At 44.6% G+C, this 576,716-nt stretch overlaps 11 protein-coding genes, 3 long non-coding RNA genes and 2 pseudogenes across 68 annotated transcripts; 4 read left to right on the forward strand and 12 right to left on the reverse strand.

The window, feature by feature from the left end:
- Positions 1 to 2,916: 2,916 nt before the first annotated feature.
- Positions 2,917 to 79,093, reverse strand: LOC100739301 (putative testis-specific Y-encoded-like protein 3; annotated as a pseudogene). The gene is made up of 5 exons (XR_014816914.1): positions 79,063 to 79,093; positions 76,111 to 76,203; positions 74,317 to 76,048; positions 70,082 to 70,234; positions 2,917 to 4,710 (listed from the first exon to the last, which is right to left on the reverse strand). The product of XR_014816914.1 is annotated as a putative testis-specific Y-encoded-like protein 3 (transcript).
- A 7,161-nt stretch (positions 79,094 to 86,254) lies between these two features.
- On the reverse strand, positions 86,255 to 89,957 carry LOC100512801 (small ribosomal subunit protein uS5 pseudogene; annotated as a pseudogene).
- Positions 89,958 to 92,403: 2,446 nt separating this feature from the next.
- On the forward strand, positions 92,404 to 340,105 carry GRAMD1B (GRAM domain containing 1B). 30 transcript variants are annotated; one of them, XM_084976419.1, is made up of 22 exons: positions 168,550 to 169,061; positions 207,014 to 207,091; positions 294,884 to 295,094; positions 295,924 to 295,944; positions 302,562 to 302,582; positions 310,774 to 310,858; positions 311,355 to 311,458; positions 312,602 to 312,697; positions 313,717 to 313,797; positions 317,454 to 317,569; positions 319,540 to 319,696; positions 321,316 to 321,505; positions 323,740 to 323,883; positions 325,086 to 325,204; positions 325,469 to 325,611; positions 327,625 to 327,728; positions 328,244 to 328,447; positions 329,681 to 329,771; positions 332,908 to 333,015; positions 333,317 to 333,434; positions 334,867 to 334,960; positions 335,062 to 335,380. In XM_084976419.1, exons 1-21 carry the CDS (start codon positions 168,688 to 168,690, stop codon positions 334,954 to 334,956), a joined length of 2,655 nt encoding a protein of 884 aa, XP_084832545.1. In that variant the 5' UTR covers positions 168,550 to 168,687; the 3' UTR covers positions 334,957 to 334,960; positions 335,062 to 335,380. The 30 variants fall into 30 exon arrangements, 28 of the variants coding, with proteins under 28 accessions (XP_084832553.1, XP_020918696.1, XP_084832566.1 ...); XM_021063027.2 differs by having other exon boundaries at positions 168,551 to 169,061; positions 334,867 to 340,105; XM_084976420.1 differs by lacking the exon at positions 295,924 to 295,944 and having other exon boundaries at positions 168,551 to 169,061.
- LOC146399900 (uncharacterized) lies at positions 201,330 to 205,420 on the forward strand. Its single transcript, XR_014815524.1, has 2 exons — positions 201,330 to 201,859; positions 203,609 to 205,420. It is a non-coding gene; the product is annotated as an uncharacterized LOC146399900 (long non-coding RNA).
- LOC146399901 (uncharacterized) lies at positions 241,937 to 246,968 on the reverse strand. Its single transcript, XR_014815523.1, has 2 exons — positions 246,835 to 246,968; positions 241,937 to 243,281 (listed from the first exon to the last, which is right to left on the reverse strand). It is a non-coding gene; the product is annotated as an uncharacterized LOC146399901 (long non-coding RNA).
- An 868-nt stretch (positions 340,106 to 340,973) lies between the features above and the next one.
- On the reverse strand, positions 340,974 to 416,747 carry SCN3B (sodium voltage-gated channel beta subunit 3). 18 transcript variants are annotated; one of them, XM_084976455.1, is made up of 8 exons: positions 416,625 to 416,747; positions 370,662 to 370,754; positions 363,901 to 363,980; positions 356,896 to 357,059; positions 352,705 to 352,930; positions 349,338 to 349,476; positions 345,302 to 345,380; positions 340,974 to 344,933 (listed from the first exon to the last, which is right to left on the reverse strand). In XM_084976455.1, the coding sequence occupies exons 3-7, from the start codon at positions 363,953 to 363,955 to the stop codon at positions 345,317 to 345,319; spliced, it is 648 nt and encodes a 215-aa protein (XP_084832581.1). In that variant the 5' UTR covers positions 363,956 to 363,980; positions 370,662 to 370,754; positions 416,625 to 416,747; the 3' UTR covers positions 340,974 to 344,933; positions 345,302 to 345,316. The 18 variants fall into 18 exon arrangements, 13 of the variants coding, with proteins under 13 accessions (XP_084832581.1, XP_084832579.1, XP_084832580.1 ...); XR_014815521.1 differs by lacking the exons at positions 370,662 to 370,754; positions 416,625 to 416,747 and adding an exon at positions 364,837 to 365,077 and having other exon boundaries at positions 356,910 to 357,059; XR_014815520.1 differs by lacking the exons at positions 370,662 to 370,754; positions 416,625 to 416,747 and adding an exon at positions 364,406 to 364,754 and having other exon boundaries at positions 356,910 to 357,059.
- On the reverse strand, positions 416,367 to 438,290 carry ZNF202 (zinc finger protein 202). Of its 7 annotated transcripts, XM_021063039.2 has the most exons (8): positions 438,179 to 438,290; positions 423,474 to 423,967; positions 422,602 to 422,812; positions 422,168 to 422,256; positions 420,834 to 420,963; positions 420,195 to 420,305; positions 418,701 to 419,597; positions 416,367 to 416,747 (listed from the first exon to the last, which is right to left on the reverse strand). In XM_021063039.2, the coding sequence occupies exons 2-8, from the start codon at positions 423,873 to 423,875 to the stop codon at positions 416,731 to 416,733; spliced, it is 1,857 nt and encodes a 618-aa protein (XP_020918698.2). In that variant the 5' UTR covers positions 423,876 to 423,967; positions 438,179 to 438,290; the 3' UTR covers positions 416,367 to 416,730. The 7 variants fall into 7 exon arrangements, with proteins under 7 accessions (XP_020918698.2, XP_084832570.1, XP_084832572.1 ...); XM_084976444.1 differs by lacking the exons at positions 416,367 to 416,747; positions 422,602 to 422,812 and adding an exon at positions 421,286 to 421,458 and having other exon boundaries at positions 417,286 to 419,597; positions 423,478 to 423,967; XM_084976446.1 differs by lacking the exon at positions 416,367 to 416,747 and having other exon boundaries at positions 417,286 to 419,597; positions 420,195 to 420,375; positions 423,478 to 423,967.
- Positions 437,561 to 458,671, forward strand: LOC110255450 (uncharacterized). Its single transcript, XR_002335704.2, has 2 exons — positions 437,561 to 437,697; positions 454,732 to 458,671. It is a non-coding gene; the product is annotated as an uncharacterized LOC110255450 (long non-coding RNA).
- On the reverse strand, positions 445,745 to 446,683 carry OR6X1 (olfactory receptor family 6 subfamily X member 1). The gene has a single exon (XM_013979509.3). The coding sequence runs from the start codon at positions 446,681 to 446,683 to the stop codon at positions 445,745 to 445,747; it is 939 nt and encodes a 312-aa protein (XP_013834963.2).
- Positions 458,672 to 466,996: 8,325 nt separating the features above from the next.
- Positions 466,997 to 471,141, reverse strand: LOC100513369 (olfactory receptor 6M1). The gene is made up of 2 exons (XM_084978596.1): positions 471,113 to 471,141; positions 466,997 to 467,957 (listed from the first exon to the last, which is right to left on the reverse strand). The coding sequence occupies exons 1-2, from the start codon at positions 471,139 to 471,141 to the stop codon at positions 466,997 to 466,999; spliced, it is 990 nt and encodes a 329-aa protein (XP_084834722.1).
- Positions 471,142 to 484,607: 13,466 nt separating this feature from the next.
- LOC100513559 (olfactory receptor 6M1-like) lies at positions 484,608 to 485,558 on the reverse strand. Its single transcript, XM_003129983.4, has one exon. The coding sequence runs from the start codon at positions 485,553 to 485,555 to the stop codon at positions 484,608 to 484,610; it is 948 nt and encodes a 315-aa protein (XP_003130031.4). The 5' UTR covers positions 485,556 to 485,558.
- A 13,676-nt stretch (positions 485,559 to 499,234) lies between these two features.
- LOC100524388 (olfactory receptor 6M1-like) lies at positions 499,235 to 500,185 on the reverse strand. Its single transcript, XM_021063951.2, has one exon. The coding sequence runs from the start codon at positions 500,180 to 500,182 to the stop codon at positions 499,235 to 499,237; it is 948 nt and encodes a 315-aa protein (XP_020919610.1). The 5' UTR covers positions 500,183 to 500,185.
- An 11,757-nt stretch (positions 500,186 to 511,942) lies between these two features.
- Positions 511,943 to 516,140, reverse strand: LOC100524576 (olfactory receptor 6M1-like). Its single transcript, XM_084978236.1, has one exon. The coding sequence runs from the start codon at positions 513,255 to 513,257 to the stop codon at positions 512,310 to 512,312; it is 948 nt and encodes a 315-aa protein (XP_084834362.1). The 5' UTR covers positions 513,258 to 516,140; the 3' UTR covers positions 511,943 to 512,309.
- Positions 516,141 to 537,478: 21,338 nt separating this feature from the next.
- LOC100524757 (olfactory receptor 6M1-like) lies at positions 537,479 to 538,426 on the reverse strand. The gene has a single exon (XM_013979510.3). It carries the CDS (start codon positions 538,424 to 538,426, stop codon positions 537,479 to 537,481), a length of 948 nt encoding a protein of 315 aa, XP_013834964.3.
- A 7,293-nt stretch (positions 538,427 to 545,719) lies between these two features.
- Positions 545,720 to 546,658, reverse strand: OR8D4 (olfactory receptor family 8 subfamily D member 4). Its single transcript, XM_003129964.3, has one exon. It carries the CDS (start codon positions 546,656 to 546,658, stop codon positions 545,720 to 545,722), a length of 939 nt encoding a protein of 312 aa, XP_003130012.1.
- Positions 546,659 to 561,013: 14,355 nt separating this feature from the next.
- On the forward strand, positions 561,014 to 565,430 carry TMEM225 (transmembrane protein 225). 2 transcript variants are annotated; one of them, XM_084978238.1, is made up of 4 exons: positions 561,014 to 561,230; positions 563,706 to 563,852; positions 564,107 to 564,241; positions 564,969 to 565,430. In XM_084978238.1, the coding sequence occupies exons 1-4, from the start codon at positions 561,227 to 561,229 to the stop codon at positions 565,208 to 565,210; spliced, it is 528 nt and encodes a 175-aa protein (XP_084834364.1). In that variant the 5' UTR covers positions 561,014 to 561,226; the 3' UTR covers positions 565,211 to 565,430. The 2 variants fall into 2 exon arrangements, with proteins under 2 accessions (XP_084834364.1, XP_084834363.1); XM_084978237.1 differs by having other exon boundaries at positions 561,020 to 563,072.
- Positions 565,431 to 576,716: the final 11,286 nt, after the last annotated feature.

Genomic DNA, 576,716 nt, shown 5'->3' on the forward strand with positions numbered 1-576,716 from the left:
GACTATAAAAACAGGTATAATATTTATTGTTAGAAACACAGTACAACATGTGGGAGAGCACACAGAGAATTACTAAGGCAGAAGCAAAGCAGTAATACACACCCAAAGGAGGAGTAGGGGTGTGGGCGTCCCCTGAATGAGGAGCTGCCAGAGAGGCGATTTAAACCACTTATATGGGGCAGTTCCTCTGGGTCTTTCTTTGGACAATTATCTTGTTTCATCTTTCACACCTGACCAGACCCAGGGTCCTCCCTGATCTGTGTGCGCATCTTTTGGCCAAGATGGATAACAAAGCAAAGCCTACTGGGAAAGTTATTTCAACTTCTTATGGCCTGGCACCCTCTCCCTTTCTGACCCAGAGGTGTTTCTCTGCGTGTGTGTACTTGGGGTCTCTGTGACCCTGAAGATGGGGAGTATGTGACCTCTTGGTCTTTTTTTGCCCAAGTAGGACTCAGCCCCTCTTTTGATCCTGTCTTTACCGTTATGTGACAGTTCACAGAAGAAAAGCACCAGTTATTTGCCTTGTGCCTGTTGTTATTTTTATCTGGGAGTACAGACAGGAGCTGGTTGTAAATGTCTGACCTAGAGCCCATCTATCTCCTGCCTCATTTAAGCAGCAAGGCTCCAGAACTCAACCCTTGGAGGAGATATGACTTTATGCCAACTTCTCAAGGAGCTGTCCAGTGTGGTTCTGTATCTTCCATCAGGGTGGCTTAAAATTGGCCCTGGTTGTTGTTCATTTTGTCAGGATAAGAAAATAATGCAGTGGGATGAGATGAAAACCTTCTAAGGAGGATGACGAATCTCTTTATTTGGTGTTTTGAAAGGATTTTATAGTCACGAAAGGAGAGCAGATAAGATGATGATTATAGATCAATCTCGTTTTAGGATGAGAAAGGTAAAGCTCTCACTGTACTACAACTTCTGATCCTAACTGCCATGTGGAAATGGAGATTGCTGTCTCCCAGTGTTGTCATGAGGACAAAAGGAGAAAATACATAATGTGCCTGAGCAGTGCTGGACTGGTAGGGCATGCTCTGTTGGCTTAGCTTCTTCTGTGAAGCAAATGAACAGGGATCAGGCTCGCCCTTGATGTTTGTGGACCCCAGGCGAGACTACAAAGGGAGGCTCACTTGCCTCTGAATGTTTAAGGTTTTGAACAAGCCAACAAACTCTTCAATCAAATATGTTGTTTTCCTGTCTTAACAAACAGACTTTTACAATGATCTGGAAGGCCCAGGTCAGGTTTAGAATTCTCCGTCTCCTTGGAGCTCTGTGTCAGAACACGGCAGTGTGGTCGTGAGGGGCTGTGCTGGCCCTCGACCCCTACTCCCCTCACTTTCTGCTGCCAGATCTGACCTGACCCGTGAGGATACCTTACCCCACACATCTGGGCCCTCTTGGTTCTCAAAGTGCATAACTGGGGGTGCAGTTGTGCCTTAAAGGGATGGACCTGAGAAAGAAGCCTGTGCACCTCTGGAGGCAGACTTGGGGGTATTGAGGAAGAGATACTGGGTGGGATTAGGTACCTGGTATAGGATTCAGGTGGTCATGCCTTCTGGGCCCAGGGCCTCTTCTTCCCACAGGAAGAGGTGCAGCTAGAGGGGGGATGGGGGTGGGGTGGGTCCCCTAGAGCATAGGGCACAGAATGGGAGTCTTTCTTGACTAGGTCTAAGGGCTGTGCTGGCTGATGTTTTAGAGTGTTGTCATAAGAGCTGGGCTGCTTAGTGTTAAACCCTGGCTTCATCATTTGACGGAGTATGACTTTGGGCAATTTACATCTCTCTGACAAAACTTCCACATTTGCAAAATGGGTAAGTGTGTTTGCCTCATAGGTTGTTATAAGGACTTAATGAGTTAACACACGTAAAAGCTCTTACAAATGCCTGACACACAAAGAGAACTCGAAGTATCAACTACCACTCACAGCTCCCTCTTTTGTGAATGACTGCTTGACTTGGTATGATCACAGTCGTCAGTATCCCACTCCAGATTTTTCTTGGCAAAAGAAAGAAAGGAAACATTGGCTTCATTCAGTGGTTTGCACATATGCCCTTTCTATTAGCTTGTACTTTTGAGCAAGTTTTTTCACTTCTGCAGGTCTCATTTTTTTTTTATCTGTAAATTGGGACTAATACTCACAGGATTGCTGCTACAATTAAGTGTGATGGTATATGTGGAAAAATCAGGCTCTTAAAAAGCCATTCAAGATAGGTAACTTTCCATGCCTCCCCCATTCCTGAAATACACTAAAAGCAACCTAGGATGAAGGATGAGCCTCTGCACATGGGAGGGGTACACAGACATGCCCCACTTCAGACATGCCCAGAGTGCGAGATTAAAATTTGCCCGAGACCAATTAACCAGTCATTCGTTATCTTTTAAACATGTTCTCACTTTACCAAAGGATAAATTAGAAATAGAAAGCCCAACTCTATGCCAGTATTCACAGGTAGACCCTGAGGCCAAAATGGATGTGTTGATGAAAATAATCAACAAAAAATTTATAATAGGAATAGAAAAGAGTTTTATCTGAGCCAAACTGAAGATCATAGCACAGAAGATAGTCTCTCAGATTACTCTGAGAAACTGCTCCAGAGAAGCATGATTTTCAGCAATTTTTTGTTTGTTTATCGGATTCTTTTTTTTTTTCCTTCTTCTTCTTTTTTTTTTTTCTTTTTACAGGTACACCCTCGGCATAAGGAAGTTCCCAGGCTATGGGGTGGAATCAGAGCTGCAGCTGCCAGCCTACACCACAGCCACAGCAACGCCGGACGCAAACACATCTATGACCTACAATGACCACAGCTCATGGATCCTTAACCATCTTAGCGAGGGCGGGGATTGAAGCTACATCCTCAGGGACACTGCAGCTTCAACTCAGGTTCTTAATTCACTGAGCCACAACAGGAACTCCTCAACACAACTTTATATCTTTTCGTAACAAAGAACATCAAACAAGTCAGGAATACATTCCTTAAAGGTTTCAAGAAAACCAGCTCAGCAGATTCACAGAGTCAGTATGGCCTTGGCACCTGGGAAGGGAGTTTTATCTTCCAAGAAGGACCAGCACTGGCACCCCAGGAACGAAGACATTTAATTGCTATTTTTAACATGTACATTCTTTATGTCTTGTCAGTGTGCCCTTTTGTTTAATAGTTAAAGCAGATGTATAATGTGTGTGATAGGCCACAGATAGGCTTATTTAATTAGCATAAAACTCAAGTTAACTTATGTATAAGCCAGAATGACTTCCCCAGACCTCCATATGTTAACGTTTCTTTCATCAGATGGACACCTGAAGTTGAAGCAGTGTTAAAGTTTAATTAGAAATGAAGATGAGACTTCTCTGAAGTCATCAGGTGTCCTTGGGTTCCCAGTCTTAGAGTGAAAAACATGGTTCTATTTATAGACATGAAGTCAGCTCTCCTGCCTGCAACACTCCCTCCCCCCACCCCATTCCATCCGACACACCATGCCTATTCGTCTTCCTTCATGTCTCACCCTCTTCCCCTCCCACTGAAAAATCCTCAGTTCCGGATGGGACATGCTACCCTGTGGTCCTGGCCACAGCTAATGTTATGGCACATCGCCAGCTTCCCCATTTAGCTCACACAATCTCTCCTGCCCAAACCCTCCTCCCTCTTCTCCATTTATCTGTCATCAAATCTTTCATCACTCATCGGCTGTCCAGCCCCTGAATGGTGTTTCCAGCAGGCGGCACCCTAAAATTCTCTTGTCCTGAAATCATTTAGCGGTGATTGTCTTTATCTTTGTGTTTACACTCGGTCTCCCTGACTAAATCATAAATTTCTAAAATGCAGAGATTCTAGACATGAATCTGCATCTTCAGTGACTTGCACAGTGTGTGTATAAAAGTGTTTTGTGACAGTAAAAGGTAGCGTCATATACAACTTTTTATGGATCTCATCGATTGCATAAAGGTTCATGACATTTAATTCACACAAGGACGGGGGAAGGCAAGGATAGAATATAGTTGGGATAAACATCTGGAGCTAAGGATCTGATCAGTGCATCCAGGGTTTGTCGAAAATCTGCTGTCACCATATGCTTGTCAGTATTTTTCTGCAATAGTATAATGATGTAGCAACCTCACAGCTGTAAAGGGAGACTGACTATTTGGTTTTGCCCACAGTGAATAACAGAACTTTGTCTAAAATAGAGTCCACCTTCACAGAGACATAAAACTATATATAACATAAAATTGTATATGTATACATAATTGTATATCTAAAAATATGTAACAATATTTAGGGACTGGATGAAAACAAGAAGGACTTGAGACACACCTTGAGCTGAAAACTCTATACAATTTTCTTTACAGTTAATTTAGGCATAAATAGATGCAACTGGACAAGAAGGTCTGAAATCAAATTCCAGTTCCTCTCACCTGAAGAGATGGTGAGACTCGGTGTGGTCTAGGGAGCCACCTTTGGTTTGATTTGTTCTCCTTGTTGCCTTGCTTCTTCCAAGTTTTCTTGATATTATTTTGTGGTTTTGTACCATTGCAATTCTTTGTTGGGGCTATAGCATCTTTATTTCAAGCTGTTAACGTGTACATTCTCATTCCTGGATGTGCAGGGGATCCGACCTGGTAACTGAAACTGTGTTTGGTCACCAGGGTTGATCAAGCTAACTTGGCTGATGGGCAGGCATCCCAGGGTCGTTTGCCACCGTATTCACCTCTTTCTTGAAAGTATGAAAACATTCAGGATGACTGACCCTTAGAGGATGGGTTTTCAGTTATAGGTTTGGCTCCCTAAACTCTCTATCTTCATTTTAAATATAATCTACCTCTGCAAAGGCTTCAGCCACTGTCGTTGGCAAGATATCTGCTGCCTGCTTTGCTGGTTAGCCTGGAAAAAGATTCTCTCTATAACCTGGGTTCTTATTATTTCATATCTTAGATCTTAATAATCTTCAACATTAGTCTTCAAGAAAATCTTTTTTTATCCTCCTGGTCATTATAATAGAAGTGGGAGAGAATGATACTTTTATCATTGCTTTACGCATAGCAAACCTACTGAAAAAGATTTCTTATCTTTGTGCATCCAGATCCCCATGGCTCTCCTCCCCCTTGCTTCCTAGGTCACATCTTCTTTAATCCCCACTAACTTAATATTAAACCCAATCTCCTGACAGCAGCAGGTTAGAACCATAACTGCCTTATGTGGGCTACAATAGCACAATCTCATTCGAAAAGAACTAACATGGCGGAGTTCCGTCATGGTGCAGCAGAAACAAATCCTACTAGGAACCATGAGGTTGCGGGTTCGATCCCTGGCCTCGCTCAGTGGGTTAAGGATCTGGCATTGCCGTGAGCTGTAATGTAGGTCGCGGATGTGGCATGGAACTTGTGTTGCTGTGGCTGTGGTGTAGGCTGGCAGCTGTAGCTCCTACTGGACCCCTAGCTTGGGAATCTCCATATGCTGCAAATGTGGCCCTAAAAAGCAAAAAAAAAAAAAAAAAAAAAAACTAACATGGGAAACTTGGAGTAGTACAAAATAAAGCAATTAATTACTAAATTATATGATTAGATTCTACAGTAGAGGCAGGAGAAAAAGAGAGGACCACAAGAGCAGAAGTAACAGGAAAACACTTCTAAAAGAGCAGACTTAGGAACCTATTCCAAAGATACACTGGCAAAACTATGAGAAAGTATATGCATCCTATTTCCTATGCACTAGTTGTACTGTTAAAGACTAGACAGAGATAACATCAGTAGGGGACTGGCTGAACAGCCTGTGGATCCAATAGAGAGTGGAATACCAAGCAGCAGTTGAAAAAAATAGAAACTATCTCTATACACAGCTTTGGAATGACTCTCCGTAGATACTGTTCACCAAAAACTACAAAGTTCAGAAGAGTGTGTGTAATATATTAATTTTTATCTGAGAGTGGATAATACAAGTATATACATATTTGCTTATATTTAAAATTTAAAAATGGAAGAACAAACTAGCAAGTTAAAAAAATGCTTATCTGTAGGTGGGATGGAGGAGCCAGGAATGGAAACTAGACTTTTCTGAAGGGACCTGTATTAGTGATTGCCTGCTGCATGATAGATTACTCCAAAAACTTTGTGGCTTAAAAAAGCAATAAAGTTTCTATTATGTCACATGAGTTCAGAGAGTCAGGAACCCAGGAGCGTTTTAGCAGGGTGGTTCTCACTCAGGGTATTTCATGAGATTGCAGTCAAGGTGTTTGTCTGTGTTCCGGTCATCCCAAGGGCTTGACTAGGTGAGAGAATCCACCTGCACGATGGTTCCCTCACATGGCTGCAGGCAGGAGGCCTCCATTCCTCACCACATGGGCCTTCTCTCTCCATAGAGCTGCTTTAGCATCCTCATGATAAGGCAGCTGGTTTCCTCCAGCACAAATTATCCAGAAAGAGCAGAGGAAACCGTAGCACCTTTTACGGCTTAGCCTTAGAAGTCACATACAGCCATGTGTATCTTATTTCATTTGTTAGAAGCAAGATACTGGGTCCAGCCTACACTTGAGGGGGGAGGAATGAGGCTCCACCTTTGCAAGAGTATGTTAAAGAATTTGTGTATGTGTTTTTCTTTGGCTGCACCCGTGGCATGAGAAAGGTCCTGAGCCATAGCAGTGACAACACTGAATCATTAACTGCTAGGCTACCAGAGAACTCCAAGAATTTGCGTATATATTTTATTATTATTACTGTCATTGTTATTATTAAGCCATGTCCACGGCATGTAGAAATTCCTGGGTCAGGGATTGAACCTGCACCACAGCAGTGACCTGAACCCCCGCAGCTCTTCAACCTGCTGAGCCACAAAGGGACTCATCTATACATATTTTAATTCATTACAGTATCTAATTTTATAGACTTGAGTCTGGAACCATATTAGTGCCTTTTGTAATTATAAAAGTAAATAGAATAAAAATTTAAAAGGAAAATACAATCCCTAAATCTTAAGAGCAAAATAAAAGAATTTAAACATATATTAGGTTGATGGTTTAAACACAGAGATAGTAATTACTTCAATTATTTTAAAAGAATAATTTGACTATACAATCCTAGAAGAATATATCCAAAGGATTAAAAGAATTGTAAGGAAATCTTTAGCTGTTTTCAGTAATTGTAATATTAGTGTTATTATTCTGAAACAATCAAATACATATATATTTCAGAACATATATTATCTATATATACTTCACTATTATATATTCTGTATTAGTGTCATTCTGAAACAATTGGGCTTTTTTTTTTTTTTTTTTTTTTTTGGTTTTTTGGCCATGCCCACGGCTGAACCCAAGCCACAACTGTGACAATGCTGGATCCTTAACCCACTGTACCACAGGGGAAACTACTGTGTTTGTGTGTGTATAGTAGGATAAATCAAATAAATAATTCTGTTAAAAAATTGAGAACTCTTGGAGTTCCCGTCGTGACGCAGTGGTTAATGAATCCGACTAGGAACCATGAGGTCGCAGGTTCGGTCCCTGCCCTTGCTCAGTGGGTTAACGATCCGGCGTTGCCGTGAGCTGTGGTGTAGGTTGCAGACACGGCTCGGATCCTGCGTTGCTGTGGCTCTGGCGTAGGCCAGTGGCTACAGCTCCGACTGGACCCCTAGCCTGGGAACCTCCATATGCCGAGGGAGCGGCCCAAAGAAATAGCAAAAAGACCAAAAAAAAAAGAGAATCCAAACCTTTTAGCAGAAGAGGAGAGATAAAAATATAAAATTGAATGAGTCCAGTGGAAAATCTTACAATCTTAAATTTCATTTGAAAAATTAAGAAGAGCTTATGAAGTATTTTCTGTAAAAAAATTTTTTTTTCTCCGTTCATGGAAAGGTCTAGAACCATGACTAACCCCCAAATAATGAACACCCCACACCCAGACTGTGTTCTTCAAGTAGAATGTAAACAATGCTGATTGTTTGGGGGGCAGGGTAAATGCAGGATAAACGCTGATTTCCAGGCTGGGGCAGGAAGCATCTAAGGAGGGCTTGTAACAATCTGTTGAAATGGATGGCAAAGTGGCCGTAGATCACAGGGATTGTGTCAGCGAGATCCAGAAGCCCACGTAAATCATCTCCCACTGATCAAGATGGGATAAGGTGAGCATAATAGCAGTACTCATTATAATAGTAATAACTACAGTGCCACAGAAAATATAGTGAAATCCATGAGTTCAAAATGATATTTAAAAAAGTAAATAAATAAAATTAAGTAATATCACCTTTGGGAGATGCTAAGGAAGCAACTCATTACTATGAAAACTGGTAAAGAAGGACATTGAAGGGAAAAAAAGGAAGTATGGCTTCTGCTTTTCCTATTTAGAGGGCAGCTCAGGAATTTGAGCTAAAAATTTCAACACAAGAAATGCCACAACTAGAAAAATCACCACTTTACAATCCCTGATGAAAAAATGGATCCAATTTGTGGTTAGAGATCCAAGTCCATAGGGTGGGTAGTTGGGAGAGAAGATGGATGTAAACTACAGGACAGCAGGACCAAGCAGGAGTCCAGGAAGATGGACGGGGACCCCGGGCAGTCTCAGCTGTTGCTGGCATGGTGTCCTTGGTGTCCAGGGCCTTTGTCATGCGGCCAATATACACAATAACCCAGGTGGTGGAGAAGCTGAGAGGGTGCCATGTAGGATGGCTGCAAGCTCGGCTGATGTCTCCTGGTGATGAGGGGAACCCACAGCCAAGCCACACATGTGCGCTCTGCAACGCGGCTTCTGCCAAGAACTTCTATCCTGCACATCTCCCAACCATCTCCCCATGGCCCATCCTAACCAGAAACACACAGAAGAAGGGAATTCTCAGAAATATAGTCCCCCCTGGCTATGCCTACACATTACGAAACCACCACATTCATCAGCAGTTGCTACAACCAGTAGGTGAGCAGCAGATGGGGAGTTCGACCATGTAATGGTTCCAGCTGGCATATCCTGACTCCACTGATGAAAGTTAACATCATGAAAACAGAAGCACCGCAGGTCATATGCCTCCTGTCACAAGGCAACAGGACGTGCTCAACCAGACCGCAAAATATTCTTACCAAAAAAATCAAATCGAATCTGATCTAGCCTTAGGATCCAACTGTCACCAGCAAAGCCCATTCACAATTCCCATAAAATAAAAATAGAAGCTAGGTAATAAAATAAAATAAAGTCTAACCTTTTCCTTTCCTTTGTGCTTAATCTAGTTCCACTTGCTCACAGGAGGGCTGCATGCACAGGTCTCCTTCTCAGGACCTCAGACCAGAGTCCCTGTTGCGAAGTGGCTGCACCCACACCTCAGCTCACTGGTCATGTGCAGAAACACAGCACAGGACACGTCACCTGGATTCAAGATGGCTGCGGTGGGCCATGTGCAGAGCCTGCGGGAGCCTAAGGAGCAGCTGGGCACCACCCAGGGAGAGCCCTGCCCCCTCCCCTCCTCCCTCTGGGGAAGCCTGAACTCTAGAGCTGGAGCTGGCACCTCTGCATTCTCCCATCAAAGAATAAATCTTTCCTTTGCTTCTGGACCCAACTCATCTCATTCTATTGACTTAAAAGACGTGGGGCTGGAGGACCCTTGCTGAGGGGGGAGGTGGGTCAGTAACACAATGATGTGTTTACAGGAAATGCAGCAGAAGGAGGAAAATATTAAATAACAGCGCAGGGATGGAGTCCACCAAATCCCAAATGTGGTAGATTCCTATACTCACCTTCTTCAACAAATAAATTTCAAGGAAAATAATAAAAGTATAGACAAGTCATAGGGAAAAAAGACTAGAAAGACATATCTACCAAAAACAAGGAGTGAAACTGGTTTGAATTTTTTTTTTTCCTTTTAGGGCTGCACCTGGGACATATGGAGGTTCCCAAGCTAGGGGTGCAATCAGAGCTACAGCCAAGCTGCATCTGTGACCTACACCATAGCTCATGGCAACACTGGATCCTTAACCCACTGAGCGAGGCCAGGTATCGAACCCGCAACCTCATGATTCCTAGTCGGATTTGTTTCTTCTGAGCCACGACAGGAACTCCTGGTTTGAATGTTGATTCAAACAAACCAATATACAGGCACACCTCTTTTCATTGTGCTTTGCTTTATTGCACTTTACAGACACTGCATTTTTTGCAAACTAAAGGTCTGTGGCAGCCCTGCATGTAGCAAGTCTATCGGAGCTATTTTTCCAACAGCATTTGCTCACCTTGCATCTCTGTGTCACAGTTTAGTAAATCTACTGATATTTCAAAAACTTCATTGTTACTGTATTTGTTACGGTGTGATCTGTGATCAGTCGTCTTTGATGTTACTATTGTGGTTGCCTGGGGGCACCACAAACCATGCCCGTATAACACAGCAAACAATCAATAAATGTTGAATGCATTCTGACTGCTCCATTGTCCAGCTTCTCCTTAGGCTTCCCCCCGCCCCCCCCCCCCTTTTTTTGCTTTTTAGGGCTGCACCTGCAGCATATGGAAGTTCCCAGGCTAGGGATTGAATTGGAGCTACAGCCTGCTGGCCAAAGCCACAGCCACAGCAACTCAGAATCCAAGCCACGTCTTCACCCTACACCACAGCTCAGAGTAACACTGGATCCTTATCCCACTGAGCAAGGCCAGGAAATCAAACCTGCATCTTCATGGATTCTAGCTGGGCTTGTTAACCGCTGAGACACGAAAGGAACTCCCATCCTCAGGCCTCCTATTCTCTGAGATACAGCAATATTGAAATATGCCAACTAATATTCCCAAAATGGCCTTGAAGTGTTCAAATGAACAGAAAAGATGCATGTCTTAGACCTTTTTTTTGTTTTGTTTTGTTTTGTTTTGTTTTTTGGCCTTTTTAGGGCCACACCTGCAGCATATGGAGGTTCTCAGGCTTGGGGTCGAATCAGAGCTACAGCTGCTGGTCTACACCACAGCCACAGCAACACCAGATCCGAGTTGCATCTGCAACCTACAGCATAGCTCACGACAACACCAGATCCTTAACCCACTGAGTGAAGCCAGGGATCAAACACGCAACCTCATGGTTCTTGTCAGATTTGTTTTCGCTGTGCCACGACAGAAACTCCTGTCTTTGACTTTAAATCAAAAGCTGGAAATGTCTAAGCTCGGTGAGGAAAGCATGTCAAAAGCTAAGAGCCCTAAAGCTAGGCCTATTGCCTCAAACAGTCAAGTTGTGAATGCAGAAGAAAAGTTTTTAGAGAATTAAAAGTGCTACTCTAGAGTACACACAAGTGATTAAAAAAGCAAAACACACTTACTACTGATACAGAGAAAGCTGTAGTGGTCTGGATAGAAGATCAAATCAGCCACAACATTGCCTTGAGTCAAAGGCTAACCCAGAGCAAGGTCCTTACTCTCTCCAATTCTCTGAAGGCTGAGAGAAGTGAGGAAGCTGCAGAAGAAACGTTTGAAGCTAGCAGAGGTTGGCTCAAAAGTTTAAGGAAAGAAGCCATCTCCATAACATCAAAGTGCAAGGCAAAGCAGGAGGTGCCAGTGTAGAAGCTGCAGCAAGTTATCCAGGAGATCTAGCTCAGATAATTAATAAAGAAGACCACACTAAACAACATATTTTCAGTGTAGACTAAATAGACTTCTTCTGGAAGAAGATACCATCTAGGACTTTCACAGCTAGAGAGGAGCCATTGACTGGCTTTGAAGCTTCAAAGGACAGGCTGACTCTCTTGTTAGGGGCTAATGCAATTGGTGACTTTTAAGTTGAAGCCAATGTTCATTTATCATTCTAAAAATCCCAGGGCCCTTAAGAATTATGCTAAATCTGCTCTGCCTGTGCTCTATAAATGGAACAACAAACACTGAATAGCAGCACATCTATTGACAGCATGGTTTACTGAATATTTTAAGCCCACAGTTGAGATCTGCTGCTCAGAAAAAAAGATTCCTTACAAAATAATAATGCTCATTGACAATGCGTCTGGTCACTCAGGAGCTCTGATGGAGATGTACAATGAAATTGATGTTGGTTTCATACTTGGTCACACAACATCCATTCTGTAGCCCATGGATCAAGGAGCAATTTCAAATTTCAAGTCTCATTACTTAAGAACTACATTTCATAAGGGTATAGCTTCCAAAGATAGTGATTCCTCTGATGCATTAGGACAAAATATATTGAAAATCTTTTGGAAATAATTTACCATTCGAGGTTCCATTAAGGATATTCAGAATTCATGGAAAGAGGTCAAAATATCAGCATCAAGAGGAGTTGATTCCAACCCTCATAAATGAGTTTGAGGCGTTCATGACTTCAGTGGAGGATATAACTTCAGATGTGATTGAAACAGTAGGAGAACTAGAATTAAAAGTGGAGCCCAAAGTGTCTAATTGCTGCCATCTCATGATAAAACTTTCAGGATGAAGATGGCCTTCTTACAGGTGAACAAAGAAAGTGGTTTCTTGAGATGGAATCTACACCTCGTGAAAATGCTGTGAAGATTGTTGACATGACAAAAAGGATTTAGAAAATTACACAAATTTAGTTGATAAAGCCGTGGCAGGGTTTGATCGGATGGACTCTAATTTTGGTTCCTAGTGGGATTCGTTTCCACTGAGCCACGACAGGAACTAGGATGGACTCTAATTTTGAAAGAAGTTCTACTGTGGGTAAAATGCTGTCAAACAGCACTGCATGCTACAGAGAAATCATTCGTGAAAGGAAGAATCGATTGATGTGACAAATTTCATTGTTGTCTTAAAAAAGAAATTGCCGCAGCCACCCCAACCTTCTGCAACCATCACCCTGATCAGTCAGCAGCCATTAACATGGAGGCCAGACCCTCCAACAGTATAAAGATTACAACTTGCTGAAGGCTCAGAAGATGGTTAACAGTTTTCTTTTAGCAATAAAGCATTTTTTAATTAAGTTATCTACATTTTTTAGACATAATTCTACTGTACAAAATAGACTGCAATATAGAGTCAAAATAACTCTTATATGAACTGGGAAACAAAAACATTTGTGACTCACTTTATTGCAATATATATATACAGCAATTGGAAATTTTTATTCTGACCAGATATTTGATGATATTAAGGAATTACTGTTCATTTTTAAATGCATGCTATAATATTGTGTTTATTTTTTAAAAGAGTCCTTATCTTTTATCTGCCCAATTTTTTTTTCCCAAATAAGTTGGGTGGGGCAGGTGAGAGTATTAATGAAACAAGATTGTCCATATGCTGCAATCATTGAAGCTGGGTGATGGGTACCTGGCAATTCATTATGCTGTTCTCTCTGCTTTTGTAAATGTTTAACTATTTTATTTTGCGGGGGGGGGAAGGGTTGTTGTTGTTTTGGTTTGGTTTAGTTTTGGCTGGCATATGGCATACTGGGCCAGGGATCGAACCTGTGCCACAACAGTGACCCAAGCCACCGCAGTGACAGTGCCAGATTCTTAACCCACTGAGCCACATGGGAACTCTCAATTGTTTTCTTAATAAAAACGAAAGAGATAAAGAGTGGAGACCGATAGTGATCACTGAAGGATGAATTGGACCTGGTTGACCAGGAAGAAGGGGAAACTTGACCTCGAGGTCAGGAAACAAGCACTGTCACTCACTCAGAACTTAGAGACCACGAACATTCCTCATTATCATTCTGTAATTGTAGCCTCCCTCTGGCTGTGAGTTAGGCTGGCCAGGCATTAAGCTACTGACAGGGAACTGAAGTTCAGGGACACTGAGAGATTTGCCAGAGCTGGCAAGTGGCCCTGCTGGTATTAGAACCCAGGAGGCCACCCAGATAGAAAGTCAAGGTCCTTAGGGAGACTCTCCTGGCCAGAGCCCAGCCTCCACTCTGGGGGAGGACTGGGTATACAGGGCAGCACCAAATTAGGGAAAAGTTTGAAAATCAAAAAGAAAAGTTTAGACTCAAGTCAAGCCCTGGGGGTTATTTTTCTATCTACACACTTGTTTTTCCTTTAGGGGATGCAAAAGGCTCAACGCTCCTGCTTTTAAAATTAACAAATTAACAAATTAACAGAAACAGACTCATAGATACAGAAAACAAACTTGTGGTCACCAGAAGGCATGGGGGTGAGGAGGTGGGCAAAATAGGTGAAGGGGATTCAGAAGTACACTTCTGGCTATATAATAAATAAGTCACAGGAATGAAATGTGCACAGAGGGAATTTAGCCAAAACTGTAACAACTTTGCATGGTGACAGATGGACTTGTGGTGATCATTTCATAATGTATAAAAATATCAAATCTCTATGTTGTATATCTGAATGTATCAAAATATTGTAAGTCAACTACACTTCAGTTGAAAAGTCAAAAATAAATAAAAAATAAAATTAAGACAGGAGAGCATACAATTTTCTTCAAAAAAATTTTTTAAAGGAGAAACCAGTTCCATCGGGTATTTTAGTCAAGGAAGATGGAGGAGGCAGGAAAAACAAAGATGGGGGAGAGAGGTGGACAGGGGGAGCATCGAGAGAGATTACCAAGAAATATTTTGAGGAGAGAATTAGTGATTATAAACAGTCCTTATTTTATAACTGCTATTCACTTGAGCCCCCGCTTCAAAATGGATTTTTGTCTGTTATGTCTGTCCTTTGAAAATTGAGCAGCTGATTATACTTGTAGGGTTCTTAGGAGAAAAGTGTGAGGGTAGCTGGTACACACAGGGTTGACCAGTCAGTGTCCCCCAGAAGACGATGCCTGGGGTGTGAAGGAGAAAGTGTGAGGGTAGCTGGTACACACAGGGTTGACCAGTCAGTGTCCCCCAGAAGATGATGCCTGGGGTGTGGCGAGTCCCTAGACCCCTTGTCCAGGCACCTGGCCTCACAAGGTTTGGCTGGTCATCAGGGAGGAACCCACAGTCTCAGGAGCACCAAGGCTGACCAAGAGCCAGGAATCCCTAAATTCTAGAAGAGAAACAACCATTTCATATCTGTTTTTTTACTCCTACTTCCTATATTTTATTTTATTTTTAATTAAATATAGTTGATTTACAACATTGTGCCAATTTCTGCTGTACAACAAGGTGACCCAGTCATATTCTAACTCCTATATTTTAAAAAGTCTTCTCTGGGTATTGAAATCATGCACATGCAATGACTTGCTCACCAAAATCATGGCGCGGATTGATCAACAGACATTTGGGAGCCATAAAATACTTACGGACATTATCTTATTATTCCCGAGAGTTTGGAGGGGACAAGATGCTCCCTCCTGTGTTTAAAAATGCTGAAACACTGACAGGATGGAACTGAAAAGTGTCTTTCAATGTCTAGAAGCTTTTATGCTGTATTATCTTTTTTTTTCTTTTTTTTGTTTTATTTTAACTCAGTGAATTTCATTACATTTACGGTTGTACAAAGATCATCAACACTCAGTTTTACAGCATTTCCATCCAAACACCCAGCTCATTCCCACCCACCCCAACCTGTATTTGTATTATCTTTCTTAGAATGGAGAAAAGATGAGAAACAGTTATCAACAACTGGTTTGACAGAATCCCAACCCCTGCCAATGATCAAGGACACCTGTCTGAAGTCCTTATGGGGCGGAGGGGAGGAGGGATGGATCTAATTTACTTCTGGGGAAAAGAAGAACAAACCCATCGAGGGATCGATCAAATGTTCAAAAGTAAGTTAGTGATGGTGTTGAAACAATTTTAGACTCTAAATGTATTGATCTGCAGATCAGAACTCTTTCCACTCATCCAACAGACATTTGTTGGTTTATCAATTGGTAACAAGTATTAGAAACTCTTCTAGCCTCTTAGAACAAAGATGAATAAGAAAGAAGGGAGAGACAGAGAGGTAAACAAATGGTTCACAGACTCCCCCTGTGAGTGTTTCGTGCCAGATCTCCTGGATTCTGTGTAGGGTGAAGGTGAGGATGGGGGAGAAGAGAAGAAATTGAGGAGAGGAGGGTTGGGACCAGATGCCTGGGCCATCTTGGGCCAGATGGTACTGAGGGCAGCCTTAGCGCTGGGGCAGGTGGTTAGGAAAAAGCCATCTTCCTGACAGAGCAACTTAAAAATCAGTACCACAGGGCTGAGACCAAGCTATCGGCTGAGGAAACTACATAAGAGAAAATTATGACTATAATCCTGGGACTGAGCAAGGCAATGCCAATCAAAGGGACAAGGGATCTTTGGCACTAAAGCTGAAACCGGACGACTTGCACTGCAGCCTGGCTGAAATCATGTGAGGAAGCAGAAGGGGTGTGGGCAGTCATACGTGTGTCTCCAGCCCTGACCTGGACTGGGGGTGCCCTGAATCCTGTACTGGAGCCATCAGGCTAGTGTTGTGAGCCCTCGCAGGTGTATTTTCACAAAGCGTCCCTCTGACCTGCCCCGATACTTTTATCCAATGCCCCTTACTCTGATTCCACGGCTACCAAGTGACTGAAGGTGGTTTCACCTACAGATCTTTACAAGGACAGAGGCTGTGTTGCATCTGCAACCCAGCAGGACCCTGTGCGGCCTTCCAGGGGCACGCCCCTCCCCCATAACCTCTGCTTTAGCTCCTCTCTCAAGTACCAAGGTAACAGTATCTGATGCACATTTCCCGAGTTGTTTTACCGATGTTAAAACCATCAGCAAATGGAAAAATTAACTATTTGATGATCTTGAACTCCCAGGCCTTCTGGTGCCTAAGGATTCATAATATTAACACCTGTGACACCACCCTGTTACCACACCATCAACCAGTCAGAGAATTGTATAGGAGCTGATCATTTACCTTGCAACCCCCCTCCCTCACCTGGCTTTGAAAATGCTTTACATCTGCATAGAATGACAATTTTACCTCTTCTCTTCCAATTTGGATACTTTTCATTTCTTTTGTTTGTCTAAATGCTGTGGCTAGGACTTCTAGTACTATGTTGAATAAAAGCAGTGAGAATGGGCATCCTTGTCTTGTTCCAGATTTTAGGAGGAAGGCTTTCAGCTTTTCTCCGTTGATTATTATATTGGCTGTGGGTTTGTCATAAATGGCTTTGATTATGTTAAGGTATGTTCCCTCAACACCCACTTTGGTGAGAGTTTTTATCACGAGTGGATTTTGGATTTTTTCAAATGCTTTTTCTGCATCTATTGAGATGATTATGTGGCTTTTGATATTTCTTTTGTTAATGTGGTGTATGACGTTGAGGTTAATTTCTTTGCGTGTGTTGAACCATCCTTGTGAACTTGGGATGAATCCCACTTGATCGTGGTGTATGATATTTTTTATATGTTGTTGGATTCAGTTGGCTAAAATTTTGTTGAGATCATTTGCACCTATATTCATCAAAGATATTGGCCTATAATTTTCTTTTTTGGTAGTATCTCTGTCTGGTTTTGGTATTAGGGTGATGCTGCCTTCATAGAATGTCTATGCAGATGACTTGATACGATATATAGAAAACCCTAAGGACTCCACACAAAAATTACTTGATCTGATTAATGAATTCAGCAAAGTAGCAGGATACAAGATTAACATTCAGAAATTGGTTGCATTTCTGTATACTAACAATGAAATATTAGAAAAGGAATATAAAAATACAATACCTTTTAAAATCACACCCCAAAAAGTTAAATACCTAGGAATAAACCTGACTGGTGGTGAAAGACTTATATGCTGAGAACTACAAAGCATTAATAAAGGAAATTAAAGAGGATTAAAAGAAATGAAAAAATATTCCCTGTTCCCAGATTGGAAGAATTAATGTTGTTCAAATGGCCAGACTACCCAAAGCAATCTACAGATTTAATGCAATCCATATCAAATTACCCATGACATTTTTCACAGAACTAGAACAAACAATCCAAAAATTTATGTGGAACCACAAAAGACACAGAATTGCCAAAGCAATCCTGAGGAAGAAAAACTAAGAAGGAGGCATCACTCTCCCAGATTTCAGGCAATATTACAAAGCCACAGTCAGCAAGACAATGCAGTACTGGTACAAAAACAGACATACAGACAAATGGAGCAGAATAGAGAACCCAGAAATAAACCCAGACACCTACAGTCAATTAATCTTCGACAGAGGAGGCAAGATCATAAAATGGGAAAAAGACAGTCTCTTCAGCAAGTGGAGCTGGGAAAACTGGACAGTTGCATGTAAATCAATGAAACTAGAACACACCCTCACACCATGCACAAAAATAAACTCAAAATGGCTGAAAGACTTATATGTAAGATAACACACCATCAAACTCCTAGAAGAGAACAGTCAAAACATTCTCTGACATCAACCTTACAAATGTTTTCTTAGGTCAGTCTCCCAAGGCAACAGAAATAAAAGCAAAAATAAACCAATGGGACCTAATCAAACTGACAAGTTTTGCACAGCAAAGGAAACCATAAAAAAAAAAAAAAAGACAACTTACAGAATGGGAGAAAATAGTTTCAAATGATGCAACTGACAAGGGATTAATCTAAAATATACATACAAATTATATAACTCATACAACTCAACAGCAAAAAAACAAACAACCCAATTGAAAAATGGGCAGAAGATCTAAATGACATTTCTCCAAAGAAGATATACAGATAGCCAACAGGCACATGAAAAAATGCTCATCACTAGTTATTAGAAAAATGCAAATCAAAACTACAATGAGATACCACTTCACATTGGTCAGAATGGCCATCATTAACACGTCAACAAATAACAAATGCTGGAGAGGATGTGGAGAAAAGGGCACCTTCCTTCACTGTTGGTGGGAATGTAAACTGGTACAACCAGTATGGAAAATGGTATGGAGGTACCTCAGAAAACTAAATATAGAACCACCATATGACCCAACAATCCCACTCTGTGCATACATCTGGAAAAAACTTTCATTGAAAAAGATACATGCACCGTATGTTCATTGCAGCGCTATTCACAACTAAATGTCCATCAATAGATGAATGGATTAAGATGTGGTACATATACACAATGGAATACTACTCAGGCACAAAAAGAACAAAATAATGCCATTTGCAGCAACATGGATGCAACTAGAGACTCTTAGTGAAGTAAGTCAGAAAGAGAAAAACAAATACCATATGATATCACTTATATCTAGGATCTAATATACGGCACAAATGAACCTATCTACAGAAAAGAAACAAACTCATGGACATGGAGAACAGACCTGCGGTTGCCAATGGAGAGGGAGAGGGAGTGGGATGGACTGGGAGTTTGGGATTAGTAGACGCAAACTATTGTATTTGGAGTGGATAAGCAATGAAATCCTTTGTATAGCACAGGGGACTATATCCAGTCACTTGTGATGGAATATGCTGGAGGATAATGTGAGAAAAAAAGGAAATATATATATATATATATGACTGGGTCACTTTGCTGTACAGCAGAAATTGACAGAACATTGTAAATCAACTACAATAAAAAATTAAAATCTTCAAAAAAAGAAAAAAAGAAATGCTTTACAATTTTGGTTTGGGGAGTTTAGGCTTTTGGGGGGCGGGGCACAGACCCCTGTCTCCTTGCATAGCTTGTGGTTTGTTTGGTCTCACTGTGCGTCGGACACCTGAACTTTTGGACAGATCACTTAGCCGTAATAGATTTGACTGTCAGTAGACATAGTGCCACTCTGGGTAATATGAATCTGATATGTCAGCCAGATAAGCTGAGAGGGAACTCATAAAATCCAATTTCCAAGCCTGCAAAGTTAAAGATCAGAAACGAGACTTTTCAAGATGGTGGTAACTTGCTCAGCCACCCTGGTCCCATTTTCAGCCTGGAACACTGCCTAGCATTCAGTTAAGTGCTCCTAGTGTTGCCATTATCACTACAAAAAATATTGCTATTTGTTTGTTAAAATATGTTTATGGCCAAGGGAATGTTAACCACGGGAACGTCTACTCTTTTCTTAAGTCCAGTGTCTCTCTATCCCTGCAAGGCAGCGTGTGCCTGGAAGGCAGAGAGCTGACAGCGCAGTGCCCTTACACAACAGGTGCTCGTGACCTGTTGGTGGTAAACAGCCCACCTCGAGCTGGAAGACCTGCTTCAGAGGCTGCTAAGTTGTGAAAGAGGAGACCAAGTTGGTCTTCTGTTCTTCTGCCTTCCCTTCAGCATTTTTCTGCTTCTGTTCAGTCTCACTGTTGTTCCCTCTCAGTCCCCAATTAGACAGTTGGAGTTACATTCCCGCCTCCCTGCGTCCCCAAGCTGTGCCCCTTAGGCAGCACCCACGCACTACCTTGAACTTTTCCCTGCCTTCCCCGTGGCAACCCACCCATTAAAGCCATGCATTGTCACTGGAAGAGGAGGAGAGGGAACACTGGGTGCAAGGTTATAGCAGAGCAATAATTAGATAGGCACCCTATTAGCTCACCTTCTAAATTGGATGTCCTCCCTACATCGGTGTCGCTGGCCATCATAAGCAGTGTGATGAGTTTCAGATGAGTGCGATTTGGGGAGGCCTCTCCCTTCCCCCCTCCTCCACCCCCAAAATAAACCACAAGTCAGCATAGAAAACTTGCTGAATTGTGCTTTGGTGAATAATCCCAGGCTTTGGCACACAAAGATGGGAGCAGGGGGCCCAACCTTGCTTTTTACTAGGCGTGTGTTCCCAAGCCAGCCTCCTGTTCTGTTTGTCACTGTCTGTAACATAAAAGTAATCTTAAGGCTTCTCTTCCCTAGGGAACACAGAGATAAGGATCCAGAAAGAAATTCTACATTCTATGTGTGTGCATGGGAGTCACGTTTATCTAGAAGATGCTTTTTGTGTGTGTGTGTCTTTTTTTTTTTCTTTTGAGGGCCACACTGGCAGCATATGGAGGTTCCCAGGCTAGGGGTCTAATCAGAGCTGTAGCTGCCAGCCTATACCACAGCCACAGCAACTGGGGATCCAAGCTGCACCTGTGACCTACACCACAGCTCACGGCAACGCCGGCTCCTTATCCCACTGAGCAAGGCCAGGGACCAAACCCACAACCTCATGGTTCCTAGTAGGATTCATTTCCACTGTGCCACAATGGGAACTCCCTAGAAGATGCTCTTAATGGTTGGTGACTTGACAGAAAGAGAAAGACAAATATCAAATGATATCACTTGTATGAAAGAAATCTAAAATATGACACAAATGAAACTATTTACAAAACAGAAAGACTCAGAGACACAGAAAACAAACTTTTGGTTATCAAAGGGGAAAGGGGGTGGGGAAGGATAAATTAGGAGTTTGAGATTAACAAACACAAAGTACTATATGTAAAACAGGTAAACAAGGTCCTACTGTGTATTGCACAGGGGACTATATCCAATATCCTATAATAAACCATAACGGAAATGAATATGAAAAAGAATGTGTGTGTGTGTGTGTGTGTTGTGTGTAACTGAATCACTTTTGTGTATACCAGAAGCTAACACAACATTGTAAATCAACTATACTTCAATTAAAAAAAAACTTATTGTTGACTGATGAGTGATAAATGGTGGACTGGATCTCCTGGATCAGTGATTCCTAAGCTTGAGTGTGCATTGGGACCACTCAAAGGGGTTGTTAACACACAAACAGCTAAAACCCACCCTACTCAAGTCTGGAGTGGAGTCTGAATTTGTACAGCTAACAAGCACCAGGTGATGTTGATGGCATAGGTCTAGGGACCAAACAGCATTAGATTTGGGAAGGAACCTAGTGGCAGACTGCAGTATGAGAAATGGCCAGCAGATGGTGCTAACATCGAACCCAGGCCTCCCCTGGGAGCTGACAGAAATGGGTCAGTTCTGGGCTCAACTATTGAAACATAAGTTGTCCCAAGGGGTGGTTTTGGCCTGGCGGGCTGATGTGCAGAGCTGAGAGCCGAAGGAAGCGTTAGGAGCAGCTAGTGTGGGGGAAGATCATTAGCTCTTTAACCGCCTCGTTCCCCTTTCACTTCTGGTTTCCCTCAAAGGAGGGCTCTGACCTCTCTCTCCATATACGTTTCTGCCTGGCCAGCTGCCAGAAGCAGTGGCATCTATCTCAGAGAAGTAAAAGCCATCCCCTCGAAAAATAGTCATTGATTTTCTTTTTCTGTACTCCCATCTTGAGACTGAACTTTAAGAGTCAGTATGTTCTTCCTGAAGTTTAATAAAAATACCATACGTGTTTGGCAAAGCCCTTCTTTTCTCCCTGAGTCTGGTCCCTATTTACCTTCCCAATATGATCTTTCCATCACTACCCCTAAGCATGTGGCTTAAGAGTAAGAGTATGGACCAGATGCGTTGGCTGTCTGAACTTCAGGCTCCTGTTACGAAGAGAAAAATACGCCCTGCCTTAAAGAACTGTCATGTGATTAAATGAAACAACACATGACAAGTGCCATACACAGCAAAAGGATTAAATTAACATTAATGAGGTAGGCAGGAAAAAGTGATAGCCGAACAGGCAGTGACACAGTCGCTTAGGGGAGAAATTGGTCCTGATTCAGCTAGAATGCCATCTAAAGGAACTTTCTGCTGTTTATCATGTCTCATACTATAGCCACTAGCCATATGTGGTTATCAAGCCCTTAAAATGTGCTGGAGCAACTCAAGACCTGAATTTTATATTTCATTTCATTTTAATGAATTTCACTTGAAATATTAGGCAGCACAGGTTTAAAAGAACATCTTGTTGCATCACTTTGGGCTGTGAAAAGGTGTCCCTTGGGTCTTAGGATATGGGTGGGAAGGGGTACGAGGTGGCTACACTGTTCTACCTAAAAACGTCTAGCGAGTTCCCTGGTGGTCTAGTGATTAGGATTCATCACTTTCACTGCTGCAGCCTGGGTTCAACCCCTGGTCTGGGAACTGAGATCCCATATCAAGCCACTGCATGCTATGGCCAAAAATAATAATAATTAAGAGCAGACGTTTTTAAAGCATGAAAAAGTATAAATATCTGGGGGTGGGGTGGGGCAACCTCACTAGGAAGGAAAGGGAGAGCGGTTGAAGAGGAAAAGGTCCGGCTGCACTGAAGAGGTCGATGACTAAGCAAATGAAAAAGGCATTCATAAAACCCTTGTGGTGGTGGCAGTGGCTTGAGGGAACTCTGAAAACTGGAATACCTCCTATTCATCCTTAAGTCAGATGCTCCCTGTCATATTACCTCTCTCTGTTGCCCTAAATCTTCAGAAATGTCTGCTCCACACAGCACCTGGATGTGGCAGCCTTTAGAGAGTGAGGAAATGGAGAGACCTGAAGTGTCCAGTGGGATGAGTCATTAAGGAGAGGTGACAGCACACTCAGGAGGGAGACAGAGAAGGGATGAAAAATCAGGGACCCAGAGGATCTCTGATGATACTGCAGAGATGCTTGCTTTTCTGCTGCAGAGGGAATGGAGATTTTGGACCCTGTTTTAATAAAATCTTCAAAGTAACAGCAGCCCTAGCAAGGGAGAGGCTTTGAGCCTGCAGACAATGGTTCAGAACTTTTCTAGACGGATGCTTCCTGACTCAGCATCCCAGAGCAGCCATCTCTGGAAATCCCCCACCCCAGACCTCACTTGTGAGTGGGAAGTAGGCAGAGAGGGGCTGACAAACAGCCACAGCAGTCAGGAAGCAGAGACAGCAGAGTCTTGCTGTACTTATAAAGCATAAAATCTTTTTCTCTGGACCTTTGTCTCTCTCTGTGGTGACTAGCAACGATGGACCACTGTCCACCCATTCCCAACTTCTGTAGTCAATTGTGTGAGTGTGTGAGAAAGAGACAAAGATGGAGAGAGAGTGTGTGTGTGTGAGATGGAGAGAGAGAGTGAGAGAGAGAGAGAGAGAGAGAGAGAGAGAGAGGTGGAATGCAAAATGAGGTGCCGCTTAGATGATGGGCATCCTTCATGTGCAGAAGCAAGCACCTCCCAGTTGCTATTACTCAGTCTTGGAAGATGACTCGAGTGTCAAAGTGTGGAATAAACATCCTCATGCAATGGATTCCATGGCAAAACTCTCAGATGAGGCCCTGTCAGCTGTCCCTTCCCTGCCTGTAACTTGGTGGGAAATAAAAAATCTGCTGCTTGGAAGCCATCTGCGGCTCATTGCCACAAGAACTGCTTCTGTGGCCAGAAAGGCTCTGGACAAATCACAAGGGGAGTGAGAGAAGGCAGAAAGAGAAGGGACTTCTGTTCTTCCCTGGTCCCACTGGTCCTGTCCACATCAAGCCAGCTCTCCAGCTCCAGGGCACTGTAACTTCTTTGATCTTATCTTTGGCAGAGTCGTCTCCCAGTCTCTCCTAATAGTACCCTCACCTTGTTCTATATGAATCTCTGTGATGAATTGTGCTCCCAGTGAACCTTCTGGCTTTGCTCCTGTGATCACTCATGCTCCCATCAGCATAGTTGCTCAGGGCAACTGCCAGTGGAGGTGGGACAGGCAGGTGATCGCCAGTGGGATTTGTGAGTATCATATTCTTTCCAGAAGTCTCCTACTAAGATGACTAAATTACCTGGGGGTGGGAGGAAGGAGGAGAATGGTGGTATTAAGCTGGCAAACTGGCAAGGAATATTTCACGAGGTTAACCAGACCTCCCTGAAGAAGGGAAGCCTTGGGTCCTCAGAGGATGTGATGGAGGAGAGTGCAGTTTAACAGCGGTGATGTGGGGGAGGGGCAGGGCAGGGGGAGAGGGGAATGAAAAAGACAGGGTGGAACCCTCTGAGCAGAGCTAGACAAGGAGGACTATATTTTGCCTGGGAAAGGAAGGAGAACGAACCCCAAGTTCTCCGACTCGGATCAACCTGGATTCATGGTGCGGCCCAGCCATTCACAGTCTGGGGGAGCCCCTCAGAGGACCGTGCTTTTCCTCACAGGTACCAGTGCTCATGATGATCACATGAGATGCCGTATATGAAGCCTACATCTTAGAAGGCACAATCACACATCATTTTTGCCAAAGGTTGACCACCCTTTCTGCCGGAGGCCTAGAGAAAAACGTTACCACAGGAGTAGTTGTCATGTGCATTTGTGTGGGTCCCTACACCGACAGAGCACTTCCCCAGAGAAGGTCATGACTGCTCCTGTTGTGGTAACCCTAGAAGGTAGGAGGTCTCTGTTGCCCTACCTGCAGAGAGGCTCAGGGAGGGTGAGACCATGTTAGGACTCCATCAGCTCAGGGGTAAACTGGATCAGAACTTTTGCATCTTCTGAGACCTGAATTTGGGCTGATTCTAACAGGCTTTCTGATAAGCCATGTTCCACCTCCAACTATGGAGGGTTTAGTGCGGTTAATTAGCTGGGCAGAGAATAGCATATGCACGTCGGAACAACACTGATTATGCATCGTTAATTAGGAACTTGTCTGGGTGTGTGGTATCTGCTCTGCATCACGAAAGGCAGTGTCTGCAGTCTTTGGGGGAAGAAGCATTTGGCATGGTTGTTTTCCTGTGGTGCCAAGTCAGCCAGAAGGAGCTTTGCCAGCTTCTTCAACACTTGTGAGCCCAGCTTAGCTGATGAAGACACAGTAACCTGAAGTGCTCTGATGAGATTATTGCAGACCACTTTGGGTTCATGTCTAGCTTTGCATGAATGGAACTTCAAGTGCCAGAGGTAAAGAAGCGCGCCAGACTCCGTAAGGAAGGGGCCAAAAGCAGCAGGTGTCCCAGTGAGGTGGCCTCATTGTCAATTACCTCCACCCTTTACCTGCGACTAACACCACCATCTACTGAACAATTACCAGGGACTGTGCTGAGTGTTTTTCATGCCCGGCCACTTAATCATTCATTTTTATTACCCCATTAGCAGACGAGGAAACCAAAGCTCTTTTGACAATGTGGAATAACTAGCCCAAGAGTATATAATGGTAAATATGGAGGCATCATTTGAGACCAGGGATTTCCATCTTCAGCTCGTTTGCTCTTTAAATCTGCACTATCTTATCTCTCACCAAACAGATAATATATTTGTTTGTTATCAGACAGGCGATAAATGACCTGGATCACCATATTGACTGGCAAGGAGGGGAAAATAATTTATGGCATGGATATGTTGTTGGATAGGGTTGAATTGTATTCATAGGAAAGACTGAGTGAATTCCCATCACTCAAGGCAGCACTGCCAAGGGCTCCAGTCACACTGTGTCCTTTCTCAATTCCCCTAATCCACTGAATACACAGGGAAAGTCCACAAGACAGATGACTATTTAGATGACTTTGTCCAGAGTTCTCAAAGGATTTGGGTGAGCACCAGGATGTGGTCATGGTTAGGAAGAAGGTGACAGTTGTCCTTGGAATAATAATATTACGAGCTGCCAATCACTAAACACTTACCATGCGCCAGATATAGCAATGAGTGCTTAATATGCCTCAAGTTTCCTCATATAACCCTGAAAGGGGGGCCTTATTACACCCATTTATCCTTTTAAAAATGGGTTCAGAGAATTTAAGTAATCTGCCTAAATTTTTACTGGAAATGCATCTGTGATCCAAACTCTGAAGCCAAGCTTAGCCTCTTAACCCTGATGCTCTGCTACCACCATCCAGACAACAGATAAATATTGTTGAATTGATTTGAAAAATAATTATCACCACCACACCTTCTTCCCAATAGAATGAGTGGCCTTGCAAATCTGCAGGTTATGCTCAGCTAGAGTCTGTCCAAGAGATCTCACCTGGAGGGAGGTGGGTCAAAGCCAGCCCTATAGCCCCATCAGATCTATCAGATCCTATGCAATCTACTTTTGGGGTAGGCAAGGCAGGCTCAGACGGTCTGGAAAGCCATATTAGCAATTCTCAGAAAATCTTCCATAGTTCTCTGTACTCAAAGAAGCACTTCTGAAGCAAAGCTCCAGGTGGTCCCTACACCTTATCGTCTTTTTTGTTGTTGTTGTTTTTCTGAGACCAAATAACAAGGAGCTGGGAGCCAGGGTGATGATTACTTCTCCCAAGCCCTTCCTGTCTGCAGTCACTTGGCTGACCCTTCCAGAAAGAAGCCTCTCTTCCCATATGACCCCGCCTCAGCTCTGACTTTCCAAGATTCCCTTCCTTTGACTGTATCTTGAGACAATAGAACTGAAAACATAGAAATTCAAAGTGAAGGCTTCATACATCCCAGAAGCTCCCAGAGTATTTACTAAGTTATGTGGAGGGATAAAAACAGCTCATGAGGCAGCTGATAAGAATAACATTTCTTACCCTGACACCTACAGTCAATTAATCTTCAACAGAGGAGGCCAAGAACATAAAATGGGAAAAAGACAGTCTCTTCAGCAAGTGAGGCTGGGAAAACTGGACAGCTGCATGTAAATCAATTCAATTGGAACACACCCTTGCACCATGCACAAAAATAAACTCAAAATGGCTTTAAGACCTAAATATAAGACAAGACACCATCAAACTCCTGGAAGAGACTATAGGCAAAACATTCTCTGATATCAACCTTACAAATGTTTCCTCAGGTCAGTCTCCCAAAACAACAGAAATAAAAACAAAAATCAACCAATGGGACCTAATCAAACTGACAAGCTTTTGCACAGCAAAGGAAACCATAAAAAACCAAAAAGACAACTTACAGAATGGGAAAAAATAGTTTCAAATGATGCGGCTGACAAGGGATTAATCTCTAAAATATACACACAACTTATACAACTCAACAGCAAAAAACCCAAAACAAACAAACAAACAAACAAAAAAGCCCCAAAAAAACCCATTGGAAAAATGGCCAAAAGACCTGAATAGACATTTCTCCAAGGAAGATTACAGATGGCCAACAAGCACATGAAAAAGTGCTCAACATCCCTGATTATTAGAGAAATGCAAATCAAAACAACTGTGAAGTACCACCTCACACCAGTCAGAATGGCCATCATTAATAAGTCCACAAATAATAAGTGCTAGAAAGGGTGTGGAGAAGAGGGAACCCTCCTGCACTGTTGGTGGGAATGTAAGCTGGTACAACCACTGTGGAAAACAGTATGGAGGTACCTTAGAAAACTATACATACATCTACCATATGACCCAGCAACCCCACTCTTGGGCATATATCTGGACAAAACTTTCCTTAAAAAAAAAAACATATGCACCCGCATGTTCATTGCAGCTCTATTCACAATAGCCAAGACATGGAAACAACCTAAATGTCCATTGACAGATGATTGGATTAGGAAGATGTGGTGTATATATACACGATGGAATACTACTCAGCCATAAAAAGAGCGAAATAATGCCATTTGCAGCAACAAGGATGGAACTAGAGACTCTCATCCTGAGTGAAGTCAGAAAGAAAGACAAATACCATATGATATCACTTATATCTGGTATCTAATACACAGCACAAAAGAACCTTTCCACAGAAAAGAAAATCATGGACTTGGAGAATAGACCTGTGGTTGCCCAGGGGGAGGAGGAGGGAGTGGGGTGGTTTGGGAGCTTGAGGTTAACGGATGCAAACTATTGATTTTGGAATGGATTGACAATGAGATCCTGCTGTGTAGCACTGAGAACTATGTCTAGTTATGACGGAGCATGGTAATGGAAGAGAAAAGTATGTACACATGTATGTGTACCTGGGTCCCCAGGCTGTACAGTGGGGAAAAAAACTGTGTTGGGGAAATAACAATAAAAAATAAAATAAAATAATGATTTGATAGCCCTTCAAAAAATAAATAAATAACATTTCTTGCCAAGAGAGCCCTTATGGAAAAGAAGGACTGGCGAAAAAAGAGAGTCTCTATGGCTTTGAGCGTCAGTAAAAAGAGCAACCTTTTGGAGAGGACAACAAAGAGGTTGGTGACAGCAATAGAAATAGCCAGTGGGAAGTGCTGGGAGTGGGGAGGGGGATTGCTAGGGGAAGAAGCAGCAAAGAGTTTCAGGACAGATCCATATTACAGCTCATTAAAAAAAAAATCAATCAGTAAGCTTTTACTGAGTGCTGGGGGCACAGTGGCAATGTGAAACTAAAAGAGCAGGCTCATTTGCAAGGAGTGTGCAGGGTACTGGGTAGATAAAAATAGCCCACTTGAAACAATTAGAGAGCAATTAATGCCAAACTGTCTGGTTCAGGCTGGAGTACAACAGACTCCAGTGTGTGGAGAAAGCCTGATGAGCTGGAATAGCCAGACAGAGACAGGAAAAACTCTGGAGCCCCAAGGTCCTGGGAGTGGAATGCTTTGAAGGAAAGTTCTCTTCTGTGGGATGCTCAGCCTGGGCAATACAGCACCAAACAGCAAACCGCAGCCCTGCCCTGCCGGAAGTTTCCAGTTAAAAAGCATAGTATAGGAGTTCCTGTTTTGGCTCAGTGGTTAATGAATCTGACGAGGAATGATGAGGTTTCGGGTTCAATCCCTGGCCTCGTTCAGTGGGTTAAGGATTCCGCATTGCCGTGAGCTGTGGTGTATGTCGCAGACATGGCTCAGATCCCCAGTTGCTCTGGCTGTGGTGTAGGCCGGCAGCTGCAGCTCCAATTGGATCCCTAGCCTGAGGAACCGCCATATGCTGCAGGTGCGGCCCTAAAAAGCCAAACAAAAACAAAAACAAAAACAAAAAAACATAGCACAGAGCTTGACCTATGATAGCTTTGCTACCATCCAGTGTTCTTGGCCTCCTTAATCAATAGAAATTGCTAAGAGCCCAGACAGGAAAATTCGGGCAAGTCTTTACTGCGGCCCTTGCTGAGTGGGTGGGAAGCAAAAACCAGCAACAAGTCCCCTTTCTCCCTGAGTGGTGGGGGGTGGGGGTTCCCTTATACGGGGTGAAGGTGGAAGTGGGCCCAGGGGTCAGGCCAGAGGGGTGGCTTAGGTCATTTGCCCACTCCTTTGCTGAGTACCTGAGTACCCTGCTTTTGCTCACCAATCCTCAGAAGTAGCAGTTACTCTTTTAGTTTTTTGTATCTTGTCCATAATTTGCCACAACTGTACATACATACAGTTATTTTTAGTCCCTTATAGTTTCTTTGTGTTTTGTTTTGCTTCAGGATATGTTTGTCCAGGTGTAGGCACTGCAGTCACTGCAGCAAAGGGTCCCAGGTCCCAGATCTCAGCCTGACTCAGCTTTGTTCAATAAATGAAAATAAAGAGCAAATGACTGGAGTCCTAGGACTTCCTGATGACAACTGAAGAAGCAGAACACAATAGCACCTATGTGGAAACATTCCTTGGGCTACTGTGTACTTAGAGCCTATTTATTTATTTGGCCATACCCTTGGCAAATGGAAGTTCCTGGGCCAGGGGTTGAACCCAAGCCACAGCTGCAACCTAGGCCACAGCTGTAGCAACACCGGATCCTTAACCCACTGTGCCATGGTGGGAACTCCTAGAGCCTAATTATTTATACCATGCCTCAGATCGCTGGATCTCCTTAAATACATTGGCTCAATCAATCATTAATTCTGTAAAAAGTATGCACTTACTATGCACACTAGATAATGTGACAGGCGCTGGATAGAATCATTAAAAAACAACGTTTCTGAAAAGACTGCATACTGTATGAATCCAACCATCTAATATTCTGGAAAAGGCAAACTATGGAGAGACTAAAAAAGATCCGTGGTTGCCAGGGATCAGCGGTGGGGGAGGAATGACTAGGCAGAGCTCGGAGGATTGTTAGGGCAGTGAAAATACTTTGTGTGATACTATAAGGGTAGATACACGCCCTGATGCATTTGTTCCAACCCTCAGGTTGTACACCACCAAGAGTGATTCCCTAGTGTAAACTCTCAGGGACTTTGGGGTATAATGATATGTCAATGGAGTTTCATAGATTGTAACAAATGTCCCACTCTGCTGGGGGATGTTGATAATGAAGGAGGCTCTGATGTGTGGGGGGAGGGGGTACATGGAACAATCACTGGGCCTTTCTCTCAGTTTTGCTGTGAACCTAAAACTGCTATTAGAAACTAGTCTTACAAAGCAGACAGTGCTTTCCTCTGGAGAGAGTTCATTGTCAAGTGAGGAGATAAACAGTCACATACGTTTAGTTCAGTATAACTGCATAATTGCTTTCATGGTATGTTGTGCAAAGGATAGGAAGGAGTCTGAGGAAAGGATCCCCCAGGCTGTGCAGAGTGAAGGGCAGACCTCACAGAGGAAGACCCACTGAGTGGCTCTGGTGCGGGTTCATCAGGGGCAAGGTGTGGCGAGTGGGGATCACATGCAGGCAGATGGAACGGAATGTGCGAAATCTGAAAGCAGGAGAGAATAGAGTAACATGTTCTGAGATCTATAAATAGTTGAGAATTGCCAGAGCACACAGTTCTGGAGGGGGAGCAATGGAACATGAGGAGAGACAGATCAGCAGGAGCCCAATTATGAACAACTCTGGTAGCCAAGCAAGTGGGACAGATTGTGTCTTGTTAATGACTGAGAGGCTATGGAGGAATGTTGAGTGGTGGGATGATGGGATCAGATTTATGGATCAAAAAGAACATGTTGTCAGCTTCATGAAGGATGGATGGGGTGGGAGGCAGTGGGGAAGGATAATTAAGGTGGAGACAGGCCAAATGGGAGAGCGTGGCAATGGTCTATGTAAGGGACCACAGGAACCTTGTTTAGGGCACCGGCAGTGGAGGAGGACGGGCAGGGAGAGACCCCTAAGCTACTTAGGAACTTAAATCAACAGGCCAGGTGGATGCAGGGGTGAGGGAGGGGAGACCAGGACGAGTGTGAAGACGGCAGTGCTGGTCACAAGCACCACCTCATGGTTTTCCTTCCCCTTGGGCCTGCCTCCCCTGACATCTTTGCTTTCTCCTCTAGGACCCCTGGAAAATGACACCAGAGTAAATAAACACCCTTACATCCTCAAGCTCTTCCTGGAAACCTGACCACTTCTTGCTTTGAAATGGAACCTGGTCTTAGGTGAGGGCACAGCTTTGCCAACATGGTCTGTTCTGGATGATGCACACTCTCCTATCCCCCAGGCCCCACCCAGACTAGCAGCCCCCCCAACAACCTTGGGAGTTTCCCAGTTCTGCTTCTAAAGCACACGTTCTCCTTCCTCATAAATGTTGCCCCTCAGAGGTCCATGCCTTTCGCTAGACCCTCCTTATTGCTTTCACCTGTCTCTCCATTTTCAGCCATCTATCAATCCTCTAAATTTCTTTCTGCAACTGGTCTAGAAAAATATTACTTCATAACTATCTTTTGATTATCCTCACTTCTCTGTCTCCTTTGCCATTTTGCTTTTCTTCTCAACAAAATCCCAATCTCTGGAATAATCCAGCCATCTACTGTCTTCTTGATATACTGCCTAGTGGTGGACAAAATCACTCTTGATTCTTCTCTCTCCCTCACTCCATCTGGTTCCCATCCTCTCTACCCGCACTGCCCCGCCTTAGGTCAGAGTTTGAATATTTTCCGCTACATTAATTCCACTTAATTGAGCTCCCTCTTACAGTTTTGAACAATGAAGTTCAAAATAGTTTTCTGAACTATGCTCTGATCTTATCTCTTTATCATATTATATGGTCCTTTGATCGAATCACTGTAGCCAGTGTGACCTTTTTTTTTTTTCAGCATCATTCTTTTCTTTTTATTTTTTATAATTATTATTTTCTATGTAATGATTTTTATTTTTTCCATTACAGCTGGTTTACAGTGTTCTGTCAGTTTTCCTCTGTACAGCAAGGGTGACCCAGTCATACATACATGTATACATTTTTTTCTGACATTATCATGTTCCATCATAAGTGACTAGATATATTCCTAGTGCTATATAGCAGGATCTTATTATTTATCCATTCCTAAGGCAATAGTTTTCATCTATTAACCCCAAATTCCCAGTTCATCCCACTCCTTGGCACCACAAGTCTGTTCTCCATGTCCTTTTCTGTGGAAAGGTTCTTTTGTGCTGTGTATTAGATACCAGATATAAGTGATATCATATGGTATTTGTCTTTCTTTCTGACTTCACTCAGGATGAGAGTCTCTAGTTCCATCCTTGTTGCTGCAAATGGCATTATTTCGCTCTTTTTATGGCTGAGTAGTATTCCATCGTGTATATATACACCACATCTTCCTAATCCAATCATCTGTCAATGGACATTTAGGTTGTTTCCATGTCTTGGCTATTGTGAATAGAGCTGCAATGAACATGCGGGTGCATATGTTTTTTTTTTTAAGGAAAGTTTTGTCCAGATATATGCCCAAGAGTGGGGTTGCTGGGTCATATGGTAGATGTATGTATAGTTTTCTAAGGTACCTCCATACTGTTTTCCACAGTGGTTGTACCAGCTTACATTCCCACCAACAGTGCAGGAGGGTTCCCTCTTCTCCACACCCTTTCTAGCACTTATTATTTGTGGACTTATTAATGATGGCCATTCTGACTGGTGTGAGGTGGTACTTCACAGTTGTTTTGATTTGCATTTCTCTAATAATCAGGGATGTTGAGCACTTTTTCATGTGCTTGTTGGCCATCTGTAATCTTCCTTGGAGAAATGTCTATTCAGGTCTTTTGGCCATTTTTCCAATGGGTTTTTTTGGGGCTTTTTTGTTTGTTTGTTTGTTTGTTTTGGGTTTTTTGCTGTTGAGTTGTATAAGTTGTGTGTATATTTTAGAGATTAATCCCTTGTCAGCCGCATCATTTGAAACTATTTTTTCCCATTCTGTAAGTTGTCTTTTTGGTTTTTTATGGTTTCCTTTGCTGTGCAAAAGCTTGTCAGTTTGATTAGGTCCCATTGGTTGATTTTTGTTTTTATTTCTGTTGTTTTGGGAGACTGACCTGAGGAAACATTTGTAAGGTTGATATCAGAGAATGTTTTGCCTATAGTCTCTTCCAGGAGTTTGATGGTGTCTTGTCTTATATTTAGGTCTTAAAGCCATTTTGAGTTTATTTTTGTGCATGGTGCAAGGGTGTGTTCCAATTGAATTGATTTACATGCAGCTGTCCAGTTTTCCCAGCCTCACTTGCTGAAGAGACTGTCTTTTTCCCATTTTATGTTCTTGCCTCCTCTGTAGAAGATTAATTGACTGTAGGTGTCTGGGTTTATTTCTGGGTTCTCTATTCTGCTCCATTTGTCTGTATGTCTGTTTTTGTACCAGTACTGCATTGTCTTGCTGACTGTGGCTTTGTAATATTGCCTGAAATCTGGGAGAGTTATATCTCCTTCTTGGTTTTTCTTCCTCAGGATTGCTTTGGCAATTCTGTGTCTTTTGTGGTTCCACATAAATTTTTGGATTGTTTGTTCTAGTTCTGTGAAAAATGTCATGGGTAACTTGGGATTGCACTGAATCTGTGGACTGCAGTGTAATCTTTTTAAAACTCAGATGCAATCATGTCATTCCTCTACTTACAATATCTTAATGGCTTTTGAACTCTAGAGCATCACATAGAAGACCCATTGTAACTGCACCCTGCCCATCTCTCCAGCTTCCTTGCTCCCTATTCTGTCCTAAACATTATATTCTTCATTCTATCTTAAGCCTTAATGACTATCGGGTTCATAGTGGGTCGTGCCCTTTCTCTTTGCTGTACATACTATTTCCTATACCTCTTCATTGTATGGCTAATCATTCTTCAAGATATAGCTGATGGCCATCCCAGAATCTGGTACCTTAATATATGCTCAATAAATGAGTTCTTTGCCAAAAGATCCCTGATATTTAATCTGCCACTCTGAGTGTTTGGAATAGTTGCTCCTCCTAGGTTGATAAACTCCATTATTACGCATTTCCCACTTTGTCATAGTTTTCTCTTGATGTTTCTATCTTCTACCCTAGACTGTGACCTTGTTGGGGGTAGGAACCTTACCTTTTTCACCCTGGAATGCCCAGCACCCAGTGCAGCCTCTGGCTCAAACAATATCAATGCACAATTGTGAATGAATAAATTAATGAATGAACAGAGGCTTCAGCTTCATCCTGTACCTGGACCATGCTGCTCTCCCAACCCATCCTAGAAAAGGTCCTGAACTCTCATCCTCTTGGGGGACTGCCCAGGTGATGGAGAAAACCATTTCTGTCTGCCTTGGAAATGCTGGTGTCTCAGGGAAGACTCTTTCTAACATGTTGTACTAGAAAAGCCTTCCTTGTCATTCAGTGCCTTTATCCCTGCAGGCTTCCCCCTCAGGGACCTGAGAGGAAGGTCAGGAGAGATGATGCGTACTAGGAGCACTCTGAAGGACCAGACTCAGCAGCTTCCTATAAATGCCCCCTTTCCTGCCTACTCAAAGGTCCCCAAGGATTCCAAAGGTAGATGTCCTGCAAAGCAGATTAGAAGAACCTGGGTTTTGTGGCTTCCCTCTCTCATTGCTGCATCCTTTACACAGTTGCCAGAGGTGACACCCTAAAACAGATGTGATCAAGCTGCTTACCTACTAAAAAGCCTTTAGTGTCTCCCCACTGCCTCCAAGACAGAGTTAAAATCCACAGCTTGTCATGCAAGGCATCTAACCTTCAAGGTCACCCTACTTTTATAGCTCCTTTGTTCCTGGGAATCCCACTCCGTGCTCCTGTATGGACAGTCAAAGTCTTTTCCTGAACACACTACATGCCTTCCCACCTCCATACCATGTCTTCATTTGCCCCCAATGCAAAGAATGCCCTTCCTGTGCCTTTCTACTGGACAACCCAGAGAGCCTAGTCTGAAACTCCTGCTTCTGTAAAAGGCCCCAGACTTTCTTCTCCTCTTCCCTGATGACTCTTTCTCAGTCCTTGCAGAAAGAAGCCTTCCTCCTCTGTACTCTACTGGAAGTTCATTCTTGCCACACAAAAAGACTATTACTCCAGCATTCAACTTAGATGCTCATAATTCTCTCTCCCTGGGCTGGATTAGTTGCTCCATGAGAACTACCATGGTACAGCTGTAACATTTGGGAAAATATACTTGGATCTGTGGAGTTTACAACCTCTATACTTAATAACACAGGTTTTTCTGGGGCTTTGTTGATTGAGATTATAGAGAAAAGTATTGGAGGTAGACAGATACCAGCCCATCACATAGTGTCTGACTTGGGTCTCTCAGCCTCAGTCTCCTTAACTGTAAAATGGGAAATCACCATCATCACCATCATCACCATCATCATCACCATCATCATCATCATCACCATCACCATCATCATCACCATCATCATCACCATCACCATCATCATCACCATCATCATCACCATCACCATCATCACCACCATCATCACCACCATCACCACCATCATCACCACCATCATCACCACCATCACCACCATCATCATCACCATCATCATCACCATCACCATCTCAGAGGACTGCAATGGGGTTAAATGCAATAATAGATGTAAAGACCTCAGTCTGGTATTTGGCATATGGTAGGGTAGGCCAAGGAAATAGTAGTTTCGTCCCCCTTTCCCTCTCAGCGCTCTTCAGTTTTCACACTTAAAAAGCTGTTTCACAATTCTTTCATTTGACTTCTACCCTCACCCCTCCTGTGCCAACCTTTTCTTAGAATCTTCAGATTCTTTTTATTGTTTTGATCACTGCCCTTCTTGGGACACCCTTCAACCTCTGCACTTCCTTTTCAAAGCATGGTAACCCTTCCTAGGTGAAGGCTCTTCAAATAGCAGAAGCAAGAGGAGGAGTACAAATAATAATGAATGATAAAAAGTGACATTCATTGGGGGCTTACCAAGTGGCAAGCTCCATGCTCAGCTTTTTTTTTTTTTTTTTTTTTTTTGTCCAGTATATTTGCTTCCCTTATAGCCCCCTATGGCATAATGACATAGGTATTATCTCCATTTCACAAATGGGGAAATGGAAGCTTAGACTGTTGAAGAAACTCGCCCGTAGCCAGATGGCCAGAAGGTGGTCAAGGCCAGAGCCCAGACAAAAGCCACAAGCACCTGGCCTAAATCCTTGCCTGTAATCACACATTCTTTGCACATTCTGGAGTCCTCCATGGCCTTTTGGATTGCCACAGAAGGATCCCCAAGCATCCAGGCCAGCTCATGGGCTGTCACTGGGCTTTATGACGCCTCCTTGGTGTTTGTGTTTGGACATTGTGGCATCACAGGATGAGTGTTCTGAGCCCACCAGCCCCATTCCAAATATTCTCTGAGAGGCAGAGAGGGTCCAGGCTTCTTTCCCCCAACTTTTCAAACTGCAAGCACCTACATCAATTCATGCTGTTCTCCTAGGGCTGAAATGCCAGCAGCTGACTGGGATTAGATGCTCTGTCTCAGTATAAAGAAATCCAAACGAGAACAAGACTTCCCCAGTGGATGTTCAGGGAGGGGGTGTGCCAAGTGCCAGCTCTCCCATGCCACTTCCTTTGATTCCTGCCAACTACAGAGAACATTTAGTACCCAGAACTCCTGCCAAATATCACACTTGGGGTCTGGCCCAGTTTCTTTGACGTCCTTCTCAGGGGCCCCACTGTCCCATACTATTTCCTTGCTGCCAGCCCCTGTACAGTGCTTCAGCAGCACTTTGGCCCCTGCTGGCTCTTCTCCATGTTCCCAGGCTTGCGAGGAACTACTGCCATGCCCCTCTCTTCTCCCCTCATTTCTTATTTTGGTCCCATGGCCCCTCAAGCTGCTCCTGTCGTAGGGATTCTATCAGAGGTTCCTTCTGTGTGAGCTCTCTTCCCCAGACTGGTTGGTGTGTGGCTTCCTCCCCATCTCCAGTCTGGTCTTCACTCCAATGATCCTCCTCCAAGAGGCTTGTGTTGACCATACCAGCTAAGCAGCTCCTCACCCTAGACATTACGCATCACCCTACTTTATTTCATCAAGGCGCTTCTACTTCCTAGAATGATCTTTACTTTTAAAATGAGAGTGTTTAGGATGGCTCTTGCCCTTGCAGAATATTAGCTCCCTAACTGGGAGCTCTCTTCTTGTTTGTCACTATAGTCCTAGTTCCTAAAATAGTGCCTGGCACATGGTGAGCTCTCTGGATATTTTAATTTTATTTTATTTTTGCTTTATTATTATTTTTTTAAGGGCCACACCTGCAGCATATGGAGGTTTCCAAGCTAGAGGTTGAATCAGAGCTACAGCGGCCAGCCTATGCCACAGCCACAGCAACGCGGGATCTGAGCCATGTCTCTGACCCACACCATAGCTCACCATAGCAACGCCAGATCCTTAACCCACCCACTGTGCAAGGCCAGGAATCAAACCCACAACCTCTTGGGTCCTAGTTGGGTTTGTTAACTGCTGAGCCACCAAGGGAACTCCTGGATGTATTTATTAAGTGGTCAAATGACCGATGCAATGACCAACTGACCCGAGGTCTAGATGTGTAGGCAAGGAAAGATGGTAATAATGGAATCCATCATTTCTCAAGGTATTGTCTGTGCTAAGGGCTTGACATGCATTGTCTCATTTAATTAACTCAACAATCTTATTGTTATTACCATTTAGCAGATAATAAAACTGAAGGTTAGGAAGATTTTTTAAAAAATTTTTACTCAAGAAGTATACCTGCCTCAGGGCTGTGCATAGCAGAGCTGGCCAAAACTTAGGAATCTCTCATCAAAGTCAAACACTTTCAACTATTTTGTCCAAGAATCACCAAGTTCAAGATATACCCACTGCCGGGAGAGCCAAGAAATATAGGTAGGATGTTAACAAGTATTGACCAGGATATGGAAATATTAGAACTCTTATACATTACTGGCAAGAATATAAAATGGTGCAGTCGCTTTAGCAAATGGTTTGGAAATTCTTCAAAAAGTTAAACATAGGGTTATCTTATGATCCAGCAGTTCTATCCCTTGGTACCTACCCAAGATAACTGAAAACATATTCACAGAAAAACATGTACACATATGTTCACAAGAGTATCAGTAATGAGAGCCAAAACGTAAAAGCAGCCCAGATGGACATCACCTGATGAATGGATAATGAAACATGGTTTATCCACACAATGGAATATTATTCAGCAACAAAGACGAATGTTTTACTATGTCATGTGAAACGGATTAATTTTCAAAACATTATACTAAGTGAGAGAAGCCAGACAGAAATGAACAAATATCTATGATTACATTTATATGAAATTTCCAGAATAAGCAAACCATGGTGACAGAAAGTTGATTAGTGATTGCCAAGGGGTTGGAGGGAGGGGAGATGGAGAATGACAGGTAATGAGAATGGAGCATCTTTATGGGGAGCTTAAAATATTCTAGAATTAGATAGTGGTGATGACGGTACAACCTTGTGAACTCTAAATGATTAAGATGGTAAACTTTATGTTATATGAATTATATGTCCAAAAAAACCCCACAAAGAATTTCTTGGCTTATCTGCCTACGGATAGAGCAGTTTGGGGAGTGCAGGTGTGGTGAGTGGTCAGGTAATCAGTCAACTGAGAGGTCTGTCCTTGGTGGCCTAGTTCTGAGGGTCGCTTAAGGAGCAATGCTCTTTTCAAACTGGGGAGAGGGACTGGGAAGTGCAAGGAAAGGACTAACCGATACACCAGGATTGGGCACTAGAGAGATTTCTAGAACTGGGACTTGGAAGGCAGTGTCTGTGCAGAGGCCCAGCCATATAAATCCCAGTGCATGGGGGAATCTGGGTAAAGAGGCAAGGCCTCAGGCCCCATTAATAAGACAGAGGGACCACACAAGGGAAGACATGGGTGCAGCCACGTGGGAGCTGAGGGGCCCACGTTAGAGCTCTGGGACCTGGATTAGATCAAGAGCTGAGCATTCCAAGACTCAGCCTCCATTTGAAAAGCTCAGCCTTTTTTAGGACCTCCTTCCTTAGAACTGGCTGAGCCAGAAGGCTGGGCCTGAGAGCAGGAGGTGAAATCTGTGTCTCAACTGGGGGTGTGTTCCAGGGACATGGGGAGGGCACCCACTGGTAGGTTGAGATAGCAAATTCCTCCAACTGAGAGTTGTTCCCCAAGTTTAAGGCTTTGGGGCTTATTACAATGCAAATGCCCCTGAAAAGTTAGATAATGAGCCCAAGATCATACAACTGAAACTAAAAAAGCCCTTATTAAAGCCAGGTTTGCCTGACTCCAATGTCCTCACTTTTGACTCTGTGGAAGGCAGTCTGACAACGTGGCGAAGAGCATAGGCCAAGAGTACAGATCCCACCACTGTGTGACCTTGAACAGGTTCCTTAGCCTCTCTGTGCTTCAGCTCTCTCCTCTGTAAAAAGGGATGGCAATGACTCTGCCTATCTCAGGTTGCAGCGAGGATTCAATGACAATACACACAAAGCATTTAGAATAATGCCCAGAACTCAGTAAGAACTAACCATTATGAGTAGCGTGCTCTACTCCAGCCAGAGAGACCAGGTGTTCCCACACAGATTGAGGATGGCGTCACAGTTTTGTCTACCACCATCTATGTTTTCTGTTTCCCCATGTCTTGTTCTGAAAGACATATTTTGTGTGTTTCTCTAGGGGTCATACTGAATTGGTCGCATCATAGAATGCCAGACATTTGGCAGCTCACTAAGAAGAGAGATGGGGCAGAAATCGCCAGTTAGTTCTAGATAGGAGTCAATGCTTCTGCAGCTAATCCCCTATTGGTGGCTATAATCATTTCTCCCATAGACTGATTATGTGGGAAATCAAGACCTTCTTGGGTACTGAAGGAAAAAGCTCAGATACTCTCAATTCACAGGAGGAATATTATTGACCTGTCAAGCACAATTGCTGTGCCGTGGAAAATATTAGAATTATCTGCTGTCAAGAGACAGTACTTGATACTCACAGAGACTCTGATGAAGCTCATTCATAGTTATCCTCAACACCTTTCTTTGAAAGAGGTCCAGGTGGCTGGCCGTATGGCCATTCTTGAAGTCTCAACTACCCCTCTGTGTTCAGCCGCACAGTTAGCATTAAACCATCTCCTTCCCTCCCCTAGTTGAAATTAATCGCTCCTCCTAGATGCTCTGTATCATTTTTTGCTTGCTAGCTCACTCAGCATCACTTTCTGCTTGCTAGTTCACTCACACACCCCACAAGTACCACTGCATTGGTTGTGGTTTACTTGTATTCTGAGTAGGACTCCCCCTTGAAATTCTAACATATCCCTCTACGGAAGGCTACCTGCTAATTGAGAAGCATTCTTCTAATAATACAGGCCTTCCACTTAATAGGAATTCTACATTTGTCTGTATAAATAAATAGACCAAACAAAAAATTAGAGAATTTTGGCCATTTGACCAAGCTTGCAAAACCAAGATGAACCTTGGAAATCTGTCTGCTGAATTTTAGCTGTTATGTCAAATGGTGTTGGTGCTGTGTGAATATGGGCTGTATGGATCCTAACATTCCAGAAAGGGATTCTATTGTTTTGCTTCTTTCTCTCCTTCCATTCTTTCTTCTCACACATGTTTATTGAGCAATTATTATGCACCAGGCATTGTGTCAGACAATAGCAATTCAGTGATGGGCCTTTGTTCTTATGAAGCTTAGAATCATACCGTGCAGGAGATAGTCATTGATCAAATAGTGCTGGAAGGAATGTACGTACAGAGGGTGGATTCCTGCAGCAAAGGAACACCAATCCAGATTGGCTTATTCCAAAGGAGGCTGACCAAGCCTGAGTGGGTTGTGGGAGGCAATCAGGGAAGATTTTGTTGAGGAAGCAATGCTTACTGTGAGAGCTGAAGGAGAAAAAAGAATTGAATAGGCAGATGGAGTGGGAGGTACAAATGCACCCAAAGATTTTGCAGGGGAAAGACTTTTGCATTTCAGGAATGGAAGACACAGAACATCTGGCTGCAGCCCAGAGAAGACATAGGAGGTGGGTCTATATGAGGCTTGACTATTTATGCAGGATGACAGAACATTCAAGGCCAACTAGGCCAAGTTAGGAGATTTTGTCTTCTTTCCACAGCAGAAAGTCATTCAAGGTTTTAAGATGAGGTGGAATATAATTAGATTCAGAGCCTGACTGCTCTGTGGGAAATGGATTAGGATGTGGGGAGGATGCAAGAGAGAAAGAAAGGGACCAGTTAGGAGGCTCTGGCAAGGGTCAGGTGATAAAATGATGGCCTTAATCAGAATGGTAGCAATGAGAGTGACATCTAAATAGCTAGAATGTAAACATTACCAGGGCTTGAAGAGGGTATGAATTAAAGCCAAGAACTTGTTTCAAAGTCATTTCTGGAGTTTCCGACTAGGAACCATGAGGTCGTGGGTTTGATCCCTGGCCTTGCTCAGTTAAGGAGGGTTAAGGAGCTGGCGCTGCCTTGAGCTGTGGTGTAGGTCGCAGATTCAGCTTGGATCCTGAGTTGCTGTGGCTGTGGCGTAGGCCTGCAGTTATAGCTCCAATTAGACCCCTAGCCTGGGAACCTCCATATGCTGCGGGTGTGGCCCTAGAAAAATACCAAAAAGCAAACAAACAAAAAAACACAACAAAATCATTTCTACTCTTGCCCAGCTACGGTGCTCATGGGTTAACTAAAAATAAACATTAATGCATTTATTCGTTTATGTATTCATTCACTTATCCCTGGATTCCACAAACGATATGCAGGGCATTTGAGTTGGAGACCATAAGTGATGGAAGGAGGCACAGGGAATTTATTTTTTAATTTTTTTTTGATATTTTAACATTTTATTTTTTTTTGTTTTTTGTTTGTTTTTTGTTTGTTTTTTTATTTTCCCACTGTACAGCAAGGGGGTCAGGTTATCCTTACATGTATGCATTACAATCACATTTTTTCCCCCACCCTTTCTTCTGTTGCAACATGAGTATCTAGACAAAGTTCTCAATGCTATTCAGCAGGATCTCCTTGTAAATCTATTCTAAGTTGTGTCTGATAAGCCCAAGCTCCCGATCCCTCCCACTCCCTCCCCCTCCCATCAGGCAGCCACAAGTCTCTTCTCCAAGTCCATGATTTTCTTTTCTGAGGAGATGTTCATTTGTGCTGGTTATTAGATTCCAGTTATAAGTGATATCATATGGTATTTGTCTTTGTCTTTCTGGCTCATTTCACTCAGGATGAGATTCTCTAGTTCCATCCATGTTGCTGCAAATGGCATTATGTCATTCTTTTTTATGGTTGAGTAGTATTCCATTGTGTATATATACCACATCTTCCGAATCCAATCATCTGTCAATGGACATTTGGGTTGTTTCCATGTCCTGGCTATTGTGAATAGTGCTGCAATGAACATGCGGGTGCACGTGTCTCTTTTAAGTAGGGTTTTGTCCGGATAGATGCCCAAGAGTGGGATTGTGGGGTCATATGGAAGTTCTATGTATAGATTTCTAAGATATCTCCAGACTGTTCTCCATAGTGGCTGTACCAGTTTCCATTCCCACCAACAGTGCAGGAGGGTTCCCTTTTCTCCACAGCCCCTCCAGCACTTGTTATTTGTGGATTTATTAATGATGGCCATTCTGACTGGTGTGAGGTGATATCTCATGGTAGTTTTGATTTGCATTTCTCTTATAATCAGCGATGTTGAGCATTTTTTCATGTGTTTGTGAAATTGAAGAGGTCATAAAATCACTCCCTACAAATAAAAGTCCAGGACCAGATGGCTTCACAGGTGAATTTTATCAAACATATAAAGAGGAATTGGTGCCCATCCTCCTTAAACTCTATCAAAAGGTTGAAGAAGAAGGAATACTCCCCAAGACATTCTATGAGGCCACCATCACCCTCATTCCAAAACCAGACAGAGATACCACCAAAAAAGAAAACTATCGCCCAATATCATTGATGAATATAGATGCAAAAATTCTCAACAAAATCTTAGCCAACCGAATCCAACAACATATCAAAAAAATTATACACCATGACCAGGTTGGGTTCATCCCAGGTTCACAAGGATGGTTCAACATATGCAAATCAATCAGCATCATACACCACATTAACAAAAAAAAAAAAGTCAAAAATCGTATGATCATCTCAATAGATGCAGAAAAAGCATTTGACAAAGTCCAACATCCATTCATGATCAAGACCCTCGCCAAAGTGGGTATAGAGGGAACATTCCTGAACATAATCAAAGCCATTTATGATAAACCCACAGCAAATATAATCCTCAATGGGGAAAAACTGAAAGCCTTCTCACTCAAATCTGGAACAAGACAGGGATGCCCACTCTCACCACTGCTCTTCAACATAGTTTTGGAAGTCCTAGCCACAGCAATTAGACAAACAAAAGAAATAAAAGGCATCCATATAGGAAGAGAAGAAATCAAACTGTCACTGTATGCAGATGACATGATAGTATACCTAGAAAACCCTAAGACTCAACCCCAAAACTCCTTGAACTGATTAATAAATTCAGCAAAGTGGCAGGATATAAGATTAACATTCAGAAGTCAGTTGCATTTCTGCATACCAGCAATGAAATATTAGAAAAGGAATACAAAAACACGATACCTTTTAAAATTGCACCTCACAAAATCAAATACCTCGGAATACACCTGACCAAGGAGGTAAAGGACCTATATGCCAAGAACTATAAAACTTTAATCAAAGAAATCAAAGAAGGAGTTCCCGTTGTGGCGCAGTGGTTAACGAATCCGACTAGGAACCATGAGGTTGCGGGTTCGGTCCCTGCCCTTGCTCAGTGGGTTAACGATCCGGCGTTGCCGTGAGCTGTGGTGTAGGTTGCAGATGCGGCTCGGATCCCGCGTTGCTGTGGCTCTGGCGTAGGCCGGTGGCTACAGCTCCGATTCAACCCCTAGCCTGGGAACCTCCATATGCCGCGGGAGCGGCCCAAGAAATAGCAACAACAACAACAACAACAACAACAAAGACAAAAGACAAAAAAAAAAAAATCAAAGAAGATGTAAAGAAATGGAAAGATATTCCATGTTCCTGGATTGGGAAAATCAATATTGTAAAAATGGCCATACTTCCCAAAGCAATCTACAGATTCAATACAATCCCTATCAAATTACCCATGACATTTTTCACAGAGCTAGAACAAACAATCCAAACATTTATATGGAACAACAAAAGACCCAGAATTGCCAAAGCAATCCTGAGAAACAAAAACCAAGCAGGAGGCATAACTCTCTCAGACTTCAAGAAATACTACAAAGCCACAGTCATCAAAACAGTGTGGTACTGGTATCAAAACAGACAGACCAACCAATGGAACAGAATAGAGAATCCAGAAATAAACCCTGACACCTATGGTCAATTAATCTTTGACAACGGAGGCAAGAACATAAAATGAGAAAAAGAAAGTCTATTCAGCAAGCATTGCTGGGAAACCTGGACAGCCGCATGCAAAGCAATGAAACTAGAACACACCCTCACACCATGCACAAAAATAAACTCCAAATGGCTGAAAGACTTAAATATACAACAGGACACCATCAAACTCCTAGAAGAAAACATAGGCAAAACACTCTCTGACACCAACATCATGAATATTTTCTCAGGTCAGTCTCCCAAAGCAATAGAAATTAGAGCAAAAATAAACCCATGGGACCTCATCAAACTGAAAAGCTTTTGCACAGCAAAGGAAACCCAAAAGAAAACAAAAAGACAACTTACAGAATGGGAGAAAACAGTTTCAAATGATGCAACTGACAAGGGAATTTAAAAATATATTTGTGTCTAAAGATTTGGGTTTGAGATCCAGCCTACTGATTATGTTTCTTTTTGTTATTACTGTTACATATGCATAACATAAAGCTTACCATTTTAACCATTTTTTTTTTTAGTCACAAGCATTTATTTAAATAGAAACTATTGGTTTCCCTCCAAATGAAGAAATGTGTAGTGTATTTTATTTTGAACAATGGTCATAAATTCTAGGAGCTAGTTATAGGGGGTGGGAAGCTCCATGCAAGAGCTCTCTCAAGAGTCCGGAGAGACCTTTATCTGGGGTCAGACCTTAATCTTTGGGAATTCTCTGCACCTAGGTCATAACAGTATACAAAGGGGGCTTTATAAATATTTGTTAACAAATACATGAATGGCACCATATTTATCATCCTGTGCCCTCCTGCCTTTACTAAATGCATTTTACCCTTTTCTTAAGTGTACAGTTCCATGGCATTAAATACATATACCATCACCATTGTCCATCTCCCGAACTTTTTCATTTTCCCAAACTGAAACTGGGTACCCATTAAACAATAACTCCCTATTTCCCCTTCCCACAGCCTCTGGCAACCACCATTCTGCTTTCTGTCTCTATGAGTTTTTATTACTTTAGGAACCTCCTATAAGGGGAATCATATAGTACTTGTCATTTTGCAACTGGCTTATTTCACTAGCATAGCATCCTCATGGTTCATCCATGTCATAGAATATGCCAAAATATCCTTTTTTTTTAAAGACTGAACAATATTGCATCGTATGTATACACTATATTTTGTTTATCCACATGTACTACAAATATCTATTTGGGGCACTATTTTCATTTCTTTTGGCCATATACCTGGGAGTGGAACTGCTGGATCACATGGCAATTCTGTGTTTAATTTTTTGAGGAATACTATACTGTTTCCAAAGCAGCTGCGCTATATTATGTTCCCATCAGCAATGCACAATTGTTGCCATTTCTACACAAGGTGGTCAACACTATAAAACAACGTTACAATGTTTTTACAATAAAAACATTTTTGGGGATACCAGTCATCCTAATAGATATTAGGTAGTAGATCACTCTCGTTTTCATTTGCATTTCCCCAATGACTGGTCATGTTGTGCGCTTATTGGCCATTTGTATATCTTCTTTGAAGAAATGTCTCTTCAATCCTTTGCCCATTTTTTAACTGGGCTCTGTTTGGTTTTATTGTTGTTGTTGTTGTTGTTGTGGAATAGTTAGGCTTTTTTTAAAGTGCAACTTCAGAAACCTGACTCAGTCCCTGGTGACTCAGCAGGTTAAGGATCTGGCATCATCACTTCTGTGGCATGGGTTCACTCCCTGGCCTTGGAAATTCCACATATTGCAGGCACAGCCAAAGAAATGGAAGGAGGGAGGGAGGGAGAGAGGAAGGAAGGAACCAAGCTCAGTTTGGTTTAAGGTACAAAATACACAGAAGAAATTATTGCTTCATGTAACTGAAAAATTTAAGGCACATCTGTAGTTAGAGTGCTATGGGCTGAATTGTGTCCTCCCCAAAATTCATATAGTGAAGTCCTAATACTCAAATGCAACTGTATTTGGAAGTGGGACTATTAGAAGGTACTTCTGGTTAAGTGAGCTCATAAGGGCAGAGTCCTGATCTGATAGGATTGGTGACTTTTTAAGGAAAGAAAAAGAGTTCTCTCCACATGCACACACTCAAACACTGAGGAAGAGCCATGTGAGGGTACAGTGAGAAGGTGGCAATCTGCAAGCCAGGATAGCTTCACCAGAGCTCATCCATGCTGGTACCTGATCTTGGACTTCCGGCATCCAGAAATGTGAGAGAATAGATTTCTGTGGTTTAAGCCATCCAGTCTAGAGTATTATAGCAGCTCAAACTAAGACAAGCTTTTTTAAAGTGCAGAATTTTTTTTTTTTTTTTTTTTTTTTGGTCTTTATAGGGCTGAATCTGCGGCTTATGGAGGTTCCCAGGCTAGGGGTCATATCAGAGCTGCAGCTACCGGCCTACGCCACAGCCACAGCAATGCCAGATCTGAGCTTCATCTTGGACCTACACCACAGCTCATGGCAACACCGGTTCCTTAACCCACTGAGCGAGGCCAGGGATTGAACCCCAGGCCTCATGGATACTAGTCAGGTTCACTACCGCTGAGCTACAACAGGAACTCCTTAAAATGCATGAATGTTTTTCTTCCCTCCTCATGCATCTACTTTCTTCTCTATTGTTTTCTTTTCCAGGTGGGCTCATTCCTATCTTGTCACGATGGGAGCATTTATTCATTAACTCAATATTATGGAACACTCCTTTGTCTCAGACACTGTTTTAATACTGAGGATAAATGGCAGTTAGTCAAATAGGAAAGGTGATAAGGTTTACATTCTAGTGAGCAGAAACAGGCATAAAAGAAATAAGTAACTTCTCTAAGAGTAAATCGTAAATGTTTTCACCACACACCAAAGGATAATTATGGGAGGTGATGCAAGTGTTAGCTAAGCTATGGTGGTAGTCATTTTGCAATATACGTGTATCGAAGAAATATGCAGTGCACCTTAAACTTAATCCATGTCAATTACATCTCTATAAAGTTGAGGAAGAAAAGAAATAAGTAACTGTGAATGTTTAGAATGCACATTGAATGGAAACTAAAAACACAGGGGAAAGGGCATAAGTACTATGAGGGCAGTGGGTGGTGGGGGTGGGGGTGGTATGTGTGTGTGTTTGTATCTCATTGCTTATAAAGCACTATGAGGATTAGCATCCTGGGAATGTGGGATGACCTGGGAGTCTTGCACTTTTTTGGAGACTGAAAAAACAGATAATGAATATGTTGAGATAAATGTTGGTGGTCTTGAGGCAGATAGAGATGGTGAGTCAGTGAAGATTGAAAGGGAGGGAGGTGAGCGGCAAAAGGATTTTTCTAGGAGCAGGCAGAGTTCAGAGTCCATTGTAGTTCTGTCAGTGGTGGGGTTTTCTTGTTTGTTTCTTGTTTGTTTGTTTGTTTTTGTCTTTTGCCATTTTTAGGGCCGCTCCCACGGCATATGGAGGTTCCCAGGCTAGGGAACTAATCGGAGCTGTAGCTGCCAGCCTATACCACAGCTTGCGGCAACGCTGGATCCTTAACCCACTGAGCGAGGCCAGGGATCGAACCTGCAACCTCATGGTTCCTAGTCGGATTTGTTAACCACTGAGCCACAACAGGAACTCCTGTCAGTGGTGTTTTAAAGGCCATGGTTGGGGTGGGTTTTTGCAGAGTTGGGGAGCTCTTAGGCTCTCTTGTCAATTGCCCACGGAAGTCTGAAGAAAGCAAAGGAAGTCTGAAGAAAGCAAAGGCTGGTCTTATCCCAGAGCAATCAAGTTAATGCAAGAAAAAAAAAATGTTCCAGCAAAGGTCCTAGGACTGGTACTGATTAGCTCTAATTGGCCCAGCCTGGGTCACATGTTCACATCTAGACAAATCAGTGAGGTCAGGGGTACTCGGAACTCTTATTGGACAGGACTTAGTCACATTCCCATGGGGTCAGACCAGAACCCACTGTCTGTGAGGGGAAGGAATAGTTTCCCCAAAAAAATTCAGAAGAAAAGGAAACAGATACTGAGTAGCCCCAAACCACGGATGTCCTTCACACCCAGCTCCACGTTTAATGGCTGGCTGATCTTTGGTAAATCACAACCTTTCTGATTCTGTTTTCTCATATGATAAGGAAATTTTTTAAAAAAGTAATTTAATCCAATAAGTAATTTAATCTAATAAGTAATAAGTAATCTAATAAGTAATTTAATCTAATAAGACCTACATCTCTAAGTTACTGAGTACTCTCTATGCTCATGTACATAAATGGGAGGTATACAAGGCTAAAAAAATATTATTTCTTTTTTTAATTTTCTTATTATGGCTGCACCTATGACATATGGAAGAGGTCGAATTGGAGGAGCACTTGAAGCCCTAAAACGCAGCCACAGGAACACCAGATCTGAGCTGCATCTGTGACCCACGCAGATCCTCAACCCACTAAGCAAGGCCAGGGTCAAACCCACAACCTCACAGAGGCTATGTTGGGTCCTTAACCCATTGAACCACAATGAGAACTCCCATAAAGAAATATTACTTCTTTCAAAATTTTCTAAGACATGACAAGTGCCCCGAGGGAGCTTATACTTTTTAGGGGAGATGTTGCCATACAAAAGAAGATATTTGTGTAATTTTCCAATGCCTTCATCTTGGTCACACACTCACATGCCTACATGTTAGCTAAGCAGCTGACACAACCGAGGCAAGAAAGCTGAGCTTTCCTCAAACCAAGGACTCTGAAAACCACACCAGCAAGCCTCCAGCCAATGGCTGCCAGGCTTGAAGGCAGGCCCAGTGTGACTAGATGGCCCAGTTATTTTCAAAAGAAGCTGATAATCTGGATTTTGATGTGAACTTTTTTTTTCTTTTAATGTTGGCAATGTCTTCAAAAAAAAAAAATACTATGTGAACCAAACAAAATGCATTCTGCCTCTGAACTCAAGCCTGCCCACTCTCTGCTGATTAGTGTCCTTGAATTCAAGGTTCCTTCAGTGAATTTGACCCCACAACCCCTCTGCTTTACTCCCCCTCCACCATCCTTCTTCATATTGGAATTTTAGCTCAGTGTACATGTGGTAGGGGTTTCTCTCCAGCTATGAATCCTTGGTCATAGGATTCATATGGTCTGACTTCATCCATATTAACTAGGGGTATGGGACTAGTGATTTAACTTCCTACCATCTCTGGCATATCACCCGTAATTTGTGGAATGCAAGGAATGAAACCAAGGTAAAATTCTTATTTTTGGAATGGAAAGTTCATTTCCAGTTGGGGGATCAGGGAGTGCTCCAGGGAGGGGATGGTTTTGAGGGAAGCATAGCACCCAGGCTGGCGGAGATTGTTGGGAGTGGGAGAGATGGAGGATGATTAAAAAGATAAGTACTGTAATAATTTATAATGGAAAAGAATCTGAAAAAGAATATATAACCGAATCACTTTGCTGTACACCTGAAACACTATAAATCAACTATACTTCAATTGAAAAAATCATTACCTTGTTTTGAACATTTATTCTATTCCCAGCACTGTGCTAATCTCTTTGCACACATTATTTTTTAATCCTCACAATCCTGAAGTACAAATTTTCACCCTCATTTTACAATGAGCAAACAGCTTACAATGTAGGAACATTTATAGAAAAGTTAAGTTTCTTGCTCATGTTCACCCAATTCGTCTATGGCAAGACCAGAATGCCAGCCTAGGTGTGCTTGACTCCAAAGTCCACAGCCTTACCACTGAGTGGGGGAACAGTGTAAGAGTGTGAGTGGGAAAGCTGCAAGCTCATCTACAGATTAGGAGGTTTTCAATCTGTCGGTGTATTTTCTATGCCTTAGCTATCCCTATCTATGCTAGGCACAATAAGAGACATAAAATCAATATAAACAAGGATTTGACCTTGGAGAAAACAGATGGAAATAAAATCTCTGTGATAGATTGTTTCCAAAGATGCCTAGAAAAATCCCTCCCATCCTACCTGTCCCTTGCAATGTGACTTTGACACCTCTCTTATCAGGAGATGAATTTTTCCCCCTTCCCCTACATTCTGGGCTGCTCTTGTCACTTGCTTTGACCAATAGATTCTGGCAGAAGTGACATCCTGTGACTTCTGGGTGCAAGACTTAAGGTCTTGAAGCTTCTATTTTTTTCTTTCTTTGAAGCCAGCCACCTTGTAAAGAAGTCCAGCCACTCTTTGAGAGGGACCCAGAGAGAGGGATGCAGCTGGCCCCCAGCCACTCCAGCCTCCCTAGCTGGGGCATGAGATAAGAGCAAAACTTCTTTTAGCTTCTTTGTAGTTCCAGCTGAGTTGCCCCAGGCAAAACACTATGGGTAGCAGATGCAGGTGGTCCCTGCTGACCTATGCAAATTGCAGTCAGGAGCCCCCCAAAATGGCTGTTCTTGTTTGAAAATACTAAGTTTGGCGGTATTTATTATTACTACACCTTATATGTAAAGTATATTATTTGTTAAATCCAGGAATTTAGGAGCTCAGAGGAAAGTATGATGCTAATTTGGGAGCAGGGTGGGTGGGAGTAAGAAATGTGGGAATTAGGGAAGATAACAAGTTCCAACAACTGTCCTTAAGACGGCCCCTTAAAAGGAACTCAATGTGGTGCTGTCTGCTGGAAGCAAGCCCTACTCTCACGTCATGTTGAGAAATCTTGACCTGTCATCCTGTTAACCTTTGCTGGTTCCTGACCCTATATCTGCTTGGGGTTCTGACTTTTGAGATTTGCTCCACTTTACTGTGGGTGCTATGGTAGGTGGGGAAAGCCCTAGATTGAGTCAAACAGAAATGAGTTTGTATTCTAATTATGCCAATCACTCAGTATAGGACATTGAACCTATGAGAGCTCTCAGAGACTGAGTTTCCTCACCTACTAAAATAAAGACAATAAGGCCTCACAGGGTTATTGGAAGGATTAATCAAGATAATGCATGTACATGTGCCATATACAAAACTGACACCTGGTTGGCCTTCAACAAATGCTAGGTCCCATTTCTTAGATCTACCAACTAGCAATGAACCTCTTCTATCATTTGGACTTTCTCAGCGTTTCCAGGTCTGGCTTTCAACATTTGACCATGACCACACAATGATTGAATTAGCCTTTTTTCCTCAAATCCACCTTTTACCGCCAAGATGTATTTGAATTTTGCTTGCTGCTCCTTGTGGAGTGATTTCTGAGTGCTCCTAGTTTTTCACTCATTAAAACAGAAGACTTCCAGGGAAGGTAAATTCTGAATTCCTTTTTGAAAGAAAACTAAAATTTTGGTTGGAAAAATCTTAGAGAAAGTTCAAGAAGGGGACAGAATAGATATCCTACATGGATGGCTAAAGAACAGGTGAGTTATGATTTGATAAGACTTCGCTCAATCAAGAGTTTTAGATATGATCCTGTAGGCAGTAGGGAATCATTAATTATTTCAAACCAAGAAGGAAATAATCAGATTGTCTTGTGCGATTTTACTGGTGGCAATTGAAGGATGTTCTGGAGAAGGGGGAGAGATTTGAGGCAAGCAGAATAACAGGAAGCTCTTTTGATAATTTGGGTGAGAGAGGATAAGAGCTTGATAAAGGGTAGAAGCTGTAAGCGCCACCAGGACATTGGAAATGAGAATGAGAAAGGAATGGAAGGTAACATTTGGGGCTGAGGAGCTAGGGTAGAGCTGTAAACTGAACAGATAGAACAGAAGGGGGAGGACTGGGGAGGGGGGAGGGGGGATGGAGAGAATTATGGCTATTTCAGAATCAGAGTTTGTCACTCTGAATCCTTTGCTTTCTGCCTCCATTTTTCCTGCCTCCACTGGTTTCCTGGGCTCAGAAGGATCGGGTGACTGCTTTATGATGGTGACTGATACAGCAGGATGCCCCTGTCATACCCTGAATACTAAACCACAGCACCTGGGAGACTGAGCAGTCATGATGCAAAATGCACTCCCTCATATCAAAGGGGTAAGACAAGAGAGGATCCAAAACTGCTTCAAACTGCCTTCATCCGGGGGCTGCTGTTTTTAGGGATATTGAAGTGTTGCTGATGATTCCCCAAGATGAGTCAGAGCTCCCTACATAATCTTATTCCCCTGAGAACTGGGAGGCTTTCTTTGCTGACAGCCCACCTCTTCCTCCACATTTTCCTTCTCCCTCCACAAATCTGGGATCAGACACAAGGATGTGGAGTACTGCGTGATTTTTAAGAATGATATCCTGTCCTCTGTTATTAATTTCTGCTCCGTTTAATCATCTGTCCAATCTAGATCAATCAACAAGCATCTCTTAAGCACTTTTCATATATTCATTCATTCATCTGACAAATGTTTTTTGCATGCCTACTGCATGCTAGACACTGCTCCAGGTGTTGGCAGTACTCCAGTGTTTTAGTCAGCTCAGGTTGCTATAACAAACACCATAGGCTGGGTGGCTTAACAACGTATTTTTTTCTCATGGTTCTGGAGGCTGGAAGTCCAAGATCAGCATGCCAGCACATTCGGTTTCTTCAGAGGACTGAGCTTCAGACTGCCTTCTCTTCCTCATGTCCTCACAAGGTAGAAAGAAGACTAGAGAGCTCTCTGGGGTCTCTTTTATAAGGGCACTAATCACATTCATGAAGGCTTCATCCTCATGCCTTAATCACCCCTCATACCATATTAGGGGTTAGGATTTCAATATATGAATTGGGAGTGGAGGGACAGAAATATTCAATCCATAAAAATGAGTGAAAAAAACAAAGTAGGAATTCCTGTCGTGGCTCAACAGAAACAAATCTGGGAGTTCCCGTCGTGGTGCAGTGGTTAACGAATCCGACTAGGAACCATGAGGTTGCGGGTTCGGTCCCTGCCCTTGCTCAGTGGGTTAACAATCCAGCGTTGCCGTGAGCTGTGGTGTAGGTTGCAGACACGGCTCGGATCCCGCGTTGCTGTGGCTCTGGCGTAGGCCGGTGGCTACAGCTCCGATTCCACCCCTAGCCTGGGAACCTCCATATGCCGCGGGAGAGCGGCCCAAGAAATAGCAACAACAACAAAAGACAAAAAAAAAAAAAAAAAAAAAAAGAAACAAATCTGACTAGTATCCATGAGGACACAGGTTCAATCCCTGGCCTCACTCAGTGGGTTAAGGATCCAGCGTTGCTGTTAGCTGTGGTGTAGGTCACAGATACAGCTCGGACCTGGTTTTGCTGTGGCTGTGATGTAGGCTGGCAGCTATAGCTCCAATTTGACCCCTAGCCTGGGAACCTCCATATGCCACAGGTGTGGCCCTAAAAAGACTAAATAAATAAATAAATAAATAAATAAATAAATTTTTTACTGTGGTTCATGTTTTCCCAGGAGTGTAAAATCTATACATATAGTTTATTGTGAACAAGACAAGACAAATGACTGAGATGTTTTATACTCATGGATATAAGGCAGGTCCTGCTCTATCAGCTTCTGATGGATCAAAATACCCAGGACAGTAGGAGATAATTACAGGTTGGAATAACATAGGAGGGCTCTAGAGGGGAGGCAGTATTTGAGTTGGGTCTTACAAGATAGAGAGGAGTTTAGGTGGGCAAGAGGAAAAGCAATTCTGACAGGGGGCGACATGACAGCGTGCACAGAGTTGGAGATGAATGGGCCTGACATGTTTGAGATACACTGATAAAACCAGATTGACTCGAATGATGGGTGTCTATTAGCATGGAATACAAAATAAAGTTGAATGAATCTAGTAGGCAAAGATGAGAAAAAGCCTTTAAACTCAAGCAGGGAAACTTAGATGTGGTTCAGTAGCAAAGAGGAAGAGACACTGAAGGCCTGTGACCCAAGAATGACTTAGAAACACAAACGTAATGTGTGACGGATGCTCTCTGGGATGGCACAGAGTTGCTGAATTTGGAATGTGGGTGATGACCACACCCTTTCTCCAATCCCTCCTCAGGACAGCCCAGGAGTCAGGATTGCATTCTGTACTGGGGTGATGTTTCAGGAGGACAAAAAAACTGAGTGCATTCAGAGAGAGCAGCTAAGGCAGTGGAAGGCTTAAAGGCAAACTCAAGCATAGAAATTGAAGGAAAAGAGAAGACTTAAGGACAAGAACAAAAATATCTTTGAATATCTGAAGGGTTTGGGGGGACTACTTTTGCTCTGAATGACCTGAAGTGGTACAGCTAGGACCAATAAAAACACAGGGAGACACATTTTGGCTCCTTGCAGGGAAATGAAATAGCATATAAAACACTGACCAGCTTAAACTGATTTTGCCTCCTTAAATAGGTTGATTAATCAAATCTGGAGTTATTTTAGAGATAGCGCTGCACACATGCAAGATGGGAACTCACGTCTCCAAGATGACCCTATAATCAAGAATCTTCATGTTACCAAATTCTTAGAAATGTTGCCACCAGAACATTTTATGAAGCAGGAACTCCTTCAATAAGGAAAATCTGGCTTTCAGCCGCAGGAGTATCCTATATGGATGAATTCAAGACTAGCCAATCAGCCTCAAAGTTTGAAATTCCCCTAATGCCTTAAGTTTCACCCAGAACCCCGGATCAAGGAGACAGATTTGAGAGTCTGGCCTTCTTTTTCCCTGCCAGTCAAACTCATACTAAAGTTCCCTCATTTCTCAAAAGCTGGTACCATGGGAGTTCCTGCTGTGGCTCAGCGGAAACAAATCTGCTAGTATCCATGAGGACGCAGGTTTGATCCCTGGCCTTGCTCAGTGGGTTAAGGATATGCCTTTGCCATGAGCTGTGGTGTAGATCACAGATGCGGCTCAGATCCAGCGCTGCTGTGGCTGTGCTGTAGCCCAGCGGCTACAGCTCTGATTCGACCCCTAGCTGGGAACCCCCATATGCCACAGGTGCAGCCCTAAAAATACCAAAAAAAAAAAAAAAAATGCTGGTACCATGGTGTTGGCTTCTATGTATGTCAGGTAGCGAGCCCTTGCTCCGTAACAGCAGTCAGAGCTGTGCTCAGGAGCTAATGAATTCCGTGTCCTTAGCAGAAATGTTGTGGAAGGGATACAAATACTGGACAAGTAGTTGCCTGGTTAAAATTTGAAGTCCTTCAAACATGAGAGTCTGTGCTTATCAAGTTCAAGCCTTCAAATATCTACAGTAGGAAGGACCATGTCAACTTCTGATCGTTCCTGTTTCATTAAAACAAGCCCTTGTTCTGGGGTCCCTGCCATGCTCTCAGACTGCGATCATCTGAAGATACCCTCTGCTTCTTCCTGCCACCCAAATGCAGGACACCAGGTTCGTCCCATATGGTAGATACCCTGAGTGTGGGGCTAATGTTTTTATGAAATGAAACAAAATGAACACAGAGCCCTTCTTGCTAGCAAAGTGTGTTTTTTGGTTCTTTTTGTTTTGATTTTGGACGGGTACCAAATTTTTTACAGCCAAGGAGAGAGAAGTAAGGGAGAAAGGAAATTTATAATGTGTTTCTAAGTGGTTTTACCACATTTTGATTAGCTCTTCAGGGGAAAGATAAACGTTTAATCGGATCATTTGAGAAGATGCACACAGAGAAAGGAGACTAGCTTAACTAATGATTAGCAAGTCTATCTGAGCTGGAGAGTATCTTCTTTGCCTTAAGTGGTGAGATAAGTACTATTATTAGAGGGAAATTCACACTATTACTGAATCCATAACTGTAACATGATTATGTCTTGAAAAGGATTTCTCATTTTCAAAGATACTAAATTCTTGGGTGCCTAATTTACCAAGTTGCAATATCTCCATGTGCCATTCACATACCAACTGTAACACAAATGTGGCAAAAGGGGCCTTTGGGATAGAAATACCACCAAGAATCCTCCCTGAGTGAGCAGCACACACCCAATATCCCTCACTTTTTCACCAGCTGCTTGTTCCTTAACCCTCTGTAGCTGGACTGAAATTTTATTCTCAAGAATTGTCAGGAGTTCCCGTCGTGGCACAGTGGTTAACGAATCCGACTAGGAACCATGAGGTTGCGGGTTCGGTCCCTGCCCTTGCTCAGTGGGTTAACGATCCAGCGTTGCCGTGAGCTGTGGTGTAGGTTGCAGACGCAGCTCGGATCCCGCGTTGCTGTGGCTCTGGCGTAGGCCGAAGACTACAGCTCCGATTGGACCCCTAGCCTGGGAACCTCCATATGCCGCGGGAGAGCGGCCCAAGAAATAGCAAAAAAAGACAAAAAAAAAAAAAAAAGAATTGTCAAAATACTTTCTAATCACTAAATCTGGTGACTCTTCCCTTTGTCCTCAACTCTTTTGTTCCCTCTGCAGCATTCTATTCCACCATCTTCTTGAAAGTTCGTGTTTGCTTAGCTTTGGGGTTGCTTTGCTCTTATGATTTTCCTTCTTATCTGACCACTCCCCTTCACTAGGGCATTGCCAGAACTGAACTCCAATGATCTATCATGATCCTCTGTTCTTTATCCATCCATTCAGATCTCACTTACTATGTACATCATTAGCCAACACACCTGTGTTGATGATTCCCTGAAGCGAAGAGCATCTTATTTCTCTCTGATACTTTCACACCTTAATGCATACATCATACATACAGTAGTTGCTAAAGACAATGAATTCCTTTGTTCACATATACAGCACTCACTTCTTACTTTCTCCTTTCAGTTCTTACTGCTCATTTCAATTTGAATCTTCTCAACTCCCAAATTTCTAAAACTAAATTAATCATGTTTAATAAGTTCAATGGTCAGGAAGCTGCACTCATCATTTCCTCCCACCTAGGAGAAAAATCACTTAGCTCCTTTTCTGGTTTTATTTCTTTTACTCAGAGCCTTAAATTCATCTTTGTCTTGCTTGCCCCCTGCTCTCCAGCCAGTGTCATCACGCTTCTGTTCTACCACGCTGCTGACATTGACCTCACTAAGGTTATGGCTGACTTTCTAATTGCCAAATCCAATGGATACTTGGCAGTTTTTATTTTAGTTGACCTCTTTTAGCATTATTTCACACTACTTCCTTCCTAAAACTTCCCTGTTGGTTTTTTTGTTCTTCTCACTTGCTTCCTATTTTTCTGATGGCTCTTTCATTGGCTTTGTCATTGTTAGTCCCCAAAATATGATTCTGATGTGTTCCTTCACTGTCATACTCTCTCTTGATGATGGCAAATAAGTCTTTGATTTATTTGTATGGTCTCTATATTTGTATGACCACCCCCCAGGGAGCAAAACCACACCACAGCAGTAACAATGCTGGATCGTTAATCACTAGGCCACCAGAGAAATCCTAGAATATTTTTCTGTTAATAGAAGTTTGGGGAATTGGGAACCATGTATTTAACTTGCCTATGTTTTGGCACTGAAGAAGTTTTCAAGATGATTGCTAAGGCCTCTTCAAGTTTTAAACATCTTTAATTAGAGGGTAGCTGCCATATGACAGGACTGAAGAAATCAAATATTTTTAATGGTCTCTGAGATTGATGTTCTTCTACAGCTTTAGCTCGAGACAAACAGAAGACAAAGGTATGATGTTATGGAAAAGAGGAAACGGCAGGAAAGGAGGGAAGCAAATATTCTAATCTTACAGACTATGCTGGTCATTGCCATTTGCCTAAGTCTGGCTCCAGAGATTCTGTTCTTTCCTTTTACTGTGAGATGAAACACTAGTGTCTCTTCTCTTTCCATTAATTCCTTAGAAACAGAAGAAACTGATTTGATAACTTTGATCAAAGAGGATGTGTTCTTTTCCCTCCACAGACCTTTTAACTTTTAGGTTCAAAGAGGAAATCAGAGAAAAATCAGTTTTGAAATTTGCTTCTCAGAGTGGCCTATCTTGCCTTTTAATTTAATTTGTTAGAATTTCACCTTTTGCCTTTGCAGGACTGATTAGATAAAATAAAATTATATCTGAAGGAAATCTATGTTACAAAGATTGCTTAATCCTTCCTTTTGAAGTTGAACTGTCAAGGCTATAGACTATCCTTGGGTAACTTCCTAGATCACCTCCTGCAGTGATAGCTTCTGAGTTTGTGTGTCTCTGATATATAAATAGACCCAGAGCTTTCTTAAAAGCAGAGCTAGACTGCCCACTTAAGATGTTTCTGAACTGTGTACCTTTGCAACACTGGGAACTGTCTGTTCATTCCCAGTATTTTCAGCTGGCTATTTGACTCATAAAACTGTCCAAACCTTGGGACCTTGTGCAGAGCCTAAGATACAACAGGTTCCAATAAACCTGTTGTTGACTATATACTAATCCATCCACTCTCCTTCATAACACAGGAATTCCTTCTGCAGGACCCTGGACACGGCCATTGAGCTTCTGATTAAATACATTACTGACAAGGAACTTCATGAGATATCTTGCTAATTTTTCCATCAGTCTAATATCGTCCTCCCTGCCCCCATTGGTCTTTGTTCTGGAATCAGAAAAAAAAAAAAAAAAGCAGCATTTGATAGAATTGCTCCTATTGGCAAATTGTGAACTTTAATTGACACCTGTTGTTTACAATACGTCCCTTCTCCCTTCTGTCTGTAACAACATCTTGGTTCTCCTTTGGGGAACCCAGTAAATGCTCCCTAGTCCTGCCCCTAACATTTTTAGGACTCAGGTACAGGAGTTAAAATGGAGCCCCCTGCAATTGTATACCTAATATCTAAAAGTTATAAATTGAGCAAATATTTTCATAAAATGTGCTCTATTATTTTCCTTCCCAAATGCCCAAATTTTAAATTATGTGTAAAACTATGGGTTTTAAAAAATTTCATCCAAGTGTAGTTGATTTACAATGTTGTATTAATTTATTGAAACTCTGAGTAAAAGCCAGCAAAAATATCAAATACAACCAAATTTAGTTACATTTACACATGTCCAGATGTAATGTTGATGGCCTGTCAGTGTCCAAATGTTTAGTAAAAACATGTGTCTTTGTTTTCATGCTAGCAATCACTGATTATGTTATAATAATATTTTCATAAAATTTGTGTTTTATTGACAGTAATCTAAAGCAAGGTGAGAAAACTTTTTCTTAAAGAGCAAGAGAGTAAATATTTTAGCCTTGCATATGGTCTCTATCTCAACAACTATACCCTGCTATTGCATGTGAAAGCAATACAATAAATAAATAGGTCTGGCTATATGCCAATAAAACTTTATTTACAAATACAGGCAGTCAGCCAGTAGTTTGTATAACTTGTCAACCCCTGTCCTAAAGAAATTAAGAACAGAATATAAATGTAAAAAAAAATGCACAAAACTTGAATGTGTATCCAGAAAATATAAACAAAATAAACATATAAAATTATTTTCATATATTTTTAAAGTGTCATTTTCTTCTGAAATACTCAAAATTCTCTAAAAATTAAAAGACTGAAAATTATAACTTTAAATGAAAATTATTTAAACAAAATTGAAATATTATTGGGGGAAATTACATACATCTCATTAGCATTTCTTACAAAAAATTTAAAACTTCACAGGTGAGCATCTAGTTGCCTATGTAAAGAATCAGTATCACACTTCATGCATTCTGTGTTTATATCTATACCTAATGCATAGATAAAGGCTTAAGAGTAGTATGAATTATTTAATGTAAAATATTGCTCAGCCACCAGCTTGTGATTATGAAAGTAATTTGTGAGTATCCATGGAACAATAAAACAAAACATGAACAGAAATAAGAATTTGGGCAATTAGAACTACTGGGAAAAAAATATTCATTAGGCTAAAATCTATAGCATTCATGGTATCTGGAAGGAAGAATACAACACATGAATAAAATATTAAAAAATATAAAATTACCTAAGTGCTTATTCCCTTTCCTTAAATAACTCTGCCACTGTAATCCTCTGCTTACTCCAAGGTATTATCTATCTCCAATGCCCCAGGGCAGCATAACCCACAAAACGTAACATTTTGATGCAGTTTTTCTTTTATTTTGAGAATAGAGGCCAAGATATGTGAGAGTATTTCCCTTGTGTCTAACTGGTGAGTCACAGGAGTGGATGTTTAGGTTTATGGGTTGTTCTGTGCCGTGTTGAGATCTGATTCCTGAGTAGCAGAGTGCTCATAGATAAATATGTGGTCTGTTATGTGGTTTGTGATATGCAGAGTTCTCTAAAGTTCAAGTTCAAGGCAGGGCTGGCCAATGAGTATTTTCCATTCCCTTGGGTTAAGAACAGATTCAGGATTTGCAAAAGTAATAGAAGTCAGAACAATGAGCTTAATTTTGGAGCTTTACTGGAATTATTAGGAAAATGAAGCTCTTTTTCCACTGAATTGTTAAAATGGAGGATTTAAGTTAGGGCTGCCAGCAGCCACCTAATGGAGAGAGCTTGCCTGAGGGCGAAAGCAAAGAAATTCCAAATCAAGAGAGGGACAGAAATTGAGTCACAATGTCACTATTTGAGGTTTGGGATCCAGCTGTGGCTGAAGCTTGATATATTTCCAGATTTTTTCAGTTATGTGAGCTATAAAGTTCTTTTTCTGCTTAAACCAGTTTCACTCGGATTTCTGTCACTTGCAACCCAAAATGTTCCAATGAATATACAATATTCTGGACACTGGAATCCATTTACTTAGTGAATCCCTCAGTATTGCCTGGACTTCTCTGCCTTTGAAGACATCTGGAAAACTGGACACATCTAACTGTTCACACAGATCCCAACTTTTACTCTCTACTCTTATGATCTTGCCATAGCCACTGGGGGCAGAACTGCTAATAAACTTTACTAGTCACTTTACCAAAAAAGGTAAAATGCAAATATATTTGCATCAGGGCCAAGATTTATGGTATTTCCTCACCATCATATGTACCAACCCCTGGGCTCAAACCATTAATGATTGCATTAATGGCTCCAATTCTTCATATGCCTCTCTGTATCCATATCCTTTGTCATGTAACTTCATAGGATCCTCCCACTCTGACTCTGGGTTTGGCCATGGCTTTGATCAACAAGATGTTGGCAAAAATTTTCAAAGTCTTGAAAAATGTTTGTGTACTTCTGTTTACCATTTTTGCCTGTGTATTTCCATTTATCACTACCATGAGATTATGACCTGGCTAACTTGATACAGGGTGAGAGACATGCAGAACAGTTTATTCACCCCAGTCGTCCCAACTGTGCCTTAGATCAGCCACCAGCCAGTCAACACCATGCATGAGAGGGAAACCTAGACAAGTTGAGTAGAGTGACCCAGCCAACATGAAGCAGACAGACAGCCCCGATCAGGTAAACCCCACAGACTCAAGTGCTACATAAATGCATATTGCTGTATGCTACTGAGGTTTCAGACTGCTTGTCACAAACCATTATTTTATGACAGAACATAAAAAATGTACCAGCTCAGGAGTCCTACATCTGGCGGTTCTGTCGGTTTTGTTAGAACCTCAGTTTTGGTCTTTCAGATGTTGAAAAAAGGAGACTTGGAGTTCCCATCTTGGCTCAGTGGTTAACGAATCTGACTAGGAATCATGAGGCTGCAGGTTCGATCCCTGGCCTCGCTCAATGGGTTAAGGATCTGGCGTTGCCATGAGCTGTGGTGTAGGTCGCAGCTGCAGCTCAGATCCTGCATTGCTGTGGCTCTGGCGTAGGCGGGCGGCTACAGCTCCGATTGGACCCCTAGCCTGGGAACCTCCATATGCCACGGGAGCAGCCCTAGAAAAGGCAAAATACAAAAAAAAAAGGAAAGAAAAAAGGAGACTTGAAATATCATCTCTCTGGACTTCAGCTGCATCTGCATAATTATGAGTTATACTAAGTATGATCAAGTTTCTTGAAACACAAGAGCTCCAGGTTGGAAAGGAAGAAATAAAGCTACCTCTATTCATAGACAACATGATTTGGGTAGAAAATCTGATGGAATTTACCAAAAAAAAAGCTACTAGAACTAGTAAGTGAATTAATCAAGTTTGCATGATATAAGATTATTTTTTTATTTTATTTTTTGCTTTTTAGGGCCACACCCATGGCATGTGGAGGTTCCCAGGCTAGGGGTTGAATCCCAGCTACAGATGCCAGCCTATGCCATAGCCACAGCAACACAGGATTTGTGCCGTATCTGCGACCTACACCACAGCTCACTGCAACACCAGACACTTAACCCACTGAGCAGTGGAAGCCAGGGATCGAACCCAAATCCTCATGGATTCTAGTCAGGTTCGTTAACCACTGAGCCATGGAGGGAACTCCAGGAGTAATATTTAAAAATTTTATTTCCATTTACTAGCAATGAATAGTTAGGAAATGAAATAATTTTTAAAATTGCTTATAATTACATTCAAAAAATGAAATATTGAGGGATAAATCTGGCAAAAGATGTGTAAGGCTTGTATACTGAGAACATAAGTGAAAGAATTAAAATACCTAAATAGAGAGACAGACTGTGTTCAAGGGTCAGAAGACACACTATTGCTAAAATGTTAATTCTTTCTAAGAGATTTACATCTTCAATGCAATCTCAATCAAAATCCCAGCAGACTTCAAAAATAAAGACATTGACAAGGTGATTCCAAAATTCATTTAGAAATGCAGAAGACCTAGAATAGCAAAATAACTTTGAAAAAAGAACACATTTGGAAAAGTTACACTACATGATTTCAAGATTTATTATAAAGCTACAAAATGAAGACAATATAGTAACTGGATTTCCATATGCAAAAACCCTTGTCATATTTTGATTCATACTTTGCACCATACACAAAAAATAATTCAAAATGAATCACCGACCTAAATGTAAAACATAAAACTATAAAACTTCTAAAGGAAAACACAGGAGAAAATCTCTGTGATCTTGAGTTAGGCAATAATTTCTTATATTTGACACAAAAGCATGATCCAAAAAGGAAAAAATTAATAAATTGAACTCTATCAAAATTGAAAATATCTGCTCTTCTAAAAACAGTTTTAAAAATGAAAAGTCCCAGACTGGGAGAAAGTATTTGCAAAGCATATATCTCATGAAGGGCTTGCACCAAGAAAATATACATGTAAGTAAATAAATGTGTGTGTGTGTGTGTGTGTGTGTGTGTGTGTGTGTATGCCAGATATATATAACCTGTCTCATCCTGCCTGGGCTTCCAAAACAAAATCCTATAGACTGGGTGGCTTAAGCAACAGAAACTTATTTTCTCACAATTCTGGATGCTGAAAATTTGAGATCAAGTGCCAGCAGGGTTGAATACTTGTAAGGACCCTATTTCCAGCTTGTAGAGAGCAACCTGCTTGCTGTGTCCTCATGGAGCCTTCCTCAGGGCACATGCATTCTCTTTTCATAAGGCTGTCAATTCTGCAGGATTGGGACCCCACCCTGTGACCTCATTTAACCTTAACTAATCTCGAAAACTCCTATTTCTAAGTATACACTTCAGCACACGAATTTGGGGGGACGCAATTCCGTCAATAGTAATAACTTAAAACGCAATAATTAAAAAAACCCAAACAACCCAATTTTAAAGTGAGATAAAGATTTGGACACACAAAAGAAGATATATATCTGACAAATACACACATGAAATAAGGTGCCAAATCACTGGTCACAAGTGAAATCAAATCAAAACCACTGTAAGGAGTTCCCATTGTGGCTCAGCGGAAATGAATTTGACTAGCATCCATGAGGACGCAGACGCTCGAATCTGGTGTTGTTGTGGCTGTGGCATAGGCTGGCAGCTGCAGCTCCAATTTGACCCCTGGCCTGGGAACCTCCATTTGCTGTGGTTTGCAAAAAACCACCACAGTAGGAGATCACGACACACCTTTAAGAATGGCTAAAGTGTAAAAGACTAACCATACACAGTGTTGATGAAAATGTGTAGGAGCTAGAACTCTCACCACTTTTAAAAATAGTTTAATGAAGTAGTTAAACATACATCTATTATATGATACAGACCTTCCATTTCCAAATGTTTACTCAAAAAGAAGTGAGTAAATATCTTTAACCACTCAAAGACTTTAACATAGATATTCAGGCTAGGTTTATTTGTAATAGCCCCAAACTGGAAACAACCCCAAATGTCCATCAGCAGGTGAACAGATAAACAGAGGGGTATGTTTATGCAATGGAATACTATTTAGGAACAAATACACTGAATTATTGGTATACACAAAAATATAAATGAGTCTCAAAATAATTATGCAGAATGAAAGAAGCCAGACAAAAGAAATTACTATAGCCTTTCATATAAAATTCCAGAAAATGAAAACTAATCTACAGTGACAGAAGCAGATCAGTGGTTGCCTGGCAATAGGGTTGGAGAGGGAGTTTGGATGGGAGGAAAGGATTACAAAGGGGTTCAAGGAAACTTTTTAAGGGTGATGTATAAGTTCGCTTTCTTTATTGTGAATTGTTTCCATGTATATATTGACATATATCAAAATTATCAAATGGTACACTTTAAATATATATGGTTTACTTTATGTCAATGATACCTCAATAAAGCTGGGTTTTTTTCCCCTTTTCTTTCCTTTTATGTCTGCACTTGCAGGATATGGAAGTTCCTGGGCCAGAGGTCGAATCAGAACTGCAGCTGCAGCCTACACCACAGCCATGGCAACACCAGATGCTGGCCACATCTGTGACCTACACTGCAGATTGTAGCAACACTGGATCCCTAGCCCCCTGAGTAAGGCCAGAGATTGAACCTGCATCCTCACAGAGATAACATCGGGTCCTTAATCAGCTAAGCCACAATGGAAACTCTAATAAAGCTGTTTTTAAACACTTCCTTCAAATTATAATGGTCTCAGCAAATAGTTAAAATTCTTAGTGTAAGAAGGTGCTATTATATGGTGCTATAGACAAGAGATTCCTAAATACCCAAATACTAGATCACAGGCCATCTTTCCCATGGGAACATAGAATTTCAAGAACTGTCCTCTGCTGGATAAAATGAGAGTTCACTTTCCCCCCTAGGCTAGTTGGGCTTAAATAACATGAGTCCCAGATTAAAGCAAATTATGAGGTTTGCTCTGTTCATGTCTCCTATCTTGCTACCCTTTGCCCAAGGCCTAACTCACAGATCTTACCTCTAAGGTGGGCAGTATAAACCTACACATTCTAGCAGGTGGAACTGGAGAGCAGCCACTGTTGAAAGAAGATGTGTTTGTCCTGAAGAACTAGGATTGAATTGATCTGGGCTGTTGCTGTAGTAGTAGGTGTAGCTGGCTGTCATGTGGGTGAAGAGTATTTAAGGAAACTTACTGCTGGTTGCATAAAAGTGAGGGAGAGTGAAAGAAAGAGCAACATAGAAGCTTGCAGCTATGAAAGAGCTGGCCCTGACTTCCCCACTTCAGCCTCATGCACTGACTATTTCACAGGGAAAAAAAAGACTCCAGCAAATAAGATTTAATCTGGAACCAGACCCACTCCTGGAAAAGAGGCAGAAGAGAGAAGGAAAAGAGTGGCAGAGAGATACTGCAGGTGTCTACTTTGGACCAACACTAATGATAATGAAAAAAAAAAAAAAAAGAGGGTGTCTTGCAACCTGGCCACTCTCACAAAGATCTGTCAGGTCTTCAACATGCCTCAGATTTTCTTAGGTCTGCATTTTTTTGGTTTCACTCTGTTTGCAATACTTTCCTTCCAGTATAGTCTGAAGTCAGGGAGCCTGATCCCTCTAGCTCCACTTTTCTTTCTCAGAATTGCTTTGGCTATTTGGGGAATTTTGTGTTTCCATACAAATTTTAAAATTTCAAAACAGTATGGTACTGGCACAAAAACAGAATTATAGATCAGTGGAACAGGATAGAAAGCCCAGAAATAAACCTACACACACCTATGGTCAATCTATGACAAAGGAGGGAAGAGTATACAGTGGAGAAAAGACAGCCTCTTCATTAAGTGGTGCTGGGAAAACTGGACAGCTACATGAAAAATAATGAAATTAGGACACTCTCTAATACCATACATAAAAATAAACTCAAAATGGATTAAAGACCTAAATATAAGACTGGATACTATAAAACTCTTATAGGAAAATATAGGCAGAACACTCTCTGACATAAACTGCAGCAATATCTTCTCAGATCCACCTCCTAGAGTAGTGAAAATAAAATCAAAAATAAATAAATGGGACCTAATTAAACATAAAAGGTTTGCACAGCAAAAGAAATCATAAACAAAATGAAAAAGACAACACACAGAATGGGAGAAAATATTTGCAAATAAAGCAACTGACAAGGGATTAATCCCCCAAATATACAAACACCTCCTGATGCTCAATATCAGAAAAACAAACCCAATGAAAAAAATGGGCCAAAGATCTAAACAGACATTTCTCCAAAGAAGACATACAGATGGCAAAAAAACACATGAAAAGATGCCCAACATCACTAATTATTAGAGAAATGCAAATCAAAACTACTATGAGTACCACCTTCCGCCAGCTAGAATAGCCATCATCAAAAAGTCTCCGAACAATAAATGCTAGGGGGGTGCAGAAAAAAGGGAACCCTCTTATACTGTTGGTGGGAATATACATTGGTGTAACAACTATGGAAGACAGTATGGAGGTTCCTCATGATACTAAAAATAGAACTGCCATACAATCCAGAAATCCTACTCCCGGGCATCAATCCAGAGAAAACCGTAATTTGCACCCCAATGTTCACTGCAGCACTATTTAGGATAGCCAAGACATGAAAGCAACCTAAATGTCCATCAATAGAAGAATGGATAAAGAAGACGTAGTACATATATACAATGGAATATTACTCAGCCATGAAAAAGAATGAAATAATGCCATTTGCAACAACATGGATGGACCTAAAAACTATCATACAAAGTGAGGTTAGTCAGACAATGAAAGACAAACATGGTATCGCTTAAATGTGGAATATTAAAAATGATACAAATAAACTTATTTGCAGAACAGAAACAGACTCACGGACTTTCAAAAACATGGTTACCAAAAGGAAAATGTTGGTTGGAGGGATGGACTGGGAGTTTGGGATTGGCATATGCACATTAAGGCATATGGAATGATTGGCCAATGGAGACCTGCTGTGTAGCACAGAGAACTCTACCCAATATTCTGTGATAATCTAGGTGGGAAAAGAATCTGAAAGAGAATGGATGTGTGTATATATGTATATACTGAATCACTTTGAACAGCAGAAGTGATCACAACCTTGTGACTCAACTATACTCCCTCTCTTAAAAACTCTCCTTCTAGCTACTGTCTATGTAAATCCTTTCTTATCCTCACTGCTTCCTTTCTGTTTTTATGATAGTTTGGTACATTTTTTTCTGTTTTATCACCATTTCTTTTGCATTTCAGGTTTTCCTTCTGGAATCATATTACCCTTTCCTGAAATATATCCTTTAGAAGTTCTATTACACTCCATATGCCACAGGAGCGGCCCAAGAAATAGCAAAAAATAAAAAATAAAAATAAAAAAAAATAAAAAAAAACGAATCCGACTAGGAACCATGAGGTTGCGGGTTCGGTCCCTGCCCTTGCTCAGTGGGTTAAGGATGTGGCGTTGCCGTGAGCTGTGGTGTAGGTTGCAGACGCGGCTCAGGTCCTGCGTTGCTGTGGCTCTGGCATAGGCTGGTGGCTATGGCTCTGATTAGACCCCTAGCCTGGGAACCTCCATATGCCACAGGAGCGGCCCAAGAAATAGCAAAAAATTAAAAAAAAATAAAAATAAAAATAAAGAAGTTCTATTACAGCAGTTTTCTTAGTATAAATCTTTCCATTTATTTATTTATAGACACCTTTATTTTACTTTTGTTTTTGAAGGATGATTTAGCTGGATATACAAGATTAGGTTGAAAAGCTTTTTTACTAACATTTTGAAGTAATAATTTTGCTGTCTTTGGGCTTCTAATGTAGTTGCTGGAGAGCTGCTCTGTCATTCTAATAATTATTCCTTCAAGGTAACCTGTTCTTTTTCCTTATGGCTGTTTCTATTTTTTCTCTCTGAGATCTTAAGATAATTTTTCCCCTTTATTTTAAGTCAATCATGAAATTTCATAATGATCTGGTGGGGTGAGGGCAGGAGGAAGCCTGTGTCTGGTATGGAGCTATGGCCTGGTCACCTGAAGGAGGTATGATTAGAACAGACTTTGATGAGGTAGGCAGGCAGCTAATGTTTCAAGCATGAGAACGTGGGTACACAATGTCCTCTGAACTTCCAACCTATGCAGCTCAGACTTTGGCCCAATTCAACTGCTCTGAGGTTGTCCTCAGCAGATATGATACCTACTGATGAAATACAATTTATATTTTAAGGCAAGACAAGAAAATGTAAACAAAAAGTTCTTTCTCTCTGTGTCTGGGCCTCCTCTCTTCCTCTGTAATGTGCAGTGTGCATCTGCATTACACAGTAGCCAGACCTCCTCTAAGATGGGAATGTCTACTTGATTGCAAAGATTAAATTTTTTTCCTTTCTTCTGATGCTAGCAATGTAGCTTTTTAAAAGATTATCATTCTTGGAGTTCCCTGGTAGCCTAGCAGATTAAGGGTCCTGCAGCAGCTCGGGTCCTGCTGTGGCATGGGTTTGATCACTGACAACGAAACTTCTGCATGCCACAGGCACAGCACCCCTTCCCCCCCCAGAAAGGTTAGCATTTTTTTCCCCCAGCTCTATAAGAAGTCATGGTGACTGGCTGTTTGTTGTATACAAGCTTACTTGGACTATGTACCTTTGGTGAACTTTACGTAAAATGTAAGGATGTCATTTCAATGTTTGATCCTTTGTCTCTAAAATATATGACTGTGCCTTCAACTTGTAACAGGTAGGCAGTTCTCAGAGCTTTCTTAGAGTCTTGTCTCCTAAATTATAGTCCTCAGTTTGGCCTGAACAAAATTTCCCTCTTCCTTCTTAACTTGATTATTAACTAAATTTTCAGCAATCCAGGCTTGTTTGTTGCTTAGTCTTTTTGATCACAAATCTGATCTCTTGGAGTTCCCGTCGTGGCTCAGTGGCTAATGAATCTGACTGGGAACCATGAGGTTGTGGGTTTGATCCCTAGCCTTGCTCAGAGGGTTAAGGATCTGGTGTTGCCGTGAGCTGTGGTGCAGGTCACAGATACGGCTCGGATCCCATGTTGTTATGGCTCTGGAGTAGGCCAGTGGCTACATCTCCGATTAGACCCCTAGCCTGGGAACCTCCATATGCTGCGGGTACAGCCCCAGAAAAGACAAAAAAGACAAAAAACAAACAAACAACAACAACAAAAAAACCAAATCTGATCTCTTCTGCTTTCTGCTGAGGCACCTGTTTGGCTTTTACTGCTCTGAGAACTTTTCCCCCAATGCATCAAGGACATGTTGGATTATTCATTGCTCACCTGTCTAAGACCAGCTGTCCCTGCATGGTCCATTTTCTGACATCAAGGTGAGCCATCATTCACTTGAGGATTTCCATAGTGATGGATGGCAGCCCATGTTTGTCCAAGTTATCTCTGTTGCTGAGGAAGATGTAGGGAAACTCTGGCAACTGGCTGGAAAAGAATACAAAGCATGACATTGACATTCTATAAATATTTATTTCCAATGATTACTGGTACATTACATACTGTCAAGGATGATTAGTTTCTGTACCCAAAAGTTAAGAAAATGAGTCTTTTGCCTGCTATAATGTCCTGATCTTTACAGAACCACACAAAGGTGACAGCCCTGTGGCCAGTATTCACGCTGACCATTTATGCCAAATTCTAAGGCCAGGCTGAACTTGTCAATAGATTTAAGTACTTTGGAAGCTATATTTCTTTTGCTGGATTTCATCACTCAACCCATTCATACCTGCCTCCACTCTGACGTCCACAAAAATTCCCTAGCTTCACTTACTCGCTGGATGAATTTAAGATCTTCTCTTTGTCTTTGATGTTCTGCATGGATTTTTGAATATTGACTTTACTAGAGATATGCTGTTCTTGAATTTGTAAATCCTTACTTTTTATAAGTTGTGTAAATTTACAGCCAATATCATTTTAAGTAATGCTTCCTCTCCATTTCCTCTACTCTTTATTTCTGGTACTCTGATTAGACATGTATTATACTTCCCAATTCTCTTAATGTCTGTTTTACATTTTCCATCCCCTTCTCAGCATTTCATTCTGGGTAATTTGTCCCAGCACAACAGCAAAATCATTATTTTGTGGTCATCATCAAAACGTCTACAAACAATAAATGCTGGAGAGGGTGCAAAGCAAAGGGAATCCTCCTACACTGTTGGTGGGAATGTAAATTGGTATATCCACATAGAGGACAGTACAGAAGTTCCTTAAAAAACTGAAAATAGAGTTAGCATATGATCCAGGAGTCCCACTCCTGGGCATGTATCTGGAGAAGACAAAAACTCTAACTGAAAAGATAAATGCACCCTAATGTTCATGGCAGTACTATTTACAATAGCCAAGACATAGATGCAACCTAAGTGTCCATCAACAGATGATGAATAGAGAAAATGTGGTATAGGAGTTCCTGTTGTGGCTCAGAGGAAACAAATCTGACTAGTATCCATGAGGATGCAAGTACAATCCCTGGCCTCGTTCAGTGGGTCAAGGATGTGGCATTACCATGAGCTGTGGTGAAGGTCACAGACGTGGCTCAGATCCCGTGTTGCTGTGGCTCTGGTGTAGGCCAGAGGCTACAGCTCTGATTCAACCCCTAGCCTGGAAACCTCCATATGCCAAGGGTGCGGCCCTAAAAAGACAAAAGAAAAAGAAAAAAAGATGTGGTTTATATGTACAATGGAACATTACTCAGCCATAAAAGAGAATGAAATAATTCCGTTTGCAGAAACATGGATGCAACTGGAGATTCTCATACTAAGTGAAGTAAGTCAGATGAGAAAGACAAATATCATATGATATCACTTATATGTGGATCTAAAAAAATAATGGAAATGAACTTATTTACAAAACAGAAAAAGACTCACAGGTGTAGAAAATAGTCTTATAGTTACCAAAGGGGAAAGTGGTAGGGGGGATAAATTAGGAGTTTGGAATTAATGGATACACACTATTATCTACAAAAGAGATAAATGAAGTCCTACTGTATAGCACAGGGAACTATAATCAATACCTTGTAATAATCTATAATAGAAAAGAATCTGAAAAATATTACACACACATATCTGAATTACTTTTCTATATACCAGAAACTAACACATTGTAAATCAATGATACTTCAATTCAAAATAAACAAAATTATTAATTCTGTCTTTAGCTGTGTCTAATCTGCTAATTGACTCATTAATATTTTTATTAACTAATTTATTTTTGGGCCGCAGGTACAGCATTAATATTTTTAGATCAACAATTACAATTTTAATTTCTTGTTTCTTTTTCTCCCCATAACTCCAATTTTTTTTTTTTTTTTGAAAGTAAAACTTTCAAAAGTCTCTTGTGGGTTAGATCATCCCTGTGTTTGCATAGCTGTTTTATGTTCTGTATTTAACAGATCTCATATCTGTGACCCATAGTATTCTAAATTCATAGCATATTATTTCTGCCAAATCTCAGTAAGAGTGACTTGTGTTCTATGTTCAGTGATCTTTGTGAGTTCACTGTTCGACACAATAGCTGGACCATCTAAGGGCTTAAATTGGGAATTGGAAAAGTTTTCTTTTTTCTTTTTATCTCAGGCTGGTAGATTTTTATATTTTCATGAAGCAACAGCAAACAAAATACCATGAATCTGCTTCTCATTGGACAAAGCCACCTCATGACTATTTCCCTGTCTAGAAGCAGAGACGTCAGTTACAACACAGCCATCAAGACCATCAGTTACAGATTTCTTTTTGGAGGTTATCCTCACAGAATATGGTAACAGTTTCCACTCTTAAGCCCTACAAAACCACTTTATTCAGACAACTTCTAAGTTTAGGGTTATATTAACAGGCCGCAACAACTTCATAATAATCATGAACAGCCACATAAGTGTCCAAATGGCATAGCAAGATTACATTGATATTCTTGGTAAATGTTCTCAGCTAATAGCAACAAGCAGGCCTGGGACAGCTCATATTCCCCAGTGGACAGATAATGAGAAGGGGATGCATAGGGTCCGACTTAAAAGCAGGAAAATGAAAAACACAGCATCGATCTTCCACATACAAAAAGTCATACCTGGACTAAAGGACCCTCAAAAATTGCACTGTTCTGAGTTCTTCTAATTGAAAAAGACGTATTAGTGAATAAAAAAGTTAGGAAGATTTGGCAGCTCTCCTCCTGCACCTCTCAGGCTCTCCACCATCCCAGCCTTCCCAACTGGCTCTGGCTTCTCTTGCACTCCTCTGCCAAGAGCAGCTGCTCCTTTATTTTGTGTCAAGGCCTCCTCATGTCCTCGGGAACAGAAGAAAAGGCCTTCCGTGGGAAGGGGCCTGGGTATGGTCACACCCCCCAAATGAGATGGAGACAACTCCAAAATTCCTTGGGAGGGGGCACAGCTAAGCTCCCATACCTATAGGATCCCATGGGGGTTTGGACTTGGCGGAGGAGACAAAAGTAGAGCTGGGGCTAAGGTTCCAAGAACATAGCACAGAACAAAACAATGTGCTGTCCCTGTCTAGAAGCAGAGACGTCAGTTACAACACAGCCATCAAGACCATCAGTTACATCCTGGTCTCTCTGTCAGCATCCCTGTGCTGTCCTCCCTTGCTGAGGGGTGCAGGGCACTGAAGCAGAGGGAGCAAAGAGAGCTCTGCCAATCTACAAGACAACCCTCCCTCTCTGGAGACAATCAGAGAGGCAGATTTAACAAGAAAGCCTTACTCCTCGGCTTCTTTTTTTTTTTTTTTGGCTTTTAGGGCACACTCATGGCATATGGAGGTTCCCATGCTAGGGGTCCAATTGGAGCTGCAGCTGGCCTACACCACAGCCACAGCAACATCAGATCCAAGCTGCATCTGCACTCTGCACCACAGCTCATGGCAGCACCAGATCCTTAACCCACTGAGCGAGGCCAGGGATTGAACCTGCAACCTCATGATTCCTAGTTGGATTTGTCTCTGCTGTGCCACAATGGGAACTCCAAACCTTTCCTCTTAAGTTGTTTATTTTCTGTTTCTGAGTGATCACTTTAAAGAAAATAAAAAGAAACATGTGAGGGAGTTCCCTGATGGCTCAGCAGGTTAAGGATCTGGCATTGTTATTGCTGTGGTTTGGGTCACTGCTGTGGTGCATGTCTAATCCATGGCCCAGGAATTTCTGTATGCTGCACTCGCAGCAAAAGAAAAAAAAAGTGGATAATGGCAATAAAACTTAGCAAACTGAGGTATACACACACTTTGTTCCCAACTACCCACTAAAGCAATTTGGAAAAAAAAAAAAAAAGAAAGAAACATGAGGTGGAGACAGACCTCATGACCAGATATACCCTCTCCAGCACCCCCAACCTGGCAGCCTGAAAACTGGTGACTACAGGGGAGTTGGATTCTATGTGGGTACAGTGACTGGGGCTCAGGAGGTTAGGCTTCTGGAAGGGACTCCATTATTGCCCCTGCCTTGAACACATGCCCAGATGTGCCAGTGTGGCAGAGTACCTGAGGGCTTGGGAGGAGCATTGGCAGGTGGCTCACCTGGGTTCAAGGTCCATTCTTGAGGCCCTTATTGACCTGGGAGCAGCCAACAGGGTTGATGGCAATGCTGACAAAACTCATGAGAAGGGTGATGGCCAGACATTGGTAGAGCACAGTCCTTCACAAGTCAATAGCAGGCTAGGAGGTAGAGCCAACACAGGGATAGGAAGAGCAGTGTGATCACAATGAAGGGCATTGCCCATTGCTTCATGTCCTTGACCTCATGTCTGTGCCCATTCTGCTAGATACCCCACAATCCAGTAGCTTGGCCTTCAGTCCTGAGGACCTGGAATGTCCAAGTCTGGTTGATGGCCAGCACCAAATGCACCCATGTCATCTTGGATGATGATAGTTAGCTTGCCACAGCCAGGTGTGGGGCCAGCATAAATATGAAACCCAGCAGGTTGTGGCCTTGAAGGAGTAGGCACCGGTCCTCCTAGAGATGACTTGTGGGTGCCCATGACAAAAAAGGGAGGGAAGGTCACGACCAAAGACAGGTCCAGGCCATGAAGATGATGGCAGTGCATGTCCATGGCACTGGGTGCTTGGGTAGACACCATGGCATGTGACAGTCATGGAATGCATGGAGACTACATGGAAACAGATGAGCTTGGCCATGAAGGCCACAATCTTGGAGCTGAGTTCACTGAAGTCCAAAGGGGTCAGAGAACATGGAAGAGAAAGCAGACAGCAGAATGCCATGGCTGGCCTGAGCATAGGTCCTCGAGAAGTCTTACGTAGGCGCCAGGTCCCAGGGTGGGATGTAGCCAGACTGGAAACCACAGGGCCTAGGAGGGGCCTCTGTGGGCCACCTTGCTAGGCCTCTCCTGGCTCTGTGAGGCCTATCCCCCAACAGGTAGTACTGCAAGGGGTTGGGCCGCAGGTCTTCTCTAATAACTTCAGCAACGCTGTCCACCTGTGGGAGGCTGTGCTGTGAAAAGCAGTTGAAGAAGCTGCAGACAGTGTCCTGGTTCCTGTGGCCAGAGCTAGAAGCTCCTGGACCCACTGCCAGCAGAAGAGATTTGCGATTGACACCAGCAGGCCTGAGGATCTGCACTCATACTACTTCACCATTACCTTGTTCCAGAATTAGGGATTGCTCCAAAAACTGAACTTAAACTTGCAGCCTGCCCTGCTGTGCCTAAGCTCCTTCACCTCCAAATTCATCAGGGGGCCTAGCATGTCTTCCTATCAGGGGCTGATCATGGCTGACAGCTGCGGGTGACTCAGGAAGGCAGTGACCCAGAAGCCTGGAATATTCTGGAGGATGAAGCTCCTTCCGGCTAAGTGCAACCTGCCCATGCGTCCAAACCTGCACTCCAGGTGCAGCCAGGCCCTGTCCACCTGGGCACTCACGGCCTCCGGGCCCCACTGGATGGCTTCCAGTGGGTCCACAACTGGGCCACCAAAGTTTAAGGGACCTGGGCCTTCCGATGCCTCTGCTCCCTCACCAGTTTCTCTGCCGCCTCCATCTCCTCTCCCACGGGCTGCTTCCCCCTCCATGAAGATGGCGCCCTCCTCAGTCTTCACTTCCTTGGCCTTCACACCGGCTCCAGCCAGAGCCGCGCATCTTATGCGCCACAGGTTTCTGGGGCAACATCCCAGACAAGGCTGTCTTCCAGGCTCTGGTCAGTGGTGCTGGATGGAGGTGGCTTCCCGGTGCTCCGGGCCAGGCGGGGAGGTCCACAGCCGGCCGCGGGCTCAGGGTACCCATGTCCCCAGACATCGCGGGCTTCAGCCGCGGGAACCGGCACGCGGCGGTTTCCAGGCCCCCCACACCTTCGTCAGCACCACCTGCAGGGGCCTCTGGCCTGGAGGGGCTCGGGGCTCGGCGCGGGCGACTCTGCGGGTTCCAAGAGAAGGGCGGAGGGGCTGTTGGCAGCCATCCTGGCAGGAGCACGGGCAGAAGACAGAGGGGCGCGGTCTGGAAAATATTTCTTGCGGAGAAAATTTGCTTTTGCTTCTGACTGTAAGGGGGCGGGGAGACGGTGGGGCAGCCAATTTGGTACCATGTCAGTGACCTTGCCCCTCGCCTTGTACACTCCTTGCTCTCCCTCAAGGGCTCCAATGGTACAGTCCCAGGTTTACGTTCCTCACTTCAAGTCCGTCCCAAAGCTCAATTTTGCAATTTTGCAACCCTAACCCTAACCCTAATCCACTATTGCAACCAATATTGACCCTCTGGTAGGTAAGACCTCCCTCTCCTCTTTTTTTTTTTTTTTTTCTTGTCTCTTATCTCTTTGCTCTTGTGAGCCTGGTAAGGTCTCAAATAAGTATTCTCCTAGGCTTTGCTGTCCTGTAGCAGGAGCCCTTGGGTGCACACCGTCAGACATTGCCAGAAGAAAAAGAAGTTTGCCTGGTCCCTTTTCCCCTGCTTTTCTCATCCCTGACGCTCCACACACTGGGCATCACCTGCTTAGGGCAGAAAAAAAGTCAGCAGCTCAGTCTTACCATCTGGTGGGGCTTGGCATTGAGACCTATTGCTACACAGAAGTGAGTATCTGATGTGATGGGCTGAGTTTGGATGCTGACACCTCTGAGGACGTCCCCTTTGGATTCCTCACTTTGTTTCAGGCCCCAAATGGGACTCTTGCTCTGGACCGCACTCCCAGTTCTAAAGTCTATCTGTTACCCTGCATAATTCTCCATAATCTCCTCAAGATTAAAATGTTGGCTCCAAACCCTGCCCACTTAACAGGAACTCAGGTCATGCTTGCCAGCTCTCTCCCCTGGTGAATGGGATTCTAATGCCTGTAACCTCCAGTTATTCTCAGGAAATGAACAGATTTCCTAAAATAGTGAAGCTTACTTTTTCTCAATATTCTTACCTGCCCCCCAGAATTTTACATCTCTGTGTTCAGGGAAGAGAAGACTTTCCTGGTAAGACTTCCCTTAATTCAGACAATCCTTTTCTGAATTATACATGTTTTCAGGCTATGGGCCCAAGAATGCCCAGCTGTCCCTAATAGAGCTAGAACTAATACAATTTCTTCCCCCATTTTCTGGGGGAAAATGAACTATTCCCTCCTTCAGTTCCAACTGTTAAGACTCACCTCAAGGAGTTCCCCTGTGGCAAAGTGGGTTAAGTGTCAGCATTTTCAGTGCATCGGCTTAAGTCACTGCTGTGGCTTGGGTTCAGTCCCTGGCCTGGGAACTTCCACATGCTGCAGCCAAAAAGAAAGAAAAGTTTCACCTTACATGCTACCATCCTATAGCTCATAGGATCCCTCGATTTCATTCAATTTATTTCACACTTAAACTATAATCCTGTGCTTTGTTCAGGATTTGTTCAAGAGTAAGCAACCCTCTTACTGGATTGCAAATTTCTTGAGGGAGCTATCTCACTTATAACTCTTGAAGCTTGTGATCAACAAATGGAATTGAGTTAAAAAGAAAATGGTTGCTGTCTTTGCTATTGACAAATAAATGGAATTAATTAAAAAGTTTTCTTTTACCATCTTCATTTTCATAATGGTATACTCCACCCCAACCCTCAGACAGAACAGGGCTTAATAATTAAGAGGCAATCCTTAAAGCCTTTCTGGAAAGAAAGTTCCCTTTCTCTGGGTAGCAAAAGAATCAGACAATCATGGAGTTCCCATCATGGCTCAGTGGTTAACGAATCCGACTAGGAACCATGAGATTGCGGGTTCGATCCCTGGCCTTGCTCAGTGGGTTAAGGATCCGGCATTGCCGTGAGCTGTGGTGTAGGTTGTAGATGTGGCTCGGATCCCGAGTTGCTGTGGCTCTGGTGTAGGCCGGCGGCTATGGCTCCAATTTGACCCCTAGCCTGAGAACCTCCATATACCGCAGGAGCAGCCCAAGAAATGGCAAAAAGACAAAAAAAAAAAAAAGAATCAGACAATCTTGAGTCAGGAGAAAATTGAGAAGAAAACAGGCCACAGGATTGGGAGACTTTGGGAATTCAGAGAAAAAAGCTTTGTGTTTCTGGTACTAGAGAAAAATGTCTGTGCTGGGAGTGGGCACCAACGGCTTACTAAATGATGGTTATAAAACAAGGACCGAAAACTCGGGTTTTGACTACTGTAACTAAAAGCTGTGTTTGCAGCCTGGCCAAGGAATCCTGTTATCATTGTCTTTATTAATAAGCAGCTGGTGCTCCTGAGTTGCTCCAAGCTTTTGCTTCCTTTATGCTCTTTAAGCAGGAATATTTATTATTGCTGTCTCCTCCCATTTGTCTGCTGGGATTACTGTCCTGCATGACTCTGTGTCTCCAGAGTAAACTAATCATTTTTGCAGGGGTGAGGGTAATAAAGATGCCAGATTCTTAACAAAAGGAATAGGTTCCTGGCATAGATGCAGTAATTGAAGCTCCAGTGAAATTAGAAGTTAGTTTCTTGGCATAAGACTGGCTGGCCCTTTATATAATCTTTGAATTTCATAAAAGTTTTTTTTTCCCCCTCCTGATAGAACTTTCTTTCTCAGGCCTTTTGAGAGGAAGAGGAGCACCTCAGATCCTCTGAAAACAATTTTTCTCACTGCAGCAGCTGGCGTCACTCTTTGTGGGCTTAGTGATAGCTTAAATTTTTTGTGCCCAGTTAATGAAAGAGCCTCATGCTGCTTTTGTGGGTGACACAGGAAAAAAACAAACAAACAAAAAACTGGTACACAGTCTAGGAAGAAGTAGGCCAACCAAGCCTGTGGCTTAGAAGCCATGGGAATGATTGAGAAACCCAATTAGACTGTAAACATAGTGAAATAGGCCAGACGCCCATAAATGCTCACCTGGTACTGGAGTCCCCTTTGCAACAGCCATTATGCACTAGTTGGTTGCTGACTGCCTGTCCTCTTAAACCCCCATCCCTCTGGCCAGAGTTGGTTAGAGATTGGCTACAAAGCAAGTCTGTTGTATCCAGTCAGAGCTGCAGTCTACAAATATGGGAGCCAAATTAGCCCTGTTACTGGGGTGGCCATAAGGGAGACACTACACCAAAAGCGATTGTGCAGGTCATAACCCTAAAGGGCGGTGCGAAGTGTGGAGGAATAGGAGGCGGCCAAGGCCAAAGCTCTAGTAGTACTCCCTTAGAATTCTGCTCTAGAGAGCTCCAACATGAAAATTAAAAATAAATGTATACCTCTTCAAAAGCTGAGGATACTATCTATTTCTCCAAAATATACCTTGAATCTCACCCTCTGTACCCCCTCTACTGGGACCACCCCAGGTCAAGCCACGAACTCCTCTCCCCTAAACAAATGCATCAGGTCTCTGAATGGTTTCCTGTGCCTCTTGGACTCTGCTTCCAAAGGGCTCTCTGCAGAGCAGCAGGAGCCTTCTTCTAAAAAGTAATTTGAATCATGTCATTCTCCTGCTTCAGTTGTTTGCTTGCTTCCCATTTCACCGAGGACAAAATCTGAACTGACTGCAGCCTACAAAGCTTTGCAAAGCTGCCTACTTCCCTGTGCATCTCCCGCAATGTCTCCTTCCCTTGCAGTAGATCAGACATGGGGGACTTTTTGGTTTCTGAAACATGCCAAACTCACTCCGGTATCTGGAACTCTGCACTTACTATTTCCTCTTCCTGAGACAGCAGCTTCCCCCCAGCTCCCCACATACCTGGCTCCATCCCAGCCTCAGCTCAAATACCCTTATGAAGCTTCACATCATTCTGGCTAATTATCACTAGCAGGTAATGATTCACTCATATTCACTCTCTCGTCCGTGGCTGAGCTTTATGTTCTTCTTAGCACTTATCCGAAATTTTGTTTTCTCTCACTGAGTCTCTTCCAAGGATTTTTTTTCACTGAAGTATAATTAAAATATTATATTAGTTTCAGGTGTAAAACATAGTGACTTGACATTTATATGCATTGCAAAATGATCTTCACAGTAAGGCTAGTTATCAGCTGCCACCATACAAATTTAATACAATGTTATTGACTATACATACCCCCATGCTGTACATTACACACCAATGACATATTTATTTTATAAATGGGAGCTTATACCTTTTTAAATCTTATTTTTTATCAAAGCATATTTGACTTAAAATGTTGTACCAATTTCTGCTGTACAGCAAAGTGATCAAGTCATTTTTTTGTAGTATCTTCCCATGGCCTATCCCAAGAGATTGGATATAGTTCCCTGTGCCATATACGGTAGGACCTGATTGCTCATCCATTCTAAATGTAATAATTTGCATCTACTAACCCCAAACTCCCAGTCCATCTCACTCCCTCCCCTCTCCCCCTTGGCAGCTACAAGTCTGCTTTCTGTGTCTGTGAATCATTTCTTTGATCCACTTCACCCATTTTGCCTACCCCCAACCTTCTTCCCTCTGGTAACCACAGTCTATTCTCTGTACTTATGAGTCTAGTTATGTTGTTTTTTATTTGTTTACTTGCTTTGTTTTTAAGATTCCCCATGTAAGTAAAATCATACAGCATTTGTTTTTTTTTATCTGACTTTATTTCACTTAGCATAAAACTCTTAATTTCTATGCATGTTGTCCAAAAATGGCAAGGAAGCCTTGACCTTTTTTTTTTTTTTTTTTTTTTTTTTTGTCTTTTTGCCTTTTCTTGAGCCGCTCCTGTGGCTAGGGGTCTAATCAGAGCTGTAGCCACGGGCCTACGCCAGAGCCACAGCAACTCAGGATCCGAGCCATGTCTGCAACCTACACCACAGCTCACGGCAATGCCGGATCCTTAACCCACTGAGCAAGGGCAGGGACTGAACCCGCAACCTCATGGTTCCTAGTCGGATTCGTTAACCACTGCGCCATGACGGGAACTCCAGCTTGACCTTTTTTATGGCTGAGTAATGTTTCATTGTATGTATACATCACATTTCTTTCACCCATTCATCTATCTGTGGATACTTAGGTTGTTTCTATATCTTGGCTATTGCAAACAATGCTGCAATGAATATAAGTGTGCATGAATAGATGTCTGTCTTGTTAACTGATGTTATCCCACATGCAGATTCTCATTTAATGTTTGTTAAATGAATGAGAGATATACACAAGGATTTAATGAGAAAATTTGACCTCCACAGTAAGTCTATCTAAACAGTTAATTTCTGTTTGTATGACTGGTTCCTAGGGACTCTAGGTTGACTTTGCTTTGGTAGCATAAAGTTAAATATTTAATCATCTCTCCCAGGACTTTGTTATCAAGTCTTCTATCTCTGCATTTCTGGTAACCACAGTTGAGCTCAGGGCTTTGGTCTTTCCCTTTCCCACGATTTCTCAGAATTACTCTTGGTCTGAGATTGCATTTGGAATATTACTTCGGCGCTCTGGGATGAAACTGTCTGCGCCTGGACACTTGAATTGAATTAGAGTTACTAGAGGCTCTCCTTAGTGTCTCTTCACTGCATTGGGGGTTTACTTCTGGTTCTCATTGTGTGCCTTTCAAGTCTGTAGTATCCCATTAGGACCCACAGGAAAGGCCCTTCACATATTAGTTTACAGGCTATCGGTAAACATTTTCCAAGATTGACTCTGTAATGACATCCCTGTCCCTGTCAGGCCCCCAAACTGCCTGCACATGTAGGTCCAGCCTTGCTCTGGGAGGCAGTCATAGAGCAGTTAGCTATCCAGGATCTGGACTCTGGCTATCTGAGTTAGCACCCCAGCTCTGCCATGTGCCAGTGATGGAACCTTGGTTTTTAGTTTTCTCATCTGTAAATGGTCCTGATTTTGTAAATTTCCCCATACCCAGCTTTTCTAGGCTAGGTCCCTTGTTTGTTCTCACTAGCCCTTTCTGGAGTGGGCTGCAGATATTGGGCACCCCACAGACCTCCTGTTGTTGTCATTGTTCTCCATCTTTTAGAGCATCTCCTGTTTGGGGACCTCCCTGCTTGGATTACTGCCTAGTGCCTGTCACCATCCCCTCCAGATGTCATGTGCCATCTGCTTGGATGGGCTTTTCTCTTTATCTGCTGCCATGTCTGTCCCCAAGCACAGGCCTCCACCATGGCAGAAGTCTTAACTATTGGGGTCTAGACTCTTTGTTTGCAAATGCCCTGAAGCCAAACTCCAATTCTGGTGGCCCCTGTCATTAGGCGAAGCACCTGGTGGCAGAGAATGAGCGATGGGATTTTGACAAAGGACAGGGCATTTCATCACCAGTCTTTGTTACTGAAAGGTTTTATTGATCACTCCTTGGTGTTTGGTGCTATACTTAGTGCTGGAAGAAGGCATCCAATAAAGACACGGAGTTCCTGTCATGGCGCAGCCGAAACAAGTCTGACCAGGCACCATGAGGTTGCTGGTTCGAACCCTGGCCTTGTTCAGTGGGTTAAGGATCTGGTGTTGCCATGAGCTGTGGTGTATGTAGGCTACAGACATAGCTTTGATCCTGCGTTGCTGTGGCTGTGGTGTAGGCTAGAAGCTGTAGCTTCAATTTGACTCCTAGCCTTGGAACTTCCATATGCCACGGGGACGGCCCTGAAAAGCCAAAAAAAAAAAAAAAAAGAGAGAGAGAGAGAGAGAGAGAACCAGCACCCAGCCCTGAGATCTACAGTACAACCTAAGATACCATGTTGGTTTCCAAATTCTGCTTTTTCTCACATGCTCCGACTTGGTATTCTTTTTAGCCTCATCTCATTTCCTTCCGACTAGGGGAAATTAGAACCAGAAAAAGCCTTTTAAAAATAAATCATCTAACCCGCACCGTCCTCACTAGCCACTGCCTGTCAGGGTTAGAGCCTGATGTGCTTGACGAGTCTGGTAGATTTTTCTCTGTGAGACACTTCAGGTTGCAAGCTTATTAACCAGACTTCTGATTAGCTAATTGCTTGGTCCCTGTAAGGATCCATCAGGTTTTTTTCTTTGTATAGATCAGAAGAGAAAAGCACAGTCAGTCAAAGGCAAATAAAGATCTAAGATTGGCAGCCAAGGAGGCTCAGCTGAGAGGACCAGGGAGCCTGGGACAGGACATTTTTTAGAAGCTGGACTCTGAGAACTTGGTGCTTGGAGTCAAAGGGGAGTTCTGTGGTCACTCCTCTGGGATTAGGATCTACAGGCTGTCCAGAGCCCACTGTGTCACATCAGACGTCAGACGGGAGTTCTGTGTATTAGAGATTTAGGAGATGTTCCAGGGAAAGTAGCCTGGGGATGGAGAACAACCTCAGCTTCCTTTCCATTCTCTTCTTGGAAAAATGCCCCTCAGAGGAGTCTTCCCATTTCATGTGATTTGGAATGAATCTCATAAGGTCCATCTAATCCAACTCTCCCATTTTATAGATGAGAAAATTGAGGCCTGAGGGAGGGAAATTGTTTTCCAAAGTTCAGACAGCTTGTTTCCGGCAAACTTTGGACTTGAGTTTGGGCTTTCTTGGCCCTGGGCTTATATTTACCCACCATCTCAGGCTGCCACTTTTCCATACCCCACCCATATCCTTTTGCCTCTATTTTTTCAACAATGTGCCACAACACCGAGTGGGGGAAAGAGAGGATGGAGGAAGCCATCCTAAAATCCCAGAGGTCAAATGTGCTCCCAAAGAAAGGCCTAGATGGCCTGATCCCTCTCTGTGGCTAGACTCCTGGTGGAGCCGTGTTTCAAAGCCTACAGTAGACCCTGCAGAGTTGGGAGATGCCTGTAGTCAAGGAAAATGCCCCTGATTGGATTAACAGACATGGTTCAGGGGACCGAATCCCATTGCTCTCACTTGAAAGCAGGCTTTTCAAAGCATCCGTACGCGGCTGATACAGGCCAGATGGGCGCTCCCAGGAGGAGGGGGAGGGGGAGAGAAGTCCCTAGCTTGGCAGGAGGAGGGAGAGGCACTATGGCTCCTCCCCCAGCCAATCTGGCTTCTCTTTGTGTTGGGCTGACAAGGGGCAGCTGGTGACTCTGGCAGGGAGACGGGCAGAGGAATTAGCCAAGTGCCCACAGGCGAAGACCAGCTTGCCAGAGGGTGGCTGATGGCCCCAGAGCACCCCTCCCTCAGATACAGGCATTTACGCCCGAGGTCTCCCTTGTCTGCTGTGGTCTCCCTTGTCTGCTATCCAGGAATTGCTAACAAATCCTGGATAGCCACAAGCTCTTTTGCACTTGGACTCTGGCACCAGACTCCCTGGGTTTACGTCCTTTCCTTGCCTTTCCTAGCAATGTCATCTTGGGCAAATTCCCTCACCTCTCTGTGCCTTATTTTTCTCATCAAAAAAATGGTGATAATAATATACTTACCTCTTAGCATGATTCCAGATTCAATGAGTAAATAAAATGTACATCTTTTTAAACAGGGCCTGAAATTTGTTAAGAGCTATGTAAGAATATGCTTTTAATAGAGTTCCTGTTGTGGCTCAGCAGTTAACAAACCCAACTAGCACCCATGAGGACATGGGTTTGATCCCTGGCCTTGCTTAGTGGGTTAAGCTGTGGTGTAGGTTGCAGACAAGGTTTGGATCCAGCATTGCTGTGGCTGTGGTGTAGGCCAGCAGCCACAGCTCCGATTAGATCCCTAGCCTGGGAACCTCCATATGCCACGGGTGTGGAATTAAAAAGACAAAAAAAGAATATGCTTTTATTGGTCTTTTGTTTTGTTTTAAGGGCTGTACATACAGCATATGGAAGAACCCGGGCTAGGTATCGAATCAGAGTTGCAGCTGTTGGCCCACCCACAGCGATGACAGATTTGAGCCATGTCTGAGACCTACACCACAGCTCACAGCAATGCTAGATCCCCACCCACTGACTGAGGCCAGGGATTGAACCTACACCTTCATTGGTACTGGTCGGGTTTGTTACCGCTATGCCAAAATGAGAAAATGGGAATCCCAGGATATGCTTTTATTTTTTCGTCATTAATCTTTCATATTTTTTCTAAACAGGAAAAAGCTGAATATTTGGCTTGAAGACAGAAACAGAGAGGCTCCAGCTCCTGGAACACCTGCCTAGTGACTGGAAATCCCAGGGCTTCTTCTGTGGCTCCTCCCACCCTCCCGCCCCCACCTTTAGCATTTGTTGTTTGCGGTGACCGGCTTGGCCATAGAAATTTATCAGGGGCAATGTTCGAGAAGTGACATGTTTTCTGATTCTTAGCAGCATCAGGATCCCCAGATCTGAAAAGTCCCTCTTTGCTAGCATGACTTGGTGCTAGAATAAGCCTTAATGTCAAGTCCCAACTATGTCATTTTCTACCCGTATGACTCTAATAGCATTACTTCCCTTCCCTGAACCTCCGTTTCTTCATTGTGCAAACTGGGAGAAGCGTTGGACATACCTCACAGATTGTTTGTTATCCAGTAAGAATATGTTTGAAATGTGAGGTAGCTGGGATGATTATTGGTCATAAAGACTAGATTTCCACATCAAATACTAGCCACGTGGCTTTGGACAGGTTGCTTAGCCCTTTCGTAAAACTCAGTGTTCTCGTCTCTAAAATGGGGACCATGAAATTAACTTCACAGGTTACTGTGAGGATGGCAGGAAATCTTATAGTGGTAGCTTTCAGTACAAAATCTGGTGCATTTTAGTAGTTACTATAAAATGTTGGTGTTATACCCACCCCGAACTCCTGCCCCTTAATACACACAGCCACACAGCCGCACAGCAAATACTGCTGAGAACCACAGACACGGGAGGTTTCTCTGATGCATGTGGACTTCGGGTGGTTCTACCCCCTCCCATCTCAGCCGTGTGAGTGTAATTTTTATTGCAGAAGTTTCTTGTTGTATTTTGCCTAAGGAAATATCAAAGCTTTTCTCTCTTCTTCCCTCTTGCCTTTTCACTCTTATTAGCTTGGTTTCTCTCCAAATCCCCTTGAAGGAAAAAAAAAAGCCTAGTTGTGTTTTCTGCCAGAAGTTGGGGTCGGTCATGGCCGCCCTTAGGGTTCTGACCTCCTGGAGGACGCAGAATCAGCCCTTTTCTCAGCCGAGGCTGCAGCCGAGGGTGTCTGGTGCTTTGACTTGACCCCATCAGGAGCGGGCAGGGAAGAGCGACTTGTTATTCTCAAGAATATTTAGTTTGGCTAGAGTCACGTGTTCACCCCGGGCATGGCTTTCTTGCTGTAGATGAAGGATAAGGTGGGTGTGGAGGAGTCTGAAACGATATTTTGGGTGAGCATGAAAGGGGAAGAGGAAGCGCTAATTCCCTGTCCTGGTGCTGGCTGCCTGGCTTCCTACTACCAGCAGGAAGAAATTATGTCTTCCTTTCTCTGTTTGAATCAAATGTCCTCTCTGATCAGGTGATACCACAGTTCCATTTATTAATTTATTTAATTTTCCATTTTACTGAGATGTACTTGACACACGGCATTGTATAACCTTCAGGTATACAGCAGAATGACTCAACTTACACATGTTGTGAGGCATAGTTCCTTCTAGTGGGCTGGTGGGAACCCTGTGTCCCTCGCATATTCTAGCCTGACAGGCAGAGCCTAGTGAATGAGCCCTTGGGGAAGACAATTGAGAAAGGAATTTTCACAGCTCCATTTCTGACTTAATTGGGCATTAATTAACATCTCTTTCACAACTGCCCCTTCCATACAGGAGAGAAATAATTGCAGCCCAAGCCACATCCCATACTGTGGGTTCTAGTGCACTGTATGCCTCCGGGCCGGAGGACAGAAATGGCTGCAGGGAAGAGGAAGTTCATTGCCATTGGATGAATTTGGTCTCTTGCCACATAAATTTTCTGAATCTCGGGGTGGGGGGTGTTTAAGATTTTTTTAATTAAAAAATTTCACTTAAAATATAGTTGATTTATAATGTTGAGTCAATTTTCATCATGTTCTATCACGAGGAACTGGATATAGTTCCCTGCACTGTACAGTAGGACCTCATTGCTGATCCAGTCTAAATGTAATAGTTTGCATCTACTAACCCCAAACTCTTCATCTCATTCCCTTCCCCTCCTCCTTAGCAGCCACAAGTCTGTTGTCCATATCTGTGAGTTTGTTTCTGTTCTGTAGATAGGTTCATTTGTGTCACATATACACCGTGGAATACCACTCAGCCATAAAAAGAAAAAAAATGCCATTTGCAGCGACATAGATACAACTAGAGATTCTTATACTAAGTGAAGTAAATCAGAAAGAGAAAGACAAATACCATATGATATCACTTATATGTGGAATCTAAAACGTGAACCTTAGTTTTTAAAAATAAATTTTTCACAATTGGGAGACATATACCCTCCTCTTCAAGTTTGTAAGGAGTCTGGAGTTTCCATCATGGCTCAGTACTAGTAAAGAGCCTGACTAGTATCGATGAGGGCTCTGGTTCAACCCCTGGCCTCGCTCAATGGGTTAAGGATCTGCTTTGCCACGAGCTGTGGTGTAGGTCTCAAAGGCAGCTCAGATCCCGCATTGCCGTGGCTGTGGTATAGGCCCGCAGCTGCAGCTCCGATTCAACCCTTAGCCTGAGAACTTCCATATGCTTTGGGTGGGGTCCTAAAAAGACCAAAAAAAAAAAAAAAAAGTTTGTAAGGAGTCCAGAGAGATATAGATACAAATAGATAATGAATAGAAATGGAAAGAAGAATCACCTAGCATAGTATCTGGTGTTTAGTAGCTGCTCAACTAAAGGAAGCTCTTAATTATATTAGTGACCAGCATCTTTTTTAGCTCATTTCTGAGCTTGCTCAGAGAGAATGTCATACTCTTTTCCTCCCAGCTCTAAGGGAGCAAAGCAGTTGATGATGTGACTGGTATAACCTTGCATGAAGTGAGAGGGAAGAAGAGAAAGACTGAGGTTTGGGGTTCAGCAAAACTCAGCTGGATCACCACACTCTCTGTTGACAACTAAGAGCTACAACTACCTTGCTATACATTATTGTCATGCTTAGTAATACTGCCTGAGTTTTGGGGTGCTAACTCTGCGCCAGGCACAGTGCCACAAGGTTGAATGCACTAACATTTCCATATGGCATCATTATGTTGATTTTTTTTTTAAACTGGCTTCATCCACTTTATTCTTCTCATATAAAACGATGTGGTGGCCGGTGGCCACAGCTGGAGCCTGGGTTCTCTGCAAAGAAACTTTGATGTGGGTCTTTACAAGATGGTCAGTGAATTCCTGATAAGGAGACTTGGTGAATGACATTTCTTTCCAGAGGTCAGGAGTGAAATAACTGTAGGTCTTGGACATGGCACCAAAGGAGGCCTTGGAGAACTGGCTGAGGATAGCAGTGCAGAGCTACATCCCTGGCAGAGATGTAGCAGTTGTCACTTCTGGACATCGTCATAGCTTCTCAGGCACAGGGACTGAGATGATGCTAGTGCCCCTGGAGACAGGAATTAGGTGCACCAGCCTGGATCCACAGCAGCCAGTCACCTTGCAAGGGGCACTCTGGGGCTTTCCCATCTTGTTCCTCCAGTAGCCTTGCTGCTTGGGGACGATGGAGAGCTTAGCCAGAATGGTGGCCCCTCAGATGGCAGTGGCTACCTCCTTAGATCACTTGATACCTCAAGCAGCATGTCTGTTGTCATCCCCAAATGTACTGAACCTGGTCTTCTGGTCAGCATGGACCCGCTTCTACACAGGCATAAGCTTCAAATCTTCCTTCTTGAGGGATGTGCCCAGGACAAAGTCAATGATTTCAGATTCCTTGATGGGTAAAGAGAAGAGTCAGGGACTCTTCTGCCTTGATCTTGACCTTGACCTTCATGTCTTTGACCAGTGGCCCAGCTTGGTGACAGGGAGCTACCCCTTATCTTCCACCTTACCTCGAAGAGCTCTGCGGCCTCGGCCTCAGCCCCAGCACCAGCCATGATCTGGATCTTGAATGCTGCTGGAAGCCTCCACAAAAGTCACCTCAGCCTCGTATTCCAGCCACCGCCCCCCCCCCCGCCCCGCCCCGGCCCTCCTACAGCACCGGCTGTAACTGCCATTTGGCGTTTTTACAGAGAAGAAGCCATTACGTTGATTTTATAACTGAAAGAACTGGGACTTAAGAAGTTCAGCAACTTGCTTAACACACATCCGAAAGCTCGTGAGAAACAGAGGGGATTGATATCTAGAACCATCTAGCTCAAAAGCCCATGTTCATAACCACTCTACTCTGCAGCCCAAGCAGCCTGGAAACTTTGCTTTGACAGAAAGCAGGAAAGGAGGAACTCTTTCCCCATAGCTGTGATGAGTCTGTCCTGTTCCCTATGTCAAGCAAGTTGCTCAGGGAAGGGGGGACCCATCGGTGACACGTGCCCCCTTTATCTGAGGATTGCATCTATAAGACAAGGTCCTAGACCTGGAAAGGGGGCTGACTGGACAACCCAGAATCTTACACTAGACTCCTCTCTGGATGTCACACCAACGAGCAGGCACATTGGTTGGCTGCACTTCCAGGATGCAGCATCGTGTTCCCTAAATCTGTGTCTTAGATCCCTAGGTCCCCAAATGCTTTATGAGACAGGGTTTCCCTGATTGAACTAACTGAACACGTGAGGTACACGAAAGCCCTTGGAAATTCACAATACTCATAAACATAATAAGGGCTCGAGAAAGTCTTGCAGGGAAAAAAACCCAACAAAATAAAACATGGTTTACTTTATAAACCATCTATCTATCTATCTATCTATCTATCTATCTATCTATCTATCTATCTATCTATCTATCTATCCTTTATTTCTCAAACACACTTGGCCACAGAACCCTTTGGAGTGCCACCTATTGGAGTGCCACCTGTTACCATTCTGAGGAACTGGTGTTCATGGAACAGATGGCAAAAAATGTTTGCATACTTCAAAGAGCACTGGATAAGAAAGGCAAGAAACCATCATCATTTTAGCTTTAAAAGTCAATTATTCTCTCTGGGCTGTAAGATGAGAATGTTGACCAATATCATCTCTAGGCCTCCCTCCAGCTCAATGACTCTCTGACTATGACCACCTCTGTAGGAGGTGGTGAACGATTAAAACACATGGAAAACACATTCCCAGCTCCTAGGAATTTAAAATCATACCAAAGAAATATATGCATGTCAGAGCAGAGCACAGTGCCTGGCAGCAAGTAAGTGTTTAAGAAATTTTTGCTAAGTAAATGAGGGAATGTGAGAAAGATGTAAATACATTTAAATGAAACAAATTGGTATAACTAAAGGATGAGTGGGATCATGAGTGATTGAGATGGGGTGGGAATGCTTCCAGGTAAAAATAAATTTTAAGCAGTTTCAAAAGGGAAAGGAGGTAATTAACATATATTCAGCACTTCCTATGTGCCAGATAATTTAGAGATGTGTTAATCTTTGCAACCCTATGAGGTTTAGAAAAGTAACTTGTTCAGGATCACATATTTAGGGACTGAAGATGAAGAGGTCAGAACTAAAATACCTCGAATGTTTATTATATATCAGGCACCACATTAGGTGTTTGACATGCACTATTTAATTTAATCCTCTCAGCAGTCCCATGTCCAAAGGACATTATGATCCCCATTTTGGAGATTAAGATAGCTTGGATTAAGAGAGAAGTAGGGAGGAATTAAGCAACTTGGTCATTTCCTAGCTAGTAAGTGTAGGTATGCTATTCACGTGGTCCTGAATAGCAATATGAACAATATGAAGATGCATCGAGTCTCAGGCAGTCTGCTTTCAGAATTTAACTTACTCCCGAGGCAGGGTCAGTTACTTTCTCCATTTTTCATCAAGGGAAACTAAGGCATAGAGAGATAAAGTAAATTGTCCAAGTTGACAAATCCGGACATATCTGGGGTACTTACCCCAGACTTCACTCTTCACTCTGCTACGTGCTTCTCAGTGGCATTTGACCAAGGACCCCTTCTTGATTTTCCATATAACATCAAGGGGAGGTTTCATATTTCTCTGAGGTACCTGGGTGCACACAACTGTGTAATACCTATTATAATTTCCCCAAAGAGAGTATACGAGTGCATGTAAAATACTGGACCTAGCCTGGCAGCAAAGAGCTGTGGCTGGCACCACATACCATCGTGCCGAGAAGCAGGTCTAGAGGAGCTCTGTCTTTGAGTCATGACGTGCCCCAGGGAAGGACATTTGTGAGAAGACTCTGCCAGGGACAATAACATCTTCCGGGAAAGGAATTAATGCTATGACCCCCTCACCAGTCTTCCAGTGAGAAAGTCCCTTTGATTTATAGGCTGATACTGCCAGGTAGTATTTTGGTGTAGGCGTAAGAAATAGATGGGGAAAAATGTGTTCTCTTTTGTGGGTAATGTGAAAATATCTGTGTCAGAGAGAGATCAGAATGATGTGCAGTTTGGAGAAGAAAGTGGAAAATAATAAATGGAAAATGGGGTTTTAAAAACAGATCTCGTTAGCTGGGTCTCTGGAAGATGGCAATGAAGAAGGATTTGTCATTTCACTTTTTTTCTAGGTTAGGCATTGCTGCTCCTTTAGTGTTTTTCTTTCTTCACAGCCTTCCTGTAAGAAGGGATGGCTTTAGAAGTGGTTCTGGTGAGAATGGAGTGGTAACTTGTAAATTGGTTAAGGATGTTTTCTTCCTGAGCTCAGATGACCTCCCTAAGACAGGAGAGCCCTGTACAAGAGTGAATGAAAGAGACTGACCCTGTCCCTCCGGGGCCACTGGACACCCGAAGTGTTCTTTTTTAGATTGGAAACGTGCACGCCCCGACAATCGCATAACTAGGGTCCCCACTTCCCCAGCCGGCTGGGTGATCCTGAGCCAGTCCATACACCTCTCTGAGCTTCAGTTTTCTCATCTGCAAAAGGAGCGCTGGGAACCAGAGGACCCCTCGGGTCCTGTCATGCTTTGTACAAAGCTTTAGACACCACCCATCCAGATTCTGCCCCATCACGGAGACGACCCTGCAGGTCACCTGTGGACTCATGCTAATCAATGCCATTCGCCTTCCCCACGTGCCAGTTCATAGCTTTGCGGGAAATGCGGCGATCTGGTTTCCAGATGGGCTAACATCTCCTCCTAGCCACAGGGAGCTGCACTTCTGGGGTTGATTTCCGCACTGAACTTGATGGTCTGGTTTTAAAGGAGCGGTTGGTTTTAAAGGAACTGTCTGGTCGCGTGTCCCCGAGTTACACTGCAGTGCTAAATGTTGGAGCGAGGCAACACCGGGAGAATCCAGGCAGGCGGCAGGCTTCACCGGGGACGGAGGGGGAGGGGAGAGAGGGGGCCAGAGAGGAGAGGCGGGAAGAGTAGGGGAGAGGGGGGCCCGAGACCGAGCGGAAGCCGGGAGGTAGAGTCGGGGACCGCACCGAAAGCAGCGCACAGGCGCTGGGAGGGGGCAGATAGATATTTATAGAAAGCGGGAACGCGATGCGGTAACAAGTAGACGCCGAGCCAGCGGGAGCCTCGCAGCCCGCGGAGGGGGAGGGGGTTCCGCTTCCTCCCCCGGCGCTCCCGCCCCCACCGCAGACGCCCCCGGGTGCTTCGAGCCCCTCGGCCCGACCGGGCTCCGGCGTCCTCGCGCTCCTCCTCCCCCGGATGGGACTGGCTCCCCTGCTCACAGAGCTGGGCTCCCGGGGAGATGTGCTGAGCGGCCGCCGGCAGCCTGTGTGCCCTGGACGCCGCTGATCCGTGCGCCTGGCCCGCCCGGCCACATGAGCGCCTCTCCCAGCAGAGCCAGGTAAGAACTTCCTGATCTTCCTGAGCCTTGGGAGGGACCCACTTGGATGCTGGGGATGATGCTGAGAGGTCCCCGGAGAGGTTGTGGGGACTGAGGTGGGGGCGGGGGTGCTGTTCTTATCTGAATTTTCTTAGAGTGACCTCAAAGTTACCGGAGGTCACAGTAAAGCTATTAACATGGATTGTGGCCCGGCTGTGGTGTCCACACCTGAGATTTGGTGACCCCAGGAAACCACTGGGAGAGACTACCTCTTAATTTCCAGAGATGGCTGAGCTGATTCCATTCTCCATTCAGTTCTGGAGATATGCTCAGGGGAGTGGTGAGGGCAGGCTATGGGCATGGGATTGAGTCTGCATCTTTCCAGCTTTGTGGCAAAAGTTTGAACTGGGGATACTGGCTCTCCTGGTTCTGGGCAGTGCTTCCCTGACCTCACCTGGCCACCCCATCAGTCTTGTGCTACTCCCCGGTGTGGTGGAAGTCCAAGATCTGGAAGAAAGATGAAGTGGACATCATGAGGTTTATCTGTTGGTACCTGGTAAAACTAGAGAGAGGTTCTGCTTTTCCTCATTTCCTCCCAGGTGGAGGTAGAAGGTCTAGTAGTTGGAGGAATTCCTGGTTTGGACCTGGGGATGCATGGAGTTCCCTTCTAGAAGAAACAGAGTTACTTTTATGAAGTGGATGAAGGGATGAGAAGCTATGGCCCTTAGAGGTTGTTAGAGTCCAGACAACTTGTTTGCACCCAGCAGCCAACCTCATGCCTGGAGAAACTTCACCCCCCTTCCCCCAAATTTCTTAGCAAGGTGCTTCGTGTGTGCAGCAGCTGCTGATAATGTGCTCCCAGGCTCTGAGTTAACCTGGAGCAGCTGTGAGAGGCAGCCCCACCACACACCCAGAATTGGAGAGGGATAAGGTGGGAGAACTGGGCACATCGCACATACTTGGAACATCCCTAGATTTAGCCAAGGGGCTAAAAAAAAAGAACTGGTGAAAAAATAATAAAATGTTTTCATGACTGCAGCAGATGTAAAGCTCTGACCACTCTGGGTGAGGACAAAGAAATTTGTACAGGGGACTCAGCTGTCCTGCTGCCAGTGGCTACATGGGCACATCATCTTTTGGAGCTACAAACAGGGTTTCATGGATGAAGAGCCCTCTGCCTGGGGGTTTTTCAGGAGGGAAGTTCCTTAGCTGGGGCTGTCCCTTTGAGCTTTGGAAACAAGTTGGAAATGCTGCGTTTCATCTGTCCCCCGTCCCAAGGTCACCCTTTGCCCCTAATCTGATCTCAAGGCTCCCTGTGGAACAGGTGCACTCAAAGAAGAGTGTCCACACTGTTCTAATGTGGCCTGTTTCTCTCTTCCCTTTTTCCATTAAACAGCATTTAGGAGGTTAGAGGGCTAAGTCTGGACATGGATCTCCTGTGTGAGGAATTCACTCCTGTGCTCTGGTGCGGGCAGTGTTTATTCTGCATGTTCAGCAATGACTTGGCTTTTGTTTCTTACTCGAAGATCATATTTCTGGCTTACCAGATGGCCCTATCCTTGTCACTTTCACTGCCCTTTCACTGCTTCTTACAACTTGAACTGGCTGCCTCGGAGGGGGTATCATGAGGTCACTGGGGAGGTCACCAGTATTTGCCTGAAGACCCTCCCCTAGGCTGAGGTACTTTGTAACTTGCTCAGAAGATCTTGTCCTCAACTTTCAATTTGAGCCAAGAGCTCTGCCGGCCATCGTCAGTATTCAGGAGACCCAGGGTCCCCAGTGGGCACGCAGAAGTTCTGGTTTCCTGCATCTACACTCAAAGGGTGCTAGGTTTTGGAGATTTGGGGCTGGACTTTGGTGTTAGTGTTAGCAAGAAACCATCATGAGCAACTGATCAATACCTAGCCAAACTGGGGCACTGCCATTATACCCCAGTGTGAAGTCGTCACCCAAGCAGAGTGCCTTATTTGGTTTCTTGCTCAGCTAGCTGTATTCAAGGATCATAGGCCTTGAATGAAATCGTATCTGTATAAGGAGATCGCTTAACAAAGGGTGTCCCTGCTACCACCTTCCAGGCTTTGCTTTTGGGCCTTCACAGTCATGCGATGTCTTTGCAGATTAGCTCACGGTGGCCTCCCCTGCCAGGGCTCTCCAGTCTGACACACCTGTAGTGTGGACACCTGTAACTGAAACCACCAGCCCAGGGCTGCAGCTGCTGTCCAGAGGTATTTCCACTGCTCTGCTTCCACTATCTGGTGCTTTCACATAGGCAGCACATCATTTTCAGCAGTTTGTGACTTTGGGCTGCTATTTACAGTTTTGCTGTGGATTACCTGCCATTCCAGCTTGCCCTGCTGAGAAGGTGCTTTCTCTTGGAGTTATCCCCTCTGTTTTGATTTTCGTGGTGCTTTCACCTTGCTCAGGAGCTTTTCTTTCTTCCTCTCCTTTTCTCCTTTTGCACCTGTAGCTTGGAACAAGAATGATGTTTCCTTTTCTGCCTAGGCATGATTATTCTTCCAGTTGTACAAAAAGATCATCATTTCCTTGATCTGATCCAGAACCCTAACATGCACAAAGCAGGAACACCACATGTATCTTTGAGATGCCAGGGTTCCATATACCTTTTATTTCGGTATATAGAATACTCCACTCCTAAGGGATGCTCTAGGAGCCATCCTACTTTGTACCTGATGGGTACACATTGCACATCTGCTTAGAGAATGACCACTGCCAGTAAGAGGCAGGAGGGTGGAAGCAGTGTTAGAGTAAAGGAGGGTGGGCGTTTTAGGAAGTGAGATCCTGCGGAGGTGTGTGCTCTTATGCGGGTCGCCCTAATGTACTGAAGCCTCATCTGGCGTGTGTGGAAATGGAGTTCTTTAGACAGGGAACGCTTGGTAGTGGACTCAGCACAGATGTGTAAGACAGCAATCAAAACAGGACTTGAGGTGCTTTTCTAGATTGGGTTGACACTGCTGCATCTGTGAGTTTGCAGTTTGCTAACCACCTCTTCTGATAGGCTTTCCTCAAACCAACAGCGAAGTTCTGTCTTCAGAGAGGAAGTGATTGGCCATCCAAGTCAGAGGAGAAAGATGGCCCCACGGGCGAGGAGCACATTCTGGGCTCAGTGAACGAGTTCAACTGAGTTGGTTCCATCAGCCATATAAACAGACTTGAAACAAGGTAATCCTTTGGCTTGAAACTCGGTCAAACAGTGGGACCTTTTGAGGACCACCCCCCCCTCCAGGGGAGAAGGAAGCAGGAAGCATCTCTCCCCTTTCAGCACCCACGTGGGCTTTTGATGCAGCTCTGGAGCCCCTGGTTAAGAGAAGTTTCCCTTCCTGAGCTGGGATTGTATTAAGGTCAATGTGGAGATGGCTGTGGGCTTCAAAGATCAGAATTAGAGAGTGCAATTTGAGCATTTATTTTTTAAAAAAAAACTTCATAAAATTAAAAATTGATTTGTCTGAAGTGTAAGACCAGTGAGGTATCACCTGCCTGCCCACCTGCCAGGAGCTGCTGGGCTCAGTGAATAACAAATATATTTGGCTGGATGAGGGAGTGTGGAAAAAGGCAGCCCCTGAAGCTCATCTGTCATCGGATCTGCTTGATCTCTGAGATTCCATCTTTTTAAACATTTTCAGTGTCTGGGACTTGGGGGAGGAGATAAAGATGGGAATGGGGTAGAAGAGCAATTCCTAGAAAAGTCTGTGTGGCCCAGGGAGCCTGGAGACAAGGGCAGCCCAGGCAAGGGTGTGGAGCAGGGGAGGAGAACCAGTCCCAGGGAAGGAGAAGAAATGACACATAGAAATGATGAAGGAGGGGCAGGCGGGCGGGGCGGGGTGGGGCGGGGCAGCAGAGAGAGAAAGCAAGCAAAGTGGGAGGAGAGAGAGGGAACAGATGGAGGAAGAAGGTGCAGAGAAGTGCAAGAAAGGGGGAAAGGGGGGAAAAGAGCAGGAGATAAGGCGAAAGCTGCACCTCGCTTTCAGGTTTGTTCTCTTTCCCCTTTTGCCTCTGGCAAAGGGAGGACGCGGGATCCAGCAGAACTGCATGGTTTGTGTGCTGGTGGAGTCTTCTCATCGAAGCTGTCAAGTCCCAACCCTTCACGGCAGCTCGTTCTATTTTTACATTTTGCAGAATTGAAATTAAACAAATGACCTGTGATGGCGTTTTCATGAAGATTTTATCCAGCACACCCACACAGCCAGTGCCGGGGTGGCTGAATATTTCGAACAATATTCCATGTAATCAAATAAGAAGGCATCCTCGAGAGAAGCCTGGGCTTTGTAAAAGCTGCTTGAGGAGGGTGGTCACAAGCCAGAAGGGAATCTTGTCCTGTGGCTCATTTGGCCTTGTTAGCAAGAGAAATTGCAGTTGCTGAATTCTGGAGGAGCCCAGTATTTCTCCTCTCTATCTTTTTTTGGGGCACTGGCTTTGACTCCAGCCTCTGAAATACTTGGTCCAGTTCTCCTTGGAGAGTTCATTGATGGCAAAAAAAGAAAACAAGTTCACTTTGGCTGAACCTGCCTTCCTTAGGATTTGGGTGCTCACCCTATTTGTGGGTCTGGTCAGGGAAGTTCATGTGTACTTCGCTGGTGTGACAGCGCTTAGGTGGCAAAAATAGCGATGCTGTACATCTTGTTATTGGTTAAAACACTGAGCAGTTAATGTTTTGTTGGTTTAGACATGGGTGGTTTAGACTTACTTCCTTCAGTCCCAGGAAACTGGGTAGCAATTAAACGCATGTCTCTTTGCACATAACCATTCTTTTTGGAGGGGAAACAAAACAAAACAAAAACAACAATGCATATTAAGGGGACCAGTTAATAGGACAGGGTTGATTGCTTAGAGGTGAAAATGGAAAACTCTTCAAAAGGCTTGTCCCTTCCCAAGCATATGTTTTTGTCTGATAGGGTGTTTATGGTCTCTTTTGCCATACACACATCCAGTGTTCACATGATTCTCCATCTGTTAACCTCTGAAATGCCGTTTTTGACAAGTCCAGCAGTAAAGATGGAATAGCAGTGAAGACTGCTGTTGAGTCAGTTCTGACTTCAAAAGGAGCAATGGATGGGACAGTGCAGCTCAGAAAGGAACACCTCTTCCTGTGGGCCAGCCTTGTAGAGGCTGATCTGTCCCTGCAAAACTAAACAGGCTTGCTAGTCAGGGGACATTCCCGGCAGTGACTATAAAAAGTATCTTCGTCTCTGACGCAGAGAGTGATCGAGAGCATTGACATCTGCTGTATGGGTATAGGTTCAAAAACAAGGGGAAACAAAGGATCAGCAGTCCGTTAAGAAAAAAGCAGAAGCCAATTTCTCTCCTTTCCCTCATATCAGACATTCATGTGTTTTCTCTCGGTGTGCTTTCTTCTTGGCTATCTGGTTCAGGCAGTTTATTTGGCTTGGCTTTGAAGCCAAGGGGATTTTTATGCATCTTGGGGTAAAAGGGAAGAAAGATCAACTCAAGTCGGGACTTCCTTTATTACCATCAAGTTCAAAGTGTCGTCTCCCAGATAAAAGGCTCTCTCTCTCCCTCAGGCCTCTCAGCACCATTGTGCTCAGACTTGAATATGATTCCACAGTGTCTGCCCCACAGCCGTTGGAGCATAACTGTCTCCATCATTGCTTGGTCTTATGTTTTCTGCAGAATTCTATACTGGCACCCTGAGCTTTTCATGCTCAAGTCTTTATTTAATTGAATTCTAAGAACAAGTTCCTTACCATGTTTGGAAGTACGCAGCTGATACAAAGTCTTTATCAGAAAATTTCCCCTTTCCTGATGATGTTGACATGGTTAGCCATCTCATGAGTATGGACAATACACAAAAGTACTTTGGACTCATCATTCTTATTATTTTATTACGGCTAAAATATCATTTATGTTATGTGTTACTGTTCATAGAGCTCTTTGGTCATTTTATTTAATTGCCGTGAGAAGCTTAGGTAAAATAAATTATTCTTACCCACATTTTATGGTTACAGAAGCTAGGATGTGCAGACGTGAGCCAGAGATCACACAGGAAGTGATAGAGCCAGGACTTAAACCAATGTTCTATTTTTAAATAGTATGACCCATTCTTAAGTACCAGGATATCATTCTTTCTCTTGTGGATGCTACCCTAAATTTTCAGTGCCATCTTTTTTTGCATAGCCTTTCCTATCAGCTTAATTCTCTGTTTCTGCAGCTAGGGGTATATAAGGGATTCCTTAACATATGGATATCCATGCAAACCTAATTAAAGGAATTTAGAACAGAGAGGTAGACTGTGTTACTTTTCTTGACACCTACTGCCTTTCATTTAGGTTTTGGTATGTTAACCCACTGCCAAGTTTTCTTGACATTTCAGTCAAAGAACATGCTGAATGAAAGTTGGCATTATACCCCCTCCTCAAAACTATGATAGCCTTCCTTTTATCATAGCTTATTCTGAAGGAAGAGCCTTGCCCCATAGCCAGTGACAGCTGAACCAGTGGCTAAATAAATTTCTGTAAGTCAAAGAAATGATAGCAGAACTTGAGGGAAACTACAGCTTCCAAAAGTGAGCTGAAACAAGTCTGTTAGGATTCAAGTCTCTATAAATTGGCCTTTTGAGGTCTTTCTTCGTTCCTTCCATTTGAATTCAGTTGGCAACAGTCAATAGGGAATGTTAATTTTTGGTCTTGGCTGGTCTTCAGCATGCATGAGCTTCTGGCTATTTGTCTGAGAAAGTACAAACCCAGGTAAATAAGGCTGTGCTGATGGCTTAGCAGTTAGCCCACCCCAAACTGAATTATATATTTTGGCTTGTTAAGAAGCCAGAACAGGTTAGCAGTTTTTATAGTGTGTGCCCAGTGGAGAATGAGATGAGAGGATTTATACAATTAGTTTAAAATAATCGTACTTTTTTTTTTTCTCCCCAAGTATGAGCATACTTAACACATCTGGATGCCTCCTGCACCTGAGTCCAAAGCTCGTGCCAGGTTTTGACTCTTCTGTCTGAAGCCTGATGTCTCTTAGCAACAGCCACATTTAATTTAGTCATTGAGCCTTTGGGCATCTTGTCTACCTGCACGGATGATGATACTGTGATCAAGTTTGGACAGCTGATCTTGGGGGAGGATAAAAAGTGGTATAAACAAGCCTGAAGTTGGAGAGAGAATACAGGCATTTGTACTTTCTATGGATTTTATTCCTGTGAAAACAGTGGAAAGACAGGAATTGATGGATTGGAACGGAGGTTTTTCAGAGCACTGATGAAGTGTCCTTATCTCCCATCCTTTTCTACTATCTTATCTTTCCAGGAAGTAATGTCTTCTCACCAGAATTCTATTCTATTCTCATTTACTTCTGTCATATATATTTTAAATCACATCCTCTCTTTATATTCTTGCAACAAACATTTGTTGAACAAGAAACCAGATGAATATTGGATACTGAGTTGAATAAGGTAATTCTTCCTTCAAAGAGCTCATGATCCAGTGGGGAAGGTAAACAGTGGATGAATCAAAGACAACTTGTTAATGGCTATAAAAAGGAAAGAATAAGGTGGTATAGGAACACCAGACCCAGAGCAGTCCAGGTACAGCTGAGAAGGCTTTTTCCGAGAAAGTTATGTTTGAACCGGGGCTTAAAAGGGGAATAGGCAGGTTCCAGATGGGAAATCGTATTTCAGTCAGATAGCATGTGCAGAAACAAGGAACTGGGAGGCGTTTGATGTGGTCGTGAAGAGTAATTTAGTCAGACCCTAAGGTGTGCTGTAGGAAAGGTGATGAGACTAGAGCAGTGAGCTGGAGTCAGACTCTGAAAGTTGGTTCCACAGCTGTCCTTAAGAGAGGCAGGTGGGAGCCCCAGACATTCTTTCACAGGAGAGTGTGAAGAACAGATTAATATGTTTAGGGAAATAACTCTGGCAGCAATGTGGAGGATGACCGGAAACAGGGAGAATCAGAAGGCCAGTTGCCATAAAAGGGCGGCTGAGTAGTCCAGGTGAGATTTGGGAAAGTCAGATGGGCTCTAAACTCTGGCAAGAAAGGTTGGAATGGAGTGGCGCAGTGGTTAACGAATCCGACTAGGAACCGTGAGGTTGAGGGTTCGATCCATGGCCTTGCTCAGTGGGTTAAGGATCCGGCGTTGCCGTGAGCTGTGGTGAAGGTTGCAGACGTGGCTTGGATCCCGTGTTGCTGTGGCTCTGGCGTAGGCCGGCGGCTACAGCTCCGATTCGACCCCTAGCCTGGGAACCTCCATATGCCGCGGGAGCGGCCCTAGAAAAGGCAAAAAGAGAAAAAAAAAAAAAAAAGAAAGAAAAGAAAAGAAAAAAAGAAAGGTTGGAATGGACTTTCCAGATTTGAGAATTAGTTTAAAAAAAGAGTCCTCCAAATTTGGTAGCAGGTAGATGGTGGAGCCTGAAGAAAGAGGAGGAGCCACAGATGGCATTAATGATCTAGCTTGATGTTATCTGAACTAGGTCAATGGCCATACATTGAGATATGGAGTATTAGAAAAGGATCAGAGTTGAAAAAGAAGGGATGAGATCAAAATCTGAATAGGATGAGTATTGAAAAGGGTTATCCGAGTAGAGACGTCATTTGTAAACTCAGCCACAACAGTTTCCATGCATTTGGAAGAGAAGATGGAGCTAGAACAAGATAACACTGCCCAGAGCTTGGAAGTTGAAGGCTGCAGAGAGTTTGGGGGGTCTACTCTCAATATTTGAAAGAAAGGAGGACATTTAGAAGAGAAGTAAGAATAAAAACAAGATTAAAAAAAAAAAAAACGGGAAGCACTTGAATATGTCTGTCAGTATAGGGCGCAGCTAGGTAGAAAGGGGGAGATTAAAGAAGCAGGCAAGAGAAGAGACAGCTAAGATAGTGGTCTCTAAGAATTCAAGAGGTAACAGAATCTGGTTTAAAAAGATAGAAAGTTAGGTAGATTGATATGTAGGTAGATAGGTAGATAGGTGAGTAGATAGGTAGGTAGGTAGATGGATAGATAGATGGGATTAAATTTTTAGAAGAAAGAATTTAAAAGAACCAATACTAATTATGGCCTGATAAGCATTGTACTAGGTATCGTACATTTATTTATGTATTTAATTCACATTAAAAACTTATAAGGGGAGAGAAGAAATGCCCCTTTCTTGGAAAAAGCAGGAAAGTAGCAAAAGATGAGTGCTACTTTCAGAAGTGGAGATATGAAGGCCCATTGGATGTTACTTCAAGTGATAACTTCAGGGGTACCTTTAAGAGGTAACTTCTGTTTCTTCTGTGAAGAAGAGGTGAAGTCATCTGAGAATCAAGTAGGAAACTGGGCAACAAGTTCAAGAAGAATGGAGACATTTTAGAGTTAAAATTATTGACTGTGGGCAAGCAAACCAATCCCCGGACAGAGAGAGCAGTTAGTTGGATTTCTCTTGGGGAGGAGATGTACTGGGGAGGTTTGGCAAAACCGCAAGGCATTGAGAGTGCTGGCAAGACACTGGACTCTAGGACAGTGACCTAGAGAAAAGTAAAGCCAGAAGATGACTGATAAACTGGGAGGATGATGAAAGAAGAAGAGCTTTAAGAGAGGACTTGAATGAGCAGTTTCGAAGGATTGGAGTTTGAGATCATGGTGACACATCTCAGATACTTTGAGATTCTGGGGTTAATATGTGGATAAAAGGTGGTCTCAGCAGGATGCATGTCTTACTGTGTTATCAGAAGATGGAGCTCTTTCTTGCTGGGTGGGTGACCAAGAAGGTCTGTGACTTCAACGCCGGGTAGTCCCACTCCATCTGGGATTAGCCAGGTGTGGGTCTCTCAGGAAACAGAATGCAGGGTGACATCTCATGGTCTATCTGCCACCAGGTCTTATGATTCTGTACAGTTGCAAAGCCTCATTAACAAGCATTTTCAAAATTTTCTAAAGCATGTGATTGCAAGCTTTTCTACCTGGGACTTTTGAAAGTCCAAGCCACAGAATCATTTTTTTAAATGGGCCTTTTAATTTAACTTAATTTTACATCATCCATGCCTTAAAATAAATTTATCCCTTCCAGAGAACAGTTCTTATCTCTCACCTCATGAAATATTTGGTTCAGAAAGTGAATTTTCTAGGCTCTGCCCCATACCTCCACTCCAGCCAGGTAACATAAGGGTTTCCATTTCCACCCAAGCCAGCATATTCTGTGGGGTTGATTCACCACAGAGCCACATGCTTTTGACAAGTGTTGTCACCAGAAGCCAAGCAAATGATGGGCCTGCTGAGGCAGACAAAGGATCTTTCTGTCATTCAGGGAACAGCACCAGCAGGGCTGTCTGACCCTTTCTGATTTGTGCTATTAGAGTTCTCTATAGCTTGTCTATCCTGACTCTGTCCCACCCCTTCCCTCAGGCTTGGCCTCAGATCCACCCCGTTTCTAGGTGTTGTTTGCCATGTCATCACAACATCTGTAGTTTGGTGTGACTGCATGTCTCTGTTCTACATGCAAATCGAAAGAATACAAGTCTCTCAGTATTTACAAACAGCTGGTGTCCTCCAGAAAGAGCTTTAGAAAGCAGGAAAAAAAATGTCTCAGCTGTGTTTCATCTGCCTGTTTATTTGTTTATCCCAATTACAGAGCATGGAAGCAAGGTTTGAAAACATCCTTTCTTTGTCAGTCTGTTATCCTTTCTTCCAGGTAAATTTCTGATTTCTTCTATTACTATTCCAGTAGGAGATTAAATGTCAGGCTTCAATGGTGATGCACACACATTACCCAGAAAGCAGTCTACTAGAGCGTCCTTCTAAGGATTTGACCCTTACTTAGTTTTATGATGAATTCTGAGTAAGAGATATTAAAAATTAGGATCTTGGTTGCCTTCTGTGGCTTCACTTTTACATGTTCATGGCTGTTTAGGAGCCTAGAATCTTTTACAGTTGAGGAAAAGATGCTCAGGGAAGAGCAGCCAGCCATCCAAGTCTGTAAAGCTGGTTGGTGGCAGTCCTGGGACTTGTGCTCCCATCTCCTGACCCAGAATTTAGTCTGTGATGGAATCTCCAGTTGCTGGAGAAGAGCGTTTTGAAGCAGGGTAGATTGGTGTTCCCATTTCAGTGACAGCTTGTCAGGCGACCTGTCCAGTATTTTGATCCTCAGTTTGCCCTCCACATAGATTTATCTCATAAGGGGTTCACCACACCCCCGAACCTGTCTCTCCTCCCCTTGTTGTCTGTGGGTGTGTAATTTGAGCAGATAAATTTTTTTTACTATCACGATGTTTAGAAATCCTGTCGCCCTAGCAAATCCAAATTAATCATCTGATTACTGATAACATGTCACCCTCTGTTAACAGGCACAGATTCATGTTGATGACTATAAGCTAAGCCTTTCCATAGCATTGGTCTTTACACAGCAGAGAGGCTAGAACCATGTATGGCATCAGTTCCTTGGCCTCATAGCTGAAAGGGTTGGAGAGTGGATGAATTTTTAATAGCGTGGGCACAAATTTCCCTGATTGCTAGTCATCAGTTACCCAACTTCTGGCCTGGCTAAAGTTATGGCCCAGTCTCTTTGTGTCACCTACACAGGCAGTGCTTTCTTTTTCAGAAAAAAAGTGCATTCTTCCAGGTCGCTGCCCTGTTGGTCGGTTTGATGGATTACATGCTAGGGGCTGCAGAAGCTGGAACTAAGCAAGTGTCCCTAACTCTTGAGACTCTTGTCATTCCACAAGAAAGGCATGCTGGGAAAGGGTCAAATATGCTTAGAAAGAAGCAGATCTCCAAGGTGTATCTCTTACATTTATAGGGGGGAGAAGACCGTTTGACCATAGAAAAGAAAATATATGGAAACCAATTAAGCTGCTTGTAAGAAAATTATGGAAGTCTTCTGAAAAAGTTTTCTGGCCTCCCATTGCTATCTCCTTGGAACATGAGTTAGTAAACTCTGTTGTGGAACCCTCAGAGAAATCATCCAGGCTCTTTTTGGCCAGAGCTTGAGGGCCCTAAGAATTTAGTTGTACAGAACTCATGGTGGTTTGGAGAATTGTTCCCTGTTTGCTGATTATTTCGTTCTCTGATTTGGTTTCCCCAGAGAAAATCCCATCTGGACAAAATAACAGTTAACAGCCACGTAGCCATCCATGTTAATAGCTTTACTGAGTGAATACTCGAATATTGAGTGTATTCAGACATGCCAATCATGATGAGAAATGTGAGATGTGGTAGATGTTTCAATATATTGATGGTCCCTCTGCTTTGATAGTTTCCATGGTTGTCTTCAAATGCTATTAACTGCTTCCAAAATGTTATGACTTATGTGTTTGTCATCTGGATGGCCCCTGTGTTATCTGTGTTACCATTTCCATCTGTTCTTAAATTACTCATTCAGTAATATTGTGTTTCGTCTGCCCAATTATCCCCTGCCCCAGTCAAAATTCATCTCATTTTTCAAGGTAGGCCATTTTGCTGTTGAGCCTCAGAGACAGAAAATGCGAACACAAAGTAAACATTACTCTACCACTTAGAGGCCCCTTCTTCTCTCATAATAACCCACTGTCTCTGTTGAATTCTTAACTGAAACCACAGTCCAGCGTTTTAGGGAGCCATCTCTCAAACATGGGTATCATTAAGGTCCAGAGATTTCCAACCACATGTGCTATCTTTGGAATAAAAGCTGGAGAGCAGCCTGGCACACGTCTGATGCAGGAAGGGCAAGTTAAAAACAGTCTTGGCATCCTTCAGATCACTGACCCTACAGACATTACAACCTTCAAGTCTTCCTTTGGTAATAGCATCCTGGTGTACTTATCTGCCATTTGGCTAAATTATTGCAAAACAACTGACAGCGACCCTCTGCTCTTGTTTCTAGATCACCCCAGTTTAGAGCTGATGGGTTGTCACTCTGTGCTGTGTGCTTAGTGACAGATGTGGGAGGAGCGACTCCAGGAATGAGCTACATAAAACATAATTTAAAGCTCTGTAGCTTGGTTGCCACAGCTTAGGTGGGGCGTGATGGCGTCTGTCTTTCCCAGTGTCACATAGAACAAGAAAGTACTGCTCTTTTGTAAGTGAGCCTCCCTCAAAGTAGTCACAGAGTTTCAATAAAGGGTATCCAGGGAGTTCCTGTGGTGACTCAGGGGTAATGAACCCAACTAGGATCCATGAGGTCTTGGGTTCAATCCCTGGCCTCGCTCAGTGGGTTAAGGATCCAGCGTGGCCGTGAGCTGAGGCATAGGTCATAGACTCAGCTCAGATCTGGGATTGCTGTGGCTGTGGTGTAGGCCGGCAACTGTAGCTCCAATTTGATCCCTAGCCTGGGAACTTCCATATGCTGTGGGTGCAGCCCTAAAAAGACAAAAAAAAAAAAAAAAAAAAAAGTTTCCATTTGGTTTCCCTTTGACCCCAACATTGATCCAGCTCTAATCTATATCTGAAGAATTATCGTCATCTTCATCATTGTCATCAACAATTTTTATTGACACTTTCATCATGTACTAAACGCTTTTCAAAGCCCAGTGCATTCATGGTCTCACTTAGTTCACAACATCAAGGGTCAGTGCTGTTAATGTCTCAAATAAGAAAACTAAGATTTCCTTAAGGTTATTTTATTAGCATTCAGAGCTGTGATTCTAATCTAGGTCTGATTTCAAGTCTGAGCTTCCAACACAACTGTGTTACATGAAACAAAGCTCTCAGAAACTACTTACTGGGCATTACCTCTATTGAAGGTATGAAGTGAGGCTTATGGAGGTGGGGGTGGGGATACAAAGAAGCCTAAGATACTGCCTATCCCCAGGTGGCTTCCAATGTTGTTGGGCAAGAAGTCATTTAAAAATAATTAACAGTCCACAAAATGCCCAACATGTGAAACATAATAAATATTATATTAATAAGGAGGGGAGGCCTTGGAGAAAGTGAGATTCATGCTGGCCCTTCAATATGAGCAAGATTTTCATAGATGAAAAATCAATAGGAAAAGCATTTCATACAAGGGTGGTGATGTAAACAAATCATAAGGATGAGCAAGTACAAGGTGTGTTATATTGTGGAAGGGTGGGGAATGATGGAGCTAGGGTAGATGGTAAGTTAACTGTGAATGAAATATTTGTGTACATTCTGTTTGGTCAAAGATATTTAATGAGTGTCTGTTCTGTGGAGGTGTTCTGGAGGGGAAGAATGAGAGATAAAGTTGAAAATGTAAATTAAAGCTTCACTGATAAAGCTAGGATTTTTATCCTGTAGACTCAAAGTTTTCAGTGAGTGTTCTCAGAGTTATAGGTGGATCTTAAAACTTCTCTCACAAATTTTCACACTAGCTGCCTCTGTACTGTTCTTGAATTTCTTAAGTCGTTCCTTAAGTTTTTCTGGACATTGCATTGAAGGGTGGGCATTCCTATGACAATGACATGCATTTATCTACATGGAGAATGCCCATGTTTAGGGGGTAGGGGAAGAAGGAAAGCCTATTAAAAAGGCAAAGAAAGAACAGTGGGGGAATTAGACTACTCTCAAGTCACCAAAGCTCAGAAGGAGAGAGTTTGAAGAAAGTGTAGAGGGAAGGGGGTCATGGGTGTTAGATGCAACAAAGAGAAGATAAGGAGATTGAAGACCAAGAGAAATTTGATGATCGAATTTGATGATTGGTCTATCAGGGATCTTGGAGAACACATTTTGGTAAAACAGTGGGGATAGTAGCCCTATTGCAGGGGAATAATGAGAGAAAGGAGAGATGATGGTTATAGTAGTATAGACTGCCCATTTTACAAGGTCAGTGGCCAAAGTAGAAGAAAATGAAGGTAATAATAATGGGCACAGAATTAATCAAAGATTTTTTTCCCTCAAAATGGGCAAAACCAGTGCATATTTGAAGACATAGGTTATAGACGGAAGAAGAAACTGAAGAAATTGGAAACAAAAGAAGTTGTTCCAAAGATGGAAGGGAGCTATATAGCATTATAGTCTAATGATAATGAATGAGTAGAACTTGTAAAAACTGGGTGGTTTCGTTGGTGCAGTTGTTACCTCCTTCCCATACCCTGGACTCAGTTCTCTGCCCTTAAACCGTAAGTCCATATTTTCCTTAAACTCAACCTGCTACTGGATGATGACTGTATGACAATGATTGCTCATTTATCTTTGGAACCATCCTTTTTCTCAAGCAGGTGAACTTTTTGTTGAGTGTGTTTTCTTTAAAGACATTTCTATTTGTTTTTCTTCAGATTTCTATCTTTATGACTCAGGACTTTGGATTACTGAAGCTTTTCTCTTTTGTATAAAAATGAATGAATGAATATTTGACACAAAGACTCATCCACCCAGGAACAAATGTGTGTGTGTGTGTACACCTGAAACAATAGCAGCTACTATGTCCCCAGATACTTTGTTAAGAATTAGGATTGCAAAGAGGGGTAAAGTTTAAGCCCTGCTGTCAGAGAAATTCACTCTTTAGGAAGAAGTCAGATTGGGAAAGAGATGCTTCATCTCTAACATTAGTAGAGCCCAGACAGAAGTATGTCCAGGTGTTCAAGTGATATGGAAGATGGGCTCCCAGCCCTTCCTTGGAGTTTGGAGAAAAATCCCCTGGAGGAGGTGATACTTAAGTATTTGTTTTGCAGGATAAGAGAGAGAAGGCAAAGAAAAGTGGGAAGAACCTCCAGGCAGAAAAAAAACATTGGCAGAGTCACAGATGCCAAACAAAGTGTGGTTTTGAGAGATACAACAGCAGAGTAGAAGGACTTAGCTTACCTTCTTTCTCGAAAACAACAAAATCACAACTAACTGCTCAATAACCATTGACATAAAAGACTGGAAACTACCAAAAAAGATAGCCAAAGACAAAGAAGAAGCCACAACAAGATGGAAGGAGGGGTGCTTTTGCTATATAAGCAATCCCATCCCACAGCAATGCTATGTGGGTGACCCACAAACTGAAAAATAACCATATTGCAGAGGTTCTCCCACAAGAGTTCTGAACCCTAGTGTCAGGTTCCCCAGCCTGGGGGTCTTGCATTGGGAGGAGGAGCCCCCAGATCATTTGGTGTTGAAGGCTAGCAGGGCTTGAGTGCAGGAGCTCCACGGGACTGGGAGAATCAGAGACTTTACTCTTTGAGGGTGCACCCAAAGTTTCTTGTGCATTGGGTCCCAGGATGAAGCAGTGACTCCATAGGAGTCTGGGCCAGACCTATCTGTGGGTTTTGGAGGGTCTCCTTGGGATTCAGGGGTTGGCTCTGGCTCACTGTGGGGGAAGGACACTGGAGGCAGAGGCCCCAGAGAATAATAATCAGCGTGAACTCCCCTAGAGGCTACCATTTTGGAAACAAGATCTGGCCTCACCCAACAGCCTGCAGGCTCCAGTGCTGAGAAGCCCCAGGCTAAATAACCAGCAGGATGGGGACACAGCTCCACCATCAGCAGACAACTGTTTAAAGTGTCCTAGGCACACAGCCACCTCTAAATATACCCCTCCACATGGCCCTGCTCACCAGAGGGACAAGACCCAGCTCCACCCACCAGTGGGCAGGCATCAGAAGCCAGAGGGGCTAGAACCCTGCAGCATGCAGAAAGGAACCACAAGCATAAAAAACCAGACAAAATGAAATGGCAGAGAAAGAATGCTGCAGACGAAGGAACAAGACAAAACCCCAGAACAACTAAGTGAAGTGGAGATACACAACCTACCTGAAAAAAAAATTCAGAGTAATGATAGTAAAAATGATCTAAGATCTCAAAGTGTGGTTTTTATAGGAAGCATTAAGTTATTTTAGAATTATAGATGTCAGAGTTCCCGTTGTGGCTCAGCAGAAATGAACCTGGCTAGTATCCGTGGGGATACAAGTTTGATCCCTGGCCTCACTCAGTGGGTTAAGAATCTGGTGTTGCCGTGAGCTGTGTTGTAGGTTGCAGATGTAGCTCGGACTCCGTGCTGCTGTGGCTGTGGCCTAGGCAGCTGCAGCTCAGGTTCGACCCCTAGCCTGGAAACTTCCATAGGCCCTAAAAAGACAGATACCAAGAGGAGATGGCTTGGAGGAGATGAGATATGCCTAAATATTTAGGTGCACGAGGTAAGGTTTTATGAGGCGCCTTATATACATGCTAAGATCCTTAGACTTTGTTCTGAAGACTAAGGAGGGCTATTGAGCAATTTGAGCAGAGTATTTTCATAATCATATTTATGTGCAGATCCAATCTGGTTACAAATGATTGATTCAAGAAAATGACTCATTTTGGAGTGTCTTTGGATTTAAATAAAAGAAAAATCTCAACTAGTAGCAGCTTAAACAAATACGTGATAATATTTATCATGCAATAAGAAGTCCAGAAAAAGGTGGCTTCCGGCCTTGGTTTAGGCACCTGACAATGCAGTCGAGGACCCAGGGTCATTTCCACTACACCATCCTCTCTAGTTTTGCCTTTGATCTCATGCTGTTACTTTGCGGTCATGAGAGGGATGTTGCTACTCAAGTATCGTGTTCAAGTGCAAAGGTGGGGAAAAGGGGAATATGGTGGTGCCAGTGTTGTCTGTCTCTTTTCAAGGAAGCCTAGATTTCCCTGGAAGCTTCCCAGTACACCTGCATTCATACCTCACTGGCCAGAGCTTGAAAGAGCCACCACTGACTACAAAGGAGGCTGGAACAAAATATTTATTCTTTCTAACTTCCATAATAAAGAAGGGCCAAGAAAAAGGGCATTAGAAATGAGTGTTAAATTAGCCAACCAACAGTATATGTCATAGAGATTTATCTCTATCAGAGGCTTGGAGATTGGACTGCTTTCCAGTACACAGCATCCTGTGCCAGGCAGTGGAGGTGGCAAAGTACCCAACTCAAAGCAAAGCAGTGAGCACATCTCTTAGCTGTTGAAGAGACAGAGCCAGAGGAAGAATGACACTGGCTTGGGGGCTATCAGTGTAGGTTGAGCCTGGGTACCATAAAGGCCATCTTCCTGCTGAACCAGTACACATCTGGTTCATCCCCAGGTTGGTGATTGAAAATGAACAAAATCCAGGTTTCTGCCACAGAATTTACTTCTCTTTTTCCTCTTTGCATGCCTCCTAGGCTTTAGTAATTATTTATTCCAGTGCTGGAATGCTGCTAGACACTGTTGGAGGGTATGCAGGATGGAGTTAAGGAAATGAAGAATAAAGACCATGTCCTTCCTCATGTAGCGGACAATCTCCATATGGAACAATTTAAAAATCCTGTAAGAGAAGATGGAAGCAAATGCTCTGGGCTTGGTTTAGTGTCAGCAACCAACCCTGGGCTACAGGTCTCCTACAGAAGCGATTCAAGGTCAGATGTCACCACCGTATTCTCCCAACACTGCTTTGTAGGGCTGTCTGGCTGGTCTGCCTCATGCAGCTGTGCCAGGAATAAGTGTTTGGTCAGCAGCTCCCCAGCACCCACCTCCCTTCACAGATACACACATGATTGCTGTAGTAAGCCCTGTCTCCAGCCCCTCTTCCCTGGCCAACAGGTCAGAAGGAAAGAGAACAGCTCTGGCATATCCATCTTACTGATTTATTTCTCAGTTTGGAAAAAACATCAAACGATATGCCAGCGTTACAAAAATGTTTGGAAAAAATGGACAACCATGCATAATCCTACCTCCCTAATAGAACTAGGATATAATCTCTTGTGGTTTTTCATAATGGGACTAATGTTTTTTTGCCTGCCTGTAATCAGAAAGTGGATACAGTTTTGCATCTTGCTTTATTTACAGAGTTCTAGCTCAAAAAAATATGTTGAGTAAATGAATATTGATGCATAGTCTTCACGAGAACAAGATGTACTACTTCATTCCCCCTGTTGTTACCAGAAGTTGTTTTTCGCCTCCTCTATTTAAATAGAGAGGGAGGGGGAGTTCCCATCTTGGCTCAGAGGTAATGAACTCAACCAGAATCCATGAGGACAGGGGTTTGACCCCTGGCCTTGCTCAGTGCGTTAAGAATCCGGCATTGCCATGAGCTGTTGTGTATGTCACAGACTCGGCTCGGATCTGGTGTTGCTGTGGCTGGGGTGTAGGCTGGCAGCTGCAGCACTGATTCATTCCCTAGCCTGGTAACTTCCATATGCCACAGGTGCGGCCCTAAAAAAAGAGAGATGGAGGGAGTTCCCTGGTGGCTCAGTGAGATAAGAATCTGGCATTATCACTGCTATGGCTCGGGTCCCTGCTGTGGCATGGGTTCAGTTCCTGGACCAGGAACTTCCACATGCTGTGGGTGTAACCAAAAAAAAAAAAAAAAAAAGCAAAACAAAAAACAAAAACAAACAAACAAAAAAAACAGTAGAGGTGGAAGCAATGCAGATTTTATTATTTTATTTTATGCTTTTTAGGGACACCCCTGTGGCTTATGGAGGTTCCCAGAGTAGGGGTTGAATCAGAGCTGTAGCCACTGGCCTACACCACAGCCAAAACAATACAGGATCTGAGCTGCATCTGTGACTTACACCACAGTTCATGGCAACGCCGGATCCTTAACCCACTGAGTGAGGCCAGGGATAGAACCTGCATCCTCATGGATCCTAGTCACATTTGTTTCCACAACAGGAACCCTTTCCCCGCCTCCACCCCCGCTTTTTTTTTTTTTTTTTTTTTTTTTTTTTGCAATGCAGGATTTTGGGGCAAGGTATAGCTTTTGAGCTTTGACACAGACAGTAGGCAATATCTTAAGGTGGAATCACCTGAGAAGAAATGGAATCCTGAGGGTCAGGAGCAAGATAAGGGTTACCGTGGTCCCCTTCATCCCTAAGAGGAACCATTTAAAATAATCTCTCTCATTTGTGACTTTGGGCACGATTCTCTTTTTCGTTTCTAGTTGCCCAAATCTTGCCCTTTTGTCTGGTGGCTCTTCAAGGAACGTGAACCTTCTGGGTTAAAGGAAGTGAGAGACTTGGGCCAAGTCCTTGGAATCTGAATTCTTTCCTCCCACGGGAATCGGATCGTGTCTGCATTTCTATTCCTGCTTACTCTGTGATCCAAGTAGTTGCTATGTTTTAGAATTGCCATGGGCTTTTGGAAACTCACTAACTGCTAGTTAACTAAAGTCACATATGTGGAATTGTTGTAGTTCACAATTCTTGTAGTTCAGTCTGCAAGTCTTACACCCACAGAGTTTACATGGAGTTCTACCTACCATATATATTTAAAAATTTTTTCTTTCTTCCTCTCTCTCTTTTTTGTTTTTGGTTTTGGTTTTGGTTTTGATTTTGTTTTTGTTTTGCTCTTTAGTGCCAGGCTAGGGATCTAATCAGAGTTGTGGCTGCCAGCCTACCCCACAGCCACAGCCACAGCCACACCAAATCCGAGCCACATCTGTGATCTACACCACAGCTCATGGCAATGTCTGATTCTTAACCCACTGAGGAAGGCCAGAGATCAAACCTGAATCCTTATGGATACTAGTTGGCTTCATTACCACTGAGCCACAGCGGGAACTCCTCTCTTTTTATGGCCGCACCTGCAGCAGACGGAGGTTCCCAGGCCAGGGGTCAAATGGAAGCTGCTGCCTCCAGCCTATGCCCAGATGCTCCCTCCAACAGAGAAACACCAGATCCAAGCCCACCAACCGAGGCCAGGAATCAAACCCAGATCCTCGGAGAGACAGTATCGGGTTCTTAACCCACTAAGCCACAACGGGAACTTCTTTTTAATTTATTTTTATTTATTTATTTTTCTTCACCTAACATATTAATCTGCATCATCCCTTCCCCTTCTACCCATTCCCACCTCTTGAATCATTCACAAGAATTGGTCTGAAAGAATGCAAGTGTCTACTTTGTCAAGCAAACTTCACCTCCCTTTGACCGTTCCCCTTCCCAGCTCCTGAATTCCTCCGACAGCCTAATAAATAGGTCCAATAAGACAAGATGATTGCACTCATTTCCTTTAGGCTAATTTATCCTGGGAAATACCTCTTCTGTCTTGTCTATACATGTCGCACCAGGATGATAGCTGTTATGGAAATCTAAAGATAAATGCCTCAAAGCATCAGCAGCCAAATTCCAGAATTTATCTCACTCTTGCAAACAGAACCATCAACCTCCAGTTTGATGAGAAGTTCTGAGTAGACCAAGCATCCATGCTAAGAGGGCAGTGTATGTGCTGGGTGCAGGGAAAAAGGGAAGGTCCCTTGGAGGAACTGAGTCACAGCGAGACACCTCAGCTGTAATGCCATCGAAACAGAGGAGTAGCTGGAACCAGGTCTGGGAGCATCAGAAACAGCAGATGAGGAGGCAAGGAAGCCAGCAAGCTGTAACGGAAGGGCTGAGTCATCCACACGCCCTGTTTATCCACCCGTGGCTTTTATTAAACTCCCACAGTGACAAATCTCTGAACTGGACATGCCTCCTGCACTGTGCCCTCAAGTACCACCCAGAAGAGCTGGAACATACCATATACAAGTTCCAATGGTTCTCCATTGTTTTCTACATGGCAACTCCTAACATAGGAACTGGAGGAGAAAATTTAGCTGTCCAAAGAAAAGACTTACAAAAGATATTAAACATAAATGAAATTGCCATGTGCTTCCAGCTGAAAGAGGGCATCTGTGTGAATAGCAGTTGTTCTGCCCCTTTGTATGTGGCTCATCTGTGTTTTAGATTGAGAACAGAAAAGTGCTCAGCTCATGGCAGACACTCAGGGTTGGTGTGTCCGCATCTTTTTTTCCCACTTGGTATCAGTATATGGCTTTTCCTATGGGCACAAAGCCAAGGGCATGCTATAGTGGACGGAGCACTGGACTTGGTAATGGTTATTAAAGCTACCACTTACTTGGAGTTCCTGTAGTGGCTCAGTGGTTAACGAATCTGACTAGTAACCATGAGGTGGCAGGTTCGATCCCTGCCCTTGCTCAGTGGGTTAAGGATCTGGCGCTGCCATGAGCTGTGGTGTAGGTCATGGCTTGGACCCCGCGTTGCTATGGCTCTGGCGTAGGCTGGTGGCTACAGCTCTGATTAGACCCCTAGGCTGAGAACCTCCATATGCCATGAGCACGAGCCTAGAAAAGACAAAAAAAAAAAAAAAAGCTACTACTTACTGACCATATCTTGTGTGCTAGTGACATAGTTGAAGATGTTATCTTTTCTGTTTCCTTCTGAAGACACTGAAGCTTAGAGACCCTGATTAGCTTGCCCAAGATCATGGAATTAGGAAGATGAAGACTTCGCATTGGAAAGCAGTTTCATCTAATTCTAAAACCCGTGTTTTCTCTTCCTGTGACATTCTGGCTCCCAGAAACCAGAAGAACTGGTTTGGATTCCCAGCTCTACTACTTCCTCACTGAGTATTTCATTACTCTGGCCCTCAGTTTATTCATCTGTCAAATGGAGGGGTTATGCTAGGGTTTTTCTGACATTTCTATTAACTCTCCAGTTCTGTACAGTGTCTAATGTTTAGTCTTAAGCAAGACTTTGATCAGCATAATCTCAGCCTAAATGGTGGAGGCAGGGGGAGGAAAAAGAGAAATTCTTCATTCATTTAGTGGCTAGCTATTGGGTGCCTTCCTAGGGATACAGCAGCGCCCAAGCTGTCATGGTCTGGCCTTTGGATCTTACCAGTAGAGCAGGACAAACAGACATGGAGTATGTTACAAGCACTTAGCGTTATGCAGAAAGGTATAGCCTATGTGGACACTTCCGGGGCTGATTCAGTGAACCCGATTGAATCAGTTCCATGAACGTCTGCATGTGTCCCAGAGCCAGCAAGCGGTGGGGATTTGATAGCAGAGCATAACAGACACAGTAGGTCACCTGAGTTCCATCTTCATTTCCTATTATTCTTTTCCTTTTTTTTTTTTTTTCTATTCTCCTTTCTTTCTCACATAACCCAGTTTCAGTAGGGGTTGTGGGAAGAGAGTGTAATATTTTACAGTACGGGGTCAGCCTGAAGAGGGACGAGGGAAGATGACAAGGAGGAAGAGAGGGAAGAAGGAGGGCTGGAGAGCCCAATAAGGAGGATGAAACAAGGTCAAAACCGTGGATTATGGCTTAAGAACATCTTTCGAATACTCAAAAGTGTATGAAAGGCTACAGGAACAGAAGAAAAGAAACCTAGATTCATAGTATTCCTGGTTTGGAAGGGACTCAGTACGACATGAGCTCCAAGCTCGTCTAATTATTTAAACCCCATCTACAATGTCCCAGCAAGGCTTTCTGACTTGAAAGCTTTCCTTGGAGGTAACTGTCTACCTCCCAAGGCAGGCCCTCTGATCGTGGGACAGTTCAGGCTGTGGAGAGAGGCTCTTCTTTCAGCTGAGTTGATCTTTTAAAATAACTTCTATTGTCTGGCTTTAATTCTGCCCTTCTGGGTTACATTAAGTTGATTCAGTTTTTGTTCTTGTTTTCCTTTATTTGAGTCCTTCACATATTTCAAGGACCTCTTATGGTTGCATTATTGTACGCTAAATACCTGACCTTGATTTTCTTTTTTTTTTTTATTAAACACATTTCGCTATCTTTTGATTCTCGACTCCAGCCTCATTGTCCTCTGGAAGCACTCTACTTGGTTGGTGTCCCCTCAAAAGTGGAACCCCCAGAACTGAGCAGTTGGAGAGTAAAGCAGACATTTAGACATTTGTACATGGGTATAACCCAAGATCAACTGAAATTTTGCAGCTGCTTTACTCTTTTGACATATAGTGAGCTTATAGTAAACTAAATTGCATATCATCCATCAAAGAGCTCCAACTCTTTCTAATATGCAGTGATTTTGCTTACAGTTCTTTATCCTGTTAACAATGATGTAAAGATTCTGCTGGACGCATTCCTAAAATCTAAACATTCACTGCATTTGGCAATTCCGTAATCTATTATTGTAGTCTAATAACTGTGTCAAAAAAGGCAATGAGGTTCCTTTGACATTCCTTGGTTTTAGCAAAACTTTACTGGCTGCTATTGGAAACAGCTTTGCTTTCTGGATGTTTATAAAATCATCTTGTGAAAGTATCCAGTTTTGGAATTCTGCTAGAGATCTAGTTCGTGCTCGTTGGTCTGTCATTGGTAGAATCTGCTTGCTTTTCCTCTCATTTTTTAAAAACTGGGGTAGTTGCCCACTTTCAGTTTTACATAATTGCTTTTATTCTTCATCATTACACTTACACACACGTACACATGCACACAGGAAGCCAGTAGGAGAGCGTGTGTATGAGGGGGCAGCAAAGTGGCATCAGGAGAGCGATGGTGAAGCATGAATTTGACAACTCAGGTTGGGAGGGAGGAGCGAAAACAGCCGTGTGGGAGGAAGCCTCCAACAGACCCCTCGGGGATCAAGAAAGGCTCTTTAAAGGATGGTATCTTTGCTACCACACCTACTTCAGGGCTGCAAAAGGGTGATGCGAGTGACGCACTGGCCTTGGGCACAAAATCTAAGAAGGTAACAAAACACTCAGTAGTCAAGATAAACAGCTTATTAGTGCAATATCGTTTTTGAAATAATAGTAATGCAAAAAATCCTGGGTGGAATATCAACTATCAAGACTATAAGTGATAGGATCAGAATATTTCAGTTTTTCCTAGTCTACCTTCCTTAATCATAGCTTTTACTGAGCTCTAATTCACAGACCATACAATTAACTCATTTAAAGTGTAGACTCTGGTGGTTTTTGTATATTCACTGAGTTGTGCAACCGTCACCACAATCAATTTTAGAACATTTCATCCCCCCCTCCAAAGAAGCCCTGTGTCCATTAACAATCACTCTTTATCTCCCCCCAGTCTCCCCGGCCCTAGACAACCACTAATTTGCTTTCTGTCTCTATGGATTGCGTTTGCTTATTCTGGGCATTTCTTATCAATAGGATCATACAATATGTAGTCTTTTGTGACTAGCTTCTTTCACTCAGCCTAATATTTTCAAGGTTCATTCATGTTGTGGCATGTATCAGTACTACCTTCCTTTTTATGGCAATGATGTTCCATTGTCTGGTTATGCCACATTTATGTATCTTATCATCAGTTGAGGAACATTTTGGTTATTTCTACTTTTTGGCTGTTGGGAATAATGTGACTATGAATACAAGTTTTTGTGTGGATGTATGTTTTCATTTCTCTTGGGTATATACTTGGGTAATTGATTGGTCATATAATAATGATGTAAAAGCTTTTGAGGAACTGCTAGACTGTTTTCTAAAGTGGCTGCCTCATTTTATATTCCCAGGAGCAATGTATGAGGGTTCCAATTTCTTGACATTCTTACCAATACTTGTTATCATTATTTTTATTATAACCATCCTGTGGGTGTGAAGTGGTATCTCATTGTGGGTTTTTGGGTTTTTTTGGCTGTGCCCATGGCATGCGGGTTCCTGGGCCAGGGATTGAAACCAAGCCATAGCCATAACCAAAGCCACAGCAGTGACACACCAGATCCTTAGCATACTGAACCTAGAGGGGATTCCTCATTGTGGTGTGTTTTTGGTTTTGTTTTTGCCTTTCGTCCTTTTAGGGCCGCACCTGCAGCATGTGGAGGTTCCCAGGCTAGGGGTCCAGTTGGAGCTATAGCTGCTGGCCTATGCCAGAGCCACAGCAACGCAGGATCCAAGCCGCATCTGTGACCTACACCACAGCTCACGGCAATGCTGGATCCTTAACCCACTGAGCAAGGCCAGGGATCAAACCTGAAATTTCATGGTTCCTAGTTGGATTCGTTTCTGCTGCGCCACGATGGGAACTCCTTATTGTGGTTTTGGTTTGTATTTCCCCAAATGGCTTATGATGTTGAGTAACTTCTAATGTAATTATTGACCATTTGTACATATTCTTTGGAGATAAAGTCTATTCAGTGTCTGCTCATTTTAAAATTGTTTCCTTTTTTATTATTGAGTTGTAAGAGCTCTTTATATATTCTAGATGCAAGTCCCTTATCAGACATATGATTTATAAAAATGTTCTCCAGTTCTTTGGGTTGTCTTTTTACTCTCTTGTGAGTGTTTTTGAAACACAACAATTTTTAATTTTTGTGATGTCTGCTTAGGGTTTTATGTTTGTTTGTTTTTTGCTTTTGTGCTTTTGGTGTCATATCTAAGAAACCATTGCCTAATCCAGGGTCACAAAGATTTATGCCATGTTTTCTTCTGAGTTTTAAAGTTTTACCTCTTACATTTATTTCTTTGATCCTCATGGTCTATTTTTAAAAAGTAAATTGCATCATAGTTAAGACTCAGAGACTCCCTCCTCACTCAAATTTCATCTTAAAATCAAAATTAGGAGAAAAAGAGTTTAACAGAGTCCCTCTTTATGAGTGACCCAATGTTGCTATTTTACAAGACAAAGATGGACAGGACACTTCCAGCTACTTTATTATTATTTTAGTGTGTTCAAACATGGAAATTTGGGTGACAGCCTGATTGTTCTGCAGGAGGTATGAGGTGATGAAAAGTATAGGAGGCTGCTTTTGGTCTCCATCTGAACCTACCACCTGCCCTTCTCGCTGCTGTCCTGTCCTTCCTCTGGAAAAAACCTTTGACCTGGGAGTCTTTCATGAGTTGACTCTTGGTCCCCTCCTTTCCTGTGGTTGCTTGCACATGCTAGTGCACCCTCACCTTGACCCCTAATGCCTCATACCTCCCTGTCCACCCCACCTCTCTCCTCATTCTGTGACTCAAGGCAGCCTGGTTTTCACAGAGCCTTTTTATGTATCAGGATAATGATCTGCTTCTTCCCGCATGAGCCTCCCCTCCCCCCTCCCTCCTCCTCTGCCTGCTTTCCTTGGAACTAATTCATACATACCTCAGGATGCTTCTTTTTAGTTTTTTTCTTTTCCTATAGATAGAACTTATGAGGTTTCCATGGAAACTCCTGGCCAGAGGTAGGGAACTTTTGAACAGGGGTGAGATGATCGAGCTTTGCTCATTTCACTGGGGCTTTGGGAGTGTCTCCCTGAGTCCGCTCCCCACTCCCTCCCCAACTCTTCCCTGGGCAGCTCTTGCATCTGATTTTGTATCATGCTCTAGGAGCCTGGAGCCTTGTGTCTCAGCACTGAGCAGATGGTGGTGACAATGGCCCTGAAAGTTGCAGCTCTAGGAGGAGACTGCTGCTGGGTGGTTGTCTGCCAGCTTCAGAAAAACTTGAGTCTGGTGTGTTTCACGGGAAAATGGCAGGTTCGTAGCGACAGTCCAAGTTCTCCCTATAGTGTCATGAGGCAAGTTCTGGTTAGAAGAGTTGGGTCCCAAATCACCCCCATAGTGTTCATGTTACTGGACAGAGATGAAAGGACCTTCTGAAGGTATCACAGCCATACCTGTGCCTCTGGATGGCACTGTATTTAATCCAACACTTCAACTAACTTATCCAGGTGCCTTTCATGGGGACGAAGCTCTTCTTGGTATCCTAAGGGGGGCTGGGGTTTTGAGGATGACACCTGGGTTGATCAGACCTTTAGCTGTGATTAAGAATCTAGTCCCAGAAGTTCCCGCTGTAGCACAGTGGGTTAAGAATTCAGCTGCAGCAGCTCAGGTCACTGTGGAAGTGTTGGTTCAATCCCTGGCCTGGTGCAGTGAGTTAAAGCATCTGGCATTGCCACAGTTGCAGCATAGGTGGCAGCTGCACCTGGGATTCAGTCCTTGGCCTGAGAACTTCCATATGACTTGGGCGTGGCCATAAGAAAGTTAAATAAATAAAAATAAATAAATAAATAAATCTAGTCCAAAAGGAGGGTGAATAAATTAGGAGTTTGGGATTAACATATATATATATATATATATATATATATATATATATATATATATACTACTCTATATAAAATAACCAACATTTTAGAGCACAGGGAACTATACCCAATATTTTGTAACAACCAATAAGGGAAAAGCATCTGAAAAAGAATATATATATATGTATTTATATATATGTAACTAAATCACTTTGTTGTACACTTAAAACTAACACAACACTGTAAATCAACTGTACTCCAATTTTTTAAAAAAAATAATCTAGTCTCATATAATAGGGATTTTTTTTTTAATGAGATATTTTGAATGAGAACCATTTAGGTCAATCCTCAGTATCCACTGTCCCCTGGAGATCTAGGGCAGATCTGGATGGATGTGTGGCCTGTGGCCTGTGGCCTGTGGTGGGGCTTCCTCTTTGGTATTAGGTAACCCTTGCCTAGAGAGTGTCTACAGTGCTTCCCTCTAAAAATCTCCTTCTGGAGTTCCCTGGTGGCTCAGTGGGTTAAGGATCTGGTGTTGTCACTGCTGTGGCTCAGATCACTGCTGTGACACAGGTTCAATCCCCCAAGGAACTTTGGCAGGTACAGCCAAAAAATAAAATAAAATAAAATAAAATAAAATTTCTGACTGCCTCAGAGATGCACCTCCCAGCTTTAGTTAGACCCAAGATTGAGAGCTGTAGAAAACCTGGACCAATCCTTGAGTAGATTATCCTGGCTCTAACCAGGCACTTATACCCCTGAGACTTGGAGCCATTCCTTTTAGTGTCCCAGGCCAAGCCCAGGGTGGGAAGGTATTGAGATTTTTGCATACCAGGGCTTTATATGAATGCCATGTCTTAGGCATCCATAGAACCCCCAGTGTTTTGGACCTGGAAGAGCTTCTGGAGTCCAGCGGTTCTAACATGTGGCTTCCATGGGTTAAACATGTCTTAAAGGTCCTCAGAGGGCTGCGGCGTGACACATAGCCTCCAAAAAAACCTTGCCTGCACTGAGCACTCCCTGTGGACCAGACGCATAAACTTAGCCACCATCTCTCAGGACGATGCTATTTTTTTTTTTTTTTAAATAATAAAAAGCGACCCTCCATACTTGGGAAAAAAAAAAATGGCAACCAATAATTTCATGTAAACCTGTTATTTTACAAATGAAGCAAAGAGGGACTCAGCGAGAAAGACTGAGTTGGTGACTGGCTTAAAGTCACAAGCTAGACGGGAGGCTTGGGGCAGGGGCAGAGTCAGTGTTGGACCCGCTGCTATGCCCACCTACCCTGTGGGAGGTGAAGTCCCCACTGCAAAGGACCCTCCTCTGACCAACGCCCGGCAAGCTGAGCCAGGGCCTGAGAAAGAAACTGCACATTAAAAGTAAAACTTGGGGAGTTCCCGTCATGGCTCAGTGGCTAACGAATCCAACTAGGAACCATGAGGTTGCAGGTTCGATCCCTGGCCTTACTCAGTGAGTTAAGGATCCAGCGTTGCCATGAGCTGTGGTGTGGGTTGCAGATGCGGCTCGGATCCTGTGTTGCTGTGGCTCTGTCGAAGGCCAGTGTCTACAGCTCTGATTAGACCCCTAGTCTGGAAACCTCTACATGCCAAGAGTGTGGCCCTAGAAGAGGCAAAAAGACGGAAAAAAAAAAAGTAAAACTTGGGTGGTTTCACCTTCCCGGAATAAGTGAATGACATCAATAAAAAAACTAAGGGTGCTTTTTTGGGGGGATGGAGTGAGGAGAAAGAGAGGGGTGGACAAAGAAGCAGCAATTCTGAGGGCATTCAGTTTTTCATTATCCTTTTGGAAAGCAAATTAATATTTTAAATTAAGTTTCCATCTCAGAGTATGAATCATAAGAGAAAGATTGGCTAGCCTCCCTTTCAAGACCGGAACTGGGAAGAGCTTTGAATTTGTATCTGATTGTATCTTCAGATCTGGTGCTTTTCTCTCCACTTCTGACCCTGTGTCAGTCAAATCCAGGATTTGTTTCTTTAGGGGATTTTCAGAGGAGTTCAGAATACTAAAGTTCATGATTAAGCATCATTGGTTCTTCAATTATTTGGGGTATGAGGTTTAAACTGATATTGGACTCCAGGGTTCAGCTTACATTGTGAAAAATGCCTCAATTTTTCTGTCCTAAAGAACTTACAGTTGGTTGGTGTCCGTATATGAGTGTGGGAAATGCTTGCATGTGGAGTGACTTCCTTATCTATTGTGAGGAAGCATCCAGGAATGTATGTGACCATGTGGCTTGTCGGGCCTTGGCAGGACACAGATGGTGCCCTTGAACAGGGTAATGGGGGAGAGTTTAATAAAGAGATTCAGTTCAGGGAAATCAGCGGAGGATAATGAAGTACCCAGAAGGTTGCACTTGCTGTAGGAGAGGGCTTCCTGACCGGAACTGGGGCCTTTGGTACAAGGATGCAATCAATCAGTGGTGCAATGGCAAGGAGGAGGCTCGAGTCCAATCCTTGTCCCCACTCCTCTGTTCCCCTGTCTCCAGCCATTGCCTCCTTGGCAGGACCCAGTCAGAAGCCAGAAGGCAAGGGAGCAGGCCTCCAAAGTCACAGAGCAAGATGGTGAGACAGAGAGAGTATATCTGGAGGAAAAATGGAAAATATCCAACCCTTGGCCAGAATCCAGCGTGAAGACGGCCTTCTGAAAACACTGAGGTGTTTGCCCAGCCCTACGTGGATTTGCCCTAAAGAGTGTTTTGACTTCAGAATCTCTCTTCTTTTTCACTCTCTTCTGTTTCTTTCCGCCTAAGGCAGGGAGGAACCTTATTTCCAAAGTGTAGCATCTTGAAGGTACATGAGCTCTAGAGCTCAATAATAGAAACTTGACATCCTAGCTCTACTACTTATTAAATGTGGGCTTTCAGCAAGTTACTCAACTTTCTGTTCCAGTTTCCTCATCTGTAAAATGTAGGTAATATTGAACTTTCATGGTTGATTTGTGATTTAAAGACTGCTTATCTCAGGAGTTCCCACTGTGGCTCAGCAGTAATGAACCCAGCTAGTATCCATGAGTATGAGTGTTTGATCCCTGGTCTTGATCAGGGAGTTAGGGATCTGGCGTTTCCGTGAGCTGTGGTGTAGGTTGAAGACTTGGCTGGACCCCGTGTTGCTGTGGCTGGGGTGTAGGCCAGCAGCTGTAGCTCCAGTTTGACCCCAAGTCTGGGGACTTCCATATGCCACCCATGTGGTCCTAGAAAAGCAAAAAAGCAAAAAACAAAAACAAAAACAAAACAAAACAAAACAAAAAAACACCTGCTTATCTCTATGTATATCAATATCTATATCTCTCGGAATAGCATTTTGGCTCATGTTAAGTGTCCAATAAATCCTGGCTATTTTTCTCATAAATCTTCTGCCTTTGCTCTTTGGGTAATGAATTATTTCCTAAATCTTCCATCTCTTGCTCGTTAGTGCTTCTTTCCTCTTTATAAATAGTCTCACAAAGAATCTCCACCTTAATACTGCTCTAATCTGCCATAGTCTGGCTATTATTCTCACGTCTTTGTTTGGATTACACTCATTTCCCCCAAGTCCTTCACTGCCCCTTGACTTAACTCCTTGCATACTGGTTTGTGTTCTGCCATTGTGCCAAAAATTATCTCAGACCTTTCTCATTAATGCCCAGATGCCAAATCCAATGGCCTCTTTCTTGGTCTCACACTATAGCCCCTGACATGCCCGGTCCCAAATTTCGTCTTGAAGTCCACTCCATCTCTGGTTTCTGTGCTGGTGTACTTTCTTGATTTCCTGTTGGCCTGAGAAAAGTGTGCCTAAGATATTTTCTTCCCTATTCACTTCTCTTTTCTTCCTCACCCACAAAATATAAATGTCCTTATCTGATTGTTTCTTCCTGTTGCTTCTCCTATAAATTTCAGAGGATGGGAACCTTGTGCGTCCTGTTTATTGCATTATTCCCTTCGCCTTAACTCAGTGTCCCAATGCTTGATAATAGCAAGTGTTCAACAAACACTAGTTGAATGGAGAGTGGATTGTAGTATTTTTCCTGTGTTTCTTTCTTAGCCTTCTTCTCAACTATATGCTCCCCAAATAAATGTTTCCGACCTCTTTTTTTGAACCCTAGATCAGAGGTCAGCAAACTTTTTCTTCAAGGACTTGATAGTAAATGTTTCAGGCTTTGAGGCCACTGGTCTCTGTCACAGGCACTCAGCTCTGCTGCTGTAGAGCAGAAGCAGCCACAGACAGCAAAGTCACAGGCGTGGCTGTGTCCCAGTAACACTTTATTTCCGAAAGCACGTTGCTTCTGGGCCATGACTTGCAGACCCTTTGACTTGCTCATGTTTCAAGTCAGTGGACATGGTCCCATGATTGACCTAATGGCACCTCAGATTCAGTTTGTCTGATCTGAAGCTATTTGTGCCTCGTCATACTCTGAAAAGCCTCTCCACTTGTGTGAGACCAGTTTGTATTATCTCTACTCCTCTAGTCACCCAGGATAGAGACCCAAGTTAGCTTCCTCTTTACCCGTTCCTTCCCTGAGCTCATCAGTGACCAAGTTCTGACCTTTCATTTCTCCATTTCTTCTCATGCAGTCAGTGGTGTTGCTCAAGCTCTCACCAACTTTATCTTGATTATTGCATTGCTGTGTTGTTCTTGAGCAGGTCTGGCTGAACCATTCCACTCATTCCTCTCACAGTTCTCCCAACTTGCCATGGCCTACTGGGTGCAGTGTCAATGCTTGTTTTTTTTTTTTTTTTTTTTTTTTAGGGCCGTAGCCACAGCATATGGAAGTTCCCAGGCTAGGAGTCAAATCGGAGCCGTAGCCGCTGGCCTATGCCGCAGCTGCAGCAACACCAGATCTGAGCCATGTCTGCAACTTACACCACAGCTCACAGCAATGCTGGATCCTTAACCCACTGAGCCAGGCCAGGGATCAAACCTGCGTCCTCACGGATGCTAGTCAGATTCATTTCTGCTGAGCCATTGTTAATTCTTTAACAAAGTTTCCAGCGTCTTTATGCTCCTCTTGGCTTTCATTCGTTTCTCGTCTCTTGTCATCCTGGAAGACCCTTCTGTCTCTGCTGCCCATGAAGATCTTCATGCGTCAGGACAGAGTTCAAATCCTACTTACTTGGAAGCCCTCCCCAGCCTCCCAGGCCTGAGTGAATTGCATGTCATGCTGCTCCCATCCTGTCTTGTGAGGTGTTGGTTGGTTGTTTGTACCTCTCAATCCCCCTCCTTAGTTTGGTCTCTGTGCTGCTGTACTTTCTTAGTTTTCTGGTGGCTTATCTCAATATTCCTGCCCAGGATTTGGATTTTTTTTTTTTTCTTTTTAGGGCCACACCCGAGGCACATGGAGGTTCCCAGGCTAGGGGTCAAATTGGAGCGACAGCCACAGCAGTATGGGATCCGAGCCTCACCTGTGACCTATACCACAGCTCACAGCAATGCCAGATATTTAACCCACTGAGCAAGGCCAGGGATCGAACCTGCATCCTCATGGATCCTAGTCGGGTTTGTTAACCACAGAGCCATGAAGGGAGCTCTGGTGTTGCAAGCTTCTTGAGGGCAGGGCTATTCGTCCTCAGAGATTCAAATTTAATTCAATATCATCCTCTTGAACACAGAGATATTGTTTGTTGAACTAAATTACGTATGTAACCAAGAAACCCTTTACTGGGGTCATGGGATGAGTCCCATTGGTTGGTAGACCTTCTGGGTCCTTGACTGTATCACTTTTGTACTGGTCCACATGCAATTACACTTCCTCCTGCACCTGCCTCTTTTGGTTCCTTCCTGGGATTCACCGTTAAGCTCTGTAGTGGGGCCAACACTGTTTCAGTTTCTTGGCCCTCCTCTGTCAGGAAGCTATCTTGGAATATCAGAATATTATATGGGCTTTGACATTTGACAGACCTGAGTTGGAATTCTAGTTTTGGACCCAATATTAGAATTCTAGTTTCTGGACTTCCCGTGTGGCTCACAACATAACTACTCGGCGTTGCTTCTACAGTGGCTGTGGCTCAACCCCTGGCCTGGGAACTTCCATATGCCGCAAGTGCGGCCACTTGAAAAAAAAAAAAAAAAAGAATTCTAGTTTCTGAACTAACTGTTGACCTTGAGCAGGTCATTAAAGTCCTCTGCATCTAAGTGTTCCCATCTGTTAAGTGCAATCCTAATACTAACTTTATAGGGTTGTTATGAAGATTAAAGTAGATTTTATATACGTATTTTCACTCTATCTGCCTTTCCTCTATCTGCCTTTATATACATATTTTCACTCTGTCTATCTGCCTTTACTCTATTATTTCTAAAGAGTTTCAGACTCATTTGTTGGGGTGACTCCTAGCATTCTATGCAGGAAACTCCTTTATGGAACCCAGGGATCTCCTATCCCAAAGGGAATCCCTCTCTTTCTGCCTTGAAGGCACTCAATTTCCTCTAACTCCAGATTCTTGAAATTCACCTTGAATGGGACTCACAATGTACTTCTGTCTTAAAACACAGAAAACTGCCGGTGTCTCCTGGCCTCAATGGATGAGAAGTAGCAGCAGCTAGTCAGAGCATGCCCACTGGGTGAACCCCTTTCATTGGCTCCAAGATGTTTTGCAGATCTTTTAACCCTCTGGGCTCATCCGTGCAGAGGTGGTAACATCAGCACCTGTCTTAGGTTTGTGGGAAGGAGGCAGGAAAGGAAGCCTACTCTGTTTTGTGTGCCTTGAAGGGGCAAGGAGCGCACCCCGCATTGCTGAGCACCTGTTGGACCAAGGTGGTGACCGTTTGTTAAGTGCTCAGAGGGCCTTTGGGCAGAGCTGTTTTGAGTTTGGGTTCCTTTCAGGAGGCAGGTGGGATGAGAGAGTCAGAGGTGGCCAGACAACACAATCTCTGTGCCTCCCCCAAAGAATTATAGGTCACCCCTGTGCATGTGAAGCTGTCATGTACCAAGATGCTGGCATTTTAAGAAGCATCTTCTGGTTTCATGAGTAATGGCTGGATGCGAAGTATCCCCAGGAAGATTTTTCAGAAAAGGACTAATTTGGCAGAATCCTCTGGTGGAGTCATGGCTCGCAGCGGCTTGCCACGCACTTCAGAAAGGCAGCGTGTTTGCTGACACTCAGGCCTACACACACAAGGCCCAGTGTTTATCATCACAGACAGACTGTATTTGGAAGGAAAGGAGGAACCCAAAAATCCCTAAAGACACTGAACTGGTATTCTTGGTGTGGCAAGTTAAAGACAGTCTTTTCAGGGAGCCTGGGCCCTTGTGCCAAGGTGAACGGGTTTTGAAGTCTTCTTAAGGACAGAGCACTGATGCCAGCTCCTGCTCTCCACCAACAGTTCCACAGAAGAAGGGATGAAACGAAGTCCTTGACTTCTTGGATTCAGGCTCTAGCATCCCCACAGGTCTCAGAGTTTGGTTTTCTGGCCCTCTGATCCCTTGTCCCTTGTGAAGGGACAAGGGATCAGTGGGCATCTTGACCTTGGACTTCTCAGCCTCCAGAACCATGAGAAATAAAGTTCTATTGTTGATAAGCCACCAGTCTCTGGTAGTTTTGTCATAGCAACATGAGTGGATTAAAACAGATGGGTGGCAGGACTGGGGCACATTAAAATATCCTTCTAAGATGAAGGATGGGGTGTTGCATGAGGTCCCTCCTCCAACAAGAAAGAGGCATGAGGCTTAGTGGGACTCTTTGGATTTTAGAGGCAACATATTCTTCATTGGGGTGTATTGCTCTGGCCCGTTTACCAAGTCACCTGAAAAGCTGCTAGTTTGGACTGGGGCCCAGAATAAGAGAAAGTTCTACAGCAGGTCCAGGCTGTTGTGCAGGCTGCTCTTGCACCCAGACTGCATGACCCAGCAGATCCAATGATGCCTGACAAGGAGGTTGTTTGAGCCTTTGTCAGGTTCCTATAGGTGGATTGCGGCACAGGTCTTTGGGATTTTGGAGCAAGGTGCTGCCATCCTCTACAGATAACTATTCTCCTTTTAAGAAACAGCTTTTCACCTTCTTCTTGGCCATAATAGAGATTATACTTGTCCATGGCCCACCAAGTTACCCTGAGACCCGAGCTGGTCATCACAAACTGGCTGTTATCTGACCCACCAAGACATAAAGTTGGGCATGCGTGGTCATTCTCCATCGTCAGATGGAAGTGAAATATATGTGATTGGGCCAGAACAGGCCCTAAAGCACAAGTATGTTATATAAAGTGGCCCAAGTGCCTATGGTCCCCATTCCTGCTAGACTGAATTCGCTCCCCAATCCTGCACCTGTGGCCCCACGTAGAGATCCCTGTGATCAGTTGACAGAGGAAGAGGAGACTCAGGCCCAATTTACACCTGGTTCTCCCATCTAAAACCTGGAGAATCAGGAAAGCTGGTGGTGTAGTTCGGTCCTCTTCTGAAGGCATGAGAACCATGGGAGCCGATGCTATAACTCCAGGTCCAAGTCCAAAGGCCTGAGACTCAGGAGCACCAGGGTCCAAGGGCAGTTAAAGGTGGCTGTCCCAGCACGAGGAGAGAGCAGATGCACCCTCTTCTATTTTTTGTTCTATTCAGACCATTCCCCAACTGGATGATGCCCATCCACATTCAAGAGGGTGATCTTTATTTCTGTCTACTAATGCAAACGCTCTTCTCTTCCAGGAGCACCCTCACAGACAACACCCAGGAAGATGTTTTACCAGTTATTTGGGCATCACGTAGCCCAGTCAAGTTGACACATAAATTAGCCATCACAACATGCTACATTTTTTCCTTTGAAATAACCAAACTCACAAATGCAGATTATACATGATAATAAAAAAAACCCATGGTTTACAGGGAAAGGGGGAAAAATAGAATTGTTACAGTGGAGAAACCTGATGAACACTCCCTCAATCAGGTGATCAAGGTCGGCATCAGCAGTAGGAATAAGTCATGTCAATAGTCTGTCTTCTTGATCTGTTAAGAGTGGTGCCTTTCTTCTGTAGTCGTCCCCAAACCCATAACCACCAGTCCAATCATGAGAAGAATATCAATAAAAGAGCCTAGATGAGAGACATTCAACAAGTTGCCTGACCCGTATTCCTCAAATCAAAGCTATTAAAAATAAGGAGTATCTGGAGTTCCTGCTGTGGCTTAGTGGAAACGAATCTGACTAGGAACCATGAGGTTGTGGGTTCGATCCCTGGCCTTGTTCAGTGGATCGAGAATCCTGTGTTGCTGTGGCTGTGGCGTAGGTGGGCAGCTGGAGCTCCAATTAGAACCCTAGCCTGGGAACCTTAATATGCCACGGGTGTAGCCCTAAAAAGCAAAATAAATAAATAAATAAATAAATAAAAATAAAAGTAAGGAATATCTAAGGAGACGTGAAAAAAAAATGCAATGTGGTGTCCTGGATGGAATCCTGGAATGGAAAAGGGACACTGAATAAAAACTAAGAAAACCTGAATGAAGCATGGGTTTTAGTTCATAATAATACATCTCGGAGTTCCTGCTGTGGTGCAACAGGATTGGCGGCATCTCTGGAGTGCTGGGATGCAGGTTTGCTATCTGCCTGGCACAGTGGGTTAAGGATCCAGCATTGCTGAAGCTGCAGCTTATCAACTATGGCTCGGATCTGATCCCTGGCTCCTGGCCCAGAAACTCCATATGCTGCAGGGTGGCCAAAAAAAAAAGGGAAAAAAAGTCAATATTGGTTCAGTAATTGTGACAAATGCACCCTATGGATGTAAGCAGTTAATAATGGGGGGTAGTGATATGGAGTTTCTAAGAACTCTGTGTGTATTATCTTTACAACTTTTCTGTAAATGTAAAACTATTCTAAAATTTTAAAAATGTATTTGAAAAATAGCTATGCTCCAGTCAGTTCATTAAGATAAATGAGGCCTGGGAATTCCCTTTGTAGCTCAGCAGTAACTAACCCAATTAGGATCCATGAGGACACGGGTTCTATCTCTGGCCTTGCTCAGTGGGTTAAGGATCTGGCGTTTCAGTGAGCTGTTGTGTAAGTCACAGACGCACCTCGGATCTGGCATTGCTGTGGCTGTGGTGTAGGCCAGCAGCTGTAGCTCCGATTCAACCCCTAGCTTGGGTTCCATGTGCCTTGGGGTGCGGCCCTAAAAAGCAAAAAAAGAAAAAAAAAAGTAAATAAGTCAAATGGTTTTTAATATTTATCTTTTTACACAAAGCCACTTTATTTAAAGTATTAGACGACATCCAATTCTGTACAAATTAATGTCGATTTGCCCTGGTGAGGTGGAAGGAGCCCCTGCCCTCATTGTTTGTACCCGTTTGGCCCCTGCCTCCCCGCCCTCCTGCCTCTGAGGTGCCCCAGGAAGGCGCCACCCCTATGGCTCTGTCTGCTCTCCTTGGATCCTCCCTCCCCTTAATACCTCCCGATCCCTGAACACCTCTAGAAGTGAGTACCCCCACCCAAAAGATAGCTTTTTATGACTTTTTGCCTGCTATGATGCTGAACATTTTTAAATTTTTATTTTATTTTGTTTGTTTATTTTTTTGTCTTTATAGGGCTGCACCTGTGGCATATAGAGGTTCCCAGGCTAGGGGTCTAATCGGAGCTGCAGCTGCCAGCCTATATCACAGCTGCAGCAACGCAGGATCCAAGCTGCATCTTCGACCTGCACCACAGCTCATGGCAATGCCAGATCCTTAACCCACTCAGGGAGACCAGGGATCGAACCTGCGTCCTCATGGATACTAGTGGGGTTCATTACTGCTGAGCCACAACAGGAACTCCATGACCATTTGTTAACATGGGGTCAAATCCGTTTATAATGTCTATCTATTGGCTTTAGTTCCATACAGAATTTATGTCAAATAGTTTTTCCCTGGTGATTTTTCTATTTTCGAAGACAGATGCTTCCCATCATTCCCCCCACCACCACCACTACCACCCACTCATTTCTTGTACAGGATAGATATTCCCTGGCCCTTCAACTGGTAGTTAGCGACAGAGTGGCGGATGTTCTTTGACCCCATATAGGCCAGTCTCTTGACCGCTTTGTGTGACTCCATCTGTAAACTCCTTTCTGACTTCACATCCTTCCTCATCTCATTTCGTTCTGTAAGCTTTTCGTCCGCCTCTTTCTTCCCAGTTTCACTGCCCTTTTATTGAACCTACCTTACAACCTGGCCTTTCTCAGGGTGGATATTTCCCATTTCCCCTCCTCCTCTTTCCTCAAACCCATGGTCCCACCACTTGCCCCACTTTATCTCAGGGGATGAAGTCTTAGCACTACTTTAAAAACAAAACAGCAGTCACGAAATGAGGAATCCTTCAGCTTCTTACCGGAGTACCGAGGAACTTACCTGCAGCTCTGCTCATCCTCTCCCCCTGCCCTCTCAAGGTTCCCGGCTCTCATCTCAGGGTAATTCCGTCAGTGTTTCAGCTCTCATCCCCTCCTGTTTTGTCAGACCTTTTTTCCTACTGTCCCTTATCTTTCTGACCTTTTGTTCCTGCACTGAAATTGTTCTTGTCAAGATTACCGAAGTTCTTCTTGGCACCTTGATTTTACTTAATTAATTCTCTCATCAAATACAAAGCACCTATGAGGTACCAGACACTGTATATACTGTGCTGTGCCGTGTGGATTCACCAGGGAAAGAGGCAGATGGAATCAGTGTGTGTATGTGGGGCCGGGGGCGATGAGATTATAAATAAAGGAGCAAGTGCATTTGTGAAATGTTATGAGATGAGTGATAAATGCTGAGAGGAGAAATGAACCCGGGGTGAGACAGAATCAGGAGGAGGTGGCATCTGAGCCGAGATCTGAATGAAGTGAGAGGTTCCATCTGAGGGAAGAGCATGTCAACCACTGGGAACAGCAAAGACAGTGAATGACCATGAATGGCCCAAAGTTAGGAAAGAGTGCAGGATATTTGAAAACAACCAGAAGACCCATATGGTCAAGCTAGAATGAGTTACAAGGGCAGGAGATTGGAAGAAATGCCACACCACATACCTTTGACCTTGGAAACACATTTTTGTTTTAATTTTCAGATTCCTCTCCTACTTCCCTTGCTACTCCTGCTCAGCCCCTTGCAGATCCTCTTCTGCCTGTCCTTTATGTCTTCGTGCTTGGGAAGATGCTATTGTAAGCCACCCTTTCTTTCTGGACAACCTATCTCTTGAACAGGGCACAGAGCACTTACTAAAGATAAGCTGTGAGTCCCATATCCACTCTGGCAACTCTTCTCAGACCAAACTCTACTTTTTCCATAGATCAAATATGATCTAACTCTATAAATATAGCCGAAATTTGTGTCTTAGTTATGGCTCCAGCCCTAATGCCCAGTACAGTGCCTGGATGATTGTGGAATAAATTCAGTAGAAGAAAGGCAGATTCAGGCCTTGACAACCAATTCACATGACTGACCGATAGTGAACGTTACTTTTACCACACTCCTAATATTCCTAAGGATGAATTTTCAGACCTTCACAGGCTGTCTATGAGTCTGTTACATTTTGTCTTGTTACTCTTGGTTCATTGTTCCAGGATTTAAGCTTTTTAAGCATTTTGCTTCAGCAGTGTGATCACTCTCCCTCCAAGGTTTATGTCATCTTTGATTTTGACAAGAATGCCTCCTTTTGTATTTTTTTTAATTATTAGAGTATAGTTGATTTACAGTGTTGTGTCAATTTCTGCTGTACAGCATAGTGACTCAGTCATGTGTACATATACATGTGGGTATATACATATACACATTCTTTTTTTTATTTTTTTGGTCACCTGAGGCACATGGAGTTCCTGGCTCAGGGATCAGATCTGAGCCACAGCCTTGAATCAAGCTGCAGCTGCAGCAATGCTTGGATCCTCAACCCACTGTGCTGGGTTGGTGATTGAACTTATGTCCCAGTGCTCCCAGGCCACCGATCCTGTTGCACCACAGCAGGAGCTCCACATTCTTTTTCTCATACGGTCTTCCATCATGGTCTATCCCAAGAGAGTGGATAGAGTTCCCTGTGCTATACTGTAGGATATTGTTTATCCATTTGCGATGTAGTAGTTTGCGTCTACCAACCCCAAACTCCCCGTCCATCCCACTCCTCCCCCCACCTTGGCAACCCCAAGTCTGTTCTCTATGTCTGTGAGTCTGTTTCTGTTTTGTATAGGTTCATTTGTGCCAAATTTTAGATTCCACATATAAGTGATATCACATGGTATTTGGGTCTTTTCAATTCAGTCATTGTTAACTCTGTTGAATGGGATGAGGTTAAGGACATGGAGGGCCCTCCAGGTAATTGGATAATTTCTTAACCGTGCTGAATGGCTAATAAGTGTGCTCTTAGAATAATGGAATCATTTAATTTGGATGCAGGAAGGGACGCTGAAAGTCATTGGTCAGGCCTGCTTATTTTGCAGATGAGGAAACCAAGGCTCTTTTATATATTAAGTAATTTCAACAACATCACATGGTTAATTGAGGGAGCACCTGGGAGGAGGACTCAAATGCCGGTCACTATAGGTTTCCATATGCAATTCATTTTTATCCTTCCCTTTTCATTTCTATGATCTACCATTTGTTACTGCATAACAAATTACTCAAATCCCAGCAGGTTAAAACAGTAACAAACATTTTTTATCTCACAGTTTCTGTGTGTCGGGAATTCAGGAGAAGCTGGCAGGATGGTTTGGATGACGTGCTCTCCTGAGATTGTATTTAGATGGCAGCTGGAGCCCCAGTCATCTGAAGTGTTGGCTGGGGCTGGAGGGTTTAGCTCCACGGTGGCTCACACAGTGGGCTGCAAATTTGCATAAAAGACAGCAGATTGTAGTTACTCTTCTCATGAATCTTTTAGGGGCTCTTTGAGGGTCTTTACAGCATGATAGCTGGCTTCTCCCAAACCATGTGATCCAAGGAAGAGAGAGCAGGGAGGAAGCCCCGGTGTCTTTTATGAGTTGGCCTCAGAAGTCACACTCTATTGGAGTTCCTGTTGTGGCTCAGTGGTAACAAATCTGACTAGTATCCATGAGGATGTAGGTTCGATCCTTGGCCCTGCTCAGTGGGTTAAGGAACCAGTGTTGCTATCGCTAATGGCTATGGCGTAGGCTGGCAGCTGGAGCTCAGGTTCAACCCCTAGCCTGGAAACTTCTATATGCTACAGATGTGGCCCTTAAAAAAAAAAATCTAAAAAAAGTCACATCTATAATATCCTATTGGTTATACAGATCAACCCTCTTCAGGTAGAAAGGTGGGGCTCGCTGGGGCTAGCTCAGAGGCTACCTTCCACATTTGGCCAGCACCTCAGTTGAGGCTCTTTTCACTTTTGCCCAGAATAAAACAATAGCCTCTGAATGCTCTTCCCATCTCTGTCTAATTTTCTTTCCCGGTTGATCCTAAATCCCATAGAACTGCCTGATGCGTCTTGGTAAAATACAGTTCTGATAATATCATCCTTATTCAGGAGTTCCCATCCTGGCTCAGTGGTTAACAAATCCGATTGGGAACCCTGAGGTTGCGGGTTCGATCCCTGGCCTTGCTCAGTGGGTTAAGGACCTGGCGTTGCCGTGAGCTGTGGTGTAGGTCGCAGACGTGGCTCGGATCCCGAGTTGCTATGGCTCTGGTGCAGGCCGGCGGCTACAGCTCCGATTAGACCCCTAGCCTGGGATCCTCCATATGCCGTGGGAGTGGCCCTAGAAATGGCAAAAAGACAAAAAAAAAAAAAAAAAAAAAAAAAAAGAATATATATATATATATATATATATATATATATATATATATATATATATCATCCTTAATCAACCCCTTTGCTCTCTGTTTTTAAAAAGGTCTAAAGGTTTCCTGTTGCTAAGATGATCATATGATTCATTATCCAAGCCATAACACTTTTGAGAGCGAAACAGAGTGTTCTTAGTAATTATGCACAAACCAGAGTTGTAAATGTCTCTCGTCTTGAGAAAACCAGGACTTGCTGTCATCCTATTGCCTCCCAATTAGGGATAAGGACATTATCCTGTCCCTTGTTTTCATCCTGGCAACAGCTTTCTCTTTCATCCTTTTCTCTCTTACTATCAGTGTTGAGCTTCCTTCTGCTCTATGCAGTGATACTATTTTGTCTGTTTCCCAAACATAGTCAGGCTCTCACACATTTCTGCTCTCTGTGTGTGCCATTCCCTCCACACGGAACTGCCTCTCCACTTCCATACCTCATGACTGCAACCTCTTCGCAAAGCTGCACCCGCAGCCTCCTCCCAACACACTCCGGTCTTTCATCTCAGAAACCCCATAGTAGTTTTTTTTAACCTCTCCCATCCTTCCTTTCTTTCTTCCCACCCATCTTCTTTTCTCCTCCTCTTCTCTTCCCATATAATGAGTGAATACCTTATGTGTATTCACTGTTCTAATTACTTCCATGCACTTAACATAACTTTTCCTTGTAGTTTTTTATGTACCTGTCCTTTCAGTTAGCAAAATCTCAATAAAGGTTGCATGGACCATTGAACATTGGAGGTCCTTAATAAATTTTAGTTTAATGAAATCAAACAGGTTCTGGAAAAAAAAAGTTTATAGACAAATCATCTTGATTTTCATATGAAAGAAAGAATTTTCTATTAAAAGTGTTGTTTTTTTTTTTCCAGCTGAAACACAAAGTTAAGTAGTAAAATTTTGGAAATGTATAGAGGGAAACAGTGGACCCTTCCTTCCTTTGCAGTTTTTAGATACACCTGCCCACTTTGGGATACCAAAAGATGCCTGAACTCATTTTTCAAGGAAGGAGTTAATTTGTATATTTATTCCTTTTCCCAATTTGTCTGCTCAGAAGGAAAAGGAAATATCAGAGCTTCCCTGGGTGAAGTGTGGGTTTAACTTATCCATGAAGTCAGATACGATCAAGTAGGGATTTTCAACCTTGGCTATGCATTAGAAGCAAATGAAGAGTGTCTAGAAATCTCAAAGTCCAGACCAAATACATCACACCAAGTAAATAAGAATCTCTGTTGGGGAGACCAAGGCACCATTGCTTTTCAAAGCCCTTCAGGTGGTTCCAGTGAGTAGCCAAGGGTGAGAACACCTATGCTCAACCAAAGTGCCCCGGGTGTGTGTGTGTGTGTGTGTGTGTTGTAGAGACTCGAGTTGCTTATGACCTTGGGTAAGTTTCTCTCTCTTTGCTGACTGTCACCCATCTGTGAAATCGGGTTTTCCATTCAGATGTTTTTCTATCCTGCTGAACTATTGAGAGAATCGAATGAAGTATTAGAGGAAAAGAGGACAGCTAGAGATAAAGACTCTGAGAATCCTGTAACCCCAATAGACTCTGGCTGCTGTCTCGGTAGTAATGGCTTGGTCATTCTTTTGGAAAATGGGGCTGGATTGGTGAATGTGTCTCTCCTCTTTGCCACTCCATCCTCCTCCCTTTACTTGCCGTCCTTTCGTGGAAAAGTCTGTTTGCTGGTTCCCCTTTATTCATCCCCTTTTCCTGGAGCTTCAAGGTGCTATATCATGTGTCCCATGGCTCTGCTGTCCCCTGGGATGTGATGGAGAGACTGCCTGTCCTTGACCCCAGCAGTGCTACTCCGTGGTCTGCAGGAACATCTCAGTGCCTGGAGACAAGGACTTTGCTTCAGAGGATGTCTACCCAGTGTCCTGGTGGAGTGTTTTGTGCATTTTGTTCTTCTTTGGATAGAGAGGGAAAAACAAAATTTACTCATTATCTGGCATTGGGGGATAATAACATCTACTGTTTATTAAATATTTTGTGTAAGCCAGGATCTTTTTTGCATTATCTTGTTTCATATTCATGCCAATCCAGTGAGCATGGCACTGTTGTTATCCCCGTTTGACAGAGGAACAAGCAGAGATGTAGACAGGCAGAGCGACTTCCCCGGGGTGCCTGAATAAGGGAAGGAGCTAGTACTTAAACCCAGGAAGCTGGAAAACAGAACTTTTTTTTTTTAACAGACAATGTGTCAAGCACTGTTGAAACAATTTACCTCTGTGACAGCCATAAGAAATAGAGTCTCTTATCTAGATTTTATAGATGAAGAAAGGTGGGCACCGTGAGGTTAAGTAACTTGTCTACAGTCGAGCAGATGAGAGAAAATTGAATAATCATTTGAAGGAGGACCAATTAAGCTTAGTCCCTGATGGCACAGGAGTTTCTTTCTTCCCCTGCCCAAGAAGTTAAAGTAAGAGAAACAGAAGACATCTGGCCATTCCGATGTGGCCAGAGGTGTCCCAGCAGGTCCTGACAAGGGTGTGTTGCTTCCCGATTCCAGAGGCTGTATGTGTCCACTCAGAACTTCATCCTCAGGAGTTCCCGTCGTGGCCCAGTGGTAATGATTAGTATCCATGAGGACTCAGTTCGATCCCTGGCCTCGTTCAGTGGGTTAAGGATCCAGCGTTGCCATGAGCTGCAGTGTAGGTCATAGATGTGGCTTGGATCCTGCGTTGCTGTGGCTGTGTAGTGTAGGCCTGCCACAGCAGCTCCAATCTGACTCATAGCCTTGGAACTTCCGTATGCCGTGGGTGTGGCCCTAAAATGCAAAAAAAAAACAAAAAACAAAAAAAAAACACCCAAAAACGAAAAAACTTCATCCTTAGAGTAACCCAGGGGCAGGTGGGGTCATCAGCCCTGTGCGGAGCTCATACCCTTTATCACCGGGCTCTCCTGCCTCCCACCGTGTTGGCTTATCCTAGAGGCTTCCTCATACAAAGTGGCTCCAATGGACACAGTGAGTGGTGCCCTGAGGTTTCCTCCCCCTGGAGACCAGAAGACCCAAGAACAGGAAGTCCCCAGGGTAATTTGATGAGCATGGCTTCTGATGAGAATGCCTTGGAGTGGAAGTCTGGTTGAGAGCTTAATGGGGAGGAGGAAGAGTGGACTGAGTAGGCAGCATGTCCAGTGGGGACACGTCACACTGCAGAGAGCCAGAGGAAGGCTTGCGAGGCTACGCTTTCCGCAACACGCCAGCCGGTAGTGTCTCCAAGCAGCCATGCTGTTGTATTCCCTTTTGGAAGGAGAAATCTGGTTTACTTCTATCCATATTAGAGGCATCCTCATAATCAGATAGATAATGATGATGATGATTATAATAATAATAAAATATTCATATTGAGTACTTACTCTGTGCTAGATTCTACACTATGAACTCTGATGAGTTCTTATTTGATTGTCACAATGACAAGACAGGAACTATTATTATCTCCACTTAGTCAATGAGGAAAGTGAGATGAGAGGAGTTAGCTAAGTTTCCCAGTGTCCCAGCCAGGAAGTGGCAGTAAAGACTCGAGGTCAAGTCTCCTCGGCTCTGCAGCCAGAATAGCCTTGACCTTTCTGCCTTCCTACCTCTTGCTGCTTGGTGGTCCCACAACCAACCTCATCATTGCCATCCCTGTTACTTTCCAGACCCCAATCTTCCAGCCCTGTCAGGAATTAAAGATGATTTTTCTACTTTCTCATTAAAAATAACAACAAAAACAAACATTGGAGTTCCCACCATGGCACAGTGGGTTAAGAATTCAACTGCAGGAGTTCCCGTTGTGGCTCAGTGGTTAACGAATCCGACTAGGAACCATGAGGTTGCGGGTTCGATCCCTGCCCTTGCTCAGTGGGTTAAGGATCCAGCATTGCTGTGAGCTGTGGTGTAGGTTGCAGACATGGCTTGGATCCCACGTTGCTGTGGCTCTGGCATAGGCTGGTGGCTACAGCTCCAATTAGACCCCTAGCCTGGGAACCTCCATATGCCGCAGGAGTGGCCCAAGAAAATGGCAAAAAGACAAAAAAAAAAAATAACAACAAAAACAAACATTGGAGTTCCCACCATGGCACAGTGGGTTAAGAATTCAACTGCAGGAGTTCCCGTTGTGGCTCAGTGGTCAGCGAATCTGCTTAGGAACCATGAGGTTGCGGGTTTGATCCCTGGCCTTGCTCAGTGGGTTAAGGATCCGGCATTGCCGTGAGTTGTGGTGTAGGTCGCAGACTCGGCTCAGATCCCGTGTTGCTGTGACTCTGGCATAGGCTGGTGGCTACAACTCTGATTAGACCCCTAGCCTGGGAACCTCTGTATGCCGTGGGAGTGGCCCTAGAAAAGACAAAAAGACAAAAAAATATATAAATAAATAAAATAAAAATCAAATCTCTCATTTTAAAAATGAGAGAAAGAAAAAAAAAATGAGGTAGGAGTTCCTATTGTGGCTTAGTGGTTAACGAACCTGACTAGTATCCATGAGGACTCATATTCGATCCCTGGCCTCGCTCAGTGGGTTAAGGATCTGGTGTTGCCATGAGCTGTGGTATAGGTCACAGACACAGCTCAGATCCCGTGCTCCTGTGACTGTGGTGTAGGCTGGTGGCTGTAGCTCCAATTAGACCCCTAGCTTGGGAACTTCCATTTGCTGTGGGTGTGGCCTTAAAAAAAAAAAAGACAATAAAATAAAATGAGGTAATTGAGAGCCAGAGAGGTTTAGTAACTGACTTAACATCACACAACACATTAGTGGCAGAGCTGAGTAGTGCTTTCCTGCCTCCCAGTTCATTCTAATCTTCCCCTTTCACAAGAAGAACCCAGGACCTGGAGCGCTAGGCTCAAAAGCAGCCTGAGAACATCTGAAAGGGCCAACAAATATTCAGAGCATTGTCCGGCTCCCCTCCTGGCTCACTGCCTTCACTGCTCAGCTCCGGAGCCAGATTGAGACACCCTGGGAAGAGCTGGGGGCAGCCTGTGGTTTGTGTGCTGCTTCTGAGAGGGGGTGAGTTGCCAACCCTGGAAATTCCTCCTGGTGTCAGGGAGTCGTGGGAATGTGCCCAGGTTGCTATGGGGAGGCTTTCAGCCCTGGCTGCCACAAAGCACCCCCCTGCCAAATCCTGTCTTGCTGATTCTCAGTGGGGAAAGTGGGAAGTCAGAGTAGAAAGTTCCAGCCTGTCAGAAGGGAAGGAGCTGAGAGGCCATCTCCCCACCATGTTGACAACCTTAGCTTTGAAACAGATAGAGAGGGAGGATATTTGGTAGAGGGGGTCTAGGTCGGGAAGAGATGGGAGAGAAAATGATCAAAGGGGGTCAGGAGAAACTGCGTGAACCTATGTGTGTGTGTTGGGGGAGGGCCGGCAGGCTGCCTGGCTCCCGAAGGCGGCTCAGCACTCCATGTGTTCACACCTACTTATGTAGCCGATGACCTCAGACCCACTCCTTGTCCTGCCTGTCCTCTTCCCTGCCCCTCTTCTTCCTGCTGCCCCCTCCCACAGCCCCCCTCCTCCAAGGCTTGGGGTAGAGTGACGGCAGCAGAGATAAGGTCCTGCTCTTTTACTTAAGGAGGCACGTCCCTGCTAACTTGTGGGTTAGAGAGCCAGTCAAGGCCAAGGCCAAGGCTGCTGCCCATGGCCCTGGTCTGTGTCCTGAAGACACTGTTGTGGTTACTTACCCTGGCTGGAGAGGAGGGCTGCTTGGACTGCATTCTTGGAAGTGAAGTGAAACTCAACAGTGGGAAATACTGCCTGTCCTGACTCATAAAACTAGGATCTTCGGGGCAAGTGGTCCCAAGAAGCCCATCACTCTAGTTCTTTTTCTTGGAAGAAGATTCTGGAGGATTTCAACTTGCGAGGGCATAGTAGACAAGATGGAATGCTTTCAAATTTTCCAGTTGTGTAATTCATTTAGTGAGTTGTGATCAGAATATTATAAAAAATGAACTAGACAATAGACACTAGACCAGGGCACCTTACATGGAGAAGGTGAGTGTTGTTTCACAAAACCCTTTTTAGTGTTGTGTGGTGTGTTGGATCACAGTGTACTTCTCACTGTAAGTCACAGCCCCAAACTTCGTGCATCGCTGCTCCTTTAGAGAGCATCAGGAGTGAAGAAGTGGATTCACTGTAGGGTCTGCCATGAAATTGCTCTGTGACCTGTAACAAGTGGTTAAACCTCTCTGACCTTCATTTTCTTCATCTGTGAAGTGAACAAATGAAACCAAATGACGAGATAAATTATATATATATATATATGCATAATTTTTTTTTAATGGTTGCACCATGGCATGTGGAAGTTCCCAGGCCAGGGATTGAATCCAAGTTGCAGCTGCAGCCTATGTGTCACCACTGTAGCAACATCAAATCCTTTACCCAACTGTACTGGGTCGGGGAGCCAACCCATGCCTCTGCATCGACTTGAGCCACTGCAGTTGGATTATTACCCTCCCTCACCAAAGCGGGAACTCCAGATTCTCTAATTTTTAAGATAAATGAGAATTCAACCTATTTTTAAAAGGTCTCAAAAAAAGGAGATGACATCCTCTCCAATAAGCAATAATTTCCGTTAAAAAGCACGTCTGCCTCTTTAGGCTTAGCTCTTCATTCATTCATTTACCAACAGTGTATTGAATAGTGTCGACACAGTGTCAGATACTGTTCTAAGTCCCAGCGAGCCAACAAGCGGATGAAACACAAAAATCCCTGCATATGAGGGACTTCCTTAGAACCCTCTCCTGCAGTTTGTTTTTATTTACCATACATTTAAAACAAAACAAAACTGCAAACCTTCTGTAGGCTGGAGAGGATAGTTACTATTTTTCCAGTAATTGGTTTGGATCCTCAGTTTCTCTTTTTGTGAAGTGGGAATGCAGTAATGGAATGCTAGCAATTCAAGGTCTGAAAAGTCTTCTGACGGTATTTCATGCTCAGAAGGGTGACCTGACCTGATAATCTCAAATAGGTAGGAATCTGAATGTTCCAGACTGGAAATTACTATTTTCCTTGAATGGTTTTTTCTAGGAGCTCTTGAAACCACAAACCACTGAAAGGCAGTTCACTTTAAAAGTTCAGTTTCAGGAGTTCCTGTTGTGGTACAGCGGAAACAAATCTGACTTGTATCCATGAGGAGGCGGGTTCAATCCCTGGCCTCACTCAGTGGGTTAAGGATCCGGCGTTGCTGAGATCTGTGGTGTCGGCCTGTAGCTGTAGCTCTGTTTCGACCCCTAGCAGCCCTAAAAAAAAAAAGTTCAGTTTCAGCTCCTTGACGTATTCATCTGCTCTCAGTATAGAGATGAGAAGCATCCTTCGAGGACTTTGGGATTGGAGTGGCATCTTTCTGGCTTCAGGCCGAGGACTCTATTGTTTGGAGCAGGGGCTGGGTAAAATGCAGCCTGCATATTCTGGCTACTAGGGTGCTTGAATTCTGTGTTAGGAGTGCTAGGGGACTTTGGAATCTAAAATCATCCTGACCGCCAGGAGGCAGTAAGAACTTGTTTTTTCCACACCACTAATGCTTGCCATTCCTGTCTACTTAGAGCCTGCAGTTTTTAACAGCCTAGTAAAATGATCTTTTCAAAGCAAGTAGGATCAAGTCAGAGGGACTGAATGCCACGGCTGTAAGCAGTTAGTAGACAGACACTCATCTTTCTCACCTCCCAAAAGTAAATGTATTGGTCCATTCATTGATTCAAAAGATACCTATTGAATCCATTCATGTACAAAGTCCTGAGTTAGACTCTGCAAATCTAACCTTCATTAAAGCAAAGCCTCTGCTATCAAGGACCTCACCGTCTAGTTCGTTCGTTCTTTCGTTCTTTCTTTCTTTCTTTCTTTCTTTCTTTCTCTCTTTCTTTCTCTTTCTCTCTCTCTTTATCTTTTGTTTTTTTAGGGTTGCACTCTCGGTATATGGAGGTTCTCAAGCCAGGGGTCAAATTGGAGCTGGCCTACTCCACAGCCACAGAAATGCCAGATCCGAGTCGCTTCTGTGACCTATACCACAGCTCATGGCAACACTGGATCCTTAACTCACTGAGCAAGGCCAGGGATCCTGCATCATCGTGGATACTAGTCAGGTTCGTTTACCACTAAGCTATGATGGGGACTCTTTTTTTTTTTTTGTCTTTTGAAGGTTTTTCAATAGACAGCAGACAAAGGGTTTTTTTGCCCCATGGTGGTTCCACATGGTCCCGAATCCAAGGTTACAAGGTTGTTTTCCTTTTTCCTCCATGATTTGACAATACTTTATTATATATGTCTGTATCCAGGACAAGTTTGTTTTCCTAGAGTAAGGTGAAGGTTCTAGGCCTTAGGATCATAATCTTGACAATTTCAAATGAGAGAATATAGATCTCTGTGAATGAGATTTAGGAAAATGGCCTCAATGCCTTTGGTGATGTAGTTTAACTTTGGAACTCATTGTGAGTTCCAAGCCAGGAATCATTTTTTTATTGTGTAAACTTGTAAACTGATCAATCTTTCTGGACCTAACTTTTCCCAGCTGCTCTAAGAATAGAAAATTAAGTGACATGGAAGAGAATATTATGTGGCATTGCAACAATGTAGAAACCCAGTGGGGATTTTGCTAGCCTCTTTGCTACGTGTTTACAGTTAGTTGTTTGTTTGCATAGCTAGTGGTTCCTCTTGCCATCTCTCTCTCTCATTCTTCCAAGTTTTGTTGAAGTACAGTTGATTTACAATGTTGCGACAACTTCTGCTGTACAACAAAGTGATTCATTTATACACATACACATCCATTCTTTTTCTGATTCTTTTCCCATAGAGATCATCACAAAATATTGGGTGGGTTGAGTTCCCCGTGCTATACAGCAGGTCCCTGTTTCTTTGCCGCCTCTCTTATTTGGTGTAGTTGCAGGGTTCTGTTAAACTATTGTGTTAGAATCAAGATGTCAATAACTATCCAACCAAAGGATCGGATTTTATTTTTCACATTAACTTGGATGAGCTGAGTATGTCAATGGATGACATAATATACTCACTACTTTCTTAAACATAGAATGGAACCAGGAAAGCATTCTGGGGTGCACTTCTCCCACCCTAAACCTTTCTTGGATGGGTATTGCCCATAGGTTATGTTGAAAAGTTTGGCAGGATTACCGACGTGCCAGAGCCCTGATGGGTAGTGAGCATTTATAATTAAGTGCAATAACTGGGAGATACAGGGAATTTGCTAGAATGATTTGGTCTATCTCTAAATAGTTGAACATGAATTCATGCAGAGGTAACTCTGCCTTTTAATACTAACGATGATCCAGCCGCTCAAGTTTAGATTCTTGTGCTTTCCTATGCCAAACCTCTGAAGACTAGAGTCCTCTTTAGTTAAAAGCCCACTGCAAGGGAGAGTGGAATGCTGCTTCTATAATGTGCAGATAAAGTGTGATATTACTGTTATTGTCATTGTTTCAGGATACCAGAAGTAGTAGGATAAGGACTGCACTGGTCCGTAATGTTTGTCCTCTCTTTAATTTTATCTGGTATTTGCCTGGAGAAAGCACTGATTAGAGTCATTTTGACCAAAAGCCAGAGAAGAAGAAATTTGATTACCTAATTTGGTGACGTAGGCATTTTCAGGTAGTGAAAAGATCTTTGAAGGGGAATTAAGAAGACCCAACATGTCATTGTCTTACCAGCTAACTACCAGGTAAGCACTTTCCATAATTACGGTAATTTGGAAAGGACACACCTGGCTGGAAATCCTGCCTCTGCCTCTTTCTATGGGACTCAGGCAAGTCCTATCATTTCTCTGATCCTGCTGTCTCATTGGTAAAGTAACATTACACCTATTCTATCTCCTTTGTTGGGGTGTTGTAAAAACCATATCACTTATTTGTGTAGAAGTGTTTCGTTTATAAAGGGCTCTACAGACATTGAGTTTTTACTTTGGTAGCTGGACCTCAGGGTCTCATCTGATCTCTGAAGCTTCCCATCTCGTTCCCTTGACACTGGTGAACGTCTCTATTTCTCACTTCTCTTCTTATCTTTTTTGTCTGCCCTTTCTTGCCCTGACATCCAGACAGGAGTTTCTGAGAAGGAAACACTATTGACAAATGTTTATTTGTCTTTGGCTTTTAGAACACGCCCGTTGCCCAGGCTCTTGGTGCTGAGTTACGCAGCCTCATTACCTGCTGGCAGACATACAAGGCTTGAAACTCAAGGACCTTTGCCTGCAGCTAACTGCACTTCCTGTAAACATCCACTTGTGAGAAGTGGGCTTTATTTCTGCCTTCGAAGTTGGTGACTCAGATTCCTGAGAATATGGTTCACAGGGAACACATTAACAACAACAAAACTTTGTGATTGCAAGAGGGAAGGAGGAGGGAGTGGGATGGAATTTGGGGTTGGTCCATGCAAACTGTTACATTTGGAATGGATCAGCAATGGGGTCCTACTGTACAGCACAGGGAACTATGTCCAATCTCTTGGGTTAGAACATGATGGAAGATAGTATGAAACAAAAAAAGAATGTAAAAAAATTTTTTTAAATAAAAGCATTTAAATTAAACAACAACAGCAATACTCACACCAACACTGACAGTCTTCCTTCTCCAAAGCTGGTGCTTTCTTCACTGTCCTTAGAGGTCAATAACAGGTGCCTGACTTACCCTCACTGAGTTTCAATTAGTTCTGAACTGCAGTGGAGTTAGAATTATTGAGTCATGGGATGAGATTTTATAAATGGGTTCTCGTATTCACCCCACACCAGACATCTCTGATTCTAGTAAGCTCAGGGAGGCCAGCTGGCAGGCTGAGGTGAGCGAGCTATGATATGAGGACAGGGACCAGACCCTTAGGAAGCTTTGAGGACAAGGAGAAAAGGAGTTTATAGAAGCAGCAGAGGAAACCGGAAAAAGGGGAAGGGGAGAAATCTTTCCAAGAAAAGAAGAAAAGAAAGAAATGGAGGGGGCAAAGGGGAGTGAGGGTATCAGGATGGGGTATAAGAAGGAAGATAAAGGTCTGAGAGAAGGTATCTTTGCTCCCACCTCCTACTGAGACAGAGCAGAAACAAATGTTCTAGAGCAAAATCAGCTGTGCCTGGATGTCCCTGAGATGCTCTATATGCGACTCTAAGGCCATCAGGGACTCAAGCCTCTTGAGTGCCCAGTGTTCTACCGATCCAGGGACCCCTGTGCTGCTGATCTAATGGACAGTGACAGCTGTACCCCACATCCCTAAAAAGCAGCATAGCCATCTCTTCTTTTTTTTAAACCAAAGTATAGTTGATTTACAATGTTGTGTTAATTTCAGGTGTACAGCAAAGTGATTCAGATATATCTATCTATCTAGATAGATAGATAGATAGATTCTTTTTCGGATTCCTTTCCCTTATAGGTTATTACAAAATATTAAGTCCTTGTTGGTTTTCTATTTCATATATAATATGTGTATATGTTAATCCCAACCTCCTAATCTATCCCTCCCTGCCTTTGGTAAGCATAATTCATTTTCTATGTCTGTGGGTCTATTTTTGTTTTGTAAATAAGTTCATTTGTATCTTTTTTTTCTTAAAGATTCCACACATGAGGGATATCATATAATATTTGTCTTTCTCAGTTTGGCTTACTTCACTTAGTATGATAATCTCTAGATTCTATCCATGTTGCTGCAAATGGCATATTTCATTCGTTTTTATGGCCGTGTACTAGTCCATTATATATGTGCACCATATCTTCCTTATCCATTCATCTATCAATGGACACTTAGGTTGTTTCCACATCTTGGCTATTGTAAATAGTGTTGCAGTGAACAGTGGGGTGCATGTATCTTTTCAATTAGAGTTTTTGTCTCTTCCAGGTAGATGCCCAGGAGTGGGATTGCTGGATCAAATGGCAACTCGATTTTTAATTTTTAAGGACTCTTCCGTACTGTTTTCCATAGCGGCTGCAGCAATTTACATTCCCACCAACAGAGTAGGAGAGTTCCCTTTTCTCCGCACCCTCTCCGACATGTATTGTTAGTAGACCTTTTGATGACGGCCATTCTGACTGGTGTGAGGTGGTACCTCACTGTACTTTAATTTGCATTTCTCTAATAATTGGCAGCCATATCTGCTGGCCTACAGCACAGCCACAGCAACACCAGATCCCAAGCCGCATCTGTGACTTACAGCACAGCTCATGGCAATGCCAGATCCTTAACCCACTGAGTGAGGCCATGGATGCTAATCAGATTCGTTTCCACTGAGCCATGACGGGAACCCCCATATCCTCTTCTTGAGAGCTGGACCATCACATGCTTTCTCGGGGTTTGAGGAAGGACAGGGAAGACCTAGACAGAAGACTCTGGCAAAGAGAACTCCCAGATCACTTTCGGCAGGAAGAGGCTGTGAGGAGTGAGGAGAGCAGAGAATGTATCATTCCATGACAAAAGTTCCAGTTCCTCTGCTCTGCTGCTTAGTTGCTCAGTGGCTTCTAGGCAGAGTTTGATTTTTTTAAAAATCTGTGAAATACATCTCCATCTTCATGCCTACCTGTGCCTTACTGAGATAATAGGTGTGACCCCTAACGTGCACATTGTCCACCTCTTATGGCACTTTTCCACTGCCTTCTATTTAAATATTTGAATAATTTCCTGTCTTTAGTAGGCTATGTGCTTATCAAAGGCAGGATACTTACAGATTTATCGCTTAGCATGGTACCTAGAACAAAACAGGTATAACAAACGTCTGCAGAGTTCCCGTTGTGGCTCAGTGGTTAACGAATCCGACTAGGAAGCATGAGGTTGCGGGTTCAATCCCTGGCCTTGCTCAGTGGGTTAAGGATCTGGCGTTGCCATGAGCTGTGGTGTAGGTTGCAGACGCGGCTCTGATCCCGAGTTGCTGTGGCTCTGGTGTAGGCCTGCGGCTACAGCTCCGATTAGACTGGGAGCCTCCATATGCTGCGGGAGCAGCCCTAGAAATGGCAAAAAGAAAAAAAAAAAGAAAAGTCTGCAACAGGCATCTAATTGTGAAATAAAAAAGGCAGATGATGGTTTCTTTTTAGGACTCCAATGGGTAGATCTCTAGAATCATATCAGCTCTAAAACTGATGTACTGCTACTACTTAGTCTTGATGTGGCACATGTGGGCTTGGTGTCATTAGCTTAAGTTGTATTTCCCCAAAGATTGGGAACTGCCTTGGGTCCATCTTCACATCCCTAATTTTCTTCATTTTAAATTAAGGAATAAATTTAATTTTGACATTTTTTAGATTAAAAACATTTTATCTTTAAAAAAATCATTATGAGCAAATGAAATCTATATGGATACCACTTAGTACAACATAGGAAATCACATACACACACACAATGTTGTAATTTTAGCGTTTGTGTAATATCATTCCACTTCTAGGAAATGTATACGAATCTCTACAAATAACCATAAGTGATTAAATATGTAGTAGATGTATGTTTATTTTTTTTAAATAGCTGCATTTCTCCTTTGAGGGAAAATGCCATGATTTCCTTAATCACTCTTTTTTTTTAGTATTTTGGTTGTCGGCAACTTTTCACTGTTAAATAAAAATTCTCTCTTACGTTAAGAAGTCATTATTATTACTGTTGGAAAAAAAAAAAAAGAAAGAAACAAAACCTAAAGCTATTTGTTGAGTGCCTATTGTGTGTCAGGCACTTATAGTTGATCACTAATTTCACCACCCAGGAAGTGTGTATTATTTTTCTCCTTTTGTGCAGTAAAGAAACTGAAACCTAGAAAAGTAAGTAGCTTGACTAAGTCATGGAGGCAGCGACTACAGAGACAGGATTTATACTTAGGTCTCTCTAACTCCCAAACCCTATTCCTCCAAGTTATAAAACTCCTAGGCGCAGGATTGTAAGGTCAAAAGGTTTAACTAGGAGTTCCCTTTGTGGCTCATAAGAAACGAATCTGACTAGTATCCATGAGGAAGCAAGTTCCATCCCTGGCCTCACTCAGTGGGTTAAGGGTCTGGCATTGCTGTGGGTGTGGTGTAGGCCAGCAGGTGGATCTCTGATTTGATCCCTAGCCTGGGAATCTCAATATGCTTTGGGTGTGGCCCTAAAAAGACAAAAACTTAAAGGGGGGGGTAACTAGCTTATAGCTCTAATCATATTTTTCCATGTTGCTTGCCAAAAGCTTGGTGCTATTAGATAAAGCCCCACTCCCTGAGGGTATTTTCTCCATAACTTTGTCCGACTTCATTTTTTTTTTTTTTTTTTTTTTTTTTTTGGCTGTACCTACAGTGTATAGAAGTTCCCAGGCTAGGGGTCAAATCGGAGCTACAGCTGCCAGCCTATGCCAGAGCCACAGCAACACTGGATCTGAACTGTATCTGTGACCTGCTTTGTAGCTTGTGGCAATGCTGGATCCTTAACCCACTGATTGAGGCCAGGGATTGAACCCGTATCCTCAAGGTCACCGTGTCGGGTTCTTAACCCACTGAGCCACAACAGGAACTTTTGACTTCATTTTTTAAACTAAGAAACTCAAAGATCTGCACCCACTCTCTTTCTTACCTTCTAAGTACTGTTTTTAGGCAGAATCCATCCTGAGTTGAGTGTTACCTGCCTGGAAAGGAGCACTGATGATAGCAGTCTGCCCTGAGTTCACCCCATCCTGGGCTCTCACCCTTAATCGAAGATGGGGCACCTGTGTTTTCCCGCCCTCCAAACCAGCAGTGGAGAGAAATTACACTTCCTTCTTTATTCATTATCTCCTCCCTTTCATTCCCTTTTTTCCTTTGAGAAATGCAGCAAAGCATACATTGCTAAAATGAGAGCAATGGGGCACCCTGCCCTGATCTTTCCTGCCTTTTCCTCCTTGCGTCGGTGACTGTGTCTTAGGAACATGTCTTGAATGCAGACTAATCTAGAAACATCAGGAAGTGTCATTATGGGACGCAGGGACATGGAAGAATTACCACAAGAACTCAGGGACCATTGGCACATCTCATTTTTGTCTTTTGAAATTCAGGAATGAATTGAATGTTCCAGGAGACTCCTGAGAAGGGATCAGAGGAGGAACCTGGGATTCCGCCCCTGCTAATACCTCTCTGAGGAGCTTAGAACTTGCATGATAAATGAGATTCCTTTCCTTGTTAGTTACTGTTTAATCACTAACCTTTGCCATTTTGCTCCTTTGGTAAAACATTGGACTCTGAGGCTTGTTTTTAGTGTTCCTATTAAGAGTCCCTGTTGCTTGTTGGTGACGTGGTGCCCAGGAGAGTTCCAGCGTTCATGCACACAGACATAGAATGTGCAAAACCCCCCTGGCTGCCACTGCTATCACCGAGCCCAGGGTTATATTGATATCTTATTGTTGAGGCTTGTTTGGGTTTTTTTTTTTTTTTCCTCTGGCACCAGCCTCTTATAAATTCTAGAAATAAATAATAATGGTTTCACTCTGGTTCAAAGAGGATTTTCCCCTGCAGCTGATTTTACTGTAATATATAGCTTAATATAAAGCCTTGAATTCTGAATACAGTTAGTCTTCAAAGTGGATTAAGACTGTAGTGCTTGGGGCATTTCCAAGGCATTAGTTACAGTACATTGCATTACCAGTTGCTTCTCCTGTAATGAAAGGGATAGAAAGATCACCCGCTTGAATAGAAGACCCAAATGCCATCTTTTAACTTCTGTGGAGTGTGATGGAGATGATAATTGAACAGGCAAAACTGTTCTCATTGTAAGGAAGCAATCAAGCATTCTCTAGTTCCCTTAGAAAAGGCAAGTGCAGAAATCTGAGATGCTGGAAGCTGAGAGTTCTATTCAGACTAGTGATAATAATAATGATAATGATCATGATTGTATATTGTTACCATTTTCTATCTCCCCCCTTCTTCACAGCCCTTAAAATAAACAAACCTGTATTTTAGGCTATTAAGTTGACCTCCATCTTTATCTGTGTCTTTTCTGTGAGTGGGGAGCTGATGAAATGATGGATGGATTTCAAGCATGAACCTGTGTACAGTGGATTTTTTTTTTTTTTTTTTTGCTTTTTTTTGGGGGGAGCTGCACTTGTGGCATATGGAGGTTCCCAGGCTGGGGGTCAAATTGGAGCTACAGCTGCCAGCCTTCGACACAGCCACAGCAATGCAGAATCCAAGCCACGTCTGTGACCTACACCACAGCTCATGGCAACGCCAGATCCTTAACCCCCTGAATGAGGGCAGGGATCGAACCTGCAACCTCATGGTAGCTAGTTGGATTCCTTTCCACTGCACCACGATGGGAACTCTGGAGTGGATGTTTATAGTGATCCCTGGTGTGTGTACGATGTGTCTGTGCAAACAGACATCCCTTGCTGTTCGTGTACCTTATTACATTAGTGATGAATATCAGTGCTTATACCCATGATGGCAGATGTAAAAATAATATGTATATGTCTGATGCAGAATACTAACTCAGGTAGTCAGTGTAGGAGCATGGGCTTCCATGCATTCTTTGATGTGGCCACTGATTAACATTTGTGGCTTAAGGGCTCCAGGGAGTAACATCCCCACAGGCCTTGTTTACTATAGGGGGTTACCTACACCCAGAGGGACATGAATCCCTAATCTCCTGTGACTCAATTTATAGGAAGAAAAGAACAAAGAAACTATGAGACTTATGGGACATTTCCACCCCTAATACCCTATTGTACAAGGATTGACATAGGTAATTGATCAAGGCCCATAGGAGAAAACCACATCTTTCTGGACCCTATGTTGGTGCTGCCCCCATCTTTAAGAGATAAAAATCCCTATAGGACAATAGAGAAAGGGGGCCCTTCTCCCCCTTCCCACAACCCTGGGAGCTATCTGCTTTCCTTTAATAAAGACTTTGCTTGCTTGCTGCCTATGTGTTCGTGGAGTTCCTTCTTCAGCTGCCGTGAACGAGAACCTGGATTCCGGTATCAATTTTCCGGCGTCACACCCATGGACTTTTCTTTCCAATTACTGTGTGCGAGGGACTGTGCAAGAGCTTTATGTGTATAATTTGGTTTATCTGTTACAACAAGCCCATAATATAGACACTGTGGTTAAGTCTGATTTTTCATGCGGGTTAACTGAGGCATTGAACATTACTTAACCTGTTAATAAATGGCAACCCAGACTTTGAACCCAGTCATTCTAATTCCAGAACCCATGCACTTAATTGCTTAGTCATATTGACAGCCATGCATGAGGAAATAAAGGAGTATTATAAGCTTAATGTAACTGGAACGCATGTTATGAATGTCAAGGATATGCAGCTATGTCTGCCAGCTTTGCGAATTCCTATCTACACGTACCAGTATCGACACTGATTATCAAACAGGTCATGTGATGCATATTGAAAATGCAGAATTGTACACTGTTGCAGCTGTTTACCATAGGTGTATGAGGGAGTTATCAAATCAGATATCAACTTCAATGCTGACATTGAAGACCAAGATCATTCCACGCTGGAGGGGAGACCAAGCTAACCATGGAAGAGCAAAATCGGGCATCACATTGTGCAGTTTGAACCCAGCCCAGCTGCTGATTGGTCGTGTGTCTTTGGATGACCTTCCCACGCCTCGTTTTTAACATTTGAAAATGGAGATAATGCCTGACTCATTGGGGCGGGTGATTTGAAGATAAATTGAGGAGTTCCCATCGTGGCGCAGTGGTTAACGAATCCGACTAGGAACCATGAGGTTGCGGGTTCGGTCCCTGCCCTTGCTTAGTGGGTTAACGATCCGGCGTTGCCGTGAGCTGTGGTGTAGGTCACAGACGCGGCTCGGATCCTGCGTTGCTGTGGCTCTGGCGTAGGCCGGTGGCTGCAGCTCCGATTGGACCCCTAGCCTGGGAACCTCCATATGCCGCAGGAGCGGCCCAAGAAATAGCAACAACAACAACCAAAAAAAAAAAAAAAAGACAAAAGACAAAAAAAAAAAAATTAAAAAAAAATAAATAAGATAAATTGAGAGCGTGCCTGATTCATAGTAAGTGTGCAGTAAGTGGTAGCTCATCTTACGAAGATTGTGTTTGGATCAGTCTAATTTAAATAATATGCCCTTCACACCTTCAGTCTAGAACCTGGGTATGTAAGTTGCTCTTTGTAACATTTCTTCTCAGAAAACAAGCACATTGTTCCGGGATCCTGAGCCAAACACTTACCCATATAAGGTATTTAGTGTCAATAAAATGGAAAGTACGTTATTTTGAGGATGTGCTGCAGAGGGCACTGTTAGTAAAACAGTAACAGGAAGGATGAAGTAGTTTAGCATTTAGAAGTATGTGGTAACTTCTGTAAATCGAAAACCATTCTTAAAGTTTATTTTTTACAAAGTATGTGGTCCTGTGATTCTGGACTCAGCTCCTCCATCATTAACAGATTAACTTCGTCTTGGTACCACAGCAAGCAGCTTACAAAGGCAGCCAACAGAGAGGCACTTCTTGAGCCAGTTCCTTATCTATAAAACGTGGGGGGTGGCTTCCTCTAAGGTATTTTTTCCGTTTTGAAACTCCAATGGAATTAATAGTCCTTTAAAGGGAATTAAGGTGTGACTTAATGTTGGCTTTATAATCAAGATTGGCAGCCATCCTTTGGACAGGAAACTGTGAACTGGAGTTTGACACTTGCCATCAGCCTCTCCATGGAGTAAAACATGAGCCAGCACTGTAGCTGCCCACCAGCAGCGCCCCCTGCATGGAGCTCAAGGTGGAGACCAGGAGTGAGGCGCTTGGCCCTCTGGGTAAACTGGAAGAACAGGCCTTCAGATAGTTAGATGTTTTCAGGAGAAGATTTTATGAGCCCAATTCTTGCACCTCCTCATATCTAGAAAAATACTAAAATCTGTCAATGATAACTAATGTTTGTGACTAGTAGTAACCTTCACGAGACCAGCAGCAAACTTCTGTAAAATGCGTGCGTGGCTGCTGGAACCTCCCCCTTCACCTTTCTGACATATCTTGATATTCCCCTTTCTTCTTTAGGGCAGTATTTCAGAGCTTTCTGAAGATAACTCTGAAATACTGCCTCCTGGGCTGTAGTTAGTGGGCAAAACAAAAGATGTCATGGTCACTTGTGAGAACAGCCACTCCCAAAGGTGGGCCAGTGAGCCCCGAGGGGACTCAGGAAGCTCAGACCTCAGGTCTTCCCCATAGAAATGGTTTTCTGTAAATCTTCTGTGAATCTGGTTCTCTGTAAATCTTTTGTTCCTACTACCTTGCATTGTTGCAAAAACTCATGTATCCTAGGTTTTCTGGTTTCTCTGTTTCCTGGGCTTAAGTCCTAATTTCACCCGATAAAACTTAACTCTCAACTTGTAGGTTGTATTTTTTCAGTCGACAAAACAATGGAAGGGGATGGTTATTTTTTGGAGGGCAGGGCAGCCCTGGAACTCAGGTAGGCCAGAGCTTGGCCTCTCTTGGGATCTTTGGAAGGAGTTGGATGAAATCCTTTCTCGCAGGAATGTTAAACTGAGGCCCTCCCCAGTAGCTGAGAGAGTTGACTCAACTCCAGTTCAGGTGTTTTCTTAAGAGTTGATAGGTAAGCAGCTGTTTCCAAATGCCTTCTTGTTCCTGCCTTTAATTGCTCCCCAGAGGTCCACAGTCCAAACATCCTTACCTAAGAAACCTGAGCTTTTAGTTAATCAGGAATGGATGTTCTGAGCAAAGAGTGTTCTAGTCCCAGGTTACTCCTCCTGAGACCTATGTGATGCGGGCTGAGTGTGATGTGATGATCTCAGGGAAAGTATGACCTTGGCCAAGCTGTCCCGAGGGATGCTGCAGGGTGGAATAGACTGTGTTCGCCAGCCTCTGTCTCTCCAGAAGGGCAGGCCACCTCCAGAGAGTGTGAGCCTGGGAAACTGACGGCAATGGGTGCCTCTGCCGACCTCCCAGCTTCTCGCTGGATACCTTCCCCACCCCCACACACCATTTCTTCATTCACAGGCATTTACTGAGCAGATACACCATCTGGGGCATTGAGCACTATGACAGGATGGCAAGGATGAATGGGACTAGATCTTGCCTTGATGGCATTACAACCTGAGGGGAAAATGAACATCAATAATTATGATACGAGGGGGAGTTCCCGTCGTGGCATAGTAGAACCAAATCCGACTTGTATCCATGAGGATGCGGGTCCGATCCCTGGCCTCGCCCAGAGGATTGGGGATCCAGCGTTGCCATGAGCTGTAGTCGCAGATGTGGCTCAGATCCCGCATTGCTATGGCTGTGGCACAGGCTGGCAGCTGTAGCTCCGATTTGACCTCTAGCCTGGGAACTTCCATATGCCACGGGTTCGGCCCTAAAAAGCAAAAAAAAAAAAAAAAGAAAGAAAAGAAAAGAAATTATGATACAGGGTGGAAAAGGATGTGTTGCAAAGCAGTGTGGGTAAAGTGCGGTTTTTTTACACAAGTAAGGATTGATTTAAATGAATATGGAGGGAGTTCCCATCGTGGCGCAGTGGTTAACGAATCCGGGAGCGGCCCAAGAAATAGCAACAACAACAACAAAAAAAAATGAATATGGAGGACATGCTTAGAAAAAGAAAAGTCAGGAGGTCCCGTCGTGGCACAGTGGTTAACGAATCCGACTAGGAACCATGAGGTTGCGGATTTGGTCCCTGCCCTTGCTCAGTGGGTTAACGATCCGGCGTTGCCGTGAGCTGCAGTGTAGGTTGCAGACGCGGCTCCGATCCCACGCTGCTGTGGCTCTGGCGTAGGCCGGGGGCTACAGCTCCGATTCGACCCCTAGCCTGGGAACCTCCATATGCCGTGGGGGCGGCTCAAGAAATAGCAAAAAGACAAAAAAAAAAAAAAAAAAAAAAAGAAAGAAAGAAAAAAAAAGTCATACAAGGACAAATAGAGCAAGAGTATTCGTAGATTTGCTACAGAAGCTAGGAACCTATGGAATTCTATCACCCTCTTACCTGGAAGTGTCCTCCCAGGTCCTCTGGTCTTGACCTCAATGTGAGAACATCCCCCACACATTCAGTCTCTGCTTAAACACCTCCACTAATGCGGACTCACCATTTACTTTTGGATGAACAGTGTCTCATCACTAAAAAAGTAGAGGAGAATCTCTAAGAATGGTGGGGAGGGGTGGAGAGAGGGAGAGAGGGAAGAGTGAGGAAAAGGCAGGGCAGTAACCCCAATTTTCAATATTCCAGTGGGCCCTGCCTGAAAGCGAGTAGGACTGATGAGTGCTGACTGGTTGTACTTTGGTTGAGCTGGGGAGGTTTTATTATGGTGAGGATGGAGCCTGATGTCCTGGGTCCAAGGTCCAAGGATGCAGGGTGAACTTGCACAGAATGAGATCATGTGAGCCAGCCTTCAAGAACAGAGACTTTGCTCTGGCTAGCAAGATCTAAACCATTGCTTTATTACTAAGCCCTGGAAACAAGTTAGCTCTTCCTTTGGAAGCTAAGTTAGAACCCGAAGACCACAGAGAAGATACTTTTAAGAGCTTTAGTGTTTACTATGCTACCATTTCAGCAGGTAGTGGCAAGCCTCATTTTAAGCAAACCGACTTAGTGCAGCCTCAGGCTGCCCCATTCATACACAGGCCCGGCTTAGAGCATTGTGTAGACAGTCCGTACAGGAGCCTCCAGCACCAACACCTGCAGAGCCCTGCTGACTCACCTGAGACCTCTGGGTGGACTTCTTAATAGGTAAGAAGTGTTGGAGACACTCAGGTACAGATTAGGAAATAGGGCTTCACTGACATCATTCACTGCAAATAAGAAACTGCTTAGGTGTCCTGAACATGCCGTGCAAAGTATTTTTTGCAGGTACTTCTAGCAAGTGAGTTCTGCTAAATAGTTGGGATAGTGTTTCTTCTTAAAATACTTAGCATTCAATAGGAAGGCCCAAGGGAATTGGTATTAACTTTGTGGTGTGTTTTAGATAGGGAACAAACAGAAAGTGACTGAAGTAGACAGGAAAACAGAGTGTCTCAGTTAGCAGAATTGCAATCCCAGATATCAATTTATTTACCAAATTGCAAACAAGATAAAAGCCTTCACAAAAAGTGACAGAGAGAACCAGCTTGCTTGGTGGCTGAAAATATATATCTTATAGAAGGTCGAAATAAAATAATACAGAGGAGTGGAGAAAAACACTGGTTGGGGATTCAGAATACTTAGGCTTGAATCACATTTTAACACCTAAAGTTTTTAATCTTTCTTGGCTTCTGTTTCTTCTCTAAAATGGGAAAATGACACGTACTTCAGGATTTTTATGAGGCTTTATGAGAAAATACAGCGCCCAGCGCAAGAAACTTTAGATGAATCTGAAAATTTTTAGGACGCTGGAACATTTCTAATCTATGCCTGGGTGAAACAAATTTTTCATTTCATATCATTATCATATATTTGCTTTGACATGAAAGGGTATGAGCATGTACTTTGATTATTTACAAACATACTTTTAATAAGCAGTTGTGTTGTTACAGAGTTGTGTAGAAGTCAGGCAATATTTAATATGCATGAGGGAAATTTCCCACAAAAGGAATTCTATCCGTGTAGAACAAAAAAGCATTTCCCAAAGCAGATAAACATTATTAGGTCTTTTGTCCGAATCTGAATGTTCACATTTTGGGATCAGTTCTAGTGAGGTATTTGTGTTTGATTAACTTCTTGCTGTGTGGGGGCTTATGAGGGGATTAGATCCACACAGAATGTGTGTGGACAAAAGCAAAATGAGTATTTGGATTCCATAGTACCATTTGTTTTTAAATTATTCTTTAAGGTCAAAAATACTACCTCCAAAATAACACTGGCGGTAATTATGGTAGAATTTGACCAAAAGACATTTGATTTACAGAAATAGATTTCCATTCCAGCCTTATGACTTTGGTCCAAGGTTGCTCTTACCATGCCTCAGTTTCTCACCTGTGACCCTGGGTGAGACAGAGTGGAGGAGGAATGGACCCAATATCTAAAGAAATTGGACAGAGTATCTGATGTTTCTTCCAGGCCTATAATTCTATTGTCTAAGGAGGGTCTATTGCTAATAAATGTTTCCAGCTGTCAGGCAGAGTTAGTACGTCTTCCCGAAGTACTAACTTATGTCAAGGGAATGGCTGAGGGTATGGAAATGGAGCTCTTTCTTTTCCTGGAAATATGATGAAACAAGGTCACTCAACATTCAGTGATGTTTCATGTTTACTGTGGACATCTGTTATTCAGCGGGTGGTTTCCTGGTAAAATGTGCCTTATTCAAGTCCATTAATTGAGTAAAAATGTTCCCACACATAAACAATCTATTTCAATGAATCCTTTTTTAAAACAAGGGATTTGTATTATATGAAGATCATTCCAATCCATACATTTTTAAAGCTTGTGTTTTCAGGAGTTCCCGTCGTGGCTCAATGGTTAACGAATCCTACTAGGAACCATGAGGTTGCAGGTTCGATCCCTGGCCTTGTTCAGTGGATTAAGGATCCACTGAACAAGGTGTGAGCTGTGGTGTAGGGCACAGATGCGGCTCGGATCCCGCGTTGCTGTGGCTCTGGTGTAGGCCGGCAGCTAGAGCTTTGATTCGACCCCTAGCCTGGGGACCTCCATATGCTGTGGGAGCAGCCCAAGAAATGGCCAAAAAAAAAAAAAAAAAAAAAAATTAAAGCTGTGTTTTCATACACCAGGATTGCTTAAAGCAATGTAGACCTTTCCAGTTTAGAGACTGTGAGACTATGGTAGAAATTTCAGAGATCCTCCAGCATAATCAATCCCCAAATTCCAATTTCAGGGTATTTAAAATACCACACAGTCACTGAATTGAAGAGAATTGTGATCTGAGGCCAGTGGTCCAATGTTTGAGCTCCTAGAAGAGGGGTGGGGGGATGAGAGTACTGGTGTAGCCACTAAGGGAGCAGTTGAGGGCGGGGTACAGCCAGGTTCTGCTAACGGACTGTTCCTGAAAAGTGGGAACATCTGAAAGTGTGACTTTCATTTCAAGGCCAGAGCTCACAGTAAATGCAGAACTTTACAGGAATGAATTATTTACAGTTACCGCCTCCAGATGGATTCCTTGCAGAAAGATAAACGACTTGGGGGTGCAGTGGGAATGGTGGTCCAGAATTGGATTCCAGGAACCGTGGCTGGAAAGCCTCCTCTGAGCTACATCTTCAACTCCTTACAGTGTCACAACAGAACAATTCAGATTTTTTTCTTTGAAGTGGTACATAAAGGCTAGTATTGCTTGGCAAACGTGCTCTTGTATCCATTGGAACAAACCGCAGTTTTTACAGTTTCGGCATCGTTTCCCAGGGCAAGAAGTTACCATGGTTCTGCTCAACCCTAGAAGCAGTTTGGCGCACATTGCTCCAGCATCGCTACCGCTCTAGATCTGGGTTTGTTTATCTGTAAAAGGGGGCTACTTTTCTGACTTAAAGGAGGTGGTTAAGTTAGGCCTTAGGTGGTTGCTTTAGCACTTCAAAGCAATCATTTTCCTAGAGCTCTGCAGCCCTTTTCTTGGAGTTCAGCCTCCAAGTCTTTGAGTCTTGGTATTTGCATGTGAAGTCCTTTATCATCTGTGAAACCTTGCCTTTTTGATATGCGACTTCAGTAAACATCTGTCACCTCCCTGTGCCTCCTTCTGTAATCTCTAAAACAGAATGAACAGTGGAGATAAAATGATGGTTGGGTCAGATCTTCAGACTCTGTGTTTGTCATTCTGGGATTTCGTCATCACCAGGATGTATACTCTTGCAGGGTACAGACTTGGTTCTGTGCACCCCTTGTTTTCCAGCATTTAGAACACAGCACGCTCAGTTCATCTGTGTTTAAATGGGGCAATGAAGGAAGATTTATAGTGGATGTAATCGCTTGTTCTCATCCCTCACCTCAGGGAACGTTATGCTCTTTTTTAGGATTATGTTTTTCTATTATGTTCTTTTTGATGCCAAGAATATACCCTACTCTCTTTTACACCTTTGCACAGGTGGTCCTTCTGCTTTGAAGCATCCCCTCCTTGTCCTACCTGGAGAACTCCTCTGCTAACCTTCCACCTTGAATAGGTGGAAAGAAAGAACTTCCTCTGTGAAGTTCTTTCTGGATCCAGTTCTCTCTCCTCCGGGCTCACAGTACATTTGGTACATACTTCTGTTGAAGTGGATTTTCTTACCAAATTGTAGTTCTTGGATTGGTTTTCTGCTCTCCCTCCCCTCCATTGAGGTATCTGAAGCAACTGAGGCCAAGGGCACCTTTGGTAAACCTTTAAAAAGTCTTTTGAGGAGTTCCTGTCAGTGGCTCAGTGGTTAATGAATCCGAATAGGAACCCTGAGGTTGTGGGTTCAATCCCTGGCCTTGCTCAGTGGGTTAAGGATCTGGCGTTGCCATGAGCTGTGGTGTAGGTCGCAGATGCGGCTTGGATCCCGAGTTGCTGTGGCTGTGATGTAGGCTGGCGGCTACAGCTCCGATTCGACCCCTAGCCTGGGAACCTCCATATGCCGAAGGTGTAGCCCTAGAAAGGACAAAAAAGACCAAAAAAAAAAAAAAAAAAGGTTTTTTGAGGAATAAATGAATAGTTTAACAGAAACTCTTCACGGTACTCAGTATGATGGTGTGCTTAGAGTCTGGGCATATTAAATACTTTTTGATTGATTTGCTAGATTATCAGGTATACCACCAAGCCTCAATTTTCTTAGCAGATACAGGCAGAATTCCATTTTAAATGGCATAATCATACAGTCACATTTTTTTCCTCTGAACCATAACATCTGCCAACAATAAAACAGGCATGTGCACGTGCACACACACACAGTATTTTTCACAATCTAACTGCAGATCCTAGAAGAGCATTTAACACACAGGAGATGCTCAGTAACTATCTAAGAATGAATAGGGATGGCTGCCTAATTTCTGGAAAGTGCGGTCACATCTTGCAACCTCTGTTTATCCTTCCCTCCATGCTGTCTCACCTGGGGCAATGGCGTTTCGTCTCTTGCACTTGCCACAGCTGCTCCCTCAGAGGTCATCCACGACCCAGTTACAAAATCTAATGGGATTATCTCAGTCTTCCTCCTGCCTGACTTCATGATAGCATCTGGCATCATTTGTCTTTCTGAAATATGGTGTAATTGAAAAAAAAATGAGGTTTTGTTTTTTTGTTTTTGTTGTTTTTTTGTCTTTTTGCTATTTCTTGGGCCGCTCCCGTGGCATATGGAGGTTCCCAGGTTAGGGGTCTAATCGGAGCTGTAGCCACGAGCCTATGCCAGAGCCACAGCAATGCGGGATCCGAGCCGCATCTGCAACCGACACCACAGCTCACAGCAACGCCGTATCGTTGACCCACTGAGCAAGGGCAGGGACCGAACCCGCAACCTCATGGTTCCTAGTTGGATTCGTTAACCACTGCGCCACGATGGGAACTCCCAAAAAACATGAGTTTTAAAGCAGGGAAAGCCTGGTTTAAATTTGTGCTCCTCTTCCACTTGAGAGCTGTGTGAACTTGGGCAAGCACCTTCTAAAATCAATCCTCATCCTAAAGTGGAGCTTTTGATACTGATTTCTCAGGGTGTTTGGGAGGGTCAGGTGTGAATTTTGTGTGTGAAGCACTTAGCCCAGTGCCTGGCTTGCAGTAGTCAGTCATTCCTTCCTTGACTTCTGAGTCATTCTTCTTTTTTAGTTGCACCCAGGGCATGGGGAAGTTCCAGGGCCAGACACTAAACCCTCACCGTAGCAGTGACCATGCTGGACCTTAACTGGCTGAGCCACTAGGGAACTCCCATCCCACATTCTTGGTTTTCTTTCAGTCTCCATCTCTGAATAAATCTCTATAGGACTGTCTTTTCCTTGCCCACTCCTCTTCTTCCACATTTTTCTCCTGCCTTATTTCAGATTTTCTTCGTCTCTTACCTGCACTCTTTGCCATGTGTGTATCTAGCCGATACTCCAAAAATATGGACTGACTGAATGGCAGTCTCTGAATTGGCCTCTGGGTGTCCCATCTTTTGCTTCTCCAGTGTCTGTTTCCCACTGTCACCAGAATTGATGTTCCTCAATTGCAGGTCCATAATTTCACTGCTCCCCACCCCCAAAATCCCACCAACACTTGAATAGCAAACCTTTGTTTAACAACTGAACTAAAATTTAAATCCTCACCAGTCTGACCCTTTCGTTTGCCCAGCATCATCTCCTCTAATGTCCTTTCATAAGACTGACTTCACTCTTCTTAGTTTCAAAAATTCTCCATGAGTTTTTTTTTCTCTCTTCTGTGACTTTCCTCAAACTGTTCCTTTATTCCAGAATGCTCTATTTTGCTTTTCTACTAACATTCATACTTTTAAGTCTTAAATACTCATGCCCCCATGGAGCCTGTCTAGACCACCTTTTTTCCTCTAGTTAAAATTTGTCTATTTTTCCACTGACACCTGTTTGCACTTACGTTTTGCACTTAATTACTTCTGCCTTGCTAGGCTGTACACTCCAGTGCATATACTGTGTCCTGCTTGTCATGCTATTGCCACAGCCTTTAGGAAGGAGCATCACACAGTGCTTTAGCTTAACAAGTACTCTTCGAATTAAACTGAATTGAAAATCAACAAGAGTGTTCATGTTTCCCAACACGGGTATTACGGAGACCTAATTGGGTATAACAAAGGCCGACATTTATAGAGCACTTACTATGTGCCAAGCACTATTCTAAGTGCCCTCTGCTGTTCAGATGCGCACAACAGCTGTTGGAGGGAGACACTATTAATTATCTTGATTTTAGAGATGGGGAAACAGAGACACAGAGAAACGAAATAATGCATCCTCAAATCAAACAGCTGGTGAGGGGGGTGAGAGGGGTGGAAAGCTCAGAGAGTGGGCCTTTGGGCCTGGGCATGCAGTCACTAGTTTACAGTGCCAATAGGATTTGGTGACCCTTCCGAGGAAAGCAACAGAAGACCCCAGGCATGCCACCTGCTTTCCTTGGAATGGACAGCAAGGAGACTGGTGGGGTGACCACGGGAAGGCTTTTCCAGCCCTGATGCCCTTGCAAGATTTACAGGACATCTATCCGAAAAAACAAGGTCAGCCAAATGTTGTGCAAAACAGTTTGACTCCTAAGCCTTTTGATGAGCCATTAAACCAGGGAGGCTTATCGGTGACAGTCCTCCTGGGGTGACATCACTGCTCACCCTGGCCCCTGCTGAAGGCTGGCGGAAGTGCAGTGCCGACCTTGTGGGTTCCTCAAGGCTGAGGGGCCTCACCAGTGCTCCAACCTTGGAACCGAGGCTTGGTAAAAGCCTCCCAGCCCTTTCCTCCTTTTCCTCAGAAGAGGAATCTGGACAAACCAGGGTTTTATTTAGATTGTGTTGAGCCAGCATCCTCTCCACACATAAGCCCAGGGCAGAAACTGCACTGATGGCTTTAGTGGCGAGCTCCTGCACAGGGCAGTGAGGTAGGGGTTAGAGAAGGAAACGGATGCGAGCTACTGGGGCGGGCTGGAAGCTTATTTTCTCCCATTTCACCTGTCCCAGCAGTCCCCACCCCAGATCTTTGTCCCTTCGCTGGTCCCTAGTCACCCTCATTGTTGGTCCCTGCATTTCTCTTTCACTGTGCAAGATATTCAATCTGTCTAGTACAGCAGAACTTGGCACAGCATTGTAAATCAGCTATACTTTAATAAATAAATAAAGCTGTCTGTAGGTTTTAGGGAGGTATTTAGTAACCAGTAATCAAAAAGCCTGGGCCCAGAAATGCATCCCCTCAAAAGGACCTTATTTTAGGCAGAAATGAATTGTTTTTATTTAAAAGGGATGGAGTTCCCGTTGTGGCTTAGTGGGTTAAGAACCCAACTAGTATCCCTAGCCTCCATCAGTGAGTTAAGGATCCCATGTTGCTGCAAGCTGCAGGACAGGTCACAGATGTGGCTGGGATCCAGTGTTGCCGTGGCTGTGGAGGTCTGACCCCTAGTCCAGGAACTTCCATATGCCTCCGGTGTGGCCATGAAAAAGAAAATAAATAAATAATTAAAATTCAAAAAAAGTAAAATAAAATAAAAAGAGAATCCGGGCCCGAGACCCACGGTGGCTGGGCCTTTAAGAGATCATTCTTTCCAGCCTCTGCCTCTAACTAGGCTCCAGTTCCCTGTAAAGATGTACCGAGAGAGCCACCCTCTAACCATCTCTGACCCTCCATTCGAGGCCCTCGCTGGCTTCCTCTCGGGAAATATTCATCATCTAACCCGAATCTTGTACACGGAGCTCCACACAAACTCATTTCCTCTTGCTCAGCCACAGAGAGCTTGAGAATACAATCCGGCCGCCCTTCATTTTGTATTTGAAGACAACTCGTCACCCTCCTCCCAGCCTCATCCACATTTCTGTCAGGATTTCTAGCTTCGCCAACAGCAACAAGTTCCTCTTCGTGAATGCGGACTGCCCGCTTCTTTCCCTCGTACCCGGCCAGCCCATGGGTCTGGTTGTTCTGATGTCGTGCGGAACAGAGTCTCTGCATCCCCACCTTGAGGGTGGAGACTACCTGTCTTGTGGCAGCAGTGTTGGAGGGGACACACCTGCCCGTGCTCTTGGGCGTTGCCCGCCCTGGGCACCCCTGGGGCAGGAGGATGTGGGTGGATGGGATGTACCCCACTCCCTGGGATGTGCACGCAGGAGCAGTTTAGCTTCACAGCTGCTATTTTCCTCTGAAGTTCCCTCCTGGAAGTATCTGCTGAAAAATGGATAATGGAGTTTGTGGGATTCTAGCAGTCATAGACAGGTGTTGGGTGTCTTGTGTCCATAGGAAAAAGAAGCCTGAACAGTTGAGAATAAACAACAGTTGCTTGGTAATATGAGCTTCTTTCATTAAAGTCAGAGGCCTGGCTATGAGCTGGGGGAAGGGGGAGGCCAGGTTGTTCTGGCTACCACCTGTCTGGAGGGCCAGAGGTGAGGGCAGTCAGCTGAGAGACAAATATGGGAGAGAAGTTGGGGGAGGGGGAGGGGGAGGGGGGCTTGGAGAGAAATTGCCATGGCTGAGATTCTGAGGCTCTTTGGCCCTGACCCCCTGACACCAGCTCCTTTGAGAAACTGTTTTTCAAAACTTTGCCCTTCCATCTCCACACTTGTGAAGTAACAGATGAACCTGAATAACTACACATCACTTTGTGATGTAAAGTCGTGGTGGTAAAATCCTGGTGCTCCAAGGGACCTGCTTTCCAGAGCCGATGCATTGGCTGAAATTTGGGTGGCCTCTATCTGGCTATGGATGACCTGGGCTCAAGTGCTGGCTTTGTCATGAATCAGTCATTGTTTTTTATTTTTATTTATTTATTTTATTATTACTAATTATTATTATTATTATTATTATTGTCTTTTTTGCCATTTCTTGGGCCGCTCCCACGGCATATGGAGGTTCCGAGGCTAGGGGTCGAATCGGAGCTGTAGCTGCAGGCCTACGCCAGAGCCACAGCAACGCCAGATCTGAGCCGTGTCTGCGACCTACACTACAGCTCACGGCAACGCTGGATCCTCAACCCACTGAGCAAGGCCAGGGATCAAACCTACAACCTCATGGTACCTAGTCGGATTCGTCAACCACTGAGCCACAACGGGAACTCCATGAGTCGTTATTTTTTAATCTATGACCTCAGCTATCTTTCTGTGCCTCACTTCAATAAATTATAAAATGTGGGGAATAATATGTCCTGCTCCCTGCTAGGGTCACTGGGAAGATAAAATATTATGTATGAAGTCCCTTCATGAACCTGTAAAAGTTACTCTACAAACAAAACACATGTCACTGGCCCGAATCAAAAGAGAAACTGGATTCTTCCTTCCATGTATGTAGTCTTTAGAGTAACGGTGACTTGTAGCTGAGGGCATTTCATTTTCAAACTAGCGTCCATTTATCATCTTGCTTGATAGTGTCACTGCGAAAAGTAAACAGCTGGGGCGGGGGGATGGGGGATGTGTTTTAAATAGGGTTTTAATTGGTGACAAGTGCCTCCTTTTCTTCAAGCTGGGGCTGCAGGTGGCGGTGAGCGAGGACAGAGGTGGGCAGCCTCAGGTACTTGGGGTGTCTGCTCCATTTCAGATGTAGTTTGGAGGAGGTTTTCCCTCAAGCTGAGTGAAACCATTTCAGATGTAGTTTGGAGGAGGTTTTCCCTCAAGCCAGGAGGATTGTAAATGATCATTCTCAACTACTGCTGGGCCCAAGGCTTAAATTATTTAAATCTCATAGGATTTCAGATTTTGTGGGTGGAAAAGTGGCTGAAGTGTGTGGGAAGAGGAAGCTGCTGGCTCGTCTTCCTTTTAAGGGGCGTACATTTAAATTCAGAGGGTTCACTGTCAGCTGGTCAGCTTCAGGGGGGCCACCCCCTTGTTGAATCTCCCTCTCCCCAAAATACCCGTCAAATCTTTTGGGCCGTGTCTACGGGCCTACGGACCCTCCCGTTCTGTTTCCTCTTATTTTGTTTTGTTTTTTTTTGGGGGGGGGGGCTTCCGAGTGAATGGCAGTGACCCACTTTCCTTTTTTTCCCTTTAACACCTGAGAGCCCACTCTCTTATTTCAACAGCCCCCTCCACAAGCAGGGTCCTTGAGCTGAGAAGTTCTCAGACTGAGGGCAAAGTACTCGTCCTTGGAGGAAATCCAAGGCAGTGAGCCTCTCTGCGGCTGAGCTCTGGACCCTGGAGTTTGGAGTTACGGCTCAGCCTCCTCGGCATTCCTGGAGCCGGAAGCAGTGTCCTGCTGCTTGCCAGGCCTCGCACCTGATGGGAAGGGGTTTCTCATTTCTGTGCCACATCCTGGAGTTAAAATAGAGTGATACCAAACCACCCTTGAGAGAGCCAGTGGCCGGATGTGGAGAAGCGTCAAAAATAAGATGGGGCCGCTATTCCAAGGAGTCATTTGCTGGTGGGCCTGGCCCTGGCTTTTTGGCTGTTCTCTCTTTCTCTCCCCAGCAAACCATACTTCCCTCAGATTCCCCACATCCTGGAGGTTGGGCCGTGCCACAAAACCTTGAGTTCCCTCCATGTGGCAGGGCAGGATGGACCCATGGCCAGATGTTGCTGCAGGGATGTATTTTCTTGCAGTGAGTTCTGGTGGTCTTCAGGAATATGACTTTTCCTCAGCTTTGGGACACATGTGAAGTGTTCTTATGACCTTCATCTTGGCATAGAAGCTGGGTATCGGCTCCCTACCAGGAATTGGACTCAGAGGAGGGTAGCGAGAATTAGGGGAATTGGATCGTGGACTAAATGGTGCATCATTTGTGTTCCTCCTGGTCTGTTTGAAAGCTACCTTCTCTACTATGGTTCTTATATGCAAGACTTTACTGGAAAGTCAAATGCACTGTGCTGGGAGAGAGGATGGTTGATAACAATCTTTGCTCTAGAAGCTGGGCTGCTTTAGATTCAGTCTCAACAGAAGGCTTCTCAGGAAGGTGGGTCAGTTCTAGCACCAATCTCTTATGGCAGTACCTGGGTCTACAGTGTGAGGGGTTCAGCACAGCTTGGAACACTGTAGGAGTGATCCAGACTTTCTAGGTTCCACGACCTGGGGACATACTAGACTTTCTGTGACCCAGTCCATGCCCCTTGCAGGTTGAAGCACAATTGACTCAGCCCCTGGGGAATATAAGGGAGTATCCTTAGCTCCCTGGGACTTTCTTTGCTGGACACTTCACCTTCTGGGTGCTCACCTTCCTCTAATTTCTTTCTGGGCTTGGGATGAGCCTCTGGTATCGACTGGGTGGCTTATGATGTACAAAGTTCACTCCCTTCTTCACACTGGTGCTGTGTGTCCTGTGTCTCTGGGATCGTATTGTCTGTCGTTCCTCAGTATGTCTTGTCTGCCGTCCTCAGCTTATTCCACAGAACCTCTCTTCTCAGTTTGTCATTTTGGAAGCAGCCTCCAGGAGCGGTGCCGTCTCCCTCTGACTGTGCCCGGGGTTCCTGTACCCCACCTGCCCCTCAAGTTATTCAAAGCAGTCTCTTTTCTCAGGAGCAGAGAACCAGCTGACAAGTCCCCTAGTTTTCCCTAAACGAAACCCTGTATCCTGGGTGGCCTTGGCAAGTCAGGATTGAATTCCTCAGTTCTCCCCCACCCCCCAAAAAAAGCAGAGTTAGATTAATGAGAGCTGCCTGGCCAATCTAAGCTTTGAGAAAGTTTGGTCTGTGATCTTATTTCATTAGGCTGATTGGAGCAGCCTCCCTCGGAGGGAGAGCCCCTCCCCAGGGATCCCGGGTACAGTTACACTAGCTGTCGCCGCCTGTGCACGCCCTTTCTGGACAGAAATGACCCCCCTCACCCCACTCCTCGCCCCCTGCTCCTCCTCTTTTGTTTTTTATCCAGCGTCTGCTCTCTCGCTCTCTCTCTCTTTCGCTCTCTCTCCCTCGCCCTCTTCCTGCTCCCTCTGCTTCTTCCTCTCGCTCTCTGCCTCCCTGCAGCGCCCAGCAGCCGGCTCCCCAGCCCAGTCCGCCGAACGCAAACCGCTGAGAGTTTGCAGAGCTGCTCCCTGGGGCCCGGGCCGCCGAGTCCCGCGCTCGGGCACGGCCGCCAGCCGGCGAGGGAGCGCTGCCGAAGGAAAACCAGCGGGCACGCGAAGGGAGCCTCGCAAGGGCGGCTGAGGAAGGGTCCGGGCGGCTGCGCCGCGAGCCCCCGCGCTCCCCACTCCCGCGCGGCGCTCCAGGAGGCGAACTTGTCTCGCTCGCGGCTCGTGCGGCGAGCGTTTCCCAACGTGAGAGGCCGGGCGCCGCGGGCAAGGGGCGGGGAGCGCGGCGGGCCAGGCGCCGGGGCAGCGCGGAGGCGGCGGGACCCATGCCGGCGGCCAACATGATGGAGAGCCTGCAGCCGCCCGCCCTGCAGGTGCCCGAGCAACGGGGCGCGCCCGAGGGCAGTCCGGTCTGGTCCAGCTCGTCGACCCCCACGCTCCGCCGCCGGCGCTTCAAGATGCGCCGCACGAAGAACGTGCAGGAGCAGAGCTTGGAGGCCGGGCTGAGCCAGGACCTGCCCGGCGTCTTGGCCCCCGGCAAGGAGTTCCTGCAGCTGCCGTCCATCGAGATCACGCCCTCCAGCGACGAGGATACCCCGTGGTCCAACTGCTCCACGCCTAGCGCTTCCCCGCGCCGCAAACGCTTCCTCCTCCGCAAGTGGCTGCGGGTGAGGGAGCGGAAGGAGTGCAGCGAAAGCAGGTACGTCCCTGTTCTGCCCCCTGCCTCCTTCCCCTTTCCTCCCCCGGCCTCCCCAGAGCCGTCAGGGGGCCCCAGGGCGCCGAGGGAAACTTTGCTGAGGATTGCAGGAGCCTTTCGCCAGAGTGGACGGCTAACCCCTGGGGGTGTCACCCATCTCCCCAGCCCGGGCGGGGCCCCGGTGACTTTACGTTATGTAACACTTGTACTCGGGTCTTCAGCAGGCGTTCCATCGCATTGGATCCTCACGGCAACATGGACAGTTAAAAAACCATAGCAGCTCATGTTTATTGAACTCTTCTCAGACACGGATCCGTATGATAAGCACGTCACCGTCCATCTCCAAATTTAATCCTCACAAAAGCTCAGAACAGTAGGGCGGCACTACTGTTAGTCCCATTCTACAGGTGGAGTTTAGAAGAGAGAGGCAGAGAGGTGAAGTGGCTCCCCTACTTAGACTTAAGTTTCTAAACTCCGTTTCGGTTTTTTCTTATTTTATTTTTGGCCGTCCCGGGTCCACCCCTCACCCCCACCCCCCACTTACAGAGGAGGTGGTGGAGTATTCACATTGAATGAGTCATATTTCCTGCCACAGAGTCTTTTAGACATCAAGGCCTGATCCACACCGTTACGGTTTATGCCAGCCACTTTTTGCCGAGGTAAATGTGGCATCTGAGCAGTCGGCAGATTAGCTTTCCTTAGGCAGAGAATTGGTATAGAAACATAGAGCAGCTCTACACAGCCTTGGCAGTGGGTTGGGCTTGAGCCAAGCCCATTGCCTGGTGGAAGGGACAGTCCTTACTGGCTCATTGATGCCTTGGATCCTACCCATTTACTTTCAGATTCTAGGGCCCCGTCTCTTAACAGTGTTCTGCGTGGGGCAGCTGATGGATTGGCCACCTTCCCCAGGACTCCTCCTCCCAGTCCATTCAATTCTATTCATTTCAATTCATCAAGTATTTATTGAATGTTCTTGTGAGTTCAGTCTGGTACCAGATAATGGTGCTCTTGAGGAAGGAGTAGTGGAGGGGCTGGGGAGAGTGCAGGGATGTGGAAGTTGAGAAGGAGGCTGGGAGGAGACTTGGATACAAAATTAAGGCGTGTCGGAGTTCCCACTGTGGCTCAGTGGTCAACACATCCGACTAGGAACCATGAGGTTGTGGGTTGGATCCCTGGCCGCGCTCAGTGGGTTGAGGATCCAGCGTTGCCGTGAGCTGTGGTGTAGGTTGCAGATGCGGCTCCGATCCCTCGTTGCTGTGGCTCTGGCATAGGCTGGTGGCTACAGCTCCGATTAGACCCTCTAGCCTGGGAACCTTCATATGCCATGGGTGTTGCCCTAGAAAAGACAAAAAGACAACAACAACAAAAAAAATTAAGGCATGTAAGTTTCCTTGGTATTGAGAAGATGGAGTCTTTGGAAGGCATACGCTATGTGTGGAGGCAAAGAGAGGAGGAAGACTTCTGGAAAGAAGAGGCTCAAACCATGACACGTACTGATAGGTACAGAAAACAGCAGGAAGAGTGTGAGGTCAGGGGCATGAGATCAGGAAAGGGGAACGATATGGACAAAGGCCTAAGAACAGGGTGAGATGTGTCTTTGAGGGGATGCTGAGGGATTGGTCTGGTTATACAAGTGATGAGCGTTCTAGAACTGCCAGGCTTTCTCTTTTTTGTAATATGGTTATCCCTGAAGGTATAGATGTAGAGCTTTGTTGTGGGGCTTTGGGGGAACCTGAGGATAATCGTTCTTTCTGTACTGGTACTTCATTCTGCCACCTTTTCCAGAGAGTAGAGGGAAATATGGGGCAACCTTGGTGGGAGCTAGTCTTTTCCTTTCTTTTCTCTTTTTTGGCCATGGCATGTGGAAGTTCCCAGGCCAGGGAATGAACCTGAGCCACAGCAGCAACCCAAGCTGCTGCAGTGACTGGACTGGATTCTTAACCTGCTGGGCTGAAAGGGAACTTCAGCTAATCTTGAACTGAAATATTTCATTGTGGTTTGTCAGCTTTCTCCTCAAATGTGAGAGACCCTGAAAGAAGCCCTATTTTTGACTTTGAGACTCTGCCACATAAAAGGAGGACAGAATATGGGCAAGAATCTTATGTTTATTTCCAGGGTGGGGATAAGGGTAGATTTGGTGAGATTTAGGAAGGTGTTTCTTGGTTTTGAGAATTATCTAAAGGTGTAGTGGAATTTTTATTTATTTATTTTTTTGGAGCAGGGAACATACTCTTAAATCAGAAAGGATTTTCAGCTGCCAGAAATAGTTGAAAAAGTGGCAGTTGTTTTCAGTGGTGGCTTGGTGGATCAGAAGAACACACACATGCATAAAGGCAGCCTCTGGATTCAAATCCAAGTTTGTCTGACTCAGATCTCTACTCTTAACCACAGTTACACTGCCTCCTATTGGAATCAATCCTGATTGCGGCTAAAACAAAAATCCATCACTTTTAGGCTTTGGACATAGGAGACTTCCTATAAAGAAAAGAAGCAGACAAGTGAATAGGTGCTTCTGGTTGCCCAGCCTGATTCCCTGAGGAGGAATTGACATTTAGAGGCAATAGGGCACAAAGAATATTGGCTGTCAAGTCAGGAGACCTGGGTCTAGATTTCTTAGCTGTGGATCCTTGGTCATCTCCCTTCACCTCTCTATTTCATCTTCATCCGTGGAAGGGGAGATCTGTGAGCTAACGTAACGCTTGATGTTTTGTCAACTTCCCCTGGCCGTGCCAGGGGAAGGATTACTGTCATTCACATGGAGTGAGTACGTGCTTGAGAGCACAGGTTATGTGCTCACGTGTCCTGGAGCAGTACCTGGGACCCCTCACACATTACACGATTCAGAGATGATTGGAACGTGACCCAGCTCTGGCTCGGATTAGGGGGGATTAACATACCGGGCCCCACACAGCATCCTTCCTCTTCACGCTCTCCACCCCAAATCTCCCTCTGCACAACAAAGAAAAGCCCCTCTCCATTTTGTCTGATTTGGTAGAAGGCCCCGGAGCTGATCTCGTGGTTTCTGCGTGCGGGTGGAGCAAGAATTTTCCAGATTCAAAGCAAGGTGAAGAAAAGACAAGTTTATTGAGGCAAGAGACACTGTTAATACAGTGGGCTGACTTCCCGATAATCAGGGAGAGCCAACATTGGGCGCGTGGTCACATCTGTTTTTATAGCTCAGGGACAAAGAGTAAGGAGAGGTCTTGCCATACACCTGTTGACCTGCTGGTTGGTTGGGGAAGGATGGGGTCTTCTGATATACTTGCTGGTTGGTTGGGGGAGTATATTGCTCCTGTAGGGGCAGAGTAAGGAGCAGGCCAGGTATCTTTCCTAGTAGGAGGCAAGTTGCTGGGTGGGGAGGTCCTTAGGAACATTGTAACAATTGCAGTGAGACAGGTGGGATGCTACGGGTCTGGTAATTCTTATCTCTGCCAGAGACTTTTTGAGTTTTATCTCCCTGGAGAAGCCTTGATGTCCCACAACTGAGAGGGCCACTTGTGCACAAAATTGAAAATATAAAGAGAAGCAGGAGCCGCCTTTCTTCTCCTTTACCCTGGGAAGAAAGAAGTTGAGTGAAGTTAGCAAAGACCTCAAGGTGCAGTACTCTGAGTCCAGCTTTGTCTCTGGCTCATCTTTGTGTCTTCACTGTCTAGCACTGTCCTTGCTCTTCTGTAGTGATCAATCAATGTTTATTGATGGATAAATTAATAACGAGTGAATGAGTGATTCCTTTTTCTCTACTCTTGAGAATATAATTATCCTTATTCATGAGTCAGGGAAAGTTTCCTAGAGGTTACAAGTCCAGAGATGAGTTTCTTGGTATATGACAGCCTTATTGAGATATAATACACATGCCACACAACTCAGTCAGTTTTAAGGTATACCATTTAGTGGTTTGTAGTATATTCACAAATAAGTGCAACTATCACCACAGGGATTTTAGAACGCTGTCATGACCTCAGAAAGAAACCCATACTCTTTACATATCATCTTCAATCCCCCTCTCCTCCATCCCCCCTACCCTAGACAACCACAAATCTACTTTGTATGGAGATCCGAGTTTTGAATGGGAACCAGATGCTTCTTGGAGAAAGCAGTTTGCGTGTGTTGCCTTGAAGATGAGGATGGATGACTGAGTGTGGTCTTGATGAGGGATGTGGAAAAATGAGGTGGTGAGGTGATGGGCTGACAAACTATGATTTATGCTGGAGAGTTAGAATTTCAATTAACCAGTCAACAAAGATGTACTGAGGTCCTTTGGACAGTGTGCTTTGTCTATAAAGAGGATTCAACTCAATGGGGAGCCATTGTAGGTTCTGGAACCTGGGAGAGACAGCTCAGAGGCAACAACATATTGCTGTTCAGTGTGAACTAGGTTTGAAGTAGAGACTCCTTTGCACTGTTTTTCTAACAGTTACTGTCATAGCTGGGAATTGTCATCTTAGCCACTATTTAGCATAAGGTGGCATAGTTTTTTTTGTTTGTTTGTTTTTTGCTGGCCATGCTGCCTTCTGAGCGCCATCAGTAATGCGGTCTGAAGCTGATGGGCAAGCCGTTAGAGGCAATACCTGATGTCTCCCTGAATCTCTTGGCCATAACTGGTTGTGGTGATTGTTCAAAACCCAAGTTGAGGATTAGAGTTCCTCTCTCAGCTGCTGGATTAAGGCAAGAGGTCAGAAGTTGGATAGAGACACTCCTTTCATGATGGCCTCCTGACATTGTTTTCTGGAGGGGGAAGAGGGGGTGACAAGGGTCAGGTGAGTAGGTGGGTGGCTGACTTCAGGCTGTCTTTCTGGGGGGCACAGAAGCTTCTCTCCCCTGTCTCCCCAGGATGCCCACCTTTTTATCACCACTTGTACCACTTTCCCTTGGCTGTTCTGTCCCCTCTTCCGTGTAACATATCTGCCTTGTCATGACTTCTCTGCTGCACATCTGACCTCAGCTGGTGCCTCTCACTGATTCTGGCAGCGTGGTGGGCCTGGTTATCTATCTGGTGCCAGCCTATCTGGCATGTGGGTTTTCGGGTACTGGTTATCCTTCATTGGTATATTTCCCTTGATTCTTCGTCCCCTTCCTTGGACCTTTGGAGGGAGTCTTGCTTCTGGTTTCAGCGCAGTTTCCGGGGAGCAGGCTGATGTGCACCCAGATGTTATACCCATCACCTCTTTGTGGACGCTGCCACCTAGGAGATGCACAGAGGGTGCTGGAGAGAGAAAATGTGTGTCTTTCTGAACACAAAGCATCAAACACGAGACCTATGATTTGTCAGCAGACTAAATAAATAATTGGTGCTGGCTAAGGTGAAACTGGAAGATACCTCTCCCAAACCCACAATTCCTTGAGGGCGGGTACTGCGTCTTACTTTCTGCTAAGCGCCTTAAGTACTCGATCACATTTAATCCTCACCACAAACCCCCAGGTGGGTTTTTCAGTGGAGGGAGCTGAAGTTCAGCGACTACCTGAACAGAAGCAAGGGTGAGATCTGAACCATGTTCTTCTGCCCCCAGGGCTTGCAAAGAGTTGTCCCTTGTGTGTTTGGGAATATGTGCAGGTGGAGGGGAGATGGGGATGAAGTTGGGGGTGGGGGGTGGGCGTGGGAAGGCCACTGAGGAGAAACGTGTAGGGGTCAGGGGTCTGGGCCAGCACAGCCGTGGATGAGGGTCGTGTTAACTGCTACAGGGAAACTGCTCCATGAGAAGCAGCTAACCTTTAGCTCCAGATTCAGTTTGAGGAAACTGAGAAGGTAGAGGCGGAGCCCTCGAGCTGATTCACACTGGCCAGGTTCTTCTGTGACAGTTGGTATTCTGAGCATTTCCGTGGTGGTTAGATACCCAGGGGTGCCTGTTGCATGTCAGGGAAGAGACCGGGGTTTTTATTGGGGCAGATTAACGGGTGATAAATCTGCCCTGCTTGGTTGGTTTCTCCCAGGTAATGTCTATACACCTGTTGCTATGCTGGTCACTGATAACTGCTTCTAGGGTAACTCCAGAGTTTTCCTTGAGGCACCTGAATGGCTAAGCTGTCAGTGGGGAATTTCCTTCCTGACCCCGATGGGTGAGCTGCTGGGCCCTGAAGCAGGTGTTCAGACTCAGAGCCAAGCTGGCCTGAGAGCCAGGGGCGGTTGCTGGGTTGCTGTGTATACAAGTCTGTGGGCTTTTCCTGGAGCCTCTACCCTCTTGGGATCCTTTCCTCCATTGCTCAGATCAGTGCCATGACTTGCCAAGGACAGTTGTGTCTGGTGTGAAGGAAGATGCTTTTAAACGTTTTGGGGTAAGGAGGTCTGTGAGCTCTTGTTCTGTGACTTTGGGGCCTGAGGAGGCTTCCTTCTTTCAAAGGAGACGGTGAGGCTTCCATCAGGGTGGCAGAACAGAAAACGGAACACGAGTCTTTGGGCGGAAGAAGGAAGGCAGCATGGAGAGGCTTTGAGCTGCCACAAAGGGACATCAGGCCACAGCCTGCCCGTCCCACTCTCAGCCACTGTAGGCAGCCATGTACCACCTCCTGAAGGTGGTCCTCGTGTCAAATATTCTCCCCAGTTTCCAGACCATGTGTCTGGATTTTCAGTCCAGGCAGTCTCATTAAATGTGTAGCCAGGGAGATGCGGTTATGCCTCAGCTAAGACCAGTGGTGAAGAGGAGAGGAGGAAACTCACAGCTTTTTCATTGGAGACCCTGATACATCTTTTTGGTCAGATGCTCTGAAGCCCTTTCTTCTGCATCCCTTGCATATATTCTAACTAGGTTGAGGCTCTGGTTGTTCCACTCTGATTCTATAGATGAGATAAAAAGGTTGGGTGATTAGGCATGTCAAAGTGACAGATCTGGGTTATAGCCTGGAACTCAGGCCTCTGACCTAAAGTTTGGGCTAATTTCTTTCTTTCTCTTTCCTTCCTTCCTTCCTTCCTTCCTTCCTTCCTTCCTTTCTCTCTTTCTTTCTTTCTCTCTCTCTTTCTTTCTCTCTCTCTTTCTCTCCTCTCTCTCTTTCCTTCCTTTTCTTTCTCTTTCTTTCTTCTCTTTCTTTCTTTCTCTCTCTCTTTCCTTCTTTCTTTCCTTCTTTCTTTCTTTCTTTCTTTCTTTCTTTCTTTCTTTCTTTCTTTCTTTCTCTCTTTCTCTCTTTCTCTTTCTTTCTCTTTCTCTTTCTCTCCTCTCTCTTTCCTTCCTTTTCTTTCTCTTTCTTTCTTTTCTTTCTTTCTCTTTCTTTCTTTCTTTCTTTCTTTCTTTCTTTCTTTCTTTCTTTTCTTTCTCTCTCTCTCTCTTTCTTTCTTTCTTTCTTCTTTCCTCCCTTCCTCCCTTCCTTTTTTTTCTTTCTTCTTACTTTTTTGTCTTCTTAGGGCTGCACCTGGGGCATATGCAAGTTCCTAGGCTAGAGGTCAAATCGGAGCTGTAGCTGCCAGCCTCTGCCACAGCCACAGCAACATGGGATCTGATCCACATCTGCAACCTACACCATAGCTCACAGCAACACCAGATCCTTAACCCACTCACTGTGTGAGGCCAGGGATCGAACCTTCATCCTCATGGATACTAGTCACTGAGTCACCATGGGAACTCCTAATTTCTTTCTTTTTTTTAATTTTCAAAAGGTTTTATTGAAGTGTAGTTGATTTACAGTGTTGTGATAATTTCTGCTGTACAACTAAGTGATTCAGTTATACATATACACACATCCATTCTTTTTCAGATTCTCTTCCCATATAGATCATCACAGAATATTGGGTAGAGTTCCCTGTGCTCTACGGCAGGTTCCTGTTGAGCATCCATTCTGTGTCCTACAGTGGGCATATGCCAGTCCCAATCCCGCTCTGGACCAATTTCTATCTATCTCTGGAGCTTCTTCCAGCCTGGTGCTTCCTTTCCCCACCGTCTGACTACAGAGATGTTTTGATTTTGCTGCTTCTGGTTCACAAGTTTAGTCAGGAAGTGAGGGGGCTGAGTGAAGGGACTGAAAAAACAATCCACAACCTGCTTGGTTTTCCCCCTTTCTTTTGCACCTATGCAAAAAGAGTTTTCCTTGGGGCCCTGTTTGGAAAGAGTGTGGTAAACCCTTGCGTTATTTGCTCCAGCAAGTAGGAAAATACAGAAAGACAATGGACTTCAGTCTAGCAATACATTTTTTTGCGTCTCCCCAAGGGTCTTCCAGCTAGTTGTCTTAAAAGAAATGTTTATATTATAAAAGTCAATGACAGAGTTCCCATTGCGGTGCAGTGGTTAACAAATCCAACTAGGAACCATGAGGTTGCGGGTTCAATCCCTGGCCTTACTCAGTGGGTTAAGGATCTGGCATTGCTGTGGCTGTGGCATAGGCCGGTGTCTACAGCTCCCATTAGACCCCTAGCCTGGAACCTTCCATATGCCATGGGAAGCGGCCCTAGAAAAGGCAAAAGACAAAAAAATAAAAGTCATTGACTATTGTGTGTGTGATCAAATAGCTAGTTAATACAGACGTTTTGGATAAGAGGAAAGAAGCAAAAAGCTCATCACTTTACTACTGTGCTAACCCAACCATTAGTAGCATGCTTGGTGTATAACCTCCCAGTGTTTTTTTCTCATTCAGAGTTTCTTTTTAATTGAGAGACTTTTCGTTTGATCAGCTCTTCTGTGCCTTGCATCTGTAGAAGGTAAGGGAGAACATAAATTCATAGGTCAGGGACAGATCAGCCTGTGAAATAAGGAGGAAAAAAACCAAATGTCTGAAGCACTGTTTCTGGAGGAGCCTTTAGGATGAGATACTGGTCCAAGGGGGGGGGGGTAGGAGTTAGAGCCCTGTCGTCAAAGAATATGCCTCTTAGCCTTGTCCTTCTGTTCTCCGTTGTCGCCAGAGCTGGTGTCGAGTGCCAGTCTGACCCCTCAGAGCAATTCCCCTTGATCCACCAAACATTTGTTTCCCAGCTGGGTCATTTCACTCCAAAGCTCTTCTTGACCTTTCTGTTGATTCTTGGGATTGGATGGAATGGCAGTAATAAAGGTTACTTGGAACAAGGTGGAACTTCTCCAGAGAACAGTTTGCCCTTAACTTGGGTGTTTCTCTCTGTTTATGATGAAGCACATCTTCCTAACTGGTGAGGGCTCATTAAAAAAAAAAAACGAAAACAAAAGACCCCAGGAAGGAGGATCATACCACCTCTCTAGGTTACTTCTTTCTACCTTTTTTAAGCCCTACTATTGAGACAGTTCTGCTGAAGATCTAACTGAAATCCTCCATAGCATAATTCAAACTCATCCTCTCTTGTCCTCAGTGAAGATGAGAGAACTATCTGGTCATTGTCCTTTGAGAATATTCCTTCAGAGACTTATTATTAGTAACTTGGGCTGTTGCTTCCAAATTCTGAGAGAAGCCTTGATTTGCACCAGCAATTATTTGGTCCTCCCTGATTCTCCAGTGAGGGCCCTGGAGCCCTTCGGATGTAATGGAGGAACTGGTGGCTGCTTTGTTAGAAGACAGAGCCGGTCTTAGAGGTGAGCAGAGTAGAAAGTGGCCTCCCCCATTCAGAAAATTCTTAGAAACACTGAACAGTTCCTTGCAAGTGCCTTCTCCACACTTGGACTGCTTCCCAAAATGCCTCTCTTAGTCAGTTTTCCTTTTGTTTAGCAGCCAGACAGGTTAGGCTGCACATGTAGATAAGTCAGGAGACGTAGTTCTCACCGCTCAACAAACATTATTGGGCACTTAAGTAGAACCAGATGCTGTCCTTTTTGCTTGGGATACAAGGATGGATACAGGTGGCTCTTCCTTTTTTTGGTCTTTTTAGGGCCGAACCCTTGGCATACGGAGGTTCCCAGGCTAGGAGTCGAACTGAAGCTGCACCTGCCGGCCTACACCACAGCCACAGCAGTGCAGGATCTGAGCCACGTCTGTGACCTACACCACAGCTCACAGCAACACCGGATCCTTAACTCACTGAGAGAGGCCAGGGATCAAACCCCTGTCCTCATGGATACTGGTTGGGTTTGTTTACCGCTGAGCCACGACGGGAATTCCAGGTGGCTCTTCTTTGAGGAGCTCACAGCCTGTGGGGGAGATCCATGTGCAAAAGGTCATTCCAGTAGATATGGAATTCAGGGCGTTCCCTCGTGGCTCGTCAGATTAAGAATCCGGCATTGTCACTGCTGTGGCACAGGTCTGATCCCTGGCCTGGGAACTTCTGCATGCCAAGAAAAAAAAAAGGAATTCAGACTAAAGCACACACACAAAACAGGTTTGAGGAAAAGCTCTGCTGGGAGGAAGAAAGGAGGAGGGTCCTGGGATCCACCAGCACGTCGCCTTACTTCTCTTGCACTCAGCTGCCACCTGTAAGTACCCGCAGTCTGGTTCTGCCTCTCTCTCAGAGAATCTGAGCTTCATGGTGCGTGGGATTTGTGGGGTCATTTCAACTTCGAGCACATTGAGAAGTCCAAGGCCTTCTGACCACAGTGGCAGAGATGGCTCTAGAATACAGATCTCTGCAACCTCAGTGTTCTGCCTACCCCACGATGGAGCCATATCCTCATCAGAGAACCCGGGAAGCTCAGGCAGGCCTCGTGTATCTTTTAGGGCAGGGGGCTGGTTTGTCCCTTAGGACAACTGCCCTCGCCCCAGTCCAAGGGACCATCTGAGGCAGCATGGAGCGGAGGCTCTGGTTTTCTTTTGCTGTGTGGTCCTGGGCTGGCTGGTCAATCTCTCTGGGCCTCAGTGTCTTTCTCATTTGTAAAATGGAGAGTATACATTTCTTCTTCATCTTATAGGACAGAATTAAGTAAATGTGTCAGAAAAAATTATGCTAATGTTATTATTAGTTAATAAAACTGAGATTTCTTTGGTCTGTGAGGCCTCTGAGTCTGCCCCTATGGTTAGTGTGAGCTGGAACAGCGGTTTGTTGTTTCTTTGATGAGATGTCACTTTTCTGATCTATTGATAGGTACTGAAAATGACTATAGTTTGCAGGCTGCTCTTGGCTGTCTGTCTCTTCAACATTGGTCTGCCTGAAGCTCTGAATACAGGCTTATCTCTCCTTCTCCCCTCTTCCTCCTTCTCCTTCCCTCTCTCTCCCCTTCCTGCATTTACATACTACCCTTGGGCTATTTCATTCACCCTCTTGAATTTAATTATTCCTGCCTGATGATGATTCTCACATTGAAATCTTTCCCGAGCCTTAGGCTCATATTCCTCCAGCTGGCTGTTGGGCGTTTCCATTGGGACGTCCTTCAGAACAGTCCATAACTGACCTCTTCACCTTCCCCTCCAGACCACTTCATCTCACTCTGTTCCTTGAGTTGGGAGTCGGTACCCTTCAGATTCTCTAGATTTCCTTCCATGGAGGGAAATCTGTCTTCTCATCTCCACCACCATTGCCTCTGCATCTCTCACCATCTCTCATGTATGTTATTCGAGCATCCTCCTGGCTGGTCTCCCTGGTTCTGCTCACTCCTTTGATGCTCCGCTTTGCAGCCAGCATGTCTTCGTGACCTCACCTATGCTCCCCCTCCCACTTCCTTTTCTGCTGCTCCCAGTCCTCTGCCTTCAGCCAGACTAACTGTCCAGTGCCTTGCATGCGATGCACCCCGTTTCCAGGTCTTCACAGACATTGTTCCTTTAGATGGAATTCCCGTTTTGTCACACTGACCCACTTGGGTACCCTGCCCTTCTCCTTCAGACCATACCTTAGGTATCCTTTCCTCTAAGAAGTATCCCTGACTCAGGTATTTATTGCATCTGTGTTCTTTTTTTTATTTTTATTTTTTGGTTGCACCCACAGTTTGTAGACTTTCCCAGGCTAGGGATTGAACCAGAGCCCATGCCACAGCTGCAGCAACACAGGATCCTTAACCCGCTGAGACATGACACAAGGGAACCTCCTGAGTCTTTGTCCTTAAATTGTGACTACTCAGTCACATTGTATCTTTTACTGGACCCATAAGCTATGAGGGCAGTTAATTTTGTTTAGTGTTTGTTTTATCCAGTGCCTGCTAAGCTCTTTGCATGGAACATAGTAGGAGCCAAGTAAACATGTACTTAGGGAGTGAATAATCAAATGGATGAAGGACTCTAAGGAAATTTGATTTTCGTGGAATTCTATTAGACATCATTTTACAAAGCAAGATGTTCTCTTGAGGCTGAATAATTGACCCCATGCGCCATTTATGTAAATCTGGATTACTGTGTATTGTTTGTCTGCTTTAAGTCTGTTGGTTTCTCTGGTTGTTTTTTGTTTGTTTGTTTGTTTGTTTGGTTTTTGGTTTTTATTTTGGTCTTTTTGTCTTTTTAAGGCTACACTGAGGCATATGGAGGGTCCCAGGCTAGGGGTCCAGTCGGAGCTGAAGTCACCAGCTTACACCACAGCGACAGCAACGAGGGATCCAAGCTGTGTCTGCAGCCTACACCACAGCTCACAGCAATGCCAGATCCTTAACCCACTGAGCAAGGCCAGGAATTGAATCTGCGTCCTCATGGATGCTGAGTTCATTAACCACTGAGCCATGATGAGAACTCCTCTCTGGTGTTCTTTTTCTTTGTTCTGTGTCTTCTCTCAGACTGTAAGTGCCCACAGGTCAGAGAGGGCTGCTTTTCTAAGGGTGGTCTCTATTCAGGGAGACAAATTTGGCATCAGCAGGTGGAGAGTGGTGGCCCCGCCTCAAAATGAGGCTCTAGAGAGCAAGAGTACACTGGGGGCAATATTTTGGCTCACAGTCAACCTGGGGCCCAGGTATAGTCTGCAGATAGTGGTTAGCCTTTTCCCACTAAAGGCCTGTCGCAGCTTTGAAGGCTGTTTTTATTTTTGGACCTGTGGTTGCCATGGTAGCACAATACTTTTTTTTCCTCCCTAGTCTTCTGATTCCAGGTCAGGACACCAGTTGCTCCTCTCCTAGGAGAGAAGAATTTTGCCCTAGACATACCCTTCCTTCTACGCCTTTCCCCCCACTGCTTAATCCAGCCAGTATTTTTTGAACACATATTATAGGCCATGAACTGTTCTAGACACCAGAAACAATAAGAACAAAATTGTTCCTGCCCCAGCAGAGCTTACATCCTGGGGCAGTGGGATGGGGAGAGTCAGTAAACACATTAACAAGGCAACGGTGGTCCCTATTTACTTAAACACAAGTTACTTGAACACATCCCTGAAAGGACATCAGCATGTCCTCTAACCCTGGGAAATCAGAAGTTGCAAAAGGAATATGTTCCATCCTGCTTTGGAGAGAGTTATGATGGGAGCCTAGCTGGGGGCCAAGTGCAGGTGGCTGATCCCCTCCCATTAATAGTAGGACTGATTTAATTTTGGAACGCAGAGTCATCTGCTGCTCTGACGTCTCCCAAGACCTTGGGAGACATGGTACGAAGCTGGGTCTTTCTCTGCAGTTGTTAGATGCCAGCGCAGTTGTTCTCTTGGTGTTTTGCTTCTTTCTTGCTCTTCGCTCTAGTGGAAGCCAAGAGCCAAAGGGCTGCCCATACATATGGCCCTTCTTTAAGCCGTAGTGATGGCCTTGAAGGCATGTTGGAAATGCCATTTATTGGGGCACCCTAGAGTTTGGAGCCTTGAACTGGGAGCCCAGGGGAGGTACAGAAGAGAGAGGATGCTGACACCTGCCATTTGGAGCTTCTGCTCAGAGCAACAGAGAATGGCGCCTGCACGGGCACCAGTGAACATGGTGCTGGCAATAGCAATGTAATAATCTCTTAATTTGGGGAGAATTTGGTCCTTATCAATGTGATTTCCTGGGCCCTGAGCCCTGGGTCCCGGAAGGCAGAACAGAGTGTAATCATTCTTTGTATTTACCCCAGCACTTAGCCCCGCACCTGGCAACACACTGAGCCTTCCAGTAACTTGCTTACGGCTTGAAAATCCACTGCTTCGCTTGTTCCTACATCCTGGGGAGGCGGAGGGAGTGAGTATGTCCACTTGGACGTAGGGAATTGAAACTTCAAAACCTGCGCACATCTGTCCAACTGAGTCATGATGGAAACCTGACTTGAAGACATCGTGTCCTGTCACCTTTAAGGCAGGCCTTTTTCTGTACTGTACAAACATGTACAGATCTGGCATTATAGCAAGGTTGACGTGTGTCCTGACAGTGTGGGTCATTAAAGTCTGCAGGAAGTGGAAAGAAAAGACCACATGATAGAAACAGCTGTTTCCACATGCCTCACCCTGTGAAACGCTTCGACTGCCCTTGATCCCCTTCCCACTTGGGGATTATTATTATTGTTGCTATTATTGTTATTATTATTATTATTATTATTATTGCTGCACCGGCTGCATATGGAAGTCCCTGGGCCAGGGATTGAATTCTAGCCGTAGCTGTGAACTATGATACCACAGCTGCTGCAACTGAACCTGCGCCTGTAGCAACCTGAGCCGCTGCAGTTGGATTCTTTTTTTTTCTCCTCTTTTTGCCATTTCTTGGGCCGCTTCACATGGCATATGGAGATTCCCAGGCTAGGGGTCCAATTGGAGCTGTAGCCACTGGCCTACACCACAGCCACAGCAACGCCAGATCCTTAACCCATTGAGCAAGGCCAAGGATCAAACCCGCAACCTCATGGTTCCTAGTCGGATTTGTTAACCACTGAGCCACGAGGGGAACTCCTACAGTCAGATTCTTAACCCACTTCCCCACAGGGGGAACTCCTGGAGGGACACATTAAATCTTCATCTGTTGTAGTGAGGACCCCTCTAGATTCTGTAAAAACTGACAGCTTGGCTGCTCTGTGCTGGCCACTGAGCTCTGACTCACTCTGCTCTTGAAGGGCTTAGTCTAGTGTATTATTATTCATACACTACTCATCCACTTATTTGTTCAACAGCATATATATATATATATATATATATATATATATATATATATATATATATATTTTTTTTTTTTTGGTCTTTGTCTTTTTAGGGCTGCATCTGTGGCATATGGAAGTTCCCAGGCTAGAGGTCTTATCAGACCTGTAGATGCTGGCCTACACCACAGTCACAGCAATGTGTGATCTGAGCCATGTCTGCAACCTACACCACAGCCACAGCAACGCCAGATCTTAACCCACTGAGCAAGACCGGGGATCGAACCTTCGTCCTCATGGATGCTGATCGGATTTGTTAACCACTGAGCCCCGACAGGATCTCCCAACAACATATTTTAATTGAGCATCTATTAGGCAGTAAGTGCAAATCAGACAAATAAAATGTAAAATTCTAAAACGTGGCTTCCACGGAGAGGACAGCAGTGACCATTATGTTTAGTAGTCCTGGTAACAGGCCAGCTCTTGTTGTGAAGGGCACCCTCTCTAGAGAAGATCTTTCTGAGGAGATGGGGTTGGAGGACGTCTTGTTTTAGGAGAGCAGAAGCAGTTTCTTCTCAACACTGGGCCTAGCTCATTCCTTTTACAGAGTAGGCACAGATGGCCCATGTTTTGTTGGCCGGAGGATCCTGGCCTTGCACACGGGGTAACCAGGGCTTTTTCTGCTTCCCCCTCTTCCTGCTGGATGCAGGACTGCTGACCTTCTCTTTGGTTTCTCCAGCAGGGAATTGGCGGGGAAAACAGCAATTCTGATTTGTTGCTCATTGAAGCCAAAGATTCAGAACTTGGGTATTTAGGTTTATTATCTGTACATTTTTCTTCCTCATAGCCACAGAGAATCTGGAATTCTAGAGCCTCCAGGGACTAGATTAAGGCCCCTTCAAGTGACAGGCGGGTTTGGAAATAATTCACTTTCACTGTCTTAATCAGCTCAGTAGTAGCCTCAGAGGGTTAAAAGAAACAATTGGTGCCATGCAGATGCCTTCAAATCTCATTCATTCAGGTTAAGTGGATAGATAATGGGGAATGAATGAATGAAAGAATGAAACTTTGAAAATAAATATATTGTATATTTAATACATGTAAATACTACATAGTTTTGTGTGTGTGTGTATATATATATATATATATATATATATATATATATATATACACACACACACAGATTTTTTTTTTTGTCTTTTGTCTTGTCTTTTTATGGCTGCACCTGTAGCATATGGAGGTTCCCAGGCCAGGGGTCCAACTGGAGCTGTGGGGTCCGAGATGCTTCTATAGCCTGTACCACAGCTCACGTCAATGCCTTATCCTTAACCTCCTGAGCAAGGCCAGGGATCGAACCCACATCCTTATGGATACTCGTTGGGTTCATTAACCCCTGAGCCATGATGGTAACTCCATATATATATATAGATAGATAGATATTTTTCAACCCTGGGCATCCCCTAAGGCAAGTGAGATGCTCTTTGGCCATGAGATGGTAACTCAGATCTTCCTAGCAAGAAATTTTAATTTGCCTGTTGAATCTGGTCCTTGTCTTGATGTCAGCGGTTGGGTTGATCCATCTACCTCAGAGAGGCTTAGAGACTTGACCCACCCTGGTTCTAGGTGAGGGCAGGGTAAGCCCACCTGTGGCTGAGTGATGGTGTGTCTGGCGTCAGGTGGCTACTGAGTGTGAGTGAGAGAGTGACTGGGGACAGCCGAGGAGTAAATGTTTCTGCCTCTCCCAAGGCTGTTCGTCTTTTCGAAATACTGTCCATAACTTCCCATAACTACTGTCCATGCTGTTCCTCACAGTGTCTATACAGGTGACTTCCCAGGGACTACCTTTGACTTTTATCCCAGTAGCAATTTCCAACCTGCCTCTATAGGGTAAAATTCCAGCCTGGAATAAGTTTTCATCTCTCGGGCTACTTTGCATCATCAGTTTCCTCTTTACATAAATGGAGGATCACGCTAGCATCCACCTTGTAGGTTGGTTTGAAGATGAAATAAGAAAGTAAGGCATGTCTGCAAAGGCCTGTGCACAGTTTGTGCTCATTTTCTGAGCATTTCCTTTTCTCTCTCTCCCCTTTCCATTCAAGGGAAAGAGGTGTTTTCATATTGGCGTCCTTTGGAGCCAGCCTTATCTGATCTGAAGGACAGGCCTGGGACATGTGGTTGTTTGTCATTGCGGCACCTTTGCTGAGTCACTTGGGGTTGGCAGACCTGGAAAAAATAGTGGTCCAGAGGGTGATTAGGGCTGTGTGTGATCAGGTAGGGCAGCCTGTCCTGTCTCAGTGTTTCCCAGTGCACTTCTGGAACCTGATCCCCCTTTGCATGGGAAAGGGAGGGGGCCAAGTAGCCAGCCCTGAAGGTGTTGTGCGTATCTTGCCCAATGCTGAGTTCCCTGTGATATGGCTTCATGAATCTTTAATTTCAGCTTAATCAGTGCTGCCGTAAGGCTCTGTGGAGGACTGTGAGTGATGGAGGGCAAGACTGTCTTCTGTGTTTGAGATGAGTGACATCCTTTGATATGAGGTATAATAGGGACTGAAGATGCTTTTGGTGTTAGGGAGAAGATGCAGAGTGGGAACTTTTAGAAAAATGAGAAGAACTGATAAAAAAGATTCAAGGTAAGATTTCAAGAAAATCTTTTGTGAGAGATGCGAGGGGGGAGTGGGAGGTACAAACTCGGGTATAAGATAGGCTCAAGGATGTATATGGTACAACATAGGGAATAGAGGCATTTTTTTGTAAAGACTGTAAATGGAAGGTAAGCTTTAAAACATATAAAAATAAAAATTAAATTAAAAAAGAGAGAGATGAGGCATTTGTGAGATTAGGATTGGCTTTGTGTGTACTCGGATGTCTGCGTCCTCTTTTGTGAGACTTATTCGTGGAACTTATATTTTAAGAATACTTTTAACTTGTTATATCTGAATATTCCATGAGCACGTAGTCTTGTATTGGTAAGAGTATTGTGGTCTGTTTTACCCCCGACAACATCAGTAGTAAATATTGTTTGAATATGTACTGTGTAGGAAACCTGTTTCATATTTAGGAAAGTAGGGAAGCAAACATTTAAATCTGCTTTTGGAGACTCTGCCACTTAATATTGATGTGACCTTAACATTTTTTTTTCCTTTTTTGAGACTCCTTACCACCAATCTTTATCGTCTTCATAATATTTTTTACTTTTGAAATTATCCTGTTTTTTAATTTGTCTCTTTGTTGGTGATCTGCATCCCATCTCTGCATCCTTACTAAACCACAAGAATTTGAGCTCTTTAAGAACAGGAGCCTTGGGGGCTGCTGTATCTCTAGTGATTAGAATAGAGCTGGTACCTAGAAAACCCTCGACAGCAGCATACAACACATACACTTTATGGAATGAATACTCTTAGTAGTTATCCTCATTATTAGAAATAGTGCCAAAGGGTTAAGGAAAAAAAATGTAAAATACCTCCTTTTCTCTCTGGGAGTTTATATTCTCAGCCTGTGACGGCTGTCTGCCTGTAGATTGCCTCTCCAGGTGTCTAAGCTACACTTACTTGTCTGTTATGGTCCTAGTGTGGATTAGAAGAGGAATTTCCAGACTCATAGTGAGGTGAGGAGAAAGAAGAGTTTGTTGTGATAAGAGATGCTGCTAGTGCAGTGGGGTAACTTCCTGGTGGTTGGGGAGAGCCAACCCCAATGGAAGTTGGCTGCTTCTTTTTTTAGCTAGAGGGTAAGGGAAAGGGTGGTGGGCTTTGCTGATTAGCCAGGGGTCTGAAACTCTCCTTGTTCCTGGTAAGGGTCTGCTAGAGTGAGCCATCCCTTTACTGAGAAAAGGAGAGCTTGCTAGGGTAGGCTACTTCTTTATTGAAAGAGAGCCAGGCCTCTCATGAGCATCAGCTCCAAGTTTTGTCCCTGAGCTTCAGGTTTTGTGTTTGAGCTAATATGCTGTGATTTGAGTTCCACATTGTCCTCTCCCTGCTGTGCAGCCAAGGCTGCCTCACCCTCCTGGTTAAGTTCACACAACTCCTTTCTCTGCCAGTCGCTTCGCTTTCAAACCAATTTTCCCTACAGATTTCCTCCCTTGAGTAAACTTTTCGTAGCCTCATTGCACGTTCAAGGCCAGAAGGGCCTTTGTGGCTGTTGAGCACACTCAGCAAACAGAGGTTCAGAAGAGTGATACCGCTTCTCCATGTGCCGCCGAGTCAGTGGCAGAGCCAGAGCTGGACCCAGACCTCCCAGCCCAGCTCCAGTGCTACTCCTCCACCTGTGCCCTGTCTTCCATATGTTGTTTTTTTTTTTTTTTTAATTTTCCCACTGTACAGCAAGGGGGTCAGGTTATCCTTACATGTATACATTGCAATTACAGTTTTTTCCCCCACCCTTTCTTCTGTTGCAACATGAGTATCTAGACATAGTTCTCAATGCTATTCAGCAGGATCTCCTTATAAATCTATTCTAGGTTGTGTCCAATAAGCCCAAGCTCCCGATCCCTCTCACTCCCTCCCCCTCCCATCAGGCAACCACAAGTCTCTTCTCCAAGTCCATGATTTTCTTTTCTGAGGAGATGTTCATTTGTGCTGGGTATTAGATTCCAGTTATAAGTGATATCATATGGTATTTGTCTTTGTCTTTCTGGCTCATTTCACTCAGGACGAGATTCTCTAGTTCCATCCATGTTGCTGCAAATGGCATGATGTCATCCTTTTTTATGGCTGAGTAGTATTCCATTGTGTATATATACCACATCTTCCAAATCCAATCCTCTGTCGATGGACATTTGGGTTGTTTCCATGTCCTGGCTATTGTGAATAGTGCTGCAATGAACATGCGGGTGCATGTGTCTCTTTTAAGTAGAGCTTTGTCCGGATAGATGCCCAAGAGTGGGATTGCAGGGTCACTTCCATATGTTTTTATTTTTAATAGGTGAGTGCTGCTTAGTATGTGACTTCAGGATGAGTGTGTACAGATGCTATAGAGAACCAGTTGGGTGCCCTGCAGTCATTTCATAACCCACTTTAGCAGCCCTCCTGCTCTTGGTCAAGGTACGAGGCTCACTGCAGATTTGCTGTAGACTTACCACTAGTTGATGAAGGTGGTAGTAATCAATGAGTCAGTAGGTATTTACTGCTTGTCTCACATGTGTTTTGCACTGTGCTAAAGTGGTGGGAATGCTGAAGAAGGAGACAGAACTGTCCCTAAGGGCTGGTGAGCAGAGGAAGCAGGACATCTTAGATTTCTTTCTTGCCTGCTCCCATCACCTGCAGTCAGGCACCTCCTGACTCTCTCCGCTGTTGGTTTTCTCCATCCTCGTCCCCTTAGCTGGAGCCTTCATCCCCTCTGCTTAATAGAGAGGGCTTCTTTACAGGCCTCCGGCTTAACCCTCTACTTTCTTCTAATAAATGAATCACTTCCCTCTCCAGACTTCATCAGTGCTTGTTCTTCACCTACAGAATGAAATTTCATCCTGTTTCTGGGACGCACAGGGCCCTTGGTGATGTCGACCCTGCTTACTTGCCCACACAAGTCTCTAGGCATTCCCACCACCACCTTCACTGCCAGCAGTGTGGGGCTCATGAGGTCACGGTCCTTGACTGGGCATGCATGTCTTTTCATGCCTATTTCTTTCCATGTGCTGGTCTCTCCACTTGGGATATGGTCTGCTAGTAAACTTTTACTCGTCTCTTAAATGTCAGCTCAAATGCTTCCTCCTCTGTGAAGTGCCATCTGTATCCCCATGCACCCCAGGTGTTCTTTCTCTAGTCTGGATCCTGAACTTTGTACATACACTTCCCCACATCCCACCCTCTGTGAAACTGTTACCTTACTGTGTGTGATCTCATTATTCAATGAAGTGTCTCTTTCTCCACTAGAGAATAAACTCCTTAAGGATGGAATATGTCTTTCTCTTTTTTAATCTTTGTGTTCCCTCAAAGGGAGCCTGGCACAGAGTAGGTGCTCCTGAAATGCTTGTTTGAATGAAAGATGTGAGTTCACTAAGTACTATTCAACTTAAGCCAAGGGCGAAGTACTTTTTACCCCAAGAAGGAAGAATCATTCCAAATGCTGTAGAAATGTCAGAAAGTATTGAGATGGGGAAAAAAGGCCATTAGGCAGTCATTGGTGACCTTTGATAAGAGAACAGTTTGTATCAAGCAATAGAAATGGAAGCTTGATTGCAGGGGATGAAGTGAATGTAGGGGAAACGGATGTAGCTGGTGGAGATCACCACTTAGGGGAGGGGAGTAATGAAAGGGGAAAAGGCAGGAAACTTCTGAAGTATGATGAAACTAAAATAGTGTGACTCACTTGGGGTGGATATTTGCCCTGTTGGGGCAATAGGCATCATCACAAATACCAACTTGTCTCACCTCAATGAATAAATGAGACCCTCTCTCAGCTGAGCTCAGGAAGGGAGCCTGCTCATTGCAATATCATTTATTACCTTCTTACTAAAAATGCCCTGAGAAGAAACTGGATGTAAAGAAAAGTTGAAGCATATCACTTTCTTCTTTGCTTTTTTCTTTCTTGTTTTTTAGGGCCGCCCCTGCGGCATATGGAGGTTCCCAGGATAAGAGTTGAGTCAGAGCTGCAGCTGCCAGCCGACATCATCGTCACAGCAACACCGGATCCTTAATCTACTGAGTGGGGCCAGGGATTGAACCTGTGTCCCCGTGGATACTAGTTAGGCTTGTTACCATTGAGCCACGTCTGGAACTCCCAGATCACTTCTTTGATCTAAAGAATCCTAGCTAATGAAACAGGAAAAGGCCAGGGTTTCCCCCTGTGTGTTGTAACCCCCCACTCATTTACTGCTGAAATGAGAGTTGTAAGCAGAAAAGATAGAAGAGAACAGGAGCATTTTGAGTGATAAGAACATGTAGGTTATGTGTGTATAGGTGGGATCCTTTCAAGTATCCACTCCACAGCTGGGCAAATACGGGATGGAAGTGGAGCTTCTGGGGCTAGCCCTTTTGGTCCTGTAATTTCCCCCCAATTCTAAATCAGATCTCCCGAGCCAGTGATGCATGGTCTTGGGGAGGAAGAATAATTTTCTATGCTTTTTGAGGTTCTTCTGACTGGTCTAAGAATGAAATTGTCATGAGACGGTTTAACAAGAGAAAAATCAAGGAGATGTTTAACACAGGAGAGGCCCAGGAAAACTAAGTCGCCCAAGCTCTCTCCTTAAATATCATCCTTAGCTAGGAGTTCCCATCGTGGCTCAGTGGTTAACGAATGCGACTAGGAACCATGAGGTTGTGGGTTCAATCCCTGGCCTTGCTCAGTGGGTTAAGGATCCGGCGTTGCCGTGAGCTGTGGTATAGGTCGCAGACACTGCTCGGATCCCGAGTTGTTGTGGCTGTGGTGCAGGCCGGCAGCTGTAGCTTTGATTAGACCCCTAATCTGGGAACTTCCATGTGCCGTGGGAGCAGCCCTGGAAAAGGACTATATATATATATGTATATAAAATCCTTAGCTAAAGACAAAAGAGGATGTTGAGAATGGGGATAGTCAGTTCTAGGAGTTTCCCAGGAAAAGCACAGTGAACAAGGGTGATGGTGATGCGGATTTGAGTTGCTGCCTTCTCCACTGATGGGAGTTTCTAGAGATTTGGTCCTCTTCCTCTTCCATGTAGAGAGGGTGACCTGCCTTATTATCCTTGGCATGTTCCCTTACAAATGTAAATGCTTCTTACAAAAGGGAAGTTCTTGCCTGTGGAAGTTCCCCTTGGGCCAGGGATTGAATCTGAGCTGCAGCTGGGACCTATGCCACAGCTGCAGCACTCTGGATCCTTGAACGCATTGTGCTAGGCCAGGGATCGAATGTGTGTTTGATGCCACCAATCTCACTGCACCACAGCCGGAACTCCTTTACTTGGTTTTTAGAGCCTTCTCCAAGGCTGCTTCCTCTCAGAAAATAACCAGTTGAAAACAATGTGCCAGAGAGGTATATTTGAGGGGGGCAAATTCTGCTCCCCTACGATGTATAACCACCTTAATGCTTTTAGCCCAGCAGAGTTACATAGAGGACTCAACACTCTTGTGGGCTTTAGGCATCATCAACACAGCTGTCTGCTTACTCCTGAGCCTGGAAAGGCATTTGTAGGAGGCTGTCGTAGGGAGCACTGTGTTGGTCAGAGAGAATATCATAGATGGATTATAGTTGTGTCGGTCACTCCTGGAGTTAGGGTAGATGGGGCTACTTAGCTACCTAAAATAAAACACTTGTCTTCTTGCTGTAAATAAATGAAGAAGAATAGAATAAAATTTGAATTAAAAAGATTATTTTCTTCAAATACTGACTTATAAGTGAAGTAATGTGAAAAATGCATGTAATAGGCACTCAATACAGGTTAGTTTCTTCTTCCTCTATGAGATAAACTTTTGGTTATTCATAATTAATGATCTTTAGACTTTTAGCTCCACTTCGCAACACATTAAGATTCTTGAAGTTCTTAGGGTACTTCGTGGCCTCTGCTTTCTAGCACAGTACCCGGCCCTCCCAAAGCATACTTCCTCATTATTTATTTAGATTTTTTTTAGGGCTGCACCTGCAGCATGTGGAGGTTTCCAGGCTAGGGGTCAAATCAGAGCTGCAGCTGCCAGCCTTCACCACAGCTCACAGCAATGCCAGATCCTTAACCCTCTGAGTGCGGCCAGGGATCAAACCCACGTCCTCATCTTTACTAGTCGGGTTTGTTAACTGCTGAGGCACACCGGGAACTCCCACTTCCTCATCTTTTCTCTATTTATAGGCTGCCACTCAAGGCGTTTCTTTATATCATCAAAATCTATCTTTGGCCCGTGTCATGTGGGTGGGCCCCGGAGATGAACCTGAAGTGGGTTAATTGAATATAGGACGAGATATAATGAGCAGGGGGCCGGGAAAGGTATGTTTCATTAACATTCTCAAGTCAGAAATTAATGATTTGTGGCTATTCAATTTCTGTTTTGTTCGCCATTCTGATAACAAGTATTCCAGTACCTGTTGCCCTCTTGCTAGTAAAAGGTGACAATGTGTGTTTTTTATCAGAAAGTTGTCACAGTGCTTGGCAGAGAAGATAGGCATTTAGTCCCGTGTGAAAAATCATTTGTGGAAACAGATCAGGCTTTAAACCCAGATTTCTTGACTCCAGGTCCAGTCAATGCTGTTTCTTCCCAAGCCCCGGACGGCTCTCTGAGTGTTGGTAAATGAGCAGAGTTCTTGGGTAGGACTGTTTTAATTTCTTCTAATGGAAAAAAAAAAAAAAAACCATGATAAACATGATAATAGTTTTATCTTAAACCAGTTTTTCCTGGGGCACAAGGGCAAATGAAGGTGCATGGGCGATGCACGGGGGACGGGGATAGGAGTGGGGCTGGGAAGGGGAGACGAGGAGGCTGAAAGGACCCTTTCTGGAAAACGGTACAGCCTCTGGTCTGTCCTTGAACTCCGTGGTCCCCTCCATGGTATCTGGCAGTTTGCCTGTGATAAAGTTTCTGCATAATTATTCCTCCTGCCACATGTGTCCTCTGTCCTGTGGGACTCAGGAATTCGTCCTTCTTTTCATATGCATCAGGCTCTCCTCTCCTTGGTGCCTCAGTCCTTGGCCCCTGAGGTCAAGATACAAAACACAAAGATACAGAATACTGTGTCTTCCCTACCTCGACCTTTAGGACTCGTACACTTTCAGCTTAAGGACTTTGAATTCTGTTAACTAGAGGGAAACAGGTGGTGATAAAATTCACTGCCAGTTGGGAAGCCATGGGCATAAAATGTCTTGAAAACATATTTATTCTTAATTGAGTTGGATCTTCAATCAGACGTGAAATAGACCCCTGCCACTCTTGGGGAGCATCTGAAATGTTCCTGTAGGAATTCACCAGTTGTTTCTGGGGAATCAGCTGCCCAGTCTTCTCTAGGTTGGCTCCTAAATCAAGCAACTCCTATCTCAGCTGGCAGTAGCATCAAGTTGGCACTGCCAAGCCTTTCCTACACTTGTTTCTCTGAAGAGGCCCCCAGGGCACCTGCATTTCTGCTGTGCAGCTGGCCTGCCTGTTCTGAGTTCTGCTCTCATACCTAAATGGGACAGCTCTGGCCTTTCTAGTCTTGAAAACCTGCCCCTTGGGCTGAGGCCAACCCTTATCTGGCTTCCTAGAAGTCTATCTATGCCTGGCTCTGGCTCTAGGAAGTTCTGCCTTCTCCCTGGGCACGTTGCTCTGGGTGTTTTGGCTTGCCTATGGCTTTTTCACCAGCTGGTTGATGAGGCAGCGCTGCTCTGAAGCATAAGTTTTTTTGTTTTTTTTTTTTTTCAGGTATAGTCAAAAAGGTATTTATTTCTACGGTTTCACTTGCGGCCTTGACACCTCATGGCAGGCGCTATTTCACGTCAGTGCCTGTTGACTGGCCAGGGCAAATTCTTTGTCACTTCTTGTTTCAAGGTATTTGCTGCATTGGGCTTCCCAGATGTTCTTGCTTTCTGGCTGAGAGTTGCCTCCTGCAGAACAGAGACGATTGGCGATTTCAGCAGAATGAACATTCAGGTTCTTCTCAGCTTCCCACCCCATGTTCAGATCTCCCCCAGTCTCATCACAGGTCCTTCCTGCCACCCACCCCTTCCCAACTCCAAGTGAAGGCTAAGCCTGGCACTGTCGTGTGCTCAGAGTGAAAGAACAGAGAATTCAGGGCAGAAAAACCTTGATTAAAATCCTTATTCCTTAGCTTACCAACTATTCGCTCTTAGACATGTCATGTATTCCCTTGAACCCTTATTTTCTTCATCTTTAAAATGGACATCGGGAGTTCCCATCGTGGCTCAGTGGTTAACGAATCCAACTAGGAACCATGAGGTTGCGGGTTCGATCCCTGGCCTTGCTCAGTGGGTTGGGGATCCAGCATTGCCGTGAGCTGTGGTGTAGGTCGCAGAGTGGCTCAGATCCCGAGTTGCTGTGGCTGTGGTATAGGCTGGCAGCTGTAGCTCCAATTTGACCCCTAATCTGGGAACCTCCATATGCCGTGGGAAGCAGCCCTAGAAAAGGCAAAAAGACAAAAAATAAAAATAAAAATAAAATAAAATGAACATCAGGGAGTTCCCGTTGTGGCTCAGTGGAAGTGAACCCGACTGGTATCCAGGAGGATTCAGGTTCGATCCCTGGCCTTGCTCAGTGGGTTAAGGATCCGGCATTGCCAAGAGCTATTGTGTAGGTTGCAGACACAGCTCAGATCCTATGTTGCTGTGGCTGTGGCATAGGCTGGCAGCTGTAGCTCCGATTTGGTCCCTAGCCTGGGAACTCCCATATGCCGTGGGTGCAACCCTAAAAAGCGGGGGGAAAAAAGGGGACATCAGAGTATGTGTGTGTGTATATATATATATAATATATGTATATAATCTACTTTATAAGGTTGGAAAGATCAGATGGAAGAATGTACAGGGAAGTACTTTGTAGACTGGAAAGTACTGTTTAAATGTGAAGGGCTACTATTAGTATTAAATACAACATATTAGTATGCAATAGCTTGAATACGCTGGAAAAAAGCAGCCCATATTTGCACGAAAGCACATTGTCTCTGATGTGGTCCACAGGCTATCTTCAGGACTCGGGCAGAGGTGCCATTCCCCATGGCAAAGACTGCTGAGGCTCCGCTTTGTCATCGCTCCGTGGCTCAAGGGGACAGAGCTCTGGGGCAGGTGGAAGAAGGACATCAATGAGCTTGGTCCTGGAGAGACAGCCAGGCTTTTGTGTGACATGGGGCTCAATTGGCCAAAGTGGGAGATACAGTTATTGAGGTGGGGTCTGTGGGATCATGTAGAAGAGATATTTAAAGCAGAGGGAACACTATGGACAAAGTTTGGAGGGCTGGGGGGCACAAGTGGTTCCATGTCAATAGAACATTAGGGCCTTAGGAGGAACTTCCTGTCGGGGAAGTTGAGAAGTTGAGAAGAAGAGGTTGGTTTTGTGTTGGAAGGCCTTGTGTGTGAGGCAAAGAACTTTGGACTGTCATCTCAGATATTAGGAAGCCTTCAAAGGCCTGTAACCTGGGAAGAGGCGTATCTAGAGCGTTTTTAGAAGCTATAGGTCTGGTCCAGGCACATCCTTTGCTGGACTGGTTTGCCTTCACCAGTGGTGCACGTCACTTCCCAGTTGTGATTTTAGTGTCATCACGTTGGTGCTTGAAATCAACTGTGATGGGAATATGTACAGCACAGAAGTCAGCAAGTGATAGAAATCAGTCTCCTTTTCCCCCTCACGCTGGTTGTTAAAAGTTTATTTGGCACAGATAAGGGGCCGTTTCAATAGAGTAGGACTTCAGTAGTTTGCAGACCTAGGATGTGCCTTAAAAATCCTTTAGACTCCATCCTAGACCCCCAGAATCTAGGGCAAGTGAGGGAATAGGAACATATCTATTTATTTATTTTTTATTTTATTTTTTTGGCTGCACCCTTGGCATACGGAAATTTTGGAGTCAGGTATCCAATTCAAGTCACAGCTGCAACCCACGCCACAGCTGTGGCAACACCAGATCCTTAACCCTCTGCACTGGGGCCAGGGATTGAACCTGCACCGCTGCAGAGACAACACCAGATCCTTAACCTGCTGCACCACAGCAGGAATTCCTTGTAGGAACCTATTTTTAAGAAAGTTTTAAATCAATTCTTGTGTAGCCAGTCAGGCTCTGGTCTTTGGACCATGGCAGGTACGGGAGGAATAGGGAAGAGGGGCTGGATATAAAAGATGCTTCAAAGGTAGGGACACCAGAACTCAGCGACAGATTGGAGGTAGGGAGTGGAGGGGAGGGAACTGACAACCTATTTCTGAGTTTCCCTGTTTGGACAACTGAGTGGATGGATGGATGGTGATGCAGGTGGCTGAGCTAAGGAAGGCAGATGTGAGTTATTTGGTAGAAGAGGTGACAGAGGAAGAGGGAGAGGGTAGTTTTGGGCCTGGTGCCTGGGGAGCCCATAGAGGCATAGACTGGAGTAGGGCCAGGTTGGCAGTGGGAAAAGAAGTTAGGAGCCTATTAAACTGATCCCAGCAAGGAGTGTTGAGAGCTTGACCCAAGGGTGGTGGGCAGCGTGATGAATGGAGGACGAGCTGTCTTAGAGGGAAAGTAAGAAGATAGAGTCTGCAGGGCCTGGTGTGAAATTGATATAGAGATGCAGTTCCAGTTGGAATGAATCCTTACTGGTGGAGTCCAAGGAGAGGACAAAAATATGGTGAATTTAGTATTGGGTACGTTCAGTTTGAGAATCCTGTTGAACTCAAGAGAAACCGGTACCATGGCAGATGTATGATAATAAAAATAACTATTGGAGTCTGCTGGTGGCCTAGCAGTTAAGGTCCTGGGGTTGTTACTGCTATGGTTCAAGTTTGATCCTGGTCCAAGTACTTCTGCATGCTGCAGACAGTCAAAAAAACAAAACAAAACAAAACAAAAACCATTTTGAGGGTATTTATGACTTGCAGAGACTTCTGTTAAGTGCTTTATATTAGTGAACTTGTTTAACTCTCCAAACAGGTCTATGAAGTGACCTACATTTTAAACAATGAGGTGGCAGGAATGTAGAGAGGGGTTAATAAGCCGCTCTAAGTTACTCAGATAACTAGTGGCAGGGCTGGAACTCAAATCCTGGGTTTGACCTGGAAACCTCTCTGTTTCCAAAAAAGCTTTCTGCTATGATGGAAATATTCTCTGTCTGCACTGATATGGTAGCTACTAGCCACATGTGGTTATTGAGTTCTTGAAATGTAACTAGTACAACTAAGGAACTGATTTTTAATTAATTTAAATTTAAATAGCCACATGTGACAAGTGACAGCTCGGTTCCCTGCTATCTTTGGGAGTCATTAAGGCGTCCATCATGATTGAAGCCTTGCATGTGGGTATGATTCCCCAGAGATATATTGCAATGGATTTTAATCTTCTGTGGGTCACAGGCCTATTTGAGAATCGGATGAGAGCTATAAATCCTCTCCAATGAATGTGTAATATAGCAATTTCAGAGATCTGTGAAACTTAGTTTCCCTGGGTATAAAGCTGGAAGAGGAAGGAACTGAATGAAATGTGAACTCCTTGAGTTTAGAGGGCTCATCTGTTTTGTTTACTACTCTGTTAGTATCCACTTTGTTAGGATCTAGGTTCTAGAACGATGCCTGGTCTCTAGTTGGTGTTGGATAATTTCTTGAGTAGCTGAATGAGTCCTGGGAAACATTTTAGGAGCCAGCAGAAGAAAGTCCTGGGAAACATTTTAGGAGCCCACAAAGTTCCCTAAAAAAAGAAGAGAAAAACAAAAGTAGGACAAAGTCCAAGAACCAGGAGAGATTGGTGTCATAGAAGGCAGGAAGGGTGAAGTTTAAAGAATGGTAGTAATCGGCGGGGTGGTCACATAAGGTTAGGATGTAACTGTTGTCATTGGCTCTGGCTAACAGAGGTTTTGGTTAGTAAAACCAAGGAGGAGTAGGGGTGCAGTCCAGGTTACAGTGACTAATTTGAAAATCAGTGGTGAGGAAGTGGAGGCAGTGAGTGTGATGTCTGGTGGGTCTTAATTCTTGTTGCCCACTAGGAAGCTTTTAAAAAAATATGCATTCCTGGGAGTTCCCTGGTGGCCTAGTGGTTAAGGATTTGGCATTGTCACTGCTGTGGCTCAGGTTCAATTCCTTGGGCATGCCTTGGGCATATGGCCAAAAAAATAAAAATAAAAAATAAAAAGGCATCCCTGGACAGGCTCAGACTTTAACTTGGTAAATTTGGGAAGAAGGCAGGGAAGCTGCATAGTAAAGCACCCAGCTTATTCTGATACAGTTTTTTAAAAGTAATTTAAAGTAGTTTATTGATTGCCACAGATGCATTCGATGTGGTAATGTTTAAAATGTTTTGAAGATGAACAATTTTAAATTACATAGAAAAATCAGAACAAATGAGACATGCTGGAAAAAGGAATATCAGGATTTCTTTTTTGTTTATTAATAACTACTTATCACCACACATTATATGCAAATCTGATACAGTTTTGTTTTGTTTTGTTTTTTAGGGCTGCACCCACAGCATATGAAAGTTCCCAGGCTAGAGGTCTAAATGAAGCTGCAGCTGCAGCCTACACCACAGCTCCCGGTGATGCCAGATCCCTAACCCACTGAGCAAAGCCAGGGATTTTACCTGCATCCTTAGATACTAGTCGGGTTCGTTACCACTGAGCTACGACGGGAACTCCTCTGATACAGTTTTGATGGAAGTTTGGTGATCATCGAATAGTGATTTCTTTCAATAAAATACAACTCAGGAGGGAAGAAAGGAAACCTAAAGGAGTTGAGGGAGAGATTTCTTTTCTCTTTTTTTTTTTTTTGCTTTTTAGGGCCACACCTGCAGCATATGGAGGTTCCCAGGCTAGGGGTCGAATGGGAGTTACAGCTGCTGGGCTAGGCCACAGCCACAGCAGTGCCAGATCTGAGCCACATTTGTGACCTATGCCAGAGCTTGCAGCAACACCAGATCCTTAACCCACTGAGCAAGGCCAGGGATCCAACCTGCAACCTCACTGGTTCCTAGTCAGATTCATTTCTGCTACACCACAATGGGAACTCTGAGATTGCTTTTTTAAAGACAGAGACATGGGTGCTTTGGAGGCAAAAGAACTGTTAGAGAACTGTTACTGAGCTGTGATGAGTTAAAAGACATTTAGCTGGATTCTGAATCCCTGACTCTTGGACCAGCTACCCACCTTGCTGCACCATCCCAGGGAGCCGTCCAGCAGAAGCAGTCCTGCTAACTTTGTAGACAAATCAGTTTTCACTTGGCGCATGCTATTTTCTAAGTAGCATTTGAGAATATTCAGGTATGTTGTGTAAGAAGCTGACAGTCCTTGGCAGTGTCCCAAATCACATCTGTTTGCTTATTTTCTATGATTAGACCTTCCTATACTCTATTGCCAGATGACAAACAGAAACTATTTTCTTTTATTCTGCCCTTACTTGCTACCTGCTTCTTCCCCCAGACACCTTTCCTTCTTAAAATGAAATGGTAAATGCCAGAGTCATCTTGCAGGTGGTTATAATTCAGCGTGAAAATCCCTCCTTTTCTTTTGTCAGTGATATGTGTGACTCTACTTTTTGAGTCAGTGGCTCTCAACATTTTTACCATAAGGGTCTCTTCTGTCCTTTTCCTCCCATGTATTGGGTGTTTCAAAATATTTACCTGTTGAACTAACTGGGAATATAACTGTGAATATTCAGTATAATTGATGTCCACCATTTCTAGTACAGCTACTAAGGCCCAAACATGGCACTAGATGCTTTCTATAGGTGATTTCTACTGTTTCTAATCCTCACTAAAATCCTTAAAGGCCTGTGGTGTAGCCACATCTGATACTTAGAGAAGTTAAGCAGGAGTTCCTGCTGTGGTGCAGTGGAATCAGTGGCATCTTGGGAGTGCTGGGACTCAGGCTCGATCCTGGCCCAGCACAGTGTAGGTTAAAGATCTGGTGTTGCCACAGCCGTAGCATAGGTCACAACTGAGGCTCAGAGCTGATCCCTGGCCCAGGAACTCCATACGCCGTGGCCCCCAAAAAGAAAAAAAAAAGGAGAAAAGTTTAAGTAGCTTGCCCAATATCACTGTATCACTGTGCTAAGGGGCAGAGCTGTGTCTTGCCGACTCAAAATCCTGAACTCAGATACTCAGATATCATAATTGTATTACTCACAACTTAACCCTCGACAAAATTCTCCAAGGTTTTTTTTGTTTTTTTGGTTTTTTTCCCCCCTTATGGCCATACCTGTGGCATATGGAAGTTCTCAGGCCAAGTCTAATTGGAGCTGTGACTGTGACCTGCACCATAGCTATAGCAATATTGGATCTAAGGCACATCTGTGCTTGTGGCAACACTGGATCCTTAACCTCCTGAGTGAGGCCAGGCATCGAACCCACGTTATCACAGAGAGTGTCAGGTTCTCAGCCTGCCGAGCCACAACAGGAACGCCTCCAAGTGGTGTTTTATTGTTCCTATTTTCTGGGGAAATAGGCTGAGAGAGGGTAGGTGACTTGACCAAATTACAGAGCCAATAAGAAACAAAGCCAGGGCAAACCTAAGTTCCATGCTATTCTACTACGTCTACTACTGAGAATAATTTCTTCCCCTCCCTTCCTTTTTTTTTTTTTTTTTTTCTTTTGGCTGTTTAGGGCCACCTCTGTGGCATATGGAAGTTCCCAGGCTAGGGGTCAAATTGGAGCTACGGCTGCCAGCCTACACCACAGCCACAGCCATACCAGATCCGAGCCTTGTCTGCAACCTACACCATAGCACACGGCAACGTCAGATCCTTAACCCACTGAGTGATGCCAGGAATCAAACCCATGTCCTCATGGATATTAGTCAGATTCGTTTCCGCTGTGCCACAGCGGGAACCCTTTCTTCCCTTGTTTTTATTAATCAAAGTTGTGTATCAGTCAAAGCCACTCTGAGCTTTTCAGAGCATCTGATTAGCATCAGATAACTGATACTGACACACTAGATTGCTTTGATTACAGCCCAAAGCAAAGACAAGGGATAAATGAGTGCCCAGCTTCCGTGTGAGTAAATGGACAGGTTCCATTAGGCTCTGGAAATCCTAAATTACAGCTCACACATCCCCACAATTACTTGGAATCCCCTGCATCTCTCAAATCCCTTCTGGGCTTAGGAGACCCCGTTAGTGTTGTCTGGGCGAGAAAGAGCTGTTTCTGCTTATGAAGCACCAACTCAGAAAAGGTGCCAAATTTAGTCTCCCTAGGAGTGTGGCTGTACTTTCCAGAGGGCAAAAGGACACCTTCTTGGTGGCTTGTGGGTTTAGCCTGTACTTCCTGTCAGTGCTCAGGGATGGGGGTGGGGAGGGAGGCCCTCGGAATCATGGCTTTACCCAGCCTGCCTTTCGGGGCCTCCTGCTCATAGCCTGTGAATTTCTGCCTCTGGAGTGTGTTCTGGCTCAGGTTAAAATGGACTTTCCCCAACCAGTGTTACTTTACTGGTTTAGCTTGACCTTCTAGGATAAGCTCCGAGTGAGCGCTCACCTGATGGTGGAGCACAAAACCAGGATTCCTGATTCAATTCGCTTCAGCAGGTTTCCATCAGGAACCTCCCAGAATGTAAAGAAGCGCTTCCCCACCTTATTTACTACCACAGTCTGTTTCAAAAATTGAATTTATGCAGTGATTTGTATTGAAAGCTTGAATTTGAAACAGGAGGGATTTCGGTTATCCTTATGCCTTCTCTAGCTCTTTTAGGGGAAAGGGAACAGGTTGCTTACACAACTTCCCTTCCTTGTAGGGTTGAGCTGACTTACAGTCATCCGGTGCCCCTGGGCTAAGTCATTCCAAATCCTTGTTTAGAGTTTCTTTTCAGGCTTTTTTTTTTTTTTTTTTTTTTCTTCTACATTACAGTTTTCATGTGTTAGTGCCCTCTGCTGGACTTTCTCCAAGTTCTCAACTTCCCAGGCCAGCCACCTGTCCCTGCAAGGCCTTGACTGAAATGGAGTGGTTGTGGATGTGGCCCTTGACCTTCCAGCTTTCCACATGCCTCTGTAAACCCCCTACTATGGTGATGGCTTTTGTCATGACCTCAGAGGACAGGCAGATTCATTTAGGGAGCAGGGGGAGCTCTTCAGTGTCCAGGTGGCCTGTATCATTTGACAAGGCTCACTTTGAGTTCCCTCTGTGGTGCAACGGGATCAGCAGCATCTCTGCAGCACCAGGACCCAGGTTCAATCCCCAGCCCGGCAGCATAGTGGGTTAAAGGACTAGTGTTGCTGCAGCTACACTGTAGGTCACAACTGTGGCTCAGATCTGATCTCTGGCCCAGGAACTCCATTTGCTGTGAGGCAGCCAAAAAAGGGGGGAAAAAAAAGGAGGCAGGGTGAGAAAGGAAGAAAGAAGGAGAAAGGAAAAAAAAGAAAAGGCTCACTTAAGGGAGGAATTGAGAGTTTTTGTAAAAGAGCAAGGTCATGTCTGAATCTCTGGAAATTCTACTCAACAATGATCACTGATGGGGGTTGAGTGGAGGACTGGTTGACATTCATCTCACTTTAAAGACTGTGGGCAAAAGTTCTGAAAATGAGGGAGGTGGGTGGGAGGCAGAGGACCAGCTCCTAGGGGTGGGGAATAGGGGTGGGTCTAGAGGAGGAAGGAGCCCGTGCACCCTGCAGCTGTTGCTGCTGTGGATTTATCTGCAGTTCCTCCTGTCCCACATTCCCCTCTCCTCTGGGTCCCCTGAAACCCACCCGAAGAATCAACTGCAATCTGCACCCGTTCATCCTTCCTATGTCGCAGTGCTCAGCATATACTTGTGTCTCCTAGACTCTGGGCTCTTTATGTTCCCCATCTCCTAGCACAGTGCCTGGTACGTGATCAATGTTTGGTGAGTGGCGCTGAACCAGAATGCCTCTCTTCTTGGTTCTGCTCATCCTGAATCCGTTCAAATTTCAAGTGTCAGCACAAAAACCTTTGATGTTAAGACAGTCTTTTCTTACTAGCCCCAGAAGCAAATGATCTTTCCTTGGTCTATGCTTCTGTAGCAATTAATATTTACTTCTAAAAGTTAGCATTTTCTGCTTTTGAATGTAGTGTAAAATTATAGTTTATACCTACTCTTACTTTCCAGATTGTAAAGACCTTGAGAGCAAGATCCTTCTCTGATTCATGTCTTTATTTTTCCTTGACTCTCAAGAAATGCCTTGCACATAACATTTATACAGCAATTAGTATGTGCCAGGCACTGTCTCCATACGTCACAGATGTTGATTCTCTAATTCTTTTTTTTTTTTTTTTTTTTTGTCTTTTTGCCATTTCTTGGGCCGCTCTCGCGGCATATGGAGGTTCCCGGGCTAGGGGTCGAATCGGAGCTGTAGCTGCCAGCCTACACCAGAGCCACAGCAACGCAGGATCCGAGCCGCGTCTGCGACCTACACCACAGCTCACGGCAATGCCGAAACCTTGACCCACTGAGCAAGGGCAGGGACCGAACCCGCAACCTCATGGTTCCTAGTCGGATTCGTTAACCACTGTGCCACGATGGGAACTCCTAATTCTTTTTTTTTTTTAGGGCCGAACCCACGGCATATGAAGGTTCCCAGGCTAGGGGTCTAATCAGAGCTGTAGCCGCCGGCCTATGCCACATCCACAGCAATACCAGATCCAAGCCACGTCTGTGACCTACACCACAGCTCACGGCAACGCCGGATCCTTAACCCACTGAGCAAGGCCAGGGATTGAACCCACAACCTCATGGTTCCTAGTCGGATTTCCGCTGTGCCATGATGGGAACTCCCTCTAATTCTTTTTTTAATGATTTTTATTTTGTCCATTATAGTTGGTTTACAGTGTTCAGTCAATTTCTACTGCACAGCAAAGTGACCCAGTCATACACATATATACATTCTTTTTCTCACATTATCCTCCATCATGTTTCATCATAAGTGACTAGATACAGCTCCCTGTGCAGTACAGCAGGATCTCATTGCTTATTCACTCCAAATGCAATAGTTTGAATTTATTAACCCCAGACTCCCAGTCCATCCCACTCACTCCCCTTCTCCCTTGGCAACCGCAAGTCTGTTCTCCAAGTCCCTGCATTCTCTAATTCTTACAACAGCTTTACAGTCTTTAACCCTTACAGCAGTTAGAATGATTGTAATATACCATCTCCATTTTATAGGTAAGCAAAATGACTGTTAATTTGCTCAGGATCACCTAAGTAGAAAGTAGAAGAGTTTGGATATAATATACCTGAGGCAGCATATTCCAAAGTCCAGACTTAGCCTTGATGCTGCCTTTAGTTGGCCTGTGTGCACATAGAGGACATTATATGAAACCTTGTTGAATGCGTGCAGGTTGATATTCCTTAGTTATTTAGAACGAATAAATAGTTTGAAGGTGAACCATTGTTGTTTTCCTCTCCACCTTCTGAACTATTTTCTGAGTAATGGGGAGGCCAGCAGGGGGCGTCAGAAGGTTGGTTCTAGTTTTGGTTTCAGAAGCTGGATGCATTGGCCTCATTCAGGTTCGGATTTGGAAGTCAGCAGTGCCATCTAGTGAGATTACTTGCTGATATCAGCTCAGAATTATTTTTCTGAAACCCTGGTACTTGTCGTTTAGTTCTGGGAGCGCCTTTATTAGTGTAACCTTAAATTTTGACTGCCAGAGGGAGGGCAGAGTGAGAAGGAAGAACAGCCCATCATAGCTTATATGGAATCCAGTTTGATCTCTTCTGTGAAGAGGCTGTAATACTGACTGTGGCCATTTGGGTTGGTCGAGCCCTTGGGTGGGCGTGTAAAACACTACACTCCAGACAGCCTTCCCTCCTGCTTCTCCTCACAATCGCTGCCGCCTACATAGACTGGTATGCTTCTCTTTTTTTCTTCTTAAATATTTTTTATTATTGTTATTATTATTTTGGTATTCTTCTCTTCATGCTTATCTCTGGTCCTCAGTCTGCTTTGGAATTTGAGCTCCAGTCATTTGTGGGTCACCTACTTTCATCTTAACACCTATCCCAGGTTGTGTAGAAGAGGGTGCTTGATACATATGACAGGTCAATCCCAATGTAAGAAATCCTGTGGGTTAATAACACGATAGGATAATTTTGTTCTAAGAAGTTTTTAAAAGGCAAGTCTATGAAACCTTGCAAATAGGCACGCCCCAGGAAACGGGCAGCAAAAAAAAAAAAAAAGTGCTTTATGTAGAGTAAATGAAAGAGGAAAGGTTTGTGTACACACTTTATTTGGCCAAGCAACTGGCGGCTATGTGTGTGGTAATCTTCTGGTTTCTGGCATGTATGTGTGTGTGTGGGTGTGCGCGCACACATGCTTGCATGTTTTATGTGCTTGAAAATTTGATGTAAATTGCTTCTAAGTTCATTTACTTCTTGCTGAAAGATCGGAACACAAGAGCATGGTTTTAACTGTGACCGCAAAAAGTCACATGCTTCCCTGGTGGAGAGTGTACAGAAGCTGGGGCAAGTTCTTACCCTGTAAAATCGTTTAGGGTTTACTGTCTACTGGGGATCCAGTCTAAGGAATGTACTCTGTAGAGATCAATGCATTTTATTGCTGTGAACAATCTACCAGAACAAGGGAACAATTTTGGTTATACTAGGCCTGGTTTATGGTGACATTTATGGTAATAGGAATTCATTAGGAATAGAATAATGCAAAGCAGGGATTTGCTAACTTCTTTTGTAAGGGACTATACAGTAACTATTTAAGCTTTGTGGTTCTAAAAGTCTCACTGCTGCACTTACTCAGCTCTGCCTTAACCACACAGCTCCACCATTGCAGGAAAAAAGCAGCCCTGGTTAGTATGCAAATGAATGGGTGTGGCTGTGTTCCAATAAAACTTTATTTATGACATAATTTTGAATTTCATATAATTTTCACATCATGAAATACTGTTTCAAAAATTTGTTCCCGACAATTTATTTATTTATTTTTGTTTTTATTTTTTTAAAAAAGCAAACAACATTCTTCGCCCACAGGGGCTCTAGATTTATTTGGTCAGGGACTGTAGTTTTAAGGCTCTTGACTAGATCCCTGGAGTATTTAATAATCGGCAATTAGTAAAAATTATTTGTTCGCCAACTATATGTTCAATTAGTGTCACAAGACGTATGGACTGCTGTGCTCTTCTTTCTCTTGAGTAGGATGAGTGTGAAATTCCGCATAACTTTTGAGAAAGCACTTGAAGAACGTGTGCCTACAGGGCTTTAAGGAATGGAAGATCTCCTCCACCTTCTAATCCCTCTTTTCTCCCTCACCCTCCTTAGCCCTGCCTGGGGGCAAAGCAGCAGCCTCAGGTCTTTCTCAGGCTGGAATTCCCCCCTCCCCCACCCCACTTCCCTCCCTCCTCCCCCATCCTGCCCCCAAGTCCGCACCAGTTCCTTGAGTGTCTCAGCTGAGGTTGAAGAAAGGGATTGTTATCCTGTCTTACAAGGCCCAGGTACAGAGACTGCCCGAGGCCTTGGCTCAGTGAGACCCTGGCCCAGCAAGACGAGGTAATAATCAGGATATTCCTTTCAGGCTTTAGGTACGATGGGTAGGGTTTTGACCCAATGATTGTCTCAGTCCCACTGTCAGCACACTGTCTGTGTAAACTAGGAATAGGGCAACTTCTACCTTCAAGATGTTGTAACCCCCCGTTTCTTCGTGGGGCTGCAGTCTAGACGATCCCCCTCTGGGTTGAGAAAGACGCTGAGGGTTAACGGTTCATATCCTGTCTTTCCTCAGCAGCCAGCAGAGCAGCCAGCAGAGCAGCCACGACGATGATTCCAGTAGGTTCCTGAGTCCTCGGGTGCGGGAAGAAAGGTAAGAGCAAATGAGGAGGGAGAGGATGGCGGCAGAGGGGGTGGGCAAAGTGTTTGAGGAAGACTGTGCTTCCGTAGAAGTGGGAGCCCGCCGGACCTCTGTGCTCAGACACGGATTGGATTAGAAGGCAGGGGCAACACGAGAGGACAGATTCTGGAGGCTTGTGGGTGCTTAGCGGTGGGGGTGGGGGGAGTCAGTGTGTGGAAACCACGTCCTTTGGGAAGATGTCAGAGAGGACATGGGATCTGAGTCACTCTGTGAAGGTTGGGACCGTGTGGATGGGGAGGGGGAAAGGGTGTTTCGTGCCTGAGAAAAGTGGCGGGGCCTGGGATGGCGCCTGTGGCATCGGAGTATCCCCAAAAGCTGGGCTTGCCTCTTGGTGGGTGCCAGAACTAAAAGACACAACCAAGCCAAAATGGGGAGAGGAAAGATTTGTTATTGCTTGCAGCAAGTAAGGAGAACACCAAGGATCTTTCTCAAAGCACTGTCTCCCCCACCGCAACATTGGGGAAGTTTTAAGTTAAGGGGACATGCATATTCACCAAGGGGCTTAAGCAGAGAATTCCTCGTAGAACCCAGGCCAAGGTGATGGAGTCCGAGTTTTAGTGGATTGAGAGCTGGAAGATCAGCTTAGTCATCCCACCTGGGTGGGGGCCCTAGTTCCTGCCAAACTCCCAGAGAGACTTGTGTCAGATGGTTGGTTATGTATATTCCTGGAGGAGGAGCTAGGACTCTGTTTTACTGTTTCCTGACTGCTTTTCCTTTGTTGGTCCTTTGTTTCCCTACTTCCTTTAAGACCTTTGATTTAGGACTAGCACTGCGGCCAGGCTCAGATCCCAGAATGGCTTCTTAAGAGGTTTCTTCTTTCTCCGAGGACCCCCTAACCTATCTGCTTAACAAGATGGCAGCAGAACACCAGGATGGGAGAGGCTCGTAGGTGTCAGAGGTTGATGCAGAATGAGCTTGGACGTACAGGATGCCCTCAGAAGGAGGCTCCTGGAGGCTTGTTTGAGGCTTCAGGGTAAAACTGGTTAAACCCTCAGGACAGGAGGGCAAGGCAGCATCTGTCTTCATGTAGTGCCTCTGAATGGTAGATAGAGGGGGTTCTGTTGCACCAAGTTAAGCTCCTATGCCCAGCAAAGGCAGACTGTACGAATGTTAACTGAAAGACAGTCTCAGCAGGCCTGTCAGGGGCTCTGCTGCTGGTCTAGCTCTGTTTACCATTTTTATCAACAAACTGAATGAAAAAGCTGAAGGTACTTTTACCTCATTTATCAAACTTACAGTGGCCACTCAGCTAAGAGGGAGTAGGGAGAACACTGAGGGTGATAGAATCAAGATCTAGTATTATTTCAAATAGGACAGTGGGTGGGGACAACAAGGAGAATTTTTTTTAAAGGAAAGGTAAAATGTGTGTGTGTATGTACGCCTACTCCACCACTGCAGCAATGCTGGATTCTTATCCCACTGCGCCGGGCTGGGAATCAAACTGGCAACAGCACAGAGACAAGCTGGATCATTAAACCCACTGTGCCGCCGTGGAAACCAGGAAATGTGCTGTTATAGATTTATAGATTTGTATTAGAATTACTGTAGGGAGCCTAACTTGATAGGATTTCATGTGAAAAAGAACTTAAGGATTTTTGTTGATTTTTTTTTTTTTTTAACCAGCCAAATATGAACCAAATTATCTTTAAAAGTCTGAATTCATTAACGGAAGCATGGAGCATGGATTTAAAAAGAAAGGTTTCTTGCGGGTTCGATCCCTGGCCTCGCTCAGTGGGTTGGGGATCCAGTGTTGCTGTGAGCTGTGATGTAGGTTGCAGACATGGCTTGGATCTGGCGTTGCTGTGGCTGTGGCATACGCCGGCGGCTACGGCTCTGATTTGACCCCTAGCCTGGGAACCTCCATATGCCGTGGGTGCGGCCCTAAAAGGACAAGACAAATAAATAACATAACATAAAAAAATAAATAAATAAAAAGAAAGGTTTCGCTGCAGTCTGTACTAGTTTGACCATATCTGTTTTGTTTTGTTTTTTGTATTTCTTGGGCCGCTCCCGCGGCATATGGAGGTTCCCAGGCTAGGGGTCAAATCGGAACTGTAGCCACCGGCCTACGCCAGGACCACAGCAACTCGGGATCCGAGCCGCGTCTGCGACCTACACCACAGCTCACGGCAACGCCGGATCGTTAACCCACTGAGCAAGGGCAGGGACCGAACCCGCAACCTCATGGTTCCTAGTCGGATTCGTTAACCACTGCGCCACAACAGGAACTCCAGTTTGACCATATCTGATGCATTATGCTCAGTTCTTTGATCACTTAGAGTCCAGAAAAGAATAATCAAGATGATAACCATATCAGTATAAGGATTGGTTGAAGGAAAGAGGTTTAGCCTGGAAATGAAAAGGTTTAGGGTGACTATGACAGCACTTTTTAAAAGTGAAAAGCCTAACAAATAGATCTAGAGGGGATAGAAGTTACAGAGAAAGGAATTTCAGCTCCACATAAGGAAGAACTTCCATGATTAGCTGCACTGCGGTGGAATAGGCCTTGCAACGTGAGCAACTATCCTCTCTATGCAAATGTTCAGGCAAACGCTAGACGGTGCCTTTTGAAAAGGATTCCATCCTGGGCAAGAGGGTTGGACCTCTGGAATCCTCTTTAGATTATCAAGTTTTATGAGTTCTGCCCTAGTTGGCGGTTGGCTTGTTAACTAACCGAAATGAACAGTTCAGCTCATCCATTTAGGTAGAGAGTATGAGGAGGCCTGCAGCTTCCAAGGGATAAGGACTAATCACTTTTGTGATTAGTCTTTGCCCCTTATAATTACTAATGTTTAATCGGTTAGGATCTGATGGCTTCCCTCAGTCTCTAGAGTGGTCTTCGATTTCTTTTCGGTACTTTATGGATTTCAGCAGCCATGCTTTCAAAGTTGGAACGGTTCATGATAGTGTTCCCCAACACAGCTCCCTTTCCCGAGCTTGTGTACCAAACATCTCCAGAAGTCTTCCATCCATTTCTGATCAGCTGCCTTCAGTTGCTCCTATCAGCTCTGTGACTGGCAAGTCCTCAACTCCCTCTGTTTTAGCTCTGCTGCTTGGGTGTCCCTGGGAAAGATGAATATACGCCAATTGCACATACTCTGTCATACATTTCCCCAGGGCTGCTTACTAACTAGAGAGAGCCCTGCCTTTTGTTCAGTATTTGGGATTGTATGGTGATAAAAATTATTTTTTCACTCCCTCTCTGCCCATGCCCCCAACCCAATGAAATGCTATGCGGTTTCCTCCCATCCAAAGCTCTGGCCAGAAAAATCCTCTAAATGTCTTTCCCGGTCCTTTCTCCCCATCCCTGGCCCACGGGCAGCCCCACAAAACTCTTCATGGCGGATGTTGGATATAGTTTTGCACTAGCTCAGCTTGGGCAGTATGGGGGGTCTTGAACAGAAGGCTGCTTCTCGTGGCCGTCACTGTGGACCCCTTGCCTTGAAACTCAGGACTGGTGGTGTGTTCACCAGGGCCTTTCTGAATGAATTCTTTTTTGCCTTCTCAGCCAGTAGGTTCTCCTGGAGAGAACAAGTCCTCAGGGTGCTAATTAATCACTCAGCCTCAGCTCAGAACAGACCTTTACACCCTGTACCTAATCCTACATCTAACATGTTTCCACCCAATTAAGAGACTCTCTGGGGTGTTTTGGATGTTGGTCTGTGATATCCTGGCCTAGAGCACGTGTGAGATCTGAACCCTGGGGAGATCTTCTGCAGTGATGGGGAACCTGGCTTAGACTCCTTGCTCTGGACTCGCGTTTGATGGACAGCACACCCTGCTGGTTTCGGCAGCATTTCCTACACTGGACAAACGAATCCTCTCATTGACTCTTGGCTCCTCCCCCGGAAAGCAGGTAGAACAGGGTTGAAAATGGCCGGGTATGAAATGGGTAATATGGACCCTTTTCTGTGGCTGCTCCTAATTCTCGAAGCCCACGTGGTCAATTACAGAATGAAGGATCATTTCATAGAACAGGAAAAAAAAAGAGACAAACATGAAAAAAACCTCATTGATTTTTTTCTGTTTTAAAGCTCAAAATTATAGTCCTTTAGTATGAGGTGAACTTTCAGCTGGTTAAATAAAGCATTGATTTTTCTTTTTTCTGGTACAAGATTCTGAATGGATATGTTTAGAGACAAAATAATTACTACAGCCTAAAAAGTATCCATATTATATAGCAAATAAGGAAATGTCTAAATAGGACATCCAAATGTAAGGGCTTTGGAGAATTATTTTTATCCCCATTCACATCAATTTCCGTCCTGGAGGAAAACAGCTTTTGGAACCACGATGGGGAGCAGAGGATGGGTGGGCACAGGGAGACTCTTGTTTCCTGGGCAGGTGTGCGTCGGGGAGAGGGGTTGATTTTAGACAAGCATTCGGTTTATTGGGAAACGGGGGTTGTCTCAGAGAGAGGAATAATCTTCCCAGCTTTCTGGTCGAAAGCAAAATAGATCTAACTTCCCCAAAGTATGTATGTGTGTGTGTGATGGGATATGGGACATGAATCCATTTTCAGGCTTCCAGGTGAAGCCAGGGGTACACTTACAAAACCCTAATTCCCAGAGTCAGCCCAAGCTGGACCAGTTGGTAAGGTTTCTTGGGTCACCAGGTCTTTATTTAGTATCTTCACCCAATGGCAGGAACTTTCATACAAAGCTAGGACTATAGGAAAAGCAGCTGTTTTACTAAGGACCTTTTATGTATATGGTGTTAGTTTCAACAGAACATGGTCTCAGTTGACCAGGAAAGCTTTTTTTTTTTTTTTTTTTTTTTTTTTTTTTGTGGTAGGAAAATGAGACCTGGACAGGGCTGGGTGTAACTGAGGACCAAGGCAGGGCCGCTTGTGTTCACCTGTCCATTCCTGTAGGCAGGCATGTGTGCCACAAACCTTTAAGTATCCACAAGATCCTGGAGTCTGCCTGAGTCCAGGCTACAAGAGGAATCGAGGCTCACTGTCTGCTAGTGGGCTTTGCAGTGTGCAGAAAAGAGCCAGAGCCTTAAGTCTGCAGAGCTGGGTTTTCCTTTTTTCTTTTTTGTCTTTTCCAGGGCTCACCCACAGCATATGGAGGTTCTCAGGCTAGGGATCTAATCGGGGCTGTAGCCGCCAGCCTATACCACAGCCACAGCAACGTGGGATCTGAGCCACGTCTGCGACCTACACCGCAGCTCACCGCAGCGCCGGATCCTTAACCCACTGAGCGAGGCTGGGGATCGAACCCGCAACCTCATGGTTCCTAGTAGGATTCGTTAACCACTGCACCACAACGGGAACTCCCAGAGCTGGTTTTGACTGCCTTCTTCCTTACTGACTGTGAATTTTTAAAAACATTTTACTCAGCTTTGCTGATCCTTTGTTACCTCATTTGTAAAAGTCTTCTCTTATGACGAGTACATGAGATAACATGTATAGAGTGCCTGGTCCTTAGTAAGTAGTAGCAGCTAGCACTCTGATGATTTTGGCTACTGTGAGTTTTTACACTCACTTTCTTACCAGATCTTTGCTCTTTTGTCCTTGAAGAAGCAGAGACAGAAAGAATGTGTAGAACATTGATCATGTGCAAAATGTCAGATATTGACCCTAAGGATAAATAGATTAAGGCATGGCATTTGCCCTCAAGAGCCTTGTAGGGGAGACATACCTGTAAGTAAGAAGTATAATGTAATGTCATAATTGACATATGGAGTTTTAGCTAATAGAATTTAGTTGTAATAGAACTAAAGAATTTGTTTACGAATATACCTAACCTGTGCAGTGAACCTTACATACACTTTTAAATAGAAACTTCTCAACAGCCCTATCAAATAGATGCTATCATTGTCTTCATATTATTCATATAATTCATAGCATTCATATAATTATTTTCATATTAGCATTTAGGAAATGGAAACTCAGCAGAGTTAGGAAATTTGCCTCAGTTATGCGGGTACTCTGCTTAGGGCGAGGATCAGGGAGGCGGGAGGGAGGGGGTGGGGGTACCCAGAAAGACTCCCCAGAGGGGGGCTGTGCTTTCACCGAGTGCTGCAAGATGTGTAGGAGTCTGTCACATGGACATCATTCTCAGGCGAAGGAAAGTGATGTACATAAGCATGGAGGCGTGAGAAAGCAAGGCATATTCAGAAACGGCAAATACTTCAGTATGGCTGTTGATGATGTCCCAGGAGGGGGTAAGCTAGCAAGCAGCTGGGAGTCATCTTTGTACAGGTAGGCAGGTGCCTGATCATGTCACATCCTGCCATGGTAGAGTGAGCTGTGTTTATAGATGCAGGGGAGTGAGTGAGAGGTTTTGAGGAAGGGGGTACCCAGATCTCTCCCAGATAGGCTTGTGAGAAAAAATCACTTTGGTCTTGATGTCAGAGAGGGAACACTGGAAGCAGATAGGCAAGGAAGGAAACTGGCACTTGTCTACGCATTCATTCCCTCATTGCATATGGGATTTACTGAGCCCATACTCTATGCTAGCTACTCTTGTGGGCAGTGACAGGTACAGCTGTAAACAAGATAACCATTGTCTGAGTTCCCGTCATGGTGCAGCAGAAACAAATCCGACGAGGAACCAAGAGTTGTGGGTTCGATCCCTGGCCTCGCTCAGTGGGTTAAGGATCTGGCGTTGCCGTGAGCTGTGGTGTAGATCGCAGATGTGGCTCGGATCCTGCGTTGCTGTGACTGTGGCTTAGGCTGGCAGGATCCTACATTGCTGTGACTGTGGCTTAGGCTGGCAGGACTCTACGTTGCTGTGACTGTAGCTCTGTTTAGACCCTTAGCCTGGGAACCTCTATATGCCGTGGGTGCAGCCCTTAAAAAGCAAAAAAAAAACAAAACAAAACAAAACAAAAAAACGATAGCCATTGTCTCTCCTTTCATGGTTCTTACTTTCTAGTGACGGAAGATTAGATAATAAACAAAGAGAATGTCAACTAATAATAAGTACTATAAAGAAAATGAGAAAATATTAGGTGGTGGACCAGGGCTTTTGGGGACTACTCTAAGTTAGGTGCGGGGGGATGGCTTACTGGTATGGTAACATTTAAGCTGAGACCAGATGGGTAGATTTCTGAATTATGGTAGAAGGACAGAAAAAGAGGACCTATCTGTGCCTCATTCTCCTCATCTATAAAGTGGATATAATAATACTTCATGCTTCATAGGGTTGTTGAGAGGATTGAGTGTATATGTGTGATGATTAGAACAAGCATAGTGTCTGGCACATGGCTAGCATTCTATATGTGCTTGCTATTACTGTTATTGATATCATTATTTAAATATTGGGTAAAGAGGGAAGATTTGAACAGCAAGGGTGGTAATAAGTTTCATTTAGACACATAGAGTTCGAACCACACCTGGAGAGCATGCACATGGAGATATACACTCAGCAGTTGGGCACACTTGTTTGAAGCTCAGGAGACAGGACAAAAACTACTTCTTTGGAAATGAGAATATGGTTGAGGCCAGGAGTCTTAGGATGAGCGGAGTTTAAGCAGAAGGCAAGGGAAGGAGGCGTTTGCAAAAGATTGCCCACTGAAGCTGGGAGAACTGGAGGCCGAGAGATAGAAGCAAGAAAAAAGAGACAAAGTGGGTAGAGACAGGCAAGACAAGAATGGAAAAGGATCTTCTGCAGTGGCAATTAGGAGGGCATTGGTAACCACAGAGCAGTTTCAGAAGAGCATCTGAGGGGAAGGACGAGAGAGTGCACATGGAGAATTCTTTCTAGACTTTTGCTCGGGATGAAGAGAACTAGAGATGATACCTGGAGGAGAAGGTAGGGGTGATTGGGAGAATTTTTATTTTGACATAGGGGGACACTGCACATCTTTAATCTCTGAAGCAAGAACCTTCAGAGGTCAAGGAAGAGAATTGTTAAGAGAGGGCATCACTCATTCATTCTTTCATTCACTCAACAAACTTTTAAGTATTATGCGCTGTGTACTCTGCTCCTCAGGTTCCCAGTCTTGTTGAGGAGACAGTGTAACACAACTGGGTGTGTGACAGAAACAACACAAACTTGGATACAGAAAAAATACAAACTTGGACGTGTGTATTGAAACAAGAGAACATGGTTCCATGAGGGCGTGTGTCCAAGAAATTGGACCTGGATGGGGCTGGGCCGGGGTAGGGGTGGGATGGGACAGGCATGAGAGTGCAGTAGTTGAACTAAGGCCAGAAGGATGAGTCTGAGATGGAAGGAAGCAGTGAGATGAGACAGATGAGATAAGATGGGGCAGGCGCTTGGCTGGCCAAGACTAGCACTTGCGTCTTTATGCTCAGAGCACCCAGAAGCCGTTGGAAGTCTTGAAGAAGTTAGCTGACAGGATTAGATTTGTCTTCTGGGAAGATTACAACCGGGAGAAAAGATGGAGAGGTCGGCGGGGGTCAATGAGCTACTGCAGTGTTCCAGCAAAAAACTGGCTATGGTAGCTTGGGCTTGGGATGCTGGTTGTGGGGGAGGAAGACAGTAGATGAAGTCATGATACATTTAGGGTATGAAATGTCCACAGCTCAACTTGGCGATGAACTGGACAAGGGTGTGAGAGGAGGGAGGTCTTCAGCGTTAGTCCTGGGACCTCTGCTGGGTGGTGCCTCTGCTGAAAGCTAAGGAAGCAGGGTTTCAGAGGAGGCAAGAAAAGATCCATCTAGATCACAGGTGAAAGGACTGGCCTTGAATAGGAGACAATAGTGGAGGTGGATGCAGGTGAGTTTACAGGCGACATGGTAGGAAGGTGAGGTTATTGTTCTCTGTGTCTTGGGGACAAAATCATCTCTCTCTCTCTCTCTTTTTTTTTTTTTTTTTTTTTTTTCCTTTTTAGGGCCACACCTGCAGCATATGGAGGTTCCCAGGCTAGGGGTCGAATCAGAGCTGTAGCTGCTGGCCTACACCACAGCCACAGCAATTCGGGATCTGAGCCACTTCTGCGACCTACACCATAGGTCATGGCAACACTGGATCCTTAACCCAGTGAGCGAGGCCAGGGATCGAACTTGCATCCTCATGGATGCTAGTCAGATTCACTTCCATTGAGCCAGGACGGGAACTCCCAAAATCATCTCTTAAGGACAAAGGAGGTGGGATAGGAGCAGTAGGAGGCTTGAGCGGGATTAATTTGGGGGCCTCTTGTATCACCTTCCCTCCGACTAGTTCAGAAGATGTTCCTGTCTTACGTGTCTTGCTAGAACGCACCCTCCTTTCTCCCCGTTAGGGTAAGGAAGGCACGTTCCATCACCTCCATTTCTCAGGTACCATAGCAGGCACCGGAACCTGAGCAGAGTGTGGTGAATTCTGCCACGCTTGGTCCATGCTCTGCTCTCTTCAGTTCACTTAGCTGTCCCCCCACTCGCCCGTGAGACCCCGGAGGACAGAAACCATCTCTCTCTTACCTGGCACAGAGTACATGCTCAGCTGCAGAGGTTTACAGAGTTTATGAACAGACGGACCAAGGCAATGGAGTTTGAGCCTCCAGAGTTGGAGCAAAGCCAGAAAGCAGGCCTACTGCTTCCCCCTCAGGTCTGGCCACCAGAATAGATAGCTTCCTGTTAGAAGGAAAAATCTTTTCAATTCTATCCCGGAAACTGTCCCCAAATCGCCTATTTCCAGAGCACCCTGGCCCCATCTACTTGCCTGGCCGCCGAATCCCCTGTGGCCCCATGGCCACTCGGGTGACCGCTCTGGTGAGCTCTCTCACCGCTAGTGAGCAGCAGGCCCTCTGGGAGCGGCGCCCGTGGCCCTCCCCCTCCTTCCAGCAGCTGACATCACAGGCAGGTACAGCTCCATCCTCCCTGTCTGAGGACAAAAGAGGAGAGGAAACTCACCAAGTGCCCAGTGCACTGCCAGATGTGGGAAGACGGAGGAGGGCTGCAAGCAGGGGGGGTTCCTGGTGATACAGAGCCTCCTGCCCACCTCAGGCCCTCCAGCTGCCTGTGTTCTGTATCGAACATCAGGCGGGGAGAGCTCAGGTGCAGGGGCCAGGCCGACAGCTGAAGGGGCTGCACAGGCAGCAGCTCCAGAGTGAGCCCCCAGCCCCTGAGGTCCCCGCTGCCATGTGGCGGGCCCCCCTGTGAGCCCAGTATGGTACAGAACCTGCGCTCCGAGTCGGTCTCTTGCAGCACGGCAGTGAAGCAGGCCTGCCACTCCCACGTCTCCTCCCTGAGGAAGAAGCTGTCCTTTCTACGAGCCAAGTAGGTGGCAAGGGGCCCTGGAGAACAGGGCACGAGGACCTGGTCCTTGGCTGGTTTGGGATGACATGGGGCTCTTCCCAGAGGCAGGAGTGCTTGAGGGGTTGCCCCCATGTTTGGGGATATCACAGTTCCTTGCCAAGTGACAGGCCCCCAAGAGGGAATGGAGTGGTCTGTTGCCAGAAGCTGAAGGTAAAGGATAAGGGGGTGCACGAATGAGGCTACATAGCCCTGGAGGGAAGGAGTGCTTGACCGGGCTTGTCTCCGAGGAGCTTCCTGGGCTCTCTGGGTTCTTTACTTCAGTTGCTAAAGAACTTGGAGGTCCCAAGAGCAAGGTGCTATAGACAATGGTGTGTCCTGCCTGATTTAGGGTTCCCTGGTGTCTTTGGGGAGTATTGCTACTTCCCTTGCAGTGGTAGGGACCTGGGGTGAAGTTTGGGGGTGTTGCCTTTGGATGTTCACCTCTTCTATGCACTCATTGGGGCCTTTGCCTGAGCAGCTGTCGGGGAGGGCTGAGCATGGACCAGGTGTGGGGCTCTTTTTTCCTGAAGTGGGCCCCGAACCTCGCAGAAACATGGGCCAATGTTTCCCTGCCCCACATGCTGTGCCTTGGCCTTTGTGACAAGCAGAAGGGAGGAGGTTTTTCTGGAGGAGCAAGAGGACCAGAGTTAAATTCAGAGGCTGGCAGCCATTGGAGAAAGAGGGACATGTACGCTGCCAGGCAGGGGTTTTGGGTTCACTTTAAGAGAAACACAGCAGTAAGAGAAAGGAAAGGTGGGGCGAGGAAAGGGCAGGAAGAAGAAAGGTAATGAGAGGCTAAATGGATCTCAAAGGGAGATGGGGACTCGAGGTGGCAGGTGGCGATCTTGACTGTCTCACTCACAGGCACAGGCATAGACCCCATCCTCTGCCAAGGGTATCTCCCCAGGGTGGGGACCAGAGACTGAATCCTCACTCAGGAGATGGCTCCTTGGGCACCCAGGGCTGTCCTACACCGTAGGCACTCAGCAGTTGTGGCAGAACAAGAGAGTCTCTGATCCCATGGTGCTGGTGGCGGGGACAGAATCTCTGTGCAGTGGCCACGTGGACCTCTGGAAGGCTTTGAAGAGCCAGTGAATGACCTTCGGTTAACTCCTGGCTCTCCTGCTCTCTGGCTGCGGCGATGTCACAGTATCGTTTTGTCCGATCTGAGTCTGCTTCCTTCTTTGAGAACGAAGCTAAATGTATCTCCTTTGTGGAATTTGTGGGGATCAAAATGCTGTAAAATGGGAAAAACACTTAGCACTGTGTCTGGCACACAGTAAACGGTAGCTTCTGTTAGAGTTACTGTCAGCAACCTGTCTGCTTGGGCCGAGCCTGGGAGGTCAGTGGACAGTGAGTTTGGAGTTGGAGATCTGATTAGAGTCCAGGAGAGGCAATGTTTGATGACGCCTCAGTTGCCCTGGGAAGCCAGTCACGTCAGCTCTGGTTCTCGCTCCCCCAGCTTACTGTGCATCTCAGCACTGATCGTGTCACAGTTGTACTTATTTGTTGACTTGATTGTTCTCTGTCTTCTCCACCAGTCCCTAAATTTCCTGAGAGCGGGAACCCCCTTTGTTTTATTCACCGCTGTGTACCCAGCACTTGGTACAGAGCCTGACATGTAGTAGGTGCTCGATAAATACTTGTTACGTAACTGGCACGTAAAGTGAAGAACCGTGTGAGGCTTTTGCTGGCTCTGATGTTCTATGATCATGGGGTTCTGGGACGACGGCGCAGATGGAGGGCCACTGACCAGCCCTTAAACATCTATTAACCGTTGTGACAGTTTCCTGGTCCTGGAAATGGCTCCATCTGTGACCACCCCTCATGGGTGCTCTTTTCTCTGATGGATGTACGCACATGCTGAGGGGATGCTGTGGTCCCCTGGCAGGCAGCGCATAGGCATTTGGGTAGCAGAGAGGCGAACCTTATTTTAGGTCTGGGCTAAGCTCTGTCGTTGGGGGCAGGGCAGAGAAGCAAGTGGGGGCCCCTGCATTCCCCTCCTGCCTGAGTTCCCAGTTAGTAGCTTCTCTCTGGCTGCTTTTGTTGCTGTCAGCAGAACTGTCTGCAGGTGTTACCGTCACCTGCCCTGCGTTTCTCTTACTCCAGCATTTCTTTTCTGCCTGAGAAAGGGGGGTTATTAACTATAGCTCAGCAAACTCCTCTCTCTGTGGCTGCTGTCTTTGGGATTTAGATTTGGACGACGGGCAGCACGGATGATAGATTTTGTTCCCCAGCTTCTCCACTCCCTGCTGGGAGAAGTCACATCCTCCTCCCAGCCAGGGTGAAGAAGGACTGTGAGTGGGTGACGGCTGCTGGCTCAAGCGGGGCCTCCACCCGCAGGCTGACCCTGCTCTGAGTTGCATTCTCTGCCTCCCTCTTACTCCAGGGCTGAGATGCAGTGGGAGGCCCAAATCCCTGGGTTCTCTTCTCAACACGGCACTGATTCATAGTGTAAACTCAGAGCAGCTCTTTGCAGAGGCCACACTCCTTGCTTTGAAGTCATTGTACCAGAAGTTGACGCTCCAGCTTGATTGCAGACCCCTATCCTTAAAAATGTTTTGAGTGTGTATTACCAATACAGTTGTATACATGTACTACTTTATGAAGTATTTTGTATAGTATATAATTAGGCTGACTTTTTTTTTTTTTTTTTTTGGTCTTTTTCTCCTTTTCTAGGACCGCTCCTGTGGCATCTGGAGGTTCCCAGGCTAGGGGTCAAATCGGAGCTGTAGCCACTGGCCTACTCCAGAGCCACAGCCATGCAGGATCCGAGCCGCGTCTGCGACCTACACCACAGCTCACGGCAACGCCGGATCCTTAACCCACTGAACAAGGCCAGGGATCAAACCTGCAACCTCATGGTTCCTAGTCGAATTTGTTAACCACTGCACCACGACGTGAACTCCTAGGCTGACATTTTAAAAGGATGAACATAAAAGAAGTATGAATGTAAGTTCTGATATTTTCTTCCTGCATTGCATGGGTAGGTAGTGTTCGTGCCCCCTTGATATTGAGCAGCCAGCCTAGGAGACCAGGGTTCTAAGGCAGCCATCCTCAGTCTTTTAGAGGGTTTCAGAAGCACAGGTGGAGCCAGTTCAGTATGCACATTCCCAGGCTCCTCTCTCCGATGATTCTGAGCCCCTAGGCGTTTGTACAGATCACACACACCGTGATTTCCTATGTAGTCCTATAGACTAAAGCCTTCTGTTACCCCTGCTCTAGCTAATGTCAAGAACTCAATTTAGCAGTTCCCGTCATGGCGCAGCGGTTAACACACCCGACTAGGATCCATGAGGATGCAGGTTTGATCCCTGGCCTTGCTCAGTGGGTTAAGGATCTGGTGGTGTTGTGGCTATGGTGTATGTAGGCCAGCAGCTGTAGGTCTAATTTGATCCCCAGCCTGGGAACTTCCACATGTCTTGAGTGCAGCCCTAAATAAAGCAAAAGCAAAAAAAAAAAAACAAACAAAAACAAACCCTCAATATAATAGGGCTGGGACCCAGAGGCCTGGGTGTCCCAGTCCTGCTTGTGCCATCGGTTTTAGGAAGCCTCTAGCAGACCTTTGCTGCCTTTTTACTCCTAGCCTTGGGTGGTGGTGTCAGTGCATGGTTTCTGTTTTCCCCCCTTACCTTCTGTAGAACCCAGGAATCACCACTGTGCTGCTGAAAGGTGGGTTGGTTGGGGGTGTATTAATTTAATCATTTCATCTTATCTGTCACCGCTTTCCAGGTTGCTCAATACCTCTTTTCTTATCCTCAGGCCACAGGTAGTTAACTGCTGGGCTTGCTCCCTCTTGGCCAGTCCTCCTTGATCAGAAAGGGAAACTCACTGCATCCTAGGCTCCAAACATCTCAGGCTGCGGGGGAAGGGCTGTGGAAGTAGAGCCTGTCTGAGCCCCCCCCCCCCCACACACAAACACAAAAGCTTTCTTTGTCATTCTTTGTGTGAGCATCATGGGTGAGTTAGTAAGTAGAATTCAGGGTTTGACCTTTGAAACTGGTAATTCATTTGGTTCCGTTGCCAGACTTGGGTTGGGGTCCACAAAGTGAACAATTTCACCTGCCAACTCTTTTCCCTCTAGAAGTGAAACAGCTGTTATCCATATCCCCCCCCCCCCCCATCCTAAACAATGGGCGGCTTCGCATCTGGCTGAGAGTTTACTCCAGTTGTCCTTGTAAATAAAAAGTACAGAACAGAGATCTGCAGAAGGAGCCCTTAAGAAAGAACGTAAGGGGCAGAGCCTAGGCCTTCCTAATTCATGCATTTCTTCTTCAATATCTGCATCAAGTGGTTATCTGCCTCTCTGTGCATAACTTCCACAATGGGAAATTGGCTGCGGAAATTAATTGGCCTCTCTTTCAGGAAAGAAATCTATACGAAGCTGCTGCAAATCTTCAAATGAGAAGAGCAAATTAAATGCAAGATAACGGAGTGTCTGTGTACTTAGTTTGTCGGCACAATATCTGATCTGAGGGGTTGCTTGTTATTACTAATAACAGCTTCTATTTTGAGAGGTTTTTTCCCCCTGATTTTTTGAAGTTTGATTGAAGTGTAGTTGGTTTACAATGCTGTGATAGTTTCTGCTGTACAACAAAGTGATTCGGAGTTCCCGTCCTGGCACAGCGGTTGACGAATCCAACTAGGAACCATGAGGTTGCGGGTTCGGTCCCTGCCCTTGCTCAGTGGGTTAAGGATCCGGCGTTGCCGTGAGCGGTGGTATAGGTTGCAGACGCAGCTCAGATCCCGCGTTGCTGTGGCTCTGGTGTAGGCCGGTGGTTACAGCTCCAATTCGACCCCTGGCCTGGGAACTTCCATATGCCGCGGGAGCGGCCCAAAGAAATAGCAAAAAGACAAAAAAAAAAAGTGATTCGGTGATACAATACACATATCCATTGTTTTTAGATTCTTTTCCCATATACGTTATCACAGAGTAGGGGGTCGAGTTGAGAGCTTATGTGCTCAGTGCTATACTTCGCACGTGCTATTCTTAATCATAATAGTGACCCTAGAAGGGAAGTTACTATTCTACCCAATTTCTAGATAAGGACGTGGAGCCTTAGGTTGTCCATTGTCTTTCCTCTTAAGTGGCAGAGCTGAGATTTGACTGCACAGCTCAGGTTTTTATCTGCAGCGCTTTATGACTTCCTCTTGAGAAGGGATCCGGGTGGCTACTGGGGGACCTGGGGGCCAGTGCAGGACCTTCTGCTTTCCCTTGTATCCGCCGAGTTTGTCTTTACTGACTTCCTAGAATTGAAGCTCCACATGTGGACGTTTATGAGCCAGTCTATGAATGAACATTTTCTCTTAAAAAACTCCAAAACCAGACTGAACAGGAAACAAACAGGGAAAGGATAGACCCTAGTGATTTTGAATGATGCAGTTAAATATGCCTGAAGGCCAAATAGGTGCTTTTTAAAAATCTTTTTTGAATATGTTTCCTATGCCTTGTTGATTTTGAGAAGCGGCTTAGGATTTTAACTAACAAGCTGTACATATGAAAGCTCCAGTACCTCTCTTTGTTTGGCAATATCTCTTCGGGCAGCTTTCTTTTGGCTTCACTACTATTATGTCTAAAATGCAGACCAGAACCAGTGTTACTCTTACCTCTCAGCACTGGTCAGGTACCAGGTGAAGCCCTGTGGCCCTCTGCTTGACCTGCACAAGTTCTTCATCTTCCCTCTGGGCTTGGCAGCACCCCCTGCTGGTGATGGCTTTACTGGCAGAGGAGGGCATGGTCATTAGATCCCTCCTCAATAGGGAGATGAGTGGTGAGTCAGCAGGCAGAAGGCAAAGGGAGTGGCCTGGACTCCACTCCTTCAGTTGTGGAGTGCAGGGGTGCCTGCCTGGCAGGAAGCTCCCATCCCAGAGGAAGACAGGACCCTGGGGGCAGGGAACTGCCAATGCAAAGGAAGAATTGCTGGTTGGAGTTGCTGTGCAAATGGGTTTGTATGTTTTTCTTAGACCGGCTGCTTAGATTCTTCTGGGGCCAATGAATTTTTCTTTGGACATTTAAATAGTATTTTCCTTGGTCAGTCTTTTTTTTTCCACCCCACCCAGCTTCCAGAACTTGATGGTTTGTTTTCTGGATATAAGTGCTGCAGCGGCAGCTCCCAGGATACGCTGGAGCCAGTAACCTTCAGGAAAAAAGCCAAAGACAGTCTGGAGAGGGTGGTGGGCTCCGGATGTATTCCCTTCCACATTTCCTTTGTGTGTTGCTGGCTTGCATCTCCTCCCCAGCTTCTGGTCCAAATATTGGCACTGATCTGTATCTGCAACTTGCAACCTCCTTCTCTGTCCCCTAGGAGAAACCTGGAAACTTTCTTTCAGTTTCCCTCTAACCTCCCCACTGGGGGAGTGAAGCACTCCTTCTCAGGCAGCCTGGGGGGGCTGCTCCTCACTGGACCTCCCAGGGATCTGTGAGCATAGTCTGTCCCTTATCTTGTTTTTCTCTCAGTTTCAGCAGTGGTCACTAGCCAGTCCTGTGTCCGGTGTCCAGTGATGTCCCAGTGGCATTCGAATGGCCCCCATATCTCCCACCAGCACCCACCTCTATTCCCTTGTACAGTGGAAACGTGTGCAGCTCCTGTTTACCATGTACCGTAAAAGGTCAGGTAGTGTGACTGGCCTTCTCCCCACTGCCCTCCCTACTGACCCCCTGCTCAGTTAATCCTGTGGCTTACATCCTCACCCTGAAGCCTGATGTGATAGGCTCTGAAGTCCAGCCATAGGTCCTTCCTAACCTTGGTACAGGCCTAGGAGTTAACCTCCAGGGCAGGGAGTGGGAGAATTATCCATCCTCGGCATTTGTGACCCTTTCCATTTTGAAGCACTTGCACAGATCTGTCACATGGACATCTACTTTAGGGGCCAGCTGCTGGCCGGAGGTGGTGTGACTGGGCCTGGAAATGGTAGGTCAGGGGAGGAGCCGTGTAACCAGACCAGTGCCAGCTTTGCATTGGCACCATGTGCAGATGGCTTGGAGGTTTGCAGGGAACGCGGGAAGTACCCATTGTTCCCAGCCCCTCCACTGCCCTGAAAATCGTGATCATAAAGGGGACATTATGTTCGTTCACATTTGTGGAATGTGCCTCTTAGGTGTTGGTCACTGTGCTTTCAAGTTTCCCCATTTTTCTATGACATAGCATTACTATTGCCTCCATTTTACAGATAAGAAAGCTGAGGCTTAGGGGATGTCATAACTTGCATAGGAGCTCACTGCTACTAAATGGTGGGCTGGGCTTTAAATCCAGGTGATTTGACTCTAGGTTTTAACCGCCGTGAGACGTTGCCCTGTCCAGTTCTTAGAGGCTGATATCCAGGCAGTATCATTGATGCTCTTGTTGCCTCTGAGGTCACAGGAAGTGCTAACGGCTCAGGGAGGTGGGTCTCCCCTTTGCCTGCCTTGTTGTACCTTGAGGACTACTGTGTGTGGCCACACTGGTGCCAGCAAAGACCTCCGAGTCTTGCCTGAGCTGTGAGCCTCCCTAAGTGACAGAGCCTCTTGGCACTATCCCTTTATCTGGCCAGCAGGGGGCGCACTGCGGGGCGGGGCGGGGCGGTGGGGGAACTGGTTCCTCAGGCTGTCATCCTTTCTTCCTAGAACCTGAAGCTTTGTCCTCTCACCTGTGTACCTTCAGAAGCTCCTCCACCCCAGCCCTCCCACAGCACCTGACTGACATCGCTAGAGATCACTTCAGCTTTGAGACCAAGTCAGACTTGAACTTTGCATAGGAGCTGTCCTCTCCCTAGTTTCCCTCATGCTGGGCAGTTTCTGTCCATCACAGCACCTCTCAGATGCTCCAGTCAAACCCTCTCATGGAAATTTCCACTTGGAGTTTGCAATTGCTTAGTCTTCTTTCTCCTCCCACTTCCAACCTGATCACTTTTCCTGATTTTCTTTGTGAATCGTTCTTTCCCTTCTTATTTTCATCTGGACTCTTTCATTGTTCTTTGATGGCTTTTCTCACCCAGACTCTTCTATAAGTCCTCATAGTGTCCACTGCCCTTCCGGCATTACCTGGACACGTCTCCTGTTGGTCTTTCTTGGCCTTTCCCTTATTCTTTTTCTGCCTTTTCCTTATTCCACTGACTGTCTCACTCCACTGTTCTAATGCCTTTATCTACCTAAAGAAGCATTAGGTGGGTTTGTTTTCTGCCCAGTCTGCCTCTACCATCCACAGTTTTGCAGGGGTCTTAAAATTTCATTCTCTGGGGGAAGAGGTCACATAGATGGGGAGGACAGGGGATGAACCACTAAATTAAAAAACAAAAAAAACAAAGAGTCCTTAATGCTTAAGTAGTATTTACTGTGAACCAGACACTATTCTTAGCCCTTTCCATGTGTTATTTAATCCTCATAGCAGCCTATGAGTTGAGGAATAGTATTATCTTTGTCTTACAGGTGAGGAAATGGGGGCACAGAGAGGCCAAGTAATGTGCCCAAGGTCACACAGAGGGTGGGTGGTTGAGTCAGAACTCAAACCTTAGCAGAATAATGTGAGAGGCAGGCTCACCATCATGCTCAGCTGCCTCTGAAGAGTTGACGGTTAACAAGCAAAAGAGAGGAAGTGGCACCTACCAGACAGATGTGCACGATCGTGGGAACTCACACTCTGCCCCCTTTCACTGTCACACTCCCTCCCGCTTTCTTTTGCAGTCTGTTCTCCTTTTAAGAGAAGCTACTATTTCCGTGTACAGGGAGAGCAGACATCAAGTCACCTCTCAAGGTCTGTCTTTCTGGGAGACTCTCCCTGTTCGTCGCCGTCTTTTCCGTTTACCGTCAGCAGTCAGACTCCAGAGAGAAGGAATTTCACCTTTTTTTGGCAGAGCACCTGATCTGTGTTTGTGGTCTCAGGATGGGCAGAGTGGTGGAGCTGCACATTTTATAAGCAGTGCAGATGAGGCCATCCCCCTGCGCTTTACTCAGAGAACTGCACACCCCACAGCGCAGCAGGCGAGGCTTATTACACCAGGATTGAAACAGCCTTCTCTGCTTTCCTTGTGGCATCTTCTACCAAAAGGCAGCGGCCAGAGGAAGCTCTTCCTAAAGAAGCAGATGCAATGTCCAGCCTTGAGCTGTCCTCTCAGAACTGGGTGCCTGAACTTCCTACCACCCTTAACTGGCCCCTGCCCACCCTCACTCTGGCCTCTTTTCAAACATCTGGGTTTCACTTCCTCCCTCCCTCCCTTCCTTCCCTCCTTCCTTTCTTTCTTAGTGTACTCAAGTATGGTGATTAAGGAGTTAGAATATAATACCTAGGGTAAAGTAATTAGTACGAATAATTGCCCTGGAGAGGAAATGATATAATGATACAAATCGGTCCCCTCCCCCTTCTCTGTCTGTCTGTCTATCTTCTCACTAAGGGTTAGGCAAAATGGAATGAGATGAAATTGTAGAAGAGGAGGCTTCTGGGAGCCAGTTCAAAAGGCAAATGCATAGAATAGAGAGGAGTTATTTATCCTGCAAGGAATTATTTAGATCAATTCCTTGCCGATAACTAGCAGAGGTGCAGATGCAATAGTTTCTTAATTAGATACTCCACATCAGTTTTTCTTCTTGTTAAATTTTTATTTATTTATTTTCGGCCACACCCGCAGCATGCGGAAGTTCCCGGGCCTGAGATTGAACCCAGACACCACAGTAACAATGCCAAATCCTCAACCACTAGGCCACCAGGGAACTCTCAGTTTTTCTTTTTCCCTTCATTGTCATTCTCCTTTCTGTATTTCTTCCTGGGACTATCTTTGGACTTTAGGATATGTTCCTTCGCTTCTCTGTCATTAAAGCGAGCCCTATCCCCCACATCCTGCCCTGCCCCATCTCCGAGACTGTCTGTTCTACAGCTCATAGCACTCGTCCTGCTGCTTTGAGTTCCCGACATATGACTCACTTTGTAAAATATACATGGATGCTTCTAGCAGAGTAGGTCCTAAATGCTGTCGGCTGTGTTCACCAGCCAGAGCCTTGTGACAGCTGGATGCCTTTAAGAACTGAGTAGTAGGTGTGTTTGGTCATTTGGGAGACTGGGTGGAGTCCCATTAACATGGGTCTGATTTCTAAGTGATTTTAATGAAACAGAACATCCTCATTCGTGGGTACTAGCCTTCTGCTCCCCATCTGTTTGTACATTTGACTGTCAGCCGGGAACAGAGAGGACTGCAGGCCACAACGATAGCCAGAAGGCACATTCCAGGCCTCTGCGCAGAGATGTCATGTGTGGGTCTGGCACAGCCCCACACCTTTATGTTCATGGGGGTATGGAAGGATAGCTCCACTGCGGTACCCACAAAGTTTCCTACCCACTTTAGGTTGATTGCATCTATGACGGTAGTCTAGGGCTTATAGGAACCAGGCGATGAGTTAATGAAAAACAATCCATTGGCCTAAATGATTTTCTGTTACTCTCATCCTCATCCTTTCTTATATAGGTTTATGGAACCCGGCGGCCCTTGGCTAATGGAGTTAAGATGGGTAACGGAGGGAGAAGTGATGTATTTGGAGGTTGTGGTGGTTGGAAATTAATGGACCTCCAGGAACCAGGATACAATCTTTTTTCCCCCCTTAATTTTAATCTTGATAGTGGACCAACTTCGTCAGGTATCTCGGTCTGCTTTTCTTCTTCAATGAAGCGGTCATGAGTGGATCTTTGATGATTCTTTCTAAAAGCACTTTCCATCAGACACAGGAGATTTGCTAAATGTATACAGTGGCCTCGAGATAGGCCCAAGATTTTTTTTTCTTAATTTTAATAATGTATTTTCTAACTTATCTTAAATAAAGGGCCCAAAGGGAAATTGCAGATTATTTGAGGTTTTATATTCTCTGAATCTATAGTAATGGGGGAGTTCCCGTCATGGCTCAGCGGTTAATGACCCCAACCAGCATCCATGAGGACTCGGGTTCCATCCCTGGCCCTGCTCAGTGGGTTAAGGATCCAGTGTTGCCGTGAGCTGTGGTGTAGGTCACAGATGCAGCTCGTATCCCGCGTTGCTGTGGCTCTGGCCTAGGCTGGCAGGTACAGCTCTGATTAGACCCCTAACCTGAGAACTTCTATATGCCGTGGATGTGGCCCTAAAAAGACAAAAAAAAAAAAAAAACCCAAAAAATAAAGCAATGGGGAGCAGGGGTCAGGGACAGGTTGAGGGGTGGGAAATTTAATAGTGGAGGGGGATTGGGAATCAATGAACATGGGTTTGATTCCCCTCTCTGCTGTGCTGTGTGAGTTTGGGCAAGTCACTTAAAGTCTCTGAATCTCAAGTTGATTACCTGTGCAATGGGAAAATAATGATTACCTCACTGGATGCCTCTGAGTAGCAAATGAGGTAATGGGTTTGAAAACATGTAAATTATGGAGCACTGTACCCATGGGAGTTGCTTCTATTATTATTCCTGCCAGGATGCTGGTAAAATAAATGGGTGAAATTGTTGATGTTGTTATTCTTTTGGAAAATTCTTTGCTTGACATGCTGGCTACCTGACCGCAGGTACCTGCTGGCTTGAGCAGAAGCAGGTAATAGAAGAAATGAGGGCAAGTGCAGGCGGGAATGGATGAGATGGATCTCACAGTCACTGCCTTCTTTTTTTTAATTCCTTATATTCCTTATATTTTCATCTCTCCAGTTAACCCTTGCTTTGCTGGGTTTCTCGATGCTCAGAAGGCTGGATTGGAGGAGGGTAAAGAGCAGAAGGGAGGGGGCATGAGGGCCTCATTTCTCTCCGGAGCTCACCACCTCTGCGGGAAAATCTGTGTGGAAGTAGGAGACCTTTCTTTGACGCTTTTTCTTTTTCTTTTTTTTCCCCCCTGAGCCTTCGTTTCCTCCTCTGTTAAATGGAACCAAAGCTTTAAGGTCCCATCCACCAGGAACCTTTTGCTGGTTTGAAGTTGTAGCCTTGAAGGAGTCAATGTCCTTAACAGCAGGCTGGGGCTAGCATGTTAGAAAGCTGCTGGAGCTGGAGCTGACGGGGGCGGGGGAGGGGGGGGAAGGATGGAGGGAGGGTCTTAGGGATGCCTGAGGATATTGGCCTGCTTTTCCATAGGTTATTCTCTCCGGTTGGGAGAAATATCTAAAAATCTGTTTAGCTGAACTCTTAGGGAGGAAGGTCAGTGGTTCACCAGGGCTCTCAACCTTGTTTCCTGGCTGATTTTGAGGAAGGGAGTTGCTCATTTGCATTCTTGCTGGTGCTGGCAGTGCAGATGCACGGAGGAATGGATGCGTGTGCTGTGCTTTAGGGAGAGGCTTTGCACCTCCCTGGAAATGTGAGCAGCCTGTTCCCCCTTCCCACTAGAGCCTGGGGCATTCTCCTCCCTTTCTCCTGGCTGCCCCCCGAGGACCACAGCCTATCCCAGGTTGCCCGAGCGAAATGGGCCAGAGAGGAAGCGATAGTCACTGCAAGCAGAGTGGCCTGTCCCTTCTGGGCAGGAAACCTAGAGTGATGAATGGGGCCGGATGAAGTCATCCTGCTCCTCCAATCAGGCTTCTCCGAGGGAGCCAGGGGCCTCTGCAGATCAGCCGGCTGCCGGCTGCTCTCATGTACCTTTAGACAGAGGCTGTGAGTCTCTGGGAGTGGAGTGGGGGGGTGTGAACCGCCCCTCCGGGCTCCTGTGTAGGCCTCAGTCAGTCTGAATGCTATTGCAAGGTGAGTGGCTTCACCAGGCATTCCTCTCCCTCTGCGTTCTCGGCCTTGGCTGATGGGCTCTGGCTCTGTGGCTCCGGCACCGCCTTGCACAGCACCTTCTGCTTCCATCTGAGTGCCTGCACCTTCTTCGTGAGGTTCTCACACCCGTCCCCCACGACCCTTGGCCTTCTCCCTTCCTGCTCCCCCCAGCACTTGCTCAGCACCCGCCAGCCGGCCTCTTCCCACACGCTCCCCTCTCCCTGACCTGTGGGTACCAGTTGGGAGGGCAGGGCCTCCATCTCTCTGTGTGCTCTCCCCCAGCAGGGGGAGCCCTGGCGAGACCCGCACTTGCCTCCTGGGAAGAATTACAAGGCAAGGGGAGACGCCCCCTGACTCAGCCTGCTATAGGCACCTTCGGGAGCCCGGGCAGGCCCCCCGACTTGCTGGGGACCCCAAGGCTCTTTCCTCTCCACTCAGCAGAGGTGGTCCCGGGCCCAGAGAGTAGAACTATGTCCCGTGTTCCCCAGCCTTCCAGAGGGGTGGCTTGTTCTTTGCGGGTGGACCTTTGTGACTCTGCCTTTTCTCTCTGGATGGGGCCGCTGCTCCTTAGGCCAAGCCGCGATCATGGAGCCGGCTGATATGGCGACAGCAAAGGTAGGATGGAAATGCTGCCGGCCGCACTGTGCGTAAGTGGCTTCGCTTGGCAAGTTCTGCCTTTGGTTCACTTTTCTCTCCCCTCCTCTCCCTCAGCCCACCACTCCGGAGCATCCAGGGGCTGTGTCAGAGCGGAGGGAAATGGTGCGAGAGTGAGGGCCTCACAGGAGGGAGGAAGGCCAGGCCTGTCGTCCCGGACACATGCCTCACCTTTGTGTTCCTGGAGGTCTGGGTGGGCGGGGGCGGTGACCTGTAGCTTGGTCTGGGCTGCCCTATGTGTCTGTCTCTTTAGCTTTGCCTCGGTTTTCGTGAATCCTTATCCCGTCTCTCGCCCCTCTCCTTTATTCTGTCTTCTTTCTCTGCCTCCTCTCTGCACTACCATGCCCTCTTAGTCCATTTGTGCCATCTCCATACTTTCTTTACACCTTCTGTTTGCCTCTCTTTTCCCTCTGCTTGTTGTATCAGGAAAGGGTGGGGTCGGTGTGGGCTGGGCCGTCTTTAAGAGCAGAGACTGCCTCTCATCCTGCAGCAGATGTTGGCCTTGGGATTGGCGAGGAGTTTGTCTCTGAGTGGCAGATGCCGCTGTTGTCCCCTCCCACCGTTCATCGGATGCCCCAATGGAAGTGCGGGTCTGGGCACCTCTAGGGAATGGTGCCAGGGTGCTGCGTCGCACGGAGAGTAGGCACACTAGAGGGCGCCTGTGAGATAGGTTTCTAATCTATCCTGACTCCTGCTTGCAGTTCGAAATTTGTTTTCCTGTGCATTTTTTCCAAACGAGGAGAAGCTTCAGCCATTGAGAGTGGATGGGGGAGCTAAGGAGGCTGTAAGCCTCAACCCCAGCCCCTGTCCAGAGAGAGACCTCTAGCCCTTCCAGAATAACCCAGTGCTTGGTTTGGGGGCCTTCCTCTTTGGCCAGATGGCAGGGTCTCCTTTCTCTCAGAGATGGAAGACTGGACGAGGCTCAGACTTCTGGAGCAGGTTGGGTACCCCATGTGTGTATGGAAGAGAGAATGAGGTAGGAGGCCCAAGCAGCAGTGGTGCTGCAGGCAGGAGTGTGTTCAAGTGGTTAGGACATGTCTTTGGGAATCACAGAACTGGGTTCTCAGCCCCTTTCTCCCACTCCCACCTGCTGTGTGATCTGATCAAGTTATTTAACCTCTCTAGGCTTCCCTCTTCTAGTTTGCATAAGGAGAAGAATTCCATGCAGATGTTGTTTTAGCCAGCTTAGAGCTGTCAAATACTGCCTTTTCTTTGCAGAAAGCAGCTTGCGAAAGCGAAACTAGGTAACAGACCTCCCTGGATTCCTGGACCTCTTGGCCCCTCAGTCCTCCCTTCCTCTCTCTTTCCCTCCTTCTACAAACATTTGAGGATTCACATTGGGCATGGCTGGTGCAAGGTGCATGGGCAGCCATGGAAGCAAGCATCTGCAACTGTTTGGATTCAGACCAGTTTGCTCTAAGCAGTGTGCTGTCTGGCTGCAGTGCTGCTCTCTGTGATGTGAGTGTCATTTCTTGCCAGGCTTACCTCTTCCAAACCTGCCAGTCAGCTAGCTCTTAAAGTAGTAAGTGGTTTGGGATCAACCAGCTGTCTCTCAGGGGTGGTGATGGTGAGTGCTCTGGGAAAGGTGTCCTTTGGGGGATTAGGGAGTTAGTTATTGGTATGTTTATGTTTGCATTTGCATATGGAGGTAGAAACAGTCGGCTTCATTTTTGTAGACCTTTTCCATCCCTTAGTCCAGACTGCAGATTATCTGGTCAGGTGGAGAATCTGACCTTGGAGCTGGGCCATTCCTGAGACTAGCATTTGCGCTCAGGAACTTAACTGCAAGAGTGAATCTGATTGGTCACAAAAGCAGATGCCATTTAATCCTGGCACCGTGATTCTTTTTCTTTAACCTTCTCTAGCCCAAACCTTTTGGAGGGAGTTTACTTCAAGTGTTCTCAGTCTGGGCCTTAATGGTCTCTTAAGATCTTGGGATGGACTTTAGGAAAGGGTCCATGAGCCTCTATCATATGTAGGTAGAATTTATCTCTGTATTTTTCTGGGAAGAGTATCCATGGCTCTCATCAGATCTCCAGGAATCTTATAACTTAAAAGTTTAAGAATCTTTAACTGATCAAGATGCTCCCATCAACCTAGTGTCCTATATTGATCATGATAGTATCATACAAAATAGCTAAAAATTCCCTGACCTTCGTCTATTCAGTCCAACCCTTCTTTCCACATACCTAGTAACTACTTGATACAAACTCATGATTTTGAACTATAGAATACAAGGCTTTAAATAATCATCTTATTCATTTGTATTTGTGTTTAAAAGTTATCTTAGTAAGAATATAAAGAAGACAGGGGAAAAAAGATGCTCGCATCAAAAGCCTGTTTGTGTTTTGCAGCCCAGGTGCAGAGAAAACCTATATGTTATGGTTAACACACTGGATCTCTGGTAACGTGTAAATGCAGGAACTGTTGAGTGAACATTCATAATGTTGGAATTTTCTTCATGGCTCAGCAGTTAATGAACCTGACTAGTATCCATGAGGATGCAAGTTTGATCCCTGGCTTCACTCAGTGGATTAAGGATCTGGTGTTGCCATGAGCTGTGGTGTAGGTCAAAGACGTGTCTCAGATCCTGCATTGCTGTGGCTGTGGTCTAGTCCAGCAGCTGTAGCTGTAGCTGTGACCCCTCGCCTGGGAACCTCCGTGTGGCATGGGTGTGAACCTAAAAAGGAAAAAAAAATTCATAATGTGACTCATTGGTAACTCATTCAATGTGATGCGGATATTGTTTTTTTAAATGTCTGAATACACGTAAAGGCACCCTTCTTACTTTTCCTTTCCCCTTTAATATTCGAGGGCCTGTTGCCAGGGTTCCTTTAGCCCCCAGTGTATTGGGTTCAGTTACCCCCAGATGAAATAGCTTTTGGTTGGAGGTGTGGTCTCTCTTGATGACAGCTCTGCCTGTTAGATTCCGTTCACTTCCTGGAGGAGGGATTTTGAAGGTGTGACTTCATCTCCTAGAGCCAGAATTGTTGCATTGCCACTCTGGTTTTTTTAACATTGCAGTTTCAGACTTGGCCATCTGAGGTCCTGACATGACTGTGTTAAGATAAGTAGATGATAGATTGTGTCACGAGAGTTTCCATTTCAACCTTGAGTAAAGAGTAAGCATTCATGAATCCATTCTTCAACAGATGGTTATTAAATGCCGATTACATGCCAGCAGAAATTCCACATGGAGGTTTTCAATGAATAGCGCACAATCACTGTGAGCAGTTGTCTTTGGGGGAGTAAACAAATTATGATGGCACAAAGGTAATAAGGGTTGTAACAGAAGATTGAATCACCAGGGAAGCACAAAAGAAGGATTTGATGTTGCCAGGGCAGGCTTAAGGGCTTTGAAAAGGAAGTGACTTTTGATCTGAAGCATGGGTGAGTGTTTATCTGGTGGATGGGAAGTGAGGTGATCTAGTTATGATTTGGAGTTGGACATATCTAGGTTCACATGCTGGCACTGCCACCTTCCAGCTCCGCTAACTGGAGTGAGTTATCTTGGCTTTTCCTAGGCTCATTTTCTTCATTCATAAATGATGGTGATACCATCCACCCTAAAGGCTTGCTGTGAGGATTGAATGAGACAACTTAGGTAAAATGCCTGCACATCATGGATGATCACTGAACAGCAGTGAGGCAGGAGAGGGAGGTGACAGTACCAAGGTGGCACAGCTTGGGTCATGACAGGTAGTTTGGCATGATTGGCACTTAAGGAGGGATGGGTGAGGAAGATGGGAGGCAGATGATGAAATTGGAGGAAGAAGCAAGAACTGACACACCATGACTGCCCCATATTTCACTGAGATTATATAGATACTGGGAACAGTCTGAAGTCTTTAAGATATCCTCAGATCTGCATTTGAAAAAGTATTCTTTGGCTACAAAGGAGGCACATAATTGAGAGTTCCCTCATTTTGTGCCATCTCTAACACTTTGTGTATTTTTTTTTTTTTTTTTTTTTTTGGTCTTTTTGCCATTTCTTGGGCCGCTTCCACCGCACGTGGAGATTCCCAGGCTGGCGGTCAAATCAGAGCCGTGGCCGCTGGCCTACACTACAGCCACAGCGACGCAGGATCTGAGCTGCGTCTGCAACCTACACCTCAGCTCACGGCAACGCCAAATACTTAACCCACTGAGCAAGGCCAGGGATTGAACCCACAACCTCATGGTTCCTAGTCGGATTCATTAACCACTGAGCCACTACGGGAATTCCCACTTTGTGTATTTTTAACATGTCTGTCTTCCCCACTAGATCACAAGGTTTTTAAGGACAGGGGTTGTGTGTTTTTCTTCTTTAAGCCACTAAACACCTAGCGTCCAGCATATTACTTGGTATATGATAGATGCCTAGTAAATATTTGGTGAATGAACAAGCAGAAGAGAGTAAGTACACCTGCAAAGCTAAAGATGAGGATTGAAGGGCAGGTAAAAACTGACAGCAGGAGATGCACGCTAGTCACACTTAGGGAGCTAGAGTTGACATGACTTTGCACCTAGTTGAATGGAAGGTGGGAGAGAAGGCATGTAGGATGAATTCCAGGCTTCTGATTGGGTGGCTTCTTAGTGGGTGGTGCCATACTGGGATAGGCACAGGAGGTCAGGGTCAGAAGGAGATGGAAGGGGACACTGCAGAGTTTCATTTATTCATGCTGGCTTTGAGGTGCCCCTGAGGCACCTAGGTGGAAGTGTTCAGGAATGATTAGGAATTTGTATCTGAGGGCAGGGGAGTGGTAGTAGTTGTACATGTATATTTGGGAGGCAGAGTCTCCAAGGCATTGTTAAAACATTCAAGACTAGGAGTTCCTGTTGTGGTGCAGTGTAAACGAATCTGACTAGTATCCATGTGGACACAGGTTCGATCCCTGGCCTCGCTCAGTGGGTTAAGGATCCATTGTTGCCATGAGCTGTGGTGTAGATCAAAATGCAGCTCGGATCTAGTGTTGCTGTGGCTGTGGTGTAGGCCGGAAGCTGCAGCTCCCATGCGACCCCTAGTCTGGGGACCTCCATATGCCATGGGTATGGCCCTAAAAAGACAAAAATAAAATAAATCTCAGACGTCTTAGACTGGGTCATTATAAGAAAAAAAATGTGGCCTGTGGGGGATGGATGTGGACTAGGCTGTAATAAGTCACTATAATAGGTGATCATTTTACAACATACACACACGGAATCATTATGTTGCACTCCTGAACTACTGTAATGGAATGTGTCAATTATATCTCAGTTTTTACTTGTAACCCAGATGGAACTCAAGGACTAGGGAGTTCACAGGAGAAGCTTTGCAGATCCCCCAGGACAGCGATTAAAGAGCTGGACGCATTCCTTATAGTGGATCATGAGATCTGAGAACTGAGATGGCCTCTTCATAGCAGAGTCTGAACTTGAGGATTTTGTAGAGAAATTGAAAAATGTTGGTGGATGGACACAGATTTGCCAGCTATTTATTTTACCTACAAAAGGTAACAACAGAACTAAAATGAACTAAAATGCAAAACTACCACCACCTTTGTTTATATTTAAAGAGTATTTCAACACAATATTTAAAAGGATGTGTTATCAAAAATTAAAAATTGAATATATTTGCTTTTTTCAAAAATTTTGACTAAAGTATAGGTGATTTACAGGATTCTGTTAATTTCTGCTGTACAGCACATTCTTTTTCTCATGTTATCTTCTATCATGGTCTATCCCAAGTGATTGGGTATAGCTCCCTGTGCTATACGGCAGTGTTTTTTTGGGGGGAGGGATCTTTTTTTGTTTGTTTGTTTGTTCGTTTTTTGTTATTTAGGGCCACCGGTGTGGTATTTGGAAGTTCCCAGCCCAGGGGTAGAATCGCAGCTACAGCCATCAGCCTACACCACAGCCACAGCAACATGGGATCTGAGCCGTGTCTGCGACCTACACTACAGCTCATAGCAACGTTGGATCCTTAACCCACTGATTGGGGCCAGGGATTGAACCTGCATCCTCATGGATATTAGTCTTTTTTTTTTTTTGAAACTTCTCACGTTGCCCTTACTTTCCTTACTTGTCTCTGGGTCCACGTAAAAAAACTCTGTCATGGTGCACACTAGCACTCAGGTGCCCCTAAACCAGCAAAGGTAGGCTAGTGGCTGAGTAGAGAAGGACCCAGGTGCATTTTCTGTGTAGCTCTGGTCACAAGACAGGCGGCCCCTGGGCTCTTAGGTTTATGCGTGTTTATGCCTGTCTCATGGCTCTTGTGATAGTAAGAGAATATCATGGCCCTGGGAGCCTGAGACATCTTCGAGCATTTCATTTTCAACTTTAAGGCACTGATAAGAACATATCCTGATGTAAGAAAGGAAACTTCAAAGTCCACCCTGTTAGGTACAGCCTGCTGCATCCAAATAAACCTGTATTTATTGGCAGCAGTCGCAGCAATATGTTCTGAAGGCACTATTTCTGGACACCTGTCATGAATATAGGAAGTTCTGGTCTCCTTAAAGGATGGCGACACATATTGGATCCTTTTTCTGGCTCACTCTTTTGTGTTAAGACCGTGCTAATCAAGAAATACTTATTACAGACTTAGCATAGGTTAGCTGAAAATATCACTATTACTCATAAGTTGATGGAAAAATTGGCATAATGATTACAAACTTCTCTTCATTTTGGAAAACAGAAGTACTCTGTCCTGATGATATGTATCTCTCTTATAGGACTTAATGCTTTAAACTTTATGTTAGAGGTATTTAATATTACTACTTAATGCCCATGTCTTGTGCTGCTTATTCGATTGTGAGCTTCTAGAGATCAAGGACAATATTGGATTTATCATTGAAATATCATCTTGATTTGCCTGGGTCATGGACATATTAGGCACTCAGTAAGTACAGTTATTATTGAATAAGTAAGTAGCTGACTGACTTGACAGAAATATCACAAGGCAAAAATGCAAAAATATCCCCCAGCAAAATGGGGAAAACCAGAAACTTTGTTTAGGTAAAGGAGAAAAAGTAGACCAGGAAGCATAGAAATGGAGCCTGCAGTTCTTTCTTTCTTTTTTTTTTTTGGTCTTTTTGTCTTTTTCAGGGCCATACCCGTGGCATATGAAGGTTCCCAGGCTAGGGATCCAGTCAGAGCTGCAGCCACAGCCACAGCCACACCAGATCTGAGCCGCATCTGTGACCTACACCACAGCTCACGGCAACACTGGATCCTTAATCCACTGAGCGAGGCCAGGGATTGAAGCCTCAACCTCATGGTTCCTAGGTGGATGTGTTTCCACTGCGCCACGACGGGAATTCTGGAGCCTGTAGTTCTTACAGTGGGTGGTGTGGTCTGGACACTGGTTGGGAATAATCATAGTAATGGTTAAAAGCGAGGGGCACTTAGGCAGTGTTTTGTCCTGTGTTTTGTCATTGAACCTTAACAACCTCATGGATTGTTGTCACCATCACCTTTTTATGGATGGAGCCGAGGCGAGGCTTAGAGAAATGAAGTGACTTGCTCAAGGTCACACACCGTTCAGTACGGATTTGAACTTAGTCAAATTCCCCAGTCCTTGGGCTAAACTGCAGAACACACCCTCCAGACCGGTGTCAGGCCCGTGTCAGTTAAGAATGCGGTTTTTCTAGACTTGTCAGATCAGCAGGCAGCTTCTCTGCCAACAACAGTTTCTTGTCTTGTCCTTGGCCCGGAGACTTTTCACTTAAAATGAGTTAACACTCAGTTCAGCTGTTTGCTAATGGCAATTTTCATATGTGATTGCGTTGAGAAAGGAGAAGGCTCTTTTTGGTGAGAGGAGACCAGGAAGCAGCTGGCTGTGGGTGTACGGGTGCTCCCTCCCTGAGAAAACCTGAGTTTCTAAGCACCCTCCTAGGTCCCTGACACCATCAGTCACCCTGAATTTCTCCAGAGACTAAACCAGGAGGAGCAGGGGGGATAATTAGAAATCTGCCTTGTTTCTTCCATCTGGCAGGAGACATGTTATCTTTTTGTTGTGAATGTAATTAGAATGAGGAGTGAAGTCAGGCCACGCTCCCCTCTCTGGAGGGGTGGGGTTTCTCTGAGGCGTGTGTGTCTTTCCTGTCAGGAGAGCTTTTCCCTCCCAGAGGCCACCTTCTGTTTGGCAGCAGTGGGGGCTGTGATCCAGGCCCACTAATGAAGGAGCCCGACAGATAAAGCAGCACCCAGTCAGGCGGTCAGGTGTTGGGAAAGCCAGTGGTGATTTGGGGCTGGAAGATAAGCAAGAGAGAGGGAGTCCTCTTTGGGATTTCCAGGGCCACACGGAGAGGGGCCCTGAAACTGCAGCTCCCTTCCGTCAAGCCAGGAAGGCTCCATGGAGAAGGATGTCAAGAGCTGCTTCCACAGCTGAGGGGGCGAGAGCCTGGCTGGCTTCTGTGCTGAGGTGGGCAAAGGAGGCAGTTCCCTTCCTGGCCTGGCTGAGAAGGAGAGGGTCCTAGGCTGGAGAGAGCTGAGGGCTCTGTGGTAACCTGGGCACAGGGCTTTGCTCTGCAGCCTTTGCTCTTTTTACCAAGAGCACCGAAGCTCATAGCTCCAAGCAGCTACTTGCAGGAGGAAGAGAACTAGGCCTCCCGGGGCCTTGGTTTCTTCTTCCATGGAAAGTGGTTTAGTAATACTCACTGGATTCTTGTGAGAACCTGTAGGAGGCCACCTTAAACTCCAGCGCACAGACACCCATCTGTGGAAGCCCTGGCCACCGCCAGCCTGTCTCTCTCCCTCTTCAGTCGACCGTGTTAGGGAAGCAACTGGGGGCAGGATGAAGCCTACTGGAGCTTGGCTTTGACCTTGGCCATCCTGTTGCCTGAAGGAACATTCTTGATGAGCAGATTGTGAAGGAGGAGCAAAGAAGGATGGGAGGAGATGAGTCTGTCCTTTTTTTTTCTTTTTTTTAAAACTCCACACCCTAAGTGAAACCCTGGGGTCACAGAGGCAGAAGGGAGCATTCTTCAAATAAACAGAGCCTGGCTTGCTTTCCCCACAAGCCTCCCAACCTCAGCTGCTCCGTGGCCTGTGTCCCCCCACCCCCAACAGTGGACGGTGGGGCTGGAGGGCAGGGGTGTGTGCAGGTCCCTACAAACGAGGGGTGGTTCAGGCTCAGGAGGCTCCCGGCTGGGTGCTGACACAGATGAACAGACCAGAAGGCAAGGCCAATGCCTGCAGCCCACACTGTCACCCCAGAGCCAGTGACTAATAGTGGCAGAGGGTGGGGAGCAGAGAGTGAGGCGGGGAGGAGGGGACGGGGAAGTGGTGGGGAGCACCTGATGGGCGCAGCTCTGGCCATCTGCTGTCCCCTCACACAGCCTCTTTTGACTGCAGTTTGGAATTTGGAAGAGGATGCTGGCTGGAGGACCGAAGGAGGCTTGTTGTTGAAATGGAGTGTTTAGGAGGCTGCTCCCTCCCCCGCTGCTCCTCTCCGGTAGCTTCCTGACCTCCAAAATGCTCCTTAAATATAACACTCTCAGCGGCGCCTGACGACTCCCCTGCCTGAGCTTGGAGCTTTGATTCCCCAACGTGTGACTGCAGCACTGCTCTGCCCCAGTTTTGCCAGCTCCTGGAGGCACGCAGCTCTGCCCTGGTGCTGCGGCTCTCCTCTCCGCAGGAGCAGGGCAGATCCAAGAAGGAGAGGGGAGAGCCTCAGAGACCACGTCGTCCATCTATTTTCTGCTCCAGATATGCTCCCAGTGACTTCCCAAGGTCAGGAGGAGGCATGAGCTTCCGGTGCTGGAAAGAGCCGCTGGTGGGGAGGTGGAAGTCGAGAGGTCTGAGTTCTCCCGAGGGCTCCCAGCTGCTAGGGTTCCCTTGCTTGGGGGCCTTGGGTGTCTGCTTACCTGTCCCCAGCAGTGTGCTCTGCTTGAAAGACCTCTCTTACCGTTCTGGTCCCTATTCGTGGTTGAGGCCAGAAAAGCCACCTGTGCTTTTGTTGGGTTAGGAAAGGAACAGCACCAGGGAGGGCGACACCTTCAGGCTCCTAGGAGGCCAGGATCAAGTCCAAGCGGCTAAAGTCGTAAAGGAACTTTCTCCAACCTTCATTCCAAACCTGGTCAAGTTTGGAAAGAACCATTGTAGCAAGAAGCTTAGAGTGATACACACCAACCCTATATGAAGCAAACCAGCTTGTGAGTATTTGTGAGGCTGGGGAGATCAGTTTTTGGAACTTAGACTTTTGAAAATGCAGATAACACAGAACATTGGCATAGTCAGTCCTTCCCCCACCATCCTGCCCTTTCATCAAGCCTGTTCACAGAAAGCCATGGTGAAGATTGGTATCAGGGGTTTCCTAATTATTTTTAAGTTGTTTCTGCTACATATTGAATGGATATAAAGATTCTTTATAAGACATTAAATATGTACAAAATACACAGAAAGAAGAAACAACAAAGAGCTGTACTTCCTTTTTCAACTCAGTGAATTTTATTACATTTATAGTTGTACAGTGATCATCGGAACCCAATTTTATAGCATTTCCATCCCAAACACCCAGCCCATCCCCCCCCCACAGCTGTACTTCTTACTTTTCCTGCTGACCCCCTTGTCTTCCCGCCCTCCAGAGGCGACCACTTTCCTGAATGTTGTGTCTGTCACTCCCTTGACTTTTCATTTTATGGATACTGAATATCTATCTATCCATACAGATCCTGTATCTATTTGGATATGAAATTGACTGTCTATCTTTCTATCATCATTTTATGTGTTCTTTAGCTGTAGGTATATAACATATAAAATCATACTGTAGGCATTCATTGATTTGCATCCTCTGTTCAACATTGTTTCTGAGATTCATCCACTTTGTTGCATGTGACAGTAATTTATGCATTTTTTTGTATACTAATGCTACATCCTATCCTACATTAGAAAAATGCCGGTTTTCCTTTCTGTTGCTGGTAGACATTTGTTTGGTTTTTATTTTTCCAGTTTTTTGGTTGGTTTCCGCACACCATGTTATTACACCCAGTGCTGTGCGAGAAGTTTCTCTTGTGTGTGTCCTGTATCTTTAGTCAGTGAGGTATAAGGGTTAGATGTTAGGAGATGCGTTTCTTCAGTTTGGCCTGGTAATACCAAATAGTTTCCTTAAATAATTGAACCAGTATACACTTGCATTAGCTCCTTTTCAACCTTGATATTGTTAGACTTTTTAATTTTTGCCAATCAGATGGGTATGAGATGGCGTTTCATTTAAGTCTAAAATTGCCTTTTCCTAAGTATTAATGAAGTTGAGCACCTTTTTATGTATTTATTGATCATTTCCTCTTCTGAAAGTGCTTATTCAAATCCTTTGTCTATTTTTCTAATTGTGTTTCTTTTTCTTATTGATTTGTAGAATTTTTAAAATAGATTCTGTGGACAACTCTGTTTTTAATTACATATGTTAACACATATCTTCTCCCAGAAAAACCTTGTCTTTTCTGTGGTCAATTTTGATGTTTGGATGTTCTTAATTTTGCTGTGGTTACAGTCTTCCCCTTTCTGGACGCTGTTTTTTAATTTAATTTAATTTAATTTTATTTTATTTTTTGTGAATTGCTTAGGAAATCCTCAGGCAACAATCTGTGTGAGGATCTGTTTGTAATTAAGACTTAGGGGAGATTGTTGGTCTTCCTTCATTCACCCACCGTCAGGGTTTCAGACAGTTTTCCTTTAATCTCCTCAGCATCACAGAGCCTCAAGTTCATCCTTAGGATCAGGGTATAGCCAGCAGGGCCCGCTTTACTCGGAGATCTCCGGTCACACCTCTCATGTAGGTGGGCCTTTGGCATTGTTTCCTGTCCACTGTGCTCTGTGAGGCTGTGAAAACCAAAGCTCAGTTTCATGGGTTCTGCAAATGCCCTCTGGAAAGTGCATCCCAAAAGCTTTTCTTGATTTTTCTGGGTTTCTTCCCGCACTCCGTTTGTGCCTCTAAATATCCTTTACTATTTTGAGAGCTCATCAGACATTTTAAAAGAATGTCTTTCTTTCTCCCCCCCACCCTGTGTCAACGTTTTATTTCATGCAGCATTTTTAGTTGTTGTCAGCAGAAAAGACCATCAGGATATCTACTCTGCCATTTTCTCAGAAGTAGAAGTCTTCTGAATTTATTTATTTATTTTGTTTTAAAATTCTGCCCTTCCTAAGATACCGATATCAAGGAGCAGCCAGCTAGCTTGCAGCGTCAAGCAGAAAGCAGGAGAACCTAAGGCATCTGTCTGATCATCCGCAGATTAATGCAGAGCTATGTCAGTGCTGACAATTTTTATCAGTCAGGGAACTTTTCAGACCATTTGAAACAGACTGCCCTCTCTGAGAAGATAAAGAGAGAAAATATATTAAATGAGGAAGCTCAGGGTGCTCCTCACATCACATACACATAGGGACCCAGGAGCCTGCTAACTCCTCAGGAAGAGAAAGAGGAAGCTGGCCTGATGGTCTCCTTTTTACCTGTTTACCTGGATTCTTTTTGTTCTGGGAGAATTCGAGCACTTAGAGTCAGCTTGTCTGATAGAGTTTTTTTTTTTTTTTTTTAATGAAGATTTGTCATGATTGAGTGACTGGAGTTTGGAGTTGCATATGCCTTCATTCAGATCCCAAGGTTGCAGCTTGTTGGCTGGTTAGCATTAGATACATCAAGACGCTACCTTCTATGGTTTTCGGCTGCAACATATTACCTGGAAAATAATGATAGTTAACCATTTCATAATGTGGACGTGAGGATTAAATGAGATAATGCTTGGCATGATGCCGACATAATGAACTCTCAATAAACTTTTATTAATAGTTTTGAAGCAAAGGAGAGTTTAAAAAAAAAACAGGTAAAGACTAAAAGCTAAAGAATTTTAGTATGAAAATAATGTATTTTTTTTAGTGTAATACTTGGAAAGCTTTGATCCAGGTTTTATGTGTACCTGTGATCAGAGCAGTTGGGGCAGGATGAGAATATTCTCATCTACCTGGATTATTCTTTTTAAAAAATTTTTTTAAGTTTTATTAAAAGTGTGTTTGATTTATAATGTGCCAATTTCTGCTATATAGCAATGTGACATATATATATACATTTTTTTGTATTCATATATGTATACACACACATATATATAAAATACACATTCTTTTTTATATTCTTTTCTCTTAAGGTCTATCCCAGGAGATTGTATATAGTTCCCTGTGCTGTATAGTAGGACCGCATTGCTTTTCCATTCTAAATTTAATTGCTTGCATCTTACTAACCCCAAACTCCCAGTCCATCCTTCTCCCTGCCCCCTGGAGTACTTTTTTTTTTTTTTTAATCTTTTGAGGGCTGCACCTGTGGCCTATGGAGATTCCCAGGCTAGGGGCCTATACCACAGCCACAGTAACATTAGTTCCAAGCCATGTCTGCGACCTATACCACAGCTCATGGCAACGCCAGATCCTTAACCCACTGAGCAAGGCCAGGGATCCAACCTGCATCCTTATGGATGCTAGTGAGATTCATTTCCTTTGAGCCACAACAGGAACTCCCTGGAGTACTTTTAAGTGACATTAATCTAGGGGCTGGGTCACATATCCTCAGAGGCCCTTTGAGTGACTTATCTAGGTTACAAAGGCGATCTCTGTGCACTTTTGGAATCTGTTACATCCCTACAATATGGGGGCTGAGGTATGGCCTTCGGACAGGCTCAAGGGGCTCTAAAAACCTAACTCCCAATGTGTTCAGAAGTCTCGAAAGCATTTCAGTGTTGTCTGGCCTAGGAACTATAGGGCTATGGATGGAGTGAAATCTCATCACCCAGGAGATCTTTAAGAGTATTTCTGCTGGACCATCTGGACAATGGAGAGAGACGGCAGTGTTTCAGCGAGGTTTGAATGAGGTCACTTCAGTTAAACACTTGCTCATCAGCCCTGTCCTGTGTGTGCAAGCCTTCATAGCCACCGAGGAGAGAGAGAGCTGAACCATCCATCATAGCCCCTGCCTTCATGGAGCTGACCATCTCAAAGGAGGAAGGTAGCTTAATAAACAAGTAATTTAAGTACAATATAATATAAGTAATATAAGTACAATGAGTGTTCTTGATGGAGATTGGCACTCCATTTTTTCTTAAGAGGAGTATCACCTTAGAGGATCAAGTGGAGATGGTGTGCCAGCACATAGCATAAATGGATATCTAGATTGCTTGGGAGCAAGTGACAGGGTAAAGGCTTCTTATGGTTCAGTTGAAGGCTGCTATGTCATAATTAATCTCCTCTTTGTTCATTCTCACCCATTCACATTACTGACCTAGATAGTCTGTCATCTAGGGGAGGACCAAAAGGAATCACAGAGCCAGGGATGTTGCTGGGGCTGGAGCTCCTGGGAGAATTTTTAAAAGAGCCTTTTCTCCTTTTCCTGGGGAATCGTGAGTTGAAGCTGAAAATCTCAGCCTCTTCTCACTTAATGCTGTGTCTGGTCTGAATCTTCCTGGAGCCCCGTATCGGTACTAAAACATTGTTTAAACATTGCTTATAGGTTCTCTGGCCCCAGGTGACTGGGGGCGCTGCTGGGCCACCCTAAGTTGCTGCCTTGCCTCATTACTGGCCCCAGCAGGGAAGAGAATGGGTGCGTTCAGCTCGCACACGCACGCGGTGAAGTGCTGGGGATCGCACTGAGCAGCCCCAGCTTGCCCCACCCTGCTGGGGAAGGGTGAGGATTTTATTTAAGGTGGTCTGGGACATTTAGGCACCAGGCCTCTCTGGGCATCTCAGTTTAAGATTCCCAGGTTTGCAGAGGGCTTGGACCAAGGCTCCCCTCCCCCTCTAGGGGCGGGGCATTTTAACCCTTTGGCGGATGCCCAAGAAAGTGCTTATCTTCAGATATTTCTGCCCCTCTCCTCTTCCTTCTCCGGCACCCACACACCCACGTTGCTCACCCACCCTCTCCCTCACTTGCTGTCCCATCCTGGGACAAAACATGTGCTGTGTCTTTAAATGGGCGGAAGTGGCTGGCAGTGCTTTGCTTGGGTACTGCATTGATTAGGAGATTATATGGAGCTGCGGGAGCTGCTGCCTGGGGGAAGAGAGGTGCAGGTTTTGCTAGGTTTTTGCAGTCCTCCCGGGCTCTCCTTGCGTTTCTTCCCCAAGGCTGCTCTGAGCCGGCGTGAGGTGAGGGTGGGTGGGTGGCTGGCCAGCCTGCCTGTTGACAGCAACTCCAGGGCTTGTTTTGCAGCCTTGCCAGCATTACCCATCCTCATCAGAAACTGGCAGTGGCAGCAACCGCTCGAGCGGGCAGCTCCAGCCCCGGGCTGGGTTTGCAGAAGCTGTCCTTTGCCTCCTAGCCCAGCTTTTAGCTGGGAACGGGGAAGGAAGGAACGCAGCAGAGCACTTCTGGCTGGCGCTGTCCCTCTCTCTCTCTTTCTCTCTCTTTTCTTTCTCTTTCTGTGTTCAAGTCACATTGCATGGGATTCTGTTCTTTGGGGACTTCGTCATCTTTTCAAATATGTCCTGGGACCTCTGGAGCTGTAACCGGGATGCTAACGACACGGTCAGTGGATTATCGTGACTGTACTAATGAAAGGATTCAAGCTCTCCTGGTAAGTAGAGAAGGGATACGGCACCTTCCTCTGCCGCTGTCTTTCTTCAACCCTGCGTTCCCTGCGGCACCTCCGCGTCCTCCAGAGAGGTCTCCTGCCCAGAGGCCCCTCTCCAGGGCTGGGTGTTGAGGGGTTAAGGGGGGGTGGGCACACACTCTCTGAAGTTGGGTTGCCCTCTCTGGCTCAGCCCACCTTCTGCACTGCTGCAGTATTTTCTGCTAGCATCTTCCTGGAGGAGGGGTTTGGTGGAAGTTGGGGGGCTGTGGAGAGAATCAAACTGCAGCTGAAAAGAGTCTCTAACTTTGAGGGGGCTTGAGGGGTGGCAAATCCTGAAGGAACCCGATAAAGAAAGAAACCTTTCCCAAGGTACATCCTCATGAGCTGGCAGTGCAGACTTTCTTTACCCTACAGGCATCATGAGGGGCCTCTCTTACCCTGCGCCCTGTGGGGTGGCCATCTCTGACCTCTGGAGGCTTCTGTCTGAGAGGGTCACCGGAGCCAGGCTCTCACCTCTAGCATGCCCGGTGTCCAAGGGAGAGTGGACGGCCCCCTGCCCACTGCACACACACCTTGGGGCTTTGCAAGTCCCTCTTCCTCTTGCTTGGAGGGTAGGGTACCTGTGTTATAGCCGCAGTTGTTGAAATATTTTTACCTTCCATTTTAAAAATAAAACCCTTACCTCTGCCTCTTCTCCTTTGAATCAGATGGGTGGGAGAATTGGCTTCTTATCTGGTTGAGAAACTGGAGATTTTGCTTGGAAAACTTTACCACTCCCTGCAGTGTGGTGTGTTAAGCTGGGAGGAGAAAGGCTCTTCCGGCTGGGGTTGGAGCCTGCTCTCCTTGAGGGCAGTGGAGGACAGAACTGGAGGAGGAGAAAGAGCTTGGGGGGCGCTCCCTGCACGGATGCACCCCGAGTAGGGCTGCGGTGGGCCATCTCTCTGGATGGAGGGCGAGAGGTGACTGTCAGAGTCAGGGTAGGTATTGAGCAGTTTAATGCAGCGAGTCCCAGCCTGGCTCTAGGCCATACCTGGCTTTCCAGAACCCCCACCTACCCCATCAGTCTAGTCTAGTAGCCCTCCTCCTTTAGGTGAGAGGGTCCTTTAGTGAAAAGATACTTTAGAAAAGATACTTTGCAGAAGGGAAGTGGAGGAGCTTAGTTCCTTCAGGCTTAACTCCTTGTAACTGTGAGGTCCAGAGCAGTGGTACCCTTCAGGGGACCACCCAGCCTGTAGTTTCTGCTCCTCACGATTTGGTATCACTCCCTCTTGTGCTGAAACCACCCCCCTGAGTTTGAGAAAGGGAGGTAGAAGCCCTATGGTACCATCCCTGCCCTTGCTTTCTTGGGGCCTGGTTCCCTCTTCCTTCCGGGGTAGAAGCCCTTAGCAGGCCCAGTCAGCATCCAGAGCTGCCCCTTTATTTCCCAGCAGAGCCGACCTGGGCCTGTGACTTGGATGAGGCCTCCAAGGAGAGCCCAGGTGCTGCCAGGAGATCGTGGACCCTGGCTTGTCATCAGAAATCACTCAGCCTTCCTCTGTGCCCTGGCTGTCAGCACCCTGAGTTGGGGCCTAGGGGTGCTTGGCTGTCATCCAGGATGAGACATCACTTTAACGCAAAATGCTTCTCTGCTCAGCCCGGGCCGGTCCCTCGGGGCCGAGCAGAGATGTGTTTGCCTTTAAAAATCCTGCCTTGAGTATCTCTTGATACATTTCAAGAGGAGAGCAGTGTTAAGCTGGGGGCTGTAATTGGGGTAACCTTGTCCTTTTCAGCCAAATAAAATGTTAGCAGGATGGGGAAATTGTGTGTGTATGTCTGCCTCGCTACTGTTAGATCCCATGATTCACCATCTCATTACGTTAGGTGCAGACTTATTGGTCCATACAGTCCAGGGGCCGGACTTCGTAGTTGTGTTGCGGATGTTTGGGCTGGAAATGCAGCTCCCTTTGAGGGGGGAATCCTGTGTCAGGGTACCCTCTACTTTCCCAGCAGGGAGCCTTGGTAGAAACAAGGTGACAATTATGTTGGCTGCCTAGTTCTTGTTCTGGCTATAACACTGTCTGCACATGGAAGAGGATGGAATGCATTAGCTTTCTAATGTTTGAATCATTTCTAGAAACATTTCTGGAATGCCTACTATGTGATAGTGATACAAAAATGATGATATTGCTGCTGCTAATAATAATAATGATAACAGACATGTAATTGAGTGCTTACCACATGTCAGGCACCATATTAAGTACTATACATATATATTTAGTCACATACTAAATATACCATACATATATTTAGTGCCGACAGCTTTATGATCAAGGTCCCCACTTTCTAGATCGAGGAAATGGACACAGAGAGGTTAAGTAACCTGCCTGAAGGCATACAGAAAGGAATCTGGCTTTGAATTTGCAGGGAATTTTTTCCAGTGACTCGCCTGTTCTTGGTTGTGTTTCTCTGTAGAAAACAAACTTTCCTCTCTAATATATATAATATATATATACACATACACGTATATATATGGATACTATATATTGGTTTTTTTTTCTATTTTGCTGTCTCTTTGCTTTGTATTCTTTTTGTGGTTGTTCGTTAATTAGACTTTTAGACGTGCATAGAAATGCATTATCTCATCAAATGCTTACTATGATCCCATGACTGAGACACAGAATGATAAAGGGTTTTGACTAAATTCTTACAACTCATTAGTGAAAGGCCAGTGTGCCAACCCTTATTATTTGATCATTATTTCAGTTTTGTAACTATCACAGCAACAGAAAGCTATGTCTGTTTAGACCTTCCTCTCTGGAGAGCAGGGTCAAGTTCTATAAATTCATTATTCATCCATCCCTTCGTTCTACAAGTGTTGACCAAGTAATATTTTCACAGCCCTATGACTAGGCATTGTGGGGGGTGAAAAAAGGTAAGGACATTGCCTGTGATTCCTAGGGACTGGTACCTTCATAGATAGAATGAGAGTCAACCCCCCTCAACACACGTGCCTGTAGGCATGCACGTGTGCGCACACGCACACACACAAACACAAACACACCCCTACATAACAAGTCAGTAAATGCTAAGGGACAGATAAAGGCAGTGAACAGGCACTCTGGAAATTTAGAAGAGGTTGGAATTCTCTCAGGTGGCAGAGAAACTTCTTGAAGTGATTGGCGATTGAGTAGGGGTGTGAAGGCTGGACCATGTTAGGTAAGTTAGAGGCTGTACTTTGTACAACATTAACCCTGCCCCTTAGGGGATGCTTTTGGAAGAAGCCAATCAAGATATGTTTCCGAGATTGACAAGTGGCCAGGTTGTGAGCTAGAAAGCCTCCCCCAGTCATCTCCCCCTCATTAGGGCAGGGGTTTTAGGTTCTCTCAAAAGAGATTCTTTGTACGTGTGCGAGATATAAAGCTGTTCCTAATTCCTGTAGAGCTTCAGAAACTCAACCATTAAGAAAGGCTCCCCTTTTGTGGAGATGCTTCCTCTGCAAAAGGTTTGGGCCCCCATAGGCCTTGGCGGCCTGTAGTGGCATCTGTCTCGACTCTCTGTCCTCACGTTTCTGGTCCTCCTAGTGCAGGCTGCACAGAGCCTGGGGGCTGGGACAGACCTTCAGAAAAGTCAGTGGGCCGGAAGAATTCCATTCGGAGGAGAAAGTAAAGAGACAGTCTAGGTCTTGACACATGGCGGGGGAAGCATTTCTGTGGCTGGGTCTTGTTCCACGGATGAGAGGAATTGCGAGTTTGTCTCTGTGTCTGAGTGGGTGAGTGAGCAGTCATGAGACCTCACACGGTTTATTTAGGAACGTGAATGCCATGTGAGAGAGCCCAGTCAGTCGCTTATGTTCTTACTGGGTAACTGGGACAGGGGTCCGTTGTGCACGCCTCCATCTTTCATGGAGATCGATGGGCAGCCATGTTTGACACCGCAGCTCACCCAGGGTACTTTTTCCCCTTCAAATCTGTTAGCAAGGGAGTACTGTTGCTTCTGCTCTGCTTTAGACCCACGAAAGAAGAAATGGTTAGGCTGCCACAGGGAGGATTTAAATCAGATGTAAGAAAAAATTGGGGCATGCCTGGAGTGTTAAGGTCAAGACGTCCTTTGTCTTTTGAGGTTCTTTTGGTGAGGTTTACCCAGAGGAGGAGGAAGCCCTGGGCATGGCCTCTGCTTACCCCTTTTAGAACCCAGCCTCCCAGCTCCTCACAGGTTTTGCAGAAGGTGAGCCACAATGCGCGTTGGGGGTCACTCAGAGGCTCGAGATTCTGGAAAGCCAGCTCATAAGGATGAATCTTGTCACCCCTTTTTGACCTGCTGCATGGCCTTGGTAGGTAGGTGATTTCTGTTTGCCTTGGGTGGTAGCTGTCTTGCAAGTGGGATTAAATGATAGTGCTGGACAGATTAGTGGGTCTCTCAGCTTTCTTTTTACTAATGGTATTTTTTAAAAAAACAGCCACAGTCTCGATAGAGCCGGTCACTTGTGATATAGGCCATTGGTCCACTTCTTTACTCAGCAGGAGACACTAAAAATAAACCTTTATTTGAAAATATTAAATATTATCATTTACAAACATTCCCCCAGCAGGCATACCTCTTGCTAACAGTGTGAGATTTACTTTATTACTTGGTGGGATGGGAATTGGAGTGTTCCCATGGTCTGGTAAATCCAGGGCACTGAGTGCTGGTCATCTAAGCATTTAAATCCCTTGAGTGATTAGGACAGCTTAGGGCAATCTTCTGACTCTGCAGATTTCTTAAAAGAATAGGCCTTTCCTACCTCTTACCCTGGTTTTTTCTACTTTGAGAAACTGCATCTGGCTTGAAATGAGCCACACTAAACATGATTTGCTTTGCTCTTTGTTGTTGTCATCATCATTATTATTTAAGAAGCAAGAGATTTGCTATATTAAATGTAAGCTTTCAGACAGCAGAGATTGTGTCAAACAAATCAGATGATGAGCACTCAAGATTCTTTGCTGCTGGCTAGAAACTCTTCTTCTTGGCTATTATGAGACTTCTTGTCATCGCAGATTATTGCTGGAAGAGATGATTTCAGGTTTCTCAGGCTAGAACCTGAAGAAGAAGAGAACACTTCTGAGCACTTGCTAAATTGTCCAGAAGGCTAGACATTGGTCCCCTGAATGAGTCGTTAAGGTGAAAGGTTATGATAGACCAGGTATTGGCTAGATGTTTTTGTGTTTACTTATCCTTAATGCTCTTCCTTGGTTTGTATCTGTACAAAGATGTTGCATTCATCTGGATAGGCTAGCTTATGCTATGATGACAACTCCCACCCCACGCCACCGGCAAACTCAGTAGCTTAACTCACTGTACGTTAGTTTCTGACCACTCCAAGTCCCTCCAGGAAGACTCTGGAAATGTCTCCAGGGATGCCATCCTCTGTATGATAACTCAGAGATCCAGGCTATAGAATCTCCTCCTAAATCACTCCAGGGGGAGGAGAGCATGCCTCCTAAATGCTTCTCCTTGGAATCGAGTACACTGTCATTGCCCTTTCAGCACATTGGCCAGAACTAGTCACATGGCCCTGCCTGACTGCAGGAAAGCTGGGAAATGTAGGCTTCTGAACAGCAGGCAGAGTACCAGTAATGCCCACCATAGCTGAGTTTATGGAAGTGTGGGCCTGGGTCCGCTCCCCTTTCTGAGACCCCACAATGTATTCTTACTGCCTGTAGAACGGGCCTTGATTTGCAGTATCACGGAGGACCTTGTGTGACCTTGGTCCAGGTGTCAGCCCGCCTAGCCGAGGGCCAAATTCAGCTTGCCGCCTGTTTTTGTGCAGATGGTAAGCTAAGAATGTTTTTTCTACATTTTTAAATGGTTGAAAAAAATGAAGAGTCACATTTCATGACGTGAAAATTATATGAAATTCAGATTTCAGGATTCATGAATAAGGTTTTGTTTATGCTGCTTTCATGCCGTGGTGTCTGAGGGGAGCAGTTGTGACTGACCTCTGGCCCCCAGAGCTAAAATAATTATTGTCTGACCCTTTATACAAAGTTTGCCGTCCCCTAGTTTAGGCAAATAGAGATGCCTTTCCAATGCAACAGAGAGTGATATGTTGGTTTTTTGTGTGTTTTGTATGTCTGTGGTTTTTTTGTTTTTGTTTTTGTCTTTTTTAGGGCCACACCCGCAGCATATGGAGGTTCCCAGGCTAGAGGTCCAATTGGAGCTGTAGCTGCCAGCCACAGCCACAGCAATGTGGGATCTGAGCTGTGTCAGTGACCTACACCACAGCTCGTGGCCACGCTGGATCCTTAACCCACTGAACGAGGCCAGGGATCGAACCCATGTCCTCATGGATGCTAGTCGGGTTTGTTAACCACTGAGCCACAACGGGAACTCCCAGAATAATATATTCTTACTGGCTACCTCCTCGCTAGCAGTCTTGCTCTAGACACCTTAATAGTAATAGTGATGACGATAAAGATGTTAATAATAAAAGCTAGTTCTTATAAAATGATTGACCACAGACGTATTTTATTTTAAATGTTTTCTGTATATTAGCTCATAACAGTCATATTCGAGCTCTGTGCTATTATTATGTAGGCCTTACAAATTAGTAACCAAGGCACAGAGAAGTTAAGTGACTGGCCCAAGATCACACAGCCCAAAATGGTTCACACTCTTAACCACTACGGTTACAAAGCAATTGGAAAACAGGTTTTTGCCCATGAGAAGAGAGGAGACTAATACCCATGAAAAGTTGGAGAAATGGTCTAAGGTAATTTATGAAGACATTTATGATATGAATTATGAGCACTAACACTGTGGAAGAACAGAGACAGGGGAGAGCAGTAATGGGCAAAATAAATGGAGAAGGGCTGAATGGAGGAGATGGGAGGTGGGTTGATCCTTGACGGGTCGAGGCCACCGAGATCTCAAGAGGGTTTAGCAGGTGTCTTGGGCAGCAAAGAAGCAAGAACTGGGCTATCCAGGATGCAGGCTGGTGGAAGGGAGCGATGGGAACAGAGCAGAAGGTTAAGTGGCAAAGTGGGGCTCATGGGCAAAGGGCCTCCAAAGTGAGGCAGAGGTGATGGACTTGCTCCTCTCAGCCGTGAGAAGCCCTCAGGCTCGGGGTGACCACGGGGATGTGTTTCCTAACGTGGAGGGCAAGCTGCTCTGAGGCTGGGAACTGGAATGAAGAGCCTGCATGAAGAAAGTGTTAGAAATTGTAGTAACAATGCTTCTCTGAACTTTCCCTTAAAACAAACAGACAAACTTGCATAATCCTCACGCAACCCTACAGGAAAGGTGGTATTTATCCCATTTTACAGATAAGGAAATTGAGTCTCAAAGAGGCCTAGGTAATGGGCCCAAAACCACATGGTGACAGAACTAGGAGAAAACTGAAGATGCCTAGCTCTAAATCCTGTTCCCTTAACTTCTGCACTCTGTTCTTGAGTCAGTGTGAAGAGAGTGTTTATTTGGTAGAAACCTAGAGCTTTAAGCTTCACATTTCAGCAGAGGTTTGCTGAGGAGGTTAGTCTTTCTGGGTGGTGACGCTCCCTTTGTCCCTCAGTCCTGCAGTAGAAGAGTTTCTCCAGTGCACTCATCCCCCCCTGGTGAGCCCTGACCCTCGTCATTGCTGTTCTGGTGGCTGTCACTTCAGGGTTAGGCCAGGGTTTATTTAAAAACAATTTTTTTTTTAAAATTTCATGAAATATATCATGAATGCAACAGGATGTGTATAATGTATCTGTACAGCTTAAAGAATATTTCAACATCGTCACCATCTAGTTAAACGTTAGAACATTACCTAAAGCTTTGAAGGCCAATCAGTTTTTGTTTGTTTCTTTTGTAAGATTTATGGAAATATTCAAAGGCTGGGAGGACAAGCCCAAGCAAATGCAAATCTTGGGAAGTGAGCGCTGTCTGCTTTCCTGAATTGGGGTCTGGTACTTTCCTTTCTAGAGGAGGCAGGCTTAGCTTCTCAGCGCCTCTTGGTCCTAACAGTGGCATACATGGCTGCTCCGTAAGTAGGGCTCCCTCCCTTTCACTCTGTGGTAGACCCCAGGGGCCAGATGCCGATGGTTCTGGTGCTTTCTAGTAGTGTGACTCTAGGCAAGGTTCTTGCTCTCCCAAGCCTTGGTTTTTCTCATCTATAAAATGGGTCCAATCACACCTACCTTGAAGGGCTGTCGTAAGGAGTGGGAGGATTGCATGAGATAATTCCTGTTAAATGCGTGTAGGAGCAGACCTGGCACATTGTAAGCACCTTATAAATGTTAAGCTGCTGTTAAAATCTGTATTGTCTTATGTTTGGCATCATTCGAAGACAGCATGGTCGTGGTCCTTGCTCCCCACACCTAAAATCCAAGATTGTTTCTCATGCCCTTGGATGGAGCCTTATCAGAGAACTCTGATCCTTGTCTTTCCCTGTGTGGCCAGGAACCATAGTCTCAGGCTGTCATCAACCAGTTTTATCCCTCCTTTCAAGTTAATGACCTCCTCAATCATATGTTTTAGTCTCATTGCTGGAGCTCTTCTGTCCCCTGTCCCACATGGATGTCGTCACCAGGTTACCTAACCGGGAACTAGAATTTGTTCTACCCCTCACTGGATGTGCAACCTGCCCTCAGCAAGGCACCAATGCCCTCCTCTAAGATGATAGGCAAGATGAGAGCAGCAGATTTTATCTCTTTTGGGTCCCCACAGACTTCAGGCTAAGGATCTCAGGAGTACAAGACTGTTTAATATTCCTAAGTTCCTGCTGAATTCTTCCTGTCTTCTATTTAATTAGTTTACGCATTTGTTGACTTGATGAAAGTGTCTTGAGCACCCAGTGGGCAAGGTGGTAGGAACACAGAGATGAGTAAGAATTGGTCCTTGCCCCGGGATGGTGCTTAAAGTAGAGGAAGAGCCAGAATTGGACTCCCTACCGTGTAGGGTCTCACCAATGCTGCATATTATAGGAAAATTCCACAGAGGGACTCAGATGCCTCTCCTGCTGTAATGCAAATAGATTTATCTTTCAGTTAAGATCTTTTTTTGGACCTTTTCTCCTGAGACTGGGAGCCTCATTGTTTCATAATAGCTTCCCTGCAGCGACCTCAACTTTTTATCCTGACTGAATGGTCATGGTTTATATCCGGTGGCATTATGACAAGACATGCAAAACCCCTTTGTTTTCCAGAGGCTTAACTTGACGAGCCTCAGGGTGAAAATTCTGGGAACTGTGACCCCTGGGCTTTTGAAGGTGATCTGCTTTGCTCATTGCACTTTACTTTCCTTAGTCATCTTTTTGTCTAAAATGGACTATTTTTATATATTTATTTATCTTGTATCTGTTGACTCTGGCATGTTCAGCCGATTTTTTTTTTTTTAACCCTCTGGTTTCATGAACCAAGGTTTCTGCTCTGTGTCCTTGCCTTCTTTGATATAAACAGGCAAAATAAATTTGTGCTTTTGTGAGGCCTATTAGTAGTAAGAACTAACCACTGCCATTCAGCTATTGAGCAGTCTTTGTATGAACCATTACATTTATAGCTGCAATGGTAGTTAATACTCCTTTTTACAAAAATCGGTACTTGGAGCAGTAAATACTCAGCTCTGGTAAATGCTCAGGATGTTGTGTGTGCAGCTGGAGAATTGGTTTTTCTTGCTTGCTTCCATCTTCTTTCTTCCGCTAAAATCTCTTAAGTGTATTTCTGAGCATAAGTTAGGGCCACTTTTAAGCTGATCATGAGTGCTAAAGATCATTAATAATTGTCATCACCAGCCACAAAAGATCTTTAGCTACCATTGCCAGGAGAAGGGGTGTCACCTCCAGCTCTGCACCTCTCTTTCTGTTATGAGCTAAGCTCCTCAGACTCACTACATGAAAAGCAAAGTTATAATAGTCTCCCGTCCAACCTTCCCTTCACATCCTCTCTTAGTCACTCACATTGGAAACTTCTGAGCTATTTTTTTACACGTTCTCCCTCACTCCCCACACTGTTACATCTCTGCAGCATCTCTCTGATCTGTCTGTCCCCCACCCTTTTCTGTGACCACTGCCACTGGCTTAATTCATGACCTTTGAATGTCTTGTTTGGCTTGTTGCAATAGCCACCTGGCTGTCTCCTCTCTTGCTCTCTCTCTTTTTTTAAAACAGCTTTATTGAGACATAATTCATATACCATGCAACTCACTCATGTAAAATGTACATTCAGTTCTTAGTGTATTCACAGACATAGACAGCCATCACAGTAGCCAATTTTAGAACATTTTATCACCTCAAAAAGAGACCCCAACACCTTTGGGCTGGCACACCCCAACACTCCCAGCCCAGCCTTGGGCATCTGTAATCTACTTTCTGACTCTGTAGATTTCCCTATTCTGGACTTTCATGAAATATATGTATATGCATGTGTATATATATATACATGTATATATGTTGGTGACACTGGCTTCTTCCACTTAGTTTTTTTTGTTTGTTTGTTTGTTTGTTTTGTCTTTTTGCTATTTCTTGGGCCGCTCCCGCGGCATATGGAGGTTCCCAGGCTAGGGGTCGAATCGGAGCTGTAGCCACCGGCCTACACCAGAGCCACAGCAACGCAGGATCCGAGCTGCGTCTGCAACCTACACCACAGCTCACGGCAACGCCGGATCGTTAACCCACTGAGCAAGGGCAGGGACCGAACCCGCAACCTCATGGTTCCTACTCGGATTCGTTAACCACTGCGCCACCACGGGAACTCCAGTATTATGTTTTTAAGGTTCATCCAAGTTGTAACCTGTATCAGTGCTTCATTCCTTTTTTATGGCTGAAAAGTCTCATCTCTTCTGTATCTCATGGGTCTGTTTTTCATTCAGGTCAGATTTGCAATCCTTCTTCAAAACCTGAATTAGGCTCCGTGTTGTCTGCAAAATGGCACCTGACACCCTGGTGTGGCACTCAGGGCCTTCAGTGTTTACATCCTTCCAGGAACTCTTCTGTCCCTGCCACCCTAACAAATGCAGCTCTGCACAGTAGCTCCTACCTTTACCTATAACTACAGTCTTTAATTCTGCTGCTCCTTTGCATATGCTCCTCTTAGCTCTCCTATGGAAATCCTACTTATCCTTCAGAATTTAGCCTTACTCTCACCTCCTTGAAGAAGTCTTCCCAGATTTATCTTATCCTCAAACAGGAATTAATTGGTCCTTTTCCAATCTCCGAGCACTTTGCTTGGATTCCCATAATGACTTTGTGTTGGATTAGATGTCATCCTGTCTTTCATAACATTAAATCTTCTCTGAGAGTAGGGAGTTATTCTAATTTTTGTTTTTTTTTTTCTCATTGTACTTTCTATAGGGCTTTCCACATAGTGCTCAAAAATGTCTGCTGTATAATTGATTGAATTCTTAGATTTGTGTAGTCCTTTTTGCTTTTCAAAGTTCTTTTATAGATTTCTTCTCTTTCGAAAATCAAAATAAAGAACTTCTTAAAGAAAAAAAATTTTTAAAGTTCTAACTTGTTTGATTTTTTTTTTTTGCAGCAGAAATTGGTAGAAAATTTAGAAAATGTAAAGTAAAAAAAAAAAATCAGTCATAATACCACCCTTCAGAGGTGATCACTATTAGCATTTTATTTTTATCCTTTGAGCTGTTTTTTCATAGAAAGATATAAATAGATGAAATTTCTAACTTCTATATGCTGCTCTTTCGTTCTTTGATAACTGATCTCGCTATAATGATGAATATTGATTTACCTAATTACTTTTAATGGTAGCGTTGCAAATATGTGAGTATGTGTGCAGCCTCCTCTTATTTGACATTTAGCTTATTTCTAATTCTTCAAGATTAAAAATAATGTCATACTAACGTGCTTCAGATAAAAATTTAGAAGCCAGATTTCTAGGTCAACAGCTTGTAACACATGTGCCAAGTTGCCCTTGGAAAGGTTGTTCCAATTTACACGCCCACCCCCAAGTTATGAGAACGTTTGTTCCCCTTGTCCTTGCCTGCCTGGCATTGCCATTCTTTTTAGTCTTTGCCAATCTGATATTCCACAAGTGATATCTCAAGAGTTGCATTAACCTGGGTTGCTTTGATCATTGATGACATGCTTTCAATTTCCTTATTACCCACGTGTATTTTGTCTGTGAATTGCCTTTTTTGTTCTTTGCCCACCTTCCTGTTGAGGTGTTTGTCTTTTTCACTGCTCACAACTCTTTTATATAGTATGGATATTACCCCTTAGTCATACACGTTATATTTTCCATGGGACTTTTGTCTTTTAACTTGAGGCTGATTTTCAGCACAGAGAAGTCTGTTGGAATGTGGTCACGTTAGTCATTCCTTCCCTTTCTGGTTTCTGTTTGGTGTTATTCAGAGAACATTCCTCCCTTAACCTTCACAATATACGTATTCCTTTATGCTGTCTTTGCATCCTTCTGTGGTTTCTTTTTAAATTTAATACATTGGTCCATTCGATGTAAAATTGTATCTACTTTTATAGAAAGAACCCAGGTGACTACATTTTCAGGCATGGGACTGGAAGAAACTATCCTAGGTCATGTTCATTTTCCTAGCATCAGAGCACCAGCCCAGGTGGATGGGTCTCTCTTTTTCCAGAGTCTGATGGTTGTCTGATGGTCAACCCTTTCCCATCAGTCGCCCACATTTTCCATAACCCTTTCTGAAATCACCTGTTATTGTGCGCCAGTTCCATATTAATAGTATCTGTCTCAGTAGGCTGGTTTGAAGATTAAATAAACCTGCAAATGAGATATGTGACAAGCTGTAGCATAGTGCTTGGCACCTGAACTTGCCACATCAGTTTTGCTGAGTGAATAATTGAATGAAATGAATGAGTGAGCCAAAGGTGGTCTGAGCAGCGATCACTGAGGATGTTGTCAGATACCAGCAGTTCTTCTATTGGAGTGTGGCCTTGGTCAAACAGCCGTGTAGAGAGAACATGTGCCAGTTACAGCGTGCCGTGGGGAATGTGGAGGAAGGAAAACTCCTGAGAAGGGTTTTGAGAAGGTGGCAGTCCGAGGGTTAGGACAGAGCCCATAGCCTATCATACACCACGCTTAAGGTACATAAGCAAATGGGAGCCATGCTGGAGGATTCCCAGGGATGCTGGAGAGTTCAAGATGTGGGGGAAGTTTATCAGGGAAGTCTTCCTGGAGAAGGTGCATGGGAGTAGAGCTTTGAAGGAAGGCTGGGACCATCCAGGTTGGATTTGTGAAAAGAAGTCATTTGGTGTGGGAGAGAATGATGTAAGCAAGCAGCCTTTTTTAAAAAATTTGAAATAGTAATTTTTTTTTTTTTTTGCTTCCCTTTCCACCTTCTTTGCTTTTGATCTCACTGTTTCCTCATTCCCAGCTTTTCTTATCTGTCCTGCTTTCAGTGCCAGTTAGAAATCATCGTGGTGAAAGTTGTTAGTACAGTTGAGAAAGTTATTTTCGAAGTGCTTGAGCTCTCGGGTAGAAAGACACCAGGGAGCAGGAAGTAAATATGCCTCAGAGCAGCCATATGAGACACTTCTCGCCATAGCAGCCTCTCTCCAACTCCGCTCAAAGCAGAGGGTGTTTTCTAAAATTTGTGTTTTCTAAAATTTACCTAGTACATCGTAGGCGCTCCCCGTTTTTCAATTTTTTCATTTTTTGTCTCTTTAGGGCCATATCTGCAGCATATGGAAGTTCCCAGGCTAAGGGTTGAATCGGAGCTGGAGCCGCAGCTGCTGGCCTATGCCACAGCCACAGCCACAGCCACAGCAACACCAGACCCAAGCTGTGCCTGTGACCGACACCACAGCTCCCAGCAATGGTGGATCCTTAACCCACTGAGCAGTAGCCAGGGATCAAACCCGAAACCTCATGGATCCTAGTCGGGTTCATTTCTGCGGAGCCACCACAGGAACTCCACACTCCTCTATTTAAATAAATCAGTGAGTGAGTGAAACTCTGCGTGGCTTCGCTGAGATGCAAGAACTGACGTGAAGGATCCATCCGCTCTGGCCTAGGAAGCCAGCAGGGGGACATTTTTGTGATGAGGGATTTGGAAGAGGACACCTTGAGGGGTGGCTATTGAGCCAGTACCTCTCCAAGTTTGTGGAAGAGGAAGCTCTGCCCTGGGAGCTCCTAATCGCATCAGAGGACATGCCGGAGAACAAGGAAAAGAAACCTGAGGTGCAGAAAGGCGCTGGGCAAATTCTAGACATAGATGCTGAGCATAGCAGCATATAGTGGGCTGGTGTTAGCTAAAAACTCTTCTTGGACATTAAGTAATTGGGTAAAATACTCTCAATCCCCAGGTAGAAAAGCAAGAAAATGGGCTCCTGCCTCCATAAGCATTCATCATTTCCTCTATTTAATGTCATCCTTTATTTCAGGAGTCGGCCAGCTGCAGTTTGCTGCCTGTTTTGCAAATAAAGTTTTATTGGGACACAGTCATGTTCTTTGCTTGCATGCCGTCTCTGGCTGCTTTAACCCTGCAGCAGCAGAGTTCTGTAGTTAAGACAGACTGTGTAGTCTGCAAAGCCTGAAATATTTACTCTCTGGCTCTTTACAGGAAGAGTTCACCGGCCCCTGCATTGTATTAGGAACAGATGACTAATCTTGAGTTGTTTTCCAATGAGAATCGTGATTTGCATCAATCCATGCAGTTTGCTAAATGAGTGCCCCCTTTCCTTGTGGCACATATTTGCAAGATGACTTACTGGGATCAGTGGTGTGATCTGGGATTCAGGCCCCCTGAGGACACGCTGAGTGGCTAGCAGTCTCTTACTAAACATTATTCCTTTCTAATGTTTATTTACTGCTCAGCATAGGCCAGTCTTACAGAGGGACTGAGGCTTTGCGAAGTTAGGGAAGGTGCCCCAGCTTACATAAAGCGGCAAGATTTGAACTCCACCTGTGGGAGAAAAGCCCTTGCTTTGACCACTCCCTGTATTTCCTGCCAGCTTCCTTTCTCTACCCCCTTCTCTTTGTGATTTCTGGGTCAGTCATCCCTCAGCCTTTGCTCTCCTGGATGAGATCCGTTTCTCTTGGAGTGTCTTGGTCTGGCTTTCTTTTTTGACCCCCCCACCCCTCCTGCAGTCATCGTTGTGACCTGGCCCCCCAGCCTCACTTCCTTGGGGCTAACTCTCCCTGGGAGGCTGATTTTTGAGAAACAAATGAGGTCTTGAGTTCCCTGGCCCATCCCTGAACCTCTCCTGGAGCAGCATCTGTCATGCAGGTGCTCTGCCTTTTTTAGGAGACAGCAGGTGCCTGGAGAACCAGATGGACCAGGGAGCATGGCCCCAGGGCCCCAAAGTGGCAAAAAGGCAGCCGCTGGGCAGGCTGAGCTGGCATTTCTGACCTTTGCAGAGAGAGGGCGTCCTTAAAGGGACAGCAAGCTTTTTTCTTTCCTGGTGGCTGACTGCCAGTTCAGATGCCAGGGATTTGAAGAGACCATTGTTCTGGCAACGGGAGATGGGGGCCCAGACCGCCCAGTCGTTTTTCCTTTTCCCGTTACCCACTGCGTGTCCCCCTCTGATGTGCAGCCTGTCGAGGGTGGAGGGATGGTGAGCTCCCTTCAGTGCCACCCCCACCCCACCCCACCCCATCATCTGAACACAGCCTGTCACCAAGGCCAAGGGCAGAATAGCCCTCACACCAGCTCCCCTCCCCCAGGGCTGCTCCAACGGAGAGGGAACAGTCTCCGAGGGCGGCACTGAGGTGCCCCAGTGAGTTGTTTGCTTGTCCCAGGTGAGCTGGGCGAGGCCGTGAGACAAGTTCACAAGGGCCTTTTGTGAACCACCTGCACTGGCATCATCTTAGATACCTGTAAAAACCATAGATTCTTGCTTCCAGTTCTAGAACTTCTGGAACCAGGAATCTGAATACCAACAAGCACAGCATAGGTGGAGAGCCACGAACCTCATTAGCAGTTTCCATACCTGGCTGGTCCTTGGGACCATGTGGGGATGCACTGCATCTGAGTATCTGTGCGGGGTGCATGGATTTAAGCGGGGCGGCTTCTCTTTAGTGGTTAAGAGTGGATTCCCTGGAGCTGGCCCACTGGGTTTGAGTGCTGGCCCCACCAGCTCCTACCTCTATGATCTTGGGTAAGTTGCTCAACCTCTCTGTGCCTCCATTTTGTCATCTCTCTCTCTCTCCCTTTTTTTTCTTTTAGGGCCACACCCATGGCATATGGAGGTTCCCAGGCTAGTGGTCGAATCGGAGCTGTAGCCACAGCAATGCCAGTTCCAAGCCATGTCTGCAACCTATACCACAGCTCATGGCAACGCCGGATCCTTAACTCACTGAGTGAGGCCAGGGATCCAACCTGCATCCTCACTGACACTAGTCAGATTTGTTTCCACTGAGCCATGATGATAGGAACTCCTATCATCTCTTAAAATAGAGATAATTTAGTACCTATTGTATTAGGTGGTTATGAGGACGAAAGGAATTGATATTTATAAAGCTCAGACAACAGAACTAGCACATCAATAGTACTGTAAGTTTTTGGGAAATCTTTTTTTTTTTTTTGGTAAATTGGTCACCCAGGTTTCATCCAGGAGATCACCATCTGAATAGTCTTATTAGTGGCAGCATCCGCTGGCTAAGTTGGCCTTGGGAAGGGAAACCTTACATGCTTTAGTAAGTGGCCACAAATCTCAGGTGTGTCTGTGTGTCTTGCTCGGAGAAGGTGTTCCTGCCATTGGCTCTCCTTGTCACTTGGCCAGCAGAGTGAGGAGAAAAAAAATCCTGGCCTGATTTCTAGCTCTGGGCGAGGTGGTGTTAATGAGCGCTGGAACACTGTCACAGGAAGGGCAGAAGCCACATCTGTAAGGCTGACTGACCTCTTTGGAGGGAATTGAAGGAGGAGAAAACAAGCTGTAGGCCAGAAATAGCTCGACATAAATACAAGGTATTATAATTACTACCCACACCCAGCTCCATCCCCTGAGTTAAACTGAACCCTCTGCACCGCCTTCCCGACCTCAAGGAAGGAGAATGGACACAAGCATCTGTGGGGACTCGGGGGTGGCTGTGTAACCAGGGGTAACGTGGGTGGCACTACCCTCTGGAGCACTGCTGAGCCAAAATGGGCACTGCTACAGTTTAGCATGCATCCAAGTTTTTATTATAACTTTTTGGTTTTGCTCAGCCATTACTTTTCTGAAAATGATTCTGTTGGACTAAAATTTTCCATGTTTAGTATCCAGCTCAAGGCTTCTTTTTCTTCCTGTCCTCTCTAACTTCTCTTTGCATTCATTACCCAGGAGTCATGCTTACAAGCATGGCATGAAGTTGGAGGAGGCTGGGAGAGAGACATCCAACCTGGGAGGACTGAGCTGTTCCTTTCTACCTGCCCCCCGGATGTTCTGGGAAATAATCAAGGCTGGACAAAAGGCCATTGGTCCAGTAGAGAATTCTAATGCCAGACACCCAGGCAGTGGTATTTCACAGATCTTGATACAAGGGGTTTTGGTGAGTCAAATGCTAGAGTATTTAGAAAAAAACAAGCCAGTCTCCAGAGCATGTCTCGTGGATATTTTCCATCTCGATTACAAATGTCAGCATACAGGGAACCCAGCAGTGGGCAGAGCTTTCCTAGCATCCACTCACTCCCACTTGAGCATATTTCACAAGATTTCCAGGAAGCCTCACAGGGACGTTTCTGTTCTTGATGGCGATTTTGGTACCTTCGGTGGCTCCAAGATCCAGTGATGGTGATGGGCAGAAGGAGGACCTCAGTGGGTTGAAGGACACATTCTGTCAACCTCTCTTGGGAGAAGGACTTGGCTTCCTGCCCCATTAGTTAAGAATATTGATTCATTATTTTGGAGGCTAATGGAAAAGATCCTTTGGTTTCTTTTCCTTCTCTTCAGGGAAAGCTGCAGAGGAGTGCTTTGGGGGAAAAATTAGGCTGAATGTGATTAAAAGGCCTTGCTGCTTTGGAGCTGCGTGGAGTCTGCGCGTCTACCTCTGGCCCCTAACAATAGAGGGAAGACCGCCCCTCTCAATCTGGAAAAGAAGGACCTGTAGACTAGGAGCCCTGCAGGCTCACTGGGTGTCATCTGAGACCGGGCACTGCTCAGCCCAGACGATGCCTCAGAGCCTCTGGAGGTTTTAGAAGATCATCTGGACCAACCTAGAGATGGGGATGCGAAACCAGCCTCTAGACCAGAAGCGTACCCCCCTAGAGCTAGCCTCTTACAATATTTGGCTGCCTACGCTCTTAGAATATTGCCTATTACTTCAAACCCAATTTTGCAGTCTGATCATTTCTCTCTAGACAAACAACACATAAGACTCTTCTCTCCTTTGGCTTTCTTTCTTCTCGTCCCCTATTCAAATATTTGATATCCTGCTTATTTTAAGGCATTTCTCCTTCAGTCTAAACACTCCCAGTTACGTTACAGTTTTGCATTGGGCAGGCTGTCCGGACCCAAATGTCTTATTTATCTTATCTGCACAACAGACCTCCTCAAGTGTGGTGCTCTTTCTAGGTATTATTTGCAAGGGATTTACTACTTCCCTTCACTTGCGTCTGTTGATGAGGCCCAGATGTATCTTAGTTACCCTCATAGCCGCAGTGTAGTTTTGGTCCATGCTGAGCCCTGTGATCTTTTCCCACTTTGCTTTCCTATTCCTTCAGGCTTTGTAGGGAAAGAGGCCCTTACTCTAAGTGCCTGCAGTACCCCTTACATTAGGCAGGCTCTAGCATCTGGGAGGCAGGGCTGAATGAACAACAGCCTGTGGATCGTGAGAAAGGAAGTGAGCTTGGGTTAGATTTGATTTTGGTTGGCAGGCATGAAACTGCCAGGATGTCACAGCACCTGCAGGTGGTGAGTCGGTATCCCCAGCTTGCCACATGGCTACTTACTTCCTTAATCAGTTCTGTCCCCTACCTGTTCCCTTCCAGCCCCCACGAGGTTTTGACCTGAAGAATCAGGCCATGCCCAAACTCTTTAATGAGGATTGGCTCCCAGCTGCCCAGCATAGCCACCCACATGCAGTTTTAACTCTTCTCTGGGGAGACCGGAGATGCAGAGGAACGGAGAAGAAAGGCAGTTAGTTTGAGGCAGCGATGTGTTCAGAAGAGAGAAGCTATAAAGAGAAAGTTCTCATGGCCGGTCACTGGCCAGTCTGTTGAGGTCAGCATTGCCGCTCTGTTATGCCTCAGTCCTTGGCTACAGAACTTTTTCTCCTTCTTCTTCTTCTTCTTGGCACTTGGAGCTGTATGAGGTGAAGAGTGGTCATGGGCCTTTAGGGAGTCATCATAACAGGTGGGGAAAATGAGCCCAGAGAAAAGGTGGGTCATGTCCAAGTGTGTCCACCAGAGCCATCCGGATACCTCTGCCTCGTGCAGGTGGATGCTGTCTAACGAAGTGAATCTGGGATTGTGGCAACGCCTCCCTTAGCCTGCATTGTCCTCATCAAGAGTCAGGTATATACTGTGTCCCTCACTAGGGGGAGGCCTGGCTGGGGAACAATGGCCAGAGCCGCCCAGGGGCTGCCCTTGGGGAGGGTGGCTCAGCAGACTGACTAACTGCCGTGCTGGGTGTGTATGACGAAATGGTCGCCGAGAAAAGATGTCCACAGATACAAATAACTTAAATCACAGGGGAGCCCGGACAGGGTCTGGCAACCTCACAAACCAGCTTGGACACATCTGCAGAAGCCAGGCATGAGGCAGCACTTCCAAGGTCCAGGCCACTGTGCCATCGTAAGAAAAGAGAGAGAGGAGCTCCCAACTCAGTGGCTCAGTGGAAACGAATCTGACTAGTAACCTTGAGGTTGCGGATTTGATCCCTGGCCTTGCTCAGTGGGTTAAGGATCAGACATTTCCAGTAGCTGTGGTGTAGGTTGCAGACGTGGCTCGGATCTGACGTTGCTGTGGCTGTGTCATAGGCGGGCGGCTATAGCTCTGATTTGACTCCTAGCCTGGAAACCTCCATATGCCACGGGTGCAGCCCAAAAATAAAAGCAAAAAATTAAAAAATAAATTAAAAAAATAATAATAATTTTAAAAAGAGAGAGCTCATGACAGGTCCCTTAGCACCCGTGAGAGCCATCCCAGGTATCCTATGAGAGTCTGGGGTGAATTTAAGAAGAACTGGGTCAGGATGCTTGACCAGTGAGTCCCAGTGCTTTCTTTCCACCTGGGTTTTCTGTCCTGGCCCCACTGACCAACCAAACTCCTGAGACTCGGGGGCGGGGGTGTGGTGGGGCCAGGAGGCAACAGCAGCCTCGCTGGCCCATACCAGGGGCCCCACCTGGGACAGGGTCCTTGCTGTGACTAGGATCCTTCCTAACTCATCTTGATCTCTTCCTCACCAGCTCCTGGTGCAGCGCAAGGGACTAACAGTGGTGTTACAATGATGTGAACTCTCTTAGCTGCCGGAGCTGCCTGGTGCACTCTGTGTTAAGGGGAGAGCAAGCAGGAGGTAGAGGGAGATGGAGGGGGTGGTCGTGTGGCCGAAGCCTCAGGCCAGTGGCAGGAAGGACTCAGGATCTGTCCTTCAGGACAATGTGTCAACTTCTTAACTGGGGCACCAGCAAGCAGGCATCCCTCTCTAAGACCTTAATCTAGGATTAAGGAGAGGTCAGTTACCTCTGCAAAGAGGTGGTTGGGAGGGGCTTCGTCTCTCCTCATATCCGGAAGTGGGCAGAGGTAGAAACCATAGCATGGTCTTTCTCTGGAAATTACAGCAGACTGGCACTGAATTCTTTTTTTTTTTTTTTTTTTTTTGGTTTTTAGGGCCACACTCGCGGCATATGGAAGTTCCCAAGCTAGGGGTCGAATCAGAGCTACAGCTGCCGGCCTATGTCACAGCGACAGCAACATGGGATCCGAGCCACATCTGCGACCCGCACCACAGCTCACGGCAATGCTGGATCCCCAACCCACTGAGCAAAGCCCGAGATCGAACCCACAATCTCATGGATACTAGTGGAATTTGTTTCCACTGTGCCGCAACGGGAACTCCCTGGTACTGAATTCTTGAGCCTGAAAATACGGCGTTTTACTGAAACATTAGCAACATGTCCTGTCGCCTCCCTGTTCACACATTCCTTCATGGTAATTGGTATATATCTTAGGTTGGAAAAGACATGGAGACAGACTTGCCTGCAGGAGGTTTATTGGGATGTGCTCTTGGGAGCGAGCCTGTTAGTAAGGGCAGGAATCAGGTTTGGGCAGAGGGAGAGGTTGAACTTTGATGCACGTCCACGGACAGCGCCAGCTCTGGATGGCCCTGCAGAGTTCTCCCAGTTTGAGGCAAAGGTGCTGGGTTCCATATCCTGATGGACTAGCCATTAGGTGTGGTCTGTCCTCAAGGAGGGGGATACTCTTCCATGAGGCTGCCCTCCTGGGTCAAGGGCAGAGCCCCAGGAGGAGCTCAGCTGTGACCCATCAGCAGCTTTTACTGCAGGCAGCTGGAGAGACGAGTGCCACCAAGGTAACCTTACACTGTAACATTCCCTCCCCTTCCCCCGCCGCCCCACACCCCTGGCTGGCAGGGTGCAGGGTGTTGCCCCTGAACTTACATCTCGTCTTCCTCACAATCCCCTCTTATAGAGCAGAGGTATTATCATTTAATCCTCTTGCACGTTAACCCTGGGGTTGTGGGTGAGTTAAACTACTGGAATTCGCACAAGTAGACACTTGGATTAGCTCTGTACCCGTTTTAGAGACCTCCAGCACCATTTACACTTCCCCTCCTGGCAGTTTCTTCATTCTAGACGTTCCTGCTTGAGAGTGATGGTCACCCACGAAGAGGACAGACAGTCTTGCCTTAGGACAGTCCCTTTTCAGTGAGGCTCAGTCCTTCCCCTTGGGTTGCCGGGTCCACCTGTCATCCACCTCACCTTTTCTTTTTCTACTTTCATTTCTCAGTACTTCTCTCTATTCTGGGCTCCACGTGTATTCCTTGTACCACTTGCTTCCCGTAGGATAATGACCGTAAATTATCTTCACTTTCCTCAATCCCAGTGTTTCCTCCCCAGGAATCAACGGAAGCTCCCTGCCCTGGTCCTTCCCATATATGTGGTGTGACGTTCTGCTTCATGTGGGGTCTGTGCTTTCCTTCTGGGGCAGAACACTTCTAGTGCCTGCTCGGGTATAGATTTGTGCCATGGTTGCCCAGTACCCACTCTAATTCTGAAGGTCTAGGAAACAGAGCGACTTTCATTCTCAGTGCATTTCAGAATATCACCAATCTTGGGAGTTCCCGTCGTGGCTCAGCGGAAACAAATCTGACTAGCATCCGTGAGGACGCAGGTTCCATCCCTGGCCTCGCTCAGTGGGTTAAGGATCCAGCATGGCCGTGAGCTGTGGTGTAGGTTGCAGACGCGGCTTGGATCTGGCATTGCTGTGGCTGTGGTGTAGGCTGGCAGCTGAAGCTCCTATTCAACCCGTAGTCTAGGAACTTCTATATGCTGCAGGTATGGCCTTAAAATCCCCCCAAATAATAAATAAATAGAAATAAAAAAGAATATCACCAGACTTACCTTCTTGTCTTGTGTAGAGAGAGCAGTTTTCTTTCTCTCTCTCTTTCTTCCTTTCCTCCTTCCCTCTCCTTCCTCCCTCCCTCCTTGCTTCCTTTTTTTTTGCTGCACCCATGGCACATGGAAGTTCCTGGACCAGAGATGGAATCAGCGCCACAGCAGCGACCCAAGCTGCTGCAGCAACGCCAGATTCTTAACCCACTACGCCACAAGAGACCTCTGAGAGAGCAGTTTCTAAATCAAAGGACTAAAGCAAGTGTAACTGCATTAAAGTAAAACCCAAAGATCAGGAAGAAGATAACGGGAGGATTTGACCTTTTCAAATTTGTTAAAGGCTCACAGCTGACCTGAATAAACTTGTAGATGCGTTCATAGTCTCCGTGACTCAATTCCCTTCCATGAAATTGGAATAAGATTAAATGAGATGTTACTCAATGTACACTTTATAAAGTGCCTAGAACAAGGCCTGGCACACAGTTCTCAATGAATGTTAGCGCTGATCATCATATGGGAAATACTGAAAAGAGAGGAAATGTTGGTTTTTGGTTAAAAAAGTAGTAACTTTTAGAAAAGACATATTCCCCAGACAATAGTTTCAAAATTACTAGAAAATTAGGGTTAATATGGTATATGCTAGTGGTCTTAAATTTCGCTGCACATCAGAGATCATTAAAAAATACCGACACTGAGTTCCTGTTGTGGCTCAGCAGATTAAGAACTCAACATAGTGTCTGTGAGGATGCAGGTTTGATCCCTGACCTCGCTCGGTGGGTTAAGGACCTGCCATTGCTACAAACTTTGGTTTAGGTTGCAGATGTGACTTGGATCCGATTTTGCCAATGCTGTGGGGTAGGCCAGCAGCTTTAGCTCCAATTTGCCCCCTAGCCTGGGAACTCCCATATGCCATTGGTGTGGCTGTAAAAAGGAAAACAAAAATACTGAAGCCCAGCTTTCACCCCTAGACACTCTAATTGGTACAGGTTGTGACCTGGACGTTGGGACATGTAAAAATTGCTAAGTACCGCAGAGTTTGGGAATTGCTAGCATAGACCATTCGGTGGGTTTATAATTGATCCTGGCTGAAAATCTAGAACCAATGGTCAGGAACATTTAGAAAAGGAAAAGGTGACACTCAGGAGCCAGGCGGGTTTTTTTGGTTTTGTTTTTGATAGGGTTACAAGAAAATGGGTTGAGAGTTGGCGTGCATGGTGACATCCATGAGCTTTGACTAATTCGTGGAAGGACCCCTAACACCGACAAGCCATCCTCCTGGTGGGCTAGGGGCTGGGTCTTTTTATCCTACTGGGCTGCATTTGGCTCCAAGGAAAGCTTTTATCCTGCTAAAGTCTGACCTAACCCGTGGGCAGCGTTTTAGTAGCAGTGTTGGTTTGCCACAGGGTGGGAATGGTGGTAGAGCTTTCTGAATCCTCATCCCTCTCTCCCCACCCTTCTGACCATTTGTTGCTTGGGTTTTAATTATGTAGACATCACTGCTCCTCATGTGAGAGATGCAATATTCATGAGAGGCCTTGGGTTACAGCTGGGTCAGAGGCAATCTATCTACCTATTCCAAGCCCCGACCCAGCTTCCATGGATTACAGTCTGGAGTTTGGGACTTCAGAGAGGACAAAGTGGAGATCTGTGGACCATCAGTTCTCCTACGTTAATGGCGCATAAAACATGGGTGACAGACATCCTGAGCATTGATTCCGAAAGATATTTAACAGGGTCTCCCGAACGTCTGATGACCAGGCTACACTAGGTCTTTTACACTAAGAGACAGACTTAAAAGAACTTGAATGGTCCCATCTCATAGTTTGAATTTTTTTGTAGATGTGTGGACCTCTCTGGCGAACCATCTAACTTCTTTTTTTCTTTCAGACTTTGTGAAAGACTAGTGTGCCTCTGTCCCACTTCTGCCTCCTTGCCTTTCTTTCCTTTCCTCTGTGACTGCAGCCAGTTGATGGCAGCAGCATGGCCACGTGGCTGAGTAGTGGACTCTAGGGTCAGAAACTCTGGTTTCTCTGTCTCCTGTGTGATCTGGGGAGATTATTCAATCTCCGAGCTCTCTCACTTTCCTCATCTGTAAAGGCGGGTTGATGTGAAGATTAAATAAGTACGTATTAAATGCGTGAGACTCTGTCTAGCCCATACAATACTCTATATGCTTTTAGCCATGATTCCTGAATGACTTGAGGGCAGGGATGGTGTCTTATTCCTCTGAGCTGTTTTTTGCGGCTCATCACTAGAGCAGTCTATCACTGAGTGTCCAGGCAGGAAATAGACACCACACCAATAAATTGAACAGGGAATATTTAATATGAAGAATCAGCAGACTCTATAAAGAATGCAGGAATAGCAGAGGTAGGAACTGCCACTACCTCTGGGATTGAGGCGGAGCACCCAGTAAAGGAACATGTATTGTAAGGGTGCTCCCCCCACCCAAACACACAGGGCTAAGATTCAGAGCTCATGGGAGGGCTGTGGCTGTGGCCCAGTGTATGGCACAGAAAGTTCCTGAGATGCTTCAGGATGGGGTAGATAAACCAGAAACCGCCCACTCGGGTGCTCATGAGAGTTGCTGGGAGGTTGGCAAATCTCTCGCAGGGTACAGCTCTAGCACCACAAGGCAAGGCAAAGAAGGATGGATTGGGGGCCGAGGGGCAGTAAGTGGATAACTGGCCTGAGTAGGAACAAGAACTTACCTTGCAGGATTGTTTTGAGGACTAAATGCCGTATTATGATAGCAACCGGTTATGGTTAAATACAGTGACCTTTGAAGTGCCTTTTCGTCAGTGGGTGTTTATTTATGGAAGCACCATGGTGTGGTGCCAACATGGATCTTAGAAATGCTTGTGTGACCTTGGGTAAGGATAGATTTCTCTACTCAGTTGCTTCATCTGTTTCATTCAATAAAAGTTTTATAAGTAAGTAAAATAAAATATGTGATTAGCACATGCAATTCTCAGTACATACTAAATCTTTGGTCCTTTTCCTTCTTTGGCTTAGCCCACACACTTCAGGAATCTCCTAGATTATGCTTTAGAAAAGCACGTGTGCTTTGAATGAGGCTAGTGCTTGAATCAGACCGCTTGTGCCTATCATTCCCCATAATTCCACAAATTCATGTTTAGTTAAGATCTTTGAAGCATTCACTATGTAAAAAGTCTTTGATTTTCATTGGGACCGGAATAGGATTCAAAGATATAAGAAGGAAGTTCGCATCGTGGCTCAGCGGAAATCTGACTAGCAGCCATGAGGACGTAGGTTCGATCCCTGACCACGCTCAGTGGATTAAGGATCCGGCGTTGCTGTGAGCTGTGGTGCTGGTTGCAGACGCGGCTTGGATCCTGTGTTGCTATGGCTCTGGTGTAGGCTGGCAGCTGCAGCTCCAATTCGTCCTGCAGCCCTAGAACCTCCATTTGCCACGGGTGCAGTCCTCAAAAGACAAAAAAAAAAGATATAAGAAGACCTTATCTTTTATCATCCCTATCTCCCATTCTTATCAACACCAGTTATTAAGCACTTCAGGTGAACAAGATTACTGTGTAGACACCGGACCTTCTTTTTATAGCATGTGACTGAACGGGACTGGGTTAAATGGGACTGTTTGTTTCTAGTGGGTTTGCAGGTATCCCTTAACTTCTTTCTCTTCCCCTAATTCCTCCAGGGTGTTCTTTGGAACATGCTTTTGATACTGCACAGGACTCTTAGAAAGCTCTTTTCCTTTCAAAAATAGAAACTAATGTCGGTTTTCCATATCGCTAAGGGAAAGATTTAATTCAGAAAAAGATACCTACTTCTACCACAGTTTCCTACATGCATTTGCAGAAAAGCCATTTGGGAATTTAGGCAGCAAAGAGCTCAGGTGTTGAAACGTGGGGATTGAGTCCAGGGCGTAAGTTCCATCTGTGGAAGTCCTGTTGGCCTTGGTTATGATCACAGCAAGTGCTCTTAGACGCAGCTGGCCTCTTCGGAGTTTGTGCCCTGAGTCTCAGGAAAGATGGTGCAAATCTGTAAACACTGTGAGTTTAAAAAGGCCCCTTCCTTCCTAATGACAAGTCAGTAGCACTTCTCTTCATACACAATGTAATGGCTAAGAGTAGGAATTCAGGATTTCCTGTCGTGGCACAGTGGAAACGAATCCAACTAGGATCCATGAGGTGGCGGGTTCGATCCCTGGCCTCACTGAGTGGGTTAAGAATCTAGCGTTGCCTGAGCTGTGGTGTAGGTCGCAGACGTGGCTCAGATCTGATGTGGCTGTGGCTGTGGCTTAGGCTGGCGGCTGTAGGTCCAATTGGACCCCTGGCCTGAGGACCTCCGAATGCCGCTGGTGTGGCCCTAAAAAGCAAACCAAAAAAAAAGGAGTAAGAATTCACTAAGGTGGTCTGGGTTTTAGAAACATGTTCTACTGTTTATTAATCACATACTATAGGAAAGTTATTAAACCCTCTTTCTTGTGGTTTCCTCATAGAAAAGTAGGGATGATGAGTGCCTGTTTCTTAGCGTTGTTGGTAGGTTTAAATGAGGCCATTCACATGAGAGACTTAGCGAAAATGCATCATGTGTAGAAAGTTCTCTTTCTGTTTATTATCAGATGATTTTAGTTTTATGTAGCTCAAGTGAGCTTGTAATCATGAAGGGAAAAAAAAAGGCTTATATTTTATAACCAGTAGACATAGTTCAGAGTCTCCAATTTGCTTGCTCTGTAACTTTCTTATTATTTAATGAGGTCCCATTTGGGAGGAGCAGGCAGAGAACATCTTGGAAACTGAGGAAATAACATACACATCCCCCATGCATCTTAAGGAACTGAGATTTTTCTTTGATCCTGACTACTGCAGAATTCTTTTTTTTTTTTTTTTTTTATTTTCCCACTGTACTGCAGAATTCTGAATCCTCTCACCACTAGAAGCTATCTTTTGTTGAGTTGTTTTTTTTTTTTTTTTTTTTCAGATACCCCAACTAAGGGCTTTTGTGTTTTTTTTTGTTTTTTTTTTGTTTGTTTTTTTTTTCCCACTGTACAGCAAGGGGGTCAGGTTATCCTTACATGTATACATTACAATTACATTTTTCCCCCACCCTTTGTTCTGTTGCAACATGAATATCTAGACATAGTTCTCAATGCTATTCAGCAGGATCTCCTTGTAAATCTATTCTAAGTTGTGTCTGAGAGTTTTTTAAAATAGCTATTTTTGGAGTTGCCAGTGTGGTACAGTGGGATCAGTGGTGTGTCTGCAGCACTAGGACACAGGTTCGATTCCCAGCCCAGTGGCTTAAGGATGCAGCGTTGCCACAGCTGTAGGCGTAGGTCACAACTGTGGCTCGGATCGGATTCCTGACCCAAGAACTCCATAGACTGTGGGGCAGCCCCCCTCCAAAAAAAGCTATTTTTTTAACCAATATCAATAGTAATAGTTTTCATTTATTGGACAGATAATCTGTGTCAGATATAGTGAACACTTGTTGCATGTATTTATCTCATTTAATCCTCACACAATCCAGTACTAGTCCATTATTTTTGTCACTATCTAAAAAATTTAAAGCCCGGGAGTTCCCATCATGGCGCAGTGGTTAACGAATCCAACTAGGAACCATGAGGTTGTGGGTTCGATCCCTGGCCTTGCTCAGTGGGTTAACGATCCGGTGTTGCCGTGAGCTGTGGTGTAGGTTGCAGACGCGGCTCGGATCCCGAGTTGCTGTGGCTCTGGCGTAGACCGGTGGCTACAGCTCCGATTAGACTCTTAGCCTGGGAACCTCCATATGCCGAGAGAGCGGCCGAAGAAATGCCAAAAAGACAAAAAAAAAAAAAAAAAAAAAATTTAAAGCCCGAAGCTTAGGCTAACTTCTGGGGTCACAGATTTAGTAATGGAGAGAACCGGCTTTTGAAGTCAGGTCTGTCTGATCCCTAAGTCTGCCCTATTAACCCACTGCTATTAATCTAAACCATGAAGATACTAACCTATGGGGCTATGTAGAGCTGTGTCAGTAGAAAGGTGAATCTGTGCATTTTATAGTGGAGGGAGCAAAGCCTCTGAGAAGTTTGTATGACTTGTCCGAAGTCACATAGTAAGTAAGACAGGGTGCAGGCTGGTTGGCCCCACCAGTCCCTTTATTTACTGTCTTCATGGAGAACAGGACTGTTAGTGGGGAGGTATTTACTGACACCTGTGCTGTACCCAGTATTCGGCCCAGGTTTGGGCTTCCTCTGCTTCTCCCCTCAAAAGATGACCATGTTGGAGGGACATGAAAGAAATAGCCTACAATCTTCCCAGGGAGAGAAAACCAACAGAATGAGCAACCGAATCTACCATTAAGTTCTAAATTTTATACTACAATTACAAGCACAGAGGTGGGGGATGTAGCCGGCATCTCTTAGGTGCTCTTCTATCCCTTTATTTTATTCCATCTTTTTCTTTTTTTTTTTCAACCGAGTAAGAGAGGAAACATTTGTTTTGGCTTTTTCAGATAAATAAACACTACTTTTGGCTTTTTTAGATAAAGAAACTGAGTCCGAGATGGGGTGGTGGTGGTAGGAGGGCAACCTAGAGTTCCAGAGCCAGAAAGCAGCAGAAGGTAGCCGTAAATGCAGCTCTGACCCCAAAGTCCCAGCTCTTTCCCTGGAGTAACTGAAGGAGCCCTGGGTGGGAGGTCAGCATTCACAAGAGGCAGGACTCGACCAGACAACTGGGGGTGCGTAGAACAGGGGCAGTGCTTGGTCCCAGGGCATGCCAGCACACCTTTCTTTGGCCCTGAGATTCCTCTCGGTAACTAAGGTGGGGGCGCCGGACAGCACAAACTGTGAGGCTGCTGTTCCCTCAACAGGTTGCAGGGAGAAACAATCCTGGAAAGACCTTTCTTGATGAGCCTATAGGGCTCAGCAATCCCAGGATGAGATTTTTTGCCAACAGATGCTCAAGAAGTATTAGCTCCAGCATGAGCCTCATGAGCAGACAAAGGTGACGTCAGTGGGTTATAATTATTATTCACCTTCAGCCTGTTAACCTGTGGAGCTGCGTCCGGCAGACAAAACTGCCCTTTAGGGACATCCACAGAGTGAGGATGCATAAACCACCCTTTTGCTACTCAAAGTGTGGTTCCTGAAATAGTAACATGGGCATCACCTGGGAGGTTTTTTTTTTTGTTTTTTTTGTTGTTTTTTTTTTTTGTTGTTGTTGTTGTTGTTGTTGTTGTTGCTATTTCTTGGGCCGCTCCCGCGGCATATGGAGGTTCCCAGGCTAGGGGTCCAATCGGAGCTGTAGCCACTGGCCTACGCCAGAGCCACAGCAACGCGGGATCCGAGCCGCGTCTGCAACCTACACCACAGCTCATGGCAATGCCGGATCGTTAACCCACTGAGCAAGGGCAGGGACCGAACCCGCAACCTCATGGTTCCTAGTCGGATTCGTTAACCACTGCGCCACGACGGGAACTCCATTTTTTTTTTTTTTTTTTTTTTTTGGGAGTTTGTTAAAGAGACCGACTCAGGACCCTCCTTGAGACCTACTACAGCAGAATATGAAGTTTCACAAGATCCTCAAGTGATAAAGGTTGAGAAACTCCGAGCTAACCAGCACCATTGTTTTGGTTGTCATGTATTTGGCTCAGGTTTGGGCTTCCTCTGCTCCTCCCCTCAAAAGATAACTGTCCTGCTATATAGCACAGGGAACTGTATCTAGTCACTAGTGATGGAACATGATGGAGGATAATGAAAGAAGAAGAATGTGTGTGTGTGTGTACATATATATATATATACACACACACACATATGTACGTGCGTGTGTATAAATGACTGGGACACTTTGCTGTACAGCAGAAATTGACAGAACATTGTAAATCAACTATAATAAAAAATTTTAAAAAAGATGCCGGTGATACTACGTGGGGTAGTACAGCATTTCAAGTCAGGTCACTCCCAACTCAGCCTTTCTTGCCCTGAATCGTCTATCTCTCCAGGGCTCAGCATCTCCTTATGTTAGATGCGGTCCTACCAAGGCCTGTGAAATATGATTTTTGAGAAAATAAGTGAATTGATATGAGTGAAAGTGCTTTGTAAGCCATCAGTGACGTTCAGAATGTTCCTTTGTATATTGTTGTTGAATAGAATACCTCTCATCTGAAAGAACGTTCATGGGGGCTGTTTCAGGACTGATGCTGCGATTCAGTGACTGGACAGGAGAAAAAACAATTTTAGGAGGTGCGGTTTAGAGTTTGGAAACTCAGTTGACCCTGCTTTGTCATGAATGTAAGAGTTTTACGTGTTAAGGGTCTGACCTGCAAGAAGCAGGGTCTGCTGCCTGGGAAGTCTGGGAGAGGCTACCCCAAAGAGGCCCTTGGCCAGTGTCTTTTGCAGATATGGTCTCCAATGCTGCCTTCCTCCTTTGCTCTGTGCCCAAGGCTCAGGCACTGAGTGCAGCTGTCATCCTTTGAAAGATGCAAGGCTCTGTTTTGAGCCAGGTGCTTGTGTTTTGATTTATTATCCCCTCCTTGATGCAGGTTGACCTAATAGGCAACACCTGGGAAATAATTGGTGGCAGCAAAGGGAGCAGAATCTCTCGGGATCCTCATCTTGTGTTTTGTCAGATTTGGGGATGAAGGGGAAAATCACGCTCCAGCCCCATGGCTCTGCCCTCCAAAGCCTCATGAATAATTGAGGGCTGGCAGGCTGACTGCACCAAAGAGTTGCATTATGTAAAGCAGCAGGCGGCCGGGTGTGCGCGAGCGTGTCTGCATGCGTGTGTGCGAGTGTGTCCGTGCGCTAGAGGGGTGCGTGTCCGAGTGTGTCTGTGCGCTGTGCGCGTGCGTGCAGGAGCCTGGGAACAGCTGTCTGGGAGGGAGTCGGAGGGAGAAAGGGAGCGAGGGCCGGGAGAGGGGCTGGGGTAGGACTGCGAGACCACACCAAGTAACAGCCCCGCGGGGGAGGTGGGGGGAAGAAATTCAAGGGGAGTCATGCTTACAATTCCAGAGCGGTGCCAAACAGCAGAGAAAGGAGGCTCCCCCAGCCTGTGAGAGCCCTGCCCCCACCGTTAGCCACAGGGCTGTGGGATGGTCATGGAGGTGCGTGCCCTCCGGGGTCCAAGGGGGGGCCCCGGTCCCCACCCCCGCCCCCCACTGCCCCATGCATGAATGAATGAGCTGCACTGCACTCCACTGCCTTCCCAATGGCTGCCAGGTTAGTGCTCACTCGTGCTGACGCTTGTGTGTGTGTATGTGTCAGTCCATCTTTGTTTCCTCCGGGCATTTTTTGGAAGGGGCGCCTGTGCCCAGGGGTTGGGTTGGGGCCCTGGGGGCTGTGGTGAGGACCTGTCTATCTGGCTATGTGCTTTTTCCAGCTGGCGCAGGCGGCTCGGGAGCTGCTGCCGAAAACACAGACCTTTCAAGGCACACAGTAAATCCGGAGTCCATGTTGTTTGCTTCTGTTCTGTGTTGGGGGATCTGAAAGCAGCCAACGTGACATCATGCTGCAGAGATGCAACATTCTTTTTCTTGCCTAGCTTTTTTCTCTCCCTCTCCTCTCTTCTGACATAGTAGCACTGCCTGAGCTGAGCTTTGGAGCACTGAGGGGTGGGCCCGGTCGGTTTGGGGTGGGGGTGGGGGGTTTTGAGGCTGATTGTGTCCCCTGGGCCAGCAAGACTTATCCAAGGTCCCCTAACTTGGAGAAAGGAGGGCAGAGGGTTGCATGAGCGGTGCGTCACAGAGAGCTGGCCGGAGCTTCTGGGGGAGGTGTGGACGGCCATGTGCTCCTTTTCTCCACCCACTGACTTAGCTCTGGGGTGCCCCTGGTGGGGGAGAGGTGATCAGAGCATGGGCTAGCAGTGGGGGAGGCTGTGGGGGGCAGGGGGTGGCGCAGGCCACCCTCTCTGATGTAGACAGATCTTGCTTCTCCTGCAAGGAAGAGCCATGGGAGGATGGATCTGGCTAGCGGGAGGAGAGGATGAGAGGGGAAGTTGATAGCTCCCGTCTCGGGGAAATAAAGGGATTTGTTTATTCTTTGGCTTAGCCAGGCATTTGGCTCAGAGAGTTGCCATGTGTTTTCAGAAAATAGATACCCAGTGGCTGGGCCTTACTCCCCCACACCTCCTTGCATTGTTAGTTATTTGCTTGATTTAGGCAAGTGGAGGAGGACTTGAAGCTCCCTCTTCCTGGGGGCTCAGCCAAGCCCTCAGCCAGGGCTGGGGAAAGGGATCTTTGGCTCTTTTCTTTCTCTGACACCTGCTGGTAAACTGTGCTTCTGCGGACCCTGCTTGGCTCCCCTGCTTCCCGCCTCTCCTCTCCCAGCTACCCTTGAGCTGGGTGTGTTTTCTTCCTTTGCCTTGGATAGCACTCCATAGGTTAGAGAAGTTTAGGGCCGGGGTGGAAAGAGCTGGCCTTGGCAGAAGGGAAGGAGGAGAAAGGGTTGCTTAGGGGAGCTCCCCATGGCAGGAGAGTGTTGTTGTCAAGGCGTTAGTACCCCTTTGGAAGAGAATGAAGGAATGGGAGCCGTTATCATCCTATCTAAAAAACCTCCTCTTTTTCCTGGCCCCACAAATTTTTTCTGTGGGCAGGAGCTAGCCTGCAGCCCTCCCCTCCACTGTCTAGTCCTCACAGCACAGGTTCTTTGCTGGCTGGATGCAGACACCCTCCTCCCCACTTTGACGGGAGAAGCAGGCTCACGAAACAGGCCTTGCAAGGTCATGCATTGTTAGACCAGGGGTTGCCATCTGTAAGGGACCAGAGGGTAAATGTTTTAGGCTTTGTGGCCCATGCCACCTCTGTTGCAGCGGCTCCACACTGCTTTGTGGAGCCAAAGCAGCCACAGACATACATGGACAAATGTGCATGTCTGTGTTCCCAATAAAACTTTATTTATGGACTCTGAAATTTCCATTTCATATAATTTTCACACCTCACATGATATTCTTCTCTCCCCACCCCAGCCATTAAAAAGTAAAAACAATTTTTTTTTCCTGTGGGTCATACAAAAATGAGTGATGGGCTGAATTTGGCCCATGGGTCGTATTTGCTGACCCATGAATTAATCCTGATTAGAAAGCCCTGATGATCACCTCCGAAAAGTGTGAAGCACGTGAGCAGCCTTCACTTGCACGTGTTTGCACACACACACACACGCACTCTGCTCTTCCGGAAACAGACGAGACAGGTCTGGATTCATTTTTCCCGATGACCTCAGACGGGAACCTCTGGTACTGCTCTCAGCCAGCCAGGGTAACCTCGGCTTCTCTGTGAGGCAGCACGGGTCCAAGGAACAAGTATTTGGACCAGGAGGGAAAATACTTGCTAAGGACCTGACCTCTCCAGATAAGAGAATCTCTAAGGGCCGGGGTTTTGCATCTGGCCTGGAAACGCTCATATACGTGTTCAGAACTGCAGTGTAACCTGAACTGGGGTGAGAAATGGGGGTGGGTTCTTCCTTATCCCACTGGGACTTGGGTTTGTCGGGTGGGGGGAAGGAATGGCGGGGGTGGGGGGCGTTCCTTGTAGGAATGCCCACATACCTTACACATGCAGGCACTCTGCTCAGCCCGGAGGCTGTAGCCGGAGACTCAGAAGAGAACAGTGACTAATTCCAGATTCCTCTGATTCAGAAGATGACTCCAAAAATATATGTTTGCACTCTGATTTCCAAAGCACACGAAGTGATGGCTCTGCTCTATTCTGAGCTCATCAGAGCACTTCCTTGCTGTCTTACAACCCTTTCTGGGCGCCGTCGTTTAAGGGGGGATTGAGATGAACTGGGATTCGCTTGGAGGAGCACGAACCTAATGGCTGAGAGGTCCATAGTCAAGCCGTGTGAGGGGAAGTTCCGAGGGACTAGCGGGTCTGGAGGAGGAAAGACGGAGGGAGCATGAGAGCCGCATTAAAAGTGCATGTGGAAGGAGAGTGCAATTTATTCCACGGCTGCCAAGAGGGGAGAAATAGGGCCTTTAATGGGAAGCCGCAGGAAACAGATTGAGCTTCAAAAAAGTTCTCCAAAGGTGAAATGAGTTATATCATCAGTTAATTACCTCTTGTCACTTAAGGTAGAATCTAAACAAAGATTAGGTGGAGATGTATGCGAAATAGTTTCTAAAAACTCCTAAAAATAGGTTTTAGGCATTAGAGTCATTCTGTCTACAAAAAGGAGAATAGGAACAGAGGAGGGGCTTAGAGCTCACGAAATGACCTCAAGTCTGGGAAAGCTGGACTGAATGAAATGGCATTGAGTGCATTGTAGTAGACTCCTTTCTTAAAAAAAAAAAAAAATCATAACTTCCTGATGGTAGAGGGAGACAGTGAGAAGGATCACAAAGGAATTTTGCTCCTGGAATTTTGTACTCTGAATATATTTTAAATGAGGGAACAGCCTCTCTTGGGTGATTTAGGTATCTAAGGCAGTTTGGCTGACCTCTTATAGACCTCTTTGTTCTAAAGTTTCTCGAATTTTAACAACATGGTTATTCTTTGGCCTGTTTGTGTTTGATCTCTAGGGGACAGTAAGTCAGACCGGGGTTTGAATCTGTAGGGTCTGGAAGGGATGAGCCTCACCCGTGGCTCTAACCGTGAGGGGAGGGGGAGAACACCTAATGCTGTTGGTGACCTCCCACCCACCTGCCCCCCGCACAGCCCCCAGCCAGCCTGCCTCTTCTCAGCACGGCAGCAGCCTCCGGTGCCTGACCAGCGGGAAAGCTGGGGATGCTGATTTAACTAGGGGCTCAGACTGCCTGGAGCCTGTTTCTGGGTCGCTCTGTCTCAGAAGCTGCTGCTCTCCATAGTGCACAGTGTCCTGTGTACCCTGTTTGTCACCCCCTCTCATGTCTCTGTGGGGGCGAGGCAGCATTTGCATTCACCCTTCTCACGGAATGCAAGCGGAAGCTCAGTGAGAGGTTTGCCCCCACATCCCGCACACGGAAGGGGCCAAGTCAGGACTGCCCGGCTCCCTTGACAGGTGTGTGTGGGGGTATTTGGAATGAATCTAAGTCACTGTGACTGGAGGGTGTTAATTGAATGCCTCGCTCCCACACACTGCGGCCTCCTTAGAGGTAGAGCCTGTGACCTTAATGCCTAGAACATGGTCTGGCTTGGAGCATGGTCTCTTCAGCTGTTTGTCAGCTGGACGGATGGATCCTGCACAAGTTCCTTTTAGTTTGAGGCAACGTTGCTCTTGCTGAGAAAGGAGGAGGGGACCTTGTCGAGCCAACTTAGAAGAAGCTGGAAGTTGTACTCAGTTGAACTCCCTGCCTTGTTCCAGTGGTTTGTGGCCTCCCAATGGATTGGAAATCTCTTTCAAGGAAGAGACTTCCTAAGGTAGCTCAGCACCTTTCCGCTTCCACAAGGTCCCATTCTCCTGAGTGTTGAGGTTTCTGAAGTACTTGGGGTGGATTGTCCTTAGCTTTGACTGAGATTGATAGTGAGTCAAGTATAAAAGCATTTATGTCCCTATTGTGTGCCCAGCATCATGTTTAATACTGTGTATTTAATCTGTGTATCTACAGAGAAGCATGACATAGTCACTGCCCCATAGGGATCTCAGGATGAATATATATCACACAGACACATAGTAGGTATTCAGTAAATGCTTGTTTAATGACCTCCAATCATTAGCTTAATTTCTAAAGAGTGTGACATTCAGAGAGAGCTGAATGGTTAATGATCACTGAGAATCATAGAGAGGTAAGGACCATGGCTCCTAAAAGTCCCTTTAGAGCTATTCTAGCAGGTCTGAAGCTGGCGGGTGGGTGCTCCTCCTTGGACCCTGGAAGCAGGGGTTGGGTGGTTGTCAGGGCCTCGGAGAGGGAATTCCTGCATCCCATGAGAGGTTGGGATTACAGGACACTAAGGCCCCTTCCAAACTACAGACTAGTGTGGCCAACACTGACTGTGAACCCTGCAGGACTAGCTGCCAAATGCTAAATGTTTGTCCAGTTGTGAACAAGCTCAGAGAAAAGAAATTGTACAATGCCAATAAGTGCCTATGTTCATTTTCTGCATCTTCTGCTTCATGTTAAGTCTTCATCCTTCCAGCCTTCCCATCTTCAGGGACTGGCTGAAGATGTGAATAGCAGCAATTTGTATTCTCGCCCCTTGGGTTTGCCTCTTGGACAAGGCAGAATTTAGAAACAGGATCTCGTCATGGCTCAGTGGTTAGCCAACCAGACTAGGATCCATGAGGTTGTGGGTTCGATCCCTGGCCTTGCTCGGTGGGTCGGGGATCCGGTGTTGCCGTGAGCTGTGGTGTAGGTCACAGATGTGGCTTGGATCTGGTGTGGCTGTGGCTGTGGTGTAGGCCAGCAGCTGTAGCTCCAATTCGACCCCTAGTCTGGGAACCTCCATCTGCCGAGAGTGCAGCCCTAAAGCAAAAAGCAAAAAAAAAAAAAAAAAACCAGGATTCAGTTTCTAGCTGGAAATTCACTTCCGATTTCTAAAAGACCCTTTTTTTCTCCTCCACGAGCAAGGTATAGGAAGCCCTTTGCTTTACAGATTCACTATCTAATTAGTTGTTGTTTGTAGCTTCTGCCCCTCATCCTAGGAACCACAAGTTGTGATCATCCAACAGGCAAGGAACACAGGTGCACAGGAACATAAAGTGACTTTTCTCAAGGGCACAAAACAGCTTAGAATGTAAACTCAGACATATATACTTATGTCTAGACAAAAGGACCAGGGCAGCAAAGTGTCTGGAGGTGACATGATATTTTGGTTTTCATGGATCCAGAAGTCAGAATAAGAACCGTTGAGCTGTTGTTAACCTAAATGTCCATTGACAGAGGAGTGGATAAAGAAGAAGTGGTACATATACTCAATGGAATATTACTCAGCCATTAAAAGGAAACCAGTAACAGCACATGGATGGACCTAGACATTATCATGCTAAGTGAAGTTAGTCAGACAGTGAGACACCAACATCATATGCTATCACTTACATGTGGAATCTAAAAAAGGGCCACAATGAACTTCTTTGCAGAACAGATACTGACTCACAGACTTTGAAAAACTTATGGTTTCCATAGGAGACAGGTTGAGGTGTGGGGATGGAAATGCTCTAAAATCAGGTCATGATGATCATTGTATAAATATAATAAAATTCATTGAGGAATTAAAAAGCAATGGGCTGTTGTTATAAGAAGGCAGATTTGGGGCAGGCTTCAGAAAGAAATGTCTGAGTGGCTGAACAGTGGCTTTAAAGAGAGCTCATGCCTTTATTCATGGAATACATATCTCTGATCGCAGCGGGTGCCAGTCATTGTGCGAGAGGCCCTGGGGAACCACACAATAGACAAGGCCCCAGCCCCCGTGGAGTGTTCAGTCTAGTGTAGGCAGCTCAGCAACAACAACAACATGAAGTGATGTGCCGTGAAGCGGGGGGAATGGCACGCTGCGATAATGATCGCCCGGAGACGGGGAGGCCACATTAGATGGAGTGGCCTTCGTTCGGGACAGGCTGCTCTGGAGAGGTGACATTCGAACTTTGGTCTGAAGGTTGAAAAGGAATTCGAATTTAAAATTCTAAAGTGAGCGTTCTGGGCAGAGGAACCGACCAGTGCAAGTATCTCAGGCCAGGGGTGAACTTGGTATGTTCAAGAAGCAGAAAGGTCCAAGGAGGCCAGAATGGAGTGAGCGAGAAAGTTGAGGAAACAGTTCCCTGAGTTTGAAACCCAGAAGCTGGATTGCTGGCCGTTAAGTCCATCCATCCAGAAGGTTAGGACAAGGACACAGAATGGATTTGGTGCAGCCTGTGAGCCCTTGGGACAAAATAATTCATGTCTGACTTTGACTTCTGAAACTGGTCTGCAGCATCATTAGAGATTTCAAAGGTTATCATAATTTGTCCCTCTTGGAAATGCCCATAGTGATAACTGGAGCTCTGGCTTCCTCCTCAGCTCTGGCAGGACCCAAACAAACTTATTTTGTTTTTGTAGGAAGGGGGAAAGTGGGTCAGGCTGTTTTGGCATTTTAAGCATGGAGTCCTGGTTCTATTGCAGGCCCTGGTCTCCATGGAAATGAAAAATAGTGTTTGTCATGCCTGTTCCTGGATTGAATTCCAAACTCTGGGCTGAACAGAAGCTGCAGGAAAGCCGGGGAGTGGGGGAATAGAATGGATGGAGGCTACAGCCATTGTGATAAAGGATCTCTCCTCCTTGGCTTATGTTGGAAAGGCAAACTGTCTTTTCACCCATTACCTCTCTCCAAAAACAACAGTAGAAGGGTAACTGATATCCTGTCTTTCTTTCCTTTGCCAAGAAGGTGTTAAATTAGCTGGCTGCAAATGCTTTGGATGGGCCCTGTCACCTTTCATTTCCTTTGTAGGATTTTCAATAAGTGCTTGAATGAGATAGGGAAGGAGGAACAGGTAAAAGGAACTTCCTGGCCATAAATGTCCTGAATTATCTGTACAATATCCACAGAGATAGGGACCAGTAACCGACAGAGTGCAGAGAGAGGGCGGGACCTGGGCCACGTGGACCCTGTGAGCCAATGTTTAGATGTCCAGTGGCTAGTTAGTGAGTCTGGAGAAGCGTCAGTTTCTCATTTGTAAGATGTCTTTGCCAGTGGCCTGACCTGGCAACAATCTGGTTCCAAGTTTCAGGCAGACCCAGTCCCTGAACACACTGTGCCCTTCACCTAAAGGCCCTTAAAGCCCTGGGGGCACTTTAGCAAGTTACTCCCACAGAGAGAGAGCATGAGAGGTTCATCTCTGCCAGAATCTTTCTCTTGCAGCAGTGGAGGGAGACCCGTTAGGTCAGGCTCTGCAGGTGCCATGGAGGGAACTGTGAGAGGAGAGAAAGGCATGATTCCAGGAGCCCTGTCCTTCCCAGCCTCTTGCTGAAATGCAGCGTGATGCTCCAGCCAGGCCAGAGTGGGGCAAGCTGGGTCCAGGCTGAGACCTGTTTAGCGTAAGTCAGAAAGAGAATTTCTGTGCTGTAAACAAACAAGCAAACAAACAGAACCCCAGCAGTCACAAAAAGGCATCTCTCCAGAAGCCATCTGGCCCCTCTGTTCAACCAGGTAATCACAGTTTGACACACAAACCACCGTTGCCTTTCTCCCTTAGAGAAGGAATTGGCCCCAGTGGCAAGGTTGTTCCTGGATTTAGTTTACCAGCGATAGGCCCTCAAAGAGTGAGCTCCGTGTATGGTCACTGGGAGCTCTTCTTAGGGGGAACAAGAGTACGTTTTTCAACCTTTCAAAACCACACCCATCCAGTATCCTAAAAAGTAGGGCCTGGGGTGAGGGGTGGGGTTGGGGAGGGTGGGGAGAAGCCACTTCGACTTGCACTTTTGAGCCCTGCCCCTTCCAGCCTCCAGCTGCCTGTTAACCCCTTGGCAGACAGTCATGTCATCTCTCTGGACCTGAACTTCCACCCATAACAGTGAGAGGCCTGGAGCGGATGAGCCCCTGTCTGTTTCTCTGCAGCAGTCATCCTGGAGGACCTGAGACTGTGGACTGATTTTCATAGGTCAAGGGAACCAAGACCAGGAACTCCAGGTCATTATAAGAAGAACTTAAGCAGGCCTGGGAAGCTTTTTTCCTGAGTGACTTGGTATTTTGCTCTCCAGGGAGGAGAGTCCAAGGGGAATTTGGGACCCTGCTGGGATTTGTGATTTGGGCCATTTTTCCTCCTCTACAAAGTTCTGTTTGGGTCCGCCCTTCCCTCCTTCTGTGCTGTGGTTTTATGGCTACAGAGACACTGCAAAATGACAGGCAAGAGTACAGAGAGGAATCGAAAAACAACCATCTTTAGGGAGTCCTTGTAAACTCAGAATTTGGAACCAGTTTAGGTGGACAGATCTAATGGAGGCATTTGCAGGCAGCATGTAAATTTCATGCAAATGTTATGCAGATACACCCGTGGCCTTCCTATCTCAGACACTCAGAGCATGTGCTATGGGGAAATTCAGAGTGGAGCTGGCTGGAGTTCCTGTCGTGGCGCAGTGGTTAATGAATCCGACTGGAACCATGAGGTTGCGGGTTTGATCCCTGGCCTTGCTCAGTGGATAAGGATCCAGTGTTGCTGTGAGCTGTGGTGTAGGTCACAGACGCGGCTCGGATCTGGCATTGCTGTGGCTGTGGTGTAGGGTGGCAGCTGCAGCTCCCATTCGACCCCTAGCCCGGGCACTTCCATATGCCAAGGGTGCAGCCCTAGGAAAGGCAAAAAAAAAAAAAGACAAAACAAAAAATTAAAAAAACCCAAAGTGGAGCTGGCTAATTTAATTTGCATGGATATTTGCAGTGCTATCATAAAGAACTGAGCAGGATTACTGACAGAACTTCCGTATTGGCATGGGGATGGGAGGTGTGTAGCAGGATAACAGAATAGTCAGCTTTTAGGAATTAGGGACCACTAGCTCTCAGAATCAGCTTTGACTATAAGAGGCAGGAAAGGATGAGCTGTTTGTAATTTGCTGTGGGTGTGGGATCTAGTGATCATTGTCAGGCTCCTGTATCAGGAGAAGATGTGCTGAGTGCCTTCCTTAGCTTGAGAATCACACCTTTGTGCCTACTCCCCACCAACCTTGGGGTCTCCCCTGCTGGCAGCTCCTATGGCACACTCACTTGATTTTCTGTTCCACTGAGTCAACCCACCTGGTGGACACCGACCAACTGATACACTCAAGGGCTTTGTAAGCAGGTTTCTGTCATCTGGGGCAGATATGTCACTTGGCCCTTGATACTTATATGCTTATTCCTTGGGAATATTGGTTCTCAGATACTGGATTGCTTCAGAATTAGCTATGGTGTTTTCTTTTCTTTCTTTTTTTTTCGTGCTATGGTGTTTGTTTAAAATGCCGATTCATAAGACCATTCCCTGATATACCTATTAAGGAAATCAAATTCATAATTTTAAATCTCCCAAAATAAAATGTCTATAGCCAAAAAAAAAAAAAAGAGACCATTCCCTGGAAATTGTCCTTAATTGAGTGGGGGTGGGGTTAGGATTTTGGACTTCAAGGAGGTACCGCGGGTGGATTTGGTCCCCTCTGTGGGCAGTAATGTTCCGGAGCATTCAGATCAGGTCCATATAACTCTCTGAGGAAAAGGGACAAGGTAATTATTTCCATTTTACAGAGAGGAACAAAAGCCTTCTTAATAATAGCAGCTCAGAAATATTTATTGGGCATTTAGTGTGTATCAGGCACTGCACTAAATATTTCACTTATTTTAGTTCATTTAACACAGTGGTTCCATGAGATTGGTATTAGTATCTCTCGTTTGTCCGATGAGAAAATGAGGCTTAGAGGCCAGCATCACATGGCAAGTGGCAGAGCTGGGACTCAACCCTGAGCCTGCTGACACAGCACACTGGCAATTAATCCTGGCCCTTTAGGGCCCAAACAGGCCTTCAGCAAACATTTCATTTGAAACTGGCACCTAAATTTCTAATTCATTGCTTTTCTGTTAGAGTGCAGTGCCCTGGAACATACCAGGCAGTCTTAAAAAAAATTACCACTCTAGGTCTCTGGACGTGCCTGACAGCCATACCATTAGATTGATCATCCAGGCCATTGCAGTGCTGGGCGTAGGGGAAACCGCAGAGAGAACAAGAAGTGTCCAGGTACCGGGGGGGAGGGCTCTGATTGGGAATGAGCCAGGGCTGGGAAAAAGCACTGGTCAGAGAGCCGGAAAGGAGCTGCTGCGGTGGAGCGGCAGGTACATATCTTGCGATCTCTGGGGCAGAAACAATTGATTTCTCTGAAAGCAAACAAGTTAACTTAAATGAGGCACACTGGAACACCAGCTAACTATTCTGCTCTGCTCAGGGTTCTGAAAAGTGGATGGGTGGCTGATCAGGGAGCTGGCTGGCTGATGTTATCTACCTGAGCCCACAGGACTACACCAGGCAGAAGGATGGAACAGAAGGCCTGGCAGAGCTAGGCCGGTGGCTCCTTTGTCTTGAGGGGCGGTGGGAGGTGCGGCCAGTAGAATCGCCACAGAAGGCTGAAGGGCCTTTGTCCTCTTTCCATGTGTCCCTGTGTCTCAGGGACTTGGGCCGACTTGACTATGGAAAGTAGGTGCAGACGGTAGCATGAGGTACTATGGTCAGACCTGAGGAAGCGTATTTGTTGGCAAGGTAACCAGGAGAGGAGTGCCGTAGTCTTTGTTGGAGGTTTGAAAAGTAGGAGAGGTGGGAAGTGAGTGACTGGCCTCTGGGCCCCCTGCAGTGAGTTGAGTTAATGATGATAGAATTTCTTAAGCATCAGCTTAAGTATGTGATGCTTCAAAGCATAATAATGTGAGGAAACAAGAATGTATACATGTATGGGTAACTGGGTCACCAGGCTGTATAGTAGAAAATTGACAGAACACTGTAAACCCGCTATAATGGAAAAAAATAAACATCATTATATAAAAAACAAAACAAAACAAAAAAACAGTTTTTTGTACTCCATGCTATTTTAGGCCTTCGTACCTTCATTTGTGCTGTTGTTTGGGTGTTGTTTTTTCTTTTTCGGGGACATTATCTTCTTCCCTGCTTCTACCACGCCCTTCACCTGGCTCACTCTGACACGTTTTTCAGGACCCAGCTCTCAAGTGCCATAACTTCAAGGAAGCCTTTCTTGACCCTTCACGCCTGGCTAAGATTCTTTTCCTCTTTCCTGTCACACCACTCATTGCTTATGTTAAAATGAGAGGAACATGTGTCTAGCTCTTCCTGGCAATAATGCCCCAAGCGCCAGGATCCTTTCTTATTCACCAGTATGAGCTCTGACTCCTAGTATCAGGCCAGGTGCTCAGTAAATGTTTATGGAACAGAAGATCCAGATTGAAGTCGTGTCACCGTGGCCGGGCACTTAACCTCTGTTGCTCAAGTTTCTCATATGTGAAGTTAAGAGTTGACTATATTAATTCTAAAATCTGAAAAGGGGGTCCTAGTCCAATAGCCCCTAACACCTGTATCTTCATTTTCTTCTATAGCAAACCTAAGGTCATTTTTAGCTTTTTTAAAATTTTTTATTTTTTTGCTTTTTAGGGTCACACCCACAGCATATGGAAGTTCCAAGGCTAGGGGTTGAATCACAGCTACAGCTGCAGGCCTACACCACAGCCACGGCAACTCGGGATCCAGGCCTCAGCTGCAACCTATACCACAGCTCACGGCAATGCTGGATCCTTAGCCCACTGAGCGAGGCCAGGAATTATACCTGCATCCTCATGGATCCTAGTCGGGTTTGTTAACTGCTGAGCCACGAAGGGAACTCTCTAAAATCCCAAGATTTTGAAATAGAATATAATGCTATTATTAATAGTGATGGTGGGATCAGATTACTGGCACACCATAGAGTTTGCTGGAAAGACAGTCCTGTGGTTAGAGATGCACAAGAGTTGGTTTTATTTGCTCAGCAGAACAGCCATTTCTGTAGGATAATGGCGTGCCTTTTATTTTTTATTTTTTATTTTTTTTTGTCTTTTGTTGTTGTTGCTGTTGTTGTTGTTGCTATCTCTTGGGCCGCTTCCGCGGCATATGGAGGTTCCCAGGCTAGGGGTTGAATCGGAGCTGTAGCCACCGGCCTATGCCAGAGCCACAGCAACGCGGGATCCGAGCCGCGTCTGCGACCTACACCACAGCTCGCGGCAATGCCGGATCGTTAACCCACTGAGCAAGGGCAGGGACCGAACCCGCGACCTCATGGTTCCTAGTCGGATTCGTTAACCACTGCGCCACGACGGGAACTCCTGGCGTGCCTTTTAAAAGAGCTTCAGGAATCCGGCAAGTCTAATTGTGGTTTTGCTGCGTTAGACCTGTAGTAGCTCCAAACAGTTCTTTTCCTCTTCTTCTTCCTCTTTCCTCGACTTCCTCTTCTTCTTCTGTCTTCTCCTTCTTTCTCCTCCTTCTCCTTCTTCTCCTTCTCCTCCTTCTTCTTTTTTTGGTATGGGGAAGTTTCTGGGCTAGGGATTGAACCCGCACCAAACATTTATTCTTGTATACTGAAGGGTCAGCGTGGAGGTGGAGCATGGCGTGGGGGTTAGAAGGATACTTGGGCTTAGTCTTGAGTGTGAATGTTGGGTGGGAAGGACTGGCAGGATGTGAAGCATGAGGAGCGTGGCACAGGAGTCTGTGAATCCCTGGGCCTTGATGGCTGAGGCAGGGCATGTGCCAAGCTGGAGCTGTCAAAGGTGGCTTGGCGTCAGGTAATTGGGGGACGTCTTCACCAGAGTTTGGAGTTCAGATTTCATTCCAAGGGGGCAGAAGGCCTATGAGGACTTTAACCAGGAGGAGAGGATGGCCAAAATCGACAAAGGTACTTTTTGTAGAAAGTTCATTTTGACAGCAAAATAGACAATGAGTTGAAGACTGGAGGCGGCAGTGGAGTCCTTCTTTCTTTCCATCCACCAGCTCCCCATCCATCCTTCTATGCATCTGTCCTTCTATCCGTTCATTCAGCAAACATTATTGAATGCTTGGTTCCGAGAGCAAGCTCTGTAATCAGATAGGCCTTCATTTCAGACCTTCTCCCATCACTTACCCATCTGTGGACTCTGGGCAAACTACTTAATTTGTCAAGAGTTCAATTTTAGCACCTGAGAAATGGGGACTAGTCGTACTCATGAACCTGTCATAGGTTGGTTAGGAAGATTTAATGAGATAGTGCTTAATAAGTGTTTGCCACCATGCCAGGGACTCATACACTTTTAGCTATTTTTATTACCATCAACAGGTTGGAGGTACAGGTTTGGGAGCTGTCATGACCCTGGGTTGTCAGAGCTGTGGGTGTGAAGACCTGTAATAGAAGGAGATTCAGTTTCGATGTTAGCGGAGCTCACCTCCTTGCAGAGCATCCACTGAGCAGTGAGGGGCAGAAAGGTAGTATCAGGCTTTTGTTTAGAAGGATTTAAGGACAAAAGTCTGAATGGGTACCAGAGAGGAAAGGAAAGGAGAAAACCACTTAGAAAATGCCAGAGGCACTGGGAACCTGGAGTGGGGCCCTGGGGATGGAAGGGAAGGACTTTTACGGAGTGGATGGGAGCGGATGGGATTCGGTGCCTCCCTTTTTGTGGGGTGAGATGGAAGAGATGGGTTTGCAGCCTGAGAGACTATGAGATGCTGCTGCTGTTGAGGGTGGGCCGTAGTGGGAAGAGGCTTGGGAGGAAAGATGGCGAGCTCGGGTTTGAATCTGAAGTGCTGGGGAGACATCTTTTGGAAGGAAATGTCACATTGGCAGCAGGTTATTGGGCTGAAGCTAACAAGGGTGATCAGAGTCAAGCAGGTAGAGGAGTCCTCTGGTTGGAGGCATAAAGTCTTAGAAAACAGGAATGGGGCGTTCCCGTTTTTGGTGCAGTGGAAACAAATAGTAACCGTGAGGTTGTGGGCTTGGATCCCTGGCCTCGCTCAATGCATTAAGGATCTGGCATTGCCATGAGCTGTGGTGTAGGTCACAGACGTGGCTCAGATCCTGTGTTGCTGTGGCTGTGGCTGTGGCTGTGGCCGGCAGCTGTAGCTCCAATTCGACCTCTAGCCTGGGAACCTCCATATGCTGCAGCTGCAGCCCTAAAAAGAAAAAAAAAAAGAAAAAGCAAAAAAAAAAAGTCAGAAAAGAAAATGGAAAAGGAATGACTCAGGTAGTAAAGGACCCACCTTTGGAGAAGGATGAAATTTCAGGCTGAAGAGGAAGAGAGGAGCCAGTTGCTGACCCAGGAAGAGGAATAGGAGAGAGAGGTGTTATGACATCATGGAAAGTGGGAGAGATTTTCAAGAGCAACACAGATGATTCACAGCCTCATAAGCAGAGACTAAGGTGGCAAATGACAGTATAAGTTGTTCATTGACTGATGTGTTGAAAATAGAGTTTGCGGTATCCTTGGATGGCCTACGGAGGGTCAGCTGATGGGGGTCTCTAAGCAAGGAGGACATCTCAGGGACAGGTCAACTGTGACTGCCTGAGGTCATGTGGTTTTGGACAGTTGGAGTGTGTTTCTTCCAGGTTGGAATTTTTGCCCACTCCTTGATGGAATCACTTCCTCAGCAGGGATTCAGAGGCCAAGGAGGGATGAAGGGACCACCCTTCTATTCCTGGGTCTGGAGTCACCATGTGCAAGGATGTCCCTTGTCTCAGGAAGAGCCCAGAGCCTAGCTGTGGGTTCATGTGTCTGAGATGGGCGTGTGCTTGATGTCATCCACACTCTAGTACTGCTTGGAGCAAACTGGTTAAGGTTGGGGCAGAGTTCCTGGCTGTTGTTTCCGCACAGTAATCCTGGAAGAGTTAATCAGCTCTGGAGACCTTGGCCATGGGTTGAAATTGGCTCAAGAGAAAGGGGGCTGCCCCCCAAGAGGGGAGGGCCTGAGTCAGCTCTTTGGAGTCCTGAGGACCCCCCCCCCGCCCCCGCCTCAACAGGACCGGTCCCGGGATCTGCTTGCCCCCATTCTAAGAATGGGCTTTTCCAACCGATGAGGAAGAACATAAGTTCCTTTCTACAGGGTTTGTAGTAGCGGATGAGTTTTGAAGACACAGGATAAGGATGTTGGATGTTGGGAGTAGGGTAAGAATTCAAAGAGCCTCTTTTTCTACGTCACAGGTGTTGTTGGTATTATAATTTGAGTTTCTAAATTCAAATTCTATTTTAGGATGAAGCAAAACCTCAGACCTTCTGTGTCTCCACACATCCTCTGGTCACACTTGTCTTCCTTTTCTCTGGTCTCTTGCTTCTTCTCTCCATCAGTTTCCTTCCAAGAGTCAGAGCCCTGCCCTTGCCCCACGACTGCCCTGCACTTGAACTTGCTGGTTTGAGTCTTTGGGCTTCCCTCCTTTTCTCTCTGCCAAGGATCCCCAGGCAGAAGGTGCTGCTGAAACGGGCATGGTTTTCATTGCAAATGGGTCCAGCGGAACATCTGGATTGCGGCTGGATCTTCATGCAAATGGCAGCGTTCCCCACCCTGCCCTCCACTTGGTTAAGGAAGTCTTGCGATGAAGCTGGGGCCTGATGGCCTCAGATTGGAGGCGCCCAGAGGCCAACTCTGCTCTCTGGCGGCGAGTGCGTGAGAGGCTCCTGGACTTTTCACGTCACCCCTCCTTGTGCTTCTTTGGCTTTCTGGTCTCACACATTCTCTCCTTCCCATTTGCCATCTCTTTCCTAAGGAACCTTTCCTTCTCCCATCTCTTTCCTTCCTCCTCCGTTCTCCCAGAGCAAAGCAAACCTGTTAGGACCTAACTGCTTTTCATTTTCCTCTCTTCTTCCTTTCTTCACCTCTTCGATTCCTTTGAGAACACAGGCTAAATATTTACGAAGTTGATAAGCCTTGGGGTAAAGGGATTTGGTACTGTGTGATACACAGGAAATGAATTTGGGGGAGGGCAATGTGGCATGTGAGAACTTAGGCAGTGCTCGTGTTTGCCCTGGGGAAGGGGAGTGGGAACAGCGGGGCTTATAGGGAAATAGAATGGTGTGGGTGAGCTACAAGTCAGAAGCCTCAGATTTTGTTTCTAAGCCCTCTGATCAGAGGATGTTTGTTTAGTTCTCTTTGCTATGCATTGGTCTTCATTTTAAAGGTAGGAATTACGGCACTTGTCATTCCCTTGGTATGACCCGGTTAATAATATTTAAGGACCCAGTTAATAATATGTATGTGAATGATTTGGAAAGTGGGATTTTTTTTGTCTTTTTGCCATTTCTTGGGCCGCTCCCGCAGCATATGGAGGTTCCCAGGCTAGGGGTCGAATCGGAGCTGTAGCCCCCGACCTATGCCAGAGCCACAGCAACACAGGATCCGAGCCGCGTCTACAACCTACACCACAGCTCACGGCAATGCCAGATCTTTAACCCACTGAGCAAGAGCAGGGATCAAACCTGCAACCTCATGGTTCCTAGTCGGATTCCTTAACCACTGCGCCATGACGGGAACTCCTATTTTGTTATTTTTAATGGGTAAATAGCTGCAAAACAAAATGTAGAGACTGGATTTTGCAGCATGCATAAAATGTGCAGATAGAAGTGATAAGATCTTGAATGAGTCTGTCAGCTCCTAAATTCTGTTTTTCCTAAACAGTTCTTGGCATATAATGGGGAGGGGGGTTTCCTAACAATATTTGATGGATGGACAGGTGGATGGTTGGTTGGATGGATGGATGGATCTCTCTCTAAATGTCGAGTTGCGCTACTTACCCGGTCCTATTGCTATTTCCATTTCACGTGGGCACCACTGCCCTCTCCTGGCCAGCAGCTGTATTACGGTGCAATAAGGCCATAGCTGGGCCCTTTTGCTCCCTATTTCTCCCCAGCCCCTAACCCTGGCTCCCTGAGCTGGCTCCTTGGGACCTGCTTTTGGCCTTCAGTCACTGACTGCTCGTCTCTCCTCCCCCTCCCCTCCCCCCCACCCCCTCTCTCCATCTGCCCCTGCAGCACTGCCAGTAACTCAAACCGCAGCACGCCGGCCTGCTCCCCCATCCTCCGGAAGCGGTCTCGCTCGCCAACCCCGCAGAACCCGGACGGAGACACCATGGTGGAGAAGGGCTCAGATCACTCCTCGGACAAGTCCCCGTCCACACCGGAGCAGGGTGTGCAGCGCAGCTGCTCCTCACAGTCTGGCCGTAGTGGTGGCAAAAATTCCAAGGTGAGCCAGACCCCCAGGCACTCTCCTTGCGTGTTAGCTGGGGGCGGGGTGAGGTAGGGGACCCTTCTGTCGGGGGACCTGACAGTTGACCAGCCTTCGTGTCCCAGGGATAGTCTTTGCTCAGCGAGGTGAGGGTAGGCGGCAGAGGAGACCCTAGTTAAATGTTATCTTTTCAGCTGAGCTCTCAGAGAGGGCCCGGGGGGCTGCCTAAGTGATTCCACAGTGACCGTTGTCTCTCTTCGGGGCCCAAGGAGCCTCACATGCTTTGAGATTTGGAGGACGAATGATCTGGGGGTCAGCAGGGGTCACCTCTGTAGCTCTACTCCCCATATCAAATCCCGGGTGGAACATCACTAGGGGCAACTGCTGGACCAGGAGGAGAGTCCTCAGGGAAGGTTGCAGAATGCTGTTTGGACCCTCTGCCCTGGCTGTCACCCTGCCTTACCTTGGTACTAACCACTTGGTACTCATCTGGCCAAGAGGATGGTGACAGGTCTCTCCATCCCTCCCAGGTGTGTCAGCATTACCACTGAGCACCTGGCCTTTGCCTAAAGAGGGGCATAAAATCAGCCCCAGGGGGGCCGGGCTTCTTATGGCTCCCCAGAGGTTTTTTTTTTTTTTCTTCCTCCCGTAGTCCTTTGGGAAGCAGGAGATGTCTTTGCCTTCAAAAAGCTGCTCTTTCCTGCCCAACTCACAGGCCCCGGGGAGTGGGGGGGGGCCATGGGAGGCTTGGGAGCTGGTGTCCCAACTGAATTCGTCTTTTGATTTCTTGTTCTTCCTCTTCTTCCCTACCATCTCCCAAATACCTTCTTTGCATGCATGGTCTTAGTCTCACAAGCGCCTCTCAAAAGTAAGCCATCTTTTGTCTCTGTCTTTGGTCTCCCCTCCGGTGTCGAATTGTCTGTAGTGCTCTGCACCCCTCCCTCTGCCCCCACCCGTTTTGGCCCATGTGTCTTGCTTGGTCCCTTTCCCAGAAGGGCCTGCCCCACTGCCCCTGCCACAGAGGGACCTTTCCCGCTGCACCTGAAGTCGGAGAACAGACCCGCCCCCACCCCCACTTCTCTGCCTGCGCCCCAAACACTGCCTCGGGCTGGGTATCTGTTCCCTCCTTTCACGGTGCTGTCTAGAAGCAGAGTCCTGCCAGGGCTTCGCTGCTTTCCTTTGGGGAAGGGAGGCCCCGATTCGGTCAGGCTACAGGTCCTGATACCCCCTTATACCTGCTCTGGTGGGGGATTGCCAAGTCCCCAAGCGAGTGGAATGAGGGTCACGAGTCCCTTACACGAGTTCCCCGTGCAGTAGAATGACCCCAGGAGCTCCACCTGGCCCCGCCCTTCCCTCCGCTTGTCCGCTGAGAGCTGTGCCCCTCACTGCTTCCACCTGCCGTCCAGCCTGGGGCTCCTGGTGTTCCTAGGATCCTGGGTGGAGATCAGAGCGGAACTTTCTCCCAGAGAGGGTGGTGCCAGCACTGGGTGGGGGAGGCGGAGGAGGGTCAGTGGACATTGATAGTAGCCTTCGCCTCCCCCTGCGCAGGTGTGATCAGGTCAGGGAGCCAGTGAGAGAGCCTACCCAGGTGAACAGTAAGGGTTTCATTACGGCAGGGCTCAGGAAATAACAGCCATGGGGAAAGGGGTCCATAGCCTGAAGACGAGAGAGCCCAGGGGTGACTTCCTCATAGTCTCAAGCCTTTGTAAGTGTTTTGAGGAGGAAGAGGCTAAACAGTTGTTCTCGCTCCTGAGGGATGAACAAGAGGTTACAGGGCTACTCCTGCAGTCTGTGACTTTCAGGCTAAAAGCTCATCTTAGCTCTGCGGGGGGCTTTAAAAGACCAGTGCTAGTTGTGGGCAGGGGAGGATGAGTCCTCCCTGCCCTGAGGAAGCCCCTGGGAGTTCCCTGTGGGTTCAGGTGCAGGCACATCTGGGATGGGCTAGAAAATGACTTCTCACAGCCCCTCCTGAGCCTCTCACACCTCTGGCTGGGAAGAGGGCAGATGCTGCTGGATAAGGGCATCTAGTTGTTGCTTTTCTCTGCCTCTGCCCACAGGGTTTGCGCTCTTCTCCATCCCAAAGTCAGACTCTGAGCTTCCTCACCCTCTTGCCTTGATGCCTAGCAAGGCCCTCAGTGAGCCGGGCAGTACTCAGTTATGGTTACCACTCACTCCTTACAGGGCGCCTTTTGTGGTCAGGTGTGGGTGGAGGGGAGCATCCAGTAACAAGGACTTCTAAAAAGCCCTAAAGGGTGGATCTTCTTTAAGAAATATATATGAGGAGTTCCCGTCGTGGCGCAGTGGTTAACGAATCCGACTAGGAACCATGAGGTTGCGGGTTCGGTCCCTGCCCTTGCTCAGTAGGTTAACGATCCGGCGTTGCCGTGAGCTGTGGTGGAGGTTGCAGACGCGGCTCGGATCCCGCGTTGCTGTGGCTCTGGCGTAGGCCGGTGGCTACAGCTCCGATTCAACCCCTAGCCTGGGAACCTCCATATGCCGCGGGAGCGGCCCAAGAAATAGCAACTATAACAACAACAACAACAACAACAAAAGACAAAAGACAAAAAAAAAAAAGAAATAAATATGAGGACCAGGCTCCCACCCCAGGCAGCCCACAATTGAGGAAGGGAGATGAGAAGCACCAATTCTTTTTTTTTTTCTATTTCCTTTTAGGCCCGTACCCGCGGCATATGGAGGTTCCCAGGCTAGGGGTCCAATCAGAGCTGTAGCCACTGGCCTACACCACAGCCACAGCAATGTGGGATACGAGCTGCGTCTGCGACCTGCACCACAGCTCACAGCAACACCTGATCCTTAACCCACTAAGCAAGGCCAGGGATCGAACCTGTGTCCTCATGGAGGCTGGTCAGATTCGTTAACCATTGAGCCACGACGGGAACGCCTAGAAGCACAGATTCTTTGTGCCCAGGTTATCCACAAACCATACTGGACCCTTAGTCCCATGGGAGTACTTGGAATGCTCCATGAACTCAGAGGCAGGAGAGTGGGTGTGGAGCCAGGCTGGAACTCCACGTGGGATTGGAGGGGCAGCGTGGTCGGCCTGGGAAGAGTGTGGGTGGGACACAGACTCCAGAGTGGGCACTTGAGGACCAGTGTGGGAATCAAGTTCTACCCAGGTCAGAGAGTGAGGGAAAGCTGCAGGGGTGAGGTGAAGGGAGGAGGCAGGGGTGCTCTTGTGGTGGGGACAGCACCCCCCCTCCAATGGGGGGGCAGTTTCTCAGGTTGACCAGTTGTATCCACAGTGAGGGGTCTGATAGCCAGAGCTATTGTCACTGTTTGCACAGCCAGGCCACCTTGTTCCCTGTGTCCTGTGCACCTCATAGAGGAGGCGACCTCATAGCCACCTCGTTCCCTGTGTCCTGTACACCTAGTAGAGGAGATGACCTCATATGTTTTAGGCAGGCTGAAGCTTCTGCCTAGAGCCAGGCCTCACTCTCAGTATCTGTCTTCCCTCCTCTGCACGCCATTTCCTCATGTTTAATACGTTGGGGAGTTCCCGTTGTGGCCCAGCAGAAATGAACCCTACTAGTATCCATGAGGATGCAGGTCCAATCCTTGGCCTCACTCAGCTTGTGGGGATCCAGCATTGCCGTGAGCTGTTGTGTACATCCCCGATGCAACTTGGATCCCTCTTTGCTGTGGCTCCGATTCGACCCCTTGCCTGGGAACCTCTACATGCTGCAGATGTGGCACTAAACAGCTTAAAAAAAAAATACATTGGGGTTGGACTAGGTGGCCAGGGAAGTCCCTGCTCCTGTGACTCTGTAACTACTGCTGAGGCTGACCCTTGCTAGGGCAGCCCTGCCCAGAGCCCAGGGCTAGACGTCAAGCCTCTTTCTACTTCAGGACCCCTTAGTGTGTGCCACTGCCCAGCTTCCGCTCTGTAGTGCTGGCTTGTGGCCGCAAGAGGGAGCCGGTGGCTGTTTCCTGCTCCACCGGCTCCTGAACGGACGGGGTGCTGCCTTAGCCTCGCGGCATTGTGCCTCCCAGCCCTTGTTGTGTGGTGTCACCTGGCTCTGTGACTCTGGGGCACCTCTTCCCCTTTAAGGTCCCCCTTGTTTTTCAATCCTAATTCTTGTGGTTTCCTTTCCAGTATGACAGACTTAAACTGATCAAAGTAAGAAATTGTTTTTTCCCCCTAACTGTAGTGCTCCTCCGTCCCCCTCTCTCCCCTACCCCATCTTCCAGACTCCTGGGCCTTCGCACTGGGGAGACACGAGGAACTTGGCTGTTTCCAGGGGCCTTGGAGTCCCTGAAGTGCTTACTCCTCCGACCTCTCGAAGGAGCATAGAAACCTGCTTGGCTCGGCCCGTTCCCAGCGCTCTGTGTTCCCGACTCCCTCCGTTCCTTTCTGCCAGACCCCCTTAGCACCTATCAGAAAGCCCTTACCCCACTCCCGCGTTCTCTTCTTTCCTTGCCCCTGGCCGTCGCTGCACAGGAGGACTATTTTGAGAACCTGCAAGGGCCGCAGCCTCCGAGTGCGAGTGCCTGTGGATGCCCACTCCCACCCTCGGGGCCACAGCGCCCCTGCCCCAGCCCCCCTTCCACATGAGCAGGGCCCTCCCGGTCCGGCAGCTCCTTCAGGACTCAGTCTTGGAAAGCGGAGCCATGGAGATCCAACCTGCCTCTGAGAGGACTCAGGCCCACGTAGCTGTTCCCAGGGGCTGCCGTGGGCTTGGCTGAGGGGTGCATACCCTCTGTAGTGATGGATGATGGGCCGTCCACAGAGAGCTGGTCTGGGCCAGGCTCTCAGGCTGAGGGATGAGACAAAAGTCCTTGCTCCGTGTGTGTCTCACATCGCAGTGCTTGTGAACACGTATTTTTATCCCCCCTTTAGGTGAGCAAGTAACACACACACAAGTATCACACAGCCACCTGAGACAGGTCCCAGTTCCCTGGTTCAGGCTCTTTGTCTCTCTGAAGCTCTTTGTTGCAAACAGATCCAGATGGGCCATCCATCCATGCGCAGTACATGACAATAGAAAATCTCCTTCTAGTTACCTGAGGGAGGAGCGAGAGCCTGGCAGGAGGGTCTCTGAAGGATCTCGGGTCCCCCTGCCCAGCCCAAGTTCCTGCTGCCCCCCTTCCCTCCCAGGGTCCCACATGAAGGCCAAGACAGTGATGTAAAGAGCTGGGGCCAGGGAATTCCCATCGTAGCTCAGTGGTTAACGAATCCGACTAGGAACCATGAGGTTTCAGGTTCGAACCCTGGCCTCGCTCAGTGGGTTAAGGATCCGGCGTTGCTGTGAGCTGTGGCGTAGGTCACAGACAAGGCTCGAATCTGGAGTTGCTGTGACTGTGGCATCAGCTGGGGCTACAGCTCTGATTAGACCCCTAGCCTGGGAACCTCCATATGCCACAGGAAGCGGCCCTAGAAAAGAAAAAAAGACAAAAAAAAAAAAAAAAAAAATGACCAAAGAGAACATCTTGCAGAGGAGGCCTGAGAACCTGCCTTGCCATCTGCCCTGGGGCAGTGAGCTAGAGTGTGAGGCTGAAACAACCACTCAGAGGCAGAGCCACCCGTGCCTGTCCTGTATCTGCAGACCCGTTTCCTCTTCAGGATGAAGGGGAAGGTCTCTGCGAGTTCTGGCGGGATGGGAGAGCCTAGAGCTGGCAAGGGGGGAAATCACATGACCAGTTACACTCGCCCTCCGCCCCTGCCCCGCCAGGCACGCACAGCAGACATCCTTAGACAGTGGCTGCCTCCTTCTGCCCATATGAGTCGGGGCCCCCTTAAGACCAGCTAGACAGGGTAAAGGTGCCATGTGCCATTGTGCCCAGGATCCACACCTCTGTACACAGCCATGCCTCGGAGACCTTACCGTTGGGTTCCAGACTGCCGCAATAAAGCAGACACCAAAGTGAAGCAAGGCACGTGGATTTTCTGATTTCTCAGTGCATATAGAAGTTATGTTTACACTATACTGTAGTCTGTTGGGTATATAATAGCATTATATCCAAGACATGTACATTTGATTAAATTAAGTGAAAAATAAAATTTACAATATTAACTAAAAAAATAATGCTCTTGGGGGAATTCTCATTGTGGCCCAGGGGGTTAAAAATCTGACTAGTTTCCATGAAAATGTGGGTTCAATCCCTGGCCTCTCTCAGTGGGTTAAGGATCTGGCATTGCCTCAAGCTATGGTGTAGTTCTCAGGTGTGGCTTGGATCCCGCATTGCCGTGGTTGTGGCGGAGACCGAAACTGCAGCTCTGATTCGACCCCTAGCCTGGGAACTTCCACATGCCACAGGTGCAGCCCTAAAAAGAAAATAATAATAATAATAATAATGATGATGATGATGATGCTGTTGAGAAAATGGTGTCGATGGACTTGCTAAATGCAGGAGGGCCACAGGACTTCAATTTGTAAAAAAGCACAATAAAACGAGGTGTGTGTGTAGTATAAGATATGGCTCTTCTGGCAAAGCTTCCCTCTGCCCTGTGACTGTCCTCCAGAATCACACCACTGGCAAGCTTTTTAAAACTGAATACCCCAGCCCCAGTCTACCCGATCTAAACCTGTTGGATCAGCATCTCAAGGGATGGGGCCTAGGCAGGTGTGTGTGTGTGTGTGTGTCCCCGTCTGTCTGTCTCTGTCTGTATCCACCTATCTCTCTGTCTTCCAAGTAGGATGAGTATAAAGGACCCCTGGCCATAGAGATCGAAGACCAGGCGCAATCTTAGCCCTCCCTCCTCTTTCCCTAAAACACTTTGAGTTACTTTGAAGATAAGTGACCTTTGCCCAGGGCTGGGAACGGAGGGCACCTGACTTCTGGAGTTGGGACGGACACGGGCTTTGTCGATGTTGAATTATAGGCCCACAGAGTCAAGAAGGACCTTTTGCAACTCTGTGCTTCAACATTCCTCCCAAAACGGACCCCCCCCACACACCACCAAACCACTCCCTTACCGTTATCACTTAGGCGCTCAGCCAGTGGCACAGAGGGAGGAATTTGCTCAGTGGCTGAGAACAGGGGGAGGGACGTTCCTGAGGCGGTCCCTGTGTTCCTCGATGCCAGAGGCTCCCACCCTGCCTGTCAGAGGGGCTGGCTTGGAGTGGACGCTGTGTTGGTCCCTGTGGTACTTAGCTTCTGATCAGGGCCTGTGGGGGGCTGGGTCCCGGATGCCTGCAGTGCATCCCTTACCCCATCAGAACCTTGTGATGGGGTCCGACTCCCTTCCAGCTGAGCTCTAGCTGGTGCTGCCGCTGCCTGCCACCCCAGCCGCGGTGGGGCTTCCAGCACGGACCGCTCCCCGGGCCTCCTTTCGGGAGCTGTCTTGAGAAAGGAGGACCCCGCCCCCGAGCAGCAACATGGGAAGCCTTCAGCTGCCTGGGGATTCCTCCTCCCTGCCCGCCCTCCGCTGTCTGTGTCACCTTCCCCGGGGAGCAGGAATACTCTGGCCATTCCCTCCACCTCTCCCCTGACTAACATGGCTTCTCTTTTACTTTGTTCTTTCAGAAAAGCCAGAGTTGGTATAATGTAAGTATCTCTTTTCTTTTCTTGTTGGGCACGGCGGAAGTGGGTGGGGGTGAGCGTGGTCAGGGAATGGAGACGTGGGCGGTGCAGCCTGGCTTCCCCGTGAGCTCCAGCAAATGGGGGGCCTAGAAAGGCGGGCTCTTCCCCTGACCAGACCCCTCCCTCAGTGACCAGACGCAGTGGTTTATCTTCCATAGCAGGGCAGGACAGCTAGCGAGGGAGGGTTTGATTCCTGAGCCCAATCAGGGATGGGCTGCCTTACCCCCCTCCACCCCCTCCCCCACCTCCTGGAAAGGCTCCTCGGCCCTGGCAGAGGGGACCATCCCGGCAGGCATCCCACATCCAGACAGAACTCCGGGACGGGCATAGTGCTGATGCTTTTCCTCCCTTAACCAAGACATTTTGGGGAAAAAGCAGTCAGAGAACTTTCCCGTTAGTAGAGAGGCTGTATCACGTAATGGAATTTGAGTTCTGCCCCAGGGTCACCCTGGTCGTCCCGAGGGCACGCGCCTAGAACACATCCACTGCTCTGGGGTCTGTGAGGGTGCAGCCTGGGATCGTCCAGGGAGCACCAGCCTACTGCCCATGCCCAGAAGTCAATGGTGGGGTGAGCCGTTCTGCCAAGGGGGGGCCCGCAGGGTTTGGAACTTTTCCCCTGGAGAGCAGCTGGCAGTCGGTCCCTCAGCTGCCCCATCACGCTCTGCCCGGGGCTGCACAGAGGGTCAACGGGCAGTTGGTAGCCGTGGCCTGGTCTCAGGCCACTGTCCCTCTTCCCTGAGCCTGCTGCTCCTGTGCTTGACCCTGGTGGTCACGTGGTTGCACCTTTCCCGCTCCTCTAACACCAGGCCCTGCTGCAGTTTGCACGGGCTTGGAGAAATGGCTGAGAGGCAGGAGAGGAGACTCTTGGGGTTAACGGAGGAGCTTGGGTCAGAATCACTCTGGGGGGAGCTTCCGTTGTAGCTCAGCGGGCAACCAACCCGACTAGCATCCATGAGGATGCAGGTTCAATCCCTGGCCTCGCTCAGTGGGTTAAAGATACGCGGGGTTGCCATGAGCTGTGGTGTAGGTCGCAGATGCGGCTCGGATCCTGTGTTACTATGGCTGTGGAGTAGGCCGGTGGCTACAGCTCTGACTCGACCCCTCGCCTGCGAATTCCATATGCTGCGGGTTCGGCCCTAAAGAGACAATAAGACCAAAAAAAGAATCACTGTGGGGGCGGGGTGTTTTCCCACATGACTCAGCAGTTCCCCAAAGTCAAGGACGTGTCAGTCAGCCCTGTGGCTCCTGACCTCCTGCCGCTCGGGGGCCCTGCCTATCCCTGGGTGGGCCCCATGGATCGACGGACCCCAGCCCTAGCCTTCCTGGGCACAAACACGGCAGAGAGGTTGGTGGGCTGTGCTCATGGGAGGGGACTTGGGGGCTGAGGAGGCCTGTGTAGGGGAGAAGCCAGACCTCAGCCCCCAGCCATCCCCCTCGGACCCACTGTGGTCTTCACCTGGGCCGGGGGCCTCCCACAGCTTTGAGCTGACATCCTGGGGGAGAGCGGAGCTCCTTCTATGCTGGAGGGGACTGAGGGGGTGAAGGGGTGCTTTCCTGGGAGTGGGTGGGGCCCCCAGCATCCTTCCCCTGACACATCTCCCTCCCCTCCGCGGGGAACAGGAAGCAGCGTCTGCAGACCCGCGAGACAGTTAAAACGAGCAGGCTTGCACCTGCAGCTCCTCAGCCTTGTTGCCCACCTCTGCCCTCTTCCTCTCTAGTCCTCGTTTCTTTCCTCTTTCCTCAGACTTTTCTGTTCCATATCACGTTTCCTTTCCTTGAACCCCTCCCTCCCCTTTTCTCGACGACTCCCCCCGTCTTCTTTTCTCCAGCTCCATTTGCCTCTCCTTTCTGGCTTCCTCTCTCTCCCTGACTCTAGCAGGTTTTACTCGTTCTCTCTTCCCCCATTCTTCTCCCATCCTTTCACTTCTAATGTCCTCTCCCTCAGCCCCACACGTAAGGACTGGCATCTGAGCACAAAGCAGAGGCTAGAAATAGATGCTGCCGCTAGCCTGGACAGCAGCGGTGGGCCAGCTGCCATGTGGGGCCCAGAGGTCAGGGCTTCCCATGGCAGATGAATGAGAGATAGAGGAGCCAGGCGCGGCCAGAGCCCTGCGATCTCGGCAGCCCACTGTTTCTTTTCTGAGGGCTGATTGCTCCCTCTGCCTCGGTCCATCTCCCCTCTGTTATTTCCCCATCGACCCTGTACCCCCGCCCCAACCATCTTGACTTTCTCTCGGGCGTCTCGTCTCCAGGTGAGGCCACTTCCAGTCCCGCTCCTCTCTGTCTTTCTCTGTTAGACCTTCCCCACCCCCCTCTCCTTCCTTTGCTCTGTCAGCCCCCTGCCCCGTCCCCCAGCTCCACTGCCTGCCTCCCACAACTGGCTCCTCCCTACCTGGATTTGGTTGAAAGCCCAGGGTTGCCTTTGAGGGTCTTAATTGGCTTCTTCCTAGATGAGGCCAGTGCTCCACCAAATTCCATCTGTTGGGCTCCTCCGCCTTCTCCCTCCCACTGCTCTACCCTAGGAGGGGGTACCATTTGGCCCCAGCTCCCAGTGTTTGCCTTGGGGTTAATGTTTAGCCCAGGGCCAATTCCCTCCCAGGCCGGAAGCTGCCTGCTACCCTGTGAGGGGGCGGAAGAGACGAAGACGGAGGCTGTGGGGCTGTCTCCTAGGGCTTATCTTTCTGGGTGTGTCCTGGCCCTGCCTTACCCCCCTTGGAGCTGAAACAGTCATCGTCTCCTCCAGCGCAACTGCACTCAAGTGTTTCCGGGGAATTACTATAAGGATTCAGCCCTCATGGGCCCTGGAATGGCCTAGATTGTGGGGTCTCATGTAGCCTGGGAGAGCGGCATTCCAGCCATGCTGGAAGATGGAATTGCTGGGTTCCCCTACACACCGCTGCTCATAGGGCTGATGCATGTGGGATGGAGAGAAGCTGGGATATGTGGTCTGGAGAGTGTGGGGAGGGACTGAGCCCCGAGGGGCCAGTCCTGTAGAACTGGGGATGTGTGTGGAGGTGTACACACAAGATACCATGTTAATGGGGCGGTATCAGAAGTAGAGAAGGAATGCGTTTATTTGGCAAATAGTTTTTGAGTAGCTGATATTTGAAACACCGTGGAAAGAAGATAGAAAGCTGTTTAACATATAGGTCCTTCCTGGAGTTTCCATTGTGACTCAGCGGAAAGGAATCTGACTAGCATCGATGAGGACGCAGGTTTGATCCCTGGCCTTGCTCAGTGGGTTAAGGATCCGGTGAGCTGTGGTGAGCTGTGGTGTAGGTCACAGATGTGGCTCAGATCCCACGTTCCTATGACTGTGGTGTAGGCCAGCAGCTGCAGCTCCGATTCGACCCCTAGCCTGGGAACCTTCATATGCCATGGATGTTGCCCTAAAAAGACAAAACAAAAACAAAAACATGTAGGTCTTTCCTGAAGAAGACAGGAGCCTGATGAGTAATCACCCCATGTGATATAGTAGCTAGAGGCACGAGGTGTGTGGACTGAGAGGTTCAGACCCTTCCTCTACTTCTTCCAATCCTATTTAACTAGGAGACCTCCGGTCCCTCTGAATCAGAATCTTTGGGTTTGGGAGTCAAGAATCCACTTTTTTTGTGTGTGTGCATCTGCGGCATATGGAAGTTCCCAGGCTAGGGGTCGAATCAAGAGTTGCAGCTGCTGGCCTACAGCACAGCCAGATCCAAGCCATGTCTGTAACCTACGCTGCAGCTCACGGCAATGCTGGAGCCTTAACCTGCTGGTCGAGGCCAGGGACTGAACCCAAATCCTCATGGATACTAGTCAGGAGCTTAACCCACTGAGCCACAATGGTAACTCCCAAGAATCTACATTTTTAATACATTTGTTAGATCGTTTTTCCGTATGGGAAAGTTGAGTGTTAACTGCATCAAATAGTTGAGATTCCTAAGACAGAGGCAGTGTTCTTCATCACGTGCAGCCTGGAGACCCTCCTGGCAACGTGGGCATAGCTGAGGAGGGCAAGGGAGGTGCCCTCTTTCTCTCAACGGTCTGACTTTTCCTGGGAATCCAATATTTGCCGCAGTGCTGCCTGACCTCTGGCTCCAGCTTCTCTGTCTGGAGCCCTCCTTGCCCCAGTTGGCCTGGTTCCCATCCCTTTCCCAGGGATCTCAGCTTCCCAGCCCTCTGTCTGTCTCCTTTTGACCTGGGCCAGATTCTCTGCTCCTAGCATGGTTACTTGGCCCTTGAGGTCTGAGCAGCCGCCTGGGAATCCTCTTGGCCTTGATTCCCCTCCTGCTAGTGCTGGAGGCTGTGCAGGGTCCCTGGGAAGGAGGGAGATGCCTTAGACAGACATTGGAGCTACTGACCTCAACTTCTCCCCCCGGCACAGTTGAAATGGGATGCTTTGAAACTTCAGGTCTGCTGCTGCTGCCGTAGGGAAGTTGGTGGATGGATGGGTCAGTGAGGGGAGAGTGTGTCTCCAAGAAGTCCCTGGCTGTTCGAGTCTCAGATTTCAGATTTCATCATAACAGCAGTGCCCCTGGCACCTCCTCGCCTCCCTTCCCCCACTCAGAGCCCTGGCCAGCGACTTTCCATTGCAGGAAACATCTGCCGAAGAGGCCAGGCTAGGCTGGGGGTTACTGGAGGACGTTGACCAGTACCATCACCCAGATCCTGTAACTTGAAGCATGTGTAGGGCTCTGGCCCTGCCCGCCCACCCGCCCTGCCTCCCCCTCCCTCCTGCCACGGGCGACTCTAACAAAGGAGTTGTTTGCTGGTCAGTGCGAGGAGCACGGGCTGGGAGGAAAGGGGCGTGTGGAGGAGTGGGGGTGGGAGCAGGCCCGGGTGCCACAGCCAGCGGTGGCTGCTGTGCCCGGGTGAGGACCGTGAGTCATAGCGACCAGCACCCGCCCAGAGGAGCGACTGCACTTGAATGGGCTGCCTTACGACACAGGGCAGAACAAGCCGGGGAGGTGGACGTTCGTCCTCCCTGGAGTTTCGGACCAACTTTGAGCCCCTGTGCTGTGTGTGAGTAACTGGCGGGACGGACTTCTGGACCTGGCTGTGGGGTCATCCTCTTCCCGGGCAGCTCTCCTTGCCCACCAGGGCCTGCCGCTCAGGACCCTCACCCGGCCCCGTGCACCTGCCCTGCTGTCGGCGTCCCGGCTGCAGCTGGCCTCTTGGAGTGGCTGTCCCCACCGACCGGGAGGAGGGGCTTCTTACATCCCCTCTGGGTCACCCGCAGTCCGAAGACCAGCCACAGTGGGAGCTGAGTGGAATGAACAGACCAGGCCGTGGGAGACTGGCCGGCCAGCCTGTCCCAAGTATGATGCTGAGCACACCCTCCCACATGTGAGGTTTCATGCTGGGGACCCAGCTCAAGGGGAGAAAAGGAGGCCAGCAAGGGTCACCTAAGACCCTCTGCCAAGCAGGCAAAGGCCGCTCATCTGCGTTCAGCCCAGGCAAGCCCATCTGTTTGCATCCTGTGCGGACAGTAGGGAAGTACCGGAGTCTGAGGAGCCGGGTTCCAGTGGGAGGTGGAGCTGTGGGGAGCAAAATGGAATCTTTGACGGAATCCGGGGTCCTCTGGAGCCTCCTGCTGGAGCAGGACAGCCAGCCTTTGCAGTGGTACCTAAGGAAGCTTGCGGATGTACCTGCTGGTACGGAGCTCTGTTACTGGCCCGGATCTGAGGAAATCCCAGCCGTGAGTGTGCGACCTCATTTCTCTGTGCCCGTGTGACTGTTCTGCTGCACCCCTGTCATTCCCCACTTGGCCCTGACATCTGAGGGCCCCAGATTTGTCAATCCTTCAACGAGAATTCTTTGACCATTTAAAATGAAAATAGGTGAGCCGTGCCTCACCTGTGGAGGAGGTCCCTTTAAGAGCATGAGGGCACAAGGGAGAGAGTCACCGTCTCCCATGTGCAGATACACGGGGCCGACTCACGTATCTCTGTACTTTAGACTCCAGGAGGCGAGCCTGGCCTGCCGTCCACGCTAGCAGCCTGCTAGAATCAGGGCATTTGTGTGTAAGCCTGGGTTAAGGAGTTCCTATGCCCCAGCCAGCCCTGGCAGAACTGGCCGACTTCCGAGGTCAGGGCTGGGTTTGCCCTCCTCTCCCCACAGCCACGGCTTTGTTCCGAGGACAGGAGAGGGGCGGCTCCCTCCATTTCCCTCTGGTTGGAGATTATGGCCAGACTCCCCTCATCTCCATCTCAGTCATGTCATCTTCTCTCCATTGGATACGAGAGAAGCAAGGGTGACAGGGTGCTACACAGAGAACGTTAGCAATGGAAGGACTTTCAGGCTTCAGGTGATTGGATGCCTGATGTGCAGTTTCAACTGAAGGGGCCTTGGGGCCACCTGGTAGGCTGGTTCTCAGGCGGATACTGGAACTTTGTAAATACAAAGACCAACTTGACTGATACAGTTTTTTTTAAGAAAAAAATTAATTGTGGGAGTTCCCATCGAGACTCAGTGGAAACGAATCTGACTAGCATCCATGAGGTTGCGGGTTCGATCCCTGGCCTCGCTCAGTGGGCTAAGGATCTGGCATTGCCATGAGCTGTAGGTCGCAGCTGGTGTAGCTGTAGGTCGCAGCTGGTGTAGCTGTAGGTCGCAGCTGGTGTAGCTGTAGGTCGCAGCTGGTGTAGGTCGCAGACTCAGCTTGGATCTGGCGTTGCTGTGCTGTGGCGTAGGCCAGCAGTTGTAGCTCCGATTCGACCCCTGGCCTGGAAACTTCCATATGCTGTGGGTGTGGCCCTAAAAAACAAAAAAAAAAACAAAAAACAAATTAACTATGGACAAAGCAGTTAAAAGCACTCTCTTCTCTCTCTCTCTTCTGGCAAAGCTCCCCAAACTGAAGTCCTGCTCTTTTTCTCTCCTTGCACTTCCTGAAATACTCCTGTCCACTTTAGCACATATTGTCACCCAGCTTAGGTAGTCAGTGCCCTCGCCAGCGTGGCCAGGCTGCAGCCATTTAGCTTTGCAGAAGAACGAACAGTCCAAAGTTCATTCCATTGTCACCACAGCTATATGCCAGTGGGTTCCCCGGGGAAGCGGGTGAGAAAGTGTAAATGACCAGACCCATCTGTCTACCTGTGTGCGCTCCTGGCATAGGTAGTTCAACAAGATCACCTGGATGGCGTGCAGATAGATGTCTGTGTCACGATACCTGGCCTTCCCTGGGTTGTGATACCCATCTTTGGGTGCTTTTCATCCACGGACACACGATCGTAAGCTTGGAAAGAGCAGAATTCCTGTCCGTGCAACTGGTGTATGGATTTTCTGAGAAGGATTCACTAAAGTAGTGTTTGGGTATGAGTTTGCACTGAGGCACCCAAAAGCTCAGTGGGTGCAGGGGCGTCTGGCAGCACAGGTGGTGGCAGGAGGTGAGCACAGAGGTGGGATCGATTGGGAGGTCTGCCACTGACCCGCCGGGGACCTTGGGCAGGGACTTCTCTTTGGGCTTAGTTTCCTCATCGCTGACTTACAGGATGAATGAGATAGTCTTGTAAAGGAAGGTGTGGGAATCAAGGTTGGGTGCCTCTAGTCGCCGGGTATGCTTTAAAATTTTCTACTTATGTGCTTCTTTTAGTGTTAGTTTTATGGGGTTTTTTTATATCTTTGTAAAGGTGCCCCCTTCCTGCCAGTTTTATGGAGATATAGTTGACATATACTATCTTATGTTTTATGATTTTTTTTGTCCCTAGTCATGAATTTCAGACACAGCTTAGTGCTATGTTACTCATGATGGTAGCATCTTTGGAGGGGTGCAGCGGGCACCATCATATCCAGGGTCCTTCTGGTAGGCTGGGGAGTCCCCTCGGGCCTCACTGTCAAGGTGGTACTTCCTGCTGACAGAAGGCAGAAGAGCAGTGGCAGACGTGGTGGGCCCCAGGAAGCCCCTGGAGCTGTCCCTCCTTTCTTTCTCCACTTGGGATGTCACGTGAGCCCTGCTTAGTATGTTTGATGTTTTCTCACTGATGGACCCTGGATACAAAGCCGTTTGCAGCATCAAATTCTATCCATGATGCTTCTCCATCCCCAGACCCCTTTGCCTAACCTGGCCTCCTGGGGTCTCTGGCACAACAGAGCCTCAGCTTTGCTCCTCCTGAACCTTCCTCCCCAACCCATGGAACCTGGGAACATCCCGCTAACCCTGGCCATTGTCATGCAGGTGTTAAGCCCCACTTACAAGCAGAGAAATGAAGACTTCCGAAAGCTCTTTAAACAGCTTCCAGACTCAGAGCGCCTGATCGTTGGTGAGTGGGGTAACATGGGTGTGGGGGTAGAAGGGCGGTCTGGGAGTTCTGGGGACGGCATGCAGGCCGCTTCTGACTAGAGGTTCCCCGAGGAGTGAGGATGTGCAGAGCTCCGACAGTCGGGGCTCGGCATGGTCGCCTCCAGAGAGCCCAGCCTGTGAGGAGTCGCTGTCACTCTGGTCTCTGCACAGGGCCCAGTGGGGAAGGGGCTGGGGAGATAACGAAGGGGGTGGGGCATTCGTTGAATTCTGTTGGCCTTCCTACCTCTGCCTCAGGCATTCCTCTGCCTCTAGGCAGCAGTGAACTTCACATCCTTCATGTTCCCTGTCAGGAGATGCTAGGGACTCCCTTGGCCACTAGTTCACGTGTCTCACACACCTAGTCAGTGGTGGGCGGTTGGGCTGCCCTGGGCTGGTGGGAGGCACGCACGCCTGATCCGTAGCGGTTTGCTGAGAATGCTCGCTGTCCCTGAGCTCTGTCCCCCGTCCTACCACAGATTACTCATGTGCACTCCAAAGAGACATTCTTCTTCAGGGCCGACTCTACCTCTCTGAAAATTGGATCTGCTTCTACAGCAACATCTTCCGCTGGGAAACTCTGGTAAAGACTTGGGCTTGCTCTCTGGGACTGGCCACTTGGCTATGGCTGAGGAAGCTGCCTCTATTTTTTTCCTTTGGTTGGTTTCATGCTCTACCCAAGCCTTTGAATAACACACGAAAGCATTAGTCTGGAAGCACAGGTCCCCTCTACCCTGCCTTCCCCTCTCTCCTTCTTGGGTGTGGAAGAGAGTGTTAAGAGCATCTGCTTTTGGCAAATGCAGGTAAAAATTTGGCAGGAGTATTCCACACAAGGCAGAATAGTAGAATAACCAGGGCAGTGATTGGCCTTGGGACTCAGAAGAACTGGCTTGTACATCTTTTGGGATCTGCACCCAATTAAGCTGTGTGATTTTATTTTTTGTTTTTTGCTTTTTAGGGCTGCATCCACAGCATATGGAAGTTCCCAGCTAGGGATTGAATCAGAGCTACAACTGCTAGCCTACACCACAGCCACAGCAACACAGGATCCGTGACACATCTTGACCTACACCACAGCTCACAGCAATGCCGGCTCCCCAACCCACTGAGCGAGGCCAGGGATCAAACCTGCATCCTCATGGATACTAGTTGGATTCATTTCCACTGTGCCACAACGAAAACTCCCAGCTATGTGATTTTAGGCCAGTCCTTCATTCTTTGCTTGCCTCTGTTTCCTAAACTTATAGAACACAGTGACCAGATGACCATAAGGTCCCATCCCATGCCAGTGTTCTGTAAGTAGCCAAGTCATGATGGGACCCCTGCACATTGATCATGCTGTGCAGAAATGAGAAAGAAAACTCCCTGGACCAAGAATCAGGAGACTCTCAGGGAGTTCCTTGGTGGCATAACAGGTCAAGGATCTGGCGTTATCTCTGTGGCATGGGTTCGATCCTTGGCCGCGAAACTTCCACATGCCACAGGCACGGCCAAAAAGAAATTGAGAGAGACTTTTTGGCTCTCAGCGAGGCTCAGTCCCCACCATGCTGCGTGGCCTCTGAAATAAGGGGCTTAGGGTGATCTCTGAGGAGGTCCCTTTAGAAGTACATAGCCTGTGATCTGATTTCCTCCATCTGAACTGATGATGCACTGTGAACACTCTGTGCCTGACTATCAATGCCTCTTCTCACTTGTTACCCATTCTCTGCTTCCGTGTGGACGTCAGCTGACCGTTCGTTTGAAAGACATCTGCTCCATGACGAAAGAAAAAACAGCTCGCCTCATTCCCAATGCCATCCAAGTTTGCACTGACTCAGAAAAGGTAAGTGGAGTCTGATCCTGGACTTTCTCCACCCCAAGTCCCTGCATCCTCCTCCTGGATTGCTGCCCTCCCATCCCATCAACACGGAGGCCGAGGGATTGGGTGGCAGGTGTAAGGTGTCATAGATTGCAGGGCCCACCTCCATGGTAGGCAGGGTGCTTGGCGTCTGAGCAGGGGTGAGGGTGGAGTGGCAGAACATGGATTTAGAGCCAGAACACCTGAGTTTGAGTCCTCTGGCTACAGGTACGTTATGCGACCTCTCTGAGCCTCAGTTTTCTTGTGTGAAAAATGGAGCCTATAGTACCTGTTTAATAGTCTTGAAATGACCTCACACACTTGAAAACACTAATAAATTGTTAAGCACTATACGAATGTACGTTGCCTCGTTATGATCAACATAGCTCATCAAGAAGGATGAGGAGTCACAGGAATGGGCTGTCCATACCTGTCGGGGTGCGGGAAATGTGGTTGATAAAATGTGCTGCAGAAAAAACATTGTGATTTTTGACCTTTACCCAGAGCCTGAAGACTGATGGCTCTGTGTAAGCTCCCTAAAAGCAGGGGTCTCTTTCTGTTTTGTTTGCTCGTGTGCCCAAAACCTGTAGGAGAGGCCTCACACATGCTAATATTCAAGTGTTCGTCGAATTAATGAATCGAAGGCTGAGTGCGTTAGGGGGTTTGCCTTCCTTTGCCCTTGGGCTGTTCCCAGCTCCCACTTACCCATTCCCTGAATGTCAGTGAAGGACGTTTTTTATGGAGGTGAAAATTTCAAACCAGAAAGAGAAGCACGGAGGCAGGTGTGGGTAATATTGTGGGGACTCAGAGGCCCCAGGACTTGGGCCCCAGGATGCTGCTCCTTTCAGTGCACCTGTGCTGTGAGCACGGATAACTGAGAGTCAGCAGTATTTGAGGGGAGAACCAGAAGCTTTTCTTTTTTTTGAAGGAAGGAGCACCACATCTCCATTCATCTATTCTTAAGTCTTAACAGACATTTCTTGCCATTTTCTCTTTCAATCTAGCACTTTTTCACGTCCTTTGGGGCCCGGGATAGGACGTATATGATGATGTTCCGCCTCTGGCAGAATGCCCTCCTGGAAAAGGTGAGTGCTGCTCATCAGCTCCTTCAACCGCAGGGTGCAAACCTGCCTAGAATGTTCTTTCCCCTTGGGAGTGGGCCCATTGGAGTGATTCCTCTTCCTGTGACCTTGGCCCGCTGCGGAAGCCCATGCTTCCTCCTGGTTCTGGAAGTCCCCCGACTCACGGTGAGTCACGTCTTCTTCTCACCCCTGGTGACCCAGGTGCTGGCAGTAGCACATCCAGCTTCACTGCTGCCTGCAGTAAAGTCCTGTTCCCTTCAGGCACTGCAGCCCCACTGGTTTAAAACGTACTGGGGTTTGTTTTAGTCAGGTATAGCAGGACACGCAGACACAGAAATGACTGTTGTGCAGAAAGACGCTGTTATACTCAAGATCCCGAGAAGCAGAGGCCCAGCCTGCTGTGCAGGGCCACACGGGGAAGCACCAGCTCAGCCAGGAGGCACAGAGAGCAAGGGGAAAGCGGGGGCAAGAGCCTTCTTCACGGTTTTCAGGGGAAGGAATGGATGAAGCAGAGTGAGCTGGCCAAGCAGGTATAGGACTGGCTCATTTGAATATTTCATCAGGCTTCAGAGTAGAGAGAATGTCTCCAAAGAGACTGTCCTTGGGGTAGTTAGTGTGAGAGAGTATTGGCATTGGCCTGGAGTGTAAGGGCTGGAGATAGGAGGTGGTTGGGAGTATGGGCTCCACATGAGCTGGTAACATAGGGAAGACGGGCTCCCAGGCAGAGGATTTCCTATGTCTAGGAATTAGCTAACTCTACAAAGGGCAGGCCCTCCCCAGTCAGCAAGGCCTACGATGCCAGAGCATCAGAAATAGAGAAAAAAGGAAAACCGAGTTCATCAGCCACCAGTTGACTGCTGGAGCGTTTGAAGGGCACTGTGAAGAGACAGGGATGAAGGAGATGCTGTGGCTGCAGCCGGCAGAGAACTTTCACGCACTTGCTGGGGCTGTTGAGAAACAGCCTCCCAGCCAGAAGAGACCTAGGAACAAATGAATGCCACATAATTATATCACATTTCATAATTATATACATGACCTGCATACATTTAAATAGATATTGATTCTAGCCCACACTTATTACTATCTGAAGAAGATTGAACAGGTTTGTTATTTAGAATTTCTTCTGGAGTTCCCGTCGTGGCGCAGTGGTTAACGAATCCGACTAGGAACCATGAGGTTGCGGGTTCGGTCCCTGCCCTTGCTCAGTGGGTTAAACGATCCGGCGTTGCCGTGAGCTGTGGTGTAGGTTGCAGACGTGGCTCGGATCCCGCGTTGCTGTGGCTCTGGCGTAGCCCGGTGGCTACAGCTCCGATTAGACCCCTAGCCTGGGAACCTCCATATGCCGCGGGAAAAAATAGCAACAACAAAAAAAAAAGACAAAAAAAAAAAAAAAAAAAAAAAGAATTTCTTCTGACCTGAAAGTCTGTAGCCCTGGTACAAATCCTGGTAACATAAGTGACGGAGAGCTTCTCCTTTTATTAGCCATGGATGACGGTAACATGATGATGTGTTTGAGTTGCCATGGCAGGTTTGCATTTTCAGCTCCAATCACTGTCCTTTCTAAATAAGACAGAGGGTCCTCCAGATGGTCCACCATAACCCTCACCAAGTGACTGAGAATTCAGCCTGAGGAACAGGATCTGCTGATTGTGCTTGGCCTGGCTGTGGTCAGACAAGCGGAGCCAGATGGTCAGGGAAGGCTGCGTGGAGAAGGTGGATTGTGAGGACGGAGTTTGGCAGAGAGGCACAGGTGTCCCAGGCAGGGTGGATGGTGTACAGAGGCGGGAGGGAGGAGATCCAGGTACAGGAGAAGAAGGTGCCTCCTGCTGGCACTGGGAGGGCATCACGAAAGCTGCCACCTCTGACCCTGCAAGCTCAGAGAGAGCCCTGGCCATGCTGATCCAGGCAGTTCTCCTGAGCAGGAGGAGGAATCTGGCTCATGGAACCCTGCTAGCTGCCTGCTTCTTAAACCATAACTTCAAAGGATGGAGCCAGGGAGTTCACAGTTCACCTGCTTGTGACACAGCAGGTTAAGGATTCTGCATTGTCACTGCAGCAACTTGGGTCACTGCTGTGGCTTGGGTTCAAGCCCTGGCCTAGGAACTTCTGCAAGCACAGGTGTGGCCAAAAACAAACAGAAAAACACCCAAAGGATGGGGTCAGAGAATGCTCTATCAGAGCATGCTCAAATTCCCTATCCACTCTATTGGTGGGAATATTCTTTAAGTTTGATTTTTTTTTTCTTAAAAATTGACTGCTTCTGTCTGTCTTTTTATTTATGTATTTATTTTATTTTTTAATTTTTTCTTTTTTTGGTCTTTTTGCCTTTTCTAGGGCTGCTCCTGTGGCATGGAGGTTCTCAGGTTAGGGGTCTAATCAGAGCTATAGCCGCCAGCCTACACCACAGCCACAGCAACACGGGACCCAAGCTGTGTCTGCAACCTACACCACAGCTCATGGCAACGCCGGATCCTTAACCCACTGAGCGAAGCCAGGGATTGAACCCGCAACCTCATGGTTCCTAGTCAGATTCATTAACCACTGTGCCACAGTGGGAACTCCTGCTTCTGTCTTTCTTAACGCTTCTTTTCACATCTTAACCCTCCTACCATCTCCTCTCCTCCCAACCCGAGGCTCATCCATGAGCGTCACCTCCAATCTTCCTTCTTTGACATTCTGTTGCCTCTTTCCTGAAACTCTGAGCCTCACGAGAGCTAACTTTTCTTAGGACATTGCTTCTGAGGAGGACATGTAGACACCTGGTGAAATGAGAAAAACTGGAACTAACACGTGGAATTGTAGGCAACCTGATTGTAATTTAAAATAAAGAAGGAGTAGAACTTGACCAGACACTGTAAATCAACTATAATGGAAAAAATAAAAATCATAAAATAAAAATCAAAAAATGAAATCAAATAGAGGAAGAACTGAAAAAAATAAAGAAGGAAGAACTGAATCACTTTGTACAGCAGATAATTATCACAACATTGTAAATCAACTGTACTTCAATAAAACTTTAAAAAATAAAAAAAAGAATAAAGAAGGAAGCATTCAGGTAGAAAAGAGAGGGTTGGATGCAGTGGCTGATCTTTGAGGCCCTTAAACTGTGAGAATGTAGGTTTCTTTCCAAGCACACGAACTGCCCAACTGTGGAATGGACCACCTTTGAGGTCACACCTCATTCTTGGACCTGATCCATCAGGACCTGCGTGGCTGCTGTTAGTACAAGGAGTTTCTGCCATGCAGGGGAGGCTGGCTGAGGGGACTCTGGCGCTCATCCTGGGTCCAAGCCAGACGTTCTGTGATGGCTCAGGCCCCAGAGCAGTAGCGATTTATGCTCTCGATGCTGGGCCTCATCCACAGGGGCAAGAGGTGGGCAATTCCCATCCTCAGAGGCCCCTTGGTCCCACTCTGCAAACCTGAGCTGAAAGAACAGGCCAGGTTCCTGGCTTTGCTAAAAGCTATATTCGTGGACAGAAGAGGGGCATCTTGCTGAGATCCGGAGAGGAGGGAATTGGGCATGGGGTGCCACCGAGGCGCTGCTGCCCTCTTGGTCCAGCTTCTCCTGCCGTCAGTGGCATCCAGCTCACCTCAGAGCCTCTGTGGAGGGTAGGGTCCCCAGGAAGGAAGGGTCAGAGCTGCTCTGTTGTCCCCCGCAGCCCCTGTGCCCCAAGGAGCTCTGGCACTTTGTTCACCAGTGCTATGGGAACGAGCTGGGCCTGACCAGTGATGACGAGGACTACGTGCCCCCTGATGATGACGTCAACACGATGGGGTGAGCGAGGCTTTGGGAGGGTGAGGAGGGCTGGAGCTGACATCTAAGTAGGGCTCTGAGGAGGTGAGGGAGGAAGCTGAGAGGGGTGCCCGTGGGAAGCGCCTCCTGGGCCGAGGGCTAGGTAGCAAAGGGCAGGTGGGAAGAGGGAGGTGGGGCTGGATTCTGAGAGCCTCTGGGCCGGGCGTGGAGATGTGCTTTTCCTCAAGAGTGGATGAGAAGCCTGGGAAGAAGGCTTTGGATAGATAATTGATGAGCTCTGACTTAACATCTTAACATGACTCTGGCTCCTGGGTTGAGGACAGACTGATGGGGAGTGAGGGCAGACTGGCTCAGAGGCTGCTGAATAATTTAGATCATTTTGAGGTGATGGCGGTTTGGACCAGGAGGGTAGCAGTAGAAACAGCAGTAAGTAGTTAGTTTCTGAATATATTTGAAAGGTAGAACCAGACCTATTTTGAAGGATTTGCTGATGAATCAAAAAGGAACCAAAGGCGGCTTTAAGGATTTACCGGCTGGAAGCACAGAGTTGTTCTGAACTGAGATGGAAATTCTGTAAGCAGAGCAGATGCGGGGGAAGATCAGCAGCTTGATTTTAGGCCAGTTGAGTTTGAGATGACTCTTAGCCACCTGACGCTGTCACGACCTGGGCATTTGTGTGTATGGTGTGGAACTCACCAGGAGGTCTGGGCTAGGAACATAACTGTGGGGGTGATAAGTAGCTGGCCATGAAGGTGGCTAAGACTGCCAAGTGACTGGATGGACATAAGAAGAAGAGCTCAATTGGGAGTTCCCTGGTGGCTCAATGGGTTAAGGATCCAGGGTTCTCACTGCTGTGTCTGGGGTTGCTGCTATGGCGTGGGCTCGATCCCTGGCCCAAGAACTTCTGCATACCAAAAAGAAGAAGAAGAAGTTCAAGGACTGGGGCTGGGAACACTCAAAAACAGAAAGAAGCAGCAAAAGGTACCTTAAAGGAACACGCACTGAAATAGGAGAGCTTCATGTCCAGGAGCCAAGAGAAGCACATTGTAAGGAGAAGGGGTATCTCCGTACCACGTGCTGTGGATCGGTGAAGACAGACAGGGCAGCAGAGTGGTACAAGCGTGCTTGAGGTTGGAAGGTAGAGGCTTGGTGGTCATGTGAGAGGCACAGAGGAATAGAGAGAGAGGAAAGAGCTTTGAATGTGGGCTATGTAGACCTGAGCTCAGGGTTTCTACCACTTACTAGGCGTCTCACTTAACCCTGTGCATACCTACCTAATTATCTCTAAGTTCATGTCCAGTGCTTTACTCAGAGTCCTTAGGCATCCAGGTGAGGTCGTGTGTAAGTTAGATGCTGACAACAATGACGACAACAACGGGGAGATGATCTGTCCCTTAGGGGAGGCTACAGTGGCATCCCCAAAGTGTCCCTGGAAGGGCCCCCACCTTTCCCTCCGGGGGGAGGTTTTCTCAGAGGTACAAGGCAGAGAAGTTTGCTAGTTAGGATCCCGAATCTGGCCAGTACCACCAGAGGACACTTAATGTCCAGAGTCCTGTCCTGGTCACTGTGTGGGGGAAAAAAAGGTTTAAGACAAATCACAGTCATATTTAGGTAGGAATAAATCTAAGGAGGATGCCTAGATGTTTGATTCACATGGTCAGCTTGGGATGGGATGGGATGGGATGCCAGTGGGGAAAAGAAAAAAGTTGAAGACAAATTGAGGTCATATTTAGGTAGGAATAATTCTAAGGAGGATGCCTAAAAAAGGTGACTTTGGAGCCAGAACTTTTACCTGGCGGAGGGGGTGTAAGGTGGAAAGAAGGTTTTAAGACAGCAGTTTCAGGGCAGGAAGTGGTTAGAAGAAGGTCACGTACACAGCAAAGCAGCAGAAAAACCCGTCGTTCGGGATGGATAGATGGGTGTGGGTTTCTTAGAATAGTTGGCGGTCTTGGCCACAGAGGTTAACTTGAGTTCATGGTGTCTCTTTTCAGCTACTGTGAAGAGATCCCCGTAGAAGAGAATGAAGTGAATGACAGCTCGTCCAAAAGCAGCATAGAGACCAAGCCAGATGCCAGTCCACAGCTGCCCAAGAAATCAATCACCAACAGCACGCTGACGTCCACGGGAAGCAGCGAAGCGCCCGTCTCGGTAGGGCAGAGCCCTTTGCTCCTCCCCTGTCCAGCAGCAGTGTTTCCGAGCCTCATTAACTCCAGGGACCCCACCCTGGGGAGCAGGTTGTGGGGAGGTTGGTTACACTGTGGTCGGTTTATTCAAAGAGGCCTCCTAGAGCAGATGGGCACCCTGCATCCTAATGCATATAGAATCCAGAGCTGGGTTCTCAGGCTTCGGGTATAAGATTTTGTTTGGCTTCTGAGCAGATGAGAACCCTTCCAAGCCCGCTGTGTGCGACTTGCTCGAGGCGGGCTGCTCTGAGGAGCCCTAGGGGTGGAGGACCATTCCAGGTCTTTTTCTCACTGCCATGGTCTAAGGTCAAAGGTGAACATGAGTCTAGGACTGCAGAACTGCTCTCTGTTCATTGAGTAAATCACCAATGGACACTAGTGATTGAGTCCCGAGTGCCTACACTCTATTTTCCTGCTGTGCTAGCCTTTGCGGAAGAGATAAAAATGTGTGATAAGTACTCTGTCCTTTGGGACTTGGTTACAGAGGGGGTGGAAGCTTGGTGAAGGATGTCCAGGGTGAGGTGGCCGGTAGAAGAAAGGGTTCCTAGAATGGGGAGTCTTGTATGCTGGTGGCTGAGGGGTCAGACCACTTGACCTCAGAATGATAACATCCTCCGTGTGATGCCTAGTCTCCATTTTCAGTCTCTGAGGTTAACTTTAAAGTGTAAAGAGTTGGAGTTCCCATCCTGGCTCAGTGGTTAATGAATCTGACTAGGAACCATGAGGTTGCGGGTTCGATCCCTGACCTTGCTCAGTGGGTTAAGGATTCGGCGTTGCCGTGAGCTGTGGTGTAGGTTGCAGACTCGGCTCGGATCCAGCGTTGCTGTGGCTCTGGTGTAGACTGGGGCTACAGCTCTGATTAGACCCCTAGCCTGGGAACCTCCATATGCTGCAGAAGCAGCCCAAGAAAAGGCAAAAAAACAAAAATTAATAAAGTGTAAAGAGTTGTCCTGTTCCCTTCCAGGGCAAATGGGAGAATGAATCAAAAACTGCTTATTGAAGCCTGTTAAACCTCTCCGAAAACAGGGTACTGATTGAAGGCAGGGTTGTTATAGGACAGTGGAGCACTGGCCCCAGGAGAGGACCTGGACTGAAGGAGCTGACCCTGCTCACGTCTGGGGCTTGGCCTGCTATTTAGGGGCGAGAGAAGGGCAGGGCCTTGTGCTGTGGTCTCCTGGAGGGTTTTTTCTCGGGTGTACAAGGCAGAGAAGTTTGCTAGTTAGGATCCAGAATCTGGGCGGTACCACCAGAGAACACTTGTTTCCAGTGTCCTGTCCTGGTCACTGTGTGGGAAATCAGATGTACGCCCAGAGCCCGGATGTTTGATTGACATGGTCAGCTTGGGATGGGATGAGATGCCAGTGGGGGAAAAAAAAGGTTTAAGACAAATCACAGTCATATTTAGGTATGAATATATCTAAGGAGGATGCCTAGAAAAGCATCAGCGGGGTAGACCCCTCGCCCCTGAGCTCACGGTGCAGCCCAGCTCCTGAGCAACTGTTGAGAATGTGCGGGCTCCGCGGCCGGCTCTCTGACTTCCCTTTGGAGGGTAGATCTGGGGTGACGGCTCTGTCTCCACCCCAGTTTGACGGGCTGCCCCTGGAGGAGGAGGTGCTGGAGGGCGATGGGTCCCTGGAGAAGGAGCTTGCCATCGACAACATCATTGGGGAGAAGATCGAGATCATCGCGCCTGTCACCTCCCCCTCGCTGGACTTTAATGACAATGAGGACATCCCCACCGAGCTCAGTGACTCTTCTGACACCCACGACGAAGGTGGGCATCTGACAGTGGGGGCGGGTGGCCCTTCCTCTCTCCCTGTTGAAGGTTTAACTAACGGATGTCCCTGTGCCGAGGCTGGAGTCAGTCTGGGATCCTGGTGGAAGGGTGGGTGGGTAACTGCTCTTTTTAAAAAAGGTGCACTTGGGGAGTTCCCGTTGTGGCTCAGTGTTACTGACTAGTATCCATGAGGATGCAGGTTCGATCCCTGGCCTCACTCAGTGGGTGAAGGATCCAGCATTGCCATGGGCTGTGATGTGGGTCGCAGACACAGCTCGGATCCTATGTTTTTGAAGCTGTGGCTGTGACATAAGCCAACATCTGCAGCTCTGATTCCACCTCTAGCCTGGGAATTTCCATATGCTGCAGGTGTGGCCTAAAAAGACAAAACAACAACAACAAAAAGGTGCACTTGTTATAAGCACACATCCCTTTTTTTTAGGTACTCACTGTGGGATCCTTGTCATTTCCTGTCTTTCTTTGCTGGACAGATAACGCTTTGTCCTGCCACCCAGTTTTGTCACTACCTGTGCCCCCCGTTGGCACTGACTTGCCCTGCAGCTCTGCCCCTCACGATGTTTAAGAGCACATGCCACAAGGAAAGTGCAGTCAGCTGCCCCTGAATATAGTTAGAGCTGAATAGACACCTGCTCTGGTGACTCAAGCCTGGAGATTTTGGACTCAGTCTGTTGCTGGGTCAGATGGACTCTGGGGACTGCCCTTCTCTCCAGTATTTCTAAGTGGGTAGCTTCTTACTGCCCTCCTGCATAGAGTCGGCTTCTAGGCCCTCCCTCTGGAACCTGTTGCCTCTTACCTTCCCCGGGCAAGAGGCCAGATCCCGTGTTCATGAGCTGGTTGTTGCTTTACCTGCATCGAGTGAGTGGCAGTTGTGACGAGGGAGGATATGCAGGCAGTGCTCACTTTCCCACCTGTGGATGGTCTCTCCTGTGAGTCACCTGTTGTGGTTTTCTCACCTTCGGTTGGTTTGCCCACTCCCACCTAGGGTGCAGGGTTGGTGTAAATGCTGCACAGGTGGGCACTGCATTCATGTAAACTGAGAAGTCAGTACCCCCGTCCCCTACACTGCGCTCAGTAGTCTGATCCTGCAACGGTCTTAGGCACTGACCCTCCAGGATGCTCCCAGTTCCTCCCTGGCCTTCTCAGGGCCACAGAGGTGCCAGAAATGTCAGCATTGCTTGAGATCAGATGGCAACCCTCCAGTCTGCCCCATGGGCGAATGTTGTGATTTCCCATGATACAAGTGAGGACCCTGGAACTCGGATCAGATAGATCCGAGCCCCTGTGATAATTAGGGCCTGTAGGATGCCAGAAGCTCTGGAGAGACTCACCTGTATTGTTCTCCTGTAGCAGATGGAACTTTAGAAGATTAAAGCTGTGGAAATCATGGGGGGAATGGGCTGCCTTCTGGAAGAAGAGCAGGCCTTGGGGCAGTTAGAGATCTGGCCCTGCAGACCAGCCTGGCCCCAGAAGCTTTTCTATCAACAGATTAATCAGTGTCCCTTGGACACATCTGTGCCATGGGTTACAGTGACATTTGTTGTCAATTGTGGTTTAACTTACAGACTCCCTTTTTTTTTTTTTTTTTTGGCATTTTAGGGCCGCACCCATGGCATATGAAAGTTCCCAGGCTAGAGGTTGAATCGGAGCTACAGCTGCCAGCCTACACCACAGCCACAGCAACACCAGATCTGAGCGGCGTCTGCAACCTACACCACAGCTCATGGTAACGGCGGATCCTTAACCTGCTTTGTGAGGCCAGGGATTAAACCCGCAACCTCATGGATCCTAGTCAGCTTCGTTACACAATCACTGAGCCACGAAGGGAACTCCTAACTTACAGGCTCTTGATAACTGATCCTGTGGGTTGAGGCAAGCTCAGGAAGTGGTCATTTATTTAAACGGTAGTCTAAGGCCACTTTAGTTAGGAAGGCTTAAAAGTATAAAGGCAAATAGCACATTCCCAAATTCCTTGTCGAGGGAGAATAAAGGAAGTGCCAGCTAGAGTCTGTAGTGTGCACGCCAGCCCAGGAAAGAGACGATGGTGCAGAGTCATAAACTGCAGAGGCCAGGGGCCCCATGGCTTTCCTCGGCCTCCCTTGAGCCTCGGTGGCCTTTCCCACCCTAGCCACTGAGACGTAAGTGCTCGGGGGGTGTCCCCGGGGTCACCGCCCCTCACCTTCACTGTGTACCCCTTCATCCTCTCTGTGCAGGGGAGGTCCAGGCCTTCTACGAGGACCTGAGTGGCCGGCAGTACGTGAACGAAGTCTTCAACTTCAGCGTGGACAAGCTCTACGACCTCCTATTCACCGACTCGCCCTTCCAGAGGGATTTCATGGAGCAGCGACGCTTCTCAGGTCCGCCCCCCCCCGCCGCATGGTCCCTCCCACCCCTTCCCTCTCTGTCCACACCTCTTCCCCTCCTTTTCCTGGCCACCCGATGGCTCGGGGCACCCCCTTTCTGGCTCACGCAGTGCCAGAGCTCCTGGGGGCCCTGCCAGCTCCTCGTCCCCCCGCACCACAGCTGTAGGCTCGCCCTTGGCACCCCAGACCCTCAGGCCAGGCCCCACAGGCTCCCCATCTAGTGCAGAGTAGCAGTTGCCACTTCCTGGTCCAACTTGCTATCCACCAGGCACCTTTCACTGTCTCCTTCAACCCTCCAGTCTGCCCTGTGTGCGAGTGTCGTGATCCCCCCATAGCAGTGAGGACCTTAGAACTAAGATCATTCTTTTTTTTCCCTGCTTTTTAGGGCCACACCTGCGGCATATGGAGGTTCCCAGGCTAGGGGTTGAATCAGAGCTGTAGCTGCTGGCCTACACCATAGCCATAGCAACTCGGAATCCGAGCCACATCTGTGACCTATATCACAGCTCATAGCAATGCTGGATCCTTAACCACTGAGCAAGACCAGGGATTGAACTTGAAAACTCATGATTCCTAGTCAGGTTTGTTAACCACTGAGCCACAACAGGAACTCTGAACTCAGAGCATTCTTACATGGCCAAGATCAAACAGCTAAGAAGGGGCTGAGCTGGGGTTCAAACCTCGGCTTCCCAGGGCTGATGCTTTGCACCCGCATGCAGCTGTCTCCCCCACCCCATAGCCCCTCGCCCATGCTCTGCCACCACAGGGACTCAGCTGCCCCAAGTCTGAATCTGGAAGAGCCCCTGGCATCAGTGCACCCCTCTGCCAGGAGGAGGGACGTGTTGAGGGCACGGGGAGGTCGAGCCTGGGTGGGGAAGACTTGTTCCCAAGGATCCCAGGCCCTTGTCACAGTAGCTCCAGTGTTGCCAGCACCCCCGTAGGTGGCCCCAAGACCTCCCGCCCCAGCCCAGAACAGTCAGCATTCTGGAGCCCTGGGTAGAATCTCAGCAATGCGACAATGAACCTCTTTCTGCTTTGACGCCCTCTCCTCTCCCCCGGCCCCTGGGCTCCTGTTGGCTTCCTTTGGGGGCCAGGCGCTGTCAGTACAGTCAAGAGAAGTTCGCGAGGAGGGCAGGTCAGATTCGGGGACAGCGCGCCCCCTCCCTCCCTCATTCCGGGCCCCTCTCTCCCCCCAGATATCATCTTCCACCCGTGGAAGAAGGAAGAGAATGGAAACCAGAGCCGAGTGATTCTTTACACCATCACCCTTACCAACCCCCTGGCTCCCAAAACTGCCACCGTCAGGGAGACACAGGTGAGCCGAGGGCAGAGGCCAGGAAGAGCGACATGCCTCTGTTCTCTTGTGACAGACAGAGGATGGCGTTAGGAGGAACTTGCTGGGTGCCCATGGTGTCTGACCCTGAACAGTATAGCATTTTCCATGCTTAGATGCCACCGCTTCCCGAGGCCCTGGGTCCCCCATTCGGAAGTCAGGAGTGGGCTAGGGGGAGCCGGGACCAGGTGCCTTTCCCATCCTGCTTCTCCTCAGTTTCGTCCGGCGGCCCTTTCCTCCCCACAGACCATGTACAAGGCGAGCCAGGAGAGCGAATGCTACGTGATCGACGCCGAGGTCCTCACCCACGACGTGCCATACCACGACTACTTCTACACCATCAACCGCTACACTCTCACGCGCGTGGCTCGGAACAAGAGTCGACTCAGGTGCCCTGTCCGCACGGCCCGCTGAGCGGGGTGGGAGCAGGTCCCTGGGGCCCCTGGGTCCTTCCGTCCCGACCCTGATGGGCTCCTGAGGAGCAGCGGTTGGGGGTGGGGGGCTGGCTGTGCAGGCTGCTGACATCCTTTATTCTGCCTTCGTTCCGAAGCCTCTGAGGGCCCCGCTCCATCCCGACCGTTCATGCTTCTCTCTGCCACACCTGTCCCCCTCTGTGTGTCTTCAGCTAAACTTTTTACAACCTGCTGTTTATGGATCATCTAGTTTATAAAGTGCTGTGTAGGTTCTTCACCTGCGTGAACTGGCTTCTTTTTTTTTTTTTTTTTTTTCTTAGGACCACATCCAAGGCATTTGGAAGTTCCCAGGCTAGGGGTCGAATTAGAGCTGCAGCTGCCCGCTTATACCACAGTCACAGCAATACTGGATCCTTAAGCACTGAGCGAGGCCAGGGCTCACACCTGCGTCCTCATGGATTCATTGCCACTGCACCACAACAGGAACTCCTGAACTGGCTTCTTTAGCATAACCCAAGGAGGTAGATGTATCCTCATTTTTCAGATGGGAAAACTGAGGGTCATACAAGTTGAGTAGCTTTGCCAAGAGTCAGAAGTGCTGGATCCCAGGTCTTAAGTGCAAACCTGTGCTCTTCCCACCATGCTGGGCATGTGGCAAGTGAGTTCCTGCGTCTTCCTGCTGGGTGGCGAGGCCCTGGCCAGCAGGAGTCCCCTTGCATTCACTGCTTTATCCCTAGCACTCAGCATGGGCCCACACATGCTAGTCAGAAAATATCAGTTGAATGAATAATTCGATGCTGTGCGTGGGTCCAGCTTTCTGCTGGGCCCTGTGGTGTGCATTTAAGGAAGGAAGAAATTTAGATCCTGACATTTTAAGAAGCTCATAGTCTGAAAAGCCAAACACACACCCATTTGAAAATAACTGGATTGTATACCTGTACCTTAGACCTAATTCTCTTGGGTGTTCAGAGCAGAAATTTATTCATGTCATTGAAATAAGACAGGAGTTTAGTGGATGGCTACAGAGATCTCTGGGGAATCAGGAAGACCTGAAGACCCACACTTCAAAAAGGGCCTGATCTTTCTCATCATCCTAAAAAAAAAATTTTTGTTTGTTTGTTTTGTTTCTGTGCTGCTTTCTGAGCAACTCCTCCTCCCTTCCGTTCCCTCCCTCCCTCCTCCCCTGTCTCTTCAAAGGCCCCAAGATCCTTCCCCTCCCAGTGCCTGGGTTCCTCACTTCCATCTTCTCTGGAGGGTCTTCCCGTTGCATGTCCTTTTTGTCCAGCTCATGCAGAGGTAGCTGGTTGATCCCAGCTGGACCTTTACAGAGAGATGCCTAGTCTCAATCCAGGAATCGATTGTCAGGTGGGGGGTGAGGTGGCTGTCGGCAAAGGTTCACACACATCAGGCGGTGGCTGGGGTGACATCCCCCTCTTCCTCCTGAGGGCAGAGCAGGCAGCCTCAGCCGTGGGGAGCATAAGCTGGGAGCATCTAGTAACCAATGAAGACAAACCTGTGGCAAGGCAGAGCTCTGTGGCTGCAGGAGCAGGAGGAGCCGATGCCGCAGGCCCCAGGGTGGCAGGGAGGCTCACGGCAGGGGAGAGAGTGCTGGGGAGAGGAGAGGCAGGATCCGGGCCAGTAGCTGATGACACTTTCAAAGGTGGAAGCCATGAAGCCTGAGAGTCTCTGGACAAAGAGAAAAGGACCTGGGGGAGGCTGCATGGTGTCACGGAAGAGCTTTGGGCTTGGGGTCAGAGCCCTTCTTGTTAGTCTTTGGTCTGCTTACAAATCCCTTCTATAAAATGAGGATAAATTCACTATTTCACCTACCTCAAGGGGTGTCCAGGCATCAGACAACACTGTGGATGTGAAAGAGCTTTTAGCCTGTGGAGGGCAGCACATGTGAGGCTACTTTGACCTGAAACCTTTTCCCTGCAGAGGAGGGTCTGCCCCGGAAACAGCTGATCTTGTTTCTGGCTTGTTCCCCAGGGTCTCCACAGAGCTGCGCTATCGAAAACAGCCCTGGGGGCTAGTGAAAACTTTCATCGAGAAGAACTTCTGGAGTGGGCTGGAGGACTACTTCCGCCACTTGGGTGAGCCCCCGGCGAGGGGCGGGGGGGATGGAGAGACAGAGGTGCTGGAGGGGTCTCAGGGGTTCCCTGAGTCTGCCCCGGAGATGGATCCAAAGTTCATGTGTTCAGACTCTGACGGTAACTTTCATGGATCATTATCATGAAGGGATCCATGACCCCCAAAGATGAGCCTGAGATCTAGACACCCTGTGGCAATTCTGTTGGGAAAAGCAGACCTGTGCAGGGAGATGTGATGTGCCCCACTTTGCATACAGCCAGACGTTTTGGGAGCCTTTGTCTCTTGACACTGTTGAGCCAGAAGGAGGCCTTGGGGTGGGCTCAGTCCCAGGATTAATTCCTGGGGCTTGTGGGCATTCCTGAGTGACCCCTGCCCTCCCAGGCAACATCCCGGAGTCCAGAGTGGGAAAACTTAGAGAGGGCTCGGCGAGGAGCAGGCAGAGTTGCTTCTGGAGGCCCGGGTGTTGGCTTGGAGGAATTGGCAGATGACCTCTGATGTGGCCTTTTGACCTTGACAGAGAGCGAGCTGACCAAAACGGAGAGCACCTACCTGGCTGAGATGCACAGACAGTCTCCCAAAGAGAAGGCCAGCAAGCCCCCGACGGTGCGGCGGAGGAAGCGTCCCCACGCCCACCTGCGGGTGCCGCACCTGGAAGAGGTGATGAGCCCCGTCACCACACCCACGGATGAAGATGTGGGCCACAGGATCAAACATGTGGCAGGTGTGCACCAGGTGGGGTGCGGGTGTGGCCCAGGGCTAGGGGCTGCAGCTGCATGCTGGTGCCGAGGCGCCTGTGTACGCTCATTTTGCAGCTTGGGGTAAGCTATGTAATTGTCTCGTGACTCATTAAATCTGAGGCTCCGAGAGTTCCCGTCGTGGTGCAGTGGTTAACGAATACGACTAGGAACCATGAACCCCATGCTCAGTGGGTTAAGCATCCGGCATTGCCGTGAGCTGTGGTGTAGGTTGCAGACGAGGCTCAAATCTCGCATTGCTGTGGCTCTGGTGTAGGCTGGTGGCTACAGCTCTGATTAGACCCCTAGCCTGGGAACCTCCATATGCCATGGGAAGCGGCCCTAGAAAAGGCAAAAAAAACAACAACAACAAAAAAATCTGAGGCTCCGGATGCTCATAAGCTCCTCGGGCCCTGCTGAACCCCTGTGTGTTCTCTCCTGAACAAAACTTGCCTTTGGGTTTCTGCCTGAGCTCTGTGGCTCCCTGCCTAGGCTCAAGCATGCAGCTTCCCATTTGGGGGGAAATACACCAGGGAGAAGCCAAAGCTCATACCCCCCCAGGGCATCCTCATAACTCGAAGGTCAGGGGGCCCAGTGGCCCCCCTTCTCAGCCCCTGCCGGGCAGTGGGCTCCCTTGATGTGTCTTCCTCCTCCCATCAAGCTGGTCACACCCTCCTGTCTTTGCTCAATCAAGGAAACCTGCAGCTGAGACCAGCTAAGCCAGGGTTTCCAAGCTGAGCTCTGCACCTTCCTGGGCATTCATCAGAGCAGGACGGGCCGACAGAAGGAGAGCACCAGCCTTCTGTGTCCCGCAGCCTGCTTCAGCCGTGTTTCACACTCAGGACTCCTGACTAACATTGCATTTCAGTAATCTGACTCTCAGTGGGCACATGACTTGCTCAATGTCACGTGGCCAGTTATGGCTAAACCCAGAGCCAAGAGTCTCTAGTCCCCGCCCAGCGCTGTTGCCCTTCCATAGCTGCAGGTCGCTTTGCCCTGCCTCTGGGCGTCCTAGCTGCAGAGGTCAGGTTACTTTCTCACTTGTTCAATGACTTTCATGTCCCTGTTGCCTTTGAGGAGCTTCCCTTCTACTTTCAGGTCCACACATCACTCCGTTGCTGCCACAGCATCTCAGACAGTTCTGTTCATGACCAGCGTCCCATCAGCTGTCTGGGGGACTTGTGGGCCACGCAGTGATGGCCTCTTCCTTCTCCCCACAGGTTCCACGCAGACACGGCATATCCCCGAGGACACCCCTAGCGGTTTCCACCTGCAGAGCGTGTCCAAGCTGCTGCTGGTTATCAGCTGTGTGTAAGGGACTCCAGGCTCTCCTCCCCCCACCCCCGCGCCCCACCTTCCCTTTCTTGCCTGTCGCCCCTTCCATGGCTGTCCTCCTCAGGCGTGGAACACCCTCTCTGTTGTCCTCGCTGCTCTTGGCCTTGTCCTCTTGTTTCTCTCCAGATCAGTTGCACTATCTCTCATTCTTTGCCTCTTTGCTGCTTTTCCTCTGTTTTATTCAGCCCTTGCTATATGCTAGGCCTTCAAGATGCAGAAGAAAATGCTGCCTGCAGCATCTGTGCCTTTCAGGTGCTCAATTTCAAGTGGGTCAGACAGACAGGAAGTTCATAATTACTACACGGTTGGATAAATGCTAACACGGAGATGCTACAAAGCCCATTTTAGGAGCCCATCCATTTGTTTGTGACAGATGTTCCAGCGGTCTGCCCTGACCCAGGCATCAAGACTGCACACTTAACGAGGCCCTCACTTTGGCAGGGTGGCCAGACAAAATCAATGACTGCGGTCCAGGAAGAGCGTATGCTTGTTATAATACAAGCAGTATATACTAACTGCCATAATGCCATAAAACTATGCGCTCAATAACTTGCATAGAAAGCTGCTGGGCTAGGGAGAAAGTTTGTTGAAAGCAGCTTGAGGGTATAAAATGGGAGGACACGGCTTACTGAAGCATGAGCCCAGAGCCTGCGCAGGACTTTCGTAAGCCTTTTTGAGCAGCTAGGGTGGCTAAGGGCAGGCAGCTCCTCCACTTGGTTCAGCCTGTTGTCTGGCAGCCCAGCCCTTCCTGCTGTGAGATCATGGGACACAGGTGCGTGAGGGCTCAGGAACTGCCCAGATGCTGCTGCATCTACCAGGTATGCACCAGGCACTAGGCGTCTGTAGCTCCATCTTGTTGCTGTGACTCCCATCCTACCCCCAGCCCTCCATGCCTTCACCAGAGCATTTTCAGAAAGGCAGAAGCAGGGGCACAGCCCTACCTACCTAGAGGAAACAGGGAAGGAAGCCCTGGAGTGACATGGTTGGATTCACACTTTAACATCGTGGCTCAGTGGTTAATGAATCTGACTGGCATCCATGAGGACCCAGGTTCGATCCCTGGCCTTGCTCAGTGGGTTAAGGATCTGGCGTTGCCGTGAGCTGTGGTATAGGTCGCAGATGTGGCTTGGATCCAGCGTTGCTGTGGCTGTGGTATAGGCAAGCAGCTCTAGCTCTGATTCAACCCCTAGCCTGGGAACCTCCCTATGCCACGGGTGCAGCCCTGAAAAGAAAAAGAAAAAAAAAAAAGCTCTCTGACAGCAATATGGCAGCTGGAGTGGACAAGAACGGCCTGGAGGCAGGGAGGCCAGGAAGATCTCGGCAAGAGTGGCTGTCAGGCTGAGGTGAGGGGCTGAGGGATCCTAGGAGGTGAAGGCCTGGTTCTGTAGCGAAGGAAGATGACTTTCTGATCCCCATGCCCGTAGGTGGTGGTTTCATGGACAGAAATCTGGAACTTAGTGAAAAGGTGTCAGAGACGATGCAGTCAGTCCTGAATGTCCCTGGGTTGCCATAGGTTGTCCCGGTGGAGGTGACTGTTGTGGATGTGGACATGGAGTTGAGGAGAGAAATTGAGACTGTGGTCGCTGATTTATTTGTCGGTAGCATCAAAGCTATGGTGGGATGAGGTCCTCATCATTGGAGGAGAGTATGGAGAGTAGAAAGGAAACAGGCTGAGGACAGAGCTGGCGACCCCTTAGGGAGAGGGGCTGGCGAGGGTCGTGAGGAGGCTTTCTTGCCAACTTTACTTGAATATGTAACATAATAGTGGACAGAAAATCCTTCTGACTATGGCATAAGAAGCCAAGACATTTTTACAAAAGTAAATACAAAGATAAATGTAAAACCAGTAAAATTCACATTTAGCATCGTGGTATTAATGTGAGTCGTATCGTTGTTAAAACAAAACCACTGGAGTTCCCGTTATGGTGCAGCAGAGATGTATCTGACTGGCATCTATGAGGATGCAGATTCGATCCCTGGCCTCACTCAGTAGGTCAGGGATCCGGCATTGCCGTGAGCTGTGGTGTAGGTCACAGATGCAGCTTGGATCCCGTGTTGCTGTAGCTGTGGCTCTGATTCTACCCCTAGCCTGGGAACTTCCATATGCCGCAGGCATGGTCATAAAATACACATACACAAAAACGAAAAAGTTGAGACTTTTTAAGTGGTGAGCCAGGATTTGTACCCAGTGCTGAGGGCCTGCATTCTCTCTTCCCCTGAGTCCTCATTGCTCCATCCATAAGCCTCTGTCATAAAGTGATCTTTGGGCCGAGAGAAGAGAATTCCCGCAGCCTCTGGCTGATTCTGCATTCCCCGCTGGGTCCTCTTGCCACCTCCCCATCTGCGAGCAGTCCTGGCCCATCCCTGGGAAATCTCAGCTGGTCCCCTGCCTCCTGCGGGCTGTGGCAAGTGTTCAGAGAGCCTGCAGCCCTGGGGCAGTTGCACTAACACGGGGAGTCCCATGGAGGGAGAGCTGGGAATCGAACTGCAGTTCCTCCCAGAGTTTGGGTTGGTAGGCAGAACCTTTTCTCCGTTTCTCACGAGTGAAATGCTCAGAGCCCCTTCCAGTCGCTCCCCCGCCCTGCCTCCCTAGGTGTCCTCATTGTCACTGCTCCTGTACATCCTCCTCACAGGCTCACTTTCCCTCTGGCTGGATTTAGCGCAGCTTTCCCTCCCCGCTGAGTCCATTTCTAACCTCTGCCTCCTTCCCATTTTCCTTCCTTGCTCCCGTTAGGATCTGTTTCAGGTACTGGCTCTATGATTGCTTCTGGCACCCCCTCATCTCTTTTCCTCACCATCCTGCCTCTCTTCCCCCAGCACCCGGATTCTGGGGGACTTAGGCATCTCTCCTTTCCAATGCCTTCGCCCCACACCCCTCTCTTGGCTCTCCTCCTGTGTCCTGGCCCCCATGAATGAGATGGGAGTGCTTCTCTCTCTCCCTCCCCCCTCCACCCCGGCGGCATCCCTCCAGCTCCCTCACTTGCTCCCTCACTGCAGCGCTTCAGGTGGCCCAGTGGTCCAGGGGGCAGCCTCTGGGGAGGGGGCATTGCTGGCTCTGAGAGGGAGGGCGCCCTCCTCATGGCCGTCGTGCTTTCCCTTGTCTCCTTCTTAGTCTGGTGCTGCTGGTCATCCTTAACGTGATGCTCTTCTACAAACTCTGGATGTTGGAATACACCACCCAGACCCTCACTGCCTGGCAAGGTCTAAGGCTCCAAGAAAGGTAATCCTGGCCTCTTCCCCTTGCAGCCACCTCCCCCCTATCCTGGCCCCTGCCTCCCGGGCTCCTTGGGACTGCCCTCCTGCCCTCGCCCTCCACCCCCTGGTCTGAGTCCATCAGCCAGCTCTGAAAACCGTCCCTATGGTTTTAGTCTGCTTCTGACTTGGGACACAAGGGATCCATGGCTTTGAGCGCAGGACAAGGCACTTTGATGTGGCTGGCTGTCCTTCAGGGGTCTGGGTGCACAGGATAGTCCATTGGTCATAACTCCAGCAACTAGGGTACCCTATCTTGTATCCCACAGGTTACCCCAGTCTCAGACAGAGTGGGCCCAGCTCTTAGAGTCCCAGCAAAAGTACCATGATACTGAGCTCCAAAAATGGAGGGAGATCATCAAATCCTCGGTGATGCTTCTTGACCAGGTGAGATGCCCCCCTCCCACCTTGCCCGGGTCTTCTGGAGGTGGAAACCCTTCCCAGTGCTCTGAGAAGGAGCACCATCTCCGTCACCGTCTGCCAGACCCCATCCTTCTCCTAGGCCACCCGTTGTTCTAACTGTCAAGGCATCCTTGAGTAAGCTGGTGGGAACACAGGCGTATCCCCCCAGATTTTATCAGTGAAATACGCACTGGCTGTGCAGCAGCAAGACTATAGGTTAGATGGAAAGAGAGCTGGTTTTTTCCTCTTGGTAACCCATAGCCATCTGACAGGCATTTAAAGAGAGAACCCTCCCTTATGCCAAGCTTTATCTTCCCAGAGACCATGTTTTTCTAATTCCTTTCGATGCGTCCCCACCCCCAACGCTGCCTCCTGCCCTCACAACACACACACAACACACAGCCTTCAGGAGGTGGCTCCTCCTCAGAAGCTGTGCTGATAGTCTGGAAAGGTGGTTGTCCTGTGTCTTCTTTTCATAGCATCGTCTTCCTAGTACAGTTGCCTGTATTCTTTCTAAAAACTAGATGCGTCTCGAATGTAAATTGGTGCAGCCACCATGGCCAGAAATGTGAAGGTTCCTTAAGCAGTTAAAAATAGAACTAACATATGATCTAGCAAAAACAAAACAAACTAGATACATCTGGAGTTCCCTGGTGGCTCAGGAGGTTAAGGATCCAACATTGTCACTGCTGTGGTGTGGGTTCAGTCCCTGGCCCAGAACTTCTGCATGTCGCAGGTGCAGCCAAAACCAAACAAATAAAAAACCTCAATTAAGATTCCATGATACAGGTACAACTAGGCACCTACTGTTTTCTGGTTGGTACCTGGTGTGTGTGAAAGAAGGATGAGACAGTGCAGTCCCAGTGCACAGGAAGCAAAGCAGAGAAAGAGAGGGCAGTGCCGAGCCCTAGTGAGTGGTACATGACAGGCCAGGAGAAAGATGCCTGGGAGCCAGAGAAAGTCTGCATTTGTCCTGGGCCTTAGTGACATCTGGGCGAGGTTGGATAGGCAAGAGGGGAGAGGGTCCGTGCGTCAGATGTACCAAGACAGGGAGGAATGCAGTGTATCCAGGGTCAATGGGAAGCCAAAGTGAATGAGTGCAAGACGAGTAAGTGGCAGCTAATGCGGATTGATAGCCATGGAACCCTTGGAGGGGGTTCTTAATTCAGTGAAACCAGGGCCACAAGTCATTGAGATGCAACGACCCTTAGCCTCGGGCTTCCCAGTGCCAGATTGGCTGTCCCCCTTCTTCCGAAGACTGTGTCCCTTGAGAGGCAGCCCGGTTTTAGGAGCCCTCTCCCTCTAGCTCCCTGGCATGACGGGGGACCTGCCATAGGCGGGCGTGGCAGGTGCTACTGGATGATGAGGCCCACTGAGGGCACAAACCCGGGCTGGGGTGGGCTTCCCTGTCTTACAGATGAAGGACTCACTTATCAATCTTCAGAACGGCATCAGGTCCCGTGACTACACGTCCGAAAGCGAAGAGAAGAGGAACCGCTATCACTGACAAGGCAGGAGCAGGGGTGTCTGCCGGAGGCCTGTGCAATACCTGTACATAGACCATATAAATATATATATATATACAGAATATAAATATATATATTATATACAGATTTTAAAAAGAGATAATGCCTACACACCAGGGAGAAGGAGCGGGACCGCCTCCTGTGCTGGCCGACGGAGGGGCCGAGGAGGGCAGGGACCACCTCTCAGCACCGACCTCCCCTGATCCTCCTCCTCCCCATCCTCTCGTCCCCACCCTTCCCCTCGCTGGCCGTCTTGGCTCTGAGAAGGGAAATGTTGTTGAGCCAAAGTTATGCCTGTGAAGACCCCGGGGTGGTGGAAAAAAGTCTCCAGGGGGCATTGCTTAAGGTGCTTCATTCCCTAATCCCTTCTTGATTTGTTTCCAAAATAAAAGAGAATCTCTTCTTCCCCAGCTTCCCCAAGTGTTCTCTTGGGAACAGGAAGCATCAAGGGCAGGAGCCCATCCAGACGCTACCGTAGGAGGTCCCCCCCACCCCCCCACCCCGCCCCACACAAGGACCACCCACAGTCAGGTGGAGAGGACAGCTGAGAAGGCTGCTCTTGGGGGGCTTGGGCTGCAGGCCCCGAGGGCTTACGCTCTGAAGGCCATCCTCATCCATCGCCCCCTGCGCCTTCCTCTAACCAATAAGGGCTGGTGACTTCTTCCTTCCCTCCCCCTTCTCTCTGGTCTTTTCCCAGGCTGGATCTGGGTGAAGTGTCCCTTTTTAGTGCCTAAAGCCCTATTTTTTCTCTGTGCCCTAAGAGCACATTGTTTATTAGTCAGGGTGGAGCATTTTTGATCTTGCTAAACCTCTTTTAGTGCTTATAAGCAAGTCAGGTCTGGGGCTCTAACCCCTTCACTTGGAGCTGTCATTTGATTTCCAGGCCGAATCAGGGTGTTCTAGGACCTCCAGGGTTGGAGAGAGTGAGTGCAGTAGCCGTGTACGGATTGCAGGGTCTCGCCACAGACGGCTGTGTGAGCAGCACTAACGCTCTGGCTGCAGCATCTTCACTCTCAGTGAAGAGCCCGCCTAGTCGAGGGAGACAACTCTCTGAGATACTTTGCACATGGAGGAAGACTTCAGCTGTTGGAGGGAGTGGATTTGACAAAGGTGCATGCGTTTGGGCAGCAAAAAGCCAGATCGAGTCTGCCCCACTGGGGGCCATTCCAGATCCTGTTTCTCAGACTTGGGAGTGGAAGGTCTGGCAGAGGGAGCAAAGACTCCTCTGGTCTCTGCCCCCAGAGGTATGAGGTCACTGAGGAGGACAAAGAAGACCATGGTTTAGGAGAGTGAGCTATCTAGGACCTTTTCAGGATGGGCTCACAGAACCCATGATTTATCAGACCACTAACTGCTCTTTCTCCATGTAATGACCCAAGGAGTCCTGCCAGCCCCAGGCAGAGCTGGCAGAGGTCCTTGATCAGGAAAGGAGCACACCGGTTTGGCAAGGAGAGCTCTTCCAGATTGCTTGTTTTAGAGGACGTCTTGATGGAAAGGGCGGAGGAGAGGAGGAAGACGCAATCCCTGACCCAGCCCCAGAGAAGAGCATGCTGCATTCTCTTGGTCTGGCCTGGGCATCCCACTTTGGCAGGTGAAAAACGTATTTGACTTTTCAGTCCATCTGAGCAGGATGAGAGGACAGAGGTGAGCCCAGGCCATCCCCCAAGGGGACTAGGAGGTTCATGGGGGCCAGGAGAATTGATATCCGTCCTTCAGAAAAGGAAATAAGGTGGACTCTCATCCTCGTGAAGGGCGCATGTGCCCACAGACCAGCAGGTCCTTATACTCCTCTCCAGGAATTTGAACGGGAGACCCTGGGGAGGGTCAAGGCTCATGGGCCCTGAGCCAAAGGAGGAGGAACAATGCAGGCTGCCAGGCATTGCCCTGCTGGAGTAGCCAGACATCAGAATTATTCCCAGAACTTTTGAAAGGAAAAATGACCAAGTCTCTCATTCATTCTCTATATAATTATTTATTTATTTCACTTCCTGAGTTATTAAAGGTACCAGGGTGGGACTTTCTGGGTGACTTAAAATGAGCTCTTTGCTGGGATTAAAGTGGTGTCAGTAAGCCTGGCTGCTCAGAATTATTCCGCTTTTGTGTCACCTCGGAGGCCCATTCTAGGGAGGAGATGGTGACAGGGAGGTTTGTTCAAGGAGCTATCTGGATTTCTGGGGATTGGAACCCAAGCAACAGTGTGTACACAGGTGGGGGGAGCTTCCCTTGGCCTGCCTCATCGCTAAGAATCATGGATCTTGTGTGGGCCCTTTCTAGTCTAATGATTTTTTGACTTTCAAACCAGGAGAAAACTAGCACCTCTTCACTCCCAGCCACAGGCTCCCCCCCCCCCCCTTATTCAATAATCTGTCAAAAAGAAAGGCCTTCCCCCTTGCAGAGAAGGCTGGGAGTGAAACCGTCAATAGCATCGAAACTCGTGGCTGGGCGCCTGGCTTCTAACTCTGTGTAAGGGAGCATTGAAAGCACCACTTTTTGTTATTTCTCCCAGCCAGGGCTTTTTGTTCATTTTCTCCTGTAAGAACGCAGTCATTTAGAGGAGGCTTTCCGTGAGGGTTCCTATGGTGAGCTGTGTGAGAGCTTGCACTGAATGGTGAGACTTAGCAGTTTCTAGGCAGGTGGGAACAGCTTCAGGGTCTGCGTTTCTACCCCAGCTGACTGGGGCGCGATTGGCACGCCTGGTGTGGGAGAGGCCAGTCAGGTCTGTAGCTCTCTCCATCCCCCCCCCCCCCCCCCGGGACAAAGGGATGGCATCCCAGGACAGCAAGACTGGCAACGCGAATCTCTCTGTCAGGGCCCTGGGCTGAGAGAGCCGGCAGACCTGGGCCTGAGTCCTGCCTCTGCTCTTGGCGCAGTCCCTCCTGCTCTCTGAGCTTCAGGACTGTCATTTGCGTTTCATTTTTGTTTTGTCGTTTATAGAACTGCACGTGCGGAAACACGGACGTTCCCAGGCTAGGGGTCGCGTTGGAGCTGCAGTTGTTGGCCTATGGAGCGCCCTTTGTAACAGGAGAGACTTGAGATGGTTTAGCTCGTTCAGGGTAGGTTCTAGCTTTGGCACAGTCTTGGAGGCCAGGTCAGAGACTGGCAAAGCTGGCTTTCTCAATCTTGGAAGGTGCCTCGCCAGGAGAGGACAGGCCTTCTGGACTAGAGCTTCCCTGGTGTTTAGATGAGTGGGAGGGCATTGTCTGGGTTCCAGGGTAGTTCAGCTTTCTTCTTTATGAGCTGGGAGGGTTGGGGAGGGCCAGTGAGGGGATGGGGGAGGGAGAGAGAGAGAGAGAGAGATCAGGCTTGCTGTATTGCTCTGTATTAGCCTAGGAGAGTGTTTCTTCCTTTGCTGGTCTCATCTTAGTTTGGGAAGAGTCCTTCCTTTGGACTTTCTCTAAGCTGGGAAGAGGAGGATGGTGGCGAAAAGGACATCCTCTTGGATTGAGCTCCTTGTCTGTCCCTAGGCTCTGACGCCTTTCATCTGCCCATCCCCGCCTCCTCCTTGCTGGAGAAAACAGTGGAGAGAAGTCATTCCTGGTTCTACCCCCTCTCTTGGCTCCAACCTCATTGGGGTTTGGGTTAAGTGTGAAGCTTTGGCTAAAATCCTTGGCTTGCCTGAGAGCGCTGGCACTAAGAAGCTGGGATTTTACAAGGAAGGAGAAGGACCCAGAAACTTCAAGAGAGATGCTTGGGTAGATGTGGATTTTTTCCATTGCCTTGCCCCTGACCCAAGCTGGGCCCGTGTCCGGTACGTTTGCAGGCAGCATCTCTAGGGTAAAATCTTGGAGGAATGATGAGGGGAGGAGTCTTTCTGGACTGTTGGTGGTCTCAGCAGGATCCTTTCTGTGCCATACCACACAGCATCTTTAGCTCTGCAGGGCAAGGCCAGTGCTTCCTCCCCAGGGTCCCCCAGGAGAAACAGCGCTCTTCTCTTCCCCCAGGTGACCACGCTGTGGTCTCCCTCCTGCACCCCCCACTCCATCTGCCTGCCCCAGTAGGAGGGTTGAGAACCTCTCTTCCTGACTCTCCTCCTCCAACCCTTGTCTCTAGGCTGTGGGACAATCTTCCCATCCACCCCTTGACATCCTTGACCCTCGTCCCCCAAAGTCCAGCAGGCTGGCCCCAATCCCCTACACCTGTTTTCTTCCAGAAGATTCATTTTGGGGTCTGAGAGGAGTGTTTTTCTGGAAGGCCATCTTTCGACGCCCCTGCTTTCCTGATGTGGAGCAGGAATTTGCACACGGTGTAGAGAGCTACCCTCCCTACCTCTCTGCCCAGCCTTGTTACCTCACTCCTGCTCCGGCCGTGGCTGTGATGGGCCTAAGCCAGCTCCCTGTCTGGATGTTCTGTATGAAGCTCAGGGGTCTTGGGCATTGTTTTCTGTTGACTTGAGGTCCTCAGCAGGCCTGGGAGCCCAGAGGGAAGCTTTGGCTGCTGGCAAGAAGCACCTGGCCTGCCAAGAGGAGTCGCAGCCAGACGATGTAGCGGACACGCCAAGGCGTAAAGAACATTGTCGTCTCTGCCTCTCGGCCTTCCTTGCTTCTCTCAACATGATGAGACGCTGCAGACGCAAAGTGGTGGCCGCTGCTCCAGGCAAGACAGCGGTCTCTGTCTGGAGGGCTGGCCCCAGGCTCGGGGGCCACACGCTGAGATTGCCTAGTGAAAACAACCATTTTTGCCAACAGTAGTGTGCGGCTCCCCACGTTTCTCTCTCCTGCACTCTCGGGCCAGACCACGCTCTGCATGGACCAGATCATCTTCCCAAACCCATGGTGCTTTCCCCCCGCCTCAACCTCGACTCCAGGGTGGGGAGGGATGGGTCAGAGGCCCTTGCGGCCCCTGGATAATCCTGACGTGGAGTGGAGAGGGGTGAGGCAGAGGGAGCAGCCCCAATGCCTGCGCTGGGCTACACATGGGAAAGAACGGGCTGATTGCAGTCAAGTCGTCTGGCCGTCTGTATTGGGATCTCTAACTGTACTTTGCCTGGCGCTGTGCGCAAGGTCTGAAAGCTTAACTGCTAGTACCTAGAAACATACAAGGCTTCCCGGTCAAATCTTAATGTAAAGTAGCTAGAGCCATGGAAGTACAGTATGAATTAAAAGAAAAAAGTATTGATCCACAATGAATAAATGGTGTGTGTGTTCATTGCTTGATTCCTTAATGCTCATTGTCCCAGATGTTTTTGGTCTTCCCAGATGTGATGACGGCAAGCCCCGAAGGCATGTGTGCACAGGCGGGCTCAGACACACACACACAGCCAGCCACCCAGCATCTAGGACCTCCTTCCCAGGGGAGGGAGGCAGCCGGACGAAGTGGGTAGAGAAGTCTGGGAATCAGGTGAGTCCAGATTGCAGCATCACTATTTATCAGCTGTGGCCTTGGGCCCCAAGTATCACTCCAAGCCTCAGTTTACTTTAGAGGAAATATAAAAACATTTATGTGTACATTTGAGTCTGTTTTTCCATACAGTGGCAAGTACTGCACTAAGATAATTTTTTATTTCATTATTATTTCATAATACCAGTTAATAATGAAATAAAAAATCATCTTAGTGCAGTACTTGCCACCATATGGAAATACCAGAGCATATGATAGACTGTGGATCCCAATGACAATTTCTTGGGTAACTTTTCCCTTTGGGGCCTTGGCACATCTAAGACAGTGGACGTTGGGGGACAGTTTTGCTTTAGTCCCTTATGTTAGCTAACCCGGTGAGGGAGTGACCCCTGCCTTCCTCGCCAGGATCCATCCCCTCACCACCTGGCAGGAGACTTGTTTGATGTGATTGAGGAGAGAACGCAGTGACTCTTGGACTCATCTGCATTGGGGCTGAGAAGTAAGGGAGATGCTATGTTTAATCCTAGACCAGTGAATGTGTTTTTCCTTCTCTGGGCATATAGCCAGTGATTGAGACTTCAGGAACTGATGCAGGCTGGGAAGGAAGGTGAAGCCATGGTACACATGGCAGACACACACAGTGGAGCACAACCAGAGCCAGCAGTGTTTAGAGACACTTTATTAATGTGAACAGGGAGTTTACTGAAAAACACCACGTTACAGGCATTGGGTGGTCGGGAACGACATTTCTAGTGTTCAGAGAAAGATTGGCTGTGGAAAATCAAGAGAAAGCAGCAAGAAGGTGACAACATAGCAATGAGCCCCATCAGTTCCAGGACTGCATGAGTTTGCTGGTCGTGTTTGATGGCGCATCACAAACCTACAAGCACTCGACCTTCAGTAGCCTCCCGCCCCGGCACAAACACTGCCCATCAGAGACATCTCTTGCCAAATGGTAACTTGGGGAAAAGAAAGATAAAGTAATACAGGCTTTGAGCTTAGCTGGCCTAAGATAGAGGTTGAGGCTAATCTACAATTTAGGCCTGCTTAAAGCGCTTATCTCCTGGGTCCTCCGATAGACTCAAGGACGGGTAGAGGGGCTAAACATAAGTCATCTACCACAGAAGAGATTAGGAACGGCCTTGGGTGATGCTATTTTTAAAACCTAAGGCCACGAGGCACACTCAGGGTGGAGACTGGTGCTTAACACAGAGTGGGTGCTAAAATGCAGAATGAATGCATGATCAGAGTCATGACATGCCAAGTGGTATTCAGATACATAGCCAGTGCCTAAGAGAATTCACCCGGTTAGAGAGTTTTCATTTACAAAAGGAGAGGAGAGGAAGGTGCTTTTTATTTTATTTTTCCATTTCCACTTAACTTGGGAAAGGGGAACCATGACCTGTTGTGAAATGTGTCTAGCTCCCTGCTTCTTCCTGCCACAATGTAGTCTCATGGCCCTCTTCCCTCTGATTTATGACAGATTCTGAGATGGGTATATTTTTCTTTTTGATCTAATTTGGGGAGAAGGGAGGGAGCTACTATCGCTTCTCTTCACCATTCATAGCTCTACACATATTTCCAGCATATCCCTGCTTTGAAAAATTCCTTTTCTACTAACGTGTCTCGTTTGGCATCAAAGGAGAAACGAGAAACTCAGAATCAGAAGTCTGGGTGTGCGGATGTTTGGGGGTGGTGACTCTAAAGGATAGTGCTTTTAGACGGTCTGAAAAGAAAGGCTGGCGTAGGAACAGGTATTGACTATCGAGGTCTTTCCACACAGAAGTTGGAGCTATGACGCAAGGCTGAGCCGATGGTAAAGCTCAGCAGGGAGGGTGCTCACGGGGGTCAACTGAGTTGAGTAATGAAGTTCATGGCCATCAACATCCGAAGGAAAGGGAAAACCAGACCCAGCCTGGCTGAGCCTTTAGTAAAAAAATGTGTGGTTAAGGATCAGTCATGGGGAATACCCAGCACCAAGACAACAGATAGGGTTCCTAAAGTGATAATAGCCCTTGAGAACATTTCTAAGCCCTTGAATAAGAACAGCATGCCAGACAAAGCTTCCAGAGCAGTGCACATGCGTCAGGGCCCTCTGTAGGGAGATGGGGCGCGATGGGGAGAGAGTGAGGACTTGAAGTAGGCTGGTGATCACAGTACCTTGTGGATTTATAGTCATGATCAGGTCTCCAGGAAGGAGTTCAACTGCAGTTCAGGAGAAAGAACGCGGCACAAGCCAAGGAGAAAGGGAAAAGCAACATGAGATAGACTGTCAAAGCACATACAGAGCAAGGGCCAGAAGCAAAGTGGTGGTGGGCTTGGGGCGGGAGAACATGTTGAACATCTCGGGACAAGCAAGAGAGGCAAGGTTTTGATAAAGGTAAAAATAATGAGAGGAAAGGAAGCAGCCATGGTCTCCATGGAGAGACCTGGGCTGGGGGTCAGAAGACCCGGATTCTAGCTCTCTGCTTACCAGCTACATGAACTTATGATTTGGTAAAGCATCTTAGCCTCAGACAGCCTGTTTCTTCATCTGTTCCCATATTAGCAATATCCACCTCGCAGCGCTAGTTGTGGGGAAGAAATAAGATAACTGAAATAAAAAGGCTTGGGAAAGCACAGAGCTTAATAAAGTATTAAGAATGACAAGTTGAGGCATTAGGAGAAGGAAAAGACTAGGGAAGATTACTTGCAAAAGACAAAGAAGAAAAAAAGAGGTACCATTCAGCTGCATTAAAAATCACTTAGGCAATTGGCTTTTCAAAAGGAAACAAGACAAACATGCATATTCGGTCACAAGTGAGACGCACAGCCTACTGAAGCAGCAGTGGAGTGGAGTGCTAGAAGGTAGCTTGCTTCTACAGCAAGCTGTCACCCACCAGCCATGTGGCTGGGGAAACCACACAGTAATCCAGGCCAGTTTCCCTCACTCTAAAGTAAAAGAAATCGACATTCTGTCCCCTATTTCAGAGGAATTATGTGGGAAATTACCAATGAGAAGGGCCTTGAATTTATTGAAAGCAAGTATTTTCTTCAATAAATTCAGACTCATGAATATGTCAACAAGGACTTGTTTCAAATACTTCCCCAGGAATGGCAGAGAGAAGAAAAACTGACTCTGTCAAGATCAGGCCCAAAGCCAAGGGATAGGATCTTTCCCCAGAAATCTGCCTGGATCTGAGGGACATCTTGGCCACAGAATCCCATCACCTTCATCTTCTTATATCCCATGTAGCATCCTTCCCTCCCTTATCACAGAGTGCCTGAGGACACCACATTTAACACCAGTTACTCAAAGTGAATCATAAGACAGTGGCTAACATTTGTGCAGTGTTTATCTGCTCTCCTAACATCTGGAAAAGATTCCTGGACACTGTGAATTCCCAGGTGAAATTTTTGGAAGTCACCAAGCTTACCCCTCCCCCATCACTGCACCCATTTGCTCATCATCCGTCTCACTAAAAACACGTGTCTTGGTTAAGCACCATTCCCAGGTGCATTCCCGTTCCGGGGGAGGTTTCAGAGTCACAAATCTTTTCAGTAGAGAAATTCTTCACATCTACCTCATATCCTTCTCTCTGCCTTTCTGGCCAAGGGCTAGTTACCTGAATCAATATGAGTTAACCTTAGCCAGGCAACCCACCTAATTCTGGGCTTGGGAAAGAGCCATAGCCAAACTCAATTTGCAGAAACACAATTATCCCATCTCGGGAAGTGTACACCGGGCGGCACCTAAGGCCTTATCTGCTCCAGGTTATCCTTTGAATTCTCTTATTCTGTTAAGCTCTGTCTGAGTCTCAGTTGCCTCCTGTAAAATGAGTAATAATACTGATCCACAGAAATTCTGAGAGGAAGAACTTTGCGATTTCAGTTCCAGTGCCCACAGGGAAGTATTGCCACCTGGCCATCTCAGGAAGTGTGCTCGCCTGGGAAGGCACACACATGTTACCGTGTGAGGATTACAAACATGTGTGACTAAACTGGTTGCCTACGCTTGGCTTCTTCAAGGACTGAGATTAACCCAGGCCTTTGAGACCTATCGGTATCTAGCCCTGGAGCCAAGCTCCAGAGAATAGTTTAGTCCATGCTTAACGAACTTTCTATCACTGGAAGGCCTAAAAAGGCATGCTTTGCTCTGATGCTCCAGCCCCGTGGGCCAGGAACTTAGAAAAACTGACATCAATAAATCCCGTTTCATGACACTCTTTTGCTTTAACCCCAACTGACCATTCCTGCTTCCTTCCACTAAGACATGCATTCACTTGCAGCAATGGAGAACGAGCCAGCTCCAGCCAGTAAGGGGCAGGTGGATGTACTGCCCACGGCATGTGTTCAAAGTCGGGTGGAGCTCAGGGGAGGAGTCAGTTGGCATGGGAGCCGCTTGCCTGATAGCTAGGACAGGGTGAGGTTGAGTCTGTGTAGACATATTGGCTCCTCAGTTCTGGCAAGGTCTTCTGGTGTATAGGTCTGATGGGGTTAGCAAGTCGGAGGTGAGTGGATGGATGATGAGTGAGCTGAAGGATGGAGGCATGAAGGGAAGTGATGTGGCCCCTGGGGCAGCCTCCTGACGCTGCTGACATCACTGAACCTAGGATAGCCAGTCCTTCAGTGTTCAGGCCACCTACCAATGACAAAACAACTCACTGAGAAGTTCCAGCTCAGTCCAGCCCAGCCAAAGACTCTTTGACAAAATCCATGATCCTTACATAGGAGGGAGTCAGGGAATTATTTTTGGTCACTATGGGTCAGAAGTTCAAGTTGCCCCAACACTCAGGCCAAAGCAATTCACCTTCCAAAGGACTCGACCTCACACAGAGCTTTATGACTTGGGCATCAACTTAAAGATGTGTTCTGAGGGTGGGGACTCTGGGTAGGGTAGAAATCTAATCTAAAGGACCAAATTTAAAGTCACTTTGATTGGTGGGTGACAGTGTCACCTGTACAACCTACCATCCTGAGCTACCTGCCCCTCCCTTCCCTGTACATCACCTCAAGTCACCCCTTCTATTCCTCCACTGGCACCGCAGAGTTCTCTTTGTTCTCTGATGGGATGGCCAGGTAGTCAGACCTGTTGGAGGAAAGATGGGGGAAGAAAATCAGTGTGTTTGGTACCCCGAGGTGGAAACACAGGAAAGGGGGAGGCGCAAGGGCACAGGAACGAGGATGCCTACAGAACAGCTCTGCATTTCCTTCTGGCTGTGTTACCCGAGAGAAAATGAGAATGGCCCTTTCAGCAGACTAGAATAATAGTTTCATTTTTTTCTTCCACCAGCAATGTGAGTCTTCCCATTTATCCACATTGTCCTCAGGATTTAGTACTGTTAGATTAAATCAGCCACACTGATGGATGTCAGATTATATTTTAAGGATGCTTTAATTTTCACTTCCCTGATTACTGGGAAAGTCAGGCATCTTTTCCTAAGTTTATACGCAGTGTGGGTTTATACTTCTGTAAGATGACTGTTCATGTACTTTACCAGTTTTTCTTCTGAGATATCTGTCTTTTTCTCATTAATGTGTCTTTGATGGTTTCATGTCTTGAAAATATCTTCTCCCAGTCTGATGTTTGTCTTTACATACAGTGTAATCAAAATTACCATTTTGTCCCTGACTTGTGCCTTTTGTATTTTAAGAAATCCTCCCACTTCCAAGGTAATAAAGATACTCTTATATTTCCTAATAGAATTTTAGAGTTTTACATTTCATCTTTTCTTGAAATCCACTCAATTTATTTTTGTTTAGTGTGAGAGATGAGGAATCTAATTTTATTGTATTTTCTATATGGATAAGGAATTGTCCTTATACCATTAACTGGACAGTTCATTCTTCCTTCAGTTTTTTATATAGGCATTAACCTGTCTGCAGGCTCTCTGCCTTGTTCTGTTTGCATTATGTGTCTCTATCAGTATCGTAAATTCTCTAATAACTCTATAAGAAATCTTCATATCTGATAGGAAAAGTACTACCAGCCACCTCCCCCAAATTTATTGTTATTTCAAACAGGCAAACTATGGCATATGGGCTGATAATGGTTCTTACTTGCTTAAGGGCTTGCAAACAAATAAAATCAAAGGGCAATATGAGACAGAGAACCTCTGTAGCCTGCAAAGCCTAAAATATTTAAATATTTACTATCTGGCCATCCTTTGGCTTAGAGTAGTTTTGGCCTTTGACCTTCTGTGTGACTTTTTTTTTTTTTTTTTTTTTTTGGTCTTTTTAGGGCCGCAGTATCTCTGAATATTGTTTTTCCTCCATATCCTCTTTTCTATTCTAATAAATCTTCTCAATTCTTTTCTCCATATTTCTTTATGATATTACATCTTTTTATATCTCTGTGCTTCATTCTGTGGGACTGCCTTACGTTTATCTTCTGAGTACCAGTATCTAATCTCTGGTGAAGCAATCTATTGAGTTATAAATTTTGCTGATTGGGAGTTCCTGTCATGGCTCAGTGGTTAACAAATCCGACTAGGAACCATGAGGTTGTGGGTTTGATCCTTGGCCTTGCTCAGTGGGTTAAGGATCTGGTGTTACCGTGAGCTGTGGTGAGGTCACAGAGGCGGCTCGGATCTGGCGTTGCTGTGGCTCTGGTGTAGGCTGGCGGGCTATGGCTCCGATACGACCCCTAGCCTGGGAACCTCCATATGCCATGGGTGTGGCCCTAGAAAAGACCAAAAAAAAAAAAAATTTTGCTGACGGTATTTTTCATTTCCAGATTTTTTTTACTTCTGTTCAAATCTGCCTGTTGTTTTTTCTTAGCAACTCATGCTAGTCTTATACTTGGGTTCCTCCTTTCATTGTTTTAGCTTTTTCAAACAAACATTTCCTATATTCTACCAGGTCCTTCTTGTGTCTGAAGTTCTTAGGACTTAATCCTGCTCACACTTAAGTTCTCAGGACTTAATCCTGTTACCTCTCTTGCTCACACTGAATTGTCTGCTGCTGTGTCTATTAGTTTTGGATCAGACTGCGGAATGAGACTCAGCAATGCTTTATCTGGAGAACAGCGAAGCCTCAGCGGAAAGTGGGTCCCTTCAGAGTAGTTTTTCATTTGCTTCCACCTGACTATCACTGTCTGGGGACTATTTTTTTTAATTGAATTTCTCAGCTTAGTGGTTCCTGGATCATATGGGTAGTATAAACTTAAATCCCAAACATTGTGAGAGCAGGCTTGTGGTTACCAATTCTCGAGAATCTTTTATGTTTCTGCTTGGCATCAGGCTACGATAGCTATGTTCCCTGGGCTGGTGGACTGATTATGTTCTGATCTATCTTTTGCATGAGTTGTATGGATCCTGGCTCTCCTGGTGACCTCAGTTCCAACTCTGTTTCTTGTGCAAGCCCGATCATAGGTACTTTCTGTCCAAGCATGGGAACTCTCTAAGTACAGGTACTTCCTATGCACGGGCACTTCCTGTCCAATGCGGCCACTTCCTGTCCAATTGTGGGCACTTGCTATACTCAAGCACTAAAATCTGATCACCTAGGTCACCAGGAATGACAGCCTCCCAGCGTATCATTTCTTTCTATCTTTCTCTCTGGTCAGTTACAGTTTTTTACTTTCCTGAGATCAAGGATATTATGAAAAATGATACTTTATTTTGATCAGCTATAATTTCTTACTTTCTTGGGATCATAGATATCATGAAAAATTGTACTTTATTTTATCAAACATTTCCAGATGATTGTAGCCTAGCGTTTTTAGGTTAAGCCTCAGCTGAGTACATCTGTGAGGGTTATTTTCTATCCTTCCTCTCCCCAAATCACAGGCCAACATAGCCCCTTAGACACTGAGACCCCATCATTTGTTACATGTCCTCATCCTAGGTGACTAGGGCCTTGGTGAAAATGACCAAGGTACAGCCTGGACATTGGAGAAAGAGAGCCCCTCTCTGGGTATTCAACAGCTGCCCCGCTCCAAGGGGAAGGACATATTTGGAGCTCTGGAGCTAATAAAGGGCAGTGCCCGGGTGGCCTAATGAACTCTGTGGCTTACAGCAAACAAATGAAAGTGACAGGAAGAGCACGTACATTAGCGTGACCCAGCCTTCCCTCTCATTATCTGTGTGGCCTCAGCAAGCCACTTAGCCTCTATGAGCTGCTTCGGTATCTACAAAATGGTCATAAAAATGTTAATGTTACTGGATTGTGGCAGCAGCTGATGGGCTTTACATAGTGGTTAAGAGTGTAGGGCACATGTGCAGCAACGTGGATGGGCCCAGAGATTATCACACTAAGTGAAGTATGTCAGAGAAAGACAAATACCAAATGAAATCACTTACATGTGGAATCAAAAGTAGGACAGAAATGGACTTATGTATGAAAGAGAAACAGACTCACAGACATAGAGAAGAGACTTGAGATTGCCGAGGGGGAGGGTCAGTTGGGGAGGGATAGAGTGGGCATTTGGGATTAGCAGATGCAAACTATTATACATAGGATAGATAAACAGCAAGGTCCTACTCTATAGCACAGGGAACTATATTCAATATCCTATGGTAAACTATAATAGAAAAAAAGAGTTCCTGCTATGGCGCAGTGGGTTAAGAATCTGACTACAGCAGCTCAGGTCCCTGCAGAGGCATGGGTTCGATCCCCAGCCTGGCACAGTGGGTTGAAGGATCTGACATTGCCACAGCTGTGGCTTGGATTCAATCCCTGGCCTTGGAATTTCCATATGCTATGGGTGCCGCCATTAAAAAAAAAATGAAAAAGAACATATATGTACAACTGAATATCACTTTGCTGTATAGCAGAAATTAACACAACATTCCAAAACAACTATGCCTCAATAAAGTTTTTTTAAAAAGTGCGGGGCAAGCGTTAGCAGGTATGCAGTCAATGGTCTTGGGTAAACTTTTCCAGGCTCAGTCTTCTTGTCTGGTAAAATGGGTATATTAATGCTGCCCACCTTGACAGAGGTTGGGAGGCAAGCAAAGGGCTATGTAAATTGCTTCGCACTTCACCCATGAGGCAAGCGCTCCGAAGGTGCAAGCTATCATTGCCTTGGCGTCTTTAGACTTACGCATTTTCTTGGGCTGCCTCTTCGGCCTTTGAGACCTTCCTGTAGCAATATATCATCTCGATGAGCAGCCACAAGGTGAGGAAGACCAGGAGGATGTACATCATGATTTCTGAGACCACAGAGGTGAAGTCCTCTCCAGCTGCAAGAGGGAGAGGGAGGCTCAGACTCTGCGTGCCCAACAACCCCGGGGCTGTCACTGGGGTCAGAGGAGGCCTACTTTTAGGTCTTAAATAACCACTGGGTCTAAAGGACCTCAAGAAGGTATCAGAGATTTAATACCCTCTACCTCTCCTGTCTGCCGGCTTTCTCACTGACTTTCCTCAGAGGCTCTGCGGGGAGGGGTGAGGAAGAAGGGTGGGTGGCGGAAGAGGCAGTAGAGCAGAGAAAGGAATCCCGGAGCTCGATGAGATACATTTGGCTGGGTCCCAATTTTCGTACTTCCTGGTGTGTGAACAGTCCTTTTCCTGATTTGAGACTCGCTTATTTAATTTGTAAGGTGAGGATAATAATGCACACCAGATGTTACCTAGCATATTTAAGAATAGCTTGTGGGGGAGTTCCTATCATGGCTCAGCAGAAACGAATCCAACTATTAACCATGAGGTTGTGGGTTCGATCCCTGGCCTAGCTCAGTGGGTTAAGTAAGGATCCAGCATTGCCGTGAGCTGTGGTGTAGGACACAGACGCAGCTTGGATCTGACTGTGGCTGTGGCGTAGGCCAGCAGTTGTAGCTCCGATCAGATCCCTAGCCTGTAAATTCCATATGCTCCAGGAGTGGCCCTAAAAAGACAAAAAAAAAAAAAAAAATGGCAGAGAGTGAGATGTGCTGGAGGGAAAAGATGCAGTAGAAACAGAGCAAATAAATGCAAAGATCCTGCTTCTGGTGCTAAGGTGCTTCATGTGCCCAGGCAAGCCCTTATCCTCCAGAGCTGTCTCCCAGCCACAGAATGAGGGACCAGAGCTGCACCCTCCAATCATATGGGGAGTCATTTCAACTTACATTTGTGAGATGGCACAGAGGCCTACTGAACTCATACCTGCAGCAGTGGTACAGAGCTGTCTACACTGACAGAAAGCCCCTGGGTGATGCTGATACAAGGCTCTTTGTTCAGGACCCCTGTTTTAAAAGAGAGCCAAGCTTCCTCCCAGCCCTAACATCCCGAGAGACTCTGAGACTCTGATAACAAGCGTGTTTTCATCTATTCTTATCCAAGTCTGGCTCTGGTGTCTGGCAGGCAGACTGGCTCCACTTTGCTGCACTTTCTATCAGCTACACGAGAGTCTCTGGGGGCAAAAAGCCTCTGAGAGCAGGAAGTGGAGACAGAGGTGGCCTCCTAGTGCCAGGTAGTCACCAGCTGACTCTCCTGGCAGTGAACAGTAGGGGGCGCCCGCAACCTTTCCCCAGGGAGCAGAGGTGTGTAAACAGAAGAGGATTATGGAACTTCTGAACTGGAAAACACCTTAGAGAGCTTCCAGTCCATCCTCTTTGCTTTACACAGAGGAGATAGGCTTGGAGAGGGGAAGTGGCTCGTCAGGTCTGAGCCCAACGGCCTGAGAGTCGTTGTACCCAGTCAGGACTGACCTACCTTCCGTTTTAGTCTTGTTGTCTAAGTCATGACTAAACCATGGCCTCACTTACTCTGATGTGCATGAATTTTATCACCATTACATGATAAAAAAAATAAATAAGCTTGTGGCCTGGAAGTCAGGATTCCTGGCACCCTTTTTTAGGAAGAGCCTGGCTTTAATTTGACCTCCCTTTTCCCTTCTGCCCCACACCTTTTGCCTGTTCCCACCCTGCCTCTTGGGGCAGCCAAAATGCTAAGAATGGGCTGGAGATAGATTGCCTGAGAAAGGCTAAGCAAAATGAAGTTATCATTTAGGCTGGGTGAGAAAACACAAAGGGAGATGCATCTATCACTCTTCTGACATCTGTAAGGAGGCCCCTCCACCCCAGTTTTCTGAATAATGAGCCCAACTGAAAGCAGAACAGGAAGTTCTCAGGACATGGAAACAACCGACATGTCTACCAACAGATGAATGGATTAAGTAGATGTGCTACGTATACACAATGGAATACTACTCAGCCACAAAAAAGAACAAAATAATGCCATTTGCAGCAACATGGATGCAACTAGACATTCTCATACTAAGGAAAGTAAGTCAAAAAGTGAAAGACAAGTACCATATGATATCACTTTTATGTGGAATCTAAAAAGTAGCACAAATGAACCTGTCTACAGAATAGAAATAAACTCACAGACATGGAGAACCTACTTGTGGTTGCCCAGCAGAAGGGGGAGGGAGTGGGATGGACTGGGAGTTTGCAGTAGTAGATAAAAACTATTACATTTAGAATGGATAAGCAACGAGATCCTACTATACAGCACAGGGAACTATATCCAATCTCTTGGGATTATCTTGGAAGATAATACAAGAAAACGAATGTGTATCTATGTATGATTGGGTCACTTTGCTGTACAGCAGAAATTGGCACAACACTGTAAATCAACTATACTTTAAAAAAATTTTAAAGACTGTTCTAAGTTCACCCTCAAGACTGGTGTCATGCAACAGAAACATTTGAGTTACACTGATGAAAGGGCTTTCCACCCTAACAAGCAACAGGCGGTGGTAAGAAATCAGAAAAATGTAAAGACTAGAGAGCTAGATATGTTTCCCCTTTTCCCAGCTAAGAATGGGGTTATATCATGAGAGACACCACGGATGGAGAAGGGGCTGCTTGTGTGATTATGGTGAAGGGAGGCAGAAAACAGAGACTGCCAGACTTTGGTTGAGAGCAGTGGTTCTCAAAGCGCAGTCCCTGGCAGCATTGGCACTGCCTGGCAATTTGTTAGTCAATTTCTCAGGCTCCATCTTTGGAATCAGAAAGGCTGGGTTTAAGAACTCCTATGGGGGAATCTGAGGCTGGCTGAAATTTGAGCACCACTGGTTTGGAGGCAGGTATGGCTCCCAGACAGGAGGGTAGATGACCTCCAGGTAACTCATGAGATTTCTCTGAGCCCACTGAGTCAGGGATTCAATGCAGGCCAGAGAAGAAAGTGTAGCTGTTTTGTCCATTTGAGGCCTCATGGAGGCTGTCCTCTTTCTCTAAGGATAAGAGTCCTGGACCAGGTAAAGATCATAGCACACTGACCTCTCCACACTTTTTTGCTTTGAGGAAAGGAAGGCACAGAGAGGCCAGCCCTCAGGCACTTGCAAGAAGCTGGCCACTACAGGATGACCAGGCAGTGGTGACATTTTTAGACCACTCCAAATACCGGGGGGTTGCATTCTGAAAGGGGCTCACTTGTGGGGAAACCCACTGTCCCCCTTCCACTGAGAGCAGGGCACCCTCGAGACTTACCCTCCTCAGTGACTCGAAGGGGGATCAGCCGGGTGGTCTTCACAAAGGGCCGATGAGCCTCGAACTCAAACTCCCGCGACACGTTGCAAGTGTAGAGGCCAGAGTCGTTGAGAGTGACATTGAGCACTGTGATGGACACGTCCTGCAAGTCTTTGCTCCCATTCCACTGCAGGCGTCCCTGGAAGGGGCTCTCCACCTCCTGCTGGCCGTTCCGATACTCGTAGATCTGCAGGTAGAGAGGCAAAAGGGGGTAGGGTGAGGAGAGAAGACAGGGTAGAGATGGGGACAGGGCAGGGGAAAGGACCAGAATGGGGCATGGGGTGGGGGGGTACAATGTCACAAGGAGCTCCTGAAGGTGGGAGTGGGACAGGAGGTGCCGAGGGGGCAGGGAAGAGGGCAAAGAGGGGGAAAGAGGGGCGAAGGCGAACAGGTTGTCAGGGTATGTGGTTGCAGCAGGAAGGGGTAGGCAGGAAAATGGGGTGGCAAGAAAGAGAACAGAGGAAGGTGAGTGAAATGTACAGGAGACCAGAGGGGGACACTGAGAGGAAGGAAAGATTGGAAGGAAGCAAAAAGAGAGAACAAGGGAGAAAGATGTGTCCTGGGGGCAGCCAGTGAGAGATAGAGACAGAGAGGCAGTTTCATTTGTCATGAGGCCTCCAAATGGGATTCTCTGAGCTGGTCCCCACTGAGGGGTTGTGGGCAGCCAGGGCCAGGTCACAGGGAGGAGATGCAGGATCCTAAAGTGGCCCAGAGAATGTCCAGGTGATGTGCAAACATCAGGTCTTCCCCTCTGGGCTGGACCAGAACTGAAATCTAGTCTTGACATTTCTTGTCCCAAACACTTCCACCTTCCAGTGTATCTCTTTGTGTGTGTGAGAGTGTGTGTGTGTGTGTGTGTGTGTGTGTGTGTGTTTTTCTCTACACCTGTGCTGTTCACTCTAGTCTTTGCTTGCCCTGTGCGACTACTTACATTAAATTTCAAATTACTAGGGATTAAATAAAATGTAAAATTCAGTTTCTCAGTTGCACTAGCTACTAGTTTCAGGTGTTCAATTCCACATGTGGCCAGTGGCTACTATACTGGACAGCACAAATAGGGGACATTTTCATCTTCACCAAAATTTCTATTAGCATTGCTCTGTATTTCCAGCATAATTTTAAAGTTTCTTTTCCTCCCTCTGTGCCACCTTCTCCTCACTTTGGGCAGGCCCGAAGCAGAGCAGGTGGCTGGCATATGACCAGACCTGAGGCTCATGGGAACCTTTGCATCTGGTCAAGACTTTAAGACTCCTGTAACCTGGGCACTAGCCTGGGTCACAGTGAGCCCTGAGCTGGGGGTTGGGAAGATGACTGGTCCCAGGTCTGACACCTGATTGGAGCAAATCTACATCAGAATGGCACACTCAGCCTAGAGCTGGAAATGAGTCCAGCTTCAGGAGAGCTAGACAGAAGAGCAGGCAAAACTGAAATTCATCCTAATATTGTGTCCATTAAGTCTTCATGGAGAAAAAACTTGTCTCCAGGAAGACAAGGCGGTGCAGTAAAAGGGGCTTTGAATCTGCTGTCAGATAACTTGGTTCAAATCTAAGCTCTTTCTTACTAACTTCTTTAAGCCTCAGTTGCCCTATTTATGCATATTTTCTCACTTATATAGTGCTTCCTATACTCCAGAACTATTCTTTTTTTTATTTTTTATTTTATTTTATTTTTTTTTTGTCTTTTTGCTATTTCTTGGGCCGCTCCCGCGGCATATGGAGGTTCCCAGGCTAGGGGTCTAATCGGAGCTGTAGCCGCCAGTCTACACCAGAGCCACAGCAACACTGGATACGAGCTGCGTCTGCAACCTACACCACAGCTCATGGCAACGCCGGATCGTTAACCCACTGAGCAAGGGCAGGGATTGAACCCGCAACCTCATGGTTCCTAGTCGGATTCGTTAACCACTGTGCCACGACGAGAACTCCTCTTTTTTTTTAATAATGATTTTTATTTTTTCCATTGTAGCTGGTTCACAGTGTTTTGTCAATTTTCTACTGTACAGCAAGGTGACCTAGTTATACATAACATGTATACATTCTTTTTTCTCACATTATCATGCTCCATCATAAGTGACTAGATATAGTTCCCAGTGCCATACAGCAGGAACTCCAGAACTATTCTAAATGCATTAAAAATCATAGCTCATCACCTCACACCAGACAGAATGGCCATCATTAACAAGTGAACAAATAACAAATGCTGGAGAGGGTGTGGAGAATAAGTACGTTCTCCACTGCTGGTGGCAATATAAATTGGTACAACCACTATGGAAAACAGTATGGAGGTACCTCAGGAAACTAAACATAGAACTACCATATGACCCAGAAATCCCACTGCTGGGCATATATCTGGACAAAACTTTTGTTGAAAAAGATACATGTACCCCGATGTTCATAGCAGCACTATTCACAATAGCCAAGATATGGAAACAACCTAAATGTCCACTGACAGATGAATGGATTAAGAAGATGTGGTACATATACACAATGGAATATTACTCATCCATAAAAAGACAAACTAATGCCTTTTGCAGCAATATGGATGGATCTAGAGACTCTCATACTAAGTGAAGTAAGCCAAAAACAGAAAGACAAATAACATATGATATCACTTATTTGTAGAATCTAAAATATGCAGATGATCCTATCTAAAAATAACAAACAAACAAAAAACAGAAACAAATCACGGCCAAGAAAAGCAGACTTGAGGTTCCCAAGGGGGAAAGGAGGGGGAGTGGGATGGATGGGCATTTGGGTTTTTTTTTTTAATGCAAACTGTTATATGTGGAATGGATATGCAGTGGGATCCTACTGTACAGCACAGGGAAATGTGTGTGATTGGGTCACTTTGTTGTACAACAGAACTTGACAACTATACTTTAATAATAATAATAATAATAATAATAAAATAACTCCAAAAAAAAAAAGTATAGCTCATGCATCCTGGCTCAGTGAAATAGGTACGGTTTATAGCCCCATTTTAGAGATGAGGAAACTGAGGCACAGAGAGGTTAAGCAATTTGTCCAAGGACACAGAGTTAATAGCTTTCGGAGTCAAGAATCAACCCCAGGGAGTTCCCACTGTGGCTCAGCAGTAACGAATCTGACTAGATTCCATGAGGTTGCGGGTATGATCCCTGGCCTTGCTCAGTGGGTTAAGGATCTGGCATTGCCATGAGCTGCGGTGTAGGTCGCAGACTCAGCTCAGATCTGGTGTTGATTGCTGTGGTGTGGGCTGGCAGCTGAAACTCTGATTCGATCCCTAGCCTGAGAACCTCCATATGCTGCAGGTGCAGCCTTAAATTAAAAAAAAAAAAAATCAATCCTAGGCAGCCTGGCTCCAGAGACAGTGAATGTACGTAGGCTTGGCCCATGTAGCCACTATAGGACTATTTGAATATGCCACCCACTGATGCACGTGTACCATTTAACATCAGTCTTGGTCATCCCTGTTACTCTTATTTCACTGGGCATGGAGAGTTAAAAGAGTTAAGCTATGTTATTTAATGACCCTTACTGTTATTTCAATTTCTCTACTCATTTAATCCATCCAGTAGGATGAAGCAGAGATCAAATGAGAACACCTGCTGGAGTTCCCATTGTGGCTCAGTGGTTAACGAATCCGACTAGGAACCATGAGGTTGCGGGTTCAATCCCTGCCCTTGCTCAGTGGGTTAAGGATCCGGCATTGCCGTGAGCTGTGGTGTAGGTCACAGACACGGCTCGGATCTGGCGTTGCTGTGGCTCTGGCGTAGGCTGGCAGCTACAGCTTCGATTAGATCCCTAACCTGGGAACCTCCATATGCCACAGGAGCAGCCCTAGAAAAGGCAAAAAGACAAAAAAAAAAAGGCAAATGAGAACACCTGCAAAATGCCTAGTAGGGTGACTGGCACACAGTAGGTTTTAACACTATTTAACTCCTTCTTCTCCTTGCCCTGCTTGTAACCAGGAATGCTCGCAGCTGGCTGAGCGCCCTCCCTTTCACGGAGGCCGGGCTAAACTAAGGCTGTCAGTTATCTGCTGAGGAGCCATCCGTGCTTTGCAGAGAAAGAGCCAGTGTTTGTCAGATCATCATTCCCCAGACTTTCGGGAGCCAGGCACATGACAGCAGAAGCCAGCAAAAGAAAGGCCAGAGTCAGCAGTCAGACATACAAGAAAATCTTTACCGCCCTCGGGCCTGTAGAACCACTCCACCACCGTGGTGGCCTCCACCTCCTCCCTCTTCATGCAGGAGATGCAGCGCAGCTTCATGGGGTTGCCCTGAACAGCCTCCGTCTCCGAGGGCACTTCCACACACACGGGGACGCAGATGCCGACTGGAGAGGGGCCGGATGACAGAGAAGGGACAGGAGATGTTGGGGAGAGGCAATGGGAAGCAAGGAGGGAGGGAGGAGAGAGAGAAGGAAGAATCATTAGACAAACTGGCAAAGAGCATGCACGCGTGTATGCTCCCAAGGCCGCATTCTCATGACAGGCACGGAGTGGGCCAAAGGAGCCATGGATGAGATGGCATTGACCGAAAGCCTCCCCGGGAGCAGTGGGGATAAGGTGCACCACATACCTGGCCACTGCCCTCAAAGACTTAGATCTAGGCTGGAAACAGAGCACCCGTGCACCCATCCATTGAATATCCATGCACCCCCTCATTCAACCAACATCCACTGAAAGCTACCCTATGCCAAGCCTAATGCTGAGAAACAAAACATTCACCATGCCCTAAAGACATTCATAATCTCTAGCAGGGAACACATGCTCCTAAGTTTCATTAACCCAGACCATGGCAAGTGACGTACCAGGACATGCTCTGTTCCCAGAGGAGGGGCAGTTATTTCTGCTTGGACTGGGGAGAGAGGAAGAGAGGATGCTGAGACTTGAGGCTAGAAAGGTAGATGGGACCCATGCTGTGAAGACCTCTGCATGTCCTTTGCAACAGGAGGGGGTCACATGTTTTAAAGCCACGGAGAGATATAATCATATCTGTGTTTTATGGAAAATGTAGGTAATTCTATGCATGTGGAAGATGAAGCAGCCAGGAAGAGAATGGTGACCTGATCATGGGGCTGGGGTGATGCTTTACACAGAGGATGAAAGAGAGAGAAAGTTAAAAATGGGGTGAGGGGTCAGATGGGGAGGCACCCTGCATGCCACACGGAGGTCTGGACTTATGGCTCCTGCTCTTTAGAAAGTCATGACCCCTGAAAAAGGGTAAGTACATCAGAATGAATTCAAATTCAGAATGAATCAAAAGTGGTATGTGGCTTCCAAGGAAGCAAGTGCAAATGTGGGCTGCATTAACAGATGTACAGAGTGCAGAACAAAGAAGGAACGGTTCCTCTGTGCTGTTCAGAACAAATCTGGACTATTGTGATCAGTACAGGGTGTCTTATTGTACACACAAAAGTAAGCTTTCACAGAGTGTATGTGCAGAGGAAGGCAAGATGGAGAAGGGTCTTGGGCAAAATCAGGTAAGAACAGAGCAGGGGACGTGGGTGCTTACAAAGGTGGGGATAGGGTGCTTAGCAGAATTTCAATTTCGAATTGTAATACTGTAATATTGAAATTGTAATACTTGAAATAACAAATTTCAATGTATAATATTTCATTTCTTAGGGGTTCTGTTTTTATTAATTATTAGTTAATGGGAAGGTAGCATCAGAAGGGGTTAGAAGTTCTGATACAAGAATCCTTGTGGGGGCATTCCCATAGTGGTGCAGTGGAAGTGAATCCAACTAGGAACCATGAGGTTGTGGGTTTGATCCCTGGCCTCAATCGGTGGGTTAAGGATCCGGCATTGCTGTGAGCTGTGGTGCAGGTTGCACATGCGGCTTGTATCTGGCATTGCTGTGGCTGTGGCTGTGGCCAGCAGCTGTAGCTCCAATTAGACCCCTAGTCTGGGAACCTCCATACGCCCAGGCGCAGTCCTAAAAAGAAAAAAAAAAAAAAAGAATCCTTGGGGTTCCTCTCATTTTTGAATCTTCTGCATAGGATGTAAGCCCTCTTACCAAATAGGGTTTTTTTTAGATTTGTTAACAGCTTTTTCTTTTTTTCTATTTTCTTTTTTTTTTTTTCCTGCTTTTTAGGGCCGCACCTGCAGCATATGGAAATTCTCAGGCTAAGGGTCTAATTGGAGCTTACAGCTGCCAGCCTACACCACAGCCACAGCAACGCCAGATCCGAGCCACGTCTGCAACCTACACCACAGCTCATGGCAATGCCAGATCCTTAACCCACTGAGCAAGGCCAGGGATCAAACCTGCATCCTCATGGTTCCTAGTCGGATTCGTTTCCACTGAGCCACGACGGGAACTCCTGGAATGGTTTCTATCAATGTGCTTTGTAGAAATGTCATTTGTTAATGTTATTTTATCTTTCTTTTATCTGTTCATTTATTCAACAAATACACTGAGCGCTTACTATGTGCCAGGCACTGCTCTAGGCACTAAGAACACAACAGGGAACAAATGAGAAACCATCCCTGCTCTCATGGAGCCCATATTCCAGAGAGAGAGAGAAAGTAAACAACATAAAACTGCAATAAGTGCAATTACAGGAAGAAATAAAACAGAGGAGAGGAGATAGAATTTGAAAAGGGCCGTTGGAGACAGCCACACTGAGAAGGTGACATCGAGCAGGTGAAGATGTGCAGAGGAAACAGAAACTTGAGAATCCTAGGGTGGGAATCCTAGGGTTGGTGAAAGCAGAGAGCACAATAACAGCACGGGGAACAAAGTGGGATAGGAGACACAGTAGGAGAAATAAGCCAGGGCCAGATCACGTGGCTCTTTGAAGACCATGATTAGAAGTACGGCTTTTGCTTTGAGTGAGATGGGAGCACTGGAGGGTTCTGAGTGGAAAAACAACATGATTTATACAAAATTACATGATCTGACTGCTGTGTTGAGAATAAACTGAAGAGGTGAGGAAGGACAAGTATGGAAGCAAAAAGTATAGTTAAGAGGCTGGTACAGTGATTAGACTGAGACAGTTCAGTGATTTTTCTTGGATAAAGATGGCAGTAGAGCTGTTGGGGTTTGAAAAGGATAGTTTCCTGGACTAACCTCCTTGAAATGGTGAGAGGTGATGTCCTCTAATGAACAAGTAAATGAGCTGTTCTTTTTTTTTTTTTTTCTTTTTAGGGCTCCACTTGCAACACATGGGGGCTCCCAGGCTAGGGGTCAAATCGGAGCTGCAGCTGCCAGCCTACGCCACAGCCATGCCAGATCTAAGCCACTTCTGTGACCTGCACCACAGCTCATGGATCCTTAACCCACTGAGTGAGGCCAGGGATCAAATCCACATCCTTATGGATACTAGTCAGCTTTGTTACCGCTGAGCCACAACGGGAACTCCAATGAGTTGTTCTTAAATAGAAACACAGTTAGTTCGTTTATACTTAAAGGAGAGAAAGCAGAATATGTGCAGTCAGGATGGTGAGTGTGGCATGGCAGCTGCTCTGTTCTGAGCTGCCACTATGACAGTAATCCAAAATATCATCAGAGAGCAAGCCCTACTAATCCCCTCCTCCTTGCCAAAGTCCAGTCTGAAGTCCTAAGAAAGAACTCTGCTCATAGGATCAATTCAATTCAGGAGGCCCTAGACAGAGCATTGCAAAATGGCTACAAAATCCTCTCATCTTTGATTGCGTTCCCTTTGCAATATGACTTGCTGCCTCTTCCATCAAGAGGTAAGGTGTATTTCTCCATCTTGTGAGTCTCCAGGATACCACTGCCTCTCTTTCCATGAAATCCAAGAAAAGACTGTACCTATGGTAGATATTCACCCCATAATGAAGACTGTAAATAAGAAACTCCTGGAATAATCTTGGCCAAATCAGTTGACCTTTGGTCTCCTCTTCAATTTCTACAGTAATAATGAGGAAACATGAGAAGGAAGACTAAATTAATGATGGTTATATTTAACTAAGGAATAGCATTAATCTATTATGAGGTGGATAGTAATGTGTATGTAACCAACCCCTCTAATAACTCCAAATCTTTTTCTTCTTTGGATATTGCTATATTGCCTCTATTGACTTTGCTCTAGAATGCTTTCCTTTGTGCTAAGATAATAAAGGCTTTGATTAGAGTGTAAATACCTTCCAAAAGGGGGCAATAAGTGGCATTATTTGTAGAAATTAACACCGTGAAATGACTTATCAAATTAGCCAGTCACCAAGCAGAGACTTGAAAGAATGGGATGCAGGGGGAAGAGAGAAAAATATTTCCAACACAACAGACAACTGGGGAAGTGAACTTGGAGAGGAAGAGCAGAGCAGACACTAGGAGGTAAAGAATGAGTAGGGCTCTAGGGAAGGCAATGGCATGAGAGAGGGGTGGAAAGGTGGCTTCAAAGAGGAATGAGAGGACCAGTGCCCATCTGGCAATCCTGCATAGCATCACATGTGTCCATAAGAGGAGCTAGAACAAGCTCTGGAAGATTGAAATCAAGAGGCAAAAGTCCTCTAGAAAGTCCTTTCCCCTCCCCTGTACTCGTTTTCTCATCTCTAAATTGGAAATAATCTACCTTTCCTGAATACCACCATAGGATTGATATGGGGGCCAAAAGAAGTAATAGGCTGAAAATTGCTTTGTAAACTGTAAAGCACCAGGGAAGCATAGGATTACTATTATTACCATATACTTATTGAAGGAAATGAGAGAATTTTGTACAATTCATGCAGAAAATAGAAGAATGGTCTCTAGACCAAAAAAAAAAAAAAAAAAAAAAAAAGAGTTCCCATTGTGGTGCAGTGGAAACAAATCCGACTAGGAACCACGAGGTTTCCGGTCCAATCCCTGGCCTCACTCAGCGGGTTGCCGTGAGCTGTGGTGTGGGTTGCAGACATGGCTCGGATCTGGAGTTGCTGTGGCTGTGGCGTAGGCCAACAACTACAGATCCGATTGGACCCCTAGCCTGGGAACCTCCATATGCCGTGGGTGTGGCCCTAAAAAGACAAAAAGCCAAAAAAAAAAAAAAAAAAAAGGACAAGATTCCATTCCATTCATATTTGCATCATGTGACAAATCAACTTGGAGAGGGAGAGGGCATCTAAGCAAAGTGCTTTCCAACACTGGAATTACATGCAAATAAAATGAAACTGCATTCGTGAAGCAAGGCCCTCTCTCTTACATTTAATGGTAAGGCTTCCTGAATCATCCCTCTTTCCCTTCTGTGGCTTCTGAATTTGGTGAGCCAATGTTGAAAAGCTGAGGATGGACAAGGATAGGTGTAATATATACACTTCTTCCAAAGGTTTTTTGCAGGGAGACTGAGGATCAGGGAGGAAGACTGGGCACTCTGCCAATTTTAGCAGTATTCTGTAAATATTTCCCTAACATTCCAATTGTGTAGTTAAGAGATGTTAGATATCATCTGCCCCAACTGCCAAACTTACGTATCTCCAAAAAACGTGTATATGAGGAACCAGCTATTCTAAGGTTATTACATCGCAAGCTAGTGGCAGAGCTAAGACTCCAATCTAGGCTTTGTAAATTCTCAAAAGGTGTTTAGACTATAGTATGTTCTCCCCCTCTACTAGAATTCAGGCAAGGATGCTAAAAACTTAGATTAGAATTTGGGAAGAAAGACCCTGTAGAATCTCACACCAACCCTCTCTACATCATCTCCCATTGCTTTACCCACATTCTTTCTCATGCAGCTAAACTCACTGCTCCTAAGCCTCAGGTCCCTAGTCTTAGCCTCCCCTGGGGAAATCTCAGCCTTAAGTCCTCAAGACAGGTGAGGTCATTGGCAACCTATTATGTCTGCTTTATCTTCAGGTCTGGTCTACTCTACTGGGGATGGATGGCGGTGAGTCTGCCTTTGGGACTGGCATTACTCTCCCCCTTTGTCCTTCCCAGCCTGTCTCATCGGCATTTTGTTCAACAGGAAGCTTGGCTCTGCTTCTGGTCACATGCAAAATCCAGATAATGCTGGCAACCATAGTTAGTCCTGGAGGCTTAATAAAGTGATACTAAGGTAAAGAGGCGATTCAAATCTGATCAGCATATCTGCCACTGCACTGGCATACTAAGTTCCATGCCAACCATAGAACACATCCCCAGTTTTAATAAGGCAGGTATGCACACTCACATCTAATTATCCTGGTTTTTTATTTTTAGCATAGAGGAAGGTAGCTAAGATTATGTAAAGCAATATATCAAATATATTTGACCTGAGGATCTAATCAAAGTCACCAAGACTGAGATGCCCAGAACTACACAAATACACACCACACACACACACACACACACACACACACACACACAGTACTACATCCTCATCAATCCATTTCGATGCCTATACTAACATGCTCAGACATACACTAGCACACACATTCAAACACTGAGGGATACACAGTAAAGCATTTTCTCAATCGCATATTCAGACATACATGTAGACTCATTAACTCCCACTACACACATGCAGGCACCCCACTCCAAGCCCATCTCTAATACCACTCTGCTCAGCCTTACTGTTACAAGTATAGGACTCCCTTATTTGGAGAGAGAAGGTCACCTCACCCCTTCACGGCAGACAAACAAAAACCTATTTATTGCTGAAGGCAAAAAAAAAAAAAAAAAAAAAAAACCAGCTCCCCAAACACCAAAGCACCTTAGCTCTACATGTTTAGGAAAAAGAAGATACAATTCTCAGGTGCCTATATATCTAATATGTAGCTGCAAATGGCTGAAACCTGTTTCCCTTATTAAAATTAAACAGGTAGATCAACAACTATTTCCACTCTCAAAATACATGCCTCTGGTTTTTTAATACATAAAAATTAATTTGAAGCTCCAATGACTCCACATTAAGAAACGAAATTAATTGCAACCAAGATTTTTTTATAATGAACGTGATTGCATTCTCTTTCAGCAAAGCGAAAGGGAAAGAATACTTTGGAATTAACAGGAACAGGAGGAAGGGTGGAAAAACCACCAAGGGAGGTTTAGGAATAAAGCAGCAGGGCACTGGGGAGGCCTTTTTCCCATCTCAAAATCCCAGCTCTCATGGAACCCCTCTGGATCCCATGTCTGGCAGACATGCACAGAGGGAAGCCAACCAGGCTCCTTTTTTTGTCACCAACGACATCAGTGTTATTCTTGTTAGCATTATTACTGTTACCTGCATGTCGCATGGCAGGGTGCCAGTACTTACCCCACAAGATGAGCACGAGGGAAGCCAGGGGAAACAAGCTGTTGAAGGCAGGCATCTTCTTCGGCAGGTGGCTTCCTGGGCTAAACAGAGAGATTCCCTGGGTCAACAACTGCTCCCTCTCGGATACTTTCGAGGAAACCCTCTGGGACGAACTGCCCCAAGGGGGCGACTTTCTGACTGAAATAATGGCCAAGTGCCGGTGACCGGGGAAGCTCTGCGGGCTTCTTGAGCCGGGCGGGGGTTTCAGCTCCAAGCCACCCTACAGACCGCCCTCATTCGAGGGAGCCGATCAGCAGCTTGGCGCGCCTCTCTCCCTGGAGCCCGTTGCTGGGATCCGGCTCAGCACCACGGACAGTACCTTCCCCGCCCACCCCGGAACTTCCAATTCAGTTGCTCCGCTGCTTCTCTTGTTTGCGCCTCGGGGAAAGCTCAGCTCCGAAGTGAGCAGCAGGCCGGCTCTAGGAGGCTGGGCTGTCGAAGGGGTCCATGTTGATCCACCTCTCACCTCCCTACGAATAGCTACGCTCCGACCTTGGATCCACCCAGACCCGGGAGCTCCAGCTTCCTCCGCCCTAGCCGGCTTCTCCAGCTGGGCGTGCCCTCACACCCGAAGCCTCCGGGGCCGCCGTCTGAGCTATAAAATTCGTTCCCGTCCACACCCGCTGAGGCTTCCCGGGGAGGTCCGGAGGGGCCGGGAAGGAGGAGGAAGCTCCTATTTGGCTGGCGATTTCAGAGGTGGGGCGGTGGGGTGGGGGTGGGCCCCTTTCCCGGAGCTCCCGGGAATCGAGCCGGGGCCCCGACCCTGTGTGGCTAGTGACCAGCTGCCCTTCCTCCAGGCCCCCTTGACCGTGTATGCTCTGTCAGCCTTGACATGCGCAGGCGGTTCTCCACCCCCACAGCCACCACAGACCCACCCCCTCGTGCAACACTCCCCACCCCCAAACAGGCGTGCCCCTCCCAGGGCCGATTCCGGCTGCCGAGCTGGGGGCGGAGCTCTGAGCGGCGCAAACACCTCAGCCCCCGAGATTTCTCTGCTTGCGGGCTGTCTCCAGGTCTCCCTGTCACATCTCACACCTCTCCTCTCAACACGGGCACGCCTCCTCCCACCAATTCACCACTCCTGCTCCTCTACAGACATGCTCGCCTCCAGCTCCGGGAAGAGGAGGGCCGAATCTCTTTCAGGCAATGATGTCATCTGCAATGTACACTGTACATGGCTCCCAGATTCTCTCCCCCGACCCCATCCCCTCCTGTTCTCCGGGTATATCCTTTGTCTAGCCTTGATTAATTGGTTCTGGGCGCACTGAACGCAGAAAAATAATATCTGCTTAGAAGTGGGGTAGGAGTGCGGCACACCTGTTTCCAGGTTCACCTCCTCACCCGGTGAGGTGAATTAAATATCAGTGCAACACTTGGAGGTGGGGAAACTCCCTCTTGAGCTAATCACTTTTTTTTTAAAGTTTAAAAACATGCTGTGGTTTGGTTTCTTCCAACCATTAGCCTCACCCTAGTGCCTAGCAGCTGTTTCAATGCCCCACCCCATCTCTGGCAGGGAAACCTGACCCTTTAAATTTAGTTATTAACTCAAATTGACATAATAGATTAGGAATGCCTGGAACTGAAGTGAAAGATTAATACAAGAACTTCTCCCTTCTCATTCCCTACTGCTCCCTTTCCAAAAGGGGAAGTTTGACACTGATATACCAAAAAAGAACAGCAGAGAACAGCTGACTGTAAGTGAACCATCCTCAGGAAATTCTCTCTCCTAACATGTCACAGAGCAACTGAATGTCCTTCTTCCTGGGCAGGGAGCCACCAGGCCATAAACTCTATGTTTCTTTGAAGACCGAAGAATCACAGTGTGTTAGACTTGGATGAGAAGTTAAAAGTCGACTTAATTCAACTTCCTTTGCAATTCTTGAATCCTCCGAGGACATTCCTGATACACATGCTCGGCCTTTGTCAGTGATGAGAGCTTACTACCTCAGGAGTCAGTCCCTTCTAATGTTTAAAAACGTTCTTTATATTCCATCAAATTCTGTACACTCCTCCTTCCTCCGCAAACTCCATTAAGTTGTCCGCAAACTGTTTTCCTTAAAACAGCTATGCTTGGGAGTTCTCATCATGGCTCAGCAGAAACGAATCTGACTAGTATCCAGGAGGATGAGGGTTCGATCCCTGGCCTTGCTCAGTGGATTAAGGATACGGCGTTGCCATGAGCTGTGGTGTACAGGTTGCAGACATGGCTCGGATCTGGCGTTGCTGTGGCTGCGGTGTAGGCCAGTGGCTGCAGCTCCAATTCGACCTAGCCTGGGAAACCTCCATGTGCCATGGGAGCAGCCCTAAAAAGACGAAAAAGAGAGAGAGAACACTATGCTTTCCCCACACCCCACTCCAGACTTTTTGGGGGAGCTAAGCTTCATAAGTTTCTTCCAGCATATTTCTTAGTTGTTTCCAACCCTCAACTCCCTGGCACTTTCTCGGAAGGATTTTTAGTTTGTCTGCATGGTTCTCCAAGTGACATCCAGAACAGGAGCTAATGCTTCCTGTGGAGGACTGACCAGCATAAATCCAGAGGAATCATGGCCACACTTGCTTATGTCTCTTCAGCCACATTTGCCATAGCTCACTTATAATGAGCTACGGTCAATTAAAATCCTTAAGTATTTTTCACTCAACCTGTTGCTAAGTCATCCTGTACTTATACAGGGAATCTTGGGAGAAAACCTCTGTAATTACTGCTGTTAAAATGTATTAGTTTTAACCAATTATCACCTGCTAGTAACACTTGTATTGAATGTAGATTTAATCATCTGACATCTCTAGTTTTGTTTTATTTCTGGCTTGATGATCACTTGACCCAAATATAGATATATATTTTTTAATGGACAGAAAAAACAAAGACGAGTTCTTTAGCATGGTTTTAGAGACCTCACTCTAGTTTGACTAATTAGACAAATAAATACCCAAGCAAATCTCCCTACTTTTTTCTCCCTCACACATTCTGAAAATTGAAAACAAGGGGTATATATGAGACGAATTAGACTTATAATGATCCAGAGGAGAGGTAGGATCTAAGGTTTATATTTATACAGAAACAGATTTTCATCAATATATTTCAAGTTATTCCAAACTAGAATGAATTACCATTTATTCTGTTCAAGTAGTTGTTATCCAAAGAATTAATGGGCTGTTGTAGAAAAAAAAAATTCTGTAGGTTAGAAAGTAGGAATAGATTATTGATAAAGTTCCAATCATCTTTGAGATTCTATGATTTTATTGAAAGCCTCACCCAAATACAAAGAATGATATATTTTCAGTCTGGTAATTCTATCAACCACTACACTACTGCAGCAGGAACTAGCTTAATCTTACATGTTTTTCTTATGCCTATTTGTGCCGATTGTCTTTCATCACAGTGTTCTTCTCTAAATGTTTACAAACCCCATTTTATATAGTCACTTTGAGAACCTTACATGAGATTTTAAGAACAATGTACTTGCTTCTAGTTTGCGTAAACCGCTTCCCCTGTCTCTCCTCTATTGAAAACAGGAGCATTTGGTCTTTTCAGTCTTCTGACATTTCCTTTGATTTTTGGCAGTAACGTTCAGTCACTTTCACAAGTACCTTAAGTTCCCTAAAGTACATCTGGCTTTGTTCTGAGAGGTTTTAACTCATTTGAATTAAGTTACTCTTTCCTCTTTCTTTCTGCCATTTCAATTTCAATCCTTTTTTGCTCTTGTTGGTTTTTTTTGGGTTTTTTTGGAGGGGGCTGTTGTTATTTGTTTGACTTTGGGGCTTTTTTTTAACCTTTTCCAATTTGATGATTATCTTCCCCTTAGAGTTGATAGTGAAACTTAGTTTCTACTCTATAAACAGTAGCCAGACACGCTCTGTATTCCAAGATATCATGCACCTTTCTTGCTTAAAGCTCTTCAATAGCATCTCACTGAATAATAAACTAGTAAAATCTAGAATCCTCATTGCGGTCTAGCAAGGCCTGCTCTGAGCCCTGCCTATCTCTTGACACTCATGTCTACCATTCTCTGTCTTGTCCACAATGTTCTGGTTACACTTGACTTTTAAAAAATGTACCTCAAACTTATCAAGTTCTTTCCCATAATAGAGCCTTTGCACCAGACCTGCCCTCTACCCAGAATGCTCTTCATTCTATGGCTGGTTTCTTATCATTCTGGTCTTGCCTCAAGTGACTTTTTCTCAGACACACTTTCTAAACTTCCTACCCACTTCCCACACCTGAAGCTACTCTCTATCTCATTACCCACTTTTTGGCTCTTCCCTTCTTCTCTCACTATCCATAATTATCTTATTTTACATTTATGTACTTGCTTATTTTCTGTTTCTTCCTCTCAGGGTGTAAGCTCCATGAAAGCATCCTTGTTTGCTCTGTTCCCTGTGGGACCCCTATGCCTGGATTGGTACCAGGCAGATATTTGATGCTCTATGAATTCTGAATGAATGAATAAATGGCTGGAGGACTGAGTGAGGACAGTGTGGAAAGAGTGAAGCATTGAAGCCATAATCAATAGAGAGAACAGGAAAAAAAGTAGAGGAATGGGAGAAGGTCCAGAAAGATGCAGGGAAGAGATAAGATCTAGACTTGGGGGACCCTCCTCCTTGGAGGGGACTTCAGCTAATTGTGCTCAGAGATTGGGGAAGAGGAGGGAGGAATAGGGAGCCTGAGGTTTTCAGGGATTTTTGAGGTGGAATGTCTCTGATAGGGAAAAAGGAATGATGTCTGAGCTATGCATGGAGAATTTTGTTTTCCTGAGGAAAGAAAGCCATTTCACTAAGAGCACAGGGGAAAAATTAGTAACAGTAGTGGCAGTGACATTGTGAGTAAAGACAAAGTATGAGACCTTAGATAGATAGATATACAGATAGACAGACAGGCAGAGAGATCTTGGTAGAATAGGAAGCAAAATTATTCAGAGAGTAAGGCGTGGGAAGGGTCAGCGGAACTGAGGACAGGAGAACCAGCCTGGAATCACCCTGGGGTCCTTCTTGATACAGAGATGCATCAAGGAGAAGTATTTCAAGATCAACACATGCCTGAACTTAGAGTCAAGATGCAGAAATCAGAGCCCAGGGTAGGCAAGTCAAGTGACCTGCTTCTGCTATTCGAAGTGGATTTTGAAAAATAGTGCACACCCCATGGGATGAGAGGGGGGAAGCCTGTTTATTTAAAACCGTAGCCAAAAGCACATATGGACCTGAGAGATATCGGGCTTCCCCATATCATTCCTTATTCTCCTGCCAGCTGTGTGCTTACTGTCATCAGCCAAGGGATGTTTGGGATTAGAACAGGAAACAGTGACATGGTAACCGGACTATGCAATCTCTTTCTGCAGCTGCACAGGGCAGAGACCCTGACAGGTGAGATGGGGCCAAAAATGTCTGTTGAATAGAATCGAATTCCACCTGAATGCTTAGGGAAGCCAGAACTTTCCTGACACCCAAGAGGGCCCCTCCCCCACCAGTCATAACATACCCTGTGTACAAAAAAAGCCAGTGTTACCCTGCTCTTAACCAATCTCCTGGAAACTCATGGTTACACATCAATGAGGAAGCTGTCAATAGGTTGTTATGATAATCCAAACATTTGAAAGGGAAAAGAGAAAATACAATTGGTGATAAGGTACTTCAGGTTCCTTGGAAGAAGAGTTTAATATATTTTGATTGTTACTATTAGCCTGGCATAATTTTTTCTGCATTTTTAGCATCCGTGTTTCTGGAGCTCTCAGGCTAGGTAGAAAGAAAAATTCTCTTGGAGAATTAAGTATCATTTTTATCTTTGCTGCCTATAAATATGAGTTGTCCTGATATTTGGGACAGGACTCAATGCTCATCAGAAACATTATTGAAAAAGAGGAAACTGCATAATGAAGCCCAAGTCTGGGACAGGAGGCCTGTGTCCTGTGCCTCGTTCTATCCTTAATGGTACTGACATTGTCACTGAACCTCTCTGAACCAATTCTGTTTCTCTAATTGTCTGCCTCTCAGAGGTGATGGGAGCACAAGTGAAATATTGTGTATGTGGATATGTTTTGGATTTTGTAACTGTCCTAGAAAACCAAGAAGTGTTAGGCTCCTTCTAGATTTTTTTTTTTTAATCCTTAGAGAGATGTGCTCAGCTGTTAACTTCAGAGGATGAGAAATAATCAGCTTTTCATGATTACCATCGCCTCTATCATCATTATCACCATCAACATCATTATCTCATCATCATGGTATTTGAAGGCACACTTTGGCCCAGAACCATGTTAGGTTCTTCATATGGATTAATGTCTTTAATCCTCACAACAATCTTTTGTAAATTATTAAAGTAGAGTTGATTTACAATGTTGAGCCAACTTCTGTTGTATAGCAAAGTGACCCAATCATACATAGACATACATTTCCTTTCTTATATTATTTTCCACTATAGTCTATCCCAAGAGACTGGATATAGTTCCCTGTGCTATACAACTAGGACCTCACTGCTTATCCATTCCAAATGTAATAGTTTGCATATATTAACCCCAGATTCCCAGTCCATCCCTCTCTCTCCCTTCTCTCTCTTGGCAAGGGCTATCATATACATAGCCCTTGAAGATGTAATCATAGATTATGTCCTGTGGCGGAGGAGTGAGGAGACAGCTGGGAAAGTTTTGAAATAGGTAATATTTGAGTAGATGAGTAGAATTTCCCAGAGAAGAGAAAATTAGATTGGGAATGAATGCGTGCTCTGAAAGGCTTACCTTGTAGTTGCAGGTGGCACTCAGCTGGTTCTTAATTTGAGGCACTTTCCACTGAATGACCCTGCCGTTTTCAAGTCAGGTCGTGATTTTGGGCTAAATGGAATAATAAAAAAGAGTGATATCTTTGGGATAAGACAGGTTTATCCTGGATACTCTCCTTGTTACCTCTGTAATCTTGCGCAAGTTATTTAATTCCTCTGACCATTAGTTTCTTTGGCCATAAAATGAGGATAATAATACTATTTACCCAGAGCTATTTATGACAATTAAATGAATTCAACATATAAATCACCTGGCACAATGCCTGGCTCTTAGTAGAAGCTTAATATTATTTTCTTCTCCTTTTGTTATCAACAAGGAGTAGACACTATTACTATCTTCTTTGCAGGAAACTAAACTCAAGAGATGTTAAATGACTTGGCCATTCAACTTGAATGTGTACAGCAGAAGCAACAATTTTCTGTTTTCAGTTCTTTGATATTCCTCATTCACCACACCCATGCATCCAGATTTCCCCAGCAGCTGTACATGGCCAGATAGAGCTTAATGGACTAACTCTAAGACTTGAAGGAGAATAAGGGATGGGCATCTATTTCAATACTGCATGAAACAATAACATAGCTTCTAAAAGTTATTGCCTTTCTGTAAGTACTTGCAAGAACATGTGACTATGCCTAATGTTTGGGAAAGGCATAGCACCAGATTTTGTGTTTCAGAATAATTAATGAAGTCATTCTGAGAAAAATCTGTCTGAGCTGAGTAGCTGCCAAGTTCCTTCATCATGCCTTCAGACTTATTCTTTCCTGCTCCCACTCCTTGCTGGAGATGGCTCCCTCAGCAACCAGAGAACACACTCCTACCACTGCTTTCGCCAAATAGCCTGGTGCTTTGGGGTCTGTCTCCATCACCTCTGTGGTCTCCCTTCTAGAACAAAGATTTGCATCCAGGACTCCGATACGAGGATTTGCAGACACACTCTCCCTTGCCATAAACATGTAGGGGGCTCTACTTTCTGTTTTCCACCCTTTAAGGAGTAACAATAGGAACTCACTCATCTTCTGGGTGAATGAGAAACATAAATACAATTGTCCCTTGGGTAAGGGTGGTTTGAATTTCCCAGGGAAATTAGGAAATTTTTATTTATCTTTGAATCTGCATTAACAAGCACAGTACTTGGAAAATAGTGTTTTTTAATTTTTTAATTATTTTATTATTATTATTTTTAGGGTCACACCTGCAACATATGTAAGTTCCCGGGCTATAGGGGTCAAATTGGAGCTACAGCTGCCAGTCTACACCACAGCAACTGAAACACCCGATCTGAGTTGCATCTGTGACCTATGCTTCAGCTTGTGGCAAGGCCGGGCCCTTAACCTACCGAGTGAGGCCAGGGATTGAACTTGCATTCTCACAGACACAATGTTGCACACTACGTCAGCCTCTTAACCTGCTAAGCCACATTGGGAACTCTAAAAATAGTATTAGAGACACAATCTGTAGTGAAGAAAAGACATCAGCGGTGAGAACATGGTATGTTCACAAAAGGTTATGACACAAAGTAGATTAAGAGTAAAATATAGACCAGATGAAAGGCAGTTTACATCTCAAGCAGTAAAAGAAACATGAAAAAGGTACATTTAAACTTTCCCAAAGCAAAGATAGGATTTCAGCAGGAAGTGACTGAAAATCAAGATGTTCTTGACAGGAGAACAACATGAGCAAAAGCATTGAAGCAGAAAAGTTTCACACCTGAGATGAAGAAAGTGAATGATTTAGTTTATCTGAACACTGGACACATTTAGAGAAATAATGGTGGGTAATGCTGGAAAAATAAGTTATTATTCTTCAAGGCCTACTGCAGAAGTTTATACTTCTTTCGAGAGATAATTGGGGAGGAGTTCCCGTCGTGGCGCAGTGGTTAACGAATCCGACTAGGAACTATGAGGTTGCGGGTTCGGTCCCTGCTCTTGCTCAGCGAGTTAACGATCCGGCGTTGCCGTGAGCTGTGGTGTAGGTTGCAGACGTGGCTCGGATCCTGTGTTGCTGTGGCTCTGGCGTAGGCCGGTGGCTACAGCTCCGATTCGACCCCTAGCCTGGGAACCTCCATATGCCGCGGGAGCGGCCCAAGAAATAGCAACAACAACAACAGCAGCAAAAAACAAAAGACAAAAGACAAAAAAAAAAAAAAAAAGAGAGAGATAATTGGGACCATGGGAGATTTTTTTTTTGTTATAGTTGATTTAATGGGAGATTTTAAAGCATGTGAGTCAGGTGATATGAAATGAGTTTAGGAAAATTAACCTGGTAGAATAGGAGATACTGAATAGGAAAAATAAGAGAAATAATTGCAGTTGATATAGTAAGAGGGAAGGAAGGGCCGATGTAGGGAGTAGGAGGGGTCTGACTGGGGAGAAAACGTGAAGGTATAATTCATGGGATTTGGCAAATACCCAGATGTGGGGCAAAGGAGGAAAGGTCACTCTAGTCATGGTCCATGGGGAAAATGTTTATGCCATTAGGAGTGACTTAGGGGGGGAAATGGATGGATACTGGATCTTGCTTGGTATATGTTGTGTTTCAGATACTGATAGGTTATCTGGACATCTAAATTTAGTCCTTAGAAGAGATCATCAGTTGGTGATCACGACTGGAAAGTCATTCGCATAGAGTGATAATTGAAGTAACGGAAATGGATATTTGAAAGGGAGATTATAAAGAGATAGGAGATCTGAAGCTATCTTAATTTAGGAGGGTGGAGAAAATGGTGGGACAGGGGACAGAGATGGAAAAAGTGTGATTGAAGTGACAGGAGGAGATCAAAATAGTGCTGTGTCAGGGGGTAAAGAGAGGGAATGTCTCACACCAATGGACGATGCAGCAGGGAGTGAATGGGGAAAACTGCCTGTGAGAACTCGGTAATTAGGAAAGCACTGATGACCTCAGGAGGAGTTTCAACGGAGGAGAGAGGGGGGCAGTACAAAATGGAAGAGGTTAAGCAAGAGGTGCTGGTACAAAACTAGTGGGTGTGATTGGTTGACTATACTTTCAAAGCATTTGATAGTGGGAATGAAAAAGAGATAGGAAAGTGATGAGAGGAAACTTCAGGATTTTCTTAGGGAAGAAGGTCAGATGGGCAGAAGCTTAGAAGTCAACTCAGAGGGAAAGACAGAAGGTGCAAGAGAAGGGAAATAACTGATGCAGGAACTCATACCAAGAAGGAAGGCTGAGGAGTTAACCTGAGATTTAGGGAAAGAAGAAGAGAAAGAGGAAGGATACACAGAGATGTTGAGGTAGGAAGAAATGAATTTGAAGATGCTCAAATGAGAGATTATATATATCCGTGAAACAGGCTGAAAAGTCATGTTAGGAGTGGGAAGTTGGGCAGAACTGAAGCCTTGAGGAAAACGAAAGAGAAGCCTCTAGGAAGTGGGATGATTAATTAATAAAAGGTGAGTGAAATCAGATGTGAGTATCTGTCAACCCAACAAATAGATCTGTGATGAATCTTCAAGACTTTTTCCAGTAACACTTGGCAACTCTTCCTGAAGGCTGGGAGTGGAGCAGAAGTTCAAAGTTTTGCGGCATCCTGGAATGGTAGTTAGTGTTTGTGAAATGGTTAATTACATGCCAAGTCAAACAGAGAAGCTAGAAAAAGACAATAACAAATCAGAGTGACTGGTGATGACAATAAGAAGCAATTTTAGGAGGTGCACTCAATTGAGAGAGAAGGAAGGGTAGAAGATCATTGCCGAAGAGGATATTTGGGGGGTTGACATCTTCAGGATAAGCAAGTCTGCATAGTGGGGGTGCTGCTTAAGTGGCCAGGCTGCACTGAAGATGAGGACATTGCCATTAAGGAGATCGGGATAACTCCATTTTTTTTGATATATACTTTTGTACAAATTTGAATGATTTTTTCCAACAAGCAAATATTACTGCAAAGCAATAAAATCAAGACAGATAGTTAAGGCATTCAAAAGAAGGAAACCGAGGAAGAGATTTCAAGTTCATAGCCAGGTCAGTAAGTCAACAATTCTTTTTTTTTTTTTTTGTCTTTTTGCCATTCCTTGGGCCGCTCCCAAGGCATATGGAGGTTCCCAGGCTAGGGGTCGAATCGGAGCTGTAGCTGCCAGCCTACACTAGAGCCACAGCAACTTGGGATCTGAGCTGTGTCTGTGACCTACACCACAGCTCACGGCAACGCCAGATCATTAACCCACTGAGCAAGGGCAGGGATTGAACCTGCAAACTCATGGTTCCTAGTCAGATTCGTTAACCACTGTGCCACGACGGGAACTCCAGTAAGTCAACCATTCTTTACTAAATTCACTAAATGTTGAGCTGGACTGGATTGAAAGTTGGCGGAACTTTTTTTTTTTTTTTTTTTTTTTTCCTGATGTGCCCACAGTGTGAGGAAGTTCCCGGGCCAGGCATCAAACCCACAGCACAGTGGCAACCAGAGCATGGATTATTGACCTTCATGGAGGCAATGGAGGGGATAAGAAGAGAGAACAGCCATTCTCAGACGGAGAAGTCACTGAAGAAGATGGTGAATTCTAGGGAAGTTGGCAGAGAGCTTTGAAGAGGGTGCAGGAGTGCCATAATGACTGGTATGAACTCCATAAAGCAAGAGCTGAACTGAGTCCTGCAGACAAAACCATGGTCTGAAAATGGCAGTGGGGAGCAGGGATAATGAATGCCTCTCTTCCAGGGAAATAGAAGTGGAGCACACAGCCCCCCTTAAGACTTAGTACTAAGGGATTTAGTGCAGGAAGAAAGTAAGAAGAGATTCAGTTAATAGAAATGAAAGACATAAAGTCAAAATGGGGAGGGAAGTTCATTCATTAAAGGATGAAGCTGAGCTCTAATAACATCATGGGCCTTCTACACAAACCAACATTTATGATGCATAAATACAACCCAATAAATAAGCAACTGTGCACTGCCGGCAGTCCCCTGAGAGCCTTCCAGGCCTTGAGGGTGGAGTCAAATCTCAGAGGGAGGAGAAAATGCCTTTTGTTTTTATGCAGGCAGAAAGAGCCTTACCCTTGGTCCTGTTTCTGTGTGTAGATTAAAATGGAAACTAGGAGTAAGGAAACTGGTTCTTTAAACCTCATCACCAAAGGTCTACTACTTCAGTCAACATCTTCAGGACCAGCGTAAAGGGAGGGAAAAGGAGTTCAGCACTTTCTCATTTCTGTGTTTGTTTTCCTTTCCGTCCTTCATTTTTCTTTTTCTTTTTTGTCTTTTCAGGGATGCAGCTGTGGAGGTTCCCAGACTAGGGGTCGAATCAGAGCTGCAGCAGCTGGCCTACACCACAGCCACAGCAATGCCAGATCTGAGATCTGAGTTGTGGCTGCAACCTACACCACAGCTCATAGCAACACTGGATCCTTAACGCACTGAGAGAGGCCAGGGGTCAAACCAGCATCTTCTTGGTTACTAGTCAGGTTTGTTACCGCTGAGCCACAATGGGAACTCCCTCCTCATTTTTCTTCCTTTCTGGTTTTCCCTTTCTTTTTCCTCCCTTCCTTCTTTCCTCCCTTCTTTCTCTTTTTTCTATCCTTCCTTCCTTTTCTTTTCTTTTTTCTTTTCTTTTCTTTTCTTTTCTTTTCTTTCTTTCTCTCTCTCTCTTTCCTCTTTCTCCTTGTTGGCAGGAAGGAGGCAGAGTAACAGCTAACACTCTTTGCCAGCTAATGTAATGTTTATTCATACATGGAACTGAGAAGCCCCAACTTCTACTCCTCAGCCCCTAGGCTCAGCTCACTTGACAGCCCTCAGTGGAATGAAGGGCAGTGTATCCACAGCTTTCCTAGAAGTTCCTGTTCCAACACAGCACAAAATTCATTCCAGTCTAGTGAGGTAAGATGAGCATTCGGAACAGCTGTCGATTGGGAGCTTTATTTAGATTCTCTTCAGAAGTCACCTCTGCTGTGGATATGACTGAGTGTCTGCTCCCAACCAGAGAAGGCTGGTTCTGAGTGTCCACTTGGACTGGAGCTGCCTCTACAGGTTGAATTTGTAAAAACTGTGGATGGGGGGTAAGGGGGAAGGATGACAGCATCAAATCCTCCACTGCGACTATTCCTTAGGGGACTGCCTGGCAACACTGCACTTGACCCAGGCACGGACTGGCCACCATATCTGCCCAGCTCTGGGTGTGTAACTTCCAATGCCCCCAGAAGTGGTGTCTTTGCGACCTTTACCTGGACTTTGCTACTCTTGCCAACCAATAGGAGGCACATCCAGGAAGCAGAGATTTGAAAGTAAACCTAGGCTCAGAGATGGAGAGTGACTCAGAAATATTTGTTTTCAGGAGTCCCTGGTGGCTCAGTGGTTAATGAATCTGACTAGGAACCATGAGGTTGCGGGTTTGATCCCTGACCTCGCTCAGTGGGTTAAGGATCCAGTGTTTCCATGAACTGTGGTGTAGGTTGCAGACGCGGCTCGGATCCCGAGTTGCTGTGGTTGTGGCGTAGGCCAGTGGCTACAGCTCTTATTGGACCCCTAGCCTGGGAACCTCCACGTGCTACAGGTGCAGCCCTAGAAAAGACAAAAAAGACAAAAAAAAAAAAAAAAAAAGAAGAGGAAAGAAAAGAAATATTTGTTTTCAGATAAACCAGAGCAGTAAGAAGGGAACACAAATTGTAAGAAACTGAGGTCAGATACAGCATAAAAGCATTTGACTCTAAGGTCATTAAGAAGGTTCCCCAGGAGTTCTTCATTAAGAAGTTTCCCCAGGAGTTCCCTCATGGTGCAGCAGATTAAGGATCCGAGTTGTCACCACTGTAGCAAGGGTTCCATCCCTGGCCCAGGAAGTTTGACATGCCTCGGGTACAACCAACAACAACAAACAGAGAGAGGGAAGGTTCCCCACTGTAATTAGAATGACACATCCAGGAGTTCCCGTCGTGGCGCAGTGGTTAACAAATCCGACTAGGAACCATGAGGTTGTGGGTTCGGTCCCTGCCCTTGCTCAGTGGGTTAACGATCCGGCGTTGCCATGAGCTGTGGTGTAGGTTGCAGATGCGGCTCGGATCCCGCGTTGCTGTGGCTCTGGCGTAGGCCGGTGGCTACATCTCCGATTAGACCCCTAGCCTGGGAACCTCCATATGCCCTGGGAGCGGCCCAAAGAAATAGCAAAAAGACCAAAAAAAAAAAAAGAATGACACATCCAATATGGCTTCCTTCACTTCCCACCCCATCTGCTTAGCACCCACCTCTGTATGGTGAAGGCTATTTTCCGCACACACCTATAACTTTCTGGCCCTGGCTTGCGTGCTAGGCCTGAACATGGCAAGCTGGAAGGGCCAGAGAATTAATGCCAGAAAGATCACAGGAATCTATGATTCCTCTTGATAAAGAGCCCATCTTTCTGGCCTTCTGGGTATGGGTTGCATATATACAGCTGATCCTTGAACAATACAGGTTTGACTGCATGATCCACTCATAATAGTAGATTTTTTTTTTTAATAAATGCATTGGGAAATATTTTGGAGATTTGTGACAATTTTTTTTTTTTTTTTTGGTCTTTTTAGGGCTGTACCCACAGCACATGGAGGTTCCCAGGCTAGGGGTCCAATCAGAGCTGTAGCCACCAGTCTACGCCACAGCCACAGCAACTCGGAATCCGAGCCGCGTCTGCGACCTACACCACAGCTCAGGGCAACATCTGATCCTTAACCCACTGAGCAAGGCCAGGGATTGAACTGAGTCCTCATGGATGCTAGCTGGGTTCACTAGCCACTGAGCCACGATGGGAACTCTGGAGATTTGTGACAATTTGAAAAACTCAAAGACAAACCACGTAGCCTAGAAATATCAAAAAACATAAGGAAAAGTTAGGTATGTCATGAATGCGTAAAATATAACATACACACTCTGTGTTCATTGGCGTGCTCTTTTTGTGTAACGGGTTAAGGATATGGCGTGGTCACTGCAGCATGCAGCAGCTCAGATCACTGCTGTGGCATGGGTTTGATCCCTGGCCCTGGCTGGAATTTCTCCATGTCAGCTCCAGGAGAGCAGTGTTCTCTGGTGCTGGTAATTTTAATCTGGGCTTCCCAGCCAACCTCCAGTGAGGGCTAATGAAGGTCAGGCTTCAGGGAGCAAAAGGTTCTTTCCTTTTGTGTGGCTGGACACTGATCTGTTTGGATGCAGGACATCCCGGAGTAGAGGGGATGAGTACTTTCCGAGTTCCAGAGTATTCTCTGTCTGGGAGTGGCTGGTCTGCTTCAGTCCCTGCTTGCAGTCACAACACCATAAAGAGAGCTACTGCTTCCCCTGAATGGGTTTCTATGGCAACCTCACCCAGCAGGCAAAGAACAGCACTCTAAGCTTCAGACGGAAGGTTAGGAGATAAAAATAAATTCTGATTAATCCAGGACCCATGTATGACTAACACTCAGGAATTACCTGAAAACATAAAACCAGTTGGAGTGAAATTTACATATTTTCCTTTCCTTTCTTAAGAAAAATAAAACCCACAAACAAGATGTTTTTTCTTCATCATTTTGACTCCTTGAAAAGCAGAGTTCTTTCTGTGAGGCTGGATTTTGCTGGTAGCTTTTCTCTCTGAAATTCTCAACCCCTGTACATCACATTGCAGAAGAATCTGTGGCAGAGAGTTGATATGGTCCAGTAGGAAACTAGTGACCGCAATTCATATTTCAGAGTTGACTGCCACAGCCCAGAGACCTGAAATGTAGCACCATATATCACAAATCTGTAAAACCCCTGTATTTCTTATTTCCCTTACCTTTAAAAACACCTTCCCTGACAACCTTACAAATGAACCATGAGGCTCAAATGAGGTCACAGATGTGAAACATTTTTGAAAAAAAGAAAAGGTTCTGTGCAAATGGAGGTTTTGATGAAGACTGTTATTATAAGGCCGGGTGGAGAGGGAACAGAGGGAGGGGCAGAGCGCCCTCTATGGGAGACAGGCAGGGATTACAGTCCTCCTCATCAAGGGGTCCAGTGACTTGGTTGCAGGAGGAGCAGAGGAAGCAGGCAGAGCTCCCTCTATGGGGAACTGGAACCATACCTGATTATTTGACTATGTAGAAACAGTATTGGGAGAATTGAGAGTTCTTTTGAAGAGTGGGCAGATTCAGTGCAGGGTCATAAAAGAGGAAAAAAATCATCATATTCTCTTGGTTCAGCAAGAAGGTCTTATGTAGTAGTAATACCATAATCATAAAATAATGATAATAGCAAACACATATGGCTTTGTAGAGCACCGTTGCAAGTGCTTTATTTATGTTTACTCATTGAACACTCATAAAAATTTTACAGCGTAGCCACTGTTATTATCCCCAGATTCTGTTATTATTCCCAGCAAAGGCACAATAAAGCAGTTTGCCTGAGGTTGCACAGCAAATAGTAGCAGAAGTAGGATTTGAACCGAGGCAGTCTGTGTCCAGAATTTGAGCATTTTTCTACTATTCTAGGCTTGTTTGTTTTGTTTCATTGGGATTTTTTTGTTTGTTTTTTGTTTTTTTTGTATTTTTAGGGCCGCACCTGCGGCATATGGAGATTCCCAGGCTAGGGGTCGAATTGGAGCTGTAGCCACCGGCCCATGCAACAGCCACAGCAATGCCAGATCCAAGCCACATTTGTGACCTACACAACAGCTCACGGCAACACTGGATCCTTAATCCACTCAGGGAAGCCAGGGATCAAACCTGCGTCCTCATGGTTACTAGTCATATTTGTTTCCGCTAAGCCATGAAGGGAACTTCAAGGCTGTTTACCAATTTAAACAAATAACGTGCTATTTCTCTGATATGCATTGGTATGGCCAGGCAGCCAATAACTGTTCTGCATGATCTCTAGCAGTTACTAAATGTCTGGAACATCACTTCTGGAATCAGAGGGGGAGGACAGAGAAGGGGAACTCAGAGTGAGTGTGTAACACCCTCATCTATTGTAATAGGAAATAAATAAATATATGTGTGTGTGTGTGTGTATATATATATATATATATATATATGCCTAAAATTGAGACATAAAGAAAGATATAGCAGCACAGGAATAATACTGTTTTGCTATATGGAGGAAAATAGAAGAAATGACTAAAAAAGAGATTCAAGTGGTTGCCCTGAGGGAATGGAATTTAGGAGTTGAGAGGGAAAAAGCAGGGGGAGCTTTTATTGTTATAAGCCTTGCAGTATTATTTGGCTTTAAAATTATGTATATTTATCAAGCACCTACTGTATAGCACCGGGAACTATATTCAATGTTTTGTAATAAACTGTAAGGGAAAGGAATCTGAAAAAGAATATATATACATGTAGTTATATATATATTTATATATATGACTGATTCACTTTGCTGTACACCTGAAACTAACACAACATTGTAAATCAACTACACTTCAATAAAAATAAATATTTTTTAAAGTTAAAAATTATGTATATTTATTATTTGGGGAAAAATAAAATTTAATTTAAAAATTTGATAAACTCTCATTTGTTTAGGATTGTTGAGACTTGTCCAGCTGAAAACAGAGGCATAATCCAACGATTCTTAAGGTAGCTTCTAGACTAAGGACCACAGAAATAGGAATATTTAGCTGGTTGAAGAGTGAGACTATTTATTTGTACTTGGTTCTTGCAAATTTTGTGAGTCTATAATTGCTTCAAAATAAATTTTAAAAAAATAGGGAATCTGAAAAAATGAAAAATAAAAATAATTTTTAAAAAATGCCTTACATTTTCAAAATTTCAAAAGCCCCTTAGTCTTCTGGCATAGACTACACTGCCTGCAGGAGATCCTTTTCCATAAGCTGAAGAAATGCGGCATGGAAAGAAAACCCAAAAGGGAGGAAGCAGCTAAAGAGAATAGAGGTAAGTAGGTCAAATCTCTGGAAGTTACAGGAGAAAAATAAGATGCCTTGAGCAAGGATGTGGGCTACCTTTTAAGTAGAAGGAGGCTGTGTGTTCACTAAACCCAAGCATGGAGAAAATAACAGGGTCAGAGAGGCTGGAGCAAGTCTGGGTTTGGAGAGTTGGAGTGGGAGGAGGAGAACGTCTCTGTGAGGGTGGATGGAATGACAGAAGAAGGAAATCGTTTTTGAAATGATAACACAGAGCCTGCAGTTCGGGTGCAGCAGGGGTGAACTTCAGCCTTAAGAGCACTGACTGTGGCTGAATCACTGGGCCAACCCCTCGCAGTTGGATGACTTCTTCAAAAGAACTCAATTCCCCTCCCAGTACTGTTTCTACATAGTCAAATAATCAGGTATCATTCCAGTCATTCCAGTCCCCCCACCCCCACCCCTTTGCTTCCTTTCTTGCTTGCTTGCTTGCTTTTTAGAGCCACACCCGAGGCTTATGGAAGTTCCCAGGCTAGGGGTCTGCAGCTAGGGGTTGGAGCCGCAGCTGCTGGCCTGTGCCACAGCCATAGCAACGCCGGATCTGAGCCGTGTCTGCAACCTATACAACAGCTCACGGCAACGCTGGATCCCCAGCCTACTGAGCGAGGCCAGGGATGGAACCTGCATCCTCATGTACACTAGTCTGATTTATTTCCACTGCACAACAGGAAACCCCCCCCCCTTTTTCCCCCTTCCTGTTCTAGTTCTACTGGAACATTTTATGATCCTTTTCCAATTTGGACTGGCTGTCCTCTAAGCCTATAATACAGTTGCAGTTCTGGGACTTTCCTTTCCAAATGCACTGTGTTGGAAATTTTATTCCCTAGTATAAATCTCTTTTCTTGATTTAATCCAGGATTTCTCAGCTTCACTGCTATTGACATTTGGAGCCAGATAATTCTTTGTTGTAGAAGGCTGTCCTACCTTTATAGGATATTTAGCAACATCCCTGACTTCAACCTCCTGGATGCCAGTAGCAGCCCCTCTTCTATTTGTGACAATCCAAATTGTCTCCAGACATTGCTGAATGTCCCTGGAGGGCAAAATTGTCCCTCGTGGAGAACTTCATGCCACTGACTCATGCGTGACAATTGCTTCCTGAGAAGGGTTGCGTAGGATGTAAATTTTTGAGATCTTGCATGAAATCTTCTTTAATCCAACCTTATGTTTGATGGCTAATTTTACTAAGTGTAAAATCGTAGATTGAAGTAATGAGCCCTCACCTCCACCCTGGATTTTCAAGCTACCATGCAACTATTTTCTAGCTTTCAAGGTTGTTATTAAGAAATCTGGAAGTTCCCATTGCAGCTCAGTGGGTTAAGAACCCAAAATAATGTCTGTGAGGATGTGGGTTTGATCCCTGCCTCACTCCTTGGGTTAAGGATCCGGCATTGCCACAAGCTTTGGTGTAGGCTGTCAGCTGCAGCTCCAATTCGACCCTCGGACCTAGCCCAGGAACTTCCACATGCCATAGGTGCAGCCACGAAAAAGAAAAGAAAACAAGAAAGAAAGAAAAAAAAAGAAATCTGATACCATTCAGATTCATTTTTTAAATGTTGGCAATTATTTTATATTTGCTGCATAACACACCATCTGTTACTTAATGGTTTAGAACTGCAAGCATTTGATTATTTTTCATGATTCCGTGGGTTGACTGGGGCTCATCTGTCTCACAAGGGGCCTTGCATGTGTCTCCCTCTCAGTCAGAGGGTGGATGGGGCTGGAATATCCAGCATAGTTTTTTCCTTACATCTGCCTTGGCCAGATGATGGGAAGACAACTCCAGTAGGACACAGGCAGGGCTGAGCCTCTCCTGCCCTCTGTGGTCTCAGGACTTTTCTCTCTCCTCAGGACCGATCCATGTGGGGTCTCCCCAGCAGAGCACTCAGACTTTCTACAGCAGCTCAGGCTTCCAAAAGCAGAAGCTGGCAGGTATCCCTAAGGCTTAGGCTAAAAGCTGGCCCAACAGCATGTCTGTCCCAGCCTGTTGGTCAGAGAGAGTCACATGGCCATGCCAGATTCCACGTGGGAGAGGACTATGCCAGGGTATGGATATCGGGAAGACAGTTCATCCGGGTCCATCTCTGCAGATGTGGAGCTATCACATTGTTATTTCCTGAGAACTCTTTCTTGTTTGCTGAGAGTTTATCTTATACACTATCCTCTCTTTCTTCTCCGAGAATATTAATCATAAATGTAATTTTTTTTTTTGAGGGCTTCACCTATGGCACATGGAAGTTCCCAGGCTAGGGGTCAATTTGAAGCTGCAGCTGCCAGCCTACACCACAGCCATAGCCACACAGAATCCAAGCGATATCTGTGATCTACACCACAGCTCATGGCAACACCGGATCCTTAACCCACTGATTGAGGCCAGAGATCAAACCCAGATCCTCATAGATCCTAGTCAGGTTCATTACCTCTGAGCCACAACAGGAACTCCATAATATAAATATATATTTTGGTCTCTATTTCCTTTGCCTTCCATTTCATCTGTTTTGTTTTTTTATAGTTGGTTGGAAGCTTTCTTCAAGGATCTGGAGATCCTTAGCTATTCATTCTGAGCAAGGCTCTAAAAAGCTGATTGGGATCTCAGGAGTAATCAGTGTCACATCTATGAGAGTCTATGGAGATGTGACAGAATACCAGCTGTTTTATTGTGAGTACTATAAACTTTATTTTGTAGGGTTTTTTCCCTTAGGGTTCTTCGGTCTCTCCAGAGAAAGACTGTCCCATCTTTTGCTTGGAAAGAATCTGGCTGTCGGCATTCCTGAGGCCAAGCCACTGAAGGGGCTGGCTGCCAAAGGAGATTGTCTAGGCTTCCAGTGAATCTCTGTATTTTCAGCACAGCTCCTCTTTCCGATTTTCCACCGTGCTGGTATCCTGTCTGAAGACTCTTGATATGGTTTTTCCAGAGCATACCCTAGACCTTCTATGAAGGAGGGGGTCCCAGACTTCTCGTACTGGGGGAGAGAACGTGAGTACCTAACTGCCCATTATATAGGCGGTATATACAGACAGTATTATACAGGTCAACCAAATCCTCCTGTTTTTAGCTCCACCCCTGTTCTTTCTTAGTATCTGCAGCCTCCAGTCTCTGAGCCTTTTCAAATATTCTTGAACACAAATCAGCTTGACTCTCATCCATGTTCCCCTCCACAAACACTTAGGTTGTAGCTTTTCCAGCCGACTTCTATGAAGGCAGTTTCTATTTCTCTTTTTGCATTCCATGTTCCAAAACTTAGCTGGTATCTCTTGTCTGTTGGTTTCTCCTCTCTGTGCTATCTGTCCTTATGGGTTTAAGACATTTACTATTATTTCACCGGCAACCCAGGAGGGAGTGTAAATGAACTCATGTTTAATTCACCATATGTAACTCAAAGACTTTGTTATTTTCTAAAGTTCAGGAGATAATATTTATGAATTTCCTAGGTTCATGATCAAACGGCTTCATCAATGATGAATTCTGTCTAACTTCATCTAAGCTGATGGAAGGTATGTCCCAGTGGTTCTCTGATTATATATAAGAATCATCTATGCAGCTCTGGAAAATGCTAATTCTTAGACCCTACCCCAGATGAAATTAATCAGAATTTCTGACATGGGCACATACAGTAAATAATTTATTTTTCTGATGTGTAGCCAGGGTAATGGGGCAGCTGTGGAGGAGTGGTGGTGATGGTGCAACAATGTTTGACTTCAAAGTTTGATGACTTTTGCAAAATAGGTATGTCTCTCCTCTCTACAGCTCCCGCCCCCACTCCCTCCCTCCCTCTGTCCTTCTCTCTTTCTCCCTCTGATGGGCACAGACTCTCTCATTGACTTCCTATGAATGGTTGTCATGCTTGCCTTTGGGTTATGGAGTATTTGAGGCTGTTGTTACCTGCCCTGATTTTTACTTTTCTGTTCTATTTTGGACCACTACCCACCTCACAAACACGAGGGGGCACATGCATCCAAAACCCTGATCTCAATTACCTGTGGGATAAGAAGTCTCAATTCTACCTATCCTCCTTCATTTATCTTAGTCTGTGCTAAAGGGAAGCCTCGGAGACTTGCAATTAGTAACTAGAAAAGCAAGTTGTGGGGGGAAAGAGATTTAAATAATAATTTCTCAGGGTTTCTGAACTTTAGAACTTTGCTCTTCTTTGGTCTTTACAAAGATGTTTTAAATTAGGTAATCCATTTAAGATTCTTTGAAAAGTGTAATGTGCTTGGGGCTTTTTTTTTTTTTTTTTTTTTAATCTAAAGTGTGTAGGGAGCTCCCATTGTGGCTCAGTGGTAATGGACCCAACTAGTATCCATGAAGATGTGGGTTCAATCCCTGGCCCTGCTCAGTGGGTTAAGGATTCGGTGTTACTGTGAGCTGTGGTGTAGGTCGCAGGTGTGGCTTGGATCCAGTGTGGCTATGGCCTGGAGCTGCAGCTCTGATTCTACCCCTAGACTGGTAACTTCCCTATGCTGCAGGTGTGGTCCTAAAAAGCAAAATAAAATAAAATAAAATAAAATAAAATAAAACTTACACCAACCTCCAAAACTGGGAATTGATATGGCAGGCCATTCTTTTACCTACAATGCATAAGGTTCCTTACAGAGGCCAGAATTAAAGCACATCTAGGGGAGTTCCCTGGTAGCTCATCAGCTTAAGGATCTGGCGTTACTGCTGTGGATCAGATCACTGCTGTGGCACAGGTTCAATCCCTGGCCGGGGAACTTCCTCATGCCATGGGTGCTGCCCAAAAAACAAACATCCCAAACACTTCTGGGTAACCAATGCATTTGATATTGTTGGAATTGTGGCAGAGGAATTTCTAACAACAACAATATTAGTGCACTACTTCTATTCATACTTAATTGTCCACAACCCTCCCAAACACTTTATCTTACTTAGATTTTACTGTAACTCTGAGAGATAGACATTATTACTCCCTGTTTTACAGATAAAGGAACTAAGGTTTTGAAAGTTTAAATGACTCTCTCATTGCTAGCAGCTGCCTGAGGTTGGACTTTAGACCTATGTGTTTTATTTTTAATTGTGGTTTTAAAAAAAACACACACATAACTTAAATTTACCATCTTTTTTTTTGCTTTTTAGGGCCGAACCCACAGCATATGAAAGTTCCCGGGCTAGGGGTAGAATTGCAGCTGCAGCTGCTGGCCTACATCATAGCCACAGCTATGCTTTCAGATCCAAGCCACATCTACAACCTACACCACAGCTCACGGCAACGCCAGATCCTTAACCCACTGAGCAAGGCCAGGGATTGAACCTGCATCATCATGGTTACTAGTCGCATTTGTTTCTGCTGTGCCAAAACGGGAACGCCCATCTTTACCATTTCTTTTCTTTTCTTTTTTTTTTTTTTTTTTTTGTCTTTTTGCTATTTCTTTGGGCCGCTCCCGCAGCATATGGAGGTTCCCAGGCTAGGGGTTGAATCGGAGCTGTAGCCGCCGGCCTACGCCAGAGCCACAGCAACGCAGGATCCGAGCCGCGTCTGCAACCTATACCACAGCTCACGGCAACGCCGGATCATTAACCCACTGAGTGAGGCCAGGGATCAAACCCGCAACCTCATGGTTCCTAGTCGGATTCGTTAACCACTGCACCACGACGGGAACTCCAATCTTTACCATTTCTAAGTGCACAGTTCAGTAAGTGTTAAGTGTTCACATTGTTGTGCAACATATCTCAAGAAGTTTTTCGTCTTGCAAAATTGGAATTCTGTACCCATTCAACGAGAACGCCCCCTTTTCTCCTCCTCTAGCCCCTGGTAACTAACATTCTATTTTCTGTTTCTATGACCTTCACTACTTTAGATATACTGTAAGTGGACTCATACAGTTTTTGCTGTTTGTGAGAGGCTTATTTCGTTAGCATGATGTCTTCAAGGTTCATCCGTGTTATAGTATGTGATAAGATTTTCTTCCTTTTTAAGGCTGAATGATATCCCATTGTATGTACATAAACACAATTTTTTTGTCTTTTTTTTTTTAGGGGCGCACGCATGGCATATGGAGGTTCCCAGGCTAGGGGTCAAATGGGAGCTGTAGCTGCCAGCCTGCTCCACAGCTACAGCAACGCCAGATCTGAACCGTGTCTGCAAATTGCACCACAGCTCACAGCAACGCCAGATTCTTAACCCACTGAGGGAGGCCAGGGATTGAACCCATATCCTCATGGATACTAGTTGGATTCGTTACCCTGAACCATGACAAGAACTCCCAAACAAACATTTTGTGTATCCATTCATCTGTTGATGGACCTTTGCGTTGCTTCTACCTCTTGGCTATTGTGAATAACGCTACATTGAACATGAGTGTACAAATATCTCTTCAAGATTTTGCTTTCAATTCTTTTGAATATATACCCAGAAGTGGAATTGCTGAGTCACATGCTAATTCTACACTTAATTTTTTGAGGAACCACCATACTGTTTTCTGTAGTGGTTGCACAATTTAACAATCCCACCAGCACTGCATGAATTTTGCAATTTTCCCACATCCTTGCCAACATTATTTTGTGTTTTTGATAATAGCATCCTAATGGGTATAAGATGATTGAAGCCTTTTCTTTCTTCCTTCCTTGGGCTGCACCTGTGGCATATGGAAGCTTCCAGGCTGTGGGTCAAATCAGAGCTGCAGCTGCTAGCCTGTGCCACAGCCACAGCAACACCAGATCCGAGCCACATCTGTGACCTACATCACAGCTTGCTTGCCGCAAGGATCCTTAGCCCACTTAGCGAGGCCAAGGATCAAAGCCACATCCTCATGGAGACTATGTTGGGTTCTTAACCCACCGAGCCACAATGGAAACTCTGAAACCTTTTCTTTTGACTGCAAATCCAGTGTGGATCATACCACAACACCGAAACTACCCACATCACACCAACCACAGCTGCCTGAGAAAACATGAGAAAAGCCGTCAAAGAAATTTGTGGTCCTGATCAAGGTCCTATTGTATATAGCTCCAGGAACTGTATTCAATAGCATGTGATAAACCATAATGAAAAAAATGAAAAAGAATATATATATATATCTGAATCACTTTGCTCTATAGCAGAAATTAATTAATACAACATGGTAAATCAACTATTCTTCAATAAAATAATAAAAAAATGAGATTTGTGATCCTGTACCTAATGGACCCTTCTGTACCTGATCACATGGTTCACAGAGTAACCGAGAGAATCTATAGCACAGTGCTATCTTGGATGGAACTGTCTCCTCCTTTTACCCCCAATAGGATGGTTTTGGAGATGAGGACTTTGGGTGGTAATAGGTTAGATGAGGTAATGAAGGTGGGGCCCTTACCATAAGATTAGTGTCCTTATGGGAAGAGACAGCAGCACTCTTGCTGCAGAGAAGAGGTCAGGTGAGCACATGGTGAGCAGGTAGCCATCTGCCACCTAGGGAGGGAGCTCTCACAAGACACCAACCATGCTGGCATCTTGATCTTGGATGTCTAAGCTCTGGAACTGTGAGAAAATAAGCATCTCGTTTAGGCCGCTCCGTCTCCTGTGATATGACTAAGAGCAGTCTCTTTCTTTCTCAACTCTGTCCAGCACCCATTTCTTCCAGTGATGGTGAATGCAGCCTGTTCTTTAGTCACAAAGCAGCCAAGTTCTAAAACCCCACTGAACAACAGAGGCTCAGGAAAAATGCTATCATCAGTGATAAATCCTCTTGGATGAATGAAAGCTGGGTGTAGGAAAAAAGTCCTGATGAACACAGCTATAAGTCTTTAGAATGGAGTATGGAAGTAAAGGTCTCTGAGAATCTTAGAGACAAATACAGATGGTTCCCATGTAGTTCTGTCTGGAAATAGAGGGACTGAATATTTCATGCACCTCCACCCAGTGAATCTCTAATCTCTTCTTCACATCCTTTTCTAGAACCAATTCTATAACTGCTTTCAAGACATGAAGGAAATTTTAGATGGGGCTTCATCACATGATGAAAGTCTTTGAATTTAGCTTTAGTCCATACATATTCTTGGCAGAAAATAATTTCTGTGTTTGCCATATGCATGGAGAGAGAAGAAGACAACGAGTGATGGTTCTCTGATCACCGCTGGAATCGCTCCCCATTTAGATGAGCAGAAGAGGGGGGAAATATCTTATTTAACCAGCTCATATTGATTTCCTGGTCATGCCTGATACCTGCCTGTGCACAGACTTAATAGCGTCAGATAAAAGAGGTTTATTCAGCTAGGAGAAGGGAGGCTGGAAAAAAAAATTGCCTGAAATGCCTGGTTTGTGTGGGTCCAAACAGAAAGAAAGAGTGGCTTTTCAGGCTGCAGTTTACTCTGGCCCAGTCAGGCTAGGCACTGGGGAGAATTTCAATTTCGGTCGCTGGACTGTTTGTGAATGAGAGGCTCAGGATCACACGTGGTGGGCAAAGAAATGGGATTCAGCTACTGCCACAGAGCTGCTTTTGCCACCCTGACCTTTTAGGTGAGCTCCCCCTGTACGCAATCAGGCTCCTTTTAACACTGGGATACTGGGCTTGGCACAGCAACTGTTCAGACCGTCTCCTGGCCACAATTCTTCACTTTCTTCTTAATGCTAAATCTTTACTGCATGATAAATGTTTGTGCCACTCAATCATTGCTTAGCATGCACTAGCTTGTATTCCTTTTTCTTTTTTTGCTTTTTAGGGCTGCACCCGCAGCATATGGAGGTTCCCAGGCTAGGGGTCTAATTGGAGTTGTAGCGGCTGGCCTACACCAACAACAGATCCAAGCCACGTCTGTGAACTACACCACAGCTCATGGCAACGCTGGATCCTTAACCCACTGACCAAGGCCAGGGATCGAACCTTCGTCCTCATGGATGCTAGTCAGATTCATTAACCACTGAGCCACGACAGAAACTCCTGTATTTCTTTTTCTGTATTCTGTCTGCCAATAAGATTGCAAGCCCTTTGTATGCAGGGACCAGATCTCATGCTCTCACCATCTCCAGGATTCTCCCCCTGGCATCATGTGCGTGAGCAGTGTTAGGTGTGATCTGCCTAAGCCAGCAGGACAGAGGAGATGGGTATGGATATAACACTAGCACCCTCCTAGGGATGGGGAGGGGCTGAGGAGACAGACTTAGCAGAAGTCTGGTAAGCAGGACATGGTGTATGATGAAAAGGACAGCACATATGATGGGGAGCTACTCCAGTGAAGCATGTTCCATCGGGGAGGCCCAACATGAACAATGGTGGAGTGTTCCTTGGATAGATAGAAGGCAGTGATGGAGAAACTAGGAGTAAGCCATACTCAGGGACCCGGCAGACAAAAGGAAGCATTAGGGCATTTTCTCATCAGGTGGCAGGAGTCTAGTCATTGCCTGGGTCCTTGAGGACTGAAGGGTGCATGTATAGAAAGAAGGAGAGGGTGTGGAGAAAAGGAACCCTCCTGCACTGTTGGTGGGAATGTAAACTGGTGCAGCCACTATGGAAAACAGTATGGACTTTCCTTAAAAAACTAAAAATAGAATTACCATATGATCTAGAAATCCTACTCCTGCATGTGGAGAAAACTTCAATTGGAAAAGATATATGCACCCCAATGTTCATAGCAGCACACTATTTATAATAGCCAAGACATGGAAGCTACCTAGATGTCCACTGACAGATAAATGGATAAAAAAGATGTGGTACATATATACAATGGAATGTTATTCAGCCACAAAAAAAGAATGAAACAATGCCATTTGTAGCCACTTGGACGGATCTAAAGACTCTCATGCTAGTGAAATAAGTCAGAAAAAGAAATATCACATGGTATAATGTATATTAGAATCTAAAAAGTGGTGCAAATCAACTTATTTAAAAAACAAAAATAGACTCACATAGAAAACAAATTTATGGTTACCAAAGAGGAAGTGGGAGATATAAATTAGGAGTTTGGGATTAAGAGATACACACTACTATATATAAAAATAGATAAACAACAAAGACCTACTGTATAGCACAGGAAACTATTTTCAATATCTTGCAACAACATATAATGAAAAAAAAAGTCTGGAAAAGAGAGAGAGCGTGTGTGCGTGCGTGTGTGCGTGTGTGTGTGTGTGTGTGTGTATCTGAATCACTTTGCTGTACACATGAAACATTGTAACTCAACCACATGCAAAAAAAATTAAAAAAAAAAAAAGGACAAGGTAGCATCCTGGATGAAGAAGACCTAGCACTAGAGAGTGTTTGATATGTGAACGCAGAATTTAACATCCTAGGCTTGTGTCCCATTACTAGCTGTGTTGCCTTTGGACACTTACTAAACTTCTCAGGGCTTTTTCATTTGATTTATGGTGTGATAAAGGCATATACCTCATAGGGTCATAGATACTAAATGACATAATCCATGTGAAACATGTCATGCCAGGGCAGTGCCTGGCATATAAAAGCATTAAATAGAAGTTCCTGTCCTGGCTCAATGGTTAACAAGTCTGACTAGCATCCATGAAGATGCAGGTTTGATCCCTGGCCTCGCTCGGCAGGTTAAGGATCGGGCATTGCCATGAGCTGTGGTGTAGGTTGCAGACGCAGCTTGGATCTGGCGTTGCTATAGCTGTAGTGTAGGCTGGCAGCTATAGCTCCGATTAGACCCCTAGCCTGGGAACCTCCATATGCCACAGGTTCGGCCCTAAAAAGCAAAATAAGTGAATAAATAAATAAATAAATAAAAGCATTAAATAAATCTTGGATGCTCTTATTGTTTTTATTACAATTATTGTTACTACTATAAGATTGAGCCACATGAAATTTCTGATATTTGACTGTTTTTATCTATAAAAAGGTCAATTTCTTATAATAAACCTAATACTAGTCAGGTTACCTAGACAGATAATCAGGATGAGGGTGACAGTATTATTTACCAGTTATTCTATGATGCTATTTTGGTTAATCTTTTAAGCAAATCATAAGGGATTAGATCCATTTGACAGAGGAGGGGAGTAAGGTTCAGAGATTAACTAGGTCTAGTTCCTGCCCAGCTGGGACCTTCTCCCTAAATCAGACACTGACCAATAGTCAAGAGACCAGTGAAGAGGATTATATTAGATAATGCACTAAAATATACTTAGTTATGGGCAGGAAGAGGGAGAAATACATATTATGGGGCAGTTGGAATCCCACAGTAAATTCCTGCTTAAATTGGGAGAGGTCCGTCTTCCTCTCCATCATCATCATCGTAACCACAGAGTATGTTTATTAAGGGTCTGCCTGGTTACAGACATTTATGTAAATGCTTTGCAGTTATGAGTCCACAATCTCACGATAACCCTGTGAAGTAAATAATATGATTGTTCCCATTTTACAGATGGGAAAAATGAGGCACAGAGGGGTTCCCCCCAGTGAGGGGCAACTAAGGATTTGAACCCTGGTTCAGAATGATTCCTCCATTTGAAAGACTCAGCAGGAGAGATGCTATTTCAACAAACATTTGAAGGAGAAGGAACAGAAAGAGGAGAGGAGGAGATGGACAGTTCCAGGCATGTGGCCTTTGACCTAAGAGATTTGGATGGTTTGTCTTTGTTTTCCACTTATGGAAACTATCTCTGCGGCATCACCAACCAGCTTAATTAAGGGCTTAATTAAGGATAGGAAAGGACTCAGAGGCCCTACAAAGGCCTTTCCTGGAAAGCCAGGTGAGCAAGCACAGGGCCTTCAGATCCACCCTGCAGTCCCTGACATCACCCCCAGCGAACATTCTCTTCTGCAACAGGCCCGAGGGCCACCCGGGGTTCTGCTGAGAGGGAGCAGGGTGCTAGGAGTTTGGGGGTCATCAGCCATAATGGATGAAGGAAGGGGGAGGGGGGACTGCAGGGCAGAAAGTCTGGGTCTGAGCTCCTCTGCTGAAACAGCTGGACCTGCTGTGCTGTTTGAAGCCTCGGAGAGGTGGGAGCCGGAGGGCTTGCAGGTCACCTAAGCTGTTGGAAACACCAAGGAGCACTGGTAAGAGAGAAAGAAGGGAAGGAAGTCTGAGATCCGGGATCCAGCTCTGGCTCTGCCATTAAACAGCTGTGAGCTGTGTGACTCTGGGCAAATCAGTTCATCTCTCTAGACCTATTTCCTTTTTCTTTTCTTTTTTCTTTTTTTTCTTTAAATGCGAGGATTTTGGTTTTGTTTTCATTTTAACATCTCCAGAGTCTTTTGTGACCCTATCATTCTATAATTCATGGCTTCCACAGCATTGGCTGGTCACACTCCAGTGCCAGCCATGTCATAGGGTGTCCCGTATACCAGCCTGGACTGCTCCCCTCCTTGCCCTCCACATCTTCGTAAAGCCAAATACAGTTAATTATGCTGAGTACTTGTCACCGCCATCCTGTGCTGGGCTAGAGCATTCCATCCTCCTAATGGCCCGGGGAGGCAGACATTATTTTGATTTTATGGATAAGGAAATTGAAGCTTCTTAAGTGATTTTCTCACAAATACACAGCTAGTAATATACTTTGGAAATTCAAAGTGAGGCTTGCCTCTAAAACTTCAGTTGTTCATTAATGTGTTATGCTGCTCCTCTACTTTATATGGGTTTTTCCTGGCCCCTGGGTTGAACACCGACTTCCCCTGGGGGTGGGGTGGGAGTGGAAGTAGTGTCTGAAGTGGAAGAAAGGCATTCTGTTTGGGCCTCTGAGCCCCGGAGCCCCCCTCTCGGGGGGGAATGCGGACAGCATTTACCCTGTGGCTGCACTCTTTTTCAACTACTGCCCCAGTGGGCATTGGATGAAGCTTTGTCTGCTAAGAATTTACAAAGAATCCCAGAGTTCCCTTCAGGGCTCAGCAGTTAACGAACCCAACTAGGATCCACGAGGATATAGGTTTGATCCTGGCCTTGCTCAGTGGGTTAAGGATCCGGCGTTGCCGTGAGCTGTGGTATAGGTCAACAATGCGGCTTGGATCCCACATTGCTGTGGCTGTGGTGTAGACTGGTGGCTACAGCTCTGATTGGACCCCCTAGCCTGGGAACCTCCATGTGCTGTGGGTACAGCCCTAAGACACAAATGAATAAATAATAAAATAAAATAAAAATTAATTTACAAAGAATCCCAATAGGTTACTCTTCTTTTTTTGAAACAACATAGCATTTGCATGGCACAGCAGTTGCTGTAACAGAAGGACGGCCTGTTATTAGCTCTGCTCTCCGAGGTAGCTATTTCTACCTCATGGCCTCCCTGCCCACTTCCCCTGGGAGGCTGGCTGGAAAGCTGAGATGGGGGAGGAGGCAGCTGCTGCTGATGCAGAGCTAACATTCAGCCCCAGCATGTGGGTGTGTTCAAGCTGGAAGAAAGCACAGCTACCAGCCTCTGAGTTTGTGGTTGCAGAGGAGTGGAGAGCAGTCCCTTCCAAAAGCTTACCTTTTATAGCCCAGTCATTTGCCTTCCGAAATCTTTAAAACACTCACTCATTCATTTCTTTTAAAATGTCCAACATGTTCCTATTCTGTCAGGCACTGTTCTAGGCTCTAGAAACCTGGTGATGAACAGAAACAGACACATTCCCTGCTCCCATAAAACCAGTGTTGTAGTGGCGGAGATAGAAAAATCAATTAGGTAAACAGACACATATTTTAACATTAGGTCTTAATAAAACAAATTTTTGGCAAGAGGGTGATAGGAATGCTATTAAGTAGAGTGTCAGGAGAGATCTCCTGGAGGAAATGACAATTGAACAGACTTGGATGTGGTCAAGGAGTGAGCTGGAGCAACACTGGGAAAGAGCGGTCCAGGAGAGGAAACAGGAAGTACACAGATCTGGAGGCCAGGAATGAGAACAGCAAATGTGAGGAACAGCAGGCAGCCAAATTGCTTGGGGTGTAAAGAGTAAGGTCAGAAATATTAAGGAATGAAGACTGGAGATGCATCGTGGACCATGGGAAGGAATTTCAATTTTATTTTAAATATGGTGGGAGGCTATTGGAACATTTTGAGAAGGGAAATACATGATGGATTTGAGTTTAAAATAATCTCTGTGGTTACTCAGATTGAAAGGAGGCCTGGGAAAAAGCAGGGAGACCAATGAGAAGGCTAATGTAAGAGTCCAGGAAAGAACTGACAGAGGCTTAGACTAGGTGATAGTGGTCAAGCTGGACAGAAGTAGTACTGGTCAGAACATTTTGAAAGACAGAACCAGGAACATTTGCTGATAGATTGGCTGTAGGATATATGAGAAAAGAGAGGTCAAGAATGATCCCCCAGTTTCTTGGAGTGAGTGGTTGGGCAGTATCTTCTGAAAGGGGGAACACTGGGGAAAGTGGAGGTTTGGGGAGCGCAGAATAAAGAGGTTAGCTTGGGACATGTTAAAACGGAGATACCTGTTAGACAGGCAGACAGCAATGTCAAGAAGTTCCCCTCCTCCCACCGCTCCTTCCCCCTCCTCTTCCTCCTCCTCCTCCCACGGCATGTGGAGGTTCCCAGGCCAGTGAGAAACAGCTCTTCTATATTAAAGTTGGAGGTTTAGAGAAAAGACTGGGATGGAGATGTAAGCTTGGGAACCATCAGGCTATCAGAGGCTTTAAAGCTAGGGGACTGAATTATATCACTCAACAAATAAGAGTGGAAAGAGGTCCAAGGATGGAGCCACGGACACTCTGATGCTCCAAAGCCACATGAAAATGATGGTCCAGGAGAGAAGGCTGAAAAGAAATAGCCAGAAAAGAAGGAGGAAGTGCTCGACTGTGTCAAGTGCTGCTACAATAGCATCAGAGCTGAGAAACCATCACTGGATTTGGCAGCCTAAACAAGGGTATTTTCGGGGGATGGTGAGGGAAAAAGCCAGATTGAAGAGAGTTTAAGAGAGGAATTCTTCTGGATAGTGGTGATATTTTTAGTGGCTTTTTAAGAAAGGGTTGGGTTATTTTTTTTTGTTTTTAAATCTATCTTTCTGCAGTTTTAGGGCTTAAAAATCAGTAGGCTGGGAGTTCCTGTAGTGGCTCAGTGGTTAACGAACCCAACTAGTATCCATGCAGATGTGGGTTCAATCCCTGGCCTCACTTGGTGGGTTAAGGATCTGGTGTTGCTGTGGCTGTGGTGTAGCCTGGCAGCTGCAACTCCAATTCCACCCCTAGCCTGGGAACCTCCATGTGCCAAGGGTGCAGCCCTAAGACAAAAGGCAAAACAAACAAACAAACAAACAAACAAAAACGAAAAACTAGTAGGCTGAATAAGAGCCACCCAAAGAGATTAAATCCAAATCCCTGGAATTTGAAAAGATCATTTTATTTGGAAACAGAGTGCATACTATTTTATGATTACCAGTGACTAAATTAAGCAGCTTATAAGGAGGAGATTCTCAGGATGGTCTGGGTGGGGCTTTATAAGAGGGAGGTAGAGGGAGATAAGCACACACAGGCCTGGGATGGAGGCAAAGATTGGACAGAGGCAGCCGCAAGCCCAGGAGTGCGGAGGCAGCCACCTGAAGCTGGAAGAGGCAAGGAACAGTCTCCCCTAGGGCCCCCAGAAGGAGTGCAGCGACAATGACAGGTTGACTTTGGCTCAGCAATACTGGCTTTGGATTTCTGGTCTCTAGAACTATGTGAGGATAAAGTGCTATTGTTTTAAGCCCAAATTTGTGGTAATTTGTTACAGCTGCCATAACAGAGTAATACAATGCAGGCAAGATTCAACAGGTCAACTGTACCAAGGCAAAGACCATCAGTATAGATAGATGAAATGGAACTTTGAGAAGTGGGCAAGGTACTGCAAAAGTTCTAAGAAATGCTAGGAAGAACTTCTGCTGGGGAAGAGGGACGGGCCTGTGGAAAGAGTGGAGAGGGAGCAGGAGAGGGAGGCTGAGACAAGCTTTTTTTGCTTTTTTAGGGCCGCACTCATGGCATACGAAAGTTCCCAGGCTAGGGGTCAAATCAGAGCTACAGCAGCCGGCCTACACCACAGCATAGCAACGCCAGATCCGAGCCATGTCTGTGACCTACATCACAGTTCGAGACAATGCCGGATCCTTAACCCACTGAGCAAGGCCAGGGATCGAACCCACAACCTCATGGTTCCCAGTCGGATTCGCTTCTGCTGTGCCAGGACAGGAACTCCTGGGATAAGCTTTTGATCCCGCGTTGGTGGCATCTTACTCTAGTGCTGTGAGGAAGTCACATCTACTACTTTGATCTGTTGTGAGACATGTTTTTATAATATTTTCTTAGCCTCTTTGCTGAAGACTCCATCTTGTCCTTCCTTACTTTGTCCTGTCTTCCTGCTTGAGAAACAGTCACGGTGATGGTAAGCTTAAGAACAAAGTGATGACTTAAGCTTAAGAACAAAGACCTAAAGGCATGGGTTATTCGCAGGGTCAGCTAAATGAAGACATAATACATTGGTCTAGGCACTCCGGACCTGTGCAGATTGGCACGCCATTTGCATAAGCATGATATGCCCTCTAAAGAATAAGAGAAAGAGGAACCTCATGGCCAAGTGGTTTATGAGTGGTCGTTAACAGAATATGCATTAGCAAAGAGGACCAAGGTACAAACCTAGGCACAAAGGGTTGCTGCAAAGAGGCATGCTGTTTGCGGAAGCACAGTGAGGATTCTCTGAAACGCTATGCATAGACAGCTAACTCAAATGCTAATGATTCTTAAATGCTTAAAGTTTAGAGTAAAAGTTTAACCATCTACCAGCTAAGTGACTTTTAAAACAATAAAAGAACTTATAAAATAATTTAAAAAACCTATATCCTACACCTACAACCCCCTTTTCACTTGACGTAATCCTCAAGAGCACAATAAAAGCAGTGTGGTTTCTTGAGGTAGGGCTCTTGGTCCCTGAGACCTTGAGTCCCCTGGTTCCCACCTTTACTTAAGATAAATGTCTCTGTGTCTTGTTTTATGTTAACTTTTTTTCCTTAAGTTCCACAGCACCTGTCCTTCAGCCTCATTCTGCTGAGCTGGTCTCAGCATTGATCCAAACTGGATTTTTTATGCCTTAATTACACTTTTCTGAAGCTAAGCTTTTCTCCCTTTGGGTCTAAATTCAAGTCTTGAAATCATCCCTTGGTTTAAATTAGGTAGTGTCCCAATGCTGCTTTCTTTCTGCTCAAAGTTGACTTTGGCGATTCTCAATTAGCTGCCCAATTTGTCTGCATTTGGATTTGGCCCGATTTGACATTGCAAGTATGCCAGTCTCCCTGGCTGCCTCCCCACCTCCACTTGACTGTGACCACTCTCTGAATGTGCTGACTTGTCAGTGTGTTATGGGGAGACAGCCTAGGGCAGTGGCTGGAGCACGGGGCTAAGAGTCAGAGCCCTGTATAACACAGTGGTGAAGACAACAGGCTCTGGAGTCCCCCTGTCTGGATTCAGATATTGGCTTTATCAGTTACTTCTGGGTGGCTAGCTCTCTGATTAAGGTCAGCTATTTTCCAATTGATTTTTTTTTTTTTTTTTTTTTTTTTTTTTGTCTTTTTGCCATTTCTTGGGCCACTCCCGCAGCATAAGGAGGTTCCCAGGCTAGGGATCGAATCAGAGCTGTAGCCGCCGGCCTACACTACAGCCACAGCAACACAGGATCCAAGCCACGTCTGTGACCTACACCACAGCTCACGGCAATGCTGGATCCTTAACCCACTGAGCAAGGCCAGGGATCGAACCCACAACCTCATGGTTCCTAGTCGGATTTGTTAAACATTGAGCCACCACGGGAACTCCTTTCCAATTGATCTTAACTCTGTTCTTTGCTAGGCTTACATGAGTATCGTTGCCACTCTGAACTTTATTTCCTTCACAAATAAAATAAAGGATTGGACTAGAATAGATTATGTCTACACATCCTCTCAAATCCAGGGTTCCGTAGTTCTAGTAGGAGGCAAAGAAACCAATAACATTTTGGTTTATTTGTTTCTTTGAAGTCTTTGCTAATCTATTTCCCCGTAAGACAGAAGTCATTCCTCCTACTGAGCCCTGTAAAATGGGAAAACCATTAAATAATGGACTAGAGCTTGGACTTTATAACCAGACATGTCTAGGTGCCCCCTCTGCCATACACAGGTTACATGCACCAGGGCAGGTTCCTAAGCTCTCTAAGCCTCAGCTTCCTGATCTGTAAACTGGGTTAGTATCTGGACATCCCTCTTAGAATTATTGTGATGACACCACGGAGTTCCCGTTGTGGCGCAGTGGTTAACAAATCCGACTAGGAACCATGAGGTTGTGGGTTTGATCCCTGGCCTTGCTCAATGGCTTGAGGATCTGGCATTGCTATGAGCTGTGGTGTAGGTTGCAGATGCGGCTCGGATCCAGCGTTGCTGTGGCTCTGGCGTAGGCCGGTGGCTACAGCTCCGATTCAGCCCCTAGCCTGGGAACCTCCATATGCCGCGGGAGCGGCCCAAGAAATAGCAACAACAACAACAAAAAAGACAAAAGACAAAAAAAAAAAAAAAAAAAAAAAAAAAAATTCTCCACACACACACACATACACACGCTGTAACTTTGTGAAATGATGGATGTGATTAACTAATTTATTATGGTAATGGTTTTATAACGTATATATATTAAATTACCACCTTTACACCTTAAATTGATATAATGCTATATGTCATATTTCAGTAGAGCTGGGAAAAAATAATTATTGTGATGACTGAGATAATGTATGTATTGACAAAATGCTTTGTACTTAATAAACATTCAGTGATGTTAACTATTGCTTTTTTTTCCTTTTTCATCCATACCTACTGCTACTTTTTAAATTTGTTTATTGAAGAATAATATGTGATGAAGTGTACAAACCTTATACAGTTCAAAACATTATATCTGTATTTACCTGAGTATCAACCCCTTGATCAAGACTTATATTTCTAGCACAACAGAAGGCTCATTTCTGCCCCCTTTCTCTCAATATTTACCCTGCTCTCCCAAATAACCAATATTCTGACCTTTATCAGTCTAGATTCGTTTTTTTTTTGGTTCCTAAACTTCATCTAAATGTAATCATATAGTATGTGATCTTTGTGGTCTGGCTTCTTTCAATCAACATTATTTAGTGAGATTCATCCTTGTTGCTTTGGGAAGCAGTACTTTGTCCTTCATTGCTGTACAGTATTTTACTTATCGCATATACTGTGTAGGTACCATACTTTATTCATACTTTGCATTATTTTTTTTTCCAGGGCTACACCTGTGGCACACGGGAGCTCCCAGGCTAGGGGTAGAATTGGAGCTGCAGCTGCCAGCCTACACCACAGCCACAGCCAGAGCAATGCAGGATCCGAGCTGCACCTGCAACCCACACCACAGCTCATGGCAACGCTGGGTCTGTAACCCACTGAGAAAGGCCAGGGATGGAACCCACATCCCCATGGATTCTAGTTGGGCTCGTCACTGCTGAGCCACAATGGGAACTCCCTGTGATATTTTTTTAAGATTTTATTTTTTCTATTATAGTCGATTTGCAATGTTCTATCAATTTCTGCTGCACAGCGAAGTGATCCAGTCATACATATATTGTCATAATATATCTGCTATGATATTGCTATCATAAATAATCTGCTATGAACATACCTGTGCACATCTCTGGTGCACACAAACACTCACTTCTGTTGGTTTACACCCAGGAGTGGAACTGCTAGGTCATAGGTGTTTGTAAGATTAGCTTTAGTAAAAATGCCAAATAGATATATCACCTTTGAGTTTGCATTTCCCACAGCAGTGTGTAAGGTTCCCAGACCCTTCACAGCCTCAACTTCACTCGGTTTTCTAAGTCCTTTTCATTTCAGTCATTCTTATTGGGGATATATTAGTATTTCTCTGACTTTTTTTTTTTTGTCTTTTTGCTATTTCTTTGGGCCGCTCCCGCGGCATATGGAGGTTCCCAGGCTAGGGGTCCAATCGGAGCTGCAGCCACCGGCCTACGCCAGAGCCACAGCAACGCGGGATCCGAGCCACGTCTGCAACCTACACCACAGCTCACGGCAACGCCAGATCCTTAACCCACTGAGCAAGGGCAGGGACCAAACCTGCAACCTCATGGTTCCTAGTCGGATTCGTTAACCGCTGTGCCACGACGGGAACTCCTCTCTGACCTTTTAATCTGCATTCTGAAGACTAATAGTGTTGACCACTTTTTTGTACTTTCTATCTGTATTCTTGTTTCTGAAGTGCCTTTTCAGAATTTTTGTCCCTTAAAATATGTTAGCCATTATTTTGTGTCATTATTATGGTACTTTTTCATTACCTGTATAGCTATCTACTCTCCCAATAGATAATAAACTTTTTGATATCAAGGTCTATGTGTCATTCTTTTGTGAATTCTTTGTGCCTCCCACTGGAAATTAGCAAAAGGCCACCACTCTGTTGATCATGATAAAATATCGCCATCTGGTGTCAACAGAGTGAATTAGAAGTGGAGGTTGCAAAGCCAGTGCTCTAGGTCATTAGGCTTTGTTTGAGCTTTCCCTTACATATGATTTTTTAAAATTTTTATTTTTTTTTTTTATTTTTTTGGCTGCCCTGCAGCATATGGAGTTCCTGGGCCAGGGATATGATCCGAGGCACAGTTTCGACAATGCTGGATCCTTGACCCACTGTGCAGGGCCGGAGATGGAATATGCGCACTGGCGCTGCCAAGATGCCACCAATCCCGCTGGAACTTCTAAATTATACTTTATATTGTTGCTGGACACCTTTTTTGTTTGTTTGTTTGTTTTTGAGGGCCACACCTGTGGCAAATGATAGTTCCCGGGCTAGGGAGTCTAACTGGAGCTGTAGCTGCTGGCCTACACCACAGTTCCTGGCAATGCTGGATCCTAACCCACTGAGACACAAAGGGAACTCTTCCTCTTAATACTTGATTTAAAACTTTTTTTCAGGATTTCTCCTGTGGTGCCATGGTTTAAAGAGCCAGCATTGTTATTGCAGCAGCTTGGGTCACTGCTGTGGTGCAGGTTTGATCCCTGGCCCCGAACTTCCACATGCTCCAGGCATGGTCAGAAGATAAAAAAAAAAAGTAAATATTTTTTGCATACATACTTTAATTTCTTCAAGTCCACTGAGGGACTTAAACTTCTTCAGTAATCACATTTTCAAAAACTATGTGATATTCATAAATAAAACAATCTGTTCTTTTTTTTCTTTTTCAGCCACACTCAAGACATATGGAAATTCCTGGGCCAGGGATAGATACAGAGCTGCAGCTGTGACCTATGCTTCAGCTGTGGCAATGTCAGATCCTTAACCCACTGTGCCACATAGGAATTCCAAAATAATCTGTTTTTATTATAGTCCAGCCTCCTGGTAAGTGTTAGGATATACCCCAAAGTATATTCAAGACGAGGAGCTCATAAGCAAGTAATGGAGAAATTTTAAAAAGTCAGAGTAAGGTATTTCTTTTCTTTTTTCTTTTTCTTTTTTTTTTTTTTTTTTTTTTTTTGATCTTTTGTGTTTTCAGGGCTGCACCTGTGGCATATGGAGGTTCCCAGGCTGGGGTCAAATTGGAGCTGCAGCTGCTGGCCTACACCAGAGCCACAGCAACACCAGATCCAAGTCATGTCTCCGACCTACACCACAGCTCATGGCAACACCAGATCCTTAACCCACTGAGTGAGGCCAGGAATCAAATCCACATCCTCAAAGATATTAGTTGGGTTCGTTAACCACTGAGCCACGATGGAAACTCCTGGAGTGATAAGGTATTGTTAATAAATGGCTTTAAAGTAAGGTATCTGTTCCTTCCTTCATTGCTCAACAGATATTTATCAGGCTCTTCCTATGTGCCAGGTATTGTTTAGGTACTAAGAACCCAAAGTGCTCTAAAACTTGACTGCTCTAAAGAAACGTGCAGTAAAAATATACATTATATTTCAAATTTTGGATTTATATACATTTTTCCCTTGAACGAAAATATCGTAGACACTGGGCCACATAAGGCCCCAGCCTTTATTAAGGGTACAATAGAATGAAATGGTCCTAGGTAAAAATACTCTTCCCTGAAGCCTACTGAGGTGAAGGGGAGGTGCCCAAGCTCACTGTTCTTCTCAGTCCTTCTATTCCTCAATCCACTGACTGACAGAAGAATGACTGCAATGGATGGATCAGGCTGAAACATGGTAGTGTCTCTTCACCCACAGATAAAAACGCCTTGGACGCTGCCATGTTATTAGATAGCACAGGTCTGGGGCGGAGCGGGACTCCTTTCTGAGAAAAGCCTTTGCGGGTGTCTTAGACTTGCTCTACTCTAAGCACACAGTGCATATTCTTTCATGCTTTGCCTCTAGCACTACTTGTGAGCAGATTTATTCTGGAGTTTCTTCACATGGAGTGCTCAGAGGTGACACTCAGATTTGGGCTTTGAGGAGAAGGCAGGATATGGGGTTCAGCCACATTAACTCAAGTTCTGTGATGGGGTTTGGAGCTAAATTCTCAATCGATTATCTTACTTTCTTCTCCACTTCTTTCCCCTTGAGGAGTTTGTGGTTATGTGATACCTGGTCAAAGGATGTATTTCCTTCCTGGTCCTTTCCTCCAAATAATATCTTCACGAAGTTGCTGAGTGGGGGCAGGGTCTCCCCATCTTTTTATCCTCTACTATATCAGTTCCCAAAGAGTGGCTATGACTGGATGATTCTACTTTCACACACTCTCCTACACTTTTTCAGACATCACATCACTACTCAGTAATCAGCTATTGACTTCCTAGTGTGCACCAAGAATTGTGCTTGGTGTTAGGCAAATAAAACCAAGAGAGAAGTTAACAGAGGATTACAGCGATCAAAGGGCCCTGTGAGAAGTATATGAAGGAAAAAGAAGAGCAAACTTCTGGGAGGATGTGAGCCACGAATTCAGTTTTTCAAAATAAAAAGGAACCAGTGGGCAAGTAGGACATGGACAGAAGAGCCTGCATGCTAGGGTGTTCATATTTCACCTTGAATGTGCTGGGAAGCAATTTTATTTTATTCATTCTTTAAAAATTGTATTGATGGAGTTGCCGTGGTGGCGCAGTGGTTAACGAATCCGACTAGGAACCATGAGGTTGCGGGTTCGATCCCTGCCCTTGCTCAGGGATAAAGATCCCTGGGGGGATCCCTGGGTTAAAGATCCGGCGTTGCCGTGAGCTGTGGTGTAGGTCGCAGACGTGGCTCGGATCCCGCGTTGCTGTGGCTCTGGCGTAGGCCAGTGGCTACAGCTCCGATTAGACCCCTAACCTGGGAACCTCCATATGCCGCGAGAGCGGCCCAAGAAATGGCAAAAAGACAAAAAAAAAAAAAAAAAAAAAAAAAATGTATTGAGGCACGGTGGAAACAAATCGGACTAGTAACCATGAGGTTGCGGGCTCAATCCCTGGCCTTGCTCAGTGGGTTAAGGATCTGGCATGGCTGTGAGCTGTGGTGTAGATCACAGACACAGCTTAGATCCTGCGTAGCTATGGCGCAGGATGGCAGCTGCAGCTCAGATTTGACCCCTAGCCTGGGAACCTCCATGTGGCACAAGCGTGGTCCTAAAAAGCAAAAAAAAAAAAAAGTTGAGGTATAGTTGATTGACAGTGTTGTACTAATTTCTGCTGTACAGCAAAGTGATTCAGTTATACATATAGATTTACCCATTTTTTTCAGATTCTTTTCCAATATGGGCTGTCACAGAGTATGGAGTAAACTTCCCTCTGCTACGTACAGCAAGTCCCTGTGGACCATCCATTCCATGTACAATAGTGTGCGAATGCCAGTCCTAAATCCCAACCCATCTCTCCCCTCACCTGTCCTCTTTGGTAACCATAAGCTTATTTTCAAACACTAAGTCTGTTTCTATTTTGTAAATAAGTTCATTTGTATCATTTTTTTAGATTCCACATATAAGTGGTAACATGTTTGTCTTTCTCTGTCTTAGTATAATCATCTCTAGGCATGTGTGTGTATATATTTCTCTGTCGATGGACATTTAGGTTGCTTCCATGTCTTGGCTATTGTAAACACTGCTGCAATGAACACTGGGGTGCATGTATCTTTTCAGATTATGGTTTTCTCTGAATGTATGCCCAGGAATGGGATTGCTGGATTATATGGTAGTTCCCACTGAGCAATTTTATGCTGAGAAGCAACATCATCCAATTTAATATTTAGAATGTTTGCTGGCAATCATATAGACGAGAGTTATGGAGGGGTAACAGTGGAAGCAGTGAAGTCCGTTGGAATGACATTATAATAAAGCACCTGATGAGGCCTGAAGCTTGCAGTGAGGGTGGGGGAATGAGGAGAAATGAGAGGAAGGTACAGATGTGGGTCAATTAGCATCACTGCTGGGACATAGGGTGGAGGGGAGATGAAAGAATCTTGGGCAAACCAGAAGTTTCTGATTTTGGTGGATAGGGGCTGGTCACTTTCAGGAAGAATGATGGATTTGGTGATGCTGGCATTAGTGAGGACACAATTCCTTCCCTTTTCATTTCTGAGAGAGGCTATTGGGTTTAGGGTGTAATAAGAAAAAAGTCCATGGGTATCGTGCTGTATTTTTGTACGGAATTCCTTAGGCACCATGATCACTTTTACTGTCTGTTTAGATCAGCAATCTCAGATCAGTGTCAGAGGTGAACAGACTATCTCTCAGCCTAAATGCTTCTGGGTGGTTGTTGAGGTCCAAAGACTTAGCTGCTACAGAGCAGCCCAGATTTTGTACATCTATCTTCTGACAATTTGAGGCAGCAAGAGGGAGTTTTCAAAAACCTGGGACGCCAGACATTTCCCTCTTTCTTTCCACCTAATGCATGGCTTTGCAGACCTGGGGTCCCTGCAGAGGGAAAGAGCCTCCAGGAGTGGGCTTCGACCTCTAGTGGTAATTCCTCAAACTGCAAGTGCAATTGCAGGTCTGCGGGCAAGAGGAACTTGCCCTTGGGGATTTAGATTCATTTGCTTGGCCCAGAGCAGATCAGAGTTCTGGCTTTGGTTTGGTGGTGTCAGGCATAGCACTCCCCACCCTTAGGTTCGTTCTTCTATTTAGAGGGAGTCTTTTAGACTCCCTGGTTAAGAACAGAATTGAGAGACCGAGTGGGAGATGAATTTAAATATAATTTCTACTACTCTCCAGTTACATAACCTTAGGGAAATTAATCTCTTTGGGCTGTAATTGCCTTATCTGTGAAATCAGATAGTAATTTTTTTCTTCTCAGGTGTAGTGGGTTGATTTGGATCCCCCAAAAGATTTGCTGAAGTCCTAATCCTGATACCCATGAAAGTGACCTTATTTGGAAATAGGGTCTTTGCCAACGCAATCAAGTTAAGATGAGGTCACAGTGGGATTGGCCCTAAATCCAATTACTGGGAGAGGGAGATTGGGAGACATAGAGACACACAGAGAGGGAAGACTGCCACAAGAAGCCAAAGGCAGGTGACAGAATTGAGAAGGAGATGGATGGGCTCCAGGATTAGACAACTGCAACTAGCCTCGTATTTACACTTCCTGAGGCAGAAGATAGATACAACTAGTCTCTTGTTGACACTTTCTGAGGTGGGAGATAGGTGGGCTCCAGGACAAGCATTTACTACTAGCCACCTATCTCTACTTCAAGGTAGAAATAACTGAAGTAACAAGTAACTGGTACTTGTCTTCTGTGAACAGTTAAATAATTGCAATGACAGATCAAAAGAGGGGCTGAGCCCTGCTTGGACAGAAGAACAAAGAGGTCACCTGCTCCCCATCCTCAGGGTTAGGGAGACCCCAACCAAACTTCTGGGTCAGAAAGTGAGGGAGTGCCAGGCCCTAATAAGTCTGGATAATCTTCCTGCCATGCTTTGGAATCCACCTTGGCCAAAGGATGCGCACGTGGATCTGGAGAGAGCCCGGGCTGGCCAAGTATGAAAAATAAAATAACCGGCCAAAGGAAGACAGAGACCCAGAAGAACTGCCCTATATCAGTGAATTAAATCACCTCTCTGGTGCACTCTTCACTGAGAGGGACGCCCGCACCCTCACTCATTTGGTTGTGTATTACTGCTTCACTTCTGCTTAGAAAAATAGAGTATTTTCTTTTTTTGTCTTTTTGCCATTTCTTGGGCCGCTCCTGAGGCATATGGAGGTTCCCAGGCTAGGGGTCTAATCAGAGCTACAGATGCCGGACTATGCCAGAGCTACAGCAACGTGGGTTCCGAGCCTGTCAGCAACCTGCACCACAGCTCATGGCAACGTCGGATCCTTAACCCACTGAGCAAGGCCAGGGATTGAACCGGAAACCTCATGGTTCCTAGTCGGATTCGTTAACCACTGCACCACAACGGGAACTCCAGAAAAATAGAGTATTTTCTGTGTGCTCTCCCACAGGTTGTACTGTGTTTCTAACAATAAACTTTATACCTGTTTTTACAGTCTTTGCCTCATTGAAACATTCTTGCTTTCAACAGGGGGGCAAGAATCAGGGCAATTCTGCTTCTAGCCTCTAGCTGGTCTAGTGGCTATGATAGGGATGGAGTAGGAACAGGTAGTCGTGGAAGTTCAATAAGGGACCACAGATAGAGATCGAAACCTAGGGGACTTTGGGAGATCACTATAAGTTAATAATTGTTCAAGAAAGCCAGCAGAACAAAGCAGTCTTGCTTGACTAGTGGAGTGTGACAACTGTCGCAAGTCATTGAGTGGGGGATGGGATAAGGCCTGCATTCAGGTTCAGACCAGGGGCAGGAGTTTGAGGACCACCCTTCTGCTGATCTGAATACACGCCTTACTGGATACTTAAGGAGGAGTTACTGCTCGAAGAGGAAGAGGTGGTCTTTTCCATCTCTACTCCCCTTGGATGATAAAACTGTAGCCTACCTAATCCTCAGGGCAGAGCCTCCTCCTCACCTCCTTGCCTGCCCGCTTGCATCTCTCACAAGTGTCCTATCTTAATAAATAAATAAATAAATAAATATTTTTTAAGGGCCACACTCGAGGCATATGGAGATTCCCAGGCTAGGGGTCGAATTGGAGCTACAGCTGCCGGCCTACACCAGAGCCACAGAAACACTGGGGATACAAGCCTCATCTTCGACCTACACCACAGCTCATGGCAAAGCCAGATCCTTAACCCACGGAGAGAGGCCAGGGATTGAACCCGAGACTTCATGGTTACTAGTCGGATTCATTTCCACTGCACCATAATGGGAACTCCCTTGATAAATCCATTTCTTGCCTATCACTTTGTCTCTCACTGAATTCCTTCTGCATGGAGGCATGAAGAACCTGAACCTCAGTGAGTCCCGACACCAGGTGAGTGATCTTAATTTAAAACTGTGGGTTCAAGTCCCAGTCTGTGTTCTGGCTAGAGTAAGGCTGTTGGTACTGTCAGTTTCAGCTAGGACTCCTGGTTTTAATCCAGGTTGCCGAGGTTCAATTCCTGAGCAGAGAATTAAGATTTTGCTTCAAGCCATCATGCACTGCTGTCACTCTGAAATCAGAGTGATGCAGGTATAAGCTAAAGATTGCCAGTAACCACCAACATCTAGGAAGAGGCAAGCAGGAGTTCTTTCCTAGAATCTTCAGAGAGTCTGGCTCTTCTGACACCTTGATTTTGAAACTGTATCCTCTAGAACTTTAAGAGAATAAATTTCTGTTGTTTTAAGCTGCTCAGTTTGTCTTGCTAGGGCATCCCTAAAAAAGCTAATAAAATAGTGATCTTAAAAAGAATAAATTGGTTGTGGCGCAGCGGAAACTAGCATCCCTGAGGATGAGGGTTTGATCCCTGGCCTCGATCAGTGGGTCAAGGATCCAGTGTTGCCATGAGCTTCGGTGTAACTCACAGACACGGCTCAGATCTGGCATTGCTGTGGCTGTGGCATAGGCCAGCAGCTGTAGCTCTGATTTGACCCCTAGCCTGGGAACTTCCATGTGCCACAGTTGCAGCCCTAAAAAGCAAAAAAAAAAAAAAAAAAAAAAAAAAAAAAGAATAAATTGGTGAATGTTCGCGGAACACTTAGAAAACTGATTAGCACATAGTGTTTGTTCTTATTAATCTCCAGAATCACCTAAGTGGTAAATAGTGGGACCAGATTTAAACTCAGACTAAATACCATGCAATCCTGCCTTGACAAATTGCAAAATAAACACAGATTTACAGGTTTGAAATTAAAATAAAATGCATAGCATGAAAGTATGCATTATTTTAAATGATCTGTCAGGTTTGTTGATTAACTGACAAGTTACTGATTCCAGTCATATAGGATGAGCAAGTTTCTACCATATTGTTTAATTTTGAATCCCTGATTTACAAGACTGGAAAGAATCAGCATCACAGAGCTAGGAAAGACTTTGGATTTTGCTGAAAATGGAAAAAAAAAAAAAGATAAAGGATTGGGATTTGGGGAGGGGCAGAGACACAAACCTATGAACTCTGCCTGGGGGACTTTGGAACATAAGGAAGTGGGGGCTGTAAATCAAGGGAAAGACTCTTACTACCGCTCACACCAAAGAATTCAGCAATGAGAAGCCAGATGTGCAGGAATTAAGTGGTAGCTGGAAGGGAAATTAAGAGATTTGAAATACATAGCATAAATTCTAAAAGAAGGGATTTCTCAGAGAAAACCTACAAACTGGCCAGGAACTTCAAAATCATGCCAGAAAAGCAGGATTTCAAAAGCAGTTCTTCAAGAGAGGAGCCTGGCAGATGAATTTCCCCCCAGGACATAGGAAAATTTTTAAGAGGGGGTTTCTGTCAGTGTAAATTATGGACTTGGATTGATTTGTACTCCAGAGAAGCCAAAACCATCATCTTTTTATCATTTTTTAAAACTTACGATTTCTTCCCTTTAGTTACATAAATCTCTGCTATTAATTACACTTGGAAACAGCAATGGGCTGTGAACTGGAGTTTGGCACTTGCCATCAGCCTCAACAGGGATTAAATCATGAGCCACTGCAGCTGCCCACCCACAGCACCCTCTGAGAGGAGCTCAGTGTGGAGGCCAGGAGTGTGGCACTCTGTGCTCTGGGAAAACGGAAGAACACGTCTTCAGATCGTTAGATGTTTTTAGGAGAAGATTTTTATGAGCCCAATTCTTGCATCCTCTCCTACCTAGAAAAACACGAAAGTCCTTCATGATGACTGATGTCTGTGACTAGAAGTAACCTTCACAAGACCAGCAGCAAACTTCTGTAAGATGTGTGCCTGGCTGCAGGAACCTTCCCCTTCACCTGACTTCTACCTTGATATTCCCCCTTTCCTCTTGGGGGGGGTGGTGCAGAGGGAATATTTCAGAGCAGTCTGAAATACTGCCTCCTGGGCTGGAGTTAAGTGGACAAAACAAAACAAGTGCCGGTCCTCCTTGAGTGTAGCCACTCCCAAGAGTGGGCTGGGTGAGCCCTGAGGGAACTCAGAAAGGAAACAAAGACTGGCCCTCAGCTGAGGTGCATATCAAAGGAGTGATTCCAGGAAGACTAGACCTTTACATTGTCCCATAGAAACTGTTTTGGAAATCTGGGTTTTTTTGTAAATCTTCTGTTCCTACTACCTTCCCTTTGTTGCAAAAATTCCTATATATCTTAGCTCTCCCCTCACCTCCTCAGGGCTACCTGACATGCTGACGCCTGGGCTAAGTCCTAATTTCGCCCCAAATAAAACTTAACTTTCAGGTTGTGCCATTTTTTTTAGTCGACAGTGGGCTTAGAAGGCAATATGCGGAGTTCCCATCGTGGCGCAGTGGTTAACGAATCCGACTAGGAACCATGAGGTTGAGGGTTCGGTCCCTGCCCCTGCTCAGTGGGTTAACGATCCGGCGTTGCCGTGAGCTGTGGTGTAGGTTGCAGACGCGGCTCGGATCCAGCGTTGCTGTGGCTCTGGTGTAGGCCGGTGGCTGCAGCTCCGATTCAGCCCCTAGCCTGGGAACCTCCATATGCCGCGGGAGCAGCCCAAGAAATAGCAACAAAAAAAAAAAAAAAAAAAAAAAAGAAGGCAATATGCATCAAATAACCCAGCGTGGTTTGGGAACATTCCATCTGTGGAATGGAATTGGTCATGCTGTAGCAATAGCACTGGTTCTGGGCACCTCTGCATTTTCTAAGCTTTGTGGGTGTGGGGGTGGTGCTGGGCTAATCCTTTATGTCCTTTAACTCTCTGGATTCTTGAAAGAATAGGACAAATGAGAGAGGTAGGTTGGAGACACTTTGGGTCCTAATAGTGTGCCGCTTTTGGCTTGGGTTGGAGAAGATATCTGGGTACCACGCTGGGACTAGAATGGAAAGATTCAACACATGGTTGGGATATTTAAGATCCTTTGTGGAAAAGGACGAGACTATGTGGAACTTACTTTATCTGAGGCAGAAAAAGATTTACTTGAAAATGGAAGGCGTTTATATTACTAAATTTTAAAGGGTGGCTGCAAACTTCAGGATAGTTTAAGGCTGATACTGATTATCTGGGCCCCCTTAGATAACTCCTTCTGACAAGTCGGTGTAGACATAGTGAATCTAAATAAAGAGAGAATTTTTTTTCCTCATTGTATTTTGTGCCTTAGGGAAAACTGTTTTGAAGTGTAACACTCTCTCCTTCAATGGTTTCTGGATTTGTAAGAACAGAGACATTCAAATGGTCTTGAGACAAGCTGCTTTCTCAATGATCCTAAGGAAAGGTGGGAAGGAGTTGAGCCACTGGGAGTTCCCGTCGTGGCTTAGCGAAAATGCATCTGACTAGCATCCATGAGGACGCAGGTTTGATCCCTGGCCTTGCTCAGTGGGTTAAAGATATAGAGTTGCCATGAGCTGTGATGGTCTGTGTAGGTCACAGACGAGGCTGGGATCCCGTGTGGCTGTGGGAACCTCCATATGCCAAGGATGTGGCCCTAAAAAGACAGGAAAAAGGGAGTTGAGCCACTGAGAAAAGCCAAGGCTCTCCAGATCTGCAGGTGGTCTCTTCTGGGGAGATGGGGGGGTGGGGCAGGTGGGCAGTAGCAGCCAGGCTTATCATCTGTCCAGTCATCAGGCAATTTGGGTAACTATGACAACTAATAAAAGTGTTGGCTTCTAAACGTTCTATGAATATTCCCAATTTAACATTTGAGAACCTTTAGAGAGGTGAAGTAATTTACATGTTCAAGGTCTTATAGCTAATAAATGATGGAGACAGGATTCAAATTTAGGTCTATTTATCCAGGGGGCCTCCACCCCCACCCCTTAACCACTACCGCCTCTGTTCTGCCTCGGTCTTCTTTGAATTGTCTCTACAGGCAAAGCTGACCACCCCTTTCCTATGCTAATGTATCTATTTAGCACATCTTATACGCTAGGTTAGAGGCCATTCTTTGCCACCAGCTCAAGAATTCTTGGAAGCAAAGCTCTTAGTAATCATTGTACCTAACACAATGCTTAGCACAAGCAGGCAAGCAATAAATGAGTGGGTGGATACTATACTTCCTGTCTCCAGACTCATATATGGCTACTTACACAACATCTCCACTAGATATCTAGTAGATATCTCAGACTTTTTTTTTTTAGGGCTGCACCACAGCATATGGTGGTTCTTAGGCTAGGGGTCAATCATAGCTACAGCTGCCGACCTACGCCACAGCCACAGAAACACAGATTCTGAGCCGTGTCCGCAACCTACACCACAACGCAACGCCAACACCGGATCCTTTACCTACTGAGCAAGGCCAGGGATTCAATCTGCATCTTCATGGATACTAGTTGGATTTGTTTCCGCTGTGCCATGATGGGAACTCCCTCTCAGACTTACTGAAACCGTGTGCAAGCCCCTGAATCCTTGTGTTTTGAAAATGTAACCGAGCAGGGCCCCTGTGGGGCTCTGGGGTGCAAAAGCCCTTCTATGCCCTCCATTGCTTTTTAGGAAATAGGCCTCATTCACCTCCCATGAGTTTGATCAAACCAGAGAAAGGAAGGGATGTAGAGACCAGGGAGGAGCAGTCAGAAACAACAGTGCAGCTTTAGGGCAGAGTCCTGGTCCCTCCTCAAAGAATTTAACAATATCTTTGAGTTCTGCAGAACTAAAACTCCCAACAAATGGAAGATGTAAATAAAGCATTCTTTTTTTTTTTTTTTTTTTTTTTTTTTTAAGGGCCCCTTCCACAGCTTACAGAAGTTCCCAGGCTAGGGGTTGAATTGGAGCTACAGTCGCTGGCCTAGACCACACAAGATCCAAGCCAGGGGGCGGGGGGCGGGGAGCTATAATGAAAAAAAAATAAAAACCATTTATGTGTAACTGGGTCACCATGCTGTACGGTAGAAAATTGACAGAACACTGTAAAAGATATAATGAAAAAAAAAAACATTTAATATATATATATATTAAAAAAAAAAGATCCAAGCTGCATCTGCAACCTACACCACAGCTCACGGCAACGCCAGATCCTTAACCCACTGAGACCTGACAGAAACTCACTAATGAAGCATTCTTCATTCCAGAAAGAAGGACCACCAGAACCAGTCCTGGAGCCACTAAACACTAGCTTTGAAAGACAATACAAGCTTGTACCTACCCTGATCCTTATCTGTGGCCCTATTTTCCAGGCCTAAACTATAAACCATTTCCTATTCTCTCCCAAAGGGAGTGGGGGTGGGGCAGTCTTTAAGGCATGCTGTGAACTTCCTTTTCTTGGCAAAGGAATAAAGCTATTTTTTTCTCCTTCACCCAAACCTCTCCGAGAGTTTCTATTCAGCACCAGTGGACCAGCAACAAAAAGGCTTTTCCCTTAGCCTCCCAGGCCTCCCCTCAGTCTCACAAGGCTGACTCAAGAGTTCTTGCTTAGGAAATATTGTTAGAGCCAAAAACTAACTAAACAGTCTCCATTATGTTACGTCCTGCCTTGGTCCACTCACTTACTCTAACCAGCTTTTCACAACGGATTTCTTTCATCATTAATTACTTTGACAAATGGTTACTTTTTTTTGTTTGTTTTTTTAGGGCTGCACCCATGGCATGAGGAAGTCCCCAAGCCAGGGGTCAACTGAGTCAGCCCATGTCACAGCCACAGCAACTCCAGATCCGAGCTGTGTCTTTGTATACACCACAGCTCACAAGAACACCGGATCCTTAACCCATTGAGCAAGACCAGGGATCAAACCCTCAACCTCACTGATACTAGTCGGCTTTGTTACTGAGCTACTTTGGAAACTCCCAAAGTAGCTCTCGTCAGGGTTATATCGCAGCTGGTGTTTTCCTTTCCTCTGAAACATTCCCTAACACCTCCTTTCTTTTGTGAGTCATCTTCACTGGAGAGAGAAGGTCAAGGTGCAATAACCCTGAAGACCACCAGAAGTTGTCACTGGACCACCTGACTCGCCTTGATGACTCTGAAATGATCCATGGAGGGAGAATGCGGGCACCCTAATCCTTATCAACAGCCCCCCACACCCTGCTTCAAGCTAAACCTATAAATCTCTTGCTATCCCCTCTCAAGGGTAGACACAGTTTTGAGGCATTAACCTGCCGTGGCCTCCTTTGCCTGGTAAAGCAAATAAAGCTGTTCCTTCTGCTTCACCCAACTCTTGTCTTAATTGGTACCAGTGTAGAGGCTGGTTTTGGCATCTTAGTCAATGGTACTCTACTTTCTCTCAAGTGATCTTTTTTAAGGCAAGTTATTCATATGGACATTTTAAAGTCTCCAAACATATAACTTAAATTTTTTGTTGTGGGTTTTCAAATAAATATTGTGCTCCAAGATTTCTTCTATATAATATTCATCTGGTATTTGTTAAGACTTAATTACTCTTGGAGAGTTCCCGTCATGGAGCAACAGAAATGAATCCACTAGGAACCATAAGGTTTCGGGTTTGATCCCTGGCCTCCCTCGTGGGTTAAGGATCCGGTGTTGCCATGAGCTGTAGTGTAGGCTGCAGATGTGGCTTGGATCTGGTGTTGCTGTGGCACAGGCCAGTGGCTGTAGCTCCGGTTTGACCCCTAGCCTGGGAACCTCCATATGCTGCAGGTGTAGCCCTAAAACAGAGAGAAAAAAAAAAAAGACTTACTTCATGACGCTTTACACTGGCAATTATTTTAAACCTGTTTGAGAATGTATTCTATAACCATGAAACATGGATCCTTATTGTCCATAAATAATTAAATTATGTTGTGTAAACAGATATCCTGAGATCACTAGATTCTAAAGTCTGAAGATTTAAGTTCCAGGTAATAAAAGTATATTTTGCCTTTTATCTCTTTCCATTGATTTTTGGGACTTCACAGTGGAGAAGGTGAATTTTCCTTGGTTTTTGCTATTTCTTGGGCCGCTCCCGCGGCATATGGAGGTTCCCAGGCTAGGGGTCCAATCGGAGCTGTAGCCGCCGGCCTACGCCAGAGCCACAGCAACGCGGGATCCGAGCCGCGTCTGCAACCTACACCACAGCTCACAGCAACGCCAGATCCTTAACCCACTGAGCAAGGGCAGGGATCGAACCCGCCACCTCATGGTTCCTAGTAGGATTCGTTAACCACTGCGCCATGAAGGGAACTCCTCCTTGGGTTATTCTTAAACTAGGTGCCGAGTGCTCTTAATATTTTCATAACTTTGTTAGCAAATCACTTCATTTCTGACAATCTTGCAATTCTCTGGGCTGTTTAGACTACCTCCTATCTTCTTCCAAAGACCTTCAAAGTCTTGCCTTTTTCCTCCTAAAGACACTTTTACTATTAGTAAGGTGTTCAGGAACCTGCACAGAATTCTACAGAGAACCCCTTGGGAAAGGTCAGGGCATCTTGGGCTCCAACGGCCTGTGTTTGACTGTACTGCTTCTGGCTGGTTCCAGGCTCCTGTACTGGAACCGTTGCTAGAGACTGTGGTTCTGTGCATGCTCAGATTTAGGAGACAACATGCCCCTCCAGGAACCTCAGAAAACACAGTCATTTACAAGAGACCAGAGATTTAGTGCCAACATATGAGACTTTGCAGGGGGGATCAGCAATAAAAGAACGATGTGATTTCCCAACACATTGGACCATCTCTCAAACTTTGCTTTATGGGTAATTCTTTAGAGTTTTACCTATTGCAGTAAGGCAGACAAATCAGCAAATTAAAAGTCAAATCTGTTACCTCCAGAATTGTATCAACGTCTATAAATTATGATCCAGGAGAAATTACTTTATAACACTGATGCATATTGCCCAGGACAAACCGTGCTGAGATCTTAGCTATGGTTCAGAAATGTCTGCACATCAGAAGTCTCTTCTGCAAACCCCAGACTCAGATCTTACCTCAATGAGCACAGATTGCCCCAGTGGCTCGGCTAACCACTCCAAGCTTTCTCTATCCTCATGGAAAATTACTCTGTCCTCCCAGAGCTCTCTGTATGGATAATCTTCAGAAGTCTCCAGAACCTGGGGAGAGTGAATGGGTGAAATAGAAAGCCCCAGAAACCAAGGAACCTGGCTGCCAGTGTTTTTTGTTTTTTGTTTTTTTTTTTTTTTTTGGCTTTTCAGCGTCTCAACCACGGAGTATGCAAGTTCCCAGGCTAGGGGTCAAATCAGAGCTACAGCTGCTGGCCCACGCCACAGCCACAGCCACATGGGATCTGAGCTGCGTCTGTGACCTACACCACAGCTCATGGCAACACCAGATCAATGAGCAAGGCCACGGATTGAACCCACATCCTTATGGATACTAGTCGGACTCATTTCCACTGTGTCACAACAGGAACTCCCCAGTGTTCCTTTTTTAATTTCATGTGTGTGTGTGTACTTAGAAAGACAACAGCTGACCGAGTTAACCAAACCAGTCACCTAGAGTATTGTTACTGACCAGAATGAGAATTTCCTTGCTGAGCTCTTAAGCTTGTGGCCTTGTTATACCACCCACGTCCCTCTGGTGAACACTGGCACATACTGGTTTGAGAAACAGAAGAAACCAGGCACAGAAGACAGTCTCCCTTCTCATGCTTTAATCCCGCACCCTGTGCTCCATTTATGGAGGACGGGCTCCCCGGTCCTTGCCAAGCCCACAATCGAGGGCTGAGGTTCGAAACTATTATGCCTCATCCTTTACCAGGCTCCTTCATTCTTAAGTACATGGAAATGAATCACTTAAGACAAAGCAAACAATGCAAATACATGAAAGCCATTTACTCCAGGGAAATTCTTCAGGGCCCAGGTTTCCCTGGCGTCAGAGAACGAAGAGGGGATGATGGGGGTGGGGTATCGGGAGAAGTCTGGATGGCCTTGGACAGCAGCAACAACTTTTTAATTTTCCCAGAATCTGAGCTCAGATCTCCAGCTTTCTTCACATAAGTGAAGTGACCCAGTCCATCACGATCCTACAATGATTAAAGTGCCTCTGACACTGTTTCAACATCCCCTCACAGACCCATGTGAGGAGGATGGGGTGGGTGGGCTTGTATGTGTGTGGGAGTGTATATGATTTCATGACTTTAATTAGGCGTGACCGAATCCCTCAGCACCCAAATCTCACCTGTGGCAGAGTAAGTACTGGGGACAAAGCCAAGAGATTGGTAGAACAGGAGGGCTAGGTGTGAACATTCTGACAGGAAAAAAACCCCACGAGCAAAGAGGCTTCCGACTAGGTCCTCCTTTCAAGCCGCATCTGGCACCTGGTGTCATTCTGACAATGGAGAAGGGAGGAGCCTAACAAGGTCCAAAGGAAGTAGCCTTGACGTTTTTGCCCATCAGACACCTCACGCAACTCTCCCCGGAATGAAAGGAAAGTGCATGGTGAAGGAGGGAATCAGTGAGAGGTGTGTGCAGTTGACCTGGGAAAGGGCGGCAGAGCCATCAGGATGCCGATCACCTGCCTTGATCAGGGCTGTGTGCTTTAAAATTTGACCCCAGTAAGGACAGAATCCTGAAGGCTGGTCCCTTACCAAACCTCAGAGCTTGTCCTGGGCCACTGTGAACTGGAGGCTGTTAACAAGTCTTTAGGATAAGTAACAGCCTGTTTGGGGGGCAAATATAAAACCACAACCTTAAGTCTTCTAATGCTCCCACTTTGCACCTGTGAGGTGAAGGCAAGGAGAGGCCTCAATTCAGGTGAACTCTGGCAAGAAAATCTCCTCAAGGTGTAGAAGGCTGAGAGGTTCTGCCCAGGGGCTTGTTTAGTCGTGGGAAGAGGTTACAGAGATCTGGGCAGACCCCCTAGAAAAGGTCTTCCCAGGCCAACAAGTGGGCTTCTCCTGGCCCACCCTGGCAAGCGGCTGAAGGCAGGTGTCTGCCCGTGGGGGCCTGGCTAGGTCTTTTCTGAGTGGGTCCTCTGGTGCCTGATTAAGTGGTAGCCTCTGCTGAAGCTCTTCCCGCAGGTAGGGCACGTGAACGGCTTCTCACCAGTGTGTGTCCTTTGATGCCTGACCAGGTGGTCCCTGCGACTGAAGCTTTTCCCACACTCGGTGCATCGGCACGGCCTCACCGAGGCGTGTCCTCTCAGGTGCTTGGCGAAGGCGGCGCTGTGGCTGAAGCAGCGCCCACACTCGCTGCACAGATAGAGCTCCTCGGCTGCATGCGTCTTGCGGTGAGCCAGGTACCGCCTGTGGTCGCTGAAGTCCTCGCCACACTCCCCGCACAGGTAGGGTTTGCCCCCAAGGTGGATTCTTTGGTGTGTTGTGAGCACGGATTTCTGGCTGAAGCTTTTGCCACAAATAGTACAGAAGAAGGGCTTTTCCCCCGTGTGTGTCCGCTGGTGCCTTACCAGGTCTGAAGTCCAGCGGAAGTGTTTCCCACAGTCGTCGCATCTGTAGGGTTTCTCAATGGGTGGGATTCTCTCGGCCTGGACCAGAGGGGAGGGCTCATCCGCATTCTTGCGGTTTAGGGGATATTTATAAGAGGCGCTCATCTTGTGAACCTTTTGGTGCCTGGCGAGGTGTGAGCTCCGAGTGTAACTTTTCCCGCACTCCATACACTTATAGGGCTTCTCCCCTGTGTGAGTTCTCAGGTGTCTGACAAGGTGCGAGTTACACGTGAAGCTTTTCCCGCACACCGGACAGTCATGGTGCCTCCCTGACATGGGCTGGAGAGGCAGGGTTTCCCGAAGACTCGTTAAGCTATTAACCTGAGATGTGTTTGTGCCACATCTTCTTCCGTTAAGTCTGCCTGGACCGTCTTCGAAGACGATTTCCCAGTCTGGGGTCTGGTGAACTTCCGTGTCTCCCAGAACAGACCTGTGCAGATCCTCCACGCTCACATCTTCGGGCTCAGGATACTCTTCCTCGTCTTCACTCCTGTCTCCTGCAGAAGGGAGAGAGGAGGAGAAGGTAAGCTGCAGAGGCGATGATGCCTTCTGCACAACGGGGAGATCTGCAGAGTCTGGGGAGGGCAAGACCATACAGAAAGAGTCCCTTATTTCTCAGTGCAAGAGGCCGGGGAAGAAGGAAATAACCAGTCCACCGAAGGCCTGCATGTGCTAGGCACTTTCTCAGAGATGATCTCGTGCTGCCACCAGCCTTCATGTGGACACATACCATTATCCTCCTTTTACAAATGTGGAACTTGGGGATCAAGAGTTTAAGTGAACTGCTTAGAAAATGGTAGAGCTGTAATTCCACATGTTCCTTTTTTCCGTTTTTTTTTTTTTTTTTTTTTTAATTATTATTATTTTTTCTGTTACCATTTTGCATTACAGATCCCTCAAACCATGATGGGGTGAAGGGGGGCAGGGCGACGGGAGAATCTGGCTTCCGAGGGAGACAGCAGGATTGGCTGACATGTTAGAAGAACTGGTGAGAGGGGTCCCCCTGGGGGCGAGAGGAACGCTGGCCAGAGAACTGCCAGCTGGGGCGGCGGTGGGGCAGGGAAGTTGGGAAGACTCCCTTCACCGCCTCTCACCTGTGTACGTGAAACTCAGGATGTCTGGCTCTTGAGGCTCTGGGATATCTGGGGTCGAACGCTCTTCTTCTTCAATGTGGGCGATCTCGTCTAGTCTGGGGATTGGAAATGCTGCTCGAGAGAGGGAAAACAGGACATCACGACTGGTTCCACAGTTCCCTGTGTCAAGAGCAGATCTTTTCTGTTTGACAGATTATAGGACAAACACAGGCAGGTCAGTAGGGCAAACCTTCAGCACCTCTGACGGGTGCTGCATAGCTCTGGCCTTTCACCCATAACTCAATAATCACACAGCTGTCAGTGTCACCCTTTTCCCATACTCAGGTAAGCAGATGATCTCCAACTTAATTCAGTGCTTGTTTCAAAACTGAGATGCTTACCCACTTACACTAAACTAAAACTCACACTAAATCTACACTAGTTTAGCTTTATTGTGTTGTTAGAGGTTTCCAACCACTTTCTAGGCACTGTCTCTTCCCTTTAACTAAGAAGGATATCATCATCTTCCTCAGCTCTCCTTCAACCTCACTGGCGGGGTGGCCACAAGAGAAGTGGAATACATAAAATCTAAGGTCTCAGACGCCCTTAATTTCCAACAAGAAAAGATCTGACACTCTAGAAACACTTGAAATTCCTTACACAGGGAGACCACAATTCCACAGTCCTCTTCCAAGACATATTCCCCATAGAACTCTTTCTGGGTGGGATCCAGATCACTCCACTGGTCCTGGGAGAAGCATACAGCCACATCCTTGAAAGTTACCAATCCCTGAAACGACACAAGGATTTCATTAAAATCTGATTCTTCATGGAGCCTCATATTTTGTTCTTTAGAATGAAGGGGTACTGATACGGGCAGAGTCCACCCAGGAGACAAAGACACTCAAATGCGATGCTTGGTTCCCTCCCTTTCAGGAAATTTGTGCTTCACCCTCTGTCACTACTTCCCACGTTCCTGCCTTTGCACTGGCCCTCTTCCTGCTCCCTCCATCCCACAACTTTCGCTCAGCATCAGACTATGTTCTTCTTCCTGAGGATATTGTTCAAATACAAGAAAAGGAGTTCCCATTGTGGCTCAGCGGGTTAAGGACCTGTGTTGCTGCTGTGAGGATGCAGGTTTGATCCCTGGCCTTGCTCAGTGAGTTAAGGAGCCACTGTTGCTGCAAGCTGCAGTGTGGTCGCAGATGACACTCGGATCCAGTGTTGCTGTGGCTGTGGTGTAGGCCACAGCTGCAGTCCCAATCTGCACTGGAACTTCCATGTGCTACAGGTGCAGCCATAAAAAGAAAATAAATAAATAAAAATAAAAAATAAAACACAAGAACAGTCTTAGAAGTCATCATTCAACTCCCCACTGATGCACTAATGCTACCTACCTTTCTACAGAAATTCATCTTTAGGACACTTTCCCTAACCAACTTCACCTAATCACACATCCCTTTCACAGAGCATAACATAAACAGGACTTGCTTCTTCAGTTAGACTACAAACTATAAAACAAAGATGAACTCTATTCCTTTTTTCTCCAGCCACATTAGCTTAGTCTAGTTTAGTTTCGAGGTCCCTGACCATGGTGAATGCTTCATAAACGTCATGGCCTGACTGAACACAGCCCCTGGAAGAGGACAGCACCCCAAATCTGAAATCATTTCCGCATCCTTGCAAATGACTATCAAGCTTATTCCTTAAAACCAAACATAAACTCTCGTTGGACAACTTCCAAGTGGTACTGGATGTTACAAAATAATCCCGTTTTGTTTGTCCCTCTGATTGGTGGGAAATCCAAAGGCTTTGGAGCCTGAGGATCCAACTGCGATGTTATAAATGATCTCAACCCCTGGCACATGCAGAAGTGAGGACTCAAACTGGCAAAAGGAGAGTGGAAATCTGTGTCCCTTCTGACCTGTTCAGTGATGGTTAATGCCTAGTGATTCCTCAAATTCTCTGTGGTATAAACAGAAACCAAGGCATACCTGTGATAGAGCAGTTAGAAGGGCCACCACCTCTGGGTTTGCAGGGTTCCTCTCTTCGGGAAGGGCTGGGTTCTGGGGCACTGAAACCTCTGGGAAGGAAAGAAAGCAGAGATCAGCTACAGGCAGGGCAGCCCTACAGGTGGCAAAGAGCTGAGTGTCCCCATCGTCTTTGGTGGGAAGGTGGGATCAAGACACCGGCCTAAGGGTAGCTCGAGTCATCCCAATGCCACCACCTGTGGGAATGCCAGGAGAATAACCAAGAGCCCTGCTAGACAACCTGCTCACAGGGGGCCTCTGGCTAGTGCTGACTCCTCTCGACTCCCTGTGTCCTATGACTTCCTCCCCTTACCATCTACCCAGCTTCCTCGGTATGGGAGAAAGTGCCCCCTCCCCTCACTCTGCCACGATCCCCCCTTTCTGCTGAGGCTTCCCACCGCTCTCCTGCAGGGGCTGGAACTCCAACTCCTGGCACAGGCTCTGCTCTTCTGGTGCCCCCAGATCTGGGCTCTGTGTGGTCTCCTCAGGGGACTCCTCGGGGGTCAAGGTCTGTGCAGGATCCTGAAGCTCACTAGGTGACTCGGGCTCTGCTCCTGGATGCACTGTCTCCTCTGACAGGACCTCCTGGCCATGAACATGGACAGTCACCTGGGAATAATTCCAACTTCCAGTCACCATGGAGTCAGGAGGAAAGTCTTGGTTGTCATCAGGGACTATTTTAGGAGAAGCTGCCGAGAGAAAAACTCCCAGGGGGACCCAGATGAGGAGGGGAAACTCTGGGCCCCCTGGGCCAGGCAAGGACAGAGCTGAGGTTAATCCCACCCGGACAAGACGGGAGACAGTCAACAGTCAGACACTGTGCAGCTTTCTCATTTCCCAAAACCCTGTCCATCCCCAGGGCTCTAAGGTCCGACCTCCCCATCTTCGCCTACCCCACCTGCAACTCTCTGTTGTGTGCTTCCCTCTATGGTGTCCTGGAAGGGGGATTCTCTGACGGAGGGTCTGAGAACCTCTGAGCAAGTCACAAAATTCTCCTCCCCAGGAAATGGAGATTCAAGATCCAAAGACGGGAAAACTAAAGATGTGTCACGAAAGATGGTCCCTAGGCAGGTATTTCAAAAACCAGAAGGTCACACTCACACACACACACACAAACATGTGCACTCCTCTGTCCCCGGGAGCATATGGATCTAGGTTCAGGCCAAGGGCAGAGCCAATTAAATTTATGGGGTAATTTTTGTGAGCAAATCCATCCTTCCAGCAAACGGACCCCCTCCACATCACACAGATCAGGACTCCCCCTCCTCACCCACCGCCTTGGTCTCCTGGGTTGTTTCTGCAAACCCTCCACCAGTGTCACTGCCTCCTCGCCGCTCTCTGGCCTCTGGCCCCGCACCCAGCTCTGCAATTCACCAGGCAAGACAGTAAGGAACTGTTCCAGCACGAGCAGCTCTAAGATCTGCTCCTTTGTCCTCCTCTCTGGCCTCAGCCACTGATGACACAGTTCTCGGAGTCGGATGAGAGCTTCTCGAGGGCTTGCTGCCTCCTGGTATCGAAAGCGTCGGAAGTTCTGGTGTGATGTCTCAAGCACAGGGTCATCCCTCTGTGAGACAGACTCTGGCCTACAGGTGAAATCATCTTCCAATTTCACCATGAGAATTCCCTCTTCTTCCCACAGGTCCTGGTCCTCTGGTTCCAAGGCTGTAGCCATTGTCCGGCTCCAGGGTGGTCTCACACCATCTAGAGCTCACACCGTCATTCCCCCTGTCTCAGCCTGGGCACAAGGGGTTTCTCCCAAGGGACCTGGGGTAAAGAAGGAAAGACAGACAGTAGTATGAGTGTGGCAGTAAACACATGAATAAGAGTTCTGAGCTCGATCGTAATTCTGCACACATCACACTTGCTCAAACTTAAATCCCCTTCCCCCCATCTCGATAACCACATGGTGTAAACAGATCTAGTTGGAATAGTTTGATCTACGCCTGAGGGTAGGTTCTCCCGCTCCTCTTCCTAGGCAAGGTTCACACACCACAGGAAAATACAAAAACACTGCATTTCTACTTCATGAAACTTCTGAACTTGATAGGAAAACGGCTAGGAGAAAGCACACTCACAATCCCCTGCTAAAAATGCGGTACTGACCGCAATGTTTTACACACACCAGGGTATATGGTCTAAGGAGAGATACATCAACAGGGCTGAAATAAACAGGGAAAATGCTTGATGGAGTTTCACTATGAACTGAACCACACTCCGTATTAATTTCTTCTGTAAAACGGGGACTCTCGGGGCGCTCCCGTCGTGGCTCAGTGGTTAGCGAATCCAACTAGGAACCATGAGGTTGTGGATTCGATCTCTCGCCTCGCTCAGTGGGTTAAGGACCCGGCGTTGCCATGAGCTGTGCTGTAGGTTGCAGATGTGGCTCGGATCCCGCGTTGCTGTGGCTGTGGTGTAGGCCGGTGGCCACAGCTCCGATTGGACCCCTAGCCTGAGAACCTCCATATGCCACGGGTTCGGCCCTAGAAAAGACAAAAAAATTAAAAAATGGGGACTCTCAGAGATTTGAAGGGAGGATTGTATGAGATAAAGTGAAGAAAGCACTTACACAGTGGCTGGCACATAGGCATACCCCCAAAAGCAACCTTCCTCTTAAGATATCTTTAAGTGGAAGACCTCCAGACCCTCAAACTTGAGTGCTCAAAACTAAATTCATAGTTCTGGCTCCCACACCCACCCCTCCTCTTGGAACCCTCTCTTGGCCAAGATCATCACTTTTTAAGTAAACACTCAACTTTATAATCTTTGGCTTCGACTCTGACTCTTCCCCATTGTTTACGGCTCATTAAACCAATTCTACCTCTTAAGCCTCTAAATCTGTTTCCTTATGCCCGAGTTTGAGCCCTCATCTCTTGCCTGGCTTACTGCCATAACTTCCTATCTGGGATCCCTGTAGTACTCAGTTCTGAGCAAAGCACAACAGACTTGTGGAGCTTTTGCAAAACGCAGAATTCTACGTCAATCCTCTGGATATTCTGGTTCAAGTCAATCTTGGCAGCTGTATCTTTAGAAATGCTACATGTCGTTCTGATGAGCGTCCTGGCTGAGAAACACCTAGGCTGTGGAAGGTTAAGAGTGAGAATCCTGGAGTTCCTGTTGTGGCGAAGAGGAAATGAATCTGACTAGGAACCATGAGGTTGCGGGTTCGACCCCTGGCCTTGCTCAGTGGGTTAAGGATCTGGCATTGCTGTGAGCCGTGGTGTAGGTCACAGACTCGGCTTGGATCCCGAGTTGCTGTGGCTGTGGCGTAGGCTGGCGGCTACAGCTCTGACTGGACTCCTAGCTGGGGAACCTCCATATGCCATGGGTGCGGCCCTAAAAAGACAAAAAGACAAAAAAAAAAAAAAAAAAAAAAAAGGGTGAAAATCCTGGCTGTACTGTTTACTAGGTGTGGGGCCATGGTCAAGTTCTTTGTCTGTTTCCCCATCTGCAGAAGGGAGGTACAGATGGGATCCATCTAACAGGGTTACTATGAGGAATATCTGGGAAGGGCTTAGAAGAGTGGCAGTGCCCAGTGGTAACTCATCTTCCTAAACTGTAGTTCCAACAGCATCACTCAACATTTAAAAATAGTAACTGTGCACTGTTAGTAAGATCAGTGCCAAAATTCCTGGCATGGCACATGAAGCTTTTCTCAACCAGCCCACAATTTATTTTTCAAGCCTCAGAGCCTCCCCTTTTCCCTGTATCACCTGCTATAATGAATGCACTTCTGACCTCCCCCCAGTATCTTTCCAGGACTCCAAGCCCGTAAGTCTGTTCCTTCTGCATGAAATGCTGTGTGTGTATTCCTATTTCTTCTCAACAGGTTCCCTCGTCTTCACTCCCAGGATTTATAGTTTAGGTCTTCATCTGTTCTTCTCTGGGTTACTTACTGCAACTGCCTCTAAAGTGTGAGCTACCTGCCTCCAGATTTGTTTCCTTTAAGTTACCACTCAGTGAGTGAATCACAAAAGTGAGTGCTCTTGGCAAATCTGGTCCTACCCCTTCTCTAGTTAAGATCCTCACTCCTCCCCGTCTGGTAAGTGAAATACCAACTTCTAAGTATTATGTGTAAGGTTGACCTTCACCCTGTTATTTCCTTTGCCTTCCTCTCCAATCCTTTCAAACACACACACACGCACACACACATTGTGCATGTGAAACACAAAAAAGCCCTATCTTTTAGGATTTTGAACACGCCAATCCTTCTGCCTTTTTCATTAGGTTAAACTTGTCTTTCAAGATATAGCTAGGTAAGGCTCCACATATTCTGAGATGCTTCTTTGATTCCATTCCCCCCTACCCTTAGACATGGTTAGAAATTATTCTGCTTCCCTAGCAACCTGGGCACATCCGTATCACAAAACCTGTCAGGTTACACTGCTATTGTTTATCTTTCCTGTGAAACTCCTTGAAGATGGGGACTGTGCTTTGACCAACCTCTAATATCTAAATAACAAAACACACCGAAAAAATGCATCTAAATGAATAAGCCTCTACTTTGGGGTTTTCTTCCTACCTTAACAGGAAGAATCAATCTTTTCTTCCATATGTTTCTACTCTTTTTTATTCACCAAATCTTGTTAATTCTACCTTCTAAATCTTTCAAATCCACCCATCTCATCTCCACCGCTATTCCCCTGGTAGAGCCATTATGACCCACTAATGAGCAGACAGGACCTCTTTTTAAAAAGATGGTACAGGAGTTCCTGTCATGGCACAGTGGAAATGAATCCGACTAGGAACCATGAGGTTGCGGGTTCAATCCCTGGCCTCGCTCAGTGGGTCAAGGATCTGGCATTGCTGTGTGAGCTGTGGTGTAGGTCGCAGACGAGGCTCAGATCCTGCATTGCAGTGGCTCTGGTGTAGGCCGGCAGCTGTAGCTCCCATTCGACCCCTAGCCTGGGAACCTCCACATGCTGCAGGTGCTGCTCTAAAAAGCAAAAAATAAAAATAAATAAATAAAAATAAAAAGATGGTACAGAATTCCCACTGTGCTGCAATGGGATGGCAAGGGGGTGTGTGTGGAGCACTGGGATGCAGGTTTGATACCTGGCCTGGCACAGTGGGTTAAGGATCCTGCCTTGCCGCAGAGCAACTGCGACTCAGATCTGATCCCTAGCCTGGGATCTCCACATGCTGCTGGCTGGCCAAAAAAGAAAAGAAAAAAAAAAGATATCCTCAGCCCCTGTGATGGCACTGGCACTTACATGTTAGGGGAACCACTTGGTTCAAGTTTCACCAGTGGTCTTCCTGGTGCCAGCCCTTCCAGTCTCCTCGCCATGTGCCACCTGAGGGGTTCTTCATTTTCCAATCTTTTCCTGCTTCACTACAACTACCTCAGGTTCGCCTTTGAGGTTACCATGGCTGGAACAGGCTGTCTGATGCACTGCTGCCCATCAAATGCGTTTAATCTCAAAGACCAAATTATTCATTTTTATTATCTGTCTCTTAAATTGCTTTTCATGTACGCCTATTTCATTTTTCCATTACCCTCTGATATTTGCTACTTCACGACCATGGTGTTTTAGTTACTTCCTAGATCTTACTTACTCAATCTACCTTACTTTATGGTGGTTTGTTTTCACTGGTGGTTTGTAATTTTTTATGTTTTCTGACTATTTTCTTTGAGAGTCCTGAGAGCCCTAAGTTATAAAAGTGAGCCCTCTGAACAAAATTTAATTTGCTTCTACCTAAGTACTAATGGTTTCAATGATCTGAACTTCTCGGAGTATTTCTGAATTATGCTGACAGCGTACTACTGGGGCCTCAGCCTCTGAGCAATTTTTGTCCCACCCAAGGCTAAGGAAGCCAACACTTCCTGGCCCTTTCTGCTTGATTAGTAGACAGATTTTCATGGTGTAACCCTTCATGACTCCGGGCTGGCAGCTGGTTCTACTCCACAGTCCGTCCCATCTCTGCCAGTCCCCAATTCTTATCTCCTTGCTGGAGATCAGAACTCCAAATGCGGAGTTCCCGTCGTGGCGCAGTGGTTAACGAATCCTACTAGGAACCATGAGGTTGCGGGTTCGGTCCCTGCCCTTGCTCAGTGGGTTAACGATCCGGCGTTGCCGTGAGCTGTGGTGTAGGTTGCAGATGCGGCTCGGATCCCGCGTTGCTGTGGCTCTGGCGTAGGCCGGTGGCTACAGCTCTGATTGGACCCCTAGCCTGGGAACCTCCATATGCCGCGGGAGCGGCCCAAGAAATAGCAACAACAACAACAACAAAAAAGACAAAAAGACAAAAAAAGACAAAAAAAGACCAAAAAAAAAAAAAGGACTCCAAATGCTAGATGCCTTTATTTTGATTTGAAATTTTCATGGGCTGTGGCAGAGTCAGACTGTACTCCCTCTTCTAGCTTTTATTTCTGGAACCTCTTCTAGCTTTTATTTCTGGAACTCACCTTTAGCTTGGGGACAGGGGAGCAGGGGAGCGACAGCATTTAAAAATGGGCAAGAGCCAGGTCCACATTACCTCCTCCTGTAGAACTGCAGTTATGTTGGAGTGGTGAACTTTCTCACATACAAAAATCAGTCAACAGCTTCATACATTCCACAGGACAAAATTTAAACTCCTTGCAATTTGATTCTCAAGGGCCTTCAAGACCTGGGCCCTACCCACTGCTCTTCGCCCATAAGTGCCGCTCGGTTGAAGGTCACTGCCCAAAATGTACTGCTCTTTTCTACACCCTCACTGGGCTTTCATGACGCTGTTGACTCTGCCTCAAATACCCTTTTTCCATCCCCTTTACTTGGTTAAATCTCCTCATCCTTCAAATCTGCTTTCTCTGGTCCTTCCAGATTGCCTGCACAGGGACTTGGACCCTATCTCAGAGCACATATAAATATCCATCTTTCTGTGCAGTAAGAACCTTCATCCTCCTGTTTAATTCTCCAGACTGTAAAGCTCTGAGGACAGGACCATACAACACCAGCTCAATGCCTATCACACAAGTATTCGGGCACAGAACACATTAAGTCTTTTTAAGTCTTGCTTCGGAAGAAGAGATCCAGTAGCTTATTCTTATTCGTTCATTTGTCCAGTAAACAGTGGTAGACAAATGAATAAATAAGGAAAAAACATTCGTCGTTTGGATTGTGAATAAAACAGAATACTCTTAATGGTTCCTTTTTTTTTTTTTTGTCTTTTTGCTATTTCTTGGGCTAATCCCGTGGCATATGGAGGTTCCCAGGCTAGGGGTGGAATTGGAGCTGTAGCTGCCAGCCTACGCCAGAGCCACAGCAACTCGGGACCCGAGCCGCGTCTGCAACCTACACCACAGCTCACGGCAACGCCGGATCGTTAACCCACTGAACAAGGGCAGGGACCGAACCCGCAACCTCATGGTTCCTAGTCAGATTCGTTAACCACTGTGCCACGACGGGAACTCCATCTTAGTGGTTCCTAAAGTCATGAAACTACAACTCATCCCAAGGAATCAGGCTGCCTTGGAATAATCCATATACAAGTCACATAAAGCTGTGTGTTTGAAATAAAAAAAAAAATTCCTTTGAAGATCTTTTTTTTTTTTTTCTTTTTTGGCCACACCCAAAGCATATGGAGGTTCCTAGGCCTGGGATCACACCCTTGCTGCAGCCGCAACCTATGCCACAGCTGTGGACATGCCAGATCCTTAGCTCACTGCATTGGGCTGGGGATCCAACCCAAGCCATTGCAGAGACAACTCGCACCCTTAATCTATGCACCACAGCAGGAACTCCCTCCAATGAAGATCTGAATCAACCTTAATAAGCATAAAACTAGACACCAAGTAATTTAATGCAACTACAAAAATGATAATTTATTCAAGCTTCCCAATCCCAACACCTGCAAGGCAGGTAGAGATGGAATTGATATACGGAGTGTCTAGGTTCAATGAAGGGATCTCTATTATCTTAAAATTTGGAGAACATGCCCAGTGAAGCAGGCTAGGGACTCTCATTGTTTTCATATAGCTCAGTCCACAAGATTCCCTACTATAGATTCTATAAAATATGCATTGCTCTTAAGAGGGCTTTGCTCACCAAAGAAAGATTTCAACTGCATCACATAAAACCTGCTGATTGTAAATGCTCTTCAAAATTCATGGATTGCGAGTTCCTTTGCTTGTTTTGTATTTACTCTGGCAGCCTAGGAAGATGAGACGGAGGCAAACAGATCAGCAACAGTGGAATAAGGGGAGCCAGAGTTGTCCCTGGTAGGGCAAGAGATGGAAGAGGAGGTGGGCAGTGGAAGGAGCACCGGATCAGGTATCCAAAGATGTACGACCCAGCCCAGAGTCCCACGTACCTGGAACTGCTTTAAGGGTTTCCTGAAATAAGGTGCACAAGAGGCCTTGTAAAGGGTAAAGCCCTCTGCAGACAACCACTTTCTCCTACTTCACAGGACTAATTGAGATCTGCGAGAACTTATTAACTACAGACCCGAGAGAGAAAACGGGCTTTGCATTTTATTCTGGCTTACACTACAAGTCTGCCTTGTAATTTGTTGCCTTTGCTGTTCTAATGCCTTCCCTCAATGTCTGTTCTTGGAAGGGTTCCACAGTGACAAGAGAAAAACCCAACAAGATACTACAGAGAGACTGTGAAGCCAGGCCAGGAAGAATGAAAGATGTGGTTCCAGAAGGCTCTAAAATGATGTCTGGAGAGGTGCTTCACAAGCCTAGGCCTGGGCAGGCCCCAAACCTAGTCTCTTGAGTGTTTCTAGGACATCTGGGGCAGGACTAAGGAGGAGGTGTGGAAAAGGCAAGACCTGGAGTTCCCGTCGTGGCGCAGTGGTTAACGAATCCTACTAGGAACCATGAGGTTGCGGGTTCGGTCCCTGCCCTTGCTCAGTGGGTTGACGATCCGGCGTTGCCGTGAGCTGTGGTGTAGGTTGCAGGCGTGGCTCGGATCCCGCGTTGCTGTGGCTCTGGCGTAGGCCGGTGGCTGCAGCTCCGATTCGACCCCTAGCCTGGGAACCTCCATATGCCGCGGGAGCGGCCCAAGAAATAGCAACAAAACAACAACAACAACAACAAAAAAAAGAAAAGGCAAGACCTTCTTCCAGTCTTTGTTCAGCCGTCTCTGTCCATATGTGAGTGGGACACGTGCCCGTGAAGGAAGGCCCTAACTCAATTCTACTGACAAGAACAGAAAACTGCAGGCAGTGAAAAGATACCTGGGTTTCTACCCTAAATGTTACTACTTGGGGTGATCTTCCGAGACCCTGAATAGCAAGGTTTGTAGTCTTACAGTATCTAGGTAAAAGGAGATAATTAACCGTCAGAAGAAAACTAATCAGAGAAGTTTGAATGATTATATTCAGCAGATGCGTATACCCCTTCAGTCAAAAAAAATTGCCATCTGCCCTTTCCCACTCCCGTACTGTTCTTTAAAACTACAGATTATCCACTATGACCCTCCTACTGGAAACAGTCTTTTATTTTACTATTAATTATCCTTATACACATGTTTACCCAGATTTCCACATAATGGTTAGGGGACCTAGAGTCCTGGTTTGGGTCCCTCTCTCCACTTATTAGCCAGGTGACATTCCCTAAGCCTCAGTCCCAACTTCAAAATGTGGCTACTTGGAGTTCCCATGGTGGCACAGTGGAAAAGAATCCGACTAGGAACTATGAGATTGCAGGTTTGATCCCTAGCCTCGCTCAGTGGGTTAAGGATCCAGTGTTGCCATGAGCTGTGGCGTAGGCTGGCAGCTATAGCTCCGATTAGACCCCTAGCCTGGGAACCTCCCTATGCCGCAGGTGCGGCCCTAAAAGGACAAAAAGACAAAAAAAAAAAGGTTATAAAAAACCCCCAAAATGTGGCTACTACTACCTGCCTCACATGGTTGTTTTAAGGAGTAAATGAAGAAATAACACAGAATTGCTCAGCATGGGGCTTGCAAAATGGTAGCTCAACACATTCTGTTCTGTTACCTTCAAGTTGCATTAAATCCTTTTGAGAGGAAGGCAAGATTTTAATAAGCAAGGAGCCCTTTATCATAAATTCATTCAATTCAATTTCATCATATATTCAAAAAAGTTAAAATGCACAGGGAAAAATCTTGGTCTGTTTACTGTTACACACAAGGTTAAGTGTTAAATCAAGAGGAGTTCTTGCTTTGAAAGCACTTATAAGCTAAGTTGAAACAAGATCCTTAGGAGTTCTGTCGTGGCTCAGCAGTTAATGAATCTGAATTCATAGTATCCATGAGGATGAAGGTTCGCTCATCGGGTTAAGGATCCGGCATTTCTGTGAGCTGTGGTATAGGCTGCACAAGTGGCTTGGATCTGGCTTGCTGTGGCTGTGGTGTAGGCTGATGGCTACAGCTCAGATTTGACCCCTAGCCTGGGAATCTCCATATGCTGCAGTTGCAGTCCTAAAAAGACAAAAAATAAAATAAAATAAACAAGATCCTTGGAACACAGATGGGGTGGAACCTTAAAGACAGGTTCTTTTGCTTAAGACTGTATTAGCAATGCTTCTTACCAATAACACAGTCCTTTCTCCTCCTTCTGAGAACAGACAACTTGAGGAAAACCCAGTCAGTACAGGCACACTCTGTTTTACTGTGTTTCACCTTTATAATGTGTTTCACATGATGCTTCACAGATAATGTGATTTTTTGCTTTTGTTTTATAAATTAAAGGTCTGTGGCAACCCTGAGTTGAGCATGTCAATTGGTGCCATTTTTCTACCATTTGTTCACTTGATGTAATCATGTTTGGGTAATTCTCACAATACTTCAAACTTTTAAATTATTATTTTATTTGTTACAGTGATCTACAATCAGTGATCTTTGATGTACTATTGTAATTGTTTTGGGGTGCCACAAATTGCACCAATTTAAGATGGGCAAACTTGGAATTCCCACTGTGGTACAACAGGATTGGTGGCATCTCTGCAGTGCCAGGATGCAGGTCTGATTCCAGGCTCAGCACAGTGGGTTAAAGGATCCGGCGTTGCTACAACTGTGGCGTAGGTTGCAACCGCAGCTCCGATCTGATCCCTGGCCTGGGAACTCCACATGCCGAGGGGCAGCCAAAAAAAAGAAAAATAAATAAAAGACGGCAGACTTAACTGATGTTGTGTGCTTTCTGACTGCTCCACTCATTGGTTATTCCTCTTTCTCTCTCCCTCTTCTTTGGCCTCCCTATCCCAAGACATAACAATACTAAAATTAAGCCAATTAATAACCCTACAATGGGCCTTAAGTGTTCGAGTGAAACGAAGAGTTGCATGTCTTTTGCTTTAAATCAAAAACTGGAAGTGATTCAGCTTGGTGAGGAGGGCATGTCAAAAGATGTGATGGATCAAAGGGTAGGCCTCTTATACCAGTTAGCCAAGTGAGAATACAAAGGTTAAGTTCCTGAAGGAAATCAAAAGTGCTGCTCCAGTGAAAACATACATGATAAGAAAGTGGAGAAATGTACAGCTAAACTAAAGTTATCTATTCAGTAAACTCCCCTTTTAGTAAATGGAAGATCACACCAGCCAGAACAATTCTTTGAGCCAAAGCCTAAACCGGAGCAAGGCCCTAACGCTCTTCAACTCTATGAAGGCTGAGAAGTGAAGTTGTAGAAGAAACATTTGAAACTAGCAGAGGTTGGTTCATGAGGTTTAAGGAAGGAAGCCATGTCCGTAACATCCAAGTGCAAAAGGAAGCAAGAAGTACTGATGTAGAAGCTGCAGCAAGTTACCCAGAACAACTAGCTCAGATAATTAATAAAGGTGGCCGCAGTAAATTACAGATTTTCAGTGTACACAAAACAGACTTCTCCTGCAAGAAGATGCTATCTAGAACTTTCATAGCAAGAGAGGAGAAGTCAATGCCTGGCTTCAATGCTTCAAAGGAAAGGCTGATGCAGCTGGTGACTTGAAGCTGAAGCCAAAGCTCTGAAAATCTCAGGGCCCTTAAGAATTATGCTGTATCTACTCTGCCTGCGCTCTCCAAATGGAACGACATGCCTGGATGACAGCATATCTGTTATATCATGGTTTGCTAAATACTTTACACCCAGTGACAAGATATACTGCTCAGAAAAAAAGGTTTCTTTCAAGATATTATTGTTCCTTTACTTTGCACCTGGTCACCCAAGAGCGCTGATGGGAGATGTACAATGAGGTTAATGGTTTTCATGCCTGCTAACACAACAACCATTCTGGTTTTTTGTTTTTGTATTTTATCTTTTTTTTTTTTTTTTTTTTTTGCTATTTCTTTGGGCCACTTCCTGCAGCATATGGAGGTTCCCAGGCTAGGGGTCTAATTAGAGCTGTAGCCCCAGGCCTACACCAGAGCCACAGCAACGCAGGATCCGAGCCGCGTCTGCAACCTACACCACAGCTCACGGCAACACTGGATCGTTAACCCATTGAGCAAGGCCAGGGACCGAACCTGCAACCTCATGGTTCCTAGTCAGATTCGTTAACCACTGCGCCACGATGGGAACTCCCTGTTTTTTTTTGTATTTTAGGGCCGCACCCAGGGCATATGGAGGTTCCCAGGCTAGGGGTCCAATCAGAGCTATAGCTGCCAGGCTACTGGCTCAGTTGGGTTTATTAACTGCTAAGCCACAATGGGAACTCCCACAACATCCATTCTGCAGCTCTGACTTTCAAGTATCTTTCTTATAATTTAAGAACTATATTTGGTAAGACTATAGGTGTCATAAAAAGTGATTCCTCTGATGGATATGGGCAAGGTAAATTGAACACCTTTTGGAAAGGACTCCCCATTCTAGATGCCATGAAGAATATTTGTGATTTATGGGAAGAGGTCAAAATATCAGCATTAACAGGAGTGTGGAAGGGAGTTCCCGTCGTGGCTCATCAGAAATAAATCCGACTGGCACCCATGAGTATGCGGGTTTGATCCCTGGCCTCGCTCAGTGGGTTAAGGGTCCAGCGTTGCTGTGAGCTGTGTAGGTCACAGATGCGGCTTGGATCCTGCATTGCAGTGGCTTCAGTGTAGGCCAATGGCTACAGCTCTGATTCGACCCCTAGTTTGAGAACTTCTATTTTTTTTTTTTTTGTCTTTTTGTCTTTTTTAGGGCCACACCTGTGACACATGGAAGTCCCCAGACTAGAGGGCCAAGTGGAGCTGTAGCCACCAGTCTACGCCAGAGCCACAGCAATGTGGGATCTGAGCCAAGTCTTCAATGCTGGATCCTTAACCCACTGAGTGAGGCCAGGGACCGAACTCGCAACCTCATGGTTCCTAGTTAGATTCGTTAACTACTGAGCCACAAAAGGAACTCCTGGGAACTTCTATATGCCGTGGGAGCAGCCATAAAAAGACAAAAAAAAAAAAAAACAAAAACACCCAAAACCCAAAAACAAGAGTATGGAAGAGTATGATGGATGACTTTGAGGGGTTCAAGACTTTACTTGAGGAAGTAACTGAAAATGTGGTAGAAACAGCAAGAGATTTAGAATTACAAGTGGACCCTGAAGATGCAACTGAACTGCTAAAATCTCATGATAAAAAATTCAAGGATGAGGAGTTGCTTCTTATGGATGAGCAAAGAAAGTTTATTTCTTTTTTGGCTTCCCCTTGGCACATGGAGTTTCTGGGTCAGGGATCAGATCTGAGTTGCAGTTGTGACCTAAGCTGCCGCTGTAGCAATGCCAGTTCCTTAACCCACTATGCCAGGCTGGGGATTGAACCTGCGTCCCAGCATTCCCAAGACCTCACCACCGATCACTTTGTGCCACAAAAGGAATTCTAAGAAAGTATTTTCTTGAGCTAGAATTACATCTTGGTGAAGATGCTATGAGGACTATTAAAATGACAACTAAGGATTTAGAAAATTATACAACCTTAGTTGACAAGGCAGCAGCAGGGTTTGAGTGGAGTGATTTCAATTTTTAAAGAAGTTCTACTATGGTTAAAATGTTAGCCAACAGCACTGAATGCCACAAAGAAATTGTTTTTATTGTTATTACTATTTTTTTTTCCTGTCTTTTTAGGGCCATACCTACAGCATATGGAGGTTCCCAGGCTAGGGGTCTTCAGAGCTGTAGCCACTGGCTTATGCCACAGCCACAGCCCACACCAGATCTCAGCCTCGTCTCACACACACACATATATATTCCAGCTTTAATTTGGCATAAGATAACGTAGCATTTGGAGTTTTTTGGAAGTCCACTTTCTTAATTTTACAAATGAAAGAACTCATACCTAAGTGGTTAAATTACTCACGTAAGATCATATTACTAGTTTCAGGCACAGAAGTACTCACACACAGGTCTTTTGATGCTTAAACCACTGCAATGTTTATGTGAAGACATGTGGCTAAAGGCAGTGGTTCTTCCTCAAGGTGAGAAACCCACACCAGCAGCACCAGCACCTAAGAACTTGTTAGAAATGCAAATGATCGAGCCCTAGTCCTGACCTATAATCGGTAACTCTAGGGGTGGACTCAAGGATCTGTGTTTAACAGCCCTTAGGAGGCTTAAAATGCATCAGTCTGAGCACCACTACCTAAGGCAAAGGAGGTTCAAGCCAGAAAGGATCCAACTTTGGCCAGTGCTGGCTAAATTTAAAGGAGAAAGAGTCTAGGACTGTTAGATGTTTTATGTCTGCACCAAATTAACGTGGAAAAAAATGCTGTAAACCTGTAACCTACCTCATCTGTATTGTGTGTAATGCCCAAGAGTCCCTCACATCATAGGAAACTTTGATGTCCCCTTGAAATAACTGTCTACTGCAATATAGTATATAGAAAAAGTGCAAAAGGGGTACAGCTGGAGGAGAAGGGGAGAAAGATTATGAACTCCAGGTGTTTGTGGTCCTAGGAGGAAAAATTCCCTTCCTCCCGCCAACCTTGCTCACCCTCTTATGCTAGCTAGTAATAGCTGAAAGTTACTCAAGACAAATGGTCACAAACCCCAACTGCTCTGCTGTCACACACTTCCCACCAACAAGCCTCCCATGGCTGCCCCACAACCTTTCTGGGTTGGCTTTCTGGATCAAGGCTCAAGGGGCAGCTTGCAAGAGAAGTTGGGGGATGAGGAACTCCACTAGCTTTCCTTGTGGCTTCTGAGTTAGGCTGCCCTGAGTGTCACTTGCAGAGCGTGGACAGAGAAAAAGCAACCTAAGTCCAGCCTCTAAGGTACAGCCTGGATGTAACATTGCTCCCCAGAACCAAAGCAGTGCTATTTATCAAAGTGCCTAGGAGACAAGAACATCCAATGCCAGAAAAATGAAAATCTAGCTGACCCCCTTCTGAGAAAACATAGCAAATCCATTTCATACGAACTAACAAACTTTTAGTCAAACCACACAAGAGGAGGACCCATACACTCCTGCCTAGCAGGAGGTAGCGGCGGCGCCCAGAAGTGCCAGTGCCCAGAAGTGCCAAAACTGGCCGTAGGGGTGAGGGGAGGAAAGTTGCAAGTAGAGAGACAGCAGCCACTGACTTGAGAGGTTGGTCACAGCAGCAGCTGAAAAGCCACAGGCCGGATGGTCTCCAAGGCCTAATACGATCACGGGTGATAAAATCACGGGTGAGTGTATAAGCGTGTGTTGCCGCGCAGGCAGTGCTGGAAAGTGACGGGGCTCGCCTGGGCAGGGAGCCTACGGTGGATTCTCGAGCCAACTAAGAAGTGGGGTGAGGAGAAAGCTGCGGGAATTGAAGGGGCCTAGACCACTCCCCCCACGGTTGGGGGGGGGGACAGTTGGCGCGGAAGCAATGGGAGGCACGGACTAACTGCGTTTCTGCAGGCCTCAGGAGGGGGCGGAGGGCGGTGGCTGGAAAGAAAGAAACCCGGAGGACCATCCACGTCCCAGGAGGTTCGAGCTTCGGCCGCCAGGAGACACACAGACCACGACGCCTAGGCCACCTCAGTACACTGCCGCCACCCCTTCCCCACGACTGCACGATTTCCCCAGGCTCAGGGGGGCGGGGTCTCCGACCCCTCCCCCTCCTCTCCACTCGGCCCGGCCCAGCCCGCTCCGGCCCGGCCCGGCCCTGCCCCCGGGACTCACGGTTCCGACTGCTCCGGCGGCTCCTCCCCTGCCCCGGCTTCTCCCCCACCCACTCCCGGGCGAAGCAGCGCCGCCGGATCCGAGCTGCGCCGGGCCTGGCGGGTCGGAACACGTGGGGCCTTTGCACCCGGAACCGGAAGCTGCTCTCCGCCCCGCCTCCTAGACGCTCCGGAGCCTTTCTAGGCTCTAGGAGGTTTGCTTGGCTCTCAGTGCCCGGCGTGCCTTGAGGCGTCGTGCGCCGGGGGCATCCAGGACTAAGAGCCTGGGCCCGGCCGCTTCCGCCTTGCTCGCCAGTCCCTCGCTCAAGGGGGCCCGTGATTTACACACGTCCCCTTTCCAAGGGGCTATGTGCGTTTCTGTTTTGATCTTTGTTTTTATTCTGGTGCCGATACCTTGACTTGTTTTTCCTTTTTTTTCTTCTTTTGCATTGTCCGCGAAGCGTGGTAGAAAAGAGCAGTTTAGGGGTTGAGTGCTGTCTTGTATTCGCCGTTAGTTGTAGGGGATGGCTCAGATCCACTTCTGAACCTCAGTGCTCTTCTGAAATGGGCGTTGTGGTACCGTTACTCGGAGGGCTACGTGGTACATTGAGTGAACTGGTTGGAACATAGTAGAACCTTATTAAGGGAATAATGATGGCATCATGGATCGCCTCTATTTTCCTTGAGTGTTTCTTCGTGTCTTTTAGAGACTATCTTCCCTGAGCTCCTTTGCTCATTTTCGTATGGGCAGTGATGTGACGTTTCGGCCTGTGACTGCCGTTTTCCTTCTGTCCCACCTCCCAAGTTACCACTCAGCACTTGCCACGTGAGGGTCTTCTTTTCCTGGACTCTTTTATTTTCAGAGGGCATATTTCAGTGATCTAGTTACTGTGTTTGAACCTGTTGACTTCAGAAAATACACAACACGAGAGTTGTGAGTTAAGTTTTATTTGAGGTAAAATCAGGGCGGTAGCCTGGGTGATAGCATTTCAAACAACTCTTGAGAAACCCCTCTGAGAAGGCAAGGTGGGGGCTGGGATATATAGGAGTTTTGAAACGAAGGGCAAGGAGTAGGAACAAAAGATAACTGTTAATAAAAGGAAACTAGACATCTCGAGTTAAGGAATTTAGCCCTTTTCTATGTATGGGAAGATGGAAGTGTCTGGGTTCACTGAAATCATTTCCTTGATATGTACCTCCTCTATCTGGGGCCAGTGTCCTATGTTTTTACATCCTGAGGGCTCAAGTTTGGGAGTGACTGCAAGGGAGTTTTTGTTTTTTTTCTTTTTTAGGACTGCACCCTCAGCACATGGAAGTTCCCAGGCTAGGGGTCAAATCAGTGCTACAACTGCAGGCCTATGCCACCACAGCAACACAGAATCTGAGCTGCATCTGGGACCTACCCCACAGCTTACGGCAAAGCTGGATCCTTAACCCACTGAGCGAGGCCAGGGATTGAACCCACATCCTCATGGATACTAGTTGGATTTGTTTCTGCTGCGCCACAATAGGAACTCCCAGGAGTGACTGCAGTTTGCTGGCTGCTAGATGGAAGGTATTCTTTGTTTCCTTCCTGAGTTTGCTCGGGGCTCTCCAGCTCTCCCTAGGAGATGGCTCTCTGATGACTATGACATTCTTTGCTTACCAATATGGCAGGTAATGTTTTATTTCTCATACCCAAGGTGTTTATCACTTTCAGTGGAGGGAGAACTTGCAGTTCTTGAAAGCCTGTTGTGTGCCAGATATTTTCTTTTTATATCTCATTTAGTATTTTTAAGTATTAAGTTCATAAATAATACATAAATCTGTTCTTCTAAATATTTGAAACATTACAGATAAAGGTAATGACCTTTTACTAATCCCAGCTTCTGCATCTCTCTCACCATGAGTTTCTTCTTATGACCCTTTCTTCCACTTTTCTGTACTTTTACACACAATATATGTATGTATTCATAGAAAATATATAGTGATGGCGTTCCCGATGTGGCAGAGTGGGTTAAGAATCGCACTACAGGAGAGTTCCCATAGTGGTGCAGCAGGAACAAATCCGACTAGGAACCATGAGGTTTCGGATTTGATCCCTGGCCTTGCTCAGTGGGTTAAGGATCCGGCATTGCCGTGAGCTGTGGTGTAGGTTGCAGACGTGGCTCGGATCTGGCTTCGTTGTGGCTCTGGTGTAGGCCGGCAGCTGTAGCTCCGATTGGACCCCTAGCCTGGGAACCTCCATATGCCACAGGTGCGGCCCTAAAAAGACAAAAAGACAAAAAAAAAAAAAAAAAAGAATCAGACTGCAGTGGGAGTTCCCATTGTGGCTTAGCAGATTATAAACTTGACTAGTATCCATGAGGTGTGGTTCAATCTCTGGCCTCACTTGGTAGGTTAAGGATCCAGCATTGCCATGAGCTGTGGTATAGTTTGTGGATGTGGCTTGGATCCCGCATTGCTGGGGCTGTGGTGTAGGCTGCGGTAGCTGCAGCTCCAATTTGACCCCTAGCCTGGGAACTTCCTTACGCCATAGGTGTGGCCCTAAAAAGTGCAGACACACACACACACACACACACACACTCACTCACTCACTCCGACTGCAGCAGCTTGATTCGAGACATTGAGTGGATCCCCCGCCTGGTGTAGTGAGTTAAAGGATCCTGTGTTCCCGCAGCTGTGGCTCAGACTCAATCCCTGGTCTGGGAACTTCCATGTGATGAGGGTGCAGCCATTAAAAAAGAAAGGAAAAAAGAGAAAGAAAGAGGAGTTCCCTTCTTGGCTCAGTGGAAATTAATCTGACTAGCATCCATGAGAATGTGGGTTCAATCTCTGACCTTCCTCAGTGGGTTAAGGATCCAGTGTTGCCATGAGCTGTGGTGTAGATCACAGACGTGGCTCGGATCTGGAGTTGCTGTGGCTCTGGCGTAGGCCAGTTGCGGTGTACAGCTCTGATTCCACCCCTAGCCTGGGAACCTCCATATGCCTTGGGTGTGGCCCTAAAAAGACAGAAAAAAAGAAGAAGAAAGAAAGAGAAAGAAGGAAGAAAGAGAGAGGGGAATATATACTGTTTTGTGTGTACATTCATGTGTGTGTCTGTGTGTTCATGTTGAAGTCCTCAGTTAGCCAGTTTCTCCCAGCAAAGGGTGTTGGAGTTCTTCCCATAGTACAGTTCTGCATTTTTCCTTCTACTTTTCTGCATAACATTCCACAATCTGAATAGCTATTTGCCTAGTGATAATGTGTTATTTACAACTGTTGTTATCATGAACAATTCTAAAATAAACATACTCTACATGCATATGTGCACATGTCACTAGGGGACAAATGCTGGGAAATACATATGCTCTCTTTTTTTGGGCTGCCCACACACCATGCAGAAGTTCTGGGGTGACAGATAAAACCTGCACCACAGCAGTAGCCAGAGCCACAGTGGTGACAATGCCAGATCCTCAACCTACTGAGCCACCAGGAACTTCAAGAAATGTATACACTTTTTTTTTTTTTTTTTTTTTAGGGCCGCACCCAAGCCATATGGAGGTTCCCAGGCCAGGGGTCGAATCAGAGCTGTAGCCGCTGGCCTACAACACAGCCACAGCAACACCAGATCCAGTCCTTGTCTGTGACCTACACCACAGCTCATAGCAATGACAGATCCTCAACCGACTAAGGGAGTCCAGGGATCAAACCTGCATCCTCATGGGTACTAGTCAGATTCTTTTCCACTGAGCCTCGATGGGAACTACATACTTTTTTTTTTTTTTTTTTTTGGCTTTTTGTCTTTTGAGGGCTGTACCCATGGCATATGGAGGTTCCCAGGCTAGGAGTCAAATCGGAGCTACAGCTGCCGGCCTACACCACAGCCACAGCAACACCAGATCTGAGCCGCATCTGTGATCTACACCACAGCTCACAGCAACTCGGAATCCTCAACCCGCTGAGTGAGGCCAGGGATTGAACCTGCATCCTGTGGATACTAGTCGGATTCATTTCCACTGTGGCATAATAGGAACTCCCCAGGTTGACTATTTTTAAGAAACAAGGATTCAAGAAGTCTTTCTTTTTATCTCCCCCTTGGCTGCCTAAGGAATTTAGATAAAGGACCCGTTCCCAGAAGAGCACTATCACCAGAGATATTGATAGGGATAGAGTAGGAGAGTTATCCAGGTAGTCATAGAAGTTCCAGTCAGGGGACCATAGGTAGAGAGGGAAACCTAGGAACCTTTGGAAGATCACTGTAAGTTAATGATTGCTCCAGAAAGCCATCAGAAGTTCGTGGAGTGAAGCAGCCTTGCTTAACTATAAAACCATAAGTAAAAGCACGAGATGTGTCCCAGGTTATTAAGTGAAATAGAAAATGAAGTATGCATTCAAGTTCAGCAAGATAAAGATCCTAAGGAACAAGGAGAGGAATTTAAGGGAAAGATGACATTCCAAAGTAAGGAGACCCTCATTATATGAAAACCTGAGATAATTCACTGTTTTAGCATATATTACCATCCATCTACTGATTTGTGTATTTTTTCTTCTTTTTTTGTCTTTTGTCTTTTTAGGGCTGCACCTGTGGCATATGGAGATTCCCAGGCTAGGGGTCTAATTGGAGCTGTGGCTGAGGGCCTACACCACAGCCACAGCAACGCAGGATCCAAGCCGTGTCTGTGACTTACACCACAGTTCACGGCAACGCCGTATCCTTAACCCACTGAGCAAGGCCAGGGATCGAACCCGAAACCTCATGGTTCCTAGTGGGATTCGTTAACCACTGAGCCAGGATGGGAACTCTCCATCTACTGATTTGAATAACGGCCGTGACAGTCCTAGTTTGATCTCATAGGGTTAAACACCCTTATCGGATATGAAGGAGAAGCTAATGATGTAAGCCTATCGTCTACTCAAAGAATGAGGAAGCAGACAGTCTTTCCCTCTCCCCAGTTTCCTTGGATTATAGAAATGTAGTCCACCTAATCCTCTGGGGCAGAGGCTCCTCACCCGCCTGCTTATTTTCCTCACAAGCATTCTATCTTAAATCTATTTCTTGCGCATTACTTTGTCTCTTGCTGAATTCCTTCTGTGCTGAGATGCAAAGAACCTGAGCCTCAGTAAGTCCCATTGTGTCGATTCAAGTCCCAATCTGGGTTTAGGCTGGGTGCAGGTCAGAGATGTTTCTGTTGCAGTGTTTGCAAAGATTACAGGCTAGGTGTGGTGGTGAGATCTGGCAGGGCCTGGGTACCACTGTCTCTGCATGACGCATAAACATGTTTACAAAACATTTACTTTTCCATCTCCTTGTGAATTGCTTTCCTCGCTTTGATGCCCCAAACCATTACTCCAATTTCCTTTCTTTTTAGCTGAAGATGGGTTTTTTGTTTGTTTTTGTTTTGTCTTTTTAGGGCTGCACCAGCGGCATATGGAAGTTCCCAGGCTAGGGGCCAAATAGGAGCTACAGCTGCCAGCCTACACCACAGCCACAGCAGTGCAGGAGCCAAGCTGAGTTTGTGACTAACACCACAGCTCAAGGCAACCCTGGGTCCTTAACCCACTGAGCCAGGCCAGGGATTGACACCGCATCCTCACGGGTACTAGTCGGGTTCATTAACCACTGAACAATGATGGGAATTCCAGCTTCTCCTTTTTATAATGCTCCCCAATTTAGGAGAATTTTACCAGGCTTTTTACCAGAATTTTTACAGGCTTTTCTGCTAGCATTCCATCTTTTTTGGCTCTTTTCTTTCTCTGTCATTTTCTTCTCTGAGAGGTACTAGCTATTACCCTTATTTTTTCTCATTCAGGACAATTTAAACTATTTTATTGATGATAGGGATCTTGATAATATTCATGGACTTTGGATTTTTCTCTTTGCCTTCAAATGACCAATTTCCCCTGCCCAGCCCCAAGATAGCTCCACTCTAAGACAAAATCAGGTAATTACATTTTTACCTCACTACACTTTGTTTTGCATTTGAAATTTCTTTTCTTTTTTTTCTTTTTTGGCCATGTCCACAGCTTGCGGAAGTTCCCAGGCCAGGGAACTTCTACTACAGCAGTGACCAAGCAGTGACAACCCTGGATCCTTAAACCACTAGGTCACCAGGAAACTCCTGGCAGTTTTCAATTTAATACTAAAAGAAGTACACCATAATCCTGGAGTTCCTATTGTGGCACAGGGGAAATGAATCTGACTAGTATCCATGAGGATGTGGGTACAATCCCTGGCCTCACTCAGTGGGTTGGGGATCTGGCGTTGCCATGAGCTATGATGTTGGTTGCAGATGTGACTCAGATCCTTCAATGCTGTGGCTGTGGCTTAGGCTGGCAGCTGCAGCTCCGATTCAACACCTAGTCCGGGAACTCTCATATGCTTCTAGTGCTGCCCTAAAAAGCAAAAAAAAAAAAAAAAAAAAAAAAAAAGAGAGAGAGAGAAAGAAAGAAATCATACTTTAATAGGCTTTAAATGATAGTCTTTTATTGCTGTTGCAAGAGGGACAAACCAAATACTATTATAGCTCTGACCTACTTGCAACATCTTTCTCTAAAAAACTTTTTGTGCCAGTGGTCTTCCCCCAGAACAAGGTCAAGGAATCTTACATGCTAACTCTACATGTAAGCTCTGAACTTACTGTAACCCTGGGGCCAAGTTTTCCAGCAAGAAAGGCTTCAGAGTTATACTGGCTCTGAGACTTCTATTGGCTTCCTAAATACATGGCTTACCTAGATTGAAGCATAGGAACTGGCATAATCCAACTGAGAATTTTCACATGAGGCCCTCAGGTTTTGGTGTTATCTGCAAATAAACATCTTTAGGTGTATCTAAAAATTTGAATCATATCAAGATAGTTTTCTTATTGAGACATTATCAAACAAAAACCTGGTTCAACTCAAACGTCTTTGAAAGACCATTAGAATTGATTAGAAGACTTCAGGAGACTTCTACTAAGAAGAAAGTTAAGTACTGAGAAAAAGGAGTGTGGAAGGCCTATGTCTTTGACAAGGAGATGAGGCAAAGGGGGCTTATTCTCGACAAAGAGGAAGACAGACTTTCTTACATTTTCTTTAAAAAAAGTTGCAGTTGGGAGTTCCTGTTATGGCTCAGAGGGTAGCGAACCCAACTAGTATCCATGAGGATGTGGGTTTGATCACTGGTCTTGCTCAGTGGGTTAAGGATCCAGTGTTGCCCTGAGATCTGGTGTAGGTTGCAGATGCGGCTCAGATCCTCTGTTGCTGTGGCATAGCCTGACGGCTTCAGCTCCAATTGGACCCCTATTCTGGGAACCTCCATATGCCAAGGGTGCGGCCCTAAAAAGGCAAGAGACCAAAAAAAAAAAAAACCCAGAGTTGTCTCTGACTTTAGCGGTTTCTACTTTCAGCTTATAATTGAGAAAGTCCTGAGTTCTCCCTCATGCATCTGAAGGTATTGTGGGATTTCCCTGTTGGAGAATTAAGTCACTTTTCCACTTCAGGCAGGACTCTCAGTCCGTTTATAGGTAATAAGTTCTTATAGAGGACCCTAATCATTGTTGTATGCATTCACCTCTTTATCTTCTGCACAATCCTCGCTCCCATTTAATTTTTGTATCTGCATTAAGTTCATTTCCATGCCGTGCATGTTTTACACTGGATGATGAGTCTTTGGGCAAACCATTGCCTTCCTTAGGGCTCCTTTCACCTCCTTGTTTCTGATTGTATAAATAAAGGGATTCAGAAGGGGTGTGAGAATAGTATTCAGCACCGACACCACCTTATTCATCTTAAAGGAGGAGTGTGCCGTGGGTCTCAGGTACATGAACAAAACAGCTCCGTAGAGCAGGGAGACAACGGTCAGGTGAGAGGCACAGGTAGAAAAAGCCTTCTGGCGGCCAGTGGCTGAAGGAATCCGTAGGATGGTGGACAGGATATAGATATAAGATACTATAGTGAAGAGGAGTGATCCTGGGATCACCAGGATGGTTGCTAAGAGACCCAGGAGCTCCAAAATGCTTGTGTCTGTACAGACTGCTTTCAAGATGGGACCAACATCACAATAGAAGTGGTTGATGACATTGTTGCCACAGAATGGTAGTTGGATGAGCAGCACCATCTGACAAAAGACAATGGTGAAGCCAACCACCCAGGAGCTGAGGGCTAGTTGCAGGCAGAGCTTGCTGGACATGATGGTGGGGTAGTGAAGGGGCTTGCAGATGGCCAGGTAACGGTCAAAAGACATGATGGTGAGGATGAAGAACTCAGTGGTGCCCAGGAAGAAGTGGAAGAAGGCCTGCAGCAGGCAGCAGGGGGTACAGATTGCTGTTCTTGCCACCACAAGAGTTTCTAGCAGTTTGGGGAGGACCGTGGTAGTATACCAGATCTCTAGGAAGGACAAGTTGCAAAGAAAGAAGTACATGGGAATGCGTAGCCTGGGCTCAGCCCAGACAATGGCAATAATGAGCCCATTGCCTGCAAGGGTTAATATGTAGATGCAAAAGATGACTATAAAGAGAGGGGCTTGTAGTCCTTGGATACCAGGAAAGCCTAGGAGGATGAACTCTGTTATTGCAGTGCCATTTCTCATGTCCCCTGATACTCTAGAAAGACAGGCAAGAAAGCAGCTCCTTAAAATTTCACACTCAAATATAGTTCAGACCAAAAAAAAAAAAAAAAAGATTCTGTTTCTATTCAAGGTCCTTCCAGACACCCCACCTCCTACATGTACGTACACACTCCTTCCTTATTCATCATCTGGTTCGTTTCTTTGCCGCCTAAACCAGCCTTTTTTTTTTTTTTTTTTTTTTTTTTTTTTTTTTTTTTTTTTTGGCTACAACCATGACATGTGAAAGTTCCAAGGCCAGGGATCAAACCCACAACAAGCAGCAACCTGAGTTGCTGCAGTGACAATGCTGGATCCTCAACCTGCTGCACCACAAGGGACCTCCTAAACCAGCTTTTAATGGACTTTGAAAATACTAAGTACACTTGACTGGAAAAGTACTTTTTCACCCTTACACCTATGAGAATAATCATTGCAGTGGGAGTGGAATGGCTATCTGTCCATAATCCACACGATCATTTGACATGAACAGGGAAACAAACCTGACGAGGTTTCCATGAGGATGAGGGTTTGATCTCTGGCCCCCACTCAGTGGCATATCACAAATATATTTAAGAGAGCTGATTTTATTCACACACACATGTGTATGTATTTATATAACTAAAAATCGTTGCTGTTTTTATTAGCAGGGAGATACAACTCAGATAATAGATGTTTTTCTAAAGAAGCCCTTACAAATTCTAATTCAGACTTTTTTTTTGTCTTTTCAGGGCCGCACCTGTGGCATATGGAGGTCCCCAGGCTAGGGGTCTAATTGGAGCTATAGCTGCTGGCCTATGCCAGAGCCACATCAACGACAGATCCAAGCTGCATCTGTGACCTACACCACAGCTCATGGCAATGCTGGATCCTTAACCCACTGAGTGAGGCCAGGTATTGAACCCACAACTTCATGGTTCCTAGTCAGATTCGTTTCCACTGTGCCATGACGGGAACTCCTAACTCAGGGTTTTTTTAAAAGTAGACTAAAAAGATATTCAAAATTAAATGAATAGAATTGTTTGGCATGTAGGGAAACTTAGTAAACTTTAATTCAAAATTCCAAGATCAACTAAATCAGGTCCTAATATATAGAACAACCAAATAAATGTATACTGGATAAAGATCTGTAGACAGAAACCTAAAAAAAGTGAAAAGGCTAGCAAATGCTAAGGATTACAAGCTGGAAATCCTGGAAAGTATTTCCTATCAAAACCTTACTTTGTAACTAAGTATCTTTCTATACCAAGGCAAGCATTCCTGTCTGTATATGTAAATTCATAGGCTAAGCACTTTCTTTCTGTTCCACTAAAATTCACTAGAGAATAGTAAAATTATTTCCTTTCTTATTGAGGATATTCTTTCATATGGTTCTTGGCAGTGGGTTAGGTAAATTGCTATGAAATGAATCACATGAAGTTCAAACAGAAAATTTAGCTTAAAGAGGCAGGTTACAAGTTGATTGATAGAGGGCTTAATTCTATCCCCATCTGAGAGAGCATGAATTCTCTGAGAACTTAGGGTAGAAAAGTCCTTTCTCCTCATCCCATCTCTTCTCTAGACCAGGAAAGTCTATGATGTCACCAGCACCAGGTCTTTTCCATGAAACTACAAGTGTTAGGGAAGCATCTGAATTTGTACTAATGGCCAATATAGCTGGCCATGTGCCTAGTCCCTCTAAACAGAACAGAGAGAGTCCACAACTTGGGAAATTAGACCTATTAACCAGTGGCATTTATTTGTTGAGCGCTTCCATGTTCCAAGTCCTGCTAGGGGATTGAGGAGCTTATCATTTAAGTTGGGAGAGAGGCCATATACAACAATGATAACATAACACAGTGAGTGAAGAAGTGGAGTTGTGCACAGATTGTTTTGGAAACAGCCAGAAGAGACTCCTTCCCCAGCCCAGATGGGGGTTAACGAAGGTTTTCCAGAGAGGGTGGTGCCTAAGCTGAGCCCTAGAGGAGTTCAATAGGAAAAGAGAATGGAGAATAGAGGGGAAATGCATTCCACATAGGAATTCAATTTATGTTGGTGCAATTGAAATGGAGCAGAGCAGAGCATCCAGCCTGAAGCAGGAGTCAGATTTGTCCAGGCACTTTCTCATAAACTAATCACCTGGGACAGGCCTCCTGTCAGTCAGTTTATAAGATGGATTCATGTGGTTTTTGGAAGGGAGAATCTGAGTCAGGGAGTTTAACATGGGACAAATGTGTGTGTGTGTGTGTAAAATATGATGTCAGCCTTCCTCCTCAGCACACATACACATTTATCTATGCTTTATGGAGGAAGGGACTGCAGGTGGTGGCTGACTGAGCTCTCTTAAGAGGGGACATGGTCAGAACCTTGACGGTAACATCCAAACTCCTTAGCATGACATTCAAGGCTACTGATGATTTGGCCTTACCTACCTCATCTTCCAGCCTGATCTTGTGCCATTTTTCCTTTTTCTTTCTCCCATCTATGGTCCATACTTATTGAATGACCCAGGTTCAGAGTTTGACAAACTGTATAATGTTTTGTAAAGAAAGTTCAACTGGACCCACACTAATTTTTGTAAAGAAAGTTTTACTGGAACCACACTAATTCATTTACATATTGCCTGCGGCTGCTTCTGTGCACAGTGGCAGAGTTGAGTAGTTGAAACCAAGATCACATGGCCCCTAAAGCTTAAAATATTTATTATCAAGCCCTTTACAGGAGCAATTTGCTGATCCCTGCTCCAGTTCCCTGAAAGTGCCAGCCTCTCTCTTGTCTCCTAATCATCGTTCATTCTGTTCCTTTTGTCTAGAAGACCCCTCCCCAATATCTTCATTATCTAAGTCCTGTCTGACATCTACATTTCAGCTAAGGAGCCACCTGGTGGGAAGCCTTCTCTAACTTCCCATCTCCAGTCTAGTAAAGGTGCTACTCTTATTTGTTTCTATAATGCCTTGTGCTTATCTATATACAAACACTTAGAAAATTGTATTTATGATTTATTTGGCTTCCTCCATAAACTCTAAGGCCCTTGAGGGCAGGGATAGTATCTGCAGGACCTAAGCATAGAACTTGGCACAAAATAAGCATTCAAAAGATGTCTTCTGTGTTTGTTTGTTTGTTTCTTTTTGGCCATACCCAAGGTATGTGGAATTTCGTGGGCTAAGGATTGAACTGGTGTCACAGCAGTGACCCAGACCACTACAGTGACAACACCGGATCCTTAACATGCTGATCCACAAGAAAATTCCCAAAAGATGTTTTCTGAATGCTTATATAAGTGGAAAGTTTGTTGACACTCTATCTTTTACCTATAAGTTTATATAAACCGATATATGCATAGGTTTTAAAAATGTTACTATCTATATATTTTAAATGCTGGAGAGGTGTTATAACAGGGACTGTTTGCTGAATAATTTGTCTCCGAGTCTCCTGCCACTTCCAGCTTTTCTTTTCTTTTTTTTTTTTTTTGGCCACACCCATGGCATGTGGAATTTCCCAAACCTGGGATGGAGCCCCTGCCACAGCAGTAGCCAAGCCTCTGCAGTGATAATGCCAGACCTTTAACTCTCTTCACCACAAGAGAACTCCATCTTCCAGATTTTCTTTATCTAATTTTTGCTGCATGCAAGCCTTTCTGCTCCATCTTTCCTCAGTCAGGAATATGTGTTTCCTGCTGGGTTCTAGTTATTCTCCCAGCTCTCAAGACTGCCCTGTGTATAGATAGCTTTCTTAACCCACTTAGTGCTCAATGGCTTGGGATGGAGTTGAACCATTTTCTTCTGAGCCATGTTGTTGCAATCAAGCATCCTACATGTTTCTTCATCTTTTCATAGTCTCAAAAGAAGGAAAAAAATAGAAAAATACTAACATATTTCTTTTCTGGATTTAGGTTAAGGCAGTATGTCCCAAGTCTTGTTTTTTATTTTCTTTTGCCTTGTTTGCTTATTCTTTTTTTTTTTTTTTTTTTGGCTTTTGTCTTTTTTTAGGGCCGCATCTGAGGCATATGGAGGTTCCCAGGCTGGGGTTCCAGTTGGAGCTACAGCTGCTGGCCCATGCCACAGCCACAGCTACCCCAGATCCAAGCCACGTCTGTGACCTGCACCACAGGTCACAGCAACGCTGGATCCTTAACCCACTGAGAAAGGCCAGGGATTGAACCTGCAACCTCATGGTTACTAGTTGGATTTGTTTCTGCTGTGCCACAACGGGAACTCCCTTTCATTTTGGATTTTATTTTATTTTTTTTATGGACACACCTGTGGCATGTGGAAGTTTCCAGGCTAGGGGTCAATTGGAGATTCAGCTGCTGGCCCATGGCATAGCCAAAGCAACACCAGATCTGAGCCACATCTGTGACCTACACAGCAGCTTGTGGCAACACCGGATCCTTAACTCACTGAACAAGGCAAGGGATTGAACCTGCATCCTCACAGACACTGTGTTGGGTTCTTAACCTGCTGAGCAACAACAGAAACTCCTCATTTTGTTTTTTAATTATTGATAAAGGCCAAGTTCAATTTTTTTTTTTTTTTTTTTTTTTTTTTGTCTTTTGTCTTTTTTGTTGTTGTTGCTATTTCTTGGGCCGCTCCTGCGGCAAATATGGAGGTTCCCAGGCTAGGGGTCGAATCGGAGCTGTAGCCACCGGCCTACACCAGAGCCACAGCAACGCGGGATCCGAGCCGAGTCTGCAACCTACACCACAGCTCTCGGCAACGCCGGATCGTTAACCCACTGAGCAAGGGCAGGGACCGAACCCGCAACCTCATGGTTCCTAGTCGGATTCGTTAACCGCTGCGCCACCACGGGAACTCCAAGTTCAATTTTTAAAAAGACTTTGATCATGTAGTGAATAGGAAGATGCCCAGTGGTGTTCAACTTTTAAGTAGGGAAACCCAGAATATATACTATAAGCTGCACAAGGCAAGTGCATCAGGGATCACTACTTGGGGAACTGTGTTAAGCTGGGATGAGAATTTAGACAACCAGTTTGAAATTCATCTGAGGGGACTGATGATCTGGGGTAAGATGCAGTGAATTAAGACTGCTTTTAGAGTTCCCATTGTGGCTCAGCAGTAATGATCCTGATCAGTATCCATGAGGATTCAATTTTGATCCCCACCCTGCCCAGTGGGTTAATGATCCAGTGTTGCCATGAGCTGCAGTGTAGGTTGCAGACGCACCTCAGATCCTGTGTTGCTGTTGCTGTGTTGCTGTGGCCAGCAGCTATAGCTTGGATTTGATGACCCCTAGCCTGGGAACTGCCATATGCCATGGGTGCGGCCCTAAAAAGACAGAAAAAAGAACAAAAAAGGACTGCTTTTATCTAGGAAGTTCCAAGTTATCATTATGACTTTTTACATGAGACTGAAATTCACTTATTGGACTTTATATCAAGACTTCGAGGCATTAAAGCTACTGTAACTATTCATTCTAGAGAAGAGCAAAGCTTTACCCCAAATAGTATTCATTCCCTCTCTGTGGCCACACAATACTCACAGCACTAATGATTCCCAGGGAAACACTTCCGTCCTGAGGTAAAGGAGCGACTGGTTCTAAAAGCAGACTAATTGAAACAGAAAAATCTCCTTCTTCTTTTGCACTAGAAAAATGAATCTTTCTTCCTAGAATTTAAGGCAAGTGCTGTCATGCAATTGAATTCTGTTCATGAAGCTTTCAAGAAATGGCAAGATTTCTGCAGTGTTTAGGAGAATTGTATTCTAAGTGATTAGTAGATCAGTTCACCCTGGTCTAGGTCAAGAGTTTTTGTCTCAAAATAATGATTTGTTACTGGGACATTTTCATTGATTCCTCTGGGATATTACTCTCCATGGATGTGCTCTAGAGACTCTCAGGAGAAAAGGGAGGTCTTGCTAAAAGTTTATGCTTAATTCATAAACTCGCAGTTTTCTAAATTCTAATTGGTGCCAGTCATCCCTGCACTCCTGAGATAATTAATCAAAGTCTGAGAAGCAATTATGTTATGAATTTTAGATCTTGAGTTTCTCTATTTCTCCAAGAAGAGAAATCAGTGGTATCCTCTGATGAACTGAATTGAATAAAGGGTAGGATTTTTGATTGATAATGTGAAAAATGGCCAGGTATACAGGAATGCAAGAGTAACAAAACTATTTGATTTTCTTATGAACTATCTTACTGTGATAAGTGAAGACAAGACCCTAAAGTATTGAGGATCATGTAGAGAGTTGATGGATATGGTGTGTTGTTCGGGGGGACTCTCTGCAAAGCAGGAAAATAGGGTTGGAATTGTAACCCCCCAAAATAAATTTTAATGAGTTATAATTTACACAGAACAAAATGTAATTTTTTCAAATTTATCATTTAATGAATTTTGACAAATGTATATGCCCATGTAACCACCACTTCTTAAAATTTAGAATGTTCTCGGCATGCCAAAAAGTTCCTTTGTGGCCCATTTTCTTTCCTTTTTTTTTTTTTGCTTCCTTGCTTTTTTTTTTTTTTTTTTTTTTTTTTTTTTGCTTTTTATAAGTTCCCAGGCTAGAGGTCGAATTGGAGCTACTGCTGGCAGCCTACACCACAGCCACAGCAACTTAGGGCCCCTGACCCACTGAGCGAGGCCAGATATCCAACCAGCATCCTCATGGATACCAGCTGGATTCCTAACCCCTTGAGTCACAATAGGACCTCCTTTTTCTTTGTTTGTTTTACTTTTTAGGGCCGCACTCGTGGCATGTGGACGTTCCCAGGCTAGGGGTCAAATAGGAGCTATACCTACTGGCCTACACCACACTACAGCAACGCTGATTGGAGCCACGACACCATAGCTCACGGCAATGCCAGATCCTTGATCCACTGACTGAGGCTGGGAACCTGCAACCTCAAGTTTCCTAGTCGGATTCGTTTCTGACACACCATGATGAGAAGTCCCTATTTTTTTTTTTTTTTTTATGGCTGAGTAGTATATTCCATTGTGTATGTGTACAACATCTTAATCCATTCATCTGTTGATGGACATTTAGGTTGTCTCCATGTCTTGACTATGGTGAATAGTGCTGCTGTGAATATATAGGCATATGTATCTTTTTGAATTATAATTTTGTTTGGATAGATTCCCAGGAGTGGCATTGCTGGATCATGTGGTAGTTCTATATTTAGTTTTTTTGAGGAACCTCTATACAGTTTTCCTTAGTGGTTATACCAATTTACATTCTCACCAACAGTGTAGGAGGGTTCCTTTTTCTCCACAACCTCTCTAGTATTTGTTATTTGTGGACTTATTAGTGATGGCCATTCTGACCAGGGTGAGGTGGTACCTGTAGTTTAACTTGCTTTCTTTATCTATTCCCCTCCCCCCCACCTTAAAAAAATCTTTTTAGGGCTGAATCCAAGGCATATGGAAGTTCTCAGGCTAGGGGTCCAATTGGAGCTGCAGCTACTGGCCTACACCACAGCCACAGCAACACCAGATCCAAGCTACATCTGCAAACTATACCATAGTTCATGGGAACGCTGGATCCTTAACCCACTGAGAGAGGCCAGGGATCAAACCCACATCCTCATGGATGCTAGTGATACTAGTTGGGTTCTTAACTCACTGAGTCACAGTGGGAACTCCTGGTCATTTTCTCCTATGCTTTTCCCATGTAACCTTTCCTCTGTGTACATGTCTGGTGTTTCTTCCTCTTCTATAGATGGATTGTGTTGGATTAGGTCTCTCTCTAATGAACTTGGTTAACCTTAATTACTTCCTTAAAGGCCCTATCTCAAAATAGTCACATTGAAGTCCTCAACTTATAAATTTTGAGGGGACACAATTCAGTCTGTAAAAGCAGGTGATATTCTGTATAAGCTTGGGGCCCATGAGAAGGAAGGATCACCAAGCAAGAATTTTGAAGAAAATCTCTGACTGTTTTACTCTTTCTTATCTTTTGGCTCCACTTCTTTTTCTAGGTTATTGGTTTTTGCTTAGTGGGAGGGACTAGGTATAAGTGGAGAAGGACTTAGAAAAGATGTTGCCATGGAGATTGGGTTAATATGTATAAACATTGGAGACTTCTGGTTTCTATCAACAGGGTGAAACAACATGTGCTGCTGGCTCCCTCACAGAAAAAAAATCTGGGAGAAACTAAAGAAGCAAGAGGGAAGCATGGTTTCCAAAATCTAACAACAATTACCATGAAACAACAAAAATCATGCATGAAAAACTCCATGGAAACAGAAGCTTGCCTTTTTTTCTTGGGAGAAGGTGGAGAGTTGCAACTTGGCTCCTAGTTCAGGAAGAGGAGGCCCTGTGAGGCTAGATGGGAAGAACATTTTTTTAAATTTTATTATTTTATTATGATGATGATGCTTTTTTTTTTTTAGGGCTGCACCCACAGCATATGGTTTCCAGGCCAAGGGTCAAATTGGAGCTATAGCTGCCACCCTATACCACAGCCACAGCAATGCAGGATCCAAGCTGAGTCTGCAAGCTACACCACAGCTCACGGCAATGCTGGATCCTCAACCCACTGAGCAAGGTCAGGGATTGAACCTTTGGTCCTCATGGATGCTAGTCAGATTCCTTAACCACTGAGCCACGACAAGAACTCTGGGAAGAGTATTTTAAAAGTCTCTTTGCTTTTTACCTGCAGAGCGTTTAGAAAACCATTGCCTGCTCTCTCATGACAGAAATATGTAGCAACAATTCAACCATGAAATAACCAGAGCAGTGCAAAACTTTGGACTGAATGAGGAGCTGGACAGGTATAGGACGACCAGTTACAAACATGCCTGCCTGCCTTAACTGTTTCTCAGGAAACAAACTTGTGTATTACAGTTTAGGGGAGCTACCTCAAAGGTGAAATCCAGATCAGAGGTGTTGTCTGATGGAGGTCAGTAGCCATTAGATTTACATACACCATTAAATGATTACCACAAAGTTTAGTGAATGTCTATCATATCATTTAGATACAAAATCCAAGAAAAAGAAAAAAAATTTTTTTTTTAATTTTTTGGCTATGCCCATGGCATGTGGAAGTTCCTGGGCCAGGGATCAGACCCATGCCATAGTAGCTACCTGAGCTGCTACAGTGACAATACCAGATCATTAAATCGCTGCTCCACAAGGATTTATTCTCTTAACTTTCATATATATATATATAAAACATATAGCAGTGTAATTATATTAATCATGTTGTGCATTGCATCCCTAGTGCTTATTTAATCTTATAACTGGAAGTTTGTACTTTTTTTTTGTTTTAGGGCCACACCTGTGGCATATGGAATTTCCCAGGCTAGGGATTGAGTTGGAGCTACAGCTGCTGGCCTATACCACAGCCAGAGCAACACCAGATCCAAACCACATCTGTGAACTACACTGCATCTTGTGGCAATGCCAGATCCTTAACCCACTGAATAAGGCCAGGGATTGAACATGAATCCTCATGGACACTATGTCAGGTTCTAATGGGCTGAGCCACAATGGGAACTCTGAAGTTTTTACTTTTTGACAACCTTCATCCAATTTCCCCTATCCCAATCCCTGCCTCTGGCAACCACAAATTTGAGCTTTTTTTTTTTTTTCCTATGAGTTTGATTCTTTGTTTTTTGAAGTATAATTTTGTTTTTGTATTTGATTGCTGTGGCTAAGACTGCTAATATGATGTTGAATAAAAGTGGTGAGAGTGGGCATCCTTATCTTTTCCCTGACCCTAGTGGAAGTGCTTCCAGCTTTCCCTGTTTAGTATGATGTTGCCTATAAATTTGCCAATTTCTTTATCTTTAGCAGCATAACTCATTTTACAAATGAAATTTACCTAGGGTTGCTTCTCCTTACTGACTCAAAAGTTCTTAGAGAGGTTCATATCTTTTCGTTTGTTTGTTTTTTGGCCTCACCCATGGCATGTGGAAGTTCCAGGGGCCAGGGATTGAACCCAAGCTACAGCAGTGACAATGCTGAATCCTTAACCTCTGTGCCACCAGGGAACTCCCAGCAACTCTCATATCCTTTGATATTTGATGCAATTTGCATGGTAAACCCTGGTTTCAGTTGTTTGTATTTTTGCATAGTGCTTAGATCCTTGTAAAATTTTCTGGCCCAATCTCTGCACTACTCACTTGCCTCTTTCATCCTATAGTTTAAAAGAGCAATCAGACACTTAGCTGTTTCCTATTTGGTTGCTCCTACGAAGAAAACTGGAGCGACAAATTCTAGCACCTTGCTACACAAAGTGTGGTATGCAAGTACATAATATTGATTCTAACAGGAGCTTACTGGAAATAACATTGGGCCCCAGTCAAAACCTAGTAAATAAGAATCTGCAATTTTAACTGTTTCTTTAGACAATTTGTATGCACGTTAAATTTGACTTTGGGGCCCAGGGCAGGCCGTCCTTAAATATGACTCAATTGCATATTTATTATTTTGAAATAAAGTTACTTTTAAGAAATGGCTAATACAGGAGGAACACTATCTCCCTGAAATCAGGGAATAAATGTCCCATAGAAAGGTACCCTTCCTATGATGGGAGGTAGAAAGATATTCTTATCACCAGAGATAGATAATTCAGGGCTAAGAAGCCTGTATAAACAAATCTTGTCACTTAAAAAAACAAAAAACAAACTAATTTATTACCCAAGCCTAAATTTTTTTTTCCCAAGCCTAAATTTTGCTTAAATTTCTTACTAATTAGGCACTCAAACCTAAGTTTCTTAGCAATTTCTCTCAAATTTGTTGTTTCTCTGGCTAAAAAGTATAAAAACTGCCTCCTTTGTCCACTTCTCAGGTCCTGTATTTATGAGACCTCTGTGTGCATGAATTAAACTTTTTTGTTTTTCTCCTCATCATCTGTCTTGTGCCAATTTTACTATGAGTGCAGCCATGAGAATTCAAAAGGGGTTGGGGTGGCAATTTTGCCCCTCCCTGACACTGAGAAGCACTGCTACATATTTGCTGAAGCCCTGATAGAGTAGACACAACTACCTTATTTTATAATTGAGGCAACTGTGAAAAATGGGAATTTAGTGACTTGCATGAAGCTATTGATCAAGTTTGTGGCTGGATCATGATTTGTACCCCGAGTAACTGTTTCTCATTCAAGGGTTATTTCTTTTTCTTTCTTTCTTTTCTTTTTTTTTGGGGGGGCCACACCCGTGGCATATGGAAGTTCCCAGGCTAGGGGTCGAATTGGAGCTGCAGCTGTCGCCTATGCCACAGCCACAGCAATGCCAGATCCAAGCCACATCTACAACCTACATCACAGCTCATGGCAACGCCGGATCCTCAACCCACTGAGTGAGGCCAGGGATCAAACCTGCGTCCTCATGGATACTAGTCAGGTTCCTTACTGCTGAGCCATGATGGGAACTCCTCAAGGATTACTTCTAAACGACCATGTAGTTTGTCATTTTCAGGCTTCCCAGAGTTAATCTCTAGTCAGGTTTTGCTTTTAATTTGCATGAGTTTGTCATCAGCCTCAGCTGTTTCTGTCAGCTGCTCTTTTTTCTGTCCATCCCAGTTTGAGCCCATGTGTAGGAGACAGCTGTGTGTTCCTTCTGCCAGTGCTGTTTTCGGCATTAGGTATTTGCTGTACATTCTCATACATGAAGAACAGAGAGCACAGCTAGACTTTCTATCAACATGCCATGTGACCCAGGTCCAAATCACAAGTTTCTGTCACCTACGCCTTAATGATATTCATGGAAATGAGAATATGTCTATGAGTTTATAGAATTGGCTCAAGTATGACCTCCTTGTCACACCTGATAGGGAAGACTTCTGCTTTTCAATTTCTTAAAAAATCATTCTTTGTTAAATGAAAGTTTAGTCTTCCCATTCTGTGAATTTGATTCTGTTCCCAAAACAAGACAGTTCTAGGTTGGACGTCAGAAATAAATTGCTTTGTGAGTTATTGAATTTTTCAAATGCCAACTATTTAAAACTTGATCTCTAAACTCTTCATCACTAAATTCCTGTTATTCATGATATAATCTGTAAACAATAAAAACATTGATTACTCATGCTTGCTCATACACTTCTCTCAAAATTTTAATATTTGTGTCTAAGTTGGAAAGCAATAGAAAGAGATGGTTGGGATCCAGGACTCCAAATTCTCAATTTTGTGACTAATTGTCTTCAGCAGATGCAGCCTCTTCCATGAGTGCCTAGAGGATAAGCCCATGGAAAGGAATGCTCTTTGTTGCTGGCCTTGGAGCCCAATCTCAATGGATTTCTTTGATAGGCTGAGTTGGATGATAGATGATGTAAGATGAACTCAGGCTCCTCATGTCTGTTAGAGGAGGTGGATTTATGATGAAAAGTAGCTTCAGGTCATAACTTAAGTTCACACTCTCATCCTTGATATCTTACCACTCTGATGCTCTAAAGAAGCATAGAAGAGAACCAACAACAGCAATAAAAAATCAGTTGCATTTTTACTCATTAACAATAAACTATCCAAAAGGAAATTAAGCAAACAATTCTATTTACAATACCATGAAAAAGAATAAAATACTTGGAGATAAACTTAACCAAGGCAGTGAAGGACTTGTACACTGAAAATCATAAATAAACTATAAATCACTCATGTGAGAAATTGAAGAAGACACAAATAAATGGAAAGACATCCATGTTCATGGATTAGAAGACTTAGTGTTGTTAAAGTGTCCATCCTACTCAAAGTCATCTACAGACTCATTGCAATCGCTATCAAAATCCTAGTGGCATTTTTTAATTTTTACAGAAATAGAAAAAAAATTCTAAAATTCGTATGAAACCACAAAAGACACCCCTCCCCCCAAACAAAACTGTTCTCCTTTCTGAAAAAACATCTCATTTAAAAATATATTACAGGAGTTCCCAGTGGAAACGAATCCGACTAGGAACCATGAGGTTGCGGGTTAAGGATCCAGCATTGCCGTGAGCTGTGGTGTAGGTCACAGATGCGGCTCAGATCCAGAGTTGCTGTAGCTGTGGTGTAGGCCGGCAGCAACAGCTCCAATTTGAGCCTTAGCCTGAGAACCTCCATATGCTGCAGGCATGCCCCTCCCCCCAAAAAGGACAAAAGACAAAACAACAACAACAACAACAAATAAAATATATTACAAAGTGAGGAGTTCCCATGGTGGCTCAGTGGTTAATGAACCTGACTAGTAACCATGAGGACGCAGATTCGATCCCCAGCCCTGCTCAGTGGGTTAAGGATTCAGCGTTGCCGTGACCTGTGGTGTAGGTTGCAGGAGCAGCTTGGATCCTGCATTGCTGTGGCTGTGGCACAGGCTGGCAGCTGCAGCTCTGATTAGACTTCTAGCCTGGGAACTTCCATATGCTGGGGGTGCAGCCCTAAAAAGACAAAAAGACCAAAACAAAAAAAAAATTGCAAAATGACAGCAAGTTTGATCTCCACCAGGTATAGTGGGTTAAAGAATTCAGCGTTGCTGAAGCTGCCACTTGGATTTGATCCCTGGCCCAGGAACTCCATATGATGCATGGAGGCCAAAAAAAGAAGGAAAAAAAAGAAAAAAAAGTAATGCAATAATCAGTAATTAGTGTTAATATCTATCGATCTAACTTTGTTTTCTAAGATTATACCTTCATAGGCTTAATATATTCTTTCAGGAATACATTTTAAGTCACAGGCAGTTTCTATAAATATTTTTTGCTAGTAAAAATTAATGTGAAATTTCTGGGGGGCAATTTATTTATTTATTTACTTGGTTTTTGGCCTTGCCCTTGGCATGCAGAAGCTCCCGGGCCAGGAATGGAACCTGGGCCACAGCAGCAACCTGGGCCACAGCAGCAACCTGAGCCACTGCAGACACAACACCAGATCCTTAACCAACTGTACCATAGGGAACTCCAAGACTAGTAGTTTTAATTCTGGAAATTTGTCACCTAAAAATTGAGCTACTAGATGCACAAAATTACCCTAAATTTTTAAACAATTTTAAAATTAAGTCTTGTACACCATTGGAGTTCTTATTTTATAGTTCGTTCAATTCTTCCCTTGCTTTTAATATGTATAAATTTCAATGTCTTAAACGTTTGTAAGATTTTATTTTCAATAGTTTCTATTTCCTAACACCTTAAAACATGGACATATTTGGCACTGCATTTCTTAATAGTTTTGTGGAATAATGCCAGTTTATTTTGAATAAAATGAAACCAAAATTTAAAGGTTTCAAACAGTATAAAATCAAATTGGTGACAGGAATGAAGTTAGTAATTCCACTCAATTATTTTAATGTTGTCACTGTTACCTCATGACAAAAATTGTGTTTGTCATTCTCCTTGTGTATACATCAATTTTTTAAATTATGAAAAATGCCTGGGGGTTGGGATGGAAATGTTTTAAAATTAGGTTGTGATGATGGTTGTACAACTATAAATATTATAAAATTCATTGAATAAAAAAGAATGCAAAAAATACTGTAGATGTTTAAAAAGTAACACTGAACTGAAAAAAAAAAACATTGTAGATATTTAAAAAGTAACACTGGGAGTTCCCTTCATGGTGCAGTGGTTAACGAATCCGACTAGAAACCATGAGGTTGTGGGTTCGATCCCTGACCTTGCTCAGTGGGCTAAGGATCCGGTGTCATAGTGAGCTGTGGTGTAGGTCATAGACGTGGCTCAGATCCCGAGTTGTTATGGCTCTGGCATAGGCCAGCATCTTCAGCTCCGATTAGACCTGTAGCCTGGGAACCTCCATATGCTGAGGGAAGCGGCCCTAGAAAAGGCAAAAAGACCAAAAAAAAGAACACTGAACTGAAAAAAAAAATTCTTTGGCAAAACTGATTAAAGTGCATACACCACATGTAGAAAAATATTCATTCTATATGTTAATTTTCAATATTTAGAAAGGTTATTTTAATGGACATGAGCCTAAATTATTATTATTATTTTTTGCTTCACACATCTTTTTTTATTTTTTAAATTAATTAATTATTTTTTAAAATTACTCAAATGAATTTATCACATCTGTAGTTGTATAATGATCATAACAATCTGATTTCACAGGATTTCCATCCCACAGCCCAAGCACACCCCCCCACCCCCTGAGCCTAAATTATTCTACATTTTTATAAAATTACCTTCCTTTTTTGGGCTGTGCCCATGACATGTGGAAGTTACTGGGCCAGGGATGGAGCTTGCATCACAGCAGAGATCCAAGCCACCGCAGTGACAACACTGGGTCCTCAACCCACAGTGCCACAAGAGAACTCCTTAAAATTACTTTTTGAAAATTACTTTCCAAATAGAAACATAGAAATATCCAAATAGAAACTTTTCAAATAGAAACTGACTTTTCAAGTGGACATAAATAAATGTCTAAAATTTATCAGAAATAAATATTTCAAAAAAAAAAAGAAAAAAGAAAGAAAGAAATATTTCAAGGCATTTAAAGATTAAAAAGAAAAGAAGCATGGAAAAATCCAAAGGAAAGCTCCACAGGGAAAGAAAGAACATCTGTGCCTAAGACCTAGAGCCACAGACCCGAAATAAGGACTTCATGCTCCTTTTCCTTATACCAGTAATGTCTTAATGTGGGAAATACAATGGGGAAGGGGGCCTGTCTTCAGTGGAAGGAAACCTCAGGCCTCTCCCCGCTCCCTTTTTTTGGCTGCCCTGCAACATATGGAGTTGCCTAGCCAGGTATCAGATCCCAGCCACAGTTGCTACCTACACCGTACCTGTGGCAACCCTAGATCCTTCAACTCACTGCGCCTAGCAGGGGGATTGATCCTGCTTCCTGGTTCTGCAGAGACACCACTGATTCCAGTTGTGCTGAACTCCAGGCTTCTCTTACTGTATCATCCACATATGTATGAAAAGGTGAATCCAAAGATTCTTAAGATCAAAATTTGTAGTTGAGTCACTTATCACATCCAAAGCTCCAAAACACCTAGGCCCTAATAGGTCTTGAATTTGAAATATGTCATAGGCTACAATGTGAGCAGTGACCCCTATTTTGTACAACTCAGTGAACGTGTTAATTACTCCTCCTGTGACTGGAGGGGGAGGTAAAAGTGGAGGTGGGAGGGTGGGTGGCATGTGTGTGTCTTATACTCTGCCTTGTGGTTGGAGTGTGTTACTAAACAATTTTCAGATTTAACACCAAGAAGATCAGGACATCCTCATGGACTTTAATTATGAAGACAAACAAAGAGAAAAGCGGCCTCCCTGAACACTAATTTCTGTCTATTCAACTCAGAGACACTGCCAGGCTCTGTTTAAAAGCTCCATCCTTGTGCTGCAGCCAGGGAACGGCATTCGGCCTGCAAGTGGGACAGTTGCAAGGCTTTGTTTCCCTTTTCTCGATCTTTAAAATTCTGCACAACTTGTTCAATGTCTGAAAACTGTTACTTTATGTACTTTTGCCATTTTCTAGTTGCTTGAGTCAAAAGGTTAAAGAAAACCTCTGTGATTCCACCATGGCCCAAATCAAAAGTATTAATTCCTGGAGTTCCCTTTGTGCCTCAGCAGAAATGAATCTGACTAGTATCCATGAGGATGCAGGTGTGATCCCTCGCCTTGCTCAGTGGGTTAAGAATCTGGCGGTGCCGTGAGCTGAGGTATAGGTCGCTGATGTGGTTTGGATCTGGTTTTGCTGTGCCTGTGGTATAGGTCAGTGACTACAGCTTGGGTTGACCCCTAGCCTGGGAACCTCCATATACCATGGGAGTGGCCCAAGAAATGGCAAAAAAAAAAAAATGGCATGAGGAGTTCCTGTCGTGGCGCAGTGGTTAACGAATCCTACTAGGAACCATGAGGTTGCAGGTTTGGTCCCTGCCCTTGCTCAGTGAGTTAACGATCCGGCGTTGCCGTGAGCTGTGGTGTAGGTTGCAGATGCGGCTCGGATCCCGCGTTGCTGTGGCTGTGGTGTAGGCCGGAGGCTACAGCTCTGTAGGTGTGGCCCTAAAAAGACCAAAAAAAAAAAAAAAAAAAAAAAAGGTATTAATTCCTTTATTTTTAGAATGTGTCATTCACAATATTTTCTTATATCTCATTTTTTTTTCTTAAAGTATGAATTACTTAGGGTTAGATTTCATGTCCTGTTTATCTTTGTATCTTCAGAAACAATTTTTTACAAGGTCCTAAAAAGATAGCTAATATTTATTCAGTGATGCACTGATATAAGTGCTTTCAAGTTTATTATATAATAACCCTACAGCATAGAATCACTAGGAAAATTCATTTTATAGATAAGGAAACTGAGGTACAGAGAGATCAAATAAATTTCCCACAGTCTTATTGGCAGTAAACAGCAGAATGAAGATATAAATTCAGAGATTATGCTATACTGATTCAATGAGTGTACTCAACACATCTTTTATGATTAAATACCCAACTGAATAATGAGTTATGAGGAAAAATAATCATCATGTACACAAAGGTAATTAAACCATATAAACTAAAGCTTCCCCCCCAAAACCAGAAAAAGCCAGAGAGGAGATTTAAATCATAAATAATTTAGGTGAATGAGAAAAGGAAGAAAAAAATCTGGCTTTTAACATAACTACTGGGAACTCTTGGTTTGAAAGTCTGTCTTTCTTCCTTCCTTCCTTTCTTTCTTTTTTTTCCTCTTTGTCTTTTTAGGGCCACATGTGGGGAATATGGAAATTCCCAGGCTAGGGATCGAGGGGAGATGGGATTAAGATGGCGGAATAGAAGGACTGGAGCTCAACTTCTCTCACAAAAACAACAAAATTCACAACTAAAGGCTGAGCAATCATCAACCAAATGGACCAGAAACCTTACAAAAGATACCCTACTCCAAAAGACAAAGAGGAGGCCACATCAAGAGGTAGGAGGGGTAATTGTGTGATATAAACAACCCCATACCTCCGAGGTGGGAAGCCCCACAGATTGAAAACTAACTGGTTCACAGAGACTCACCTACAGGAGTGAGAGTTCTGAGCCCCACATCTAACCCTCACGTGCGGGGATCTGGCACTGGGAGAAAGAGCCCCTGGAGCATCTGGCACTGAAGGCCAGTGGGACTTGTGTGCAGGAGCTCCACGGCACTGGGGGAAACGGAGACCCCATTCTTAAAAGGTGCACACAGACTCTCATGTGCACTGGGTCCCAGGGCAAAGCGGAGGCTCTGTGGGAGTCTGGGTCTGACCTGACTGCAGTTCTTGCAGGATCTCCTGGGAAAACAGGTGGTGACAGTGTTCCCTTGTGGGGGAAGGACAGTAGAGGCAAGGCTCACGGGAATATTCATCAGCGGGAGTTCCTCCGGAGGTGGCCATTTTGGGAGAATCTGGCTCCACCCGTCAGCGCTGAAAAGCCCCAGGCCAAACTATAATCCTGGTGGGATCACAACTCCACCCATCTGTAAACAGGCTGCCTGAAGACCCCCAGGCACACAGCTGCCTCTAATTTCACCCAGAGACAAAGCCCCACCCACCGGAGGGATAAGAATCAGCTCTACCTACCGGGGGCAGGCACCAATCCCTCCCATCAGGAAGCCTACAGCAAGCCCCCTTACCAACGTCAGCCACAAGGGTGGCAGACACCAGAAGTAAGAGAGGCTACAACTCTATTATCTATAAAAAGGTCACCATACCAAAAACCTATAAAAATGAAAAGGCAGAGAACTATAACTCAGATAAGGGAGAAAGAAAAAACCCCAGGCTAGGGGTCGAATCAGAGCGGTAGCCACCAGCCTACACCACAGCCACAGCAACGCAGGATCCAAGCCATGTCTATGACCTACACCAGAGCTCACCGCAACGCTGGATCCTTGACCCACTGAACAAGGCCAGGGATCAAACCTGCATCCTCATGGGTATTAGTCAGGTTGTTACTGCTGAGCCACAAGAACGCCAGTCTTCCTTATTTCATTACCAAGTGTCCAAACCTCATAAAAACAAAAACACTTATGAGTTCCTGCTGTGGTACATAGGGGTCAGCCGAGTCTCTGGAGCCCTGGGATGCAGGTTCGACCCTGGCCTGGCACAGTGGGTTAAGGAACTGTAGGAGGTTGAAACTGGCTTGGATCTTATCCCTGGCCTGGGAAGTCTATATGCCACTCTGGGGTTTGGGGTGGGGGAATGTGGGGGTGGAAGCAAAAGCACTTAAGCAGTTCTCTCTAGTATTCTAGTGAAGTACTTCTCCATAGTCAGGAATAAACTCAGCTTTGGTAACTAATTCAATCCTTTGACACCAATAAGATCTAATTAATACCTATGATAAGAATAAGGATAATCATCATAATAATGATAAGTAATAATACTGTGTTCTACATGATTTAAAAAGTCAGATAGCAAGTACATTGTAAGGCAAGTTTCCCAGTGATATTTAAAGGTTTTTTGAGCAATAACAATGATATATGTGTCTCGGAAAATGATTACCTGCCTGGCTCAAATGTTTGCTTGCTAATGTAGCATCTGGAAAGCTTGTTAGAACACAGATTGTTGGGCTTTGCCTCTGGATTTTCAGATACAGCTGTCCTGGGATGTGCCTAGAAATTTCATTTGTAGCATGTTCCGAGATGAGGCTGATGTTGCTGGTTTGGGGGACAGATTTTGATAACCAGTGTACTAAGCAACTAAATCATTTGTCTACTAAGCAACTAAATCATTTGGTTTGTCACTATTTCAGATGTATCTTTAAAAACATATAAAATATTCTTTAACTTCAAAGTTGTTAAGAAAGGAACTCATTGAAAGAAATCAAAATGATCCTATGGGTAAATCATGTATAATTTTACTTTATACATTTTCTGACAGGAAGTCAATATTTATTGCTGATATGTGGCTATGTTTAATTACTAATTCATTAGCAATATGGGATCAGTAGAGTCCAGGGTTTTGGCTTTTAGTTCTAGTGCAGTGTGCTGATGGACCCGGCTCCTCTTGGTGCTTGCACGGGTGCCTGGAATCTGACAGCAGAACTCTTCAGATGACCTCTGCCCCCAGAGGCTGATTGCTTCAGCACGCGAGTTTGCTTCCCACACTCTTACCAAATCTTGAGGTCTTTGTGCTACTTTCATGTAATCATCTATCCAGGTATTCTCCACTTAGCTCACATGCTCATCTTCAAATCTTTATTCAAAGGTCACCTTCTCAGAGAAGATTTTCTTAACCACCTTATTTAAAAATACAGCTCTGATTCGACGCCTAGCCTGGGAACTCCCATATGCTGCACCTGTGGCCTAACAAAAAAAAAAAAGAAATTTTTTTCCCCAGACATAAGCAGAATTTTCTTTAAGTTTGGTATGTGCGTTGCTCATCCTATTGACATAGTCTCTGGTTTGTGACATACCAACATGGCACTATATTTATGCAGAAGGAATGTGCTGAAGATAAGAAACATTGTGTGATATACTCAGCACGAATGTCTGGTTCTCCTTAGTAAAGGGACATGATTCGGGTCATTGCCTCTCTCAATAATTCTTTCACCTTTTCATTCCTCAAGCTATAAATAAAAGGGTTCAGAAGAGGGGTCACCACGGTAATGAGGACAGCGGCTACCTTGTCAAAGTCCAGTGAATGGTTCTGATTGGGTCTCACATACACAAAGATGTTGCTCCCGTAGGCGATGGAGACGACAGTGATGTGGGAAGCGCAGGTAGAAAAAGCTTTCTGACGTCCTTGGGTAGAGGGGATGCGCAGGATGGTAGAAATGATGTAGGCGTAGGACCCGGTAGTGAATGCCAGGGAGCTCAGGATGACAAGGGCAGACAGGAGAAAGTTTATCTTCTCAATGAGGTGAGTATCTATGCAGGCCACCTGTAGAAGAGGGGCAATGTCACAGAAAAAATGATTAATTTCTTTGCTGCAGTAGGGGAGCCTTGTCACTATTATGGTTGGTACCAACACGGACAGGAAGGCCCCCACCCAGCAGCCCAGGACCAGCAGGAGGCAGACCCTGCTGTTCATGATGATGGTATAGCGCAGGGGGTTGCAAATGGCCACGTAGCGGTCAAAGGACATCACTGCCAATAGGATAAACTCCACTGTCCCCAGAAAGAAGTAGAAATATGTCTGAGTCATGCAGCCAGCGAAGGATATGTTTTTCTTCTCTCCTAGGAGGCAGGCTAACAACTTTGGGGTAATGACAGTGGTGTATAAAATATCCAGAAAGGACAAATTACTGAGGAAAAAGTACATTGGGGTTTGGAGGCGATTATCAGCCCATATTAGGGAGATGATGATAATGTTCCCCATGGCAGTTAGTATGTAAGTCAACAAGAGAACCACAAAGAGGGGGATTCGAAACTCCAGGAGGGTTGGGAAGGCAGTCAGCGTGAATCCGGTCACTGTGCTCCAATTTCCCTCGGCCACTGGGACATGTGGCTGGTAGGTCTCCCTGAAGAAATGAGAAAAAGGAAATCAGCCTAGAAGGTAATTTTATAAATATCTGTTGAAAATGTCTTGTGGAAGGTGTCATGTTGGGAAATGACTCAAGGGCTATATTCCTTGATCTGAAAGCCGTTATAGCGCAAACTTGTGAAAGTCAAAATACTATTTAGAGGAGTTCCCAGCATGCCTCAGCGGAAACAAATCCGACTAGGAACCATGAGGTTGTGGGTTCGATTCCTGGCCTTGCTCAGTGGGTTAAGGATCCGGCATTGCCATGATCTGTGTTGTAGGTCGAAGACATGGCTCGGATCTGATGTTGCTGTGGCTCTAGCGAAGGCTGCGGCTACAGCTCTGATTGGACCCCTAGCCTGGGAACCTCCATGTGCCACGGGTTCGGCCCTGAAAAGACAAGAAAACCAAAAAACCAAAAAAAATCCATTTAGACACAAATTCTTCTGTAAAATGAAGGAGTAAGATTGGATTGAAAAATCTTCTATTTTCTCATTAATTGCAGTTTCTGTTCTTTTCAATGTGTCCACCTTCTTTTTTCCCAGCTAAAAACATGCTAAAGTACTGACTCATGCTTTAACTAGAACTCCTTTCTATTATTCTGAAGTTTATGGTCACTGAGAAGGAAATTTTCTTACTTTCTAGTTTTTCCTTTGTGGGTGGGTGTGTCTTTTTTTTTTTTTTTTAAGGGCCGCGTTCATGGCATATGGAGGTTCCCAGGCTAGGGCTCCAATCAGAGTTGCAACACTGCAGCCATAGCAATGCCAGATCTGAGCCGCATCTTCGACCTACACCACAGCTCATGACAACACTGGATCTGAGGCCAGGGTAAGGTCACAGATGCGGCTCAGATCTGGTGTTGCTGTGGCTGTGGCATAGGTTGGCAGCTATAGCTCTGATTCGACCCCTAGCCTGGGAACCTCTATATGCTATGGGTGTGGTCCTAAAAAGACAACCCCCTCAAACAAACAAACTACTCATTCTTGAACTTAGACTTCAGTGCTTTTTCTGTCTAGATATTACTAAACGCCTCTGTAATAAATAAGTCGCAGCTGCTTCCCTCATTTCCCTGTTTCCACCTCCTCTCTGACCTTTTCTCCGAGGTAAAAACTTCTCCTTATTTCATTTTTTATTCAAAGTTTTTCCTAAATTACAAAAATACATTTTTTCAATGCAAAGAATCAAAAAATACAAATGCAAAAAATTATAATCTGTACTTCAACTTGATAGAGATACAGTGACCACATTTTAGTGTATATATTTCCAGGCTGTTTTAAAGTAATAGTTATATATACATATAAAATAAGCGACTAACATTTTTTGGTAATCAGCTTTATCTTGCTTTTTAAAATAATAACAATCATCTTTTCACGTCAATAACTAGAAATCTACACAATCATTTTTTTAAAAATGGCTTTTTGAGGTACAGTTGATACACAAGGAATCACATGTATTTAAGGTGTACAATTTCATGAGTTTGGACATATTCAAACACCCAGGAGATCATCACAATCAGGGTAACAAACACACCTAACACCTCCCAAAATTCCCTTTACAAAATCATTATTAAGGGTCATACAGTTTGATTCTATGGATGGGACTGTGATGTATTTAGCTAGTTGCTTAGTGTTGGTAATTTAGAAGATCGACATTTCTTGCTTATGTATATAATGATCAAGTAAATATTCTTGCACATATGTCTTTGTGAAGTTATCTTATCATTCCTTAGAATACTCTTATTTCCAATAGGATATTTATTCTCACTATTTCTATCATATCAAAATCCAAGAAAGATTTTTACCTTCCTAGATCATCAGATAACATAAAATCACAGGTTGCTTTCATGAGTTCTTTTTCTGAGGTAATAAAGAGTTCCACATCATACTTAGGGCTGGGTAGCTGATGCTGTAACAAGATTAAGCTGCTGTACTTTAAACATTTTTTTTGTTTATTTTTTTTCAACTGTACCCATGGCATATGGATGTTCCCGGGGCCAGGGATTGAATCTGAGCCAGATCTGCGACCTATGCCACAGCAACACTAGATCCTTAACCCACTGCACCGCATTGGGAACTCTTTTTTCTTTTTTTTTTAGGACCATACCCGTGGCATATGGAGGTTCCCAGGCTAGGGGTCAAGTTGGAGCTACAGCTGCTGGCCTATGCCACAGCCACAGCAACGCCAGATCCGAGCCACATCTGCAACCTACACCACAGATCATGGTAATGCCGGATCCTTAACCCACTGAGCAAGGCCAGGGATGAACCCGCAACCTCATGGTTCCTAGTCAGATTCGATTCTGCTGCACCAGGACAGGAACTCCTGCATCAGGAACTCTTGTGTGCTTTTTAAAGTCTCCTTTTATGCTCCAAACTACAATGATCTTATCTGAAAAATTAGAATATTAGATAACATCTTGATTAGGTCCATTCAATGTCTTAGAGTCCTACTACCAGTTACTTTTCAACGTGCTTCCCTATCTCAAAGATTCCAACTTCTTTTCTTCTAGAAAACAAACTCTCAAGTGATTCTATCAATGATGGCCCAGAAATGGCCACTTGTGAGGATGTATACAAACATAGAAGCATTGGAATCTCTTGTGAACTTTATGAGGCATTTTGTTGCCAGTTTCGTGTATATTTTATATTACTATTTCCATGAAGTCATTCAACTGGCCAATGATATTTCACATTTTAAGATTCATGTATAATTAGATTAATATAAAGTTAAAAAAACTGAGCTCCAGTCCCAGTTTATATCATTTTATCTTTGTTATATTAACTTCTTCAACAAGTCATAGTGTCTTCATCAGAGAAGTGAAAGTAATTATAACATTCAAAATAAGCTGGTGTGAAGTTTAAATTAAATCATGTGTAACAATATTTAACAGATTCTTGCTAAAAAATATGGTTTCAGTCTAAACGAATTGGGATGGATTTAAACTTTAACAATTAAAGTGACTTTTTTTCTGAATAAATAACAATAAATTATGAAAATTTTAATTTCTAACTGAGGAATATTTTTAATGCACACTTAATTTGAATCCCTCCAGTTTGGCATCTGACTCCACTAAGAATATTGACAGATCAGAGACTATACACAGAGAAATTAATTTAACAAAATAAAAAAATAAGATGTGAAAATTATACTTACATCTCAGTAGTTGTACAGATGATGTACATTCTCCCAATATGTGTTTAACATTCAGACATAGTAAAATGCTCAAACTTTGATTATTAAGTGCATGAATTAATTCTAAGCATTGTACACTGAAAAATTTTTTTGGCTATATCTATTCCTAGCTTATAGAACTATATCTCAAAGATAAAATCAGCCTTACTAGGTTGCCACACCATCTAATCCTAAAGTGCCTGAGTCCTCTTAATAAGCGTCCTTAGCATGAAGCCACCCAGCTACTACTGCTTGGATGACGTCAGTGGTGGGGAAATGACTACCATGCTTCCTCACTGGCTAAATGAAAAGCTCTCATCATGAATGGGAAACCCTCTAACTTCCAAATACATATTCATGTACTGACCTTATGGACCGAACACTAATCTTTTGCACCATGACAATCCCCAAACACCTCTACGATCTTGAAATTCTCTTTGCCCCACAACATCCCAGTGAGTTCAGCACAATACAAATTCTAGAGTCTGTTTTTCTTCAGAAAAGAGTGTGGTAACTGTGTTAAGTGGCTTGACAATGTTGCGTGAATAAGGCGGTCATTGCTGTATTAGAATAGATCATCTCAGACTCCATTCGTACTTTTATCCTGCAAAATCATTGATTTTCAATTCTCAAGCACTTTTCCCCATGCAAGAAGGATTTATTTTGTCTCTTTGGTTAATTCTCAACCATTGTAATTGCTTAGTACTGGGCTGTTTTAGATATAGCCTCATACAGCTAAATCATATGATGCGGAATCCTTCTTCAAGTGTCCTCACCCGGTGATGGCCAGTGAAAGGAAGTCAGTACAGTTTTTGGTATCTCACGCCACCTTCATGGTTACTAGAATATTAATTTTTCCATTGGAGCTTTTACCAGATGATCTTGAATCCTCTAAACCACCAGGTTAAAGATGACTGGAATTAAGAAAGAAAAGTTAATTCTTTTCCATTTTTTTTTAAAATAAAGTAAAGCTTCTTTTCTTTCATGAATGTTCTTTCCAAGTAGATGAACCATATAGCTTTTAATTTTTAAAATCAACTTCTGTGACTTAGGGATTTATGGGGAACTGCTCTTGGGGATATGGGTCAAGAGAAGTTAATTAATAATACTGTTATAAAAGAATGTTTGTTCTGAACAACCTAATCACAATCACAAAGTTTTAGAAGGTGCCAAATAGGCCTGTTAGGGGCTCCTTGGGGATTTTCTCAGGTACTTTGCTTTATCCAATTTAAAAAAAAAAAAAAAAAGATTACTTGAGAAAAATCTACAAAGGAGCTAAAAACAGACTTTTCATTCTTCTTAAGTTATTGATACAATAGGAAATATTCTCCAGCAATGAATATTCTAGAGTTTCAGTTACCATGTAGTCCCTTTGTCTATAACAGCAGAGAAAATGATGAAATATTTTGAATATTTTGAAATATTTTGAAAATGATGAAAATGATGAAAATATAGCCATAGTAAATTCCACTATGTTTCTCATTGCTGTCCTGTCCTTGTTCAAAAAAGATAAGCCCTTATTCTGAACTCAGCCTAGTTCAACGGACATTCCAGGCTCCTGGATTATCTCTCACAGTCACAAGCTTGTCACAGACTTTCACTGTATCCTCTAATATGTATATATTTTTCTAATAGGATTAAAAAAAAACAAAAAACAAAACCCTTCTCCACAGGACTGAAAATGCTGGTAACTTTTATCTTATCCTAAACCTGGCTTTTATGTGAGGACGGTGATTCCATTAAGTCTCTTTCAACTGAGCATGCACATCCTCCATGGGATGCACAGCTGGGGGAGGGGAGCACAGCTGTCGGCATACAACTGGAGGAACAGCCTCATTCTTTTTTTTTTTTTTTTTTTTTTTTTTTTGCTTTTTAGGGCGGTACTCTCGGCATATAGAGTTTCCCAAGCTAGGGGCCTAGGGGTTGAATATGAGCTGCAGGTGCAAGCCTATGCCACAGCCATAGCAACGTGAAATCTGAGTGACGTCTGCAACCTACGCCATAGCTCACTGCTGGGTCCCCAACCCACTGATCAAGGCCAGGGATTGGAACCTGCATCCTCATGGATACTAGTCAGATTCCTTTCCAATTAGCCACAGTGGGAACTCCCACTCATTATTTGCTATTGGGGGAGGTGTTATTTCGCTCCCAATATCCGCTTTCTTCTGATTTTTGGATAAGATTACCCCTAGGCTATATTTCACAATCTCATAAGGTCTCCTTGTTTCTGTCATTTAGTGCCTAACAGAGTTTCAACAATGAAGTAAACTGGGAGTTCCTGTCGTGGCTCAGCCATAACGAACCCGACGAGAATCCATGAGTACGCAGGTTAGATCCCTGGCCTCGATAGGTGGGTTAAGGATCACGTGTTGCCATGAGCTGTGGTGTAGGTTTGGCTAAGACCTGGCTTTGCTGTGGCAGTGGTGTAGGCCGGCAGCTGTAGCTCTGACTGAATCCCTAGCCTGGGGACTTCCATATGAAAGAAGGATGAAGTAAACAACTGCCAAGGAGTGTTCAAATAAGAGTATAATGGGGGGAGTTTTTTTTTTTTTTAATTCTTTTTGAAAACATAAAAATCATTGGAAACACAATTAGCAAAGATTTTTTCAGTGGTTCATGGTCTTCTGCTTCATCCTAAGAATTTCTGTCATTATGGGAAATCTTTATAGCTGTATGAACAGCTCAGAAAAAGATGCAAAAATTTGATTTTTTTTTTCTTTTGGCTGTGCCTGTGGCATGCAAAAATTCCTAGGCTGCGGATGGCACCTGCACCAGAGGTGACAATGCCAAATCCGCCACGCCACTAGGGAACTCCTAAAATTTGAATGTCTTAATCTTACTATCCATCAGTATCACCTGCATTCTTCATAAATCATTAATTCCATTTTTATAACTAGATTTTGCCTTTACATTGAATTGCTCAATCTCTGAAATCACAAACTTTAAGGTATCAGTCTTGGACCATAATCTCCCAATTCTACTGTTCTTTGCTCCTGTACATTTACTCCACATCCTCCTCTAGCTGTGCAGCCTGTGGATGACCCTATTTCCTCCTTATTAATATTTATGACCGAAAATATAAATAATGATAACAATAATAAATAAATAACAATAATAAATATATTTCTTCCTGAAAATATAAAAAATATATACTTCTCCAAATATATATATCTCTACAAAGAGAGAAAGGAAGCAAGAGGGAGAGGGAGAAGGAGAGGGAAAGGGAGAGGGAGACAGAGGCAAAGAGAGAGGTACTGAAAATACATAGGTCCTTGAGGTGGAATGAACAGCTCTAAAATGGAGCCAAAATAAAAGCATGAGCCTGTGGGCATTTATTTTATTGTATTTTTGGTCTTTTTAGGGCCACACCCGCGGCATATGGAAGTTCCCAGGCTAGGGGTCAAATCAGAGCTGTAGCTCTTGGCCTATGCCGCAGTCACAGCAAGCGGGATCCTAGCCACGTCTGCAACTTACACCACAGCTCACGGCAGCACTGGCTCCTTAACCCACCGAGCAAGGCCAGGTATCGGTCCCATGTCCTCATGGATACTAGTTGGGTTTGTTAACTGCTGAGCCACAGCGGGAACTCTGAGTGGGCATTTTTAAAAAAACATACTTCAAGTACCATTGGGGAGATGTATTCTAAGTTCTAACATTTTGTGTTGTCTTGACATCTTTGAGCCTCACAACTTAAAGCCTGTGAGTTCCCCTGCTCTTGCCAGATAGGCTCTCCCCATAACAGGAAAGTCTCCCACTTGGTTAGTTCTCCTGTTAGCCAGACTACCTGCATCCCACCCTGGCCTCAACCTAAAAGGCTTCAGTTCTCTGCCAGCTGAGCAGTTAATTGTTCACTGTGCTTGTGAGCTTCAGCCCCTGTGTGGTTGTGCGTGGCAGGCTGTGTCCTCCTCCCTGGGCTGTGAACATAAGTGACTCATAAGGTACAGTCCATTTCATCTATCTTGTGTTATGTATTCAGTCATCCCCAGAACCCTAGGCCAGGACTCCCTCTTCACCTGTCGGGTGAAGAGGAGGCAAACAGGCTGAGGAGTGCAACACTTCACTTCCTGAGCACGTGAGGGTGTGTGTATGTTTAGAGGGAAATATGGTGAGAAAATATATAAGAAATAATAAATGTGAATAGTGGTAAATTGTATAGAATGGCATCTCCAGATTGCCTTTAAATAATATTAATAATTGTCATTTAAACACTTTTCTTCCCCATGCTCACCGCTTTAAATACCCCAGTCACAAATGCAAAACCCATCCCCTATCCTTAACCATTCAAAACAATAATTTTTTTTTTGACAATGCTGCAGCACATGGAGTTCCTGGGCCGGGGATCAGATCTGAGCCGCAGTTGCGACCTGAGCCATATCCAGTTTGGATCTGAGCCGCAGACCCAATGTAAGCCACAACTGCAGCAATGCCAGATCCCTAGCCCACTATGCTGGGCTGTGTCCCGGCCCTCCCAAGACACTGCTGACCCTGTTGTGCCACAGCGGGACCTCCAAGATATAACCATATATCAATATGTCTATATATAGATATATTTGCTTTTTAGGGCCGCACCTGCGGCAAATGGAAGTTCCGAGGCTTGGGGTTGAATCAGAGCTACAGCTGCTGGCCTACACCACAGTCACAGCAAAGCGGGATCCAAGCCGCATCTGTCACCTACACCAGAACCCTGACCCACTGAGTGAGGCCAGGGATTGAACCCACATCTTCATGGATACTAGTTGGATTCGTTTTCATGGCACCACAATGGGAACTCCCCAAGATATATACATTTTTAAGAAGCCATATATAAAGGGTATAAAATATGGGAGGGGTGGTGTGAGGTTCAGAGCAAACGTCTTCATTTACTGGCAAGCCAAGGGTGCTATTTTCTTTTTTCTTAATGGTCCAACCTGTGGTCTATGGAAGTTTCTGGGTGGGGATTGAACCACACGTCCACAGTGACCTGAGCAGCTGCAATTGCAATTGGATTCTTTTCTTTTCTTTTTTCTTTTTGAGATTGGATTCTTAACCCACTGCATGGCAGCAGGTGCTATTTTTAACAAGTGCATTGACTTCAATCACAGTTTTCACTAATGGTTTCCTAAATTTTCTCTCTCCCACCTCCACCAATAATCTTACATCTCATCATATGGAATTTGTGAAAACGTTCTAATTTTTTAACATATTTACATTTATTATTCCACAAATATATGATCAATTGATTTTGACAAAAGTGCCAAGACAATTCCATGAAGAAAGGGGAGTCTTCAACAAATGGTACTGAAACAATTGGAAATCCCTATGCAAAAATAAATAAATAAATAATACAAAATATATACATAGACATAAAGGTAAATTCTAAAACTATCAAACATTTAGAAGAAAAATAAGATAAAATGTTTGCAGTCTTGGGTCTTAGGACACAAATATTGTGACTCATTAAATTTTTTTGAATTTGGACTTTATCGAGATAATAAATATATATTTTTTATATTCTTTTAAGGAAACGAAAAGTCAGGCCACACACTGGGAGAAAATTTTTCAAAATAGATGTATGATAGCTGACCTCAGTTGGCCATAACCTTGGTCTTGCATAGCTGAGTATGTCATAGAATGGGGACAGTACCAGAAGCTACAGGTAAATTGCATGAGTAGGTGTCTCAGTCTCCTTCAACACACACTCTGTTACATTGCCTCCTTTGCTGAAATCTATGCCTATGTCTCCTTAGGAAGTTCCTTTTGACCACCTGACTAAGGAAGAAAAATCTCAAGCCTGTTTTAGAGATGTATCTGAACCATATGATGGCACTACCATGGTAAAGGAAAACCCTTGCAGTGGCCAGAACTTTGAGTGGAACTTTTGGTTGTCCAATATGACTAGAGTGAGAAATGGCTAGAAGTGAAAGTCTACACTGCTTCACAAGCCTTTGCCAATGAATTGGTGAAATGGTCAGAGACTGGAACGATCAGGTTTGGAAGGTTTATGACAAGGAAATCATGCACTTAGTGAGTGTGGCTGGGAACTCAGGAGTCCATGTGAATGAACACAAACTATGAAAATATTTGTGTCCCGTGTGAATGCCCACCAATGGGTATCTTTGGCAGATGAGATTCTAAATCATAAGGTGGCTTAAATACTGTGCTATGTGGATGTCAGGTAGCCTCTTCCCTCAATTACCCTAGTGCTTGTTTCACTGGCCCATGAACAAAGTGGTGTAGTGACAGGGATGGAGTCTATGCCTGGACTCAACAACATGGACTTCCTTTTTCTAAGGCTGGCTTGACACTTGCTGCCGCTGAGTGCCTAGTTTGCCAACAATAGAGACCAACACTGAGTTCTACCAATAGAGACAACCATCCCCTAGGGGCCCAGCCAGCCACCTGGCAGCAGGTGGATTACACGGGACATTTTCTATCATGGATGCGGAAGAGATTCATCCTCACAAGAGCAGACACATATTCTGCAGTGCCATCATCATAGAATGTTTTATTCACCATCTTCCCACAACATCATGTCTTATCAGGGAACTCATTTTATAGCCCAAAAAAAAGTGTGGCAATGTACTCCACAGATCTTACTACATATTCTATCACCTAGAAACGCCTGGTCCAGTTGGAGGGTTTACAGGCTATTGACATATCAGTTATAGTACTTGTTGGGAGACAGCAACCTGGAAACTTCAGATTCTGTCTTGGAAAACTTAACATGGTCTTTGAACCAACCATCCCTCTTAAAGCCAGAATGAAAGGGCCGATAATCAAGGGGTGGAAGTGGCAGGGATGATCTCACTTTCCTTCTAATGCTACACTCACTGAATTTTTGTTTCTCATCTTGTAAACTTTGAGCTCTGCTGGCTAGGAGGTCATGTACCCCAAGGAGAGGATGTTTCCACCAGGGGACCGGGCAGTGGATCCATTGACTTAGAAGATTAAATTGCTGCCTGGCCCTTCCGGACTCCTTCTGCAACTGAGCAATTGGGTAAAATTAAGGTTTCCTACTGGTTGGAGTATTGACCCTAATTCCCAAGAGTAAATTGGTTTGCTAGGACATAATGGGGACAAAGAGAAATCTGTCTGGAACATAGAGGCTTCTCAGGGTGCCAATTACTGCTTTTATATCCTATAATTAAAACTGATTGAAAACTACAGCAACAAATCCAACTTTAAATCCTTATTTTTATAATCACAGCACCATATCCCCCTAATTTACTATCCTTTAACTTTTCATTATTACATTTATGTCTGACAGCACATTGTGTACCAGTGTCCACAGTCCCAGCAAATTTTCTTCACCAGGCTACTTCACTTATGCCAGTGCAAACTGGCTCTAGTCTTCAGCCAAGACTCTTGGGTTTTGTGCCAAGAGATCTTGCCCTCTGGTCACTTAGATTCATTTCCTGCCCTTTGCCTAATACCACTTTAATTGGCACTGATGCCAAAGGGGTTATAGACTCCTCCTGTTTATAATTATCAGGTATTTTTTAAAAATTAAAGCTAACACTAATTGAGAGCATCCTTTGTGGCCCTTTAAGAGTTTGAGAAGTTGGTAGAACATCAGGATCACTTAACATCTTACAGAGATACAGTACAATTTTAGTAGATATTCCATCTATTGTCACCCTTTTCATGCCTTTTTTTTTTTTTTTTTTTTTTTTTTTGGTCTTTTTGCTATTTCTTAGGCCGCTCCCGCGGCATATGGAGATTCCCAGGATAGGGGTCTAAACAGAGCTGTAGCCTCCGGCCTACACCACAGCCACAGCAACGCGGGATCCGAGCCGCATCTGCAACCTACACCACAGCTCACGGCAACGCCGGATCGTTAACTCACTGAGCAAGGGCAGGGACCAAACCTGCAACCTCATGGTTCCTAGTAGGATTCGTTAACCACTGCGCCACGACAGGAACTCCTCATGCCATTTTTTTTTTTTTTTTTTTTGCCATTTCTTGGGCCACTCCCATGGTATATGGAGGTTCCCAGGCTAGGGGTCAAATTGGAGCTGTGGCCACTGGCCTACGCCAGAGCCACAGCAACCTGGGATCCGAGCTGTGTCTGCGACCTACACCACAGCTCATGGCAACTCTGGATTCTTAACCCACTGAGCAAGGCCAGGGATTGAACCCGCAACCTCATGGTTCCTAGTCGGATTCGTTAACCACTGAGCCATGACGGGAACTCCCTCATGCCATTTTTAATGTCAGGATCTAGGCAGTCATCTCCTGATGGATGTCTAATTTCAGTCTTTGATTTGTGAGGTTAACTTCTTCCCAAAGGTGATACTTTTCCAGGCAGCTTATTGGAAATACAGTCTTGTTTTGTTTTTTGTTATTTGTATTTTTAGGGCCGCACCCAAGGGAAATGGAAGTTCCCAGGCTAGGGGGTCAAATCAGAGCTGTAACTGCCAGCCTATACCACAGCTCATGGCAACACCAGATCCTTAAGCCACTGAGCAAGGCCAGGATCAAACTGGTGTCCTCATGGATACTAGTCAGGTTTGTTAACCACTGAGCCATGATGGGAACTCCATAAATACAGTCTTATGTTAATTACAAAATTAAAAAATATGTACCAGCATAATAACTGTCACTTATTTCCCGCAATGCATTAGAAGGGATGTGGCCATTAAAGAAAATCCCATTCAGTTTTTTCAGAACACCTCTTCAAGTTCTATTTTCTACTTTATAACTTCAAGAATAGAGAAATTCCTTAAAGCACTCAATTACATTAATAATTTTAAAAACTTCCCTTTTTTTTTTTTTGTCTTTTTGCCATTTCTTGGGCCTCTCCCACAGCATATGGAGGTTCCTAGGCTAGGGGTCGAATTGGAGCTGTAGCCACCGGCCTATGCCACAGCCACAGCAACGTGGGATCTGAGTTGCGTCTGCAACCTGCATCACAGCTCACGGCCATGCCGGATCCTTAACCCACTGAGCAAGGCCAGAGATTGAACCCGCAACCTCGTGGTTCCTAGTCGGATTCTTTAACCACTGAGCCATGATGGGAACTCCAAAAAACTGCCCTCTTAAGATGCAGATTTTCAAGGACTTGTGTCTGTCTTTATGAAGTGATCTCAATAAGAAAGTATTAAGAATCTATTTTAAAAATAAACTCAGAATTTTTTCTCTTGAATTGTAAAATAGAAGGAAAAGTTATTTAATATATCTCCTACTTTAGGGAACATCTGAGTTTGACTATGCAGTCAGATTTTACAGTGTGAGAAAATTGTTATTTTTTCCCATATTAAAATTAATATGGGATTAATTTTAAAAGTTCCAAAACGTAGGAACATTACTATCTTAGTCAGTGTTCTCCAGAGGAATAGAACCGGTGGTTTTGTTATGAAGAATTGACTCATGTTAATTGTTATGAAGAATTGACTCGTGATTACAGATAAGTTTCACATTCTGCCATCTGCAAGCTGGAGATCCAGGAAGCTGATGGTGTGATTCTAGTCTGAATCTCAAGGCCTCAGAATCTGGGAGCCAATGGTATAAATCCCATTCCAAGGGCAAGAGAAGACTGATGGTGTAGCTGTGTTAAACTCTTGACAAACCCCAAATAAATTAGTTGGCACATTTTACTGCAGTCCTTAAAAATCCTTATGATATAATTGGGAGGTATGTTCATAGTTGTTCTTATTGAAAAATCTAGTACAACTGAGCTGGGAAGAAGGAATATGTAAGAATTAGCTGGTAAGTGGAAGGGTCAATAAACTCATTGCACAAAACAATGGTCTCTGGCTGGAAGCCCTTCATCCAAAGTTGGAGGATGACTTATAATTCATCTGGCAAGTGCATTTCATTTAAAATGTCTACAGGTTATTTTGGTCTGTTCCCCCCTCCATCTCCCATATTGAAAAACAATAGTTTAAAACATCTAGTCATAGTTGAGAATAGGAAGAGTAAAGAATTTTCTAGCTGTCCTCAAATTTGGGACAAGTAGTTACAATTTTCTAATAATTCAACTTATTAGAATCAATGTATAAACAAATATTATCTATTATTATAGTGCTGATCAGAAGAATAATAATCAAGATCAAAGTACTGCACTATATTTATACTATTTTTCAGAGTTTATGACATCTTTTGTACTTTCTGTTTCAAGACTGGTTCAACCTGGAGCCAGCCCTATTTGGGAACCTAAAATATGTTTAATTTAACTTATTTGTTCAAGATATTCTTTTTTGGCCTTTTGCCTTTTCTAGGGCCACATCTGAGGCATATGGAGGTTGCCAGGCTAGGAGTCTAATCGAAGCTACATCTGCCATCCACAGCCATAGCCACAGCAATGTGGGATCCAGGCTGTGTCTGCGACCTACACCACAGCTCATGGCAACGCCGGATCCTTAACCCACTGAGCGAGGCCAGGGACTGAACCCGTAACCTCACGGGTGCTAGTTGGATTCGTTAACGATGCCACGATGGTAACTCCTGTTCCAGATATACTTTTCTGTATTAATGATAATAGAATAACACTTTTGAATAACATGGAAATTCATTAAAAACTTCAAACAGCGCAAAGTGCCAACTATACTTAACAATGATTGAAACAAAAGTAAACGTAACTATTATAATATGAATTTTTTTTAGATATTGTGCTGATTTTCACCAGTCTTTGATATTCTGGGGCTTACAAATTCTTCTGTTGCAAGTGATGAAAGATGGAGAGAGTCAGGATTTAGTATTGGCTTTAAAAATAACATACTACATCTGTTCTTCATTTTTATGTTTTTGCATCATTAGCACTAGCAATTTAAGATTGATGAGAAGAATAATGGAACTTAGAATTGGCCTTGTCTTAATCTCCAGAATCTGTGAATATACTCCGCCCTTAGCATCCAAGGGGGCCAGATCCAAGACCCTCATGCCAAAATCTGTAGGTGATCAAGACCCTTATATCAGATGGCATGTATTTGCATATAAACCTGTGCACATAATCTCAAAAATTTACATAATCTCTAGATTACCTATAAACCTAATACAATGCTTTTTTTTTTTGCTTTTTTAGGACAGCACTTGTGGCATATGGAATTTCCTGGGCTGAGAGTCGAATTGGAGCTGCAGCGGCTGACGTGCCACAACTGAGCTGAATCTGGGACCCACACCACCGCTTGAGGCAATGCTGTATCCTGAACCCAGGGAAAGGCCAGGGAGTGACCTTGCATCCTCACAGAGACTAGTTGGGCTTTTAACTCACTGAGACACATAGGAACTCCTGAATCCTTTCTGAAGATAGCACTTTCTCTATCAGCTCTCCAATGGTAGATTCTCTGCCAATTCTTAAGGCCTTCATCTTTGTCTGTGTAGCCAGAAGGTCAATGACCACACTGGTAAGGACCTATTTTGATCTTTGAGGTGCCTCTTGTCATCTCCCTGTTCCTAAGGTCTCTTTTTAGATGCTTCTCCACATTGCAGGTGCTCAGTTACTGTGTGGACAGAGGGCAATTTATCTCCTTGCAAAACTCTTCCTCTTACAAATAAGTGAATCAGAAGAAGACGGTTTCTCCAATTGGACCAATCATATCCTCTTTCCAGGAATTTGGATTTAGAACTCAGAACTCAGATATTTAAAAATGAATATCCATACACATATCTCAATGTATTTAAATGCATTGATACATATTTGTATATATATTGAATATATCTATGATGGAAATACATATTTGTGAATGATTGAAGCCGCCATTACCTTCCATGTGCACAGACAAGTGGAAAGAAATAGTCTGCAGGGAGAGAAACATGAATCAAGTACGTATTAGTTTTCTGTGATGGCTATAACAAATCACAAACTTACTGGCTTAAAACAACACTACCATGGTCTATTCCAGTTCTGGAGGAGAGAAATCCAAAGTTAGTTTCACGGGGCCTAAACCTAGGTGCCAGATGCTCTGGGGGGAAAGAATCCATTTCCTTGATTTTTCCAGTGTTTAGATGCGTATTCCTTGGCTCATGGCTCTTTCTTCTACTTTCAAAGCCAGCAGCATGACTTCTTCAAATCTATGCTGCCATCATTGCACGACCTTCTTTGTGTGACACAATCTCCCTCTACCTCTCTCATGTAATGACATGTGTAATTACCGTTAGTACTCACCTGGGTAATTCAGGATGCCCTACTTATTTCAAGATATTTAATCACACCAGCAAAATCCCTTTACCATATACACTCTATATGTTACTTAGGTTCACAGGCATCAGAGATTAGGCTGAGAATATCTTCGAGGGCCTTCATTCAGCCTACCACAAGATATTTGGGAAAAATCCTAGAAATACAGAACCTGTATGACCCCAGAGGAAGCTAGAGAGGGATCAGAGATTCAGAGGGAAGAGAGTGCTGTCTTGGATTTTTAAGGATTTCTAGTTCCTTATTCTAGTCCCTTAGCAGGTCTTGCTGTTTCTTACCTTCTGGGATTTCATGTGGCACTCTGGACTATTATTATAATAAATACCCTTTTTACTTAAGCAAGCTTGATAATTTATATGCTTCTGTTTTTCCCCAACCGATGAATCCTAGAATACTAATGCTTGTGTAGATAATGGCCACATTTTCCAGTTACCACAGATGATCTGTCTGGACTCATTGTCGGTTACTGCCTCTGAATAATTGGTTTTTCTTTCAAAGAAATAGTCTCTTATAGTCTATTCTCCCTCATCCTGATAATCCCTGATCTGCAGGTTTTTCAGATACTTAGTTCTGGGGGGAATGCTCTTGTCTCAGAAAAAGTGGGTAACTTCTATTTTAACTTCTGTTTCCCCTCTTAAGTTTCTTCCCACTCCACACTTCATGATATAAGGAATTGCTAAAGTAGCATGGACTACTTCACATATATCTGCATATGTGTGTGTGTGTGTGTGTATACATACTAAAGTACATGTACAAAAACTGGGTTATTATTAATCCTCTTCCTTGTTTTGGTTACTTGTTAATATTATTATTTATAGTATTTGGATGTTAGTGTTGAACAATTACTCTTGTAAATTCTGAAAAAAACCCAGTCAGAAGGGTACACATTTAATTACCTATGGTTGCATGTAATTACCTGTGGTTGTATGTCTTGGACTTAGCTCAGTTGATCCTACTTTAACTAAAAAAGAAAAAAAAAAAAGGAAAAGGGCAAATGATACTTCCCAATTTAAAAATGGGAAACTAAGGCTCAGACTAAGTGTTATCTGATAAAAAAAAATGACAGTAGCAGGCTTAAAATTCAGGTTTTCTGAATTTTAGTTTACTTTTCATTAATCAATGCTATTCTATGTGAGAAGGTTCAATACTAGAGTTCAGAAGATGTTATTTTCTTTGGCTGAATTGCCTGCTCTGGACCCTGACTACAATACCTTGCATTTGATGTAGCACAAAGCTTTTTCATCTTTTCCCACATATCTTTAATTCTGTGGTCCTCAAGCATGCCTTTCTCTGCATTGTGTCCAAGAGGTGAAAATGCCATTCTTAGTAAAGAAATTTCATGGTTTCCTGTGCAATAAGGTTTCAAGGTTTCTGGTGCCATAAGGACATAATTTTGTTGACTGCATCTCTCAAAACTTCCTTTACCTTTTCATTCCTTAGACTATAAATGAAGGGGTTCAGAAGAGGGGTCCCCATTATGGTGAGGACAGCTGTCACTTTGTCGAATTCCAGGGAATGACTCTGGCTGGGCCTCACATACATGAAGATGTTGCTCCCATAGGCAATGGAGACGACGGTGATGTGGGAAGCACAGGTGGAGAAGGCTTTCTGACGTCCCTGGGCGGAGGGGATGCGCAGGATGGTGGAAATGATGTAGGTGTAGGACACGGTGGTGAGCACCAGGGAGGTCAGGAGGACGAGGGAAGACAAGAGGAAGCTTATCATCTCAAGGAAATGAGTGTTGATGCAAGCCGCCTGTAGGAGAGGGGCGATGTCACAGAAGAAGTGATTAATCTCCTCAGAGCAGAAAGGCAACCTGGACAGCAGAATAACTGGGCAGAGCACGGACAGGAAGGCCCCCACCCAGCAGCCCAGGACCAGCAGGAGGCAGACCCTGCTGTTCATGATGATGGTATAGCGCAGGGGGTTGCAGATGGCCACATAGCGGTCAAAGGACATCACCACCAAGAGGATAAATTCCACTGTCCCCAGGAAGAAAAAGAAGTATGTTTGGGTGATGCAGCCTGCAAGGGAGATGGTCTTCCTGTCCTCTAGGAGACAGGCCAGCAGTTTTGGGGTAACCGAGGTAGTGTATAAAATGTCCAAAAACGACAAATTACTGAGGAAGAAGTACATTGGGGTTTGGAGGCGATTATCAGCCCATATTAGGGAGATGATGACCCCGTTTCCTGTTAGAGTAAGCATGTAAGTCACCAGGAGAACCGCAAAGAGGAAAACCTGCAGCTTGTGGAGGGCAGGGAAGGCAGTCAGGATGAACTCAGTCACTGTGGTCTGATTCTGCACCTCCATTGAATGCAGTGCAAGGCGGGCAACATGTCTCTGAAAAAAATGACAAAATATAAAGATGAAGTCAAGCTTAGGAGTTCCCTGGTGGCTCAACAAATTAAAGACCTAGCATTGTCACTTTTGTGGCATGGTTTCAATTCCTGGCTCAGGAATTTGCACAGGCTGGAGGAGTGGCAAAAAAAAAAAAAAAAAAAAAAAAAAAAAAGAAAGAAAGAAAAGAAAAAGAAAAGAAAGGAAGGAAAATCAGCTTAAATAAGTTTTCAACTGTCATTGATAAGATGCAGTAGAAAAATGTCTGACTGAAGAGTCGAGTGATTTGTTTTTATCCTGACTATGACCCTAATAAACATAGGATCTAAGATAAATGACATGAATTCTCTAAACTTAGTATTGTCATACTTAAAATTTTTAGTTGAATGAAAATAAAACTCTGGTTTTTATGATTTTACTCTTTTTAATACAGTTTTTCTTTCTTTTTCTAATTCAACATTCTTGAACTACTTTTTTCCAGCCAAGTTCTGTACGTAAGAGAGACCTACCTGAGAATCCAATTAATTTGGGAAATGGAGAAATGGAATGTGAATAAAGTTGAGTTACTTTTCTCAGAGTTTTTCAACTTTTAGGTATTGTGTAAATCACAGAGCAGAGAGCAATGAAATCTGGACAGTCAAATGAAAGGGAACTTGTATTTGTTTCTACTTACTTTTGCTATTAGTATTATGTGTTCACTATTAATGTAATATCTAGTTGGACACAAGTTATTTTGATGTAATGGTAATTGAATTCTCCATAAGCTTGCATCGTTTAATTTTTTAAATTTACTATGTGGTATAAATTTTTGAACATATGCAGTTATAAAAGTAGGTTAATGATACATGGTTCATAATTTGTGAAAGCAATTTTACATATTTTGAAAAACATTTTTGGGAAAATGGTCAACGTGTTTTCTTTTTTTCTTTTTTTTTTTGTGCTGCTTACGGGATGTGGAAGTTGAAGTCCCTGGGCCAGGGATTGAGCAAGTGCCAAAGGAGTGACCCGAGTAGCTGCAGTGACAATGTCAGATCCTTAACCAGGTGGACTGCAAGAAAACTCCAATCTGTTTCTCTTTTGTTCTTTGCAATAGTATATCTATGGCAGCATCCGGAATAAACTTTACCCCCCCATTCCCCAACTGATTTTTTTCCTTTTAAAAAGCTTTATTGAAACATAGTTGATTTACAATGTTGCGATATTTTCTGCTCTACCACAAAGTGATTCAGTTATACATATACACATATCTATTCTTCAGATTCTTTTCCCATGTAGGTTATCACAGAATATCCCAACTGATTCTTATAGGTCCTCTCAAATAGGACTCTTTACCACATATTCTTTTCAGCCATTTGATGATCAGGTTATTAACAGTAGTTCTAAAATTGATGCAGATAGTGTTGGAAGCACTCAGCTTAATCTTAATCTTTGTTGAACATCTGCTGCACATCTATAGAATGCAGTTGACCCACTGTCCTTTACTGTATTATTTTGTGACTAATCCTTTTGTTCTGAGTTAAAACAAGAAACTTACGAACTTTGAGCTGGGTTTTTCTTAGGCTTGGAGGCCACCTGGTTCCTCTTTAAAGGAGGTCATTTTCCTCAGGGTCTATCTGGAAGAGGTAACTTCTTGGTGCCCTTTGCCTTAAAGATATCTTTGCTGTTTTTTTCTGAACAAATTTCCATCTGAAAAGTTGGCTGTGACTTTTTATGATCCTGCATTTGCCTCTTGTTTCTATTCAGTACTCATTTATCCTACAAATCAAATTATCCTTATTTTAGTAGCAAGAGTTTTGTCTTCACCTTCCCTGTTTTAGATTAGGAAATACTGGTTTCTTAAAATTAGTTGATGTTTCTAAGTAAATAAACTTCTTTGCAAATGCATAATAGTTTCTGTCCATCTAAGAGTAATTTTTTAATATAATTGGATCTGAATAACCTGGCTTGCTGTTGAATTCAGCAGGAGAGGTCTTTTCAATTTCTTTTTAATCCTTGGCCCCAGTTTTTGCATCTACGAAAAAGAGTGTTGAAGAGTTCCTGTTGTGGCTCAGGGGAAATGAACTCAACTAGTGTCCATGAGGATGCCGGTTCGATCTCTGGCCTTGATCAGTGGGTTAAGGAGCCAGCGTTGCTGTGGCTGTAGTGTAGGCCAGCAGCTGAAGCTCCAGTTCGGCCCCTAACCTGGGAACTTCGATATGCCACTGGTGCAGCCCTAAAAAGCAAAAAAAAAAAAAAAAAAAAAGAGTATTGATTATCTATATAGTTCTTTTCAGTCTAAATATATCCTTTGTTTTCAACGAAGGCAGGTACAGTATCTGAGTCCCCTTTTTTGGGCACAAACAGTACTCATATTTTAAAAGAAATAAATCAGAATTGATGGCACTCCCCCCTTAAGCATGGGGTGATAGCTGCCCACATTAAGCACTGATAAGCTCAGTGGTCTGCATTTTCTTGTACCGAATACAGCTTTGATCATAATTTCTGCCTTCCTGGTGTGGGTCAACTTAGTTGATAGTGTGGGATTTATGTCGTTCTAGAAAACTGATTGCTGCACTGTTAATGCTGGGCATGGGGAAGGGATCCAGAAGATCTGATCTTTCAGGGTCTGTCTAGTGATGGAGAAGGTGACAAGAAGGCAAGAGTCTGGGATATAAGAGAGCAGTTTACAGTTACAAGGTGCATGATTCCATTTCTCTAATAATCTTCCAAATTGTTACAAAGCAGTTTGTTCCATCTTCCTTTAAATTATCAAAGGTCTCAGAAGAGCCTCACCTATTGAAATAGGGTTTTAGTACCAATAGGAATTCTTTCCACCACAAACATTCTTCTTCTTCTTCTTCTTCTTTTTTTTTTGGTGGTGGTGGTGTTGTCTTTTTTTGCCTTCATCACAGCCACAGCAATTTGGGATCTGTGTTGCATCTGCCATCTACACCACAGCTCACGGCAACTCCGGATCCTTAACCCACTGAGCAAGGCCAGGGATCGAACTTGCAACCTTATGGTTCCTAGTCGGATTCGTTAACCACTGAGCCATGACAGGAACTCTCACCACAAACATTCTAATATTCCCTTCTTACCCATTGCTCCTGCACCCAGATAATAAGCTTCCAAACTGTTTACTACAGCAAGGAAGGAATAACCATGTCTGGGTGGACAAGTATTAATGTTATTGTTGTTTAGTATAATAAGAGAATAGAGCACACGCTGCAGAGTAGAAATGCTCCAAGCTTCCCTTTTCTTTACCCCTCCCCACCTTCATCACTGACAACACTGGAGATCGATAGGTATCTTAAAAGAATACTGTGGATTCTCACAAAGCTGCCTCTCATCTATTCTCTTGTTTCTTTCATTTATCTAGTTAATTGTTTCCCCACCCCCATAATGTTCCCCACTTTCCTTCTTGCCTTTATGGTCTCTGATGGCCCCGGTAGGAGCTTGATTCCCCTCCTGTACTGTAAAATATGAACAATTCGATATCTTCAGAAGCATTATGCCTTTTTTTTTTTTTTTTTGCCACACCAGTGGCATGTGGAATTTCTCAGGGCAATGATCAAACCTGCGCCACAGCAGTGACATAAGCTGCGCGTTGACAATGCTGAATCCTTAATGCACTACGCTACAAGAGAACTCCAGTACTGTGCCATTTTTAATAACAAAAATCTTGGGTGGTTGAATATAAATAGAGTTGTTGTTTGCCGTGGGTGTCATAGGATGTGTAACTATGGGAAAAATGGCATGAGGGCTTTCTATTCTGTTGTATTTTGCTCAAATAAACTTCTCTGAGAAGAACTAAAGAAGTAGCTTTGGGAGTTCCCGTCGTGCTCAGTGGCTAACAAATTCAACTAGGAACCATGAGGTTGTAGGTTTGATCCCTGGCCTTCCTCAGTGGGTTAAGGATCTGGTGTTGCCATGAGCTATGGTGTAGGTTGCAGACACGGCTTGGATCCCACGGATCCCACGTTGCTGTGGCTGTGGCGTAGGCCGGTGGTTGCAGCTCTAATTAGACCCCTAGCCTGGGAACCTCCATATACCACGGGAGTGGCCCTAGAAAAGGCAAAAAGACAAAAAAAAAAAAAAAAAAAAGAAAGTAGCTTTGCTGTCCTCTGTGGAGTCTCTCAAGTTTATGGCAGTGAATAAAACCTGGCTTTGTGTTAGCCTTTTCTAGATGATCTCTGTGGCCTCACCATCCCATCCTTTCCAGGAGGAAAGGTTCTGGACCATGACAGTCAGTGTATAACAACTTAATTATAACCTTGTTAAATGAGGCCTTTTGAGGGGGGTATTTTTCCTCATTACCATTTCTGTGGATCTTTAAAATTTGCATAAAACCACATATTTACACATTCAATAATCCAGATTTAGGAAAATGTGGAATGATGGAAAGAGTATAGTATGTATTGGAATCAGAGAACCTGTGCTATATTTCTTCTTTGGCCACTTAGAACTCTGGGATTTTTTTTTTTTTTTTTTTTTTTTTCCAGGGCCATACCTGAAGCATATGGAAGTTCCCAGACTAGGGGTTGAATTGGAGCTGGATCTTTAACCCACTGGTCAAATCAGAGCAATGCTGGATCCTTAACTCACTGAGCAAGGCCACGGATCAAACCTGCACCCTTATGGGTATTAGTTGAGTTCATAATTTGCTGAGTCACAACAGGAATTCTGGGGTTTGTGATCTTTAATAAGACTCTCCCTCAACCTGAGTCTTATTCCTTATTTCTAAAATGAGGATAGTAGTAATGCCAGATTTAAGGTCCTAAGACAGAGCTACCACAGTGATTTATACTTATTAGTGTTCAATAAATTTTTAAGAATATAGGGTTGGGGAAGGAAGAATAGAGAAGGACAAAGAGGAGATCCCCTGGTGCCTCAGGGGTTAAGGATCTGGCATTGTCACTACTGTGGCAAAATATTGATCCCTGGCTAGCCAGGGAACTTCTATATGCCACAAACTTGGCCAGAGAGAGAGAGAGAGAGAGAGAGAGAGAGAGAGAGAGAGAGGAGTATTAAGATGTGGTGGGGATGGGGCAATCTGTGCTGCTATCAGTGAAATGTGAAAAAAGTTAACTATAACTGAGGTTACTTTAAAAATATGAATTTTCATAGTTATGGTAAAGCTAGTATATTCAACATCTACTGTCCCTAATTCTTTGGCACAGCAGTAACCGAACTTTATAAAATATACATGCAGAGGAATGTAGTAAGGTTCAGACTGTTTAAAATGTAACGTAGATAACTACATAATAATATATACTCACATCATACTCAAGTTGGTATTTCTTTCAAGTTGGTATTTCTCAAGTTGGTATTGATTTTGGGGTATTTTCTTCTTATGCCTCCATCCATTATTCTTTAAATTCTTTATTGCTTCAATTTTGAATTCCCTATAAATCTCTCTCAGCCCTAGTCTGAGCCTCTTCCCCTGAAGATACACATCCCTTCTTTCAAAACCACACCAAATGGTTATTCAGTTTTTGCTGAAGCACTTCATCCTCTTCCTTTGAAAGCAAACCCGTCCTTGTATAACCATGGTTTACTTCTCCCAGTTTTTTCTTATTCCCACAAAAAGTCTAAGTTTTGACTTATTATAAGCCCAAGTGTTACGTTAACCTTTAATCTTTTACTTTATACATTCAGTGAATCTTAATCTTAGAATATTTTCCTGAGTTTCAAGTAGCCTATATTCTGGATCACATTTTGCCAAGAAAGCAGAATGGCGAGTTTGGTAATGAAGGCAGACCCAAATGAATCAAGACAGTCTCTGTCTTCTAGTTTAGATCTCTGGCAAAAAAGACCGAAAGTCTTTCTGGCTGAAATCTTCCAAAGTATCAGATCTTTTTTTTCCCCCTCACTTGTAGGGAGGTAATTTTTTGTCCATTCACTTAATTTCTATGTCTTCTGTGGATCCATCCAGAAACTTGGAACTATTCAAAACCACAGACTATCAGATTAGAGGAGAACTAAAGGGATACGAGAGAGTCTGATCCTAAAATATTCTGCACCGTCTCTGCTGTGCAGAGTGATGTGAAACTCACTATTTTTTGAGGTCTTGATTTCTAGGAAAGTTCATATTTGTATTCTTTGAACTACCTAAACTTTCTTCATTTTTTTAAGTCTCTTTGTTCATTCATCAGACATATTGCAACTTGATATTAGGTATATCCACCTTATTCACTTTCTCCTGGAAATAATATTAGCTGCTGGGTATAAATGTGATTCCAGTTGGATGACTTGTTATATTTAAAGATTTTTATTCACATTTAGAGAGTTTGTTTAGAACGGCTCTTGGGATTCTGGCCTTAAAAAAGGTTAATTATTATTATTGTGATCATGGAATGTTAGAACTGAAGTAACTAATCACAGCAAGTTATGGTCTCCTGAGAGACTCTCTCGGGTGTTTATTTTATTTATTTGAGGAAAACTTAGAGATCTGCTTAAGCCACAATGAGCTAGAAATGTGGAAAACTTGAATTAAAAAATGTTCATAGTTATTGATAAGCTTTAAGGTGTTTTTCAAACTGAGGTTATTTATATGATATATGTCTATGTACATATTTTTAAAAGGTATTTTATGGAGATGTGATTTATACACAATAGGAACTTGTGGGGTTTTTTTTGCATACCTGTGGCATGAAGAAGTTTCTGGGGCAAGGACCAGAACCTTAACCTGCTGGGCCACCAGGTAACTCTAATAGGAACTTTTAAGGGTATAATTTGTTGATTTTGACAAACGTATACAGTCATGTAGCTACCACCACCATTATACTAATGGTTTAAAATATTTATTTGACCTTAAACATTTCTTGCAACCTTTCATAAGTAAATGCTATTACCTCCTTACTTCAGCACCAGTCAGGGTAATTTTGCATTTTCTATTTTTTTTCCCTAAATTTTTGAATATAAAAGCAACATTCAGCATGTAGTTTTCATTTTTTTTCACTAATCTGATAGTTTGAGATTTATCTGAGTGCTTTAGTCATCATGGACACCTGAATTGTTTTCATTTTTTTGTCGTTATGAGTAAAGCTTCAAAGAACATTTGAATTAATGGTTTTTTGGTTTTTGTCTTTTAGAGCTGCACCTGCGGCATATGGAGGTTCTCAGGCTAGGGGTCTAACCAGAGCTAGAGCCACTGGCCTATGCCAGAGCCACAGCAATGCAGGATCTGAGCCACATCTGCAGCCTACACCACAGCTCACGGCAACGCCGGATCCTTAACCCACTGAGCGAGGCCAGGGATCGAACCCGCAACCCCATGGTTCCTGGTCAGTGGTTCCCACTGAGCCACGACGGGAACTCCCAGTCTTTTCTTCTTGAAGGAATTTTAGTGCATCTGGAGTAACATCACTTAATTTATTTATTTTTCATTTTTCTTGAGGTATAAATGACAAAAGTGTATGTAGTTAAATTGTATAGTGTGATGATTTTGCATACACGTCCTTTGTGAAATGAATATCACAATTGAGTTAATTAACACATTCTTCACCTCACATAGTTACGATTTTTGTGTGTCTGAGATGCTTAAGGTCTCCCTTCTTAGAAAATATCAGGCATGCAATACAATATTATAAACTATAGTTATCTGTACGCTAGATACCCAGAGCTTTTTTGTCTTATAACTGAAGGTTTATGTCTTTTGACCAGCATCTTCTCATCTCCTTATCCTCCAGGCACTGATAACCACCATTCTTCTCTCTGTTTTAATGAATTTTTTTATTGTTTTTATGAATTTGATTTATTTTTTATTCCACCTATAAGTGAGATCATATAGTTTTTATCTTTCTTCTTCTGGCTAATTTTACTTAGTGTAATGTCCTCTGAGTTTCATCCCTGTTGCTGCAAAAGTCAGGATTTCCTTCTTTTTAGAGGGTGAATAAGTAATAATATTGTCTATCAGTCTCTCTCACATACCTATCTTTCTACCTATCATCTATCTCTCTCTCACTCTCTCTTTTTTTTTTTTTTTGCTTTTTAGGGCCTCACTCATGGCAGAAGGAGGTTCCCAGGCTAGGGGTTGAATCAGAGCTGTAGCTGTTGGCCTACACCATAACCACAGCAATGTAGGATCCGAGCTGCGTCTGTGACCTACACAGGAGCTCACGGCAATAATGGATCCATAAACCACTGATCTATCTCATCTTCTTTATCCATTCATCCATCAAAGGACACTTCTGTTGTTTCCGGATCTTGGCTAATGAATATGAAATTGCAGCTATCTCTTTGATATATTTCAATATATTTTGAGATACTGATTTTGTTTTCTTTGAATGCATACCCAAGAGTGGAATTTCTGGATATTATGGTTGTTTTATTTTATATTTTTGAGGGTCCTCCAGACTGTTTTCTATAGTGCCTGTATCAATTTACATGCCCATCAACAATGCTCAAGGGTTCCCTTTTTCCACATGCTTGTCAACACTTGTCATCTGTTGTCTTTTTTGATGAATACCGTCCTAAGAGGGGTGAGGCGATAACTCATTGTGGTTTTGATTTGCTTTCCCTAATGATTAGTGATGTTGAGCACCTTCTCATGTTCTTGTTGGTTATTTGCGTGCCTTCTTTGGAGAAAAGGCCATTTAAGTATGTAAAACAAGAATATCACTTGCCATCCGGTTCTACAAAGATTAAGTCATTAAGTCACCTTCAACCATAGTGTATGCTGAATTGTACATAATCCTTAGCCAAAATCACCACAATCCCGGCCTCTACTCCTAACCCTTTGGAGCAGATCCTCAGAGCTATTTGAGAGGCTGTCTCCTGGGTAATAGTCCTCAGTAAGTCCTAGAATAAAACTGAAACTCAAGTTCTCACATTGTGCATTTTAAAAAATTTTTACTTCTGTCGACCATTACTTTGCCCATTTTAAAATTGGGTTGGGAGAGTTCCCACAGTGGTGTGGTCTGGCATTGCCGAAATGGTGGCTTAGGTCTCAGCTGCAGTTTGGATTTGATCCATAGCCTGGGAACTTCCATATGCTGCAAGTGTAGCCAAAAAAAAAAAGGTTATATTTTTTATTTTGCTATTGTGTTGTATTATGGATATTAACATCTCATGAGATATGTGTTGTGCAAATATTTTCTTCTATTCTATAGGTTGCCTTTTAACCCTATCAATTGCTTCCTTTGCTTTGCAGACCTTTTAGTTTTATGTAGACTTATTTATTTTTGCATTTATTGCCTGTGCGTTTGGTTTAATGTCCCCCGCCCCAAATCTTGCCAAGACCAATGTCAAAGTGCTTTTCCCTTATGTTTTTTTCCAAGAGTTTTATGGTTTTGGTCTACATTAATGTCTTTAATTTTGAGTTAATTTTTGTGAGTGGTATAAGATAGTGATCCAGTTTCATTCTATTGCATGCGGATATCCAGTTTTCCAATATCAATTTTGAAGAGACTATTCATTACCATTATGTGTTTTTGGGACCCTTGTCAAAGATTAGTTGACTGTATATGTATAGGTTTGTATCTGAGCTTTGAATTTTGTTTCATCAATCCAGGTTTGTTTTTAATGACAGTATACCACATTGTTTTGAGTATTATAGCTTTGTGAGACAGTTGGAAACTAGCAATTGTGATGCTTGATGACTCTTGCTTTGTTCTTCTTTCTTGACATTTCTCATCTCTTTGTGGTCTTTTGTGGTTTCTTACAAATTTTAAGATTTTTTTTTCTATTTTTTTGTGAAAAATGCCAATAGAATTTGATAGTGATTGTATTCAATCTATAGATCAGTTTGCTTGGTATGGATATATTAGTATTAATTCTTCTAACCCATGAGAAATATTAATATTAATTCTTCTAACCCATAAGAAATATACATCTTTTATTTGTGTTTTCTTCATTGTTTAAAAATATCTTATAGTTTTCAGGGTACAGGTTCTTAAACTCTTTTTATTTTATTTTTTAGTCTTTTTGCTATTTCTTGGGCCACTTCTGTGGCATATGGAGGTTCCCAGGCTAGGGGTCAAATCGGAGCTGTAGCCACAGGCCTACGCCAGAGCCACAGCAACGCAGGATCCGAGCCGCGTCTGCAACCTACACCACAACTCACGGCAATGCCGGATCGTTAACCCACTGAGCAAGGCCAGGGACCGAACCTGCAACCTCATGGTTCCTAGTCAGATTCGTTAACCACTGAGCCACGACAGGAACTCCCTTAAACTCTTTTTAAATATTTAGTCCTATGTATTTTCTTCTTTTTGGTATTATTGTGAATGGAGTTGTCTTCTTAATTTCTCTCTTTGTTTTTTTTTTATTATTCAGTCTTTTTTTTTCATTTTTTTATTACTCAAATGAATTTATCACATCAGTATTAATTTCTCTTTCTAACAGTTCATTTCAGGGTATAAAAATGCAACTATTGGAGTTCCCATTGTAGCTCAGCTGGTTAAGGACCCAATGTTGTATCTGTGAGGATGCAGGTTTGATCCCTGGCCTTGCTCAGTGGGTTAAGGATCCAGCATTATTGCAAGCTGTGGTGTTGGTTGAAGTTGTGTTTTGGACCCAGTGTTGCTGTGGCTGTGGCATAGGCCTGCAGCTGTAGCTCTCATGCAACTCCTAGCCTGGGAACTTCCATATGCTGCAGGTATGGCTGTAAAAGAAAAAAAAAGGGGGACTATTTTGTACATTGATTTTGTTTCCTGAAACTTCATTGCATTCATTTATTCATTCCAACAGTTTTTTTTGTGGATTCTTTAGAATTTTCTAAATATAAGACCATCTCTTCTGCAAACAGAGGCGATTCTATTTTTTTCTTGATTTTGATGATTTTATTTTTGTTATGTAACTTTTCTGGCTAGACTTCAGTTTTATGCTAGATAGACATGGCAAAATGGGCAGCAACGATGGATCATTTAACCCATTGACCAAGGCCAGGGATCAAACCCGCATCCTCATGGGTACTAGTCAGGTTCTTAACTTGCTCAGTCTCATGTAATGATACTTGTGACTACAGTTAGTAATCACATGGGTAATCCAGGATAATCTCCCTATCTCAAGATATTTATCAAATCTGCAAAATCCTTTTACCATATACATTCTATATGATACTTAGATTCATAGGCATCAGAGATTGGGTCCAGACATCTTTGGGGGCCATTATTCAGCCTACCACAAGATATTTGGGAAAAAAAAAACTAATAATACAGAGCTCATATAACCCCAAAGAAAGGCAGAGGGAGAGCAAAAATTCAGAGGGAAGAGAATGCCTGCTTGTATTTTTAAGGATTTCTAGTTCTGATTCTAGTCCTTTAGCACATCTTGCTGTTTCTTACCTTCTGTGATTTCATGTGGCACTCTTGATTATTATTATAATAAATACTCATTTTACATAAGCCAGCTAGATTATTTTTCTGCTTTTATTTTCCCCCAACCAATGAATGCTAGGATACCATTTCTTCTGTAGATGGTAGCCACATTTTCTAGTTGCCATAGATGATCGGTCTAGACTTGAAACCAGCAGAACATGTTCTCAGAACTTAGTAAAGTGTAGGTTCTTCTGTCTCAGCACAGAAAGAATACAGCGAGAAGAAGAGTGACAGGTAAGGAAAGAGTTTATTAGTATAGGACGCTTGTAAGAAATACAAATGATTGGGTAAGAGGATGCTGTGCCGAGAACTTCGTAGGCTTCAGTTTTATAATCAAAGGAATGGAGAGGGGAGAAGACTAACTTCTTTCTCATTCTTGAATAGACATCAAGCCTCCATCATCAGCTTCTCCTCCATGTAGGGCAAAGGAGTTTTCTTGTTGGGTCAAACTGGGACTACCGTGGAAAAATGGAAATGAGCAAAAAGGCAGTAGCATATATATGAAGTATGGTAAGTCATCTCAGGTTTCAGTATAATGCCACTTTTCCTATATTTTTGTTTTTAGTGTGTGTGGAGAAGAATGCCCTAGGCATCATTAACTTACTATCTTCACTGGGCAGGATGTGGGTCTCATTCCACTATCGTTTATTGTTTGGGGGCATGGCTCATGCTTCTGCTGCATGGTTTTGTTTCCAAGCAAGCCTCCTTTCTTGAGTGGTCATTAACTTAGAGGGGTTTCCCATACTTTTTTCTACCTACAGTCCCCTATTGGGATTAATTATATGATCACTTAATTTGTCACTTTGTACCTATCAGATTCATTGTCAGTTACTGCCTCTGAATAATTGATTTTCCTTTCAAAGCCATTGCCTCTCACATTCTATTCTGACTGCATCCAGGTCTGCCCTGATCTGCTTGTCCTTAGATGGTTAGAGCAGGCAGGGAATGCTCTTGTCTCAGAAAAAGTGGATAACTTTCATGTTAACTTCTGTTTCCCATTTCAAATATTGTCCCATTCCACATTTCATGATATAAAGAAGTACAAGTAGACTGGAATTCACAAGTATCTGTATATCTATATTCAAAACTAGTTGTGGAGTTTGATACAAGTTGCTTAACCTCAATGAACCACAGTTTTCTCATCTGTAAAGTGAAGATAATAGTATCAGCATCTCAAGTTTGTTAAGAGGATTAAATGAGATATATATGTACCTTTTTAAGTACAAGTACACCTATTTAAGTACATTTAACAACTGAAATACGTTACTTCTCTTCCTTGCTATGATGTTGTCATAATTATCTATAGTATTTGGCTATCAGGGGTGAAGTCAATTATCTTGAAAATTACGAAAAAAACTTCAACTACATGTGGTTGCATTTCTTAGACTATTTTGGTTAACCCTACTTTAACAAAAAGAAAAAGGAAAAGTATAAACTATATTCCCCACTTTACAGCTGGGAAACTAAGGTTCAAATAGGATAAGTATCATCTGATAAAAAAAATGATATAGCAAGGCTTAAAATTTAGGTTTTCTGCCTTTGATATTTTTCTTTTTCTTTCTTTTTTTGGGGGGCCACACCCCTGGTATTTGGAAATTCTCTGGCCAGGGTTTGAACCTGCATTACAGTTTCGACCTGTGCCACAGCTGCAGCAATGCTGGATCCTTAACCTGCTGGGCCAAAAGGGAACTTCTCAGTATTTTTCTTTAACCAATGATATTCTGTGGGTGAGAAGGTCCAATAAAAGTATTCAGAGCATGTTATTTTCTTTATGGCTCAATTGCTTCCTCTGGACCCTGACTACAGTACTTTGCATCTTATGTGAATGAAGCTTTTTCATACTTTTTTGTTTTTGTTTTTGTTTTGTTTTGTTTTGCTTTGAGGGTTGCACCTGTAGCATATGGAAGTTCCCAAACTAGGGGTTGAATCGGAGATGCAGTTACCAGCCTACACCACAGCCAAAGCAAGATGGGATCCTAGTCGAGCCCTATCTGCAACCTATACCACGGATAACAGTAACACTGGGTCCGTAATTCACTGAGCAAGGCCAGGGATGGAACCTGTATCCTCATGGATACTAGTCAGGTTCGCACTGAGCTGAGCCACAACGGGAACTCCTCTTTCCACATGTCTTGATGCTATGGTCTCTGAGCATGCCTTTCTCCACATTGTGTCCAAGAATTGAAAATGCCATTCCTTTTTTTTTTTTTTTTTCCAGCTGCGTCTGCAGCGTGTGAAAGACGAGAGCCACTGCAACGACAATGCCGGATCCTTTACTCACTGCCACACAAGGTAACTCGAAGATGCCATTCTTAGCAAACAGAGTTTCATGGTTTCCTGTGCAATAAGGTTTCAAGGTTTCTGGTGCCATAAAGACATAATTTTGTTGCCTGCATCTCTCAAAACTTCCTTCACTGTTTCATTCCTTAGACTATAAATGAAGGGGTTCAGAAGAGGGGTCCCCATTATGGTGAGGACAGCTGTCACTTTGTCGAATTCCAGGGAATGATTCTGGCTGGGCCTCACATACATGAAGATGTTGCTCCCGTAGGCAATGGAGACGACGGTGATGTGGGAAGCACAGGTGGAGAAGGCTTTCTGACGTCCCTGGGCGGAGGGGATGCGCAGGATGGTGGAAATGATGTAGGTGTAGGACACGGTGGTGAGCACCAGGGAGGTCAGGAGGACGAGGGAAGACAAGAGGAAGCTTATCATCTCAAGGAAATGAGTGTTGATGCAAGCCGCCTGTAGGAGAGGGGCGATGTCACAGAAGAAGTGATTAATCTCCTCAGAGCAGAAAGGCAACCTGGACAGCAGAATAACTGGGCAGAGCACGGACAGGAAGGCCCCCACCCAGCAGCCCAGGACCAGCAGGAGGCAGACCCTGCTGTTCATGATGATGGTATAGCGCAGGGGGTTGCAGATGGCCACATAGCGGTCAAAGGACATCACCACCAAGAGGATAAATTCCACTGTCCCCAGGAAGAAAAAGAAGTATGTTTGGGTGATGCAGCCTGCAAGGGAGATGGTCTTCCTGTCCTCTAGGAGACAGGCCAGCAGTTTTGGGGTAACCGAGGTAGTGTATAAAATGTCCAAAAACGACAAATTACTGAGGAAGAAGTACATTGGGGTTTGGAGGCGATTATCAGCCCATATTAGGGAGATGATGACCCCGTTTCCTGTTAGAGTAAGCATGTAAGTCACCAGGAGAACCGCAAAGAGGAAAACCTGCAGCTTGTGGAGGGCAGGGAAGGCAGTCAGGATGAACTCAGTCACTGTGGTCTGATTCTGCACCTCCATTGAATGCAGTGCAAGGCGGGCAACCTGTCTCTGAAAAAAAAATATAGAATATAAAGATGAAAATCAGCTTAAATAGGTTTTTAGTTGTCAATATCATTGAAAAGATGTAGTAGAAAAAAGTCCGAATGAAGAATCAAGAGTGATATGTTTGTCACCCTGTCTCTGACCTTAATAAATGCAGAACCTTGGATCAATAACATGAATTCTCTAAACTCAGTATTTTCATATTTAAAATTTTTGGTTGAATATTGCATGTCTACAGAATACAGTTTACTCACTGTCCTTTGTTGTATTATTATGTGACTAATTCTTTAGTTTCAAGTTAAAACAAGAAACTTTTGGACACTGAGTTTGGTTCTTTCTAGGCTTGGAGCCCAACTAATTCTTCTTTAAAGGAGGTCATTTTCCTTAGGCTTTATATGGGTAAGTAACTCCAAGCTGCTGTTTTTGCCTTAATTTTTTTTGTGTGTGTGAACAAATTTCCATTTGAAGAGTTGGCTGTGACTTTTTGTGGTCCTGTAGTTTCTTCTTTATTTCTATTAAATATTCATCATCTTATGTATCAACTTATCCTTTTATTTTAATAGTAAGACTTTCATCTTCACCTTTTTGTTCAAGTCAGGACATATTGCTTTCTCAGAATTATGTGACATTTCTAAGCTGTTTGTTAAGTAAACTCCTTTACAAATGCATAGTGTGGTTTCTGTCCATCTCTAGGAGTAATTCTGGGATAAACTGGATCTGAATAACCTGGCTTGCTGTTGAATTTAGTAGGAGAGCTCGTTTTACTTTCTGTTTAATCCTTGGCTCCAGTTTCTACATCTACAAAAAAGAATATTGAAGATTTCCCGTCGTGGCGCAGTGGTTAACGAATCTGACTAGGAACCATGAGGTTGCGGGTTTGATCCCTGGCCTTGCTCAGTGGGTTAAGGCTCTGGTGTTGCTGTAAGCTGTGGTGTAGGTTGCAGACGTGGCTCAGATCCTGCGTTGCTGTTGCTCTGGCGTAGGCTGGTGGGTACAGCTCTGATTCGACTCCTAGCCTGGGAACTTCCATATGCCGTGAGAGCGGCCCAAGAAAATGGCAAAAAGACCAAAAAAAAAAAAAAAAAAAAAAATTGAACATCTACATATTCCTTTTTAGTCTACATCCTTTGTTTTCAATGAAAGCAGGTACAGTATCTATTTGAGTCCCCTTTCTTTGGGCACAAACAGCACTCATATTTTAAAAGAAATAAATCAGAATTGATGGCACTCCCCCCTTAAGCATGGGGTGATAGCTGCCCACATTAAGCACTGATAAGCTCAGTGGTCTGCATTTTCTTGTACTGAATACAGCTTTGATCATAATTTCTGCCTTCCTGGTGTGGGTCAACTTAGTTGATAGTGTGGGATTTATGTCGTTCTAGAAAACTGATTGCTGCACTGTTAATGCTGGGCATGGGGAAGGGATCCAGAAGATCTGATCTTTCAGGGTCTGTCTAGTGATGGAGAAGGTGACAAGAAGGCAAGAGTCTGGGATATAAGAGAGCAGTTTACAGTTACAAGGTGCATGATTCCATTTCTCTAATAATCTTCCAAATTGTTACAAAGCAGTTTGTTCCATCTTCCTTTAAATTATCAAAGGTCTCCAAAGAGTCTGGCCTATTGAAATAGGGTCTTGGTACCAGTAGGAATCGTTTCCACCACAAATATTCTAATATTCACTTCTCACCCACTGGTCCTGTACCTAGATAATAAGCTTCCAAACTGTTTACTACAGCAAGAAAGGAATAACCCTGTCAGGATGGACCAGTATTAATGTTATTGTGGTTTAGAATAATAATGGAACAGAGCACACTCTGTAGAGAAGTAAAAATGCTTTAAAATTCCCTTTCATTTCCAGGTACTCACCTTTATCATTGACAACACTGGAGATTGATATATATCTTAAAAGAATCATGTGGGTTCTTATGAAGCTGCCTCTCATCTATTCTCTTATTTCTTTCATTTATCTAGTTAATTGTTTCCCCACCTCCATAATGTTCCCCACTTTCCTTCTTGCCTTTATGGTCTCTGATGGCCCTGGTAGGTGCTTGATTCCCCTCCTGTACTATAAAATTTGAACAATTTGATATCTTCAAAAGCACTGTGCCTTTTTAGGACCTGACCTGTGGCATATAGAAGTTCCCAGGCTGGGGGTCGAATCTGAGCTGCAGATGCCAGCCTACACCACAGCCATAGCAACGCTGGATCCTTAACCCACTGAGTGAGGCCAAGGATCAAACCTGCATCCTCGTGGACACTAGTTGGGTGCATAACCTACTAAGCCACAGTGGGAACTCCCTGTTCTGTTGTATTTTGGTCAAATACACTTCTCTGAGTAGAACAAGAGAAGTAGCATTGCTTTCCTCTGTGGAATCTCTCAAGTTTATGACAGCAAATAAAATGTGGCTTTGTGTTAGCCTTTTCTAGATGACCTCTGCACCCTCAGGATCCCATCCTGTCCAGGGGGAAAAGTTCTGGACCATGACAATTTGTGTATAACAATTTAATTGTAACTGTGCCAAATGAAGGCTTTCTCTTTTTTTTTTTTTTTGGATTTTTTCCTCATAACCATTTCTGTGAATCCTTAAAATTTGCATAAAAATCACACATTTTAATAATCCAGATTTAGTCAAGAAAATGTGGAATGACAGCATATTAGGTTTTGGAGTCAGAGAACCTGTGTCTTATTTCTTGTCTGGCCACTTAGAGCTTCGTGATCTTTAATAAGACTCTCAAGCAACTTGAGTCTTCTTTTCCTCATTTCTAAAATGAGGATAGCTGTCGATTCAAGGTCTTAAGACAGAGCTACCACAGTGAATTATACATACTTTGTGTTCAATAAATACCTGTTAAGAATATAGAGTTTGGGAAGGATGAACAGAAAAGGACTAAGTTGTGGTGAGGATGGTATAATCTGTGCTGCTATCAGTAAAAATGTGAAAAAGGTTTAACTTTAATGGAGGTACATTAAAAATATGAATCTATATCGTTATGATAAAGCAATTACATTTGACATTTCTGGTCTATAATCTTTTGGCAATATGATGATTAGACTAATTTATTACACACACACACATACATACGTATATATATATACACATATACTTAGTATATATGTAAAGAAATTTAATTAGATGCAGACTGTTTAAAATATAAATATGGATAAAAGTATAAAATATACTTACATCATACTTATTGTAAAATCGTTGCTTTTTTTCTTCATTCAAATATGTTAACGACCAAGAACTTTGGGTATTCTCTTCCTACTGGCTTCCATCCATTTTTCTTTAAAGTCCTTCTTTCCTTCAACTTTGAATTCCGTATAAATCTCTCCCAGTCTTAGTCTGAGACTCCTCCCCGTATGATTCACATCCCCTTTTGTCAAAACCACATCGAACGGTTATTCGGTTTTTGCTGAGGTACTTTGTCCTCTTCATTTGAATGAAAATATGTCCTTTTATAATCCCTGATTACTTTTCTCAGTTCTTTTTTTTTTTTTTTTTTGTCTTTTTGCTATTTCTTTGGGCTGCTCCCGCGGCATATGGAGGTTCCCAGGCTAGGGGTCTAATCAGAGCTGTAGCTACTGGCCTATGCCAGAGCCACAGCAACGTGGGATTCGAGCCGCGTCTGCAACCTACACCACAGCTCACTGCAACGCCGGATCATTAACCCACTGAGCAAGGGCAGGGACCGAACCCGCAACTTCATGGTTCCTAGTCGGATTCGTTAACCATTGCGCCACGACGGGAACTCCTCAGTTCTTTTTCTTATTCCCACACAAAAAAAATCTGTCTTAACTTACACTAAGATTAACTCCAAGTGTTATATTATCACTTTATCTTTGTTTCTGTAACATTCATTGAATCTTCATCTTTGAATATTTCTGAGTTGAAAGTAGTAAGTGTTCTGGATCATATTTTTGCCAAGGAAGCAGAATGGTGAGTTTGGTGATGACTCAAGAAGTCTGACCCAATGAATTAAGAGCAGATCTTCTGACTTCTAATTTAGAGAAGATTATAGATCTCTGGCAAAAAGACTGAAAGCTTTTCTGATTAAAACCACCCCAGGTCTCAGATCGTCTAGGCATCCATCCAGAAACTTGGAACTATTTAAAACCATAGACTCAAAGATAGGTCATATGAGATAGTCTGGTACTAAAATATTCTGTACTGTCTCTGTGGTCCAGTGATGTGAAACTCACTACTTCTTGAGGCATCTCATTCTGCTTCAATGGTCCTGATTAATAGAAAAAGTCATATATTTATTCATGGCACTGTGTCTCTTAAGTCTGCATCATTTTGATTCATCTCCCTGTTCACTCCTCAGGCATATTGTGACTTGATTTTAGATCTATCCAACCAATTTTACTTTTTCCTGGAAATAACATTACTTGTTATATTAAAGTGATTGCAACTGGATGAGTTGTGATATTTAAAGTTTCTTATTCACCTTCAGAGATTTAGTTTAGAATGGCTCTTGGGACTATGGCATTAAAAAAGGTTAATTATTATTATTGTGATCATGGGATGTTAGAACTGAAGTAACTAATCACAGTCAGAAAGTTAGGGTCTCTAGAGAGACTCTCTTGGGTTCTTATTTATTTAAAGAAAAACTTATAGATCTAATTTAAAGCCTCAGTAAATGAGAAACTTGGAAAACTTAAATTAAAAAATGTTCTTACTGTATTGATTTTAAAATGCTTTTCAAATGAGATAATTTGAAAAGATTAAAAGATTTTAAGATGCTTTTCAAAATGAGATAATTTGCATAAATATGTGTCTATGTACAAATTAAAAACATTTTATTCATATATTTACAGACAAGGGACATTACAAAGTGTATAATTTATCAAATTTTGACAAATTCATGTAGTCATGCAGCCACCTTTACCATTACACAATTTTTTTTTTTTGTCTTTTTTTCTTTTCTAGGGCTGCACCTGCACCTGCAGCATATGGAGGTTCCCAGTCTAGGGGTCGAATCGGAGCTGTAGCCGCCGGCCTATGCCACAGCAATGCCAGATCCAAGCCAAATCTGCAACCTACACCACAGGTCATGGCAACGCTGGATCCTTAACCCACTGAGCAAGGCCAGGGATCAAACCCACAACCTCATGGTTCCCAATTGGATTTGTCTCTGCTGCACCATGACGGGAACTCCCACAATGTTTTAAAATATTTGCATTATCCTAAACATTTCTTATGTCCTCTTGCAAGTAAATACAATCTTCTTCCTACCTCAGCATCTGGCAACCATGGTGTGTTTTCTATCAGTGTACTTTTGAATATTCTAGAATATTATATAAATGCAATCTTATAGCATGTAGTATTTTGATTTTTTTCATTTTATCTGATGCTTTGAGATTTATCCGCATGCTCTAGGCATCAGTAGTTTCTTCCTTCATATTACTGAGGATTATCTGTTATATGTGACAGTTTGTCTCTTCACCAAATAATGGACACCTGAATTGTTTTCAGTTTTTGGTTGTTATGAATAAAGCTTCAATGAACATTAGAATTCATGTTTTTATGTGAGTGTTTATTTTTACTTCTCTTGGGCACATTCCTAGGAATGGAATTACTATATTTTGTGGTAAATATATATGTAACTATGTAAGAAGCTGTCAAAGTCTTTTCCAGAGTTGCACCATTTTCATTTGTACTAACCATGTGCGAAGGTCCCATAGTTCCATACTTTGTTAATACTTAGTGTCATCAGTCTTTTCTTCTAAAAGGAATGTATTGCATCTGGAGTGTTATAATCTAATTTATTTTTATTTTTTATCATTATTGAGATATAATTGTCAAAATTGTTTATAGTTAAAGCGTATAGTGTGATGGTTTGGCATACACGTCCTTTGTGAAATGAGTATCACAATTGAGTTAATTAACACATCACATAGTTAATGATTTTCCTGTGTGTGAGTTGCTTAAGGTCTCACTTCTTAGCAAATATCAGGCACAAAGTACAGTATCATTGACTATAGTCATTAGATAGTTGGAGCTTCTTCATCTTATAATTGAAGGTTTGTATCTTTTGACCAGCATCTTCCTCCAGACCTTGGTAACCACTATTCTACTCTCTGTTTCTATGAGTTTATTTTTTATTCCACATATGAGATCATATAGTTTTCATATTTCACTTCCTAACCATTCTACGTAACATCTTCAAAGTTTCATCCATGTTGTTGCAATTCTTCCTGACATGTGAATAATGATGCAATTAATATGAAATTATAGCTATCTCTTTGAGATACTGCTTTGGTTTCCTTTGGATATAAGGAGTGGAATTGCTGGATTTTATTTTATGGTTGTTCTATTCTTAAATTTTTGAGCGATCTTCACACTGATTTCTATAGTGCCTGTATCAATTTATGTTCCTACTGACAATACACAAGTGTTTCCTTTTTTCCACAGGCTTGTCCACATTTGTTACCTGTTTTCTTTTTGGTGAAAGCCATTCTAGGAGGTGTGAAGTGATATCTCCTTGTGATTTTGATTTGCATGTCCCTGGTGATTAGTGATGTCAAGTACCTTCTCCTGTACCTGTTGAATATTTTTTTGCTTTCTATGTAGAAATAGCTATTTAAGCATGTAAAACAAGAAATGTCATTTGTCATCCAGTTTAACAAGGATTAAGTCATTAGCTACAACAGGCACTGACCTGTGGTACACTCTGCAGACAACAGAGTTGTAACCTCTCTTCTGGTGTCTGCTTGCCTCGTGGCTGAAGTTGGTGAGGGGGCTTGCTGTAGGCTTCCTGATGGGAGGGATTGGTGCCTGCCCACTGGCAGGTGGAGCTGATTCTTATCCCTCCGGTGGGTGGGGCTTTGTCTCTGGGTGAAATTAGAAGCAGCTGTGTGCCTGGAGGGTCTTTAGGTGCCTGTTTACTGAGGGGGGGGGCTGTGATCCACCTGGATTGCTGTTTGGCCTGGGGCTTCTCAGTGCTGATGGGTGGGGTCAGAGTTTCCCAAAATGGCCACCTCCAGAGAAAGGCACGCTGATAAATATTCCTGAGCTTGGCCGCCAATGCTCTCCCCCACAACAAGCCATAGTCACCCCCTGTTTTCCCAGGAGATCCTCCAAGAACTGCAGTCTGGTCCAACCCAGATTAATATGGAGCCTCCGCTTCACCCTGGGACCCAGTGCGCATAAAAGCCTGTATGCGCCTTTCAAGAACGGGGTCTCTGTTTCGCCCTGTCCTGTGGAGCTCCTGCACACAAGCCCCACTGGCCTTCAATGCCAGATGCTCCGGGGGCTCTTTGTCCCAGTGCCAGATCCCCAGGCATGGGGACTTGATGTGGGGCCTGGAACTCTCACTCCTGTAGGTAAGTCACTGTGATAACAGTTACTTTCTAGTCTGTGGGGCTTCCCACCTGGGAGGTATGGAGTTGCTTATATCACATAATTACCCCTCCTACCTCTTGATGTGGCCTCCTCTTTGTCTTCTGGAGTAGGATATCTTTTTGAAAGTTTCCAGTCCATTTGGTTGAAGGTTGCTCAGCATTTGGTTGTAATTTTGTTGTTTTTGTGAGAGAGGCTGAGCTCCAGTCCTTCTATTCCGCCGTCTTAATCCCATCTCCCACCTACTGTACATTCTGAAAGGGACTCAGAATGAAGGACAAGACAAGACACTCTGTGCTTTGGGAATACAGGAAATTCAGCCCTTAGTTGACTATATTTAAGGGAAAAATTTTTGTGAACACATATTCTTACATTTTCCAATACTTAGAAAAGCACAAAATCATTAACTGAGATATCTGTTCCTCGTGACAAGCAGTGCCCTTCTAACAAGATGTATGCTGGACTGCACATACTCCTTAGCCAAAACCACGTAACACACTGGCCTCTGCCCCAACTTCTTTGGAGCAGTTCCTCAGAGTTATCTGGGAGGCTGTCTCCAGGGCTATAATCCTCAGTAAGTCCCAGAATAAAGCTGAAATCGACAGCTCTCATGTGTATTTTTTTTTTTTTTTTAATTTCTGTTGACATGTACTTTTAAAAGATTGGGTTATATTTATTTTTTGCTATTGCATTGTGTAAGTTCCTCATGTATTTTGGATGTTAATATCTTCTCAAGAAATATGGTTCACAAATATTTTCTCCTATTCCCTAGGTTGCCTTTTCTCTGTTGATTCTTTATCCTTGCATAGGCTTTTTGGGTTGTTGTCATGGTAATCATCAGCTGTCGCGGTGCTGGCCGTGGGCCTGTCATTTTGCATGCTAATACATTACATTGAGCACATAATGAGGCTCAAGGTTTGCTGGAGTTTAGATCTTCCACTGTCTTGGGCACAGTTGGTTCTAACTGGTTCTTGCTTTTTCTCTTTGAAGTTAGATGAGAAGTTTCTCCTGAAACTTAGAGTAATTGGTTTCTATTTGAGGAAGAGGCAGGGGTATGATTCTTGGGCAATAGCTTTTGTTACAAAACCTGTGTTGGACTTCAGACCTATGGAACTATAAGATCATAAATTTGTATTGTTTTAAGCTGGCTTTTTGTGTGTGTGTGTGTGTTTATTGGCTGCACCCATGGCATGGGAAAGTTCCAAGGCCAGGGACTGAATTCAAGCCACAGCAGTGACAATACCAGATCCTTAACCCACCGTGCCACAAGGAAACTCCTTAAGTGACTAGTTTTGTTATGGCAGCATTAAGATTCTAAGTAACTTTCAAAATTCCATCTAAATTAGTGTCTGATTACAAGTACAGAGCAGAAGATTATATGGCTGCTTTATTCCTGGTGATGTTGTTGTGCCTTCTTTTGATTTTTAAACATTTGCCCACTGTTTTATCTTTTGATGGACTATATTCTTCTATGCTATATTATAATATTATGAATCCATTTTGAAGATGGCAAGGTCTCTATCAGCTCTCCAATGATAGATTCCCTGCCAGTTCTTAAGGTCTTCATCTTTGTCTATGCAACTAGAAGATCAATGACCACACTGGTACTGACCTATTTTGATCTTTGAGGTGCCTCTCCTCATCTTCCTGTTCCTAAGCTTTCTTATTAGATGCTTGTCCCCACCGCACTTGCTTAGTGGCTGTGTGGACAGAAGGCAATTTATCTTCTTACAAAACTCTTCCTCTTACGAATAAGTGAAACAGGAGAGGACATCTCTCTTTAGCCAGACTGATCAGATCCTCTTTCCAGGAATTTGGATTTAGAGCGCAATTAAAAAAAAAATATAGCCATATAAATTATATATATCTCAATATATTTAAATGTATTCTATTTATATGCACATATGTTAAAAATATCTATGATTGAGGAGTTCCTGTTGTGGCTCAGTGGTTAACAAGCTCGACTAGCATCCATGAGGACATGGGTTCGATCCCTGGCCTCGCTCAGTGGGATAAGGATCCAGCACTGCCGTGAGCTGTGATATAGGTCACAGACGTGGCTCAGATTCCATGTTGCTGTGGCTGTGGCGTAGGCCGGTGGCTATAGCTCCGATTGGACCCCTAGCCTGGGAACCTCCATATGCTGCAGGTGTGGCCCTAAAAAGAAAAAAAAAAGAGAGACAAAAAAAAAGTCTATGATTGAAATATATATTAGTGAATGATTGAAGCAGTCATTACCTTCCATGTGCATAGACAAGTGGACAGAAATAAATCAGGTATGTATTGGTTTTCTGTGACTGCTATAGCAAATTACAACAAACTTGGTGCCTTAGAACAACACTAATATATTCTATTCAAGTTCTGGAAGAGTTGGTTTCACTGGGCCTCAACCTAGGTGTTAGCTTGGCCATGCCAGAGACTCTAGGGGAGAAAGAATCCATTTCATTGCCCTTTCCAACTTTTGGATGTGCATTCCTTGGCTCATGGCTCTTTCTTCCACCTTCAAAGCCAGCAGCACGGCATCATCAAATTTCTGATTCCATCATCACATTACCTTCTTTTGTGTGGTTAAAATCCCCTTCTACCTCTCTCATACAGTGACACGTGTGATTACCTTTAGTACTCACCTGGGTAATCCAGGATAACCTACTTATCGCAAGAGCGTTAATTTAATCACACCTGCAAAATCCCTTTGTCATTTACTCCACATCTCCACATGTCACTTGGATTCACAGGCATCAGGGATTAGGTCTGGATATCTTTGGGGCTGTCAGTAAACCTATCATGAGATATTTGGGAAAAAATGATAGTAGGAGACCAAATGACCCCAGAGAAATCTAGAGAGAGATCAGAGATTCAGAGGGGAGAGAGTGTCTGCTTAGATTTTTAAGGATGTCTAGTTCTTTTTTTTTTTTTTTTTTTTTTTTTTTTTTTGGTTTTTTGTCTTTTCAGGGTGACACCTGTGGCATATGGAGGTTTCCAGGCTAGGGGTCTAATCAGAGCTATAGCCGCTGGCCTGCACCACAGTCATAGCCACACCAGATCTGAGCTGTGTCTGCTACCTACACCACAGCTCATGGCAACACTGGATCCTTAACCCGCTGAGCAAGGCCAGGGATCAAACCTGCCACCTCATGCATGGTTCCTAGTCAGATTCATTTCTGCTGCGCCACAGTGGGAATTCCAGGATTTCTAGTTCTGATTCTAGTCCCTTAGCAGGTCTTGCTGTTTTACCTTCTGGGGTTGCATGTGGCATTCTTGATCATTATTATTATCAATACCCTTTTTATTTAAACCAGCTTGATTACTTGTCTGCTTTTGTTTTCCCCCAACCAATGAATCCTAGGACACTCATTCTTCTGTATCTTCCTCCTGGCTATGTTGCCACAGAAAATCGTTCTGGACTCATTGCTAGTTACTGCCTCTGAATAGTTGGTTTCCCTTCCAAACTGCTGCCTCTCACAGTCTATTCTGACTCTATCCTGATCTCTAGGTTTTCCAGGTCATTAGGACTGGGGAATGCTCTTATCTCAGAAAAGGTGGATAACTTCCATGTTAATGTCTTTTTCCCTTCTTAAGTTTCTTTCCATTCCACATTTCATGATATAAGGAAGTGCTAAGTACAATGGACTTCACATATATCTGTATATATGTGTTTTAAACCAGTAGCATATTTGGGCAAGATGCTTAATCTCAGTAAACCTCACTTTTCTCATCTATAAAATGGAGATAATAATACCGCGTTGTCAAGGTGGTTAAGAAGATTAATATATACATGTACATATTTGAATACACTGCACAAACAATGGAATATGTTACTCCTCTTCCTTCTTTTGTCATTGTTATTACTATTATCTACAGTATTTGGTTGTCAGGGATGAAGCCAATCATCTTGAAATGTTGGAAAAGACCCAGTAAGAAGTACTTCCTTTGTTTGTTTTTTGGCTGTGCCTGTAGCATATGGAAATTCCCCAGCCAGGGATTGAACCCACACCACAGCAGTGTACTTGAGCCACTGCAGTGACAAGGCCAAATCCTTAACCCACTGCACCACAAGGGAACTTGAAGAAGTGCTTACTCTTTTTTTTTTGAGGGCCACACCCTTGATATATGGAGGTTGCCGGGCTTGGGGTCGAGTTGGAGCTACAGCTGCAGGCCTACACCCCAGCCACAGTAACACAGGATCTGAGCCATGTCTGTGACCTACATCACAGCTCGAGGCAACGCTGGTTCCTTAACCCACTGAGTGAGGTCAGGGCTGGAATTAACAACCTCATAGCTCCTAGTCGGATTCGTTTCCACTTCGCCACGACAGGAACTCCAAGTAGTGCTAACTTTTAATTATATGTGGTTTCATTTCTTAGACTATCTTGGTTAAACCTACATTAACAAAAAGGAAAAGCAAAGCAAAAACTGTATTCCCTACTTTACAGATGTGAAAATAAGATTCAGAGGGGCTCAGTGTCACCTGAGATAAAAGTGATAGAACCAGGCTTAAAATTCAGGTTTTCTGACTTCAGTTTATATTTTCATTATTCCATGATAATGTGTGTGAGAAGGTCCAATAAAAGAGTTCAGATACATTATTTTCTCTGTGGCTGAGTTGCCTCCTCTGGACCCTGAGTACAGTAACTTCTATCTGATGTGGCACAAAGCTTTTTCATCTTTTCCCACACATTTTTGATTCTATGGTCCTTAAGCATGCCTTTCTCCACATTGTGTCCAAGAGTTGAAAATGCCGTTTATTAGCAAATAAGTTTTCATGGTTTCCTGTGCCATGGGGACATAATTTGGTTGACTGCATCTCTCAAAACTTCCTTTACCTTTTCATTCCTTAGACTATAAATGAAGGGGTTCAGAAGAGGGGTCCCCATTGTGGTGAGGACAGCTGTCACTTTGTCGAATTCCAGGGAATGACTCTGGCTGGGCCTCACATACATGAAGATGTTGCTCCCATAGGCAATGGAGACGACGGTGATGTGGGAAGCACAGGTGGAGAAGGCTTTCTGACGTCCCTGGGCGGAGGGGATGCGCAGGATGGTGGAAATGATGTAGGTGTAGGACACGGTGGTGAGCACCAGGGAGGTCAGGAGGACGAGGGAAGACAAGAGGAAGTTTATCATCTCAATAAAATGTGTGTCTATACAGGCGACTTGTAGGAGAGGGGCGATGTCACAGAAGAAGTGACTAATTTCCTTAGAACAAAAGGGCAACCTGGACACCACAATAGTAGGGCAGAGCACGGACAGGAAGGCCCCCACCCAGCAGCCCAGGACCAGCAGGAGGCAGACCCTGCTGTTCATGATGATGGTATAGCGCAGGGGGTTGCAGATGGCCACGTAGCGGTCAAAGGACATCACTGCCAACAGGATAAACTCCACTGTCCCCAGGAAGAAAAAGAAGTATGTTTGGGTGATGCAGCCTGCAAAAGATATGCTTTTCCTGTCCTCTAGGAGACAGGCCAGCAGTTTTGGGGTAACCGAGGTAGTGTATAAAATGTCCAAAAACGACAAATTACTGAGGAAGAAGTACATTGGGATTTGGAGGCGATTATCAGCCCATATTAGGGAGATGATGACCCCGTTTCCTGTTAGAGTAAGCATGTAAGTCACCAGGAGAACCGCAAAGAGGAAAACCTGCAGCTTGTGGAGGGCAGGGAAGGCAGTCAGGATGAACTCAGTCACTGTAGTCTGATTCTGCACCTCCATTGAATGCAGTGCAAGGCGGGCAACCTGTCTCTGAAAAAAAAAATATAGAATATAAAGATGAAAATAAGCTTAAATAGGTTTTTAGTTGTCAATATCATTGATAAGATGCAGTAGCAAAAGGTCTGAATGTAGAAAACCAATTTTTTCTAGTTCATTCTTTCTAAACTGCTACTTTCTCAGCAAGTTCTGTGCCTGAGAAGAGAGATCTGCTCAACTGAGACTCTAGTCAATCATTTTGGAAAACAGAGAAATGGAATGTGAAAAAAATTTGAGTTAGTTTTCTCAAAGTTATTTCAAATTTTCAGGCATAGTCTAAATCAAAGAACAGAAAATCCAAAACAAACGAAAGAGAACTTGTGTCTCTCCTAACTTTTGTTTTTGATATTATGTGTGAGTATCTAGTGGTACTGAAATTATTTTGATATAATAGTAATTGATCTCTCCATCAAGATGTATAGCTTTTCTTTAGAAGGGATAAGAAATGAGGTCCTGCTGTACAGCACAGGGAACTATACCCAGTCTCTTGGGATAGACCATGGGGGAAGTAACATAAGAAACAGAATGTGTATATCTATGTATGGCTGAGTCATTTTGCTGTACAGCAGAAATTGACATAACATTGTAAATCAACTATACTTTAATAAAAAATAAAAAAGATGTGTAGTTTTATTTTTTCTATAATGATATAAAATTTTATGTCTACATTGCTTAGAAAAAGGAGGTCAATTATACATATCTCATCATTTACAAAACTCATATTTTGAAACATGTTTTTGGGAAAATGGTCAATGTGGTTTTTTTTCGTTCTTTGCAATTTTACATTTATGGAAGCATCCAGAAGAACAACTTTTACTCTTATTCCCCAATTGATTCTTACAGGTTATCTCAAATAGGATTCTTATACTTTATATTCATTTCAGCCATTTGAAGATCAGGTTTATTAATAGCAGTTCAAGTATAGATGCAGATAAATGGTGTCTGAAGCACTCAGCTTAATATTGGATGCTGGGCAACTTTGCTTAACATCTACTGATGTCTACAGAATACAGTTGACCCACTATCCTTTGGTGTATTACTTTGTGGCTAATTCTTTAGTTTTAAGTTAAAGCAAACCATTTATACCAGTGCTGGGTAACTTCTAGGCTTGGAGTCCAACCATTCCTCTTTAAGGAAAATCTTTTAGGCTCTCTATTTTAAGTATGTAACTCCTAGAATAAGTTTTTTGCCTTAAAGATGTATTTGCTAAACAAATTTCCATCTGAAAATTTGGCTATGATTTTTCTGGTCCTTGCATTTGCTTCTTTATTTCTATTCACCATTCATTTATCCTTCCTGCCTTTATCATCTCTGACAGCCCTGACAGGAACTTGATCCCCTTATGTACTGTAAAATTTGAACAATTCTATATCTTCAAAAGCACTGTGCCATTTTTTAACAACAAAAATCTGGGATGGTTGAACACAGGTGTAGTTGGTGTTTGCTATGGTTATCATAAGGTTGTTTAACTATGGAAAAAGGACACTGAGGGCTTTCTATTCTGTTGTATTTTGGTCAAATAAACTTCTCTGAAAAGAACTAAAGAAGTAGAACTTTCATATGCCACAGGTGCAGCCCTAAAAAGACCAAAAAAAAAAAAAAAAAAAAAAAGAAGTAGCATTGGTCTCCTCTGTGGTGTCTTTCAAGTTTATGGCAGTGAATAAAATGCAGCTTTGTGTTAACCTTTTCTAGGCGATCTCTGCGCCTTCAGGATTCCATCCTCTCCAGGAGGAAAGGTTCTGGACCATGACAATCTGCATATAACGATTTAATGAAACCTTGCCAAAGGAAGGCTTTTTTGGGAGTATTTTTCCTCATTACCATTATTTCTCTGGACTCGTAAAATTTGCATAAAATTACACATTTACACATTTCAATAATTGCGATTTAGTCCAGGAAATAAGGAATGATGGAAAGAGCATAGTAGTTTTGGTATCAGAGAACCTGTGTTGTATTTCCTCATCTCTAAAATGAGGATAGTCATAGATTCAAGGTCCTAAGACAGAGCTACTGCAGTAAGTTATACATACTTGGTAATCAATAAATATCTGTAAAGAACATAGCGGATAAAGAGAAAAGGACTGAGATGTGGTGGGGCAGGTGGTTAATGACAATTTGCAAATGGTGCTGCTGTCAGCAAAAATGGGAAAAAGGTTTGGAATTCCCGTCACGGCTCAGCGCTTAACTAGCATCCATGAGGGTGCAGGTTCGATCCCTGGCCTTGCTCAGTGGGTTAAGGATCTGGCGTTGCTGTGAGCTGTGGTGTAGGTCGCAGACTTGGCTCAGATCCCACGTTGCTGTGGCTCTGGCATAGGCTGGAGGCTACAGCTCCAATTGGACCCCTAGCCTGGAAACTCCATATCCTGTAGGTGTGGCCCTAAAAAAACAAAATAAATAAATAAATAAATAAATAAAAGGGTTGATTGTAACTGAAGTACGTTAACCACATGAATTTACATACTAATAAAGTATTCATATTTGACATCTGCATCACTAAACTTTTTGGCAGAGCAGCTATTATACTTGAATTCATAAAATACACATGTAAATAATTAGTAAAATTCAGACCATTTAACATGTAAATATGGATAACTCTATAATCAAATATACTTACATCATATTGATTGTAGAAGAGTTGGTATTTTCTTCCCTCAAATCTGTTAAGAACCAAGAAGTTTGGCTATTTTTTCCCTACTGCCTTCCATCCATTTTTCTTTAACTGCTTCAATTTGAATTCCATATAAATCTCTCTAAGTTAAATCTCAGTCTAAGACTTTTCCCGATGTGATACACATCTCCTTTTTCAAAATGACACCAAATAGTTATTCAGTTTTTCCTTTCTTCATTTGAATGAAAAAAAAAAAAAACCTGTCCTTTTATAAACTCTACTTTCTCAGTTCTTTTTCTTATTCCCACAGAAAAAGTCTGTTTTGACTTACACTAAGATTAGCTCCAAGAGTTCATTTTGTAACATTCAGTAAATCTTCATCTTTGAATATTTCTCTGAGTTGAAAGTAATAAGTGTTCTGGATCATATTTTTGCCAAGGAAGCAGAATGGTGAGTTTGGCGATGACTCAAAAAGTCTGACCCAATGAATTAAGAGCAGGTCCTCTGACTTCTAATTTAGATCTCTGGCAAAAAGACTGAAAGCCTTTCTGACTGAAACTACCCCAAGTCTCAGCTTTTTTTCTCCCACTATTCAGTTAATTTCTATCTCGTCTATGCATCCATCCAGAAACTAGAAACTTGGAGCTATTCAAAACCATAGACTGTCAGATTCAAAGAGAGGTCATATGAGATAGTCTGGTATTAAAATATTCTGCACTGTCTCTGTTGTCTAGTGATGTGGAGCACATTGTTTCTTGAAGCATCTCATTTTACTCTGATAGTCCTGATTGTTAGAAACATTCATATATTTATTCATGGCACTGTCTGTCTAAAGTCTCATCATTTTGATTAGTCTCCCTGTTCACTCCGCAGCCATATTGTGACTGGATATTAGATATATCCACCTAAGTCTACTTTCTCCTGGAAATAATATTACCTGTGTATATTAAAGTGATTACAACTGGATGAGCTGTGATATTTAAGGGTTTTTATTCACATTTGGAAGTTCTGTTTAGAATAGCTCTTGGGATTCTGGCATAAAAAAGAATAATTATTGTTACTGCAATCACGGGATGTTAGAACTGAAGTAACTAATCCAGAAAGTTATGGTCCCCTGGGAGACTCTCCTGGGTGTTTATTTATTTAAAAAAACCTTAGAGGAATTCTCTCTCTCTCTCTTTTTTTAAAATAAATTTTACTGCAGTATAGTTGACTTAAAAAGTTCTGTTAGTTTTAGGTACACAGCAGCGTAAATCGATTATACATATACAAATATCCATTCCTTTTCAGATTCCTTTCCCACATAGGTATTACATAATTTTACAGAGTAGGTTTCCTTGTGCTATACAATAGGTCCTCATTACCTATCTCTTTTATATATAGTAGTGTGCATATGTCAATCCACACCCCTAATCTATCCTTTTACCCCCCCCCATGTTTCCCTTTGGTAACCATACATTTGGTTTCAAAATCTTTGAGTCTGTTTCTGTTTTGTAAGTTCTTTTTTATCCTTTTATTTTTTTATTTTTATTTTTTTATGGTTACACTAGCTGCATATGGAAGTTCCTGGGCCAGGAATTGAATTTGAGCCACAGCTGCAGCAACACTGTATCCTTTAACCCACTGCCCTGGGCTGAGGATTGAATCCACACCTCTACAGTGATGGGAGCTGGTGAAGTCTAATTCTTAACCCACTGTGTCCCAGTGGGAACTCCACTTTTCTATCATTTTTTATTAGGTTCCATATATTAGTGATCTCGTCATATTTGTTTTGTTTGACTTACGTCACTTAGTATGATAATTTCTAGTTCCATCCATGTTGCAGCAAATGGCATTATTTCATTCTTTTAAATGGCTGAGTAATATTCCATTGTATATATGTACTGCAACTTCTTCATCCAATCTAAAGGAGTTTTCTTGTTATGCTGTGGGTTAAAGAACTGGCATTGTCACTGCAGGGATGTGGGTTGATGATGTTGATCCCTGGCCCAGGAGCTTCCATATGACATGGGTGTGCCCCCCCCCACCATGGGGGAAAAAAGCCAAAAAGCCTTAGAGATCTGCTTAAAGCTTCTGGAAACTAAAAACTTGGAAAACTTAAATTAAAAAAAAATGGTTTATCATGTATTAAAATGAACTTTAGGCTGATTTTCCAACTGAAATTATTTACATATATATGTCTATGTACACATTTAAAAAACATTTTAATGAGATATGATTTATATAAGTAGATAAATTTGAGTGTATAATTTGAGTTTTGACAAACCTATGTAGTTATGTAGCCACCATCACTGTTATGGCAATGGTTAAAAGTACTTGCATTTCATGGAGTTCCCGTCGTGGCGCAGTGGTTAACGAATCCTACTAGGAACCATGAGGTTGTGGGTTCCATCCCTGGCCTGGCTCAGTGGGTTAAGGATCTGGTGTTGCCGTGAGCTGTCGTATAGGTCACAAACATGGGTTGGATCCCATGTTGCTGTGGCTCTGGTGTAGGCCAGTGGCTACAGCTCTGATTAGACCCCTAGCCTGGGAACCTCCATATGCTGCAGAAGCGGCCCTAGAAAAGGCAAAAAGACAAAAAAAAGAAAGTAATTTGCATTTCCTTGAAACATTTGCTTGTGTCCTTTTGCAGTAAAGCCTATCCCTCACCTGCACATCCCCTGAAAACCACGGATTTGTTTTCTGTCAGTTTGACTTTGAATTTTTTAGACTATTACATAAATGTAATCCTACAGCATGTGGTTTTGATTTTTTTCCCACTTAATCTAATACTTTGAAATTAACCCAAGTTTTTCAGGCATTAGTGGTTTCTTCCTTTGTATTATTGAAGACTGTATATTATATGGATTGTGTAGATATATGATGGTTTGCTTATCTGTTCACCAGTTGATGGGCATCTGACTTTTCATTTTTTGGTTGTTCTGAATAAAGCTTCTGCGAACATTTTTATTCACATGTTTTTATGTGAATATTTGTTTTCATTTCTCTTGGATGTATTCCTAGGAGTGGAATTACTATGTTGTTTGGCAAGTATGTGGTTAATGATATAAGAAACTATCAAAGTTTTCTCTAGAGTTGCTCGATCATTTTCAATTTGTACTAGCCATGGGTGTGAGACCCATAGTTCCACACCCTTGCTAATATTTGGTGGTGTACGTCTTTATCCATTAGATCACATATAGTGGAATCATCTAATTAATTTTTATTTGTTTTTTTAGCTCTATTGAATAATTTATGAGTAAAAATTATATCTATTTGAAGTGTGCCATATGATGATTTGACATACATGTATTCATGAAAAAAATATTAAATAGGTTAATTATCAACACATCTTTTCACTTCACAATGGTTACTTTTTTTTTGGTGAGAACACTAAAGGTCTCCCTTCTTAGCAATTTTCAAGCACACGAGACAATATTATTAACTACAGTCGCTATGCTGTGCATTAGATCACCAGAGCTTGTTCATCTTAAACTGAAATTTTCTGCCCTTTGACCAGCATCTCTCCATCTCCCTCCTTCCCTCAGACCCTGGTAACCACCCTTCTACTTTCTATGTCTATGAGTTTCTTTTTCTTTTACTTTTTAGGGCCGCACGGGGGCATAAGGAAGTTCCCAGGCTAGGGGTTAAATAGGAGTTGCAGCTGCCAGCCTACACCACAGGCACACCAATGCCAGATCTGAGCCACATCTGTGACCCACACCACAGCTCCTGGCAACACAAGATCCTTAACCCACTGAGCAAGGCCAGGGATCAAACCTGTGTCCTCATGCCTACTACTCAGGTTCCTTACTGCTGATCCACAATGGGAACACTGAGTTTCATTTTTTTATTCCATATATTAAAAAGGTTGAAGATGTGTTCAGGCTGATTTAAGAAACATTAATTCTGAAGTATCCTATGTATACAGTTTGGTGATAAGAGTTATGCCCGGTATATAAACTTTGGGAATAATTGCAATGCTGTTTTATATTTTGGAAGGTAATTTGTGTATTGCTGCCTCCTATGTGGGTAAACAGGACATTGTTCAAGACAGAGTTATGGAGCTGCTCTGCAAGTATTAACCTAAGTAATGATGTGTTGAAAAAATTCCTTAGATAACATGGACGTAAAAATGTCTACTGCATGCCTCACTTGTCATAGTACTCTAACACATATAACCACGCGTTTTGTGCATGGATGGCAGTAGCAAAGCAAAGATATTCGACCAAACAGAAATTGATGTTGGTTTAGGGATATCATTTGATGGGCTCACATACCTACCACTGAAAGCACAGTGCTTTCTAAGGGCGCTTATGTAAAACTTCTCAACATATGCAAACTAAGGTCTATTTGTGGGTCACTACTAACTATCTGACAGTCTTGGGGAATCAATACTTTTTTTTTTTTTTTTTGTCTTTTTGCTATTTCTTTGGGCTGCTCCCGCGGCATATGGAGGTTCCCAGGCTAGGGATTGAATCGGAGCTGCAGCCACTGGCCTACACCACAGCCACAGCAACGCGGGATCTGAGCTGCGTCTGCAACCTACACCACAGCTCACGGCAATGCCGGATCGTTAACCCACTGAGCAAGGCCAGGGACCGAACCCGCAACCTCATGGTTCCTAGTAGGATTCGTTAACCACTGCGCCACGACGGGAACTCCCAGGGAATCAATACTTTTGATTCAAAAATATGTACTCAGGATTTCCAACTGTGGTACAATGGGATAGGCAGTGTTTCTGCAGCGCCACAATGCAGGTTTGATACCCACCTGGCACAGTGGGTTAACAGATCCGGTCTTGGTGCAGCTGTGGCGAAGGTTGCAACTGTGGCTCTGATCTGATCCCTGGCTGGGGAAAGCCGTATGTCACAGGGCAGTCAAAAAAAAAAAAAAAAAAAAAAAAAAAAAAAAAAAAGTGTACTCAAATTCTGCTCAAGCAAGAATAAGCGTTCAGATTGTTGCATAAACATTGGTTGATACACTGTAAAAGAGATGAATGAAACCGGCACAGGGCTAGGAGTCCTATGACAAGCTGCATTTATATTTAATGAAAGGACAACCACAGAGGGAAAAGATTTAGTGGCCTCAAATAGGCCATTAGAAGGTCTGTCATTTTAGGAAGATAGTAATAGTAAGCAGCCTGAACGGATAATCTGGTGTTAGAAAAATAAAAGATAGTGGCCAATAAACTAGGGGATAAAGATGGGAAAAGGTGTGACCCTAAAGGGGTTATTGAGCATACTCCTCCTGTTGGAAGCAGAGGTTGCTCAAAGAAAACGGCCTGAGATCTCAGCAGGGAAAGCACAAGGGGTGAATTTAATGGTGGATTATGGTCCCCCTAGTCTGTGGGAACTTATAAATGAGGAATATAATTTTCATAGATGTTCCTTAACTTTCCAGGCCCCATGCATATATACAAAACCCGGAATTGCCCATTAGTACAATTAGTAAGAATTAGAAACTATTAAACTTGACAAAGATATTACTTGTCAAACAAAGATGTGATTAAGTTCATAAGCGACTTGAAATCCAGAATTAACTATAACTTGACTCCTGACTTATACTCCATTCTGTAATTTTTGGTATATGGACAAAAGCTGATTTTGTTGGGAATGATGAGAGAAAAATATTACAATATTACTGTAATTCTGATGTAGTCTGATTTTACTCCAGCTCATAATTACTATTTGGCTTAATATTAGTGCAACAGTTAAGATTAATTGATTTTAGTAAAACCTGTATTGATACTGATATTGACAGCCAAAATTTTATTGTAATAATAGTATTATTAAATTATAGGGACAGTAAACAGACACTCCTCCCCCAGTATTCCAGTGGAATTGACAGATGAAAGAAATGGTCAGATTAAGAAAACAAGCAATTGTCTCACTGATCAATCTATTGATACTTTTCATAATGTTCACATATCAGTGGTGAAAAGAGGTAAAGGAGCTTATACATGATTACAAACACACATATTTTGGAATTTTAGTAAACTGAAACTTTTTTTTGGTCTTTTTGCCTTTTCTAGGGCTGTTCCCGAGGCACATGGAGGTTCCCAGGCTAGGGGTTGAGTCGGAGCTGTAGCCGCCGGCCTACGCCAGAGTCACGGGATCCGAGCTGCATCTGCAACCAAACCACAGCTCACAGCTTAACCTGATGGGCAAGGCCAGGGATTGAACCCCCAACCTCATGGTTTCTAGTCGGATTCGTTAACCACTGTGCCATGACAGGAACTCCAAAACTGAAACTTTCTTTAAAGCAATACTTTTTGGAATGGTCAAGTGAATAATTTTCTGGATTGCAGATGTGGTTAAATTAAGGATCTTCAGATGGAAACAAAATCCTGGATTATCCAGCTGGGCCCAACGTAACCGCAATGCTCCTTAAAGAGGGAGGCAGGGGAGTTCCCTTGGTGGTGCAGTGGGTTAAGTATCTGACGTTGTCACTGCTGCAGCTCTGGTTGCAGCTATGGTGCAGGTTGCTCTCTGGTCCTGGAATTTAAAAAAAAAAAAAAAAAAAAAAGGAGGAGGGCAAGAAAATCAGAGCCAAAAAAGGAGCTGTGATGATGAAAGTAGGGGTCAGAGTAAGTAGGGGCAAAAGTCAAGGAAGACGGGTGGCCTTCAGAAACTGAAGAGCAAGGAGAGAGTCTTCCTTAGTATCTCCAGAAGGAATGCAGCTCCACCAACCCATTTTAGACCTCTGACCTCCAGAACTATAACAGTAACCTTGAACCATTTAAGGCCACTAAGACCGTGATAATTTGTTTCAGCAGCAGTAGGAGATGAATCCAGTCAGCAATCCTTTCCCTCTGTCTCTCTGGTAAATAAGATGTATTGGAACACAGTCACATCCATCCATGTACACATAGTCTATGGCTGCTTTTCTGGTAGAAGAGCAGGGTTGGGTATTTGTGACAGAGACCTTATTTATATTCTGCAATGCCAAAATGTCTACCATCTGGCCCTTTACAAAAAGTCTGCCAAACTCTTCTGGTCCAGAACAGAGCTATCCAATGGAATTTTCTTTGATAATGGAAGTGTTCTATAAATTTGCGTTGTCCAGTAGAGTAGCCAATGGCCACAGGATAATCAGCATTTGAAATTTGGCTAGCAGGACGGAGGAGCTGAATTTTATCATTTTATTTAATCTTAAATACTTGTTTAAATATAAATCTAAATAGCCACATGGGGCTAATGGCTGCCACACTGGAAAGCACAGATCTAGATCCTCACCTGTATCTTTTCATCCACTTGCAAACTCCTTCCTATTCTACCTTCCTCTCTCCTTAGCCCCCAGAGGTAACAATTACCTTGAGTTTTATATTTATTATTCCCTTTTGATTTAAAAATATAGTTACCACATATGTTATGTGTCTGTAAATTGAAGACATCATACTTAAGGCAGTTTCCTGCAACTTGATTTTTCCTTGAACATTATATTTCTGCCATGTTGATATGGGTGATTGAAGCTTTTGAAGAGAGAGAATGTTAAATCATCTTGCAAAGGTAACAAAAGTTGAGTAGCTTTTTTATTTTCTCTGAAAAGTTTTCTATAATGTTTATCTCTTTCCCTTCCTCCCTTCCTTCTTTCCTTCTTTCCTTCCTTCCTGTCTTTCTTTTTTTGGCCAAACCCATGGCATGTGGAAGTTCCTGGGCCAGGGATCAAACCTGGGGCAGGGATTAAACCTACACCACAGCAGCAACCCAAGCTGCTGCGGTGACAACACCAGATCCTTAACCTGCTGAGCCACAAGCGAGCTCCTCTGTTTCTTTAACATTTGGAGAGCTCACATATAAAAGTGCTTGAACCTGGTGCCTTTTGGTGGTGGATAAGTTGATTATCAATTGATTTTCTTTAAATGGTTACTAATTAGTTCATCTCTCTCTTTCAAAGCAGATTTAATAGCGTATTTTTCTGGGTAATTACCCATTTCATCCAGGCTTCAAATTTTATTTTATAATACATGTATTCATTGTATTTTCTTATAAAAATCTCAGTCTTATCTGTTGTTACTTCCCCCTTTCATTGATAATATTTTTTTGACTTTTTGCTCTTTTAAATATGTTATATTAGACTTTGAAAGACTGTCATTTAGTTTTGTTGATTCTTTTCATTTTTTCTCTCTACTATTATTTCTTTCACTCTACAAAATTGTTATTTTAATAAAATTTGGTTTTGGATGCTTTGCTTAATTTTGTCTTTATTTTCTTTTTAATAAATGTGACTAAGTATCTTCTAAATAAACTTAGTCAAAGTCTACAAGTTCTCTTTTGTTATCTTTTAGTTCTAAATATTCATAATATTATGAATTCCTCTTTAACTCGTGAATTATTGAGAAAGCGCATTTATATTAAAAACTATTTGTTGGAGTTCCCGTCGTGGCGCAGTGGTTAACGAATCCGACTAGGAACCATGAGGTTGCGGGTTCGGTCCCTGCCCTTGCTCAGTGGGTTAACGATCCGGCATTGCCGTGAGCTGTGGTGTAGGTTGCAGACGCGGCTCGGATCCCGCGTTGCTGTGGCTCTGGCGTAGGCCGGTGGCTACAGCTCTGATTCAACCCCTAGCCTGGGAACCTCCATATGCCGCGGGAGCGGCCCAAGAAATAGCAACAACAACAAAAAAGACAAAAAAAAAAAAAAAAAAAAAGTTTTAAAAAAAAAACTATTTGTTTAGTTGGTGAATCGCTAACCTAGTTGCTTTGTTCTAAGAAGGGGGTTTACTTATTTTTTGAAATTTATTTTCTTTTTGATATATCGTGTCAACTTTGGTAAATATTTCACATAAACTTGAAGTGGATACAACTTCTATAAAAATCTATTACATTGCTCTTGTTAATTTTATTTACTTATTTTATTACTCTATGAATTTATTACATTTATAGTTGTACAACAATCATCACAACCAAATTTTACAGCATGTCCATCCCAAACCCTCAGTACATCCACCCAACCCCCAGCCTTTCTCATTTGGAAACCATAAGTTTTTCAAAGTCTGTGAGTCAGTATCTGTTCTGCAAAGAAGTTCATTGTGTCCTTATTTATTTATTTATTTTTAAAATTTTTTTGTCTTTTTGCTATTTCTTGGGCCGCCCCTGCGGCATATGGAGGTTCCCAGGCTAGGGGTCGAATCGGAGCTGTAGCCACCGGCCTACGCCAGAGCCACAGCAACGTGGGATCCGAGCCGCGTCTGCAACCTACACCACAGCTCACGGCAACGCCGGATCGTTAACCCACTGAGCAAGGGCAGGGACCGAACCCGCAACCTCATGGTTCCTAGTCGGATTCGTTAACCACTGCAGAACGATGGGAACTCCCATTGTGTCCTTTTTTAGATTCCACATGTCAGTGATAGCATTTGATGTTGGTGTCTCATTGTTTGACTGACTTCACTTAGCATGATAATTTCTAGGTCTATCCATGTTGCTAAAAATGCCAGTATTTCTTTCCTTTCAATGGCTGAGTAACATTCCACTGTGTATATGTACCACATCTTCTTTACCCACTCCTCTGTTGATGGACATTTAGGTTGTTTCCATGTCTTGGCTATTGCAAATAGTGCTGTGATGAACATTGTAGTACATGTGTCTTTGCGAGTCGTGGTTTTCTCTGGATAGATGCCCAGAAGTGGGATTGCTGGGTCAAATCGTAGTTCTCTTTTTAGTTTTCTGAGTAATCTCCATACTATTTTCCACAGTGGTTGCACCAGTTTACAATCCCACCAACAGTGTAATAGTGTTCCTTTTTCTCCACACCCTCTCTAGCACTTATTGTTTGTAGATTTTTGGATGATGGCTATTCTGGCTGGTGTAAAATGCTACCTCATAGTGGTTTTCATTTGCATTTCTCTAATGATGAGTGATGTTGAACATCTTTTCATGTGTTTTTTGGCCATCTTTTTTTTGTCTTTGGAGAATTTCTGTTTAGATCCTCTGCCCATTTTTTGATGGGGTTGTTTGTTTTTTTTTGGTATTGAGCAGTAGGTGGTGTTTTGCTCTTGTTGATTTTGATATTCCTTTTTTCCCCTTTGGTCTGCCACATATATATGCCCAGATAGGACCAAATATTTATTTTTGGCCACCCTGAGGCATATGGAATTCCCAGGCCAGGGATCAGATCCTAGCCACAGCTGTGGCAACACCAGATCCTTTGTGCTGGGCTGGGGATGGAACCTGTGTCCTGGTGCTATAGTTGCTGCTAATCCTGTTGCAGCACAGCAGGAACTCCTAAAACCAAATATTTTAGTTATCTTCAGGGAAAGTTAGTCCAAAGTATTTGTATGCCACCCGTGGTATACATTCATGGATGTGAAAATCCATTCTTAGTTCTTTATTCTAAAAATAGAGCCCTTTACTCTTGGCCAGCAACTACTGGTTAATTTAGTAAGGAAAGTTTATTTACTGTCTACCTGATTGAGATTGTAGTGTAGCCGACAACCACTTTGGGTCTGGGAGTGAATCAGATGTAGCCAGGTGTAAACGTCATATTATTTATCATCAAAACATATTACTGGATTTCCCATCATGGCTTAGTGGTTTACAAACCTGACTAGTATCCATGAGGACGCAGGTTCGATCCCTGGCCTTGCTCAATGTATTAAGGATCCAGCATGTCATGTAGGCCAGCAGCTACAGCTCCGACTTGACCCCTAGCCTGGGAACCTCCATATGCCATGGGTATGGCCCTAAAAAGACAAAAGATAAACAAAAAACATATTCCAAATTCTACTGTCTCCCCCCTCTTCCATTGCCACAAGCCTGGTCCGACACATTGTTGTCTGTGGTTTGGACCTTTGCTTTGCCTCTTACTAGATTTCTTAGTTTCCATTCTCTTCTCCCCAGGATCTCTACTCCACATGGCAGTCAAAATGTGATTGTACTACTTTTCATCTGAATATCCTCCAATGACTTCACATCCTACTAAGGATAAAATCTAAGCTCCTTTCCCAACTTTTTAAATCTCTACATGCTGACTGTACTTTGCATAATTTTCAAATTCTCATTTATTACTTTCAGTCACATTGTCTTACTATAGACTCCTTGAAATTGTCAAAGTCTTTCTTTTCTAAGAATTTTACTCTAGCTGTTACCCCATTTTGGATGTCTTAGATGGCTGTTTCTCCCCATTGTCCCATGACTGACTTCTTGTCATTAAATCTCAATGCAAATATTATCATCTGAGATGCTTTCTCTGCTCATCTACTCTAAAATAACCATCACTCACTTTCAAGCACTTATCTCTAGTTCCATTCTCTGCATAACATTAGTCACTTGAAATTTCCTGATTTATTTATTTAAGTCCTGCCTCTCACCACTAGAATACATACCCAGTGACAACAGAGATGATCACTTGTGTTTGTTGCTGAATTCCCTGTGCCCAGGACGGCGCCTGGAGCATTTAGGTGTTAAATACACATTGACTGAGAAGGTGATTGAATAGATGTGTATTAAATATAGCTAACTGTTGCTCATAACTAGTGATACAGCAATGGTATAGGTGAAATACCTGCATCCATGGACTTCATGGGTGGAAGATGAGAAAAATCGACAACCATGGTGGGAATGATGAATGGAGATGAGTGATGCTGTGGAAACAGAGGAAGGAAGGCATTCCTCTTCCTGAGTGTTGGGAGAGTGTTAGGCAAGAATGCTGTCACAGAGAAGGTAATGACTCTTGAAGGTTAAGGTATATGTTTCTAGGCAGACAAGGGACACTATTGTTAGGGGAAAATAATTATGTCAAAATAAATTTTTTTTTTTTTTGGTCTTTTTGCTATTTCTTTGGGCCACTCCCATGGCATATGGAGGTTCCCAGGCTAGAAGTTGAATCGGAGCTGTAGCCACTGGCCTACGCCAGAGCCACAGCAACTCGGGATCCGAGCCGCATCTGCAGTCTACACCACAGCTCACGGCAATGCCGGATCGTTAACCCACTGAGCAAGGGCAGGGACCGAACCTGCAACCTCATGGTTCCTAGTCGGATTCATTAACCACCGCGCCACGACGGGAACTCCAAAATAAAATTTTATAAGACAAATGATTTCAAAAGGCAAGAGCATCCTGGTAACTTCAAGTTATTTAGTGAGGCAGGTGCTTGGGAGGGAAGAGCAGTTGGTGAGGCTGACACAGGTGAAGGACAGATATGGTGGTTTAATGACCTATGGTGAGAGGTCATCAGGACCACTGAGAGAATGATATTTAATCATATTTGTATTTTAAAAAGCTGCTCTGGCTAACATATGGCAGTTAATTAGATAGAGATAAGGCTAGAGATAAGGAGATTTGTTTATAGGCCATTCTGGTAATCCAATGAGGCATAATAAAGGCCATAATTTCTGAAACGTAATAGGAATGAAGAGGAGAAAACAGCCTTGGAAGATTGGAAAAGAATAAAAGTCGTAACTATGGAGTTCTCTGGTGGATCAGTAGGTTAAGGATCCAGTCTTGTCCCTGAAGAGCCTCGGGTTGCTGCTGTGGCACGGATTTGATCCCTGGCCTGCGAACTTTCACATACCGCAGGTGCAGCCAAAAAATAAAAAAGGGGGAGAGAGAGAGACCTGAACAATCATTTTAGGCACTGAGGTAAGAGTCTATGATTTACTCAAGTTTCTGACATGAGAAATGGAAAAGCTTTTGGTCTCTTTTAAAATTATTTGAGGAATTCCCGTCATGGCTCAGTAGTTAACGAATCCGACTGGGAACCATGAGGTTGCGGGTTTGATCCCTGGCCTTGCTCAGTGGGTTAAGGATCCAGTGTTGCTGTGGCCGTGGTGTAGATCGCAGACTCAGCTGGGATCCTGAGTTGCTGTGGCTGTGGTGAAGGCCGTTGGCTACAGCTCTGATTTGACTCCTGGCCTGGGAACCTCCATATTTTCTAGGGTGCGGCCCTAGAAAAGACCAAAAAAACATTATTTGAAAATTCTTGGTTAAAGGCACAGTGTATCACATTGCTCTAATTTCTCTCTGGATGTGCTAATTTGCACATCTCACTAAAGTATATCATATTATGCTTCATAAAGAATCACAAATAATACATTCTTTCAAAAGTTTACAGACTTGTCACTTGAAGTGGGGCCCTGAGTATCATGATAATCATCTCTTTCTTTCGTTTCTTTCTCTCTCCCTTCCTTCTTCCTTCCTTCCTTTCTTCCTTTTTGCTTTTTAGGGCCACATCCATGGGGTATGGAGGTTCCCAGGCTGAGGGTCAAGTCGGAGCTGTATCTGCCGGCCTAAGCCACAGCAATGCTAGATCCTAGCAGTGCCTGCAACCTACACCACAGCTCACAGTAATGCAGGATCCTTACCCCACTGAGTGAGGCCAGGGATGGAGCAAGGCCAGGGATTGAAACTGTGTCCTCATGGATACTAGTCAAGTTTATTACCACTGAGCCAGAACAGGAACTCCGACAATTATCTTTTGTTGATGTATTAGTTTGACTTTAATTTTAATTTCAATTCTACCCCAAAGCTACAATTTATTTACATTGGAAATGGGGTCCAGAGTCCCAGATTAATTACTATGTTCTTTAGTTACTATGACCATTTAGGAACTTCGTCACTAACTTAACTGCGGGTGGAGATTGTCTGAAAATAGTAAATGATGCAACCAGTTTGGCTTGGCTCATTTGTTTCCCTCAAGATTAATTTTCAAACTTAAGGAAAAAAGAAATTCCTTGGGTGTTTAACTACAATAATAAGGCAAAAAATAATTAGGCTTTTAAAAAGCGAGAAAGTTTTAGATACTTGTTTCTGCTTCTAAAATGGACATCAAATTTAAGAACATGAACTATGTGAATTTAACAGATTTAATAAAATAATTTCCCATTTATCTACCTAATACCAAATATGGGATTCACCTTTTTTTGTTTGTTTGTTTTTGCTATTTAAGGCTGAACCCCAGGCATATGGAAGTTTCCAGGCTAGGGGTTGAATCAGAGCTGCAGCTGCCAACCTATACCACAGCCACAGCAACACCAGATCGGAGCCTAGTCTCTGACCTTCACCAGAGCTCACAGCAATGCCAGATCCTTTAACCTGCTGAGCGAGACCAGGGATCAAACCCATGTCTTCGTGGATACTAGTCAGGTTTGTTACTGCTGAGCCACAACAGGAACTCCTGGGATTCACTTCTTAGAGGAGTTCCTGTGCATCAACATAGAAATGAATTTAGCCTCTTCAGAAAAATTTCCATCCCAGTATTTTTAAATTTTATGCATTCCAGGCACAGAAAATATAGGGAATATAGAAAAATAGAGTATTAAGGAATGCCACCTAAACCGTAACCCACATTTACTTGCATTAATTATTTGGAGTATTTCCTTTCTGCCTTTTAAAATTTTTCATGTGCAAGATAGCTATGAAATAAGAGGTTTCAAAAATCCCTTTTCTAACTATTTAGTTTCATACCTACCCCACAGGATTTCTTTGTATACTACAAGTGAAAGCACCTTCCACTTTTCATTTGAACATAGCTTTCTCTTCCCTGCCAGTTTCCACAGCATGAATTCAATGGATGTAGGTCTTCTCAAAGTAAATAAGACCATCCTGGACGTTCTCAGATGCTTTGGTGATATCAGGTACTGCTTGAATCCAGTTATTACCAGGATGTCAAAACCATGTGCATGAATAGAAAAAAGACTATTAACATAAATAATTTTAACTTAGCCTTTTAGTATATAGGATCGAAGCTTATGTTGAAAGAACTCTTCTCGAAGACGTTTGGGGAGTGTTGTCTGACAATCAGCTCTCTCTTAGAATGATGGTGACAATGGTAATAAAGAGGTGGGGGCGAGGGGAACATAGAAAAGACATTAAAAATGATTGATTTTATAACTGACAAGGCCTTAAATAATATTTTTCAACTATCGCAAAATTGCGTGAGAAAATTCAGTAATTGAGCACAGTTTAGTCAGTTGGATTTATAAACCAACACAGATCTCTTTGGGTGTAGAGTCTGGATTCACAAGCAAAAGATAACAGGATTTAAAAAGTGAGTGGGAGTTCCTGTTGCGGCTCAGTGGAAATGAATCTGACTAGTATCCATGAGGATGTGGGTTCTATCCTTGGCCTTGCTCAGTGGGTTAAGGATCCGGCATTGCCATGAACTGTGGTGTAGGTTGCAGATGCAGCTCAGATCCAGCATTGCTGTGGCTGTGGCGTAGGCTGCAGCTGCAGCTCTAATTTGACCCTTAGCCTGGGAAATTCCATATGCTGCAGGTGTAAGCCCTAAAAAGAATAATTAAAAAAAAAAAAGCATAAAATTGGAGTTCCCATAATGGCGAGGTGGAAAGGAATCCTACTAGGAACCATGAGGTTGCAGATTTGATCCCTGGCCTCACTCATTGGGTTAAGGATCTGGCCTTGCCATGAGCTGTGGTGTAGGTCGCAGATGAGGCTTGGATCCCGAGTTGCTGTGGTTCTGGCATAGGCTGGCAGCAACAGCTCTGATTAGACCCCTAGCCTGGGAACCTCCATGTGCCGTGGGTGTGGCCCTAAAAATACAAAAGCCAAAAAAAAAAAAAAAAAAAAAAGTGGTTCCAAAGAAAAAATAAAAATCTAAATAGTATATGAGGAAGAAGTAATCAAAATAGGGCTTTTCTAATTGCAAAGTGTTACACAGATTTATTTGCAATTCCTTATTTGGGCTGTTCTTTTTTCATACCAGAGGGGTTACAAGTGTTCTAATAACTGGTGCCCTCATGGGCTTTTGGTACCAAACTCATAAACAAATATTGGTTGTGCCTATTTATATTTACCTGTTTTCATGAACACTATCTAAATGAAGTTCTTTAACTCAGGGATTTAATAACATAGGTAATATCAATAACTGAGAGAACAAAACTAATTTTAGGGGTAAACAAAACACATTTTTATTTTAAATGCATAACTAATACAATATGTAATTTATGATGTTGTCTTATGTAACATCAATCCCTTCTAATTAGGAATGTTTAGACTCATCAGGTGATGAAGAGGCAGATTCTTGGTCCTTTTTGTGGTTCTTTTTTTATCTTATTCTGTGTTTTTGTCCTTATTTTTGGGTTTCTCAGATGTCCTGTAAGCCTGATCCAGGAACTCTGAGCTGGATTTTAAGTCTTGCTCTGCTTTTCATCAGGGTCTTATGTCCTGCTATGCGTCATTGACCTTATGCCAAAGACTACCAAGCACACATCTTTAGTTTAGAAAGTTGGGTTTATGATTCACTGCAGTGAGAGGAAACTCACAAGAAGGAGAATGTGGAATGTCTCAGTAAGACAATGAACCTAAGGAAAGTGGGGCTTGCTCTGGACTGGATGTTATCAGAGAGATGTGGTGGAGTTCTCTTGTGGTGCAGCGGGTTAGGATCTGGTGTCGTCGCTGCTGTGGCTAGAGTCAATGCTGTAGTGCAGGTTCAGTCCCTTACTGGGGAACTTACACAGCCAAAACACAAATTATAATAATAAATAAATAATTAATTAAAAAGAAAAAGATGTGGCAATTCTATGACTGGATATCACAGTATATCTTATTTATAGTGAGGGTAGGCAGAGTGAAATAAAGCTGTAATTGGTAAAGAGGTAGCAGCCATTTGACTTGGCAAAGAAAGAAGGATGTGTGGTATTTTGTGTTGCATAGTCACCTTGTATGAGATGAAAGTTTTGTAAAATTGTGTCCAATGGGAGAAAAAAATGTAGAAGCATTATATCAGTTTTTCAATAACAAAGAGACCTACTTGTGAACATCAGATCAGCTCTGGGCCAGAGGCTGCTTTTTTTCTTTTCTTTTTGTCTTTTTAAGACAAAAGATATGGCGGCATATGGAGGTTCCCAGGCTAGGGATTGAATCAGAGCTGCAGCTGCCAGCCTACGCCATAGCCACAGCCACAGCAATGCAGGATCCGAGCCACCTCTGTGACCTACACCACAGTTCACAGCAACACTGGATCCTTAACCCACTGAGCAAGGTCATGGATGCTAGTCAGATTGGTTTCTGCTGAGCCATGTCGGGAACACCCCTGCTTTTTTTCCTTATGTGTTATATACAGTTCTCTTCACAGTGGCAAAGTGTTGCTTCCTTCTTTTGGTTGAATCCACTTCAGTTCCTAAGATTTAATTGTTGAACCCCCCTGGATTCTTATCTTCCAAGATACTCAGCTGCAAGGTCGGAACTTCCTGGTTTCATCTCTTTCTTTTCTTTTTTTTTTGTCTTTTGTCTTTTTAGGGCAGCACCCGGCATATGGAGGTGCCCAGGCTAGGGGTCTAATCGGAGCTGTTGCCATCAGCCTATGCTAGAGCCGCAGCAATGCGGCATCCAAGCTGTGTCTGTGACCTAAACCACAGCTAATGACAACACCGGATCCTTAACCCCCTGAGTGAGGCCAGGGATTGAACCCGCAAGCTCATAGTCCCTAGTTGGATTCGTTTCCGCCCAACCATGAACTCCTCATCTCTCTTTCTAATCTTACTTCCTCACAGCCTCCTTCCTTTCCTTTCCTGGCTACACTGGGACACTGCCCAATTGTCCTTTCTGACCAATAAAGATTCTGCTGAAATAAAAGTTTGTAGAAAAGAGATATGCATATACTCATAGGAAATGATAATAACTTTAAAAGGTGTCATTGCTTTCTAGATATATTCTTTGTGCGGTCCTATTATGTTGTTAAATTCATCACATTTCATCACACTAAATCAGAGATCAGATCCACATTAATCAAAATATAATAGCAGGAGTTGCTGTCGTGGCACAGTGGTTAACGAATCTGACTAGGAACCATGAGATTGCGGGTTCGGTCCCTGCCCTTGCTCAGTGGGTTAACGATCCGGCGTTACCGTGAGCTGTGGTGTAGGTTGCAGATGCGGCTCGGATCCCGCGTTGCTGTGGCTCTGTCGTAGGCAGGTGGCTACAGCTCTGATTCGACCCCTAGCCTGGGAACCTCCATATGCCACGGGAGCGGCCCAAGAAATAGCTAAAAAGACAAAAAAAAAAAAAAAAAAATAGCAATTACTTTGCAAGAGAGTACTAGATGGCTAGACAACTTTTGCTTTGGCTAGAATGTTTTGTCCAAATTAGTGAGCTATATGGGAAGGCAAAACTATGTTCAAAGGTGTTTGGTGGACCTAGAGTCAGAACAAAGAAAGAAACTAAAATAAAATATTTAACGGAACCAGGTAAAAATAAGTATAACCTAAGCCTAGTGCCACAGAAGGCATATACCTGACTTGAGACTACCTGGAAGCAGCAGTTGATAGTCTTTTCATTCATCAGTTTTTAAAACTTGTTTCTTTTTCACACTGGGTGGCAGAATTAAAACTTGCCTTTGTAGGATGTGGAGTAAAGGGAAACCTCATACAATTTGGTGGGAATGTAACTTGGTGTAGCCACTGTGGAGAACAATATGGCAGTTTCTCAAAAAACTATAAATAGAACTACCACATGACCCAGCAATCCCACTCCTGGCTATGTATTAAAAGAACAACAACACTAATTCAAAAAGATACATGCACCTCAGTGTTCATAGCAGCTTTATTTATTTATTTATTTATTATTTTTTAATGCCCATGCCCACAGTATATGGAAGTTCCTAGTCTAGGCATTGAGTCCGAGGTGTTGAGGTCTAGTCCCAGCAGCCAGGGAGTGTCGAAGGAGAGGATGGGCTACAAACGGCGCGGAAAGAATTGGAGCCAAGTCCTCAGCTGCATGCTGCAGATGACCCAATTTATTAAATGAAAAGCATCAGTTTTTATACCATATCACAATCAGGTTTCGTGTAAGATTTGACATTAACATTTGATTTAAAGCCCTTTCTGTTCCCTCCACCTGAGATACAAAAAAAAGGTTAGTTAAAACATGTTCCTTTCAACTTTAGATTTTTCTTCAAGATTACAAACTTAAAGTTTCACACTGTATTTTTCTTAAAAGGTCAACAACAGTAGCTATTCTATTCTATATTAAGAACAAAGCTTTAATAAGTAATAAACTATGATACCTAACATTCTTTAGCTAAAGGCGTATGTAGTTAACAAAAACGCATGAAAGCCTTAGGCTCATGACATTCTTGAGACTACGATTTATTTGGCGCCAGCAAGCTAAGCATTTAACCTATTGTGTTGATTTACGTAGGTTCCAAACCACCAATTTCAATAGAAAGGAGTATTATACCCAAAAATTATCAAATGCCCCCACAAGGGATGAAAGTTGCAGGTGACACTGTTATTTGATAAAAAATATATCTATTATAGAAAATAGCAATTTATAGGCCAAACAACATTTTTGCCAGCCCCAAACTTCTTTTCAAGTGAAGGGACTGAAATCATAAGTTTCCCCTGTATACTCTCACAAAATAGGTGCCATAAATTGTTACTCCAAAACAAAGGCTTTTTCCATTACATTGTTTAAATAACTTCACTCTGTTTTGGTTCAGGTGTTTTACGTACCTGGGGCAAATCCTTAGCTGTAAGAAAGCTGTGAATCAAAGATAGAAAAAGAAGGATAAACACAGAGAAAATAGATTAACTTTTTTTTTTTTTTTTTTTTTTTTTGTCTTTTTAGCTATTTCTTGGGCCGCTCCCGCGGCATATGGAGGTTCCCAGGCTAGGGGTCGAATCAGAGCTGTAGCCACCAGCCTACGCCAGAGCCACAGCAACACGGGATCCGAGCCGCATCTGCAACCTACACCACAGCTCACGGCAACGCCGGATCGTTAACCCACTGAGCAAGGGCAGGGACCGAACCCGCAACCTCATGGTTCCTAGTCGGATTCGTTAACCACTGCGCCACGACGGGAACTCCAGATTAACATATTTTTTAGGGGATATCATTTTTATTTTCCTGGAGCCGATGTTTTTCAAGGGATTGCTCTGCAATCCTTCTTCTTTCTTCAGCTTGTCTGTAGCTCTGCTAACCAGACAAGCCTCATGCAGGTGCCGACTGAGGCGTTGCTGTCTTTACTGGAGCAGCCTTATGGCTCCCAACACCGAGGCACAGCTATGACCCACTCTGCAGCTGCAGCAACTCCAACTCTCTTAACCTACTATACTGGGCTGAGGATCGAACCCTCACCTCCTCAGTAATTTGAGCTGCTGCAGTTGGATTCTTAACCCACTGTGCCACAGCAGGAACTCCACATTATTTATAATTACCAAGATATGGAAGCAATGTTTATGGAACAGATGAATGGGGGAGTTCCCATTGTGCCTCAGAAGGTTAAGGACCTGATGTTGTCACTCTGAGGATGCAGGTTTGATCCCGTGCCTTGGTCAGTGGGTTAATGATCTGGTGTTGCCGTGGCTGTGGAATAGGTCATAGATACAGCTCTGATTGGACCCCTGGCTCAGGAACTCCCATATGACGCAGGTGCAGCCATAAAAAGAAAAAAAGAACAGATGAATGGATAAAGAAGATGTGGTGTGTATACACATACACACACACACAGTGGAATACTACTCAGCCATAAAAAGAATGAAGTTTTGCTATTTGCAACACCATATATGGACTGGGAGGGTATTACACTAAGTGAAATAAGTCAGACAGAAGAAGACAAATGTTGTATGATAGCACTTATATGCAAAATCTAAAAAATACAAAAAAAATAGGTGAATATAACAAAAAAAGAAGCAGACTCACAGATATAGAGAACAAACTAGTGGTTACCAGTGGGGTGGAGGGGAAATATAGGGGTAGGAGATTAAGAGGTACAAACTATTATGTTTAAAATAAGCTATAAGGACATATTCTATTACATAGGGGATATAGCCAATATTTATAATAACTATAATGTGGAATTCCCATCATGGCTCAGTAGTACAAACCCAACTAGGATCCATGAGGACAAGGGTTTGATCCCTGGCCTTGCTCAGTGGGTTAAGGATCTGGCGTTGCTATGAGCTATGGTGTAGTTTGTAGACACAGTTCAGATCTGGAGTTGCTGTGGCTGTGGTGTAGGCCAGCAGCTGTAGCTCTGATTCGACACCTAGCCTGGGAACTTCCATACGCCACAGGTGTAGCCCTAAAAAAACATACATACATAATACATAAATAAATAAATACCTTTAAAAATTGTGAATCACTGCATTGTACCCCTGTAACTTATATGATATCAATTATACTTCAATTAAAAAAAAGAAGAAGAAAAAAACCTTGTCTCAAAATAGTCAAGACGTCAGAGGGGAAGCATCTCAGGGTTGGTGCACATTTCATGTTTTCTACCCCACCAATCTCTACATGTGATAACAGTGTTGCTTTCATGAAGATAGTCTCATTTGTAGGCACAAATGCCCTGTAAGATAATCAGAATGGAAGTTACTGCCACCATTTTGCAGATGAGCAAAGAGAAGTGACATTGGTAGTCTAAGTCCATGGAAATTAGTGCATGCACAAATTTAGACATTATCTCTTATGACTCAGGGTCTGCAGTGTTTCTGCCCTGCTAACATTACTACATGCAAAATATATCAAGGAATAAAGGACCATAGAACCCTTATTTTTTTATCTGGTTTTGCATAGCAAGTTCATAACACTTGACTGTTGGGGATGTGTGATGGTTTTTCATCCTGCCTACAGATTGTGAGCAAAATGCAACATAGAGGAAGCACACCTTAGATGTCCTGAAACTTCTTAGTGTCATGTTCCTTTGGAATGCGATGAAACTATCTTGCCCATTGACTCTCTCCAGACTTCCTTTACCTTTTCATTCCTTAAGCTGTAAATGAAGGGGTTCAGAAGAGGGGTCCCCATTGTGGTGAGGACAGCTGTCACTTTGTCAAATTCCAGGGAATGACTCTGGCTGGGCCTCACATACATGAAGATGTTGCTCCCATAGGCAATGGAGACGACGGTGATGTGGGAAGCACAGGTGGAGAAGGCTTTCTGACGTCCCTGGGCGGAGGGGATGCGCAGGATGGTGGAAATGATGTAGGTGTAGGACACGGTGGTGAGCACCAGGGAGGTCAGGAGGACGAGGGAAGACAAGAGGAAGTTTATCATCTCAATAAAATATGTGTCTATACAGGCGACTTGTAGGAGAGGGGCGATGTCACAGAAGAAGTGACTAATTTCCTTAGAACAAAAGGGCAACCTGGACACCACAATAGTAGGGCAGAGCACGGACAGGAAGGCCCCTACCCAACAGCCCAGGACCAGCAGGAGGCAGACCCTGCTGTTCATGATGATGGTATAGCGCAGGGGGTTGCAAATGGCCACGTAGCGGTCAAAGGACATCACTGCCAACAGGATAAACTCCACTGTCCCCAGGAAGAAGTAGAAATATGTTTGGATGATGCAGCCAGCAAAGGATATGGTTTTCTTCTCTTCTAAGAGGCAAGCCAGCCACTTTGGGGCGATGGTAGTTGTGAACAAAATGTCCAGAAATGACAAGTTACTGAGGAAGAAGTACATTGGAGTTTGGAGACGATCATCAGTCCATATTAAGGAAATGATGACAATGTTGCCTGTTATGGTGAGCACATAAACCAGGAGGAGGATGGCAAATAGCAAGACCTGAAGCTCCTGGACAATAGGAAAGGAGAGCAGGACAAATTCAGTTACCGTCGTCTGGTTTCTCCTGGCCATTTCTGTGTGAGGGGTGAAGAAACAAGGGAGGTTAGAGCAGTTTAAGATGTATTTCAAGTGTCCTATGATTTTTCTAAATGTAGAGGGGTTTCTAAATGTAGAATAGAACATTTCAAGAGGGAGGGGTTCTAGTTCTGTGGGTGACTCTATTATGTGGCCTTGGGGGAATCAGATTATCTCACCTGGCCTTATATCTCATCTATATCATTGATGGGCTGGGGGTAAAAAAAAGCACCAACTCTGCCATCCCTTTAAACTTTAACTTTTTGACTTTTATTGAACTTATATATTTCCTATTTCCTTCCTTAAATGCAAATTTATTCAGCTAACTTAAAACACTCAAGTTATTTTTTTTTAGGTTTTTTCTCTTTATTATTATTATTTTGGCTGCAGTGTGGTGGCTTGATGTGGGATCTCAGTTCCCAGACTAGGATTGAACTTGGGTTGCAGTGCTGAAAGTGCTGAATCCTAACCACTAGACCACCAGGGAACTCCCTCACTCAAGTAATTTTGATAGTATATTTTAATTTGGCATATTTTCCTTGCAGTTTTGTCTGTAACTGATTTAATCTATTTCAAGGCTCTGCAATTTCACATATATATGTTTGACAATCTTTTGAGCAAATATTGTGATCTACAATTTACACATGAAAAACCTGAAATTTACAGAATTTAAAAAATTTACCCAAAGTCCCATAGCTAGTGCATAGCAAAGCCAGATTCAATTCCAGTTCTATCGGACTCTGAAGACTTGCATTCTTTAATGATAGTTATGAAATGAATTCTTATTCCCACTCTTACAGAGAGGGAAAAAATTTCAGAGAGGGTCTGGTTATGGTCTAAATGAGGATAGATAAATCACATAAAGCTGATCCAGACCCAACTCTCTAGTCAATGTAGAAATGTCAGTCTCACCTTGATCTTCCACATTTAGAAATGTTGATCCTACTACTTTGAATAACTGAGTGTCATGAACATTTGAGATTCGGAGAAATCTTAGAAGGGATATTTAGGATCACGTTGTTCTATCGAGTGCAAAATGTAAATATTCTCCCCCAATATTTTTCTAGCTAGCCTGAGAGACTTGCTGTAGATGGCCTATTATGTGTTTGTTCAGTTCTGTCACAAAATCCATCATGACATTGATTTGGAATTTGCTTACCAGTTGTTTTCATGTGTTTATTCGGAAGCCTCCAAATCCTTTTTAAGAGAAATAAAACGGAAACTTTGTACTTCTACTGCTTTTCTTTTTTCTTTATCTAGGATGTGATGTGTCCTTTTCTCTATGAAATTAGGCCATGAATAAACGGTGATATTTGCAGCTCCTGCTTGCTCTTAAGGATTTAATTGCAAATGACTCTTGGGAGTGTGAGGTAAAAGATGTTAATTACATTTACTGTAATCAAAGAATTTTAACCCTGAAAAACCAATCATGATTATAAATTTAGTTGGAGATGCTAAATAGACATGTTGAGGATGCTAGGGGAATTATACCAGGTGTTTTGCTTTATTCAATTAATAAAAGCTGGGTGGCCCACTTTAGAGTTTTAGAGAAACTGAAAGAGAGAACTTTTGATGTTCCCAAATAATTGACAAAATTATATCAGATTTTCCTTTTCCAGGAATGCTGGCAACAATGATCCCTCCAATGCTGTGCAAATGACAAGCTTTACCTTTCCTCTCTGTTAAAATGGAGAAAAATTCTTTTACTGTTGTCAAAACCTGTAAAAAGTGACTTTGTCTTTGTTTATTATATTAGTCTATACCTAATCCTCATATAAGCCTAAGAATCCTTAGGCTGTGATTTTTTTTTTTTTTTTTGTCTCTTTGCCTTCTCTAGGTCTGCTCCAGTGGCATATGGAGGTTTCCAGGGTAGGGGTCCAATCAGAGCTGTAGCTGTCAGCCTATGCCACAGCCACAGCAATGCAGGATCCAAGCCGCATATGTGACCTACACCACCGCTCTCTGCAATGCCGGATCCCCAGCCCACTGAGTGAGGCCATGGATAAAACCCTCAACCCCATGGTTCCTGGTCAGATTTGTTAACCACTGAGCCATGATGGGAACTCCTGGAGTGATGTTTGATGACAATAAGTGAACACAGAAGTTCTCTAGATTGACCAAATGTAATCTGTCTTTGGTAGAGACTTCCCAAAGCAGCCACACATGGAATAGAGTAGTGGCCAGGGGGCATTACTCTGCATGTGCGTCTGTGCATCATGGCTCTTGTCTACTCCATTTAGCTCAAGATCACAAATTTAGTTTTTCTGACTCATCAGTTTCCCCCTGTCAAGGTGTAGAAACTTTGACAGGTCTCACTATTAAAAGTCAGAAGCGGTTGAATTAGTTTAAAAAATCCAACTACATTTTCATTACCAGAGACACATCTACAGTAGAAGTAGAAATAGCAATTAAAAAACAAAGGGAAAGAGAAAAGATATACAAGGAAAACACGAATCGATTTTGGTAGATTGCATCTTTGCTCTCAATCATTATGCATCCCTTTTCTTTATGAGTACACATCTCCCTGAACACATTCCATTCTCACACAGGCCAGGGGACATGCTGTAGAAAATGGCATATGAGTGAACCTGAAGTACTCAATGCCTAAGGTAAAGTTTGAGCTATTGCTCTATTTCGTCGGGCACAAGAATGGCGTGTCTCTGGTAATGGCTGCTGCTTTAGCCTGAATTAAGAATAAGAACATATGAGGAGCAAAGACAAATCAGATAGGGAACCATTAACATGCAATTTGGTTGATATATAAATATATATATTTTTTGGCATATCTGTGGCACATGGACCTTTCTGGGCCAGGGATCAAACCTATACCACAGCTACGACCCAATGCACAGCAGTGACAATGCAGGATCCTTAATCCACTGAGCCACCAGGGAATTCCAAGAAATAAATCTTATTATTTTTGGTAGCCATTGACATTTGGGAGGTTGTTGTTAATGTAGCATAACATAACCAAATTGACTAATATGCTACTGCCTATGGGGAAGGGGAAAAGCAACTACCAATCTAGAATCTAAGTCCAGAAAAAATATATCCACCAAAAAAGATGAAATATAGATATTTTCAGGCATAAAGATAGCATGAAAATGTTAATTGTCAGCACAACTGCACTTAAAAAAAATTCTAAATATAGGAGTTCCTGTTGTGGCACAGCGGAAACAAATCCAACTAGGAACCATGAGGTTGTGGGTTTGATCCCTGGCCTCACTCAGTGGGTTAAGGATCCGGTGTTGCCGTGAGCTGTGGTGTAGATTGCAGAGGCAGCTCGGATCTGTCATTGCTGTGGCTCTGGCATAGGCTGGCAGCTGTAGCTTCGATTAGACCCCTAGCTTGGGAACCTCCATGTGCTGTGGGTGTGGACCTAAAAAGCAAACCCCCCCCCAAAACAAAACCTAAATATAGTTATTAACATAGAAGAGGAGAAATATAGGAGTTTCCATTATGGCTTAGTGGGTTAAGAACTCAACATAGTGTCTGTGATGATGTGGGTTTGATCTCTGGCTTCACTCAGTAGGTTAAGGATACTGCCTTGCCGCCAGCTGCAGGATAGGTCACAGATGCAGCTCGGAACCTGTGTTGCCATGGCTGTTGCGTGGGCTGGAAGTTGCAGCTCCGATTTGACCCCTAGCCCAGGAAATTCCAAATGCCTCAGGTGTGGTTGTAAAAAGAGCAACAAAAAAAGAGGAGAAATTTAGATGCATAGAAAGAAGTTAAGAACAATATAGAAGTTAAATATGTAGGCAATGTGAACAAATTAGGCTTTAAGCAATGATGATTGAATAAAGTTTTAAATGCATTGATAATATACTATAAAATAATGTGAAATGGAGTTGTATGTTACACGTAAATATGTTAAAATTTCTAATTAAAACATCTAGATTACCAGACTAGATACCAATCCCAACTATACACTGCTATAAAAGACCCTAAATATAAGGGAACAGACATATTGAAAATGAAATAATTGAAAAAGATACACAATGAAAACTCTAAGAATAAAGAAGTGCAGTTATATTAATATTTAAAACAGTGGACTTTATGACAAGAAGTTACTAGAGCTAAGCTGCTATATTCTGAAATACAACAATTCTAAATCTGTACCTACCAAAACTATGACTTCAGAATATATCAAGCAAAAGCTGACAGCACTAAAAAGAGAAATAGACAAATTCAAATTTGCAGTGAGAGGTTTAATGTTACATCTTTTAAGAGATGAATTATCTCAAAAGATAGAAAGCAGGCAAAACAATTAGTAAGTATAAATATTTGAACAATACAATAAACAATTTGATGCAACTCTCCTGGATATTGGAACCAATGTAACAAGGTACGGAGTAGCTTTACATAATGATAAAGAGTCAACCCCAAAGAGGACATCATAATTGTTATTGTGTACGTGCCAAACGATAACAGAGTGTCAAATTACATGAGGCAGAAACTGATAGAACTGTGAGGAGAAATAGATGAATCTACTATTTATTATAGATGAAGAGGTCAACATCCCTCTATCAGAAATGAAGAGATACAGAAGGCAGAGAAAAAGCAGAGAGTTGAAGCCAATAACACCACTAATCAGTTGGATATAATTTACATCTATAGATTATTCATCACCAAACAGCAAAATACACATTTTTCTGAGGTTCACATGGAATATTTTTCAAGATAAATTACATTCTGGAACATAAAACATACCTTAACAAATTTATTTATTTGTTTAAAAAATTTTTAGTGTTTTCCTTTTTATGGATGCCCCTGCAGCATATGGAAGTTCCTGGGCCAGGGATTGGAGACACATCTGTGGCATATGCCACAGCCATGGCAATACCAGATCTGAGCTGCATCTGGAAACTACACAGTTTGCATGCAACAACTGCATTGATTGAAGCCAGAGATTGAACCTATATCCTCACAGAGACAATGTCAGTTTCTTAACCTGCTGAGGCACAATAGGAATTTATTAGCAAATTTATTTTATTTTATTTTTTAAATTACAGTTGATTGACAATGTTGTGCCAATTTCTGCTGTACAGCAAAGTGACTCGGTCTTTATGTACACACACATTCTTTTAAAAAATATTATTTTCCATCATGGAAAATATCCCAAGAGGTTAGATATAGTTCCTTGGGCTATAGAGTAGGACTTGCTTTCTATCCATTCTAAATGTAGTAGTTTGCACCTATTAAACCCCAGATTCTCAGTCAATTCCACTCCCTCCCCTTTCCCCTTGACAACCACAAGTCTGTTCTCATGTCTGTGAGTTTGTTTCTGTTTTGTAGATAGGTTCATTCGTGCCATGTTTTATTTTGTTTATTTATTTATTTATTGTTTAACATATAGGAGTTTATTCACTTACACTAGTCCTTTTTTTTTTTTTTAAAGGGCTGCACCCACAGCATATGGAGGTTCCCAGGCTAGGGGTTGAATTGGTGCTGTGGCTGCTGGCCTAGACCACAGACACAGCAACATCAGATCTGAGCCACGTCTGCAACCTACACCACAGCTCACGGCAATGCCAGATCCTTAACCCACTCAGCAAGGTCAGGGATAGAACCAGCAGCCTCTTGGTTCCTAGTCAGATTCGTGCCTGCTGCGCCACAACGGGAACTCCACACCAAGTCTTTTTATATCTATTATCTCATTTCATCTTCACAACAACCCTCCAGGATAAGTAGTTTTATTTTTTCTCCCTATTTTATTTTATTAATTTTTAAAAATTATAGTTAATATACAATGTCTGTCAATTTCTGCTGTATAGTAGAGTGACCCAGTTATACATATATATACATTATTTTTCTCACATTATCCTCCATCATATCCCATCACAAGTGACTAGGTATATCTCCCTGGGCTATACAACAGGATCTCATTGCTTATCCACTCCAAATGCTATAGTTTGCACTACTGAACCCAAGCTCCCAGTCCATCCCACTCCCTTCCTGCCCCCCCCGGCAACACACAAATCTGTTCTCCATGTCCATGAGTCTTTCTTTTCTGTAGATAGGTTCATTTGTGCCATATATTAGATTCCAGATATAAGTGATATCATATGGTATTTGTCTTTTTCCTTCTGACTTACTTCGCTTAGTATGATAATTTCTAGGAGCATCTATGGGGCTGAGAATGGCATTATTTCCTCCTTTTTAATGGCTGAGTAATATTCCATTGTATACAGGTACCACATCTTCTTTAAATTTAAATTTTAAAACTTAAAAGATTAGAAATTCTATACATTGTCTTCCACATACAGTGCATTATCTTGGCTTATTGTGTATGAATTTATTATTGAAAACCATAAACTTTTTCAAAACATTGTATAAGAAGGAAATTAAGGACACCTAGCTTATAGCCTAGAAAGAAAAAACAACTCAAAAGAAATAAATATAAAGTGGCAAAATACTGCACATATACTGGTCACACAGGAAAAAACAAGATCTCTAGATAAGTCTGTAAAATATCATCTCCTAGTGTAGATATTCTAAGGCTTAGCCTTTGATCACCTGGGACTGTATTGGCTTAGCCTTTTGCTGGGTCTTCATTGAATTGCACTTTGATGTAAAATTGAACTGTAATAAGCCAGTTATTACAGTTAAAATTCTTCCACATTTATTATAAAGTTGCTGTAATGATTTCTACCACACTGTTCAATAATCCCTATGCAAATTTCCATTAGAGAAATCTCTTTTGAATGAGATAAATGAGACTTTGTCATACAAAAAGAATTTACTTTGTTTTCTTTCTTTTTTATTTTTGAAAATTTTAAATGTATTTATTTAAAAAATTTGTATGGCTGCACCCACAGCATATGGAAATTCCTGGGTCAGGAATTGAATCTGAGCTATAGCTGCGATCTATGCCATAGCTATAGCAGCACTGCATCCTTTAACCCACTGTGCCAGGCTGGGGATAAAAACCCACACCTCAGCAGCAATCAGAGCTGCTGCAGTTGATTCTTAACCCACTGCATCACAGCGGGGACTCCTGTTTTTATTGATATGTCTATATACCATATAATGACTTTTTGCTTAGATTCAAGAAATTAAAGTAAAAATTAAAGTTAAATACAAGGAATGATATTAAGTTTAAAATATTTGCTATTTCTTACTTTCATACTTGTTTCACATTTTATTTAGTATTCTGAAGATATATATGTATATATATTTGGAATTATACATATATATAAAGTTTTACCTTAATTCAAATTATTTTTAAAAACTCAGGGCATAAACACAAATATATACACATACATAAATAAATCTTAAGCAAAAGCATATTCATTTTGAAGATATTTTTCTTCTTAAGAGTTTCATCAATGCATTTTTTACTTCCTTGTTCCTCAAACTATATATCAGGGGATTCAACATGGGAATCACGTTGGTGTAAAATACTGAGGACACTTTCTCTTGGGTGAGTGAACTGCTAGAAGCAGGTTTGAGATACATGGACATGAGAGACCCATAAAATATAAGAACAGCTGTCAAATGGGAGCTACAGGTGCTGAAGGCTTTGGACCGGCCAGCTTTTGAGTGGATGCAGAGGATGCTGGAAAGGATAAAAGCATATGAAATGATGATTGTTAAGCTGGTAGCTACCATGTTAAACCCTCCAATGGCAAAAACCAAAAGCTCATCAATGTAAGTGCTGGAACATGAGAGTTTAATAAGAGGAATGATGTCACAGAAATAATGTGCAATGATGTTTGAGCCACAGAAAGTCAACCTTAATATGCAACCTCCATGAATCAGAGCATCAGTGATGCCTACTGAGAAGACAGCAGCCACCAGCAGAGAACAGACCCTGGGGGACATGATGACATTGTAGAGCAGGGGGATGCAGATGGCCACATAGCGGTCATAGGCCATCGCTGCCAGCATGTAGCACTCAGAAATGACAAAAATACAGAAAAAAAACAGCTGAGTCATGCATCCAGAATAGGAGATTGTTCTATCCCTTGCTAAAAATCCTGCCAGCATTTTGGGGGTAATGACGGAAGAATAGCAGAAATCTAAAAATGATAAACTACTGAGGAAATAGTACATGGGGGTGTGAAGTTGAGAACTCAACGCAATTATGGAGATCATACCGAGGTTTCCAACTACAGTGACCATATAAATCCCCAGGAAGAGGCAGAAGAGAGGCAGCTGAAGCCCTGGTTGGTCAGTTAATCCTGAAAGGAGAAAATTGGTCACTTCAGATTGATTTCTTATATCCATTATTCTCCGAGAAATCTGTGAAGATGAATGAGTCCAATTAGAGTCCAATTAGACAGGCAGAATCACTCCTTGTCTTCGGTTCCCCAGAGCCCAGATATTCTACTCATGGAAACACTGAACCCAGGTTATCTTACCTATTGGCACTAAGCCTGCACTTCCATCCATGTGCAGAGACTTTACCCACCAAAAAGTCAGATCTCAGATGAAACAGAGTAAGTAATCATCTATCTACCTATGGACTGTAGGAACCATAAGTACATTCTCACATCCTCCCTAGTGTCTCAAATTCCTTTAGCAGGAGTTCTCATCATGGCGCAGCGGAAATGAATCTGACTAGGAACCATGAGGTTGCAGTTTCGATCCTTGGCCTCACTCAGTGGGTTAAGGATCTGATGTTGCTGTGACCTGCAGTATAGGTCGCAGACGCAGCTCAGATCTTGCGTTGCTGTGGCTGTGGCTCTGGCTGTGGCTGTGGCTTAGGCTGGCAGCAACAGCACCAGTTTGATCCCTAGCCTGGGAACCTCCATATGTTGCAGGTGCGATCCTATTAAAAAAAAAAAAAAAAAGCCAAAAGACAAAATTCCTTTAGCAAAATATAAAACCTTTAGCTTCGGAATTAAAAATAAGTCCAATGCTAAAGAATATTGGGGAGTTTTTCTAAAGCAAATTAGTTGAAAAAGATGCATAAAGAAGAGGTTGTTGGCTGAGAAAATACTTTTGCTAATGAAATAGTTGTCAAGGGCTGGCCATGCCTCCAGGGTTTCCTACAGGGAAGGTATTTATTGTTAAAAATCTTTTATGATTTCCACTTCAAGGTTTCTAAGGGTGTTCAACAGAATATTAATTTTACTGAGTTGTTCATAGGTATACATGAAATAAGTATCTTAGGAATCATATGATTTCAGAGACTCAGAGTTATACAAAATTAAACTAGTTTCTTAACTGAAGGATATTTCAAATTTTCCTAGAAGGCTATATAACAAACTTATTTGAGGATAGATTCTCCCTTTCACTTAAAAAATATTGTAGCACAAATGTGGCTCAGAACATGTTTCAGGGAACTGTATTATCATCTGTGTGTGTTTGTGTGTGTGTGTGTTCTATTGTAATCTAATCATAAGCTGATTACTAGGTGGGAAGCATATTTTTCTAATACTTCAGTAAAGCTGGATATTAACAGGAATTCCTTTGTGGCACAGTGGGTTAAGGATCCCACATTGTCAAAGCAGTGGCTCAGGTTGCTGCTGTGGCATGGGTTAGATCTCCATCCCGGGAATTTCCACATCCCGTGGGTGTGGTCAAAAAGAAAAAAAAATTGGAAGCTGGATATTAGTAGAATGGAAGCCCTTTCAAAACCCTCTGGCCAACCTCTGAGCAGAGTCTACCTCTCTCACCAAGGCCATGCAGCGAGACTTAATGCACTACTGCTGTTCCTGCCATTTGGCTTTGTGCAAACAACACAGAATTTGTGTTTCCACTGGAGGCCCCCAAGTAGTGCTTCCTGTCTTCCACCCACACTTCTCCCAGGAGGGGGCAAATGGGACACAAAACTTGGAATTGCCTTGGAATTGTGGGGTCAACCAAGGCCTTATCTCTGAAGAATCAAACCATTTTCCTTTTAGTGTTGGATTGCTCACAGAGCCCTCTCTACAGTTTCATATTTGCCCAGAGATTATGCAGGGTACTGCTCAGACATCTGGTTTTGTACTTTCTCAAACTGCTACCCCAGGATCCACTTTTCTTCCTGGCTCTTCAAGAAGCTCTTTGTGGAGTTCCTGGCGTGGCTCAGTGGTTAACAAATCCAACTAGGAACCATGAGGTTGCGGGTTCGATCCCTGGCCTTGCTCAGTGGGTTAAGGATCCGGCGTTGCCGTGAGCTGTGGTGTAGGTTGCAGATGCGGCTCGGATCCTGCGTTGCTGTGGCTGTGGTGTAGGTTGGCAGCTACAGCTCCCATTCGACCCCTAGCCTGGGAACCTCCATATGCCGAGGGAGCAGCCCTAGAAATGGCAAAAAGACAAAAAAAAAACCAAAAAAACACAAAACTCTTTGTGTCCTCTTGCTGCCAATCCATGACTGCCATATTAGTTCAGGGCACACTTCTTTGGCCTCTTGCATTCCCATGGTTGCAAGAGCCTCCTCCTGATTGCCCTAATTAGTTTAAAACAAAAAAGCTTCTTACGACTGAACAGCTGTTCTCTGAGCAGGTTTCCAGATTCTACAGAACATGTGAATTTTGCATCTGCCTTCTGTCCTGAGGGATGGAGAGAGGGGAATTATGTACAAAAGAGGGGCTGTCCAGTTGTCCTTAACTTGTTGCCAAAATACTCTTGAGTCCTCTGTTCCTTTCCTCTCTTGCCAATTAACACACACAGGTATAGTCTAGTCACAGAGACAACACAGACAGAAATATGAAAGGAATATCCAAGAAGACCCATTTACTCAGTTTTTTGCCTTTCAAATCTTTTCTTGATGACTTCAAGCTGTTCTGAGTGTCACAAACTCACTAACCGCTCTCCTTACGTATTGTATTTTTCCACCTCTCCCCTGATGCCTACTGGGCTCTGAGTCATAGTAGAAGATCTTCCATCCTGCCCATGCCCTTGTTCTATTTCAACATCTATTCAAGTCAGCTTGGTTTCTCTGTTCTGTCTTCCCTACTTCCCAGACATTCCTCTGCTTTGGGTCCTTGCTACTCAATGACCAACGTCACTAACATCATTTAGGAATTGCTAAAATGCAGTCTTGGGTCCTAAACCACATCGGTTGAGTCGGGATGGGAATTTTAGCAAGATTCCCAAGTGATGTGTGTGCACAGTAAGGTTTGAGAGGCACCATTTTAGGTTATTTTCTCCTAGAGATGAAAGCATCTTTCTTTGTTGTTGTTTTCTCCTCCAAACTTCTCTCTGCTTCTTCTCTGCCAGAAAGCATTTACGTGGTCATGAAGCACATCCCTGAAAACATCCTCTCTCAAGACTAATCTTCTTGGATAAAGAAAAGAACTGTATGATTTTACAATTTTTTTTTTTTTTTTTTTTTTTTTTTGCTTTACCCAAGGCATGTGGAAGTTCCCAGGCCAGGGACTGAACCTGTGCCACAGCAGAAACCTGAGCTGTTGTAGTAACAACACTGAATCCTCAACCCGCTGTGCCACGAGGGGGCTCCAAATCTTTTTTCACTTACATTTAGACTCAGTGGTTCCAAGGTAGTGTAATTAGTGTGATAGGCTTTGTTTATAGGAAGGATTTTTAATACAAATTACATCTTAAGCCACATAAAAATGAACAGAGCTAACCAGTATCTACTTTGTTTAGCCATCTACTTACTAAAACAGTAAGTTCTACCAGGGCAGGGCTAATATTTTTTACGTTGTATATTTGACTGCCCCCCCCTTTCCCCCAAAATAATCAAGCACACTGACTCAGAGCTATTCAGGTCTTATGTAAATTTTGGAATTCAAAAGCAGTTTAGTGATTTAAAGTTTGTTTTTAAACATTTCTGAACATCACATAGTACTATTAAAATTACGACAATTGAAAGTATTTTTTCAAAGGTGAAGTCTAGATCAGCGTTGCTCAATAGAAAGATAATGCAGACACACTTGTCATTTATATGTCCTAGAAGCCCATTTTTAAAAAGCAGAAACTGTGGTATATGGAATGACTGGCCAAAGGGCACCTGCTGTATAGCGCAGGGGACTCTGCCCAATATTCTGTGATGATCTATATGGGAAAAGAATCTGAAAAAGAATGGATGTGTCTATATGTATAACTGAGTCACTTTATTGTACCGCAGAAATTATCACATTGTAAATCAACTATACTTGAAACAGAAAAAATGAAAAAAGCCAAAAAAAGGCAAAAACAGACAGTTGAAGTCAATTTTAATACTATAGTTTATTTAATTTGGTATATACAAAAACTTAGATTTTCTGCTGTGGCACAGTGGGTTAAGAACTGGACGTCAATGGGTTCACTCCCTGGCGTAGTGCAGTGGGTTAAAGAATCTGGCATTGCTGTAGCTGCAGTGTAGGTGGCAACTTTGGTTTGGATTCAGTCCCTCACCTGGAAAACTTCCATATGCTGCAGGTGCAGCCATAAAATCAAAAAATTAAAAAAATCCGTATTTATCACATAAACCTGTAATGATATAAAATTTTTGAGGTATTTTCTATTCTTTTTTGGTATAAATCTTTGATATTAATAATGTATATATACTTATAGCATACTCAAATCACACTACATTTCTAATGCTCAGTGACCACACATGGCTAGTGGCTGAAGTATTGCACAGCACAGGTCTAGAACATATTTTTTTTTTCTAAATCTGACTTAACTGTCAAATCATAATTGCTGCCTTTTAAAGAAGGAAACGGTTAACACAGAGGTGGAAGAAAGAGCACTGAATCATGAGTCAAAATATTTAGTTTCAACATTAACTCTAAGACAGTGTAACATTCAACTCATCAGAGAGTCTTTCTGAGCTTCATGTTTTAATCTGTAAAAATAATAAATACTTCAAAAGATTATCATGCAAATTAAATAGGAAATTTTGTGCATTCTACAGTCTGTAAAATATATTTCTAGTATTATAATTCCTATCTTAATGGCTGATGATTTCCCAGATTGATTCACCCATTGGAGACTAGGGTATTTAGATAAGGTGAGTGGACAATGCACATCTGAGTCTAGGATGGATGTCCGTGGTCCCTTCCCTCTACTCCTGTGGCTCCGTGCCCTGCAAACGTCAGAACCTCTAGCTCCTCTAGCTTGAAGGATGATAAGGAGTTAATTTTTAATGAATACCTTTGTTTCAATACCTATTCAATACGAACATGATAATTGTGAAACTCACCTTCCTTCTCTGAAACTTGCTTAATATCTTTTCTCTTCCTGTTCTCATGTTAGGAGTAAAGACGAGTCAATTGTACCTTCTCATCCTTAAGCTAAGAAGCAGCCGGTTTAAATGAATCTGTGACTCCTATTCTCAGTTCAAGTATTTTATGTCTAGAAATATAAAGACAAGTGTTCCCCAAGGGTTTCTGATCTCTAGGGTTTAGTGGCCTGTAAGAACTGTTGTTGAGCTGCCCTGTCACATATTTTTTACATAAGGGAACGTAACCATATAATCTGGTCACATTTCCAGAGCAATGCAAACCGTATAGCGCAATATCAGGAATATATTGAGAACACAATGATGAAGAAATAGAATGGGTGATACAAAATATAATATTCTCATAGAAATTATTTTAAACTCTAAGTGGTAAATTTCCAGTCACATATTTTTTAAAGATGTATTATAAAGTTTTTGTTTAGAAGATATAAGAACAATTCAGGGGGGTTCCTGCCATAGCAGGTTAAGAATCCAGCATTGTCTCTGCAGTGCTTAGGGTTGCTGTTGAAACGTGGGTTTGATCCCTGGCCCAGTGCAGTGGCTTATGGTTCCAGTGTTGCAGCAGCTATGGCATAGGCTGCAGATGCAGCTCAATTTCGATCCCTGGCCTGGGAACTTCTTATATGCCATGGCTGCAGCCAAACAAACAAAGAATTCAAATACTATATACATTTATTTCTACTACAAAATATTTCAAACTACTTCTTTTTCTTTCTTAAATTTTTAAAAATTGAGATAAAGTTGATTCACAATGTTGGGTTAGTTCCAGGTGTACAGCAAAGTGATTCAGTTATATCTATGTATATATATTCTTTTTCAGAATCTTTTCCATTATAAGTTATTATAGAACATTGAGTAGATTTCCCTGTGCTATACAGTAGATCCCTGTTGTTGATCTATTTTATACATAGTAGTGTGTATCTGTTAATCCCAAATTCTTAAATTATCCTCCCTTTTTCCGCTTTGGTAATAACTACAAGTTTGTTTTCTTTTTTTTTGGCTTTTTTTGGGCCGCTCCCACGGCATATGGAGGTTCTCAGGCTAGGGGTCGAATCGAAGCTGTAGCCACAGGCTTACGCCAGAGCCACAGCAACCTACACCACAGCTCACGGCAACGCCGGATCGTTAACCCACTGAGCAAGGGCAGGGATCGAACCCGCAACCTCATGGTTCCTAGTCGGATTCCTTAACCACTGCGCCACGACGGGAACTCCCTAAAAGTTTGTTTTCTAAGTTTGCGAGTCTATTTTGATTTTGTAAATAAGGTCATTTATATCGTTTGTTTAGATTCCACATATAAGTGATATCATAAGATATTTGTCTTTCTCTGTCTGACTTAGTGTGATAATCTCTAGTCCATCCATGTTGCTGCAAATGGCATTATTTCATTATTTTTTATGGCCAAATAATATATATATATTGTGCCCCATTTTTATCCACTCATCTGTTGATGGACATTTAGGTTGATTCCATATCTTGGCTATTGTAAATAGTGCTGCTATGAACATTGAGGTGCATGCATATTTTCAAATTAAAATTTTTGCCTTTTTTGGATATATGCTCAGGAGCGGTAAAAATTCATATCCATGTGGTTCATACATATACGTATGCATTTTGAAAAGACTACCATAACAAGATAATTAACATATCAATCACTTCATATAGTGACCATTTTAAAAAATTTTACCTGTAAATTTCAGCTATATGATTCACACACACACACACACACACACACATACACATACACACACACATATAAACATATGGCCAGACCCGTCGCATATGGAAGCTCCCAGGGCAGGGATTGAATCTGAGTCACATCTGTGACCTACACTGTAGCTGTGCAATGCTGGATTCTTTACCCCACTGCGCTAGGCTGGGGATGGAACCTACACCTCAGCAGTGAGGCAAGCCATTGCAGTTTTTTTTTTTTTTTTTGGTAATTTTTATTTTTTTCCTTTATAGTTGATACTGCAGTCATATTCTTAACACACTGTGCCACAGCAGGAACTGCGGACATATATTTTTAAGTGACAAATGATGCAACTTATAAACTTACTTATTAAGTATTTGGGCCATTTAACATAGAAGGGGCACACTGAAAGAGTCAGTGTTAGTCCCTTCACATCCTTGCAATCTGCAAGGCAAGGTGTTGGCCAACGCCTGCCTCATCTTGACAAATTGTTGAGTGAATGAAGCACCATATGTAGTGCTCTATTTGACTTAGGGCACTTGAGAGGCCCAGCAAATCATTGTAAGAAGCAGTAGAAACTGGTGAAATCAGAGACAGAACTGACCGCTATTGTCTATGGTGATAAAGACAGTCTTTAGGAAAGGGTAGATTTTAAACTGAATCTTCAGAAGTGAGGAGAATTCACTTAAGCTGAGAGGATACAAAAGAATATTCAGATGTAGATAAGGTCATTATCATGAGACATATATTTCAATGAGAATACTGTGGTTTTTCTCCAGTCTAGAGACTCATGACCTGAAAAAGAGGTAAGATAGACTAATTTATGGAAGAGGATTTTCATTTACTTAGAAAAATCGCAAAATGAGATTGATTTTTTTTCCAGATTTATTGAGGTATAATTGACAAATATTGTGTTTACTTAAGGTGTACAAAAGCAATGATTTGATATATGGATGCATTTTGAAAAGATTACCGTTAGCAAGCTAATTAACATATCAATCACTTTATATAGTGACCTTTTTTAAAATTTCATCTATAAGATAAATAAATTCCTGGGATCTAATGTATTGCATGTGAATCTAGTTCATAATACTGTAATATTTTTACTTGAATTTTGAAGTGATCAACTCTTAACCAAAAGAAATGAGTTTTGAATGATAATAGTTTATGGTATCAGATGAGTAGATATTTGACACAATATTTTTGCTTATCCCTAAAATAAGATATTATGGATAATCATCTATTCTACTTATATATGTTCCAGCAAGGTTAGTGCATAAGGCTTACTGGAGTCAAATCTTCTAAACAAAAAACTTCAAGTGTAGTCCGAATATCTACTACCAGTTTATGAATCATACATATTGTGAATAATGTTTAGTAAAATAAATCTCAGATTGGACAATTTTGATCTGTGTGTGTGTGGGAGGGGGTGTGTGTGCATGTGTGTAATTGCCTCACCGTGCAAGCAGTTTGGAAGGAAAAATTGTTTGTAATTTGTTACAACATTATCATGTAGGGTGATATCTGATTGCCAAAAGCAAATGAAAAAATGTAACCCAAAGACAAGGAGAAATGTTCAAATTATCTCATGTTCCTTTTGTAATGTGGATAAGGCAAAGTTGAATGAGCTAAAACAATGTCTTCATAGTTATGACAGGAGTTCCTACCAGTGTGGAAGGAGATAATCTAGGTGACCGCTCTGTGTTCTAACGCTATTGTTGATTTAAAGTGAGCTGAGGAGTTCCCGTCGTGGCGCAGTGGTTAACGAATCCGACTAGGAACCATGAGGTTGCGGGTTCGGTCCCTGCCCTTGCTCAGTGGGTTAACGATCCAGCGTTGCTGTGAGCTGTGGTGTAGGTTGCAGACGCGGCTCAGATCCCGCGTTGCTGTGGCTGTGGTGTAGGCTGGCAGCTACAGCTCCGATTCAACCCCTAGCCTGGGAACCTCCATATGCCGCGGGAGCGGCCCAAGAAATAGCAACAACAACAACAACAACAACAAAATAAAGTGAGCTGAGCCTCTGTACATCACCATTAACATGTTATTTGATTTAGAATAATTATTCCTCATATCAAACCCTTCTCTGAGGGGCCCAGCAAGTCATTGATCCTATATTCTCATACATGTAAGGACATTAATTATTTTCCACAATAGGCATGGTAAAGTCTTCTGAAAAAAAAATCCTTACAGGTATGTGTACCTTTAAGATTTTTCTTTAATCATTAGACAGAAAAGAATACAGGATTTAGGGTCTTAGGATCAAGTGAAATACCATGTGAAAACTCAGACTGCTTCGAAGATACAAATACAGAAGATTTTATTAACTCTCTACCTTGCCACTCTCCCTTGCTTCCTTGGGGAAACTTCCTACGGTAGAATGAAACATAGTGATAGAGAAGTCACACACAGGAGATCTTTGGTGGTTCAGGATCCAACGTTGTCACTGCTGTGGCTTGGGTCACTGCTGTGACATGGGTTCGATCCATGGCTCAGGAAATTCCACATACTGTGGGTGCAGCCCAAAAAAAAATTCACCCAGAGAAGCAAGTATTCAAAGTAAAGACAGAGAACGATTTGTCTGTGATTTCTCTCCTTCCTTTCTCATTTGCCTACATCCAAATACCAAAGTTCAGATGTCATCACAAGGTAGAGGACATTGAAATGTAAAAGCCTGGATGCTGGAGAGGTGGTTTTGGGTTTTTATTTTTTTAATTTTTTAGAAACGTTTTTTGTCTTTTTTAGGGCTACATCCATGGCATATGGAAGTTCGCAGGCTAGGGGTTGTATCTGAGCTGCAGCTGCTGGCCTACACCACAGCCAAAGAAACACCAGATCAGAGCCGCGTCTGTGACCTACACAACAGCTCACAGCAAGGCTTGTGTCCTCATGGATACTAGTTGGGTTTGTTACCACTGAGCCACCATAGGAACTCCAAGTTGTGGGGTTTTTTTAATTGTTATTTTTAAAAACTTTTTTTTTTTTTTTTTTTTTTGGTCTTTTTGTCTTTTCAAAGGCTGCGCCCGAAGTATATGGAGTTTCCCAGGCTAGGGGTCTAATCAGAGTTGTAGACCCTGTCCTACTCCTCAGCCACAGCAACGCAGGATCTGAGCCACAGCTCAAGGCAATGCCAAATCCCTAACCCACTGAGCAAGGCCAGGGATCGAACCTGCAACCTCATGGTTCCTAGTCAGATTCATTAACCACTGAGCCATGACGGGAACTCCTTTAAAAATTTTTTTAAACACTTTCAAAGCTATGATCTTCTGAGGATTTTAGTTGGGGGGGTTTAGGTTTGGAAAGATCCAGAGGACCCATACCTTGCTTCCTCCCAATCCCACTCTATCGTAAGTACTAGGTACAAGCCACCAGGGAGATTCCTGTCCCCCTCCCAACCCCACCCAGCAGTGCAGGGCAGCCCCCAGTGGGTACCCTGGCCTTGTTGCTGCTTCTTTAGCCCCAGGGGACCCAAGATCAGCAGAGTAAAGATGTGTTCTTACATGTGGTCTGCATCGTTTGTTGTATTTTGCTAGATGTTTATCCAATAAGTGCTAATGTGCAGCAACGTCTTATAGCAATTTCTACTCATATTAAACTTGTGGTTTTATATCCCTCAAAAACTATAAAAATGCAAAGGGCAATGGTCCAGAGTCAGATCTCAGTGAGAACATTACACTGTTCTCAGATTTCTACCTCTCTGAGAGCAGATAAAGCTAAACATGACTATCCCAACCCCAAATTTCTGATTATGTGAATCTGGGGTTGGAAAAAGAAATTCTCCATTTCAATAAGCATTCCAGAGAGGTCCATAATCAAGAAATCCTGGGCTAGAATCTAGCAAAATGCCATCCCTCAGTTCTGTACATCAAAAAGTCTGTCCTGTACAGTCAGTTCTGTACATCAAAAAGTCAGACCTGCATTCAGGAAGGCATCCTGATGAAGAAAAGAATGGAGAAGCCAAGTGACATGAAAAAGCATCTGAGTAGAAGTTTAGACATAAACCACAGGCATATTCTCTGTAGTTACTCTCTGTCCATAAACACTGCAATTGCCTAAGGCCCAACAGGAGGAAGGGCTTTCATGCTGTGTCTTTCTGTTCAGGAAGATGTCAGGAGTAGCTGTTTCAAGCATATTGGGATCACGATAAAGCCTTGCCTAGAATACATGCCCTTCAGGCAGGATAGAACTACCCAGGTCTCAGGTAGTGAGGTCTGTTAGCCTGTGGTCTCTCGGTCCCAAAGTGAAGAGTATTTCTGGTGGAGTAGAGGAAGGTAGCCCCTTTCACTTTAAAATAAAAGAAAACAAATATCCTGGCGAGAGTTCCAGAAACAATGTGATCAGACACTTGGCCATGAAATCGCAGCCCAGGGAGACAGAGGCTCAAAGGATAGGCTTGCCTTGAAATTACTCTTTGGATCACAGAGGTACCTAATCAGGATGATGAGAGAGAGAGAGACACTGATTAAGATGAACAATTATTCCATTTTTCTTTTTGGTCTCCAGAGTTCCTGGTGTTTAGGAAAAGTTTTAATTGCCCCAGATGGGACTACCTTCAATTATTTACTAGTGAATCTTGCAATTGTGAATGCGCCAATGTTATAGTTTCTATTTTCTAAGATACATTCAGGTGGGGAAAGATGTGTACACAATCCCAAGAGGGATCTCAATGTTTAAAATTATCCTTGGATATTTCATGGTTGGTTATCTACCCTAAGACTGACATAATTCCTAATTTTGGTGTACATTTCTCTTATGAACCCTACTAATCTGAAGTCTAGATATCTGCATAGAGTGAATATGTGAGAGGGACTACGTTAAGGTCCATTTCTGCTATTTACAATTGGTGGTGTGGCTATAGCATAAGTAACTCACCTCTCTAACCCAAGGCTTCCTTATTGATAAAATCAATGTAATTGTAACTGTTGTTCTATCTGAAGTTTAAGGCTTGTTGAAAGTCAAATAAGAAATATACACTATTATTTTATAAAATAAAAAGAGCTTCATATTAATGTTTCTGTTGAGTGTCTTGGGCAAGGAGGGTGTGTAAAGACATAGTGAGGGTTCAACTCTGTGAACCATATAAAATCTTTGATTTCATCTTATTGTTCAAGACGGGTGCCAGTACAATCAGTGAAAATATCCCGTTACACAATGTTTCACACACTTTTGTGTATCAGCATAATGGACAGTTGTGCATTTCTTAAAATGATAATTTTAAAGATTATTTTAATTGCTCATGCTAGGGCTGTGTATAATACAAACATATTGATGGCAACCATGTAGAACATGTGTGCATATAAACAGAAGCTAGGAAGTAACACGCGGAAAGAAATTAATTGCTGTGGTAGGGTAGTATGATTCATAGATTTTTTTCTAAATATTCTTTCATGTGTTCTTTTCTTTTTCAGTTTTGACTTTCTTTTCTCTTAAATAGTAATTTTAAGGCCTTTCCTTAAAGAGAGAGAGAGAAAAAGGAGCTCCCTGGTGGCTGAGATCTGGCATAGCAACTACTGTGGCCTGGGTCAGTGTTGTGGTGCAGGTTCGAGCCCTGGCCCTGGTGCTTCCACGTGCTGCAGGCATGGCCAAAACACCAAACCAAAATAAAACAAAAACTAGCATTAATAACTGTCTAGGACTAGAGTTCCCATAGTGGCTCAGCAGGAATGAATCCAACTAGTATCCATGAGGATGAGGATTCAGTCTTTGGCCTTGCTCAGTGGGTTAAGGATCTGGCGTTGCCATGAGCTATGGTGTGGGTCACAGACGCAGCTTGGATCTCATATTTCTCTGGCTGTGGTGTAGGCCGGCAGCTGTATCTCCTATTAGATCCCTAGCCTGGGAACTTCCATATGCCTCTGGTGCGGCCCTAAAAAGCAAAGGAAAGAAAACCTGTCTAGGAGTTCCCATGGTGGCTCAGCCAGTTAAGTGTCCCTCCTCACAGTGTCCATGAGGATGTAGGTTTTATCCCTGGCCTCCCTCAGTGGATTAAGTATCTGGTGTTGCTGCAGGTGGAGGTGTAGGTCACAGATGCAGCTCAGATCCAGTGTTGCTGTGATTATGGTGTAGGCCGGCAGCTGCAGCTCCAATTCAATCCTGACCCAGGAACTTCCATATGCTGCAGGTGTGGCCCTAAAAAGGAAAAGACACAACAAAATTGTCCTAAAGAAACAAGATGAAGTAAAGTCATATGAAAATATTTAAGATAGCCCAAGAGTGAACCATAACATAAACTATAAACTTTGGATGATAATGATATGTCATTGTAGGTTCTTCAATGTAGCAGATGTACCACTTAGGTAGGGGATATTGATACCAGGGAAAGCTACCACGTGTGGGGACAGAGTGTGTGAAAAATCATTTGACCTTCTGCTCAATTTGCTGTAGAGCTAAAACTGCTCTTAAAAATATTATTTAAAAAAATTTATGAGAAGATTATTTTTAAAAAAGTATGAGATACAGCAAACTCCATGCTCAGAGAAACATAGACAGCCTTAAATCCTGGCATAATAAGGAAGTTTAAACTATTTTAAGAAATTCAGGGGATAAAAGAATAAAAGTAGGAAAACATTATAATGAGGTAAAAGCTTAAAGTAGTGAAATATATTGAGAATAGTACTTTTAAATGGATAAACACATATAGGGATCTTGAAAAGATTAATAAAACTGATAATAACCCTCTAGTAAACCAGATTAAGAGGACAAAGAGAGAGAGCAAGGTAATTTGTAGGGAAAAAAAAATCAATCCTTATCTTTTAGTGACACAAACAAATATTTAAAAATGAAATGGTCTGGTTTTGTTTCAGAATAATTCAGGGGATGATCGTTGAAGCTGGATGAAGGATATATGGAAATCATTACATCACTCTCCTTTTTCAAGATTGCACACATCCCTCTTGAAGCTACAATTCTAATTTCCTTTTTCCCTTTATTATTATTTATTTAATCTAGTTGACTGAAAAAAGAAAACAAAAAAGATCTGTCTCCCTTCTACTTTGTTCATCATTCTACTGAAAATACCATAGCCAGAATCACCAGTGATATTCTAATTGTCCAATCAAGAGACATATGTTCAGCTTCCACCTAATTAGATTTTTCTGCGGCGTCAGGGACTGTTGCCCAATCTCTCCTTAAAACTCTAGACTCTTTAAAAAAAATTCCTCAGCGACATTTGTATTTCTCTACCTTGCTCTGATCACTCCTTCTCATAAATGATGCTGTTCTCCAGAATTTTCTACCTCCTGTCACGTTCTGAGCAGTATCCCCACATGGTGATAGGCACACCTATGTGTCAACTGCCAACCCCTAATGTGCTATTAAGTTACAGAACTAAATTCTGTCAATTGCCTCCAATAGTCACCTTAAACATAATCCAAACCAGCACTTTAAATTCTTTCTCACCAGGCTTATGCTTGTGCCTATGTTTTATACCTTATTTAATGGCAGCTCTGAATACTGTTTTCTCTAGTTGGAAAGGCAATTTCTTCTTTGACCTGTCTCTCACTAATCCCTCACCCTATCAGTGTCTCTAATCTGACTACATCTTTCTATCTTTAGTGCCATTACCTATGAAAGGTTCAAAGAGACAGATCTTTTAGCCTTGGCATCCCACTCTTAAGGATCTATTGTATTGAGATAAAAATATCAGTATTATAATAACATGCTAATATAAGTTGTCATCATGTGCTGCCTGTTATCCTCTTGGTCCTTCCACTGCCCTAGGCCCCAAGGATCAAGAGTCAAACCAATAGATGATTCCATGGCAGTTGGCAGCCCTAACAGTAAGCTGGCCCTGATCTAGGAGGGATGAGGTGTGGGAGCTCATCCCTATGTGACCAGAGGCACTGACTGCTGTGGCTTGCTGGTCTTGATAGATAGTACAGAAGTGGCCTTGAGGCAAAGGGAGGTACTGTCTGCCTTTCATGACAAACTGAGCTCTCCTGCTCCATCAGTATGACTCCAAGGATGGCCCCCAGAGCCAGAGCTCCTGATGGGTTTGGCTAACATTTCTTTTCTTTTTTTTTGTTTTAGTGGGTTTTTTCTTTAAATTTACAAAATACATACTTATAGAAAATTAAAACCTTATAGAAATATATAAAGCCAATCATGAAAGTTTTGCCATAATTCCATTCCCTCACAGAGCCACTGATAACAATGTGGTGTTAGCTCTCCATAATTTTTTAGAACATTACAAGTTATTTTACCAAAAACAAAAAAAAGGCTTGCACAAACTTCCTTCTTTTTGTAAGAGTAAAGTTTGGACATCTCATTATTCCAGAGATATTTCTCACTCTTGCAAACACATCTCAGTTCAACTTCTGCTCAAACCTGCTTCTTTCAAACGCAGGTGTGATTCCTGGGTATGCCCCCCAATAAACTCCCCACATACAAATATCTGCCTCAAAATCTCTTTCCCAGGGAATCCAATTTAATACGAGGATAATTACTTATATATTATTTATTTGCCCGGAACTCTTTTAAGATGTAAACATCTCTAAACTCATTTAACCTTTATGAAACCTTTAGTAGGATGCATTATTGCCCCCAAGACCACAGAGCTGCTCAGTGCTAAAGCCAGAATCTAAAGCCAGGATTCTGAGTCCATTTGCTTGATTACCAAGTTTTACTGATAGTACAGATATAAAATTAAATATATTGAGCTTCATTTTAAACAAGTTAAAAAGATATATAAAATATACTAAAACGTGTCCAGAGGTCTGGAAGAGAGGCAGCATAATGTGTTTGGGGCAATGAAAGAAATCCAGTTTGACTGATATTAAGCAGCCTTCCATGAGGTCAAAGAAATATGCAGAGAGAGACTTTTGGAGGTGATATTCATCTTAATGCAGTAAAAATTTTTTTTTTTTTTTTTGATTTAGCACAAGTCCTCTGAGCTTAGTACACCATGGTTGTTTATTCAAGAAACCTGAAAATGTTTCCTCTGCTCTTAGAAAGGCAATTCTGACAAGAATTGCCTATGCCTATACATGATATTGGACTGTAGTGGTTCAGTGTATTAGGCTAGTTCTTTTGGTTTTAAGGCATTGGTCTGTTTTCAAGATACCTGCCTAATGAAACTTATTTAGGTTCCCCCAATGAGGACCAAAGTTTCTCCAAAACATTCCAGATTTTGAATGGTCATTCCCTTCTGTGCTGTTAGCTAGCTGACATCTCACATCAACAATCTTAAATTCCTCCTGCATTTCACTGATCTCTATCTAATACCCATCAATCCAGGAACGTACAATTCTAACTTCTTTAGTCATGCACATCTAACTTCTTTCAAGGCCTCTAGTTATTCTTATATCTGATAGTTTTTTTTCTATGTGTGATAGTGTATCCCCCTCTATAACTGATGCCTTTCTCAGGGCTTCTGGGCCCCTTGATTCTTCAACTGCAATAAGTCTCAGGGTCAAGGGTCAAATGACCAGATGATTCCATGGCAGTTGGCAGCCTGGACAGCAGGCCAGCCCAGATAAAGGAGTGTGAAGAGTGGGCTTTATCTTCTCTGTTCCACAAGCCCCTTCAACTTCTGCTACTGCCAATGCCTTAGCAATCACAGAAAGCCTAGATTTTGCCTTACTTCCTTGACTAATCAAATCAGAGAAGAAGCATGTGAGATATTCGGGGTGATCTCAGATTGAAATCCCCAGTCACAATGGTGCATTTATCAATCAGAAATATCCAGGCTGCCAACATGATCTTCTCCTCCTGGGCCTTAGTCTTCTTGGCCATAGGAATCATCATAGAAGAATGGGCAGAACTGACATTTGAACCAAAGCAACATAAACTAATCCATAATCCATGGATATGCTGCAATCCTATTTGGCCAGAAGGTCAGAGCTGTTCTTTGGAAAGAGACAGGCAGTTTCCATCCTTCCTTGAGAGAGAGGGTTCATCCTTCCTTGACTTCATTCCTCTCATCATTATTCTTTAGCGCAGCTACCTCTGGTTGCAGTGTGCCCACTTCCATAATCAACACAGTCAAGGCCAATTCCAGAAGCTCACTATTGGCATGTTTTGGAGAGAAGTGTAGAAGCTCACAGACTTAGTTGTTGGACCTCTGAGAAACCTTGACAGTAGCAGCAGGATGACCAGCACATCAGAACATGAGGGTCTAAAAGATCTGAAAGAAAGATAACTGGGAAGAAGGAAAATATTGGAAACAAGGTTATATTGCTGCTAGAGGAAGACAGGATGAATTGGAGTGTGAAGTGAGAAACCAGTTTTGAGAAAATAGAAGAGAAAGAAGCATACAGAGACACCAAGAGAGAGAATAGTTTCTTTTCATTCTGTCTCCTGTTCAGCTTAGTACCTTATTTCTCTTTCATCCCTTTCCTCTTTATTTTTAATTAAATCTTTAACTTCATTCCCATATTTCCCTGGAAATTTGTGGGCCCCGGGTGGAAATGAGCCTAGAAGAAATATCTATCCTTTTCTCAATTCTGCTTCTGCTTGCTTTCCAACAGGTAGATTGGAGGTGGTCAGGAACTTGCTGATTTTGGTCCTCAACCTTTCCTTCTTCCATAACTTGCTCCTGGGTCTTGAATTCACCTATATGATTCCTCAAACTAAGCTCATTCTCTTCATGACGGCCTACATTGCTGTCCTCACAGGTAACTTTCCATCACTCCTAACACAGGCTTGGAGGCATAGGGTTTGTGGGTCCAGACTGTAGTCTCTGACTAACTCATCCTTCCCAGGTCTTTGGCTTAGTTATTCAGTTTCCACTGAAGTGGGGTTGACCTTTGGACAAGGTGCATTTGTATGGGGCAGGGGCTTTGGAAGTGAGACATATCTTGGGTGAAGACTTGAGGAGAAAAGCCAGAGTTCCTCAGAAGGGATTTTTTTTCTTGTGTCTGGACATCAGGTATCTTTCTGTTCTGTGCGCTCATACTGTATCAACAAAAGCTAAAGGAAGGTGAATCCATGTATTACTCTGGTTATAGGATCACCTGGATCATTTTCATCACCTACATAAATGTTTTCCTCTTAATTGTCTCTGGTGAGTGTCTTCAGGGCCCTTGATGGGTGGTAAGGACCAATGCATGCCTGGTAGAGGGGAGAGTGAAAGGATGGGAACGGGGGATGAGGAAAATAGTGCCCTGCATTTTTAGGGGCTAACATTCAAGTGAACTCCCATTCGGAGGACAGTGCCCAGGAGGATAGGGTTGGAGATGTGAGCTGAGCGAGATAGTGAATATGATTTGCCTCTGAAGGAGCTCCTCATTTCTGCCTTTTCTACCATATTTTACACCCTCCCTACCTCAGGGCAGAGATAACTATTAACTTCATGACTAAAGAGAGTGGCCAATAGGGACTGTTCCCTGGTATGGAGAGGGACAGTGACCATGGGGTACCATGTCATGCCAGGACAGCCTGAGATCAGGAGAAGCAATCTCTGATACTAGATGGCTGCCTTGGAATCCTGGAGACGCTTCTCTTCTGAGAGGTCTTTAAAATTTCCTTTGGAATTGTACTTCCTAACTTAGAAGCCTGTCCTCTTTCAAGAAGAATCCTCAGTTTTGTTTGGTTGAGCAGCATTTAAGCTATTCTGCCTACACTTTCGTCTTTTCTGCTAAAGTGTACCCCCTCCTGAAGGCTTGGGCCAGTCCACGGGGAACCACTGGGCTTTGGATCAGGGTCTCTTTGCCAATAAAGAGGGAGGGAAATATTTCTGTGTCTTTTCCATTGTTCCTTCAACACCCTCCCCTGGCTTCTCTTTTCCCCAGGATTCCTCTCTTTCCTACAGTACAAGCATTGCATCGATGGTTGTGCCTGGCTAACCAACATCCCTAAGTCTGCCAGAGAGAGTCAGGTTATGGAGCCATCTGGGGCTTCTATCAAAGTTATTTCATTACCAGCAAGCAGGGAAATGCCTCGCAGTATTGTCCGTGTGCACTCCGCTCATGTAAAAGAAGCTTCTCCAAACAAAGCACACATCCAAGCACGTCGTGTAACCTGGGCTGTATGATGTGACAGTTTATTTTTCAGTGTATATTCCTCATAATGGAAACAGCCTATGTGTATGTGCCGTGTGTGTATCCAACTATCTTGTCTCTGTTTGGTTTATGTAAATGACTATGACTCAGTTGGGGTCTATTAGAATATCCAAAAGGCTTTAAATTTTTTTTTTTTTGGTAAATCTTGGCCAGCTTCTATTTGTCCCACCATTAAATAATATGTTATTAATATAATATTGTCACGTAACAAATACTTGCTGTATTGTTTACTCCTACATCACAGAGATTTAGAAAAATACATACTACTTTATATCTCACTTATTTTACTGTGACATATTTCAAACACTCAGAAAGAATACAGAACAATGTGATAAACACCTCTGTACACATCACCCCACTTTATGAACTTTTGACATTATGCCCTGTTTGATTTAGATGTTTTAAAATTTAATCATAGACATAACTGATGTTCCTCCAAATTTTTTTGTCATCTCATTTCCCTCCCTTAGCACCACAAAATACTTTTAATGATACATTGCTGGATCATTTTACATTCACATCAATTTTACTATAACTTTATGCATGTATAAAAATTGTATAGATTAGCTTTCCAAGTATTCAAAGATCATTAAATGTCATACTGTACAGATTTTTTTTTTTTTTTTTTTGCTTTTTAGGGCTGAACCCACATCATATAGAAGTTCCCAGGTTAGGGGTTGAATCAGAGCTACAGCTGCTGGCCTCTGCCACAGCCACAGCAATGAGGGATCCAAGCCACGTCTGTGACCTACACCACAGTTCATGGCAACACTATATCCCTAACCCACTGAGCAAGGCCAGGGATCGAACCTGCGTCCTCATGGATGTTACTCAGGTTTGTTACGGCTGAGCCATGACGGGAACTCCTGTACAGATCATTTCTTGCAGCTCACTTTGTTCACTGAACTCTAGGGTTTTGTGATTTTTTGATAAGTTTTGTTCTACTTCATTTATTCAAAGTACTATTAAGCTTTCCACTGTAGAGATATAATGTAAAATACTTATTTTCCAGTTGATGGAAATCTAGTTATTTTCTTTTATTCTGTTACGAATAGTGCTGCTATGAACATCCTTATACACAACTGCCTCTGTCCATGAGCTAGAGTTTCTTGTGGGTGTTTATCTAGGACTAAATAGATATATCAGAGAGAGTATTCATTTTGAAGTTACCTAAATATTGACAAATAACTATTTTATTTTATTTATTTTTTTGCCAATTTACACTTTAGCCAGCAGTGTATAAAAGTTCTAGGTTTTTTTTTCATTTGTTTGTTTGTTTTTGTCCGTTAGGGCTTCACCCGCCGTGTAAGGAGGTTCCCAGGCTTGGAGTCCAATCGGAACTGTAGTCTCCACCCTACACCAGAGTCGCAGCCGAGCTACATCCTAACCGCATCTGCGATCTATACCACGGTTCACTGCAACGCTGGATCCTTAACCCAGTGAGGGCGAGGATTGAACCCACAACCTCATGGTTCCTAGTTGGATTTGTTTTCGCTATGTCACAAGAGGAAAACAACACTTGTGGAAACACTTAGTGTCTTAATTGGTCCTTTGAAGCATTTATTATTTTTCACAGAATAAAACATGAAGCTCAGAGAGACTCTCTGATGAGTAGAATGTTACACTTCAGTCTTATGGAGTTGAAACTCAGTATTTTGACTCTGGACTCAGTGTTCTTTCTTCCACTTCTGTGTTAATGGCTTCCTTCTTTAAAAAGGGGCAATTAGATTTGACATATAAATCAGATTAAAAAAATTATTCTTGGAGTTCCCATCCTGGCTCAGTGGTTAACGAATCTGACTAGGAACCATGAGGTTGCAGGTTTGATCCCTGGCCTTGCTCAGTGGGTTAAGGATTTGGCGTTGCCCATGAGCTGTGGTGTAGGTTGCAGATGAGGCTCGGATCCTGCGTTGTGGCTCTGGCCTAGGCTGGCGGCCACAGCTCTGATTAGACCCCCCAGCCTATGCCGTGGTGCAGCTCTAAAAGGACAAAAGACAAAAAAACAAAAAAAATTATTCTAGACTGTGCTGGCCAATACTGTCGCCAGAAGCTACATGGGGCCACCAAATATTTGAAATGTGGTTAGTTTGACTTGAGATGTGCTCTAACTATAAAATGCATTATTAATTTAATTTATTCATTTATTTATTTGCTTTTTAGGGCCGGACCCATGGCACATGGAAGTGCCCAGGCTAAGGGTCAAATCAGAGCTATAGCTGCTAGAGCCATGCAGGATCAGATTGGGGTCTTTGACTACACCACAGCTCATGGCAATACTGGATCCTTAACCCACTGATCAAGGCCAGGGATCGAACCTGCATCCTCATGGGTGCTAGTCAGATTCATTTCTGTTGCACCACCAGGGGAACTCCCACATTATGAATTTTAAAGATTTATACAAAAAAAGGAGAATGCAAATTACCTCAATAGAATTTTTATGTTAGTACAGGTTTAAAAGGTAAAATTTTTGGATATAGAATTACCGACCCTCCTGAGTCTGTCCCCAAAAGTGTCCTCCTGCCTGGTGTTGCTCAAGCCAATAGAACAAATCAGAGTTGGGTTCAGAGGATACAGAGGTGAGCTCTCCAGATTGCAAGCTTGCCCGCCCCCTCCCCCCATGGCCATGGGCCTGGCTGCCTTGGGCGGGGTCTCCCAGTGCTGTGGGGCTGGGTGGGGTTCTTAGTGGGGGTTCCACTGCTGCTCAGGCTCCAGACCACAGGGGACCAGCACAGGCGGCATTGCCATTAAGCACCAGGGACTCTAGTCTGAAGCACTGGGGCGGTGGGGCCTCTGCATTTGGCCCTGTGTGAGCAAGTGGAAACAGACAACGCAAAGGTAAGGGAAAGTTTAGACTTTATTTTCCAGATCCTGTTTTTATTTCCCAGGAATTGCGAATGGGCTTTGCTGGTGACAGAGCCCTCCTCTGCTCATTGTCCTGCACCTCATTCTTGAGCAGTGCTGAGGGCCTCTTTTGTAACTGCCTCTGGCTGAGTACAGGCACCGTGGTAGCCCAGGGAGAGGAGCAGAACTGCTCCCCAGCTGCCTTTAGATGTATGATGGTCACCAGGCCTTGGCCCTAACCATTTGTTCCCTGAGCAACTACCAATGGTCTAACCTCTTGGAGACAAAGGACACCAGACAATTTAGGATGTGTGGCCCAAATATTAGCAAGAGAATCAAGGTCATATGTCAGATTTTCCCTAAAAATGAAGATATCTTGGTCTTTGGCCTGTAGGCAAAAATGTGCCCTGATGTTGAAGTTCGCTGCCAGGGCCTGAATATCCCTGGTTGCTCTTTGCTGTTTTTTGGAAGGGAAGCTTCAGGTTGGAGGGTCACACGAGTTGTCAAGGGGTCTTGCCTCAGGTTTTCTCTCTGGAGGCTGGGGCTCAGGTGCCTCTTCCCTCGTGTGTGATGCACCCACAGATGGATCCCTACAACTTCAGGGCAGAATGGGTGGTTAGGATCACTGGAGTGGGGTCCATTCCACTTAGGAGTGAGCTGGTCTTGCAGGGCCCTGGTTTTCTAGGTTCTTAGGTGCACCCAGTCTCCTGGCTGGAAGGAGGGCTAGTCAGGTGCAGGGAGCACCTGATCACCGTATTCTATGAGAGCTTTTCTGGTTTTCTCCTACCTGGAGGGCATATCTGAGTTGTTCCATTTCAAGGGAATTAAGGTGTCCCTTCTCTCGGACTTGGGGAATGGGTGTACCATACAGGAGTTCAAATACACGTAACCCCATGCGGAGCAGGGCAATTGAAAGCAAATTAATCCATTTTTCTTGAGTTTCCTGACATCACTTGGCTAAGGCCTGTTTCAAGATCTTATTGGACCTTTCTACTTTTCCTGATGGCTGAAGTCTCCAGGCTGAGTATGAAGTCTGTATTATGCCCATGGCATTTATTATCCCCTTTGTCATCTTAGACACGAATGCTGGATCTTTATTGCTTTGTAGGGATCCTGGGAGTCCAAACATGGGGATTACTTTTTTTTAGTAATGCTTTAGCCACTTCAGCTGCCATTTAAGTTACAGCAGGAAATGCTTCTATCCTTTTTGAAAATGTATCCACTAGCACCTGAAATTGCCCAGTGCTCTTGTTACAGCAGGAAAATGAATCTACCAATCTTCCCCAGGATATGTCCCTCTGGTCTGAATGGGCCTTATCTGGGGCCTTTGGGTAATCTTGCTGGGATTGTTCATTGTGCAAATGTGGCATGTCTCACATATCTGAGTGATTACACTGTTTTTTTCTTTTTATTGAAGTATAGTTGATTTACAGTGCTATGCCAATTTCTGCTGTGCAGCAAAGTAACTCAGTTATAATATATATAAATTTCTTATCGTCTATCATGGTATGAACACATGTTTTACCTGTGTGCCCTTCTAGGAGTTTTATGGTGTCATGCCTTATATTCAAGTCTTTAAGCCATTTTGAGGTTTATTTTTGTCCATGGTGTGAGGGAGTGTTCTAATTTTATCGATTTACATGCAGCTCTTCAATTTCTCCAGCACCACTGCTAAAGAACTTTTTTCCGTTTAATATTCTTCTCTCCTTTGTCAAAGATTAATTTACCATAGATACATGGGTTTATTTCTGGACTCTCTCTTCTGCTCCATTGATCCATATATTGGTATTTGTGCCAATACCACACTGTTTTGATTACTATAGCTTTATCGTATTGTCTGAACACTGGGAGGGTTATGCCTTCCTGTCTTTTCCCCCTGAGGATTGCTTTGGCAATTCTGGGTCTGTTATGGTTCCGTATAAATTTTTGGATTATTTTTTCCTAGTTCTGTGAAAAATGTCATGGGTAATTTGATAGGGATTGCATTAAATCTTGACTGATTGTGCTTTGCATGCCAGGAGTTACCATAACCTTGATGAACCTCCCTGATGGCTTGACAAGCTGTAGTTTGGGGAAAGAAGAATTGCCCATGATCACTAACTAGCCACCCATGGCCTCCTAGATCACTATTGAAACCCCATTTCTGGGCATTGTCTAATTCTTCCTTTGTATAGATTGGGGAATAATTGGATGGACCTGGCTTTTGAAGTATGAGGGTAATTGCCAAATTAACGGTTCTAGGGCCATCCTTTTTACGTTTGCCTTTACCTTGTTGTCTCCTTTTATTACTCTGCATCCATCTTTGGTGACCCTACAATGTATCACACCACCTTTTTTTGGAAGCTGTGCTGCTTCTAAGAGCTGCAGTATGTTTCACCCATGTTTCCCTTGTTTATTCTCTGCAGTAACAGCCCCATATGGACATAGGATGGCACACATATACCAGGAATCTGTGTAAAAATTTAAGATCTTCCCTGTCCTGAACTCTAAGGCTTCCCTGTCTCCAGGGTTATCAGCTCTGCCTTTTAGACAGAATTCCTAGGGATAGGCAACTTGCTCCTATGACTTGGGTCCAGAGGTTACTGCATGTGCTACCAGACTTTTCCCTTCTTCATAAAACTTCTCTGGGAGTTTCCATCATGGATTGGTGGTTAACCAGCCTGACTAGGATCCATGAGGATGTGGGTTTGATCCCTGGGCTTGCTCAGTGGGTTAAAGATCCGTCGTTGCCATGAGCTGTGGTGTAGGTCGCAGAAGTGGCTCGGATCTGGTGTTGCTGGGGCTGTATCATAGGCCAGAGGCTGTAGCTCCGATTAGACCCCTAGCCTGGGAACCTCCATATGCCCAGATGTGGCCCTAGAAAGCAAACAAAACAAAACAAAATGAAAAAAACCTGTGAACCATTCCTCCTTGGTGTTTGGAGAGGCTCACTTAGGTCAAGGCTACTGGAATAGATTGTCTATTGTTTCTATACAGTTGTGACCCAGAGGGATCTTTTTCTGTGGGTATCAGAGTGCTAAGTCTTAGCATGTGAGAGGTACTTTTGGTAGTCACTGAGTTGTCCTAAAACACAACTTGAATTTGAGTCAACCTTCAGGGTATAGCCATTCTCTTCTCTTCGAACTTACTAAAGCCTGAGTCTGTTGTGGAGTCCATATAGTGATTGGCTGACCAAATGTATTAACCTCTCAGCCTCCTTTTAGCAGGGTTAGAATAGCTGCTACTTCCCATAGGCAAGGAGGTCATCCCCTAATTGTTTAGAGAAATAAGCAACCCCCAGTTTTTGAGCTAATACCCCAAAAGCGATTTTCTTTCTCTCATGAGAGTAAGGTCAGAGAGTTTAGATGAATTTGGGAGGGCCAGGACAGGGGGCTGAAGTAATTGTTTCTTCAATTCTTGAAAGATCAGTTTGCTTTCTGAATTACATTCAAAAGGATCAGCATCTTTTCAACTTTGCATACAGAGGCCTAGCTATTTGACTGTACTTAGGGTTCCAACCTAAGTATAAAACTCAGCCATTCTCATCTAGGATGTCTTCTAGTTTTGGGAGGGGCTGGGCAAATGGCTTCTTTGATATCCTGGGGTGGGCTTCTCTGACCTTCTATGAGAATGAAGCCTAAGCAGGTCGCTGTAGTTTTTGATATTTGAGCATTTTTCTTGCTTAAGACAAAACTTAAATCAGTACTAGGAATGAAAGAGAGGACATCAGGCAGAGCCCACAGATGTGAGATGGCTAGAATGGAAGGATTCTACACGGACTTATTGGGCAATAAATTCTATAACTTACATGAAATGGACAAATGCCTGGAAAGACAGAGTTCTTGTTGTGGTGCAGCAGAAATGAATCTGACTGGTATCCCTGAGGATGCAGGTTTGATCCTTGACCTCGATCACTGGGACGGGGATCTGGCATTGCCCTGAGCTGTGGTGTAAATTGCAGATGTGGCTTGGATCCCACATTGCTGTGGCTGTGGCATAGACCAGCAGTTATAACTCTGATTTGATCCCTAGCCTGGGGACTTCTATAAGCCGCAAGTGGGCCCTAAAGAGCAAAAAGAGAGAGAGACTGCTAAAAACACAAATGCAGGAAAAAGATAAAACCTGAATCACCTGAAGAAAACCTGGAAATCATCTGGAGAAAACCTGAAAAGCCTGAAGAAAACCTCAATCATTGTAAAAAAATGATCTTGTAATATAAAACATTTTTATCGTGTGAATTCCAAGCTCAGTTGATTTCACTTGTAAATACTATTACTCATTCAAGAAAGAAACACTAGTTTTGTATAACTTTTTCAGAAGGGACTGGAGTCTAGAATACTCAATTAGATGATCAACATTATACAGACACATACTTTGTAAGAAGAGGCAATAATAGATCAATATCTGTCACAAATCTTTCTGCAAAAACCTTAAACCAAATATTAGCAAATTGATTCCAGCAGTAGATGAAAACAATAACACACTGGGATCCAAGAGAGGTTTACATTAGGAATCAAGATTGTTTTAACAATAAGATATCAATCAATGTAATGACCACATTAACAAAGAGGAAAATAATATGATCATCTCATTTGACAAAAGTGATCATACATTCATGAAAGAATCTTTTGGCAAAATCGAAGGATTTTTTTTCTCAGTATGGTAAGAGGCAACTGCTAAACAATTATAGCCAATATCATACGTAATGACGAAGGACCTAATACTTCTTCCCCTAAGACTGGGAACTCTCATCACTTGTGTTCAATATTGTATTAGACTTCACAGCTAGTACAGCAAAACAGAATAAGAAATAAAGAGATAAACATTAGTAGGAAAGAAATATAGCTGTCTCCATTTACAGATGACGTAATGGTTTATAGTGAACACCCTAGGAAATCTACAAGGAAGTTATAAGAAATAAGATAATTTGGCAAAGATACAAAAACAATGTCATATAAAAATCAACTGTAAACTACCTATAGACACTTGCAAAATGCAATTAAAAAGATTACCAAAGCAGCAACAACCAAAAAAGTCTTCAAGATATTTAATAATCTAGTAATAAAGTGATTTTACCTTAACAACAAAAAAGCTATAAATGAAATGAAAATGAGAGAAGACAGATGCTTGCTATCACTGTTATCTAAGTTTTCTGAATTTATGGCTAATTTCAAGCAAATGAAATGCACATGAATGTATTATTTAAAAACAAAGTTATACTGTTGAGACAGGTTCAACTGACAAGAAACTTCAAGGAACTCAATATTCTTGGAACAAATCTTGATATATGTAGAAAAACCTGGTATATAATAAAAGAAGTTATCACCAACCAATGGCAAAGAGCTAAATTATGCAGTAAATGAGTTTGAAAACAATTTGTTAGAAAAATAGTGTTAGCTCTTCACCTAAGAAATGCCTACATCATTTATAGATTTAAGTGAAAATAAAGTGACAAAAACTGAAATAAAATCTAGGTAATATAAAATGAAAATTGGAATGGGAGGGGCCTTTCTAAACATGAAAAAAACCCCACTATGAAATAATATTTAAAGGGCAAAAAAGTGTAGTCTTGATTGCCAAACAGTCACAAACATAAAAATGTGTATAAATTATAAATACATATTGTCAACACAAATATATTTAAATGCACACATTCCTATTTACATATATATACATTTACATCTATGTAGACACGGAAATGTGTGCTTATTTATATGTAAATAATATTTAATTCTTAACTCACAGGGTAAATGAAAACTATAAAAACAAACAATGAATGGGAAATCTGGGCAAAGTACAGAGAAACACCAATATCAATATGAAAGTTATGGAAGAACTTTTAAGACAAAAATAATAATCTTCAATAATACTTAAAAATACATACTTAAATCATATTTTTAGAAAATAATGTAAAGATTGGTAATTATTGACGGCAAAATGTGTAGCGAGATTGAACATCTCACATACCTCAATTGGACTAAATTTTCTGAAAATCAGTATGTAGCAAGCATTCAGTACAATGTGCAGATCTCTGAAGGATATGTTCTAAAACATCCACAAATTTAAGATTTTTGTGTAGTATGTAATTTGCCTCATTAATATGTATAAAATATTATTAAATACATGAATGACCTTTAAACATTTTAACAAGAATAATTATACAAAAAGCAATTAGTAGAGAACAATAAAGTCAGATTGAGGAGCAGAGTTGAGGGAGTGGGCTGAAACTCTTACTTTCTCAGAGAACCCTTGTGTTGATTTATTTTATGCATTTAAATCTTTGATCCATATGGTTATTTACATAGTTATAAGATCCAGGAGAAGGGAGAAAAGAAAATCTGGAGACAAATAATTACAAATTTATTCTTTGGGAGTTCCCGTCGTGGCGCAGTGGTTAACGAATCAGACTAGGAACCATGAGGTTGCGGGTTTGATCCCTGCCCTTGCTCAGTGGGTTAAGGATCCTGCGTTGCTGTGAGCTGTGATGTAGGTTGCAGACATGGCTCGGATCCTGCATTGATGTGGCTCTGGCTTAGGCCAGTGGCTACAGCTCCGATTCGACCCCTAGCCTGGAAACCTCCATATGCCGCGGGAGCGGCCCAGAAAAATAGCAAAAAGACAAACAAACAAACAAACAAACAAAAAAACCAAAAACAAAATTATTCTTTGAATATTCGGGCTGAATATTGTGATGCAGAAAAATCTTACAAACTAGAGGAAGAGCAATTAATTTATCCTACAGGGATTGTTGACTTGAGTCATTGTCCTTCCATGGTCTGGTCCTGGGTGTGGTCCCCAGTGACATTTGGCTTTGAAGAATACTAGGCAGGTTGGCCTGCCCCATGCTTGTTCTGTCAGTAAGCCCTTTGCACTAAAATTAGCCATCTTCCAGTCCCCACAGCCCTCTCTCTCAAGGGCTGGATGGTATCTTTGCAATCAAATATCTTGACCTGTATTTATATATCTATGACGGCTATTGGGACATCTCAAATGAAAAGCTTCGGGTAAGTGAACCACAGCTGTATCATGTATTTCTTAGGCTTTTTCTCATTCTTTTGGAGTTGTTTGATCCTGAAATTACCCTTTGGAAGGATACGACATAGAACATGATCTTGGCTGTGCTACTAACTGATCTCAGAGGGACAGGAGGGAGTGATGGCTTGAAGCCAGATCTTAGTTCCTTGCTCAGGAGAGGAACCTGGGCAGCCTGGGTGAAAATAGGAATCTTAGCCATTAGACCACCAGGGGCTAAAGGGTAAAAGCAGAATTGCCCTGTTTCTTGCCCCCTGTTGAAAGCAAGAATGTTTCAAGCAGGCAAAGATGGTAAAAACAGGTCAGAGATACAGTACAACAAGTAGGAGAGAACACGGGAAGCAGTTTGGAAGCAAAACAGCACAGGAAGAGTATGGAGCCCCTGCTAGTGGCAAGTATGCTAAGGGGGTGATTTAAATCACTTATAAAGGGGCAATTCTCCCTGTCTTTGTTTTCCTTTGGTCAATTATCTTGCTTTGTTTCTCACACCTGATTGAACCCAGGGCCCTCTCTGATATGCATGCATATCTTTTAGCCAAGATGGATTTCAGAGCAAGGGAATGTGGGAAGATTGCCAGGACTTATTCTGGCCTGTTGCCCCTTCACTTTTTTGAGTCTTTCTGCACATGTGTAGTTGGGGTCTCCCTGACTCCAAGGATGGGAAGTATCTTGATCTTTTGCCCAAGAAGGGCTTAGCCCCTTTCTGCCCTTGCCATTAAAGTGTGCACAGCAGGCAAAGTCCAGTTATTTACCTTCCTCCTGTTTTTATTTCTATCTTGAAATATAAATGGGTGGCTGGTTGTAAATGTCTGTCTTGGAGCCTACCTATCTCCTGTCTCAAGTATAAGCAGGAGACTAGTTGTAAATATCCTACCCTGGAGTCCATCTATCTCCTGTCTCATAACCTTGAGAATTTAGCATGTTATTTCACTTCTCTGGGCCTCAACTCCATTAGAGTGACTTTGTATAAGAGTCTAAGACCATTTTCCCTACTACGGTCCCTTTACTTTTAGGATGAGGAATAAGATTTAAAATTATACTATTTCCTCTTTAAATAGCAATTCGAGTTCACTTAACTAGAATAGTTAAACAGAAGTTTTTAAGTATCTGTAATTCTACTGGCCAAAGAAAATTCACAAATTTAAAATTTTTACTTATATAGGACATTGAAATGCCACAGCTAGGAAGTACTAATTCCTGTTTGATTTCCTCACTCCTTTGCTTATAAACTCCATTTAAAATAGGAACTTGTCAACCTCACATTTACCTGATATTGGGTTACAATCTGTCCTCTATCTACTTTTCCTGTATTATCTCTTAGCACTATTTCTATTACAAGCAAGATATTCTGACTTCATCCAGACATTCCCTCTACTGTCTCATTTCCATATATTTTCTTAATCTGTCCCTTCCCTCTGAAATGTATCACTTCTGTCCGCACCTGTTTCTGAGTTAAAAATACTTTCTAAATTTCAAGATAAATCTACCATTTATTTACATTCAAGATATTGTTATGTAGTAGTCATCTAGGCAGTAGGCTAAAAGCTTTCTATGTATTGCCTAATTTCTTGTCGAAACCAACCCTACAGGATGGATGCTATTATCCTCATTTTACAGTTTTGAAAA

The sequence above is a fragment of the Sus scrofa genome, chromosome 9 (genome assembly GCF_054392235.1).
Source record: "Sus scrofa isolate SSC_HxYL_T2T_F1_AM1 chromosome 9, Sscrofa_HxYL_maternal_Yorkshire_Landrace_v2.0, whole genome shotgun sequence".
Lineage (NCBI taxonomy): Eukaryota > Metazoa > Chordata > Mammalia > Artiodactyla > Suidae > Sus > Sus scrofa.

Excerpts from the sequence above, each read along its gene's own strand:
- GRAMD1B (XM_084976426.1), top strand. The coding sequence starts at position 168,688 with ATGCCGGCGGCCAACATGATGGAGAGCCTGCAGCCGCCCGCCCTGCAG. Across the intron at positions 169,062-207,013 it reads AAGGAGTGCAGCGAAAGCAG|CAGCCAGCAGAGCAGCCAGC; the intron begins GTACGTCCCTGT and ends GTCTTTCCTCAG. Across the intron at positions 327,729-328,243 it reads GGACTACTTCCGCCACTTGG|AGAGCGAGCTGACCAAAACG; the intron begins GTGAGCCCCCGG and ends TGACCTTGACAG.
- SCN3B (XM_084976455.1), bottom strand. The coding sequence starts at position 363,955 with ATGCCTGCCTTCAACAGCTTGTTTCCCCTGGCTTCCCTCGTGCTCATC. Across the intron at positions 357,060-363,900 it reads CCTCGTGCTCATCTTGTGGG|TCGGCATCTGCGTCCCCGTG; the intron begins GTAAGTACTGGC and ends GCCCCTCTCCAG. Across the intron at positions 352,931-356,895 it reads AGGGCGGTAAAGATTTTCTT|ATCTACGAGTATCGGAACGG; the intron begins GTATGTCTGACT and ends CTCTACCTGCAG.
- ZNF202 (XM_003357336.6), bottom strand. The coding sequence starts at position 423,875 with ATGGCTACAGCCTTGGAACCAGAGGACCAGGACCTGTGGGAAGAAGAG. Across the intron at positions 422,813-423,473 it reads CCAGGAGACCAAGGCGGTGG|GTGACTGTCCATGTTCATGG; the intron begins GTGAGGAGGGGG and ends AATTATTCCCAG. Across the intron at positions 420,964-422,167 it reads TTCTAACTGCTCTATCACAG|GGATTGGTAACTTTCAAGGA; the intron begins GTATGCCTTGGT and ends GTGTCGTTTCAG.
- OR6X1 (XM_013979509.3), bottom strand. The coding sequence starts at position 446,683 with ATGAGAAATGGCACTGCAATAACAGAGTTCATCCTCCTAGGCTTTCCT.
- LOC100513369 (XM_084978596.1), bottom strand. The coding sequence starts at position 471,141 with ATGTACATCATCTGTACAACTACTGAGAT. Across the intron at positions 467,958-471,112 it reads ATCTGTACAACTACTGAGAT|GGAGACCTACCAGCCACATG; the intron begins GTAAGTATAATT and ends TCATTTCTTCAG.
- LOC100513559 (XM_003129983.4), bottom strand. The coding sequence starts at position 485,555 with ATGGAGGTGCAGAATCAGACCACAGTGACTGAGTTCATCCTGACTGCC.
- LOC100524388 (XM_021063951.2), bottom strand. The coding sequence starts at position 500,182 with ATGGAGGTGCAGAATCAGACCACAGTGACTGAGTTCATCCTGACTGCC.
- LOC100524576 (XM_084978236.1), bottom strand. The coding sequence starts at position 513,257 with ATGGAGGTGCAGAATCAGACTACAGTGACTGAGTTCATCCTGACTGCC.
- LOC100524757 (XM_013979510.3), bottom strand. The coding sequence starts at position 538,426 with ATGGCCAGGAGAAACCAGACGACGGTAACTGAATTTGTCCTGCTCTCC.
- OR8D4 (XM_003129964.3), bottom strand. The coding sequence starts at position 546,658 with ATGGATATAAGAAATCAATCTGAAGTGACCAATTTTCTCCTTTCAGGA.
- TMEM225 (XM_084978237.1), top strand. The coding sequence starts at position 562,895 with ATGGTGCATTTATCAATCAGAAATATCCAGGCTGCCAACATGATCTTC. Across the intron at positions 563,853-564,106 it reads CTACATTGCTGTCCTCACAG|GTATCTTTCTGTTCTGTGCG; the intron begins GTAACTTTCCAT and ends TCTGGACATCAG. Across the intron at positions 564,242-564,968 it reads TTTCCTCTTAATTGTCTCTG|GATTCCTCTCTTTCCTACAG; the intron begins GTGAGTGTCTTC and ends TCTTTTCCCCAG.